Here is a 533,426-nt window from a genome sequence, read left to right as displayed (position 1 = left end):
TAGAAAGGTGTCAGAACACACAGTGCGTCGCAGTTTGTTGCGTATGGGGCTGCGTAGCCGCAAACCAGTCAGGGTGCCCATGCTGACCCCTGTCCACTGCCAAAAGTGCCTACAATGGGCATATGAGCATCAGAACTGGACCACGGAGCAATGGAAGTTTGTCTGGTCTGATGAATCACGTTTGCTTTTACTTTGCGTGGATGGCTGTGTGCGTCGCTTACCAGGAGAACACATGGCACCAGGATGCACTATGGGAAGGAGGCAAGTCGGCGGAGGCAGTGTGATGCTTTGGGCAATGTTCTACTGGGAAACCTTGGGGCCGGCCATTCATGTGGATGTTACTTTGACACGTACCACCTACCTAAGCATTGTTGCAGATCATGTGCATTCTTTAATTACAACGGTATTCCCTGATGGCATTGGCTTCTTTTAGCAGGATTATGTGCCCTGCCACAAAGCAAACATGGTTCAGGAATGGTTTAAGGAACACAACAACGAGTTCAATGTTTTGACTTGGCCTACAAATTCCCCTGACCTCAATCAAATCGAGCATCTGTGGGATGTACTCGACAAACAAGTCCGATCCATGGAGGACCCACCTAGCAAAATACAGGACTTAAAGGATCTGTTGCTAATGTCTTGGTGCCAGATACCACAGCACCTTCAGAGGTCTAGTGGAGTCCATGCCTCGACGGGTCAGGGCTGTTTTGGCGGCAAGAGGGGGACCTACACAATATTAGGCAGGTGGTCATAATGTTATGGCTGATCGGTGTGTGTGTATATATATATAGTTGGAGAGAAGACTAATTATCAAATATTAGGGCTTTAAATCTCAAAAAGCCTCTGCTATGCTTTTATCTAAATCCAAAATGGTTTTCTATCAGGCTAATTAGAAAGGCTCATCCAGTGTTTAAAAGTTGGCTCTTTGGTATGGTACAGATTGAAATGTGTCACTTTAAATGGATAGATGTTAAAACATTTACCTTTTTAAATAAATCCGTTCAGAGTTGGTTACAATTCCATTTCAGTCGTCTAGCAGACCAAGATCAGACAGTACAGCATATAATATGGCAACACTCAAATATATTAATATAATCTCTATAAAGGTGAACATAGTGATAATACTGATTGGTGATTTCAAAATTCTTGGTCAGTCAGTGGAAAATAGGGTTATTCTTTTGAGTAAAACATTAATGTTTGAGACTAAACCAGAAGAGATGGTACTACTGGAAATGTTTAATTATTTAGTTAAGCATCACAGCAAGACAGAAACAAATATTGCAGTGGGAAATGAAAAATGGTAGTGTACTTGGAAATATAGTAAATTCTCTGGAATTTGGAGGGATGGAGTTAAAAGGGACTGGATTTGGGGTCGTTTTGGTGTTTAGGCATTATTGCATGGTACTGGGGCAAGAGACTGATCAATTGTAGGTGAAATTAGTGTGTGTAATTGTGTTAGTGTGTGTAAAGTAGGGATGTAAATCAGGATATGGGTGTGTATGTATGTCATCTGGGTGTGTAAGCATAAGTGAGCTTAGGTATGTACACTCACCTAAAGGATTTTTAGGAACACCATACTAATACTGTGTTTGACCCCCTTTCGCCTTCAGAACTGCCTTAATTCTATGTGGCATTGATTCAACAAGGTGCTGAAAGCCTTGTTTAGAAATGTTGGCCCATATTGATAGGATAGCATCTTGCAGTTGATGGAGTTTTGTGGGATGCACATCCAGGGCACGAAGCTCCCGTTCCACCACATCCCAAAGATGCTCTATTGGGTTGAGATTGGGTGACTGTGGGGGCCATTTCAGTACAGTGAACTCATTGTCATGTTCAAGAAACCAATTTGAAATGATTCGAGCTTTGTGACATAGTGCATTATCCTGCTGGAAGTAGCCATCAGAGGATGGGTACATTGTGGTCATAAAGGGATGGACATGGTCAGAAACAATGCTCAGGTAGGCCATGGCATTTAAACAATGCCCAATTGGCACTAAGGGGCCTAAAGTGTGCCAAGAAAACATCCCCCACACCATTACACCACCAACCTGCACAGTGGTAACAAGGCATGATGGATCCATGTTCTCATTCTGTTTACGCCAAATTCTGACTCTACCATCTGAATGTCTCAACAGAAATCGAGACTCATCAGACCAGGCAACATTCTTCCAGTCTTCAACTGTCCAATTTTGGTGAGCTCGTGCAAACTGTAGCCTCTTTTTCCTATTTGTAGTGGAGATGAGTGGTACCCGGTGGGGTCTTCTGCTGTTGTAGCCCATATGCCTCAAGGTTGTGCGTGTTATGGCTTCACAAATGCTTTGCTGCATACCTCGGTTGTAACGAGTGGTTATTTCAGTCAAAGTTGCTATTCTATCAGCTTGAATCAGTCGGCCCATTCTCTTCTGACCTCTAGCATCAACAAGGCATTTTCGCCCACAGGACTGCCGCATACTGGATGTTTTTCCATTTACACACCATTCTTTGTAAATCCTAGAAATGGTTGTGCGTGAAAATCCCAGTTACTGAGCAGATTGTGAAATACTCGGACCGGCCCGTCTGGCACCAACAACCATGCCACGCTCAGAATTGCTTAAATCACCTTTCTTTCCCATTCTGACATTCAGTTTGGAGTTCAGGAGATTGTCTTGACCAGGACCACACCCCTAAATGCATTGAAGCAACTGCCATGTGATTGGTTGATTAGATAATTGCATTAATGAGAAATTGAACAGGTGTTCCTAATAATCCTTTAGGTGAGTGTATATACATATACACTGCTCAAAAAACAAGAAACCAGGCAAGCCTAGTTCAGCCGGCCCGCAATAGAAAGTGTTGCCATCTCGAGATTCAAAGCCGGGTCGTCCACATGAAAGGCTGTGTCGTTAACCACTAGACCATGGAACTGTACATTGGCCAGGTGTCAGTATAGCCTCTTGTCTCTAACCTGAACAAATCCTTGTTTGCCACTGGCCATATTAATAGTTAATTGGCCATTCATGAATGACATTGATACAGTTTAACTGACTAACTTTCTTATTAAGTTTACCTCTACCACAAATAGCGTTTATGTATGGCGTTTGCCACCGGCCGTTTTAACAGTGTATTAGCCAGTAATAAGCTTTACCGGTATCTACTAACTTACTGGAATAGTCATGAGAATTTATCAATTGCTAGGGAGTCTGCCAAAGCTATTTCATTTCATGGCATAAGAACAAATTTTTTTCTTTCATGGCAAAACAACATACTTTTTTCTTTCATTCTTGAATGACATTTATAAAATAACTTTCAACAAAGGCAACAATAACTAACCTTTTCATCAAGTGAAAAGACTACCAGAAATAATTAATCAATATTGTTGCTCTCAATACATTCAAACTTAGATATTCCACATGAGAGGCACTGTCTTTAACCCCTATGCCACGGCATTACACGTTTCAGCAGTCGCTAAACTCGATTGAGGATTGTGTTAAACTGACTAAAGTTTACCTCCACTATAGCGTCTTAGAACTGTATTGCTTTTGCCACTGGCCATTTTAGCAGCTTATTAGCCAGTAATAGGCTTATTAGTATCTACTAACTGTTACGGGAAAAATAAGGCAGAGGCAATTGCAAGTAAAACTGGTATTTAATGAAGTAATCAGATAACCAGGATCGACATCAGAGAAATCACGGGGCTGAACAAAGTCTCTGGAAGTCACGTTGGGATGCAGGCGGGCTCGCAGCGCAGGTATACAGCAGACGACTTGGTCAGTGCAGGATGATGAGTGATGTAATGATCCAGAAGTGAAAACAAGACGACGAAGACTGGAACCACAGAAAACACGAACACGAGGAACTGCACAGCACGAGAGACATCCACAAACAACGATCTGACAAACACAAGATGCGAGAGGTGAGTATAAATAGGCAAAATAATGAATAACAGCTGGCGCTGATTCTTCCTAATGATGATCAGCGACCATGCCCACGCACGCTCTCATTCACACACAAACACAGCGCGAGGAAGAGTCAATGAATTCCTCAACCATGACACTAACTTCCTAGGAATAATCATAAGAATTGAAAAATTGCTAGCGAGACTGAAGATGAACTTTTCCAGGCCAGAAACAGTCCGTATACAGTTTCAGTTAAGGCTTACTATAACATAACTGCTGTATGTTGTAGCCAGCAATTTTTTTTTTATATCCTGACCCAAAACGCATGCACGGATGCATACTTCGAAAATCCACCAGAAACAGTCGCAATATAACCGTAAACTTTTTTATTTCAGGCTTACTATAATGTAGATGGGGGTTTTAGCCATCGAAGTTTTCATCTACACAGATTAATTAATAACACGCACGATGCTTCGCCTGAACTCAGTACCTATAGTTCACAGGTCCACTTCTCTAACCACTATTTAAATGCTATTTAACAAGGGGTAAGCTGTCAGTCAGTCACTCACTCACTCTCTCATTCACTCAGTAAGAGACATTTGCTCTTCTTGGCAGTCCGGCAAAAATCAAGGGAACACTTAAATCACAATATACAAAATATATAAAAAATCTAATTCTTTACTGTACATTGTGTAATTTGTTGAAAACAAAATGATGTAACAACAGTCAATGGAAACCAAAATCACCAACCTATTGAGGGCTGGATTCAAACTCACACCGAAAATCTAAGTAAACAATTGAAAAAAGCTGGTGTTCCAACTTGCATGAATTTCATAATGTGACTCAGTAGTGTGTATGGTCCCCACGTGCCTGTATGCACTCCTAACAATGTGTAGGCATGCTCCTGATGAGACAGTGGATGGTGTCCCGGGGGATCTCTTCCCTGACCTGGATCAAGGTATCAGTGACTCCTGGACTTTTTCATGTCTGTCCCATGTGCTCAGTGTGAACCTGCTCTCATCTATGAAGAGAACGGGGCGCCAGTGGTGGTTTTGCCAATTCTGATGACGGTCAATCCCCCTCAGTCTGGGGCTCCATGCAAGATCTCACCTTGTGGGGCATCAATGATCATGAGGAAGGTGAGGGATCAGCCCAGAACTACATGGCAGGACCTGGTCAATGACCTGAAGAGAGCTGGGACCACAGTCTCAAAGAAAACCATTAGTAACACACTACGCCGTTATTGATTAAAATCCTGCAGCGCACACAAGGTCCCCCTGCTCAAGCCAGCGCATGTCCAGGTCCGTCTGCAGTTTGCCAATGACCATCTGGATGATCCAGAGGAGGAATGGGAGAAGGTCAAGTGGTTTGATGAGACAAAAATAGAGCTTTTTGGTCTAAACTCCACTCGCCGTGTTTGGATGAAGAAGAAGGATGAGTACAACCCCAGGAACACCATTCCAACCGTGAAGCATGGAGGTGGAAACATCATTCTTTGGGGATTCTTTTCTGCAAAAGGGACAGGATGACTGCACTGTATTGAGGGGAGGATGGATGGGGCCATGTATCACGAGATCTTGGCCAACAACCTCCTTCCCTCAATAAGAGCATTGAAGATGGGTCGTGGCTCGGTCTTCCAGCATGACAACGACCCGAAACACACAGCTAGGGCAACTAAGGAGTGGCTCCGTAAGAAGCATCTCAAGGTCCTGGAGTGGCATATTAAAGGACTTGCATATTATAGCAAGCCCTTTCTGTTGCTCTGTGGTGTTGTCTGGTGGCTTTCCCTCTCATACATCCACAGCCCTGATTGACGGTGTAGGAGCGGTCCTCTCCCAGCAGCTCGGGACACCTCCCAGACTCCACTCCTGTGCGTACGTCTCCAGGAAAGAGAGGAACCACGATGTGAGTGACCGTCCGCTACTGGCGGTGAAGTTGGCACTGGAGGACAGGTGACATTAGTTTGAGGGTGACAGACCACCAGAATCTTGAACACATCAGGGCTGAGCATGGCTCAACTCCTGCCAGGCCAGATGGACCCTGTTCTTCAAGTGCTTCCAGTTCACCCTGACGTACCGACTGGGTAAGAAGAACATCAGGGTGGACGCACTCTCCCTCCTGTCCTTCCTGCCCCCCTCCGGCATTGTGGGTCCTGTCTCCTGGGACATTGACACAGACATTCAATGGGCTGGGAGATGGGACCCCGCACCACAAACATGCCCCCCAGACCTACTTGCCCCGGAGATTGATGGGCCGGTTGGTGTCCTGGCCACACATTACACCACCGACCGGGCACCCAGGCATCACCCGGACCCTGGAGGTGCTCCGCAAGAAGCACAGGTGGCCTGGCATGGGAAGGCCTGTGTAGCACTACATCCTCTTCGGCACAGTGTGCACGCAGTCTGAGGTGCCGTGATCGGCTCCAGAGGCCAAGCTTCAACCCTTACCACTACCTCAGCAACCCTGGTCCCACCTCGCCGTGGACTTTGTGATTGACCTGCCGTGGCCAGAAGGGAACAACATCATCTCTGCGGTTGTGGATCGATCTTCGAAGATGGTCCGCTTCGTTCCACTGCCCGGCCTCCCCTCTGTTCTCCAGTTCACTGAGGTGCTGTAACAGCAGCTTTTCCTCCACAGTTCACACCCCCTTCCGGTTGGTGTGGGGCAAGGCGATTCTGGACTCCCGGCTACGGTGGGGCTTGGTCCTGTACCAAGTAGACTGGGCAGGATACTGTCCCTAGGAACGGAGCGTGGTCCGAGCGGTGGACAGTACTTTACTTAATTCAGGTACATTTTGAATGAAATAAAGTACTTAAGTACATTTTCGGAACCATCTGTTACAGAGTACAATCTAGAAAAAGGATACACATCATCATTGCAAGCACATGAAGTTTGCGCCTGTTGTTGCTGCTAGAAATGTTCACTCGTTTGACACTGACAAGTAACATGACCAGATGTACCAATTCAATTCAATTTCACGCATTGCGCCAGAACGGCCCAATCACAGCTGGTAATGCAAACCAAATGAAGATTGGTAGTGCTATATTACTGTCTTATTTAGCACCATAGGTTTGCTCGCTACTCTGTTTATTCATCTATTGTGTGTGTGAACCCAACCAACATAAAACAAACCTATGTTACCTACGTGCACTGAGTGCCTTAGAGACAGTAGACATGAACACTTGCCAGCTAAAGAAATCTACATACATTGCTTAGGAAGCTTCTCTTTGATGTTACTGTAGCTTGCTAGCAAATGTCAGCAAACCTCTAGCTAACATAAAGTGTGACTTGTAATGCAGCAAAAATGAAGGCTGGTGATGGTTAAAAATGTGTTATTGTTATGTGTAGTAGAAGTAAAGCAATGTCTAACATCCTTTGTTATAACTAATTATTGAAAGACAGCCACCAGATTGAGGCCACCAGACTGTCAGATTCTTACACATGCACTGTACCACTACCTGCATCATGTGCCACTGTTGAGGGCTGGGGGCGCAGTGGATCAAACCATTGTGAAGCAAAGGGCGGGGGGCTTTTAAACCTAAAAACCTGCTATTAAGTGTCACCGTTAGCTAGCTCATCCTGTTGCTGTTTACACAGCTGAAGGAAATATAAGCTGTAATGCGAGCTACAACCAACTTTGACATTATGGAGATGGCTAGCCACTAGCCACCGTAATGTAAGTTGTTGGGCATAGCTAAAAGTGACATTAATGAATTAAAGATTAAATAAATAAATGCATTTGAGACCTGGGACTTTTAGGTATGTCTTTTTTTGCTTGCTTATCACATAGCCATATCGGGTTGGAATAGTATTCCCCAACATCTGTATATATTTTGACAGTGACATTATTCAAAACATGCTGTAATTTCTAAATGGTTTGTTGGATATGAATAAAAACACCTTATAGCTGACAGTCACCAACCCAATTGTCATTGTATCTTTTCAAATCCAATGTTGTCATTGTCCAAATACTTACAGATTTCACTTTTTGTGCTGGCTAAAGTTAATTTGCATACAACCATAATCTTGACACAATCACACAGGACCAGACTGAGCATCTAAGGCAGCATTCATCTGATGAAGAGGATTTCTTCTCGTCACTGACAACCAAATGGTCAGTAGGTACAGGGGAGCTGGATGGTCCATTGGACAAAGTGGATTTACTTCATTCCTTTTTGTATATTGTGATGGATATTCCATGTATCGACACTCTTAAAGGAGTAAGAAACAGAGACAAAGTTCTCTTGGCACATTCTAACAGTTTTATTAACTATTATACAAATATGAGAGACGCGTCAAATGCTTACATACATAATCATCCGAGGAGTCTCTAACACCATACACGAACAATCTGTATTTATTACATATAAAAAGTGTGTGGTAAGTTGTTGCCCATCGGTCTCATGTCAATCAAACACATGCCCTTTGTTCTATTGCATGTCCTGGGCTTGACACAAGGGACATGTTGTCTTCCCCCATCTGCTTAACTTTCTCAACCCTTGAGGGCAACTTAAAGCATCTAGACAACCTACAGGTCGGCAGATGATTTACCCTACAACCTACTGGTGCCGGTCAGAGGATGCCCCCCCTAGGACAAACACCCGATCCCCCTCTCCTACATTCCTAAGGAACAGAAAGGACTGACACCCTTCTTTGTCTAGGCAGGAGGACATGGCTCAAATACCTAATAATCCTCTGATATTATACAGACGTGTGTCACAATCAAAGTAAAGATTTACATACCAGCCAATAGAAAGACAGACATTTCTCAAATGTACCTTAGTTAAAAATTTCCATAACAATATAAAGTTGTCCCTCAAACTCAACACAGGCTTGCTGCCTGTTAGCATCTTTTTACCTGTGCTGGACTACTGTTCACTACGACGCGAGCCAGGATAGACTAAATTAACACAGAAAATCAGCTCCTACTGAAACTGAATGGCAAATTAAAAGAGAACTGAAGTGAGTTAGGTGTTCGATGGGTAGTTCCACAAAAAATATGCCTTTTGATCATACCTTTGAACATTTGTATATGGGAAGTTGAAGATTTAATATTTGAATCAGCTGTGTTGGATCTTGTTGGTTATTTTCTGATGTTTTATGGAACATTTAGCCTTTCAAGCATTACATGTAAACAATATTACATATAGAGTAGTATATAGAAAATAAAATATTTTTATATACATATTTGAAGCTTGCATTCAATTGCCACACCCTTTTCACATGAACTTCCATTCTTGTAAAAGAAGAATACAAATCAAAATTGAAATAGCAAATTACTTTAGTAAGTAACTTAGTAACTTGTAGGGTACATTTTAAATGTGCTACTTTTTACTTTTACTTGAGTTGTTTTTTACACCAGTATTTTTACTTCTATTTGATTACAATCTCATTAAACTAACAGTACTTGAGTAGGATTTTACAGTATTTTTCCACCCCTGGTTGTCTTTTTACTATTTTCAATTTAAGACAGGGGTAAATGATATGCACATCACAGCATTCTGTTTTTATTCGCATTTTACGCAGCGTCCCAACTTTTTTGGTAACGGGGTTGTATATATTTACATTGTTTCTAGCCATAGCATTGTGGTCTGGGGTGGTCACTGGGAGTCAACACAGGGGGAACTTTCATCAAATTACACAAATATGTGGAAGAGTTATCCTTAAGGATTCAAGAGGGGAAACATGGTGTTTGCTATTAGATTATCCAACATGTTTAATTGTGAAGAGGGTTCCACCTTCTACAGTTCCTTACACAAGCTGGAAATAAACAAAATACAGACACAGCAGTGCATCCGGCAACATCACACCGTACATACATATGTAGGCACGCACACACACAAGTACTGTGTGATGAATGAAAACGAATATAATTAAATATACAGCTCCGGAAAAATTTTTAGCACTGCACCTTTTTCTTTTCTTTCCAAAAAAGTTGAAAAGGAAAGTTTTGAGTGTGGAACAGAAACAGTGAATTTGCAGGGGTCTCTTAATTTGAACCCTTCTGTTCCTCACTCAAAACCTTCATTTTTGACTTTTTTGGAAAGGAAAGAAAAAGGTGCAGTGGTCTCTTAATTTTTTCCAGAGCTGTATATTAATGAGGAGGAACTATGCTCTGCAGGCCTGTGATGGCCTAAGGAAACAAGATAGAGGCTTTTCTATGCAGACTTACGGACTTCGGTGCATCTCAAAAGATTATAATATCGTGGAAAAGTACATTTTATCCTGTAATTCAAATACAAAAGTAACACATTCATATATTCTAGATTCATTACACATAAAGTTAAAAATGTCAAGCCTTTTTTGTTTTGATCTTAATGACTATGGCTTACGACTGAGAAGAGCTCTAGTCAGCTGATTAACTCAAAACACCTGCAATGTTTCCTAAGTATGTTAATATATGCACTAGGGGGGAGCCGAACCCGAATACGGTATTCGGAAAGGCACAAATAACGTGGTTTTTACAAATACTTATTTCAAACAAATACTTAAAAAAATATTTGTATTCGGCAACAAGAAAAACATTATATCAAAAAGCTGCGTTTTCTCATGAGACCGCAGTACATGCCCGGATGAGTGAGTGAGTGACGTTCAGTCGGGGGAGGGGAAAATAATAAAAGCGGTAACTGACAGGCTGCTCCACACATCTCCATTCTCCACACAGCAACAGAGAGCGCTCTGTATTTCATTAGTTGTTGGATGATTTGGCTGTTATGTTATTTTCTTTTCAATGACGTTCCTTGTTACATGTTCATTCTGTCGGTTCAGCATCCTCCAACAAGGACGGGTGGTGGTGGGGTTCATAATGTTCACAAATGGTATTTATTTGTTGGTTTAACCATGGATGAGGTAATGGCTGTTATGTTATTTTCTTTTCAATGATGTTCCTTGTTACATGTTCATTGCTGGATTTATGGAAAAATATCAACCAATATTTTCATATCCATAATTATTATAATAGATTTAATTAAAGAATACTTATAACGTGAATTAGAAGTGTAACGCAAAAAAACCCTGGAATTTTTACGCTTATTTTGAATTTTACTCGAATACAAATACAAATACTTTTTCCCCCTTAACAAATACAAATACAGATACAAATACTGGCTGCTTTGCACACCCCTAATATGCACTCAATACTTGATCGGGGCTCCTTTTGCATGAATTACTGCATCAGTGAGGAGTGGCATTGAGGCAATCAGCCTGTGGCATTGGTGAGGTGTTATGGAAGTCCAGGTTGCTTTGATAGGGACATTCAGCCCATCTGTGTTGTTGGGTCTGGTGTATATCATTTTCTATAGGTCAGGTGTGTTGGCTGACAAATCAAGCACTGTAATAACATGGGCAGCAAACCAGTTACCAGTCGTTTTGGCACTGTGGGCAGGTGCCAAGTCCTGCTGGAAAAGGAAATCATCATCTCCATAAAGCTTGTTAGCAGACGGAAGCATGAAGTGCTCTGAAATCTCCTAGTGGGTGGCTGTATTGACTCTGGGCTTGATAAAACACAGTGGGCCAACACCACAAATCATCACGGAAACTTCACACTGGACTTCAAGCAACTTTGACTTCAAGCGACCTCTCCACTCTTCCTCCAGACATTGGGAGCTTGATTTCCAAATTAAATGCAAAATTTACTTTCATCTGAAGAGAGGACTTTGGAAAAATGAGCAACGGTCCAGTTCTTTTTCGCCTTTGCCCAGGTCAGACACTTCTGACATTGTCTCTGGTTCTGGAGTGGCTTGACACTAGGATTGCGACACTGTTTGCGCATGGTGGCTCTTGATGCACTGATTCCAGCCACAGTCCACTCCTTGTGAACTCCTCCAAGTTCTTGAATCAACTTTGCTTGACAATCCTCTCAAGGCTGCGATCATCCCTGTTGATTGTGCACCTTTTCCTACCAGACCCTTCCCTTCCAGTCAATTTTCCATGAATATGCTTTGATACAGCACTCTGCGAACAGCCAGCCCTTTCAGCAATGACCTTCTGTGGCTTACCCTCCTCATGAAGGGTGTCAATGATTGTCTTCTGGACAACTAACAAGTCAGCAGTCTTCCCCATGATTGTGGTTGTGTACTGAAGGCTCAGAGATTTAATTAGCTGATTAGAGCTCTTTTCAGGTCAATAATATTCGGAGATACTGGATTTTTTATTTACATGAGCTGTAAGCCGTGATCATCGAGATTGAAACAAAAAAGGCTGGACGTGTTTCACTTTGTGTAATGAATCTAGAATATATGAAGGTGTCACTTTTTGATTTGAATTATGGAAGAAAATGAACTTTTCCACAATATTCTATTTTTTTATATGTTGTATGTTCCCCTCTGGAATCTGGCATACCACCATTTCGCAGCCTTATATATTTTTCCCAGGTTGTGGTTTCCCAGATTACTTTGGATCGCGGTGCTGTGGGGATAGTTTCTGGTTTGTTTGTGGGTGTAGTTGGGGGTCTAGGTGTAAATGCATTTAACAAAAAAAAATACATGCATTGAAATTATGCTAATATAGCAGCAGATTCAACATACACCCCCTGTGTCTTAACAGACACAGGGGGTGTACGTTGCCATCTGGCAGAGAACAATCTTGACTTTGGTGTCTGAACTATGATTATTTTAGAGCCTGCCTCTGCCTACTGTAGAGGTCCTGGATGGTAAGGGGTGTTAAGCCCTGGTGAACTGATGAACTCTGCCATTCAGTCTTCATACCTCCCTTTGAAGTGCCTTATCAATATAGGGCTGTCCAGTTGCCTTACCAAGCAGGGGGTTTAAGCCGGTGAAAATACTCTCCTTGGAACAGGTGTAGAGCGGCCCCATACCAAATATAATCATCCTTCTGAAGACATACTAAAGTGCCCCAATGATGACAGCATTTGTGTTGGTGTAGATCATATTGGTTTACCAGTGATGTGTATTCCGAGGAAACTCTTGACTCACAACACTTAAGTCCTGCCAATGTGAATGGGGTATGCTCGTCCCTCTGTTTCCTGTTAAAGAGTGAAACAAGTTAATATATTTATGTTGACTTCGGCTTAAGAGGATAAGAATCTTCAAGGTTACCCATAGAGGTGTCTGGGCCTTGTGACACTCAGTAAGTAAAATAAAATATAAATAAAACATGTCTTAGTCGAAAGTGAGACAAATGTCTTTGGAGCTTTGCTATGACAAATTTCACCCACATTCAGACCTTTTTTATTTAAGTGTTAGATCATATAATAATAGCAGAGTCAATACTGTGTATGTTATATATAATTCAGAACATATTAATTAATAAGCAACCTTCTCAATACATTACACATTTGAGAAGATTAAGATTAATTTAAATTCAAGCCTTTCCAATGCGCAACTTAAGACAATCACTCCATGACAAACACCCGTCACCCACATTTTCCTTGCTATACAATTACATTGTTAGGTAAAATGTGCTTATTTCTGTTATGACTATTTAGAATTCTTGGAAAGAGGCACATTCTGCCAGGCATACCAGGGAGAGACAAATTGCTCCCTTGTTTCTAGTAGCCATAGTATTGTTTTTAAAGCTTTGAGATGGGATTTTTATTAAGATTTGTATAAAGTTCAACATGTTCTCTTTATGACCAAATATTCAATTAACTATCAAATAAATTAAGTGTATACATTTACATGTGTATATACCCATACTGTTACTGAGTCAAACCAGCTACAAAACCAGCTGAAAAACTAAACAGGAAACTGTCATTGTCTGCTTCACAGCCTGCCAGAAGTGTCAATTGCAATGACTTATTCAACTTTCCATTGCAGTTAATTATTACACCGAATTGTGCACACATCAATACTGATCTCCTGGAAAAATTGTTAGTGAAATTATATGCATTTACTTACTTTACTTACTTAATGCATATATTGGAAATTATATGGATTGCTGCACTACAGTATGTTCTAATCATCAAACCTAACCTCTTTCAATATGTTCCTATCATAATGAAAGATCTATGACATTTATTTTCAATTCAGTTTCTTCAATAAAGTTCAATACACTACAGTAGGGGTACTGGCCTAATTACTTTAGCTTTTTATACAATTATAATAGCTCATTGGCAGGTTTAAAAACTCACACCACTTTAATTAACTTAAGGTAATTACCATTAAAACTATATCATTTAATTTCAGCCATTTTCTGTACATGATACCAGTCACTAACATTTATATAGTTTCTGAACTAGACAGATTTATATAGTTTCCCTGTTCCCAAAGACAGATTATAACAGCATTTCATCAAGCACAGGCAAAGGCAATGCTTTTTGTTTCATTTTTTTTGCATAGGAACACAGCACGCCCGTTCAGCCCCGTCCACACACTGTGCCAGCCAAGGGATTACCAAAGCAATTTTCTTTTTGTGACCTTGGCAAGAACCCGCTGCTCAAATCCACCGATTGTGATAAGTTTGCATGGTCTGTCCCTCTGGGTCCCTCTGGGTATGTCCGCACTCTACATGAATAGAAAAGAATATCGGACTCCTCAAATATTTCTATCAGCATTTAATACTTTATATTTTCTCTAGCTACTCCACTGATCAAGTGAGTGCATGGTTTGCTCCAAGCTCTTCAAGGTCAGTTAGAGTTATTTTACTGTCCTGGCCAGTTCTTGTGGTCTCTGATTGACTTTAAACCAGTATTCTCCCTAGGATCTGCCCTGTATCTCCACTGCAGTATAGACATCAATTGATGTTGAGCTTGTTTTAACCATCAGGGTTAAAGGTGAGACATCTAGCCACAACCATAGAATTTGTTTTTAACTAACTTTGTAGTACTGACTTCATGTGTACACACCGGCCTTTACCCACACACACTTATTCACAGACAAGATATACGTACATACATACCTATACATACATACACTTTTACACTCCTTACGTACGTTGCTGGAACTGTTTGTTAACTATCCTGTTGCCTAGTCACTGTAACACAATCCTAAACACGACATTGTTGTTGTTTTCTTTCATGTATGTAGCCAAGTTGTTGTCATTCGTTATTGTTGTTTATGCATTTTATAAATATTGTGTTATTTATGTATTTAGATTTCCATAAGCTCTTGCTGAAGAGGCAGCTATTATTTTTGGGCTCCACAGTAAAGAGAAAACAAAACGAATAACAAAACACTGTTATCCATATTTATGAGCCCAAACAGACTAGCATATTTAAAATATAGCAAAATATAATGTATGTAAAGGGCTCTTTGTGTAGATTGTGTTGATACGTGTTTGTTTGTGTGAGTTTATCTTGTTGTGCAATGTGATAATTTTCTTTTGAGGATGGCTTGTTCCTTCAGGAGTATAAATCAGAACCTTTGCCTTTCTCAAAGAGTGGGACACAGCTGTAAATGTACGCAGTAGAAACCCTACAATGTAAAGTATCTCACAAAAGTGAGTACACCCCTCACATTTTAGCAAATTTTTGATTATCTTTTCATGTCACAACACTGAGGAAATGTCACTTTGCTACAATGTAAATTGGTGAGTGTACAGCTTGTATCACAGTGTAAATTTGCTGTCCCCTCATAATAACTCAACACACAGCCATTAATGTCTATACTGATGGCAACAAATGTGAGTACACCCCTAAGTGAAAATGTCCAAATTGGGCCCAAAGTGTAAATATTTTGTGTGGCCACCATCATTTTCCAGCACTGCCTTAACCCTCTTGGGCATGGAGTTTACAAGAGCTTCACAGGTTGCCACTGGAGTCCTCTTCCACTCCTCCAAAAGGTTGAAATTAGGGTTATTGTTTTGTTTAAATTGTTTGGATTTCCTGTTTCCTATTAATGTATTATTGCACTATACATGTTATCTACCATACTTATTGGTAATCTTGTAAAAATGTTGGCTGGATAGCGAAACCGATCAACGAAAGAGCGAGACCAAATGTTAGCCCCTGGTATTTTGTGAATGGTGATAAGAATCTGTTAGTTTTCTTGCCCCCCCCCCCCATTTGTCTTGGCCAAGGTGAAACCATGCGGGGAAACTACATGTATACCCAAATACACCTCATAAAAGGTTTAATCATAGTAGTTGTTTAATTTCAAATTCAAGTGTAAAACTCAAATAACAAATGCTTGGCTCTCTCAATAATCTCTCTCTTCTATCTTTCCCCACTTTCTCAAGTAATGCATTAAACATGCCCCAATATACATTGTACATCTAACTTCTAAATAAAGGATTTTGATATTTAGATTTAGTTATTTTTTAGGATGCTGAATTATAAAGACATTTATTATGTTACTTTTGCATATTTCAATGTATTTCATATGTAAATTGTAAGTCCCATTCTAGGACAATCATGCCATACAGCAGCTTGCACACATTCCCTCAACTCTGCGCAATATTCACACACATTCTCCCAACCGGCCTCTCCTGAACTTCACTCTACCTCGAGATCCCAATCACCCGAATTCTGATCACCTGTTTCCTATCCCAAGTCCCTATATAGCTCTCCCCAGCCAGTCACTCTTTGTTAGGTATTATGTTGTGCGTGTACTAACAAGCCTGTTAAAGTGACTCAGCGGTGTATCAGCTCTTTGCCTGTTTGTTTTGGTTCTCCTGGTCTTGCCTAATCCTTGTCTGTACCTTTGCCCTGTTAGCCGTTTTGACCACCCAGCCTGCCTTGGACTCTCCGTTTTGCCTGCCTCTCTGCACCTTTGCCCGGATGCCTGGTGTTCCAAACCTCCTGCCTGGCCTCTGGACTACCCTACTAGCCTTCTGATTTTGTCTTGGTGTCATTTCGTCTGGATTTCGTTTATTATAAACTGTTAAGCTCCATGCTTGGATTATGAAGCTGTGTACCTGAGTATTCGTTACATGAATAGTATAGGGATGCTCTAAATGTGGATATTAGGGATTTTGTATTGTTTAAATAGGGCTCATCTGGAAATAAGACCCTTGGCTAGTGATTTTTTTACCTTAGTTTTAAACACTGACTGGAATTTGCCTTATTTAAGTTTGCTGAATGACCTAAATGTAAATATAACAAGAAACCAGGCAAGCCTAGTTCAGCCGGCCCGCAATGTAAAATGGTGCCACCTTGAGATTGGAACCCGGGGCACCCACGGCTGTCTCGTTATCCACTACACCACAGAGCTGTACATGTGCTTTACAAATCCTCTGGCTGTTTTGATAGTTTCTTACTAAGTTTACCTCCACCACAAATAGCAGCTATGTATTGCGTTTGCCACTGGCCGTTTTAACAGCGTATTAGCCAGTAATAAGCTTTACCGGTATCTACTAACTTACTGGAATAGTCATAAGAATTGAGCAATTGCTAGCAAGTCTGCCAAAGCTATTTCATTTCATGGCATAAGAACGTATATTTTCTTTCATGGCAAAACAATGTACTTTTTTTCTTTCATTGGTGAATTACATTTATACAATAACTATCAATAAATGCAACGATAACTAACTTTTTCATCAAGTGAAAAGACGAGAGAATCGTGGAATCTACCAGAAATATTTTATAAATGTCGTTGCTCTCAATAGTTTCAAACTTAGGTATTCTACATGAGAGGCACTCTCTTTAACCACTAAGCCACGTCATTACATGTTTCAGCAGTCGCTAAACTCCATTGAGGATTGTGTTAAACTGACTAACGTTTCCTATTATGTTTACCTCCGCCACAAATAGCGTCTATGAATTGTATTGCTTTTGCCACTGGCCATTTTAACACCTTATTAGCCAGTAATAGGCTTTTTAGTATCTACTAACTTCCTAGGAATAATCATAAGAATTAAGCAATTGCTAGTGCGACTGAAGATTAAGTATTCCATGCCAGAAACAGTTGCAATATGACCGTATACAGTTTCTAGCTAGCGAAATTCGCTTCGCCTTCGAGGAGATACAAACTCAGGACCTATAGTTCACAAGTCTGCTTCTCTAACCACTACGCTATCAAACAAGGGGTAGTCACTCAGTCAGTCCCTCACTCAGTAAGAGACATTCGCTCTTCTTAGCCTCCTCCGCTTACGCGGTCTGGCAAAAACAAACACCAGCAAAGCAGGCTGGCTGGGGATTATTCTGATGAGCTCCATTCCAAACAAGAACACATCAGGTCAGCCTGAAACAGATAATCTGAATACATCTTAGATGGCTATGTTTCATAACATTGAACAGCACAGTATAATATGGCGTAGTAGAGCACAGTGATATACAAATATACAGTGTTATATTCAGGGAAGTAAGTAGATCTAGGTTGGCACCGAATGGAAAATGTAATTGAAGGATCGTTTAACTCAGTTAAACTCAGTTTAGTTCACACAGCTCACATGATATTATATATATATATTTGTTCATCAAGACCTGGTGTGGGATTTAAGTGTTCCCTTATTTTTTTTGAGCAATGTGTAATACTTAGGGAACCCCCAAAACTCAACACTCAAAAGACTTGTACCAAACTTTGAACACATCAATATTGTAAGTACATTTTCTAGAATAGTATTAAAAATTTTATATTTTCTGCCTATCGTTTAGTTGAGAAATCAGGTAGCAGGGCTTGCGATTGGGGGTGGTGGTAGGGGGGCCTCCGCGGCTAAGGTTCACAGCCATGGAAGAGAAAGCTAAACTCCGCCACTGGAACATGTACTGTATGATAGTTATTAGCAAGACATTACACTGTCTGTTTTCGGTAGCTGGAATTGTATAAATACAGTGGATAAACCAACAATAGAATGAAAATCCACCCTTGAATTTCAACTTGCCACCCTTCTGGTAGTCCATTTAAACTTTCTAGAAACACCACTGCTGTAGCCTGCATTTCAATCTGTGCAGGCCCCCTATGATTCTACCCTGCAGAGAGAGTAGAGATGAGCATTGGTTTTAGTATACTATGGAAGAAATTCACATTAAAATGTACTATAAACCTTATGCATTGTATTCAAAGTGTGTAGGCAGGCCATTTCCGCAATGCACTGGTATCAGTCCGCTGTCAAGGGTTCTAGTACAAAATACACCCCAGGTACTGGACCTCAAGCAAGGGCTCCTCCAGGAAGTGCCCTCTGATTGGCCACCCCAGGTGCCACCTCAAAAAGTCTGTGATCTGATAGGCTGTTACTCAAGTAGATGAACTCAATAGTGCAGGCCCATTGGCGATTGTGCAACTACGTAAGAGCTGATCTGATATTACTATACCTTTCTGAAGTGTCATTTGGAACGATTTCTGTACAGCCATCTTCTAGACACACAACGTGTCCCTGTATGTTTGGTAGTGACAGTGTCGAATTTTGAAACTAGACTGACCAATGAACACCAGCGAACCTGTCAAACTGAACAGGTTGGTTATGTTTTACTTGACTAGAATGGATTACTTTTCACCTTAACCTTTAGCTGTATCGTGTTGGCGTTTTAACTAATAATGATAACCAGTGGACCTAAAGTTGACTTTGCAACTTGTTTGGCACGATCATAGTTTTTCAGAAATGTAACGTGTTTCTGGTGCTAACGTTACAGAAGCAACGCAATTTTAGCTAGCTAGCTGCAGTACACTAATGTTAGTGAGTCACATCAGGTTAGTTAACCGGCTGTCTAGGTAGTTTGGAATTAGCCTTTCTTCACTTGTAGAATGATCCAAACAAAGAATACAGTACTTTAACAATATTAAATGTTAAACAACAGTAATGGTAATTCCATCGAATAGAACTCTTAATGGAAGTAAGTACAGAGACAAAATTCTCTTGGCACAATTAGCAGTTTATTAATATTTGCAAATACAGAGAAGCGTCAAAAGCTACATCTCTGCAGTAACACAGAACAATCCTCAGTACTTATACAAGAATGGGTGGGGTAAGCTTCTACATAGTCGTACTATAAAAACAACATACAACTGTCTCTTAATTTTTTCTGGACCTGTATGTTTCTAATCCTTCCTACCCCATGTTGTGTGTCTCCCTCTATCCTGTCCTAAAACTCATTGATCTGCGTCTACCCCCAACCTGACAAAAGGTTTACATTTACCTTAACACCTCATTCTTCCTTTCCCACAGTTACAGCAAAACCAACATTCCTTTTCTTATCTATACATGGCGACTCAGTACTTAAACATTAACTCCTTTATACATTAGTAGAATTAAGAATACATCAGTTCAAGAAATTCCATGACACCAGATTCCACACAACCTGTTCTACAGTTTACATGTTTAAGTTAAGCAAAATATAAGTCTTAGCTCTAAGCACAGCTATGACTGTCATCATAACAGTTTCCATTTTGGTCTTAAGGCACTTTATCTGGGGGTGTTCATCAAGATGATACAATCTTTCTAGCACAGACTGCTGTGGAATTTGTAGGTAAAGGAATGATAATTAACCATTTCCCATTTTTGTTGTTTTCATCTCATTTTTCATCTCACAATTTTTAACACTAACTTGAATAGAATATGTTCAAGTTCCCCTACTGGTGTCCTAGTAACGGATTGCATTTTTGTCTTTAGAAGATTTGTGTAGGAGTGACCAGCAACAGAACAGAACAGAATCCCTTTACCTGGGCACACCAGTTAGGTGGCGAATGTGAAAGGGAGCCTCTTACACCTAGAATCAATCTCACATAACCCAGTGCCATATCTAGACCATGTCTTGTTTTTAATAATGCTTAAATTCTAATAATGGTTTTAATAGTATAATAAAACCTAATAGTCAAATCACCAAAAACATGCTCTATACTCCGCCCAACATAAGCACTTTCCCTGCTGGTGTTCTAAAGCCTATAAGCACAACCTGGCTTGCACTTTACTAATCTTGATAATGTAGTGTATCATTTGAAGACATTTCACAATCCAGAGCATCGGGCCAAGTTCAGCCAGATTTAAAGGTATTTCCAGGAACTATGCAAGGTAACAGGAAGCGGACATTCAATGACTCTTGGTACAAATATCATCCATGGCTTGAGTACTCCCAAACCCAGAACTCACCCATGACTTCCTGTTTTAAAGAGAATGATGCATACATAAAAACAGGGTCTGATATACTTCTCTTGACAAGTAGCCTACAATAAGCAAAAGTCTTGGGCACATGTACTTTCTTTAAGAAAATACAAATAATTATATGTAACACTATATATACATCACAAGTCAAATGTAGACACACTTTCCCAATAATTTGAATGGGTAAATGTGTCCAAACTTTTGACGGGTACTCTATATATGATGAATGTTTGGTCAATTACTTTTTTAAATGTTATTATTTCAATAGCATATTTTAGATTGCCTGAGCACTGTTCACCACCTAATTCAGTCTGAAAATAATATTAACTGTCTAGATTAAGAGGGTCGGGTAGCCAGGCAGTTTGTCATCAATCAATACATGATGTGGTTGGTTCACAGAAGTTTTTTTATTTGCATCTTGCCCTTAGAAACCTAAAAACCTATGAGCAGACAAGACTTTAATTATTATAGTTTTTACATGTATTTCATAAAGTGAAACAAATAAATACTTTGCTGATGCTAATATCATTATTTCTAAGGATGAACCTAAAAAAGGCAAGCTGACCTGCAAAGAGATGTAAGCAATACTTACCAGTAGGGAAACGGACATTGTATCATCTGGCCATTAGTGCAGATCGGGAATAGACCTGCTTCAACAACAACATTTTGAGATGGATGGGTATTCCCAGGAAAGATTTGAGTACCACTGGCTTAGTGCAACATTCTTTTCATACAATTATGATGGGTGGAAAGTAGAATGTTGAATCTTGAGTAATCTTGAAATAGCTGATTTGGTGGTGATAACTCTTTCAAGTGAACTGATATGGTACAGTATACGGAACAATGATATACGGTTCTGACATTAAATGCAAAACCCTAACAATACATTTGGAATTGTTTCATTAGAACAGGGAAAGCATCAGTTCATAAGCTGAATCCTTTAATGTGTTGAATCATGACAATTCTAATGAAAAAAATATATTAGGGTTTCAAATCTTAGGCCCCCCCTAAACAGGGTCTGTGTCTTACCTTGGCCAACACAGTCAAAATGTTGTGGAGACGCCCCTGACCTCAAGACAAGCAATCTTATCCTTTGCTTAGTTTGTCTTGAAGCATGCGTCACCTGAATCAGTGTGTTGTCTACATTCACCCCCTCCACTGTTTTTGTCTGCTACAGCATGGTTAAAAATACATGGTGAATTTCAGAACTCCATCATTAACCTTTGTTTTACACCGCCTTCTTGTGGTTTCCCTCATTACCAAGTTCAGATTCATCCTTGATTATTTTTTTTTAAATACTCTAAAAATACAATGCTAATTGTGCCTATGTGGGGATGTAGGCTTTACTTTATCTTGCATCTGATAAACAGTTACATTTAAAGGTACCCTGGTTGTTTCAGTGAATATTTTAATTGTATTTTTTTATTACAAGATTTTAAAAAAGCCATTGAAAGTACTAATTACAAAAGTTAGTAATTATTGAATAGTAACCTTTTAAAAAAAATGTTTTTACAAGAATGTAGATCAGTACTTTTTGTTGCACGCGAATGTCGTGGCAAAAAGTTGCAGTGAGAAGAAGAGAATGTGCCTAGTTTAAAAAACTTTTTTTTTGCATGTTACATTTTCTTTAAGTAGCTCTTCCAAAAAGTTGCAGACTCCTGCAATCCAGCTGCTTAAACTCTCTTTGACCTGTGCGATGTGTGTCCTGATTGGTTGTCAGTCGTTGAGAAGCCAGACACTACGACTTTTTAAGACAATATTTTGTTTACCTCACAATGTCTCCCGCAGAGGCTCACTCAAGCACATGAACACCTAGACTGACATGAACACTTAAATAAATGAACACCGAGACACATCAACACTTATTTTAACACCTATACATATCACCGGATCAATAGCAAGGTGGCTTACAGGTTAGTGCATCTGACTCGCATGCAAAATGTTTCCGGTTCTAATCCCCCTCCACGATGAAAGCAATGTTATTTCATTGATCAAGACAGCTGCATCTTTAATACTCTTATCATTATAGAAACACAATCATCTTAACTATCATTCCTTTGCACATCTCCATAATCATCTCTATGTACCTGTTTATTGTGCTCATGGATAAAGTTCCCTGTGTGTGTGATAACTCCTGTGCACCATCTAATCAAAGGTTGTGTCAGAGGGTCACAGACTAGCAAAAATAGCTGCTCTCTACTACAACTTCGCTTGCAACGCTGTAATCCCCTTAAACTCATCAGAAAGCAGAAAGACCTGAGGCTGGACTTGAAAAACTGGATCCTTGTCTATTGTGGCGGTTCCAACCAGGGGCGGAGCTTAGGACCCAGCAGCAGCCCCGAGTGACAGACGCTCAGACTCAACCAGGGACATCTGTACATCTGTCTCTCTCCCTGTCCCTTATAAATTGCTGGTGTGCGACCACACTTGAGGGTGGACACCCGGCATGCTACCAGGTGGATGCATGGTGACTAGTGGCAGCCTAGAAATGACTGTTGTCTTTACACTGTCTTTAAAAGCGAATAGGAACAGCCAAGCTCCTTTGTTTAGTATGGTTGTTGTTTTACTTTTACTCTGCTTTTCCTTTTTTTTGGTTGTACCCAGTTGAATGACCTCAGATGATCACATGATGAAAAGAATAGAAAGTCAACCCTACTGTGTTGGCTTGTGTCATTCCCACCAATCCCGCACTCAGAAGGGAGGCTACAACACTGACCCTTTCACACTATGATGAAATGGCCCAGAAAGAGGTCGTAGCCTTGGCTGGATGTTGCCAGGTAAACAACCACTCCCTCAACGACTGAGAAAACTAAGAAACGAATCGGGGACTTCTGGAAGTGCAAGCTCACCCATGTAACAGAAAACAATAACAAACAAATGCTTGCAATTATTTATTTGTTTTTTTCTTCCTCCTAGTACTGACTTTGCTGATAGCTTGTTTACTGAGTAAGATGTACTACTATTACTGGGTTGTGTGGTGGTCCGACCTAGCAAACTTCAATAAAAGCCTCTTCCTAATTAGTAAGATATGAATGCAAATAGTGTGGTCCATTCAGTGACTCAATAAATACTGTGATGGTAATTCCATCGATCAGAACTTTTAAAGGAGTAAATACAGAGACAAAATTCTCCTGGCACAATTAATAGTTTATTTGCAAATAGAGAGACGCGTCAAAAGCTTACAGGATAATCATCTGAGGAGTCTCTGAAGTAGATACATGAACAATCTGTATTTATTACATTTAAAAGGGGTGTGGTATGTTGCTGCACAACTGACCTAACTTAATAGAACACATTCCCTTTGTTTTATTACTACCGAGGCTACGGCAGGCTGTCTTCCCCCACATGGATAACCTTTTCAACTCTTGAAGAAGACTCACAGCATCTGGACAAACAATAGATAGACTCTAATGTAGGCAGGTTTACGAGCAACCCTATAATCTGTGGATACCTGTCAATAATGACCCTAAACACCAGATCCCCCTCTCCTACATTCCTTTTCTTATCCAAATATGGGGACTCAGTACCTTTAACTAGTAACCCATTTATACATGTATAGGACCAAGTATACATTGGTTCAAGAAATGTTCATAACAATACCCACCACACCTGGTCTTTCCAGCTGGTTAAATGGCTGCTCTCCAGGAACAAGGTTACCTACCTTGGTGTAGTTGAATAGGGTTGTCTGAGGCAGCTAATATGTGCGCGTGTGCTACTCTGCATGTATCTTTTAAGAGTTGCAGATGGGGTCTATCTTCTCTCCAGTCTGTCCCCAAAGGAGCACTGTCATCTGCAGCCAGATGGTGCACGAGCAGGACATGAACAAAGCAGGGTGTATTTCTTCACATGTGCAAACATAATGCACTCAGTGGATGTTGCAGGTTATTGCATAACATTCCACATGTAGGTACATCGGTACACACACAAACATTTTTGCTTTTATATCCTTGTGGGGTATTTTTCCAGTTTTTTTCCTTTCCCCCTGACCCTAAACCTCACCCTAACCGTAACCTGAAAAACCTGACCCTAACACCTAACCCCATGTCCAAACCCGGGGAAGGACTCCTCCCTTTTCACAGTGTCTCTGGTAGCAGTGCCAGTGCATACCAAGTCAGGGTGGATAGAGATGGGCTTAGTTCAGCCAACAGCATCTCTTATTTAGCATGTACCAAGGGACTGGATGTGCAGCCAGTTTTTCTGCACATCACTTAATAAGCCGCCTGATGATCCCCATATGGTATGCAGCTTGGGCCACATTTGCAATTGACCCAGAATGACCATAGAAAATCTAACTAAATTGCAGCTTTGCATATTCATATGGATACAGTAAGGGTAGCAGTCTCCAAATCTTTTAGGGTTGCCGGATTATTGCATATGTAATTCTTGAATGAAACCACAGATTAAGGAATTAAGAATAATTTAGTAATTCAATTGGTGAACAATTTCCCTGGTACTGTAAATGTCTTTACATGTTGATATTAGAGGAGCACTCATGTCAGATGATCAACCCACTGAAATTTACTCACTGAAAGTTCCTCTAAAACCACACTGTTCTTAAAATCTAATCTTGTCTAAAATGACCTCATTGTGTCTCAGACATACAGTCTTTCTGGAAATAATCAGGCACCAATTAGCATATTTCTTGAATTTGATGTTATCAATTCATCATAGTAAGTTGCATATGCAAGTGTTCAAAAGATGCAGATCATCTCTTTCTGGTCCCATAAGGCAATCCCTGGTGTGATGTACAACGTGGAAGATATAACCATCCCTAAGGCCAGCGCCTCGTTCTGAGTTACACATCTCTCATAACAGAGAACAGAAACGAGTGAGCGTATACAATTCTTAAACTTCTCTCCACAGATTGCATTGGAATAGCAGTGCAGGGAAAGGCTATGATTTTTGCAGGACCGTGTAAGCGGAGCCGGCCTAGAAGAGTGAATGTCTCTTAATGAGTGAGTGAGTGAGTGAGTCACTGACTGACTGACTGACTACCCCTTGTTAAATAGCGTAGTGGTTAAAGACGTGGACTTATGAACTATAGGTTCCTAGTTCCTATCTTCTCCCAGGCGAAGCGAAGTACGCATTATGAATTATTCCATATAGATGAGAACTTTGCTGGATAAAACCGTTAGTATCTACATTATAGTAAGCCTGAAATAAAACTGTTTACTGTTATATTACAACTGTTTCTGGTGGATTTCCGAAGTAAGCATCCGTGCATGCTTTTGGGAGAGGATAGACAAACACATTTGCTGGCTACAACATACTGTAGTTACATTATAGTGAGCCTTAACAGAAACTGTATACGGTTATATTGCGACTGTTTCTGGCATGGAAAAGTTCATCTTCAGTCTTGCTCAATTCTTATGATTATTCCTAGGAAGTTAGTAGCTACTAGTAAGCCTATTACTGGCTAATAAGGTGTTAAAACCGCCAGTGGCAAAAACAATACAGTTCATAGACGCTATGGTGGAGGTAAACTTAATAAGAAACGTTAGTCAGTTTAACTGTATCAATATCATTCACAAACTGCCAATTAACTATTAAAACAGCCAGTGGCAAAAGGATTTGTTCAGGAGAGAGACAAAAGGCTATACTGACACCTGGCCAATGTACATCTCTGTGGTAGTGGTTAACGACGTGGGCGACACTTTCTATTGCGGGACGGTTGAACTAGGCTTGCCTGGGTTCTTGTTTCGAAACCTATGCAGCCTGATACCTCAAAGAACAAGCATCAACAATAATTGATGCCCATTGGCTAGGAAAACCTGCTTGTAGGATCAAACCTGGAGAGGAGCCAGACTCTGAGGGGTGGCCAGTCTGCTTCTGGCTATGCCGGGTGAACATTACAAGGGTACCATTTGGGCCACTTAATTTTTTTTTGTGTTCAGATGATCAACATGTCAATAAATGCAAGGTTTAACAAGACATCAGAAATATTTTAAATAATTCCTTGGATCCAGAAGGATACCTAATCATATGATTGTCACATAAACTAATGCAACATAAACAGTTGTGACTAAGACAAGACAGTGACCCTAGTCCCCCAGCACTATCCTATAGTAGCGTAAAACTAGCAACATAGATGGGGGATTTAGAAACCCATCCAAAGTAGAACCTGGACACGGGCGGAACAGGCAGGAATTAACTCCACCCACATTGACAAGCACTGGACCAAAGAGGCCCCCCCGGAAACACCCAGGTGAGAGCTGAGTATAGCCTAAAGTCACTCCATTGAACGTGGATTGCATGGGGGAACATGAGTAAGCCAGTTTCTCTGCCCCCCGAATGGCACTGTAGAGAGGACAGTGGAGAAAGACAGTGGGGAGGAGAGCCAGCCAGGCAAAGACAGCAAGGACGGTATGTAAACCCAGTGCCTTGCAGTCCACCAGCAGCCTGCAGCAAGTCTACTTGGGTAGGACGCTAATAGCTTGGCACACCTGTATTTAGGGAGTTTTTCTTGTTTTTCCCTGCAGAGCATCTTATGCTTTGTCAGGCTGGATGGAGAAGGTCACTGCACAGCTCTTATCAGGTCTCTCCAGAAATGTTCAATCATGTTCCTGGCCAGACACTGGTGGGCTACTTAAAGATATTAGCGAAGTCTAAAACTGGCAAGTATAGAGAGTACAGAGATATTGTTATTCACGTTGGCACCAACGACGTTAGGATGAAACAGTCAGAGGTTACGAAGCAGAACAAAGCATCAGCGTGTAAACTAGCTAGAAATATGTGTCGGCATCGAGTAATTGTCTCTGGCCCCCTCCCAGCTAGGGGTGGTGACGAGCTCTACAGCAGACTTGCGCAACTCAACCGCTGGCTGAAAACGGAGTTCTGCCCGTCGCAGGAGGTAGAGTTTGTAGATAACTGGCTTTCTTTTTGGGACTCTCCCAGAAATAGGGCCAGGCCTGATCTGCTGAGGAGAGACGGACTCCATCCTAGCTGGAGTGGTGCTCTTCTTTTATCTAGGAACATTGACAGGAGTCTCACTCCTATAGTCTTAACATGAGATAGGGTGCAGGTCAGGCCGCAGGCTGTTAGCCAGCCTGCTAGCATAGTGGAGTCTGTCGATAGCATAGCCAGAGTAGTTAGTACAGCTTTACCTTTTGCCACTGTGACTCGTTCCAGGCTGAGAAAAGTTAAACAAGGTAGTGCTAACAAAAACCACCTTATTAAGATAAAGCCTTCCTACGCCTCGGTCACAAATAAAAATAAAGATGACTGTATCACCTCGCATCTCAAAATGGGTCTCCAAAATGTTAGATCCCTTGGTCCAAAGGCAGTTGCCGTAAATTAATTAATCTCTGACCATAAACTAGATGTTATTGGTTTATGTGAAACGAAGCCTAATGAATTCACTGACTTAAATGAGGCCTCTCCTCCTGGTTATACAAGTGATCATATCCCTCGTGCATCCTGAAAAGGAGGGGGTGTCGCTAATATTTATGACAGTAAATATGAATTTACTCTCAAACATATCACTGAGTTTCATTCTTTTGAAGTTTTACTAATGAAAGTTAACCAGGCCGATAAATCGTTTTACATAGCAGAATTCTTGTCTAACCTCGTAGTCATGGCAGATATTCAAGTTTTTGGCGATTTCAATATTCATATGGAAAAGTCCAATGATCCTCTTCAAAAAGCCTTTGAAGCCATAATTGACTCAATGGGTTTTATCCAACATGTCTCAGGTCCAACACATTGCCACAATCACACCTTAGATTTAGTCCTGTCATGAGAAATAGATATTGTAGATCTAATAATTTCCCCCCAAAATCCTGGATTATTGGATCACTGTCTTATTACATTTACAGTTAAAACAAGAAATCCACTTACTCCGCAAACAATGAGTTTCAAAAGCCGTACTATAAATTCTCGGACTACAAATAAATTCCTTGATATTCTTACAAGTTCGCTCATTAACGACAGAGTAAATAAATCTGTAAACGATCAAATCGAGGATCTAAAATCACCACTGCGAAATATATTAGACACAGTTGCACCACTAAAAACTAAAGAAATACGCAACAAGAAACTTGCTCCCTGGTACACAGCCAATACTAGAGTACTTAAGCAAGCCTCCAGAAAATTGGAGCGAAAGTGGCGCTCCACCAAGTTGGAAGTATTTAGACTAGCCTGGATAGACAGTACACTACAATATGGAAAATCACTCACGTCTGCTCGATCAGCTTATTTCTCCAACCTGATTGAGGTGAACAAAAACAATCCAAAATTTCTCTTTGAAACAGTTGCAAAGTTAACAAAAAAGCAAAGTTCAACAAGTGAAGTGGGTCTTCACTTTAGTTGTAATGAATACATGAACTACTTTGATGAAAAGATCATCACCATTAGAAAACAAATAACTGACTCCTTCTTAAATAGTTATGGTCCTCAAAATCTCAGTTGTCCTAAAAATGTCCTGAACCTCCCTGATCAGGTGTCAATGGGGACACTTGAATTTTTTGACCCGATTCCAACAAAATTACTTAAGGAGCTATTTCCTGAGCTAGGTCAGCCAATGCTGAACATAATAAATTGCTCCCTTTCCTCCAGATGTGTACCAAACTCACTAAAAATAGCGGAAATCAAGCCTCTTCTAAAAAAATCTAATCTGCATCCCGACATATTAAACAATTATAGGCCAATATCGAACCTCCCGTTCCTCTCAAAAATCTTAGAAAAATTGGTTTCCCAACAACTGAATGCCTTCCTAAAGACAAATAACATTTATGAAATACTCATGGCCTCAGACAAAGGTTCTGCATCCGTCCTGTTGCTTCTTGATCTTAGTGCAGCTTTTGACACTATTGATCACTCCCTTCTCTTAGAGAGACTGGAAACCCATATTGGGCTACGTGGACATGTTTTAGCCTGGTTTAAATCTTATTCATCTGAAAGATATCAGTTTGTTAGTGTGGATGGCATATCCTCTGACAAGTCAAAGGTATGCTTTGGTGTTCCTCAAGGCTCGGTTCTGGGCCCATTATTGTTCTCACTATATATGCTCCCTCTGGGCGATGTAATCCAAAATCACAATGTCAACTTTTACGCTGATGACACACAGTTATATATTTAAATGAAGCATGGAGAAGCCCCTAAATTAGCTACTTTGGAAGCATGCGTTTCAGATATTAGGAAGTGGATGACAGAGAATTTCTTGCTCTTAAACTCAAGGAAAACAGAAATGCTAATTTTAGGACCCAAAAAACAAAGAGCGTTGTTAGCAGATCTCACTGTGAACCTCGACTATCCCATAAAACTGTAGAAAACCTTGGCGTTACCCTTGACCCTGACCTCTCCTTTGAAGAATATATAAAATATGTCTCAAGAGTTGCTTATTTTCATCTTCAAAACTTTCTATCAAAAACTGATGCAGAAAAATGTATCCATTCTTTTGTTACTTCTAGACTAGATTACTGCAATGCTCTTCTCTCTGGTTATCCAGACAAATTAATAAATAAACTTCAATTAGTGCTGCTAGAATCCTAACTAGAACAAAAAAATTTAAACACATTACTCCTGTTCTAGCGTCCATACACTGGCTGCCTGTTAGGGTTAGGGCTGATTTTAAGGTTTTACTCTTAACCTATAAATCAATACATGGACTTGCTCCTACTTACCTTGCTGAAATGATCCAGCCATACATACCTACACGTAACCTACGATCGCAAGATGCAGGCCTTTTAATTGTACCTAGAATTTCTAAACAAACAGCTGGCGGCAGGGCCTTTTCTCATAGAGCTCCACTACTGTGGAATGATCTGCCAATTAAGGTTAGAAATGCAAACTCAGTGCAAACTTTCAAGTGTCTACTAAAAACTCATCTCAACAGCACGGTTCATAATTAGGTGTAGTCTGGTAGTCCTCCCCCTGGTAGGGCCACAGTGTCGCCGGACCCCCCGTCTCAGTTCCAAGGTGTTACGCTGCTATATTATTGTGCTGGGGGATATGAGGAATGCACTTTCTAACTTTTCTCAGTCTCCTCCAGTTTTACATTTTAGGAGGAGATGAGGTCCTTGTCCACACCTGTGGATTACCTGGTTTGGGGGGCCCGTTGCTGTCCCTGTCCTTGTCCACCTCTGGTCCTTGTCCATACTTTTGACCTAGTCTAGAAATAGACTCTGGATTTAGCCCAGAGAAATGTATTTATTATTCTAATTAGACTTAATATCTCACCCGGACTGGTCACCCCTCTGAGCCTGGGTCCTCTCTAGGTTTCTTCCTAAAATCCGGCCTTCTTAGGGAGTTTTTCCTAGCCACTGAAATCCAACACTACTGTTGTTTGCTCCTTGGGGTTTAAGGCCGTGTGTCTCTGTAAAGCACTTTGTGACAACTGCTGTTGTAAAAAGGGCTTTATAAATACATTTGATTGATTGATTGATTGATATTGACAGACTTGTCCTGAAGCCACTCCTGGATTGTCCTGACTGTGTGCTTAGCTTTGTTGTCCTGTTGAAAGGTAAAAAATCTCCCCAGTCTGAGGTCATGCGTGTTTGGGAGCAGGTTTTTACCAAGGATCTGTCTGTACTTTGCTCTCATCATCTTTCCCTCAACCATGACTAGTCTCCCAGTCCCTGCCACTGAAAAACATTCCCACAGCATTATGCTGCCACCACCATGCTTCACCATAAGGAAGGAATTTGCCAGGTGATGAGAAGTGCCTAGTTTGCTCCAGACGTGACACTTGGCATTCAGGCTGTGTCTCTCTGGAGCTCTGTCAAAGTGGCCATCTGGTTCTAAGTCAACTCCCTGTTCAAGGCCCTTTTCCCCCGATTGCTCTGTTTGGTTAGCTGGCTAGCTCTTGGAAGAAATTTGGTAGTTCCAAGATTCTTAAAAAAAATAATAAAAAAAAATAATGGGTGCCACTGTAACGTGACACAATCCAATATTGGAGCTCTACGGACAGTTCCTTCGACCTAATGGCTAGGTTTTTGCTAATGGCTGGTTTTTGTGGGACATATTATGTTGACAGGTGTGTCTTTCTAAATCATGTCCAATCAATTGAACTCCAACAAAGTTGTAGAAATATCTCAAGGATGAACAGTGGAAACAGGATGCACCTGAGATCCGAGTACCATTGAAAAGCCCAACATAAAAGCTTTCTATGAGTTTGCAAAAAAATATTGCTTGTTTTGCTTGTTTGTTATGGATTATTGTGTGTAGGTTGATAAAGAAAAAATATATAATTTTTATAGTAAGGCTGTAACCTAACAAAATGTGGAAAAAGGGAGTCTGAATACTTTCCAAATCCACTCTATGTATTTTTGAGGCAGTGGATATTTCCTCCACCTCCCAAGTTCTAAAGATTTTTAAACACACAGTGAGCAGCAAAAACATTTGCGTAGCTCAATGATGCAAGCTGAGTTGCTACATTCCCATGGTTCTTGACAACAAATTAATTATTGTCACGCTTGCCTTTATGTAATATTGGTTCCATTTCCACCATAATTCACTGGCTTGCGCTAACACCACACTACACAAAGGAAGATCTGCGGATACAAAACAACAACACAACATTGCAAAAACATGTTTTGGGTCAACAATACAGATATGGGACAATAATAAAGAAATACATGCTACATTTGCATTTAACAGAAACTCTTATCCAAATGAACTTACAATATTGAATGCACACCTTGTTTCACTACCTTGGCACAGCCATTTTGTTCACAGTTGCTAGCTGCAGCAAACTGAAAAAAGTAGTGTGGCTGTGATTTTATTACAATTACAATTGTTCTGGTAATGGACTTAACTGTGATGTTGTCTGTGGTGCAACAGCCCGCTCTGCCTCAATGGATGAAAGTAGGCCACCTACATGTGGGCCTCAGGGAACTCCTTTGTCTCTGACACCTATGTTTGCATAACCCAGTCATTGTCTATGAAATGCTTGTCGCATTGCTGCACATTTGCCCAGATGCAGTCTAAGGTTTTGTTCCCACAACCATATAACCATATAAATATATACATGTTTATTGAAACATTGATACATATATTTGTTATTTATGACGGTTGTATTATTTACAATATTTTACACCTCAAAAGCAAAGTTTTGCCATACATTCCTGTCAAAGGTCTTCATTTAGCGCATACAGCATTGTTCATACCAGTAAGAAATGCAATTTCCTTTTAGCCCTGGAAAATCCACTGTCTATGGTCCATTCTGGATGCCTACCACATAAATACTGCTCAACACTGAAATAAATGTACGCTTGCATCACATTATTCTATAAGTAAGACATGATGCAGAAGCTATGATAGTTGAAGAGATGGGAGCCATCTCTGCCAATAACGCAAGAGTTTATTAATAATGCAGACTCATATCTTTGGATATGTCTTAAACCGACAACTCCATTTCAACATTAGCCATCAAGAAGCATAGCAGAATCTCATTTGGCGCCCTGTCTGTGCCCCGTGATGCATTTTAATCTGTCCATTATAGATGCTTCTCATCTTCAGTGTTTGCTTAAGCTGGATAATATTACTATCTGTAAGAATTCCAATACTGATCCAACATCATGAATAACTGACACATATTGTATATCAAGTAGTCCTTTGTTTAATTAGAATGCAGTATACAGAATGTACTTTCTGAGGTTCCATTCCATGTTTTAGAACAACTATGTAATTTCTCTTAAATGTTTTATAGTAGATTAAATAACCCTAGTGCTGACTCCATCACAGTCAAGAAGCAGAGGGGAGAGTGCAAGGCGTCTATGTAAAACACACTATATAATACTAATCCATGTATCTCATCCATTATTGAATTGCCTGGACATTGAGTCAAAGGGATTATTTCTTATGCAATTAGCCATTCATTTCATTTTGGAATTAAGGGAAGTGGATCAAACAAGCTAATTTGCCAGGACAGGGTGACTTGATATTACCCATGTATCATTGTAGTTCCTCAGCGAAATATGTGAATGATTCACAGTTTTTTTCCTTGATTATCCTTAACCATGTTGATTTGTGATGATATATGGTTTACAAAGAGGACCACTCTGACTTCTCTAAAAGCCTTAATATATTATGCAACTACCTACAGTATTTGAACCAGGGAAACTGAGTGTTTTTTTAGAACAGAAAAAAATGCTTACAGTATAATTTTACTGGGAAAGAATTGGATGGATGTATGACCTAATTAGATTGTAACTTAGTGTTCTGATCTGAGGAGGAAATCCCGACTAGTGTCTTTCAACTCAGCCAGCTGTTCAAATCCATTTGCACTCAGCCCATCTTTCTTCTCTCTGTATGAGTGTCTCTTCCACCACATGTCTACAATGCACATCCTCTTCTTTGGCACCACAGGGTATGTGCTGGCCTGGACTCAAAACACACTCTGTCTCCAGTATGTCAGTGCCTCTTACAACCATAGAACCTTTACAATTAATAGCCTTGGGCCTTTAATAGCAACAACAGAACAATTAATAGCCTTGGGCCTTTAATAGCAACAACAGAACAATTAATAGCCTTGGGCCTTTATTTGCTTCAATCAAGAACACAACTGCTGCCATTTTGAGACAGGTTTTTATTTGAGCCAGAAAATGAGCTGACTGACAGTTATGGTAGATTTTAAACTGGGATTGTCCAATAACTGCCTCTACAAGGTGGGAAGCATCCCGCATGAGCTGCTGTATTGTGTTAGTCGGAAAGCGACAACTTATGCAAAATAATTGTATCAACTGTGGGCAGCTAAACATTAATTACCTCCCTTTATTAGTATATCCCCTGTTTAGATGAGAGTGTACCATAAACAGACCTTTGGTATTAGATTAGGGAGTACTAGGTAGATCACATTCTGCTACACAAGGGATAACATCTGTTATACAGTAGATCTATGACCATTGATATTACAGGGTTACCCAAGAGCTTACTGTTCTGTCAACAGTACACTTGGCCCTGGCGCAATCCAAACTGTGACAAATATAATTATTAGAATTATAGATTAGAATTTCTATGAAGCATCTCTGTAACAGTTTTGTGACTGAGCTGTTGCAAGTAATTTAGGAAGCATTTGTAGCAGTTTGAAATGTTTTTTATTCAAAGTTTTTGGCCTAATCATGTTTTTACCTTTTGTTTCATTTTTCTGGTTTGGTTCCCACTTAAAATGTAAATCTGGTCTGTAACTGTTAACTCTATAACAAAATAACATTTCAAAAAGGATTTACCCTGCTCTTTGTGTCACTATCTCACCATTCAACGGAAATGTTCATGGGTTATTCCCTCTTTGTGATTATTCTCAATCTATTCTCTTCTTAATTACTAAAAGTCTTAAATAGCTGCAAAACATTAATCATTCTTCTGTTCTACTGTAAAGTGTGCCAGTGGAAGTCCCAAATGCCTGGGATAATCTCCACTTGCTACGCTACATAACATGTGGTTAGCGGTGTGGATCTCTCCTTGTTAGACAGAATGGGGTTCAAAGTGAACGCATATTGGCCATGCGTAACCATACAGTACATAACGTTCTGAGAACCATATGTTTCTTAGAGATAGGTGAGAGTGTAGTTGTCCTATAGTTCCCACAACGTTCTGGGAATGGCACACAACAGTTTCTTGGCTTTGGAACTTTCTCAGCACATTTAAATAAACATACTTTCCTTGCTATTTCATTACTTTCACAGAACGCTTCCTTATATTTAATATTTTCGATTAAAATGTTTGTGCAAAGTTCTAGGAACATTTGGTTTACATTGGGAATATTCTCAAAGTAGTTCAGAGAGGGTAACAACACTCTGTTGGCTTGTATCTCTTACCATTAGTTCCCAGCTATAGTTGTTGTGACAAGATGTTTTTTGGAAAAAGGCGCCAACAACACAACACACTTTTTTCAAACTAAATGCAAAATGTTGCTAAATGTTAAAGAGTATTGTATTGTATGCAATAAAATATATTTTTTGGGTATTACGATGTTGAAAACCACTTTCAGTCAAGACAACCTAGCAGACTTCTGAGGTTCATTTTGCTATGTAGGGGAGGACCTTATGTTATGCAGTATATCTCCTGATATTACAGCGATAACCAAGAATTTACCAGATGTAATACAAATGCAGATCTCAAAATTATCTTACATTATCTTTGCATAAAAGTAGAAGAGCAATTCAATGTTTTGTTTTCATGCATATTATATAGATTCACAATAATAATGACCAACCTCATTCATACTGCTCATATTCTGAGCATTTAGCTGTATATATAGTTATTTTGTCTTCAAAGCATAGACCTAATTGCATTCTGGACTGAAAGTAGATTAAACATAGATGAAATATTCATTACATCAAGGAAAAGTCGATACTTTCCTTACAATAATGATTTCCATTGGAATTCTGCCTAGAGTGAACAATGGTTTGATTAAATGGTGTTCAGAATTCAATTCAGAGTAATGTAATAGTACACCCAATTGCTGAAGGAGGGATACTTAATTTTGAGTTCTGTTGTTTATCTGGGCTGGTTTTTATTCAACATTGTCAGCAATAAGGCCCCTTCATTTTGCAACTGCGGATTGAAGGCTAAAGCTTTTTTAGCTACTTGTATGTGGATGGATTTCTGGAATAAATGAAAAATGGATACAAAATTGAATTTTGAGATGCACAATAATGTTTTAAAGGTTCTTTTGAACCTGAACCTGCCTTCAGAGGGGATTGTAGCATATTGTAAATGGTACACTATAGGCCTAACAGTTAGTGAAACAATAGTATAATAGACAAGGCACAATAGCACCTTTAATATTACAAAACTGCAGCTCATCATTTGAAACCATCTTTCCCAACTTTAATCAAGCAGTCCATTTTAAAGTTGTGCTAATACTGTCAGAACTTAGCTAACATAACATCTTGTCTTCTGACTTGTTTGTCCATCGCATCAGTTGGATTCGATTTATCAATAATTTCCTTAACCTTATTTACAATCTTGAAATCATGACATCCTTTGGTGAGAACCCAGAGCTACATTGACTACTATTACTACATTTTACAATGTGCTTAAGCTACACTTCATACAGGAGTCATACTGAATTGTATTTTTTACCTGGAGATGCTTAACAACAAAATATTTACCCGTCAGTGGTGAGCAGTGACCAGACTATGTGAGCAGGGCTGAGTGTTGAAATATCCCACCCCCGCACTGAGAAGTCCTTGCCGCTCCAGATGCTTCCTGCTCTGCAAAAACAGCCCCATTGTCCCAGAAAAAACAGCCTCGCCATATCGCACTGTTCTTTTTTGTTGGTTTAAAAGCAAAATGTGTCAAATACCCCATCTACTAGCGTGATTATGTAGGCTGTCATTCAGCTTCTAGTGTATGCCTAAATCTAAAGAATGGTTATAAATGAAACAAAAAATGCTGGACATGTCTACAACTATCGTCTGAGTGCTACCAGCGTGAAACTAGAGCTGGACAGCCAGCTGCCACTCCAAAATGCTCTTTGCTCAAGCCAAGTTCTGCCCGCTCCGCTCCATTGCATCTCCTCTCCTGAACGTATACACTGGCAGTGACAAATTGTTCAATGGGCCTGTTAGCATGGATGCCCTATTGTACGTTTATCTTCTCCTTAAAAGGTGTACAATTGCTTTCTATAATAATGTCAAAACCGCTGCTCAGCCGGATGGCCCATTCTCTCCAGTCGGTGGGCTGGTGGCCAATCATGCCAAGCAACGTTTGGTGCATAAACTGTTAATAACTTCAGAGCCTGCTTGGCTCAGTTGTGCAACTTTCTACGACTAGTGGCTAAGTACTGGCTTAATAACTAGTTCTTCTGTTTTGGGCATGAATTAAACATTATCACACAACTTTGTACACAGTGTGAAATTGTTGAAAGCAATAACTACATGAATTAAATACCATTTTTGTGCTGATGCTGTGCATGGACCACTTGGCTATTGTAGAGACTGCTTTGTAGTGTTGAATAATTGTAGCACTGTGTAAAAAATGGTGAAGTAGGTGACAATTTCTCTTGATTGCAAAGACACTTTTAATGAAACTGGTGTCTTGTTGACCTCCGTCATAACTGGATGAGCACAGAGGTGTCCTTTGTTGCTTTCACACATAATGTCAATGCTAAGCACTTTATTTTTGTGAAGGAATAAACATAATTCTCTCCTAAAAACATTAATCTCAATTGAGTAAATCAAAGACATTTGGTCACAGCGGATACAAACTACTGCCTCGAATGTGAAACTCTTCTACACATATACAAAGCATGTTTATTGAACAATTGTTCAATCAGCAATCAATTCTTATTCATGCATAAAAGAGGCCACTTATGAGTTGCCATTTGCAAGAATGGACCCAGCGAGGGTAAAGCAACCGTGTTTACAATGCATCGTGGTGGAGTTGCTTAAACGGAAAAGGAACTAGAGTTTTAGTGAAAACTTGCAACATTTTTGACGGACTGCGCAAGCAGAGCCGGCCAAGAAGAGCGTATGTCTCTTATGTTAGTAATTATGGGGCCGTAGTGTAATGACTGATTGAAACTTTTCATGAAATTACTAGTTTGCATGCTTTGACGTACTTGATTTTGTGTCATGTATTTCATCTTTTACGTGTTTTAGTGTATTTTGCAAATTACGTTTGTCACATTTGGCCAAAGGGTTTCAGTTGGACCTGTTTTGTAAATGCGTTTACCCACTTATATTGCTCTGAGTTATACATTCTGCGTGGCATTCTAACACCAGCATGTCTCTGCTGAATCATTTAATTTATCTTTTGGCTGTGTTTACATCATTTCATGTACTGTATATACTTCCTCACGCAGGGACCTATGACCTAAGCTTACCTCATCCTCCCATCCCTCCATCTCTCAACCTCTCTTATTCTCTGAGTGTGCTTTTCCCTTTTAGTAAGGTAGAAAGATGTCCCTAGATTCAGCTCTAACCTAGGCCCCAACATCAACTGTGTCACCAACAAGAGCCTTTAGAGGTTCAGTCTTTCATTTATAATTAATAGACAACATGAAAAGGACAAAAAGTGGCCATCGAGAACACGCCTGAGAACACACTCAGTGATATGTGTGATGAAAAGGAAGGAGAGGAGAAAGTGTAGCCATGTAGCTGTGCTTGGTGCATCTGGTCTAAATAGAAACTCAAGAGTCAATCTCAGCAGAGGCTGAGATAGAAAGTCAACGTGCCTAATCCACCTTTTCTCTGCTTCATGTGGATTGAGAGGGTGCAGACGAGTGTACATCTCATGTGGGTGAACATTCAAAAATACCAGTGTCTGGTTGACAATAAACTTTTCTTGTAAATGTTTGGGCTTGCTTGGATTTTACCGCGGGGAGGATGTGTCTCCTTGATTTAATTTCATCTAAATTCTCTGTTTGATTAGCCTTTTCCAAGCCCAGGGAGTGTTCTTGGCTGCGTGGAACAAGCATTTTCCAGCGGACCTAATTTAATTACAATGATGAGCATGAAATTGGCCAACAACTTTGTGTCAGAGCAACTTACAGTTTCATTAAAAAAAATCATTAAGGCATAAACCTACATAAAGACAGCTAAGAGTTTAATTAAATAAATCACCATAACGAGAATACTTTCTTAATCTCTGAGTTTACTATTTCCATATAACTGTTATTTTCTTAATGCATACTCTCATCATGGGAGAATGCACATGACTTAGAATGGGGTTTTGGCTACGAAGTGGGCTTGAAGAAGATTTACTTTTTGGTATGGGGATGGTAATTGTGGATATATTTTTCCATTACAGGAAATAAATGAAAGTCAGCAGATTAACTTCCAACAGCAGAGCTCCGGGATCGCCAACATGTCTGGGACCCATTAAAGAAAGAAACACCTTTTCTTCTCGTCTATTGGGACAATTTTAACCAAGCATTCTAATTCCCTGTTCCATATGGGGTAGGAGAGAGAAACATATATTTATTTATAAAAGGCTAAAAGAAAAAAGAGTTTAGAACAGAGGAAAAACAAGACCAATTTTAGTTTCTGTCATATGCAATTAGAAAGAAGTGTCAAAAGTGCACTAGGAGGTATTTAGTTTAGCTGACTCAGCTGAAGGAAGAAGGAAGCACTATACTTATGGCAGTGTTGCCATTGGTAAATCATGCTGATTTTTGGATTGATTGATTGACAATAGAGAAGGAAGAACAACAGTACTTGTAAAAAACAACACATATTTATTTACTGAAATAACCAAAGAAAGAGTGAAAGAAAGAGAATGGATAACACTAGCTTTCTCCCTTTAATTATTGTTAGTCTCAACCTCAACCTACATCATCAACATCATGACTGGTTGCATAGCTTCTCCCTTATTCCTAAAAGTCACTACTGACTCTGGAGTTGGTCATGGGTTATGATAAAGAATTAAGTCATGAACAGTGCCTTCTAGTGTTTAAAACTCAGAGCAATATTTATTTCTGAAAAACAGTGACATTTTTACATTTCTTTTTGAATATATCAAACACTCAAAATCAAGTATTGTATGATGAATGGTTTTGTATTGGGGAATATTTCTAAGAAAAACACTTAGTGCTTCGGAATCTGGCAGTTTAGGCAGATTAAAAACATTGTCCCAATAAGCACACAGTTACCTTACCATTGGCCTCTACCTATGAACCATTAAAGTTGCTGTTTGCCTTTCTGGATTATAGCATCACTGCTGATGGATCATTAGTCCAGCTGTGAATCTAAAGGAAAATGCCAGACCAAAAACATTCTACTGAAGTTATTGATGAAGTAATACAAAAACATAGATTAGGAAAAGGGTATCAAATAATGTGTTATCACAGTGAGCACAGTTGGAACAATAATCAGAAAGTCAAAGCTACATTACACTGCCTAGGCAGTGAAAACGAAGGGTTGTCCCTCAAAACTCAGTGCTGGAACAAGAAATAGTAGAGAAGCTGCTGAAAGGTCAATAATCACTTTGAATGAGCTCCAGAGTTCATTGGCTGGGCATGGAGTAATGGTGCAACATTAAATTATATTAAGAGCTCTGCATATAATTGGCCTGTATTAGAAGTTGTCTAGAAAGCAGCAGTTACTCTAAAAATCCCATCTGAAAGCATAAGATAGCCGCAGTATGGGAACATGTTTTGTGGTCAGATGAGCTTGTTAGCCCAAAGTCAAAGTGATGTGCAGTGTGAAAAAGTGATGTGCGGTGTGAACGTAACTGCCATCAACTACCATCCCTTACTTGAAGTATGGTTGTGGAAGCGTCATGCTCTGGGGATACTTCTCATTAGCAGGGACTGTGCATCCTGTTAAAACTTATAGAAGAATTGATGGAGCTAAAATACTGCAAGAATACCTGAAACAGTCAACTAAATACTGAATGTTGAGAGGAAATGTACAGTATCTTCCAGCAGGACAATGATTGGTTTGCCTTTATTAATTAATGTGAATAGAGTTTTGCTCAATTATTAATGTGTCCAGATATGTAATAACTAATGATAATAGTGTGTAGTTTTTTCTTTTTTTACTTTTTCACATGGCACATACATACTGTACTGTATGTGGTTGCAACCAACCAGGTGCTTTGAATCCTTGAATGCTGACTGACTGATAGCCTTGGTATATCTGAGGAATATGGTTCGGGGGGTGTGGTATATGGTCAATATACCAAGGGATGAGCATTCTTAGGCACTGCACACACACAAATGCAAGCCACTGTTGGGTTTGGACATGACAACACGTATTGACAGATACGCAGGGACAGTCTTTGAATTGAGATGCCTAGTCACAGGATTCCTGCGCCAGGCTTACTTTCAGAGCCCATTCAGCTCTACAGCTGCTGACATTTTCAACAGCGATCAATGGACAGTGAACCCTTACTTTTCCACTTCGACCTTTACTGGTTCAAAAGGCAATTCCTTTCTCTGTTGAAAACGTCTTTCAAGTTGGGCGGAAGCAATCCCCCATGCTCTTCAAAAAGCTCTGTGAACACCAAACAGATGACACTCCCTTTACTCATTGATTCTAAGGTTTGGGAATGAAAATACTGGCACATACAGTACAGTATATATTCAGAATGCTAAATATATGATTTAATGCAAGTATATTTCATGTTTTACCGGCCATTTTTCCATAAAAGTACAATTCATGTAAATACAATTATATGTACAATCACAGCTAGAATGTTGCCATACAAGCAATATACAAACCATTATGAATAATAACAAGGAATAATTTTACAACCATTTTAATAGGAGTAACTGCAGTGATTTTATTTTTAGGTACCTCTATTCAAGCATGTTAGATTTAAAAAGATAAAATTACAATATGGGGTTAAAGTGTAGATTGTCATATCTGAAGAACCATTTTGAAAATGCAGCACATTTTTCACATAGTCCTCCAATTAATTATAGAGTACCAAAAGTATTTTGAAAAATGGCTTCACAGCTGTTTCTTACTAGGCAGTTGTGTTTGTTTGCATTGTTAGTACATACCATGAGAGCTGTCCAATGTCTAATCTGAATTATTTAAATTTCTAGGCTGTTGCTGGTGTCTGACAACATAAGGACAAAAGAAGTGTCAGTACAGTCAGGCTGGGCATCATGAGGCAAATGAATCAAAAATAATCAGTCAATCTGAGACATACTGTAGCCAAAACATTTGGTATGCCAAAATCAACTGTTCAATTATCAAAATATGTTGGACCCAATGGTTTCGGTTAACCGTACGCTTCTGCCAAAAACAGTCAATGCCTTTGGGAAAATGTTCAAACCCTTTCACTTTCTCAAACATACATTATTTAGAAGTGATTAAACGTTGTCTTTGGACAACTGTATTAGGGCTGTTTCTCACATTATTCCTTATAGATTCTCTCAAGCTATGTCAGCTTAGATGAGGAGCATCAGTGAACTGCATATTCAGTTTTCCCTACAGATGTTCAATTGGGTTCAGGTCGAGGTAATAGCTGGAAATTCACAGATTTGTCCTAATGTCACTCCAGCCTTGTCATGGTTGGGTGCTTGGTGTCATTGTTGTGCTGAAGGATGAATCTTCACTTAAGTCTGTGGTCCTGGGAACTCTGGATTAGGTTTTCTTCAAGGACCTCTCTGTATTTTGCTTTGTTCTTGCTCCCACAAACATATTTTGCCATAGATATGGTATTAGCCAGGTGATTAGTGGTACCTTGTTTTTGCAAGTTGTAGCACTTTGCATTCAGGCTTATTAAATCCATTCAGAAATGTTTTTCCCTCATGATATCAGAGTCCTTCAGATGGCATGTCATACTATATGCCTTTTAGGATTGGCTTCTGTCCAGATTCTTCTGTTCAATGGAGTGCTGCAGAGATTTTCTGTGAAAAAGTCCACTTTTCAAGGAAAAATTAAAAGGATAAATAGTCTGAAGAAACTTCTCATAAGACTGGGAACAAGTCAAAAGCAAAGCGCCATGGGTTTTTCTAAGGTCACATTGTTTTTACATTTTTAGAGCCCCCCTCGTCAGTTCCCAAAATATAATATCTTCTGCTCAATATATACACAAGAAATTCACACAAAAATGAATATAAGATGGCATGCTACACTGTCATGGCGATCATAATTCAAGGTCAGAGGTAACAAACTCAAGATCTGAGCTACCACTTGCTACTCTTCTGAAGTAAAAGGACCAGAAGAGACACAAGCAAGTTCCCCTTGGATTTATCTGTAGCTGTGCCATAGATAAGATAGTTTGAGGCCTGGTGCCTTGCTGTGGCCACAATAATATCTATGAACAGGGCTTGGTGAAACCATGACCTTCCCTGTCCTGGCTTCAGTGAACAGTCTAAAGCAAATTCAGGCATAGTTTGAAACAGTCCATTTAGTTTAATTTCCCTGGATTTTTTATATACTGTACATTGAGAAGGTAGACAGAATTCTTACAAAGGCTTATTGGTTTAATGCAGGCATAATGCAGTTAGTACACAAATCATGATGAAGAAAACCAAAGAAATCCATAAGCAATATAGAGGACATTAAAAGATCTATCCTCTACATGGTCCATCTGACAGGTTCTCCCATTTCTACCGTGAAACTCTGAAACTCTGTTAGTGGCAATGAGTTCTTGGTCACATCCCTGAACAAGGCCCTTCTTGCCTAGTTACCTAGTTGGGCAAGACAGCCCGCTCTAGGAACAGCCTCGATTGTTCTATAATTCTTCCATTTCACAACAATGGAAGAATTTTTCATATGGGATTCATATTCAACTGCAGGTTATAGCAGAATGGCACAATCATAAAACAAATCACAGCAACAAAGAAAAAAAAAAGCTGACCCCTGTTCAAAACTCTGTATACCCCTAGTTTTTAATACTGTGTATTGCCCCCTTAAGCATCAATGGCAGCGTGCAGTCTTTTGTAGTAGTTGTCTATGATGCCCCAAATTCATGCACGTGGTATAGCTGCCCATTCGTCTTGGCAAAATGCCTCCAGGTCATGCAAAGTCTTGGGTCGACTTGGATGAACCGCACGTTTGAGATCTCCCCAGAGTGGCTTGATGACATTAAGGTCAGGAGACTGTGATGGCCACTCCAGAACCTTCACCTTTTTCTGCTGTAACCACTGGAGGGTCAACTTGTCCTTGTGCTTAGGGTCATTGTCGTGCTGGAAAGTCCAAGAACGTCCCATGCGCAGCTTTCATGCAGAAGAATGCAAATTGTCTGCCAGTGTTTTCTGATAAGAAAATGGTTGTGAACATACAGCTCTATTTTGGTGTTGTCACTCCAAATTACAGTGTGCCAGACGCTGTGAGGCCTGTCAAGGTGTTGTTGGGCATATTGTAACCAGGCTTTGGTGGCATTGGTGCAGTCAAGGATTCTTTCTGGCAACTTGACCATGCAGCTAATTTTTGTTCAAGTATCATCGTATTGTGCTCCTTGAGACAACCACACCTTCTTTTTCCAGTGTAGCCTGTATTCCTCCTGAGGTTACCTGTTGGTTTTTCTTTGTATCCTGAACAATTCTTCTGGCAGTTTTGGCTGAAATCTTTCTTGGATTACCTGACTGTGTCTTGGTATCAAGAGATCCCCAAATGTTCCACTTCTTAATAAGTGATTGAACAGTACTGACTGGCATTTGCAAGGCTTTGGATATCTTTTTATATATTTTTCCACCCTTATAAAGATCTGTTACCTTGTTACGCAGGTCTTTTGACGGTTCTTTTCTGCTCCCCATGGCTCAGTATCTAGCCTGTTCAATGCATCCACATGAGAGCTAACAAACTCATTGACTATACACAGACACTAATTGCAATTTAAAAGCCACAGGAGTGGGAAATTCACCTTTAATTGCCATGTTAACCTGCGTGTGTCACCTTGTGTGTCTGTAACAAGGCCAAACATTCAAGGGTATGTAAACTTTTGATCAGGGCCATTTGGGTGATTTCTGTAATCATTATGATTAAAAAGGGAACCAAACAACATTGTGATCACTATCCTTAAATAAAAGACCAACATTTCACAATTTCTGCTAGGCTATGCAAACTTATGAGCACAACTGTACACTAGGTTAACTGTGCCATTAAACTGCTGGTAGGTGTACCTGTAGAAGTTTTTTTTTAACATGATCAGTCATATTTTCAAAATCAATGCCATTCAAAAATGAAGTAAGGATGAAAGCCATGAAAACAAAACAAATACAAATTGGTTCACAAGCCCAAAACCCGTTTGCTATCCTTTGCAACTTAATGTTAGGAAGAGTAGTTTGAAAAGCTTTGTATGGCGTATTTTGTTACCAAAGTGGAAACAGAACAGTGACATTGAAGAGCATATAGCTGTCCATTTCCCCTTCATCCAATGATGATTCCTCGCGAGGACACACTCTAATAATCCTCAAATGTCACTGCGCACAATCCCTGGGTGAAGTCAATTCCAGCTGTCTCAGGCTTGGGAGGAGAGCCTGCAGGTTGCATTAATATTGATGGGGCACTTGTCTCTGTGAGAATCACTAGTGAGCATACCGTGTGTTGGAAATTCAATCCCTGGGTCTATTGGGATAGATTGATTAACAGCTTAATTAAGCCACACACCTCTGTTGGAGATCTAATTGGAATACCTTTTCTCTATTGTCTTATTTATCCAATACAACTAGGTTTGTTCATTTGCATTGTTTTCATGAGACAACAAAGAAAGATACATGTGTATCATTCTTTTTTGCTGAGATAAAAGATTGCAACCTCATATTGTTGGCTTGTTTCTATTTAACAATCCCTCTATAAAAAGGAGGCCACAGAGGTGAACTTTCACAGTATGTACTTTAGATCTAAAAACCAAGTTGGTTTATATATTGCTAATATTGAGTGATAGAATCAATCAGTACCAGGACCAAGTTTTCCTCTACAGTTATCCTGATTTTGCCTAGTGGATCGCATGAAATAAATCAAATAGATGGAATGGACAAGTTTGTGATTGGAATGGGGAAACTGGTTCCACTCATTTAAAAAAAATGCAATCCTATCTGATCACAATCCAGATAAATAGGTACGTTTTGAAAAACTGGCCTCGGAAGATAGGTAGCCAGCCCAATACACAGAAAAATGTCCACCATAATCTTCAAAATAATAATGTGATGTCAGAGAACAGTGTGGCAACAGTGACCTAATACTGTACTTTCCAGATCTGGCCTCACTAATCCCCAGGGAAGACTGCTAAAAATGGATTAACTGATGCAAACAAAACAAAAACACTGACAATGTCACTAAAGTGACATTTGACATATGGAAAAGGGCCATTTGTATTGTGATGTGTATTTCCTATGTCATTAATCAATTACATTTTTATCCCCCAGAGAATTGTTTGTCTGAATCTCAAACTGGTTGAGGAAGACATTCAGGCATTCTTTTCAGCTGGTTTGGTGCGAAGAGATTCTCAGTGGGAAACTCTTCATGCTCATTGTATGGGCCAAGCAGGTCTCTGAAGCAAACTTTATGCTCTTTCATTCAGGATAGTTGATTTAGACGGACAGATCAAGCCACCAGGAGGCCTTGCAACGGAATTGTTCGGTGCCCACATCCCAGTCACTGGTTGAGAATCTGGGTCATGTAATCCCTCTGGGTCTTGGAACAGGATGTTTATTTGGGGACCAGCTTGGGAGAGGCTCAGGGGGGATTCAATAAAGTCCCATGGGGGAAATCAATGTCTGGGTAACTACTCTCTACAGAAAAGTGCACTAGTTAACTCCACTGGACTGGTACAACCTGGCTGGAGGGAGTTTCCACAACCATATTTAAAAAATACACATTTACATCCTTTGCAGTACAGTCCACTCAGAACAAAAAATTATTTGATTTGGCTGTCCCCATGAAAGAAACATTTCAATAAGAATTTTGGGGTTCTAGGCAGAACCCGTTTAGTTCCAGTAACAGGGTGCAGTGGAAGTGCGAGATGGCTCCACCAAAGAGGAGAGGCCTATACAGAGTGCCTTCTTGCACACACTTAATGATACACTATATCACATCTAATGAGTCTAGCCATAGGACACTGGGGTTAACAGAGAATTCAGCAGCAAACTCTCCTCTTACTGTAAAATTAAGCTCTAGTTGGCAAGCAAATTCTACAGGAACCCATTAAGACCAAACTAGTTATTTACACAAATGGGGCCATACTGAGAGAGTTTAACAATAACAGTACTTTGGTTAAGAGTCTACCACCTTAGCAAATATATATGAAATATTAAGGCATTGCTTGGGGAAATTACACATAATTTGTGAGAATAATTAGTCATTTTAACGTTTGATGGAATTACTGAGCAAAATCTCTCTATTACATTTTCCCGGCATGAATGAACAGAGAACACCACAGCCGTAGAGCGTGTTTGAATGCATATAGGCATCATTGGTTGAGAAACCATGCATGTCATAATTGAGAAAGCGCCGCGCGAGAAAAACGGACTAGTTAACTGCTACGAGTCCACTGTCTGCCAATTGCTTTCTATCCATCACCAACACAACATTGCTTCCTCAATACAAAGAGATCGCGGAATCATAGGCGCATGGTGATTTCATTTTTGCCACCACGGAGCTGTCCAACGTGCTGAAACATGAATCAAAGTGCAGGAGTAGCCCAGACCGTTCGTCGTCACTCATCCGTTGACAAGGTAAATAGCATCAATAAAGTTATTCGTTATTTCATCCGAAGCAAAATGTTGCACACACGAATTTCTGATCTTTGCGAGTTTGTGAGGTGGTTGAACGTTTGACTTGGGGCAGCGTCAACAAACGGGTCGGCAACTAAACAAAACATGGAAAAGTGTTGAATTTATGTTTAAAATAAAATAACTTAGGCAAGGAACATGTTTGTGGAACTCGTAGTTGGCACAATTAATGACACTGCTACCAGTAATTCAAAAATTATTCCGCCAACTTTTTACACAGATCATAATCACTTTAATAATGGCTCTTGTAGTAGCATGGATGTGGAAGATTTAACGCAGGAGAAAGGGCGTACTTCTCAGTGGACCGTCTGTGAGAGCCTTCAATATAGGAGATTATTGAATATATTTTCTGTTTCGTTTCTTCAGACCTTTGCGCATGATACGGGACTTTGCGCATGATACGGGAGTTATGCGTCATTTTTTAATTAGGCTACTGCAGAGACATTGGTGTGTGAGCATGCACTCACACACACACACACACACACACACACACACACACACACACACACACACACACACACACACACACACACACACACGTGTGTGTGTGACGGTGCAGTCATGGGAGAGTTTGTTTGAATATGTTTGCTTCTGTTTGAAAGGATGTTGGGAAGAGAAACAACTGATGTTGATTACTGATGTGCTCTTGAAGCGCTGCTCTAATGGTTAGGTGTATGGCTGCAGTGTATGGGCTTGGAATGGAAGACCTCACAGATACAGGCACAGATCGCAATGGCAGTAGCACTTTTGAGAACCCAAATAGTATACACATAGGGTGCATTTTGATCTGACAAGGATTACCATCTGTTGTTGTGCTCTTGAACAAGGCACTTAACACCAGTTGGTCCAGTAAATTGCATGTTAAATTATAAAAAAGTTATATGTTTTTGCATTTTTGTACATCGTGTGCAAATGTAACAATTTAAGTTGTGTGGTTAAATTATGTGTTGTAAAAAATTTGAGCTGGGAAAAGTTAAAACAATTAGGGCATGGACTCCCTGGAGTTAAAACAGAGAAATTAAAGTGTATATCTTACCCAGGGCTATTGAATTGGACATTTGCATTCTGTTCCATTAATGACAACATTTTGCAGTGGATTTCCATGGAGTACTTTCTAAGTAACCAAAAACAGCAAGGCTCATCATATCTTCTAAAGTGACACACTTGAAATAATTTCATGCATATTGGCACTGTAGTTAAACCCCCAGTCACCTCTTGTACTCTAATGAGCATATGGCTGGTGCTAACTTTAAATTAGTAAAAATGCTAAAAATGACCGCCAATTTGTCCCTACTCATTTTCCTAATGGTGAGTTCAATGACCCTTCAAACCTCATGCCTTCTGCTTGGGCCTATCCCAACACCCTACTTTAAACTTTCCCAGTCCAATATGCTATTAACTTTAGTGAAGGTTGAGATGTGAATCCAGCATATCAGATATTTACTAACTAAATGCAAACTGAGTGAATCTGAAGAGATGGAACTATCCAAGCCAAACGCATCCTTCAAATGATGATTTTCGGTTGCATTAACGACCAAATCACTAAATCACTTCTGCAATAGAAGAATTATCCAATTACTGTCAAAAATTAAACAAATTATATGTTGGATTCACATCCTCAAATCAACCAAACCAAAACTAGTTGATAGTGGAACTAGCCAAGCAGAAGATTCATGGAACTTTCAAAATAAAGGGAACATTTGAGGAAATGAAGGTTACCAGGTATAATAAAAGCAGGTGAGAAAGGTATATATTATTTAAATTGTAAAACATTATTTACTAAACTAAAATCTAAACAAAATAATTTACGTTCGCTTATTTTGCTTATTTTCTGCAAGATGTAGAAAACAGGCACAATAATAGAGTGGGACTGTGGGACAAATTAATATACATGGTACAGTGGTATATGTTCACCAGATGCAGTGGCATGAAACACCATAGATCCAAAGTTTAATGTGATACCCGTACAGCCACTTGCTGTCGGTCTGGTGAGCTTGACTCAGAGCTGGGGTAGTTACCGTCCGCTGGAGATATGAATTGATGAACAGGGAGAGGATGTTTCACAATCCACAAAATGTCCATACATTAGCATAGACACATTCAGATGAGTTGACACCAAGAAGCAGAAGTGATTAGAACTAAGATAAAAAATATTATCGTTCTGAGCATTAAGCAAAACTCTGAAGCAGTAGCAAAACTCTTTACAGAGAGAAAGGTGTGATAACCACGTTTACTACAGTACATCTCTGTTGATCATACACTTACCAAGTTGTCAACCTGCGTAAACCTGCATAGGGCTCTAGTGTAACAGCCACAGACCTTATGGATTCATACTAACATACATACTGTATATCTTTGGATTACAGAGGCGTATGAGTTCAGCCGCTGGATCCAAATCCTTGAGATTAGGTTGACATTAGTGTACCTAATCTGTGCCAGATGTATGACTGTACTATTGTGTATAAGCTTCTCCGAACCCAATTGGGATAATGAAAACTGAAAAATACAACAGAAAATGGAAACAATGCCTGGAATGAGATTGACACAAGCTCTTTTTAATAAAGGAGGGCTTAGGTTTTTAGTCCTTAGTGGAATTTCTGTTCCTGGAGGTTCTCCCAGTTTCTGGCAGCATGGTTTAATGACATCATCTGGGTAGATATATCATTAGAGAACCCACATTTTGGTGCAGTATGGCATGACATATGTCAATTGCTTTCCAAAACTCAGCTCACAGCATTTCTTTCAATTGCTTTTGAGTTGAAAAACTTTTGTTATGGTATTGTTGTAATGTATGTAATGTAATGCCTTTCCATTTAAATACTGAGTCCATTTAAAATTGTACTTGTCTCTCTTATACAGTAGTTTTCAGCTGTGTGCCCTCTGGGTGTCAGAACTACACAAGGGCAATGCAAGTAGAGGAACAGCTGGGAAGAACCAATTCAAGTATTTTCCTGAAAGGATATGGTTACAGTTGCGATTTACCAGCAGTGGTTCTCAGTTTGTCTATATAACACTTGTGAAGGGCAGCATTCAGACAGAGTGCAGAGGGATGTCATTTATACTATTCAGACCTGTTGTAGGATTTGTCTAAGAACGGGTCTCGAAAAGGTTTCCACAATTTCTTCATGGTATATTTACATATTTTCTCATGCCCTGAAACGTACAACAGAAACATTTTCTTTACAACAGCGAAACACATCTGCTTCCGCCACAGGCCCTGTTATGAGTACTGTAAACCTGTTGATTTTTCAAGAGACTGCAACTTTTTAAATATGCTCTATCGTGCAAGACAAGACAAGACTAGCTTCTTGCCTCTGAGGAGTTCCCCCATGGTCCAGCTCCGCTTGGTCCTGGTGGGGTTGGTCATTCTGTCATGGTTCTGAAGCAGGACTTGAGGTGCAAAACAGTAGAACATCCTACTGTTAACTTTCTTTTGCTAAACAAATATAACAAAAGGAGAGTACAGCAGCAGCAAAACACAATGCTAACTAGAAACAATGACCAACATCTCAAAGGCAAACAGAACAACCTAAATAGGGTCCCCAATAAGAGACAATGAGACGCAGATGTCTCTAATTGGGGAGAACAAAAAACAGTAACGCAGAGGCATTAGAGGCACCTCTGCGGTCAGGTCCTGACTGTGGCCCCCAGGTGCATGGATATGCCTAGAGGCCCCCAGCCAGGACCTGACAGATTGACCATCAAACCACTCATTTGTTGTTCTGAATTAGACTTGGGCATGGCTGACGATATTCATACCAATATTTGAATTATAACATTAACAAAGACTACTTTTGAAGGGCACACTTTAACAGGGGACTTTTGTTGGAAAGAGAGGCTTGTCAACTCACAGGGCTTGACAACTTCTTAAACTTGAATCTAAAATTGAAATCAACATAATATGACTTCCATTTGGACATTGAAGCTCTCTTGAAACACTGTGTCATGCTTTAGCTATTTTAGTATTCATCTAGTCTCTATTATTTTTCTGTCTACCTCTCATCCTCTTCACAAATCTGCCAGCTATAGATAGTCGAAAAGCTCAGAAAGTGGGAAAGCAGAGATCATTATCACTTGAAAGGTAGCAAAGAACCTAATAAGATATTGGACACTTAGAAAATTAGGGATGGCACAAAAAAAGCCTGATGGAAGATTAAAAAGTGGGCTTGTCAAGTTGAGAAATGGAACGCTTTGCTGTGGTTGTATTAAAATAGAACAAAGTTACAACGGTGATGCAGTAAAAATGGCCCGTAACTCTTTGAGAGAATGCGTGGGGCCAGCTTAGCTGCCATAGCTCTCAAGCTCTGAACGAGAGAGATTCTGACAGACTGCTGGGGCAGATACACTCAGTCCCAGGGACAGGATCAGTACTCTGGGGGACTGAATACCAGAGATAGAGATCTCACAAACTAAGCAGAAACATCCCATGTTGTCTCTCTGAATGTCCAGGATAGGATTATCACTTTCTTTACTTGGCTCCACAGAAATGTCACCTATTAGAGAAGCGCATCAGACATGGATTTAGGTCATTGAGGAGCCCTGGACTCAGAAAGTGGCTGCAATCATATTGATCTTTTTGAAAGATAATTGTCTCGATACTGGTTTTGATGTAAATGTGTCACCTCGGAAACAGAAATACAGGCTGCTCTGGACAAAGTTTCAATGAGCACAATATGCCGATACAAAAAAAATCCTTTACTGCGCCACTGCCACAAAATAGCCCGGTTACAATATGCCCGACAACACCTTGACACGCACCACAGCGTCTGGCACACTGTCATTTGGAGTGACAACACCAAAGTAGAGCTTTATGGAAACAACCATAAGTGCTATATTTGGAGAGTGGTCAACAAGGCCTATAATGAACAGAATATCATCCCCACTGTGAAGCATGGTGGTGGCTCACTGATGTTTTTGGGGATGTGTGAGCTCTAAAGGCACGGGGAAACTTGATGGCAAGATGAATGCAGCATGTTATCAGAAAATATAAATTTGCACGAAAGGTACGCATGGGACGCTCTTTGCCTTTCCAGCACGACAATGATCCTAAGCACAAGGCCAAGTTGACCCTCCAGTGGTTTCAACAGAAATAGGTGAAGGTTCTGGAGTGGGCATCACAGTCTCCTGACCTTAATATCATCGAGCCACTCTGGGGAGATCTCAAACGTGCCGTTCATGTAAGTCGACCCAAGACTTTGCAGGACCTGGAGGCATTTTGCCAAGATGAATGGGCAGCTATACCACCTGCAAGAATTTGGGGCCTCATAGACAACTACTACAAAAGACTGCACGCTGTCATTGATGCTAAAGGGGGCAAAATATTTTTTTTCTTTTCTTTCCATGTTTTGTTTTATGATTGTGCCATTCTTTTATTACCTACAGTTGAATATGAATCCCATAAGAAATAAAAGACATGTTTTGCCTGCTCACTCATGTTTTCTTCATAAATGGTAGACATATTATCAATTATCCAAGGGTATGCAAACTGTATACACATACATTTGTTCTTTAGTCTGACCTTCATGTTAGATTGTCAATATATGCCATTAAATAATGTAGGAAAAGGAAAATTCACCAAAAATTATAATGTTCAGATTTTCAGAAGTAAAAAATCTGATACTCAATATCTCAGAAGATGCTTCCTTAAATAGGACCTTCTTTTCTCAAGATCTCAAATGTGTTATTGTTAGCTAGTTTCACTGGGTGAGCTGTAAAGCTATCAAGTTACAGTATGGATTTGTTCTCTGAGTTGTTTAATCGAGGAGCATTATATGTGTTACAGTCTACAGTGGTGCCCTCTTTAACTGTTTTGAACAAACTCTATTGGCTTTAATAGTTACTGTGTGTATTCATTTCCAGATATTAGAATGAGTTTGGTCAGGCCACTGCATGACATAAACAGTATAACTCAGTAGCTTAAGCAAAAATAATTATGAGAGTGATGATGAATGCATTAGGAGAAGCTAATGGGGCTTATGCCTACAAACTGAGAGAATTTATTCGAAACCCTGTGGTTTCTTGTATGGATCGGCTTAACATAAATGAATTGTGATATACAGTACTGTGCAAAAGTCTTTGGCATCTGAAAGTATAACTACAGCTATTTATTTTGGTGGTAAGTCTTTATTTGTTAAACACACACACACACACACACACACACACACATACATATTATATATTATATATATATATATATATATATATATATATATATATATATATATATATATATATATATATATATATATTACTAATAAACACTACCGAAGTATATTTCTTTAGTTTGCCTTGTAGTACTGTAGTTGTGGCCTGTGAAGATATAACAGAGGTCAAACTCCAAACTGCATTTTCTGCCAACAACTAAGTCACAGTCCCACATTGTCTCAGCTGTTGCCCTACATCTGAAGGCATTCTCATTGTGACTAAACCTTATTCCATCCCAAATGTCTTCTCATGCAGCATTCCATCATCATAGGATGCAAAATAGGAGCACAGAGATTTTCAGTGGTGACTCAATCCATTTCTATTCTATTCTTTTGTTTGCAGACAGAGAGATAAGAATAAGCACAGGTGGTGCTTTCTGGACACCTGTGAATAGGTATTGTCTGGATGGTTTTCCAGAAGCTGATGCATTTCGGCATGTTCACCACTAGCTTACATAGCAACTCATAATCGGAGGGTGCAGAATCTGTGGCAGGTGTCCCTGAAATGTGTTAAAGAGCAAACCAACCAATCAAACAAACATAATGGAAGAAACAGCAGTGATGTCAAAATGCTGTCAGTTGATAAGCCCGGCCTATTTTCATTCAGTTACTTTTTTATACATTTTTAGCACCAATGCATCGCTTGGGAGAACATGCACCATGCTTTTACTGCTAAAAGGATGCCCAACGAAAGTCAGAATAGCTCAGGAAATAAGTACAAAAAGTTTATCTACAGTCTATCTTTTGATACATTCTTTATGATGTCCGCTTATAGGTAAAAGTGGGGTTCTCCTCCCTGCTCTACTACATATCATGTGTGGTAACTGAAACGGTGGCGAGAGATGGAGAAAGCCAGGTTGAGCACAAACTTTTGCTAGGGAAACAGGTGCACCCGTTTTTGAATCTGGACTTTGCTAGATCATTGTTGATCTTTGTTCAGCACATGAGTTGGACCAGATCTGGTCTGAAGATGTGGCTTTTCCACTGCTGGTTGGTTATTATAGGCTAGTGCCAGTGGCGGTGTGTTGGTAAAATCACTGAGGAAAACAAGCTATGGGTTGTGGTAATTGTGTTTGCTCTATAAGCTGTTATTTATACCTTATGCCATTGTATGGCCAAGACAAGACGGAGACAGTTGTGGTTCAATACACTTACTATAAGCCAAGAGATTAGAGTCTGCTAGATTACTACTATGTAAATGAATACATTCAACCACACAAAACTGGAAACAAAATAGTTGAGTAACCACAAGACCTAAAGCTAACAAAAAGCTGCCTCTGCTATTCTAGGCCTTTTTTCAATTAAATAACTAAAGATACATAGCAATCAAAATTTATTATGTCCAATCAAGATACTACTAAGCTAAATTGTATCATGTGGTCAGTGATTTTGGTTTGTTTGTCAGATGATGCAAAGAGTTAATTGCCTACCATCTGAAAACAAATTCTACCTTCCTTTTCATGTTGCCAACTTACCAGTTTAACATTTCTGCTAATCTAACTTTTTTCATGAAAATGACAATGTAGATTTCAAAGGCTAAAATTGTCAATTAGGTGTTTATTATGATTTAATTGAGCTGATGTGAAGCCATACTGGTTTTTCATGTGGGTAGATTTCCAGGTTGGCAATGGAAGTGTGAGATGTGTTGCACATAGCACACAATTATCGTGCATTTGAGATAAAGTATATTTTCAGTGAATGTTGATATTTGCAGAGTCTCCAGTCTAATCAGTTACTTCCTGTGTAGTCAAGCCATTTTGTGATTTCTTTAACACTTCCCCCGGACACGCTTGAGATCACTTTCTACAGCAGAAATCCCAGACAACGCCCGGTTCCTCACTAACATATTGACACGCTGTTGTCCAGCTTCCCACACTTCAACACACAGCTGCTCATTTGATCTGCTCCTTCTGCTGCTCCTCATCTTCAACAAGAGCCCTGACCACCAGTGGGGAGCACCATGGTGGCTGTGATGGTCATTCTGCCCCTAAGTCAAAGACAAGATCCGAGATGTGAGGTAGATCGAGCGGGGGGGAGAGGCTTTAGTAACCATTTGATGTTTCTGTGTTCTGCAGCCATCTGCCTCATTACAGTAATCTCCCACACTCCAAAGATGCTCTCCGAAGCATACACACTCAGTCTCTGAAACAGCTTTGAAGAGCTAAACATGCTGGAGGAACAAATCCGTGGGGACTCGTGTGTGTTTTGGCACGCGTGTGTTTATTTGTGTGCGCTCCACCATCCCCTAACCCACCATTCATCAGCATTGCTTTTTGAACAGTGTTTAGCTATATTCAGAGCTACAGGAACTCAGAATGTGGAGAACTTCGGCAACATCTGTCACTGAACTCGCGGAAAACTTCTTCCCATCTCCAACAGTGCAGCATCTACATTAACAATTGTTGTTTGGCTTGGATGCGAAAAATGTAAATAATAATGATAGTGTTTCATTTAGTTATTCATTGTGGAGTATATGGATGCATATGTGTTCTATAATTAAAAGGGCACCACCTACACATGCGTAAGTAGGACAAAAAAAAAACTAGAGATAAATTGTATTTGTCAGTTACATTCTGAAGGTAATTATTTGAATTACAAGACTGGTTCTAAATACTCTGAGAAAAACGGTGTTATTTAATGGGACGAATTATATGTATTACCAGATTATGAAAAGACTCTTAGTTATGACCGTCTCTCGGCTCTCAGCCCTTACCTCCGGAGCACAAAGCACGTCCTGTTCATCATGAATGCAGCACACTCCCCAGGTCCCAATCACCCAACTTCTGAACACCTGTTTATGCCACCAGATTTTCTTTAGTGGTCCATTATTTAGTTTGATTTGTGTCATGCTTTCATTATGAGGTATTGTTTGTATTGGTTAGGACACACTAAGCCCGTTTATTGCTGTAGTTTTGATATTTGTACCGGCCAGTTTCTGCCTGTTATCTCCGACTGAATTTGTTTCTGTACCGGTACCTATCTGATCTCCTGTGTACCAAACTCAGCCTGTCTGTCCTGTTTTTTGCCTTTTGGGTCTTGGAATTGTACCGTTGCCTGTCTGATCTCCTGCATACCAAACTCTGTCTGCCTGTCCTCTGGTTTTTGCCTTATTGGAATTAAATACATGCTCTGCGTAACCACTCCAGCTGGTTTCCCGTGTCGTAAACCAGGTGGAGTAGGGATGGCACTCTTGTTACAATTTGATATTGTTCATGTAGGGAAGAGAGAAGAGAGTGAGTGGATGGCCAAGCAGCTGTTGTAAAACAGAAGTATCCTGAACATTGATGTAGGCCAACATAGTTTTACATGCTAGCACCAATAGGGATTAGGATGGGAAATCCTCATTGACTGTGGTTACATAATAGGCTACTCTGGCCGGAAAAGAAACACATTCTGTGGTAGGCTCCTCTTTGGTCGCAGTTAATTTGTATTTTCCCAAAATGGAGAATGTCCATGTTTAACAAGTCCATAAGGTCACAATGTTTCCACCAGATTTCATGTCAGGCGTAGTGAAGTGTAAGAGGATGGAAGAAGTTTGTTGGGTCTTTATTTCTGCTAGAGACTTATGAAGACAGCCAGGTGAATGTGTATTCTGTGCTTTGCCTCAGACTAGAGATGGGCAATCCGATCCTTTTTGGTGAGTCGGCTTATTTGGCTCCCGAATGGCTGTTCATTTAAAATGCTTAAAATGAACAAAAGTGCATATCTCCAATGTAAAGGTGAAAATGTAGGCTGGACTTCTGAGTGGGAAATATACATTCAGATATGTTGCGCCACATGTTACCTGTCCTAATTATTGGATTGTCTGATTATTAGATGTAATTGTCTTTTTTTACCTGATGCCATACTCTCCAAGAAAAATGTGCTTGAAACACAAAGCTGTACATTCCCAATTATGTACTCTTTCGGGAAGCAGTCGTTGAATAGCTTTTTAACTAAACAGAAAATAATTGTTGTTTGAGCAAAACAATGAAGGAAATAATGGAGCCAAATAAACAGCTCCTTTCAAAATTGCAATTTGTTTCCACACATTCACCAAAAAGAATGGTTCAAAAAGAGCAGTTCGTCCATGAACAACCCATTACTGCTTCAGACACCCAAAGTCGGCCTGATTCATTCAGCTAAAGGAGCTTTTCTGGTGTGATGTCCACACAGAGACTATTTTGGGCTTGTGTTGATTGTTGTTTTCATGTCAATGATAGCTTATGTAGGACAGAATGATTGTACTGTATCCTTTATTTCAAAGCATTTGCAGTGTTCCTGTCTCACCGAAAGAGTTATGAAAGTTTTATCTTGAAGATTGTTGGAGTTTATTATCTTTGCTCTTTCCTATCATATTCACTGCTAGCCTGCTTATTGGTCTTAGCATATTACTGTTTGTTTTCATAGAAGAAACACTCCAATCCCTCACCACATTGACTTCGTTCTTATAATTTTTGGACAGATCTGATCTAGACCAATGCTACTTTTGATTTATCCGCAGCCATTATCATGACAATCTTTGTAAGTGATGTTCTTTGCTTCTGTACCACACCACACGCCGTAACAAGTGGTACTGTTTCACTGCAGTTTCATGACTGCTCTGTTAAGTTATGTGACTGATGGCTTCCTTAAACAGTCTCTGAGTAGATGATCAATCAAACACTGATGGCATCATTAGACACACAAATTAGCTGAAGGGACTCGGCCACTCAGTACTATGGGAATAAAGAATCAACTGACAGATATAGCCTGAGACTCAGACTATGAATCACTAGAGAAGGCATTGTTCTCTCTTCACTGTCTCACAACTCTAACAAAGAGCTGATTTACAGTATAAATCATGTGACTGTGTCTTTTTTGCTCAAGTCGAGTCAGCTTTTGGCCACTGCGATACTTTTAAGACATGAAAACAAATTGGAACAGGTTGAATGCACATGGTCTGTGTGCATGCTGCTCTTTTGTAATTGGCTTAACGTTTATGTCCATCAATGAACAGATCACTCCATCTGACATTTCTTATCTGTAAAAGGGAATGGACATTTTCCGGATTGCATCAAATTTGCTGTCTGTCTGTCAATGTACGATTCCCATTGCTAAATCACAGATGTCGATAAAATGAATGTGCTAGTGTGCCTCAGGGAATAACAGCCAAAGATAATACACTTTATTAAGATATGTATCAACCCCAGAGACCTTCTATAATGTACACTAAGGAGCAGCGTCCTTTTCAGTCAAAACCAATAGCCTCCTGGGTTAAGATAAAGTAATAGTTGTGTTTCAAATGGCACCCTATTAAGGATATAATGCACTACAAGCCCTGATTTATAAGTACTGCATTTAATAGGGTATAGAGTGCTGTCCTCACATTCAAAACCTTGGAAACCCTACCTTTTGTAAACCCATGCTTGCAATGTTTATTATTTCTTCCTTATAGCACAGACATTGCTGATAGCTACTTCGTTAAATAGGATGTACTTACTACTACTGAGTTTTGTGGTGCTTCTATCTAGCTTTCACAATGTTAGCACTGACTGTGAGTTGCTCTGCATATAATCTTGTTTGAACACTTCGTTTCAAATTCGTGGAACATGACCAACGTGGCCTTTTTTAGTCAATAAGAAAGCCAGCGTGAGAGACGTTGACTTCATCGGCTTATTTTACCGAAAATTCCTCTGGCCGTAGGACATGTGTGTGAGCAAACACAACCGCTGATCCCTGCCAAGGCAGTTCCTGCTTCATTAAAACCTGTTTGTTATAAAAAAAAAATGTTGACGGCTTATCTGGTAGTATGAAGTGGCTTGTTCAGACTAGAGTGGATGTAATAGCTGTGTTCATTTATGTGATCAAACATCAGAAATGCCATGTTGTGATGCCAAACCTTGCTGTATGTTTATTTGTTCAAATCTAAATATGGCAAACATGTTACACTCCCGAAAACGATACTTCCGTCCCCGAAGCTTCAAATAGAAGATGTTTCAGGCTCATATGTGCTAGGTCCAGCAGCCTTGGGGAGAGATTAGTCTGGATAAGAGTGTCTGTTAAATGACTAAATTGTAACTTGAAATATATAGTGTCAAGTTTCAGGAGGACCAGCATGTGACCTAGAACACGTTTTCAAAGAACGTGGATTCTAACGCAGAAACACTCCTAACACAGAAGTCATCCTCAAACCAATGAATGTAGTGATGTCCATTCAAACAAGCTATTTTGCATGTTCCTCTATGATAAATATTGTGTTATCATGGCATTGACTTTAAACCCCAACAAAGCCAAGTCAGATGAATTTCCAAAACATACATTCTTGTTGGGAAATAATTCCACTACTTAAAAAAACACACTTTCCCCCTTATTCCAACTTTTCTGTCCCACCTAAAGCATTTGAGCTTAATTAATGCATGCGTTGCCTGGGATGTTAAGTTAAGTGGAGTTAATGTTGCAACCAACTGGCATTGCATATTGTCTTATCGTCTCACACAATATGTCATGTAACCCCATTTCACACAAATGCGCTCATGCACGTACTCACACATACATGCAATCTAATATTAGTATCCAAATGGGGACATCAAAATCCTAACCTTTATTTAACCTAACCCTAAATTCGACAATAACAACAAAAACCTAATCCTACTTGTAACCCATCAATTTTGACATTTACTCTTAACTTAAGACTGGCCTGGCAACATGGCGACCTATCAATGCCCATCATTCTCTTTGGGCTTACTTTATTCTGGATTGCATTAGATGTGCATAATTTAAACCCAGATAGCAATAATTACGTTTTTCCCTCAGTGGGGATAAAATTCAGCTTGACGTTAATCCATATGGGCTTTGGTTTAACTGTGGATATACTGTATTTCAATACGATTGGTAGGGCCTGCCTTTTGGGAATGTTTAACTTGAGTTAAGTAAATTCAATTGAACCGCATAGGAAAGGGCTATGCCTACAGGACATTTAAATTGATCGAAGCTGTGTTGTGCTCAAGCATTATTATGTGATTTCCTACCCAAGACCCAATCTGAGACCAAGTCTGACCCCACTTTCTGCACAGTCCCACTAACATACAGACTTGTACAGCAGTGTAATTATTCATCCATAGTATAAAACGCTGCCACAGCAGCACAAATTTATATATATATATATATATATATATATATATATATATATATATATATATAAATTATGTTAATTTCTTCAGTTTTCGTCAGGTTCTATAATCAGATTTGAGCAATTTGACCATGAAAACCCTAAATGAGGCATTGTGAATGTAACACATTCCTCTCTTGAAGATGCTATTGCTACATTAACATTAACATATTCTGTTTTTGGTTCAACTTTACAGTATGAAGCTGCATATTTGTTTCTCGAGCACTTTGAAGTTGCATTTGCACTACTTTCGGAAAGCTCTTTATTATGTCCATAGTCATAGTATATTCTCACTATAATTCGTAATGGTCCAAGGGGACGGCACTCTGGAGAGTTCCAGTATACCATTTTGCCTATGGTGTCAGACTGAGCTTCTTAAAGCAATTCCCACTAAGTATCTGCAAATCTGTGATTATCACAGCATTCTGAATGCGCCCAGGGAATCAGCCTACACACACAGGCAATTTCCATAGCATCCCCTGGGTCCCACAAGCTTCCTGTAGAACACATGAGCATACTGGACTTGCTTTGAATAGAATTAGTAGAAAAGTGCAATTAGAGTAATGGTGCAGGAGAGTGTTTACAAATCACAGTTGCTGTTTGAGAGTGGGCCTCTTACATACCTGAAGGGGATCTATGATGTCATTTGCCTACTATCACGCAAAAATAGGATGGGAGGTGGGGTGGGATAGGAAAATCAGAGAAAGAGTTAGAAGGGACAGGGTATGAGGGGAGTATAGAGGCGTAAAAACTGAGAAAGAGAAAAGAGAGACAAAACGTTCGAAGGGCAGAGAGTGTAGAGAGCAAGTCAAATTCAATTATAAAGGGAGAGAAAGAGATAGAGTGAGAGAGGTGCTCACTTTGTGGCTTGTAATCAACACATAAGCACATTAACAGGAAATAATCTATAAATCAATACCAGCCTAGTCAATTACTGTAATTATTTGCATGCATGCTCACATGCACAAGTACACTCTAAGACATAACACTTGAGTAGAAACACACAGTCACATTTGAATTGTGTATGTTGGCAGATGCACCACAAACACACAAACAGGCAGTTTTTCCACTATTCCAATATGATTCCCAAAATGGGAGGAGTATTTTTACAAACACACTGCCCTCATGTGGTGTCTTAAGGATCTCGTTTGTATTGTGTAGCGCACAGCATGGCTCAAAATGCTATTTCATGGATCAAACTCTAGCAAGAAATTTTAGTTTGACTCAAGGTACATTCATTGGCTTCTCTTTCAAAATAAAGTCTAGACTGCTGAGCTCTGCTATCATCTGCTATTGGGCCAATGCGCATCTGGGCCAATTCTTCTCCAATTGTCAATCAGTGCGTTCTCAATCGCTGCCAATGGCAGCTGATGTTCTGTTCATTATGACGCTTCTGTTCAGTGATTATGCCTATCCAACAATTTTTAACACAGTCATGCACTCCAGTCCAGACATACAGTGTTTCCCAATTTGGGTTTGAGGAGTTAGACAGTGGACTCTAAATGGAAACAAGGGTATACATCACCATTTTCCCCCACATTTGAGGAAGATTGCAGATACTTTATTCACCTTATACAGTATATTTTGTGTTCGATGTTTAATTTCATCACAGGATTATTTCATAACAGAAGTAGGGGAAAAGGTGCTTGTGCATTGGTAAACACACCAAATCACATCAAAGACGGCATTATCGATACGCATTAAAAAAGAGGCATTCTTATTTCACAGTATATTTGTGAGATCACTTTTTACGTGTTGATTTGGGTAAAAATTAAAACATGGCACTAACTCACCATGGATAACATTGTTTCACTGAAAACTTTGCCATATGACTAGCCATGTGCCTTAAGTCTGCTATAGTGCTAAAAGCAGACAGACCAGAATATCCATTGTCCGCAGCACAGATGAAGCCTGAGCTGATATGTGATGCTAACTGAAGCTGGCTAGCCTTATAAAGCCATCTTTAATGATAGCACATGCTTTGGGTGCAGTTGGGTGTACTTGAAGAATGGTGTTGGGAAACATTGCCTTAATGCTGGGAAATTGGGTGAAGTGGGATCAGATTGATGCTTGTTTCAATGGCCCAAATGTTGCTTATGAATCATACTCTCATCAGTCTCTCTGCTGGGTTGATTGAAACTCCTGTCAGTTATATCGCTGTAGGGATATTGGCATTGAATTACAATCATAGAAAAGACACCATCATCATTAATGGAAGGGCTTTCCCCATCCCATTCATTCGATTACTATGGATTGAGGGGTTATTGTGCATCCTCACCACCAGGGGGCGCTCTGACCTAAGAGTATAGATGCTATGATTCAGTCAATGTTCTGTCAAACAGGTCACCCTTGAAAAATAAAAACAATATGTACAAATCCTTACTATAAATCATCATGGAGAAAAGTGCAAAAGCAACCTCTTGGGTCAGTGACTAGAATATAACTTGTTTGGATCTTTTCCTCAGCATTAAAGTAACCCTAGTGCCTTAAGGCATAGAAGACAAACTATGCAAAACCGGGTGAACAAGCCCTCCCATATCAAAAACCTCATGTCAAGCTGAAATGACAAAGAGAGAAGTTAATGTAGTCCATAAAGCTAGTTAAAACGACATCTTCTGAAATCCATCACACTGTGGTGTGACATACTAAATCCAATATGTAATCCAAAACCAATATAACACAATGAGATTACATGATTCTTTCTTAATCCAGCCTTATCAGTGACTCCACAGCGGTGACTGATCAGTGACTGATCACTGAGGGTTCCTGCTGTGTTCAATACTCTGCAGAGGGTGGGGGTTTCTGACTCTATCCACCATACTGCGTACACCTGTCCAGTGCATACAAGAAAGTAGACATACAGAAGTACACAGGCTACACTCTGGTTACATTCCTTTACTTGAAAGGGTGTTTGGCTGTCCTTCTAAGACATATCGCACACACAGCTCAACTAACAGCCGTTGCCATCAACAATTGATGGCACTAAACACCGAATATATCGGGTGGGTATCGTGAAAATGAGAAAATGTGCAAAATGGGAATTGAAAGCTTGTACATTATGTCCACCAATAATATTAATTAATTGAAGTGGAAGTATGCTCTGCAAAAGACAATCAGCAAATCCTGCAATTGTTATCGACAAGTAGCCTAGTGGCCAAGCATTTGACCAGTAACCAAAAGCTTGCTAGATTGAGTCCCTAAACTGGCAAGATAGTTAACCCTAAATGCACCTAGATCAACGCTCTATCAGTTTGTTTTATCAGTCAATTTAACTGGAAAGTTAAGGAATAAAAAAATAGTGTTAGTCCTGAGGTGTTACTGCATCTTTTGCTAATTTTGCATCCAATCCATGGGGACAATTGAAAGAGAAAAAATCAGTTAGATAACAAAAAATTAAATAAAACGTACAGGTGATTTGGCTTTTCATAAAACCTATTTTAATTATAATGAGGTACATAAACACTGCCTACCCATCAACATCTACATCCTAGTTTTACCTGCCTCAGTACAACTGACAAAAATGTAGCAGACTCTTGCTGTTTCAGGTAAAAAAATCATACTTGAAAAGAGTGTAAGAATTCCAGCTGTTTCAAAAACACTCCTTTGCTGTTCTCATCGATGCTGCAGGAGTGCTGGGCTGGACATGACATTTCTGTTTACATTGTACTCCTTCATGGGGATAGGGTTCAGGCGAGTATCGTGCACTTCCCCTTTGGGCAGCGGATGAGGCTTTGCAAGTTTACGTTCGATTGAAAGTTCTAGCCGAGGGAATTCTCTCTAAACCTCTAGTGGATTTCTTGGAGTGTGAATTAGACCTAGTCCTCGTCCCACCTCCCCCTCACTTTCCCTGAACACTCATCTCATTTAAGGTGATGGGCAGAAAGGAATCAGAGGCTGTATTTTGGAGATAGTGTATCTGTCTGTCCATCCCCTAGAGGACCAGAGGTTTCTTCAGCACCTTCATATATGCTACATGCATATTATAGTAATCCTAACATCTGAGGGGAACACCAAACCAAATCAGTGTATTGGGAGAAAGGGAGAGAAGGAAAGAAAGAGGGAGGGAACCTCACCAGGGATGTCGTTGGGAGGAAGGAGGGCAGAGTGAAAACACACATTTGGTCGTTTTCCTTGATTGTATCTTCCTCAGGGGAAATTGGTCTTGCATCGCATAAAGCAAGCATCAGCATGGTACTGTGCTATGTGGAGTCCTCTGTTTTTGCATTTTGACAAGATTACTTTTGCTGAATCCTGGTATTACTAATTCTTCTCACTGAGGGGAAATATAGCTATTTTATAATTTTATAATTTTGTAACAATAAAATCAATACAAATGGATGATTGTAGAACACATTCTAATTGTGGCTTCATTTTTCTTAATTGATGCTAATTGGTTTAGACAGACATCCCAATGTAAAGCTGATGTAATTTCTCCACTTTACACAACAATAAAATGCTACGCTACCTATAACAAAATACTTTTTGTATTCATTATTCCATTACCGATGCTTTAATTAAGATTAACTAATGATCTGCAATATAAACTGATCTATATACAGATCTATCTTATACTAAAGATCTAACTTATCTACTTTCACTTCCTGTATCTTAGCCATCAATCATACAATTCTGTCATAAACCTAGCCTTAGTCCCTTACAGAAGTGACACTTTACCAAAAGGGAAATATGCTCATTATTGTCCAGTTGGGACGTTTGTGTCTAAAGAAAAAAAGTCTCCCAGCCCACTTCCAGTGTGCACTGTGTGAACTGTAGAAGCGCGACGTCTAAGCATAGCAATTTTACATCTTTCTGGACTTTCTTACGGCCTCAGTATTTTTCCTTCTTCACATGCAGCTCTGACTGTCATCCTGTCCATCCGGCTCTGGTTTATTTTTCTATTTCCTGTCAGGATGGGGTCAGTCATCCATGGCCACAGCACAGAGTGCTACTATCGCTGGCACGACGGACGGCAGTGGGAGTCTCCAAAGACCATCTGTATGCCGCAGCCCCCTGCGTTGGCATTGCGTATATCACACTAAAAGTAAAGAACACTCAAATCTAAATTGTAGGTCCAGTGTATGCAGAGGACAATGATTTCCTGCACTCTTTAGGCAACAAATATGTTAGCCTTGCATAGCCAGACCTCAATATTAGATTGTCTAGAAAGACTAGTATATGCAGTACATATTAAACAGCTGTGGATCTCATGGCCAAATATAAATTCCTATATTCTATATAAAAAAGGCTTGTGTACACTTGTGTAGACATTTATATCACGGCTTGGGAAAACACTGTCATATATTGTTGGTAATTCTGTAAGATTATATTATTATCAAATTGTTCAGGTCTTTCTCTGTGCTTTGTTAGTCAGAGATCTCTGTAACGTCAACTACTGCTTCATCATATCTTCTTGTCTGTCCATTCCTGCTGTTGTATTTCCGTTTAGTCTCCCCTTACTGGAAAGCAGTGGTATTTGGTTCAGCCTTCCCACAATGCAAAGCAGTGGTATTCTGTTCAGTCCATGGCCCCTCCCTATGGAAACAAAATAGATTGAACTCAATGCTCCATTCGCATGCTACGCCATGCTTCAACAACAGTAGATAGCTACAGCTTGCTAGTTTTTATCTCCTCAAGTGTTTGCTGTGAAATCTTTATACTTGACCTATTTCTCCCCATGGAGGCGCTGCAGAGGCACATAACCTTAAACCAGCCCCTCAATAAGGGGATTCCTTCTCCTTGGTTGGGGTGTTATCCTGACCTGGTCTGTATTCACTTTCCAGCATATTGGTTTTAGACTTGCATATGAGACCAGTCATCTGCCCACCCTAATTGAATCCCTGGCTGTGTACGCAAAGGCATATTTACCCAGTCTGATGCCCCATCTGTCTGCTGCTTTCATAACCTTATCAAATTGAAATGGTAAAATATGTAATAAATATCAAACACATGACTGTGCACACTGCTCATACCTGTGGAAGTGTATGTCTGTTGCTCAAGGGTTTCTGCTATTCAGATGTTTCTTTTGTCCGTCACGTTCACCTCTTAGGAGCTTTGGCAGGTATCAGGGAATCAATGTTTATTTATTTTGCTGCAATTCACCTTGAAATTTGGAACAAATTGCTTGAGCAATGCTGAGAAGCAATGTGGATGAATTTTACAAGAGAAAACACAAGAGAATTGAGCCAGGAATGTTTCACATATCATTTGTAAAATATATTCTCACACAAATATTGTTGTACACCTAGCACATCTGATTCAATGTTGATGTTAACAGTTTTAATGAGATTGGCTAGCTATGGGTTAGATAAAATCAAACCTCAAAATGAAACAAAAACAAACTGTATGTACTGTGTATGTTGTGTTGGTGCCTCAGAGTTGCATACACTTTAAAAAACAACTACCAAACCCAATAAATTAATTGAGTAGTGACTACTCAAACATCTACAACCCCGTTTACATCAATCTACAATCATTTCAACCCTATATTCAATAGAAAATAGTACAAAGACAACATATCAAATGTTGAAACTGAGAAATGTTATATTTTTGGTAAAAATACATGCCCATTTTGATGCCAGCAACACATGCAGCTGCTTAACAGTTCAGGGTCTCCTTTGTCATATTTTTCCTTTCATAATACGCCAACTATTTTCAATGGTTGAAAGGTCTGGACTGACAGTTTAGCACCTGGACTCTTGTACTACAGAGCCATTATGTTGTAATACATGCCAAATGTGGATTAGCATTGTCTGGCTGACATAAGCAAGGCCTTCCCTGAAAAAGACGTTGTATGGATAGCAGCACATGTCGCTCCAAATATTGTTCAGCTTTAATGGTGCCTTTACAGATGTACAAGTCACCAATGCTATGTGCACTAATGCACCCCCATACCATCACAGATGCTGGCTTTTGAATGGTGCGCTGATAATAAGCCAGATGGTCCCTCTCCTCTTTAGTTCAGACGATGCGGCATCCATAATATCCAAATATAATTTCACATTTAGATTCTTCAGACTACTGGACAGTTTTCAATGCCTCAGTCCATCTAAATGAGCTCACAATATGACAATATTGTGCATTGGGCTAGTTTTCAGGCATTTTGGCCTGGCTTTGAGCATTTGTGGAAATATGTTTGCTTAACCTGGCAACACTGGTCCTAACTTTGAATAATGAATTATTAGTCAGAAAATGTGATATTTGAGTGAGATAATGTTAATTTATCTCTGTTATAGTAATGTAGAATTTTTAAGTTGTGAATTATTACAAGTTGTTAGTGCCATTAAACTCTGCATTGTTTTTTTCTTTTAACACAATGTATAATACATTTTTAAAGATAACAAATTATATTTAATTATAAAATATTATCAAGCAGTTTGTATTCTGTAAGGCTTAATTGGCAAGATGAAAGGATAACAAAATAATTTGGCAAATTGACATTCTACAAAGTGACAAGACAATTCTCCCATTAAGAAGGTAATGTACAGCACAGAAACTAATGTAGCATGCTGTACTGCTACAGTTCTTCCTCCAGCTATCGCTAGAGGAGGAGTACTGTGAATGATAGATAATGCCTGCTTCAGTGGGTAAAAGTGGCAGATTGTCATATGAAATAATTAGTAAAAATTACTGTGAACTACTTACACAAAATCAATTACTGAGGAGCCTAGTCATTTAGGTACACAGTACCTTGTACTTCCATGTTGCTTTCAACAAATATTATAGTTGATTAAACACTTAGTTAGAGATAAGTGTTATAACTTTTAAAACGTTTTAAGGATGTTGATATCACTTCATTATTTTTAGTATTATCATTTATATATTTAGAAATTATTTTGAAATACATTTGAGATACTCTCATGATTTCTGGTAACAAGTTCACACTAAATAATTGTTTTGGGGAACTTTTTAACTGATAACTGTGTTTTTTCCCTTCGCTTATCTACCTTCCTTAATCCACTTTTTAAATGAAGTAATGTTTGTATTATTATGAAGTAAAACTATTGATATTGAAATTAATGTCAACATTCCACTTTATTAGGCAACTGTAAATGTTCTCGGGTATCCCCAATCATCTTCAAAAACACTCACCCAGTTAAATAATCTCAACCTGTGTAGATTGATAAATTCACATGATTTCAAAATAAATGTATATGTTTGTTTTGATTCCCTGTTGGGTAGTGAATTGCAAAGCAAATGCTCAACTTTGAGCACCAAATGGATTTCAAAAGAAAAAAAAACTTTTTGTGGAAAGATGCAGATCAGAAGATGATGATGAAATGTTTTCGAAGGGTTTTATTATTACTTGGAGCATGGTCAAGACCATCATTAAGAAGTGGAAGGTGAATATCAACAACATTACATTTGGGCATTACCCCAACAGTGCACATTACCCTAAGAACACTTTTCCTGTGAAAACATGGTGATGGCATCATTATTTTATGATGGTGTTTCTTATCAGGGATGGGGCACTGGTCAGGACGGAATGGAATGTACAGGAAATTCCGTAAGCCTCTGCAAGAAAGTTTAAAACGGTTTTCAGTGAGACAAAAACACATTTCTAAATGATGGTCAAATATTGCCAAATCTACAGTAAGTGTGCAAAGAGACCTATCCCAACAAACTCACTGGTGTAATTTCTCTAAAAGGTTCCTGCACCAAGTATAGGGGGTGGAGACTATAATAAATAAATAATTTAGTGATAGTGATGTACAAAAAATTTACTAAGATAGTGATGTACAAAAATGGAAAGAAGTTAAAAGGTGGCATAACATTAGTAAAGGCACTGTGTAGAATTATTTTGGGTGGATGGTAAGACCATAAAACCATTAGGAATTTAGAAAAGAATATCTAGTTACTTCCCTGTTTAACTGTTCTCTGAAAAGAGACTTGACAAATGCTGAATTAGCCAACCCATTGATTATCTGTTTCTTTGGCCCATATAATTCATATATACGGGGAGGGTAGAAACTCTTTCCAGGGGTTCAGTAAACTGTAATTTTCACCTGCATATCCCCCATGTCATGTTCAATAGACCAGCCTGAACGTTCAGATAATTGAAGCAGCTACTTCAACTAGTTCATCATTATGTAATTGAAGGGACATTAATTCCAGAGGCATCTCAAGGTGTTGCCACTAAGAAGACGACTAATAATCCAAATCATCTCATTACAGTGTCATCATGTATCACATAGCCATTACACTTGTTACCTGGTTACGATCGCTTGGAAAGTAATGACCATGCAATCAGGGCTAGATGGGGAAGGAATTCATTGTTCTGCTGTAGGTGTTGTTTTGAAAATGCTTGCCCCAATTGTTATAAATAAAAAATTAGGAAGACACATTCAACACACAGTATGCACTTTGTTGGTGTTGGTATAATGCTTTATTTGGCCAATCATCCGTGTTCTGGTTTGATTTCTTTCTTTGAAACTAAGATTCACAGTGCTTTTCAGTGCATAGTTTAGACTTCAGAGGTGAAGAATGAATGGCCTGAAATTCCTTTGAAGGGTTGCTTCTGTATATGGAGCTAAAGCTTCAAAATTCCTTAGAGTTGAAGGAGAAAGAACTGTGGAAATGCTCGTTAACATAATCCTTTTGCCATCCTTTGTCCAGTTTCTTTTGATGGCAAAAGTGACATATGACCAGTTATTCAAATATTGAAAGTTGTATCAAGTTAAAACTATAGCCAGTGGACGTACCTTAATTTGCATTAGGTGAATATGAACTTTTTTGGCATAGTGTAGTTTAACCGGACATTGTAAAACAGGTGCTTGATTAGAGTTCTTGTGCTTACATTTGAGTTACTTAGCAGATAATACCTAGCAGATTGTCTTAAGAGAGTCAGGTAGAACAACAGTAGTAATATGTCACAGTTGTAGCAAGTTAAAGACAATTTAATATGTTATTAGCAATGAATTACCGGGAATCTGCTGTCCTAACATGTTATGCTGTCTTAACGTGCCAGGACAGAGTAAAGTTTTGACTGGGCAGTTTGGGAGCTGCTCTCCTGTAGTTGTGAGATGGCCAAAAGACCAGTTAAAGCTGAACGGAGGGTACAGATTGGCAAGAAGGGCTTGATCATAGCCTGAAGTTCCCCTAGCATTTAAGTAGCAAGGACCATGGTCTTGGTAGTGAATGCGAGTTTTGAGTAGAACCTAGGGTAAATTGTCCAGAGGCTTATGTAGTAGATCGTATTAGGACTCCCATTAAAATAATAAATGGAGACATAATAATAAAATAATTAATAGTAATGAATTGGATTGATACCACATTTGTGTAAATGTTCTACTTAAAGCACTTTACTTGGTAAGGCTATTTCTGTATTGCTCGTTGTGCCTTTGTGTGTTTCTTCCAACCTCTACCTGACTATAATGTAAGTCTTATGAGCGTCCTTCGCGGGAGGATAACAATGAAGAATAAAAGACCAAAGAAAACCCAGATGAGATCCCTGTTGTCCCAGATCCTATCACAGCATCCAATGAAGCTTTGCAGCTCAGCAGCCCAGCTTTTGAGGCCACTTCTGTCAGAAAAAACATTTACATTTCATTCATTTAATAGACATTTTATGGATCTTTATAAAAATATATTCAGGGGAAAGAGTGGCTTTAGATAAGATAGGCCTCACATACTTTAAAAGGGTATCATTATAAGCACTCATGCATGGCTATTGTGTGTCAGAGTTTTGGAAAGTAGGATCCGTGAAGAGCATGATCTGTAATGATTGTAACACATAATCTGTAATGATTGTAACACATAATCTGTGATGATTGTAACACATAGTCTGTGATGATTGTAACACATAGTCTGTGATGATTGTAACACATAATCTGTGATGATTGTAACACATAGTCTGTGATGATTGTAACACATAGTCTGTGATGATTGTAACACATAATCTGTGATGATTGTAACACATAGTTTGTGATGATTGTAACACATAGTCTGTAATCATTGTCAACCAGTATCACAGTTCAGACAACCAGTGACTAGGATGTGATGACGTACAATTACCAATTTGTTTCATTAACAACACTGTCTTTGCGTATTAATACCTGTTATACCACATACAGTACATGGCTGTCGGGTTGCTGATGTTACATATGGCCAGGGGTTGGATTCATATAGTCAGGGGCTAATTCAGTAATCAGTGCCCAGCGGGGAGATAAAGGATGTAGCATTTGTGTGGGCATGTATCTTATCAGGAGGGACATTTCCTTGACACAAGGGTGGACACAAGGGTGATATTATTATGTCAGTCATCCTAATAATGTGCTTTGAATTGAATCAAGCCGACAGTGATACATGCAGACATATAATCCCGCTAAATGGCAGCTAGCCTCATTCAATCGATACTCCAACATTAACCAAACAATACCCGCTCAGAAATGGGAAAGGTGAGGGTCAGAGTCTTGGGTTTGCTTTTCAATCAATACCTCACTTGCTCCCTATGAACAGCCAGTCCATAAATTATATATTTTTTTCTCTCAAATAGATGAAGGCCTGAAGTACACATATTTCCAACAGGGAGTTCAAATTACTGGCAGGGTTTTACAGCGCTATCACTTTCACACTTCTGATGTGAATCATTACATGGCAGTGAACGTTAATTATAAGTCTATAAGCAAAGGTTCTGCTACAGTCCCTCAGTGGTTTTGCGGGTATGCGTGTGTGTGCGCGCGTGTGTGCAAGCGTGAATGCATGTGGGTTTTCATCTATGGTCTGGGTATCTTTTCAAACAAACATACTCTCAAAACGATGTTCTGTACCCACACAAAACACACACACACACAACATGTGTCAGTATGTCTACACGTTTTGCATCTATGTGTCTGCCAAGGATGATCTCCTTCTCTTGTTAATAAAACAGTCTTCACGGCTGAGCACACGTGGGCTGGAGTGAGTGGAGAACCTTGCCCAGGCAGAGAGGGGAGACGGATATAGGAGGAGGAGAAGAAAGAAAAATGTGGGGCTGAGCAACTGAAGCAGCCAGCATTAAAAGCTCCTGCAGAAAGAGTCCTTCTCTTTGTAGTGGAGATACTTTATCCATTTCAATGGTCATGAGACAGAGAGACAGAGAGAGTTTCACCCTCTTTTTTGGCCCACTCTGTCCCTTACAAGCCTGTCATTTACCAAGGTCTTGCCTCCACAAGCCTCTCCTTAAGGATTCTGCATGCCAACCTCCCTGTATGCCCCGATTTCAGCACACAATGGCTGTGTGCTTAAGACAGGGCTCAGGGCTACATTGTCTACTGTGGAAATAAACAGTGTTCTCATGGATGCAATTACCTTTACATGAAAGACTGTGGGTTCTGTTGCTAGGAGGCAACATGTTTTTGTGAGTACAGTATACTTGCCAATGATTTTAGATCACTGTAAAAAAGATATCTGCTGAAGGACACTCAATTCATGTGTGTAAGCTACTTTTTTCAGGCGAATATACATGTGTGCTTTGGTCTGTGTGTGGACACCAAGGTTAAGAGGAGTTGTTTTTCCTTTCTGTGTAAGAAAACATGCATGCAGATTCTGTTTGTGGGGCTATCAAGTATTGATTAGATCAGCTACAAATGTTTCACTCTAAGCTGAGAGGATTTCACCAAAAGATTCACATTCATACAAGGCTTTAACTAAATCTTATGTAGGGCAGAAGAAACAAACCACATTCTCTTATTTCTTTTAATGACACCTATATCTAAACGACAACACTATAATACTGTCTTTTCAGACTTCTCAGAATATGCGTTGAATCCCAGTCTTTACTGAAAGGGCAACTGAACTGAGTTGGTTTGAGCACCGTAAAATGAACACAGGTCATGTGTGAGGTCAAGCCATGCTAAAGAACAGGAAAAACGAGGCAGAATGGAATTAAAAGGGAGAATACAGTTTGACGCAAGCCATGAAATTGTGGGGAAACATCAAAGCCCAAGTCAGAGAAGGAGCAGCATTCTAATAGAGTACAAAGCCTAAACCCAAATAACCCTGGGCTAAATGTTTAAATGGTGAGACATGGCTAACTGCAATGAATGGATGGTGCAGTCACTCCTGGTGGAGTTTTATCATCTACTGTTTGACTTGAGACAGAATCTATTTTCGGGGGAAACTGCAAGCTTCCATCTGTAAAACAAAGTTACCTCACCAGATTCACATACAACAGCAAAAGCATTCATACACAGATTAGGCTTTGATCAAGAATTTTGCCAGTAGTAAATCCAATAAAAGACGGGGCTCATAAAAAATACAAAACATTTGATATTATTCCAACTTGGCAGTATCAGGACATGCATTTTCATGTTCATGATTTAACTAATTTGTCGTGTATGAAATATAAATCACACTCTCATTAAAGAAAACCTGGAAAAGTGTTATTAAAAGAAACTTAGGCTAGAGGAAATATCAATAAGGCAAGTAATAAATCTAAGGTTGGTATCTAAGATCAAACCCTTATCTTTGGGGTTATGGATATTAATCCATTTAAGAAACACACCCTTACAAACAATCTGATGCCTGGGTAGTTGGTGTTGCCAGAACCTCATCTTTCCACCAATGACTCAATTGCTCCCCTCATGACTCATTACACTCCATCCAAGCATCAAAGCAGTTAAATTAATGATGAAACATAAAGTAAACAAAATGGAAGCCTTGTGTATCTGTGGGGAAGTAGGAAAAAAGCTAGCAATTTATTAATCCCCCACCCTGTCCCACAGGGCTGCACTCTATCATTTGTTCTGCCCTGTGCTTCTAAAAAGTGCTTTAGCTCAAATCTGTTTGGTTTTTCTCTTGAATCCAGGGCAACAGTCAACAGTGCTTTCCAAGGCAAACACAGGCATCACAGCTTCCTTGGTTAATAAATGATGCCCTGCAACATATTCAAAACCAAGCGTTTTCATATAACAATTTTCTGGGTGCCAAATTCTCTTTGTCTATAAAATAATTGGTTGGGTAGTCTATGTGCAGGTGAAGTAGCTTAAGTCTTAGTATACTTTTACTTAGTGAGGTCTATTTTAATCAGAGGCAGCCGTGAGATCCCAAGAAGATAATGTATTCATTTAAATATACTTCAAATGAAGATTTGGAGAAATACATTAACAGTTGTTCAAATGTTTTCATTGTCTACTTTTCCACAACTATGGGTTTGTTGAAGCAGTGGTTGCGCCAACTGTGGCCAGTTTTTATGGTCAGGCGGTGTTCATGGTGTTCGGGGCCAAATTGCCCTTTATGCCATGTATTAATTCAAGCTTGCAAATGGATTGGCATTTATTAATGAGCTTCAACGTGTGACGGTGCGAGTGCCAAGTGCATAAAAATGAGGCAGTGGAAAGAAAAAACTCAACTCAGCGAATAATTGTTTCTGATACAGAGTACGCAACTCACGTTCTTGACAACAGAAACAATAATCGTCTTCTATTGTATAAAAACATTCTAAATGTATGGCAGTAAATCTGATTGGCGAGGCAATACGTCTTGGGGACTTAGTTGGCTGTTTAAGGTTTAGATTTTTGAAAGCCTAGAAAAGTCCAAATATTCCTTGTTTCCGACCCAAATCATGTATTTGTGTATTATATCCTAGAGATGTGGTTTGGGATGTGGTTATGAAGTTCTGGCAAACTGTCCCGATGTTACCTCTAGTTTCAATAAAACAGTTACATTTGGCTGTGGAAAAGAACTTACAACCCTGTGTTGAAGAGCATACAGTACATCATTCATACAATAATACTGTGACATAGGCCAAGGACCATTCACTTGAGTCATGGATTATTCATGGATCACGATTTCACTGTTCACATCATGAATGGAACCTTTGGAAGGAATTTTTCCACTCCTCATATGTGTCTTCTTTGTCATATTGTATTCATAAAAGATAAACTGTGTGTTGACGTATGTGGGTTCTTTAGTCAAGAAGCCAATGTTGCCATTCAATCAGGTGAATTAAATTACCTGTTTTATTCTATCAAACTTCTAATTGAAGGGCACATTTTCATATGTAGTGGTATGAAAGCCCAATGCATCAAGGACATTATGCTTTTTAGGAGTCTTAGACACACAAAACCTACCCTCGGCATCAGAATCCTCTACAGATAATCTTTCAGTGAAATTCTGATATTTTTATGGTTTCTATGAACTCCTTTTAACTGATTGGTGTCTCTGTCAAAGAATTAAGTAGTGTTGAACAATGTCCGTTTCTAAGATTATTACACCTCTGATTAGGTTTGTGTTTATTGCTCTGTAGTTCAAACTAAATGGGTGCTTGACATAGTGAGATTGTTTGTATGTTAATTGCTTTTCAAACTGGAGAGAGATGTGTGTTAAAATGTTTAGATACAATTATCATTTTCAAATGTTTTGTATATGCGTATCAAAATACATGCAGGTGCTGGGCTGGGTATAAAAGAATATAATCAAGAAATACATTTAAAAGCCTGGTGAAAACCTGGGTGATAACACTGAACAAGAACTGCATTAGCATTCATCAGACATAAACTACCTATCTTTTTTTCTCAGATAAATGCCCAACTATGTATTAAATCATGTAAAGACTAAGTTCTTTCTAAAAATGTTCCTGGCTTAGACAAGGTTACTTAAATTGACAGTTTGGTTCATTTTACTAGAGATCGGTATATAAAATGAACGTGACGTGACATTCACCAATATAACCAAAACATTACATGTTTTGAATGCTGATGTTTGTTTGAATTTTGATGCATGTCTTGGTAAACCCTAATGAATCTTTGTTTTCTGAGATATTATGAGATAAATATACATAGTATTTTGTTTTACATTAATTTTGTCTGGCTTGCAAAGCTAAATAAGCTAAGCTCAATTTAATCTTATCCATTCAAATCTACATCTTCCTTTTAGGCATCTGCACCAAGCCATTCTGCTTTTTGCCATACTTTTCCATAATTTTCTCAACTAAGAAGTCACATGAGTCAATGTATTTAAGAGGATGCTTACCGACTTGATGATCTCAGTTAGCTTTGTAGCTGCCTGTGCTGTCCGAGGGACCAGGAAAGATTTTAACAGGAAATCTCTACTAACAATGTCTCTTTGCTCCCCTGCAATGCTGGCCAGTCATCAGTTGGAGGCACAGTCAAAGCTCTAACCAAGTTTGTGGTGGTTTGGTGCAATAAAAAAATTCCATAGAATGCTTAGCCACCTGGGACGCAATGATGGTGTAGTCTGACAGTGAAAAGAGCCCTTAGTAGACTTTGCAATTGACATTAAAACACACTCACAAATGCACATGTAGTAATATTTAGCCTACTAACCTCTCTGCTTGCACTCTGTATATGGCAGCCTGCCTCACTGCTACCTAAAAAGAAAGGTTATTCTATAGTCAATACTTATTATATCTTGTTTCATTTCATGCGGTAAAGTTCTGCCACTAAGGTCAGGCTCCATTTAACATTAACTACTTCCAATACCCCCTATCTTGCTAGCTGGCCACACTAATAGTAGTCAGAGCCCTTGAGCTAACTAGCTACTGTGTGCATGTGGGAAGCATGATGACCTTAGGACCCAGCTGGCAGAAAACCAGGTGAGGCTGTGCATTCAGGGGAACCCACTTGTATGAAGAGGACAGTCTCCCGCATTGTAAGAAGAGCATTAAAACCCGGGAAACGGAAATCATATCAGATAAGAAGGCAGTTTGCACCACTGTCAGAAGTATTGGCTGCCTCTGGCCCTGCTGACTAGCTCTGCCTACTGTAATAGGGGTTAAAAGGCCTGTCATAGATTTTTGGTTACAAGCAGCAGCATACATTTTTGTAAGCTCCTAATTTAAACATGCATTTCAGTCACATAGCTTTTGTTGAGTCTTAGAAAGGCTGTTTTCTATATTTACCAGCTGGAAATTGTAATTGTGCATTCTGATTTAAAATTTTTTGTTGTGTAATAAATATTACATGAACAAGAGACACTATCTGTGTGTTGACTCATTCCGTTTACCACCTGTCCCTCTTTATTCAGTTTTATGTTCAGTTGTACTCCAACTGTTCACAATAGCTAGTCTCTGGGCTCAAATTCTAGAGATGACTTCCCAGTTGTACACTGAGTGGGTACAAAGGTGTTTTGGTTTAAGGGATGTGTTGATGAGACAGGATGGTAAAATAATTGCCTACCTACTATTTGTATGTCATATCAATCCCACTGTCATCACTGGCAAGTAGACTGGGCTGAAGTACTTTTAAAAGAGTTTTAAACATTGATCAATACAAAGAATGCAATAATATTTTATTTTGAAGACGCTCTTATCCAGACTTACATTACGGAGTTTGTGCAAAACCACAGTCTGGGCAATCAAAACCACAGCCTTGGCGTTGCAAGCACCATATTCTACCAACTGAGCTACAGGAATGTTTATTTTAAGTGTGTTTAAGCTGCATTACATCCTAGCTAACCAAAGTCACTTTACTTGATTAAACTGTTTTTTACCTAAGGAAAACATTGAGAAACAATACAACTGCCCACACAAGAATTTTATTATGACTTGTTTGGGAGACATTGTAGTTGTTATCATCTCACTTTTGCTGGTGGCTTAAACCTCCCAAGAAGCACATCAATCTTCAAGGAGAGGGATTTATCGGGCACATGGGTGGATTATGAATCCATTTAAGCTCTGGGAAATGTGTCTGGGAAATGATAGTCGATTCTAAACTAGAAACTAATTGTCAGCTGTTTGCTCTGACTAGGTCCGGTGGACCTATCTCTGAGTAAAGGCTTACACTGCTCCCAGGATGTGACAGCATTAGCATAATCTATCCAGTTGATTGTGTCGGGGCTACAGTGACATAAAGCTTTGCCACCTGATTGGCTTCTGCGGGCTTGGTATAGACCCAAAAAGGCAAGAAGCAATCAGCAGGGTAGATTAACACTCTGGATAGCAAACAAAATAAGGAAGGCCTGCCCTGGTTGCCGTTGTCTTTGGGGATGGCTCTGTTGCTGGACAGCCGAGAGAGAGTGTCGTTGATGGAGAGGTCCATCACTTCTTTGTCCCGGCTGCTTAGTTGATTAGCTGCTGAACTGGGGAATTACTGATTACTAGATTGAACTATATTGGACTGAATAATAAGTTGATTCAGGTTTGAAAGACAATGAAACAAACCAATGACTCACTCCAGAGGTGAGGAATGGGGCTCAGCTACATTAGGGCATTGACTTTATGTAAAATTAAGAATTAATGCATAATGTTATATCATGCATGCGACTTCCTGCTAAAGTGTGTGTTTCCCAGATACTGTACAACAATGTTTTATTGTTTTGTTCATATGACTGAAAAATACTATACCACAGCATTATATGCCTACACATCGCCTAATCAAAAAAACTGGTTTCCCATTTAGGGGAAGTCAATGGTGGAAAAATTGTCAAATAGCGGTGGGCAGCCGCTGTAAATAAGTAACACCTCGCAAATTGTCAAACCAATCAATTACCCTAGCCAGAATGCCATTAGTGCCCAATAGATTAATGTGGGAGGTGAAATAGTGCGAGAGGATGGCCAAGAAATTGCAGACAAAAGAAATCCTTAATAACCAAATATGTTAATGTATACAACTTTTGTGTATAGTGCACACTCATTTATTCTACCTGAGTCTGACACAAAGGGAGCGACAAACATAGTACATAGCACCTGATCCATCTTCAATCACGTATGATCATTTTAATTATTGCCCTACCTTCATCATATCATCAGACAGAAGAGACTGGATGAATATTCATGACTGGAGCTCAGTCACGAAGTGATGATGCTGCAGAGGCCCTGTGGATTGTGGGTACTAACGAGCTGGCTGTGGTGCCCATCTGTTCATGTGAGGCTATGATGGATCAGTCAGAAGCCACAGGTGCTCCGTTTACTGCAGTCGGCCCCAATCAAGGTCAGCTGGCATCGTAGACAGACGGATCCTACAATCATCTATTTACTGGAGGTAATACAGATAAGCCAGTTAGCCAAATCTGACATTATTCCATCAAGCCATTAGTGAAATATATCAGAACCATTTCATAAAAGCTGACAGATGATTGTAACTAATTATCATTTTATAACAATATCATTACCCTTAATATATAGCATTATTTTATTACTGGCTATTGACTCCACATAATAGTGTCCAAACCTTCAAAACATTTCTCACAAGGCAAAGTGTTTCAAAATACAACATAACTAGTTATCTAATACTTCTTTGATTAAGGCATATTGCTATGTGATTGCATAATCAAATTGCAATTATATTTTTGAGAGCTAAAACCACTGTCATGGACACACTTGGGGTATTTTGTAAGTGTCTTTCTTTCATACTTTGCTGTCGTTACTGTATTGGCTTAGTGGAGAGAAATCTCATACGCCTTTCTAACATTCACTACAGAGTTTGTCACTTTACCTCCAGAACCCATTAGCAAGTTCCTATGTCACCTAAATGTGTCAAATGTGCTGCTAAATGGGCAGGCCTCCACATGAGAACTATTAGAGTCGTTCAGCTGCATACATTCGGCCCAGTCAGATGATTTAGTCCTCTTTTACATTTAACGTGTGGTATTACGCATTGCTGTTTTTATATGCAAGTTGCATGAGTAGCTGCTGTTGGATAAATTTGGATTATAGTTACTTTTAAACAAATAAGGTTTGGATGGTGCAAAAGGCCAAATGGTTATGGACAGTGAACATTTTTAATTTGGGGGTGAATTTCGTATGTGAGCCATTGGACTAAAAATTGCACCAAGAACATAACATTAAAGTGCAGATTGTCTGTGTGACGATAAGTCAAGTTGCCATTATTAATGTATAGTTATGCACATGCTCAGTAGCAACAATTGGTTGGTTCAATAAAGTTGAATGAAGAAGGAGCTATCCGTCCCAACGTTAATTAAGTTGTATTCAGCACTACCAGCTAAATTCCACACAGTGTCAGAAGTAAACAGGATACTTTTTTTACAGTAATATGTAACAATAGTGACGTTTTCGGCACCAGGTCAACTGAAGTTTGCAAAGCCGGAGCAATGGCCACATTGGAAGCGACAGTTTGGGAGGTACAGCTACCAAGCTAAACAATGATACTGCTGACATTCAAGTGACTGCTTTAATGTACTGTATGGGACCGGAGGCTGAGAACATTTACAAGTCATTTGACATAAGTTACCAGGAGGACGTTACTTTTGAAGATGTACTGGCAAGGTTTTGATTAATATTTTGTGCCAAAAAGAAATGTCATATTTGAATGAACGCATTTCACTCCCACATGCAGGAAGCTATTGAAACAGTAGAAGCGCACATTAGACATGAGTTAGCAGGATACCGCAAGTAAACATCAAATGCTGAGGAAATGTGTGATAGGTTAGTGATTGTCATTACAGACAAAGAGCTCTCACAAAAGCTGCAAGTGCAGAATGACTTGACTTTAAATAAAGATGTAGATATAGCCAGACATAACGAACTCATGAGAACACAAAGGGCGTTGATGAGTTAAGTACATGTGGAGGAAGATGGAAATATCAAATGCGTGGAGGAAAAGGTGAACCAGGGAACCGCCAGTCAGAGACGTGGGAAAATGTATTAGATGTGGACGAGCACACAAAAACCAGGATGAGTGCCCAGCCAGGGGTAAAGAGTGCAGCAAATGCCATAAATTAGGACACTTCGCAGCTCAGTATCTATCGAGGTCAATCCAAGATATAAGCACGTGGACACGCTTTTCCTTGGGTCAATATCAGAAACAGTAACAGGAAGACCAATCAAAAGCCAATCTCCATGGCATACAACACACGTTATAGCTGGGACAGCAGTGAACTTCAAAATAGACTCAGGAGCCGACATGTCAATCCTCACAGAGACAACATATGACGGCTTACCCAAAAGGCCACAGCTGGAGACAATCTAGTGAGCAGAAAAGTCAGAGCTCTTTTGGGGCTAACACAGCATGTAGAGGAGGTGAGTGTCTATGGGGATCTGGGACTATTCAAAGGAGAGACAATTAAAACGTAAAGAATGCACAAAAATATAGTATCACCAACTCCGACACATCCCCATTCCTCTCATCACAAAGGTAGATGAGGAGTTAAAACGCAATGAAGACAATAATATTATTCAGCATGTGACAGAGCCAACCGACTGGGTGGCGTTGATGGTGTCTGTGGTAAAACCATCAGGACAACTCAGGATACGGGTCAATCTAAAGAGATTAAACGAGAATGTGCAGAGAAAAAAGTTCCTGTTGCCAACCTTTGACAAGATACTACATCAGCTAGCCAGAAGACAGTAGCACTGCAGATTTGGCAGATACCTCTGGGTACAAACAGCTCAAAGTTATCAACATGTATCACGCCACAAAGCAGAATTTAATTTGATATTACAGCCCTGTCTCCAAAAAAGTTGGGATGCTGTGTAAAATGCAAATAAAAACAGAATGCCATGATGTGCGTTTATCCCTATATTTAAGACAACTTACCAAATGTTGAAACTGAGAAATTCAGTTTTTTGGTAAACGATTGGCCATTCTGAATTTGATGCCAGCAACACTTTCAAAAAAGTTGGGGACAGGTGCATGTTTACCACTGTGTTGCATCACCTCTTCTTTTCACAATAATGTGTAAGCATTTGGGAACTGAGATCAGTTGCTTTAGTTTTGAAAGTGAAATGTATTCCCATTCTTGTTTGATATAGGAGTGCAGCTGGTCAACAGTTCGGGGTCTCGTTTGTCATATTTCATAATGCGCCCAATGTTTTGAGTAGGGGACATGTCTGGACTGCAGGCAGGCATTCAAAGGCCTTCAAAACCTGTATACAGCTCCAGAAAAAATCAAGGGAATACTGCGCCTTTTTCTTTCCTTTCCAAAAAAGTTGAAAAGGAAAGTTTTGAGTGAGGAACAGAAGCGTTTAATTTGCATTTGTCTCTTAATTTGAATCCTTCTGTTCCTCACTCAAAACCTTCCTTTTCAACTTTTTTAGAAAGGAGAGAAAAAGGTGCAGTGGTCTCTTCATTTTTTCCGGAGCGTTAAAGGTGCCTTCACAGACATGCAAGTCGCCCATGCCACGTGTACTAATGCACACCCATACCATCACAGATGCTTGCTTATGAACTGTGTGTTGATAACAAGCCTGATGGTCCCTCTAATCTTTAGTCGGGAGGACGCAGTGTCCATGATTCCCAAAAATAATTTCACATTTTGAATTGTCTGACCACTGGACAGTTTTCCACTTCGCCTCCATTTTAAATGAGGCCCAGAGAAGGTGGCAGTGGTTCTGGATCATGTTTATACAGCTCCAGAAAAATATTAAGAGACCACTGCAAAAAATTAAGAGACCACTTTTTCTTTCCTTTCAAAAAAAGTTGAAAAGGAAAGTTTTGAGTGAGGATTTGAGTTCAATTAAGAGACAACTACAAATTGAACTGCAAATCCTCACTCAAAACCTTCATTTTCGACTTTTTTGGAAAGGAAAGAAAAAGCTGCAGTGGTCTCTTAATTTTTTCCGGAGCTGTATATGGTTTCTTCTTTGGAAGGGAAATTATTTACTTGCATTTGTGGATTCAGCGACATACTTTGTTCACAGTCAATGGTTTTCTGAGCCCATGCTGTGATTTCCACTACATCATTTTGTCTGTTTTTAATGCAGTGCCGCTCTAAAGATCACAGCCATCCATTATTGGTTTTTTACCTTGTCCCTTGCATACAGAGATTTGTCTGGATTCTCTGAATCTTTTAATTATAATCCGAACTCTTTGCAATTTTACATTGAGAAACATTATTCTAGAATTGTGGCACTATTTGCCCCCACAGCCTTTCACAGAGTGGTGAACCCCTCCCCATCCTCACTTCTGACAGACTCAATCATGTTACTGACCTGTTGCCAATTGACCTAATTAGTATTTCTATTTGCATTACACTAATTTTCCAGTCTTTTGTGGCCTCTGTCCAAAAAAAATTCAAACATGTTGCTGGCATCAAATTCAAACTGGGCATATATTTTTCAAGAAAGAATAAAAATGTCTGAGTTTCAACATTTGATATGTTGTCTTTGTACAAATTTCTATTGAATACAGGGTGTAAATGATTTGCACATCATTCCATTTTGCATTTACATTTTACGCAGCGTCCCAACTTTTTTGGAAAAAGGGTGGTACATCCACGGCGGCAGAGATATTTCAAAGAACTCCAGCATGATCATATTTACCACACCTGTCACAAGTTCTACATCCCCTCCATGCTCTACTCAGCGGAGACGCTTCGTGGCTATGGTGTCCACAGCAGGCTCTTAAGCCTAAGGGGACTTTTAAGCCTATTGCCTTTTGCTCACAAGCACAGAAACAACATGCTTAAATTGAAACAATTAATCTTTGCGAGTGTGTGGGCATCAGAAAGGTTCTACCAGTGCTTACGTGGACTAGAGTCCTAGAGACTGGTCACTGACCATAAATGATTGGTGACACTATTCAACAACAAGAATCTGGACAAGGCTCCCTTAAGATGCCAGAAACTGCTGATTTGACCCATGAATTTAAACCCCATCGCAGAATACGTGCCGGGCAAAAACTTGATGGTTGCCGACACCTTGTCTAGACACTCATAACCAGACACAGATGCCTGTGAAATAGAGGCTGAGGTTTGGGTGTATGTGAATTCCGTTGAGGAAACGGAGAGAAAATCAGTTAATGATCAACTCAAAGCCGAGACTGAAAGTGATGACTCCCTTCAGCTTGTCATGGAATACACAAGGACGTGATGGCCGGTTTACACCAAGGATGTGGCTAGACCCACACCAGAGTGCTTTATAGAAAGAGGATATTTGACAGAAAGTAATGGACTCCTAAAGAGAGGCAACCAGATAGCCATTCCACTCAGCATGAGAGAGGACATGCTTGAGAGAATCCAGCAGGGACACCAGGGGCTGAATTAATGCAGACAGATACAGCGAGGCTATCTGGTGGTCTCAGATCAGCAAAGCAGTGAGACAAAGAGGGCTGACATGTTCACCCGTGTGCACCGAGAACCGCTCATCACACCACTGTGGCAGGAGACTTAGCCGGAACAATATATTTCGTTATCATAGACTATTACTCTCGGCGGCTTGAGATAACGAATCTCACTACAACATCTATTGAAGAAGTCATTCAAAAGCTATGGAGCATTATTGCTAGATTTGGAATTCCAGACCAAATGTTCACAGATAATGGACCACAGTTCAAGTCGCAACAGTTTGAAGAATTTGCAGCAGGGTATGACTTCAAAACACCCAACATCAAGTCCATATTATCCCCAAGCTAACGGAATGGCGGAACAGGCAGTGTTGAACAGCTAAAGCCATCCTGAAGCAGAATGATCCACTTTTAGCAATGGTCAGCTACAGCGATACTGCCACTGGACCAACATGAGAGTCCAGCCAGACTCCTCATTGGCCGTAGGCTCAGGACTTTGGTTACAACACTCAACCAGAACTTGAAACCATTGTGGCCAGACCTGTTCTGGGTTGAGTGCAACGATGAAAAGGCTAAACGGACCTGAGAAAAGATACAACAAAGAGACCTCAGCCAGACCTCTTCCTACTCTGCAGATCGGAGACGGGGTGCGCTTTAGGACTGATGGCGAGATGGATTGGAGAAAGACTGGAATCACCAAGAGCTCAGCAGCCACACCAAGACCATTTCTTATCCAAACTTCATAGGGAGACCTAATGAAACAGAATCGCAGACACTAACAGCTGATCAACAACAAGAGCAAAACTGAGGAAACATGTTAAACACTGGACCTACCAGTGAACACCCAGGTCCAAATACCAGCCTCCAAGATGTGGTCCAGAACTTGTGGACCCAGATCTGGTTCCAGATGGAACTGTGGGGATCTGTTTCATTCCAAGAGTTTGTTATTAGGTGGAATGGCACATTAACGGGGCAGAATAAATGCCCAGTCTTCCCTCTAGGGTATATGGTAGTCTACCCATTGCACTTATCCTTAGCCAACAATGACTGGTCGAGCTAAACCCACAGACATTGGTGCTAAAGAAAAAAAGAGACAGAGCCTATGGAAATGTAGCCTAGGGCAGTTCATTTGCACAATTTATAAGTATGCCTTTGTCAGTTAAATAACACTACTATGTCTAGTTGAAGGACAATGCATTTTTGTTACCCACTGCAAATAATGTTAGTCTTTCACTTAAAGGGGGAGATGTCACGATGAGTGTCATATAAGGCAAGTTGCCATTGGTGGTTAATGTACACTTACGCAAATGCTCAGTTGCAACAATTGGTTAGTTCAATAAAGTCGACTAAAGGAGCTGTCTGTCCCAATATTAGTTTAGTTGTATTCAATACCACCAGCAAAATTCCACAGTCTGCTTGATTTTCTTTACCTGCTAACAACTTACTACCTATCAATATTGCATTTAATTAGCATGTTCATCAACGGTTATCAACTGAATAAATAAATGTAAATTAGATATGAATAACAAATCTATGCTACAGCGATCTCATGCTATGTAAACTTTCTCATGTTGGCATATTTAAGCATTGATGCATCAATACAATGGTAGCATAATGCCATCAAATGTCTGTTCTCATAACGCTAGAAGCCAAAACCATGTGTACCATGCCCTTTATCAACTCCATTTCCCCAATGGCTATACTAAATCTGTGGCAATGATGATGATTAACATCTTCTTACAATGCTGCATGAAGTGAACATCCTCATGGGGCTGAATACTCAGTGTACATCTTACATATCAAATAGTGCACTTGATGATTATACTAACATTACTCTTTGTCATAAATCATTAACAGCCCACAGCCACATTACAAGCATGTTGGTCATACTGCTGTATAACACATGAGTTAGTTCAATGTACAATATCATATTGAATTCTATGGTTGCCATGGCGCCATGATCTAGCCATTTACACACTGCTGCCTTTTTGGATTACCTAAACATCATCAACTCAAGAACTCTACATTTATTTTTGTTTTAAAAGCACTTTGGGGTTTACTGTGTAATGAAATGTTATTATTATTAAGGTTATGCAATTAAAGTCAAACATACTTTCTATTTCATAAAGAATGTATTAAACATTTCAAGCATTCCTAACAAATGAATACTCAAGGAGAAAAGCTTAATTAAGCTTTCTTATTTGTCTTGCATCCTGTCCTCCGTTCTTAAATTTCAATGGAGGAAAAGGTCAGATTGAGGGTCCTTGGAAGTTTCCTTCCAAAGTTTTTTGAGAACGAGACCAGGGGATGTAGGTAACCCTGGAAAAATACAGCCCTGTTTAGTTAAGGGAAATATCTCAATCTTTTATTACAGTGTTTGTCACTTAACCTCCAGAATGTCCTGGTGCCGAATGGTGCTGCCAATTGGGAGATCCTCAACATATGAACTCAGGTTCAGATGATTTAGTTCACATTATTTCATGTGATGTGCTACAGTATGCATTGGTTTTTGAAATATACTATTGCCTGCAGTTCATTTCTGATCGTTTTCAAAAACCTATGATTTCCAGTGAATTTGTTGACACCACAACACAGCGTAGAGTTGGATACTCATTATTCCGAATGCTAATCAGTAAAACCATCTGTCAACTCAGCTGCTTTGTCTCATTTGTTTACAGTGGATATTTTCATAGGGAATTGTCAGAGATGTTCTCACGTGTTTTACAAACATTTTGAGAAGAAAAGACCCAGTATGTTGGCCATTACAATAAACTCTCATAGACATCTCTTGGTTTATCGAACATACCCCTGCACACAAATAGGTCTACACTTGGTTTTATTTAATATGAATTAATCTCTATCAAACCAAGACAAGCTCAATCAAAATGTGTAACTGAATGTAAAGAAGACTATAAATGCTTCTAAGGATCTATTTACTGACTCTTTTGAGCAACTTGTCTTTGCGCAAAGGATGAATCATTTGCTATCTGGTTTATTTCCATTAGACGCAGAAACGTTCTGGAGATCAGACTTAGCTTCTGTTCACATGACTGAAATATGAGAATGGAAAGGATGTTGATAATTAACATGTACAGGTTTGATAAACGATGCATATATTGTCCTCTGTTCACAGCCCCAACTTGGCACTTCACAGAGACTTGAAAGATGTCTGAGAGGCAGTTCAGGCCCTTTGTCTTGTACAGGTTAGAGATTCCAGAAATGTCTGCTTACAATCAGTGCTGTGATTGGCCTGACTGTCTGGTATAAAGAGACCCAGACCATCAGCTTAATGAGTTCAGAGGTGGTCATCTAACCAGCAGTTCACCAGAAAAACAGAAAACAAATCCAAAGGACAAATCCAATTCCATCATGAGTAATAGCCCAGAAAGAATTTCCACTTACCGTTGTCATTTTGAGGGCAATAGTGATCTCTCAGATCACTGTCTCCAGTCCTTCTGCCACCCAACAAAATGCCAGTACCCGATTCGCCAACCTGGCCCAAGATGCCACAGGAAGCAACGCAATGGCCCGAAAGAGCAACTCTTCCAATCATCTAGCTGAGCTAGAAACTGAAGCATTTCATCTGGGTGTGGATGCAGCTACGTCTACATGCATCACCCTGGAGAAACAGCAGGAACACTTGGATGTGAAACTCGAGTTCCTCCAGAGGGTACAGAAGATGGAAATTAAGGAGCTGATGGCACAGATCTACTCTGGTCATTACACTGCCCAGAGCTCCTTGACCCAGCCTGACCCAGCCTTAAGTCAGTATGAGGAAATTGCAGCCAACATTTTATTTGAAGACCTTAATGGCAAAACAACAAAGCATGTCCATTAGGTCCGAAGCATAAGAGAAGATATTTCAAAGTTCCAAGAAGAATATCTAAAACAAAGAATGTGAACTGGATGCTCTCAAGACCAAGAATGATGCTCTGGAGGCACAGGTGTGTGACGCAATAGAAAGATCCAAGAAATAACTGGAAGAACTGCAGGTGAGGATCAAAGTCCTAAAGGTTGACCTTCAGATCATCAAGCAGAAAATCGCTCATCACCTGTGTGAGTATCAAGCTTTATTGAACATCAAAATGTCACAACTTACAGGAAGCTGATTGAGGGAGAAGATTCGCGACTCAGCAGCATGGTCAAGAGCCAACATCCGATAACTGGACAAATGAGTGAGAGTAACTCTGCCTTCAGTGGAACGCTTGGAGGAAAGGAAAATGGTTGATGCACTGGTAATGGTGGAGGCAATGGAAACATTTGAGTCAAAAGATATGGTGGAGAACATGGAGCTACCTTCACCCACGAGGAACAGGCAGTGGAGCTGACAGAAAGGAAGACGGTCCTCATCAGAACCGTGAAAACAGAGGATGACATTCTGGAGAACAGCATAAAGGAGCAGAGCTACACCATTGAAGGTCCAGCAGATGAGCACCCTCTGTAAACTGTAAACAATCATTTGACCTATGTTTAATCTTCAGTGAACTCTTTGCTTTGAACTGACCCAGGCCTGGCCTCTCCCCTGGAAGACTTTAACTGTCTGTAACAATGTAGTGGATTCCATGTGCCTTGTGTTTGCCTACCAGTGTCTACCATGTAAAACCTTTTGTGTGTTTTATAATACATTTGCTTAAGCAGCTAATAAAAAGATCATAATCAAAAAGACAATGACACTGATGTAATGATTGCAATACCCGGGTGGCTGTACATGCTGGTGAGTGAGTCGGTGTGACGGGATGGAGCTGTCTTCATAAACGTCTCTCTGGATAATATTTTACGAGGATGGTGAGAATCGATATTAGCACAATGTTTGGCACCACAGGTGAGATCATTTAGCTAGTAGAGGATTAGGTTCTCTAACAATCAAAGAAGCAGACTACATTTTTTAGGGATGTGTTTGGTTTGTATTGATGACACATTGTTATTTACTACAACATAAATGTTTTATATGCAAAGGTGGTGGGTATGGTCAAGCTGGAGCAGATTCTGCAGTGCACAACACACATCAATAAAAATGTCAACTATCTTAAAGTGATGGTAACTGAAACTCAACTCAAGATTCCTTTTGAGAGATCAATCTAACCAGTAGTACTGATACATCTTGACACATACAGTACTGTGAAATTCCAAATATGCTTAGTTGTTTGTCAGGATGCTTATGGAAGATGGAAGGGTTAAGGGGTGTTGCTCGTTACATTTGTGTAAAACAATGTACAAAAAATCCAGCTGCACACTGATGGATTTGGCCATCTACAGACTGTGATTTTTACGTGGACTTGCTGGCCCATGCATTAACATTTGACATGATTATACAGTATAACATCCGTTTTGAGAATAAGGAAAGAACACATTCCTAATGTGTATGTGCATGAATTCTGTCTAATGAGTGCATTGTGGGTTGGGATCATATCTGGCTATTTGGATTTAATGAAGCTTCTGACTTGCCTTACCTCTGGTTTCTTAACTTGCTAATACTATAGTTTTACACTAGTTCATTGCTAAGAGCCCTTGGAATGGCACTGATTATCTGAACCTGATCTCATTAGATTTTTTTAGAATACTACACATACAGCACAACGTTATGTATCCCACATGGCCGAAAAGCCTAGTGCATTTTCAACTGGAAAATATTTCATGTAGAAAAGAAACGTTGCTAATATATGTCTCGCATTTGACCAGACTGCAGTATGTTTCTTACTTTGTCATAATAGCCTCAGTGGCATTAGACAGAGATTATTTAAAATAAACTCTTATCCAGAGGGACTTACATTAGTGAGTTAATGCATTTTCAGTTCATGTTGTTCCCCTGTGGAAATCAAAGAAAGAATATGGTGTACATCTTTATTCAGATTTGTCCATATCAATGCTTAAGCTTAGTGTTTTGTTCAATGGATTAACAGAAACATGACTGATTGGAGCATTGACACAGACAGTAGATCAAGTAAAAGCTGTCTTTTGGGCAAAAAGAGATCCAACATTCCTGGTATTCATGAACTACTATATTCCAAATTTCAATATGGGGTGCATTCATAACCCTTGAAATGTTTGGGATGAACCAGTCCTAACCCCCTGGGGCCATAGCCAGGGTCTGAGAATTAGAAGCAGTGAAGCTCCTTTATTGAATTTGTTCAGTTTAAAAATTTGAATATCCTGTTTGGAGACCTAAAGAAACAAGCAAAATGTGTCAGTCATGACTCATGTGTTTGCAGAAAATACTTTGTTCTTTCTTTTGCGATCTATTTCACCTGGAATTGCCTCTCCTTGCTGATAATTGCAGTTTTTTGATGTACAAATTAACGTTCCTCTATTCACTACAAAGCCAGTGATAATAACAACACAACCCTATGGATATGCTTAGCTCTACTTTCATTAGAAGTGCAGTGTAAGGTGGGTGAATGAAGGACTGTTTTTCTTGGCTTATAAAATTGTTGAATAAAATGTGTTGAGTGTAGAATAAAATCTTAGGACATGGACTTACTCTTAAAAACAGTAGCCCTTGCATCATTGTGGCCTGATACTGTCATACTCACATTGCCCAGGGTCTGGCTATGGCTGGTAGAAACTGACTCAGTACAGTATGGGCTGTATGGGTGGATGCTGGAAAGGCCAGCCTTGTCCCGTCGCACTCTAATGACTCCTTTTGGTCGGTCCGACGCGTGCCAACTCATCCTTGTCTGTCGTCAGCTGGGGTCTGGACTTATGTGTTGCTGAAAAACTGCTGTTTAAGCAAGCATTGTTAAGAAGCAGAACGGATTGGTGAGTTCATTAGAAGACATGTGCACAGGTTGACTCTCCAAAACTGTTGTTCAGTTGTTGTGATCAGGCAAGGCCATAATATGGAATAGGACATCTTGAAAATAATAAGTGAGAAAAATGTGGTCAAAAACAAACAAAACATAAAAAATTAAAAAATCCCTTGGTTGTATGTGTTGACAGTCACACAGTTATTAACAGTTTAGAATTCGGACAGATTGTTACAGTTTCACAATATACATTTTACTGTGGGCTCAACTCGAGGAATCTGATTGGTCAGTATTTGGCCCAAGTTCCACTTTTTAAAATCTGTAGGTCGGCCTGCTTGGCAGTGATAATATATCAAGTGATATGAAATGGAACATGCCTACTTGGCACAGGGCATTAGAATATTTTCATGAAAACATTCAGTGACTGACCCAATTACTGAGGTGTCCTCAAATGTAGCTATGGCCTTGGCCCCAAGGTCAACTTAAAACTGTTCCTCCTCAACTTATCTGTACTGCTTTGTCCTCTTCTCCCATTGTGACAGTCATTGTGAGCTATGGCACTCCGGCCGTCCAACCACAAAAATCCCTTGAATTTCACTTGAGAGCTGCGTCTGAGGATGTTGTTATCCAACCCTCTGCCGCCTGATCATTTAGTCTGTCAGAGAGACAGCCCTGTTGCTCAACAAAGATTAATTGTGATCCGCCCCGGCGACAGGGTGGCTGAAGCAATGACATGAGCCGCATGGCGAGGCGACACATCACACCCCCACCTCCTCCTCCTCATCACATTCGCCACCATGTCCCCACTGTCACTAACCAGAAGGTCTGCCCGCACATTCCACTATGCAAAAGAGCAGATGGCGGGGAGAAGCAATGATATTTAGTAAACAAGGGTGGGGGGCACTAATAATGTGAGGCGCGGAACGTCAGCAGAAAACAAATCCCACGCTCTGGAGATGAGGTCAGCATGGATGGCCCTGTTGAAAGACTGAAGCACAGAGTTCTACACTTACCTTTATACTTCTTGTTAAATCTCATCAATCATTTTGGCTTACATGAAGGACTTCTTTTAATGGTTTTGTCCCTGCATTCTCACTTCCCCATACTTGAAGTGCAGAATGTTCAAGTTCTTTCATTTGAACTCGCAGAGCCTTGGAAAAGTCTCTCTTAGTTATTTAAGTTAATAGGCTAATTAGGGACATGTTTTATAGCTTTATCTTTACAGCAAAGAGGAAGAAGCCAACCCATTAGTTGGAGCTTTAGTTAACATGTATTATTTATGTTCTCTTTGTTAAGGAGCAAGTTTATTCTCTTAGAGGACCCATTTTACTGCACTGTGGCCGACTTTCACAAAAATACCTTCTTTTTTGGTTTGTATTCGGGAAATACTGACTTTGGAGAGCCAAATACCATATTTCATCTCAGTCATTGTCTAAATTTGTAAAGGGTTGAAGTTGAATAGGTAAGAATTTGAGTCTGTATTCAATTAAACTGAACACATTGAAGGTTCAGACACTGAGGCAAAACACACCAGCTCTCAGCTATCTGATGTAAATGACTTAAAAGCTAATATGTGATAAGAAATCATCACAAAGTGGCAGTACTTTTCCTCAAAGATTGGGAGTGCTTTCATATCTTACTCTCAGAGGTGAAAGGATGGTAGACTTATCTCTCACAGCTTTCCACATTGTCATGGAGCTTTGAGGTCTACATTCATATAAAAATATTGCTTCTATTTTTAAAAAGCTGCCTCTTCACCTCTCGGTCAGAGAACGTTTAGGCTGTATTCTTTCTTTGCTGGCTAGCCTCAAAAAGTGATCAGTTTTCTTGAACAAGGTGATGTACCTAATAAACTTTCCAGTGTTTATCCAGTGTAGCTCAGTGTAATATAACTGATTCATTCCCAAAGACTGCATACATGAATAATCCTATTGGAACAGTTCCTAAAGCAGTATGTTAAAATCATTAATAAGAGGTGTTGTGATAATTGTGGTAACAGAATGGTAATGGAATGGGAAAAGGAAGGCACATCATTCTGGTGAATGTTTAGTACTTTACACTCATTAGGACACACATGTAATAGTTTGCAATTTATCATTCAGATTGGAGAATATTAAATTTACGTGATCAATGCAAGAAATAAGTTGAGAACAGTTGTGTATTTAATGTCTGGTTATCCTCCTTTTAAACAGACTTGCAGTTCTACAGTCATAACAAATATATCACCATAGTTTCCCAACTTAAAATGTCACATCCTTTGGCCAATAAAATGAGCCGGTTCTTTGATCGTTGGCAACTTTGATGAATTAGAGTCTGAGACAGGTGACATTTTCAAAGTTCTGAAGGTTGCAATGATAAAGAGTGTCACTTGGCTTTAATCCAAATCATGATCGGAAGCATTAACCTGACATTTTACTTTAGTTCATAGCTTCCCACAGTAAACCTTTAGTACAGTAAGACTGTATTTCACAGGGGCATAACTTCAGTACTACTCTGGCACCGTCCAATCAATCTCCTGACCATGTACATTCCAACTGTATTAAATACCAGTGTGACTGTTTATGCTGATATACAGTGCAGTCTATGAGTGTTTGGACAGTGATGCAAGTTGAATTTTTCATCCCATGTACTATAACTCACTGGTTCTAGAATCAAACAATGACTAAGAGGTGAAAGTGCAGACTCTGCAGTCTTTGCCAGGTCCTTAGTCATTACCGCTGGGGTATCTTTCCTGGTGATGACCTACCAGGTCTTTACTGCAGCCACCTTCAGTTCATGTTGATTTAAGGGCATTTTTGCCTTTAGTCTTGTTTTCTGCTATTGGAATGCATGCCCAATTGGATTTATGTCAGATTATTGCCAGTCAAGAACAGTTTTTGGCACTGAAAGACTGTTGGATAAATTTGGATGCTTTTCCAGTGTTTTTTTTGTGGTCATTGTCCTGTGTGGCTTGAACGCGCCCACACCCCTCAGATCAGCGTGACACCAACACCCCCAACAGAGAACGCTGTTAGCTTCCAAAAGAACACAGAAAGGAATGCCAAATATTTCTCTGATCTTTGTAGACACATTTCAGACATTAATTCTAATAGAAGTAATGTTATCATACATTCATATAAATTAATGGACAACATTCATTCATTTATATATCTTTCTTTACAAATTCTGTAAATGTGGACAACCAAATACTTCAATATACTTTGGATGTCCTTTCTATGCATCAAAAGACCATATCGTTTTTTTATGTGCTGTTTATGAGGTCTGAATAATCCCACTGGTGACCACTCATTTGATGTTAAAGAAGATAGGAAGTTGATTCTCCATAACACGCCCAAGAGGACAAACATATTTGTAAGAGTAAGCTAGATGTTCTTTATATGTATGCAACTCATCAAATAGTTGATAATTTCAAAAATGTATGTTACTCATTTGGAAACACAAAATTGTGGGTTATTGAGTTCCATTAGGCTATTTCAGATATATACAGGCTACAAGAAATTGTTCTTCAACTGCCCCCAGGAATGTTTTTCTTTCAGACAGAACACATTTGGGTTCCATGAGGTTCTCTCTGTGGAAATATCCAGTTTCAATCCAAAATATGTTTTATCTGGAACCAAAATGGTTGTAGTTGAAACCAACATTTTTATTGGGGGATTTCCTTTATGTGATCAATAACATGTTAACATGGCACATCCACTGCTAACATAAGATGAAGAAAAAGAGCATTGCTACACATGAAAATGTGTAGCTTGTAAGGCTTTAAAACCTTCCCTATCAGTTTTTCACACAGCCACAACTAGTCACCCAGTGTTAGCTAGCTAGCTTATGAGGTGTGAGCGCTCTCTCGTGTGCATCAGGTTTGCAACAAGGTCCAAAAAGGAAATGCCAACAGGTGCCAGAACATACCATGATCTAAAAGCAGGGCCATACCCTGTACAGTTGTACGTCAGGATCAAACCTGTGATGGCAAACTATGTTGTCCTCAGCACAGCACAGGTATATTTAGATCAACATTTGGCTTAAATGAAGGCAAAAAACTAATAGAAATCTACAAGTGAAATATACCCATCAGCAGTAAAGTAAGATTATATGATATCCAATGGATTGATAATGTCTGGTATGATAGATCATACATTTCCTATTGGAGTTATAATTTAATGGCAGTGTGCTGAGGCACAGAAGGAACTACAGGGCTTTAGCTGGCTCCAACTTTCCAAAGGGATAAACCGCTTTGAAGACAGGCCATTGCCTTAACTCCAAGCTCTGGCAAAAAGTTGCCCAAAGGCACAGACATTGACCAATCGATTAAACATTCATAGTTCTATCCATAGATTAACCAAACAGAAGTGAATTTTGAATAATGAGTAGAAGAAAAATATAATCAGTTTTCGCTTACCCATAAAATAGATAAAATACATTAAAGGAGAATATTATATAAAAGGAAAATATGTGCAGTGTAATGCAAAACAGAAAGGAAAAAAAGTTCTAACAAAACAAAAAATACTCAAAGACATCAGTGAGCTGGACTAAGAAGCATTGTATATAAGTTACAACACCTAACAGATTTCCACTAGACTATATTAACATAAAATATCTGTGTTAGTCAGCTGACAGACAGACAAACAGATATCTTAGTTTTTTTCTAATCTTAATTTACATTATGTTCCCACAGACTGCAATTTGCCGACAGAAATTATACTTAATTTTTTTTACTACATTTTGCTCCATTTACCACCTGAAATGAAAATACATTATCCAGAGGAATAATGAAGCTACCCGTGATTGGGTCAAGTGTTTTATTTGTTGTGCTTATGTTAATTTCCATTCTTTTTTGATTAGATACACACTCATAACATTTATTTAATTAATATATTTCCATGGTTTGGACAAAGATTCATGTTTTTGTATAGAGTTTTTTTGTGATAATTATTAAGTGTTGGCTTAGGTGTCCCCAGTTCCCATTAATGAAGCAGGTGAGTAGTGAATCAGTACAGTCAGTATAGAGTTTTAAAAGGTATCGTGCATAAAGAAGCGTGGTGTTTAAAACAACCTGAAAGCTTGCAGGCTTACAGACAAGAAGGCATGGACAATGATAACCAGAGGGAGCTATATACACATGATGATTAGGGAATAGGAACTAGGTGTGCATAATTGTGATGAAACAAGTCTGGGAGTGATTAATGCAAGGGCACATTATGGGTGGTGACGAGCAGGCCAGAGACAACGTTGACCAGTGCAGCGGGGAGGAGGAGCAGACGTTACATCAGGACCCTTGCAAGCTCATCAACCAAACCTACTCTTAAACAGAACTGTTTTTAAGTGGTTTGCATGGAAACACACATGTAAAATGGTTTGTGAAATGTGGAAATAGTTTTAGAAGGACTTTAGAATTTGCACATAAGACATGTGCAAACATACAGTTAGGTCCTGAACAATTTGGACACTGACAAAATTCAAAATTTTGGCTCTATATGCCGCCACAATGGATTTTATATTAAACAACAGAGATGCAATTGAAGTGCAAACTTTCAGCTTTAATACAAGTAGTTGAACAAAAATATTGTATGAAACATTTAGGAATTACAACCATTTTCTACTTATTTCAGGGGCTCAAATGTAATTGGACAAATTAACACAATCATAAATAAAATGTACATTTTTTATACTTTGATGAGAATCCTTTGCAGGCAATGATTGCTTGAAGTCTGGAACTCATGGGCATCACCAAACATCTTTGTGATGCATTGCCAGGCCTTTACTGCAGCTGTTTTCAGTTGTTGTTTGTTTGTGGGTCTTTTGTCTCAAGTTGTCTTCAGTAAGTGAAACGTATGCTCGATCCGGTTGAGATCAGGTGATTGAGTCGGCCATACAGAATATTCCACTTCTTTGCCTTGGGTTGTTTGGGTTGCTTTTGCTGTATGTTTTGGGTTATAGTCCATCTGTAAAGTGAAGCGCTGTACAATCAACTTCGCTGAATTTGGCTTAATCTGAGCAGACAATATATCCCTATACACTTCAGAATTCATCTGGCTGCTTCTGTTCTTGAGGCTTATGAATGGTCTGCACCTTGTGGTGAACCCTCTGTATTTGCTCTTGAGAAGTCTTCTCTTTATGGTAGACTTGGATAATGATATGCCTACCTCTTGGAGAGTGTTCTACACTTGGCTAGATATTGAGAAGGGGTTTTTCTTTACCATGGAAAGGATCCAACGATCATCCACCACTGTCGTCTTCCATGGACGTCCAGGCCTTTTTGTGTTGTAGAGCTCACCAGTGTGTTCTTTTTTTCCAGAATGTACCAAACTTTTGATTTGGCCACTCTTAATGTTCCTGCTATCTCTCTGATGGATTTTTTTGCAGCCTAAGGATGGCCTGTTTAACTTGCACTGAGAGCTCCTTTGACCGCATGTTGTGGGTTCACAGCAACAAATGCGATTGCCATACCTGAAATCTACTCTAGAACATGTATCTGCTTAATTGATGAAGAAATAATGAAGGAACACCCATGAAACAGCTTTGAATGAACTGTTCAATTACTTTTGGTCCCTTGAAGAAGAGGGGGTAAATAGTAAGAGCTGTAATTCCTAAACCCTTCCTCCAATTTGGATGTGAATACTCTCAAATTAAAGCTGAGATACAGCACTTTAAGCTTGTATTCATTATTTAACTGTAACTTGAACATAATTTGGTAAACAGCCAAAATAACAAAACTTGTGTCATTATATAATTATTTCCTGGACCTAACTGTAGCTTTTATGGGATGCTGTGTATAGCTTAATGGCAAAACAATGTATGCAATCCATTCACAATTTAGACTATAATACACCAAATGTATATGGTCTGAATGCTTTTAGACGGCACTGTATAGACAAATAATAAAATGGAACCCCCACATCACAAAAAGGTTCCTTTTTGATGCTCTACACAGACAACATGTATCAGTGATCAGGGTGTAAACGTCATTCTACAAGATTTTTGACTCTTTTAGTCGAGAGGGTTCTGAATACCATGTAAATGGTGAAATCAGTACTATGCCTTGTGGAGAACAATGATGTGATGTGATTATACTGTTAACGTTGATGTAATGAGCAGCTCAAAGCAGCGTCAAACTTTTCAGTCAGACATTCTTAGCTAAAGCAGCCCTGCAGAGCTGAAATACTGTCTAGCCAATACATTTTGAATTTAATTGCTCTCGAATTGCTTGTGACCTTCAGAGCTGCAATTATTTTACCCTTTGGCAAGTGCAAAAGCACACCAGACTAGTACTTAACACTGCTCCTGCTCAAGACTACACAATCTGTACACAGATTGCGATACCATCATCATCTCACTGGTTATTCTGATTATTGTTGACCACCTGCTCTCCATCGATGTCCTACATGACCGCAGAGTAAGGAAGTGTGCAGGCCAGATTATTGCTCACCCCTCCCACTCTGGTCAGCCAAAAATGTCCACTTGCAATCAGGGGGCAGACAAGCAGTACAGATCAACCATAACAACCAGTTTATTTCCTCATGCTGTGGCCCTCAGCAGCCAGACATCTGTCACCCGGTTCGAATGTTATCATTGGATTGAATGGGCATTATCAGTGGTTATCAGCCTCATAGATATGGGTCAGAAGGTGCCTGCTACGCCTACTGGTAGGCTCAGAAGGCTGTTATCATCCATTCGCATGGTTAATCACGGATAAATACACGAGAAGACTCCAGATCCAATCCCAGACGAATTCAGGTCACTGCTAAAGGTAAGACCATTAAAATGGGTTAGGGTTAGGGTTAGGGTAAGTCTACAGGTAAGACCATTAAAATGGGTTAAGGTTAGGGTTAGGGTCAGGGTAAGTCTACATAAATTATCTAAATACTAAATTAACCATGCGAATGGATGATAACAGCCTTCTGAGCCTACCAGTAGGCGTAGCAGGCCCCTTCTGACCCATATCTATGAGGCTGATAACCACTGATAATGCCCATTCAATCCAATGATAACATTCGAATCGCCTGCATCTGTCCGGCAGAGACTAAAAACACTATGCTCGACATATCCAGCCACCTGCAAAGCGTTAACTGTTTACTAATTGGCTCCACAATGTTGTTCCAAAAACTCTGCTAATCTCCTTACATTTAGATATATGCATCTACTGTAACTAACAATAACAGATTTATACTGCAAATCCGTTATCGTGCTTATCAACTGTAAATTAAGGCTATATCCTGTGTATTCTGTTTGGTTGTGTACAACTAGCAGCCCCATTACACTAAGTAAAAATTCTGGGTATGTGTCATTGTGATTCTGATTCTAGCAAGCTCTCATTGGCTATTTTTGAGCACTGTTCTTATACATGCTGATGCACAATTCCCTTTATAATAGCACTGCAGATTTTGGGATGATAAAATCAAAAAATCTTTTAAAATCCTGATGGCTGGGACACCCACAGATTTCGTCACTGACCCACTCGCATTAAACAAGTGTTGGTGAAGGGTAGGCAACCACTTGGGGATTTTGTCTCCGATCTCAAAAGATGCCTGAGCTAAAACCGTCCACAACAAAGGCAGCCTTGAATCACACTGACAGCCATTGTGCACATTGCAACGGTCAGAGTCATTGTCAAACCCAAGCTATGTCACTGGTGCAACCAGTTTTAATTGCAGAGACTATGAATGAGGGACTGCAGAAGGCAAATAACCAAGCATTTCACCATGAAATTACTCTGCCTCTAAAATGACATTAGTCTCCGACTATGTCAGATACACTGTGCGGAATATGCAATATTCTCCCAAAGGACACATTCAAATAATAGAGTTTCACAAACAGTTCCCCTGCGAGCCGTGAAATCAACACTATTTGCGAAGTTTGCAGATTGAGCCACAAATCATGGGGAGAACTGCTTTTTTAAGGCTGGTTATTAATATTAAATCTGCATCGGGTGAGTTGGCCAGTTTATGCCAGAGTTACTGTGTGTCTGGTATGAAATGTGATTGGCCATCCTCTGACAGAGGATGGCAAGAAGCTATTTTCAGGGCATGAAAACATTGTCCATCCAGATACAGATAAAGAAAAGCTATACACGAAAAAGAAAACATCCTGCCAATCTCGGTTGGCTGAAATGAAAGTTCCATAAAACACCCAAAGCCATTATGGATAGTTTTTAAAGTAACGGTCCTTGGCTCATCTCTGCCCTCCCGCTGCTGTTGTGCAGGTTGGTTTAACCCTGCCTGCCATAACCACCTATCGTTTCACACAAGATGCAAGCTGCACCTTTACGATAAGGTCTCAGAACTGCCAGTGGTGTGTCTACCATGCTACCAGCACTAATACCATACATCCCTGTTTGCCTTATCTACCACTGCTAGGTTTTCATTTAAGTCATTTAGTAGATACTCCTATCCAAAGCAACTTACAGTATTGAATGCATATATTTTTCAGATTTTCTCCCACTGGGGATTAAACCTACAACCCTGGGATTTGAGGCACCCTATTCTACCAACTGAACTTAATGGCACTTCTATCAGGTTCTTTGATTAATTCAATATAAATCTCATTAATGTTAACATAAAGAAAAAAACAGGCGTTTAAACTTTCGAATTTCGAAGACAATGTATATCTACCTTCAATATCTATGGTTTTGGGTCAAACTAGATCTAAAGTACATTGGTTATTCATTTTGGCTGGCATTACTTATTTTAGATATTTTTTGTCATGAAGCATAGTATCTGCTAGACAGTGACGGTTTTAGCAAGTTTTACCTGGGGTAGCATGAGGCTCCAACTGGGGGCAGAGGTTATGTGCCCCAGACAAATTTGAATTTAAGAAACTTTGTTTCCTGCATTCTGATGATTTTTTGATGCATGTGAATTACAATAATGAGACAACGTAAAGGTTTTATGTAGAACACAAACTAGTCCTATTGATTTCTAAAATAAGTTTGACCCATCTATTTCCGATTTGTTGTGACCTTGACGCTCTCGACTTGATTAACGTTAGCTAGCTACAGGGTTTAACCACTCAGTATCATCCTTACTAGTTAACACAGAGTGGGAAAGTACCACAGACGTGGCACAGTTAAAACCGGCTAATTATTCAGAGAGGTACAATATGGTAGTAATAAAATGTTCTGCTGCTTCAGTGACAGTGACACATAACGGGGCTAAGCTAACATCAGGTTGTGTTTGTATGTACTGAGACAACTGGTCGATGTAGCTCGTTTGAAGACACAACCTGTCAGTGGCAGCATAGCAGCATCAGTGGACTACGGGTGGGCGCAACTATTTTTTTGTGAATTCTAAACTGGTGAGGAAAAAAGTTTAGACCAACTATGGGGATATCACCAATTTTAACACCAATTTCTTTAAATATGAATTGCCTAAAACTGTCTAAAACTGTTTCAACCCAGTTCCTTCAAATAGATAATTGTTCCACTGTGTAAACAGATCATTTTGACTTAAGTGTAAAAACATCAGAAGCATTTCACAGTCTATAAAATAATGTGATAGGATGATAATGGGTAACATTCATGTTCCTGTTTGCTTTTTTTTTAGTCTCAAAGCAATTGGCATTTAATTTGTGTAACCATTTCCATCTATCACCAGTGTGTAGCATGCATCTAGGTGGTGAGTGGCCGCCATGCTGGGCAATAAATTACTCTTCCAAGCAGAAGGATTTGTTCAGTTTGTGCATGATTATACAAAGAATTTGAAAATGCTTGGCCATTGACCATTTATTTGAATGCATTTTTAGCTATGTATTTCAGCACTAGGAATTTGAAATGATATGGAGACCATGGGGTTGGTACAGACTGACAGCTTTAATCAGCTTTAATCTGTGTTCATTAGGGAGCCAAAGGTTTTTGTATAGGTGTTTCTTGTACCATTCAATCATACATACGAGAAGTGTCAAGGTATAGTCTTGATTCAAGGCTTCAGATTTTCTTTTGGAGACTGTTGGTGTCTGACAACATGAAGACGGAAGAAGTGTCAATGCAAGTCAAGCCGGCCATCTTGAGGTTGATGAATCAGAATAAATTAGAGATTATGTGGTTCATTAAAGGGAAAATTCTCACCTACTAAATGTACTAATTACTAATGTTAGCAATAATCTGCATATTTTTGTCATACAAATACAACATCACTGTCAATCGAAAGGAGAGAGCCAGGGGAACAAGCTGGTCATTGCCATTTTCTGCTCAGAAACACAAAGACTTAGATATAGCCGAATCCATCATCATTATGCCCCAGGCATATTTATTATTCTTTAAAATATATATTTTTAAATACCTTCATACATTTCTGCCTTTGTACTACTAATATTCTAAGATCAAATGGAGTTAGATTTTAATCAGTACCTTAGAGTTTTAACATTCTCTAAAGGAGATGTTTTTGTTCTGTTAGATTGTTCCCTGAAAGTAATCTATGGGCAACGAGAAATTGTAATCCATGGTTCACTTTTCATTTAACAGGCATTAAGAACATTATCTATATTGAATGAAAGCTAGCTCAAAAGTTAACAATCAATGGAAATGTTTTTTGTTTTAATATCCTGACACCATGTTCAAGAACACCAATGTTTCTGACACCATGCTTATTTACACTGATAATAGCTAACAAGCTATTTATTAAAAAAAGTTTCTAAAAGGCCCTCAGAATGTCAGGATAAGGAACATCTAACATCAACAAAACTGAAGTTCTCCAACAGAAAATGAAGACAAAAAGAAAAGTGAATACAGGCCAGAAATCTTCAAGAAACAAGTTAGAGATGTTTCAAAGAGGTTGTAATAGTTGAAGTTTGCACAGAATATAATAACAGAATGGATATGGCCAACTACTGGCCTTGTAAAGTAATAAAAAGTATGTACTTTAATCTATCACATTATTGGAATAGTGACATTTAAGATCATAACGCACCTGCATTGGCAGTGGGCATATGAAGGTAGATTGGTCATGTATTTAATCTTAAAATTACACCTTTCATCCAATGATCTCAAGGCTATCCAAAGATTTAATGTTTAAGTTATTCATAGCTGTAACTCCCTGACAAAGATTAGCCTCTAACGGTAGGACCAAAGGGTAGTTTACCTCACTGGCATCTTGACAGAAATCTTGGTTTATGGAGCTTGACACTTACAGATTACGGTCCTTCAACACCGTATTTACAACGCTTAACAAAAAAAATTATATATCAGCTGATAAAATATAATTTGCTGCTGCAAGTTGTTTAAGTACAGTGACACTATAATTACTTTTTGAATGATGGTGATTCAAGCATCATTATGTGAACACTTTGTACAAACAGCATTTCTTGCATTGTATTTAGTGCTTCCATTGTGTGTCATTGAATATCCAATCCAGCACATAGATCACATTTTTCAGTCATAGTTCAGTCTAATAGCTGTTTTGTAAGAGGCAACCAACTTTATTTACAGTTTCAGACTTCATTGTTGCATGCCTGTTCCAATAACACAGATTTGGTATTTCCAAAACTAGCAAGCACGATATGGGAAATGGCACTATTATACAATCAATACTATTTCCCGCCATGAATGCCAAAGTATAAGAGGCCTTGGGTTTCCCGATAGGCCAGACTGATCGGGTCAAGATGGCCGATGACTGATAGAGAGGGAGACATCTGAAGGAGAAAGAGGGAGAGGAAGAAAAGGAGCACTATTACAGTATTTAGTGTTTGTTGAATTTATGATATTGACCTCTATATGAGATGCCCTCCAGTCTTGTGCTCACAAACAGAGAGCCGAGCTTGGCATAATGTTTGTGGGAGACAGAGAGCCATTCCTCAACGTGACAGCAGTGTTCAGTGAAAACGGGACACTTTAACCTTTTTAAAGAGTAAGAGGAGACACCTTAACCGGCACTCCCATAGACACACACACACACTTACAAAAACATACATACACACACCATAAGCTTCTACAACAAACCCACATCCACACAAACAAACCCACAGGCATGTATGCACACACATCTTTCTCCCTCGATCTCTTTCTCCTTTCATACCCTTGCATTAAAGAACAAGGGCAAATGGCTTAGTGAGTGTAGACAATAAGATAAGGAGATTACATTTCTCCCTTCAAAGTGATTACAATTTCACCTGAAAATCCATTTTTTCCTCACAATTACTGCTTGAGTAATACTGGCATTAGCCTGTTGTATCATGTCCTGTTTTTTAACCTTTACGGTCAGAAGTTATGTCAAATAATTGAGTTTGGCTCTGAATGCAACATCTCATACATGACAAATTGCATCATTTCAAAAACAACTTCAGGGGTGTAAACGACCTTCAACATAATCCTCTGCAGGTGTCTTTGGACAGAGCACTGGCCCCTTTCAGAGCCAGAGAGTGTATATTCTCGGATCTAATACTGTAGCAGGCTTGGAATTTCGTAATTTTAGAGGCAAGCCCATTTGGCCTTTAGTGTCACAAACATATTTAGGGTACAAAAGCCATTGAGTGAAACAGGAGGATTTGGAGCTTACAAATAAACAACAGAATTGTTGATAAGAAGAAGAAAAAACACACAGGATATAAAACACACATTATTAACTTTTTTAATATCATACTTTGAAAAATAAAAAAAATGTCCACGTCAAAATTAAAAAAGTCAAATTATCATGTTTTAATCCTTGAAATAACATCTACCCCTCCCTGAAAATGTGTATAGATTCTGCAATTTCAGATGTTTAGGTGGGAGTGTTCACACGTCGACACCAAACAGGCAACAGTTTTGACAGTTACAGTAAGTAACGTTAAGGTTAGCTAGCCAGAAGGCTAACATTACCTCAGTTACACAAAAGCAATCACATGCGCTAATAAGTAATACGTAATTAAACAAATGTAGTGACTTTATTTTGCGCGGAGCGAGTCATTTTAGTTTTTTTTTGTTTTCATCACAAATGCTGCCATGTCTAATGATGACAAACCTAATGTTACTTCTCGGAGCTCTGAAAAAGCATTTAGGTGTATTATCCGATATTCTCCCATTCGGAGGTCGGAACTCCCACTTCCTAATTGGTCATGAAGGCACCTTTCAAAACAGTGCGGTTTAATTCAGTTAAGACCTTAATAAGTCAAATCTCTCGCTAACTAGCTAGTTTGCAACCTGCATGTAGTCCGTTATTGTGGTTGTTCTCAGTTGCAAACTACAAACAAACAAACCGACTGCTGACTGCATGATTTTGACAGTAGCAGGAGCAAAAAGGCCACCGTGGCCGTAGGGCATACAATGATTTTAGGGGCACCAGGGGTGGGTAGAGTACTGAAAATCTGCACTCAAGTAAAAAAAAAACTGTTACTCGTCGTACTCAAGTAAAAGTTGAATTACCACCTGAAATAACTACTCAAGTAAGAGTAAAAGAGTACTTGGTCAAAAAAGTACTTGAGTATTACATTTTTTGTTCATTATAACGCCATTGTAACAACAAGGAAAAATTATTTAAGAAAGTACAAACGCAAACGGCATTTTTAATGTTTATTAGGCATTTGTTTTCAAGAGCCCACAGCAATGCAGAATAGAAAAACAAAATAAACAGCAAAAGTGAATAATACTGTATTTCTATTATTTATCTGTGTTGCAAATAAGATTCTTGCAAATTAAGGCAATCATACATGTTACTGGTAAATATATATATATATATATATATATATATATATATGTATAGTTATGTATAGTTACTAACAACACTTATTTAGTCACTAACAACAAATATTTGTTGTTAGTAAGTCAGGTCTTGGGTGGAATTACTGACTGCATTGCAACTAAGTCACCTGGTTAGCAGCAATTGCTTTCAACTAAAATCTAGCTTGCTAGATTGGCTGCTAACTAAAATGCATTACTAATTAATGAAGTTCAAGTCAAGCCCAATGAACCACTGATACAAGTATACTAACCAGTTGAAGTGTTATTATATATTGTAGGTTAGCTAAAATATTACATTATCATTAGGATATATTACGTCGTTATACTGTACTTATTCAATGACAAAAAAATGTAATCGAAAAAAAAGATAGCTATAACAATAGGATTTAGCTGGCTAAGTAGCGCGAGCCGGTTCGCTAACCTTACCTCCAGAGGCGTCACTAGGATTACAATACATTCGGGGCTTAGCCCACCTCTCCGCCCCGCCCGGGACAGAAAGTACAGGGTTTTGAAAGTACATGCTGAAAATGTCGATGTACATGCTAGCAATTTATAGACATGGGGCAATTTTTTTATTATAATTGATTTTGGTCCATTTGAGATCCGGGGCTATTAATAAAAGATGCGGGGCTATAGCCTCGGACGCCCAGGGCTAACGACGCCACTGCTTACCTCTATGTGCTTTGCCGTGCTATGATGATGAGTTTTTGAAAGCATAGATGGTTGCATCTTTGGGAATAAAAGACAACATTTCATGATGACTGTGTTTGCCTATTTTACATTTAAATCGAAACATGTCGTGCAACTGTGGCCAGGGAATGGAATTTCCCTCATCAACATCCTCCAATTGACAACTTTCCATGTTGGTGTCTGTCATTTAAAAATCAAAATTCAGTCGTATTAAAAAAATAGATTCAAGTATGGAAAAAGTGTATGATAAAATAATTACATGGATTTTGGAGTCTAATCTGAAAAAGTCTTTGTTCAAAAGTTTTTTCCACATTCACTTCTTACAATTACAATTTCTTCCCACCTTCCCACCCATCGTGTTTTTTCAAAACCAAGTTTTGAGCCTCTATTGGCGTGGAGGCGGGGCTTTATCTGGGCATTGAATTCTCACCCCCGATTAGCCATGAATCACACCATTATATGGTTAAAATCATAGTCTTTCCATGTACTGCTTTCCCAACCTGTGGAGAGAATTTTATGAATTGTATAAACTAGGATGTTAAATCTGGACTATTCATGTATTTTTCTCACTATTCATAGGTATGTGTTGTTCTTATGAACCGCCCTCTTTTAAATTTTCACGAGGGAAGCAACCTGACGCTCACTGTATCCCTCTGCCAGTAAAGCCAGAATTTAACCCTTCTTTTCCTCACTCAAAGCTTTTCAACTTTTTTGTCATGCTGAATAGTTATTTTTTTATTCAAATTACCTTTGAGGTACTACTTGCACTGTTTTTGCCATCTAGCTGGTCCTATTTTAAGAGGATAGTGATGACCACAGCAGAGGTTTTTATACTTTTCCTCTTTAAATTAGATTTGGTTCAGGTAATCACCTAATCAGTATCTCATTATGTAAAATGAGGTGTGCCTATGTTGGAATTTAACAGATAATGGAATGGAATGGCTGCCATACATCTAGAGATGCTGATTTCAGAAAAATTAGGAGTGGTCTCTAAATAATTAAGAGACCACTGCACCTTTTTCTTTCCTTTCCAAAAAAGTTGGTTTAATGAGGTTCTTGGTTTAATTTGGGGGAGGACAGCCTGGCCCTTGGTTAAAACCTAGGTATGGACAGAACAAAGGGAATGTGTATTATTGACACAGGACAGCTGGGCAGTATCTTACCACACCCCTTTTAACTTAATAAATATGGACTGTTCTTGTATTTTCCTCAGAGATTCCTCAGAGGATTCTTTTGTAAGCTTTTGATGTGTCTCCCTATTTGCAAATAAACTGCTAATTATACCAAGAGAATTTTGTCTCTGTACTTACTCCTTCAAGAGTTCCTATCGATGGAATTACCATAATGTTCCTCACTCAAAACCTTCCTTTTTTACTTTTTTGGAAAGGAAAGAAAAAGGTGCCTTGGTCTCTTAATTTTTTCCAGAGCTGTATATATTTCCAAGAGACATCTAATTTATGTGACAGGTGTACTTAATAGTTAAAGAGAGTATGCAATTACATTGGAGGATAGAAGTTCTCTGGAGATTTAAGTTTGCAAGAGCTAAGATGCATGCACAGAGGCTGGAAAGAAAGCCAGAAGAGAGCATTTCTAAAACTCTCTCTGTAATGTGGGGTATAGGGGATGTTTTGCGGCCCCTTAGCCCACTGTTTTATCAGTTGACACATTCTAATCAATGCCTTTCTGGGGAGTGTCTGTTTAAAAGATTTACCAAATCTAAACAATAAATGCATTACATTTGGACTAAGACACAGAAACAGATAGACCTGCATGTAAACAGAACAGCAGCAATAAATTGTGTTAGAATTCCATATGAGGCACATACACTATGTCATTGGATTTATATGATGCACAGGATAAACAACTGAATGGATGTAGTACAAAATTGAGGCTCATTGAATGGGTAATACATTGACATAGAATTTAAATTCTTTGGTTCCTTCACTGGCCAGACTCATCAGGAGCAATTATCAGATTGCAGCATGTGTTGTTTATTTTTGAAGGAGTAAGACACAAGTGTCAAGCTTAAGTACTTGAGTATTTAGAAATGCCTTGCAATCAACCGTTAATTAACTTAACATTGTCTGTTCCTCAAATACTTAGGAACCCATTGATGGCAAATAAACAAATGTACCACACTTGATTCATAGTCTCTATTGTTATAATGGTTATAACTGTTAGTTTTCCTAATGATTACACCTTAAACAGCTGGAATTAATTGACCAGATCATCCTAGGTAAGACCCCAGATGAATAAATTCCTTTTGCCAAAATATTTGTTTGCCTTTTTTAAATACAGCTCCGGAAAGAATTGAGAGACCACTGCAACTTTTTCGTTCCTTTCCAAAATATTTGAAAAGGAAGGTTTTGAGTGAGGAACAGAAGCGTTCAATTTGCAGTGGTCTCTTCATTTTAACCCTTCTGTTTCTCACTCAAAACCTTCCTTTGGTCTCTTAATTTTTTCTGGAGCTGTAGATTGAAAACACATCAAGAAATTCTGCTGAGCCAAACTGCTTCTTTGCAAACCTTTTTGTGCCTGTATGGAAAAATTTTCCAGGGCAATTTCAGCCATCTCCTATTATCTTAGTCTATTAAAATGTTTCAACAAGGGTTTTGCACTTGGCAACAAATGGAATCACCTGATCAACTTACACTTAACAAAATTATAAACGCAAAACTTGAGTGACACATGGAAAGATGGGTGAATACTCATGGTGGGCGGCATTTGCAAAGTGTACGTCATCTCACTGACTCTCCTTTGTATGGCCCCTCAAACTGCGGACCCAGCTTCCGGCAGGGCAGGCTGAGGGGCAGATTCCGGGTCAAGAGCCAGACCCGATTGCCAGTGCGGTACATGGGCGTCGCCCCGCAGTGTTGATCAACCTGGAGTTTGTGGCAACATCCGGCATGCTGGAGGCGCATGTTGACCGCGTTCCACGTCTCCTCCCTGTGCCGGAAACACTGGTCCAACGCGGGGGCCTTGGTCTGGCTCGGATGCCATGGTGCAGGGCCGGCTGCTACCTTAGCACACACTGAAAGGGGGAGAGGTTAGTGGAGGAGTGGTGCAGTGAGTTCTGGGAGTTCATGTGAGACTCACTGTGACCCCCAGCCTCTCCATAAAGGCCCTCCACACACGGGAGGTAAACTGGGGGCCCAGGTCAAAAACAATGTCCTCCGGGATGCCATAGTGCCGGAAGACATGGGTTAACAGGGCCTCTGTACCGGGGAGAGGTTGGAAGCAGCAAGCCTTCGAGAACTGGTCCACAACGACCAAGATTGCGGGATTACCTTTGGAGGGAGGGAGATTGGTAACAAAATGGACAGGTGCAGGGAGGAGTGAGCCCAGCACAGCAGCCTGTCCTGCACGGAGACAGGCACGTACTGGCGATGCAGGCTTCCGGTAGTATGGGACCATCCTCCACTGGCCTCTCCCCTCCGTCATGCTGGCGGGATAACGCATCAGCCTTCACGTTCTTACTGCCCGGAATGTACGACAGGGTGAAGGAGAACCTGGCAAGGAATAGGGACCACCTCGCCTGGCGAGGGTTCAATCTCCTCGCTGCCCGGATGTACTCCAGGTTTAGGTGGTCAGTCCAAACGAGAAAAGGGTGTTTAGCCCCCTCAAACCCCTTCGAAAAGAATGTGCAGGGGCAACAGACCGTTGTGATAGGACCGCCCCCACCCTGTTCTCAAACGCATCCACCTCTACCACGAACGACAACGACGGGTCAGGGTGCTGAGGAGAACAGGGCTTTCAGTGAGATGAACGCCCTGTCTGCTTCAGGTGTCCAACACAGCCTTTTCATAGAGAGGTGATCGGCCTTGACCACCGTCCTTCTTCACGAAAGAGAAACTTGAGGAGACAGGTAAAACGGAGGGGCATATGTACCCCTGACACAGGGATTCCGAAAAAAAAAATTTCATAGCTTCGGTCTCCGCATGCGACAGGGGATACACATGACCCCTGGGCAGCACGGAACCCGGTAGGAGGTCTATGGCACAATCCCATGGCCGATGGAGTGGCAGTTTAGTTGCCGGCGGCCAGGGTGCAGAACTCCAGGGTGAATTCCCTCACCCTGCTGGATGTGAAACAGGCATTCGCCCTCGTCCCTGCCCTCCAACAAGAACAGGTAGGCGAACGCCCCATAGTCCTCGACGAGGGAGCCTTTGCCTCGCCAAACTGAATTTGCTCAATCCAGGGTCTGGCTGGAGAGGCAGGAAATGAGAGCCGATACTCGGTCGCGACCTATTGCCGTGGGTGTGGTGGTGGTGAAATACAGGTTCAGCTGCAGTAAGAACCCCTAGCTAAGGGACGTAGCCCCAACGTAAGCTTGCGGGAGGGCGAGACAAACCGCCCCAGGTCCATCCAGGGGTAGAGCAGAAGGCTCAGAAGGCGGTACTCGGGGCAGACGCCTCGCTGTGCTGGGCCCGGTCGAGGCAGCTGAACACTAGGAGGACCCGGTCCATGGCTGTTCCCAGGCTTGCTAGCATGTGCCTGTGTTCCTTCAATCGCACCAGCAGGGGGAGCCACAAGTGAGGGAGTCGTGACACAGTCACACCTTTTTCTCTGTGACAGCATATACTGTCCGTGGTCTTGAAATAATGTGAGTAGTTGTGTGGTTGAATTTATTCCGCCACTATTTGAGTGACTGTTTTGGCAAAGGTTTCTTTGAAAACCGTATTTTCTTCTAATGTGGTTCTTGCCATCGATATTTGCAAACTTTGTGTATGTGAGCTGTGTATGTGGCATTTGACTCTGTCATCAAAGAATTGCTTCTCCTACATAGATCTGCAAAAAAAAGGTTTCAAGTCATGTTCTGTATACACAACACAGGGATCAGAGTTCTCTTTATGTATTATGTCAGTTCTTTTTCCACAACTGAGGGCGTAGCTCCAATATTCACGGTTTGCCACTGTGTTTATGGGTGTGATTACAGGCTCAAAATGGCCAGAAACAAACCTTCTTCTGAAACTCATCTGTCATTCTTGTCCTGAGAAATGAAAGCTATTCCATGCAAGAAACTGAAGTTATTGTACAATGAAGTGTAGTACTCCCTTCACAGAACATTGTAAACTGTTTCGAACCAGAATAAAGAAGTGGGAGGCCCAGGTGCACAACTGAGCAAGAGGACAAATACATTTGAGTGTCTTGTTTGAGGGACATAGGCCTCATAATTCCTCAACTGGCAGCTTCAACAGTGGAGAGGTGACTGTGGAATGCTGTGCTTCTAGGGAGAGTTCTTCCTCTGTCCAGTGCCTGTGTTCTTAATCTTTTCATTTTATTCGACAGTCTGAGATATGGCTTTTTCTTTATAATCCCAGAAGGCCATCATCCTGGAGTTGATGTGAACAATTCCTACTGGTGTCACTACCTTTGTTGATTACTTGCAAACCGTCTGTATTTATAAAAGCAGTGTTGGAAGAGAAAACACCCTCTTACACATTATTTGGACAGTATTGTACTTGTGGAAGATGTTTCACAATTTATTAGGAAAAGTGACTCGACAGTCATTTGTATAACAGTTGATTATTTCAGTTTAATTTTGTGGATGCACGGGAACAATCGTCTTTACAAAACAGAGTATAAGTACAGAGACCAACAGCGTAGTGTCATAGCAATTGTTCTGATCACACATTATTGCTTTCACCTCCTTATACCCTTACTTGTCAGCTCCCAAAAATATTATCTCTTATGATATACACTCACCTAAAGGATTATTAGGAACACCTGTTCAATTTCTCATTAATCCAATTATCTAATCAACCAATCACATGGCAGTTGCTTCAATGCATTTAGGGGTGTGATCCTGAACTCCAAACTGAATGTCAGAATGGGAAAGAAAGGTGATTTAAGCAATTTTAAGCGTGGCATGGTTGTTGGTGCCAGACGGGCCGGTCTGAGTATTTCACAATCTGCTCAGTTACTGGGATTTTCACGCACAACCATTTCTAGGGTTTACAAAGAATGGTGTGGAAAGGGAAAAACATCCAGTATGCAGCAGTCCTGTGGGCAAAAATGCCTTGTTGATGCTAGAGGCCAGAGAAGAATCGGCCGACTGATTCAAGCTGATAGAAGAGCAACATTGACTGAAATAACCACTCGTTACAACCGAGGTATGCAGCAAAGCATTTGTGAAGCCACAACATGCACAACCTAGAGGTGGATGGGCTACAACAGCAGAAGACCCCACCGGTACCACTCATCTCCAATACAAATAGGAAAAGGAGGCTACAATTTGCATGAGCTCACCAACATTGGACAGTTGAAGACTGGAAGGATGTTGCCTGGTCTGATGAGTCTCGATTTCTGTTGAGACATTCAGATGGTAGAGTCAGAATTTGGCGTAAACAGAATGAGAACATGGATCCATCATGCCTTGTTACCACTGTGCAGGCTGGTGGTGATAGTGTAATGGTGTGGGGTTTTCTTGGCACACTTTAGGCCCCTTAGTGCCAATTGGGCATCGTTTAAAGGCCATGGCCTACCTGAGCATTGTTTCTGACCATGTCCATCCCTTTATGACCACCATGTACCCATCCTCTGATGGCTACTTCCAGCAGGATAATGCACCATGTCACAAAGCTCGAATCATTTCAAATTGGTTTCTTGAACATGACAATGAGTTCACTGTACTGAAATGGCCCCCACAGTCACCAGATCTCAACCCAATAGAGCATCTTTGGGATGTGCTGGAACGGGAGCTTCGTGCCCTGGATGTGCATCCCACAAAATCTCCATCAACTGCAAGATGCTATCCTATCAATATGGGCCAACATTTCTAAAGAATGCTTTCAGCACCTTGTTGAATCAATGCCACGTAGAATTAAAGCAGTTCTGAAGGCGAAAGGGAGTCAAACACAGTATTAGTATGGTGTTCCTAATAATCCTTTAGGTGAGTGTATGACGTATGTATGGCAATAGCCGCACCGGTGCTTATTTGGAGGTTATAGGGTATGTCATTGATAGCATTTGTACAACACAGTTTTAGTCAGTAATGTTGTCGTTTCAGTTCTAAAACATTGGTTATGCTGGACTTCCCTCAAACAAACACTAGAAAGCGCCAAAGAAGAATAGGGAACCATGATGGAAACGTTTAAGTTACAATGTCCGGCTATTTCCTTATGCATAACAAGGAAATATGTTGAACGAAGTCAATGGGTCATATTCAATTGTTTATATTCTAACTAGAGGATATATGCCATTTGCCTGTATCTATTGTCTTTCATCAGAACACAGATCAAAGAAAACACAAGTACGGTAGGGCATTTTAGATAAAAATTCACAGTTGTTATAAGAAACACAATCATTACTATTCCGGAGCACACACAGAATTATCTGCATTTCCGTGCTTCTCTCTCTCACTCATTCAAAAACCCATTCAATGGCGGCCATTCAAACATCTGTTAACAGCTTAGAGCTTTTCTTTTAGCCCCTCACCTAAATGCTATAGTGGAACTTGGGCATCCTCAACATAGGGTACTCTTGGATATAACAGAGCACCGCTACAGCAACCCACCAATGGGAGTAATGCGCTCCTGAAGTCCTACACCCTTGACCAACAATGAGTATTTCTCTGAAGTATTAGGTATCACACCTTTCAGAACCATTCATGTTCCCTCACATATAGGCTCTTGGGAATCTAATGAGATATTCTCTCTCATACAACAGAATTTTGAGGATCTCGAATTGGTTAAACTACTGGCATATATTATGCTTTTAATGTCTTATCGAAGGCTTTTTCTAGATTTTATGTAAATAATAGAGTCTTTCTGTATTTAACTTCTTATCGAAGGGTTTTTCAATATTTTATATTAATAAAATGTTATATTATGACAACAAGACAAGAAAACAATAAAACATGTAACATCCATAATCAACTGTTATTCTGCATACATAAATGTGACTTCATCACTCCCCACTCTGGTGCAAACCATTCAACTTTCAAAACAGACTGATATGAACTATTGTGAAAATGTTGCTTACCTCTATTTATTGTGCACGTAGTTCAGTCAGCCAGAGAGAATCGAAAAGCAAACACAGTCATGAAGATATTGAAGTCCCACCTGGGGTCCTAAATTGACCTTCCAGTCTTTGCCCCACGTATAAATATTTTCACATACAGTTTAGGTACAATGATTAAGAAATTCCACAAAACAGGCGCACCAAAAAACAGCAGATTGTTACATTTACACAGAGGTTATCCCCCTGATGCAAAAACCTGCATTAACTACCTATTTAATCTCAATTCACATGTCCCATCACTGTAAATAAACTCGGCAGTCCTTTCGTGAGATATTTACCCAAGATTCAATGATTTTACACAAAGCAGTTACAAAACAACACAAAAATTAAAATCCTCCAATAAATGTTTAAAATATGGAAGGGGCACAATGATTAAGAAAGTACACAAAACAGATAAAACAAAACATGTTTATACAGATACTCATTCTAAAACGACACAACGAAACAAAACATATCTCCAAGCTATGTCTACCTGAGAAGAAAATAACAAGACCAAGACTTCAAATCATGGAATGGCCAGCAGAGTCTCCTTTATTTTTGCACAAATCAAGAAAAACAACAAATGCTCAAAATATGTGGTTTGAATTTGGGCAGTTTTGCACAAGTCAGGTAACCAAAATGCACATAAATGAATACAGTTTTTCACATTACTTTGTATGTTTTTGAACAACATTAGACTAAAACTGTGTCGATTAAGAAAGTTGAGTCCTAAGCATTGTTGATTGTACAATAGACTAATATAGTTTGAATAAATAAAGCCTATAAATGCAAAACATTCATCTGAATATTTCTTACTTCACATAACTTTATTTAAAAAAAAAAATGATAAGACACACACACACACACACACAAAAACACATAAAACCAAGACAATAAAGTTACATAGAGAAAAACATCCAAACAATAATAATAATAAAAAGCACAAAAAAGCACATCAGGAGGGAGCCTCTGCAACGTACAAAAATATTTAATAAAAGGACACCATTTGCATAAAAGAATAGCACTGGAGACCCTGAGGGAATACTTAATTTTCTTAAGACCTAAAAAAAAGACAATGTCACATAGCCATTGAGAAACAGTAGGAGGGTGAACAGATTTCCAGTTCAGGAGAATCCTGCATCGAACCAGTAGGAAAGTACAAGCTAACGAGGACAGGTCCGGAATACCAAAAACAGCTATCCTGGGGCATGGTTGAAGGTTAACGTTTAGCACGTCAGATAGAATTGGGAAAATTGATTCCCAATAGTTCTTAAGGGCAGGGCACAGAGCGAACATATGATTAAGGTCACATGGGGAAACATGACATCTACCACATTCATCGTTCACATTCGGATAGATTTCAGCTAGTCTCAACTTAGAAAAATGAACCCTATGCACAACCTTAAATTGTATAAGACCAAGAAGACCACAAGATGTAGTGGCGCATACCCTGTCCATCACCTCAACCCATCACTCCTGGGTGAATTCCATGCCCATCTCCCGCTCCCAGGCAGATTTAGCTTTCACATAAACATTTTTGTTTATGTTTTTTGTAGGAATTAAACTTCAAAACAATATTTATTTGTCTTTTTTTTATATATATGTTCAACCATGTATTTTTGTATGTTCTTTGTTTAAAAAAACATATCCCAATTCTACTCAGTTCTTCTCTTATTTTGTGATTGCCAATCTGCATTTATTACCTTGCTAGTAGGTTCAGGATAAAATTGAAGATAGAGCCATACATTTCTAAACACAATTCCAGTAAATGCTTATTTCAATGTGAAAAAAAAAATATATATATAATCTTTTATATACCTACATAGATCCACTAATAAGCAAATGGCTTCCGTGTTGCTCCTGGCTCAGTATACAAGATGGATTATTTGTGATTCATACTCCATCACAGGAAATCAAATCATGCCTTTCAATGCATGCCAGGACCCTGACCTTTAATGTCCTGTACTCGAAAATGACATTTTTTCCTGCCCTACATCTGTACGTCATAAAATGCACTTTTAAAATATAGTTTAATATGTTTTTTTCAGCCAGGTGCTTTATGACCCCGCCTAAGGGTATGTGTCACAGAATGACAGGTTGAAAGATGTTTCTTTTTTGTTTCCTGTTCTACCTTCGTCTTTCAACAAATCAATTGCATATCTACCTTAAACTTCTATGAAATAACATGAATATTTTCTCTCTGTCTCTCCATTGTCTCTGTCTCTCCATTTCTTTTCATGTTATTTCTCTTTTTCTGTGTTACTTTCTCTCTCTCACTCACTCTCTATCTCTCTTTTTATAGGGTTTGCCAGATATAGGTCCCGATAGGAACTGGAAAGGTATCGCAATCTCTCTGCTGGTCATCGTGGGCGTGTTGTCGCTCATCGGACTGTCCATCATTCTTCTGTCCAAAAGTAAATATCGTGAATTTATTCATTTTAACTGAGAAAATCTATGAATATCTATCATATTTTACCATTAACATTATATTAAAAAAATTATCTTGCAATTCTGAATAAATAAATCTTTATAAAATAGACAAAGAGCTGGGCTAGCTGCTTACATTTTAGTAGCCTATTTCAATTTCACTCTTTTACTGTCCATTGAAATAAAAAAATTTTATACTAAAGGTTCAAAATTGTAATGCCTTTCTATAAAGTAATGGGATGTAATTTAAATAATGTTTTCAGAGAAAATGTACAATAATGTATAAACCAACCTAATATTTTACCTTTGGGGAACATTGATAGTTATTTAAACTTATTTAATTTGAATGCTTAAAGTAAGTCTTTGCACGGGTAATGAAAGAAATGTATTAGGATGTTTTCAGATATTATGTTATGGAGTAGATTAAGGGGAGACTACCATGCCCTGTCTCTGTCCTCTTTACCTCTGTGGAGTAACCATTTTTGACTCTCGGATCATCTGAATGTCCCCTTTACTTGGACGAATGGGCCAACATTGGAACAAGCTTCACGAAAAAAAGAATGTCTCAACTAACAACTTTGCCTTAAATCCATATACTTCCACATTCACAACCTCCACAAGTTGATTCATACTGGAATCCACTTAAGTCACTTGAAGATGTAATAAAAATGTTCTCTGTTTCTAAATGAAAACTTTGTGTACAATCTGGTCACTTCTTTTCAGATGATGGGTCAAAGTCTCTAGGCACACATTTGACACTGGATGACCTCTTTGAACGAGAGTTCCAAGTTCATGACCCTGAAGCAAAGTGGATCAATGGTAAGTTTTTATAGTTCAGTCCTAGCTTTACATACCTAATATTACTGTATCTTATTATTGTATCTTTTTCAAAATTATTCAAATGTGTTTAGCTTGCTATGAATGCTGAGCAACCATTATTGGGCCCATATTGCTCCTTGACTTTAGATGTATTTTCTCTGCATTCTCCTTTATCACCTGAACACATAATATTTCATAGCATCTGCATGTGGTCTACTGAATCAAAATTTGCAAACATCCCCCATCTGCTCTTTTTTTCAACATTGAGCATTGCAAAACCCAAAAGTACCCATCAAAATAAAACGGCACAGGCATCAAAAGCCCAAAAAGAATCTTGTCCTTTGATGTTTTTTGAATGTCTTCTCAGCTGACAAAATCCAACTGTCTCTGGTGGTGTTATTTTTTATTTATTTTGTATCAGCATACCATCCGCTATTAGAATCAGCATTTCAATGAAGACAACACATACCTCTTAGGAACACTGTTCTGTCTTTACCATTAATTGTCCATGTATATTTAAACATCTTTAAAGGAACAAGACTACCGTCACTGCTGCAGCTAGTCTAATATTAAATATACATGTGGTTTAATGAATATATGTTAATGTAAATGTAACTCAACTAGGGGACCCAGGAGTGTTAATATTCCCTATATAGGCAGGAAGTACATAAATGAACTCCTTAACAGAATTGTGAACATTATGTCCTGTAAAGCCCTGTCAAGGCATTAAAATAAAAAGTAAAGTATTGAAAGATGATGCTTGTTAAGGTAACATTAAAAGAACCACTGCTTGCATAACACCAGTGGAGTGTAACTGAATCATACCACCAGCAGAGGACAATTATAGAATAAATTACTGTAATCTATTGGAATTCTTGGTCCGTTGGGAACCTGAACACTTTGTTGTGAACCGATCCCTCCTCATGCAGTACATGCAGTTCTTCAGAGCTGGAATGGAAAGGGATGCACCATCTGTAACAATTAACTCAAGATCCAGAAGATCAGAGAAGGATTTAATGTATTATGTTCAAGCTTGCAAATCACTGCTGCTTCACTCTATGGCCAATTTCAGAAGGTTTATTAAAGATATGTATGGGTGACATGAAACAATTATAACACTATGATAACTGGGTATTTTTGTTAAACTTAAGGGTTGCCCCCCACCCCCCCGATACAATCTTTGATAAAGCATCATGAAATGTACCTTTCACGAAAAGCACTTTCCCCTTTCTGAGAGTCTCTATTATTTTGAGTTTGGCTTGTAGGTATGGATGCTGTCAGTTTGTCACATTAGAATTTCAAGTCATTGACAGGCTGGGGTCGCAGCTGCCTCTTTGCAGTCATGCTCTGTTCTCCACTATAGAAAGACGGAGCCTCGCTATTGATCCTCCAGCCTTCAAGAGCATTCTTCACAAGTCCAAAGCCCTGAAGTGCTCCTGCAACTTCACTGACATTCTTAATAACGCAAGTTCTGGTTGGATTACATCTTAAAATACAATCTAATAAAAGTAATGTCTAGTATTCACAGAATTAACTATCTGTTGTCTAACTCATCCATCGGAGTGAAGACTGCCCGTGAGATTTTGCTCCTGCCTTTATTAATGTTAAGGTCAATGTATACAGTAGTAATACAGATGCTAGAGGTGAAGAAAATGCACACTTGGTTAGGTGAGGTGCTGAATAAGAAAGCTGCCCACTTTTATGCTTGGATGCAATAATTTAATAACAATGTTTCACCAGACAAGTTGTCTCCTTCAGGGTTTCATGTCAAATACTGCAGGTCACATGCTTTTAATGGAACACATGCAGGAGATTATGGCCATGAATGGAATTTCAATGAATAGTAACCCCCCTTGCATCATCATCTAAGTTTTAATTTAAAGAAGAAACAGAAAACAGCAGACTCTTGACCCTATGTGCAGAGAGTGTGTCTAGCCTCTGAACTAGACACATTGACTTGCATTGATAAAGCATCTCAAGGCATGTTCACATTTTTATTGTATAATGTCATTTCAAAAGTTGGTTTTCCTATAACGTCGGGCTTGTGTTTCAAGGACACAGTCGGAGCATGCTTAAAAAAAAAAAACATTAGTCAAAATCATATTGTTGGAAAGCGAATCATTTGCTGATTATTCCTTTTTAAAATTATTCTTTGTGTATTATTTTGTGCTTGTGTATTCTACGTCTGACTTTGCCAGCACCTAGAGTAAGAGCAAAGAGATAAAATAAAATCATAAAATCTCTCATTTGGTAACACCCATAAAAACAGCAACTATGTATAATGCCTTGAGCTTGAGTTCATAGACTTTAAGACTACAGTCCACACTGCACATAATCTCATAGAAAACATGTTGCAGATGCAGCAGTTGTCTTGCACAACATATGTTCAATCCCCATCAAAGACTTTGACCAGATAAGTCTCTCATACATTATTAAAATCCCCCAACAGCAAAAACTGCTTTTTCAATCTAAAAGATAATGATCTGATACAACAATTTATGTCAATAGGTCCTCATTTTAGTCAAAGCATTATACATTTGGCGATTAAATGGTCAATTCTATAAAGGACATTCTCAGCAATATAAATGCTGTGGATTCTTTGAGGTGGTGTGCACATTATTTTCAGCATATGTTTTGTGTCAGGGTTGGTTTCTGGTTTGTTACCACTGTTACCACTCACCAGCATGGGGGGATTCACCTGCAACATTTTCCCTCTGCTGTTTTCATGACATGCCTCTTGTTGAGCATTTGCAATATTGAATGAATTGATAAAACAAAAGAAGTACATTGTGGTAACGCAATGAATTAAGAGAGCCTGTTGCAATTAACACAGTAATAACTCTAGTCACAACAAAGTCATTACAGGTATTACAAAGTACCTACATGTTAAAATAATTGCCTCAGAAAGTAATTTCACAATTAAAACCAATAATATAACAAAATGACTTACTGAATGTGATTTCAAATGTGTAACTACTGATGTTATTACACACATTCTAAGGGACAATGTTACCTTTAACTGCTAGGCGTACTACAGTCGAATCCACATGTACAGTATCTGATGATGATTTTATTTTATGAACTTGCTCTAAGGCTTTACCAGTGTAATTATTCCTAGGATATACTAAAGCAATAAGATATGTAGATCCTGTCTAGGGCCATATTACTACAGTTAAGAACTCTTCTTATGCAATATGCCGAGTATAATGGATATTGCCTTTAAAGAGGAATTTCACCACAGGTCGCCTGTATAATTTACTAATTACTTATGTTGGCCATGATACCTATGTGAAATAAAAATACAATATCTCAACATAATCTATAATAAGACAATTAAAAATGTGTTGTAAAATACAATTCCTCTGTTCCCAACAAAGATAATGTCTCTTTAAAAAAATGACAACCAGAGAATACAGTAATAATAATATTTAACAGATCAAAATAGACACTGAGAAAACAATTATTTTTGAAACGCCAATGTTGGTCATCCGTGCCTGGCTGTAGTAATTCCAAGCAAAAAAAGAATGTGCTCTTTCGCGTCTTATTTACTTGGTGCCAGTACAAAATGTAAACTGCACGTCCTGGATTTTACAAACTTCTTTATCCCACATATACCATGACATAAAAACTTTAAGCACTCATGTTTTGTACATTTTGGGTAGGCTATACTTTAGAGATTATCCTGCTGCAGTTGGAAAAAATACATCAATATAAATACACGGTAGAAATAGCCAATTCATGCCTTCTCTGTCCACTAAATCACATTGTTAGTTCTATTTAAGACACCACTGTCTTACTAAATATGAATTAACTAGCCAGAATAAAAGGTAAAGTAATGCATCTGTTTAAGCTTTTTAAAGATCCATTTAAACACTTTTGCTTATGTACAATATTATCGAGTTGGCAGGCAGAAAGATTCCGATCAAGCTACAATATTGTATTATTAAACTTGCAATTTCAAAGATAGCCAAGAATACCTACAGTATGTGTTTTACATGATGATTGCTAGCCAGATATCTCAACAGTTATTGAAGCTTCTTACCCTACAGTAATCAAAAGGAGCAGTAAATACACTTCCACAGCCACTATCTTTTTAGCAATAAGTAAGGCACACATTGATAGAATTAACATACTAATTTGCTATTCTGGTCCCTATAAAACCCTTGTGATTTAAACACAATTAATAAATATATTTTTTCAATCCCTATTTCAATGCATTTCACCAGGGCACTGACAGACTAAAGGAGTGGCCAAGTTAGAATATCCAAATATATTCTCTCAAATCTGCTGTACAGTAACCTACTCTGGTTCAAACATGCATGGCCTTTCAGCTAGGTCATAACATAGCAAAAACTAACATAGAAGGTAATTGAAATAGATAGGCAGGATATGCCTTGTTACAGTTGTAGTTAGCAGATCTCAGCCCATTGTCAAACCTGGTATTACACAAGGGTGCAATTGCAGTGACACCTTGTAACAAGGTCAGATTTTCAGTTATTTATATGAAGGAGACTTTAAAACATGCAGTTACAAAACGGGAACTAAATTATAGAATGTTCAATCGATGTGGAATAACCTTTAGCTATGAGGACAGGAAACATCCGCCTTGTGGCAGAACCGCATATGCTCAAGAATGACGTTAATATGTAACTATTTTGTAAAGCCCGATTACGTTCAGTATGAACACAAATTGGAGCAACTATGTTTGCTATTAACATATACCAAGTACCATTGGTCCTTAATGACTTGCTATTACATTGCTCGTTAACTTTTCACTATTATGTTGTTCAATTAAGAATAAAAAAGTCTTGTTACAAATAACATTTAAAGTTAAGGTTAGGGTTAAGGTTAAGCATGACGGTACTGGTGTTAGGGTTAGGAATAATTTTATGTAAGGAACACACTTTTCACAGATTCTGCTGAACATTTGGATTTTTGATCTCAAACACAGAGTGAACCTGGCCTGTCTAGTTTATCTATCCGTCAGTGAATCTGCGGCATGTTTCTGTTTATTGTAGCAGTATATGCTACAACCTTTATTCACCACGTGAAAGTTGAGATCCATCCCACTGCTCCACCTCCTCAACAGAGGAAATCTGATGAAGGTGACATTTCCCTCTTGTGTCCATTCTTGGTAAGTCATAACTGCTTAATTAAAAAATCTCTGGAATGAGGTAACATATCTCTCTGGAAGAAAACAGTTTTTTTGCCATTATATAACTCATATTAGTCTGAAAAGGTTAGTTTATACTTCATGGTGCTTGTAGATGAGAGTCGGAAGAATCCAGAAACAAAAATGTAGTTATATTGTAAAACAAAGACAAGTTATATAACATTGTAACTACAACACTGTTACCATAGTTTCTTACTGTTTTACATAAATAGCAGTAGGACAACTTCATTTGATATTTATTTTAATTACTATATAGATTTTCTGTTACTGCAAGCAATTCAAATACTAATGAGGAAACTCACATCATCAACCTCCAATGTTTATTTCCCACCTGAGAGATCCATGATGACCAATTTGTGCCACAGATCAGTTATCAGTTGAGGAGCAATGCATATTAGGGAAGGCTTCAGTATCCATAATGAGAAAATGGAACAGTTGGGACCACAGGTAGTAATAGAAATATATCAGTAATAATATACATTGTTTGAAGTATTACAAACTTTGTTTCTTTTTTTCTATCACAAAAGCTGATTCATAGGATGACATTGATTTTAACCTGATGAATGTCTTGAAACCAATCTGAACATTTGAGATTTTGTACAGATGAAAAAAACATGCCCTTGAAACTGACTACTGCTAATGCAAGATGTCATTATTTAATAGACCTCCAGCTGCCTCTTTGTGCCTGCTAAAGTAAATACAGCCTCAGCTTGATTTAGGCACTGGAATGAGCTCTGGTATTTGTACTGACACTTGCTACACTACCCTGTGGACAACAAACCATGCCAATCTCCCTGTCAATAGTACCATCAGAGTGATAGCACCTGGTTTGTTCAACCAGCATTTCTGATGTAGAAATGCTGTGAGGTGACACAGTGTGCACCAAGCATTAAATCCTTTAGAGTGGGAAGCAAAAGTCAGTGGCAGTTGTTGATAGGCTGACAGGAAGTTAAAAACGTCAATGGATATAACACGTTGTAGATGGGTGCTCTGCTTTGACTTGAAAGACTATACCATCCACATGCTATAGCATGCAGCACGATTATTAATAAATTGTGCTCAAGATTGTGCTCATGATTTTTATGGTCTGAATTTTTCTGATTTTTAAGCCTTCAAGACAATCATCACTCCCACATGCCATCTGTCAGTGTTGCCAGAAAGTTTCATCCAGAACTTCAAGAAGCGTGTCCTCAATTATGTGAAAAGTCCTAGTAAAACAAAGACAATAGCATCTAACGTGTTGCATTAAAAGGGCACTGGGCTCAATATTTGTACCGCACAAATGTTGCACACATCCAATAATAAATACCGATTTACCAAATGCTAGTTTCACAATGTTTGTTGTTAGGGCTAAATATTGCTACAATCAATGCTACTACAATCAATCAAACATTTTATACATTATTTCACAAAACTAAAACAAAAAATTCTTACTTCTGTTTTGAGCTAAAATAGCAACTGAACAAAACAAGCTAGTGGAACAATGTACAGTCAAGATGCCTGATTTACGTGTGTGTTCTGTGAACAGACCAGGTCCCAACACAACCATCAATGAGCCCCTGATTAAGGTGCTTAACCCTAATTACACCTGTAAATTGCTAGTGTCTGCTAAATGACTAAAATGGAAATGTCTCTGAATATCTACATAAATCTTTGGCAGCTTAGCCTACAAGCAGGACCGACAGTTCATGTGACCAGGTCATGAGATCGGGAAAATCTCAGGTTGGACCCCAGTAAAGACACATCTTAAAACTTTGAACCTGTAGTGCCATCTCTAGGATGAGCAGTTTTCCAAGTCATACTGTAACAACCTAGAAATGGCTTTCTGAAATATCTATTTTAATTATCCTCTCACACATTCATATTATTATTGTAGCCTAGCAATTAGCTTGGCACTGCAGGGTTTAAATTAAACCTGTCTGACCGCAAAAGATTAGTTTGACTTTAACACCCTTAGCTGTAGGCTACCATGAGTGAACAGTCCTGACTGTGCAGACAAGAAAAGGTTTTGCACAATCATGCATTTACATTGTTATACTAAAACAAATCACTGCCATTCCAGATAGCAAGTAACAATGTTAGTCAACCTGATTGGTTACCACTTTTAACAGGACACCAATCATTTTAAATAGCGACTCAACAAAAAGACTGCAACTATGTTATCTGAGGCGAATTATAAATATAATTAATTTAACATCTAAAGCACTTTTCATAAAATCTCTAAGTGATTCAAGAGTAGAAAACAAACGAGCAATGACAGGTAAGCCAGTTGAGGCCTAGTCTCTGAATGTTGCATCCTCAGAAGATGGAAAGGGTCAGGTTATGGCTTTGGTGGGAATGGTGGTCAGATGAGCGAAACTTGGAAACATCATGGTCTTAGAGTCCCTGGAGTTCTTCCATTCCGTTCTGTGGCACCCATTAATTGATGCCTCGGCTACACTAGGCACCAGAAAGTTTACCATAATATGTTAGAAAACAGTTTTCTTCTGGATAAGTCCTCTTCCCCAGCATCACTGTATTTCTTTGCCCCCTATTTGTTTTTTCAGGCAACTCCTCAAATGTTCTCAAACATTTCTTGCTCAAAAACACCAGATATACATGCAATACCAACAAAATGTTATTACAAACACAACAGTTGTAAAAAAAATCCTATTAAATATGTACAAACTAAAAACTTGATTTTTGTCTGTTCTATAGCTTTATAATGATTTATTGATCAAAATAACATTTGCATGAAAATTTACAATTCATTGTTATTTTAATGTGGGGGTAATGCCTTCAGAAAAGCCATAAGGCCCCCGGTTCAGTGCTGTATCATGAATACATGTACAGTCACAGGTGAATAGTTTGTCCAGCTCCCTGCTTTTGCTTCGGGCCAAACAACATCATTATTTACCTGTAACTGTGTTTATAATACAGCCCTGCCTTACATGCCTTATTGCTTCATTAAATAAACCACCATTAATAGAACATCTGATCTAAAAGTCAATCAAGTCCCCTCTGTTCTCTTGCACTCTATTGATCACAAGTCAACCACATATCACGGTTTTATGTTTATTTGCCTGTCATTGTACTTTAATGCATTCTTCTCTATCTCATTGCTCACCGTCCCAAGGTTGACACCTATGAATTCATTCACTGACATATAGATGAAGGCTTCGTGATGATTTAGACCTGTCAGCATTAATGAAATCCTGGACTTCCCAGGTTGTAAAATTGTCCAGGGATTTGATTAGAGGTATGGGCTGACGCTCTTGTCATATTTTTTCCCTGTTGATGTGTAATTTCACTAAAAATAAATTGTCTTTCTAAGTGAGTTGCTAGATCATTGTGCAAGTAAGTTGTCTCTACTCTTCAGGGCTGACCATTGGGTTAAAATCTTTTGATCTGACTGTTTGGTTTTGGTTGTGTGTGTGTGTGTGTGTGTGTGTGTGTGGGTTAGGTCTTACTGAACGAATGGGGACCAAATGTCCCAATGAGTATAGTAAAACCAGAAAAAATTGACCTCATTGGGACCTTTTGCCGGTCCCCGTGAGGCAAAAGTCAATTTCCGGCTCAGGGTTTAGGTTTAGGGTCAAACTTAGAATTTATTTTATAGTTAGAATTGGGGTTTCTTTAAAGTCCAGGCGTTGTTGGTTAAGTTTAGGGTTAAGGTTAGACATTGCATCTAGGTAAAGTTTAGGCATAAATGTTAATTTATTGAGGTTAAGGTTAGGGTTAGGTTTAGGGTTAGATTAGGATTAGGTTAAGGTTAGGGTTAGGTTTAGGGTTAAGTTTAGGGCAAGGGAGCATGCAATTTCTGTTTTCTGGTCCCCATGAGGGTAGCGGTACAAACTTGTGTATATGTGTGTGTGTAAGAGCATGTGTGCATGTGTGTGTCTGCGCATGTGTGTTTACTATCCCAATTTTTTTTTTCTGTTGTAATTTCTCATTGGAATGACAAGTCATTTTTGATGCTTGCTCTAAGGGGCTGTCTCAAATGGGATGTCATTATAAAGGCTACCACTGATGTAAAGTGGCTGTGCTTCAAGCTACATATTTGGTACTCTGTCCCCACTGGAATTCTTTATCATTCTTTCTGGCAGAGGGCCAAGTTGAATAAAATAACTATCATTGTTAAGCGCCTTAAACCAGATCATGATCAAGGTTCTGCAAGATAAAAAGAAAAACCTAAACAAAACTTTTTTATTTTCTGCTCTTTTAACTCTTGCAGATGAGGAGATCATTTTCAGGACCTGGCATGGGGATGTGGTCATAGCCAACACACAGAGCAACGAGACAGACATCCTACTGAAAAACACAACATTTGTGAGTACTCACCATCTCAATGTGATACACCTAGGGCTGCATAACAACACCACTTCACAGAGTCACATTTCCTTGAAGAGACATACCAGAAAAGGAGAATTTCACCGCCAAAGTAGTCTCTGAGAAATTGTAATCCATGGTTATGTTTACATGAACAATTACGTTTGTTGTTGAGTTTGCTGAAGGGCTGTTTACAGAAAAACTACCTTGGATAACAGTTTCTCTTAATCCCAATACTTTTTCAGACTGACAAACAACAATAAAAATAAATACAAAAATAAAAGGACTGGTTTCCTGTGATACCTGATATCTGGATATCATAATTTTTTTGCCAAATGTCCAGTAATATGGAAAATGTTTGATTTATGTATGTTCTTGGTTAAGAAAATAATACTATGTGATAGTATGTTGGGTATTTAAGAAGTTGAATAGGTTCATGCTAATCCCGTAAAGAATTCCATTCACCTATTATCATGGCTTTTTCACACTTTTAACAAATTGAAATGGACTGTGGCTACAAATACAGTAGCAGTATTTCACATTCCTTTTCCATTCCTTTCCCAGGCAACATTTAAGGCCTCCAAATTTGCGGTTTCTCCAGATCGCAACTATGTTCTTCTTGGTTATGACGTGAAACAGGTAAGCCATTCTGGAGTGTTGAAATTATGCACAGCTTGTAGCCTGGTACAACAACGGTTTCCACTATACATCCAAATGGAATGGTTGTTGTCATGGCAACCATGTGTTGACATTTAACTGGAAAAATGGGAACATTTAACACAATTAACTGAGCTACAGCAAACCACATAATGTATCTACCATAATGACAAAGGAGTATGAAATGTGTTGAATCCATATGTTTCTGTGGTTTTATGCGTATTCCCAAAATGCTTTCTTATCAGTTCCTTCCTAAGGAAATTTAAACACAAATGAGAATATAACAAGGACATCGAGTTATTGAAGAGACCTTTTTGTAAGACTGGTGCCCTTGTTATTTTTGCCTTACTTTTGTTAATTGTGTGTTTAAGGACTTCTTGTTCATAGTCTCTGATATTCTTCTAAAGAAAGGTGATTCTTTTCACATATAACAACTACACCTGTCCATTCTTGGAACAGATACTAAGAGCCTCTTAAGACTACGAGACAGTAGAGAGTTAACAAGAGAAATGCAACTTACTTTTTAATAATTTACATACAGTTTACATTTGCCTGTACGGATCATGGGCTTGACATCATGCATATACAGTCTGTTGTTTCCCCCTTTTTTTTTAAACATGCAGTTGTGCTCAAACGTTTGCAGACCCTTGGAGATTTGGTAATATATGTACTATTTGTAATGAAAACATGAGTGAGCAGGCAAAACACAATCATAAAACAAAACATGGCAACAAAGAAAAAAATGAACTGAGCCCAGTTCATCTTGCCATGCATTTTCACGGTGGGGATGGTATTCTGTTCACTGTAGGCCTTGTTGACCCCTCTCCAAACATAGCGCTTATGGTTGTGACCATAAAGCTCTATTTTGGTCTTGTCACTCCAAATGACAGTGTGCAAGAAGCTGTGAGGCATGTCACTGTGTTGTTGGGCATATTGTAACCAGGCTTTTTTGTGGCATTGGCGCAGTAAAGGGTTGTTTCTGGCAACTCGACCATGCTGCTCATTTTTGTTCAAGTATCATCGTATTGTGCTTCTTGAAACAACCACACCTTTTTCTTTTTCCAGAGCAACCTGTATTTCTTCTGAAGTTACCTGTGGGTTTTCTTTGTATCCTGAACAATTCTTCTAGCAATTTTGACTGACATCTTTTTTGGTCTACCTGATGTTGGCCTGGTATCAAGAGATCCCCGAATTGTCAACTTCTTAATAAGTGATTGAACAATACTGACTGGCATTTGCAAGACTTTGGATATAATTTTCCATTTTTATAAAGTTCCATTACCTTGTTACGCAGGTCTTTTGACAGTTCTTTTCTGTTCCCCATGGCTCAGTATCTAGCCTGCTCAGTGCATCCACGTGAGAGCTAACAAACTCATTGAATATTTATACACAAACACTAATTGCTATGTAAAAAGCCACAGGAAATTCACCTTTGCCTTTTTCACCTGTTTGTGTCACCTCGTGTGTTTGTAACAAGGCCAAACATTCAAGGGTATATAAACTTTTGATCAGGGCCATTTGGGTGATTTCTGTTATCATTATGATTTTAAAAGGAGCCAAACAACTATGTAACAATAAATGGCTTCATATGATCACTATCCTTATTTTTTATTTCTTTTGCAAGATCAGTCATATTTTCAAGATCGATGCCAAAATGTCACTATTTCTGCCAGAGAATGCAAACTTTTGAGCTCAAATATGTTTGTACACATGGATAATTGAGCTAATCACATTCATTCATAAAGATAACCCAATTTAAAAAAAAATAATATATTGAAACATTTATGCAAGTAAAATAAAAAGAAATGCAATTTCCTCTGAGGGAAAAAGTTATAACACTATCTTTGCTGTCACATAGTTGCCCTACAAAAGGTGAAAATGATTGGAACATATTTACAGAGTAACTTGGGAATGTCCAGCCTTCCATAAAGTTTAAAACGTTGGTTTGATCTTAACCATATAGGTGTGGTAACACCTAATGCCAATATCAAAATGCCTATCTGAAGACCTCCAAAAAGAGATTGTTGATGCCTGAGTCTGGGAGGGGTTATAAAGCCAAGTATTCCACTGTCCGACAGGTCATCTACAAATGGAGAAAATACAAGACCACTGGCAATCTATACAGGACAGGTCATCCCACCAAATTAAGGAAAAGAGTTGACCAAAAGATGCTCATTGAAGTCTCTAAGAATCCCAGAGTAACATCAAAGGATCTACCGGCATATTTTGCAACAATCAATGTCAATGTGAATGAGTCAACTGTCAAAATGAGTGTCTAGACACTTGACGTTTCCCAGACAACACCTTGGTAAAGAACTACTGGAAAAATGTGCTCTGAACGGATGAGTCAAAAGTGGAGTTGTTTGGCCGCAATGCCAAATACCATGTTTTGTAAAAACAAAAACACTGCCTTTGAGTAGAAGAATGTCATACCAACCTTAAAGCATGGAATCGGTGGAACTATGGTTTGGAGCTGCTTTACTGCTTCAAGGCCTGGCCAACTTATTGTAACACAGAGTTCTTAAGGAGAATGTGAGGGCACCAGTCAAAAATCTGAAAATGAACTCAACATGGATCTTGCAACAGGACAATAATCCAAATAAACAAAGCAACCACAGAATGGCTCATATGTACAATTGCAGGGTTATAAAATGGACAAGTCAAAGCCCAGATCTCAATCCTATCAAAATGTTGGGTGTACATAAAGAAACCCATTAAACATGACAAAGTTGTAGTGTAAAGAACAGTGACCAAAAATTCCCCCCAGTCAATGTAATTAAGTGACTGATAGACAGTTATAAGAAACACCTACATTGAGTTATTTCAGCCAAAGTTGGCAACAGAAGCTATTGAAGCTAGATGTGGGCTTATTCTTTTAGCACTTTGAAATTGCACTGAGGTTGATCTTTGATGAATAAATGCTTGTATATCATAGTATTTCAGTGTCATTTGTTAAATTAGGTTATTTGTATATGCCAATAGTGTTGAAGTGAACATTACTTATTCATGTCTATAATCTAACTTTCCTGGTTGTGTACTTGCCTTTTTTGAATAACAACAGTGGACTCCAACATCCTCAACTGTCTCGTACGCAGGCATGTAATTTACAGAGAAACTGTCTCGTACGCAGGCATGTCATTTACAGAGAAACAGATCCAGCTGCCCCTACCACAGGGACAGACCTAAATCTAAGTTTTGTAAATAATAAGAGGTTGTGTACATTTTTTATAATCTGTTTCATAACCACATAAAAATCATTTCCATTATTTTCCAGAAACAAATGTTGTTCAGAGAAAGCAATTCAGTGTTGTTGTGACCTTAGGCACTAGGCTGGGTAGAAATCAAATCAAAATTTCATTTGTTTGATATGTGTAATTAAATATTGTACTTGTTTGATTAATTAGCACACTTCAATGATACTAAAAACTTTGCAATACTTAGAGAAAGCACATATGTGCTGAAGCCATGAACAAACATTTCTGTTTCATGTGATTTTCTCTTTTTCAAAATAGGTGCTCTGGTAAAGGAAAAGATAGGTGCTATTGTGGGGAGACCTTCATCCATTAGTTTGGCTGCAAACAACAAGTTGCTTATGGAATGTTGCTAGCATAAGTAAAAGGGGTTTTCTTCATGCTAACAACAGATTCTTTGCATGCAATCTGTTTTCAGACATTTCCAGAGTATTTCACTCAAAAATGACCCTTAGCAAATATTTTAATGGAATAACCAACCGTACATACTGTACACTTCGTGTTCCCGATACTTCACTTGAACTCTGTCATATTTGATTCAGTCATCTACAAACTGTTCATGGAAAGCCAATAAACAAGGGCAGGTTTGACACCAACACTATTTACACATTTCCTGAAATGAATGCCCTCGAGGAATGTAATAGATTGCTTGCAAAAAGCCTGACCTTACAGCAAAACCTATTAAAAATATTAATGTTCATTCTGTCTGTATGAATGGACACTGTAGCCTATGGCTCTCAAAATGTAGGCATGGCAATACTACTTGGCTACATTGCTCCACACATCTGTTCCTGCATGATTTTATGACTCCTTTCTCACTTTCATCCTTTGGAAACCGTGAAAGTCCTTCCTTTCAAACCATTCGGTACAGAGCCATGTTTCATCTTATTGAATAAAAGACTGGGATACATGAGAATGGCTGAAAACAACAAACGCTAGTCATCTTATTCAGATACTGGGTTGCATAATGCAGCCTGAATTCTTAAAAGGCTTGGAACAACAGAACCAAAGACCAGAAGATGGTTAGTAGGTCACATAAGTGGGAAGCCTGAAAACCTCAGAATGCAGAGCAGGATATCGTTCTGATCAAGCTGTCCTTTTTTTCCGATGCATGGAACTAGACTTAATAAGATTTTATTTACAGTTAGTGTATTAATCTTAAGACAGCTAGGTTGGGTAACCACACAATCCAACAATAGTATCCTACATTTTACTCAGTGAAGTAGCAAATATCCAAATTAGTGCTGTATGGGAGGAACAAAAATAGCACAGTGCTTTTTAATAAACTAATCCTTTATTTTAAATCAACGAAGAGGCAATCCTGTCATTTGGTTTGAAACAAAGCTAAAAGGTAGGGAAAGGGGAAATGTAATTTCACTAATTTTAAAGAACCAATGGGGATACAGTATATTTACATGATCAAAAACATTTAATAAAATGTGAGGCCTACAAGACCAGCTTGAGATCGCGCTGCTATACAGTCAGGTGTAGTGATTAACCTAAAGCAGTGTCTAGAGAAAGCTCAAGCTGTCTGTGCTCTCCAGTCCTCCTGCGGTGGCAGCTTATGCCAAAAAGGTAATATCTCAAAACAAACAAAACGCTTTTTGTCTTAGCCAAGCCACTCTCTTTCGTTTTGCACTGCCGTTTAACACTATTTGCACAGAGAGCTGGAGGGTGTGTTGGTATGTTTTTAAGGAGGGACTGAGGACTGAGGCAATAATAATCCAAATATTTAATATTTTCATTTTTTTCTCAGGCTCAGGTGTTGACAGTGGTAGCTTCTTGGGTGCTCTCAATCCTGACGGTTTCAACTTTACTCCTTGTCCACGGGATAATCTCCCCCTTCTCAAACAAATACCCTGGGGATAAGTGCGGTTGTATGACTGACGTTTGTTCTAGCTCACTCAAACAGGGTTACTTTTAGAAACTATATGTGGAGACACACAACTACTTAGAAATCCCATGTGAGTATCGTTATGGGCAATGTTCAATTTTTTTATATCACAACCCTTGTGAAAACCAACCTTTTCTCATAAACAGTTTCTGTTTCTGCAGACATAATGGTGCTGCTGAAATATGGGCTTTAAAATACATTTTAGAGATTAGATTAGATGTTTATTTTTGGGGGCAGTATGATGTCATTTACTGAATGAATGACTTCTTTAAAATCATTTCATTTTGTCGTTTAATTTTGACATGTGGGACAATGCACACATTTGGTATGTTTATACACACCTGCTCATTTAAATTGCCCCACCCCCACACCATGTTAGACCAAATATTTATTTAAAATCCCAACAACTACAAAGTACATATACAAGTTTAACATGACAGCTATATGGCAATTACCATCACTTTAGACTTGAAATGCGAACATTCCAGTTCTCTAATGTACTATAATTACAGTATCTGAGTCTGGTAGTTAGGCTTTGCAGCTGTAATATAAAAGCCCCAGTAGCTGTAAGCAGTCCTATATCGATGTTTGATATGGAGAATTAGTCATGATTTTCTAAAGCATGCCGCTCTCTTTTCCAAATCCACTTACTATAATTGCATACATACTATCATTCATAGATTGACTGTGCTTTTCCAGTTAGGTTGGACAGGTGTATAAATCAGGCCTGTCAATAATGTTATTCAACTATGTTTGTCCTTAAGCTACAGCATATATCAGTTCCTTGTTTGTCAATAAATATGGGCAGAATGTATTGAAAGTTTAGACTGACATTTATCATTATATAGTGTTGTGGAAATTTCTCTAACCAATGTATTCTCACTGATTAAAGGACTGAGTCCCCTTGTTCAAATTAGAAAAGAAATGTAGGAGAGGGGGATCTGGTATTTGCCTAGGGGGCATCATTGACTGGTATCTGCAGATTATAGGGTTACTCATTAATCTGTGCATCTGTATAACTCATCAGGGCATCTATTGTCTGTCCAGATGCTGTAAGAGCTTTTTAGAGTTCAAGAGGTTACCCATGTGGGGGAGGACAGCTTGCCCCATGTTCTGTTGAGTTAGGACAGAATCTTGCCACACCCCTTTTTCCTCAATAAATATGAACTGTTCATGTATTAAGTTAGAGACTCCTAAGATGATTATGTTTGTGAGCATTTGACGCTTCTCTCTATTTGCAAATACATTATTAAATTGTGCAAGAGAATTTTGTCTCTGTCCTTACTTCTTTATAAGTTCTGATCTATGAAATCACAATAGTCATGAATACTTTTGACACAACAATACACAATATGAGCGCTTTTTGTCTTGGGCTTTGCTCTACGCCAGATATAATATTACCATTCAGCTTTCAGTGCTCAATGGAGTTGGTAAAAATTGTCTAAATTCAAGTTTAATTTAAATAGCAAAACAGACCTCATACAGTGCGGAGCATAGCTTGCTGTTGGATTTTTGCAGTGATTGCTCACATCGATTCAGAGCTCCATCATCCTGTGTGAATCAATATAAACTTCAAATGAGCTTAAGTCTGTTGTACCCAATTGGGTCTTTGAAAGTAAATGTATGTGTGACTTGAGCCAGGGCATGCCAGCTCAATTCACATCTCCACATTGAGCAGATGTAAAAAAAAAAATAGGTTAATAATTTGCCCTCTTGGCACATGATATGTGATAATAAAAACCCTGTCCTATACTGTATGTACATTACTCCCCAGCTGTTGCACTCTAGCAATGTAAGTTACCATAGATGTCAATAGGTCTTCATTGATCTAGATGCACATTGTGAGAAAGATATTTGCACTTGTAATGTACTCAGTCAGCTAAATAAAAATAAACTACAGTTAATTAGAAAGTAACGTAAGAACATGCTTGTCTGAATATTTGTCCCTTAAAGAATACATCTGAAAAAAATCATGATACATTTCTGTGTTTGTTAAGTCAATAATCTACGATAAGAAGCAACTAAAACAACTGGCAGGTTGTTGTAAAAATTGCATTTTTATTACTTCATACTAAAACAGAGCCATGACATTTTACAAAAGATCTAGAGCCTAAAGATAGTACATGAAAAGGTTGGAGATATTTTTGTTCGTGTCACGTTGTTGTTTTCTTTTAACTATCTTTGACTATTTATAATCTTAGTAAAATGCACTTGTCTTTAATATGTTATAATGAATTTACGAGGAAGTGGAGAATGCAACTTGATTTGTGTGTGATTTGTCCAACCTGCACGACATGGCTATGTATTTTAATGTCAACAAAAAAACGTCCTTGTGGCAAATAATGCGGATCAAATTTAGTAAAAATAGGTTATGCACTGCCTATCATGTTTGTGTATAATAAACTGGTTAGTAACCCATTTAGAGTCTATACACTATGAGCACACCAGAGTTGTCCATAAAGACTCTTGAAATATGTTTATATATTTTAAAAACACCTGACACGTCGACAGTTTAATTCACAAACATCCGTTCTTTTTCAGAATATCTGTTAGGCCTCAATTAAGTAAAGATGCCATTAAAAGTTCCCTAGTGACAATCCCATGATTAAGAGTATTCTGTAAAGAGTACTTTTGGGATAATCAATGCTGTCTGAATATTTTAAGTGTGAAATCACTACTGAAATAATTTCCCCAAAGCTAAAGTAAACCTGTAACTACCTACATAACTTTCGTTATAAATAACGTGTAGCTACAGTACAGTATAGGTATACACTCACCTAAATGATTATTAGGAACACCACACTAATACTGTGTTTGACCCCCTTTTGCCTTCAGAACTGCCTTAATTCTTCGTGGCATTGATTCAACAAGGTGCTGAAAGCATTCTTTAGAAATGTTGGCCCATATTGATAGGATAGCATCTTGCAGTTGATGGAGATTTGTGGGATGCACATCCAGGGCACGAAGCTCCCGTTCCACCACATCCCAAAGATGCTCTATTGGGTTGAGATCTGGTAACTGTGGGGGCCATTTCAGTACAGTGAACTCATTGTCATGTTCAAGAAACCAATTTGAAATGATTTGAGCTTTGTGACATGGTGCATTATCCTGCTGGAAATAGCCATCAGAGGATGGGTACATGGTGGTCATAAAGGGATGGACATGGTCAGAAACAATGCTCAGGTAGGCCGTGGCATTTAAACAATGCCCAATTGGCACTAAGGGGCCTAAAGTGTGCTAAGAAAACATCCCCCACACCATTACACCACCACCACCAGCCTGCACAGTGGTATGATGGATCTATGTTCTCATTCCGTTTACGACAAATTCTGACTCCACCATCTGAATGTCTCAACAGAAATCGAGACTCATCAGACCAGGCAACATTCTTCCAGTCTTCAACTGTCTTTTTTCTATTTGTAGTGGAGATGAGTGGCACCCGGTGGGGTCTTCTGCTGTTGTAGCCCATCCGCCTCAAGGTTGTGCGTGTTGTGGCTTCACAAATGCTTTGCTGCATACCTCGGTTGTAACAAGTGGTTATTTCAGTCAATGTTGCTCTTCTATCAGCTTGAATCAGTCGGCCCATTCTCCTCTGACCTCTAGCATCAACAAGGCATTTTCGCCCACAGGACTGCCGCATACTGGATGTTTTTCCCTTTTCACACCATTCTTTGTAAACCCTAGAAATGGTTATGCATGAAAATCCCAGTAACTGAGCAGATTGTGAAATACTCAGACCAGCCCGCCTGGCACCAACAACCATGCCACGCTCCAAATTGCTTAAATCACCTTTCTTTCCCATTCTGACATTCTGAGTTCAGGAGATTTTCTTGACCAGGACCACACCCCTAAATGCATTGAAGCAACTGCCATGTGATTGGTTGATTAGGTAATTGCATTAATGAGAAATTGAACAGGTGTTCCTAATAATCCTTTAGGTGAGTGTAGTACCGTATAGTACTGTATAGTACTACAGTAGTACAGTATAGCTACAGCAGCCAGTTTTACAAGTGACCTGGCCCAGTAGGCCTACCTTGAAAACAAACTAGCAATTTCGACAGATAGAAAATGTGTATGTATTTGAATGATGTCTTTATCTATAAATTATCTAAAGTTTAATAATTTTCTTACTGGAGTCATCTGCGAGGTTTCTGCATAAGATTGAAAATGAAATGACAAACAGAAGTGACGTGACGGAAATATGAATTTTAGCCAGCCGAGGTTTAGCCATCCAAGTCTGCTGCGGGGCTGCAGCTGGATGCCTCTCACATGTAGGGCAATTTCACTTTTTGGGGGGATGTCAGGAGTGATGTGTTATTATGAATGTTAAATCTGATTATAATGGGGAAGTGGAGAACGCGACTTTGTCTGCGCAAACTGGACCAAATCCCTCTGTGTAACACCTTTCGTCTATGTATTTTAACGTAGAAAATTGCAACGGTTAATACTGTATTTTTCTGGACGTTTTCAAATGGCACTAAGAAAAGGCTTGCGCCTACTATTGTGCTTTAGAACGGTGCTGGCAGCCTGGCACAACCAAGACACACGCATTTCTCTGGTCCTCCACCTGATCATGCGCTTGCCGCGATGAAAGTAACTGAAAACAAGCCATGTGATAACAATATATATTATCTAAGTGGCCCAATTTTGTGTCAATAATGGACAAAGCAACACTGAAACCCGTCCGTGTGCTACATGATTGGGAGATCTCATCTGATAGTTTGCTCTCAATTGTCCAATCACAGTGTTCCAAGGATAAAACACGCAGTCCAATGTGAACAGCTCTATCAAATGGTTTATGACTCGCCCCATTGTATTCAGAACCTTTCATATTATATTTTATCACAACATGAAATCAAAATGTGTGCATTTATAATTTATAAAAATGCATCTTTAATGAAATGTCACATTAATAATTGTGTACATTAATCAGTGTGTGTGTGTTTGGCATTTTAAAGAATGAAAACTTATAATAAACCTAATTTGGGGACATTTCTCATAATTTATCCTATTCAACCTTGTTCACGCTATTGAAAATGTTCCAGAAAATTAAGCGCTTGTTGATTCCTATCCTTCCTGAGCTCTTCTTTTCAAGGAGGGTCAATATAAAAATTATTTTTGTGGAAAAGGTTAGTTTATATCAATGAAAATGGTATCAAAACAATCTGTATACATATTTGCTATCCGTTCCATGAATCCATGAAATGGATAATAAAATATAATTTAATTCTAAAAGTAACATTTTTAATTAATGGATACATCATCATCATCATCATCATCTTCTTCCGCTTCATCCGGGGCCGGGTCGCGGGGGCAGCAGTCTAAGCAGGGATGCCCAGACTTCCCTCTCCCCAGACACTTCCTCCAGCTCTTCCGGGGGGACACCGAGGCGTTCCCAGGCCAGCCGGGAGACATAGTCCCTCCAGCGTGTCCTAGGTCTTCCCCGGGGTCTCCTCCCGGTGGGACGGGACCGGAACACCTTCCCTGGAAGGCGTTCCGGAGGCATCCGAAACAGATGCCCAAGCCACCTCAGCTGACCCCTCTCGATGTGGAGGAGCAGCGGCTCTACTCCGAGCTCCTCCCGGGTGACCGAGCTTCTCACCCTATCTCTAAGGGAACGCCCAGCCACCCTGCGGAGAAAGCTCATTTCGGCCGCCTGTATCCGGGATCTTGTCCTTTCGGTCATGACCCAAAGCTCATGACCATAGGTGAGAGTAGGAACGTAGATTGACCGGTAAATCGAGAGCTTCGCCTTGCGGCTCAGCTCTTTCTTCACCACGACAGACCGATACATCGACCGCATTACTGCAGAAGCTGCACCGATCCGTCTGTCAATCTCCCGTTCCATCCTTCCCTCACTCGTGAACAAGACCCCTAGATACTTAAACTCCTCCACTTGAGGCAGGCACTCTCCACCAACCTGAAGTGAGCAAGCCACCCTTTTCCGACTGAGGACCATGGCCTCAGATTTGGAGGTACTGATTCTCATCCCCACCGCTTCACACTCGGCTGCAAACCGTCCCAGCGCATGCTGAAGGTCCTGGTTTGAAGAGGCCAACACGACAACATCATCCGCAAAGAGCAGAGACGAAATCGTGTGGTCCCCAAACCTGACACCCTCCGGCCCCTGGCTGCGTCTAGAAATTCTGTCCATAAAAATTATGAACAGAACCGGTGACAAAGGGCAGCCCTGCCGGAGTCCAACATGCACTGGGAACAAGTCTGACTTACTGCCGGCAATGCGGACCAAGCTCCTGCTTCGGTCGTACAGGGACCTGACAGCCCTTAGCAAAGGACCCAGGACCCCATATTCCCGAAGCACTCTCCACAGGATGCCGCGAGGGACACAGTCGAATGCCTTCTCCAAATCCACAAAACACATGTGGATTGGTTGGGCAAACTCCCATGAACCCTCCAACACCCCGTAGAGGGTATAGAGCTGGTCCAGTGTTCCACGGCCCGGACGAAAACCACACTGTTCCTCCTGAATCCGAGGTTCTACTATCGGCCGTATTCTCCTCTCCAGAACCCTGGCATAGACTTTCCCGGGGAGGCTGAGAAGTGTGATCCCCCTGTAGTTGGAACACACCCTCCGGTCCCCCTTCTTAAAAAGAGGGACCACCACCCCGGTCTGCCATCCCAAAGGCACTGTCCCCGACCGCCACGCGATGTTGCACAGGCGTGTCAACCAAGACAGCCCCACAACATCCAGAGACTTGAGGTACTCAGGGCGGATCTCATCCACCCCCGGTGCCTTGCCACCGAGGAGTTTCTTGACCACCTCAGTGACTTCAGCCCGGGTGATGGACGAGTCCACCTCTGAGCCCTCATCCTCTGCTTCCTCAATGGAAGATGTGACGGCGGGATTGAGGAGATCCTCGAAGTACTCCTTCCACCGCCCGACGACATCCCCAGTTGAGGTCAACAGCTGGCCACCTCTACTGTAAACAGCGTTGGTAGGGCACTGTTTCCCTCTCCTGAGGCGCCGGACGGTTTGCCAGAATCTCTTCGAGGCCAGCCGATAGTCCTTCTCCATGGCCTCACCGAACTCCTCCCAGGCCCGAGTTTTTGCCTCCACAACCACCCGGGCTGCAGTCCGCTTGGCCTGTCGGTACCCGTCAGCTGCCTCAGAAGTCCCACAAGCCAACCAGGCCTGATAGGACTCCTTCTTCAGCTTGACGGCATCCCTTACTTCCGGTGTCCACCACCGGGTTCGGGGATTGCCGCCTCGACAGGCACCGGAGACCTTACGTCCACAGCTCCGAACGGCCGCTTCGACAATGGCGGTGGAGAACATGGTCCACTCGGACTCAATATCTCCAGCCTCCCTCGGGATCCAGTCGAAGCTCTGTCGGAGGTGGGAGTTAAAGATCTCTCTGACAGGAGACTCGGCCAGACGTTCCCAGCAGACCCTTACAGTACGCTTGGGCCTGCCGAGTCTGTCCAGCTTCCTCCCCCGCCATCGGATCCAGCTCACCACCGGATGGTGATCAGTTGACAGCTCCGCCCCTCTCTTCACCCGAGTGTCCAAGACATACGGCCGCAGGTCAGATGAAACGACAACAAAGTCGATCATCGACCTGCGGCCTAGGGTGTCCTGGTGCCATGTGCACTGATGGACACCCTTATGCTTGAACATGGTGTTCGTTATGGACAAACTGTGACTAGCACAGAAGTCCAATAACTGAACACCACTCGGGTTCAGATCAGGGGGGCCGTTCCTCCCAATCACACCCCTCCAGGTGTCACTGTCGTTGCCCACGTGGGCGTTGAAGTCCCCCAGTAGAACGATAGAGTCCCCAGTTGGAGCACTTTCCAGCACCCCTCCCAGAGACTCCAAGAAGGTCGGGTACTCTGCACTGCCGTTCGGCCCATAGGCACAAACAACAGTGAGAGACCTATCCCCGACCCGAAGGCGCAGGGAAACGACCCTCTCGTACACCGGGGTAAACTCCAACACATGGCGGCAGAGCTGGGGAGCTATAAGCAAACCCACACCAGCCCGCCGCCTCTCACCATGGGCAACTCCAGAGTGGTGAAGAGTCCATCCTCTCTCAAGGAGTGTGGTTCCAGAGCCCAAGCCGTGCGTAGAGGTGATTCCGACTACCTCCAGTCGGAACCTCTCAACCTCACGCACTATCTCAGGCTCCTTCCCCGCCAGCGAGGTGACGTTCCACGTCCCTAGAGCTAGTTTCCGTGTCCAGGGATCGGGTTGCCTAGGCCCCTGCCTTCGACTGCCGCCCGATCCTCTACGCACCGACCCCTTATGGTCCCTCCTGTGGGTGGTGAGCCCACGGGAAGGCGGCCCCACGTCGCTCCTTCGGGCTATGCCCGGCCGGGCCCCATGGGGAAAGGCCCGGCCACCAGGCGCTCGCGTGCGAGCCCCAACCCCGGGCCTGGCTCCAGGGTGGGGCCCCGGCTGCGCCATACCGGGCGACGTCACGGAACTCAAATAATTATTCATCATTAAGGGGTATTTTGAATTAATGGATACATTCATACGTAATTAATTATTAGACTAATAAACAAATAATGAATGCTGGAAGAAAAGGGAGCTCCTAATTTGCCAGGTCACTGAGGCCATCAGCCAGGTCACTATGGTCAATCCAGCAATATAACAAATGAAATTCCCCCAAAAATGTGTTAGGAAAAACAAACAATTACTGTAGAAAGGTGATTTATATGGCCCCATGCCTGAGTTACTAAGAAATAATGTCCCATATCTGCTCTCTGCCTCTTCTCATAACCGTGGTTTGTGTGTGTGTATGTGTGTGTCCTCAAACTAACTTTTTGGTCATCCACTGTTGCCAGATAGATAACAATAACAAAAATGTACCACATTTTTTATGAGCCAAAAGTATTTTTCCCAAAATACTCCATAAAACACACAACACATCAGTATACTGTCTAATGTTTTATGTTTTATGAAATATCACAGGTGTTACTAGAAAGAAATCATTTGGCATATACCTCAATTGAAACACAAATGTTCCACTTCCACTTTAATGGCTGAAGGTTACTGTATTCACCCCCAATGAAAGTAGTTATTCACCCTTGTTTTGCTCCAAGTCAGTGCAATGTCAGGACAGATAAGCTGTATGACCTTGGACAACATCCTATAATTCTCCACAAACATATGCAGGATTGCGCTTTACAATCTAATTTGAGTACGATTTACCTCAAACCAGAAGCTGTGCAGGTCTTAATCCAGTCACTTGTCACCTCATGTCTGGATTAACTTACTGTCTTTTGGGCTCACTAATTGTACCATTAAACCCCTGCAATGTATCCTGAATTCCACGCAAAGTCTGACATATTGTTACACCAGACTTATTTGAGAGAATGTGTCTGGGGACATGTTTAGGAAGAACAATATACGGTCTTTATAGGGCATTGGCAACCAGAAGAACAGTTTAAATGGCATAGATTGCTAGAAGTGTTGGGATCTCCTATGCCGTGATGCGAAACCATTCTTATATGAAAGATTACATGATTTTGTTTTTTATGGTGGTGGAAAATGCTTTCTTAGGTACAGCTAGTGGTTAGAGCATCTGACCAGTAACAAATGGTTGCTAGATTGAAACTATAAACCAGCAATTTGAAACATAGGTTCTGTACTTATCAAAGGTATTCTACTTCATATATTACTTCAAGGCACGTATACTGAGTATCCCTAATTAAACATTGATTAAGGTCAATTTAATTAAAGATGAGCATGCTTAAGTCAGTGATTGCATGAATCATGCATTAAATTAAATTAACTTTGAGCATAAAGAATCTAGTTACACAAGAGGATCGCAAGTCATGATTTTTCCTAAATGCTTACTGAATCTGCATTCTATATTTTGAATACCACTGTCTTCACTTAACATAAGAAATATATTGTTGATTGTTGAGCATACATTCTGTATGAATCCAGCATATCATCTTCATTACTAACTAGGCTAGGTTTTGGCACTGCAAAACAGTCTCTAGTACTGAAGTTTGCGGCACGCTTATAAAATATTCAAGAGCCCATGGAGTATGCACTTGCTGTACTGTATAAGGTCCCTTAAGAGGTTAAGGTGTGTTACAACCTGACGATATTTGAGTTTCCACTGAGTTGCCAGTGATGATGTGACTGAAAAGGTTTGGGTTTTTTCCTATTTTGAAATGCCAAACACACATGCAACCGATTAATGTTTACCTTTATTAATGTGAAATTGAATTAAAGATTCATTTTTATAAATGCACACATTCAGATTTCATGTTGTGACAAAATGTAATATGAAAGGTTATTAATGTTAAGACAAAAATGGAAATAACAATATTTTCCATATTTTCATGCATGCTCATGAAACCTTTAAAACATGAAATGGGTTGATCTGATGCTATGCAGTGTGTTTATCAGATCTAATATAAATTCTTCTCTCAAGCTAAAGCTCATGTCCACCTCTTCCTCTCGATGCAATTATTCACATTTATCACACATAACCTTCCTTTCCCAAATAAAACATCAAACATAAAACATTTTACTGTTCCTGTCCACCTTTAGCTAATCAATCAATGAGAATAATCAATGAGCTTTTACTAGGCTTTGTTCAAATGTACAACATATTTTTCACCTTTAATTTATCAGGTAAGTATTTGCAATGACAACCTGGCCAAATGCCTAACAGTGCAAGACAACACAAAGTTTCACATAGCACACTCCTAAGAAACTATATGGAATAGGTGAAGAAAGCAAAGAGGTCAGGTCAATAAATTACACCAATTAATTACATCATGTGTGGTGATACCTGTAGACAGAGAGATACATTACACCACATGTGGTGATACCAAAATACTATACGCTTTCTCTCATAGGCAGTAGCTGTTCTCGCTAAATTTTAACAATCCTCTAAAACAAAAGAAGCCCAAAATGTCACCTCTTTCTGTGTCACAATAGATACCCTTCTGAGTATGAGTGTTAGGGACTGGTTCTGAGAAGAATCTCTCTAGGCCGACTTAATAAGACTCAAAGGCTGGGTGATGGGTACTTGCAGCCAAGCCTGCTCTATTTCCTTGGACCGTTAAGCTCTGTTTAGGGCCTGTGGAGCACCACTGCATTTATCACTAGTCTCCAGGCTGAGCTTACTGCAATTTTGTTATGCATATTACCTCACAGGTTACAAATAAAACACCATACAATGATTTGCTCTTAATTTTATTCTAAAGAAAGAGGTTTCCATTTAAAGAGCAGTGCAGGCATACTATGCCATTATTGTAAGGGACTGTTAGAACTATTGTGTACCAATTAGAAAGACTGTTAAATTAACAAACATGCTTCAAGTAATCCGTATATATAAACAGGCTGTGAATACATTTTCTTTCATTCAAAATATTAACAAAAATCTAACTTTTAATTAAAGTAAAACAAATATATTTTTCTGTTGAAACCCTTTAATTTAATACTCTGTGCACCTCCCTTTGCGAAGATAAAAGCTCTGAGTGTTCTATAATGCGTAATGAGGTTGGAGAACACTTCTGAGATCTGAGACCATTCCTCCACACCGAAACTCCAAGATCTTTGAGGTTCTAAGGTCCACGCTTGTGGACCCTCTTCTTTAGCTCATCCCACAGGTTTTCTTTGTGGTTTAGGGGACTGACATGGCTGAAATCTTTATTTTGTAGTCAGTGAATTTTTTTTGCCATTATTGTCCTACCTAGAGGTAGAGGTCTTGATTTATCTCCTTGTACTTGAGGTTTTAAAATATCTGCTGGTACTTGATAGAGTCCATGAAACGTATCATGAAGCGTTACTGGGCCTTTGGATGAAAAACAGCCCCAAAACATGGTCCTATCATAATAATGTTAATTTGTTAGCTCCCTGTGGACCATGGCTAAACCTGCACTAGGCACCAAGACACCTTGTGGAAACACTACGTAAACAGCATATTTTATTTAAAGCTATTCAGTATCATTGGTCAATGGTGATTGACTTTGTATATGATTTTGGAATGTGACTGTTTGAATTTTAACACAGTTACAACCCATGCTGTAAAGGGTGTAGATGATTATGTAACCAAGGAATGCACTTGGCTTCTTATCTTTAGAATTTTTAACAATTTAACCAAGAAATTAATTTCTTATTCACTTAAATACTATTGGTTGCTAGAACATCACATTTACATCCACAAAAGTTGCACTTTAAAATAGGGAAGGGCTGGGCCAGTTGGTGGCAATTCACCACCCCTTCTTTTTCTGTGACTATATCATTCTCACCAAAACTCAGCTTGTTCTTTATGGCCTCACCGTTTAGTCTGCAAGTGTTGTTAGCATATCAGCTTTTGACAATGTGGTTCATGCAATGGCACCCAAATTATTTTAATAGAAATATATATTCATGGATATACACATAATTTATGCAGTATTCGGGTGAGGGCAGATGTCTCTTATTAACACTATCCCAAGCATTAGGAATGTCTCCTATTTCCCAATGGGAAAGGTGTCTATTAAATACAAGTGTCCAGTTCATTGACCTTTTGTCCTGCCGATTGGGAGTGGTTTTCTCTATGTTTATATAGTCTCTATGTTGATATAGTCCAGTAGTCACTGCTAGTGTACAGTGTTGTGTATATTATTGTTTTATCTTCTTGCTGTATTTTTGTTGTGTTTATATTTTTTCTTGTTCATTCTCACTACGTGGTTGTAATGTGCTATGCCACCATTCATAAGCTTATTATCTCATATGTATCTACAATATTCAATATTTCTACCAAATTGCTGCAAGTTTACATTGTTATGTATATTACTGCCATACTTGCCATATGTGTAATGTTGTATAATACTACCCAGATTGCTGCTAGTTTACAGTTCTTTTTTTAAAACTGCTGTTACAGTATTATGTATAGAGTTGTTTTATATATATTTTTGTCTGGTTAAACTTTTGCTTATATATTCTTCTTATTAACTCTCACTACATAATTGTCTGGTGCCATGTCACGAGAATTTCATTGTGCCAGATGATGCTGTGTTGTTTGGTTCATTTGATAAATAAACCTTGAAACTTGAAAGTCAATGGAATTATTTTAGTAGTTTCAATGGTTATTGATTAATAAATATTTTTTGACCCATCTAGGCAGAGCAATAACATGAGCAGACCACAATATTAAAGCTTAATGAATGGATACTATAGCCTAAACAAAATCAACATTATATTGCAAATATTAAATTGCGTAGAAAGACAGCCACCCGCAAGCAATTCTCAGATTCTGATCCATGCAATGATTAATATGTATCAGACAGATGTGTGCAGACACACACACACACAGACATTTACGATAAAGCAATGTATGGCACAGTGTTGCATGGGCCTATAAAGCCTCTAGGAATTTCAAACTGATTACGAAAACATGTTGATAGGATAAATATTGAGATCAAATGACTTTTATTGTTTTTCCATGTTTTTCCAATGTCATGGATATATTGCTTATAAAAACAACAACCATTGCACTTGTAGCCGACATGTGATGAAAATAACTTCAAACATAAAAATGCAATGTTAATCAATTGTAATCTCAATTAAAACATTCTCTCCATGGATTTTTCTACGTAGGTGTACCGGCACTCTTTCCTGGCATCCTACTTGATATACAACCTCCATACAAGGTATGTATCACCTGTCAAGACATTAGTAGATTAATAATAAACAAAAGTCAATTACTTCATAAAAGGCATTCATACTATGTATAACTGAATTTGAACCAGGGAGGTACGGGAGCTGAACCCTCCAGAGGTTTTTGACTCAGTCCTGCAGTTTGCTTCCTGGGGTGTCCGGGACCAACAGCTGGTGAGTAGTCCTCTGGATCAGCTCAAAGACAATGACTCTTTATCTGATAATCACAGTGGCCCTCTCCTCTGGGACCATTGAGTGTTTCAAAATATTGCTGTAGCCCTGAACCAGCTCACCTGATTCACCTGTCATTACTGGATGATTTGTTGAATCAGCTGTGACAGAATAGGTCTCATACTACAATACAACTGTGGGTCCTCAGGGAGGGGTTTGAAAAACATGTGCTACACTGCACTCAATCACTGTACTCAATCCCGTTGAGTTGAGGTCATTTACTCAAGCATGCCAGTTGATTCATAAGTAGTTAAAGTCAAATGGGGCTAGGTGAATAGAGGCTTGTACACAAATTGGTTTAGTACCAGTAGCATGTCTGCACTGGGACTCCACTATGCAAAAACAACCCAACCAAGTTTATAGATCTGTGAAGTGTTTGTAGTTCAAGCATTGTCTCAGTGTAGAGCTGAGGAAGAGGACATGAAGTTGCACACTGACAAAACTAGCAGTGACGTTCATTCCTCTGCTGGAAAGGCAGGCGTCAAAGGTAATTGATTTAAACACAGTGCTTTAGTAGGCACTGTTTTTTGTTTTACAGGTAAGTGTTACCCAAACCTAAATCTTCAACTTAATCACACAGAAATAATCCTTTAGCAGTTTTGTTGTTTGTGATTCAGTACTTTCCCAAACATTAGCCCTATGAACATTAATGCCTAAACTCATCAATTATTAATATTTACTCCAATTTATATGTTTTTCAGATTTGCCAGATTCTGAATATATCTTGTGCCAATAGCAAGCTGTGTAATCATAACCAAATCTCTATACAGTGTCTTCAGAAATTATTCTGACCCCTTCCCTTTTGTCCACATTTTGCTTTATTACAGACTTAATTGATAATCGATTCAAACAATTGCCATACATTTCTAAACAGTATCCCATGATGAAAAAAGTGACAAAAACACATTTTGAAGAATTTGTGCCAATTCATAGAAAACTAAAACCTGAAATATCTCATTGTGCATAATTATTAAAACCGGCTTACAGTCTTCTTGGGTTTGCCTCTACTAGCTTTGCTGGATTTAGGCAGTTTCTCACAGCCTGTAGATCTTCTCAAATTATGACAGAGTGGAAGATGAGCTTTGTTGAACTGTGACATTCAGGTCTCCCTACAGATGTTCAATCGGGTTCAAGACTGGGCTTTGCCTGGGCCACTCAACAAACATTCACAGACTTGACCAGAAGCTGCTACACTTTCGATTTGGCTGTGTGCTTTGGGTTGTTTGCCTTGCTGAAAGAATAATATTTGCCCCAGTCTGAGACCCTTTGCTCTGTATATCAGGCTTTCTTCGGGGACCACTCTGTATTATACTCCATGCATCCTTTTATCCTAACCAGTCTCCCAGTCCTTGCCAGTGAGAAGCCTCCCCATAGCATGATGCTCCCACCAACATGGTTCACATAAGGGATGGTATTAGCCAGCAGATGAGTGTTAATTGGTTTTCACCAGATGTAGTGTTTGGAAATCATGCCAAATTTGATCAAACACCAAAGAATATTTGTCCTAATGCTCTCAAAGCACTTCTGCTCACAAAGGCAACAAAATACTCTGAATGTTGTGTAATGCTAAAATACTAAACCTCGTGGAATATCACAACAATTAATTAGGGCAATTAAACAGGTCAGTAACGTGACTGGCTATTAACCTTTTCACGCGTGAGTTTCAAATATTCCTTACCGACCCCCCAGCGTGAGTTTTTTTGCGCGTGACTTCAGTACTCAGTACTTCAGCATTTGAATTCTCTCCAGCATTTGAACAGTCAACTTGCTAGGTAAGGAACACTACATGCATTGCATTGCAAGCTTCTCTCGTTGACTCAAATTCTAAGAGCTGCAAAAGTTGGTTGATTTATAACTGTAGCAAGCTCGAAAACGTCAGCTAACCACTAGCAAACGTCAGCTACCCGCTAGCTAACAAATCGTGAGCAGTAATTCAGTGCAGTGAAAATGTATAAACTATATAAAAAGCATACAATGGGTAACATAACTTCTAGAAGGTTTTTACAATGGTTTTGATCGGTAGTAGTCGCTAATATAATTTAGTTTTTGTGTATTAGTGTTGGCTGTCTGTTAGTACGTAAGTAACACTTCTTGTCCCGATTTGAATGCTTTCTACCTGGTTAATATCATAGTGTGGTCTTGAAACAATTACAATCAAGAAATACATTTATAAACACTGTTTGAGCTAAATGTTAGTAAATAATAGCGCGGTTTTACCAGCCATTGTTAAGTTACTTGTAGCTAGGTGTGCTAATGGTGCGTTCTAAACAAGACGTTCTAATCACACCAGTGTGATCGTACACTTCAGGGACCACTCTAGCCTGATCACACTCCTGTGACCTTACGCGTCAAACGGTTAAAAGATAATTTCAGAGAGGATAAATCTGTCAGAATTGAGGATGGGGAGGGGTTCACCACTCCTTGAAACTATTGAAATAGTGCAACAATTTAAGAATATCGCAGTCTATATACCCCCGCAAGCAGATAAAACGCGTGCTCTGGAAGTCCTATATGGAGTAATAAATGTACTAGAGTATGCCCATCCTGTGGCGGCTGTTATTGTTGTTGTATTGTTATTGTTGTTGGAATCATTCTATCAAAATATCATCAGCAAATTAACTTTCCTACCTGGGGTAATCAGACTTGTGACCACTGTAATTCACAAATATGGAATCGTTACAAATCCCTCCCCCACCCTGCATTTGGGAAAGCAGACCACACCTTAGTTTTGCTCCTCCCATCATACAGACCACTTCTAAAACAGAAACAAACGGTTTCTCAGACAGTTCAATGCTGGAATGAGGAATCCATTTAGCCCTACAGGACTGATGCAGCCGATGGGAACATTGATGAATCACAGACTCTTTGTCAGCATATACAGTTGTGCTCAAAAGTTAGCATCCCCTTGGAGAATTGGTAATATGTACCATTTGTAAAGAAAACATCAGTGAGCAGGCAAAACACGTCTTTTATTTCTTATGGGATTCACATTCAACTGTAGGTCATAACAGAATAGCACAATCATAAAACAAAACATGGCAACAAATAATTTTTACTGACCCCTGTTCAAAGGTTTGCAAACCCTTAGTTCTTAGTACTGTGTATTGCCCCCTTTAGCATCAATGAAAGCATGCCGTCTTTTGTAATAGTTGTGTACATGGCCCTGAATTTTTGCAGGTGCTATAGCTGCCCATTCATCTTGGCAAAATGCCTCCAGGTCATGCAGTCTTTGGTCGTCTTGCATGAACTGCACGTTTGAGATCTCCCCAGAGTGGCTCGATGATATTAAGGTTAGGAGACTGTGATGGCCACTCCAGAACCTTCACCATTTTCTGATGTAACCACTGGAGAGTCATAGTCGTGCTGGTTAAGTCCAAGAGCGCCCCATGCGCAGCTTTTGTGCAGAAGAATGCAAATTGTCTGCCAGTATTTTCTGATAACATGCTGCATTCATCTTACCTTACATTTTCACAATATTCCCCATGCCTTTAGAGCTCACACCCCCCCTAAAACATCAGTGAGCCACCACCATTTTCATCTTGATGGGGATGGTATTCTGTTCACTATAGGCCTTGTTAACCCCTCTCCAAACATAGCGCTTATGGTTGTGACCATAAAGCTCTATTTTGGTCTCGTCACTCCAAAATACAGTGTGCCAGAGGCTGTGAGGCGTGTCAAGGTGTTTTCTTTGTATCCCGAAACAACTCTTCTGTCAGTTATGGCTGAAATCTTTCTTGGTCTACCTGTTCTTTGGCTTGGTATCAAGAGATTCACAGATTTACCACTTCTTAAAGTGATTGAACAGTACTAACTGTCATTTGCGGATCTCCTTCTGTGTGTACATTTTCTTCTTCTTAATCCTCAGTAAGTAGTTGTAGTGTGCTATGCCAGAATTCATAAGCTTATTGCACTCATATGTAGCTAATACTTCAATAACTCTACCAATTGCTGCTAGGTCACACTGTTATGTATATTACTGCCGTACTTGCCATATTTAAATTGTTCAATAATACTACCCAGATTGATGTTCTATGAAAATACTACCTAGATTGCTCCTGGTTTACAGTACTCTTTTTAAAAATTGCTGCGAGTATACAGTTCTTTATTTTATTATTATTTTTCTGTCTAGCTATATTTTTGCTTATATACTCTTCTTTACTCTAACTACCTAGTTTGTCAGGTGCCATCTCATAAGAATTTCATTGTACAGGGTGACGCTGTGTTGTTTGGTGCATTTGACAAACTAGAATCATCTCAACTGTGTAAGTAATTTCACAAAACGATTTTGACCTACTCCTCCATGAACTGCCACCTTAACGTGGTGGAGGGGTTTGAGTACCTGAGTGACCCTAGGAGCTATGTTGTCTGGGGCTATATGCCCCTGGTAGGGTCTCCCAAGGCAAACAGGTCCTAGGCGACAGGTCAGACTAAGAGCGGTTCAAAACCCTTTAATGACGGAAAACATTTTGAGGACCGTGACGTCGCCCGATATGGCGCAGCCGGGGCCCCACCCTGGAGCCCCACCCTGGAGCCAGGCCCGGGGTTGGGGCTCGTATGCGAGCGCCTGGTGGCCGGGCCTTTTCCCATGGGGTCTGGCCGGGCTCAGCCCGAAGGAGCGATGTGGGGCCGCCTTCCCGTGGGCTCACCACCTGCAGGAGGGACCTTAAGGGGTCGTGCCTAGAGGATCGGGCGGCAGTCGAAGGCAGGGGCCTCGACAACCCAATCCCTGGACACGGAAACTAGTTCTTGTCTAGAAACTCCTTGGTGGCAAGGCACCGGGGGTGGATGAGACCCACCCTGAGTACCTCAAGTCTCTGGATGTTGTGGGGCTGTCTTGGTTGACACGCCTGTGCAACATCGCGTGGCGGTCTGGGACAATGCCTCTGGGATGGAAACAGTGCCCTACCAACGCTGTTTACAGTTGAGGTGGGCAGCTGTTGACCTCAACTGAGGATGTCGTCGGGCGGTGGAAGGAATACTTCGAGGATCTCCTCAATCCCGCTGTCACGTCTTCCATTGAGGAAGCAGAGGATGAGGGCTCAGAGGTGGACTCGTCCATCACCCGGGCTGAAGTCACAGAGGTGGTCAAGAAACTCCTTGGTGGCAAGGCACCGGGGGTGGATGAGATCCACCCTGAGTACCTCAAGTCTCTGGATGTTGTGGGGCTGTCTTGGTTGACACGCCTGTGCAACATCGCGTGGCGGTCGGGGACAGTGCCTTTGGGATGGCAGACCGGGGTGGTGGTCCCTCTTTTTAAGAAAGGGGACCGGAGGGTGTGTTCCAACTATAGTAATGGGGAGCCGCAAGGCGAAGCTCTCGATTTACCGGTCAATCTACGTTCCTACTCTCACCTATGGTCATGAGCTTTGGGTCATGACCGAAAGGACAAGATCCCGGATACAGGGGGCCGAAATGAGCTTTCTCCGCAGGGTGGCTGGGCGATCCCTTAGAGATAGGGTGAGAAGCTCGGTCACCCGGGAGGAGCTCAGAGTAGAGCCGCTGCTCCTCCACATCGAGAGGGGTCAGCTGAGGTGGCTTGGGCATCTGTTTCGGATGCCTCCGGAACGCCTTCCTGGGAAGGTGTTCCGGTCCCGTCCCACCGGGAGGAGACCCCGGGGAAGACCTAGGACACGCTGGAGGGACTATGTCTCCCGGCTGGCCTGGGAACGCCTCTGTGTCCCCCCGGAAGAGCTAGAGGAAGTGTCTAGGGAGAGGGAAGTCTGGGCATCCCTGCTTAGACTGCTGCCCCCGTGACCCAGCCCCGGATAAGCGGAAGATGATGATAATGACATTTGCTGAAATATAACAAAAGCTCAAGATATAGCCTAATATAAGTGCTCTTTAATTTAGCATCTAGTTTACTGAGCATATATTAACATTGAATATAATAGGCCTATCAACTGGCACTGATATTGAATGAATTGCTCAGTATTATCGATTTAATGTTATTAAATTTATACTTTCACATGGTTGACAAAACATTTAAAAATAGTCATCAAAAGTTATTTGAAATTGTAATAAATGGTAAACATAGGTTTTTGCCTTTGGATATTGGAATGTGCAATATCACTCAAATTCATTAAAATGTGTTTTATTAACTCACTTAAATAGTGCTATCAAGATTGAATTATTTTCAATGGTATAGATTACATTGATAGAAAGATTATGACACCTAAATAGAAAAAAAACCCAGGGAGCATTTTACCCCAAAGGCAGGGGCATTTTGCCCCGATAGTCAGGTAAAATGCCCCATTTACATAGTTTGGTATTTGATTATTTTGCAATAAAATAGAATCATTCTTCCCAATATATATTTTCTAAATGTATTTGTCTGACAATAGTCAATATGTTCATATAACAATCTGACCAAATATTGATTTCTTGAGTCCGAAAATACAGATTTCCCTTAAGGGTGGCGTTTCAACTACACCTTTTATGTCACCATATTATGTATCATTTATTCTCCAAAACCCCTTTGCTCAAAGGTGAATGTTGATTAAAGTTGTTTTTTTCACACATGAGAGAAAAGGTAAGGCAAAACAATACTACTAATCAACCCACTGCTCAAAGACATGATGTTGGCTACCTGATCTCTCTTTGTGAGTAATTCCCTCCACCCAAAAAAGTATTAAGCATGGCATAATCAGTTCATTATTTCTAAAGAGTAGACAAGGAAAGTAATTAACCATTTGATAGCATATTTATCTACTTTCTGCAGTATTTATACCTGGTTCACATGTAATCAGTTATTTAGAAAGGCCTGCAGAGTATGTGTGTGTTTCTGTGTTTCTATTTGCATCCATTTACACATTTCATATGTGTGTGTACATGCCAGTGTGTGCCTGTGTGTCTGGTCCTGATAATGACAGCGTTGGCTTCATTATTCATGTGCTCCTCCCCCATATTTGTTTGTGTTAGCACTTCACATGAACTCATTACTCACGGACTGGCCTCTGCATATTCATATACACAAGCTCCTCACACAAACACTTCCTCACCATGTCCCTTCCTGTAAAGCTATTTTTTTCTATTTGTCAAGCAGACCTGGGTAAAAGTGCCGCTATTCCATATCACATGACCTCCACCTGGAGAATTTGAAATGTACTTTTGCAATTATCAAATTGACTCTAACTGGTGGGTAGTTGGTACGGAATAAAATATTTAAAAGGATAAGCAATTCCTATCGTTTAGGTGAGTATTCTGAGTTCTCCATCGCAGAGAGCCATTTTGTTTAAATCTCATCCATATTCTATATAAATCAGTGAATTAAACCAGGCAGAAAAACAGGAATATCCTGATAACAATAACACAAATCCCTCTCACCTGGCCTATCGCCCTCTACATTAACTAAGGTTTCGATTCAAATCATACTGCATGTGGGGGGTGGGGGAGGAACCAAAAAAATCAGGATAAGAAGTTCAATATTTGAAAGAAAAAAGCAGTACTCACTCTCATTAAGTGTTCTCTGAGTTCTAGCGCAAAATGCCTTTTTTTTTTACCTCATCCATATTCTATTTGGATCAGTGAACCAGACCAGAAAGAAAGGGTGGAATATCCTGACAAGCAAACAAATTCTCTCTCACCTCACTTATCCTCCATCCCATTCATTAAGGTCTTGATTCAAACTGTATTTGTGGAATTTCAGATTGAGACGAAATATGCTGTGTGTCTACTTTGAAAGTGATATTAGTGAATGTGGGAAATTTGCCTATAAATTAAATCCTGCTACAGTATACCAAAGATTCTCTGCAACAGTGAGTATTATGAAATGTGTAGTATTATGTTTTTGTGTGTAGTTAGTCTAGCTAGCAATTTAAATTTGGTGGTAGTAAAAGTAATCTGGGGGACATGACTGGCATTGACTTTCCAAGGCTGGCAGTACATTTTCAATTGTTCAGCATCACACTGAAAAAAAATCAGGAACTCATGGGAAAATTGGTCTCGTTGCTATCATTGAAATCAGAATTGTCTTGGTTCTATTTTCTGCCACATGCTTTTGACTCACAGCTGATAGAAGCATATTTTCAAAGGTGGAAAAGTAATCAACTGACATATAAGAGCAGTTGGAATTGTGGGCTGCTAAAAAAAACATTGCATTGATTGGATGAAGATGTAACACAAATCTGTGAAATCTACAGTGGATATAAAAAGTCTACACACCCCTGTTAAAATGCCACCTTTTTGTGATGTAAAAGAATGAGACAAAGATAAATCATGTCAGAACTTTTTCCACTTTTAATGTGACCTATAGTTTGAACAATTCAATTGAAAAACAAACTGAAATCTTCGAGGGGGAAAAATGAAAAATAAAAACCTTACAATATCCTACCATAGATGTTTATCGAGGGAGTATGTTTTATTGAGGGAGTTAATAGTATATGCAATTTGATAGTGCCATCCACACTGAGATATTGGTTAAGTTCATCATCTTAAAGTTAATCCAAATATGGTGTCATTTTAATAAAACACTATACATAAACTATTGTAATATATTAATTTGATATCTGTGATCACATAAAGCAAGGCACATTATAAAGCAACATTTTCAATAAACAAAATGGAATTAACAACAAATATTGAAAATGTGTCAAATAAATCTCTTTGAGACATCACTGGACATTCTAAGTTTACAGCTGTTTCAATCAGGGTGAACAGGGTTGAGTTTGAGAGACAGCTACGTCAGAGGGTGACAGCTCTCCCACCGAGTGCTAGTTAAACAATTGTTGAGTAACAAAAATGTATAGGCAAATTCTGTGACTGTGAAATACACAATTTGGGAGCCCCCAATTGCATAGAGCAGGAATTCCTTATTTAGGGTGAGTGCCTTTGAATTGGGGTGTCTGTGCTTCCATGTGGGGCCCTGGGGCTTACCTGATAACATTCTTTGTTTGTTTTCTCACTTGAACAGAAATTGAATGAACTGAATATCAGCAACCAGGATATGAAGAATGGATTTTGCTTACCCATATCTGCTATTGTTCATTTAAGGAGGGATGATCATGATCTTAGTGACCTCAGTGGAACAGAAGGAGAGGATAGCTTTTCCATTTGACAAATTCATCCAAATAATTTGTGGTGAGAATATATGTTGTAGAAATAATTTCCTTCCACTATTATTCTGCTGAACCAATTAAGAACAATTGCCCACCCCAGCTGCATCAGCACTGAAAGTGCAAATTCATCTGCACATACTGTAGCTTGTGGTTCTATACTCAAGCAACATTCTGTGATGCAGTATAGCTTTTAAGATTAAAAATGGCATTTATTAGCAACAGGAACATTTCCACATGGAACAGGACCATGTCACCTTCCATTTAACGTTTGCCCGGTGTGTGGGACTACTAAGTAGCGTTTTTGTCGTCATTCAATTTTAGCAAATAACAATACTGTGATGCTTGTCAAGGCACTGTAATGATCTTCCTAAATCATTCTGCAAAAATAGTAACGTAGATACCTGAATGTTGACTCTGGGAGAGAACCAGTTCTGCAGCGAAAAGCCATCTGAAGCTGTGCTTAGTCGCAACACTAATTCAACACTGCCAAATCACCTTTAAAATCGTTTCACCTAGCTATGTATTTACCTTATAAGTATAATAACGTCAATGCAAATTATGTATTATGGTAGCATATTGGCTTCATCAAGGGGAAGAAAAAATGACTATCTAACAGTATTATTGCAACTGTAGCTTATAGCTTTTTGGCTAACACCGAACATAGTGTTGGCCATGCCTGTTATTGGTGACTAGATTTTTAAGTGCATTACTAGCTAAATAAAGTAAGGTTGCACTCAGCCGTGCAACTAACTCTAAGCACACAGTGGCCGAAGCAAAAATACAAAACATAGGCTTCACGGTCTGTCCTACATGCTGATAGGTGATGACGCAAACCGAATTTCATTGTACTGTACTTGTACTGTTCAATGACAATAAAGTTGAATCTAATCTTAAGAGGCCCTGTAATTACAAATGACTTATTTCCACAAAATATAGACCTATTAATGAAGACCAAACATTTTTTTCACACATCAATATGTCTCGGCTCAGCCAATTTAGCCATTTTGTAAGGTAAAGTATCCATTTATTAATTCCGTGCACACCATAGAACGAAGTAAAATCCCCAAAAGGTGATGAACGAACTATTTACAAATAAAAGTCCCGCTTTAAAACGACATTTGTTGGACAGTTAGGCCTCATCCATGCATGAACATGAATGTAACTCTTGATGAGTTTCAAGCGGCTGGAACCTAAGTAAGAAACAAAACAAAGTTGTAAGTGGAACACAGGATACAATTTTACTTCTTTCGTTTCTTACATTTCAGGGCATTTGATTTGTATTTTCTGTCAATTGTTTTTTGAATGTAATTCATCTATAGTTAGTTAGCTAGTTACTAGAGTCTAAACTAGAAATACAGCTTGCCAACTGATAGGTTACATGTCAATTACATATCAACTCAATCAAATATCATAACAAATTCAGTCATTATTTTATGGAACATAACGTTTGCCTAAGTCTTTTTTAAATGATCATTTTCAAGAATCATTTTTATGCTGTTTTAGTACATTGTGATGTAGGATATGGAAAATATTTTTATCAAATAACTAAATAAATGAATAATGAATTTGAAGACCCTTGGTCCCACCGCATCAGCAACACAGTTGTATGCCCCAGGCCAAGGGGCCCTGCAAGTGGGTATGAAGACAGAATCTGTACAATGCTTTAGTCTATACAATACTTCCTTTAAATAATTAGCAACAGCTCAGGGCCCGGTTTCCCGATAATGTGGACTTACGACGGTTTAACAATGCACATAGCCTTAAGGGGGACTTTGTTACAATGGACTAACGCCTGTTTCCCAAACCATCGCATACGTCGCTCTTTATAAAGTGCATCTTAAGTGCTACGTACGACCGCTTTGTAATGGAATTTGGCTATTTTGGGGGTTTGGAATGAAAATAGGCATGCATACATTTTGAAATGTAGCCTATTCATTGCATTTCGATATAGTTTGATTACTTATCAGAAGCATATAATATCGCTGGCGATGTAGTCTACTACAATGTAGGCATCAATAGAAAAATGCAAACCTCAAAGAAGTAGTGAAATGTTGGATGTACGAAACAGCCAATCAAAAGCATATCTCCGGAAATCGATCACGTGACATCCAATTATCAGGTCCTCCAGTAGCTATGTAGGTAGCTATACAGGTGCTGGTCATAAAATTAGAATATCATCAAAAAGTTGATTTATTTCAGTAATTCCATTCAAAAAGTGAAACTTGTATATTATATTCATTCATTACACACAGACTGATATATTTATATATGTTTATTTATTTAAGTTTTGATGATTATAACTGACAACTAATGAAAATCCCAAATTCAGTATCTCCGAAAATTTGAATATTACTTAAGACCAATACAAAAAAAGATTTTTTGAAATGTTGGCCAACTGAAAAGCATGAACATGAAAAGTATGAGCATGTACAGCACTCAATACTTAGTTGGGGCTTCTTGTGCCTGAATTACTGCAGCAATGCGGCGTGGCATGGAGTCGATCAGTCTGTGGCACTGCTCAGGTGATATGAGAGCCCAGGTTGCTCTGATAGTGGCTTTCAGCTCTTCTGCATTGTTGGGTCTGGCGTATTGCATCTTCCTCTTCACAATACCCCATAGATTTTCTATAGGGTTAAGGTCAGGCGAGTTTGCTGGCCCAATTAAGAACAGGGATACCATGGTCCTTAAACCAGGTACTGGTAGCTTTGGCACTGTGTGCAGGTGCCAAGTCCTGTTGGAAAATGAAATCTGCATCTCCATAAAGTTGGTCAGCAGCAGGAAGCATAAAGTGCTCTAAAACTTCCTGGCTGTGTTGACCTTGTACCTCAGAAAACACAGTGGACCAACACCAGCAGATGACATGGCACCCCAAACCATCACTGACTGTGGAAACTTTTCACTGGACTTCAAGCAACGTGGACTCTGGGACCTTGATTTCCAAAGGAAATGCAAAATGTACTTTCATCAGAGAACATAACTCAGTAGCAGTCCAGTCCTTTTTGTCTTTAGCCCAGGTGAGGCGTTTCTGACGCTGTGTCTTGTTCAAGAGTGGCTTGACACAAGGAATGCGACAGCTGAAACCCATGTCTTGTATACGTCTGTGCGTGGTGGTTCTTGAAGCACTGACTACAGCTGTAGTCCACTCTTTGTGAATGTCCCCCACATTTTTTAATGGGTTTTGTTTCACAATCCTCTCCAGGGTGCGGTTATCCCTATTGCTTGTACACTTTTTTCTACCACATCTTTTCCTTCCCTTCGCCTCTCTATTAATGTGCTTGGACACAGAGCTCTGTGAACAGCCAGCCTCTTTAGCAATGACCTTTTGTGTCTTGCCCTCCTTGTGCAAGGTGTCAATAGTCGTCTTTTGGACAGCTGTCAAGACAGCTGAGAGACTATTTAAAGGCCTTTGCAGGTGTTTTGGGATAATTAGCTGATTAGAGTGTGGCACCAGGTGTCTTCAATATTGAACCTTTTCATGTTGTACCCTTAAAAAGGGAAAAAAGTAGCGGGAAGGTTTAAGAAACACACAAGACGCTGCTCTCGCCTTCACTCGTCTGTATTGAATCAGTTGAACAATGTATACAATAAACCATACACTTCTTGCACTTGTACACATTCTAAGGCTTTCTAATTTCTTTTTAACTAAATTACCATATAAAATGTGAATTGTTTTAAACAAAGTTATCAAAATACATTTTAATACTCCTTTTTAAATGGGTTCTCAAGTAACATTAAATGAATTATACTTTTAACAATATTCAGCAGTATTCAGTATCTCAGCATCACAATAAATCACCCTTATAGTGATAATTACACAATAACCTTTACAGCAAAAACGTGTGTACACACTGTAAACACTCATATGTGTCGAGACTCGGACACGACGGAGCCACGAGATACTTAGCAGCTAGCATAAAATTACACACCTACGCGGTTATCACAAAACTCTTTAAACAATGCAAAAACTGTCTTATTTACTCATATAAAACCACAATATCATAACGATTTATATTATAAACATGTTTTAATATCTACATTGCTTTGTGAGTGGTAACTACCTTAAAAAGGGAAAAAAGTAGCGGGAAGGTTTAAGAAACACACAAGACGCTGCTCTCGCCTTCACTCGTCTGTATTGAATGAGGAAGAAAAGCGCGCGCCTGCGATCCCCCTACAGAAGCCCCAAGGCATTACTAATACATTGACGAATAATCAATCTATACACGGATCAGCATTATCTGAATTCTGCTTCTCAATAATACGGTTTTTAACAGTGACGAACTTAATGTGTATTCTAATATAACCATTAATATAACAGACTATTGTAAATTAAATGAGTTAGAACCACTTGTCACATACTCCCCCTCAAAATAGATGTTGTCCCCAACATCCGAATGTAACCTATGACCTTAAGCGCAAAGAAAGGGGTTAAGTCATACACTATTAATCAACACACAAGGCACGGTTATTTCAGATCAACACTTCTGCTACAACGTATCTTATATAGTGCACTATCACAGACTGGAACTCTTTCCATATATTCTTTCAAGCACAGGTAAGTACCCAATATCTTTTAATGTCTTTGTTCCCTCTTTTGGTCTATGTTTTGTGTCCACTTAGACACGTTAGTACCTAACAGTTCTGTTCATGTTCAAGTCAATTACACTCTCCTTTAACAAAGGTCCATGAATGTGGTGTGATTCACTGCAACAGCGTCGCATGAATGTATATGTAGAGTGTAACCACAGTCCATTTGAATGTGCATTGTCTCTGCATTTGCTCAGTTCAATTTCTATCTTTCATGCGCGTAGTGCCGGAAGTATTGGAAGTGGTGTGGCTGCGCAACGTATGTCCACGGAACCATCCAGTGTTGTTGTTGTGATGTCCTAATGTTGTGGCAAGTTGGTGAGCCAAGCCTATCATATGTGAAAACTTTAGGCTGTCTGTGCCGTCGTCTGGGCCGCTGGAGCGCCTCACCACTTGGGTCACTTGAAACAAGCAAGGGGACAGCTTCCTCCAAAGACATACTCTCGACAAAACTGTCCTCTCTCTCCAGTGAGGTTTCCATTTGGTTCGTCGTTCCTTGTTCTCTCTCTGGCTCAGATGGCATGTTTTCCTCAGTCTGTGTGCATTCGGGCTCCGGAGGTGTACTACACACAGGGTTCATTGTTTCAGGTGAGCGAAACTCAGATTGCTGCTGGAATGAGACTGGATAATACTCATCCCCATCGTCCTCTTCTTCCGACTGCTCTGCTTCCTCGGTTTGCTCCACATTTCTCTTCCTTGCTCGTGGCTGCACTGTCGTTTCGAGTGGCAGGTGGTCACATGGGAGGAGAAGGTTACGATGTAAAATCCTTGATCTCCCTTTTCCTTTCTCAGGTCTGAGTTCATAAACAGGAACGTCTGGACTCACTTGGCGCACAACTGTGTGGATAGTATCCTCCCAATGGTTCCTCAATTTTCCTGGACCCCCACGAGGTGTCATGTTCCTGACTAAAACACGATCTCCAGGCTGTAACACAGAGCTTTTAGCTTTACAGTCATAATATCTCTTACTTCTGATCGTAGCTTTGTGAGCATTCTCTCTTGTGATCTCGTAGGCTTCTTCCATGCCTTGCTTCCACTTTTCCATGTAATGGTGGTGATTACAGTTTCCTTGTTCTGAAGTCAAACTAAATAACATGTCAACTGGCAACCGTGGGGAGCGTCCGTACAGTAAGTAGAAGGGGGAAAATCCAGTCACTTCGCTGCGGGTACAATTGTATGCGTAGGTCAACTTGTTCAGTGAGTCTTTCCAGTTACTCTTTTGTCTCTCCGTAAGGGTCTTTAACATCTGAAGTAATGTTCGGTTAAACCGCTCTACCTGTCCATTCCCTTGGGGGTGGTAGGGAGTAGTTCTTGACCCAGCAACTCCACAGTACATTTTCAGTTGTGTGAACAGTTGGTTTTCAAATTCACCACCTTGATCATGGTGTATTCTTGTGGGGAAGCCAAATCTCAGTGCATAGTCATTAAATATTTTGTCTGCTGCTGTTTTTCCTGATTTTGAAGTTGTGGCGTATGCCTGGGCAAAACGTGTAAAGTGATCAATGATTACAAGAATATATTCATAGCCACCTTTACATTTCTCAAGATGCAAGAAATCCACAGAGACAAGTTCAAACGGTTGAGTGGTGACAATGCTTCTCATCGGGGCTCTCGTCTCACGGCTTGGTTTCTTGTGTTTGAGACATGCACACTTCCGTGTGACATAATCCTCTATCTCTCGTTGCATATAGGGCCAGTAAAACCGGTCTCGTATCAGTGACGTAGTCCTGTCTACGCCTTGGTGGCCCATTTCGTCGTGAAGTTCCTTTAACACAGTGCTTTTGTATTTCTCTGGAAGCACTAGTTGTTTTCTGTTTGTCGTTTTCCTGTACAATACACCGTTTTCATTCATGTCCAGTTTGTCCCACTCTCTAAGAAGGCATGTGATCTGTGGGCTGAGCTGTCTTAGTTCGTGACCTGATGGTTTATCTCCTGTCAGTTTGAACTGAACCACAGGTCCAACAGCGGGGTCATTCCTCTGGTCATTTTTAACTTGTCCTGCTGTTAGTGGACTGAGTATTGTCTCTGTAGCTAGTGTTTCACATTCAGCTGAGATGCCCATGGACCAAGATACGCTGGACTCGTCCTGACTTTCCACTGCTTGGGACGCTGCTCCAATCACATCATATGACATTTCCTCTGAACACTCTTTCATAAACGTCTCTTCATCCAAAGGCATTCTGGACAAACTGTCTGCATCAATATTTTCTTTACCAGGGCGGTATTTTATTGTGAAATGGAAATCGGCCAGCTCCGCTACCCAGCGACAACCTGTCGCATTCAGTTTAGCAGTGGACAGCACATAGGTGAGTGGATTATTGTCACTGTAGACGGTGAAGAATGGTGCATAGTATAAGTAGTCACGAAATTTCTCTGTGATCGCCCACTTTAGGGCTAGAAACTCTAACTTGCCTGAGTGCAAATGATAATTCTTCTCTGCTGCAGTCAAAGTACGCGAGCCATAAGCAATCACACGTAGCTTTCCATTCTGTCTTTGATATAATACCGCCCCTAACCCCTGATTGGAAGCATCAGTATGGAGGGTGAATGGCTGGGAAAATTCTGGGAAACCCAGAACAGGTGGCTGAATGAGGCAGTCTATCAACCGTTCCAATATGATCTGATGCACATTAGCCCACTCAATGGGTGTGTTGGACGGAACTCCTCTACTGTTTCGTTTTGTTTGCCACTTTCTCTTTTTATCTTTCAGGGTCTCAGTCTCGACAGGTGCTTTGAGCAAATCATACAAGGGGCTGGCAATACGTGAAAAATCCTTGATATACTGCCGGTAATAACTCAACAGTCCTAAAATGGCTCTCAACTCGCCAACAGTACCTGGTTGCTTGTCTTTCAGGGCTCTTACCGCAACAGTATCAGCAGGGTCCATTCTGTTTCCCTCAGCAGACACAATTCTCCCAAGGTATCGCACTTCTGTCTTAAACAGGTCACATTTCCTGGGTTTCAGTTTTATCCCATGCTCTCTCAAGCGTTGCAACACCTTTCTGACGTCACTGACATGATCCTCAAACGTTCTGCTAAACACAAGAACATCATCGAGATATGGCACACATATTTCATCTCTTAAGCCTTCTAAGCATTGTTCCATGCAACGTTGGAATACGGCAGGAGCATTCATGAGTCCAAACGGGATCCGAACCCACTCATATAGGCCCCATGGGGTAACAAAAGCTGTCAAATGTCTACTTCCCTTTGCCATGAATCCCTGGTGGTACGCCTTACCCTGATCCAGCAGTGAAAAGAGGGTGTTCCCTCCCAGGGTGTCCATAATGTCCTGTACTCTGGGGATGGGGTGGCGATCTGGATGGGTTTTCTTGTTGAGCTCCCTGTAGTCAATGCATAAGCGCATGGTACCGTCTTTTTTTCTGACACAAACAACTGGAGAGGAGTAGGAAGAGGTCGACTTTTCAACCCACCCTTGTGCTATCAAGTCCTGTAAATAGTCTTTCATCTCTCTATATAAAGGTTTTGGAACAGAGAGGTAAGTTTTTGACACTGGCTCACCGTCTTTTAGTGAAATGTCCATTTGCAGATTCTCTGCACAACCTATGTCATTATCAGACCTGGAGAATGACTCTGACTCTTCTCTTAACATCCGACCAACTGTCTGCCTCTGGTGTTCATTAAGGTGAGTCAAATCAACAGGAGGTTCCCATTGTTCTTGGCTAGGGGTGTTTTCACTAGAAATCTGAGCCTGGACATGGTGAATAGATGCAGTTGGTAGGTTATCTGTTTTAAATATGTTAGCAGGGTACACTGATCTGGCTGACTGTACAGTTCCAATGACTGTTCTTCCTGACAGCATAATGTCATGACTTGTAGGGTTTTGCACAGTGACTATAATTTTTGGGGTCATCCCTGCCTTCACTGACACAAGAGTGTCACAAAATTCTAGTCCTTCAGGCCAACGTGGGTTATCATCAGGTTCAAAGATAAGAGTCTTATCCTCTCTGAAAAGTGGGACCTGTACTCGACACTCAATTTGGATGGAGGTATGCTTAGGCACACTAACTCTCTCATTTGCTGTCTTCACGTTATAGTCACATGTCTGTCCTACACGCACTGCATTAATAAGGGTCTTTGCTTTGTTTTTCCTGAGGTGAGGAAAAGCCATTCTTACTGCCTTCACAAGGTTGTATTTATCCACATACTTTGTTTGATCTTGCAGGCTATCTAGGACAAGACGCTCGATGACATTAAAGCCAATAATGGGACATTGTTGTTGTTTGCCCTTTAACACTAGCATGGGTATTAGCAGCTCATCATCACCAGCAGTAAGTTTAAAGGACACTTCGAGCCATCCGACATACGGCATCTCTGTTCCATTGGCTGCTTCGATTTGCAAAGGGTCAAAAGGGTCAACTAGTTCTGATACGTCTCTGAGAGGAACATCAGGTAAATGGCTTTTTTTCCATACCTCATCTATAGCACAAACTTGTGAACCTGTATCCCAAAGTGCCTGGGTTTTCTGTTTGTGCAGGAAACACCAAATGACACACTTCTTCCCCACTAACTCACTTACAGTAGGTGTTTTCTCTGAAGCCCCCTTTTTCTTGTACTTGACTCTATCTCGTGACTGAGTTGTCTGCTTCTTGATACCTGAACATACATATGGCTTACAAAATCTTTTGTGTGTTTGCCAATGGTTTACCTGACACTCCTTTGAGCAGTATAGAGTGGTATTACAAACTGAACAACATTTTAGTTCCTCTCTTCCTTTCTCCTCTTTACAGCCTGCACAGAATTGGGACTTATCAATACCGCTGGTTGCTCCATGTCCCGTGGGGGCAACCCCTCTTAGTTTAAAGGGATTCTCCGAGCGGGCTCTACAGGTCTCTGTGCTTTGCAACCTGCTCTGAAGTGTTCACTGCTTCCACACCTAAAGCAATGCTGACAGTACTCCTCACCTGCTTGAGTACATGAGGGACATTTTGGCTGAGGGCGTCGCGCTGGGTAAAACCTCTGCGGTGCAAACCTCTGCTGGAACTGGGCCGTCTCTCTCATCCGTCCAGGCCCGAATGTTGGTCGATACTCCTGCACTGCTGCTGGTGACTGCTGGTGGAAATATGGCATTTCATTTGACTCAGTCTGATAAGGTGAGGATTGGGGGGGTGAGAATACTGGGTAAGGAGAGGGCACAGTTGCTGGTTCTCTGCTTGGTGGAAGGTACTGTGGCAGTGCAGGGGCGGGTCTTTGGATTGTTTCCCTGATTTGACAGATCTCAGCTTTCAAGTCTTTCAATAGCACTATGTCAGAGCGCATTTCTTTTATTTCAGCGAGCAGATCAGGGGGAAGTGAAGCTGGGCTTTGTGAGGCGGCACTTTTCTTTTCCACCAGAGCTTCACTTGACTGGACTGTATTCACATTAGTTACACGTGATGGGGCAGAGTGTTTCTTTTTGTCCTGTCTCTCTTTTTCATTGGCATGTGAAATGTTCAGTTTCTCCAACAGCAGCTCATCTGAGGTATCTGTCTGGAGGAGGTAGGGCTGCAGGTCACCTTTAATATTGTCACTCTGAAGGCCAGTTAGAACTGTATGCATAAACAGACTCTGAACTAGTACCGGGTCATATTTTAGACTTGAATCAGCTTCCTGAGAAGCAAACAGGATTTTTTGTCTTAAGTCCATTGCCCTAAGCAAGAAGTTTTGAGGGGTCTCTTTACTGCTTTGAACCTCAGAAGTGAGCTGTTTATATAACTCTGTGGCACCTCTCTCCTGGTAGTGACACCTGAGGATCCTACGAAGGGCAGGCAGTGATAGTTTATCTTTCCCTTCAAGGTAACTTCGTAACTGCAGGCCTGGTGTGATAGCACGGATTACAGCATCAATAATCTCTGACTCTGGGTAGCCTTTGCTGAGCCCACTTTCAATTTGTTTGGCCAGGCTAGAAAACGTCAGCTTATCTTTTTGCCCTGGCTCACCTATCTGGCCAGATATTTTAAAATCTTTGCGCCACATGGAGCCATTAGGGGTTGCTGGGGTCAAATTCTTTCCTTGTTTGATGAAACTGGCAGGGGTGGTCATGTTTGTTTTCATTAAGTCATACATCGCGTTCTCTTTTTCTTTCAATGACAGCCTTAGCGCCTCTACCTCTTTCTGGAGGTTTTCCTGTGACTCAATTTGACTGGAGATTTCGCTTTCACTTACGTTTGTTGCCGAATCGATTTTGTCTATTATGTCATGAATACTAAGGAGGTCTGACATACCCTCATCCTCTAGGTCGGCCAACTCTTCCCGTTCAAGATACTTTATTACATGTGAAATCACTTGGCTGCGAGTTTTACCAGTTACATGTTCTTTCACTGGTCCTGAAATCTGCAGTTCATTGCATACTTTAATCAGCTGTTCGATGGTCAGTTTGTACAACGCTCCTTTAACCTCCAGTTGCAGCCTCTCCAATTCGGATTCCATTTTATCATAAGCAGTAAAATGAGGGTTATCTGACTTAATTGGCTTTTGCTACACCCTAGTAGGCAGTTTTGCTCACTTCAGGATACAAGGTGCCAGGTCCGTCCGAAGTCCACTTCCACCGCTCTGCTGAACTCTCTTCTCTGATATCTGAGTTGTTTGACGGGATGTTTGACTCAAGGACTCCACTTATAGCTCAGGGGTGATCCTCAAACCAAACCTCTCAGCAGTGCCTCCAAATGTTGTACCCTTAAAAAGGGAAAAAAGTAGCGGGAAGGTTTAAGAAACACACAAGACGCTGCTCTCGCCTTCACTCGTCTGTATTGAATCAGTTGAACAATGTATACAATAAACCATACACTTCTTGCACTTGTACACATTCTAAGGCTTTCTAATTTCTTTTTAACTAAATTACCATATAAAATGTGAATTGTTTTAAACAAAGTTATCAAAATACATTTTAATACTCCTTTTTAAATGGGTTCTCAAGTAACATTAAATGAATTATACTTTTAACAATATTCAGCAGTATTCAGTATCTCAGCATCACAATAAATCACCCTTATAGTGATAATTACACAATAACCTTTACAGCAAAAACGTGTGTACACACTGTAAACACTCATATGTGTCGAGACTCGGACACGACGGAGCCACGAGATACTTAGCAGCTAGCATAAAATTACACACCTACGCGGTTATCACAAAACTCTTTAAACAATGCAAAAACTGTCTTATTTACTCATATAAAACCACAATATCATAACGATTTATATTATAAACATGTTTTAATATCTACATTGCTTTGTGAGTGGTAACTACCTTAAAAAGGGAAAAAAGTAGCGGGAAGGTTTAAGAAACACACAAGACGCTGCTCTCGCCTTCACTCGTCTGTATTGAATGAGGAAGAAAAGCGCGCGCCTGCGATCCCCCTACAGAAGCCCCAAGGCATTACTAATACATTGACGAATAATCAATCTATACACGGATCAGCATTATCTGAATTCTGCTTCTCAATAATACGGTTTTTAACAGTGACGAACTTAATGTGTATTCTAATATAACCATTAATATAACAGACTATTGTAAATTAAATGAGTTAGAACCACTTGTCACATTCACAATATTCTGAGATACTGATTTTGGGGTTTTCATTAGTTGTCAGTTATAATCATCAAATTTAAAAGAAATTAACACTTGAAATATATCAGTCTGTGTGGAATGAATGTATACATTATACAAGTTTCACTTTTTGAATGGAATTACTGAAATAAATCAACTTTTTGATGATATTTAAATTTTATGACCAGCACCTGTATGTTACTTAAATAAAAAATCTACTTACGATACAATAACAATTCCTGAAATTGATAGTAGTGCAGTTAAAGCTTTGAAAATCAATAACTTGTTCAGTGATTGACATATAAACATAAAAAAATGTCTGATTTATTCTATAAATCTCTGGCATACCTTTACAACCTTTGTTTTCAATTGAAAGTCTACATACATTACAGTAAAAATTCCTGAAATCGATAATAGTGCAATTAAAGCTTTTAAAATCAATAACCTATTCATTGATTGACACACACACATCAATCAATGTCTGATTTATTCTATAAATGTCTGGGATACATTCTTTGTTTAAAAAAAATATATATAATCAGACATTATATGATGTGTATATGTCAATCAGTGAATAAGTTATTGATTTTCATAGCTTTAATTGCACTATTACCGTTTTTAGGAATTTCTTCTAAATCCTTAGTACAATTTTTATTAAAAACAAAGGTTATAAAAGTATGCCAGGCCTTTATGGAATAAATCAGATGTGGTTTGATGTGTATATGTCAATCAATAAATAAGTTCTGTACATGGCTATTGGCGAATGTCTGTTGAATATCTGTTGAATGTTGAATGAGTGAATATAAAACCGATTTTACCTCCTTAGAATACTAATTATATTTTTCAAAGTAACATGGATGTGGTTTCAAATTAAAGATGATATGCTCTTTAAAACAAAGTTAACTTTTAATTTTCATTTATTCTTACTTTTTGTGCTAAATCTGTTTGTTTGAAATATGTGAAAAAATAAAAACATTATTGAGAAATCTCAGTAATCTACAGCAGCATTCTAGAATTATATTGGGGTCTAAAAGGTTAACGAGATGGGTCATGGTTGCACTTTTGTTTGCGTCCATCAAACACGTTTCTAATGCCCGCGTGCACCCTGTAGGGTGACAGAACAGTTAACCAAGAGACAATTATATTTTTAATCGTAATTATTTCTGAGACAATTAATTTTACAGCAACATTTGGAATTGTTACAGCTCTACAGTAGGTTGCTATAATACATGCAAAGAAAATGCTGCTGATGCCACGGGAGGGAAGGTAGTCCCTCATTCTGATAGGCATATGTGGGAATTGCAATTTACTCCTCTTGGAATAGATGTCATCAAATGTGACCCCAACAACTGGAAAGTATTACATAAAATGTGTATGTCAATCAATTGGTGATTCCACAATATTACCTTGTCACAGATTTTTGTTATTCCATAGAGTTTACTCTAGTGCTTCAGTGAGTGACGTACCTCTTGTGTTAGCTCAACCCTGTTCTCCTTGAGAGAGCTGCAAGCTTAGACAGGCAGTCCAACAATGATGAAGGAATTCATGTTGACACATCTTCAATATTTGCTGTTATTCCCGTTTAATAAAAATACATTTGCTACAGTTATCTCAGGCTTGCTTTCCAGCCTTTTTGTGTTATGTCTGCAATCATCTTTGTCAGTATAGCTCTAACTCTGGAACATCACACTCATCACTCTGTGAACCTTACAGGGATGATCATTATTGTTGTATAAAATAGTACAATAGAATCAGAAACACCCAAAGCCTAGTCTGGCATGTATTGCCCCTTCAGGTCCTGCTACAGCATCTTGATTGGATTAAGGTCAGGATTTTGACTTGACCAATCCAAAATACAAATCTTCTCCTGAGCCATTCGGTTGATATGCTGTAGTTGGCATCCAACTTGCAATTTTGTGTATGTAGCACCGGAAATTCTGATGCTGGCGCAATACACTAATTTATTCCTACTAGCGTTACCCATTCTTACACAGATATCGTAAAAATGTGGAATTAGCAATTAGCAAACATTTTATAATTGCAGAAAATGTGTGTAAAAACTATCCATACAGCATGGAACAGGGGGTAGAATGTTAAGACATTTGCTATAAAACAATATATTTTTCTGTGACCTACAAAATGATAAGTACAATTGTGTTAAACTTCAACAAAGTACAGAAAATGTACCTTTTAAAGTTTTTCTAAGATGTGGCATGTCAAGTGGGAGCCAATACAAAATGGTGACATTCAGGGCCCCAAGACAAACCTTACTTAGGACCCGAAAAATTATAGATCTAGCACCGATAATAAGATGATAAATCTAATCTTATTATGAAGCAGGAATATCAACTCTGAAGGTGGTCACATTAAGTTTGAGATTAAACATCTGTGTACCATCTGTGTTCTTTCTCAGGTGTATGTATTTGAAAACAACATTTACTATCAGACAGATGTCAAAAGCAGTTCATGGAGACTGACGTCCTCAGGACAAGAAGGAAAGGTCTTCAATGGCATCGCTGATTGGTTATATGAAGGTAGGTGGCCGCTATTAATTGTGTTATATTATTATAATACATAATAATAATTGTATTATATTGTATATATTATTTAATATTACATGAAAATGGTTTCTGTCTGTGAAGCACATGCAACCAGAGTTCAGCACATGTGAACATCATTATTTGCACAGGAAATAGAACAGTTGAAAGATAAAAGGTGCTAAATAAAATTTAGCTTGCTGGTATTTCTTATACATTTTATATTCAAGTCATACATACTGTGCTGTGATGTATTTTTCACATGCTATTCACTTGACAAAAGTGAAAAGACTGTGGTGTGCAGACAAAAATAGATTAACCCAAAAAAAATATTATTCACCTGGTACTAACTAGTAAAATAATTTTTTGGTGTTATTGTTTCGTTTACAGAGGAAGTGCTGCACTCACAAGTGGGTCATTGGTGGTCCCCTGATGGGTCCCGGCTAGCCTACCTCACTCTCAATGACACCCTGGTACCTAACATGCTCCTGCCTCGCTTCACAGGCTCCCTGTACCCCAGGGGCCAACATTACCCTTACCCCAAGGTAAGACCAACAGGACAGGTCAATCCCAAACCAGCCCCCCTGCACTTCATCAGTCATGAAATTTAAATGAACAAATGAAGGAATTCAACTCAGTAACAACTACAGGACACATTTTATTTAGGAGGGATTTTGTTTTGTATGGTTCAAGTATAATCAGACTAATGTGTCATCATTTAACATGCCTATTTATTATTTTGTGAGGAATTGCTCCAAGCTCCAAAATAATATGGTGTCTCATTGGAAGGGCCACCAGATAGTCTAATTATTAGCAATATTTTCTGACAAATTAAACAAATATTACATTTAACAAAAAAAGGTATGAGGTAAAAGGTCAAATTTGTCAATGACTGCTGATATACAGTGGGTATAGAAAAGAATCACCCCCCTTTAAAATAATCACACTTTGTTGCTTTGCAGCCTGAAATGAAGACAGACACTGTATGAAGACACAGCTGCATTTTCTCAGTGCAACTTATAACATACAAGTGAAAGATATAACACCAACATGTCAGAATTTTTTAAAAATGTTTTAAAATATAATAACTGAGTTGGAAAAAGGATCACCCCCTTGTGTCAGTATTTTGTTGAACCACCTTTTGCTTTAATTACAGCCTTTAGTCGGTTGGGATATGTCTCTACTAACTTTGCACATCTAGATGTTGCAATATTTAAGCACTCTTCTTTGCAGAACTGCTCAAGTTCAGTTAAATTTGATGATAACCGTTTGTGGACTGCTGTCTTCAAGTCATTCCACAGATTTTCAATGGGGTTTAAGTCCGGGCTCTGACTAGGCCATGCAAGGAAATTCACTTTTTTCTCCTTCAACCACTGTGTGGTCAGTTTTGCTGTGTGCTTTGGGTCATTGTTATGTTGGAAGGTAAATCTTCCCATTGACAACTTTCTGGCAGAGAACAACAGATTATACTCAAGAATTTGACAGTATTTGGCCCCATCCATTTTTCCTTCTATCCTGACAAGTACTCCATTCCCTGCTGCAGAGAAACAAACCCATAACATGATATTACCACCTCCAAGCTTTACTGTAGGAATGGTGTTATTTGGATGGTGAGCTGTATTAGATTTTTGCCAGACATATTGTTTGGCGTTGAGGCCAAATAATTCAATTTTAGTCTTCAAATCTGACTATAACACCTTTTTCCACGTGGCCTTAGAATCTTCAAGGTGCGTTTTGGCAAAGATCAGTTGTTACTGCATGTGGCCTTTCTTGAGGAGAGCTTTTTTCTTGCAACCCTCCCATACAAGACACATTTGTGGAGAATTTGTTATATTGATGTCACATAATGACCACTCTTTGTCATGAATTCCTGCAACTGCTTCAGAGTTGCTGTAGGCCTCTTGGTAGCCTCTCTGACCAGTTTCCTCCTGGCTCTTTCATCCAGTTTGGAGCGACGTCCTGACCCAGGGAGGGTCTGTGTTGTACCAAATACCTTCCACTTCTTAATAATAGACTTCACTGTGCTTCTAGGCACTGATAAAGCCTTTGATTTTACGCACAAGTCTCCTGACTTGTGCCTGTCCACAACTTTATCCCGGAGATCTTTTGACAATGCCTTGCCACCCATAGTTGATTGTTTTCTTCAGTTGCACTACCAAGGACTGAAATGCTTCAGGAAAAGCTTTTTTCATGCTGAGCTAATCAAAATGACCACAGCTGATCACAGTTGAAAGTCAACTGGCTTTGTGTGCTATTGAGAAGGTGATTACCTACACCTGGTTGGGTTTACAAGTCATTTTCGGAGGGGGGTGATTCTTTTTCCTACTCAGTGATTCTGTTTTTTAATTTGTAATTTTTTTACAAAGTTGGTATTATATATTTTACTTGGATGTTATAAGTTGTAAATACAGCTGAATAAAACTATTTTTTTGTTCGTTTTCATTTCAGGCTGCAAAGCAACAAGAAGTGATTATTTTAAATAGGGGTGATTCTTTTCTATACCCACTGTAGAAGACAAGCATGATACACAAATTTTTATAATTTTTGTGTAAATATTTAAACTATGGTGATACTTTTGGTATCATCTAAGCTAGCTGGCTTGCCTAGCTGCTTTGCTGGGTAGCTGACTTACCTACTGTAACAACCTTTACTCAATTGGTTGATTGAAAACATTAGCTAATGTGTCAATGTTTCTTTTCTTAATATCAAAGTAATTAGAACCCTGGCTTATATCCACACAAACCTACTTGTAACATACTGGCTGGACCGCAGATGATGCAATCCCACGAAAGGTCTTTCCTTACTGGCAATATGGGTCAACAGAGTCAGGGAAGAGCAGAGAGGGAGGTACCTGCTTCATGCTCCACATCTTGGTGTGCTGATGTGGTGTCCATATCTTCGGGATGTTCTTGTAATGTTCAGCATTAGAAATCGGCCCTATTGTCTTCCTCTGGAGTTGACATAAGTCATTCTCACTGCTATGTACAGTGGATATAAAAAGTCTACACAACCCTGTTAAAATGCCAGATTTTTGTTGTGTAAAAGAATGAAAAAAAGATAAATCATGCCAGAACCTTTTCCACTTTTAATGTGACTTATAATGTGAACAATTCAATTGAAAAACAAACTGAAATCCCAGAGAGGGAAAAATGAAAAATAAAAACATACAATAACCTGGTTGCATAAGTGTGCCTCTTATAACTGGGGATGTGGCTGTGTTCAGAATTAACTAATCACATTCAAACTCATGTTAAATAGTAAGTCATTACACACCTGCCATCATTTAAAGTGAGTCTGATTAATCACAAATTAAGTTCAGCTATTCTAGTAGGACCTTCCTGACATTTTCTTAGTTGCATCTCAGAGCAAAAGCCATGGTTGGCAGAGAGCTTCCAAAGCATCAGAGAGATCTCATTGTTGAAAGATATCAGTCAGGAAAAGCGTACAAAATAATTTCCTAAGCATTAGATATACCAGTGATTTGCCACAGGAACACAGCAACATTAAAGGAACTGCAGGAATTTCTGGCAAATACTGGCTGTGTGCTACATGTTACAACAATCTCCCACATTCTTCATATGAATGGGCTATGGGGTAGGGTGGCAAGACGGAAGCCTTTTCTTACAAAGAAAAACATCCAAACCCAGGTGAAGTTTGCAAAACCAAACATCAAGTGCCCCAAAAGCACATGGGAAAATGTGTTATGGTTTGATGAAACCAAGGTTGAACCTTTTGGCTATAATTCCAAAAGGTATGTTTGGCGCAAAAACAACACTGCACATAACCCAAAGAACACCATACCCACAGTGAAGCATGGTGGTGGCAGCATCATGCTTTAGGGGTGTTTTTCTTCAGCTGGAACCAAGGCTTTAGTTAGAGTGGAGGGAATAATGAACAGTTCCAAATACCAGGCAATTTTGGCACAAAACCTTCAGCTGTCCGTTAGAAAGCTAAAGATGTAGAGGAGGTTCACCTTTCAGCATGACAACGACCCAAAGCACACATCCAAATCCACATCTCCTGTGCACAGGAGATGTCCTCGCAATCTGACAGATTTGGAGTGCTTTGCAAAGAAGAGTGGGCAAATATTACCACGTCAAGATGTGGCGTGCTAATAGACTCCTACCCAAAAAGTGCTGTAATAAAATCAAAAGGTGCTTCAGCAAAGTATTAGTTTAAGGGTGTGCACACATATGCAACCAGGTTATTGTGAGGTTTTTATTTTCCATTTTTCCCCCTCAAAGATATCAATTTGTTTTTCAATTGAATTGTTCACGTTATAGGTCACATTAAAGGTGGAAAAAGTTCTGACATCATTTATCTTCTGACTCATTCTTTTACATAACAAGAACCGGGCATTTTAACAGGGGTATGTAGCCTTTTTATATCCACTGTACATCCCCCCACAAGCCGACAACACCGTGGCATTCAACGAGCTGTTTCAAGCTATCAACCCCACAAGATTTCATATCCGGAAGCTGCCTTTATTATGGCTGGAAGGAAAGTACTACAGAAAATATAATCAAAACTGGATGTACAGATGGTCCAGGGATGTACAGAGGGTCCAGGGGGTCTGCTCATTGAAATGATATTGAAAGTCCCTCAAAACCCTCGCAAAGTTCCGGGTACGGACAATATCCCCAGCTGGGTTCTTAAGGTAAATGCTGACCAACTGGCTGATGTTCTGATATTTTAAGTCTATCACTACTTCAGTCTGTAGTCCCCATGTGTTTAAAGAAGACCACCTTTGTCCCTGTTCCAAAACATTTGAAAGTCCTCTGCTTAAACTACTACCGCCCTGTGGCATTAACCTCCCTTGTCATTAAGTACTTTGAGTGGTTAATCAATGCACACATCACCACTTCCCTACCCTCAAATTTAGACCCAGTACAGTCTGCTTACAGACCAAACAGGTCTACAGATGATGCCATTGCCCTTACTTTCCACTCGCCATCTCTCACCTGGACCAAAGGAATAAGTATGTGAAAATGATGTTCATTGACTACAGTTCAGGATTCAACACTATTGTGCTCCACAAGCTAGTATTGAAGCTCAGGGATCTGGACCTCAACTCTGCCTTGTGCATGTGGATTCTTGATTTCCTGTTGGGCAGACCCCAGGTGGTTCGGGTAGTCAGCTCCACCTCTTCCATACTGACTCCAATGGGCACTGTGGTCAGTCCCCTCCCGTACTCCCTGTTCACTCACAACTGTGTGGCCACAAACCCCTCCAACATCATTAAGTTCGCTGACGACACCACTGCCATTGGCCCTGATATCCAAAAATGACGAGACAGCATATAGAGACGTTGTGAGAACCCTGTCATCACAGTGTCAGGATAACAACCTCCAGCTCCAAGTCTGCAGGAGGACACAAAGGGGAATCCACACCACTGTCCACATCAATGGGTCTGCAGAGAGAGTCAGCAGCATCAGGTTCGTCTGAGTCAACATCAGCAACGCCCTGTCCTTGTCTCTCCCCTCCAAAATCATTGTCAAGGAGGCGAGGAAACATCTATTCTTCCTTTGCCAACTATAGAGGTTGGGCATGGACGCCAGGATACTCACCAGCTTGTACGGGTTCACCACTGAAAATATCCTGACTGGCTGTATAACTACCTGGTATGACAGTTGCTCTGCCGTTGACCATAAGGCTCTACAGTGGGTGGTCAAGACGGCAGAACGCATCACCAAGACTCATCTGGCAGTTCTGTTAGACCTACAGTATACAACCAGAGGTGCAGGAGGAAAACACTCTCCATCATCAAGGGCCCAAGACACCCCACCCATGAACTCTCTGTTTCCGTCTGGCAGGAGGTACATGAGCCAGATGGAACAAACAGGTACCGGAACAGATTTCTCCCCCAGATCAAAAACCCCCCTCGATTTCTATACTCATTAAAATGGGCAATTACATTTGTTCCTATTCACTTGTACTTATACCCTGTATTCTTTAGACTTGGTCTCATACACTTATTCACCTACCCACCTTACACTTGTGTCACATCGCTTTGATATTCTGGTTAGTGCTATTATTTACATATTGACTGACGGTTTGAAGCTGTCATCATGGCAAAGGGTGGCTCCTTTGAAGACTGTATCTGTCTATTGAGATGAACATTTCAGTATTTATATGCAAGTTAAATATTTTTTTGTGTTAACTGAAGTGAATAAAAAAGAGGAAGCTGTTTTTTTTCTAGGTTTATATTCATCATTTAAATTATTAGGACTATAAAGCTTTATAGATAATGTTTTGTCAAGAGATCATGTATTCAACTTCCATACAGTACTCAGTTTTTGCTCTGGTGCTTTAACGCATGACCTCAGTCTTTCTGGTTTGCTAGATAAGAACTTGGTATCACATTTGAATACATATGAATATCAATTACCACTTTATATGCATATACAGTACCTCACAAAAGTACACCCCTCACATTTTTGTAAATATTTGAGTATATCTTTTAATGTGACAACACTGAACAAATGATACTGATTCACTACTATGTAAAGTAGTGAATGTACGAATTGAATAACAGTGCTGTCCCCTCAAAATAACACAGCACAAAGCCATTAATGTCTAAACCGCTGAAAACAAAAGTGAGTACACCCCTAAGTGAAAATGTCCAAATTGGGCCCAAAGTGTCAATATGTTGTGTGGCCACCATCATTTTCCAACACTGCCTTAATCCTCTTGGGCATGGAGTTCACCAGAGCTTCACAGGTTGTCCTCTTCCACTCCTCCATGACGACATCACGGAGCTGTTGGATGTTAGAGACCTTGCGCTCCCCCACTTTCCATTTGTGGATGCACCACAGATGCTCAATAGGTTTTTGGTCTGGAGACATACTTGGCCAGTTCATCACCTTCGTCACACCTATGTCACAGTACATGTTGGCATCCATGGTTCCCTCAATGAACTGTAGCTCCCCAGTGTCGGCAGCACTCATGCAGCCCCAGACTATGAAACCCCCACCACCATGCTTGACTGTAGGCAAGACACACTTGTCTTTGACCTCCTGGATGCCGCCACACACGCTTGACACCATCTGAACCAAATAAGTTTATCTTGGTCTCATCAGACCACAGGATATGGTTCCAGTAACCCATGTCCTTAGTCTGCTTGTCTTAAGCAAAGTGTTTGCAGGCTTTCTTGTGCATCATCTTTAGAAGAGGCTTCCTTCTGGGATGACAGCCATGCAGACCAATTTGATGCAGTGTGTGGCGCATGGTCTGAGCACTGACAGGCTGACCCCCCACCCCTTCAACCTCTGCAGCAATGCTGGCAGCACTCATACGTCTATTTCCCAATGAAAACCTCTGGATATGATGCTGAGCATGTGCACTCAACTTCTTTGGTCGACCATGGCGAGACCTGTTCTGAGTGGAACCTGTCCTGTTAAACCGCAGTATGGTCTTGGCTACCATGCTGCCGATCAGTTTCAGGGTCTTGCCAATCTTCTTATAGCCTAGGCCATCTTTATGTAGAGCAACAATTCTTTTTTTCAGATCCTCAGAGAGTTCTTTGCCATGAGGTGCCATGTTGAACTTCTAGTGTAGAGTTTGAGGGAGTATGAGAGCGATGACACCAATTTTAACACCTGAGTCCTTGTAACACTAATGAGTCACATGACACTGGGAGGGAAAATGGCTAATTTGGCCCAATTTGGACATTTTCACTTAGGGGTGTACTCACTTTTGTTGCCAGCGGTTTAGATATTAATGGCTGTGTGTTGAGTGGTGCTCTTCTTTTATCTAGGAACATTGACAGGAGTCTCACTCCTACAGCCTCACCATGAGATAGGGTGCAGGTCAGGCTGCAGGCTGTTAGCCAGCCTGCTAGCATAGTGGAGCCCTGTTGATAGCATAGCCAGAGTAGTTAGTACAGTTTTACCTATTGCCACTGTGACTCGTTCCAGGCTGAGAAAAGTTAAACAAGGTAGTGCTAACAATAGCAACTTTATTAAGATAAAGCTATCCTCCATCTCGGTCAAAAATAAAAATGACTGTATCACCTCGCATCTCAAAATGGGACTCCTAAATGTTAGATCCCTTGCTCCAAAGGCAGTTGCAGTGAATTAATTAATATCTGATCATAAACTAGATTTTATTGGCTTGTGTGAATCGTGGCTTAAGCCGTAAATGAGTACTCTCCACCTGGCTAGTGATCATACTGATCATATTCCTCGTGCATCCCGAAAAGGAGGGGGTGTTGCTAATATTTATGACAGTAAATATAAATGTACTCTCAAACACATCACTGATTAAAAATTTTTTAAGTTTTACTCATGAAAGTTAACCAGGTTGATAATCATTTTACATTGCTACTATTACAGGCCCCCTGGGGCATTCACAATGTTCCTCAATGATTTTCCATAATTCTTGTCTAACGTTGTAGTCATGGCAGATAGTATTCTAATTTTTGGCGATTTCAATATTCATATGGAAAAGTCCAATGATCCTCTTCAAAAAGCCTTTAAAGCCATAATTCACTCAGTGGGTTTTATCCAACATGTCTCAGGTCCAACACACTGCCACAATCACACCTTAGATTTAGTCCTGTCATGAGAAATAGATATTGTAGATCTAATAATTGCTGTCCCTGTCCAGAGTCCTCCTGGTTGTGTTGCAGATCGAGACGATACCTGACGATTTCAGCTGCCACTCTGCTGACACCTCCCCCCTCCCCTGTGTTGTCCCTGTCCTTGTCCATCTGGTCATGCTTCTGACCTGGACTAAGTTTAAATAGACTCTGGACTCAGCCCACACCTATTTATTAATTATTATAATTGTAATCTTAATATGTTCACCTGGCACAGCCAGAAGAGGACTGGTCACCCTTCTGAGCCTGGGTCCTCTCTAAGTTTCTCCCAGAATTCTTAGGGAGTTTTTCCTAGCCACTGAAATTCAACACTACTGTTGTTTGCTTGTTGGGGATTAAGGTTGGCTGTTTTGTAAAAGCACTTTGTGACATCTGCTGTTTGATTGATTGATTTTGAGAGGACAGGAAATGTACACAGTTATACAAGCTGTACACTCACTACTTTACATTGTAGCAAAGTGTCATTTGTTTAGTGTTGTCACATGAAAAGATATACTCAAATATCTACAAACATGTGAGGGGTGTACTCACATTTGTGAGATACTGTAGGTATTCTGCTTCATATATTACTTCAAGGCACGTATACTGAGCATCCTTAATAATACATTGATTAAGGTCAATTTAATTAAAGATGAGCATGCTTAAGTGAATGATTCCATGAATCATGCAATTAATTAAATTAACTTTGAGCATAAAGAATCTTGTTACACTAGAGGATCGCAAGTCAGGATTTTTCCTAAATGCTTACTGAATCTGCATTGTATATTTTGAATACCACTGTCTACACTTAACATAGGAAATATATTGTTGATTGTTGAGCATACATGAATCCAGCATATCATCTTCATTACTAACTAGGCTAGTGATGGCATGTGCCACACTATTCCCAGGGGAATGGTTATTAGTTTGTAGCATTTTCTTTTAGGTATATCACATTTAGAAATATCACATTTGATGCATTTTAAGTGTGTGTGACAAAATGGCAGAAAACCCATTATGATGGATCTTATGGTTTCCTGAGGCAGATTTGTGCTTGGTGAGGCACCCACGTACCGAATTTACAATTGTTTCCCATAGAGGGTTCAGTTTTTTTTTTTTCTCCAGACCTACACACAGCTGTCGGCACTGTGACCAACTGTGAAATGCAAGTGCTTTTGATTGATTTGTTAGACCTACACACAGCTGTTGCCACTGATATCTTTTCCGTTGTGATCCCGAAGGTGCTTGGTCCAAACCATTACCACATTACCGGAGACCTGCACAATCGGTCCAGGAGGTCTGCAGGCCGGTGCACTTGTCAAGTCAAACCATGGCCAGCCCAGAGAGTTTTGTGGGCCGACATTAACGCAGCTAGCATGGTGTGAATGAGACGTGGAATCTGAAACAGCCATTGAGTGTTTTGAAAGTCAGTTCACGTCGCTGCTATTGACAGCGATTGGTAGCCTGTATTTTCTTGATTCTTTTTTATTTTTTATGTTGCGTTGGTGATGTACTGGAACTTTGGCATGCCAGTGACTGATACACATCAATTACATGGACACAGGATACAGATTCATTATAGGGATATAGACACATACTGTATATACTGAAATAAAATGTCTTCAATCATCAGCCAGCTTTTACATTGAGCATTTTAGTTGTTTGCTCTCATCCAGAGTGGGTCACAGTTTCACACATTCATATTAAGATAGCCATGTGGAATGACCTCAAAACCCAATAATAGTAATTTCTGTTCTCTAAATGAAGTAAATATCCACAAAGGTAGCGCTAGAAGGAAGAAAATAAAACAGTTAGGATAGGCATTAGTTTACTTTGACATTGTTTTTAAATAAAGTTAGTGTCTGCATGTCTTTGAGTTGCTGTGCTAATTTCTTCCACTTAACAGCACAGATATTTGAAGGTGGTTTTACCAGATTGGCCCTTAAATGAAATCAGAACATTCTGTATTGAGTTGCCTTGTTCCACAAGCCAAACCAAACTCTTCCTGGGAGCATGAAGAAACAGCTTCATCAAATCAGGCGTGCAATGAATAATTCAACCTGGCATAGGCCTTTTCCTTTTTCATCCTGGTTAGAAAATATTTTCTTGTTTCAATCATATTGCTGCTGCTGGCTTCCTTTGAAGAACATGGTGGTTGTAGGCCTCTGTAACGTGAGGATGGAGGGGCTGTGATATGTTATGGTGAAGGGAAGTAATGCCCTCTCAATCTGGAGGGGTAAAGTGGAGTTGCCCCTCTAAGGGGCGAGGGATTTTGCCTCACTCAGACCAAGAATGAAAGTTAGGGGAATTTTACGAGGGAATCTTATTAATATACCGCAGCAGGTTTTGATTATATTCATGCAGCCCACGCACAAACGAACACATGCACAAAATCTTGCCCTTATCCACAAGGGAGGCAAGATATATCGATGGAGATGGCAAAGAAGGATATTAATTGCCTGTTCCCTCAGTTTGTTCTTGGAATAAGAGTTGGCATACTGTATTTGGCCTGTGATATGCCATTCTACTGCATCTAGCCTCATACCTTCAGCAAGTCATCTTTAGTTTCATTTGAGACAAACAACCACTATTATATCAGGGCCACCCAGAGACACGATTAGCTAGAAATTAAGAATGGTAGCACAATGCGATAAAAGGGTTGGAAGAATTAAGTGATATCCTAAGTTTGACTGTCATTTTTAGGTTTGGCTCTGTAGTACAGGACTCCTCTAGCCCTGTTAGACTAATGAGTAGTATGTTTATGATGGAGGACTGAAATCAGTTGGGGAAAACAATAGCCTAGTTAAGACAGGACTTGAGGGCTGCTGCGCAAACAGAACTCTTGCTGGCTCTATTTGTGATTCTCCCTGGTCATTAAATTCTCTGATGAGGGACTGTTTATGAACACTCCCATTTCAAAACATGACAGACATATATCAGAATATTGTAAAGGGGCTGTCAGTGGTCGGTAAGCACTTAGAAAACAGTTCAAGAAAGCCAATAAATTTTTAGACTGTAACAAGCTTAGAAGAGCACATTTCTATTGTCTACAGCAGTGAGTGGTGATAATGGTGATAATCCTTGCTAAGATGTGATGGCCATGTGAATTTTGCTTTTGTTTTTTAGGTGGGACAGGTCAATCCCACTGCTAAGCTTTTTGTCATCACCTTGGATGGTGGGTCACAGACAACTGAACTGGAACCTCCAAACAGCTTTGAGAAAAGGTAGCCAGCTACAGTTACCTAGTAAAATCTCCAATTTTATTTGAAAATACTTCTCAAAATATGTCTTTTACAAAAAATGGTCCCTTCTCGTTTCCCTAGTGACTTCTACATTACCATGGTTAAATGGGTCACAGAAGAAAAGATTGCTGTGCGCTGGTTAAATCGAGCCCAGAACACCTCCATTCTGTCACTGTGTGAGGTCACTATGGGGGCATGTGTGAAGGTGAGCATTGTAGACGTTGCAGTCCAACGTGATGTCACTGCAGGTCGTAGGTCGCCATACATAATGTCCCTATTCCAACGTAAACACTTTTACATATGAACAACAATGGCTTTGCATTTTAGTGACTTTGAAAAGGTAAATATGCTCTGTATTCAAACTTACTTTGTACGTTTCCATTGTGAGGCCAGTCTGCGTGGTCAGGTGACAGTGAGAAGTCAGGTGCCAGTGAAAGGTCAAGGATGTTGTCCCTCTCAGTTTTTACATCACAGTCACAAATATTTTGCATTAACATCTCTGTGTTTGTTCCTTAGAAACATATTATGACATCAGATAAGTGGCTTGATCGTCAGGTAAGCTTGCATAAGGTATTACACATGGTCAGTGTACTGTACTGTTTAACCTTTATACAAATACATATAATGTATGTAAGCACACATATAATTATTATTATTTATATTATTAATTTGCAATACTTTTCATTAGAGAAGGATTTTTAGGAAATAACATCAGAATAATTTGAAAACCAGCGTGTACCTTGTGGGCCCTAGGAAGAGTAACTGCTTAATGAAAAATACATGTTTTCGAATTGAAAACCTGCCTATTAAATGCAAATACTTTTTTTCTGCTCTATGTCCAATTGGCAACATTTGCTTTCCCTACAGAATGAAGAGCCAGTGTTTTCCAAAAATGGGAATACCTTCTTCTTTTCCATGCCAATAAAACATGGTGGGCGTGGATCATTCAACCATATCGCCATGATATCTGACCAGGTACAGAATGCTCATCTGTCATGTGTAACAGTATACATAAGGTTCTTCTCTCTGTGTGCTTTTATACAATGTATTGCATTTAACAACAGGTTATGCAAGGTTATGTTACGTCAACCATTTAGCTGCTGTGGCTGTTTCGTCTCGTGTCTGCACAGTTCAGTGGCAACGAGGTCAACATGCGTCACCTAACCTCTGGCAGCTGGGAGGTGTCTCAGATTCTGGCATACGATGAGAAAGTGGATACAGTGTGAGCAAAGACAATCCCAGTTTTTCCTGACATTTTGCATGTTGGAGTTATTGGACCAGGAGAATGAGCTGGAAATATTGAATTCTGAAAGTCATTCCAATTAAAGGTGGATCTTAAGTAAAAAGGATCTTCCAGCATCTTATTCATCATGCAATGATATGGCAACCTGCATCCCACCCTGTTCTGTTCTAGGCTGCTGTTTTAATGTGACACACATTCATTCCTGTTTCAACTTGTAATGACACACGTTGCAGATGGTTTTCTACTTTTATTATTTTTGTTATTTGGGGATAGGGGAATAGAGTGGGGTACGTTAATCTTTTGGCGAAAATTGAATTTTCTTTCTTTTGATAGCTATTTCCTTAGCACGGAAGATGGTTCAACACAAAGGCAACTTTACAGGTACAGCATGAATGCATTTTAATCAAAAGAACAGAGTTAAAAATTGAATTTTCACATTAATGTGACTAAACACCTATTGCATGGTTATGGCTCTGCTTTATTAAATTAGGGTACTGGCAGTGGACCCATTTCAACGTGAATGCCTGACCTGCTCGCTGTTCAAACCACAGTGCTCCTATTATAATGCAGTCTTCAGCCCAGACTATCAGTATGTCCTGCTTAACTGTAAAGGTAATAGTTTGATTAAGGTAATCTAAATATGTTCAGTTTATTTTATACATGTCACTTGTAATTCATTGAAATTTAAATTGCAGGTATCATTTGCCAATATTCTGCTACATTTTCAATTTGGTCATAAAATGCTCAACAAAAGATTACAATAATCATTAGAACAAACAAACACGGTTTTATTCTTGGTCTTGTTTTTGTAGGTCCTGACATACCCATAACCACCCTTCACAAAATAAGTGACATGAGTAGTAAGTACAAGAACAAAAACATTTCAATCGACCATGATTATGACATTGTATGTATGCTGCTTGGTTGCATAAGATACTGAAAGTTTTAAACTGAGTTGAGACAGTTAAGAGTTAGTGTACACCTGGTTGCCCATGGCTACTTTGGAAAATGACTGGTTTTCTCCTCTGCAGGTACCATGAGAGACGTTGATTAATTCACTCATTAAAGTTGCATCATTATATCCTTGGTGGGCTGACAGAAAATGTACAGGAAATCGCTGAATCAGTTTCCTAGCAATTTAATCCTAATTTTGCTCGATGTGGAGCTTGTAAAGAATATCCAAGCAACCTTGGTATTGTAAAACATGTCTGTGCATCAGATGAGTAGGAGTGTTTGGAAAAGGTGTACAAGCATAAATATGTAAGCATGATTCATTAATGGATCAGGTCTTTTTAATTAGTTATTATGCAACTAATTTCAGTGATATAACTGAAGCACGAATCCATTTTAAAGGGATATTTTAAGATTTTATTAGCTTCATATAAAATTGTTTCTGAAGGAAGTTGCTAACTAGCGGTTCCTTTAAGGGTCCAGACGTCACAACAAATGTGTAACTTGCCAACCACACACAACTTAGTGTGATGTTAAAATCAAACATTTTGCAACTGTTATTGTGAAAACAACCTGCACACGGTTCATAAAGTGTTCAAAAATTACTCTGCAAGCTGTGAGCCCTTAGACTTTCTGTCATTGCGCAAATGCTAGTTAGCATTGGTTTGAGAAACTACCTCTAATTTCCTTTATACTGGAAAAGAAACATACAAAATGGTGTCCACAACTTGAAATTACTCTGGGGCATCATTGACAATCCTCAATCCTCAATCCTCAACCTTTCATCAAGTATAGAATATCCTAAAATAATTTTTAAAAGTCCTTATGTTCAATTTAGGTGTAAATCTAAATCTGTGCTTTAAACACATATTCATAGGTATAAGGAGCTGCAGCATACAATATAAATGCAAATGCAATCAACAACATGACATGGAATTAGGAGTCATTGAAAATATTGAAACGGAATGCATTTTTTGGTGACCGTTTTAAGAGAGATGATTTTGTTGATATGTTTTGTCAATCCAATTATTTGTGTACTTATTTTCCTTCACTGTAAATAGAGAATGAGACTTTGGAGAAGAACAAAGTCCTAAGAGATGCTCTGCTATATAGGAATATTCCAAGGAAAGACATCAGAATCCTTCAAATCAACAACTTTGGTACGGCAGTCCAATCTAAATCATAATCATTCTGCCATCATGACTGACCATCATTTCCAGACCCATCTTTGGGCCTTAGCACCATCACCACCATAATCTCCATCACTGTTGTCAAAATAATTACAGTCGTCATTATCTTCATAAATCATCCTTATGCCTCTTGTGGTTCATTCACATGGAATAAAAGCATGGCTGCTGGAAACATATATCAGATGCTGCAGTACATGCTGAGGGATCTGGCAGGCAGGACTTTTTCTGTAGGCTGTGAGACAAGGAGCTTGCAGGACTACATAACAAACAGACACTGGGGATAAACACAATTAAAAGAGCAGGTGCACAGCTTTATGAGGTGATTGTGAATCTGCTCTGGAATGAGAACCCTGCGAATCTACCGATCCAATTAGATGGGATGGTTCACCATATGCGTTCTTCAATCCGGTCCGTGTTTGCAATTAGAAACAATGTGCTACATTTCATTAAGGCTTCTGAATTGTGACTGCACCTCCATTTCTAAATCAAACCTTTGTCCACGATTTTCAGCCCATTTTCCTCTGTCATGTTATGCCACTGTACATGCAATTCTGGCAACAATGAAATCAGAAATTATGAAATGATTCTGCATCGCCATACTGATTGGATTGCAGTGTAATCAATGTACATTGTGATGTCTGGATAATGCAGAAGGCTCAGGTGTAAAGGGGGTTTCGATTTACGTTATAGCACTACGTCTGCAGCTGACCTTACCAAGAGATTTTGATGAGGCCACAGAACACCCACTTCTGCTAATACTGTAAGTATGCTACCCTTCACCAATTTATGTTTTTAGCCTTGTTTATACTCGTTCTAACATGTGTTCCTGGTCCCCATCTTTTTTTGGACTGTGCCCACATTTTTTAAAGATATGTACAACTCTGTTTCCCAAAAATCATTTAAACCCTGTAGTCAATAGAAAATAATACAGACAACATATCAAATGATGAAACTTAAAATGTTATTGTTTCTTGAAAAATATATTCCCACCATTTAATGCCAGCAAACATTTAATGGAATTTAATGCCAGGAAAGGGGCAACAAAAGTCAAGGAAAAGTTGTGTCATGCTAAAAAACTAAAACCTGGTGGAAGGTCTCACACCAAATTTGGTTAATTGGCAACAGGTCAATAACATGATTGGGTACAAAAAGAGCATCCTAGAGAGGATGAGTCTTTTAGAAGAAGGGGAGGGGTTCATCACTCTGTGAAAGACTGCACAGTATACAACAATATAAGAATAACATTTCTCAATGTAAAATTGCAAAGAGTTTGGGGATCTCATCATATTGAGTATCATTAAAAGATTCAGAGAATCTAGATAACCTCTGTATGCAAGGGACATGGCTGAAAACTTAAGGTCCTCATACGGCACTGCATTTAAAACAGACACAATTTTGTAATGGACACCACTTCCAACGAAATGTCAGAATGTCCATTTGTGAAGTTTTTCAAAGTGGTTCAAATGTGAACATCATTGGGAAATGTGGATGAACAGCAATATTCTGTCTGGAACCACTAGAGACACAGCATTATGGCAAAGTAATTGTAGCTATACTAGCTAAGTCAAATAAAAAGCCAAATTCACTAGATCTGGTAGACAACCCCACTCTTAACCTATATTTTGTTGTAGTTATAATTTTTTTAATCAGATTTCCCCAAAATATGTCACTGAGCATATTACCATACCTTGCTTTCAAACTATGCATTGACAATCTGTTTTCACAGTCTGACATTTTGGAAACATGATATGCACAGTAATGTTTAGGTGTGCTGGTGTCTGGAGTTGTCCTTTAAGGTGCTTTCCTCTGTCTTAGAGCAGTGGTTCTCAAACCTTACTGACCCCCAGACGTCTCACATTGCCCTGAACTAGCTCTCTTAAACCAATTAGCAAGGACCCAATGTATAATAGACCCAATGTATAATCATTTTCCTATCATTGAATACCTTTATTGAAAAACAAATGGACATGCCCATTCTCAAACTGTTCGCCTGAAGCTGTTACTTGTAACTGAGTAAATAGTGTAACTGAGGTGGTAATTTGTAGAAATAATCAGCAAGCTAGCTACTTGCTAGTTACTCATTGCAAGCAGTTGGTTTGGGTTGGAACTATGCAAGCTAGCTAGAATAAATATGAAAAACTAAACTAAACATCAAAACAAGTTTGCTGACTTACCTATAAGGTAAGCCTATGAAAAAAATGCCTCATTGGAAAATAGTTGACAGCAAGCAAACATTACAGTCAGTACATTCATTTCTCATTTGACTACCATCAAACCAGACTTGTCATAGGCTGTAACTAGTTGACTCAGGTTGTTGAATTGCACATAGTGAGGATGTTGGTTTTTTTATCACTATTTTGTATTTATGCTAGAGGAGAGTGATCCCACCTTCACCCTTGCACCCTTTTTTTTATGTTAGCTACCTCTTTTCTTTACCATTTGTGGGTCGGACAGAATCTAGTTGCCAGATACATAAGGTTAGAACATGTAAAACCTGTTTCAACCTGTTTTTTTCCATAATAATTTACCATGATCCACCAATGATCCACCAATGGCCCATCAATGGGAGCTTATTCATAGTTTTTTACGCTACTCTAATTAGACTCATCAGTACAAAATATGTTGCCTGCTTGATAAGCAAACATAAAATACATGACATTGTCAGCCAACCCATCTATAGGAAAATCACTCATAATAAAGCTTGCTGGTAAGTTCAGTTTCACAAACGTTTTTGCAACTTCACAGGGACAGTGCCCCTGGTGACCAAGCAGTGAGTGACCGTTTTGTCCTGGACTGGGACTCGGTTCTGGTCAGCTCAGATAACATCATTGTGGCTCGTCTGGACGGCAGGGGGAGTGGTTTCCTAGGCCAGAGGGTTCTACATGAGGTCCACCAGCGTTTAGGAACAGTGGAGGTTCAGGACCAAGTCGCAGCAGTAGAGTATGTTCATCTTATGTTAAAAGTTTCATCTTATGTTAAAAGAAATCTGTTTTAAATAAAATATTTTTGTATATATGAGTAATTATTATCGGTAAACTCCACACACTACTTTGTTTAAAATATTTGGTGTTTTAGAAGCCATAGAGTATGTTTTTGAGCATGATCTAAGGATGGGATTAAGTGAATACTTTTTATTTTTGTATCCTCCCTTATTTCCTTAGGATCCTGGCCAAGCTGCCATATGTAGATGGAAACAAAGTTGCAGTTTATGGAAAGGTGCGTGAAATATTGCAGAATAAAACACAGAGTATATTTTGCTGTAAACCTTTATATAATTAAACATCCAACATTAAACAGTGCATTTCCTTTGTTTCTCCAGGCTTATGGGGGTTTCCTGAGCTCACTACTACTTCTGTCTTTCGGCTCCTTGTTCAAGTGTGGGGTCGCTGTCGCTCCTGTGACAGACTGGAGACTCTACGGTAATGTCCCAGTCTAACACGAAACCTCTCAACAGCCATTTATTTAACACAGTTTGTCAGGTCCTGTCCGATATGAGGTTATGCCGATGGCCATTTACTTAATACATCAGGGTCTGTCAAATGGGGGAGGCGGATGTGGCGTTCACCCATTGACTTACAGTGCCTGGTCCAATGAGGCTGATGGATGATGTTGAATATACCATTCATGTGTTGGCATTCAGTTCTTAGGACGGTGTGCCTTGTTACTCCATGTTTATACAGGCTCTATGTCCTTCATAGTGGAGGAAATACATCAGAGCTGCCTTTGTTTGTTTTCTTCAAAACACAGTGAGATCAAGCCCATTGATAGTACAAGGAAACATGATAATGAGGGAAAATATATCGGATTTCTGTCAATTCTGCCATGTCATGGAATCTCATAGTTGTTATGTTATTTATCCAATATTTAAGATATTCACACATTTCACTTTGTTGTTTTGTGTGTTCTTCTAAAGGTTCAGCTTTCACTGAGCGTTACTTTGGATTCCCAGTCAAAGATGAGCGCAAATACCAAGTATGAATACTTTTTTGAGGTCTTTTTGAACAATATTGAGAATACATAAGTATTCAGACCCATTCTTAGCTCAGATGCATCCTGTGTTCGTTGACCATCCTTGAGGTATCTCTTGATTTTGGAGTCCACTTTTGGCAAATTCAATTAATTGAACATGATTTAGAAAAGTATACATCTGTCTATATAAGGTCCCACATTTCACAGTGCGTATCAGAGCAAAAACTAAGCCGTGCAGTCCAAGGAACTCTCCATAGACATCCAAAATTGAATTGTGCCAAGGCATATATCTGAGGAAGGTTATGAAAGCATGATTAAAACATTGGACATTTCCAGCAGCACAGGCCCCATCATTGTGAAACAGAAGTAGTTTGGAACAACCAATAGTTGTCTGCTTGTCAAAACTAAGTACCCAAGCAAGAAGGGCCTTGGTCAGAGAGGTGGCCAAAAACCCATTGTCCTTCAGTAGCCAAAGCCTAGTCTTAAAGCTAAGATCACTGCCAGAGATGATTCTACAAATAACTAAATAAAGGGTCTGAATACTTTTGTTAAATACTTGAGTCAGTTTTTTACTTTCAGTAAATTGGTACACTTCTCCAAAAACATGTTTTCACTTTGTCATTATGGGGTAATATTTTGATTTACGGTTACAATTTGAATGTAATCAATGTTTTCCAGCATATAACATAAAAAGGTGGAATAGTCTGAATGCTGTATATTACAAATTTGATTAAACATATGTTACAAAGTAGATTAAAGTTTGGGGTTAAGGTTAGGCTACACAGCACTGGGGTTGAGGTTTGGGTTAAGGTTACAAAATTGAAAAGGTTGTTATTGTTATGGTTAGGTATCACAGTACTAAGGTTAAGGTTAGAAAAAATATCTCCATGGATTTGAATTTGCTACCATTGGAGTGAAGGTTGCAATGTTTTTGCTGATCTCAGACTCCTTCCAAACAGCTGTTATTTAACCCTAAATGCTGTCGGTACCCTAGCACAATATAATATATCTTACAAAGGAGGAGGCACTGTACAGTTCTGGACAGTTCTACATTTAATCTTGCCATTAGCAATTTGTCCAATGAACACCTTTTACAGTGCAAAAGCCTCATGTCTTCTCTCATGGAAAGATGCAACAATACAAGCTTGAATGGATTTCTGTGTGAAATCTTTGGATCTTTGGAAGAACTCTAGTTGCTTTTTGATCATTAGCGTCACTCAATGATACAACATTGTTATTGTGTCCTAACAGCTCTCCAGTCTGCTTCCTAACATCACAGGCACAAGTCATCTGAAGTTCCTCATAATCCATGGAACAGCAGATGGTGAGGTCTAGTTCTTTCTAGTAATATTTACAATGGGTAGTGGTTGTACGGAGTTCAGCTTTTTGTCGTCAGGAGATAGGAGATAGTTATTTAATTAGTTTTTTTTTTATCTGTCAGAATGTTTCTAGGTTGAACAATGGCTTATTATTATGCTTTTGATGGACTGATTTGTATCCTTAAGTGGTTTTTCAAAAACGATAATGTATTGTGTTTTTAATAAAAGGAACAATACAGAGCCCTCCAGAATAGTTGGCACCCTAGGTAAAACAAAGTAATAATTGTTCATCAGATTTAACCTATAACTGAGTGATACTTAAATCCCTCATTATTACTCCTGAAAAATCTAAGATTTTTTTTATGGATGTATATTCAGATTAAGATTCAACATTTTAAAGTTCATAATAGTCTTTGAGAACTTAGAATCTATGTCTGCCATCGACATGAGAATGGCCAGAGACATTTCATTGAAGGTTTGTTGATAGAATTACTCCCTGTTGATAAGCAACTGCTTGCTAAGGTTAGTGTTAGGTGTAGAATAGGATTTTGGGTAATGATTAATTTAAGGGTGAGGATTAATGTAACTGTTTGGGTAAAGCAGTGTTCTTGAGTATTTTTATGTTCATATATGTTCATTATAATAGGATATCAGGTACATGATCAAAACCACATAATAGATGTTTTTAAACATACAACTGTATGCTAAAGTTTTCTGTATTGAATCATATCTATTTGATCTCTGAGTATCTTAGAGAATATTGTATGTTCAGGATTCTAGGGTTGTCCATTGATATAGGCATGTTCTGCTGAAGCATGGGTTCAAATCCATCCCACTTCATTTTCAGCAAAAACTCCATGCTCTCTCTCCTGACTTCTATGTCTAATAAAGCATTTCAAATGTTGGAGTATACTGAATATATAAGTGAAAATCCATTATAACGGCCTATAATGGCCTAGAGACCAAAATGACATTCTGGTTGTGTCTGCATTTGTCCTGTCTCAATTCTGTTGTATTAAATTGAATTGTTTGTCATTCTGGATGAAAAGACAAAAATCTGTTCTCTTCTCATTATCTCTCTTTCAGCCACCATTCATTTCCAGCATTCTGCTGAGCTCGTGAAACTACTGTCAATATCAAACATTAACTACACTCTGCAGGTGACCAGTTACATTCTCAGTTCCTGTGTCAAATGTTATTTAATGTCCCTGACGAAAGGAGGCCTCAGTAAAACATGTATAATTCAACCTGACCTCCCCCCTCTGCCTTGAATCATTTATTTTTTACAAGTCTGACAATATGAAAATGGTTACATGCTGCGTGGTGCCTAACCTGCCCAGAGGAAAATGTATCTGTTATTTAAAGAAGCCCTACTGGATGAGTAGGGACAGGGAGAAAGTAAAAACATAGTGATAACGGTAAGAGTGATAATTGATTGTAAAATGAAGTGTTATTAACACCAGTGTGTGTTGTGATATTGATAATAGTCATAGTCAAAGCCTTTTAATCTTAGAGCTTCAATAACATTTGTGAAACTGCTCTGCTGGAGAACAGAATTCAATATAACTGTAATGGGTAACTTTTTGTTTCTCTGTTCCCTAGATTTTCCCAGACGAGGGCCATAACATTGACGCAGTGAAGAGCCGGCACTACATGCTCAACTCCATAATGACCTTCTTCAGGGAATGTTTCCTAGAGGAAGCCCCTGTTGATCCTTCTGCGTCTAAAGAGGAGGACTAGGATGGCCGTGACTCACCTTAGTTTTGTAGCACATATTGCTACTGAAAATGCAATAGCATGACTGCACTATGACTTGCTTTTCTGAGGAACCACGAAAGATGTAGGGCAATGTGGAGATCAGGGTCAGGCAGTGTTGCTGCACTCTGTGAAGTGCGATGAATGGCTAAGAAGAGATTGAAGTTGTAATTTTCGTGTAAAGTGATGTGTAATTTTTCTTACTGCTATGATCCCACAACAGTGCCAGTTGGAAATTCTAGCTTGTTATAAAGGTCTACCAGTGACCTACAAAATATCACAGGTACACAGCATGGTAGAGATTCAATGCCATGGTCAAAAGTGAAGGGAAAATTGTTGAAGTTTTTTTATAGGAAAGGTATGATGTTGTCTTCATTCTTTAAGATTTGAGAGTGTGAAGGAGAGATGTGTTTATTTTTCAGTTCAGACGTATATTGTTATTTTCAGATTGCTGTCACCTAGTGTGAATTTTATACCTATATACCTTGTCAGTTCTAATAATAAATGCCATTTAGCAGGCATCATTTCTCCAAAGTAATTTACAGTGAAGTGTGCATACATTAATGTATGGGCTGCCCCAGCAGAATAAAACGGAACCCCCAATACTGATGTTCTCATGCTTCACACAGTGAGACATTCCATTGTATGTACCTCACTTCCTCCTCAATTTCATAGTACATGTGCCTTTACCTCATTTTAGTGACTACTATGGAACATTGGCAAACCCAATCCTATTTCCACAGTAGAGAAAAATTACAGATAATCATTATCATGGCCTTGAAGAATAGAATCCTAACTTGAGACCCACGCATGTAAAGTTATATTTTCAAGCCAACCTTCCAAGAAATTGATGTAATGTGACATAAATACATCTCAAATTAGCAATTAGAGCCACTCTGACTGAAATTGCTTTTGGTCACAACAAGGTATTTTTTTCACTTACTGTCTGAACAAGGACATTATTTCATTGGAATTAAGCAAAGTGTTACGAAAACTGAATAATGTTAAGAACTATAATGTTGTAGCAATAATGAACTAATAGAAATTTTGTGATTTATAAATATTTTATATTCTATGACAAACATTTATTCTGATCACACGTCACAAGGTAATACTGTATAGAACACACAAATTCTATGGTAGGACTCCAACTAGATGCATGACCTGAACAATGAATCATGATGGAAGCATTCTAAGATGTGGTCAAAATGTGAAAGCAGTAATATAGTTCTGTTTTTTCATTCTATGATTTTCTGGCCTGCTTTATCTGTCTGTCGTCATGCATAGGATTTTTCTAAATTAGCACGGAAGCTAGGGTTCAGTGTTCATTTTGGGTTTTGAGAAATCCTGGTTGGAACTTTTTTTCAGAATCAGAGGGGAATATCGATGAAACCTGAGTCCTATTCAAATAACATCTACAGTGAATAAACAAATCCCTGAAAATACATTTCACCACCCTATCCATATTAGTGCAGCTATGCTGAAATGGTGATCTTGTATATTAATGCGAGTATGAAATTGATTACAGGTCCCTTTCATCACATAAAAATATTTAGTGGATTGTATTTGTGTATTCATTAACATTATTTACTAATGTTATCCTGCTTCCCAATTTGTTTTGTTGCTGTGAAACTGTACAGTAGAGAAACACAATTCTTGGCAAAACAGGTAATCAAATGAAAGCACTGCAAATTAACGCAGTGTTGTAACGTTCCCCCACTTTCTGGCCTTGTTGTAAACCCACTTTCTGGCCTTGAGAAAATAAAATAAACATTTGGGGGCTGTGAAAGGCAACATTGCTGTGAAAGGCAACATTTCCCCTAAGGTTTATAAACACACTATTCATAGACCAGGTTGCTAGGGTTGCCTTATCTATTCTGAATTTCTTGGTGTCACAGATCCCAAACTTCTGTCTCTGAACTTAATCTCTAGCATGCAGCAGATGTGAACGTCAGCCCTGCACATTACACATCTGGACTTTTGACCCTTTGTCTCCACTGAACTCTCCCTGCACAAGTGCATCGACAATAGTGAACCCATCTGAAATTGGGTGTACCGAAACCTACATATGTTGTTTATGTTCAAGACAGGTAGTACAGCGTGCTTGTTACCTGTACAGGCCCTATGATGGCTCTGGTTCCTAGGGACTTGGCACACCAACAATGGCTTCTGAATGATTTATTTTTAGCTTCTGGTACTTATCAGCATTGTTGATTAAATAGCAACCTGCTGTGTTTTTATTTAGTTCATGGCTCAGTGTAACCTGTATTGTCCATGCTTGTTTGCCCTGTTAATTTCATGTGATAGGTTACCTTAGTACATTGTATACCATGTTCTGTCTATTAGCCTAATGTGTAGTTACCTTTCACTACTGCCTAGCCATCTCGGCTGTTATCTCTGTACTGTTTCTATAACATTTGTATTATGGCTAGCCTATTAGTCCTGCAATTTCTTGACAGTTCCTATTTCATTACTGCAAGCCTCTATTGCTATGCTGCTTTGACCCTGTCATTACACTATGTGCTAATGCAATGTACCACTGCTAGCATAGCACTGTTCAACTGATCAATGAATCAAAACATTTCTAAGATAACATTTCTTCAGTGATGTGGGAAATAATTTGATAAACTTAAACAAATGATGAGAATGATTTAGAACAAATACTAAAAATGATTAACAAATAATTAAATACCAATAGACCTGAGAGCTACATGCTGGAAACAAAATAACTGATATACAGTGGGGAGAACAAGTATTTGATACACTGCTGATTTCGCAGGTTTTCCCACTTACAAAGCATGTAGAAGTCTGTAATTTTTATCAGAGGTACTCTTCAACTGTGGAAAACATAAATCCAGAAAATCACATTGTATGATTTTTAAATAATTAATTTGCATTTTATTGCATGACATAAGTATTTGATCACCTACCAACCAGTAAGAATTCCGGCTCTCACAGACCTTTTAGTTTTTCTAAAAGTAGAGAACAGGAGCCCTCCTGTTCTCTACTCATTACCTGTATTAACTGCACCTGTTTGAACTTGTTACCTGTATAAAAGACACCTGTCCACACACTCAATCAAATAGACTCCAACCTCTCCACAATGGCCAAGACCAAAGAGCTATGTAAGGAAATCAGGGATAAATTTGTAGACCTGCACAAGGCTGGGATGGGCTACAGGACAATAGTGTATTAAAATACTTGTGTATTAAAATACTTGTTCTCCTCACTGTAGGTCATTTAGACAGAATCAAATAAATGGATACTAGTTTTCTAAGTCAAAGCACTGCTAAAATCATGGGTTTTAAGATCATTCTCCAAAATGTCTATTGCTTTTCACTCTGTTTTTAATGCTTACAAGTTTAACGGTAACTCTTAAAGTAGCAGAGATCCAACTCTGATATGACTGTGGAGTATATTATATTAAATATGTTAAAACATTTATCAATTTCAACACTGTTCATCAATATTTTAGTTATTTTAAAACAAATGTTATTGCAATAAAAATACTTGTATTGCAGAACAACCAGTAAAGCTTCAAATGACACCAACTTCAGTCTTAAAGATGGCTCGTGTAAAGCCAACATTTCATTCAAAATGTTTTGCATTATGCTTTTTGATATGTCAAAAATGTAATTGACGTGTTGCATTACAGTCTGGTACGACAACTCAAAGGAGGCTGACCGCAAGGCTTTGCAAAGAATGATGCAGGGCACCTACAGCACCAGGTGTCACAGAAAAGATGCCTGACACCCTGGCCAGGAACAGTTCCGACAACTCAGATCCACCACATGTGGCCAGTAACGGAGTATTCTGTTCAGAAGAGTCAGACTGTGCAAACGTTTCTTCAGCGAACCCCACGGACAATACCACTCCCCATCCCCCATTAACCCAACCAGCTCTGCATAACCTTGTGATTATGAACAGATAATAAAACACTGTTGATCAATGTAGTCATGTGCATTCCTTCCATTACTCTGTTACCAGTTTGTACAGTATATCCAGTCATAGACTTTTCAGAATTAGATTATTTTTAATGATTATGCTCTTTTTGCAGCCCACTTTCCTTGGCACTATAATTATGTTTTTTTTTTACTGTATTGTTTGGAGACGTGGCACAAGATTCTCACTGTACATGTAAATACATCTGCGATCCTGTGCTTGTGGTTAATAAACTGAACTAGAAGTTGACATTTTGTATATCCAAAGGACAATTTTATGTATTAAATTCAACAAATAGTTTTATTTTGGGACTCGGTTTCGTGTGGAATCACTTGCTGTGACTATTCATTAACCTTCTTTTAACACTACTACACATTCAACTCACGCTTGGAATCTCAGTCTTCATTTACAGAAACCATTTACACTACTACTAGTTCATTATTGCTACTTCGGTGTGTGTGCCTAAAGTGTGTGCAAACAAAGTGTTTTCTGTACATCTGTCTCCTATTTAATTAAATATTTTCTTTTAGTCTTTTATCATCTATTTAGGAGACTACCACCAGTTGGTGTCACTTGCTCTCACACACAAATTTAAATACTTTATTTGAGCCCACAAATCAAATTTACAATTCAAAAAGGACTTCAAATACTTTTACAGTCTCTGTATGTAAGGACACCTAGGGGTACAGACAACACCTTCAATTTTGGAGGTTGCCCATGACCACTGACACAGAGCAGTACGTCGCTAGCTGCTTTGCCTTATATAGGCCTTCCATTTGAAGACCGGGTGCCGTGAGCCTGTGAAGCCAGCCCTCTCCTGAATATCAGTACATGTTTTACATCACGTTTTAGTCATTTAACAGATTTATCCAGAGAGACCTACATTAGTGAGTGCATACATTTTCATGCTGGCCCCTGGTGGGAATCAAACCCAAAAGCCTGGCATTGCAAGTGTCGTGCTCTATCAACTGAGCTACACAGGACTCTGATCAGCAGGTGTGCACTGATAACAGAGGCTGTTCAGGCGTGACGAGGGGCTGCTATCAGGCTGACCCAGCTATGGCAGCACTGGAATTAGCACTCATGAGGAGTGGCATAATGTCTAAACCTGTCAGACTTTTGTCCTAAAACAACCTGTCAGACTTTTGTCCTAAAAAGTATAGAAGAACCAAATTATAGACACCACAACTCATTTACATATGTTTGAGCTAGTTTGGAACAAATGCCTATTTTCAGAAGCTCTCTAGGACCAGTCATGTCCAGTAACGGTCAGAGAGATTGATCTGCACTTCCAGATTGGTATTATACACATTTAAATTTGGTATATATAATCCAAATTGCATGAAAAAAAACGAAATACCTTTTGGAGGACGTAACATATAATACAAAATGGATGAAGTTGTATGCAATTGTGCACAATTTGTGGGGACCCGTTTTGGCTGGTGACCACTATGAAAACAACTGGCTAAAATTATACAAATGCTAGACAGCATCACTTTAACAGATCTTGGGTGGAGTGTGCTCCGGAATATATTAGTATTTTAGTGTTTTTTATTCATAATCATCCCTGGTGGACAATCAAAATAACCCAACACCCTATCCTCACCAACCCCCCCTAAAAACAACAAAATGAACAAGAACAAGAGTTACAAAATCCATCCTAAGAAGAAAAATTGACTGAAATGAAATAAAACCAGAAAATGTACAAGACATATAGGTCAAATCATTCCATTCCACAGACTTACCTATTCATGAGATCTGACATATCTCAAAAATATATGTATGTACACACTCTGCTGTATTGAACTGTACAAAATGCGACAAAACTTTAGTTGTCTCTTGTAGACATGCAAATACCTTACTTAGCTCTACATAATGTCCTTACACAGCCTTTTTGACTCACTACTCAGGGAAAGTGTAACTGGCTTTCTGTTCTGACATTAGAACTGATATTAATGAACTCTGACACTATACTACGTCACTCAAAGAACTGGGCTGACACAGGTTGTTGTGAAGCTGCTAAAACTGAATGGCTATGAATGTCAGACAGTGTTTACAGTCTTATGCAGTACTTCATAAGGCATTGGACATGTCTACATTATAACTTTTTTTGTGCCCCAAAGGAATCCTCTGTCTAGTGGGGGACGACACGGATAGAGTATTCAGCAGGAATTTCACGCTTGTGGATGACATCACAGTTATTGTGAACTTGCATTGCTAGCAGTATCTGTCTCTGAAGAGCAGTGGAATATCTCCTTGTGACCAGGAAATTAAGAGGGGGTGAATTTGAAAAGGTTACATCATCTGTTTGTGTCTCCTCCCAACGGCTACCACAAAGGAAGTCTTACGTGGTAAAACGAGTGAAGTTGGAAGGGGAAAAAGAACCATGCACTGTAGGTGTGGATGTCGCAACACTGATGGTCCCCGCTGGAGATTGATGCAGTCTAATATGTGCTTTGCTGAGAGAGGAATCGTCAAAGAGGTGGATTGAAGTGCCATTTTGGATACGTGGGAGTTCCCTCATGTAGTTTCGACATTCCCAATGTCCGATGTTTTTGACAGGTGAACATGGGTCCTCTGACTGCAAACACATGCACACGCATACATACATATGCAGACGCGCACAAACACTATCAAACTCTCCCAGACAAATAAAAACAATCAAATGTGCACTCAAACACACACACACACACACACACACACACACACACACACACAAAGCATCAGCAAATCTCACTGTCCACTGCTGCCCTAACACTTGGTCCAAAACACCCAGAGCTTTTTCATGTGGGCTTCAGCAAACTCCTACAGTGAAGTCCTGCCAAATTCCTGCCAAAGGTCCCCACCACATTCTAGTCCTATTCTTCTTCCTCCTCCTCCTCCTCAGGCAGTGGTAAGATCTCTTCCTTGAGACACTCCCTGTAGAAGCTGGTGAGCGAGACGAAGAGGTGCTGCCGGCTTCGCTGGGAAAGGAAATGTCCCTCATCTGGATAGATCTAGAACACCATGACATAAGCACAACATGTGGTACACTTCATGAGAAAAAGATCAAGCAAATGAACACAGAAAAATTTGTGAAAAGAAAGCTGACTGAAATATATGAAATATATGTTCAAGGAACAACATAATGGGCACTATAGGAGCATGTTGTATGTATGTTGTAAGTATTGGGACAGTAAAGTCAAAATTGCTATTCTTGCTGTATACTGTACAATGAATATGAAAACACAATGAGATGAAAACACTATAACACTATAAGATTGATCAAAGCCAAAACTACAGAGGGTCACATTTTATTTACGGCTGTTTCAACACAAGTTTCACCAATTAAGAATGACCGCTCTTTCAAAGTGCCTTCCCACCATTTCATGTGAGCATGAGTGTTTGGAATATTCAACCTAAACCCAATGTATGTTGCAAAAACAGCAGGGTGTCTTTGACCCATTGACATCACCAAACTCTTGGTACCATACTTAAAGATGCTGTGCCAAACCTTCACAGCAGCCATTTTGAACTGTTGTGATTGACCTGGCCTGTCTAAAAATGTCCCCGTAATGAACTTCTTGGAAGCATTGGAAGTGTGTTTTGGGTCAATGCCCTGCTTTGTGAAACGATGCCCAATGAGTCTGGTGGCATTTTCTTGCATTGGATGCGCAACATGCCTCTGTAAACTTCTGAATTCATTCTGCTGGTGTGTGAGGCTGTTCCAGAGGCAGCCATGCCTGTCCATACCATGACACTACCTCCAACATACTTCACAGAGGTGGTATGATTTGGGTAATCTGCAGTCCCATTTTTCACCACACTTTTGCCTTCCAACCACTTTGGTTCACCTGAGCTTCATCTGACCACAAATTGTACTTGTTTGGATCTTGTACCTTTTTTATTCTGTTGCCGAAAATGTTTGCAAAAAGTAGATTGTGACACTTTCAGCCCAACACTATTTCTTCTTCCGTTTTTGCAAGTTTACCAACTTCTGCTGGCTAACTTTTTTTTAAACTTGGCACATACATAGGGGGCTCTGCCAAAATGCCTCTAGCACCACCATTGTGTCAAAGTCGCAATTTTCAAATGCTTATAACTCTGTGGCTGTGATTGGCCTAGAGACATAAAACCAGAGTCATATGATGCATGACCACTTGCTGAACAACCTTCCTAGGTTGTATTAATTTGCACCTAACTAGATTTACTACCATTTTACTACCATTTACAAATAAAATGTGTTGCAGCCAATCACATTCTATATGTGAGGTTTTATCTAAGGCACCATTTGTCCAATTGGCACCAAATTTGCTACGCATGTGTCGGAAGGAGAACCAAAAGAGGCCTGCTGTGTTTGGCACTAATCAGCCATATGGGGGCGCTATACCAAAAAGCCACTTGTAAGGCTCATTACTCCTAAACTCAAACAGATATTTCAACCAAACTTAGTGAGTTGCATGAATGCAATAGGTTCTTGTACTACAACAAATAGGGTGTCGGCATTCCAAACCATGTGACCGCCACAGGCCAATCAAATTCAAGCTATCAATTAAAGCTTTTAGAAATGCTTGACCACCATGAAACTTGATGAATAGAGAGTTTTATAGGCCCCCAACAACCAGTAAAAGTTTGGGCAAGATCGGCGCTACAGTGTGACGTTAAACTTGAGCTTTTCAAATAGCAATATCTTTGTGCTCTTTGGAGCTGAAATCACTAAACCTATCTCACAATGTGTATGGCAGTATGCTAAACAAAAGTGCCTCTTGGAACATTGAGCTCTAATATCTTGTATTTCCGCCATATTCAACTTCCTGTTAAAGTTCTAAAGATTTTCACAGGTTGCAAATTTTGTCCAATCTCCCTGAAACTTAGCAGAGATGATCTACAGGCAAAGCCTAACAAAAGGTACTTGGTGGATTTTTTATTTGCAAAATCGTTTGTCCATATATCAAAAATAGTGGCAAAGCCGCCTATCAGGAAGTGAGTGAGTTTCACAGCAACCGTTTGTCACCAAACTTGGTATCTTTGGTCGGAATGAGGTGCCGTAGAGGTCCGCATACATCACCTGCCAACAACTTCTTGTGTCCAAGAATTTCACAGGAATTTAGGGTGTTTCTCAGCAACCATTTGTCCGATTGTCACCAAACTTGGTGTCTGTGGTCGCAACGAGAAATGCGAAAGAGGCCCGTGGTATGTGGCGCTGATCGCAATGTGGGGGCGCTGTTTCAGAAAATCTGTTTAAACGCTCATTACTGCCTAACGCAAAAACAAATTGCTGGGCCTACTCTTGGGCTTGCGTGGCCAATCCTTGTCTTGTGCTCTGTTTGCTTGGAACCCTAATTGCTGCTTGCAGCTATATTGTTCTAATTGAGATGCTCTTTTCTTTTAGCATCCAAATCAATACTTATTCTTTTATAGACAGCTCACTGGTCTTCATGTTAGATTATGCCTACTACTGACAACAACAGCAGACTCCAAAGGTAAAAGCAAAGGATGGAACTGAGACTACACATTCACAATTATTTTATGTGTGAACAATCAATGCACAGGAAACATCTGGTCAGTTTGAAACATCTGTGAGCCAAATGTAACACTGCTTTTGCTCATATAACATGTAAGGATGGAACTGTAACAGTGCTGCTATTATATATAATATAATAAAAGATGGCTGTCTGTATGTTTGCCTCATAGTCATCTTTATATTGTATTGTCTTAAGTCTAGAGTGTACAGCAAAAATGACAATACTGACATTACTTTCCCAATACTTACAGTGCTCCTTGAAAGTATATAAAGCCTACAGGGATGGTTATTTTTATGTCGAAAATATACAAATAAATCACAAAAACAACCTCAAGTGGTAATAACAACATTCCAAATAAAAGACACAGACAAAAACATACATATTTTAATTGTTCATGTAATAAAAGCTGTTTATTTAACAAAAACTTACATTTCATGCGTGCAAAAATATGTGAATCCCTTAATATAATTGCTTGTGGCACTTCCATTAGCAGCAATATCTTGTCTCCAATAGCCAGAAATTAGTCTCTGACATCTTTTTTGATGGATTTTTGCCCATATATAACTCAGCCAATTGATTGATATTTGAGGGGTGTTTGCCATGTTCAGGTCCTAGGGTCAGAACTTTGCCTTGGCCAATCTAAAACACAAATATTTTTTCTCATGAGCCATTCTTTGGTGGGTCATTCTACGAAATGGGTGCCCTCTCACTTTTGAAAAGTAGTTTTATATAAATAAGGACATCCCTAACTGTATTTTTGCTGGACCGTGTAAGTGGAGCCGGCTAAGAAGAGCGAATGTCTCTTAATGAGTGAGTGACTGAGTGAGTGACTGAGTGAAGAGAAGCGGATTTGTGACCTAAAGGTTCCGAGTTCATATCTCCTCGCAGGCGATGCGTAGTATGAATTATTCCATATAGATGAAAACGTTGCTGGGTAAAACAGTTAGTATCTACATTATAGTAAGCCTGAAATAAAACAGTTTACGGTTATATTGCGACTGTTTCTGGTGGATTTTCGAAGTATGCATCCGTGCATGCATTTTGGGACAGGATAGACAAACACATTTGCTGGCTTAACAAGGTAGTTATGCTATCTTAAGCCTTAACTGAGACTGTATACGGATATATTGCGACTGTTTCTGGCATGGAATAGTTCATCTTCAGTCTCGCTAGCAATTGCTAAATTCTTATGATTATTCCTAGGAAGTTAGTAGATACTTGTAAGCCAATTTAACACAATCCGCAATGTCTTGTGACTGCTGAAACTTGTCTAGCGACTGCTGAAACTTGTCTAGTGACTGCTGAAACTTGTAATACCTTGGTGTAGTGGTTAACGACAGTGTCTCATATGGAAGACCTACGTTCGGATCTATTGAGAGCAAAGACATTTATTAATTATTTCTGGTAGATTCCACGATTCTCTTGTCTTTTCACTTGACGAAATAGTTAGTTATTGTCGTCTTTATTAATAGTTATTGTTTAAATCTCATTCATGAAAAAAAAAAAAAGTATGTTGCTTTGCCACTGTGGTGGTTAACGACATAGCCTTTCACATTGGTGACCTAGGTTAAAATCTCGAGATGGCAATACATTCTATTGTGGGCCGGCTGAACTAGGCTTACCTGGTTTCTTGTTTAAATATTATTAGAGGTTATTGACAGAATGGTGCCCCCAATGTCAACCCTGTTACCTAATTTTGAATGACTATTTCTAAATATCTAACTTCAAGTTAGAGTTGAAATAAGACAGTCATTATTTGCTATGAAATGTATTTTCATGCATAACGGCTATTTGGAAATTCTGAACAGTGAAGAATTTTTAAAAATATTTTTAATACAAAGCACTTGTAGTTTAAAAACACATATTTCATTGGTCGGGCGATATGTAGCAGACATTTCAGAATCAATTATTTGCAAAAGATGTTGATGTTACCCTTCAAATAGCTGACTGACTTCTTTAAACTGAAGAACACTAAAAACCATTATGCCAGATTTGCTTAGTCTGTTATTTTACCCATGTGACACTCTGTAACTTATCAGGGAGCAGTCATTAATCTGATAAAGTTAATTTGACTTGATTACATAATTTACAGTGTATAAATTATGTGGTGACCTTAAGTGCAAATGAATGTAACACACCAAGTAATTCAAGGGTATTTCTTTATTTTTACTATTTTCCACACTGTAAAACTAACTTTACAGGCTTCAAACCTATGAAGTAACACAAATGGAATCATGTAGTAACCAAAATGTGTTTAACAAATCAAAATACATTTATAATTGAGTTTCTTCAAAGTAGCCACCCTTTGCCTTAAAGACAGCCTTGCACACTCTTGGCTTTCTCTCAAATAGCTTTATGAGGTAGTCACCTGGAATGCTTTTCCAAGCAGTTGCCACATGCACTTATTGGGTTCTTTTCCTTCACTCAGCAATCCAACTCATCCCAAACTATTTTAATTGGTCGGGTGATTGTGGAGGCCAGGTCATCTGACCCAGTACCATCACTCTCCTTCTTGGTCAAATAGCCCTTACAAAGTGGTGTGTTTTGGATATGGGTAACATAAATCAGCCAGTGATTTCCTCTAAAACAACACATCAAATTGGTAACTTTTCTAGATTATGAACACTGAAATAATCAATAGCACAAACTAGAATTAGACATACCATAAAGTAGCCCTATATGTACAGTGGGGCACTGTTCATTCATAGCCGGAGTTGGGGAGTAACAGATTACAAAAAATAATAATAATAACTGTAATCCATTAAATTACCAACAAAAATACTTCTGAAAAAAAATATGATTACTTCTTGGATTACTTCAGTTGAAAAAGAATAGGTGCGAACCTAAACAACAATTGCATGCCTCAGTTGTGTGTGTGATCATCTTGCGTGCAAAAGTGGGTGCGCATAACCAGATTAGTGACCGATGAAGCGCTAGTTTAAATTTCTACCATAATATAGGCATATCTAGATAATGTTAGCCAACCCATATAAAATGTGATTTAGTTATCTACTATCGATGCGTCTTTCACAAAACAATGATAGGCAATATGAGGAGAAATGTTGTTGGAAAGCACTCTGCCAAAGGATGACGATTTGCATTTGATGCAGACACCTCATCTCCGTCCACACAGGTAGGCCATGTGATTCTGCTTGCTTTGCATCTCATAAAATTGTGTAATTTATTTACTTTTTGCTAAGAGTGCAGGTGTATAATCACAGTTTATTTATTTCATTTGTGTTTTGAAAATCCATCACTGGTGGCCCTAATAATCGCAGGCAACGTTCACGCGGGTAAAACTTAATGTGCGGGTGTTCAAGATTGCAAACGTGCATTTGCATGGCTGGGGTTTCTGCAACGTTTTGACAATAATGATAGACGATAGGCCTAACTCGTGTTATATTTCAAGTTTCAAGGTTTATTTGTCAAATGCACCGAACAAAACAGCCAAGAAGAGTTGCACTGAACAACTGACAGGAAATGTTTTAGAAAATTAGGCAACTATTTGTTAGACAGCTGTAAAATGGGTCTGCCTTCAAGATAAAACATTATTATGATTAATTACGATATTTAAGGAGAAAAGGTGTGTTGGGAAGCACTCTGCCGAAGGATGATGATTTGCATTTGACGCAACCACATCAACTCCATCCATACAGGTAGGAGTTGCTTGCTTTGCATCTCAGTGGTTAAGCTAAGAGTGCAGGTGAATGGTCTTAGTTTATTTATTTCATTTGAGTTTTGAAAATCCATCGCTGGTGGCCCTAATAATCACAGGTTACTTTCGCACGGGTAAAACGTATTTGTGTGCGGGTGTTCATGATTGCAAACATGCATTTGCATGCCTGGGGTTTCTGCAACGTTTTGACAATATTGGTGGTTGTGGAGCAGAACTTCAGACCCCTGCAAATTTAGTGTAGGTGTGAAAATCTACGGATATCTTGATTTTTATATACAATGTCAATATGTCAATACCCTTTTTGAGAAATTGCCATTTATTTTTCAACAATGTTTTGAAGCTATAAAACATGAATAAAAAAAATAACAGAAAAGGCTAACATCCTTCGATTTTGGGTTATGTTCAGATAAACAGACAGATTCTGGAAGATCAAGGGTTATTGGATTTATTGGATTAATTGGAACAACTGAATATCTGACAGACATTTAGCATGTAATGTAGAGATGTAGCCCAATCATGAAGAAGTAGAAAGCAATGGTTTAGAAACCCTTTCCAAAACCCATAAGGTAAAATGCTAATTCCTTTTTTGGACAGCTATGTAAACTCTAAAATTGATTGATCCCGCAAGAGGTGTTCAACTGGTTATAGGCTATTCCTATTTGTTTTCTAAAGTCTTATGTTATTTTCTTAATATGAACGTAATTTAAAAGTAATTCAAAGTAATCAGATAAAGTTACTGAATTTGAATAATCAAAAGATTACGTTACTGGTAACTTGTAACTGTAACGGATTACATTTAAAAAGTAAACTACCCAACCCTGGGTAGGTTTATAGCTTCATGCATCTAGTGTACAATATCTGTATTTTACACTGTAGCGTGCAGTTACGTTCTCCATACCTGCATTGTGTAGTTTGCTCCAACTTTTACAAGGTTCTTGATGAGCTCAGCAGTGTGTTGAAAGTGAACATTGGCTGAAAGAGGCAGAATAAAGTGAAACATGTCAGCAGAATTCCGCATGACTCGTCAGAAGGAAGAGAGGCACGATCACATTCTGACAGAAAACAAGACAGGGTGGAGATGAAAATATACAGTCACCTCCAAAAGATTGGCACCACTGAAAAAGATGAGCAAAATAGATTGTGTAAACTAAACAATAAAGGTAATAAGAAGAATTGTAATTCCTCAACATGTGGACTATATTGTACTTCAAAGGAATCAACCAAAATGATACAATTCTCAAAGAAGACATTTCTCCCAAAATCAAAATGATTGGCACTCATGTTTTGAGTACAGTGCGCCCTCTCCTTATGAGGATAACAGAACTCAGCCTTTTCCTATAATTGGTTATGAGATTGAAGAATACACTGGAAGGGTTATTAGACCATTCATATAATAGAATGTTTCCAAATCCTTAAATTCCATGTAATAGGGATTTAGGCTAAAATGTCCTGGTTCTTGTTAGAGTTCATTTTGCTGTTGAATTTAACAATGGACTCAGGACCAGTGAAAACAAAACAGACCCATAACATTGGAATTCACCATAATTACAGTAGTTATGAGGTTCTTTTCAGCATATGCCAAAACCAAACACTAGAAGGTGTGATCAGAGAGATCTGTTTTTGTTTAATTTGACCATACAATATAGGGTTCAAACTAAGTGTCAATTCCAGAATTTCTATTGGTTGGTTGACAAAATACTGCATATATAGTATATGCTATCGGCAACCCTTCCAAATATGCTATTGGCAGAGATGTGGCGTTTAATCGTAGATTTGGAGACTAAGTGTCTACCAAATGCAATCAAGTTCTGCAACACTGTAGTGTGTGTGTGTGTGTGTGTTTGTGTGTGTGTGTATACAACCCTATTTCCAAAGAAAGTGGGACGCTGTGTAAAATGTAAAGAAAAACTGAATGCAATGAGGTTTAAACCCTATATTCAATAGAATATAATGCTAAGACAACATATCCAATGTTGAAACTGAGAAAGGATATTGATTCTTGGAAAATACATGCTCACATGTTTCAAAAAAGCTGGGACAGAGTCACCAAAAGTCGTTGCAATAGTAACGTATCACAACGTAAAATTGCAAAGACTTAGGATCTCAATATCATTAAAAGATTCAAAGAATCTGGAACAATCTCTGTATGCAAGGGACAAGGGCCAAAACCAATATTGGATGGCCCTGATCGGGCCCTCATGCGGCATTAAAAACAGATAAGATTATGTTGTGGACATCACTGCATGGGCTCAGGAACACTTCCGAAAACCATTCTGTGAACACAGTACGTCGCTGCATCCACAAATGCAAGTTGAAACTCTACCATGCAAAGAAGAAATCATCCAGAAATAATATCCAGAAATAACATCCAGAAATGCCAACGCCTTCTCTGGGCCGAAGCTCCTTTTAGAATGACTGAGGTGAAGTGGAAAACTCCTGTGTTCTGACAAATCCAAATCCGAGATTATTTCCGGGGACTAAAGAGGTGTGAGACCATCCGGCTTGTTATAAGCGACGTATGGGGGTGGATTAGTGCACATGGCATGGGTGACATGCACCTCTGTGAAAGCACCATAAATGCTGAACAGTATATACAGGGTTTGGAGCAACATAGGCTGCCATATAAATGACATCTTATTCAGGGAAGGCCTTGCTTATTTCAGCAAGGCAATGCCAAACCACATTGTTATTTTTTTGAATGGATTTTAATAGAGGACTGTATTTACCATGTATTATTTCAATAAGCAATACTTTCTTTGTTTACTTATTTTTAATTATTTTTGTTCTTAGGTTGTGGCAGGTTTTGTAATTGTCAGATAACTGTGTTTTTTTGTGCTGTCTGGAAAGAACCCCAATGCAGATTGGTCATGCGAAGAACAATGCAACAGCTGACCCAGAACATTGCTGTTGTCATGTTTTAGGTATCGCTTAGTCACTTACCATCTGCTGTGCCGTGGACAAGCATCAGATTCTGTTCCCTCAGTGGCTGGACGTTCTGCAATACACTGGAGAACTGTAACATAGCCAGCAATAGATGTGTTAGGGTAGAAAAAAGTGTTTTGTGGCATATTCTTAAAAACAGAAGGTCAAGACAACTTGAAAATGACAGAAGGGTACATTTGGTATGGAAACTGTAATAACAAATACAATGTGGCAAATGGTTGTGGGAGTCATTTCAGTAGAAGTGGATGGGTGAACCGCTAGTGGAAGCACAGTGAGCAGGAACTACATATAAAGTGAGAACAAACTGAGTTGAGAATCCTACATACGCATTCACAAAACAATCAATCAGTCAATTACATTTCTTTATAAAGCCCTTTTTACAACAGCAGATGTCACAAAGTGCTTTTACAGAAACACCCGGCCTTAAACCCCAAGGAGCAAACAACAGTAGTGTTGAATTTCAGTGGCTAGGAAAAACTCCCTAAGAAGGCCGAATGTTAGGAAGAAACCTAGAGAGGACCCAGGCTCAGAGGGGTGACCAGTCCTCTTCTGGCTGTGTTGGGTGAGATATTAAGAGTCCAATTGGAATAATATATAGATGCATGTGGGCTAAATACAGAGTCTATTTAAATTTAGACTAGGTCAGAATTATGACCAGATGGACAGGGACAGCAACGGACCCCCCAAACCAGGAACTCCGCTGGTGTGGACCAGGACCTCATGTCCTCCTAAAGTTTAAAATGAGAGGAGACTGGGAAAATTCAGAAAATGCATTCCTCATATCAACAACGATTTATAGTGGAGAAGGAGAACTTAGTGGGGAAGGAGAACTGACCCAATCCCCCAGCACAATAGTATAGCAGCGTAAGAACTGGGATCTTAATTATGGAGAAAGAAGGACCTGAGAAAGGCGGACCAATAACCACTACCTAATTAAAAACTTTATTTATCTGTCAGGGAATGTTATTACAGGTATAAATTAATCTCAAGGGTCAACATAGTCAAGATGGAAGCTAAATTAGTATAATAATCATGTATTAATATTAAATTGTCTTTCAACATTAGATGTCAACTATATTGTCTTTGTCTGTACATCAACAAAGTCACTGTTAGTGGAACAGCAATTCTCATATTTTTACCTGCTGCAGTTCTGTGTCTTTTATCAGTATTACTGAACCAGCTGTTTGACACAGTGCCAGATTCACACCACGGGGGAGTCTGGAAAAGCCAGGCGATCCCTTTCAGCAGCTCATCAAAACACAAACCCTGTGCGATCTAACAAGCTAATGCACCACAGTCACCATGGAGGTGAGTGACAAAGCATCGTTCCTTGGGAAGTATACGAAAAGAAAAGGGGAAAAGAAGTCAGTGCCTCTTTGATTCTAGTGACAGTCTGTAACTGTTGGGGCTTAACCGCAGTCATGTTGACGATGCTATGGCGAAGCCTCTTTCAAAGAGGTAAACAAGATGGACGGACGAGTGCAAGGACGCGTTAAACTAACTTACCTGATATCTGCTGTCGTCCCTTAATGGCATGCCAAGGTACCTCTCAGAAAACGCTGATGCTGTATAAATAGAATGGGATACATTCTAAACAGGGCCCAGGCACAGAAAGTGCTTCAAATGCATTTACCAATGTACTTTTACCGATGTTACACAAATGTTATCTCTGTCATTCGGCATCCAAACTTCAAGTGTTTCCAATGTAGAAATGGCAGACATGGCACATACAGCACTGTATTTCGTGACATCAACTTGAGGAGTGAGATCTTCTGAAATAATTATTTATAATTCTACATTTGGATACTATGTGTGAGCCAGATATTTTAATGTAATGCTTTGATGTATGTCTAACAATTTAAATAATTTGCAGTTTTACTCATTATTAAAAGATGTAACTGTAACTTTCAAAAAAGACAATCTAAAAATGGTAACCCTTGTGAGCAACGATTACATGGGTTACCATTGAAGTGGTGCCACATGTAAGGAAATTCAAACGCAACTGTCAAACTTTCTTCCACTGGTCCCCTAACACCCACTCATCTACACATCCCTCTGATTTTGAATATTTGTCAGTGGCATGTTTGAAGATTGGCCTGTTAGATCAAATTGATCCTATGCAGGTCTATAACACCACATGTTTTCTGTTGGGTAATATATGAAAGAGTTTGCAGAGATATGAGATCAGAGCATGGAATCCCAGATGATAACAGTTGTCACCCAATTAAAACAAAACATTGAGAAGACTTTGAAAAAAACATCTTCATGGTTGAAAAGAACATGTAAAGACATTTTGGGGGTTCCTACATTAAACATTTTAAAGCAGACAAACAGACTAATGAAAGTGCTCATAAAAGGTTGTTCATGTTTGTCAACCAGTCCTTTATAAGCAAGCTTCTACTCACCATATAATTTCCAGTCTGTGACTGGGGACATTGCTACTGAACATTTGAACAAGCTGTCAGTTGATTTGAGCATCATTAAGGTAATGTAGGCCCCGTAACCCTGAAACATAAACAAACAAACAACAAAATGATGTTAACATGTTACTTACTAATAAACTTTCATCAAGACCTACTGTTCATCAAGAAGTTAGTTTAGCTGTTAAAAAATTAAGTTACATTTTAAATTAGATTTGTCAAAATTGACAAACTCCAGCTTGCATGCTAGAACGTAAGCGATTCTAGCAATGGAAACTTACCCTCCCAAATACTCCTATTCGTGTTCGATCAATGTATGGGAATGTCAACATGTACCTGAAATAAACAATATCGAGGAGAGGTCCTGGTTACAAAGCATGAAATCAAAACACAAAAGATCCCCAATGCATGAAATCGAAATAAAAAAAGTTCCAGTCCAGGCATAGTTTGCAGAGCTTACATAAAATGTATAGTCAAACATACAAGAATCAGTCATTAAAAACATATTATTGGATCGAAGGATAGAACTACATACTCTACTGCTGCGACCTGGTCCTGAACCTCCACTGTTCCTAAACGCTGGTGGACCTCATGTAGAACCCTCTGGCCTAGGAAACCACTCCCCCTGCCGTCCAGACGAGCCACAATGATGTTATCTGAGCTGACCAGAACCGAGTCCCAGTCCAGGACAAAACGGTCACTCACTGCTTGGCCACCAGGGGAGCCATCGCTGAAAGAGTAGATACATTGAGTTGAGAGAAACAGAGTTGACCCTTAAAGAATTATACAGCATGCCCTAATACTGACACTTTAATACCAGTGAGTTCTATTAAGAATTAAGATACGTACACAACCAAAAGCAGGCCGTAGTGACGCGACTCAGAAAAGTCTGGTGGGTAGGAGATCTTTAAAGGCAGATCTGAGAATTGAAAGCATTCATAATCAACATCATTATGCCAATAGATAAATAGACAGAAACTGCACACAAAATACTCTGGCTTACCAAAATGTTCCATCTGAATGGATCTGAAGTCTGTCATCTGAATCCTCTTGACCTTCAAAGCAGCCTTAAGTAAAGAGTTGTTCTCAAGAATGTAGTAATCTATGTAGAGGGACAATGTTGCATTAATTTTAGAACTGTTCAAAATGCATATCACATCTCCTAGCACACTAAGATGCAAGTGGAATTATATTATAACAATACATAAACACTTAAAATATTAAACCAATGGAAGGCGCTCTCCTCCAACTATATTGGTTCTTGGCCCACATGGAAGGCCTTTTAAAGGACACGTCCAGATCTTTTGAGAAATGTTAAGAATATTCTGAAAATATAATTTAATGGCTTTTATAGAATGGTAAGCATTATTAAATGAGGGCAGATAATGCGTATGTTGTTTGTTGTTTGAAAATCAGAATTCAATTACATTTAAATTATTATATATCACATTTTATTTAGGGTTTTCTCCCAATCCTCCCCCTTTTACCCCATGATTTACAAATATACTTACAACCCTGTCTCAACACTAACAGTCTCAAGTTATTATGCCTTTTTGTACACTGCATGTCAAAAAATTTGAATGATAAGAAAAACCTTTTGATGATCCCACCTGCAACTTGAACAAAGCTTGGCCAATATGCTTTGGTCCTAAAAATATTTATTGGATGAATGCAATGATCATCAAACCTTTTTGAAAGTAGCCAATTAAACTTTTTAAGTAATACTATGTGAAGATAGTGCCATTCCAGTTACTGCAGAAAACTTAAATGGATGATTGATTACCAATCGAGGGAAAGTTCATGAAAAGTTTAACAATTTCCATGATAACCAATTTCTGAATTGTCTGGCCCTCACAACAACTTTTTCATGGCTTATACCAGTGTTTCCCAATCCTGGTTGGGACCCAAATGGGTGCACGTTTTAGCTCTTGCCCTAGCACTCACACACCTGGTTCAAATGGTGCCCTAGCACTCACACACCTGGTTCAAATGGTGCCCAAGCACTCACACACCTGGTTCAAATGGTGCCCTAGCACTCACACACCTGGTTCAAATGGTGCCCTACCACTTACACACCTGGTTCAAATGGTGCCCTACCACTTACACACCTGGTTCAAATGGTGCCCTACCACTTACACACTTGATTGATGTAATCAACCTATCATCAAGTCTTTAATTTGAATCAGGTGTGTGAGTGCTAGGGCAAAAACTAAATTGTGCACCCTTTGGATCCCGACCAGTCAATCAATCAAGAATTGTTTTAGAAGAATCAAAACTAAATAGGAGTAATTATGATACCACCAAGGCCCTAAAGTTCTTAGCTGTGCAAGGTCTGTGCAAATAACACTTGGTAAATCGCTCGCCTTTTTCCAGTGCAGCTGATAACGTTCAAGTGAAAAATGTGTATGGATGTTCAGATGCTGTAAACAAAAATTATGAAATGAAGACAGCAGGGGATAATTTCACTTCTCACTAGTCAGGAAGGAAACAGCAAGACAGGAGCCAGTAAGACCAAACCTTCACTAACAAAGTGAGCAAGGACTGTTTTCACACTTTCAACACTTGTTGGGTTTTGGCAAAGTGCCAATGTTCTTAGTTATCTCGCTTACTCCTTTAAGCTGTTCATTACATGCCCATCAGTTGATGGAGATTAAGTGGATTTCTTACTGGCATTATTGAGGCTGTGTAAGATCACAGTGGGCACTCCGGGACCTGCAAGAAAAGAAAAAGGGCATCTTAAATGGTATCCTCAAATCCATTAAATATATACTATATACAAATGTGACTACTTAAACTCAATTCAGCAAAACAAAAGTTTTCCCTGAGCTATACATGTTAAAACATATAGACCTATCCAACGTACTTAGAATTTCAGTTTAGTTGATTAGAATCTGCAATAGCTATTAAACATGCAGCAGCTACTCTTTCTGAAGCCCCATTTATCCAATGCACAGAAATGTCTCATTATACATGGAAATCCTAAGATTTGAGAATTCACTAAATTAACAGGATTTTTCAAAATAATGCATGCAACATATATGCATGTTTCCATTGGGACACTAGAGACATTCTATTCTGTGCATGTGAAAGCATTAAAACCGAGCTTCGCAAATGCCCTTCATTAAAGCAGAAATTCTACTATTCTGCGTAAAAGAAAATAAAAAAATATAGAATTTACAGTTGTGTGGCAATAATCCTTCAATCTTCAAGACTTTTTCCAAACTCAACCCGCCTCTTACAAATTACACTTTGACTACTTGAGTTGAATGTTTTGAAGCACTACTTCAGTTTTTTTGGTTTCTACTACTTATAAGGTACCCTTTGGAATTGTTGGGCCCCTCATTGAGCAAAAAAGGCTACACTGAATTTTCAAACCTTTAACTTCTCTCATATTTTGAGTGTATAATCAAGCTGATACTACTTTCTAGGCCTGAAAAAAAAAAAAACATAGAATGAGCCATGAAAAATAAACTATTAAGTACTGTATCAACACAAAGCTTGTAACACAAATCATACATGCTAAAAAGAAAAAGGTTCTTAGAGTATCCTTTACATTGAAACTGTGGGGTAACCTGTATATGCTCTCCAAGAAAAAAATGACAAAGTGTATTGTAAAGAACTATTCATGCCTGTTACACAAAGAATCATATGAACAACATACTTGCTCAAAAATCTACCCCACAATGTTCTTTTGGTACTATTCCAAGTACTGTAAGTACTGATAGTACTTGGAATAGTCATAAACATTTTGCAATTGCTAGCAAGACTGAAAATGAACTTTGCACTGCCAATGCTACAGTGGGGAGAACAAGAATGTGATACACTGCCGATTTTGCAGGTTTTCCCATTTACAAAGAATGTAGAAGTCTGTAATTGTTATCATAGGTACTCTTCAACTGTGAGTGACAGAATCTAAAACTAAAATCCAGAAATTCACATTGTATGATTTTTAAGTAATAGTAGTCAGCTGGTATTCTCTCGATAATGGAGTGGCCCGTCACCGATCAAACCTTATTGATCTGTTGTTGGAGTAGCTTGACCGTATGATATGTAAGAAGTGCCCATCAAGCCAATCCAACTTGTGCTTCGAGAAGCATGGGGAGAAAAATCTTTAAATTATCTCAACAAATTGACAACTAAAATGACAAAGGTCTGTAAGGCTGTAATTGCTGCAAATTGAGAATTCTTTGATGAAAGCAAGGTTTGAAGGACACAATTCCATTAAAAGTAATTATTTCTTACCTTGTCAATGACTACATTTCCCATTCATTTTGCTATATTTTCTATTCAAATGAATTTCATAAATATATATTAGTGCTGTCAAAGCTAACACATTAACACAAGTGATTAATTGATTATAAGCCTCAGAACCAGCATTTACCGGTGCTTGACTTGAGTGGAAGCTGTCATTTACTGTTTTGCAACAGCATACTGGTAATGTTATTGGTATTTGACTTGCACCCCAAATCTCTCTCCATCAACACAGTAAATGACAAGCAAAGCAGTTCCTCCCCTAACTCTGACCCTGTTCCAACCAATCTAAAACAACCACTAAAACATAATATAATAGCCAAATCAAAAAAACTGCTGACATGCTGTGCATACATTACAGATTTCTCCTAATTAACAGAAGTGTCAAAAGTACAAAGTAAAAGTATGCCACTGGGTTTGGCTATGTTCACCGCTTTAATGAAGTATCTAATTAAGATTTCAGTAACCAGGTGAAGAGAGTTCAAAACTAACCAGTGATCAATTAAATAAAAAGGAAGAGTATAAATGATCAATAAAAGTCACTGGTTAGTTATGAACTCTGTTTACCTTGTCATTTAGCTCTTCCTCATGAAATTCCCAAAACTGGTGAACACAGCTGAGTACTTTTACTTTGTACTTTTCACACCTCTGCAAATTAATATTTGTGGACAAACATCTCTAGCCACTTTGCCTACCGTATGCCTTTCCATATTTTCCTACAATATGCATTTGGTTGAATTTGGGAATCATATCATTCATACATCAGTGTTTGGTTGTGGCCAACTATCCCACAGAAAAGTTATTGTTTGCAGGCTCCTACATAACCACTTCTCCTGAATCCCTAGTTGAGTTGCCAGTGTGTTTTGGGTCATTTTCCAGTTGCAATGTGATGTGCTGGTGTCAATTTATTGTATATTGGTAGCCAATATGCTTCTCTACATCTCTGAATTCATTCTACTGCTGCCATCATTCATTACATCATCAATAAAGATGAGTGAGCCTGTTCCAGAGGCAGCCATTCATGCCCATGCCATGACACCTGCTCCACCGTGCTTCACATATGAGGTGGTATGCTTTAGATCAACTTTTTTCTAAACCTTTGCCATCCCATTACTTTGAGGAATGGTCACCGTTGCCCATAAACCTCAGTTCCAAAACTATACTGACTGATCTCTGTAGTTTTTAGCAATTTCCTAATCTGGCCTTTTCTGTTTTTGGTGCTGATCAGAGCTTTGCACCTTGCAGTGTAGCCTTTGTAATTCTGGTCAAGATAAGTTAAGATAACGGTACTTTCACCCCAGAGTTGTTGGAGGTTGTTGGTGATTTCACTGAAACTTTCTCTTTCACAGCTCTGGTAATTTTTCTGTTATCAACTGCTATTGTTTTCTATGGCTGACCAGATCATTGCGGTTGCTGAAGATACCAGTGGTTTATTTCTTTTTCAGGACATTCTAAAGTGTTGATCTGCCTTTTTGTTTACATATATAGAGTTTGCTTAAGCAGTCTCGAACCCACTTGCTGATAATAGTGGTCAAGAAATCGTAAAATTTATCAAATAGCATATACCACCATCCAACGGTATTTGTTATACATGTCAACAGTGGTTTGGTTTAATTGAAATCTATGATACAAGTGCATGCGTGCCAAAATATATTTTCCTTTGCTAATGCTACTAATGTAAACAAAATCTAAAAACTATTAGCTTACATTACCACCTTAAAAATGTTTACACATTTTTATTTTAGTGAGTTGATTAAGAACTAATTATTTGCAACACCCTCCTGGGAGGAATGTTTTAGTGGCAAGGAGGATCAGAGGATTAGAACCAGAGACATTTCTGACGCTAGTCAGATGCCCTATCCATTTGCACCCCCAAGTTATAAAGAAGACAATTTATGATTGATAAAAGTACATTCAATAAAAATTATAATAAAATGATATAATGTAATGCACATTGTTTGTTTGTGTCTTGCTCTCACTGAGCAGGGACACATAGACCGAGAAACTTGGAGACAATGGAGAATTAGCTCTGGGAGAGAATTAAGATGTGGCCAGTCCCTGGAGAGTGCAAGAGGGGTGTACACCTTGTGCAGAATCTTCTAGAGGCACCTGGCAGGGCAACCCCACCTAATCGCATCTGCATTGAATAATGGTTGATTCAGATGGCGTGAACCCAAGGGAGAAGAGAGAGACTGAACTGTGGCTTGTAGGATGTGATGTTTTTCCCTATATCTCTTTTACAGACATTTAAAAAGAAGTCCCGCCAAACTTCACAACTGCTCTCCTATGCAGTGAAATTTTGTAAATCCTGGATCTCTATTACAATTCAAATTATTCACTCAAGTTCAGTTAATATTGTGCTGTTGCTTGGTAAGAGAGACCCAAATGTTATCACTCTGAGTCAAATAGAAATAAATAATAATAGACAAAAACATGTGCCTTTCATAGCTCCACCATGTGTTTGATATTAATTATTTCACATATGTTGAGTCTGCAGCATATGTACAACATATTTGTAAAATAAAAATGTTCATTACTAAGTTATATACATTTGTGGCAGTCAACAAACATTTGACTATTTGCCATTTCATTTAAAGTACACATGTGGAAAATATTGCATAGAGCATACTTTCTTTCAAGTGGTGTATATATCCCAATTTTACTGACAGAGGAATTTGTTTTTCACAAAAACAAAAAATAGAGGATCATCTTTAATCAAGGATTTTTTGGTTCCAATTTTTTCCATGTAAGAACAGGGACCAATGTTCTAAAATACATGTTTTGGGCTAAACAATAAAGCAAGCTTTCATATTCCCCTAGCTGCTGTCAGAAGCACTTTAACAACGGTCACCTCCTCTTCTTTACCTGTCAGTGGTTAAAGGTCATTCAAACTGCCACTAATATCCAGGTTCTGTCGAATTAAGTCAATTCTATTCAGCACCCGTTGGAACAGACCCAATCTGAGGTTAATACAATTTAGATACGGCCCAACCCTCCACAAATCACTACTAAAACACCTAAAAGACCTGTTCACTCATACTAGCACCTGAATTCGAATAATGCTAGACAAGGTAATGATGATTCAAAAGCCAAACACATTTGCCAGGAATGGTAAACTTAAAAATTAGGCCTTCAAAGCCAATGACTGATCAATGAAGACAGAGCTTTCTTTAGTTTCCAGCACTTAAGGCAAGTTTTATCATTCTGAAGATGGGCTTTTTCAAAAGAATCTTTTTTTTCTTCAAGTTAATAAGTTTGAATTCAAAATGATGCTACATTAAACTCTCAAGGAGTGCTGGCTTTCAAGCATTGTGTGAACTCAGCTGAAGAAAAGGGATGCTGTTACGGCAAATGTATCACACAGAGTTTCTAATCCACGTACCTGCTCTGCTGTGGTAATGATATCCATTGTGTTTAATGAAGGGAATTAACTCACTTTAATATTCTAGATGAGAACAATGGTCGTAACAAACTGTGTGGTTCTACTAAATTTAGCCATCTCACTTCACATTGTAAGTTTATTGTGCTTATACACTAGACAACAGGATGGCACATTTTCTGTACAAACTCATGGTACAGAAGTCAAACGCAGCCTAGCATAGTGTACAACATCTGGTTGAATCCGACCTAAACAATAAACAACCACAGAGGCAATTTATTCCTTTATTGGGCTACGCATGGTATGATAACAACACCTAAAGCAATTATACACAATAGAGCGGCTAATTGTTTTAATTTTATACTCCTTATTTGGAATTGTTTGATAGTCTCCCTCCTCACTAAATGTTCAATAATGACATATTGCCAAAGGCAAACCCCTGACATCTGTCAAATGGGTTGTGGCTCGAGGGCCCAGTAAAACAACATGGTTGACTGAATCGAAACTATATAGTAAATCACAACATTATCTCAAATGTAATTGAACTAAATTAATCTCAGATGTTGTTTGTTTATGAAGTAACTCTAACACAAACTGAATTCCAAGACCTGGCCCTAATAAGAGAAATATTAACATATTTGCATGCTCTGGTTCACTAAACTGTCCCAACATGTTTATGTTTTTAACAAAGAAAGATGAGATGTTGAATATTAGCCTTTAGAATTATTAGCTGCTTGTGTTAACATTTACCTTGGCTGACATACTTTTCATGTTTGCTTGCTAGTGCTTTCTTGGCACTTGAGAGAACTGCTATCCAACAGACGTTCTAAAATAGCATTTAGCTTAGCTAGCTTACCTTTACAGTGCAGGATGATGTTCTGATTACTGGGGCTTATTTCAGCATTGAAGAACAGACAGTGGGCCTTATTAAGCTCACATGTCAGACAGCGTCGAGGGAACAACCCCACTGTCTTCACACTGAAAAGAGATGAGACAGAAAATAAGGCGACCATGAGCAGGCTAAAAGACTATCCAGTACCAGTATTATTTGCTGTGTGCCCACTAATAGCAGATATTCTTGATATTTATATTCGCCCAAACCTCAGATGTTTCCTATAGTTATGGAATGTTATTCACAACAGAGGTTAGAGGCGTTGAAGGACTAAAGCAAAGCGGAGGTGTCAAAAATAAGATTTATGAAAGTCTGCTAAATAAGTCACCTGAAAAGCTGTCTTCTTCGTGGTGAGCCTTCAGTGCTGAGAAAATATCTGTTTTGAAGAAACAAACAAGTTAATTGGGTCTCAAAAAAACTGGTGGCCTTTGCTAACAAGGTTATGGCATAAATACCCTATCAAGCTGAGGTTTGTCTCTGCAATATGTCATATTTAAATGAGAAATAAATATGATACTTTCAAATAAGCTGCAATATAAAGAAAATTTATGTAAATTTAATTCAGTCCTCAGGCAATATGCGTCATGTTTATTGGTGTCAAGTTCTGAAGAAGAAAATCTGCATATCAAGCTACAATAACATGCTAATACAATAATTCACAGTTTCACACTCAATGTTCTGGGTTTTATGAAACAAAAACACTATATGATGTGTTCTAGCCCGCAAACAGGAGACGTCCAAAGAAGATTTGGCGATGTTCCTGTCAGGTCCCTTGAATAGTTTAGGTTAGATGTTATCACCAAGTCTTCAAGGGAATATAGTATGATGGCCCCAAGGGAACAATCTCTAGGGACCTTTCTGTAGTTCCTTGTAAGTTCTTGAGCTGTCATTCGAGACCATTCCAAAATGTTTTTAGAGGGTCCTCAGAACAGTAACTTTGCTACTCAAACATACTTGGAGAAATTCCCAGGGAACAAAACTTTTAAGGGACCATGAAAAATTATCCTGAAAAAGTCCTAGAAATTAGCCAGGGGATGCCCATGGGACCTAACAATCAAAACTTTCAGGGGACCCTGAGAAAACTTTTTTTAAACATTCTTACAACTTATTTTTGACAATTTTATTTCAAATAAACCTGGCACCACGACTCTTGCAAGCATCTACAACATTTGTAGCTCTTTCCAAACATGTACATGTGGTAAAATATATACAGTGCCTTGCAAAAGTTGACTTTGAATTATGCTGTTATTGCAGTAAAATCTCAGTCTACCAAAAATGAATGTGTATGGGTTCAATACTTTCAAGCGACCTGTTTAATTTCTATTTTTAAATATTCTTCTCGAAATAAAACAGTGTCAGTTCACAATAATCAATTCTGACTGTCAGTGTTTTCAAATAAAATATCAAACAGAACAAAATGTTTCTGTACCATTTGTAAGTCATAACTATTTGAGAATTGGACAAGGGTCTATATGTGATCAGTAAACTAAACCCAGCAAACAAAGGACATCCTCAGGATGTACAATGGACAATGACACAACCACCACCCAGGAATGCCCTTTTTGCAAGGTGGTTGCTGCATATGTAAGTGATAGTTTTGTTTAAAGAAACAATATGAATCAATTACAGAATCAACAAACCATTATTATAAACCTAACGTTCAAAATTTGGGCCACTTAGACATTTCTTTGTTTTTGAAAGAGAAGCACATTTTTGTGTCCATTAAAATCTCCGGGATGCTGGCCTTCAAGACAGAGTTTTTCCTCTGTCCAGTGTATGTGTTCTTTCCTTATCTAAATCTTTTCTTTTTATTGGCCAATCTGAGATATATTTTTCTTCACTGTTGACTTTTTCTTCACTGTTGACATTGAAACTGGTGTTTTGCAAATAATTTTTAATGAAGCTGCCAGTTGAGGACCTGTGAGGCATCTCTTTCTCAGACTAGACACTCCAACATATTTTTCCTCTTGCTCAGTTGTGCACCAGGGACTCCCACTCTTCTTTCTATTTTGGTTTAAGCCAGTTTACGCTGTTCTGTGAAAAGCCTTCATTTCTCAGAACAAGAAATGACTGACGAGTTTCAGAAGAAAGTTCTTTGTTTCTGGCCATTTGAGCCTGTAATAAAACCTACATTTGATGATGCTGAAGATACTCTAGATACTAATCAAAAGAAGGCCAGTTTAATTGCTGCTTAAATCCTCTCACCAGTTTTCAGCTGTGCTAAAATTATCACACAAGGGCTTTCTAATGATCAGTTAGCCTTTTAAAATGATCAACTTGGATTAGCAAACACAAGGTGCCATTGGGACACAGGAGTGATGGTTGTTGATAATGGGCGCCTGAACGCCTATATAGATATTCCATTGAAAATCAGCTGATTCCAGCTACAATAGTCATTTACAACATCAACAATGTCTACAGTGTATTTCTGATTAATTTGATGTTATTATAATAGACAAAAAAATTGCTTTTCCTTCAAAAACAAGGACCTTGCTAACTGACCCCAAATTTTTGAATGGTAGTGTGTCTTTTTCAAGCCTTTACATATAGCACTCATCATACGATTCCCAACTGTCTAGTGACACTTACATGATGTCGATGTTCTCATCATAGGCCAGAATCTTAGTTACTTCCCAGTTCCCTGATGTTAGATGGCGAACTTCATTTTGATCTGCTCTGAACTGGATGCAGAATGTAGAACAGAAATAGGACATAATAATAATGATTGATCTTAAACATTTGAACAAAAAAAAACTTTTTTTATGGAATGATGACATCCCAACCCCCAGAAAGTGGACAATTTGTTGCTTATGTTGCCTCTTTCATATGGAATGTTGAATGAATGTTGGCGACTATTTACATACAGACAGGTGTCAAACTAAAGGAAAAACCACCATATAGTTCCTCAGTAAGGTGTTGGGTCATAACAAGCCGCCGGAACAGATTCAATGTGCCTTGGCATAGATTTTACAAGGCTCCAGATCTCTACTGGAGGGATGGAACAAGACTATTCCAAAATAAATTCCCTCCTATGGTGTTTGGAAAGCACTATCTAAAATGATGGTCCAAAATGCCCCATAGATGTTCAATTGGGTTGAGATCTTGGTGACTGCTGAGGCTATAGCATATTATTCACATTATTTTCATATTCATCAAACCATTCAGTGACCCCTGTGGAAGGGGGCATTGTCACCCTGGAAGAGACCCAATTATGAACCCTCTTTCAAAGTCAATTAAATCCTCCCCTCTCGAAATCTTAATCCAAAACCAAGGTCAATTGGGTCTGCTCTGCATTTTTATACATGCCAAGGAGCATGACAGGATGTTAATTGCTTAATGTTATCATGCAGTACATCTGTATGGAAGCACCTGCTTTTCTTATGTTGCTCCACTCCTTTATTCAGGTTTTTCCTTTTATTTGTCTCCCATCTGTATGTAAAAGCATAGTAGCCACAAGAGAGATAATGCTCATTACTTCAGTTACACAACACAGACACCAAATGTGCTGTCGTCACCAAACATTTAGAGTTGTAACCATGGTGAAACAAGTGACCCTTGCTAATGCAGTAACCATAGCGACATATACTGTACTTAGTACCTGTGTGGTGAACATGGCAATGTGATGGAACTCTCCACGCCCTCCCTGCTTGACGGGCACCGTAAGGAAGAATCTGCTGCCGTCCCTGGAGAATACGGGTTCCTGGTTCTGTGGAAAAACAACAGCACACACATTTCAGTTCTGAGTGGTATATACATTTTTTGTCATTCAGCAGACACTTTTAAACACTTGTAGGTGCAATTAAGGTGAACTCTCTCAATTACAGAACGATATGTTGATTATTTTTTACTCAAGGGTACATTGTAGCAACCTTACAGTTAATGGTTGGATGCTCTAACCATTAGGCTATCTGCCAGCACTACAGTACATTACATGATCAGAGATTGTGTGAAATACTCTAGTAATGTACACGTCTTGGTATTATAGGCCACTTCCAATGAGTGGACAGTAAATCTGTTCAGTTAGACTGGATGTGATTGTGATTTTCATACATTTGACCATGGCTGACTTTACATGAGCAATGTGGATGTTTTACCTGCTTTGAAAGCCAGAGGTCTGAGGTCTCCTCATGCCTCTGAAATAGAAAGGCCAAAATGTTAACAGTTAATATTATGTCCTATTTTATGATACATTGCATATTATAACCCAGCCCACTTCAGAAAACCTGAATAGCTGTGGAGCCTGTTTGGAATTAACAATCCCGCAAATAGAGCCAATTCCCATTTTTCCTTTTCTTTAAAATGCCAGTGGGGAAATTTGGAATCTGTGCTCTTTTCATTTAAAGCCCATTGCAGACAAGGACAAAAGCTCTGGCACTGAAGTTGGACTCAGGCCCAGCCGGAGAAGGTTTTTGGCTGGAGCGCCTGTTTGTTTGTCCTCTTGCCGTCTGTGAGGCCTGACCCTGGAACAGTCAAACTGGAACATTTCCCATAGACTGCCACGCTTCCCTAACAGGGGACTGACAGCAGTTATGCTCTGTTTCAGATACTGCTTATTAAAACACTGAACAATCAGTGCCATCAAAACAAGTAATAGGTAGCCTTTTTTATTTAGTTAATTAAACTGCTTCTATGAGACAATTGTTTTATAAAGGCCTCCCAGTCAAAAGATCGAGTAATTCATCTGATTCATTGTGTGTGCTTACACATTTCACAAGATAATAATATTTAAAGTGATTGGTAAACAGAACAAAAGGAACACATTAACATACACACTTTCATAAGCACCCTTTAGCATTCATATTTTAAAAAGCTCACCAAACAACACAGCAGGTGTTCAGCCTGTACTGTTAACCATTGGGAAAAAAACAGCACTGCCCGATTAAGCATTTGAGTCAATGATCCCATTCCCTGTGGTACACAACAATAATAAAAGCCAATGCATCATCCTCTCTCCGCACACTGATCCAATAACTGAATGACCCCCCCACCTCCCTCACTGGGAGTGCAATCTAGAGTCTCAACATGACCAAGCCCCCTCACTCTCTACCCAGCATGCATCTCACCTTAACGCATGCCCCCGTGGTGGTGTCACACACAGTCAAGATGGACACATTCTGAGCACGGTTCATCCACCTGACTGTCGTCTTGGTTTTACTGATCCACTTCACCATGGTTACATAGTGCTCCCTGCAAGAAAGAAACAGCAATCATTGTTAACGTCTTCCATTGCCCTTTAAAAAGTACCAAATTGTGTTTGAATACTCTCAGGTGGTGTAACACACCTTAGTTTCAAGCTATCAGGCGGTGTCAGCTCCTGTGTGTGTGTTGGCCCATACAGATTCACCATGTACAACTTCACTGTGGGGTTGGGTTGGCCTGCCTAAAAACAGTCAGTGCCTTAGTTGAAGAAAAACACCACGCAGTATCAAACCTTATCAAAAACAAATTCAAAATATCCCTGCTGTTGAATGATAAGGATAAACACATTATAATCAGTATGCCACCACCCTGACAAGGAATAATAATGACATCATTTGAACTTATTTCATCTAATGGTTAAGACTATTTAAACGACTTTGAAATAAAATGAGATAAATCTTTGTTCACGCAGCCCTGTATACAGGATGTTTCCCAAGTTACCATATTTAAAATGAGAACCACAAAGGTCCGGCTCGAACAATTGATCAAGACAAGAAATGAAGCCTTTCTTAGCCTCTATTAAGACTGAATAGTCTGTTTCATAGGCTACAGCACTGTAATGTATTGATGTTTTTTAATGCTAATGCTCCCTGATAGAGGAGCGAGGATATATTTCCGTTCAGTGTGGCACCAACTGCTGCCACTCAACCCCATAAACTATATGCCGAGCTCTAAATGTTGTCACCCATGGTATAGGTTCTGACACTTCTAGTTTACCCGTGGGCCAATATTATTTGGCCGGATCGGTCTCACACGGGGGCCGCAGTGCTGCCCTGCGAGAGACAGACAAAGATCAGGATGAGGGATTGCTTATATGTCTGCTCTTTTGTAATTATCACAGTAGAAAGATTGGAGGTGGAGGGGTTGTTGCCTTAAATGGAACAATTGCTTTATAGTGCACAACTTTTGACCAGGGTCTCTGTGTAATAGCATGCATGTTAGGACATCCCCTGGGTTTGTGGAAAACAGACATCTGCTGGGGAGTTTTAGTTTAAGCTGGGGGGTTTTAGTTTAAAAAGGAGTTTAAACCTGCTGGGGAGTTTTAGTTTATAAAAGGAGTTTAAATCTGCTGGGGAGTTTAAAAAAGGTAAAGAGGTCAGTGGAACTGAACTCATACAACGGACATGTCATAGAAACACGTGAGAAAAACATGGTTTGAAAGATCACTTCATTACCTCCCATGCAAAATTAGACTAAAATATTTACATCATACACTAAGTTGAGGTAAAAGCAGATGGTGATGCTTGTGTCATTGTCAAACCCAATCCACTGCATTTCAGCTAGCAAGAAAATTTTGTTTATTTAAAACAAGGTATGGGTAGCAGCCAAAGAGGTTATAAACAGTAACAATGTAGTGTTTGTGAGTAGACGAGGATTTATGTATGCATGTATGTACGTGTGAGTTGCTTGTTATCTATAAACAAGGATACGTGTGGACCGTTAGTGGGGGCAAAGTCTAGTGGGACTCCATACACATTTTTAGTATACACACCTAAATGCACTTTCGAAAATGTCTAGAAATTCTGACTAGATTGTCTGTGGTTACAATTAAATGATGAGTTGACATACAGTACATTCATAGTTAATCTTACTACAACCTCAGAATTCACTGGGCTATCTTTGGCTCCAAATTAAATAATCCCTTCAGAGTTCCTGTACAATGTCCCTATCCTTACTTTAGGATAAGGGTACTGCCTTCCCTTGGGGTATGAGGCCCCAGTGAAGCGAGGAATGGCCATACTGGGAACCAATGTATTATTGAGGACCAGGAAGGCCAACCTCTCTCCATCCGGGGACCACCAGTGGGTCACATGGGATTGAAGAATCTCCTCTGGGGAAAGACAAAAAGAACTTCAGATTACACATCTCTGCAAACATATTTAATTAAGTATTACCCAAAAATATGACCAAGTGTGTGGTAATTTGGTTTCAATGAATACATGGAAACATATTAACATATTCTGTTTACATTTCAGTCAGGTCATATCACTGCACTGTTCCATATGAGGCACTGAAGTTCTACACTAGCGACAGCTTAAGCCACAGTTTTCAAGTGTCACAATTATTGGCACTTTTGCATGTAATACTCTGTGCATTAATCAGAGAGCACATAGGGATAGACAAAGATGGACAGAAAAGGAGAGATGAGAGGGACCACTGCAAATGGCCACCAGACTATCAGCAGCTGATCTCTCTTCAAACCATCAATATATGCTAAATTCAGCTGCACAGCAAATAACAATTGCAAACCATCATTTGCGGTCTTATTTCAAGCATTCTGATAGCTGATGTTAGTTTTACGTTTGTTCTACTTCCTACAAAAGACTTTTGAGATACAGCAGATTTGCCCTGGGGTGGGTATTATCGTATTTTAATGAGCAGACAAAGCGAAATGTATCTAGTTATCCATTACGTTATTGAAATATTTCCTAGTTCAACTTCACATATTGACTGAACCAATTTACCTGACACAGTAGAAAATTATGTTCATGTCATTTAATTTGTTTCCAGTTGATATTATCTAGTCCAAAAAAAGCTTCAGGTATGGTCTCTTATCAAGATCAAGGGTAATATTTCCCAAGTTAATCAGTACAATAAAGATTATAAAGACCTCTATGACGATTTGTTTTAGTCAAATTAAAATGTAAGTACTTTATATTATTTCAAATGACATATGACATTCAAAATGAAGCTTTGGAATGAATATTTTGCCACAGTCTCTATATTCCAAAAAGCCCATACTCCAAAAAGCGTTTTTACATGAATCGGTTCTAAGACTTCTTATGTTCCTAAAATGTATAATACATGTACAGTGCCTTGCACTAGAATTCAAACCTCTGACCATTTCATTCATATTACTGAATTATAAATGGTTTATTGAAATTTAGTTTGAAAAAAAGTTTGTTATTTATTTAAAAACATTGACACTCAAAATAAATGTTTGTATGTTGACATTGGTTTTATGTTGGGAAATAGTGGTAAAAATGTTTTAACACCTGTGCTCAAAAAAACTTAAGGTTTACACAGATTAAAGAAATTGCCCTAATGAAGTCACATTACCTTACCATTGTCCTCCACCTGTGAAAAAGTGCTGTCACATTTTCTGGTTAAAAACTCTATTGTTGGTGGATCAATGGACAGGCTGTGAATCCGAAGGAAAATTAAGAACAAAGGGCATTCAACAGACATTATAAATAAAGTTATACTAATGCATAATTTAACAATCAGAAAGTGGAAGATGAATTACAACACCCAAGCACTGACAAGAAAAGTCAGTCCCTCAAAACTCAGAGCTCAAACAGTGAGACTTGTGGAGAGCTACAGAGTTCAGTTGCTTCAAAAAAGAATGGATGGAGCAAAATACATCAAGAGAAATTACGTTAAGCAGGAAGTTCGTCTTTCAGAAGGATAATGATCCCAAGCACAAGGCCAAAGCAACATTGGAGGGGCTCAAGAAAAATGTCCCACCATGGCCAATTCAAAATACAATGGGATCAACTGACCTCAGGCCCATTAACAATCTGTTGGACTATTTGAGAATTGCAGCATCATCCAACCAAACTGAAATTACCAAAATACTTCAAAAAAACTAAAACGTAAAACTTATTTGAAACATCTATTTAAAACATTTACTGCAGATGTCTCCTGGCAATATATTCTTGGATTTATGCAATTAGTATTGCCAATTTATTTGTGCCAATTTATTGAAAATAAAACACTAAAATATCTCTCATTCATAAGTATTTACAACCTTTATTCATTACTTTCTAAAAGCACCTTCAGCAGTAATCATAGCTTCAAGTCTTTTTAGGTACAGTATTCTCTACCAGCTTTGATGTCTGTTTTTTGGTTGGTCAAGGACATTCACTTGCAGACTTGTCCTGAAGCCACTCCAGCATTGTCTTGGCTGCGGGCTTGGGGTTGTTATCATGGTGAAAAATGAATCTTTGCCCCGGTCTGAGGTCCTGTACTGTCTGGATAAGGTTTTCTTCAAGGACCTTTGTATTTTGTTCCATTCATCCTTCCATCAATACATCAGACGAAGTCTTGGCATTCAGGCCTAAAAGTTCGATTTTGGTCTCATTAGACAGAAGTATTTATTTTCACATGCTTTTAGAGTTCTTTGAGTTCCATTTGGTAAACTCCAGGCATCATTTCATATGCCCTTTACTCAAGAGAGGCTTCCATCTGGCCACTCTGCCATAAAGGCCGGATTGAAGTTGGAGTGCTGCAGCTCTGGAGCTTTCTTGGAGTGGCCATTGGGATCTCGGTCAGGTCCCTGACCAAGGCCCATTTTCTAAAGATCGACTCCTCATTAGACAATATTTGGTAAAGTCACCTTTGGCAGCAATTACAGCCATGAGTCTGTTTGGGGAAAAGTGTCTGGACAACAGCAATTTTATTAATTCTTCTTTGCAAAATTGCTCAAGCTGCATCAAGTTTGATGAGAACCATTGGTGAACAAATATTTTCAACTCTTTCCACATGTTCTCAATTGAATTGAGGTCCGGGCTTTGACTGGGCCACTGAAAGACATTCACAGGCTTTTCACAGTTTGGCTGTCTTGGCAGTGTGCCTTTGGTCATTGTTGTACTGAAAAATGAATGTTCACTCAAGTCTGAGGGCCTGTGCACTCTTGATCAAATTTCATCATGGACCTCTGTGTTTTGCTTTGTTAATCCTTCCATCAATGCTGACCTGTCACCCAGTTTTGCTCCGAAGCATCCCCATAGCATGATGCTGATAACACCATATTTTATTTTAGGGATGGTGTTCTCAGGGTTATGTGCACTGTTATGCATGCATCAAACATAGCACTCAGTGAGAAGGCCATAATGCACTGTTAGACAATTTTTATTTCATTATAATGGACTTTATTGTGCTCTGGGGGATATTTTAATGCCTTTATTAAATATCAAGTTTTTATATTCTACCCCTTATTCCAGATTTGCTTTAAATATACCTCGTTCATGATGTATTTTTTGTTAGGAATTCTTTTAACCAACTGTGGGACCTCCCAGAGACATGTGTATTTAACCTAAAAACATGTGAAACATTGTAATCGTCCATATTCAACTAATTATACGACTACTAAGAACAATTGGTTGCACCAAAGCACATTCAGATGCATTATAGGAAAGGGGTGAATACCCATGCAATCAATTATTTCTGTTTTATATTTCTGATTCCTTTAGAACCATTTGCACATTTAATTTCACTTGGGCATCAAGGACTTGTGTTGATTAGTCGTAAAAACTCTTAATTTAATCAACTGATTTCATGTCATCACACAATTAAATGTGGAATGGTCCAAGGGGGATGAGTACTTTAGAGAGGAACAGTAAGGTCATATTGTAATTATCCTAGTACATAGGTAAAGGCACAAGCATATCCATAGAAGATCTCGATAAAATAAATTTGGCATGACCTGACCACTTTTGCAGCTATTTGTAGTCGCTTTAATACTTGGAAAATTCAAAGAGGCCAACAGACATACATACAGTCAATAAACAGGAAACACCAATATTGTATGGGCCTTTACCTAAAATAGGCTGGAGCCAAGTCTATTTTGTACTTCTCGAAAAGGTATTGATAAAATTACCAGATCTTAAATAAAGTTTAAGAGAAAGAATAAAGGTAAACCATTAACAAGGCAATAGTAAACATTGTCCCCCACAAAAGATGCAACATGAGTACAATGTATGGAGCTTTTGAAAAATGTATTGATTTGATTGAGTTTGACTCTCTTACTATGTTCAACTTAATATCATGAAGAAAAAATCACACGCTTGAATAACAAAATCAATGAGCTCTGTTTACTAAGAACAAAATATCAGTTAAAACTTAAAATGCTGTAGTTATGGAAAACATTAAAAAAGGGGTATTAAGAATTATTAGGTTTCCATTATATCAGTTTTGACTAATGTTCCTTCCAGGTATACCATATGTGTTCCTGTGAGTTTTAGATATTTTCTAGCCACACTTTCAGATAAAAACACAAAGAAATTAAAAGAAAAAACAAAGGAAACATTATGTGAAGTTACATTTGGGGAATACTTGCGAAAAGTCTTGAGTCTTACAGTTTATTTAAGTAAACACCTAAACCTACCCTCATACAGCCAGTCAGCTATCCCATTGAAGATGACCCCGTCCTTTCCAGACGATGTCAGTCTGAGCGAGTTGCTCTTCACATCTGATTGGTAGTAAATATTGTTTTCAAATATGTAGATCTATGGACACGAGGGAACAAAAGGAGAACAGAAAAGTAATCAGTATTGTCACGTTTATTAACACTGAACATTGTTACAACATGTTCATTACCAAAGAAGATTACTTTGGTAATGTATATCCAAGCACATACATAGTGTCACAGGGTCGATACTGTTATTAGGTTCAAAGCCCTTTTACTCATATTTTGTGAGTTGAAAGGTGTAAATAATAAAAACACGCATTTATATTAAATATTCAAGTGTTATTCAAGCTCCATTCCTTGAAGTGATGTGACTGAAGTGGTCTAAAACAACCCCAGTCCAGAAAAATACCAGAAACGTAACATATGATTCCATGAACACCCTCAATCACTAGTGTTTTAATAATCACAAACGATCTCAGCCTCAGATGCTTCTTCAGCCAGACCCGTCCAAAGATTTCCAGCAAGCCAGCTGTCTGCGGCGCCAGACGTACAGTACATAAAGCCCCTTCGTGTAGTCGCTTGGTCACTGAGCTGAGGTGGCCCAGACTCAGGCTCAGCAGGCAGCATGTGTGCATGGAAGCTCCTTTCAACGGCAATGACTTACCCATTTTGAAAGGTTTCCACATCAATATGCCATCTGCTTCACTAAAGGCTGAGTCTCACTGTCATCAGACGGGCTGGGACTCTCAGTATCAGTTTGGTTTGGGACAGGAGGGTTTGAAACTATGAGGCAAATGTTAGAAAATGGATACCTTTTGACAGGTCTGGGTCGCACGGAAGCAATATGGTAACCTTTCTATTTGGAGGACTATTTGTTTTCGGCTGGAGTGTGTGTTGTTGACAGGTCCGCCTTGCAGCAATAACCCTCACTGTAAAGGATATTGTTGGTGGTCCCTGCAATATAGAAATATATGAAGTCTGGAACTGAGTATCAGTGCAGCGTGTGTCGAAGGTAATATCTAGTTTGTACTGCCACACCGCTGGCAACTTGCAAGGCGAGGTGGTAAACCACAACTAAACAACTTACACAACCGGCATCCCATCCGCCATATACTAGCAGTGTCATCTAGTCATAAGATGCACTTGTGGCTAATGATGCAGAGAGTGCCTATCGAGAGCCCAGAATGCCTGCACATCTGTCTGCCTCTCACCCCTCATCACCTTAATGGCCCCTCTAATGGAGGCAAGTTTGATTTATGCCCAAATATACCACACTGGATGTTTCCCAATGTAGACAATAAGCCTCTAATACACTTAAGCCTGTTAGCTGTGGACAAAAGAGAGCATCTGTCTAAAGAAAACAAATGACACAGTATGACGGAGTTAAACAATCATCTCATTTGGCTGATTCCACTTCGAGAATGAACTGGTGTACAATGCGAAGAGTCGTTAGACGTTCCAAATCAAGCGGCTAAGAATGATCTGTTTGCTCTGTTAGCTGGATTTAAGCCAACATTTCACTATCGTTTAAGTTCAAGCGCGTGCTTCATGTCACTTGTCCTGGACAAGATTTACAGAGTTCTAAGGCCTTTGTTTGAGGAGCTTCTTAATTGTCTTTCTCGTCATCGATGGGATTTCGTATAATGTTTGCTGGTTGGTTTAAATTTTCTCTCATTTTGGTAAAACGCCAAGAGAGCTGATCTGAAGCCTGTTGATCAAAACAGAAAGTAGTCCGAGTTCTTTTGGCAAATAAATAAAAGCTGTTTAGCTTGAATTAGATGTTTACCTTTCTCTGTTTCCCTCACTGCATCCAACTTTATAACGGTAGTTTGTTTCGACTGACACGGCAAATCCACCATTCTGACCGTGTTTCAGGGACCAGAGTGAGGGACATCTTCACCTCCTCTATGGGTCTTCTGGCTCATCCCTCTTTGGTGGATAGAATTACCTTTGACAGGCTGAACATGGCGTTTCCTCCATAGAATGAAACAGTTTGACTATGAAAAAGGTCACTGTATGGGTCCCTATGACTGCGGGTCAGAGGAGACACCATCAAAATAATTTTATACTGAGCTCTTCAATGGGCTGTTAGGGCTATTCAATTCATACCCTATGCGTTCTGTTCAAGCACATAATTAATTGCACACAGGTTTATCCTGGGATTTAACTTAGTCCCCAACTCAAAGGGGAACAAAGGGAAAGAATGAGATCCAGTTTGAGTTTGAGGGGTCTAGGTTATCTCACCGAAGTGTTCTGGAATATATGGGATTCAGCAAAGTATCGGCTTTAATGAGTCAATTCTGCAGTGGTGCTAATTTAATGCATTGAATGGTAAACTGCAGACATGGTGTTTGACTGATATCATTCCTGATTGGAGCTTTTTCTAAGCTTCTCTTTAGAGGGATCTGTGCCTTTACTTGGGCACCTCTTGTGCAGAGCTGAGAGCTCTGCAAGCTTCCTTCACGCCACAGCACAGGAAGGCTACATAACAGCTTGCGGTTGTTGTGTTACAAAGGCTTCGGATGGGACACAGAGTTCTTCAAACGCGTAGATGTGACCATGTCAGTGTACTTCGTACATATGTTGGCATTACTGCCTAGAATGATGTCCCAAACTTTGATGCCAGACAATCATTTAGCTTCCCAATGGCCTAGTCAGTCCATTTTGCACATCATATGCTTGACTGGCTTTGCAGATAGTACAGTATATGACTGCACACAGGGATGAAAGGCAGTACAGTATACCCATTAAAAATAAATTAACCATGGTACGGATTTGTGATTTACCTTGTTGGCCATTTTACCCATTTGTCCCTTTTCAGGGCTTGTGTGTTTTAAATCACCCTTGATGTTTAGTATAGAAGTCATTACTACAACCCTGTTTTCAAAAGGGTTGCTGGGTAAAAAGCAAAAATCTGAATGCAATGATGTGCAAACCATGTATCCCTACATTTAATTGAACATTGTGCAAAGACAACATGTCAAATGTTGAAAGTGAGAAATGTTATAGGAAAAATAAATGCCCATTTTGAATTTGATGCCGGCAACACGTTTCAAAAAAGTTGGGGACAGGGGTATGTTATCCACTGTGTTGCATCACCTCTTCTTTTAGCAGTACTCTGTAAGCATTTGGGAACTGAGGAGAACAATTGCTGTAGTTTTGAAAGTGAAATGTTCCCATTCTTGCATGACATAGGATTTCAGCTGCTCAACAGTTCGGGGTCTCCTTTGTTATATTTTCTGTTTTATAATGCCAGTTTAGCACCCAGATTCGTACTATGGAGCCTTGCTCTTATAATACGTCCAGAATGTGGTTTAGCATTGTCTTACTGAAATAAGCAAGGCGTCCCATACAGAAATCTAATATATGGCCTTATAGATTATTTACAATTTTGATTAGTCAGACCACAGGACAGTTTTGAACTTTGCCTCAGTCCATCTTAAATCAGCTCGGGCCCAGAGAATTCTGAACCCTATTTGGACTCTTTATGAATGGAAAAGACTACATATAAGAGAGTCCGAAGCGATCTCATCTATCTTTTATGTGATTTGCCTGTGAGCGTGTAAATCTATATCAGTTACTCTATTATGTAGGCTATTTTTCCTCTAGAATTACCTGTCTCTGTCCATTTTCGGGACATCTAAATAGCCTCTTCCTTTTTGTCTGTTTAATCCAAGGTTGTATCATATCCCTTTTCAATTTTCATCTTCTTAGGTATCTGTATCAATTGTATTCCCAGATTCTACATTATTTATTAATCTGGTAATTGCTTTATCCTTTCTCTCTGAAAATAGATTTGTATTTTCAAAAATATTGTTGTCTTTGATAAATACTTGTCTTGTCATTGGAATGTCACACCTCTGAAATTATACTATGCATTTGTAGTGATAATTGCGGCTATTTATAGTTCCTTTGTAACAATAACTAAAAAGTGAAGACCGTGATTAATTAGATGTTATCACACTTCATTATCTAACTTAATAATATTTGGGCCCAAAGAGGGACGTGAGCCAATCAGAGCAATGTCTAAGCAGCTGTTTGAAGAAGCTTCAAAGAGGCCTTCAAAAAGAGATGGGGTTGGTTCATAAGGTCCCTGCTGCCGCTATTACCACTGCCCAATGAGTTACCCATCTTGGCATTATGGTCTAGCCAGCTCCACACCTTTACTACAAAGTACTATATTGAGCAGATATTGAGATAATAAGTTTTGGGGAAATCGTGCAGATTTTAATGGTATATATATATTCACATCGATATAGATTGTTTATGGTGGCTTGTCATTTTACACCTGATCAAATATTTTTTATGAAATAGTGGTCAAATAGTGGTCAACTTCGGAATCACTAATGAAAAGGCCACAGTTTGCATAATTTTATTTTTTATTGCTTCAAAGTAAGTAATATTAGAAAAATTACTAATCAAAAAGATCAGTAGCAAAAGACAATGTATCAAAACATAAATTCTTCCCTTATCTGAGATATACGAGTATGGCCTACTCTATTGTTGCGACTTTAATGAGAAGCATAATTTGCTTTCCATCGCAACATAATCAAAACACAGTCTAATTAAAAGTTCAGAATGCACTCCATGCGGGGATTACATTGGAGGACAATTAAGAAGAACAAAGCAATTACACAAGGAAGACGAAGAAAAATCACCCTGAAGGATAAACCTAGAAAGGACTACATTTCAAAATTACAGAATCATCTATATATATATATATATATATATATATATATATATATATATATGGATGATTCTGTAATTTTGACCAATTTTATTTGACCAATAGGTTTCTTCTGGCTGGAAATTACTTAAACAAGTGACAAAACATGGTCAGAAATTGTGCTGGAGATAAAAATGAATAATGTAACTATTTCTGTTTTTAGCAGTTGACTAGTAACTGACTAGAGAATTACTGCTGTTCAGCTGTTCTCAATTTATAGGGGATTAGAATGCTCTCTCATGGTGGAAATTACAAGACCATTTTAAATGGTATAGAACCTTATATTTTTTTGCAACAACATTTGCAACAATTTCAAGGGGTATGAATTATGTTGGACATGGCATTTTTCGTAGAAATAAAAAAAAAACAGAAATAGTTACGTCATTCATTTGTATCTCCAGCAAAATGTCTTACCATGTTTTGTCAATTGTTTATGTCATTCCCAGCTGGACGTGAAAACAAATTCACTATAGCTCAAAATTTGGCATGGGTATGAATATATGAATTTTGGGCTTAACTGTATATATAAACATTATCCAGGACATTCAAACAACTCCTCATCTTATGCCAAATATCTAAGAGCATTACTTGTTTGAGCAACTCCTTTTCAAGCTGTACCCGAAAAGTACGTACATGTCATAATAGATGCAAGCCTAAGCCAGGTCGTTGTACCAATTTGGCAATTTGGTTCAAGCAACTATCAACCCAATACCATAGCTGATGCTCTTAGAAATGTACAGGTAATATTTGGAGGAAACTTGACAACATATAGTTACTCTTTAGCACTATGACTGTTTAGGGTTGTGATAATCTGCTCCTACTTATGAGCACAGAAAGAAATATCTCACTAAATATATTAAGTGGTAATATGTGTGATATGGCAACTTACCAGTTGTTGGCCCTGAACTCCCCATGCCGCGTACTGCAGAACAGAGTTCAGCACTTCTGGAGGGTCCAGCTCCCATACCTCCCTGAAATACGGCAGAAAATAAAAAGTAAAACCTAAAAAGCACCTTTCTCTTCAGGATTGATTCTTACACATTGGAGGCTCCTTTATTGGAGTACAAAATGTAAAAATCCCTCAAAAGCTACTGTTGGAACCCCTACAAAGTATACCCAAGGCTGCTAATTGGAAGTTAAGTAAGTTTTGAGTGTAATGGAATTGACTTGTGACTACGATGTGAATGATATAGTCCAGTAAAAATACAAAGAACATGCAAAGTAAGGGAAACATTGATGCGTGAATTCAGGCCTGGCTGCACTGGTTTTGATGGGGCAAGAATGCTTCCATACCCCACTTCCGGGATTTCCCCAAAATGTGGAATTGCTTGAGGACCTATACAATAGAAATGCAACAAGGACCCATAAAAGCCCATGTCACAACACTGTTTTATCCCAGTAAATATGACTAATATTTGTCATATGTAATTTATTTGTCATTTTAGTTGTGCATCCACCGATAGAAATAAGATTAGACCACTCTGTAGTCCCATGAAGTTGTAAATAGTGGGCTTTTGCGCTAGGTAAAAATGTGGAAAGTGTAGTATGCTTTAAATACAAGCACATAATACTCATGTAGGATTCTCAGGAATATAAATTTGCTGCTTGAATTAGAGAGTGGTATTTTCAGCTGTTAATCAGAATTGGGGACACACTCAACTAACACATTCTCAGTATGGATGAGGGTATGTTTATATTTTCGAGATGGTAGGACCAGAAGGAGAAAAAAGTTTTATTCACATAAACTTTTAAGTGACCTTTCACTATTGGTCAAGTGAATAAAAAAGAAGAAATGTAAAAGCCTGAAAGTTTGATATGCATGAACCCCTTTGAACTTGGTGCTATACTATTCTGCAATCCAATCACACAAATCTGAGGTGTGAATAAATACAGTAACTGTATGTAAAGTGATGTACTTATTGAGTCCCCACAAAACACTTCTGAAATGTAGGACCTGAAGTACACTCATTATCTCAAATTCATACAATCTGAATTTAAAACTTGGTTGATCCAGTCAAAGGTTCCTGTTCACATTTGCTCCAAATAAATGCAGGTGCCTTAGGGAGGAATTTATGTTTTTTGTCTTGTACTACAGCAATACAAAAACATCCATGGAAATGGATTTAACAAAAATGACAAACTTACCACATCTTATTGACGAATAGCAAATCGTTTACCAACTGTGGGTCTCAGAAGCCAACAGAATGTCTGTTTATTTTAAGCCAGAGTTACTGCTTTAGCATTTCAGTGATGCTTTAGTATATTTCAGATTTTAGTGAACTGTAGATTGAACCAATCTCAGGATTTGGGATTTTTATACTACACTTCATATTATAAAAGTACACTCATTGTTCGGTTATAAAAAAAGAAATTACTACAAGAGATCCAGGACGGGAAATTCTTTATACTGAACGTCCCAGAACTATCCTCTGCCCACATTGAATCTTTTAGTCCCAAGGACTTGATATGTTTATTACTGCATACATTTTTCTAACAAATATAATGTTTTAAACACCACACCAGTACTATTAGTTCAAATGAAGTAATTTTGTATGCCTAAGGCAAGACAGATGTGAGACAAGGCCACGTGAAGGCCCCAACAAACTTTATGGCAAAGAAGCAAAGGAAACGTGCCTTGTGTGGATGTTGTAAATGCTATATGAGGCCATGTATGAATGCCGGTAAACCTGCAACAAAAGAGAGGAAGGAAGAAGATTACTGATGGAGGCACCTTGGTTGATAACAACATCATAAAAATTGGCAGAGAAAGGCACTGGACAGAATAGAGTGCTTGCTGTTTTCAAAGATAGATTCTGTGGACAACGCAATTTGCATGGGTGACAGCTGGAAGATGAGACATGTTAATTCCATCTGAGAAACCGATCATGGAACCCCTCATGACTTTGGGTCTGAAAGCCGGGTGTATGAAAGACAGAAAAATGGGAGGGGAGAGAAAGAGGACAGCATCCAAATGTTTCTGACTGGGCTGTGGGTAAATCTGTCTGGATTCCCCTAGAGAAGCTTTGCTGACATGATAATAGCTTTTGGAGCATAAACGGGCCTCTGCCTGAATGTTGCAGGGCAACGTAATGATCACAAGCTCTCTACATTTCAAATGCATACCAAGAAATATTCTCTGACATATTCTATTTCAATGGGGTGAAATGTTGCAAATTTGGTTATTTCTGGGTGATTATGATGTCAACGTGTGCATGGAAATAAATCTTTTTTTAACTTTAAATAATACATCCTGTTCAGCAGTATTTATATAATATATTTATAATATATAAGGGTGGTGAAACTGAAAGTGTGCAACTGTCCTGTGTGCTACCTAGCTGTGTGTCAGTTAGCTTGAGACAAGGAAAGAGTGTAATCTTTCACCAGCTTAAAAAACTTTTAGTCAAAGTCCCAAAACAAGCCAATCATTTATATTACGGTTGGGATGGATTGAACGGCCAAAAGGGGTAGCTTTGGTAGTAGTATTATAATGTTAGTGTGCTTTCAAACAACAGAAAACAAAGCTGGCTATTTTCATAGGTATTTGTTTAATAACCAATTTAGATGAAGCTGAAAACTAGCTTAATATCTCCTTAAAATATGTTTTCCTTTGATTAATTACAACTTGAATATATCTTGTATGTATTAAAGTACATATGAGATATTTCCTAGCTATATAAAACAGCCAACAGTTTAATTGCTACTTGTGCTTGCATGGCTACTGGTGCAAAGTCAAGAGATGATAATCCGGCATGCTTCACCTACAGTATGTCACCAACCTGCTAGCTATGGGCAGCAATTTAGCTAAATATTTTCGTCCTGGTTTAAATGATGTTGAGCTTATAAATTCTTCATAAAGCCTTCACAATGCCTTCATAAGCATTACATAAAGGACTTACAAAGCATTTAAAACAACATGCTTTATAAATGGTTCATTAACATAGCATAACTAGATTGCATTCACACCACTGTCAAATGTGACATAATTTGCTTTGTTGAATATCACATAAATCAGTGCTTTATATAGGCTGGAATAAGGACTGTTTGATAAAAGTTTTATTGATCATCTACAAGTAAAACTCAAAACATATTTATTGCATTGTCAGGCATTGCTAGTTGAGTGGGTTTTACTCCCGGGACCACCCAGTGCGATGCATACATTCCCGATTGAATAGTGCTTTGGAAAATATTGTATGCCAAATAAAATATTTTAACTATAGGGCACCTCAAGATTTGAGGAATATGGCCAAGATACCCTGGCTAAAGGATATTGTTATGCACAGAGAAATGCAGAGTGCCAGAGTGTTACAGTACGTACCGTATGTTGGCCATATGCCACAAATCCCTGAAATGCTTTATTTTTAAGTAAAATACATTTTGGATCATTCTGGTGTTGTAGGGTCTAATTTATTACAGCTATTGCTGTATCCATGCAATCTGCAAATGTATAGTGCCTAATAACAGCTTTTAGCCATGGTATATTGGCCAAATATACCACACCCTTTTTTGCCTTATTGTTTGAATATTTAATATTACTAAAAACATTTCTAGGATGACCCCACTAGTCTTCATACAAAATATTAAGCTGCAGGATGACACATTTCAGTGAAATTATGCTTAAAAAATATTATTTGTACGGCCTTTTACAAAATGTATGTATTTATTTATTGCTTTTCTCAACTTTTTTAATTTCATTTCAAAATAACAAATGTGCTTTTGTGTTCAGAACCACATCAGCGGGCCCCATTTGAGGTGAAGGAATGTTTTTTCGTAATGTCCTAAGCTAAAAAACACTTCTTTGTATACTTTTGGATAAGTGTATTATTTTGGAACCATGCATGTTGTACTTCAGTACACTAAAAACTATTAAAACAGTAGTACTATCTAAATAGTAATATGTATACTTGTTAAAATGGACCCACTTGTCTCATATTTCAGTATTCAGTAATAATTGTATTTCCACTTAACACATTGATTTCTAATATATTCAAAATAAAGGAAATTAATTCAGAGTATATTTCATGTGTACTAAAATGCCATATCCAATAAAGCATACAATTAAGAGGTCCTGGGAATGAAAACCACTATCCTGGCATTACAATAAAATGTTATGAATACCTTGTGAATCCTCAAATGAACACAATTTATAAATGCTTCTAAAAAGCACTCTTCAATTTAAAGTTGGATTTAATGCTAATGGAAATAATTTCTTAATAATAATAATTTATTGTATATCCTTAGAGGAATAGGTGTAATACAATTTAAACCCTGTAAAATAGCATGATAGTTTCAAGAAAAACACAAGTCAGTGTGTTTTCCAACATTCTAAAGCTTTCTTTGCCACTATGGTTTTGGCTAAGGCAAACAATGGGCCATGTGTCATTGTTGACACAAACCTGTCTTCACCCATCAAATCCACTCAAGAAAGTAATAGGGCTGATTTCAGCTTACCAACAACACATTAAGTATTACTGTACAATGTGTAAAATTTTAGGACCTATTAACTAAACCAATGGCTGTTGGAATCTATAGTTGTATTAGATCTGGCCCCAGATTGAACTCTGTGCTGACCACCCTTCAACACAGCTTCAGTCACATACAACACATATTTCTTAATCTCCAACCTATCCAGCAAAACAAAATGCATGCTCTTCAATCAGAATTGTTCCTCTACCTGCCTGCCCTGCTTTCATTTTTGGTGATATAATTTACAGGCTTGCCACTAATATTTACCTCAGTAAATGTGATGTTGTTTACCACAACACTATCCATTTTGTCACCATTACAACACTCAGCACTGTAATGTTCACACACTGGTAAACTGTGGCTCACTGCATACACAACACCAGACTAACTGATACAAGCTTATCTAGAAGTCTGTCTTAGGCAAATCCTGGCTTTACCTCAGTTCGTTCTTCATTATCCACCTATCCAATAGAACAACACTGTGCTCTGGTGGATACCTCACACATCCTTTGGCCATCATTCTTATCAGTTATCTGCTGCCGGTGACTGTAATCAATTGCAAAAGAGTCTCAAACATGACACTTTCATTACCCCCTTTTTGTTAAAAATCTAACTGTTTGAGCTACAATCTGATCACTGAACCTGCTAACAATTTTACCCAAAAAGTGAAATAAAAAATGTACAACATTCCACAAATAGTATTTAAGTTCCTAATTTTACCTAAATGCAACTTTAAATCGATTTGTGGACTGCGACAGCACATATGATGAAATCAAGCTTATGATGTGATATGACTGAACATATCCTATATAAAGCAAAGATTATCAAGAACATTATAAATATATGTAAATATAACTGAAGTGTTCTTCATCAGTTCAAAAGAGGGACAATAAGTGACTTCTAGGGACCTGTGTGTATGCACAAGCAGGCTAATGAGACGAGGCATGAAATATTCTGCAAAAGCATGCATGATTATATCACAAAACAGTTGAAACAAAGTTTCATGTCAAATTGAATGTCCATTATGCATCCAATGGCAGCATCCAAGTCTAATGCATCCAATGGAAGCATCTAAATCTAATGCATCCAATGGCAGCATCCAAGTCTAATGCATCCAATGGAAGCATGTAAGTCTAATGCATCATATGGCAGCATCCAGGTCTAATGCATTCAATGGAAGCATCTAAGTCTAATGCATCCAATGGAAGCATCTAAGTCTAATGCATCCAATAGAAGCATCTAAGTCTAATGCATCCAATAGAAGCATCTAACGCTAATGCATCCAATGGAAGCATCTAAGTCTAATGCATCCAATAGCAGCATCCAAGTTTGAGAAACACCATGGATTCATTCTCATTATCTGCTCGTAAACAAATGTTTTGTAAAAGTGTAAAAGATTTGTAGTTATTGTATTTTCCAGAGCATCCTGTCTCATTATAGTAATCAATTATAAAGAAAAATGTGTTGGTGGCAAACAGTTCATGTCAACCAAAATAGCCCTCGTTTGATGTTCTCTGGCTAGAATGGCAGTTGCATTACACACTGTGAGGTGACAGAGAATATAAGAAGAGAAAACAGTAAAAAAGAGAAAAAACAGACAAAGTGGGAAAAAAGGGCAATAGAATGGCTGCTGTTTCAGACTTGTGTTTGATATATCTGTTTGAGTAGACGGGAGCCTAAAAGCAGGGATGCTATAGCAGAGGATGGATCGCTCCAATTAAAAATGGCTTTCTCACAGGGAAAGGGGCACACTTTGCCTCAGTGAATTATGCATAACTCCCGAGGACAGCAGAAGGGCTCGAGGGAGGTGGCAACGACAATGGCGGCGGGGGCAGTGATAGTGGCAAGATTGATGAGCGATCGCTACTCACAACAGAAATAGTGTTGACAAGCCACGATGACTGATCTCACTGAGTGAGGGGAGGGTTTGACAAATGTCTTGGCTCTGTGGCTATACGCCGCCAAGTGACAGAGATGCGGGTCAGGGTTAAAGCTCTGTGAAAACACATCCTTGGCTTGGCTAGGAAGGCCAGAATGTTTAGATGCCATCTTAATTGGAAGCTAAGCATGAATCCAGAAGTAATGAGCTTTGGTTAACTATCAACAGCAGAATTTCAGACTTGTTCCCTGGGAAGGCTAACTATTGTTTAAAAGAAGAGCAGTGAACACTGTGACTTTCATTCGAACCCTATTGAATCCCACCCATTGGAGTTTTACTTCCAAACACACATTGATCTTTGGCATTGAAGTTAAAACGGCTTGTCAAAAACAACTTTGCGCATCTGAAAAAGTGCTGAATTATTCATTGTAAGAGCCTACGTGCAGATATCTTGGCCACAGGGGTGGACTTTCCTCCTCATCAAAATCTTTGGTAAAATGTCCTAGTCTCATGACTCAACATTAAGTGCACAGTTGGAGGATACTTATCTCTCCATGAGTTCAGAAGCACACATGGCCACAATTACTTTTGTAGTGATATTAATAAATAAAAAAACGGTTGACATTTTGTACTGCAATCAGATGCGGGCTGCAGCTCAATGATGAAAACAAGTGGTCTGCTTGGGCTGGCGGCATAGATGTTTTAAAACATGATTAATAACAATGCGAAATCTTCCATGTAAAAGCACACAGAGGGGACAGCCTCTGCCCAAACCAATGAAAAGCCCAGGTTGACGATTTTCATTGCCCAGTTCCTCCATTCCAAATAACATCTAATGATTAGATTTGCCATATACCGGCCCATTATTCTCACCCATCCTCCTCTTCCAAAGTCAAGGTGACTGTGCACTCCCTGTTTACCTCCCTCCCTAATATTATGTATTCAAATCAGATATAATGAAATTATGAAGAAAAAAAATCTCCTGATTTATGGGAGAGTTGTCAAGAATCATGGTTCTGAATATTGCCCGGATAAACCCTAATCTCTGGTGGTGTGTGGCGCGTGCCTGGGAGCTTGGGCCCTTAGATTAAAACACATGATTAAATATGTAGACTGCTTCAGACTGCTTTAGGGACTCTTCAGTACTGCCTCAGAGAAGAGTTCACTAGACCAGCTAATGGAACAATGTATTGAAGTGCAGAAAATAGTAAAAACAGTAACAGTCTATGTCTTCTGACACAGTATGTGTAAAATTGCTTATTCCATTGTAATTTCATAGGCAATTAGATTAGATTCAACTTAGTAGAGTTGAAGTAGAGTACAACAAATAATTTTTTATAAGGTTTTAGACAGTAGCAGAGATCCTTGTCAACATTGAAATGCCCATGAATTATATTATGTTAAACGATATTGGAAAATATTCCAAATATAAACATTAATAACATAAAACAAACAGTGTTTTAAATCAAAAAAACACAACAAATAACAAAACAAGCATTAAAGACTAATTTAAAAAATTTTTGCTTTGTGAAGACCGGACAAAATATCACTAATAAGCCAACTTTAAAACATTATTTCTTAATTTCGCATTCATACACAAATGTCAGTGAAATCCTAATAACATGGTCTTTTGTGGTATGGGTTTAGAAAAGAATCACTCAGTAACCATAGCAATTCTGAGTCCCTTCAGATTGACTATAATGGAAGGACCTTGAAGGTGCCAGTGCTGTGACGCCCCCAGTCTCAGAGGTCCACCCAATCTAGACCCATTTAGAAAGGGAAGTAATATAGGCAGGTATGGTGATAACAGTGCTTAGGGCCCCAGGTGCTTCTTTTGGCTGGCTAAATCACACAACATTGGGCTGTTCGGGTTTCAGTGACCCCCGTATGATCCTGATGAGATAGCTCCTTCCTCTACTTTTGCATTACATCTGTGATTCACACCGACCTTATTTGTTCGGTAATCAGTGTTTTGGGGATAGGCAAGGCCAGGGTGTATTCAGCCTCAGTTCATTTGAAGGTGGCGAGTTTCTGGAGATAAAGGCTACTTCATCAATATTACCGGATGATTTATCCATCATCAAGATGTATTTGATTCAAATTGTTTTTTCCTAGCAAACCAGGAGGTCAAGGAAAGGAATTCTTTATCTACTCCTTTTGTCAGGATGTCAGAAAAGCAATCACAGTGAAATAGGCTATTTGTAATTTAACAATGTGAAACACAAAATAATCATTTTGTATTAAATCGAGATTTGTCATGAAAGGTTCCTCACAGAACTACTGAATGATTGTTGTGGCACACGTGCCAAACAGGGCTTATAATTGTCATGTTTCTCTCAAGTCCATGTGTGCAGGTGTGAAATGTACATTTATTGTTTACATAGAAACAATAAATGCCCGAAAACAGAGATATTATTTGCAAAGACCCTGGAGAAATTACAGTTTGGAGACGCTCTTTCCACCTTGTTAGCGTATGGATTTCAACTAGAATATATTGGTTACTAAATCAACACTCCAACGGCTTAGCTACCTGTTACCCCATAATGTCATGTCCAGTAAACAATGGACTTAATTATAATCCTTCATGGGTAAATATCAATTCTGAATCCTAGTCATACACCTTTTTGGTAAGGTACACAACCCACTCAAACCTGATGAGCTGGAAGCTATTTAGTAATTCTCATTGCAAATAAAACACCTTGGATCCACATGGACTGGACTGAAGTGTTTAAAACATGGAAGAGAATTACAAGACATTCAGCAGCAAAGAAAAAAGAGCCTATTATCCCAATTGACGAACATACAGGCAGCACAGAGATTAAAGACATTTATCAAGCTTAATCGCATTCAGTAATGAGATAAAGGTACGTAATCCTAGTGCTAGGTGAGACTACCAGATATTTCCTTAATCAACAGACTTTGTCAACATCTCCCCTCTACACTGGTGAAAAGGATGGGGAGAATCAATGTACACAAACTATTTTTACGGTGTCCACCAGAACGTGTCATTTGCTGTCTTTTTACCAGAGATAGGGTGCCCTAACGAGACAGATGTCACTAATACATGTATAAAATATGAATGCATAAATGAAACAGTATACAAACTCACTGGTCATGGCAATTTTTTTCCGGTCAGACACATATATGATATAGATATAGTCTAATTCATCCAGAATCATCGTCTTGTCATATGGACATTCGCTATGACAAAATATTTTGAAACTCAAAAGCAACTCTGTTCGAATCAAAAGGTACATGTAAGCACAGTACACTGTGGGAAAATGGAAAATGAAAGTAAACAAAAAAAAAAAAAGGTTACAAAATCACCTTGAAATGAATAATTGTTTCCCAATCTTTTGGATGAGAAATAGGCCAATCAGTAAAAAAAAAGAAGAAAAAAAGAACCTGTAGAACCTGCCTTTATACACAATAACACTAAAGGCACTTTCATTGTATATGAAATAATTTTCAATAATTTCTTCAGGAAAGCAACATAGGTCCTACAACTTCATTTGCAAAATTCATCTTACAACAATTGCATACCTTAACTTTGCCCTCACGGAATTTAGTGCCTTGTATTAAGTGAAATATGCAAATAAGTTAAGATTAATCTCTGTGTCGGTAATCCTCATAGTTGATCCCTTCCACAGTACAGGGTCCAATTTGCATATCATATTTTACATCTAAAGGTTCTGATGGAAAGCTTACGAATATGGGAGAAGCAGGTCGTCTGCTATATTAAGGAATGAACGTGACTTGTCAATTGCAATCAACTCTGCCCCGAATTTCGTCACTATTCCATGGAGTACCATTAATAATAGTACCATTAATAATATATTTTTATATAGGCACAATCATTTCAAGACAGAATTTTATGTTTGTCTAAGAATGTTCTGAGAGAAAGACAGAACATTGCAGAGAGAGAAATATGTACATAGCCAATAAAATCATATTTGAAATTTCTTCATCCTTTTGAAACATTTGTTTGTATAATGTTTGCTACTGACAGATGCTTATTGGATACATTTTGGTACAACAATGGTAGAGCTTTTCGCAGTAAGTACAGCCGTTATGGATAGTGGTACATGCAAGCAGCTAAAAATTGCAAGCAACTAGGGAGTTGTGGTAAGGGATGGTGGTCGGGCATAAATGCCACCAACTCGGGCCCCAGTGCTTGTGAGGTTGAATCATGAGAGATGCGTCTTATATATATATATACTGTATATGTACAGGTAGGTCCAGAAATACAGCTCCGGAAATAATTAAGAGATTCATTTTAATCTGAATTTTAACCCTTCTGTTCCTCACTCAAACCTTCCTTTTCGACTCTTTTGGAAAGGAAAGAAAGAGGTGCAGTGGTCTCTAAAAAAAAATCTGGAGCGGTATATATATATTAGGGGTTAAAGGCACTGTGCCCAAATGTCAGAGTACAATGTTATTGTTATTGTTGATAATGTTAGTTCAGGTTTCCTGGTTGAAGGGGATGTCTTCTTTCACCTCTTTGCAGTTTTTGTAGTGTATGCTGTAGTAGACCAGGGAGGAATTGGCAGTTTATCATCCTGGTCTCTAGCTGCCATTATAGTTTCTTACAGTAAGAGAACTCCGCTCCCGTACTTATGCTATATATATTCCAGGTAAAATGTGAGCTTGCAAAATAAAGTGAAAAGGAATGCCCACCTTGCAGAAGGCGATTGGCTGGGAACAGGATTGCTGGAACAGAATTGTCTGGAAAGTAGCAGCAGGCTCCAAAAAGAAAAGGAACCAGGCAAGCCTAGTTTGGCCGGTCCGCATAAATGTTGTTGCTCACACTGGATTCAAACCTGGGTCTTCCATGAGAGAGGATGGGTCTTTAACCACTACACCACAAAGCTGTATGTATGCTGAATGTTGGTATAGAATGTTGGTATATATAATTTGGTGTCATCTCTCTCACACTCCCTCATACTGGTCACTGTAAGTTCAACATGGCACCTCATGGCAAAGAACTCTCTGAGGATCTGCAAAAAAATATTGTTGCTCTACATAAAGATGGCCTAGGTTATAAGAAGATTACCAAGACCCTGAAACTGAGTTGCAGCACGGTGGCCAAGACCAAACAGCGGTTTAAACAACTCAGAACAGGCCTCGCCATGGTCGACCAAAGAAGTTGAGTACACGTGTAGAGGTCTCTAAATCCACCAGCTCTGTGATGTCATCATGAAGGAGTGGAAGAGGACTCCAGTGGCACCCTGTGAAGCTCTGGTGAACTCCATGCCCAAGAGAGTTAAGGCAGTGCTGGAAAATATTGGCACTTTGGGCCCAATTTGGACATTTTCACTCAGCGGTGTACTCACTTTTGTTCCCAGCGGTTTAGGCATTAATGGCTGTGTGTTGTGTTATTTTGAGGGCACAGCAAATTTACACTGTTATACAAGATGTACACTCAATACTTTACATTGAAGCAAATGTCTTCTTTTTTCTTACCACATAGTTATATGGCTAAGGTGCAATTTTTTTGGACAGCCTACCTAAACTCCTTTCTCTTATCAATCACTAAACCCTGCCCATGGATTTTAGTAAGAATCTGAAACCTTTATTAGGACTCCCTCATCACAAAAACAACCCAACCTCCCGAGCAACATTTTGTTGAAGATACATTGAAAGGTTGAGTGTGTCCATCATCGAATCAACGTTCAGTTTTGGTTGGAAGTGAAAGTTGAAAATACTCCATTCCCAGCATAGTGAAAAGATGTATTTTCTAGGTCATTGAAGATTGTGTGTTTTATTTTGTTCAGAAATGTAAATTAAATTGAAAGAGGGTGAGTTTGAATGGGGGTATGCTGCTGCCAGAAGTCCCTCCATGACAAACACAACCTAAAAAAGGGGTCTTGGTAAACACAGTGGCGGTAAATGTTACCATGACACGTTCCACTTAAGGGTAGGCCTATTTGCATTATTATTAAAGGGTTTATTAATTTAAAAAAATCTTTATTAATGTCCTACGTGCTTACAATCCCGCTTCTCACAGTTGCTATGACAGGTTGCCTCGAACACAACTTCATTTAGACAACCTAAGAAAAACAACATTTACATCACGCAAACCATTATGCTATTAATTTATTATTTATATCCCTTAAATATAAAATATGACAAGGCTACAAAGACCTAGGATATGTCTTTTCAACAAACTGGGAAAAAACATATTTTCAATTACATAAGAAAGACATATTTTTCCTCACAACCAACATTGAATGTTGATTAGACAACAAACACAATGTCAATACAACAACATCTTGACAGTGGGTTTTGAACCAGCTTTAGTGCTGTGATTGTTTGGACCTGACCTAAATGATTGCAATGGAAGGATTCTAAGCCTGAAATATGCACAGAATGTTATTGCAGCTTAAGGATTTTGCTTGAATTGTTTTAATGCAATCGAACAACATGCATATCCCATTATCAAGCAATGATATGTGATGTGCCAGTGTGATGGTTGTATTTCATAAGAGACTTCTGTAGCAGTCCAATTACAAGCAAAAACAAATACTATTTATTTTTTATTAATAATTAGGGCTGTGAGTGTTTGCAATAGCAGAGCCAGAAAATAAGTTAGAAAATACATCTGCTTACCGGTTTAACATCATAAGCAAAGAGCACATATTTCAAGTCTGGGGAAACAGCATACTTTGCAACATTGAAATTGACCTTAAAGACAAAAGAGAGACAGAGATTTAGAACACTATTTAGCGGACATGTCAGTTCGTGAAAATGTCACCTTGAGTGACACGTTTATATTGGGGGTTTATCAGTGTCCTTATGTGCTTGCATTTTCAGATGGTATGGAGTTTGCACTTACAAACGTTGTGTTTGTCAATACGATATCCGTCTCATTGGTGAGGATGTTAAACTTTATGACGTGGCCATCACGATTCCGGTAGATTACTTCTGAGTCTGTGAAAAGAGAAAACATTTTTTTTAATGCAACTGTTTCTCTTTCATTTTTCGAATAGGAAATAAAATTAATGAGGTTTTGTGCTCTTTGTTGCCATTTTGTAAAGCAAGGCTTCCTGTCAATAGAAGAGCGCCACTGAAAAGCATTCACTGCTGACATTTTGACAATGTAAGTTTCTATTAAATCCCATGTCCTTGTTTTCTTCAGCATTCATGTAGAAAAAGACCAGTGCCTTGTCACATTCTGTTCCCTGGATAATCAAGCAACATGAAGGTACTGACTCCTGTTATACACATATGTTGTATCACTGCACTGTGAATAACAAGCCAAATAACACTTTCATGGTGTACCGAAAACCAACAAACATAAATCATCTTGAGTTTTCATTTAAAAAAAAAAGGGGTATGTTTTCTATTGATCGGAAAGACTATGTGTGCCTAAGTGATAAACAAAATTCCAAATCGGATTTTTTTTGCCGTGTGATCTCAAATGCAAACATTCCCTTGAATGGCATCCAGCAAAGGAATAGCAGGTCACCCATACAGACATAGACAAAATGTAAAAAATTGTGTTAAAATATATATTCACCACAGCCGTGTGGACTAAATGTATCAGGTAAATGTATGTGTCTACGCAGGTTTAAATCAGTGCAAGTACAAGTGACTGTGTGTCCATACAGTGGATATAAAAAGTCTACACACCTCTAAAATGCCAGGTTCTTGTGATGTAAAAGAATGAGACAAAGATAAATGTCAGAACATTTTCCACCTTTAATTTGACCTACTGTATAACGTGAACAATTCAATTGAAAAACAAACTGAAATCTTTGAGGGAGAAAAATAAAAAACTCACAATAACCTGGTTGCATAAATGTGCACACTCTTAAACTAATACTTTTTTGAAGCACTGTTTGATTTTATTAAAGCACTCAGACTATTTGGGTAAGAGTCTATTAGCATGGCACATCTTGACATGGCAACATTTGTCCATTCTTCTTTGCAAAAGTGCTCCAAATCTATCAGATTGCGAGGACATCTCCTGTGCAGAGCCCTCTTCAGATCACTCCACAGATGTTCAATTGGATTCAGGTCTGGGCTCTGTCTGGGCCATTCCAAAACGTCAATCTTCTTCTGGTGAAGCCAAGCTTAGAGCATTTGGATGTGTGATTTGGGACGTTGTCGTGCTGAAAGTTGAACTTCCTCTTCATCTTTCTAATGGATGCCTGAAGGTTTTGTGCCAAAATTGCCTGGTATTTGGAACTGTTAATAATTCCTTCCACCCTGACTAAGGCCCTGGTTCCAGCTGAAGAAAAACAGCCATAAAGCATGATGCTGCCACAATCATGCTTCACTGTGGGTATGGTGTTCTTTGGTTGATGTGTAGTGTTGTTTTTGCGCCAAACATAACCTTTTGGAATTATGGCCAAAAGGTTAAACATTGGTTTCATCAGATCATAATAAATTTTCCCACGTGCTTTTGGGGCACTTGATGTTTGTTTTTGCAAACTTCAGCCGGGCTTGGATGTTTTTCTTTGTAAGAAAAGGCATCCGTCTTGCCACCCTACCCCATAGCCCATTCATATGAAGAATACGGGAGATTGTTGTCACATGTAGCACACAGCCAGTACTTGCCAGAAATTCTTGCAGTTCCTTTAATGTTGCTGTAGGCCTCTTGGAAACCTCCCTGACCAGTTTTCTTTTCGTCTTTTCATCAATTTTGGAAGGACGTCCAGTTCTTGGTAATGTCTCTGTTGTGCCATATTTTCTCCACTTGATGATGACTGTTTTCACTGTGTTCAGTGGTATATGTAATTCTTAGGAAATTATTTTGTACCCTTCTCCTGACTGATATCTTTCCACAATGAGATCCCTCTGATGCTTTGGAAGCTCTCTGCGGACCATGGCTTCTGCTCTGAGATGCAACTAAGAAAATGTCAGGAAAATCCTACTAGAACAGCTGAACTTATTTGTGATTAATCAGAGTCACTTTAAATGAGGGCAGGTGTGTAATGACTTGTATTTAACATGAGTTTGAATGTGATTCGTTAATTCTGCACACTTATGCACCCATTTTTTTTCAATTGAATTGTGCACATGATTTATCTTCGTCTCATTCTTTTACATCACAAACACCTGGCATTTTAACAAGGGTGTGTAGACTTTTTATATCCACTGTAAATGTTCTTAATTGTTCGTTTTTTGTTATTATGCACAAGGCCTCCAAGAGTACAAGACAAATCGTCTGTAAGTTTAACAGTGTTGTTCTGGGCATAAAATATTTTTTCTTGCTCTCTGTTATGACGCCTCAGAAACATCTGATAGATGATAGCAGAGCCAACCACCCATGGCATAGTGGCCGAGGTCCATGATGACCTTTGTGGCCTTTCTACAGCACTGTGTGAAGTAAATGTCCTGGAGGGCAGGCAGCGTGCCCAAATGGAGAGTCACAAAACCAAAGGTGGGGCTGTTGGCAAACCAGGCAGAGAGGCATGTTGGTAATGTATGTTCTTCATTAAGTGTCTAGAAGTTTTTGAGTGCCCTCTGGGACAAATATGCTACAAATACCAATACCAACTTCGTCAACAGTTATGAGGAGTAACCCTGGCTCATTTCGAAATCCTGCAGTGGAAAAGTGTCTTAAATACATTGTTCTGATCAGTGTCTCATTTGTCTGTCAATGATTGTTTTAATTCTCAGCCAACCAGGACCCAGTCGATCTGCTGTGCTGCAGTTGCTATGGATTGATTGATGGGTGACGGGGGCCCTTCCGGACCAATTCCACCTTAAACATTAGTACCTGTCATACGTTCTGAGAGCCTATCACAGACATACAGTAAATGTCATCATCTAAGATATGAAATGGAATGCCACAAGATGACAATACTTGTTCTTATCACTTTAAAACCCTGTCCAATTGAATCCATAAAAAATACTGTTCATTACTGACTACTTTTCTGCTGAGCTGTAGCAAAAAAACTCTAAATCTGAGCGTAGTAATCACTTACGGACTGCTGTGCCTCTCAAGCATCCTTAAAGAACAATGTTTGTACTGGCAAATTTGAACGAGGCCTGTGTGTGTGTGTTTACTGTATATATCTACGTTTTTGTGTGTGTCTGCGTGGGCACAAGTGCGCATGCGTCTCTTCCTGCGTGAGATTAATGGTCGGGCCACTGTTGTGAAGTCATTTAGTGTCAAGGTGAGTAATGAAGTACCTTTAGAGATAAACATATCCTCCATGCCAAAAATGTTAGACCACAAACAGATGCAAGCCATGAGTTTGGATAGCACAACAGACCCTCCACTACACTCCTGGCTTTCTAAAGAACTGTAGTTCTTTTAGCTCTGACCTAAAGAAAGAGCAACCATGCACAATCTGAATGTTATCATCCAACCTTAGCTTTAAAGTCTGCGGCGGATGCTGTGGCCAAGGTGACCACAGCATCCGCTGCAGATTTTAAAATAATCTCTCTTTGAAATCTAAAACGTTAGCTCTGAGCATATGACTCAGCAACATTTGGGTACACTCATAATGTGTGGTGTAGTGCTAACTTTTTAACTTTATGGCAACTAAGTTACTGTAGGTGCTTCGGGGAAGTTTAAGATCTGTTCTAACTTTCTATTTGGAGTTTAATTGAGATAAGGGTGGAAGGATAATTAATATTTAGACCAGATAAAAGGGACTTGCTCTTATGATCTTTAAAACATCGTCAGCCACCGATATGCATCTCTCCACGCTGTGCTTGTCTCCCTAAATAATGGAAAGTTCCATGCTGAAAAGTACAAGCTAAGAACTCTAATGTATAAGTAATGTCCTACGTCTGTAACACATTGAATAATGAATATCTCTGGCCCTTTTAACAGTCTGAATATCCTCAGCTTAGGGATTGGTAGGTGGTCAGCCTGCCCTTCCACACGCATCTGGACTTCCTCATGCTCTATCATGTTCGCCCTCCAGCAGCCTCCAATAAACTAGCCTCAAAGCCATGAGGGACACAACACTTCCAGTAGGGCTTCACCAGGCTAGTGGAAAACACATACAGATCCTGACAGGGGAATCCTTTATCTAACTCAAAATATTCCTGTTTCCGTTGACACAGACATCAGTTCAATTCTACAATTTTGAATTGTACACAACCAAATGAATGTACATACAGGTGATTGTCTTTCCGGGGCTATGGTTTTCACAGTTAGGCTCTGTGATGCACACATGCCCAGAACCCATCAGGGGCTTTTCTAGAATTTAAAGACACTAGGGTCTTAGCCAAAACCTGTAGGTTTTGTACTATATGTAGGTAATTTGCACCATATACCTGCCGCAGCAGATAAAGCCACAGCTGTTAAATCAGCTTTGGGTTTCACTTTGTTTAGGTCAGCTAAATAATCATATCTCTTACCTGTGGCCCCTGGCCACGGCTGATTTAATTGCTTCACTGGCCTGCTGTTCACACCCGTCCGCATCTTGTGTAAAATAGTCATTAGTTAGTTTAAAAGTCATATACATTAATGTGAAGAAGTATATGCACACCCAGAAAAGCAGCCTTTAATTTTACATATTTTTACATTTGGATTTGTAATGTCAACAGTAGAGACAGATAAAGGTAACCTAATTCACCAAATGACACTGACAAATTTTATTTGCAATCATTCATTCATGAAAAAAAACTGCAAAACAAATGCAATTTCATAGTGTAAAAGTAGGGGAAAGTGGGTTCACACTGCGCTGGAGCTATGTTTTCACTTTCATGGGTGCCAGCTATCGCCCTCCTCCACACCTAATCTTAATATCCCTACGTGATGACCCACATCAAACAGGTAGGCAAAGAATATTGCTTTTTAATATAATTTGCCAATTATGTATAGGAGTTTTATCTATACTGAACAAAAACATAAACACAACATCTGTTCTTGAAACCGTGTTTCATGAGCAGATATAAGATTTCAGAGAGTTCCACAAGCACAAAAATATTATTTCTGTCAAGTGTTGCACACACATTTGTTTACATCCCTGTAAGTGGGCATTTCTGCTTTGCCAAGATAATCCATCCTGTTGACAGGTATTGCAGAAATCATTGCATATTGCCTTTCTATATTTGTTCATTGTAACATAATAACCAGAAGCTTGCATTAGGCTACAGACATTTGTATTTCGCACCAGCAGTTACAAGGCCACATTTCTAGCGGCTGTCAGACCTGAATAATTACTGTCTTTCCTCCCTTTCTCACTTCACAATGCACACATGCTGCTGCTGTCATTGTCACTGTTAGTAGACCTACTAACGTTAGCTCAAACTTCTCGTGCTGCTGCGAAACAATTACTATACTCAATAATTTTTTAAAGGATGATAATGGCAGTCTTTATAATTGTTTTGCATATCTTTTCACATTGGTGCATCTGATATTTGTGTTACATGATTATGTTAGCGTAGTTTAGCTAGTTATAAATAGTTTCGATTTTAGACAAGATCTGACATTACGCCTGTGACAGGCGTCCATGTCGGCTTCTTATTGGCTGGCATGGATGCCATGCACAAATTGATGCTTCACATCTGAGTACACCCCCAGCTTCAAAAGCTGATCATGCCAATCTTTTTTGCTTAAATAACTTAATGTAGCCATTTCTTATACTTATATTTCTTATTTCTTACTTTTCTTATAACATTTCTTATAACGACTGAAAGGAATTTATGTCCACTCAATTGTTTCTTTCACTGTACTGCTGTCATGTTCGAGGGCTTTCTCGACTGTACAGCCTGCTTAAAGTCCTCCCTTATCACCAGAGAAGTTTTCATTACTGACCTCTCATGTAGGCCAAGTTTATGTAGTTTATGAGCAGTCCTACAAGCCACTTCCAGTCAGCTCCTGGCTAGATTTTGGTGGGACAACATGTCATACATAGATTGCCCGTACCAGACAGGTACGGGGGGAAAGGTACTTTCAAAGATATGTGAGATAATGTTGTGGAAAGGCACAAGTCAGAATAGATATTTAACTATATACTTTTTTATCCCTTGGAACATATTAAGAAGTGGAAGGCGTATGGCACCAACCAGACCTTGCATACAGTAGATCAGGTTGTCCCTCCTAACTGGATGACCAGACAAGGAGGAGACTGATCAGAGAGGCTACCAAGAAACCAATGGCAACTTTGAAGGAGGTACAGGCCTTTATGGAAAAGACTGGTCAATGTGTGCATGTGACCACAATATCAAAAGCACTCCACAAATCGGGCCTCTATGGGAGGGTGGCAAGAAAAATAACACTCCTCAAAATAGGCTACATCAAGTCTCATTTGAGCTTTGCCAAAAAGCACATTGTAAATTCTGAGGCAAATGACAAGGGATTCTGGGGTCAGATGAGACAAGAAAATTGGCCTGAGCACAAAATGATGTCTAGTGAAAACCCAATGCATCTTCCCACCCAAAGAACACCAAAGAACACCATGACTACAGTAAAGGTTTTCTCCATTTGTAGATGATTCGTGGGACAGTGGAATGGTGTACTAGGAATTGCTTAGAACAGTGCTTGGTCTCTCCACAGGGGGTACTTGAAAACCCTCATGACACCATAGGTTTACTAGTGAAATTAACTTCAGGGGTACTCCGAGCAAAGCAATATTTGTGCAGTAACTAAAAAAGACACATGAGTATCAATTATCTTTATTCTGAGGGCCTCGTCTTTTGATGTTGGCATGATGTGTTACAACACACCCAACAAAGTTTATAATCCTTATGGAAAACTGGATCCTCTTAAATTACTCTCTAAGGAGTTTCATATCATTTGCACTTGATTTGTTGCTAATTATTCTGATTTGTGTATTAAATAACTTGTTCCACATAAAAGAACTGCATTTCTGTTTATTTTAATTGAATAAATGATTTCAAAGAAACATTTTTTGGAGTGATTTTTTTATCAATGAATGTGGTTGGAATTTAGCATAGATATCCATGTGTCCAATTATGTTAAAAATACCTTCCAGGGGGTCTATTAGCTTTTTCACAGGACTGCACTGACACATTCTTTCTGGTTAAAAGGTTAATGTTGGTTTATGTCATTTACTAATAATGTAGGTACATGGAGTAGGGATCAGGGAACAAAGTAAACAAAGTCAGCTTTTCTGATTTAACACGGAAATGTGGATAAAAATAAACTAAACTACAATGGAAATGCATATTTGATCATTAAGGCATGTCATCTTGACAAATAAATATTACAAATCCTGTATGTATTTTGTTGTATGTATTTTTCAAGATACTGTATGTATTATATATAAGGTATTTTACCAATACTACAATAATGTGCCTTATTAAAAATTTCTAAGATCTCATAGTTGTAAAGTTGAAAGAAAAATTAGAAAAGATTCATAATGACATATGATTCTTTAGTTTAGTCGTATGTTAGGTCAGGGCTCTGCCTAGACCACTCAAGGACATTCACCTTCTTGTCCTTAAGCCACTGTACGGTTGCTTTGGTGATGTGCTTTGGGTTATTGTCATGTTGAAACGGGAACCATCTTCGCATTTTCAACTTCCTGCCAGAGGGCTGCAGATTCTCAAGTATCTGTCAGTATTTTGCACCGTCCATTTTCCCTTCTATCCTGACAACTGTCCCTGCTGAAGCAAAACATTCCCACAACAGGATGCTGCCACCGCCATGCTTTACTGTAGTCATGGTGTTCTTTGGGTGGGAAGATGCATTGGGTTTTCACTAGACATAATTTTGTGCTCAGGCCAATTTTCTTGTCTCATCTGACCCCAGAATCCCTTGTCATTTGCCTCAGAATTTACAATGTGCTTTTTGGCAAAGCTCAAATGAGACTTGATGTAGCCTATTTTGAGGAGTGTTATTTTTCTTGCCACCCTCCCATAGAGGCCCGATTTGTGGAGTGCTTTTGATATTGTGGTCACATGCACACATTGACCAGTCTTTTCCATAAAGGCCTGTACCTCCTTCAAAGTTGCCATTGGTTTCTTGGTAGCCTCTCTGATCAGTCTCCTCCTTGTCTGGTCATCCAGTTAGGAGGGACAACCTGATCTACTGTATGCAAGGTCTGGTTGGTGCCATACGCCTTCCACTTCTTAATATGTTCCAAGGGATAAAAAAGTATATAGTTAAATATCTATTCTGACTTGTGCCTTTCCACAACATTATCTCACATATCTTTGAAAGTACCTTTCCCCCCATAGTGGATTCTTTGCATTGAATTGCACTACTAAGCAGTGAACAACATCTTATATTCTGAACCTATCAAAATAGTTAGCTTGATTTGTGACCTGGAAGGTGATTGGTTATACCTCAGCAAGTTTGCAATTCCAGTGCTAAGGGGAGGTGTTCACTTATCCGTATAGGGTATTTTACTGTTTAATTTGAATGAACTGACACAATGGCGATAGGCCTGATTTCCAACAGTGATTTGGAGGCATAGGGGAGAGGTTGAAGCCCTGGCAGGATGGTGCTGGGATAACAACCTCTCCCTGTACGTCACTAAGACCTGATTGAGGTCACACCCCCAACACCATTGGTGGAGCTGCAGTAGAGAGGGTCACCAGATTTAAGGCGCTGCGGTTCATCTTCCACGTCCACAGCGGCTCCTCTTCCACCTCGGGCGACTGAGGAAGTTGGGCATTAGTCCCCTCAGTCATCCGGAGGTCCTTCTACAGCTGTACCATAGAAAGCATCCTGACTGGCTGCATTCCTGTCTGGTACGGGAACTGCTCTGAAATCAACGGCCAAGCACTGTGGAGAGTTGTGCTGAAAACCCAGCACATCACGGGAGAAACAAAAACATATTGCATTTCGAAGTGTATTGTTTACATATTTTCATGATTAAATTGCATTACTGTATATCCATGCTGTATGCCAGATGAAGATTGGAATGTCCCAAACCTTAGTACGCTGGAGAAATCATGCCAAAAGTGCCATGGATGGTCTACTACTTCCGGGGGTTTATACAACACGCTTTTTGGGGTAATATAGATAACAACGCCTTGTGCAGTAAAGGAGAAGGGATTTGCAAGGATATCAAGTATCACCACCAGGAGCAGAAGCCCAGGCCTTACAATGCCACTGGAACTCATTTAAAGGTTAACCACGTGCCATGCATTGGTAAAACCAAGCATCCTATAAGGGATAAAAACTGTGTCTAAAAGAAAACTATTTTCCTGAGTTGTCTTTTTAATATTGGAAGTACAGTTCCATCAAATTATGATTATTTTTTTCACTTTCATGCACCAATGTGGTATTTGTTGTTTTTGCATGTGCTATGACTGCCCCATTTCACTGTAATTCCAAGTAATTTTCAAATATATCTTGAGAATTTCAATTGTACATGGTATTACCAACTTAAAACAATGACATAGGCATGCTTATGACTGCGGGAAGATGTTTTGAGCAGGGGGAGCTGACAATGGTTGATCGCGTGGTGGAATTGAACAGATATCTAATGGACTATGGCCATAATCACATGGGTCAACATCGAGCAATTACCAACCACCAACAGACTTCCTGGATGCATTGGTTGCAGACTCACTTTTTCTAGGGGTTGTTAAAAATGTTGGGGGGTTGCAACATCCCAAGCATCACTACTTCTCACCACTGGGTACAGTTAGTAAAAATTGCAAATGGAAGTATATCATTTTAGGACAAGAATAAAAGTTAATTCTATGTGAATTCCAAGAAAAGTTACTATTACTTCAACATATGCCATAACCCCCTGAACTAACACAATCCCATAACAATTTTTATCGAATGTTGCAGTTGCACTTTTATAGATACCCAGTCTGAATCCCCAAAAAGCAAACATTAACATGAATTGATGAAGGGTTGCTATGAAAAACTTCCTAGTAGGGTCAAAACTTTGGAAGAAACCTAGAGAAGAGCCATACTCTGAGGGTAGGCCAGTCCTGTTGTGCCTTTGACGGTTGAAGATAATAGCATAGGACCTTTTGTGTTTTTGCATGTTCAAATGATCAGTAGTTCAGTAAATGCAGATGGGCTGTGTCCAGATTCTTAATTCAGAATCTAGATCAGCTACACAACCCAGTGGACCATGACAGGGATGACCAGGTGAGGTGTGGGCAGTGACAGCAGGGATCAACAGGCAGAAATCACCAAAACAACCACGGTAACTTTGGACAGGAACAGTTATGAGTTGTCAGGCCAAGTAGTCCTGAGGCGTGGTCCAAGGGCTCATGTCCTCCTGAGGTTCAACAGTACAAAAGGAAAATTAGAGAGCACTTTCCTTGGTTCCTTAAGGACACCTCAGCATATGATTCAGACTGACTCTTGCCCCGTCATAAAAACCAATGCAACGTAAACAATTTGAGACTGAGAGAGGACAGAACGACCCAAGTCGCCCAATACAATACTGTAGCATTGTAAAACTGTTCAGCGTAGCTGCCTCGATGTGCTAAAGCCAGCCATACAAACCTACAGGAACAGCCTTCCTGCCCAGTATGAGTTGTCCAGAGGGTCCTAAAGTCTGCCCTTTCACCTTTAAACAGCACACGTACATTCCGGAATAGCTTAAGTAGTATATTTTAAATTGATGGAATTTAACAAGGCTGTTTTGAGTGTTGTTTTTAGTGAATGTTTTTATAAAATTTGATTTGGTTCATCAAATAGCCTGGGAGCCATAGGGGCATAAGCACCACCGTTAAAGCACTGCATGCTATGCTGCAGGTTGCCATCTGTTGCCTGAGCTACGTACCCTTTAAACGGAATGTTCCTGGCGTTCCTAAGTATCACATTCACAGTGGATGAGTTATATGGGGGCTCAGTTGAAAATAACCTTTAATTTAAGGTGCTAATGCTTGTCGACATTTCACCTTTTATTGATTCCAGGCCATTGACATCTGTGTGAGTCACGTGAAATCTGTTTACATGGCCCATTACATCAGTGCAACAATAGCCATGAGTGCTGGAATCTTCACACATATTTCCCTTTTCTGTTTTTTCTCCATCTAGCATTGACCTTTGTCCAACCTACCAATCTTAAGATGCATGCTTGAACCTGTCACTCTCTATAAGATAACGTATTAAAACACAATTTAACACAGTTCATTGGTGTTAGGATTGTTACATTTTCTCTTCAACTATTCAGTTGATTGAAGTCTCTAGGTCTTTCTCTTGTACCCTTCGCTGTTACTGAGACACACCATACACCTGCACACACACCTGTTGGTCTGTCTGTACATGACCAATGTTCATGATTCCCAAGCCCTAACCATAACCTCAATATCCTATGCCTAAACTTTTATGCCTAAACTTAACCTAGCCATAACCCTAACACCTATAAATAACCCATATTTAAACACTACGCCCCATTATATATTTTTCTCTAAACCTAACCCTCAAGCCAGAAATCACATTTTCCCCTAGTGTGGGGAACTGCCAAAAGAAATTAGGAGATATATTTTTCAGGTTTGACTACCTATGTGGCAACTTGGACAGAGATCATTCACGCACGCACACATGCGCACGCACACACACACCTCTAGGGAGAAGATTGACCAACTCCATTCCTCAAGGGTCTGATTGGGGTCACACTTTTGCCCCAGCTACACTAACACTTCTAACTCCTGGGTGTTACACCAGTCAAACCTTTAAAGGTTGCACATCTCTATGTGATGTAACACAAATGTTCTCAGCCCTCTCCTCAGGGTCACCCAGCCGTTCCTTGTATTTCATCAATTTCACAGCTATCACGCCTGATTTCACTTTTTAACTAATCATTGTGTTCTTTATTAGGGGAATTACATTGGATATTTCAGGTCTACAACAAAATTGTGAAACGTCTGTGGGTTCCTGGGGAGAGATCTGATCTAACTTACTAATTCTTTGATAGCATGTCTGTCCACTTTGTGTAAAAATACCATTGAAACAGAACATATGTTTTATAGCCAAAATGGACAAAACATTACTTACTTGCTTACATTGGCATTACGCCCAGAAATATGTTTGCTGGTGTGAATGAAACAGTCAGAGCAAAAATAACCTCAGAAAGTCTGTAAAGTGACAGTAGCAAAGTGCAAAAAAAGGTCATGAACACAACCACTGTCTTTTCAGACCTCAAACTGAAACAATCGGTGATTCAAATGGTTTTGGGCAGATCAGATTACACAGGTAATGGGGGATAAAGACACTATGAGTGCAGAAGCTCAGGGCCAAGGGAGAACACCGCATGATGAAATATGCAACACACAACTGCATTATTTATTCCAAGGTTATGTAACAGATGAATGCTGTAGCGCTGGTCCCTTGGATACTCAAAAACGTCCGAACTGTTCAAGCTTGAAGCCAACAAGCAAATATTAAACTTTGTTCACAGTGCTTTCTCCGCACTGCGCACTGTCTTCTCTATAGACATGTTAAACAGTGGGCAGATGACATGACACTGCTCATTATTGTCCTGTTAAACTAAGGGCATGCCTAATCTAGAGTGTTCAAGCTGTTTCTTCACATGCCGTAACATCGGCACGTGATTTTGCTATCGAATGAAAGCATCATGGAAAGTCAAAGGAGTTAATTGATCAATGTGAATGTCAAAGACTGAATCCGCCTGCTGCAGTCGCTTCCATGGCTCCAACTTTGGATTTCCAGAGTAATTAGCATCCCCATAAATCTAAACATGAATGTATACCAGCTGACAAAGACAGATGGCTGTGGTGATATGTGCAATTCATCGCAATTTCTCATCGCTGCCCATGATATTTCAGACTGGCTTGCCACCATCTTGTACCATACACTAAGGGAAAGAAACACGGCATGAACTGCACCAGATGTCTAAGGAGTTACAGTCAGTACCAGAACAGGGGAGAAGCAAAGGAAGTACTGGAAAAAGCTACAGCTGGATCACAATAAAGCACCATTAACAAAATGCATACTTATTTTTCTTGGTTGAGGGTCGAATACTTTTTAGTTTTTATGATGAACATTGCTGTAATGCCTCTACAAAATCATATAACAGAGCACAGATTAACATACATACCCCAGAAGACATGCCTCCAGGGATATATTCACGGTTTCCAGATAAAACAAACAAAGGCAACGCATAGCATTGTAAAAAGCCATAATTCCATGGAACTCCAGGAACAACAGCAAAATATCTTTATTGAAGAACAAAGACTGAAAAGACATTCAGTAACACACTGTACACATACTGTTTTTGTCTTTTCATTTGGCTGGCTATACTTGCCTATCTGTGAATGCGTGTTTTTTCATTGGTCACGATTTAGGTTTTGTGTGGATCAAATACAAATGTATTTATTTAAATAAATATTACACACAATCAACACCGAAAGACATCTGAATTACCAAAAAAGCTCACCAATCATTAGTAGAGAATAACATCTAGATTAGGTACACAGAAACCCCTTCCTGTTGGCACATGTTGGAGAGTGGAAAAAACACTCCATCGGTAATGGAGGACTGACTGTTGAGGTGTGGCTGTGTGAGTTGCAAGGTGCACACAAGTCCCAGGCTCCACTGGAGTCCCGGGTTATCCAGTGACAGAGGCTATTAAATATTAATCAGAAGAACAACAGTCTTTTATGGGATATTCGGGAGATATCCCAGGTTCTAAATAACCCTCAGGTTCAGGACACTGGAGAGAAAAGCTGAATATTGACTTGGCGTACATTCCGCTACGAGTATATTGTACTATATTTTTACGAAGAGATCAGTGAATACTCAATTCAATGTTCAGACAAGTTACTCACGCCTCATTGGAAGCGTCCCACAGTTAGTGAGGAGGGAGGCTCCATCTGGTCCAAGCTGGTTTCTGGAGCCTTCCAACACCTTTTTTGTAAGATATAAAATTTTGTCAGGTTAAAAGGTATTGTAAATCACATTTCAAAATCCACCATGATGGAAGGCAACCTCTTAGGCTTTACAACATATGTGCTGCATCTACTTTATATTATTAGATGAACGGTCTGCAACTTTTGTTTCCATTTTAGCCATACATTTAGGCAGACAATATTATGCAGAGTCTTACACAGAGCAAGTTACAGTACTTACTGTGTGCATGCATTTTCATATGGGCCCCTTGTTAGAATCAACGATTTGGAAAAAATATTGGATTGTAATTTAATTTCACCAAATATTGCAACCACAGTTCAAAATTTTCTAAAACTTGTGAATTGTTACGTCCTGGCACAGCATACCTGCCTGTGTGTCGTTATTGCCTCCACCTTTTTTCCAGATCACTGTACCTATTTAGGTTCCTCCTTCCCTGGTCTTTCTTGTCGGTCATTATTTGGTTATCACACCATTGCAATGTTGTTTCAGTTTTCTTTTAGTTTTGAGTTTTTGTTTGTTATTTTGTAAAAATACTTCCAAAACCGCAGACAGACTTTTTTGTTTGTTTGCTATGAGTAACAACAAGCCCTGTGTCAATGTGACCCCTACTGGTGGAGTGGAGATTCATAGGAGCGCCTCCAATAAAAACTGATGACGGAGACAACGCAGAAGTTGACCATTTCAATATTGAACATGTGAACATCACAATTTCAATCATAATTCAACTACATGTGCAGACCTACTGCCCAGCACACCCCATAGGATTGTGTTAACCTGGGAAATCAAGTTGAGACCTGGCTCTTTTCTAGTTGAGCCCGAAGTTACAGAAAGAACATATAGAAGACACAACAAAGGAAAGAAATTAAGAAAAACAATAACAGTTCACAGTGAAAAGGTTTTGTATCAGACATTTCAACTGCTTAATAGCCCTCAATGTTTTTAAGCAAATTCTGCAAGGTATTCCAGGAGTATGTGCCTTGGTAGACAGCCCTTAGTATCAGTAGTACTAACAAGTCTTCTGTAATAACTGCTGTTTATCCAGTAATATTTTGTTGTGAGATAGTTAGAAAGTTTCTACAAGCTACCAGCCAATCAAAGGGTATAACAGACAATGATGTGTACAAAAGTTCACACCAGTAAGAAACTTCAGAGTACCGTGAATAGAATTAATTCATATATTTAAATATGGAAGCAAAAGCATACTATTTCATGTCACCATAATCTAATAATGTCATACATGTGGCTTGCATAACTTCATTTCAATGCTGAGATGACAGGCATGACTTTCTTTTCTACAAATTAAACCAATTCTGACCCTTTGGCTCCTTAACCAGTTTTGAAATGTGTTTTTAAACGGTGGTTTGTTGATAAGCAAAATGTTGTTGCTTATCAACAAACCAATCCCCAAGGATTTCTCTAATTTCATTAAATGCTTTTTCAATTGAGGTAGTAAATAAATAATGTGTAATCAGAAATATGGCCTGTTGCAATGAAGTCTTGATTGAAAGCATCAACAATAACATATATATCAGTAATAGGTATGTTTTGGTCTAGTGCTGGAGACACAGATTGTCAGTGTTTTTGCAGTTTTCCAGAGTTTGGTCTGATTCACAATAAACTCAGATACTGTGTTCATGTAATACTCAGATTTAGCCTTTTTGACAAGCTTTGTACATACATTTCTTAATTGCTTAAATGTCTGCCAGTGTGAATTAAACTGAATTAGACTCTGCCCAGTGTGAATTAGACTCGTCCCATGCACATTTTCTTTTCATGAATAGTATCAGGTATATCAGACATGAACCATCTGTTTTTTATTCAGTTTTTTTATATGGAGCATATAAAAATACACTACTCGCAATATATTTGTCTGGGAAATGTGTAAGTATGCAATCAATAATGGTAGACTTAGAAGGTTCCTTTTGATTAGGCTGTGTTGGCTTTGTGATTAACAGGGTCAGGTTTAACTTGACACAAAACTCATTATATTTTTGTAACCCTCTGTTGCCCAGTCCAAGTAAAAATCCCCTGGGATGATTACTGATGATTGCAAGTGGTTTAATAGCTGATTTAGAACACATTTATTAGCAGAGGGTGGAAGATATACACCAACAGTGGTCACTTTGTTTCCTAATTTAATGGCAGTACCTCCACCTACATCCACGCTAAACATCTAGAGCAATACAAGGATCTGTTGTTTTCTTTGGTAACCAAGTTTCAGATAAGAAGATGATGTCTGGGTTTGACTGAGCTTCCCAAATCTTAATAAAACACAGCTTACAAGAAGAGTCTGTACATTTAGGTGTAGGAATCCAAACGCCTTTTTTTTTAAAGCAGGTTGGTTGTCAATAAATAAAGCTTTTCTACAAACGGGTTCATTAGTTATTTCAAGCCTAAGGCTACACCTTGTGGAGGGCTGGATAGGTTTTACAGACACACCAATAGGGAACACAATGGTAGACGACACATGGGGTGTTTGGTGAGCAAACCGTATGTATAGTCACATCTACATGATTACTATTTACATTATTAATGTCTTCTTTGGAACCAAGGGCAGAGCAACAGAATACATTTTACTCAGCAATTACCTTTCCAGTGCTCGGTTTGATCAGTGAATCTCTTAGGGCTGCCGTGCACCCATTCAATCCTTTAAAGCTCTGCGTCTGATTGGAGGGCTGAAATTTGTTCCGTGGGCTTCTAGTGATTGTTAGAATAATTTTCCCGCCATATGCTTGATGAAGGCATGGTTTGTTCTGGACATAACTGAATAAGAACTCTGTACAACGTTATGCAGTATCATCCAAAGAAAAAATATGATTTAATGATTACAGCTCTTACATAGCAGTAGGCTGAAAATAACAAAAGAGACATACAGTCCAGGTACAGGTGGACATAATTATGGCTTCCTCGCGTAGACAACTTTCCTACATGAAGCCAGGAGATTTTTGACCCATGCGTGTTTTGAATGGGAGGGTGTTGCTGACACACAATGATCGGTAGATGGCGCATCTCGCGTGTATATCCAATGCCAATGATACTATTAGCGCCAGAAGAAGGACATTTGACCAAGAGGCAAATACTATTCCCAGGAGCACAGTGGGATCCCTCACTGTAAAACCGAAGACATTTGGAAACACCACTACTCTTCCTGAGCTGGTCGTCAGGCCAAACTAAGTAACCAGGCAAGAGGGGCCTTGGTCAGAGTGACCGAAAACTCAATGGCCACTGTAAAAGGGCTTCAGAGATAGAAGAACATGCCACAAGGACAACCATCTCTGCAGCACCTTATCAACCAGACTTTTGGCTGAGCAAATTGCACATTACATGTTGTTTGAATGACATGAGGGAGAGCGTGAGGATAAATATTATCTGGTTAGATGACACCAAACTCTAACTATTAGGCCTGAATGTCAAGCACTGCTTTGGGTAAAAACAAGAAAACACTTGGCAAATACAATCCCAACAGTGAAGCAAGGTGGTTCATCATGCTACCGGAATCCTTTTCCGCACCCAAGACTAGGACTGTCATGCCCTGATGTGTTTCACCTGTTCTCTTGTCCCCGCCCCCTCGCCAAGTGTTCCCGTTCCCCATTAGCCCTGTGTACTTAACCCCTGTTCTCTGTTCTGACAGTTGCCAGATCGTCTTGTCTCGTACAGTCGTTTCCAGCTTTCCATGTGTCTTATTACCAACTTTGCCTGTCATTCTCTTCCCCGGTTGCAACCCTTGCCTGTTTTCCCAACTTACGATCCTGCCAGCCCTCCCCTGTACCTTCGACATTCCAACTGCCTGACAACGAACACTGCCTGTCCCCCACTGTGAGCCTGTCTGCTTCACCTGTACCTTCGACCATCTGAACACCCAAATAACGAACACTGCTCGTCCCCTACTGCGAGCCTGTCTGCTTCACCTGTACCTTCGACCATCTGAACACCCGAATAACGAACACTGCTTGTCCCCTACTGCGAGATCGCCTTGTCCCTGTTGGTGCAATAAATACTGTGACTCGCCCTCCTCTGCCTCTGTGTCCGCTTTTGGGTCCCTGCTTGCTCGCCGTCCTGTCAAGGACACTGGTAAGGACTGAGGGAAAGATGAAAGGATAGAAATGTACATACTGGTCCTTGAAGAAAACCTTATCCAGAGCACACTGGGGCAAAGATTCATCTTTCAGCACAACAAGAACCTGAAGCACACAGCCAAGCCAATGCTGGAGTGTTCTGTATTTAAGGAACAGAGAAAATGATGCCACTCCTGCGCTTCAACACTTTACTGAAGAAAAACAGCATTAGCATTCTCCATTACCCTGAGAACCAGCAGTCCTCTGAAAACACTGATGCACAAAGAATCAAATGGTAAGAATACCATTGACGACTTGGCTAGCAGGCAATCTGGGAAGCCATTTAATTCCAGCTACACTGTGGTAAAAAATGCTAATTTACCAAGCATGGCCAGCAGTCTGTGATGTATTAAAATTGAACTCCATAAAAAGCTATTTCTATCAAGAATGAGGCTAGTGTTCTGTACTCTGCTACATACGTGGGTCCTATGATGAAAGATGGGACAATTGCAAAAGGAGTAGTAGAAACTTTTTTGGGGGTACCCCAACCACTGTATCAAGTTGTGCAAGCATCTCATTGGAATGGCAGTAAATGAGTCATTGCGGTTTAACCCTGAGTTAGACCTGTTCAGCCATAACATTATGACCACTGACAAGTGAATAACACTGATAATCTCGTTATCATGGCATCTGTCAGTGGATGGGATATTCTAGGCAGCAAGTGAACATTCTGTCCTCAAAGTTGATGTGTTAGAAGCAGGAAAAATAGGCAAGCGTAGGGATCTGAGCACCTACTGTTGACTTTGACAAGGGCCAAATTGTGATGGCTACATGACTGGGTCAGACCATCTCCAAAACTGCAGCCCTTGTGGGGTGTTCCTGGTCCACAGTGGTCAGTACCTATCAGAAGTGGTCCAAGGAAGGAAAAGGGTGATAGGGTCATGGGCTGCCAAGGCTCAGAGATGCACATGGGGAGCGAAGGCTGGCCCGTGTGGTCCAATCCAACTGACAAGCTACTGTAACTCAAATGTAATGCTGGTTCTGATAGAAAGGTGTCAGAACACACAGTGCATCTCAGTATGTTGCATATGGGGCTGCGTAGCTGCAGACCAGTCAGGATCCCCATGCTGACCCCTGTCCACTGCCGAAAGCGCCTACAATTGGCACGTGAACATCAGAAAAGCATTGTTGCACACCATGTGCACACTTTCATGGCAATGGTATTCCCTGATGGCATTGGTCTCTTTCAGCAGGATAATGCACCCTGCCACAAACAAAAAATGGTTCAGGAATGGTTTGAGGAACACAACAATGAGTTCATTGTGTTGACTTGGCCTCCAGATTCCCCAGATCTCAATCCAATCAAGCATCTGTGGGATGTGCTGGACAAACAAGTCCGATCCATGGAGGCCCCACCTCGCAACTTAGAGGACTGAAAGGATCTGCTGCTAATGTCTTGGTGCCAGACACAACAGCACACCTTCAGAGGTCTAGTGAAGTCCATGCCTTGACGGGTCAGGGCTGTTTTGGCGGCAAAAGGGGGAACTACACAATATTAGGCAGGTGGTCATAGTGTTATGGCTGGTCAGTGTATATCTACACTACTGTAACGCAAGCAGCACTTTACATCCTGAAAAATGTTGTCCGTGTTGGCTAACACTGGACATGATACAGCTGCAGGGCAAACATTGACGTTGGCTGCCAATGGGAAGTAGCACATTGTCAGTAAGCACTTGTTAGAACAGCGGTGCATTGGACATTTATAATGGAATGTTGTTATCCCAGAGACCAACGCTAGCTAATGGGCATGTCACTGTAATAGAAACGTTTGATGGGTGAGCGATATATAAGTGGGATTGGTCTCTGTTAAATTAGCTCCCGGGTGGTGTTGTCAGCTACAGTAATTAGCTAGTTATCTTATCAGGTGGAAAGTCTAAGACCAGATTAAGACTATAACATCACTTTGACGTGAGCTCTATCCCTTAGAGCCATGAGCTCTGTCCAAGCAAGGCATTTAATTGGTCTGACACGTTGTGAGACGTTACTCATTTAAACTGGGTTCCACCTTTTAATCAAAATGTTTTCAACTAGTCTAAGAGGCAATAATAGCAATAATGTGTGTTAGAATGTCCTTCCCTGCATATGATTTGTTCAAATACAAAACCTTTGCATAATGTTTATAGATAAAATCATAGGTAGCCTACTGTTTCTAAACATGTTTTTGTCCTCCAACAAAACAACAGCTGATTCAAGAGGTGGTGGCAGATTTACAAACTCTTCCACTGTAGGACACCTGAGTGTCCTCAATGACAGGTGGCTCTCAGGGAAGAGAAGACATTGTGACTAGACATCACCTTGACCAATCATTGGTTTCCGAGTTTAAGAAATTTCTGATTTAATCAAACAGGAAGAAGCCTGTGTGTCTGTGTATGTGAGTGTATTGGATGTCGAGACCCAGTGCAAATAACCGCTTAATGTGAAGGTGAACCGCAGGTTGTGCAGGCAGACAGATTGGATGCTGAGCAGTCTTATGGGCTGGTGGTGGATGCAGGTAGATGGGTGGCTGGTGAACAGCCTTACTGCATGTCAACTATTTTAAGATGTCTGCTATGTAAAAAAAAAAAAAAGAAAGGGCCAATGTTTGAAATGTTGAGTATACTAACAAGTAAGGGCACTACATTCACTACAAACAGTAGGGTACAGTCTGTTTGGTGATATCAAAGCAGCCAGCATTAGTAAACATACCTAGGCCTAATATAAATATCAACATTGATGATTTCACTAGTATAGAAAGAGTGTGGCTGATGTTACAATTTCAATGATAACAAGACTAACAATTATCCAGAAAACTGAGATAGACATTTCTAGAACTACAGTATGCAGCATTACCAGTTATGTTTATGGTCAATGATTACCAGAGGTGGGGGACTCGAGTCACATGACTTGACTCGAGTCTGACTCGAGTCACAATTTTCAGGACTTGTTACTTGTTTGATTAAAGTATGAAAATGACTTGACTTGACTTTGACTTGAGAACAAGTTACTTGAGACTTGACTTGACTTGAAGTGGAAGACTGGACAATGACTTGAACTTATAATAAACAAACAGCAATAAAATAATTGTATATGTTGCGACATCAGCACCACTAATCAGCGTATGTGCCTTTAACGCTGCACAATTCAAACCGCGCCAAACATGGCAGACAGTAACGTTAGTCGAGCTCCACAAATAGTATCGTTTGGATACAAGGACTATGAATTCATCTTTTGTTTGTCATAATTTGGCCTTGGTTGCATATTATGTTTGTTTTTTTCTTGTTAGAAATGTGACCATTATCATTACTGAATACGTCTGGTAAATAGATGTAAGGGAATTTGACTATAACAGTGGCATAGCCTGAATTTTAATGTTGATGGGCATCTTAAAATGAGCGGGCATGTATATTATTACACGTAGGCTATAATGTCTGTATTAAATGTGGGCAAGTGTTTGTGGACTGCGTGTGGAAACTAAAAATCATTGTGCTTACACCATAACAGTTAACTTTACTGCATGAAAGGCTAACATGGAGGCGCCGATGTGATTACTAGCACCTAAACATTTCGAAGAGTTTGTTTTTTTTACTCATACAGACAAGAATAATTACAGCGTAATTATATATTAGGCAGTTTTTCAGTCACAATAATTCGTTTATAAGGTTCTTATTATTAGCCCTTATTACATGGATTGGCTGAATTCCAGTGCAGAATGCGTGTTATTTCTTCAGACCGTTGCCATGAAAAACAGCGCGTTGCTATGGACGCAGCAGGATTCTAACCAGAGACGGAACGGACTATTTTCTTTAGAGGAAGCAATACAGTCGTTTTTAAATCAATAAATTCCTTTTGAAATCAATATTTTGTTTCAAATTATAGATTTATTTGGTAGGTAGCCATGTAATAAGCGGGATAAGGTATAGCGTGGCGGTTGTTATAGCGAATACAACCCTTTCAGGCTGATTCAAGATCCCTCTGCTTCGTCCCCCCAAAAAATTGTATCGCGGATGAGAAAATGTTTTGATTTTGAAAGTGAGCTTCGCACCGAGCGCACGTCAGAAACAGAGGACAGTGTGTGTGTGTGTTCATCTCTTCAGTACTGTGACTTGACTTGACTTGAAACTTTTAAGGACTCGACTTGACTTGCTTAGGGTGAACCCTTGACTTGACTTGAGTTGCTTGATTTATCTGAACTGTGACTTGAGACTTGACTCGAGACTTGATGGTTAAGACTTGAGACTTGCTTGGACTTGACCATGTGTGACTTGTCCCCATCTCTGATGATTACTTTGGGTTTTTTCTACTTAGGCGTTAATCCAAAACTACCATTAAGCACTCTTCAACTAAGAGCCATTTAGGAGCCAAACAGATGTATCTGTTTGGTGAACTACTATGTCCAGTTTAACCAAAATACACCATTACTATTATTATTATTGGGCTGGTGCAGGCTAGCCCATGTTGGGCTGCTATGGAATTGGTGTGGGCTTGCTCATGTGGGGGTGGCGTGGACTTGTTGTGGGCTGGCCAGTGTGGAGGCAGGTGTGGAACTGGTGTGTGCCTGCCTGAGTGAGGTGTTGTGGAATTGGTCTGGCCTAGCCCGTGTGAGGGTGAGTACCTTGCTACTTACTGATTTTGAAGTTTCAATTTGAGTTTGTCATTGCTCCATAGTACTTCGCTCTCACCCTGTTAAACTCAAAGGTTTTCTGGGTGACTGCACTTTGAGTAACACCTTTGACAGGACTGAAAGTGTAGCGAGTTGCTTAACATTCTAAATGGGTATTTTCTCTAGGGCATTTTATGGGTTGCCCGTGTTGTGGGAGTAAACGCAGTTTAACCATCATATTTCTTTGCATCATAGTTGACCAAATTTTTTTTCCAGAGTGCATTAAAAATATAAAGAGCTTAACCTTTTTGCTTTTCATGGCCCATGATCAGTTTACACCTTTTTTACCACTAAACCACTGAGATCTCTTATCTGCTTTCTTTCACATAAATAATGTCCTTGTTTTTATGGAAAGTGGGCAGGTTTATCTAAAGCAACGATAATGGATAAACTCTTTGACTATCACTCAAACATGTATGTACAGTATATTCTATCCTCATCTCTACACAAACAAACAACAATGGCATGAACCTAAATTGGCCATCTTCCATTATTAACTGGGATTTTGATAAAGTAATTCCTGATGAAAGCTTTCTTTCTTTCCTGGATTCTGCACAAGAATCCAGGAAAGAAAGAAAGCTATCAAGAACATTGTATACAAATGATCAGCAATACAATCCAATGGTGGTTTAATTGAATAACATAATAGACTGCTTCATTATAATTAAATATGTCACTTCCTCTTAACATTCCATGTCATTTCCTTTTTCTCCACATATACTTCAGTATTGGTGTTTAAAGCGGTTATAGCAATCTAATCAATGCTTGAAGTAAAACAGTTCATTGATGTAGACAGGGACGCCATATAGGGGGGAAAAGTTATGACAATTCCAAGGGCCCATAACTGGCAGGGCCCCCAAAATATAGGTAACAGCTGCGCAGAGGGGGCCCAATTAGATTTTTTGTCATGGGTCCCAAAATTCCTGGTGGTGCCTCTGGATGTAGATGTTTGGCAAATTATAAGAACCTAAGTCAAAAATGCCATCTAGCTAAAGATTTAAATAACAATGAGTTGTGCCTCCAAAGGTTAATGTGGCCTTAATAACCAAAATAATTAAGTGAAATAAAACTATAAATATTAAGCAACATTTCCAACTTTGCCTTTTATACATTCCATCTAATTTCCTATCTTTAAATGTATACTTCAATATCTGAACTTTTCTGGACATAGCAAACTATAATAGGATTGTGCAAGCTTTACCACACATATAGTAGGTCAGGAGCAAAACCAGTCCCTTCCTTTAATTCCCTATGCCAGCCATTTTCCATGTGGCTGCATGATTCATAATACATCTAACCCAAGACACTTTTAATTTATTCTATTCCCTTTTCTTTTTTAAGCCCTCTTAAAATATTTCTAAGCTTCCCATTCTAATAACAGGGCATAACCATGTTCTGTAAATGTTAAATTGGCCTTTTCCAACAAGTTTTGTATAGTCAGAGGAATGAAAGGAACATGAAAAAATTATATAAAGAAGTAATACATTAATTGGCTTGGTTTTAAATGCTGGTCGGTTCCCTCTTCTTTTAAGCTCACAAGAGCCAGGGCAGGATTTTAGGTAGTTTAGTACCTATCAAAATTATTAATCTGAAACAGACAGCTCCAATTAAACTCAAAACAGTACAAAAAACGATCTCGCTCGACCACTCAACTACTTTGTGGTTGATCACAAATCTTGTAGGCATAAATTACATTTTGTTATTTACAGAAGAGCAAGTATGGTTGCAAAGTACGTAGTAATATTCCATGACAGGATTAGGGTTGCCCAGGTTGGTGTCACATGTTACAAAATGCCAGTCATGATGCTGTTCTAGTTTTAGCATGTTTTATAATGTGTCTTAGAAAATGATTTTGCATGGCAGATGGCTAATAGTCATGTCAGGCTTCTGTTGGTAAATTAAACAAATTCTAGCCCAAAAATCCACTGGTTCACAGCTTTTCTTATCACGCTATTGGTATACCCAAGATGAAACATATTTTCAGAATTGCTCTTTCCTTTTATGCGGTGTCTACAAGCACCAGATAATCCAACAAGCAGCTAGCTCTCTGTTTTATTCACATGTAAGCAGCTGCATTCTCTGATGAGATTAAATGATTAGGAGAATAGATTAGCGTGGCACCTTCTCTCTGCAACATGGACTCATTAAGTACCATCAATAAAGAAAGTTAATTAATTGCTCTTTATCTAATGAGGCATTTTGAATAATTACAACTGAGTTGTTATGGACGTCTACTGACCAAGGGGTATTTTATGGCAGTGGGCATGATTCTGTTTATATCTTTGTCTATGTGTGTGTGTGTGTGTGTGTGTGTGTGTGTGTGTGTGTGTGTGTGTGTGTGTGTGTGTGTGTGTGTGTGCGCATTTGTGAGACATTGTGTCACAATCCTCTCCATCTCCAGAGAATGCAGCAATGAAATACTTTTTTTGGTTTCTATTGATGTTCTTTCCAAAAAGCACTTTAGAAGTTTAATACATTATTATTGTTATTATTATGTCCATCATGAGTGTTTCAGCCACACCCATAATCATATTTCTTCAACCCACCCACCATTGTATTGGCAACTGACATGGAAAATTCACATCAGATAGACCGCAGCTAGTGTAATTCTATACACTCTTCATCTCTGAATACTAGACAGTTTGTTCCTTTGACAAGTGTTTGCTACTGAAACAATGCTGAAACACTGCAGATGCTAGCTTTGCATGCTCTTAATTTCAGCAAGTCTTACATTTTGTAGCACACACCATCATTTTCATCATTAATTTTACTATTTTCATCATCATCATTTCTGTATAATCAAAAGGAAATGCATAAATATCAACATAAACAGCCAACACTACTGTTGATATTGCAAATGCGAGCAATAGTAGACTCACAAAAAGTTGGCAGTAATTGTTATTTTGGTCTTATTACTGTTTTAATGAATGAATTACTTTGTTGTTATTACTCAGAATGACTGTGCAGCTATTACTCAGAATGACTGTGCTGTTATTACTCATAATGACTGTGCAGCTATTACTCAGAATGACTGTGCAGCTATTACTCAGAATGACTGTGCTGTTATTACTCAGAATGACTGTGCTGCTATTGCTCAGAATGACTGTGCTGTTATAACTCAGAATGACTGTGCTGCTATTGCTCAGAATGACTGTGCTGTTATTACTCAGAACGACTGTAGTGGTATTATTCAGAATGTCTTCATTATTATTACGTACCATTTCTCTGCCGTTATTACTTTGAAATACTGCACTGTTTTTACTCTAAACATGACTTTACAAGTCACACTCTCCTCATGCAGCAGGGGGTTTAGGGCGTTTGGGGCCTGCTGATGCTGCATGACCATGGCACAAAGCACCATCATGTACCCTGTGGCAACAGAGCCCTCTTCAAAGGTGCCCTCTCTAATCCTCCCAAGCTATCCCAGAGTGCACCTGGAAACAGCATGCTGCGCTATAGCTTGCAGACACGGCAAACGTAACTAAAGCCGGTCTCCTGTGGCGTAAACAGTTGCGTTCATGTAATTCAAGGTCTTCTGTCTCTAGGTCCCTTTCCAGTCATACGGGATGGACTGTGTACTTTCCATGTACTGGGAAAAGGGGATTTCGTAAAGGTTGTAAGATAAGCAATGTAGGATAGAAAACAGTGGGTAAAAGAAGTGTCCGTTCTGTGTAATATATTGGCATCATGCATTAATGCAATGATTATTGTGCCAATAGAATGGAACCCTTGATCTTGACTCAGGCTTTTGGCTTAAAGACTGAGAGGTCCAGATCTCCATGTTTATACTGACAGGTCCAGATCCCCATGTTTATACTGACAGGGGTTCATTGGAGCTGATGTTGTGTGGATACAAGGATGACTGCATGCAGGATGGGCGGTGAGTGTTTTTAAAGGTGTTTGGGCCGCGCTTCGCAGACCCAGTTTAATTGGGATCCCTTAGGTTGTATTATGCTACCTCTTATTTGCTGAAGAGGACGGAATTGACCTAATTTCAGCAGGTTTTTCCCTCTAGGACAGCTACTAAAGACAACAGATGACACTGTAAAGGGAGACCTGTGGTACTTTTATACAATGAATAACATAGGTACATAGGTACGTATTAACACTTAATGTACAGTGTGAGAAGGTAAAGCACTGAGGGCCAAGGATGCACCAATCTGCTTATTTTAGCCAGATAACAATCGCGAATAGTTTTTCACTGGAAAGGCCTATATCTATTTTTGTAATTTTTTTATTTTCTATTTAAAAAAATGTGGGGTGGAGAGTTGCCATTTTGTGATGACATAAGTCTCTTATTGTTGAATGTTTTGACCAATCCATAATAAACTAAAACTGTTGTTAACTGATTTTAAGTTGGTCCGGAGGTACTGCAATCCATATCTGCAGACGAATATAGCGCCTAAAGCATACCCATTTCCTGACCTTTTTTTAATAACCATTAACCTCAAGAAATTGTCAAACCCTCACCCTAATTCAGTTCACCTGTCTTACCTTGTGTCTCCGCCCCCACCAGGTGTCTCCCATATTCCCACTATGCCATGTGTATTTACACTGTGATGTTCCATGTCCCTGATGCCAGCTCATCTTTTGTGTTCTTCAAAGTCGTTCCCGCTTCTATTGTAGTCCCAGTGTTCCATATCAGTATTCCCGTGTGCCAGACTCCTGCCTGTTTACCGACTCTACTCTTCTGCTCATCGTCCATCTGTACCTTCGCTGAGATCACTGTACAGAATCCCTGCCTGTTGAGTACTGTACTCTTGCCTGACAATTCGTTTCCAATAAATACCTGAATGATTATTCCTGCCTCCTGTGCCATGCATTTGGGCCCACACCTGAGTTCTGAAAGAAATAAAGATCAGTTCTCCCAAATGATCATTAGAAAGGGAGATCAGACAATTTGCGATCACCTATTTGAAGCTAACATCATCCAACACCTACTTTTTGATATTATCTCCACAGGTACATTTCATTTAAAAATGGCAATGAAGCTACAGTATGTATCATTAACATGGAGCAGAAACATAAACATTAAACATGAACAGCGGTGCGCTACATTTCTTCAAGTGTTTCCCAGGAATGTCAATTTTTAAAAGATGCCTCAGATGATTTATATACAAAAAACATTAAATCTTGAAATGCTTAAGAACAGACTAAGTATTTTGAAAGTGATCAGCATTTTCTATCATGAAAAAACTCTTTAAGCCCGAAAAGCATACTGTATGTGCAAAAGTCTGCAACTTAACCAACTTTATCGCACTCATACATCAAGCTACTGCACTGAATGAACTTGCTGCAACCTTTGAAATGCCACAATAATTCTAAACCTTTCAGCAAACCTGTATCTCAGCCCAATTTGTGTGTGATAATAGGCTTGAATTTCAGACAGGTGAAAATGCATAATTCTTCAAAAGTTGACCAGCTGTAGACAGTGCTTTGAAATATTTATGAAACCGGGAGCGTGAAAGGTCTTCTGTCTTCATATCCTCTGAAATCACTTTGGTTACCATGGCAACAGATGGAAGCATGTAAATCAGCTAGCCATTGGTTGTAGTGGTGAGGACTGAGTTAACATGAACTAATGAAAGACATCTTTGTCTAGCAAAGTCTATATTTAAACCAAACATATTTAATTCATAGCGCACTATCTCCTCATGGGGACAAGGTCTTGTTTCAATGATGGGGCATCAAACATTCCGGATTAAATGTATTTAGTACTCAATGAAGCAGAATGTCACTTCCTCATGTTAAAATTAAACAAAAAGTGTTTTCTGCTTGGGTTCGAACCTCTTAGTCTTTGGCTGAATCTGAAAAAATTAATCGGGTAGATCAGCAGCAATAATAACAAATGCGCATTTTAGTGCATAATTTGCACATAAAAGATGCTAATATAATCCAGTGGTACCAAGAGTTGAGAACTGAAGAGCATTTTAATGGCATGCTTTGAAAACAATAAGTATTTATGGAGAGATGAGTAACTGTTGGAACATGGCATACATCATGACTCAGTATTCAAGAACAAAGGTAACCGAATACGATGCTAACTAAGTGTGTGAAGCGTTCACAAACAAAATCTGATTGATCGAATGTGACAGCTCAAAAGGTTACATTTACATGGCCACCATGGTGACACATCCCGTGGGACGAAAGAACTGACAGGAATGAACAGTATTTTATAAGGGTGAAATCAGCACAGTGGCACATGGGTTTAATCTGGCTGACTGCCACCGACTCGCTGAGAGGACCTAATGGAGAAAGCTGTTGATAGATTACAATTGCCACTGTGGTGGCTTGGAATATTTAGGCCTGATGCTAAGGCCAAAGCAGGAAGAGTAAGTGGACATTTCAAAGACCAGCTAGACTGAGCCTAAGTGCATGAAAAATATTGGACTGTAAGCCAATTATTGCAAATTATTCTTGGTTATGTCAACGGTAAGTTCCCAAGGTCCACCAGGCAATTTAGGAAGAACCGAGCCTGCGATGAAAAGTGCAACCCTGACAAGGGAATTCACTCAACCAATTCCACATTTAGACCAACATTTTTAACCTTAATTAATTCTGTTACTTTTAGTATTCCTGAGAGCAGTTGGAATTGCGAGCTTGTGTTTTTTTTTTGCTGATGCACTTAAGCAATATTAACGGTCCAAAACAAACGGTCACCTTCTTCAGTAGGTGCAGTGACCTCTTGCAATTCACACATCTTTTCTGTCTCAGGGGAACAGCCGAATACCATGCACCAACACTGTATCTAAGTAGCTTTCATCAGTATGCCATACTTCCATTTCAAAAGTCAAAGGGTCAAATGGGAGCTGCTTCCATTTGTCCTGTTGGTCACCTGTATGAGGGTGTAGTTGTGAAATGGAAATGTGTGTTTTTGCATTTCCCGAATCGCCCTGAGACAACTTTGGAGAGTGGGTTCCCGGCCAGGGATCAGCCATTATTAACAGGGACCCTGACCGCCGGCAATTTATTCTGTTTCCTGTGATCGCTGCCCTACAGACCCCTTCTTTCTCACACAGAGCATTCCTGTGTGTGTCTATGTGGAGGTGTGATCATATGTGTGTGTTTTTTTTGTGTGTGTTGTTGAGTGTAAAGATGTAGTGGCAAAAAATGTCACCAGCAAATCACCAGTCTCACTTCATGTTTTTGCAAAAGTGTGTAGTGAAAAATGGCAATGCTGCTTGTGTGTATGTGTGTGCTGTGATGGTCAGTATTTCTGTTACATGTATTTAGATATTTTCCTTTTATTGGCCCCTCTTCCTTTCTCTATAAGTGGTTCCTTCCAAAGTGCACAGAGAAACAGGATACATAGGCAGAACTTAAAACAATGTTTCTGAAATGTCCGTGCAAGAGGAATGTTCACAGATGACACCACTGTGTGCATCATGAACAAAACCTTCCCCCACCTGAAAAGTGTGTTGCCTTCACCAACCAGGCATCTTGCCCATCAAAACCAACAGAACTAGGCTCACAAATGAGATGAGTGCATTATACTGCATTTGCATTCTGTTCATCGCCTTGCGTTTCGATATACAGTATTATACTATGTCAAGTGTTCATCCATGTTTATTTTAGTATTTTCTGCTCATTATTTAATTTCAGTCACCAACCATTTGAATATAATGTAAATAATGTATCTAAACTTAGTGTAAACCGTGTGAATTCTGTCTCTAAATGTAATTTACCACATGTATACTGTGCAATGTGTAATGATGCTTGTGATTCTGATGTGATTTTCATTTCTAATGAAACTGTTTTTTAAACCACACTTTAAGCCTCGCTTCCATTCCAAATAATGATAATAATTCACACGCAAAGACCTTGTACTTTCCACACTGTGGTCTCCGCTCCGCCATGATCTGACAGCAGAGATGCATCACGCATAGCCAAGCATCTATCCACACCTCACACCACATATTAAGTATTGCTGTGTTTTCATACACTTTTATGACTCTCATCTTGATGGTAAACCTCAGGCTTGGCCAGATATTCGGAGCAACTCTGCATTTGGTTGACACTGAATTTTAAAACTCCAAATGATAATTTGCTAATTTGTTCCGGAATTACTGTTCCAGTATTGATGGTCCGCTGTATGGGCTGGTTATAATCGTCTCCTAGGATAGGGTTTGCTTGAGGATAGACACAGGTCTTCATAGTAAGCAACCCATTTTAAAAGCTCCCTGAGGAGAGTGATGCTGTCAAGGTCTGAGGATCCACACAATTTAAGTGTCATTGAAAACCTGCGGCCTTAAAAGTGAGGGTGCTGTCTTATTGTTGAGGAGCAAACATCTTAGTGAGCAGTGGTTGGTGGTATACTGCTGAACCCTGGCATCCAAACAGCCTCATATGATACATCACTGCCTGTTCTGATTGGTTATCCATAGCTCCACCACCAGGTAAGAAGCCAATCAATATCCAGGCTTGTTAGGATGCCACTAAATGGCCTGCTTCAAATGCTCACTGGTCATTAAGTGCCCATCTGCCAGCAGCAATGTTTTGTTCCGACTTAACAAAGAGCTGATGACGTGGGATGAGAACACTGACTGTGTATTACAAGGCTTCCACAGGGGCGAGTGGAGTACTGTGGTTCAGTGGAAACCAAGGGGATGTGGGGGGGGGGGTCGCCAGTTTTATCTGTTATGGAATTGGAAAATCAATGGGCACCTACAGGCAAGAGACCTACTGTCTGGCTAGGATCGACGGGAGATGATAATGAGAATAAACAGGCATTCCAGGCAGTCATTTTCACCTGCCGCACATAGGTGTGAGGAACGCGGTCTCCTCATCAGAGACAGAGAGAGATATCTCTTTTTCCCTCCATCTTTGCCCTGGTTCTGCTTCTATAGTCAGGATCCTAGTGCTCCCAGGTCGCACTTTGTAGACAATGTAGCACTCTATACTCCAATGTCTCTCTCATATCACTGGAAGCATATCTGTATCCCTGTTGTTCTAGTTCTTTCTTCTCTTTGTTTGGGTTTAATCATTCTTACTGACAAGCTTTCTGTCTTTGTATTTTAGGAAGGTCTGTCGGGAGTTCCAAATCAAAAGGTTTCCCATACCCAACTTGAGCAGGAAAAAGTCACTAACAGCTTACAAATAATATACTTTACCTAGGACTGTATTGAACTAATGGATACATCCAGGCCTGCTGTACCACTCTGCAGCACAAGTCCTTGCAGGGACCAACGAGAGATGCAAGAATCAAAGGGACAGAAAGGGATAGGCTAAAAATAAGCTTTTTCAGCTTTAATAATTAGCTCTTACAGTTTACAACAAGGATAAAACTCAACACCTGCTCCAATTGATTGGTGTCAGAGTAGCCCTGCAGTGGAAGGAAACCAACAACAGGCACATCAAGCTTCATAGAGGCTTCTGAAACGCAGTCAATTGACATTAGAGGGTATTTTCAAACAGGCTTTTTCAAATCATACTTGGCTTTGTCTGAAGCAGGTGTGTGACTATTATACCACTTTTTTCACCACTTTTTTTCTTGGCTCTTTAATGGGTGACTGGATTCATGCAACGTGGGAGGTCCCTAAACATTGAAAAACAATATAAAAAACACAATATAAAAACATAATATACTCTGATGCCCTCCAGCACAGGTCAGAGATCCTCTAATGTGAATTAACGGCAGGCACCAAAGCATGGGATTTTTCATTAATAATGCTACAGAGCCCTGCATTAGGGAAACATTATTAAATGGATGCTACCCCAGCAAACACAGGACTTCTTATGGACGGGCGATCATGACACAGCCTCCTGGGGGCCTAGTACGTTTTTGTTGTGCGCTGGAATAGACCCTACATACAAATAAAACAGAGAGCAACACAAGACTGTGCAGGCAGTAAAGGTTTATTTAAACATAGGTGGGGGTAAGTTAAAAGTGTGTGTGATAATATTCTAGTTTTAGCCATGTTATATAGCCATGTTGTACAGGAGAGGTGTCAACCCGGTTCTACTGACGCCCGAGTGTATGCTGGTTTTTGTTTTTCTCTTTCAACTGGTGCCCAGCTGAGGCCAAATAGAACCAGGTGAAGGAATAGCTTAACTTATTAGTGACCTAATTAACCAATCAAGCACAAGATGAGAGTGAAAACCTGCAGACACTCGGCCCTCAGTGGAACCGGTTTGACACCTGTGTTGTACAGTGTTCTTTCGAGTACACTACGCATATAATCACATATAATTCATTTCTGTTGTAAGAAGAAAATATGTGGCTGTAGTGTTTGGAAACAGACTTCAGTATTATTTTCATTTATTTTTATTATTTTACATTTATTTAAAAGTCCATAGTTAGATGCTGCAATCACAAATTGCCCCTATAATGGCCAGCAGCAGGGGAATGTAGAGTGTTAATTGTCTTAATTACAGAGCTAATCAGGTAAATTAGAGCGAATCCAATTGGGGTGGAGGGTGACTACTAAAAAAAAACATGAATGTGTGCTACTAGCATGTACATAAAAAGTGCATCCCCATTTACCTCTCCAATATGTCACAAAGCCTACAAGCAAGATGAGCATTTTTCTTCAGAATTCATCCTTGACAGCCTCACCCCTAGTCACTGACCATGTGGCTTCAGGGATGAACGCCCACACCAAATTCTGCATTTACAATACGGGGCGAGGGAGAAAACATGACTCATCAAGCACTGCCCAAGTGTGAATAATGGAACATGTCGGAGCATTCATGTGTGCCAAGGTGAACTGCTAACCTCTGGGCACTTGACAACACTGATTATTCTACCGTCATTGGTTATGTCCACGCCAATAGTCGTGAGGATTTGTGAAGGGTGCCCCTATTTCAATGTGCCTGCGAGAGTCAGCTAAATAATGTGTGCCAGTAGGTGTATACATTGTATGTTTTTGTAGGACTGTGTCAGTAGGGGCATGTATGTGGATAAGGCTGTACCGAGAAGTGCCTGTATGTGTGCGAGATCATTTCTGCTTAGTTAGTCTACCGTATCTTTTCATTTATTTAACCCTGACTCAGTGTATTACAGGACGTGTCAGCGTCTGTCAAAAGAGTTGAAATCGGTCGAGTATGACTACACTTGGGTGGACAGTGAGCACATTATTTTGAGCGCGTCCACATTTTGGACTTATGTAATCACACCGTACGTTTCAGTACCCATCAACTTCTCCCTGTTTGGGAATCACCCTTTCCCTTCAGGAGATGTGGCCACACTGATTCCCATATCTTAGGGGTCTGTCTGAGTGGGACTGTCTGAGAAATGGACCCTGAGCCATCCGCTCAGGGTCCACAGTACATGTGGATATAATGAAATATCCTAGAATTCATATATTTCTTCAGCTTAATGCAGCTGTGGAAGATTGAATGCAGCCCCCAGGGTAAAACAACTGAAACACCCCTTGAATAGGCACTGTCTTCCTCAAAGGAGATACAAGCAGTAATGCACTACATAGATCTTACATTCGAATTCAGGCCTTTTTTTTTTCAGCGACAATTGTACCCATGAAAGGTAACCTTGCAAGAGGAACATACTCAAACTGCAAAACGGAAAAGGATACAAACACAAAGAATGCAGTGAGCAACCTATTAGGAATGACTATAGTAGCATTAGCAGGGGATAGTGTGAAGATTTATGAAGCAGTGGGAGCATGAAGAGACCAAAAGCCAAAGACCATTATACTCCCTCTTCCCAAGAACGCAAATGCAATCTTCCTGAATGAGTGTTATTGTGTAACAATCCCTTCTTTATCCATGAAATAATTTGAAAGTCTGGTCATGGTTCATATCATCATCATTCCAGACATGCAATCTCAATTGCACTCCTCTCCCACCTGGACAATAGAAATAAAAATGTTTCAAATGCTGTTTATCGACTACAGCTCAGCTTTCAGCACCATAATACCCTCCAAATGCTTGAGGACCCCTGGACTTAACACCTCCCACTGCAACCATTTCCTGTCTGGACTGCCCACATGAAGGGCCGACCACAATAATTAAAGGGGAGCAACAACGCATCTGCCATGTTCAACCTACTGTAAACCTTGTGACCATGACCATCAACTCCAACGCCATCACGAAGAATGCTGATGACACGACGGGTGGTAAGCCTGTTCGCCAATGATGCAACAACCTTAAGGCATACATGGTACTGTAAAAACAGCTATTATATGAATAAATGTAACTAACTCTAAATTTACTGGTTTTGACAATTCCTGTAAAAAACACGTTGCTCTTCTGTATTTACCTAAATACTGTTACTCATACCACTGTGTATGTATTCCTTGTTTTAATACTTTCTATATAGTTTTTCAGGGAATTTTCAGGTTATTTTCACAAGTTGGAAACACATGGAGACCAGTAGGATGGGAGTACAATGGGATTTAACCCTGGTCTCTGGGGGGAGCTGCATGTGTCTTGAGACTTGGAGTGTTACCACTACCCCATGGGTCTCATGCTACTCACCAAGGCTCTAATTTGAGTGAGTGTGGTGCCACAACAACATCAACATCAGCAAGACAAAGGAGCTGATAATGTACTATAGCAGGTGTGCTCAAACTGGTCCTGGAGATCTACCATCCTAGTTGTGACTAACCTGAATTAGCGGTCTACTGTGCGCCGTAGAGAAAGGTCGCACTGACAATAGCTCCGGACTCATTAAATAGATTTTTGTTCATGCTGCACTGTCACTCATACAGTATGATCGACTAGCACTTTTGGAAATTCGTTCATCAATGAATATTAACTTTTACACTCCTTACTCGGGTGCATCCTGTGATACATTTGTCCTGCCGCCGATTTGTTTACCAATTCGCCAACGGAGGAGAAAGTAAAGAGGCAAATGTGTCGGTATCCTATGTAGATCTCAGATGATATACTGCAATCCGCCGTTACCAAGCATTTTACTCGTAAATGTTTTATTCCTGGACAATAAAATGGACAAACTACATGTGCAGACTAACCTTCAGCGGGACATTGCCAAATATTGTGTGCTGGCGTTTGTTGAAACCTGGCTGGATCCTAGGGTGCCTAACTCGGCCATCACCCCAGCTGGTTTTTCCAATTACTGACAGGACAGAACTTCGAAGTCAGGTAAACATAAGGGCGGAGGGGTCCGCTTTATGGTTAACTCTCACTGGGAAATGGATGTAGCAGTACTTTCAACACACTTTTCACCAGACCTGGAGCTACTAACTGTAAAAATATGTCCCTTCTACCTTTCGCGAGAATTAAGCTCTGCTATAATCACAGCAGTCTACATACCCCCACAGGCGGATAAAACGCAGGCACTGGAGGACCTATACGGAGTAATAAATGGACTAGAGGATGCTCACCCTGAGGTAGCTTTTATTGCTGTTGGCGACATCAATAGAGAAAATACCACAATCTTTCCTACCTGTGGGGATCAGACTCTTGACAATTGTTATTCCACAGACCACAGTTCCAACACCATTGTGAAGTTCGCAGATGACACCACGGTGGTAAGCCTAATCAGTGACAATGAGGAGTCAGCCAACAGGGAAGAGGTCAAGTGCCTGGCGGCATGGTGCGCTGACAATAACCTGGTCATCAATGCAAGAATAACCAAGGAGCTCATTGTGAATTACAGGAAGTCTAAAGGCTGCAGTCATGCCCCAGCTCTCATCGATGGCACTGAGGTGGAGTGTGTGTCCAGATTCAAATTCCTGGGTGCCCACATCTCTGAGGACCTCTCCTGGTCCTCAGAAACCCTCAACACCTCAGCCCTGGTCAAAAAGGTGCAGCAGTACCTGTACTTTTTGAGGAGGCTAAAGAAAAGCCCTTCCAAGATCATTGTGAACTTCTACCGCTGCACAATCGAGAGCATTCTGACTAACTATGCCACAGTGTGGTTTGGCGGATGCTCCGTGGCCGACCAGAATGTGGTGAAAACTGCCCAGCACATCACTGGCGCCCAGTTCACACCCATGCCACAAACTCTTTGCCCTCCAACCATCAGGCAGGCAGTACAGTTCTCTTCTTTCCTGCATCAGCAGGCTCAGGAACAGTTTATTTCCATCTTCTGTGACCCTGCTGAAATCTGTGACCCATCACTAACCATACCCACCCACCCACTGCTTAGTACTGCCTCTCAGGGACCTTGATGCACTACTCCCTTTGTACAGCTGGACTCTGACACTGCTTTGCAAAGTCTGTTATGTAAGTTTCAGTTTTTACATGTATGTGTCTACCTTGAGAACCTCAATGCTGTTAATCCTACATTTCAGTTGCACCTTGCACCTTCAATTAGCCTGCACTGCACATTTAGAATTGCCACTGTACTTGCATTTTTCAGTTGTTACATGTACATGTCCACCTCAGGAACCTTACCTTCCACCTCAATTGCACAGTTCCATTTGTACTTGCATTTGCCTCATCACACAACTATTCTTTTCCCACTTGTAACATACATTATACTTAATACTTGTACATTTTCTTCCCTCTATTTGCCTTCATTGCACATTTAGAATAGCCATTTGTACAGCAATTGTCTTCATTGCACATCTACACATTCCACTTGTAATATGCACTATACTTAATACTTGTAAATTTCCTGCCCTCTTCTATTTGCAATTCTGGTTAGATGCTAATTGCATTTTGTTTTACTGTACTTGTACTTGTTCAGTGACAAAGTTGAATCCATTCTAATGTGCTGTGGATTGTGACATCATAGACTATAAAGGGAGAAACAGCAATGATCTCCAGCCTGCCGACTCCCTCCCCGATGTGCTCAACACCTTCTATTTACAGTTTGAGGCAACCAACACCATTCCTTCTGGAAGACTTGCTGAGGACCAGGGCGGCTGCACTCTGTCCCAAACCATGGCAGATGTGAGGAGAGCTTTCAAAAGAGTGAACCCTCGGAAGTCTCCAGGGCCAGATGACATTCCAGGCTGTGTCCTCAGGGGGTGTGCCGACCAGCTAGCGGAGTTTTTCACCTCTGTATTCAACCTCTCCCTGTCTCTGTCTGAGGTCCCCACCTGCGTCCAACAGACCAACATTGTCCCTATACCAAAGAAACCTTCCATCACCCGCCTGAAGGACTACCGCCCTGTAGCACTGACATCATCATGAAGTGCTTCGAGCGGCTGGTCGGAAACCCCCTCTGCTCTACCCTTCCTAACACCTTCCAATTTGCATATCGCCCCAATAGATCTATGGATGATGCCATCGCTCTGACGACACACACCGCCCTCTCCCACCTGGAAAAAGGCAACACATACATGAGGATGCTTTCCTTGAGCAACAATTCAGCATTCAACACTACTTTGCCCGCCAAGCTAGTTCCTAAGCTCAGGACCCTGGGACTTAACACCTCCCTTTGAAATTGGATCCTGGACTTCCTTACATGCAGAGCCCAGGTGGTGAGAATGGACAACCACACCACCTCGCCACTGACCCTGAGTATCTGAGCCCATCAGGGCTGTGTACTCAGTCCCCTACTGTACTCCCTGTTCACGCATTACTCTGTGGCCACACACAGCTCCAACATCATCCTTAAGTTCACGGACGACACAACCATCATGGGTCTCATCTCCAACAATGATGAGACCGCTTACAGAGAGGAGGTAAAGAACCTGACTACATGGTGCCAGGACCACAAACTCTGAACATCTGCAAGATCAAGGAGATGATTGTGGACTTCAAGAAGCAGTTGGGGGGGGGGGGGTTACATGCCCCCATACACATTGATGGAGCTGAAGTGGAAAGAGTCTCCAACTTCAAGTTCCTCTGTGTGTTCAACAAAGAGGACCACACTTGGTATAGGCAAGCGAACTCGGCAGTGAAAAGTGCTCAAAGGGCGACCATACTTCCTAAGAAGAACTTCTACAGGTGCACCACTGAGAGCATCCTCACAGGCTGCATTACAGCTGCGATCCGCAAATCCCTCCAGAGGGTGCAGAAGTCTCAGAGTGCATCATCTGCAGCCATCTCCCCTCTGTGCAAGGCATCTAGCATACACAATGCCTTAGGAATGCACGGAACATCAAAAAACACTACAACCAAGAGCGCTCCTATCCACATCTTAAAGGTTAAAGATACTTAGCCCACATTATCAAAGAACTAACATGGCCCAGCTTCAAGCTCTCAACATGCTCTTGCCCTTTCCCTTTCCTGCAGAAAACAATCAGTTCATTCAGAATTTCTACATGCGAAAATACCCCTAAACAGTGACAAGACCACAGAACTGCAACGGATCCAACTGCGTTCTTTCACTTCACCTGCACTAAGTGCTTATGGTCAGTGTTGAGGGAACACTGCCAACTATTTTGATTGATACTGTAATTGCAATTATACATAAGGAAGGCAGGGATCTCGAAGGATAAGGGTATATGGGCTGATTTCTCTTCTCAACACAGATAAAAAATGCTGCCATAAACTAATAGGCTAATTGTGTTTATGGGCAAACTTTATGCAGCTCAGACCTCAGAAGAGAAGAGAAAGTAGTTTTTCAGAAGAGAAAGTAGTTTCTCAATCTTAGGTGTTTCTTTAACATTACATACATTCACCAAAGTAATCCAACATGGATCCTGCTGGTATATAGGTGTGCATTGAGAATAACTTTGACCAATTAAAATGGTCATTCGACAACAGAAATGTTGTATCAGAGACGGGTTAATTAAAGGCATCCACCTTTTAAATATATTGCAAGCATACTCACCAACCAATCTCTATGGCAGTGGCACTCAAATCTGGCCCTGGAAGTCAGTTCCACACCAGTTTTTCTTTGCAAACCCCTAATCAGGTAGATTAGACTTGGGACACCAGGTGGGTTGAATTAATGATGAGGTAGAACAGAGGGCCATATTTGAATACCACTTCCCTATTCTCTCTATTTAACATAGATGTGTTTTTTGCTTAAAACATCAAACGTTTTGATATAATGCTGACATGGTTACAATACTAAATAAAATGTCTGCATAAAAGGGTGACATTCTCTTCCATTTACTTAAACGTACCTCAATCCGGTATCCAATCTATGCATTATTAATGTCTTTGGTACCTTCTAAAGCTACAGAATTTAATGGATATTGAATTAATGTGTACGCGAATACAGGACCCCTCATGGTTAGAACAAGATGAATCAGAAAATATGTACCAATCAGAGGATTGAATTTAGAAATATTACTCCAGATTTAAAGCTAGCTTTCATCCTGTAATGGACAAACCTAAAACAAAGATAACATTTTGGAAAACCAACATAATTTTTTTTTTGCGAAGAGTTAATGCCATCAAGATTATTTTACTCCTGCAATTTATTTTTTCCAATAATTATTCCCTTAGTCCTATAACTAATTGAAGATTATTGTCAATCCATTTATCTTGGACAATGAATATGTAGAATAGATCAAAGCATGGGCGGAAATTACACTAAGGATGTGGGTCTTCACCCCTCCAATTTCTGAAATCCCATTTTTATCACAGCTAGTTTTGTAATTTCACCAAGATAGAAAAAGAGGAATGCTGTGCTTTAGAACTGTGCAGAAAGCTCAGGAATAAAATGAACACAAGAAAAAGACGTTAACTTAAAATGCTGAGTGTGTTTCTAAAGTAAAAAGGCCTAAGCTTGATGTCTGCTGGGAAAATAACTATTGTTGGTGTGGAGATGTGAGCGTCTCACATTACTATTGTTATTTTTGCCATGGTTTTAGCTCATTTATGGCCACAGTTTTTATCAATGTATTGATCTTTCAGTTTCTGTACCTAATTCAAATTTCTACTTTTTTGTCAGAATATAATACAGCTTTAGTGAAGGGATTCCCAGCCTAGCAGGGTCAGACAGCCATGGGAGACAAGTCTTACAGACTAGAGGTGAATTTTGCAGTGTAGCCTGAATATTTCAGTGAATGCATTAAGAGTGAACTGTCTTCTTAAGTTAAATGTTAAAGTAGTTAATGCTACAGTCTCTGATCTTAGAATCTGTGTAATGCTCATTTCAATTATTTAAATATAGATTAAATGACAATGTAAAAGGAGTTCAGAACTAGTGAAAATTATAAATAAGGCTAGTTAGTTATGAAACCCCATACCTGGTAATTGATGTCTTTATTATAATAACAATTTCCCTTAATTGTTGACAACCAAATATTTTTACTTTATGTTTTTACACATGTAGAATTTTGCAATGTAACATAAAGCAACTGCTTGTTTTTAGTCATTTCTAATACAGTAAAAAGCTGTTTACTCGCTATATGATTTTTATTGCATTTTGCATATCTTTCACATAGAATCTTTCAGATCTTTCTGTGGGTTGTAGTAACATATAAAGTGAGAGGAAATGACACCACATTTAGTTGCTCCATGCTTGCGTCATTTGTTTGTCATTATAGGTAATCAAACATGCAATGTTCAAGTGTGAAAAAGTGATTGCCCACCTAGTTAAGACAACCCAATAAAAGGTTATTAGGGTCAGGTGTTTGAATACATTGGAAAACATTCAGGCCATGTATATTGAGCCAACCCTGGCCAATATAAAACTGACCAACACCGGCCATTGTCAGCACACAGGTTCCAAAGCCCCATCATGTCAAAATCACAAGAAATATCCTAAACGCCTCATTGTCAGAGCCATATTGTCCAAAGTGAATCCTCCCAGAGGCAGCCATCTTGCCAAAATCTCTGCAAGGTGTTAAATCATCCAGGATATCACAAAGAACACATTGAACTTTAAAGTCTATATCCACAAAGATACCTTGAAAATGAAAGTTATATTTACTTTATTACAATTATTCTGGGGGCGTACCCCAAAACCCCGCCAAGCTGTCTCCCCACTTCTAAAACCAAAGTTTTGCCCTTGGGGTCAAAAATACCTTTGAAGTCCATATTGAAAGAAATATCGTCTCTCATAAATGTAATATTTGAATATTCATGCTGTTATCTTTTGGCTTGGTGAAGCATAAGTCATCCAGCTAGTTTGGAAGAGAGTATGAAAAGGTACAGGTTCTTTCCTTTCCTGTTTTTGTACATTTGTTTTTTGTCAAGATTAATTTGTGGATATTGGCACATTTTCACCAAAATTGAAAATAGAACAGCATTTCTGTTTAATCACATTTCTGTTTTAAGTTGTGATTAATTAAAAAATTTGAGAAATACTGACTCCCAACAGAGTGATTATTGAACCTACTAGTAAGGTAAGAGGCCAATGAACCCCACTGCTGGTGTCTGGCGTTATGTGACTGAACGAGATGCAAGTTGATTTGACGTACTCCTTTAACCAGATTGTCACTGGAAGGTTGAGGATGTTCAGCCCTCAAGGGACGTCTGCGCTAATACTGATGGAGATTGACAGCCCAAAGTGAAAGCATTGCGTGACAGCGGCTGACTGTGACTGTGACACATGCAGAAAATCACACACACACACACGAGAGCGAGACAGAAAGAAAATAACAGCTTGGGTACATATTCTAAATCATACTCCACACGTCCAAACATTGGCCAGCTGTCTCCCTGTAATGTTTATACTGATCCTCATTACTAATAACTGGACCCGTGACTACTTACAACCAACAGACTGCACGGTCGAATGAATGAATGGATGCATGAAACTGCAAGGTTTTCGGCGGATGGATGGTCAATAAAAATCTTGTGTCAATTTCATCCGGTGATCAGGACACAAGCATTCCAGACTTTTGAACAAAGAAATTCAGTAATCATAAACCATTGTGTACCCACTATCCCTTCTGTCTAGCCAATCATTTGCAGCCGTTTTTAATCTCCGTCACGAGAATCTTTTAGCAGTATGGGCACAGGACAGGCAGCATCAGGAATCATACATTACATTTAATGTACACGTTGCCATTGATTCTCTCATGAAACATTACACACCCTGCCCCTACTGCCTTTGGCAATATGTTACAGCAACATTTGCCTTAACACACAAGTACATTTCCCTGTGCTATTTGAGCTATACTTTAAAAGCTATTCTCTCAAAGAAATCTGACTCATGTAAAGCCTCTGATGCCACTCCACGATCAATCTCAGCTCTTCTATCATACAGTCTCTGTCTATTTGGTATCTTGTGCCATTTGTCTAGCGTCCATTTTAGCCCATCTATTCCCAAAGACAACCCCCCTAAACCTGGCTTTCTGTCTGGCTCGACGCAATGTTAGCCTTCTCCCTCTCTAGCCAGAGGTCAGTTCGGGGAATGAGATGGTGGAGTGGAGATAGTGGCGAAATGTCACAGAAGCAATGAAATATTGATAGACAAAAAGGCCTTGCCTCTTCCCTGTACCCTGGGGTAGCACGTGAGTGCAGATAGAAATCTAAAAAAAACAACCCAAACAGGATTGTAGGAGCAGAATGGGAAGTAAGTTGGAACTCCGATCCGATCCGCTTCGAACAACACATCTATGAACACATTTCTTTGTGTGTCAGTCAACACACTTTATTCAGATTTGCTCTAATTTTAATACTCAAGCACCTTCCAGCAGTTAAGGAATCAATACAATGTAAATATGAACCAGAGAGAAAGAAAAGAAGACCGTACATGAGTATAGCTAAATTACCATAATCAGATGCTGCTCTACACAAAAGGATGGGGAATGAGACATGCAAACCTAGTTTAGTTTGATGAGGAAATTTACACACTTATTTTTGCTGTGTCTCATTTAAAAACAGTGAAGGCAGACAAAGGATTCTCCCTTTGTTGTCGAACAAACTATTTTTGTTTGTTCGCTTTGCAGAACCAACAGCAACGTCGCTGTACATCAACATTTTTAATGTCACATATGGGATTTTGAAGGAGTGTGTACCTGTGTAACTGTAGGTATAATCTATGCTTTTATTTTGAGAGGAATTTCTGAATGTTTGAGAGAATGTACCAATAAAGTCTAAAGGAAACAACTATTGTGACAAATACTCTCCCAGATCTTGCCACAGCTGTTTGTCGCATATAATAACCATTCAGAAGCAAAAAACCATTATTATTAATCAGAATATTCACATGACCATACAGCTATACTTTACTCCTGAATGGTACAATAAGGACATTATGTAGCCTGTGGTCTACACCAACTTTTTCAAAGATGTAGGAACACAATATTCTCCTTTCCAAAACACAGCAACCAAGTTCCAATCATCCATCATCTAATGCCTAACAATAAACTAATCAGTAGAGAGAACTGCTCATGGAGCTCCTTATGATTCCCAGTATCAGCATAGTGGAATATATGTTGGATCTTACCATTGATCCATTTGGCCTCTGGATCATGGACCACAAACTCCGGCTTGAAAAGATCTTCCACAGTGAGTTTGGTATCACTCCCAGCTTGGCTGTCCGCTGCAACAACAACAAAAGAAACATGCATTACTTCTAAACTGTCATCACTGGGAACATAATACTGTAATATTTATCATTGTGATTATTATGTTGCATTATGCATTCTCTCATCAATTTATGTTCATACTGAATGCAGTCACAGTTTTCAAGTTTGTTGCCTTTACCCAACATTTTGGACAGACAAGCATTGCAGCAATGAGGGGAAGAAGAGCACTGCAATCTCAGATGATTGACAGTTTCTGAGGAAAAGCATATTGCATGTGATCGTCACACTCAGCTCAGAAAAAGCTAAAGCAATTGAAACATTTTCAAATTTAGAAGAGGGGAATTTGCTGAATTGTACACTGATATAACAGATATTTAAATTTATATTACTTTTCAAGCACTTTGTCCAAAAAGGAGTAATTTTCCAGATATTCTGGTACTGAAATTTCGGAGACCCAAATTGGAGCAATATAAGCACTTCAAGGACATTCTGCGAACACTGTATACTATACTATTGATCTTATTTTGTATTTGAAGCTTTATGCTTCAACCTCTTGAGAGGAACTTGGGTGTCAGCCAGTTACCAGAAAGATACAGTGGGGAGAACGAGTATTTGATACACTGCCGATTTTGCAGGTTTTCCTACTTACAAAGCATGTAAAGGTCTGTAATTTTTGTCTGTAATTTCTTGAACTGTTTCAGACTGAATCTAAAAAAACAAACAGAAAATCACATTGTATAATTTTTTTATAATTAATTTGCATTTTATTGCATGACATAAGTATCTGATCTAAGTAAGCATAAGTATCTCAAGGTCCTGGAGTGGCCTAGCCAGTCTCCAGACCTGAACCCAATAGAAAATCTTTGGAGGGAGAGAAAAAATAGAGCTTTTGGTCTAAACTCCACTCGCCGTTTTTGTAGGAAGAAGAACACCATCCTAACGGTGAAGCATTGAGGTGGAAACATCATTCTTTGGGGATGCTTTTCTGCAAAGGAGACAGGACGACTACACCGTATTGAGGGGAGGATGGATGGGGCCATGTATCGCGAGATCTTGGCCAACAACCTCCTTCCCTCAGTAAGAGCATTGAAGATGGGTCGTGGCTGGGTCTTCCAGCATAACAACGACCCAAAACACACAGCCAGGGCAACTAAGGAGTGGCTCTATAAGAAGCATCTCAAGCTCCTGGAGTGGCCTAGCCAGTCTCCAGACCTGAACCCAATAGAAAATCTTTGGAGGGAGCTGAAAGTCCGTATTGCCCAACAACAGCCCCGAAACCTGAAGGATCTGGAGAAGGTCTGTAAGGAGGAGTGGGCCAAAATCCCTGCTGCAGTGTGTGCAAACCTGGTCAAGAACAACAGAAAACGTATGATCTCTGTAATTGCAAACAAAGGTTTCTGTACCAAATATTAAGTTCTGCTTTTCTGATGTATCAAATACATATGTCATGCAATAAAATGCTAATGAATTACTTAAAAATCATACAATGTGAGCACAGTTGACTACCTATGATAAAAATTACAGACTTCTACATGCTTTGTAAGTGGAAAAACCTGCAAAATCGGCAGTGTATCAAATCTGTATCAGGTTATTTTCCAATCAAGGACAACAATGTCTCCTTGGTCCTGACCTAGAAGTCATTTCTGGCATGTAAGGGATTAAAAGGTACTTTAGCTTATCAGGCACCTACACAAGTACTGTTCACTGATCGTGACAATTACTGTTTCCCTCATCACCTCTGGTTGAAGAGTTTAGGGCAGTTGGTGATCAGGGTTGATAAGTTATGTTATGGCCTTTACCAGTATTGCACCTCGTACAATCATAAACTTGTTACTTCCTTCATAGATCTGGCTCGTATAAATCTTAATAACTTTGTGTATTCCCGTCAATATATCAAATGCTCATGGTTATTGTCATTTTCTAGTAATTGTTGATTTGGTCTTAAGATCAATAGACTACATTAAAGCCAATCAGCGTAATGACAGCGTAATTTAGATCAACCATTTTAGGTATACAACTTCATGTTCAAGTCAGAACCTCTTGTTGTTGTCAGCTATGTCAACAGGGCACCCGCATGTGCCAGTAAACAATGATCTCGTGAACATCTGCCATCTGACCCTTTATCAAAGACGAGACTTGTAATGTAAAGTCTTACGTCATTGCTCCTAATGGTGAAGTTTATTATTAGTAGTAGAGTAATTTAATCCAAGATCAATGTTTTTTTAAAGGTGTCTTCTGCATGTACAGTATGTAGCATCATAAGAATAACTATGCATATGCATCCAGGTGTTTATAATAGTTTAGGTTGTTTTAGGTGGTTCAGTCAGATCAATGACTCTCGGGTGAATATCACATGGACTAAAGAGGTCGAGTTGTCTGGAAACTGGAGCTTTAATCTAAGACAGCGATAGATGTTTTTAAAGCTCCCGTGACTCTTCAGAGTGTCATGCTTACTTTGGCCTTTATGAATAAAATAAGTCAGGATAAAATCTTATCAGAAGATTGGATGCACTTGGACGGCTTCACCTGCTCTAGAGGCAGGTACTTTGAGCAATATTTTAAAGCCAGATGAAAAGGGAGTCAGGGGTGTAAAAGAGTTGGAAGGGAGGGAGGTAAAAAGACAGATGACAGTAGAGAAAGCGATATGGAGAAATAGGAAAATATAACATACATACATGTACAAACACAACCCCCTCCCCACTCCACACACAAATGGTTGTTATCGTACCTGAAATCCCCCAGCTGTGTAAACATTGCCTTTGTCAACATGTTTTAATTACAAATTGTTAAGCCATTAGTAAAAGAGAGTGTTGTTAAGCCAATCGAAACTACTGTTGACTTGTACAGCTGCTAATTGTGCAGCAAGAGACAGACAGAGAGAAAGATAGATAGATAGAGAGAGAGAGAGAGAGAGAGAGAGAGAGAGAGGAGGGCCAAGATATTTTGAATGTCAGCCATGTTGGCTTGGGCTGGATAACTACAGAGTACTTCTGTTTAGAAATGATGTGGCAGCCACAAGCAATAGAGAGCTAGCCCAGCAGGTTTTAAATTGTCTGGAACGCCATGGGATTCCAAACATCACTCAACATAAACTGTTCTTCATTGCAGTAAATTGAGGAGGTTGATGAACAGCTGAGCGTGGGCAAAAAACACCACTCCGTATTAGAAATGAGTTGCACCACTGAACATGTAGTTCAAATGTCCACCTAGAAAGTACAGACGTGTGAAGTAATTATCTCCTTTCCGGGCTAATTTCCTCAGGATGCTACTTTCGCAGATAGACTGCTAAGCCAAAGTACAGGCTTCCGTTACATCAACTATGTTTATGCGGCATAACACTGCACGTGATTGATGATGAAGATATTATCCATGCTGTTACTGTACCTGGAGTGAGGAGGATGACAGACATGGTAATGAGAGAGCAGACACCAAGAATAACCAGCAGGGCGATAGCAATCCCTTTCCAGTTCCTCTCCGATGGAGCTCCAGCACCAAGGTCCTGTACAGGGGGAGTGGAGGGGAGAACAGTGGTCAAAAGAGATTTCCAGAAAACACAGCAAAAAGAACTAGATACCTTAGACCCATTAAACACAGGAAAACACAGGAAAACGCTAACATCCGCTAGCAAATAATAGCTATGAATTTCAGACCAAAACATTCTTCATAATATATTGCTTCTGTCTATCAAGCCACATTTTGTCAATACATTGGCTTTTATATTATGTAATACCCTAAAATAAACATATCTCTATGGTTTAAAACTCCAATGAAAATGTAAAATGTAATTCACAGGTCACCCACACTGACTAAATTGGGCAAAGCCAAAACATTCTGTACTTTATGAAGCAGGGACATTTTGGTAACCACAGGGCATCGAAAAAGGTGCACTTTGCTAAATTGAATCCCTGTGTTGTCCTTGAGCAAGGTATTTAACCCAAATTGCTCCAGTAACATAATCTAAGGAAAAAAAGACATAATACTGTACCAACAAAGAAAAACGTGTTAGTTTTGAACGTCTCCGCCCTCATGTCACAATAGCAATGACTACAAAAGGAAAATGTATGTCTACTCAGGAGGTGTAGGAGAACGTAACCTAGGACACAAAGTCATTTGTTCAGCCATATAGCAGCGGATGTGCTAGCTACAGGTTTCACCGTTTCACTTTGAGCTGCATGGTGGGGCTCATTGTAAGCTGTGCAGTAGCTTAGATAACCAGCTCCATGTGGGGCTCAAAATAAGCTGCGTGATAGGGCACAATCTAAGCTCCGCGCCAGGGTTCTATGATTAACACAACCAACACTACAGGAGGCTGTATTTAAATTCAACTCCAAGGTAAGGAGCTGTTTTCTGAGCTCCATCGAAGGGCTCTGAGTAGGTGGCATGGGGAAACTTCATGAAAGAAATGCAAGTCAATATTTGATCATTTGCATTTAAAGGGGGTAAAACTATTTCTGCGGTTGACTTGTTTTTTAACCTTCGGTCAGACTCTCACTTGCCTATGTCATGACCCTTTGCTTCCTATAGCAACTCCCAGGCAAAAATAAGCAGAGTTTTATCAGCTGTGATACAGACCCATGGTGTGCTGTGACCCCTATTCGACCCGACAGGGACACCAATCAGGCATGAGACGGCATGGTTTGCGTTCAGCAATTTCACAGGTTAACGTGCAGTAAGGACACGGTCTTGTCGGGTCAACATGGTCGCCTACTTTAGCAACCGTTGGTGGGTTAAGAATATGTTGTACAGTGTTGCAAGAGGTCTACCTCAGTGGTGTTAAATAGACTTTCTCCTCCATCCATATCTGCTAGTCCTGATAAGGTGGCAACATTAAGACCCTCTCTTCATGTCATCCAAAACCACAGGCTCTCCCGGAGGTAGAAGGAGGTGATTACTGGCTGGCGACCCACTTCTAAGATAAAACTGGCTAGAGGGGATGAAGTGAAAATATGGCCAATTAAACCTAGGTCGCCATTTCAAAAAGCTTTTTGCCCATTTCTGCTTCGTCTTCCGGGGAGGCGATCTGTATCGATTTCTGAAGAGTGGATCTTGGAGGGTTCACTGATTGGTGTGAATCCCAGCAGGGAATAATGTGAAATGCGCCTTTCTGACAGATTGAGGTGGTGCTGTGTCCGGTTGTTGGCATTTGCATCCGCTGGCAAAGCTGCGGAAGCGCACTCTTATTCTAGAAATACGGTGTTATATCATTTATGACCCCCCCGCCCCCTCCCGAGCCTTGTCCTTGAACGCTGACAGCGGCTCTAAATTGCCAAAGCACTCCATGCATGAGCTTCATCTCACTTTCTCCCTGCATCGCTCCCTCTCTCTCCCTCTCTCCCTCTCTCTCTCTCTCTCTCTCTCTCTCTCTTTCCAATTTCCTACTTAACAGTTTTGGAATCATCATCCTTAATTTATTAACTCAATTATGAGCAAAGATAGAGCCGCCAAGAGAGTTCTGGCCGGATGCGTTTCTCCATTACTATTATGGGTGTTAGAAAATCATGGCAGGGCTCTGACAAATGCCTAGGCCTCCAGGAGGAGAGAAAATAGCCTGAGTATGTTTCACGCAGATCCCCCCACCCCCCACCTCCCACCAAGCCCCTTCCAACCAGCAACCCCTGCCCACACACACACAGACGTATACACAAACAAGAAACTATGACAAAAACACACACAGTGGGAATAAATCCTCCAGGACGAGGCCCGTCGGTAAGAGGATGGGCAAAGGGCGTGTTCATGGCTTTTACAAAGTCTCACTGCCACGCCATGATCTTTACACTGCATAATTCAAGCTTCCTAGCTGAATTAACTGGATTCACAGTTGCCCCAACACACATTCATGCTCTTTACTTGACATTCTATGTACGCCTAAGACTACGTTTTTGGGTATGTCATCAACAAGTAAGCAAAGCGTTAGCACATCAACACATCGACACATCGACAGGTAGGTGGCCCGAGAGGCAAAGAGCAGCTCGAGCAGAATGGCAGATACCAATCAAAGAACTGTGACGCTCGCAACAGCTACAAGTCAAACTTTCTTTTCTTTTTGTCTAGACAGAATTCTCGTTTCGATTTATAGTCCAAACAAAACAACAGAGTCATAAAACTAATATGGCTGCTCACGCCGTTTTTTAGCAACCCATTTTTTTTGTTGCCCTTTGATTTTCTGTCATAGACTGTCATTCATCTTCCAAATGTGTTCTTTTACAGCACATCGGGGTGTGGGTCTGTGTAGCAGAGAGGAGCTGAAAGCCATAAATAAATATCCGATGACTTGAACAATAAGCCAGCAGACAAAGGCTATGCCCCAAATAACACCCTATTTATTTTGTAGTGAACTACTTTTGACAGCCCCATACGCCAAAAGTAATAGGCAATAGGGCGCTCCTTGGAACACAGTCAAAGACTTCATTTCTCTTTGTCTTGGGGGAGAAACCCAAGGGAGAAGAAGCTCAAGTCTATATGGAGTTAGGGATGAAAGGTTACAGTATGTACTTACACAAAAAATTGTCCCGTTGTTTATGTCTGTGTTAATGCAAAACTGAAGCAGAGTAGATTTTTTTTTTTATTCTGGTATACGATTTATGAAGTTATTAATTAAGTGTATAGGGCAACGCTATCAGTCTGTATGGGCAATTCCAGTGGAAGGTCTACCTAATAAAGCAAAACATTTTGGCATTTCAAAGTGAAACCACATTTTACAGATGTTCTTATCTATAACTTTATCAGTTCTGGATGGCAAGTTGTGTGGGCAGTGGTTTTGCCTAGAAGAGCAAATGTCTCTTTCTGAGTGAGTGAGTCAGTGAGATAGTGACTGACTGACAGACTACCCCTTGTTGAATAGTGTAGTGGTTAGAGGTGCGGGCTATGGAGAAATAAGTCCCGCGTTTGACTCCTGTAACAGTCAAAACACATTATGCCTGATGTTCAGGACAGACAAAAACGATGCTGGCTTCAACCCTATGTAGCTACGTAATAGGAAGCCTAAAATAAAACAATTCTGATGGATAGTAGGATTTGTTCAGGATAGACAAACACTTCGCTGGCTACACGATTCTCACATCTTTTCACTTGATGAAAAAGTCAGTTATCGTCACCTATATTGATACAGTAGTTATTGTATCAATGTCATTCACAAATGGCTAATAAGCTGTTAAAACGTCCAGTGGAGACTATTTGTGGTGGAGGTAAACTTAACACAAAACATTACTCAGTTTAACATAATGGTTAATGGTGTCTAATGAAATATTCAAACTTGACGTGAAATTGTAGAATGTCAAGAAGCTATACTGGCTTAGTGTTTAACGACACAGCCTTACACGTGGGCAACATGGGTTTGAATCTTGAGAGGGCAGCCACGATCAACACTTTCTGTTGCAGGCAGGCTGAACTAGGCTTGCCTGGATTCTTGTTGCAACAGGAATGCTCTTTGACTAACATTACAAAAGCTAAGCAAATAGCCGTTTCGTTGGTTGAAGTATAATGCAGTTGATCGACGATAATGTAAACACTGACTTTAAAATAGATTCAGCAATATGATGTACTGTACATGCTCAAGAGTAAAAAGCAAAACGGGGGTATTCTGCTCAACCATTAATTGCATTGATGTGCAATGCTGAAGTGTTCTGCCAACAAGTTTCCCACATTGCCCTTATGTTTGCAAAACACTTCTTTGGCCCAGTTTTTGTATTTGGTCTATACACCCCTATAGGTCTTACAGACACACACATCAAAGTTTATGCTCTGTTAGTTCATTCTGTGAGACAGTTAGCATTTTTGTTTAAAAACCTACACAAAACCTGACATCTGTAGTGAATGCCAATTATCTGTAATAATCATTATAAAGTGGCAGCTATCACAACAAGTCATAAACATATATTATTGTGGAGAACAAATGTATCTCTTTTTCAAAAAAATAGCAACTTAACTAGATGTATATTTTAGGAGAATAATTGTCTATGTGGCCAGTCAGAAAATATATAGATAGAACCATCATCACATGAACGAACAACTTAAAGGATTGTATATTGTATCTAAATCTAATAAGAGTACACAAATATTTTAATAAGCCCAGAAAAGCATATAATTATTTAGCAGTATTTTATTACATAGGGATTACCAAGCACAGTAACCACAAACCCATGGAATATAATTTTGCTCTACTGAACATTAGTCATTATCCAAAACCGCATCATTTGCTTTTCAGAACAACCTACGGAAACCTTGACTGACGAGACCACCGGTGAGAATTCAGAAATCAAGAGATGCTCAGTTGAATTAGCCAGAAAAGCATGACACTCAGCGTTTTAAATGTTACTCAACGTGTTTATGAAGCCATGCAAATAGGGCCCCCATTTGTGAGAACCATTGTCTATTTTTCTAACATGTCCACCCTGTCGGAGCAGGCAGGCTATTAATAGCACCTCAGAGCCCCATCGCCTTGCCTCCAACGGGACCTTGGCAAGCGTGTGACAAATTACTGAGGCCATCGTTGCATTGCTAAGACCTTTCAACATTGACATTGTAACCTCTGAGATGGAAAATAACCACTCCCTGCTCATGCTTTGTTTCCTTTAAACAACCCAAGGCAAGATGCATTGTTTATCTGTTTTCAATGTGTACCTACAGTAACCTTTGAAACTTAAAAATACTATGAGTGTAGTGAAAGTGTAGAAGGCTTTAATGTAATTTGTTTGGGTCAAAATCAATCCATTGAATAATTAGAAAGGACCAATCTGGAGTAATGTAGGCTGTCATTTAACTGTATTTAGCATTACTAACCTTGCCCTGGGGAAAACCTCTGATGCCCTCAGGTCTGAAGGAAACGCCTCCACAATTGCTTACTGTCATGAATATATTGGTTTCAGATATGCCCATAACACTGGATTCATGCCACACTGTAATTACATCGTGTTCATACTACTAGAGCGATGGCTTGTATTTATATCAGATTGATCCAGACTAGTGGCCTGTTCATATTTCTGTCTTTAAAATTATATTTACAGTTTATTCTACCAGTTTTCTATTCCTAGTTTCTCCACTTCCAGTTGTGATGTCAAATCAGGGATTGTTGCCTTGCCTCATCGCAAACGACTCCACATCAGGAGAATCAAAGATACGTGGCCACAGTGACGCGACTGTACTGCGGAGCAGACTGTTGATACTAAAGAGCTGCTGGCCCAAGTCTTCCTTGGGCAACTCTTTTGGTTAGCTCTCCCGATTTAACTTTGGTCTCTTATTTACTATTCATATGCTATATCGTGTGGGCTTTCTTTTTTTTTCAGATTTTTCTTCATCAAGCAAATTGAATGGTCGGCCATGGTGGGTCGTCCCTTCTCGATTGGGTTTGTCCGGCAACCCCATTTTAACTCTTTCAACAACCATTTTAGAACACCACCTTTTTAGTTGGATGTCAGTAACTTGGCAGTTCCCTTCATGTTTTAGCAAAAGTATTTTTTTGTTTGGTTATTAGGAAACGTAATGTTATTAAAAGCATTGCCACTATTCTATACCTTTGTTGGATTATGGTGATATGCAGTACATGAATGCACCAGGATCTTACCTGTACGCACCAGACACTCCATTATATTGCTGCTCTGAGATTTGTCACAAACATAAGACCTCTTACACCTCAATGTATCTTACATCCAATGGCAGGATGGTTATCCATATGTGTATGTATAACACTTAGGGTTAGTGTCAATTTACTTAAGTGCTTTATTCACATTACAGAGGATCAGACAATACCATCTAAGATGGCAAATCTGCATTTGATATGATGCCCCCAATACAAGTCTGTTACCACAGTCTGTTAACTGAGCTTTCAACTTTGCTACTCCATCATGTTTGCAAGTTGCAGAAGCACCTGCAATTAGATCATTTTACTCTGATTGTTGATATGGAATCACAAATTGGAATGCTGCTAAACACAAATTGCACATGTTTTAAACCTGCTCTTTGAACTCTATTACTTTGTACTTGCAGCGTTTTATCTCAAAATGTTTTATGTTGTTTTGTCTTCTATTTTACTATGAATGCTGCTTTCTTGGCAAGGGCTCACAATATATGAAAATCTCAACATGACCTCTCTAAGTAAATAAAGGATGAATAGCATTTCTTTTAAAAATATTAGGTTACTCTTTTAAAAAAATAAGCTGGAATAAAAGGGGAGCATATTTTGGGCGTGCTAAATAGACTTCTGATGTACCAAAAAACAGTCCCAAGTTTCTCTGAGTCATTAGTGCCTGACACTGTTACTCATCAGACAAATCGAATTTAAAAAATCACAACCTTCATAAAAGTTAAATTCAAAGACTGTGGTAACAATTGCAATCCACATTTTCTTGTCAAGACACAACAGCAATACATTTTTATCCAGTGTTGCAACAGTAATGATAGCATGGTCCATCACATAAATGCCAATATTATTCCTCCATAGGGCATTGCATGTCACCCTGTGGGTGTAGATAAAAAAGAGTGTACTATATATGGAATGGGGTACGATTTGGACTCAGCTGTAGTGCATTCCAAAATCCATGATTCAAATAATTGACATAGCAATGTAATCAAAGAGGGTATCCAACCGATTTGAAGCAATGCATTACATTACCTTACTTATTCCGGATTCATGGGTAAGTTGCTACATTCGCACAGTATGTTGCATTAGTGTATGTTCATATTCCAGTCAATGTTGAGATGTGCTGCTCATTGTTTTTCTATGATGGTCTGTTGGGGCTTGCTGTCTCCAATTAGCGGTGAATGAATGACTCAGAGCACGCCTCAGGACTAAATCTATACCCAAGAGCACGCTAAACATACAGTATCTGAAGAAATGATCACATACATCTTACATCCATTCTCATTGTCAACTTTAATGGGGCATATTTGCCTACCTTAGAAACGGTTTAGTGTTAGGAAGGCTGATTCATCTAAAAATCTGCATCAACCCTTGCTTGTCTGTGGGCAAATTGTTTACAAAGGCTTCTTGGACATAGTCTAAGAGGGTCATCGGTGAAATGTCTTAGATGAATACTGTAGGTAATGCACAGTTGAAAACAATATGGAACTCAGAAATAATAACTGTGCTCCCTGCCTTTCACCGAATGTTCCCTAGCTGACCAACCCCTCCCTCCGCTCAAGCCTTTCAGGCAACCGTCATAGTTCAGATCAATACTGTTAGTCACACGACGGACACAACAGTTTATTTTTCTTTTCAAGCGGAAGATGTAAAGAAAACAGCTTCAAATGGTAAATAAATGAATGACCCAGCAATAGTATTACTGGAAGTCAAACAGCATATGCTTTTGAAAGTTGGGTCTTCTAAAACACCTGCCAAATACAAAAGGACTCCCTTCATCCAACCTTGTTTTGGGTAGTTCAAGGCCCAGAGTTTTTCCATTCAAATGTGGCTTTTATGGTGTTTTTTCCTTTAGTGTATTGTGCAGGGAATAGCAGCCAACACCTTGAAAATTAAGATAAAGAATCTTGTTTTATTCTTAATTTTCGGCTGTACAATGTATACAAGTTTGTAAATACAGAAGCTTGCATTAGTAGTTACAGTATATTAAATGTTGGGCGGCATCTTCTGTCCTGTGCTAATATACATTTATGTAGGATACATTGTTGATTGTATTATATAAAGATATACAGTGAGGGAAAAAACTTACAAAATCAGCAGGGGATCAAATACTTTTGTCCCTCACTGTACTTAACATATAAAAAAAAAATCTGACTCAAAACAATGGCTAATAGTTACAGCCGGCCGGTTTAGACAGCTAAGTAACGGGATCATAAGGCTATGCTGTTGTGTTAGGCCTTGATTCAGTATAAGTACCACGATGAGTTTGACAGGGACAGGCAAAACTAAACCAAGCTGAACCAGGATTCTTTGGATCAGTCAATGTTTTTCCACTCCTCAATCGTCCAGTGTTGTTGATCACATGCCTTCTGGATATTGCTTTTTCTTGTTCTTCCCTGGTAGGAGTGGAACCCAGTGTGCTTGCCTGCTGCAACAGCCCATACATGACAAGGACAGACAAGTGCAATCCCCGATGCAGTTCTGCACACCACTATTGTATTCCCCATTGTTTGCCTGTTTTTGGACAGCCTGTTAGCTTGAAAATTCTTGCCATTCTCCGTCGACCTCCCTCATAAATGTGCTGTTTTCGCCCACAAGACTGCCGCTGACTAGATTTCTTTGTTTTCTGCACAATGTCTATAATTGGAGCAGTATGGCTCATCATTATCTTTCATTACGTTCAGCTGTAGAACATCATTTTTCTCTGTTGTTTTTCCTTCAAAGGAGATGGAATGACAACTTAATCTGTGAAAGCTATCAGGGGATCCTTAGATGTTACAGACATTTTGATCTTTATAACTTTATAACTCTGTATATCCTTCAAATTGTCTTCATAGGCACTTACTAAATGTGTTACAAAGCATAATTCTGTGTATGTCAGGCTTTATAATGGGTATATATATGGCATAGATGTTGGACATAGTCACCCACAATTAATGTGACATGACCCACTCTGTCAGATATGATAAACTTGTACTTTTTAAATTACAAATCCAATTAAATGTATGTCTTACAAAGCATGCATAGCCTTATCATACACCTTCCCAGAGTAATTTAAAGCATGGGCACCATTTCTCTATTGTAGTCAAAACCCACCAGTACCTAACATTTACCATTGCTCACAGTACAATTGCAACATTAAAAACAACAATAACCAGTCAAATAGCTAATATACACTCACCTAAAGGATTATTAGGAACACCATACTAATACTGTGTTTGACCCCCTTTTGCCTTCAGAACTGCCTTAATTCTACGTGGCATTGATTCAACAAGGTGCTGAAAGCATTCTTTAGAAATGTTGACCCATATTGAAAGGATAGCATCTTGCAGTTGATGGAGATTTGTGGGATGCACATCCAGGGCACGATGCTCCCATTCCACCACATCCCAAAGATGCTCTATTGGGTTGAGATCTGGTGACTGTGGGGGCCATTTCAGTACAGTGAACTCATTGTCATGTTCAAGAAACCGATTTGAAATGATTCAAGCTTTGTGACATGGTGCATTATCCTGCTGGAAGTAGCCATCAGAGGATGGGTACATGGTGGTCATAAAGGGATGGACATGGTCAGAAACAATGCTCAGGTAGGCTGTGGCATTTAAACGATGCCCAATTGGCACTAAGGGGCCTAAAGTGTACCAAGAAAACATCCCCCACACCATTACACCACCACCACCAGCCTGCACAGTGGTAACAAGGCATGATGGATCCATGTTCTCATTCTGTTTATGCCAGATTCTGACTCTACCATCTGAATGTCTCAACAGAAATCGAGACTCATCAGACCAGGCAACATTCTTCCAGTCTTCAACTGTCCAATTTTGGTGAGCTTGTGCAAATTGTAGCCTCTTTTTCCTATTTGTTGTGGAGATGAGTGGTACCCGGTGGGGTCTTCTGTTGTTGTAGCCCATCCGCCTCAAGGTTGTGCGTGTTGTGGCTTCACAAATTCTTTGCTGCATACCTCGGTTGTAACGAGTGATTATTTCAGTCAAAGTTGCTCTTTTATCAGCTTGAATCAGTCGGCCCATTCTCCTCTGACCTCTAGCATCAACAAGGCATTTTCGCCCACAGGACTGCTGCATACTGGATGTTTTTCCCTTTTCACACCATTCTTTGTAAACCCTAGAAATGGTTGTGCGTGAAAATCCCAGTAACTGAGCAGATTGTGAAATACTCAGACCGGCCCGTCTGGCACCAACAACCATGCCATGCTCAAAATTGCTTAAATCACCTTTCTTTCCCATTCTGACATTCAGTTTGGAGTTCAGGAGATTGTCTTGACCAGGACCACACCCCTAAATGCATTGAAGCAACTGCCATGTGATTGGTTGATTAGATAATTGCATTGATGAGAAATTGAACAGGAGTTCCTAATAATCCTTTAGGTGAGTGTACAAAAAACATGACAGGCAAAATATTTGAATAAGCAAAGCCTCAGAGGCATGTTGATAAACAGGACCCTATTTTGGTAAAGACAGACAACATTTTCCAATAAGCAACTAAGATGCTCAATGCAAAGCATTCTTGCATGTTGGGGAATGTGTGTAACTGACAGAGATGGAGGTTGAAGCCACTCCGAAATTACATTGATCGCCTCTGGGGGCCCTTCAACCAGAGGGAGACATACACTATTGGAATTCTTGACCATTCTCCACAGTGGACCTCTAATGTTTAAACTCCTCTACCCAGCATGCCCATGACACACAGGGAAACATGACTGGGCCCTTATGAAACTCAATTCTTGACATTGATTGTGTGCTAAATCTAGGAGTCTATTTTTCTTTCATGTGAGTGGCTGAGCACAAAAGACAAGGAGAGTTGCAGCTATGCTATTCACAAATGAATAGGTGCACCATGGTTCCTTCCTTATCAGTTCTCTAATGACCAGTATTGGATGCTCCATACGATAGACATTGTCTAGCACGCTGAAGTGAAGTGCATAGTCTGGATGAAAAATATTTGATTTCACTCTAAAACAATTTCAGCTCGTTTTTATATTGGTTTTTCGATATCTATTTTGGTTTTAGTAAACAAGACGGACACAGTCACTATGTTCACAGGACAGAAACTGTTTTCTAAGCAATGTTAAATTAAATGGGACCACTGACCATGTAATGTATGAATATTACCCCAGACCTCCTTCGTAGAAGCCTACGCAGGACAATAGAGTCATTTTATTAATCAGCATTTACTATCTGAATGAATTTTCCACTACTGCACATTAAAAATGCGATTGGTTTAAATTACACGGTAGGTGCTAAAGCCTTTTTGTCTCCTGCAGTCAAATATAACTGAAACCAATTAGACACAGCTGACTACATTCCTAGTCAAATTATGCTCACGGCTGTGAATAAGAATTCAGCCATTTCCTTCTGATAAAAAAGAGCAGATCTTTTATCTGTTCTGGAGAAATCAAATTGAACCAAAAATCGTAATGTGGGAGCCATCCTCAGAGTAAGTTCATTGACACAGAGCTGAATGTGTCTGAGTGAAGATCGTCGTCACGCGCAGTCATACTGGTCCCTGCACTTTAAGAGCCTAATTTTTTGGAGACAAAGGTGACATTGGGGCAAACAGCAGCCACTGAGCTATAAAATTAACGGCAAGGTGCGAATTAAGGGGGAGAACGAATGGGCGAAGAAGAAGGACTGTGTCAGTGGGATTTAAATTGAGAGGGCTGCTCATGCAACCGATCTCCTCTATTGGTTCCTCAGTCCTGTCTGGCAGCTCCAGGAGTTTGCTGTTATTTTCAGTCTCTCTTCAACCCATATTGTATATTGAAACATTTTAAGCTGTATGTATAATAGTGTATGTAAGAGGAATGATATATATATATATATATATATATATACGTTTTTGTTCACCCGCATTTTTCCAGTTTTTATTGAAATTCAAGCAGTTCAAGTCCAGTGAATAACCTAAAATGGTACAAAGGTAAGCGGTAAACTGAGGTTGAAAAAGTATTAGGTTACCAAAAACTGAAAAATAATGCACCTTTCAGGGTAACAAAAAAGGCCTTTTTCAGGAAATAAGTAACGGGTTACCAATTTAGAGATTACTTAGAGATAATGTTGTTGTTCTGCAGCAATAGAAATGAACTATGCCTTGAAAGTTGATGCTAAGAAATTTTACAGCCCCAATTTTTCTTGATTACTTACCTCTGTCTGTATAAAAGCAGTGTTGGAACAGACGGTGGTACTACAACCTCTTAAGCGTTATTTGTATAGCATTCTAATGATGTAAATGACTATTTAAGCTGTTAATGGCAGATTTTCAATGGAATATCTACATAGTCGTACAGAGGCAACCATCAGCCCTGTGTTCTGTGGGAGGAATTGTACTTATCTAACCTTTCAATTCAAATCCTTTCCATATGTTAAATGTCTAGCATAGAAGCCTCTCTTGAATAATGCGATAATCAGGCCAAGTTGTTAGCGGCCCATTGTGTCCACACTGTCACTGAAGGAACCGAAAAATGTAAAGTCCAGAACTTAGTTACCAGTTAAATGATACTTTCTTAGTATAGAATTTTTTTTGTATTCTATCCTAGTAGGTTGTCATTGGAATGTTTATGGTTAACATATGTTTGTGTAAGGTGGGAATGCAGGGACAAAAGAGTTGCTTTTAATTGCTTAGCTTAATTGATCCTTGAGATAACACCCATGTGTTATAGGATGCCCCAGAAAACAGATCGGAAGGTATTACTGATTGATAAGGGGTCTATTCTACAGGACTGCTTTGGTTTTCCTTAGGTCAGTTAACCAACCCCCACTACTTGAGTTTAGGATATAACCAGAGTGAAGGTGAAAAGGGGGTTTCTTGCATTTTCCTCCTGAACTCTGCATGCTTCTCTGCTCTTGCAATCACCTCAAAACTCTTACTTCAAGTACTTCAAGCTTTGATAGTTATAATGTAATTGTAATACTCTCTTTATACATTAAATTCATTTGTTACATTCATTCACTTTATACTCCCCACTTTGTTACCTCTTGTAACTCCCTATATGTACCTACTCCCCAATTTGTACTCCCCACTTTGTTACCTCATGTAACTCCCTATCTGTACCTACTCCCCACTTTATATTCCCCACTTTGTTACCTCCTGTAACTCCTATGCTGTACCATTTGCCCTGTCTGGCATGATTCGGTGCCTTGTTGCCTAAAGCCCTTATTTGGGCACCGGGACGTAATACAACTGCATAGTTTAAGATTACAATGATAGATTCTATATAAATAGGAGGAATCAGGTCATTCAGGAGAGATTCCTTGCATGTGTTAATTGCATGTCTTTTCTCCATATAGCATGTAAAAATGTATTAAATTACTCAGAAATAATTTGTAAATTAAGGTGCCTTTTTACTATGAATCTATCGATATCTATGTGAAATTCCACTACAGTTCAAATGGCAGGTAATGTTTTCTAACCCATCCAAATCTCCTCTTTCTGGTAGCGTATAACATCTCTGGTCTAGGTATTGCTACCGTATATGACCCCCCTCCACGGCATCACTACAAGATGACTGCTATCACTGTCAGTGTAGCTCACTGTAACTTCCCTATGAAAAGAGTAAAACATTTGATTCACAAGGAAGCCAGATACTCCAATGATCCTAAGGACATGTTATTTGGCTGCCTGGGGCCTACCATTATTGATCCAGACATCCGAGAGTCAACATCTTCACTGGAAATTTAGTTTTCATCAAATACCTTTCCTCTTACAAGGTATGCTCCATTTTGGTCCGTGGTTGAGACTAAGCTTTACGTTTGGTGCCACATGAATTGACAGGTTCTTAGGAACCTTAGGAACAAAATGGGCCTGTTGGCAATGCTATCTGATCATGTATTTCTGAAAAAAAATATTGAACGATTGCAGAGTGTCTCCATCTTTGCGCATACAAAATTAGTTTTTTTGTTTCGGTTGGTTTACATGCTGTGGTGGGCATCGAGTTCACAGCGGATTGCAAGTAGCAAATCTTGTAGCCAATTAGATTAGCTTTTCAACAGTATGCAGATTTCAGAAGGCGGGGGAAAGCCTTTCCATAGATTTTGATTGCGTAATACCAACAAAGGTCGAAAGTCCCTTGGATAGCCAAACAGAATGTTTGTGTTGATATAGTAGAATTTTTTTTTCTATACTCAACAGATTTATGCCGTTTGCCACTGGCCATTTTAACAGTGTATTAGCCAGTAATAAGCTTTACCGGTATATACTAACTTACTGGAATAGTCCAAAGAATTGAGCAATGGCTAGCGAGTCTGCCAAAGCTATTTAATTTTATGGCATAAGAATGTATTTTCTTCTTTCATGGCAAAACAGCATACTTTTTTCTTTCATTCGTGAATTACATGTATACAGTAACAATCAATAAAGGCGATAAGTGAAAAGACGAGAGAATCGTGGAATCTACCAGAAATAATTAATAAATGTTGTTGCTCTCAATACATTCAAACTTAGGTCTTCCACATGAGAGGCTCTGTCTTTAACCACTACGCCACAGCATTACACATTTCAGCACTTGCTAGACTACATTGAGGATTGTGTTAAACTGACTAAGGTTTCTTATTAAGTTTACCTCTTCCATAGCGTCTATGAACTGTATTGCTTTTGCCACTGGTTGTTTTAACACCTTATTAGCCAGTAATAGACTTACTAGTATCTACTAACTTCCTAGGAATAATCATAAGAATTGAGCAATTGCTAGCGAAACTGAAGATGAACTTTTCCATGCCAGAAACAGTCGCAATATAACCTTATACAGTTTCAGTTAAGGCTTACTATAACGTAAATACTGTATGTTAAGCCAGCAAATGTGTTTGTCTATCCTGTCCCAAAACGCATGCATGGTGCGTACTTCAAAAATCCACCAGAAACAGTCGCAATATAACCCTAAACTGTTTTATTTCAGGCTTACCATAATGTAGATACTAACGGTTTTAGCCAGCAAAGTTTTCGTCTATACGGAATAATTCATAATATGTACATCGCTTTGCCTGCAAGGAAATATGAACTCAGGACCGATATTTAAAAACTCTGCTTCTTTAACCACTAAGCTATTTAACAAGGGGTAATCAGTCACTCACTCACTCACTCACTCACTCACTCACACACATTCACTCTTCTTAGCCGGCAAAGATTCTAAATAGAAAAAGCAAACGCTGTTATTTAATGTATGTGCTTTATCTTGTGTGTTGAGAACTCTTATTCCTACTGTATCTATACAGTATTCTGATTATTTCCTCATAACTTCCCAGGTGTCTTCTTTCTAATGATACAAGGATTGTGCATGTATTGACAACATAAGTGCACATGAATAGCATTTACTTTTGAGTGTGTATTTTTAGGCGGAGATCTGAAAATATGCATTTACATTCTAGAGGTTAAAAGTCTAACTGTTCATTACAGAAACCCTTTTTAAATTGAGCTGAAGAAATTGAAGAAATTAAATTGAGCTGAACAGTCCTTCTTTATACTAGTTGTGTCTCTGGGGCATCAGCAATTGTAAGTTCGATTATAGGCTCAATATGGCCAGAAACAAAGAACTTTCTTCTGAAACTCATCAGACTATTATTTTTCTGAGAAATTAAGGCTAATACATGCAAGAAATTGCCAAGAAAAAGAAGATCTCCTACAACACTGTGTACTACTCCCTTCACTGAACAGTGCAAACTGTCTCTAACCAGAATAGAAAGAGGAGTGTCAGGCCCCAGTGCACAACTGAGCAAGAGGACAAACACATTAGAGTGTCTAGTTTGAGCAACAGACAACTCACAGGTCCTCAACTGGCAGCTTCATTAAATAGTACCCGCAAAACACCAGTCTCAACATCAACAGTGAAGTGGCGAATCGAGGACGTGGGCCTTGTAGGTAGTGTTGCAAAGAAAAAGCCATAACTCAGACTGGTAAGCAAAATAAACAGTCACTAGACAGAGGAAGATTAGAAAAAAGTGTCATGTACAGACAAATCTAGGTTTAAGGTGTTTGCATCACAAAGAAAAACATTCATGAGACGCTGACCAAAAGATTTGGGAGAGGTGCTTGACGCCATCTGTCAAGCATGGTGGAGGCAATGTGATGGCCTGAGGGTGCTTTGGTGGTGGTAAGTAGGAAGTATGTACAGGTTAAAAGGGATCTTGAAGAAGGAAGGCTATCACTCCATTGTGCAACGCAATGCCATACCGTGTGGACAGCACTTGATTGGAACCAATTTCCTCCTACAATGTAAAAAGAGTCCATCTAGCCAATCCAACTTGTGGGAGGTGCTGCAGGAGGAATAGGGTGAAATCTCTTCAGATTGACAACAAATTGACATCTAGAATGCCTAAAGTCTGCAAGGCTGTAATCGTTTGAAAATGGAAGATCCTTTGATGAAAGAAATGCTTGAAGGACACAATTATTATTTCAATCACAAATCATTTTTTCTAACCTTGTCAATGACAGTGTTTTCTATTTATTTTGCTATATTTCCTATTCAAACCCAGTTCATGTATGTTGTCATGGAAAACAATATATTTCTAAATGACCCCAAACTTTTGAACAGTAGTGTACCTTAGAAGAAAATTACACTGATTTGAAGATACTAGGATTCAAATCATGGAATGGCCAGCCCAGTCACAAGAGACCCCTCTGACCTGGTTAGGGATGAACTGGGCAGAATGGTTAAAGGAAAGCAACCCATAAGTCCAATTAATTTGTGGGAAATTCTGCAACAGTGTTGGGAAGAACTTTACAAACAATATCTGATTTCCGTTCTACAAAAAATTATGCAAGTGTGTTAGGCTGTTATATTTGCAAAAGGTGGACACTTTAGAAGTCAAACAATTTGGAATCAATTTTGTTAAACATATTTTGCTAAAATATAAAAGATGCATGAAGTAGAAAGAACGAAGTAGAAAGAATGAAGTAGAAAGAATTTGCCCTTTTTGAAAGAAAAGGCTAATTCTAAACTCTAGCTAGACCAATAGCTAGAGAAACCATTATAATCATTGACTTGTCCATTTTCTATTTCAGTTAATCGCAGTCTGTCAGGCATGCTTGATAAATACATTTTTTACCATAGCCTGTAGGAAGGCATCTATTTTTCAGAACAACATTTAAGCAAAGGAGGTATAATAGCTTTATTGACTCGATGATATGAATAGAGCGCAGTGCTTCCAAAACAGAATAAAATGTTTCCTCCATCTTTGTTTTTTTTTCTGATCAATTGCAACTTAGGAAATGAAAAACTCAGGAATCATGTTCTATCAAGTTCAAAGAAATAGTGAAACCATGTTATGCCTGCCTTCAACAAGCATATGAGGGGATTTATTTATTTATTAAAAACTAACATCCAATAGAAGCCAAGTGAAGAACACTCTCCAGGGAGGCAGGCATATCATTATCCAAGTCTACCATAAAGAGAAGACATCACAAGAGCAAACACAGAGGGTTCACCACAAGGTGAAAACCATTCATAAGCCTCAAGAATAGAAAGGCCAGATTAGACTTGGCAAAAAAAACATTAAAAAAGACAGCTGATTCTTTGGACAGATGAAACTAAGATCAACCTGAAGAAAAAAGTATGGAGAAGGCTTGGAACGGCTCATGATCCAAAGCATACCTCATCATCTGTAAAACAGTGTGGAGGCAATGTGATGGCATGGGTATGCATGGCTTCCAATGGCACTGGGTCACTAGTGTTTATTGATGATGTGACAGAACACAGAAGCAGTCGGATTAGTTCTGAAGTGTGTAGGGCTATATTGTCAATTCAGCTTCAGCCAAATTCAGCAAAGTTGATTGGACGGCGCTTCACTTTACAGATGGACAATGACACAAAACATACTGCCAAAGCGACCAAGGAGTTTTTTTAAATAAAGGAGTGGAACATTCTGCAGTGGCCAAGTCAATCACCTGATCTCAACCTGATCGAGCATGCATTTCACTTGCTGACGACCAAACTTAATGCAGAAAGACCCACGAACAAACAACTGAAGACAGCTGTAGTACAGACCTGGCAAAGCATCAGAAAAGAGGGAATCCAGCGTTTGGTGATGTCCATGCATTTCAGACTTCAAGCAGTCATTGCCTGCAAAGGATTCTCAACAAAGTATTAAAAATGAACATTTTATCTATAATTGTGTTAATTTGTTCAATTACATTTGAGCCCCTGAAATAAGGGGACTGTATGGAAATGGTTGCAAATCTTAAACATTTCATACAATATTTTTGTTCAACCCCTTGAATTAAAGCTGAAATTCTGCACTTCATTTGCATCTTGATTGTTTCATTTTCAATCCATTGTGGTAGCATACACAGGCAAAATTATGAAAATGGTCAAATATGTCAGTGTTCAAATATTTCCAGACCTTAATGTATATGTACACATATAGCATATGTGTTGATCAAACCAAATATATGTTTACAACATATATGCTTATACAAGACATATATATAAGACATACATATATTGCCATACATTATTACATTTCCCTACAGGCATAATTCTATTGTAGCTGTTTCATGAAAGGAAGTTGTTTTATTTACAAATAAGGAACACTGGATGGTCGACTTACCCTGTCGAAAATTTACCCTTTCTGCTTATTTAATTATCCATTGTACTCTAGGGCCACAGACCAATCCCAGACTGCCCTAGACATGCCACTTGCCCCGCCTTATTGAAATGGCCTGAGCATATCTTGAGTACCAGCCATGCTGAGCGAATCCTCGGAACATCTCTACACATTTTCACATGTCAAGAGTGAAAAAAAAACTGAAATCATCACCGAAAGCTACATAGATTGACATACACGTATTTTAGCTAAGGTTTAACAATTAGGCCCAGAATCAGAAACACAACTGAATGCTCAATGTACAAATGTAATTCTTTGCACATTATTATACTGTTTGTACACACCAGCGTTCACACTGACCTATTGAAGGCTTCTTAAAAACAAAGGACCTGTTCCATAACTACCCATGCAATCCATGCACTTGTAGAGGACCGAGTGGATATAGGGCCACAGGACACAACCCCAACAACTTTAATCTGAACCCAGAGATCCTGTGACACTTTTAATCCTATAGATTACAAACCCAGTCCCCCACCACCACCACCAACACACACACATTTCACCTCCTTTCTTTAGTTACAATTTTGCCTACAGTAATTTGTCGAAGCAGATTTTGTGATTTGTTGGTGATTTCAGCTAATCAGCCCGCTTTTATTTTTAGTGGTTGGCCCTCCCACACGTTCTGTGCTTCCTAGTAGCAGTGCAAGCAGTGCTAGCAGCCATTATCCTTCTGTAGTGTTATGTGTTGTTGTATTAATGGTTCACTGGGCTTGCACTGCACTGGTCTCATATTTGAAATCATTGGTTTTGAAAAGAAGAACAATGAACATTTTACATTAGTTTACAAAACGTTTCTGACTGTGTTCACATCTTTATCTGACCTGCCCTTCCTCCCAACTACTTCAAGCTTTGATGTTTCTACATCGCAACAAACTAATAATAACACGAAGGACGTGCAGAGTACTTGGACAAACCGAGTATCATTACAGATATGAGCAATTTGCTAGATACTAATGTGATTAGATTATTTAATGACATTATCTGTGATCGGATGAATTTAATGAAAACCACACATTCTCACCTCAGTCACATTGCGCGGAATGCTAAGTGCTTTTGATTAAAAATTATGTGGCAAAAATGTTAGTGATGATCTAATGAAAACAACATTACCAATATGATTTTTTTCAGATTTTTTTCTTGTATACAATGTGAATGCACAATTTTTTTGTTGTCATGCATCCTTGAAATTTGTTTAATGATACATTGTCCAGGATCTACCTGTTCTGTGCCTGCTCACTCCTCTCCGGCCCGTTAAAACGCCGGATTTGCACCACTTTCTTGCTAGTTAGCCATAGTTCTATAAGTTGGTAAAAATTATTTCAGAGCAATTCACATGAGATTATTTGAGGTTTGATCACAACATTAGTTCAGAAAGACAAAATATTGTATTGTCCTGACTCAGTTTGTGACAGTTGCAACATAAACTTTCAACTGAAGTAATAGCATTGCAACACAGCCAGTCAGCTTGCTCAAATTCCCTATATTTGCATTTTAGTTGCAGTTTAGGTTAATTGAGAGAAAGAAAAAAGTGGAGTTGTTAGATTTGTATGTATGTGTGTCACTGTGTATATATTCCTTGTGTTGCTACCTTACATTTAAATGTGTATGTTATTAATTTAATTGCATTCACTTAAAGAGCATTTTGGGAAATGGGCCCTTAAGTACAAATTGCACTGTTAGTCACAACTTGTCGTCAAGTTTTGATTTGACTTCAGTAATCGCTTTGGTGTGAATTGTTTATACAGTGCACTATGAAAGTTTTCAGACCCTTTTTCTTTTTCAAAATGTGTTTTATGTTACAGCCTTATTTTGACGTGGACACAATACCCCACAATGACCAAGCAAAAACAGGTTTATAGAATTTATTGCACATTTATAAAAAAAACACTAGAAATATCACATTTACATAAGTATTCAGACCCCTTAATTCAGGACTTTGTTGAACCACATTTGACAGCGATTACAGGCTTGAGTTGTATTGGGTATGACACGACAAGCATGGCATAACGGTATTTGGGGAGTTTCTTCCATTATACTCAGCGGATCCTGTCAATCTCTGTCAGGTTGGAGGGGGAATGTTACTGCACCAACATTTTCCTGTCTCTCCAGAGATCAGGTTCAAGTCTGGGTTCTGGCTGGTCCACTAAAGTACATTCATAGACGTGTCCTAAAGACACTCCAGCGTTATCTTGGCTGTGTGCTTGTTGCCAGTTGGAAGGTGAACCTTCACTCAAGTCTAAGGATATGAGCCCTATGGGGCAGGTTTACCTTTCTGTACTTCGCTCAGTTAATCTTTCCCTCAAACCTGAGTAGTTGGCCAGGTGATGCAGTGCCTGGTTTCCTCCAGATGTGGCACTTAGTATTCAGAACAGAGTTCCACTTCGGTTTCATCAAACCAGAGAATTTTGTTGCACATGGTCTGAGCGTCTTTTATGTGCCTTCTGGCAAACTCCAAGCTGGCTGTCATGCGCTTTTACAGAGGTGTGACTTCCGTCTAGCCATAGGCCTGATTCATGGTGTACTGCAAATGTTTGGTTGTCCTTCTCAAAGGTTTTATCATTTCTACACAGGAACGGCTGAGCTCTATCAGAGTGACCATTGGGTTCTTGGTCACTTCCCTGACCAAGGCCTTTCTCCCCGATTGCTCAGTTTGGCCAGGCATCTAGTTCTAGGAAGAGTGGTGTTGGTTCGAAACTACTTCCATTTAGAAATGATGGAGTTTTTGAGGACCTTCAATGTTGCAGAAATATTTTGGTACACCTCTCCAGATCTGTGCCTCAACTCAATCCTGTCTCAGAGCTCTAAGGGCAATTCCTTTGACCACATGGCTTGGTTTTTGCTTTTGACAACTGTGGGACCTTATATAGACAGGTGTGTGCTTTCCTGTATCAAGTCTCTTCAAATGAATTTGTTACATGTGGACTCCAATCAAGTCAATGGAACCAGGATGCAACTGAGCTCAATTCAATGTGTCATAGTAAAGTGTCTAAATACTTAAATAAATGTGATATTTCTGTTTTAATTATTTATAAAATACATTTTGGGGTATTGTATGTAGACTGACGAGGGGAAAAATGTATTCCATCTTAGAATAACACTCTAACAACAAAATTAGTAAAAGGTGAAGTGTCCTGAAAACTTTCCAAAAGTACTTTATATTCGTTGCCAATATTTGGAAGCAATGGTAACTGCAGTCAAACATCATGTTGTTTAGAATGGAATTTCTCCTCAGGTTTTCTGAAGGTCTAGTAAGTCTGATGGCCAGGTTGAAAACCTCTTGGCAGTGTACCTCTATGGTCCTTTCCACCTCCATTTCTCCTTTCCTCCCATTTCTCTTCCCTTCCTCCTCACTACTCATCCTCCGCTTTCCTTCCCAGTCTCTGCTCCACACTCTTCTCCTTTTCTTCAGACAATTGACTTCTATTAAATTAGCATGAGCTTCAAGGGCAAAATGGGAACTTGTGGCATGTTAAAGAACCTCTACTAGTCTCAATGCAGAGACATCAATATCTCTCTATCTACATGAACAATCTCTGATAACAAAGTCAAGTGGATGTCTGGGCAGGTTGTAACACAACACACCCTGACTGCAAAAAGAAGCATGTGAGATGATGTGAGAAGATGTGAGAAGGTGTTTACATAGACTAAACATTGATATAGCTAGGAGGCAAGGATGTCAATTAACTCAGTGTCCATTCTACATTTTAGCAGATGCTCCTTGCAAAGCCACGTAAAGAAGCAATGAGAGTTAACTATCTTACTCAAGAGCAAAACAACAGTGATTTATAATTACCGGCTTTGGAAGTTAAAGTTGTGATTTGATATCTTTATTGAAAATGGTACAATGGTACAAATTTAATACTGGCCCACACTCACAGCATCAGGAATTTTTGACTGGGGTACCTAAGACAAGGCTGCGTAGATGCCACTGGCAACAGTTAAAAACCAAATTTCTACACTACTGAATTTTGGTAAAGAAAACACTTCTATTTTGAATTCCTCATTTTATAGCTATATTTAAGCCACTAAGGAACACTGTGGAAATAAATTATATATTGCCTATTTGTATAACTCAATGAATCCATTATGGATTGGCAGAAAGCCTAGTTTTTAGATCGAATCCCGATCTGGCAAGTTCCTTGGGGAAGACATTTAATCCTAATTGCTCCTCAAACACCCAAAGAGGACAATAGCTTGGAATTTAAGTGGTCTGGGGTCTGACAATGTCCCAAACCTCATGGCACCCTAAAGGGGAGACTGGAAAAGTGGCCTTTAAAATGGACATGGTGGTGCCATGGTAGCAGATGTCGACCATATATTATACAGTGTGAGGCCACCCACATCAAAGACAGTTTCTTGAAGATCTCTTTGCCGGGTGTAACACTGCACATGAGCGTTTTTTTTATTCTTAGGGAAGAGAAATCAATAATTCATTGTCCAGAGTTGACGTAGATACTCTGAAAATAATATTCCTCAGCAACCAAGTTTTCTTGGAGAACTTTTGCCTGATAAAGAACCTTTGATTTAAGTATAGGGTTCTTGGCTGGTTATCTATATGGAGTTCAGTTGTATAGAAGTCTTTCAAATACCAAACTCTACTAAACACCTCATTTAACAATTGAAGTACAAATATTTTCAATTATCCTTACTTCAGTGGCGGTATAGTGCGTAGCGTCAAAGACTTCTGAGCAACACTTTTGCTCAGCAACACAAAATTCTTTCAATTAAAACACCACTATTTATTTGTTGTTCAAAAAATGTGTTTTGTTTGGTGCAGGGGCATTCAATTAGAATGTTAAGAGGTCCAGTCACTAAAATGTCCTCCCCATCAAAGGTCCAAACCATCATAATGAGCTCAGAGTTTGTGTATTTTCCGTGCCTTCACCTCTGACTTTTGTGCATAGGTTTCCTCAAAATATCTGTGCCTTGTTTCATTTTGGCATTTAACATTTTTGCTTTTTATAATTGCCACAGTCTCAGAAAAAATCAGACAGACTGGTCTGGCACTTGCCTTGCTGTGGGAAGAATAAAGAAATGTTTATCTGTGTACTCATTTTTGAAAGCTCGATTTTCGGTGTCGACTTTTCTAACTTTTGAGCAAGACATAGCTACTGCTGTTCTGTCATCTCTCATTCATGTTTTGCTACTGCGGTGAAGATAGCTTTATATGAAATTGTAAAAAATAAAAATTTGTATTGGCTGAATTGCATAAACTATTTAAATGATGCAAGTGATTGAACAACACAGTTGTCTGGACCATCCCATCTCTGATTAGCTGTCTAAACTGCGCCCGTCGAAAAAAGAAAAGCTCTGTCAATATTATTAATATATGAGACATTTGTCAAGGTCCGGATCGAACCATCATTTGGTCCTTATCCGGGACAGGTGGGCTAATTGGTGATAATGGATTTAATGGAGGCTATCATAATCGTTTCACCCTTGTGCATTTATCATCCAAAACATTATAATCAATTAATGGTTAAATAAAAAACAGGCAATGCAAGGGAAGAAAAATATGGGATACGAATCCCACATAAAAATATATATTTTCAATGTGCACACAAACCAAACCAATGAGCCACGAAATCCTTTACCACAGTACACATCTGTATGAACATTAAACATATCATTTTTATTTCTAACTCATAGTTGTCACATAAAGGCTCGACACAAATGTTTCGATTGTCTCAATGTTGCGGAAACTGTCGTTCGGCCCATCACCAACTACATGGGACTTCAACACAGTGTTAACTATGTTGATTCAGGTGTTAAATAAATCCTTAAAAATTGTTAATACAAATTTAAATTGTTGAATATCCCCATTCCGTCAGGATTCCAATAGGAGTTACACATCTCTTTGCAAGTCAGGAATTACATTCATATACAACTATCTTGTAAACTGCGATTACGTTCACTATGACCATAAATTGGTGCAATTACATGCCCTGTCAACATATCCCACATGCTATTGGTTTTAATTACTCACTATTACATTGCTCCTTAACGTTTATGTGTTATGCTTGTCCTTAATGTAATCAATTCAAAATGAAAAATACCTTGTTAGAAATAACATTTACATATAACGGTTAAGGTTAACTTAGAGTTAAGGTTAAGCTTTACAATACTGAGTTTAGTGTTAGGATGAAGGTTAAGGTTACAAAAACCGAAATTGCCTGTCAAACCCACACAATTCCACAACAAAACATGTCATGCCTCTCATTGGATTCAAACTTGCAACAATCAGACTGAACATCATTTGCAGAAACACCCGCCCACCATCCTCGACGCCCTTGCAAACAGCCACTCTATTGAACTATTCATTCATTCAAAGCCGCCCCTGGCGGCAGGTTTCTGATGGAAGGGAAATGGCACTTATTATATGTTGACACTGAATGTAATTGAGTCCTTAAGGACCAAAAGCAGTGGATATGTTGATATTGAACGGAATAACCCTGCTGATATGTTCATATTAAACATAATCGCGGTTTAAAAGCTTGTTACATATTTATGTAATTCCTGTGATGCTGCTTCCCTTGCAGGCCTAACTGGATGAATTTCTTAGTTTAACTACCCAGAAAAATATTTAGATCTATCAGCAGTGTTAATAGCATGGAACAAAGTCACAGTAAGTAGAGTACATAGTAGTTATACACATGCCTTTGTTGATTACAATGTAATATTCCAAGCCCAAACAAGTTACGATGTAATTAACTTTTCTGTCAGTCAATGTAACATTCCTCAACTAAAGAATAGCTACCTACTTCAGTTGCTAGTGATGTGACCTATCCAAAACAAATATCAGGCCAGTCTATTTTGCAGTAAATGTTTTAAATACATACATATTGATTCAGGATCTCATATGATGAAGGCCACAGGACTGAAAATGAATGAATGCAACAACCATGTCTCTGTCACTAGAAAACAGTGATGAGTGGTATTGGTAACTTAAATTCACACAGAAGGCACCATGGGAAATATGCAAATAAGGCATGAAAACCTACAACAGGACTATTCAAGTCTGGTCCTTCTAGAATGTTGCATAGTTCTTCAAAAACCCTAACATTCTTTCCCTGTGACATGACTTTCAAGGACCTTACTAGATTACAACTTGCCCTTTCATTTTTCCGTGTTCATGCACTGAAGCTATAGTTGTCAAGTTGCAACGCTCTACAAATTCCGCCAGACACTGATGTCACCCCTTTTATTTCTTAACAAGAAACATTGCAGATGCTGAAAAAAAACATTGCAGATGCAGACTATATAAAACACTGTCTCTGAAAGCTATCTGTACTGCATGAGCAAACTGACAAATCCTCGTCAGCTCTGCCTCCCGGATAATTGCGGTTGACGTGCCCAAAATACAGAAGAGTTGATAGAGGTGAGCTGCCGCACATTGTATTGCGTTGCAGTTGTCCTGTGTGCTATGTTCGTGTACATATTTGCGTGTGTGTTATGCCTATGAGTGTATGTGTATTATAGAGTTAGACGCAGGCGGTAGTCCAATACTTTTCAGAGTGATTCTACGAGGCTGTTCTCTTTCAAGGTGTCGCGGACAGCTGACAGGAGGCATCCGCTGAATTACAATATCCCGCGAGCGGAACACGCACGCAGCGCCTTCTCTATCTCTCTTTCTCGCTGTCCGTGCAAGTCCTCCCGATTCTCACGAGAGCACTCATTATTCTCGGACATGACAGCTGACAAGCTCTTCTTGCTGAACCACTAATTGATATAATAGTGACATATGCAGTGCAAGTTCTGAATCATGTATTGTTGTCGCACATTTAGGAGCTCTTGGACAAAAATATACACTGACGGGATAAATAAATCCACAGCGTCCTTAATAAAAAACAGTCAAGCAGCACCATATGAAGAAAGTAAAATACACATCATTGCAATAGACTATGAATGTATATACATTCCTGATCATGTTTTAAAAGATTGAGTGTCGGCCTATTCTGGTGTTTTACGACCCCCATTTGTCCCCAACAAGATATTTCACAGACTCACACTCCCAAATACAACGAACAGCATTCATTTTAAGCATCCAGTTTAAGACTCTATACAATTGTGTACGAAAATGTATGTTATTTTAAAATACACATATGAAATAAGTTTGAAATGGTGTTGTATAACCATGATCGTGAATATCCCACAAAACAGAAATTAGCGCATTAACTCTTCAATAGCCTAACCCCAGATCTTGTCAAATGGATAGACTGGTAAGCCCACCTCCTCATCATCCTTCGGCGGTGGCTTCTGTCTCTGATTCGGCTGCGGTTCCTTGGTGGCTGTCATTGTAAACTCCTGGTAATAGAACTTAGAGTCAACTCGCTGCCAACCCTAAAGATGCGCTGTAGTTCCCACTGGCCCGTGGAGTAGTCAAAAAGGCAAGCTGCAGGAGATTAAAGCGTGGGTTTTTAATTGTAGAATGTTAAAAAGGAGTCAAGCAGCGATGTGGTCCGTCAAGAATGAATACTGCGAGGTCTTCGAACGTCTGCCGAGAACACTTCTAATGCTGGTTGTCCGTCAACATTATGTTGACGAGAGAGCAAAATATTCAGTCGTCAGAGTGAAATTAACTAAGAAATATGAAGTAGGCACCAGCTGCCTTTACCCCTCTATCTGTCTGCTAGCGACAAACGAGGGGATCTTCACTACTCGCTCTGTGGTCAGGGAGAGCTCGTGGTGAGGAACTGTGTTTGGGTTTGGGGGGGTTCCTACTGCAAGATGGGTTGGAGTGCGATTAGTCCTACGTGTTTGACGTAACAGAAATGCAATTAACAGCCGATGAAGCTCCAATGGGCACACTATTTCTATATCATGATAAGCTTTACTTTCAGAATAGTAAAAATTACAAGTCCTACTAGTTGGACCATTGACCTGTGTCTTAAACATAGTGGTATTTAGTGACGTATTTCTGGTTTCTTTGGTTGAATAATGAATCATTTTAACAAATGAACGGATTTGTGCGCTGTCCATGGTGCTGAACCACCCAGGGTTGTTTGTGTGTGTGTGTGTGTGTGTGTGTGTGTGTGAGATATATATATATATATATATATATATATATATATATATATATATATATATATATATATATATATATATATATACATAGTATCTCACAAAAGTGAGTACACCACTCACATTTATGTAAAGATTTTAGTATATCCTCTCATGTGACAACACTGAAGAAATGACACTTTGCTACAATGTAAAGTAGTGAGAGTACAGCTTGTACAGTATAACAATGTACAATTGCTGTCCCCTCAAAATAACTCACCACACAGCCATTCATTTCTAAACCGCTGGCAACAAAAGTGAGTACACCCCTAAGTGAAAATGTCCAAATTGGGCCCAATTAGCCATATTCCCTCTCCGGTGTCATGTGACTCATTAATGTTACAAGGTCTCAGGTGTGAATGGGGAGCAGGTGTGTTAAATTTGGTGTCATTGCTCTCAAACTCCCTCATATTGGTCTCTGGAAGTTCAACATGGCACCATATGCCATAGAACTCCCTGAGGATATGAAAATAATTATTGTTGCTCTACATAAAGATGGCCTAGGCAATTAGTAGATTGCCAAGACCCTGAAACTGAGCTGCAGCACGGTGGCCAAGACCATACAGCGGTTTAACAGGACAGGTTCCACTCAGAACAGGCCTCGCCATGGTCGACCATAGAAGTTGAGTGCACGTGCTCAGTGTCATATCCAGAGGTTGTCTTTGGGAAATAGACGTATGAGTGCTGCCAGCATTGCTGCAGAGGTTGAAGGGGTGGGGGGTCAGCCTGTCAGTGTTCAGACCACTACATCCAATTGGTCTGCATGGCTGTCATCCCACAAGGAAGCCTCTTCTAAAGATGATGCACAAGAAAGCCCGCAAACAGTTTGCTGAAGACAAGCAGACTAAGGACATGGTTTACTGGAACCATGTCCTGTGGTCTGATGAGACCAAGATAAACTTATTTGGTTCAGATGGTGTCAAGCGTGTATGGCAGCAACCAGGTGAGGGGTACAAAGACAAGTGTATCTTGCCTACAGTCAAGCATGGTGTCTTGGTCTGGGGCTGCATGAGTGCTGCCGGCACTGGGGAGCAGAGCATGATCCCCTCCCTTCAGAGACTGGGCCGCAGGGCAGTATTCCAACATGATAACGACCCCAAACACACCTCTAAGACGACCACCGCCTTGCTAAAGAAGCTGAGGGTAAAGGTGATGGACTGGCCAAGTATGTCTCCAGACCAAAACTCTATTGAGCATCTGTGGGGCATCCTCAAATGGAAAGTGGGGGAGCGCAAGGTCTCTAACATCCACCAGCTCTGTGATGTCGTCATGGAGGAGTGGAAGAGGACTCCAGTGGAAACCTGTGAAGCTCTGGTGAACTGCATGCCCAAAGAGGGTTAAGGCAGTGCTGGAAAATGATGGTGGCCACACAAAATATTGGCACTTTGAGCCCAATTTGGACATTTTCACTTAGGGGTTTACTCACCTTTGTTGCCAGCGGTTTAAAAATTAATGGCTGTGTGATGAGATATTTTGAGGGGACAGCAAATATACATTGTTATACAAGCTGTACACTCACTACTTTACATTGTACCAAAGTGTCATTTCTACAGTGTTGTCACATGAACAGATATAATCAAATATTTACAAAAATGTGAGCGGTGTACTCACTTTTGTGAGATACTGTATATACACACACACATACAGTGGGGAGAACAAGTATTTGATACACCACCGATTTTGCTGCTTACAAAGCATGTAGGAGTCTGTAATTTATCATAGGTATACTTCAACTGTGAGAGACTGAACCTAAAACAAAAATCCAAAAAATCACATTGTATGATTTTTAAATAATTAATTTGCATTTTATTGCATGACATTAGTATTTGATCACCTACCAACCAGTAAGAATTCCAGCTCTCACAGACCTGTTAGTTTTTCTTTAAGAAGCCCTCCTGTTCTCCACTCATTACCTGTATTAACTGCACCTGTTTGAACTCGTTACCTGTATAAAAGACACCTGTCCACACACTCAATGGCCAAGACCAGAGAGCTGTTTAAGGAAATCAGGGATAAAATTGTAGACCTGCACAAGGCTGGGATGGGCTACAGGACAATAGGCAACCAGCTTGGTGAGAAGGTAATGCAATTATTAGAAAATGGAAGAAGTTCAAGATGATGGTCAATCTCCCTCGGTCTGGGGCTCCATGCAAGATCTCACCTCGTGGGGCATCAGTGATCATGAGGAAGGTGAGGGATCAGACCAGAACTACACGGCAGAACCTGGTCAATGACCTGAAGAGAAAACCATTAGTAACACACTACGCTGTCATGGATTAAAATCCTGCAGCACATGCAAGGTCCCCCTGCTCAAGCCAGCGCAGGTCCAGGCCCGTCTGAAGTTTGCCATTGACCATCTGGATGATCCAGAGGAGGAATGGGAGAAGGTCATGTGGTCTGATGAGAAAATCTTTGGCCGGAGCTGAAAGTCTGTATTGCCCAGCGACAGCCCCGAAACCTGAAGGATCTGGAAAAGGTCTGTATGGAGGAGTGGGCCAAAATGCCTGCTGCAGTGTGTGCAAACCTGGTCAAGAATTACAGGAAACGTATGATCTCTGTAATTGCAAACAAAGGTTTCTGTACCAAATATTAAGTTCTGCTTTTCTGATGTATCAAATACTTATGTCATGCAATAAAATGCAAATTAATTACTTAAAAAATTTGATTTTCTGGATTTTTGTTTTAGATTCTGACACTCACAGTTGAAGAGTACCTATGATACTTCTACATGCTTTGTAAGTGGGAAAATCGTCAGTGTATCAAATACTTGTTCTCCCCACTGTATATATATATTTTATTTTGTCTATTACATTTGATGGGACACAGAGGTTGGTTAGTGGGGAAAAAATTATAGTTTGTTTTCTTGTAAATGTATTATTTGACTGGTCTGTCCAATTGTATAATCGCCAATGACAATAAAAATAAAAATAATTGAAGTTTGATAGAGACATGCTTGAAAAGGTGTGGGCACTCAAAATATTAGGCTACTTGATGTCCCATTACATCAAACCTTTGCAAACATGAGCCAGATAGGCCTACCTAAGAAATAAAGAGTAGCTAATATATATATATTTTTATCTACCAAGCTCGAACCACACTTCAATCGATCAAGAGCACTTGACATTGATAAACAAGACATACCTACGTATGTTTTTAGTCAAGCTCTCCAAAAACACAAGTAAGAAAACAATCAGCCTATCTTAATGTAGAAGTCGTAGAAATGCCATACTGATATGAAAAATGACTTGCACGCCCAGAGTATCATTTAGCTCCTAAGTGAGCAGCCAACAACTCAGCCATCCTTACCTGCAGGCACATGCAGTGTTTTAACTCTGCGTTGAACATCGTAACAACACTATGATTGGTGATCACTGAAACCATGGGAAATATCAAAAACAATAGAGTACAGTATACATTTCGATTTGTTGCAGACTGTCTCTTACCCATTCATATGTTTAAGAAATGCTAATTGTTTAGAGTCTATAAAGGTATTCATGATAAGAACCTGTGAAGAATGTTTTGTTTAATACAATTTATTTTCAATGACAGATTGGAAACAGGAAGAAACAGAAAATGAGCAAAAGTAGGACACCCAGTTGGAATTAATCTGCTGAAATCTGGGGCAGTAAGATAGATATAATTGGAACTTAGTAGACATTTGACACTCTCAACGACACAATCCCAAAAAAATTGGGTGGAATTTAATTTAACTCACTATAACTAACAGATAAAAATGTAAGTAAAAATGAATGTAAGCCATTTACAAGGGTAGATATCAGTAAACAACTTGAAAAATTAAGGTCATTATGATGTTTTAGGCTTATTTATAGTGATACATAAACTACGGTTTTCATATTGATAGTTTGTTGGATATGTCATGTATTTTGGCCTGTCATTAGTAAACCTATCACTTTTTTGCCGCGTTCCACAGAGATTCTGCTGTTGTTTGGCGATAGCAATAGGCGTTCACCAGAGTTAGTGTCATGCAAGTGGAATGACATTAGTCAAAGTAACTAGTATGAATTATCTATAATTGGGGGAAAAAGTAAGATAAAACAACTTATCCAACAACAGCTGCCAGGACATATCTCTTTGCTCTAAACGACACTTATTGGCAAGTTCTGCTCCCTATCTGTATCAATATGAAAGGCCAAGAGGTGTGGAGAGAGGCAAGGTAACAAACCTAGTGACGGGTGCAAGCGCAAGCAGAAGTGCACGACCCAAAGAGTTATCTATAATTAACAGGAGCCAGCCATTAAAGGAACAGATTTTTTTGCTACACTCTTTTACTAGTAAAAGCATCAGAAAGGAACTGGTCTATAATGACATGTAGAAGCAGAGGCTGGACTAGAATTAGCCCTTAGGATTTGTTTATTTAATTGAACCAAAAAATATGCATCCAACTAAAAGAGAAAGTTAACACATTTTCATGGCGTTATGTTTATTACATGGCGTTATTTTTATTATGTTTTTGCATGGAAACCATTTATAAAAATATACAGTGTCGTCTAGAATTAGGTAAATATGAACAAAAACACAGTGAAAATTGTTATTGTTGTTTATCAGCTTGATCTTACACTATAAAATCAAACAATTAAGGAAGTGTTAAAACTTACAAAGAAAACAAAATTGTCTTAAGGAAATAATTGTTTTATTCTCAGGTGGCAGACAGGCTAAACCCCCTAGTCATTCGATCCATCAACATGGGAGTTGCCAGAGAAAACCCATATGAAATGAGACAAACGTTAACCTATAAAAAATTTAAAAATTGCTTTTTTGCCCCCTTACACATTGAAAGAGACAGGTTAAGTGAAAAAGGACCACTGTTGGAGAACTCCCAAAAGTGGTTACATCACAAAGCCTCCAAAACTACAATTAGACACCACTTCCATGCCAACAATTTATTTGTAACGGTTGCCATAAGAAAGCTTCTGCTGTCAGCAAACCACAATGTATGAGCCCGAAGTTTGATTACAGTCACTGGGACTTTGATTGGAACCAGGTTCTCTGGTCCGATCAGAGTAAAATTGAGCTTTTTGCCAACAAATACCAGAGGTGGGTTTGGCGTAAAAAAAAAAACATGGTCATGAAAAAAATACCCACTATGAAGTATGGTGGTGGGTCTCTGATCTTGTTGGTCTGTTCTGCTTCCAAAGGCCCTTCTTAGAATACATGCTAATACATTGTCTTTATATTTCCCAACAGGACAACAATCCAAATAATACCTCCAATCCACAGAAAAATGGTTCACTGAACATGAGATAAAGCTTTCGCAATGGCCATAACAGTGACCACTGACTTAAATCCCATTGAAAACCTATACCATAAGTGAATTTAAGAGAAATGTCCACAAGCGAAGAACAAGGACTCTTGTTAATGGATCTGGATATATTCATTTATAGAGGGTTATTTGGCAGCAGTCACAGCTAATTTTTATCAACGGGACAGTGGATTTTTGCCCTGCGGAAACTAACAGCAGACATAAACTAGAATGAGATTCCGACATATAAATGACTTGTTTTCTGTGTTTGACAGAGATTATTAACATGCTTAGACACATTGCGTTGGAAGGGATGTGATGATTCAGGTGATTGTGATAAGATATAGTTATAACATACTGTATATAAGAGAGAAAGAGTAAAATCAAGGTTAAAAAAACATTAAGTTGTTAGGTTAATTGTGTTGAACTTCACATCTGTTGATGATCATCTGTAGATGATTGAGGTTAATTTAAAGAAAGACAATCTTTTAGTCTTTCATACAAAGTCTAAAAAATAAAATAATACATCTATTAGCTACAAGCAGCTTGTTGTGTCATGAGGTGTAGTAGATCATGATGAATGGATAAAAGAATGCTCTGGCAAAATGATGATCAATCATGATGAGACAACCCATTCCCACATTTCCAACTTTTAATGACAGAAGCCAATACTGCCATGTTTACTATAAAACCTCTATTTACTGCGGGTGAACACTGCTAAACAATTCTTGCCAAAAGGGCAAACTGAAATGATTAGATATATAAATCAATGTTACACATACTCTTGAAGAAGTGATCTAATTCCGTACTAGACAGGATTTGAAACAACATAAAACAATTTAGTAAGTCTAACAATAGGAAATGAAACCATAAAGGAAAGAATCTAATTCTGCTATAAAAAACACCAAAAACCAAAGTAATGCTTTCAACGTTTTCTTATAGTGCTTTGGCAGGAGGTTGCACAACGATTGACTAAAGGCTTTTGCATGGTCAACACAGCTGATTTACATCTGTGATGGTGCATGGAAAGGTGTCTGAAACTGCGGAGCCCTTCTTGTTGCATTCCAACCAGAGAGAAAGTCCACCTTGTGCGGCATATATCCACGTGACGTACCAGTCACCATCTCTGGTTGCTCTCTGGCAAGAGGATCCGAAGCACTCTGACGTAAGCTAGTAAAGGCATTTCAACTTTCTGATCTGGCTAGCCATCAATCTCTTGCGAGTGTTTGTGTTAAGTGCAAATTTTGCTACTTTGCCAAGAAGCAAAAATGTCTGTCTCTGAAAGAGCTTGTCATTTGAGCTGTTTGTTAGTGTCCATAAGTGTTGGGGTTAATTGTCAGCACTAGAGACAATTAGAACTCTACAATTTAATAAAAATAGCCTTCATGTTACTGTTCAATACTAATGTAAATATATTATTCAAATGTTGGTCTGGTCTGTAATTATTATTATTTTATGCTGTGTTTCTTATGTTTTTTAAGAGATCTGGCATAGTTTGAAGCCTTAAAAACACTTAATTATTCTAGTCTGGGAATCAAATTAACCTTTTGGTTCACCAGCCAATGTGGCAGGAAGATTCTAAATACCAAGGCATTCATTTTGCCAGCCAACCCCTAGACCCTTTACACCATAAAAGACTAAACAAACGAGTATCCTGCATAATAATTCCAAAATAATACAATTATTTCTAGTAACAAGCAACGTTATATAATTTGCAACAATGTGATCTCATAGAGGTAACAACCATGCTAGCCAATCAGAGGGAAGAAGTTTCTCCTATGGTTGAAAAAAATTATCACAAGCAGAACCTAATTATAATATGAAATTTGTTGCTGTTGATTACGTATGTTAAAATTGAATTGGGGGGATGCATGCCAAAGGGAGTGAAAGCTAAGCTCCACCCCCGGGCTAAGGACATCTTTTTTATGAAAAGTGGTCAAGACTTGGTTTCTGTAGGTGATGTTGTATGTGTGTGAAATCAGCATGTGTGGAGATGCGGTGTCTGTTTACTTCTCTTGTTAAGACACCTACCTTTGCACAACTGTATAGTTTTTTGTGTACATGTACATTATAGTTTTTCAGGGTAGTTGCGTTTGTTTGGTGTCGCTGTGGTTGATGCTTGGCAAAGTGGGTGGATTAACTTCCTGCCTGATGGGCCCTGTCCAGGGTTAACCACAGATAGAGTCACAGTGCCACTGGGCCTCCGTGTCTCAGCCCCTAGGTACACTGCTATATTATTGTGCCGGGTTTATGGCAACCCCTCACAACCTTTCTCCTCTCTAGGTTTCTTCCTTAATTTCAGCCCCCTTTTAAGGAGTTTTCCCAGCCACTGTGCATCAACCCTATTGTTGCTTGCTCCTTGGGGATTCAGGCTCGGTGTTTTGTAAAAGCCCTTTGTGGCAATTGCTGAGGTAAAAAGGGCTTTAAACAATATGTTTGATTGATTGATTTTAATAGTAGTTAGGATATATTGGAAATACGTTTATTAAAAGTAGGGTTACAGTTAGGTCTGGAAATAAATGGACACTGACACAAGTTTGGTTATTTTGTCTGTTTACCAAAATATATATAGATTACAATTAATTAATGAATATGAGCTTAAAGTGCAGTCTCTCAGGGTATTCACATCCAAACTGGAGGAAGGGTTTAGCAATTACAGCTCTTTAATATGGAGCCCCCTCTTTTTCAAGGGAAAAAGACAATTGACTCAAAAGCTATTTCATGGACAGGTGTGTGCTATTCTTTCATTATTTCTTAATCAATTAAGAAGGTAAAGGGTCTGGAGTTGATTCCAGGTGTGGCATTTGCATTTGGAAGCTGTTGCTGTGAACCCACAACATGTGGTCAAAGAAAATCTCAATGCAATTTAAACAGGCCATACTTAAAGTTGCAAAAACAATCCATCAGAGATATAGCAGGAACATTAGGAGTGGCCAAATCAAAAGGTTGGTACATTCTAAGAAAAAAGAACACACTGGTGAGCTCTACAACACAAAAAGGCATGGATGTACATGGAAGACAACAGTGGTAGATGATTATAGGATCCATTCCATGGTAAAGAAAAACACCTTCACAACATCCAGCCAAGTGAAGAGCACTCTTCAGTAGGTAGGCATATCCTTATCCATGTCTACCATAAAGAGAAGACTGCACATACAGAGGGTTCACCACAAGGTGCAAACCATTCATAAGCCTTGAGAATAGAAAGGCCAGATTAGAAAGGCCAAAAAACATCTATAAAAGCCAGCCCAGTTCTGGAACAGCATTCTATGGACAGATGAAACTAAGAACAACCTGTAACAGAAAGGTTGGAAGAAAAAAGTTTGGAGAAGGCTTGGAACGGCTCATGATCCGAAGCATACCATATTATCTGTAAAACATGGTGGAAGCAGTGTGATGTCATGCGCATGCGTTTATTGATGATGTGAGAAGACAGAAGCAACTGGAAGAATTCTGATGTGTATAGGGATATATTGTCTCTTCAGAATCAGCCACATTCAGCGAAGTTGATTGGACAGTGCTTCACTTTACAGATGGACAATGACCCAAAACATACTGCGAAAGCAACCCAGGAGTTTTATAATGCAAAGAAGTGGAATGTTCTGCAATTGCCGAGTCAATCATCTGATCTCAACTCAATTAAGCATGCATTTTACTTGCCGAAGACAAAACTTAAGGCAGAAAGACACATGAACAAACAACAAATGAAGACAACTGCAGTAAAGGCCTGGCAAAGCATCACAAAGGAGGAAACCCAGCGTTTGGTGATTTCCATGCGTTCCAGACATCAAGCAATCATTGCCTGCAAAGGATTTTCGACATAGTATTTAAAACAAACATTTTATTTATGATTGTGTTAATTTGACCAATTACAGTGAGGAGAACAAGTATTTGATACACTGCCAATTTTGCAGGTTTTCCTACTTACAAAGCATGTAGAGGTCTGTAATTTTCATCATAGGTACACTTCAACTGTGAGAGACAGAATTAAAAAAAATCCTGAAAATAATTTATTGCATGACATAAGTATTTGATCACCTACCAACCCGTAATAATTCCGTCTCTCACAGACCTGTTAGTTTTTCTTAAAGAACCCCTCCTGTTCTCTACTCATTACCTGTATTAACTGCACCTTTTTAAACCAGTTACCTGTATAAAAGACACACTCAATCAAATAGACTACAACCTCTCCCCAATGAACAAGACCAGAGAGCTGTGTAAGGACATCAGGTATAAAATTGTAGACATGCACAAGGCTGGGATGGGCTACAGGACAATAGGCAAGCAGCTTGGTTAGAAGGCAAAAACTGTTGGCCACAGTCTCAAAGAAAACCATTAGTAACACACTACGCCATCATGGATTAAAATCCTGCAGTGCACGCAAGGTCCCCCTGCTCATGCCAGCGCATGTCCAGGCCCATCTAAAGTTTGCCAATGACAATCTGGATGATCCAGAGGAGGAATGGGAGATGGTCATGTGGTCTGATGAGACAAAAATAGAGCTTTTTGGTCTAAACTCCACTCGCCGTGTTTGGAGGAAGAAGAAGGATGAGTACAACCCCAAAAACATCATCCCAACTGTGAAGCATGGAGGTGGAAACATAATTCTTTGGGAATGCTTTTCTGCAAAGGGGACAGGACGACTGCACCGTATTGAGGGAAGGATGGATGGGGCCATGTATCGCGAGATCTTGGCCAACAACCTCCTTCCCTCAGTAAGAGGGAACCTGAAGGATTAGCAGAAGATCTGTATGGAGGAGTGGGCCCAAAATCCCTGCTGCAGTGTGTGCAAACCTGGTCAAGAACTACAGGAAACTTATGATCTCTGTGATTGCAAACAAAGGTTTCTGTACCAAATATTAAATTATGCTTTTCTGATGTATCAAATACTTATGTCATGCAATAAAATGCAAATTAATTACTTAAAAATCATACAATGTGATTTTCTGGATTTTTAGATACCGTCACTCACAGTTGAAAGTATGAGTACAGTTGACTACCTATGATAAAAATTACAGACTTCTACATGCTTTGTAAGTGGAAAAACCTGCAAAATCGGCAGTGTATCAAATACTTGTTCTCCCCACTGTACATTTGAGCCCCTGAAATAAGGGGACTGTGTATGAATATTTTATAAAAAACATTTTTTAAACCCCCTGAATTATAGTTGAAAGTCTGTAGCTCGGTGTGATGGCGTACAGAGCCAAAATTATGAAAAGTGTGTCAGTGTCCACACCTTTCCAGACCTAACTGTATATTTCAGTTATTTTGTTGGAAATATATGATTTATTTATTTTTTATTTTGATATTTTCATTTGTATTTTTGAGGAAAAAGTATTCACTGTTACTCTTTATTTCAATAAATATTAACTTTTTGGAAATTTTTGCAAATACACTCACCTAAAGGATTATTAGGAACACCTGTTCAATTTCTCATTAATGCAATTATCTAATCAACCAATCACATGACAGTTGCTTCATTGCATTTAGGGGTGTGGTCCTGGTCAAGACAATCTCCTGAACTCCAAACTGAATGTCATTTAAGCAATTTTGAGCGTGGCATGGTTGTTGGTACCAGACGGGCCGGTCTGAGTAATTCACAATCAGCACAGTTACTGGGATTTTCACACACAACCATTTCTAGGGTTTACAAAGAATGGTGTGAAAAGGGAAAAACATCCAGTATGCAGCAGTCCTGTGGGCGAAAATGCCTTGTTGATGCTAGAGGTCAGAGGAGAATGGGCCGACTGATTCAAGCTGATAGAAGAGCAACTTTGACTGAAATAACCACCAAGGTATGCAGCAAAGCATTTGTGAAGCAACAACACGCACAACCTTGAGGCGGATGGGCTACAACAGCAGAAAACCCCACCGGGTACCACTCATCTCCACTACAAATAGGAAAAAGAGGCTACAATTTGCACAAGCTCACCAAAATTGGACAGTTGAAGACTGGAAGAATGTTTCCTGGTCTGATGAGTCTCGATTTCTGTTGAGACATTCAGATGGTAGAGTCAGAATTTGGCGTAAACAGAATGAGAACATGGATCCATCATGCCTTGTTACCACTGTGGAGGCTGGTGGTGGTGGTGTAATGGTGTGGGAGATGTTTTCTTGGCACACTTTAGGCCCCTTAGTGCCAATTGGGCATTGTTTAAATGCCACGGCCTACCTGAGCATTGTTTCTGACCATGTCCATCCCTTTATGACCACCATGTATCCATCCTCTGATGGCTACTTCCAGCAGGATAATGCACCATGTCACAAAGCTTGAATCATTTCAAATTGGTTTCTTGAACATGACAATGAGTTCACTGTACTGAAATGGCCCTCACAGTCACCAGATCTCAACCCAATAGAGCATCTTTGGGATGTGGTGGAACGAGAGCTTCGTGCCCTGGATGTGCATCCCACAAAACTCCATCAACTTGCAAGATGCTATCCTATCAATATGGGCCAACATTTCTAAAGAATGCTTTCAGCACCTTGTTGAATCAATGCCACGTAGAATTAAGGCAGTTCTGAAGGCGAAAGGGGGTCAAACACAGTATTAGTATGGTGTTCCTAATAATCCTTTAGGTGAGTGTATATAAGAAAAATGTAATATGACATTTATATTAGAATTCAGAACCTTTGCTATTAACATGAAAATTAGTTCAGGTAAATCCTGGTTCCTTTGATCATCCTTGATATGTTTTTACAACTTGATTGGAGTCCATTAAATTGAATGGACATGATTTGGCAAGGCAAGCAACTTTGAAGACAGAATGTTCACTTGCTGCCTAATATATCCCACCCCCTGACAGGTGCGATGATAACGAGATTATCAGTGTTATTCAATTCACCTGTCTGCGGTCATAATGTTATGGCTGATCGGTGTGTAGGATGTGATGCCAGCCAACACATCCTGTCCATACCTCCTGCTAGGAGTTGTCCATGTGACTGTCATAGACTCTATGATGGATCAAATGTTGACAGAATCTAGCCAGCTGGTCCTCAGCAAATCTTCCTTGCCCCTGATCCCCGATTTGATAAAGGATCTACTAGGTGACAGTCTGCATCTCTAACCACTACGCTATTTAACTAGAGTAAGTCAGTCAGTCACTCAGTCAGTCAATACCACAATAAGTGGTAGCAGCAGCAAATTATTGTCAGAAATAATTGGAGGGATTTCTGTCGCAAAACTGTTGTACCCCAGACAGCAATGCAGGAATCAAAATATGTTAAAAAAAAAAGGCTTTTGCTTAAAAAGATGTAAAGAATTACAAAGGGACAGCCCTATTTGATGTATAAGGGTCAAGCTGTGTCTCCGTTCCGCTCTGTAGTCTCCAACTCTATTAATGATGCAGACCCCTTAAGTGGGAAAACAACGCACAATGTACATTTTCAAAACACCTCATGGATAAGGTCCCTTAATTGGTGGCAGCTCAGTTGCCATTTGTGTTTGGGTTAAGCATTTTGTTTTAACAGTTCTGAATGATACACTTACTCTAACAAATAAATCATGTTGTTGAACAATAATAACCTGAATAGTCTGACATTGGGACTAGATACTGTAATGGATGAATGTGCTGTCATGTGACAAATGAGACATGTCATACAATCAATTGGTGTGCATCAATATGTTATGTTTTGTACTAAGTAGGCTTAAAAGCATAAAGAGCATATAAAGATATCATAGCATAATTGTAACTAGTCTGCTAAAGCAAGAAAATAATCCTGCTGTAGGTGGAAATGGGACTTGTTGTTTCGTATTTTGGGGGAATGCGTTTATGTTTCGGGAAGGTGTGTTGGATTGGGAGTGGGTCATTATATTAGCGGTATATTTAGCGCTATTGGAGGGAGTATTTTTATTGGGGGTGTGTAATAGAATTTCTGGTTATGTTTTGCACTTCTGGGGGGAGTATTTTTATTGGGAATTTGTAATTGAATTAGTGGTTGTATTTTGCGCTATTGGGGGGAGTATTTCTGTTTGGGGTGTGTAATGGTATTTGTGGTTTTGTTTTGCACTTCCAGGCCATCATATCTAATTTCTTAATAACTTATTATTTGAATGAATGATTTATTTTTCAAATAAAACTTTAAGAATTTCTTACATTTCTTAATTCAAAGAATTTCTTACTTTTATGTTTAGGCAACATTAGAGAGTACTGTAAACTAGCAACTATCTGGGTAGTACTAATTATATAGCAGCAATCTGGGTAGTTTTTGAACATTTCGATATGGTAAGCATGGCAGTAATTTACATAACAGTGTGAACAGCAATTGGTTGAGTGATTGAATATTATAGATACATATGAGTGTAATAAGCTTATGAATGGTGGAAAAGCACAATACAACTACATAGAGAAACATGTACACACAACAAAAATATAGCAAGAGGATAAAGCAGTAATATACAGTACATAACACTGTACATAGCAGCATTTTAAAAAGAGTACTGTAAACTAGCAGCAATATTGGTAGTAGTATTGAGTATAATAGATATGGCAAGTTTGGCAGTAATATACACCGATCAGCCATAACATTATGACCACTGAGAGGTGAACTGAATAACACTGATAATCTTGTTATCATGGCACCTGTCAGAGGGTGGGATATATTAGGCAGCAAGTGAACATTCAGTTCTCAAAGTCGATGTGTTAGAAGCAGGAAAAATGGGCAAGCGTAAGGATCTGAGCGACTTTGACAAGGGCCAAATTGTGATGGCTAGACGACTGGGTCAGAGCCTCTCCAAAACTGCAGCGCTTGTGGGGTGTTTCCTGTCTGCAGTGGTCAGTACCTATCAGAAGTGATCCAAGGAAGCAAAAGCGGTGAACCGGCAACAGTCATTAGCGGCCAAGGCTCCCTGATGCACGTGGGGAACGAAGGGCTGGTCCAATCCAACTACTATAGCTCAAATTGCTGAAAATGTTAATGCTGGTACTGATAGAAAGGTGTCAGGACTCACAGTGCATCGCATTTTGCTGCATATGAGGCTGTGTAGCCGCAGACCAGTGAGGGTGCCTATATTGACCCCATCCACTGCCGAAAGCACCTACAATGGGCACGTGAGCATCAGAACTGGACCACGGAGCAATGGAAGGAGGAGGCCTGGTCTAATGAATCATGTTTTCTTTTACATCACGTGGATGGCAAGGTGCGTGTGTGTTGCTTACCTGGAGTACACATGGCACCAGGATGCACTATGGGAAGGAGTCAAGCCGGCGGAGGCAGTGTGATGCTTTGGGCAACGTTCAGCTAGGAAACGTTGGGTCCTGCCATTCATGTGGATGTTACTTTGACACATACCACCTAATTAAGCATTGTTGCAGACCATGCGTACCCTTTCATGGCAACGGTATTCCCTGATGGCATTGATCTTTTTCAGCAGGATAATGCACCCTGCCACAAAGCAAAAATAGTTCACGAATGATTTGATGAACACAACAACAATTTAAAGGTGTTGACTTGGCATTCAAAATCCCCAGATCTCTATTCAATCAAGCATCTGTGGGATGTGCATGGAGGCCCCACCTCGCAACTTACAGGACTTAAAGGATCTGCTGCTAATGTCTTGGTGCCAGACACCACAGCACACCTTCAGAGGTCTAGTGGAGTCCATGCCTCGACGGTCAGGACTGTTTTGGCGGCAAAAGGGGGACCTATACAATATTAGGCAGGTGGTCATAATGTTATGGCTGATCGGTGTACATAAAAAATTTAAACTAGCATACATTTTCAAAGAGTAGGATGGGGGAGTATGAACAGTACTGTAGAAACATTATAGAAACATATGAGTGTAATATGCTTATGAATGGTACATGCAAAGGAATATTCTAATGCCCATTAAAAGTCCCTGAAAGGACATCAGAGCATCTGGAATGTTCATGTGTGATCAGTATGATCATGGATCAGTGTTGCTGGTTGAGGAGCCTTATGGCCTGGATGGCAGCAGTGTGAACAGACAATCGCCTGGGTGGCTGGAGGGGAGATAGCAGCCAATGATGCGCTCTGCAGACTTCATCACCCTCTGGAGGGACTTGTGGTCTGCAGTGGAGCAGCTGCTGTACCAGGCAGTAATGCAGCCTGAGAGGATGCTTTCAATGGTGCACCTGTATATGTTGGTGAGAGTTTTTACAGACATGCCAAATTTCTTGAGTCTTCTCAGGAAGTATAGTTGTTTTTGGGCAGTTTTTCCTGATGAGTTTGTTTGTATGTACTAAGTGAGGTAATCTTGAATGAACACACCGAGAAACTTTAATTTCGATGTGTCGATGTGTATGGGGGTATGACCCCACCTCTGGCACTTTCTGAAGTCCACGATCATCTCTTTAGGCTTACAGATGTTGAGAGAGAGGTTGTTATCCTGGCACCATGTAGCCAGGTTCCTTACCTCCTCTTTGTAAGCGTTCTCATTATTGGAGACGAGACCCAGGATGGTAGTGTCGTCCGGAAAATTTGAAAAAGATGTTGGAGCTGTGTGTGGCCACACAGTCATGCATGAACAGGAAGTAAGGAAGGGGAGTGTGTACGCAGCCCTGTGGGGCTCCAGCCCTCAGGGTCAGTGCAGAGGAGGTGAGGTTGCCCATTCTCATCACCTGGGTCTGCCCGTCAGGAGGTCCAGGATCAAATTGCAGAGGGAGGTGTTAAGTTCCAGGGTCCTGAGCTTAGGAACAAGCTTGGTGGGCACAGTAGTGTTGAATGCAGAGCTGTAGTCCACAAACAGCATCCTCACGTATGTTTTGCCTTTTCCAGATGGGTGAGGGCGGTGTGTGTCGTCAGGGCGATGGCATCATCCGTTGATCTATTGGGGCGATATGCCAATTGAAAGGGGTCCAAGATGTCAGGAAGGGTGGTGCAGACGTGAGTTCTGACCAGCCACTCTGAGCACTTCATGATGGTGGAGGTCAGTGCTACAGGGCGGTAGTCAGTCAGGCAGGTGATGGAAGGTTTCTTCGGTACAAGGATGATGTTGGTCTGTTTGAAGCAGGAGGGGACTACAGACAGAGACAGGGAGAGGTTGAATATGAAGATGAAAACCTCCGCTAGTTGGTCAGCGCACCCCCTGAGGTCACGCCTGGAATTGCCATCGGGTCCTGGTGACTTTCGAGTGTTCACTTTTTATAAAACTCTCAAAAAATCAATACTTTCCTAAATAACAATGGATGAAAATTGGAACTGGACTTGTGGTTTTCGTTAATTCTGACTGGGGATCACATAAAAGACTGTTCACTTTGTGCTAATGATAACTAGCTGGTTCATCAATTCCATGAAACAAATTTAGGTTAGCTAGCCAATATTTAGGCACCTAATGTTCACATTGTTCAGGACAGCATGTATTATAAAGGGTGTCATGCTGTACAGAATGACATGACAGGCCCTCACCCTAACCCCACACAATGTAAATGGTTACACCAAAGTTGAATACCCTGAAATAAGTCCTGTTTTAATTAATACTGACCCTTACATTAAACCAAACATTCATGTAATTATCACAACACAGGTTGTAGTGACTTTAACCACGCACCGCCACTGGAACTCATTCACACTGAACACATGTACAAACATTTACAATCTGTATTGTCTGGCTCCAATATTACGCTCATTTGTTGTCCTCCCATTCCCACTCAGTGACAATAAAGCACTTAATCCGCCAAGGCCAGTGACTCAGACATTCAAGGGCAAATAACATGCCTTCCAATTGAAGCTCAAATATTGACGTCTTACACTTGACCCATTCCACTTCCAGTACAGAATGTCAGAAACACGGACTAACTTTAGAGCAACTACACTTGTGCTGAAAATGCATTTGGAAATAAAAACACTACGGGAGGTTAGCCGTGAAGGTCGAAAGGGAATCTCGAAGAGAGCTGAAAGGGACATACTGTTCTGTGTGCTGTACATCTGCTACAGCTGCATTAGCATAAATCCCACTTAACCTTTGCATGTGTGCTACTCGGATAGAGTGGAACAGAGCCTTCAGACTATGATTTGATATGACTACTCTTTACTTTGTGACATATAGCAGCCCATTTTCTTAAGGAACTTGTCACAACGTTCCCAGTTCCGCAGGTACTGTACCAAGTTACGTTTTAATGTGAAACTACATTGTTTTGGCGCTCATTTTTTAATTTTCTTGTAAAACTATCCAGATTCTTTACTATTCAGAAATAATACCTACATTTAAACCTCAAACTGTTACTGATTTGACTGTATACCATAACCCTAAATCTAACTTCAACTAATTTTGATTCTCTGTTGAAGATTGGGCAGCACTACTGAGGAAATCTTTGTGTTGCAACATCAACATCAGGAGGAATCAGATGCCTTCAATGGCGATATCCATGCTAGAACACAATTTCTCTCAGTTGAGTCTACTAACAATATCTATGATTTTGATTGATAGCTAAATTACTGCACCACATGGCTTACTTAAAACATCAAGCCAAAGCTAAATGACAGATACGCTACCACATACTGTAATTAAGGCATCCAGCCAAGCTGTAATTCTGTTGCTGCAGCTTTGGCGAGAGGTGTTGTTTTATTTGGAGATTAGGTTGCAGTGAAAACAGCTATATATTACAGAAGCATGGCTTGGGCAGGTTTAGCAGACTGTAAGAAGTATAACAAGATCTACTGATGTAGGGTGCCACTCATGCTTGCATTGTTTTTTGTTTGCCAATTGTTGGGCAATGGATAGGCCTGATATGGGCTGTTTCACACCACTGAGCCAAACATACAATGTAATTAAGTAAAACCAGCTGTGTAAAGTTCATGTAGGGTTCATTATTTACTAATGGCCACTTTGTCAAATCTACTTCCTATTACAGTGTTTTGTGGTTGTCACAATGATGAATGCACTTACTAAGCTTGGGATAAGTGATTCCCGAAAAAATTTGTTCATGACAGGTTTTTCTTATCAACAAAGTATGTTTCTTTCAAAATGTGTTTAATGTAAATATTAAATTAATCATACAGCATCGGAAATCAGCCCTGACCCATCGAGGCATGGACTCCAATAGACCTCTGAAGGTGTGCTGTGGTATCTGGCACCAAGATGATAGCAGCAGATCCTTTAAGTCCTGTAAGTTGCGCGGTGGGGCCTCCATGGATCAGACTTGTTTGTCCAGCACATCCCACAGATGCTGGATTGGATTGAGATCTGGGGAATTTGGAGGCCAAGCCAACACCTTGTGTTCCTCAAACAATTCCTGAACCATTGTTGCTTTGTGGCAGGGCACATTATCCTGCTGAAAGAGGCTAATGCCCTCAAGGAATACCATTGCCATGAAAGGGTCCACACGGTTTGTAACAATGCTCAGATAGATGGTATGTGTCAAAGTAACATCCACATGAATGGCAGGACCCAAAGTTTCCCAGCAGAACATTGTCCCAAGCATCACACGGCCTCTGCCGGCTTGCCTCCTTTCCATTGTGCATCCTGGTGCCATGTGTACTCCAGGTAATCGACGCACACGCCACCTTCTTCCATTGCTCCGTTGTCCAGTTCTGATGCTCACATGCCCATTGTAGGAGCTTTCAGCAGCAGACAGGGGTCAGCATGGGCACCCTGACTGGTCTGCATCTATGCAGCCCCATACCCAACAAACAGGGATGCACTGTGTGTTCTGACACCTTTCTATCAGTACCAGCATCAACGTTTTCATCAATTAGAGCTACAATAGCTTGTCTGTTGGATCGAACCACACGGGCCAGCCTTCGCTCCCCATATGCATCAGTAAGCCTTGGCCGCCCATCACCTTGTCGCCGGTTCACCACTTTTACTTCCTTGGACCACTTTTGACAGGTACTGACCACTGCAGACCGGGAACACCCCACAAGGGCTGCAGTTTTGGAGATGGTCTGACCCAGTCATCTAGCCATCACAATTTGGCCCTTGTCAAAGTCACTCAGATCCTTATGCTAGCCCATTTTTCCTGCTTCTAACACATCAGCTTTGAGGACAGAATGTTCACTTGCTGTCTAATATATCCCACCCACAGACAGGTGCCATGATAACAAAATTATCAGTGTTAATCACTTCACCTGTCAGCGGTCATAATGTTATGGCTGATCGGTATATATATATATACTGTATATATATCATGGCATACGTTGCATTCAGAAAGTATTCAGACTCCTTCAGTTTTTTATCTACACAAAATACCCCATAATGACAAAGCAAAAACAGGTTTTTGGAAATGTTAGCGACTATATTAAAAACCACATATATAACACTTAGCAAGCAAGTTTATTTATATAGCACAATTCATACATAGACGCAAAAAATATAAAAATTCAAGAGCATAAAAACAAACCAGAAATATGACAAATTAGAATTCAGAACCTTTGCTATGAAACTCATCGTTCATTGTTCTTAAATGGAAGAAGTGTTCAACCATCAGCACTCTTGAGCTAGCTGCTTAGCCAAGCTGAGTAACAGGGGGAGAAGGGCCTTGGTCCGAGAGGTGACCTAATGGTGACTATGATAGGGTTGGTGTGGAGATGGGAGAAAGACAACCATCTCTAAAGCACTCCATCAATCAGGCCTTTACAGTAGGCTGGCCAGACAGAAGCCACTCCTCAGTGAAAGACACAGACAGCTCCTTGATGAAAACCTAATCCAGAACTCTCACGACCTCAGACTGGGAAAAATATCCACCTTTCAACAGGGCAACGACCCTTAGCACACAGCCAAGATAATGCAGGAGTGGCTTCGTGACAAGTCTGAATGTCCTTGAGTGACCCAGCCAAAGCAAGGATCAAACATCTCTGAAGGGACATGAAAATGGCTGTGCAATGACGTTTCCCATCCAACCTGACAGAGCTTGAGAAAGTCTGCAGAAGGGTGGTCTGAGAAGAGTCAAGGTTGTTATTATTGTCAAAGGTGCTTCAACAAAGTACTGAGTAAAAGCATCTGAATACTTAAGTAAATGGGATATATCAGTATTTTGTATGAACTTGCATGAACAAAGATTTCTCAAAAATTGCTTTTGCTTGGTCATTATGGGATATTGTGTGTAAATTGACCAGGAAATAAATTTACACAATCCATATTAGAATGAGGCTAAAAGGGAAGGGTCTGAATACATTCAGGTATAAGGACATCCTCAATTTTCCTAATTTCAAGGATTTTTGAAATCATTAATACAATTCACCAAATATAAATATCCATGATAAATACACATTCCTTAACACCATCATGACCTTGATTTTTTCCTGTCAAACAAATCTCTACATACTACATTAGTAAAAACTGTGGGAATTCTATACCACAATAACCTCTACTACTAATAGTACTTCCACTACTACTACTACTACTACTTGGGTTACATTAGTCAATAACTGCAGTTGCAAACCAGTGGTCCTGTTGTAGTGTAGTGCTGTCCACCCTGAGATTGGAAGGGGTTCAATCCCGAGATGAGTCACTTAGTATTAACATGAATTAGGGGTGAGGCCTTATGAAACATTAATGTCTTGTTCTGGAAGTGTACCTGTACATCAAGCTGAGTCATGCAACAGAATCAGGACATGGGCTTCTGCCCCTACAGGCCGTTCTGGCCTACTTACTGTACCGTTTTACTTTTGACAGGAAGCAATGATTGAAATAAGAGTGGAATTGGGTCTGACTGAATTTGACCTAGATGCTGAGTCTCACCCTGGACTTGGCATGGGCTTAAGGCTGGCACAGGTGTGAATGGGCTGGGTTTTGATGAATCCAAAAGTTGTAAGTGCATCTAGGTTTGACCTTTCAATTACCAATGCTCCTTTGATAACTAATGCGATTTGTTCATGTTGTTTATTTAATCATTTATGTAGTTGATTCTAGTTATTTAGGAGACACTCTTATCTCGAATGATTTACAGCAGTGAGTGAGCACATTGTACTGGTCGCCCTTGGCAACTGAACCCATAACAATGTCTTCTCAAGTGCCACGCTCTACCAACTGTGCCATAAGGGACCATAGCAATACATTTCCGTACAAACACATTGCTAGTCTATTACAGTTGAAAACACTGATGTCTTCACTAATTTTTCAATTAAAATATATGGAATTCATTTAATACATGGAAATGTTTTAAGATCATACCATGGGTCACTTTTAACCTTAAGGACCTACAGTATGTAGGTTTAAAAATGTATTTGCATATGGAAAATTATGAATTTGGCCTTTACTACTATGGTGCATAAAGAAACATTGTATACGTTGCTAAATATATATTAGTAAATAAAATAAATCATTAGGGGGTTTGTTTTTTTGAAGCGCTTTTCATTAATCTGAAGGATTATACAGCCCTATTTTTACCCTTATTTTTTCAGGCACAAAGTTTCTTACTTAGATGTATACCTGACACTTGTATGTGACTTTCAGTAAAACCCTAATAATTTTGTTCCAGAGCCACCACTGAGTCCACTAATATTGGTGACCTTGACTAAATTTGTGAGTTACACCTACAAAGGTGATGGTGTAAAATGTGCAGACCTATCTCGTTGTGGCAAAAGATGCTAACTTCAAGGAGTTTGTGGTCCACTTTGTTCGAATAGCATGGCTTCAACATGAAAACAGAGCCTCCACACAGAGGTCAGGACTAGATGAGACATTAGCACTATTCAAGACATAACTCAAAATGTTTACCATTACCCATACTTTCCAGGTGACCGATTAAGCCTGGTCCTGGATAAAAAATTCCAGCTCATTAGAAAATCTACATGGGTAGTCTATACATTTTTTGTCCTGGATTAGGTTTAATCTTTGTCCGGGAAACGCAAACTTTTGTAATTGATTTAGCAGAACGACAATGCAAGTGCATACATGTCTAAAAATACTTTCACATAACATGCTGCTTAAAACAACAAACTATGAAGGGTTTTATAGTATATCTGGTTTCAGTATGGGCATTGGCATATAAAGAATTGGCAAATTTTACCTACATCCAAAATTGAAGCTGCATGGCTACAATAATGCTTATTTTATACTAAAGGCCTGCTTGAAAGGTGATGAAAAGAAAATGTTAGCGCCTCTAAAATTTGGTTTTGCAATGACAGTGTGGTGGTTATGTTAGGAAAAATGAAGATTACATGCAGTGAAACTTCAAAGTACATTGTGTAATTCGTAAAGAACAAAATGACATAACAGTAACTGGAAACCAAAATCAACAACGTATTGAGGGTAGGATTCAAACAAAATCTAAGTAAAAAATTTAAATCACAAGCTGTTCCAACTTCTGTGAATTTCATCACGGCAACTCATAATCTGACTCAGTAGTGTGTATGACCCACATGTGCCTGTATGCACTCCTGACAATGTCTGGGCATGGCCCTGATGAGACGGCGGATGGTGTCCTGGAGGATCTCCTCCCAGACATGGATCAGGGCATCAGAGAGCTCCTGGACAGACTGTGGCGCTACTGGGCGGCGTCGGATGCACCAATACATAACATCCCAGAGGTTCTCAATTGGATTTAGGTCTGGGGAACATGAGGGACACTCAATGGCATCAATGCCTTCGTCTTCCAGGAACTGCCTACACGCTCTGGCCACATGAGGCTGGGCGTTGTCCTGCACCAGGAGGATTTCATCCCGGTACCTAATTGCTGTCAGGGTACCGTTGGGTAGCACGTGGAGGTCTGTGCGACCCTCCAAGGATATACCTCCCCAGACCATCAATGAGCCACCGCCAAACTGGTCATGCTGGATAATACTGCAGGCAGCATAACGTTCACCACAGCGTCTCCAGAGTCTTTCACGACTGTCACATGTGCTCAGAGTAAACCTGCTCTCATCTGTGAAGAAAACGGGGCACTTTCTGTTCTCTAGCGAATTCCAGTTGAGCTGCATGGTGCTGGGCTTTGAGCACAGGTCCCATTAGAAGACGTCGGGCCCTCATGCCACCCTCATGGAGTCTGTTTCTGACAGTTTGATCTGAAAAATGCACACCAGTAGCCCGCTGGAGTTCATTTTGTAGGGCCCTGGCAGTGTTCCTACTGTTCCTCCTCACACAAAGGAGCAGATACCGGTCCTGCTGCTGAGTTGATGCCCTTCTACGACCATGTCCATGAATTATATCTGAGTAACGGCGCATTTCTTGGTATCTCCTCCATGCTCTTGAGACTGTACTGGAAGACACCGCAAACCTTCTTGTGATGATACATATAGATGTGACATCCTGGAGGAGCTGTAAAAAAGCAATCCCTTGCTATTGCCTCACCAGTGCACCCATTGTCACTTTCATTTACACCAAAACAGGTGACACTGATTCACAATAAATCCAAGGACAGTTTGACATCCCTGAAGTTTAATTGACTTGGTGTTATACTGTGATGATTACGTGTTTCCTTTATTTTTTTGAGCAGTGTATATAACTCATGTGCTATGCCTCAATGGGCAGTGTGCGCCATGGCTGGATACATATGCTGAATTTCCTCTATCAGAATTAATGCAAAAACCAAGAGCAGTTCAGATAAAACTGACTTTCACCTGTTCTTAAATATATCTACCATGACTTTTTAAATCATCACTTTAAATCATATCTCAAATATTTCTGCCCCTCCCCCACTTGAGTATAAACAAGCAAATATAAGACAAGGGCCCTGTCTCGATTCACATACTGTAGTTTTACTACATACTGCCAGTAAGTAGTGTGGCAGTGATGGCAAAGTACCTATAGATAAGTCTACATTAAGCTGAAGTAACTGAAAAATGTCAATTCTATATTAATTTACATAATCTATGATTCTTCATTATGTATTATAGACATGTATACCTATGTACTTAATTTCTATTCTAGTAGTCAATCACTGGAATGTTAACGGTTAACATTTGTCTCTGTAAGTGAATGCAGGGACAAAAGGTTTGCTTGTTATTTCCTAGCTTCTCGAGATAACACCACTCTGTCATATGAGATCAGAATGTGTCCCTAATTGATAATTAGGACTAGTTTTCAAGTCTAGTTTTGTTATCCATAGGTCAATAGGTCAATAAACCAACCCCCACAGCTTTAGTTAGGGGATATAAACCAGAGTGGAGTTTGGGGAAGCTCTCTTGCATTTACTTTCCTTCTGCCTGCATCTTTGCTCTTGCAAACATCTTCAATCTCCGGAGAACCTTTATCTTTGATACTTCTACTGCAATTATATATTAAATTAATTTGTTACATTAATTCATTGACTATTTGGAATTAATCTAAAATGGGTCAAAATCCAGTTCCTTTAAAGCCAGTGTGCCACTATTGGGACTTACTGATGCATCTTAAAATTAACAATAACCCTTAGTGGTGCTTATTCAACTATTTTTTTTTTTTTTGTGTGTGTGCTTCATTGCAGACATTTATATTCACTAACAGATATGATGTTTTATTTCAGATATTAAAATAAATGTAGTTATAGAAATTGTCAATACTGTTGATCTAAATTAGGGACGCAATATATACAGTGTTATGCTTAACCTAACAAAACATCCTAGAGAGATGGTCACTTGATGTGGCATTTGGGCACTTGCTTAGTACCTAAACTGTCAGTATAACGTTAATACAAGCTAAAATTAATGTAACAGCATAGCTTGAACGCATTTTCCATCAGGTTAAAAGTTGTGAGAATCGCTCTTATTTCTTTGTTATATTACCCCAACAGGCATGCATGGTTGAATACTTAAAAAATCCACAGAAAATAGTTGGTCAACCAGTTTCCAAGATGGTTTCCATGGGTTCATGGGTTTTTCTGCCTTAAGTTTTGTCTTCAGCAAGTGAAATGCATGCTCGATCGGGTTGAGATCAGATGATTGACTCAGCCATTGCAGAATATTCCACTTCTTTACGTAAAAAAAACTCCTGGGTTGCTTTCGCAGTATGTTTTGGGTCATTGTCCACCTTAAGTGAAGCACTGTCCAATCAGCTTCACTGAATTTTGCACATTATTAATAAACACTAGTGTCCCAGTGCCATTGAAAGCCATGCATGCTCATGCCATCACACTGCCTCCACCGTGTTTTACAGATGATATGGTATGCTTCAGATCATAAGCCATTCCAAGCCTTCTCCATACTTTTCTCTTACCTCCATTCTGGTACAGATTGACCTTAGTATCATCTGTCCAAAGCATGCTGTTCCAAAACTGGGCTGGCTTTTATAGATGTTTTTTGTCTATTCTGGCGGCTTATGAATGGTTTACACCATGTGGTGAACCCTCTGTATTTGCTCTCATGAAGTCTTCTCTTCATGGTAGACTTGGATAATGATATGCCTACCTCCTGGAGTGTGTTCTTCACTTGGCTGATTGTTGTGAAGGGGTTTTTCTTTACCAAGGAAAGGATACTACAACCATCTACCACTGTTGTCTTCTGTGGATGTCCAGGCCTTTTTGTGTTTCAGAGCTCACCAGTGCATACTTTTTTCTCAGAATGTACCAAACTGTTGATTTGGCCACTCCTAATGTTCCTGCTATCTCTCTGATGGATTTTTATTTATTTTTTTGCAGCCTAAGGATGCCCTGTTTTACTTGCATTGAGAGCTCCTTTGGCCGCATGTTGTGGGTTCACAGCAACAGCTTCCAAATGTGAATGCAACACCTGGAATCAACTCCAGACCTTTTACCTGCTTAATTGATGAAAAAATAACAAAGGAATAGCCCACCTGTCCATGAAACAGCTTTTGAGTCAATTGTCCAAATATTTTCGTTCCCCTGAAAAAGAGGGGGCTACATATGAAAGAACTGTAATTCCTAAACCCTTCATCCAATTTGGATGTGAATACTCTCAAATTAAAGCTGAGAAATGGCACTTTAAGCAGTGTTATATTCATTAATCAACAGCAACTTGAAGATATTTTTGTAAACAGTCAAAATAACAAAACTTGTGTCAGTGTCCAGTTATTTCCAGACCTAACTGTACTTAATTGAATTGTAAACTGATATTGTAATCAGGACCATGGAAATGGTCTCTACTTAAGAAAACATAAAAACATTGACATTTCCAACAAGCATGCATTACACAATAACAGAAGTTGAAAACAGAGTACCGTACATGTGAAAACTATTTTTCTGTTTAATTCTAAGATGATTAATACCATCACATTTTCCAAATTCACAGTACTGCTCTATTTGAAAGTCTAGTCCCCTCTGTATGGATGAGGTCCTAAAGAGTTTGCTAGAAAGTTTGAATTAACTTACTGTCTGTTTTCACAGCTACATATTCATTCATTGAGACTGTACTCAGAACCTGAAAGCATTGTAATTTATTAACCATCAAGATTTTGGACATGTTTTTAGATGTTTTTTTAATATTCTTCCATGTCAAAACCAACATAACCACCATAAAAAACACCATTCTAAATTGTTATCATAACCCTATAGACTATCCACTGGAACTACGTCTCAATGATCAGCCAGAAAGACAATTACAACTTAAAATAGCTATTGAACCCTGCTAAGATGCAGACACAAAGCTATTGTGTTCAGTTTTTTCCCCAAAAAGTCCATAACTAGCTAGCTTTTAATGCTGGCTAAAGTTACTGTAATGGCATTTTCACACATTTCATCTTTACACTGCTACCTTTATCCGTATTATATAACCTATATGTTTTTACAACAAACAAAAATATCAGCGGAAACCAGATGATTTGGCCCCAGTTATATTGAAAAAATAAATGTCCATTTATTTTGACAATCGGTTGCAATGTTGCATTTTTGTTGCATGTCATATTTTGGGGGGTTTTGTACAAATTCAAACTGTTTGCGGGTCCTGTATGTTAAAACTACCATTGCAATTTTGACTTAGAAGCACCCAAAAGAGGCAATTCTACATCACTCAAGGAAGGGATCCTGTATGAAGTACACTTGCTTTGAAGTGTGCTGGGCACCAATGGTTACTACATCGTACCATTGTGGAGATGGGCTATTAATTAAAAATGTCACCTAGTAAATATTAATTGATATTGTTGGACAGTATACAAGGGCTCTAAAATTATTTCTACAAACATGCCTTTGCAAGTCCTGTAGGTGACAGGTTTTGCAGTGCCCACAGTGCACACACAGCTTATGAAAAATAAATAACAGCGTTTGTATATGAGTGACATGTGGCCCAAGTACAGTACCAATTGGACACCTCTCCCATCTCTGCTCCCTCCCATTGCCTTGACTCCATTGGCTGGAGCTGATGCCAATGGTTTAAATTGATCCAGCTCTGGGCCAGCTTGGTCTTGGCCATCTGTTGAACCTGGGGATTTTAGCAGGGAGAACTTATTGACCTCATATGACCGTTCGGTCGCAAAAGTTTCGTTCAATTGCAGGGACATTCTATCACTCTCCATCTTCAAGCCCAGTCAGTGGAGCCAGCTAGACACTGACAGAGATCTCAGACAGAGAACTTGGGTTAAAAAAAACAGTAACCAACCACAAAATGAATAAGTTTGTGCACAATATGGTTGGATTTCTTGGGGAGGGACATAGCATTTTTTAACTGAAGGGGGGTTGAGAGTTAGGGTTGAGAGTTAATCCTTAATCTATCGCCAAACCCATCTTTGTTTTTATGAACTTAGTCAGTTTAGACTGTGTTGCTACTGAATATGTCTGCTAGCAGTTTAGCTCACCAGAGAAAAAAAACGAATGAACAGTAACATAGGTCTAATTTGACCGCCGTAGCTAGAGTTACTCACAATGTTGGTCATCTAACCAGTTTCATCTAACCAATTTCAGTGGCAGAGCAAGTAAAATGCTAATTATTTATTGTTATAACTGTGTGAGGCTGTCTATTAAAAAAGTGTTGTAGGCTATAATTTAAATTTGGATAATAAAACACAGTTAGGCTCATTAAATGGGACTAATGGGATTACCTACTGACTTGTACCCTACTCTGAGGCATAGTCACCCCTCACTGTGAGTTGCTATGAACCCAAACAGTTTGACAGTGGAGAGCCATTTATCAGGCTAAATTAATTGCTTCATGAAACAGATTTTGGGGGTTTAATTTTCTTAAATTATGACACAATCAGGGAACAGACATAAAGTACATCAAAATACAGTAAATTTGTCTTTTTGCATAAAGGGAAATACATGACAATTACAAATACCACCATAATAATGTGGTCAAAAACATAATATGCAATAATTTGACAACCAAAAAATGCTATGGAATGCAAAATGTGCTGTATCTGGTAGTGGTAGGGTCAGGGGTTAAATAGGGCAATAGTCAACAGGAGCTGGGCTCCTGCACATATGGTCAAAATGGGTCAGCTCCCGTATTTCCACTGGCCAATAGGTTTACATTTTAGATACCACTGAAAAGTAGAAAGTAGGGCTCCCCCACTTCCCAAATACCAATTTAACCCCTGGGTAGGATGGTTGTTCAGCTCTTGAGAAATGGGATATTCTATTGGCCAACTTCAGGTTGAATATAGTAGCTTGTCTACTGATTGGCAGATGTTGGTGTCCAGATCATCTGTCTGTCATATAGATAAATAACCGTTATGATAGAGAACACTGGTTGTAGGAGGAACACAGTGACAGTGCAGACACCCGACTCCTGTCATAGGGGAGAGGCTAAAAATATCTGCGGGACAACTGTGGGCCTTCCTCACTGACATTTAAAGACTTATAAAGAGTCTAAAACAAATATTGAGACTGATACATATTGTAGACAGAGAGGTAAATGTTTTGTTGGACATATTGGCCTCCTTGTCAGCTTCAGCCTTGGTGTTGTAGCTAGTTCTGCTTTAATTTGGATGATAACTTAAACAGATGTACTGTTTGACTCCTTATGCCACTGTTGCCACACAAAAATACAAAGGGCAACAATTATTTATTTCAGGTGGCAATCTAAATCAAGTCATACCTGTTTTTTATTTAATTTTTAAGCTGTACAGTATGCTTACATTTAAATTGACCCTGCCAATATTTCACCATCCCTGTGGCTAGAATACCAGTAAACACAGTGTTTTTCTTTTATGAATTCACAGTGATGAACTAAAGACATACATCAAGTTATGTGGTCAAGAAAGAAAGCCATTTATTCATCAGCCAATGTAAAATTGTAACTGGTTCATAAATAGACTGGCTTGTCATTTTGTGACCAGTCAATTATTTGCTAAAACAAACATAAATACACTTTTCCAATGTGTTTTCAATCAATCATATGTATATAAAGCCCTTTTTACATCAGCAGTTGTCACAAAGTGCTTTAACACTTTGTAACACTGTTTTCTCTCTGTTACTTACTAGCAAGCTTATTAGCTACACAAAGATAGCTAGCTAGGTGTTTTGGCGTTTTTTAATAAGCTAAGCTAGCTATTTAGTTAAAAACACTTCATGTCTCTGGCCAAGAATAATAGTAATTCGATTTACACTGTGGCTACTGGCAAAATTACTTAACTGCTTAACTAGTTTAGCTAGCTAAAATGTGCTTAGTTCTGGTTTTTCCTCCATGACTAATCACCAAAATGAACAAACTACTAGCCAGACCAATTGACAAACATAAAACTAGGAAGATCAGCCACCTGTAGCTAAAAAGTCCTTGAAAGTAAGAAGGTATATTATCATAGCAAATTCTAGAGATCTGAATTTTCAACAGCTAGGAAAATATATTAACTGTCTACTGAATGACAAAGGTAAATCTAACAAATCCAGATAAAAACATCAAAGTAATTATGCGATACATGTTTCTCTCATTTTGAAGCCTAAACCAAAACAGAATAATTGAGAATGCCCTAAAATGGATGCTGTGTTGATGATCCACACAAAGTGATCAGAAAAATGTAAGTTTCAAATTCTGTGTTGAGGCCACTTGAAAGAACTCACACAGGTAATAAAAGTCACAGTTGTAACAACAGGTCCCAAAAAAGTAAAAGGCAGGTAACAAAGGTCATTTGTAGAGTCGAAAACGTTGTCACATCCACAAAAATCCCTGTAGTCTAACAGTTAAATGTCTAACACTTGAAATATGCTGTATGCAGAGTTGTTTTGTCAACTAGCCTCCCTCGCACTTCAAACAACATGTCATCCAGCAATATAGGAAAGAAAAACATGTCATGGGAGCCAGGAATTATACGTTGAATTACAATGTGATGATCAAAGTCATTGCTGCTGGTGGAAAGTAATCAAGTGTGTTTGAGGTTATTGCTTTGTTAATGCCTGAGGGAATATTCACAGGGAGCACAAAAGTTTCACTGAAATGGTGAAGTACAGCAGTATATGGATTTGTACAGTTGAAAGTATTTTGAATTCATGTAGACCTTATGATATTATAGTCATGAAAATTAATGAAATTAAGCCTAACACAATGCACTGAAACTGCTCAAAGCGAAAGAGGTATAACATCTGGTTCTCATCAGTAATGGGGCCCCACACATTCTTATATGTGTTTGTGTGTGTGTGAAGAGCCAAGACCTCTAAGAACTCCAAACCTTTATGTGACTGCCATAAGACACATGGATAGACCGTGTGGACACTATACAACACCATAAGGGAGAAATATACAGTATAATACACATTTATGATTGTAAGATGTACAAACTGTGTAGGGGTCTGAGGACCACTGGTTGGCTGAATTATCATTGTCTTGAACACCCTCTCAGTATTTTGGCAGAAAAACACTCTGTTAACCATATTTCCTTTGAGAACGCTATAACATATACAGAAGGTAACATCTTGAATACTCATGCAAATAAAGATGTTCTCCCCTGACTTTCAGATTTTATGACTTTGTTCATGGATCAAAAGTGAACAATATCTAACAACCTTAGATATAGCAACAACCTTAGCAACAGTAGATATTCTTGGAAACTCCTCTTGATTCAATTCAACAGTCAGTTAAGGATGGAAAGGGTTGGTTGTACAGTGAAATCACTGTTTTGACTTTGAGAAAGCTTGACCAGCTTTGGTGTCTGAGGGCATGTGTGTGTTTCAATGTGGGTAATTTGGATGCACAGTAAAATCCCCTTGTAAACTAGAGGAGGTCTTGAGAGAGAAAGTGAGAAAGAGAAGGTGAGAGACAGCCTTGGGCGAAAATATTTTTGCTGAGGTGTCTGCTGTTAAAGTATTTATGACCCGGGGGCAAATACAGACATTCAGGAACTACATGTTATATACTGCTGATGAAAGTTTCATGACCAGACTCTATGCAGCCACTACAGATTTGGAAGACCTGCCCAGTTACTCACAGCTCATTGAGTTGTTATCTGTAAACAGAAAGTTTCTCAGCTATGACATAATAGCTTTTGGTCTGTACCATAAAGAGGGATGCTCAACAATCAATTTAGAATTTGTGGCTTTCATCAAATTGGACCAAGAAAACAGTTCATTCTCACAAGGCTTTTGAACTCACTGCAAAGTGAAACCTGTGGGCCAGGAATATCACATGACTAATGTCTCCAGGTGTCTTTTTCCATAACATCCAACAAGACTTTTTGTGGTGCAATGATTAGCGTGCGCATTGCAAGTGGGAATTAGAATTCAAGGTTGCAATACCCCATTCCTCTTGCCTTTCTAGACAGCTTTTTAGAACCATGCATCCGTACCAGTGTTTTGGATTATAATTCCAAACATCTCAGGTACTGTAAATTAGAAAAAAATAAAATAATGTATATGCATTTAATGCATCATTGCACAATTTTAACCTGAGGCTATTAAGTAATACTAAATGGTAAGTGATACAGAGTGATATTATATTTTAGTGGGCTGTTTTGAGCTGTGTGCTTGTGCAATGGGATAAAGGATAGAAGTTAAACATAAGCTATTTTCTGAGGGCTGGTGGGTTGCTTAATGTGTAACAGGGGAGTTATTTTTTAGGATGTTAGAGCCAAAATAGCCTCTGACTCAAAAGACTCTGACTGCCTATACCTAGTTGGAAAGCCCCACGTCCTTCAAAACAGCATTTCCGAAACCCTATCAGATGGTTGTGCAAAAGCTTCAATCAAACATCATCAGTCACGTAGTATTGTTTCACCGATGCTAGGCTCGGCCCTTTTGCTTTGATCAGAACGGGTTGAAATTTTGACGCATGCCTCAAAGATTTGGCTTTGTGCATCCCATCACCAGTTCTCCCTGTACCTGTGTGCTGCCTCTTCCCTTTTATTCAAAGATAACTTTTAGTGCAGCACTAACAGTCAGACCTATAAACAGAATTGTTGTAGCTTACAGTAAGACACAATTACAATTGTACAGTAAGCCCATTCTAGTCTAGCCCATATAGGCATGGTGTTTTATTTGATTCATAAAGAGCTTTACATGATAAAACATTCTATAGTTGTAACCCCATGGTAGCTAAAAGATCCTGGCAGCAGATAAAAACAAAATATAAGAACATCAGACAAATTCTCATGGAGAAAACATGTATATGATTGTGGTAGGCAGTAACAATAATATCTTGTACATAACTACTAAAATATTGTCTATTCTTTACTCCATGATGTCCATCCTGTTTTCTGTCATTGTCATGAGGACCTTTTAAAATGTTGCGAGTTATCAGATCAACCAAGCTGCACTTCACTTAACATAATGATTTAATCAAGAACCAGCCATTCTACTGTAGAACCAAAAACTCAGCGGGTTCCTTATCTCTTTAAGAGAATCCAGATGTGTTCAGGGAACTCTGAAACAACCCTCAGGTGTCCTGGCTAAATTCCCAACCTGGTCTTATTCTTTTATTATTATTATACCTTTATTTTTACAGGCAAGTCATTTAGAACACGTTCTTATTTACAATGGCGGCCTGACAAGTGGAATAACCACTTAGAGGAAAAGGGGAAGTAGAGTTAAAATGACAACAAACATTATAGATACTTACAAGTTAGCAATTACATAAATACAATTGCAAACTCAACACAGTAGACAACAGACCACTTTAACCAGGTATGTGTATATAGAATTGATAAATAGCTCTACATAGAACTATTTGCTCCAAAAAAAATAAAAAAATAAAATAAAAAAACTTCTCATTCCTTCTCCCTATCTATTTGTGTATTATTATAGATTTTTCCTATTTCTTTTCCCTTTCCTTCCCAATCCCTTTTTTTTTTATCTCCCTTCCTTCCTTCTTTTCCCCCTTTCTCTTCTTTCCCCTTTCCTTTCTCCTTCCCCCCTTTTTTTCCCTCTTTTCCCTTCCTTCATCTTTCTTTTTCCTTTCCCCTTCCCTTTTTCCTTCCTATCCTTTCCTTTTCCTATTTTTATTTATGACTATGAAGAGAAGCAGCTGCATGTGTCCGTGTACAAGTGTGATATAACAGCTTTAAATGATGAGGTTGAAATTAGCTTATCAATTTTGAGAATTTTTTGGAGCGAATTCCAGTCCCGAGCGGCAGCAGATTGAAATGATATTAGACCAATAGCTGTTTTGGTTTTTGGAATTATTAATTGAAGATAAAGTGAAGACCGGGTATCATAAGTGGCAGGCTTAGGCTGCAGCAGGTGACCTAAGTAAGGTGGTGAGTGACCAAGAAGGGTCTTGTAAATGAACGTGAACCAGTGAATTGTACGGCGATTGTGAAGGGAGGACCAGTTGACAGATGTGTAGAGAGCGCAGTGGTGTGTATTGTAAGGCGCATTTGTGGCAAACCTGATAGCAGAATGGTAAAGAGAGTCAAGTTTTGACAAGGTGGACTTGCAGGCAACCCTGTAAATGGTATCTCCGTAGTCTAAAATGGGTAGGATGGTCATTTGAATAAGAGTAAGTTTGGCAGAAGTGGTGAATGAAGAGCGGTTTCTGTAAAGAAAACCAAGCTTAGCTTTAACCTTAGATTGCAGCTTAGATATGTGGGTAGAATAAGTAAGAGAGGTGTCCAACCAGATGCCCAGGTATTTATATGCAGTGACTTGTTCTAGAATAGCCCCATTACAGGTGGCGTAGTACCCTTTCGGTAAAACCACATGATTTTTGTTTTAGAGGTATTGAGACTGAGATTGAGTTGTGTAAAGGATTGTTGAACTTGGTAAAAGCTTTCTTGCAGGGTAGCTTGAACAGCATCAGGGGAGGGGCCAGTGGCATAAAGAACAGTATCATCAGCGTATAGGTGAATGAAAGAATTGCCAGCCTTCGGTGGAATAGTATTAATATAAATTAAAAAAAGAGTTGGAGCAAGGATAGAACCTTGGGGCACACCCCTGATGATCGGGAGAGAGTGGGATACAAGGTTTTCGAGTCTTACACTTTGAACCCGGTGTGAGAGATAATTTGTGAACCAAATCAGTGAGTGATCAGTGACATCAATGCTGCTGAGTCTGTCAATGAGTATGTTGTGGTCCACAGAGTCAAAAGCTTTTGCAAGGTCAATGAATATAGCAGCGCAGTGTTGTTTAGTATCTAACGCAGAAGTAATATCATTGAGTACTTTAGTGGTAGCTGTAAAACACCCATACCCTGCTCGGAAGCCAGACTGTGCCCCGGATATGATATCGTAAGCATTTAGATAATTGATAAGTTGTTTGTTGACAAGTTTCTCCACAATTTTAGACACACAAGGCAGGATTGAAATTGGCCTGTAATTGTTTAGATCAACCTGATTACCGCCCTTATATAGTGGAAGCACAACCGCTTCTTTCCAAGCCTGTGGAATCTCTGATGTATGGATGGAGAGATTAATGAGTGATGTTAATGGATCCGCAATGACAGAGGCAGCAATTTTAATAAAAAAGGCGGCAAGATCATCCGACCCAACTGCTTTATTGGGATCCAGAGCGGTCAATTCTTTCAGGACTTCCTCCATCAAAACAGGCCGGATGGAAAAACTTTGTGGAGGTGTAGAAAGGCTGCAGGGATTAGAGGGTACATGAGCTGTAGCATTAGGGGTGGGAGCTTTGGGAACAAAGCCTGAATGTATAAAATGGTGATTGAATGCGTTAGCCATGGTGTTTTTATTGGTGACAAGCGGTGAGCCTCCCTCACCGCTTGTGTGGCCTTGTTCCTGATTTGCCTAAATAAAAGGGCGTCTTCAGCCGATTGTGACTTGCGAGCTTTGCGCCAGGCTGAATTTTTTTGTTGAAGCAGAACAGCTAGGTCACGGTTAACCCATGGGCTGTTATGGTTTTTTAATGCATATCTTTTTGTATGGGGCATGTTTGTTGATCACTGCAGTAAAAAGGTCTTTAAACAACAACCATGCATCATTCCCAGTAGGAATTAGGCTGACTCTATGCCAACTTACATGGGCCAAATCACACAAGAAAGCTTGAGCATCAAAATGTTTTAGAATACTTATTTCACTCCTCACCATTTCATCTCATAGCTGATGTTTGGTGAGTGTTCTTACACAAATAGGTCATTGTGCATTGATCTTAGTGCTACTTATTGGGAGTGGTTAAGGTGTATTACCCCCTTACTTTGTACACCGATTAAATAACTGAAATGATAGAATGGTGCTGTGTAAATCCAATTCATCATTCTAACTAAGTGCCTTGCTTGCTATATATTGCTCCCATTCTCCCAGCCAAATGTACACCCTGCCACAAACTTTTCTAGTTAGCTTTGAGGTAGTAACACCCCACCTTTCTTGTAATGGTAACAGTGCACTTTTGCAAGATTACTCTACGTTACAACTTTAAATGTCAGATTTATACTGTAAGACAAATAATATCACTTTTTCAAGGTATTGTCAAATTTAAGGCCATAATTGATGTGTTTCAATTTAGCTACTGTACACCTGTAACATCTGGAGACCCTGGAAAATGTTTTCTACTGATTCAAAGTCAAACCAAGTAATTATTATTATTAGTAACAAACAGTTCTCTTAACTCAAAAACAAATGCTGTGATGTTGTTGTCTTAACTTTAACTTTTTACTTTGAGTTTTTCTGTTTACTTAATTCTCAAGGACTTTCAACCAGTGAGTTTGATGGAAGGGTTAATGCCGGAGTTCTGACTTCACATATACTCAGCAGGCCATTATATTTGATAAATCTGGATTTCATCAACGTTCTTTTCACAGCAACATCACTTATTCACATTTGATCTCACTTTTTGCAAACTATTGGATTAAGTTAAAAAGATATGAGCTCTTTAGAAGATTTAAGCACTGTTTTACTGAAACATGTTGGTTTTAATTAAAATAATTAAAGTGGCATTTGGTATGACTAATATAATTACGTATGTAGCCTAATCATTTTTGAGAAAAGTATTATAACTGCTGCATGAGGTATTTTATGCCCACTGGCAAGGTTTGCCTGTTGTTTTCATGTCTATGGAAATAAATATACAGCAAGCATTTCCACTCATTTATATCAGTTTCACTGATTTGTATATCTTCACACGTCTTTGTGCACATTTCGCCACAGTGGCATGACATTCATCCAAAGACACAGCAGAGCAACATCTTTTCCTCTTGCAGGATACATTTGCATATCAACACCAATTTGCGAAGCCAGCTGTCACGAATGTTGACATCAAAATGGCCGTTTTGCTCTGCAATTTGTTTTTCAAAGGTGTCACTCTGGGCACAAAAACATCAGTCGCATCAAATGACCAGCAGTAGTCTTTTCATCAGACTGCTGAGTGAATGTGGGGATAAGTTCTCCAAATATTTTAAATCAGTGACTTTAAATGAGAAATATATTGAAAAGACAGGCCTAACTTCTGAAGTTGGATAATGACATGAAAATGTACCATGTTGATTTAATGCCTTTGTTTTCTGCCTGGTAAAAAAATCATACACATCAAAGGATGTGACATCATTGAATGAACATTTATTCATATTTATTTTATTGAAAAAAAAATGTCATCACTAGTAGTATTTTATACTTTAGAAAATTACCAAGTTAAAACTTTGTATCACACTGTGACTTGTATTACCTAGTCAAAATAAATCCTCTAAAGTGTTGCAAAATACAGTGTTTGGAATGTCTCTCTATTTCTGTTTATTCATTCAGTTTCGATGCATCATGGTTATCTTTACCAAAACTCCACACTGTTGATAATGTTATGTAATATATTTATAATCTAAGTCATGTATTTCTTTTGCTTGCCCTACTGTGCTAGTTTGTATAGCAGCTGCTTCAGAATTGCCCAACTTAATTAGTTTTTTTTTTTTTTAACCAGACCATCGAGTCCATCCAGATAACAACTGTATTGTGAAACAAATTACTTTTTGATTTTTTTTATACACTGTTGGCATATCAACATGTTGTCAGTTATTACAATAAGGTGTATTGATCTAGGTCTGGAGCAGGTCGATTATGTACTGTCAGAGTGGTATAGCTGCAACACTAATGCCGTGGGGCAACTCCACATAATTCCTTTTCAGACTTTCTATTAGACTGCATTTGCATATAAAATTCAGAACTATCTGGATTCATTCAGTATATTCAAATGTACCCTTACAATTTATTATTATGTAACATCCTTAGGTGGCTTATTTTTCTTCTTATAAAGTAGTCTCATGTGGGTGGAGTTTGGTCAAGATGCAAACTACTTGTCAGGTTGAAGATGTGGCGTGGGGGTGCCGAAGTGGTGCTTCAGCGCCCCCACCCAGCCCAAAACAAAGAGCCACACCCGGAGTCCATCAGGGCTCGTCAAGGCCAGGATAAAGGGACTCTCAGACAGTTATGGTGAGGAGAATCTGGAGATGCTGACTGTGGCTTTGTGGGTATGTTCCAGAGAGTGAACGTGACGCAGACTGAGCCTACTACCAGAAGACAGGTTCCCTTGCCAAGGACTGCGCTCCAGCTACCTTCGTTGACCCCCTTGGTCATTGCATGTTTTTGTTTTCCCTTTTTAGATTGTGTTTAGAGTTATAATAAACGCCCAAGGGCTTCCCAGCAGCTCTACGTCAGGCCTCTTTGTTCTCCACACTGCTACAGGATGATGCAGGACGCCGGTGCAGGGAGAACAGAGGACATTTAATAAAGAAACCAAAACATGACCAAACCGAAACAAAACGACATACCGTCAGGGGAAAACCAAAACAGTCCAACAGGATACAATGGGGAATCAGTTACTTAAATAGGGACCGAGGCAAAACAGGTGCGGACAATAATCAATGAAAACAGGTGTCCATGATGAAGTTAGTATGAGAGGGCATTGGATTCACTGGCTTCGACGACTGGCTGCCGTGCCAGAATGTGACTTTTGTCTTTGAAGTGTTTTCAGACACAAACGATGCTAATTCTTTGCTGAATAGGCTATCAAAACACACAGTATGATCCACAGAAAAAACACTTTTAAGGCCATAAGGAAATGGAAAATGTTATCTACAGACACATTTAAAGCAAAAATCCAAGCATGGATTCTGAAAGAATTCCAATAGTCAGGTGAACCAGTTTTGAGGGTTTGCCACGCATTGTTAGTTGTTTGGTGAACTGTGACTGGGTGATATCCGGCCTAGCTAGATGCAAAGCTCTTTGACATTTCTATCTAGGATTTTAACTTTTGACACAGCAATATGTTTGTATTACATCCAAATTCCATGTTCTATTCAATGGACAGAGATATATGGACAGTATCCTACACCATGTCACCCAGAAAGACTGGTATTCTTTTTAGAGAAGCTGTATACAAATGACCTGTGATGAAGTAACATAAAGATCATAAAGTAGTATTTCAGAGATTTTTTATAAAAGTGAAAGTGCTCAAGTTTTTCTATGTTTTGTGTACCACGTCATTCAGTTGTGTACTACTTCACCAATTCTTTACAATAATGGCCTCACACGCTTCACCCTGCTTCAATGGTTGTCATACTTTTAAATGTTGAATAGGTAAAAAAACATTTAATAATTTACTTTTAATTCAAAATACAAAGAAAATATTCTGGAGAAAGCTGGAGAAAAGACATGCTTACAAAACAATAACCCTTTTCTCCATATGCTCTTTTTTTGTTGATTCCTCTTCAACATTTAGAAGCACTACAAACAGAAATTCTGTTGAAAGTTTTACAGTAATAATGTGTGGTCGTTTGACTTGAAGTATTGATGTATTACCTCTTCATTCATGCATGCATATACACTGCTCCAAAAATTAAGGGAACGGAAGCCCTGAAGCCCAAGTAGTAAAAACAAAATTGGGGCCCAGAGACTTAGTATCTCGTTTGAACGACTTAGTATCTCATTTGAACGACTTAGTATCTTGTTTGAATGACTTAGCAAAAAAAAAAGTAGTAAAGTAAGTCGTTCAAACTAGATACTAAGTCGTTCAAACAAGATATGTCTAATTAGGACATATGTATTAGGCAGCAGCATTAAAAGGCCATGTAATGGTTGCTACAGCCCATCATTCTTTGATTCCGTCCAGTGATGGACATATTATTGTTCATTAATAGTTATTTGAAACCCTAAAGCAAGGCAACCTTTGAACTCCAAAGCATTAAGTCAGAACAGTGAGCAATCGGCTGAATAGTAGCACGTTTGCATAAGGTGAGGACGCATCAAGTGTGCCATGACATTTTGCTCAAATGATAGCTTCTTGCGACAGCATGTATGCATGGATGGAGCGGTACTGCCTGTGCAACCTGTAGGAACCGCCTTTATATTGAGTCACATTATGAGATGCCATGACGGATTTCACGCAAGTTGGAACAGCCTATGATTTCCATTGTTTAACTTTGATTTTCGTGTGTGTTTGAATCCAGCCCTCAGTTGGTTGGTGATTTTGGTTTCCATTTACCATTGTTATGTCATTTAGCTCTTAACGAATTACACAATGTAGAGTAAAGATTGATATTTCATATATTTTGGTCATCGAGACTCCATGTGTGATATAAGTGTTCCCTCAGTTTTTTCAGCAGTGTATATTTGTATTTATTTTATAATGTGTAATGAATCAAATTTCATCATTAAATATCCAGAATTAATTTGGGAGGACTCCTAAATCTCCTAATCTCCTAAATCTAATACCATTACAAATGCAAAGTCAATATGAACATCTAGAATAATAAAGACAAATCATGCATTTTTGTCACAAGAGAAACTTCAATTATAAATCAATACAGCTCCTAGGCAATTGCATAGCACATAATGAAGTTTCAACAATACTTCTCAAGTCACAGAGCCAACTCTACAGATTCTTCACATTCATACTGCATGGGCTAGCATAAATACACACAAAGTTTCTCATTTCAAAGGTCTCACTTCAGTCAAAGCCATGCGGCTGAAGAGAGGATAGACAGCAGAATTTGGCTTGATTTGAAAGGATGATTTAGAGGGGCCTCGAGCACTCTTTGACATTTAAGTTATGTTTCATGCCAAACACAACCGCCAAGGCAGTGTGCACTGTGTAGAGCCGTAGCAAATCCTTAACCCAGAACATGGAGAACACAGTTTTGTGGCTTCAATTATCTGAAGTTTAAGACCAGGCCATGAGAACCATACAATATAAATTAACTAAAACTTCAGATTTGATTTCATATGGCTTGTTATTCCAACTTTTGGCCAAGATCTGGCCAGAGCCAAATGTAGTGTGCAAACAAGCTGAACTGTTTTGGAAGTGAAACATAGGAATTGTTGATTCACTTAAGTTTGGGAGCCAAAATAGTATGCACCGCACTGTCTTACCATGAGAATGATCATTCATGAAGTGGTTACAATGTATCACTGCATAAATACGTTCATAAAAGGTCAACAGAAGCAAGCAGGATGTGAACTGGGATACACAATATGTTTGACAAGCAATTCAGATTTGATTAAAGCACTGGATTATTAAAATATCAGCTGCAATTAAACTTCAATGTTACTCTTTTCCTTCTCAGGGCTAACCAGAGACATTTCAAAGTGCCAGTATGCCTCGTCAGCATTTCAATGTTACCAAAGTCAGGGCTGGATTTTCTCATCAAATATTAACCTGTTAGCCAGCACAGGATCAATGACACAAAAGAGGATCAGTCCCGATCCCGTTAAAATCATTAAGTCTGTTCAGTGACATTAAGTACTGTACTGCAGGCTACCATTCAAGGACAAGAGACTTGTTTCATGTTGAGAAGCTCAAAAATAACCGCTTACTGCAAATTCTTTCTGCGAGCCTCCTTAAAATCCTAATGAGTACAACCTGGAAGTGGATGACAACATGACAACACACAAACATGGCAAACTAAATGCAGACAAACATCTATGCACTATCATTCTACACAGGTGTGGCAGGGGTCCGGCCACCCTGATGCAATCGCAGGCATACTATGCATCTAAGACTCACAAGGGGGGGTCTGCAATTGCATCAGGGTGGCCATCCCCCGCTGTCCCCCCGTCCCGTGGCCACACCTGTTTAGCATGCTATGCTTCTATCTGATATTTTACATCAGGTACTATTCATTAAAATCAATAATGTGTATTTCATAAGAGTTTATGTGAGAGAAAATAACGAATGCATAGAGTAACTGTAGAACAGTGAATCCCCTAGCACATATATATACAGATAAATGACACATTAAAACAGGATTGTTGTGGATCTGTACCAGTATTATTTTATGCATATCCGATAATTAGTTACATGAACTATAAAATAAGAAACCAAAGTATATCAGTATGCGATTCTTTATTTCCCCTATTGAAATTATTTTCAACTAGCATATATACAGCAACAGCATAATAGTATTCCTATTTCATTAGCCCTGGTCACCCCTATGAAAAACAACTGGGGATGCCACTGACTAGATCACAGTTGGTTTCTGCTCATAGGAATATGCATTTTTATGTTCTTGTCGATGTTGTTTCAAAGTAGGCCACAGTGGTATTTGGAATGTACAGTACTGTGCAGAAGAGTTTGGCACCTGAACGTCGAACTAAAGAAATATATATATATATATATATATATATATATATATATATATATATATACACATATACACACATATATATACTCACTCATTGATTCAACAAGGTGCTGAAAGCATTGTTTAGAAATGTTGGCCCAAATCGATAGGATAGCATCTTGCAGTTGATGGAGATTTGTGGGATGCACATCCAGGGCACGTTCCACCACATCCCAAAGATGCTCAATTGGGTTGAGATCTGCTGACTGTGGGGGCCATTTCAGTACAGTGAACTCATTGTCATGTTCAAGAAACCAATTTGAAATGATTCGAGCTTTGTGACATGGTGCATTATCCTGCTGGAAGTGTCCATCAGAAGATGGGTACATGGTGGTCGTAAAGGGATGGACATGGTCAGAAACAATGCTCAGGTAGGCCGTGGCATTTAAACGATGCCCAATTGGCACTAAGGGGCTTATAATGTGCCAAGAAAACATCCCCCACAACATTACACCTCCACCACCAGCCTGCACAGTGGTAACAAGGCATGATGGATCCATGTTCTCATTCTGTTTACGCCAAATTCTGACTCTACCATCTGAATGTCTCAACAGAAATCGAGACTCATCAGACCAGGCAACATTCTTCCAGTCTTCAACTGTCCAATTTTGGTGAGCTCGTGCAAAATGTAGCCTCTTTTTCCTATTTGTAGTAGAGATGAGTGGTACCCGGTGGGGTCTTCTGCTGTTGTAGACCATCCGCCTCAAGGTTGTGCGTGTTGTGGCATCACAAATGCTTTGCTGCATACCTCGGTTGTAACGAGTGGTTATTTCAGTCAAAGTTGCTCTTCTATCAGCTTGAATCAGTCGGCCCATTCTCCTCTGACCTCTAGCATCAACAAGGCATTTTTCGTCCACAGGACTGCCGCATACTGGATGTTTTTCACTTTTCACACCATTCTTTGTAAACCCTAGAAATGGTTGTGCGTGAAAATCCCAGTAACTGAGCAGATTTTAAAATACTCAGACCGGCCCGTCTGGCACCAACAACCATGCCACGCTCAGAATTGCTTAAATCACCTTTCTTTCCCATTCTGACATTCAGTTTGGAGTTCAGGAGATTGTCTTGACCAGGACCACACCCCTAAATGCATTGAAGCAACTGCCATGTGATTGGTTGATTAGATAATTGCATTAATGAGAAATTGAACAGGTGTTCCTAATAATCTTTTAGGTGAGTGTATATACACACACATACATATGCACACACACTCACACACACAGTTAGAAATAATTGAACACTGACACAAGTTTTATTTTAGCTGTTTACCAAAATATTTTCAAGTTACTGTTAATTAATGAATATAAGACTGCTTAAAGTGCCATTTCTCAGCTTTAATTTGAGGGTATTCACATCCAAATTGGAGGAAGGGTTTAGGAATTACAGCTCTTTAATATGTAGCCCCCTCTTTTTTCAAGGGACCAAAAGTAATTGGACAGTTGACTCACAAGCTGTTTCATGGACAGGTGTGGGCTATTCCTTCGTTATTTCTGTATCAATTATGCAGGTGAAAGGTCTGGAGTTGATTCCAGGTGTGGCATTCACATTTGGAAGCTGTTGCTGTGAACCCACAACATGCGGTCAAAGGAGCTCTCAATGCAAGTGAAACAGGCCATCTTCAGACTGCAAAAAAAAATCCATCAGAGCGATAGCAGGAACATTAGGAGTGGCCAAATCAACAGTTTGATCCATTCTGAGAAAAAAGAACACACTGGTGTGCTCTACAACACAAAAAGGCCTGGATGTCCAAAAAGGCTTGGAAGACAGCAGTTGTGGATGATCATTGGATCCTTTCCATGGTAAAGAAAAACCCCTTCTCAATATCCACCCAAGTGAAGGACACTCTCCAGGTGGTAGGCATATCATTATTCATGTCTACCATGAAGAGAAGACTTCACAAGAGCAAATACAGAGGGTTCACCACAAGGTGAACCCATGCGCCTCAAGAATAGAAAGGCCAGATTAGACTTTGCCAAAAACATCTATAAAAGCCAGCCCAGTTCTGGAACAGCATTCTATGGACAGATGAAACTAAGTTCAACCTGTACCAAAATGGAAAGAAAAAAGTATTGCGAAGGCTTGGTATGGCTCATGACCCGAAGCATTCCACATCATCTGTAAAACACGGTAGAAACAGTGTGATGGCACAGGCAGACATAGCTTCCAATGGTACTGGGTCACTAGTGTTTATTGATGATGTGACAAAAGCAGGCAGATGAATTCTGAAGTGTATAGGGACATATTGTCTGCTCAGAGTCAGACAAATTCAGCAAAGTTGATTGGACGGTGCTTCACTCAACAGATGGACAATGACCAAAACAGTTTTTTAATGCAAAGGAGTGGAATATTCTGCAATGGCCAAATCAATCACCTGATCTCAACCCGATCGAGCATGCATTTCACTTGCACAGACCCATGAACAAACAACAACTGAAGACAGCTGCAGTAAATGCCTTGCAAAGCATCACAAAGGAGGAAACCCAGCGTTTGGTGGTGTCCACGTGTTCCAGACTTCATGAAGTCATTGTCTGAAAAGGATTCTTGACAAAGTATTAAAAAATAACATTTTATTTATGATGTGTTCATTTGTCCAATTACATTTGAACCCCTGATATAAACGGACTATGTGTGAAAATTGTTGCAATTCGTTAACGTTTCATACAATATTTTTGTTCAACCCCTTGAATTAAATCTGAAAGTCTGCAATTCAATTGCATCTCAGTTGTTTGATTTCAAATCCATTGTGATGGTGTACAGAGCCAAAATTGTACCTAGTGGCACATACTGTTTAGCGTGATGTGCATATGCGCAGAAGCTTCTGAATGAGTGGGAACAACAGCCATTCATACAAAATCCAGACTGATGAAAACTCAACTGCAGTGCAAACGAATCCTCAAAATAGGTTAGGATTGCTAGCCACATGCTAGATGCTATCTCTACTCCCAGTAGACTTCTATCAGGGTAGGGAGAGGCACATTCAAGAGATATAATGACAGAGGCCATTATATCAAGCCACTGGTACCTTTCTCAGATTATCTTAAGTCTTACGGGACCCATGTTTGTGATAAAGGACTTTCCTAGTTCGTACCATCCAAAGAATACTTTCATGGATTTTTTTTTTTTTAAATAACAATTGTTTGTTGTTATAAATGGGACACGTGTCAAACAAGAAGCCTATGGGTAAGACCTTGCAGAGTCCAGATTTGTATCACATCCAAAACTATGGCAAGAGCTGAAAACAGCCGTTGTTGGAGTGCACCCATCAAGCATTGACACATTTTATCAGTTTGTTAATGAACACTGGGCCAAATTGTCAGCAAAACGTGCAGCAAGTTTACTGATTGCTACAATAAGGGTGTCCAAAAGTCAGATAACTAACATTTTCAATTCAAATGATATTGGGGAATAATAATTTTTGGCATCTATATTTGGCTTAATCTGTAAAATCTCTAAATTACCTTGAACAGAGAGAAGATGGGAAACAAACAATCCTGCTACTCTTTGCCTGGAGGATCCTCAGTGACCACAGCCAATAACAAGTACAGCTTCAGGGAGGTTCTGAAGTCATCAAACCAGATAGAGTGCTGCACTAGTTCAGCAGTACAATTTCACTCCTGAAATGTGAGTAGGCATCCTTGAAAAAGTAATAAAGCAACAGTGTGAAGGAGTGAGTAGTTACCTAGTTACAGAGTAGTTGCACATCCTGGAAAAAATGTAATAGAAATCAACATTGTTGTCTTTTCAATGTGGTCATTTCACAGTGGTCATTGATTTATAATGCACATGATAAACAAAATGGAACCCCTTTGGATAAACAGCAATTTCACTGTTCATTTTAATGTAAGTTGACGGCTGTTGTTAACGAAGCATGTGACATGCACTGTAAAGAAAAACACACTAGAGGTAAACAGGAGGAAAGTTCACAAAAGGGATCAGTTTTCAAATAAATGTAAATTATATTTCCTTTTTAGGAGTTAAAATGGTTGATGGATTGTACATGTCCTTAGGAGTATGCTTTTAAGGGCACACTTTTTTTCAAATGGTCAAATTAACTCACAGGTCATGGGTACTGAACAGAATCCTACAGCTACTACCAGCGTGAACCCCCTCACAGTTATGCTTTTACTTTTTATTATTTTCAAGTGTGTGGACACAGGATAAATTATTATAGACAAGAAATAACCATTGTTATGGCAGGTTTGAATGAATAATGAATGCAATAGTCTCAAACCCAAAATGCCAATAAAAGATGCTTAATGAGTAACCTGTTTTTCTTTTTGGGAGGTTTTAAATGAATCCCAGCTGAAGTATAATTACCATAGTAAGCAACTAATAATCTAATTATACCATGTTTCTTTAACTGGGAAACTGTGATTTCAATTGCAAAGCATGATCACAAAGTTGTAGTAAACTGATTGAGAACAGCAGTGGTTAAATACAATGGTATAGAGAAGAAATTGGATTGCATAGGAAAAATGGTTAGATCTCATCTGCAATTTGGCTCAGTAATTACATGTTTTCAAAAGAGGAAATTGGAATAGTGACTTTAAAATGTCTTTTGTAATACGGCCATATTATACATGGTGTAGATTAGCTATTTCAGTAGTAAAATTATTGTCAGTTAATAAACCATCCAAAAATAAATATAATGTAGATTACAGTAGTTCTCAAGAATAATCTAACCTGAAACCACACTCATTGAAAAAGTTATGCAATGCAGAATAAATATATAATGTGATTGCTATACAGTTATTGTTAGATAGAACAGACATTGGTTTGTGACAGTTAAAAGCTCACAATCTAATCAAATTGGCAAAATAGCTTTTTGAATCCTATTAATAAAAAAAATTACCTGATGGAGTAACAGTCCAGTTGTGACATGCAAAATTAAGAAATGGCTAGAACAAAAACAACTTTAATTTGGATCAGAGGACAGCAATCAAGAAATTGGCTTTTGGACCAAACAGGCAGTAGAAACTTTGGTGTGACAGTCATAATAGCATGTCAGATGAATGCATGCATAGCATTAAGGTATTTTTGTGTGAAATTTACTGTCTATATCCTATGCACACTTAGATTGAAACACTAAGATTGTGGTTCAATAGGCTCTACAGCATAATATAACCGTTTCTTCTCTTTAATCTACTACGCTTGAACAGAGAGCCAAGATACCCTTTCACTTTCAATTATACTTAATGGTTGAAAACACAGACCTCCATTGTTGTATCTGTCATATCGGACTATCCCAGAACTTCCTCGCAGATCCTGACGACCTATCGAGAGCATACTGTCAGGTTGCATCACTGGCCGGTACGTCAAGATAAACCACTGGCAATCATAATCGCTCTTTAGAGTGTGGTGAGGTCATCCCAACGCACCAACAGGGACATGCTGTGACTACGGACATCCTACTGCCAGCTAATGGAATGAGATGCGCGTCAATAGACTCTGTGCACCAGCGTAGTGACAAATTTCCGATTTTGTCTAGAAGTCGGTATTGCAGTTTCCGGTTTACTTACTAATACTCATCCGCATTAGTAAACACCTAAACTCACAACAAGATGAGTGATGCTGATGTACGGGGGGAAAAATTATATAATGTACGTGACTCATTTAAGTTTCAAGGTACAAGTGGGGCATCATTTTAATCAGGAGGATGTCCTCTTTTTAATTAAATATGGCTTGCGCCATTCAATGACTTCAAACGCTAGACTGGAAATAGTCAGAAAAGGCAATTTTTTATATACTTCCACGTAACGCAGGTTTAAGGGCAATTAATACCATATAGGACCAGATGTTTACTTCCTATGCCAGTTGTTATTTTTCAGTTTCGTTGTGAAATGAGGTTACAGTAGTAAAATAAAAGAAGAGACCTGATTTGGTGCTTTTTTGAGACTATGGAATTTTAAGCTTCATTCAGGTTAGAAGAGGCTGAATGAAGGTTTGTTTCAATTCACTTGCTATGGGGACGCGCTAGCATTCCAGCTCAGCCAGCATTCTTTTGCCGTTTTTGAGGCTAGGGTGAATTTTTATGCGTTCTATTGTCCTGCCTAATACTACACTAAAAAGGAACACGAAGCTAACTAGCTTAGCCGATAGCCGGCCGGCACACCACAGTAAACTACTTACCCTCGTAGTTGTGCAGATAACTCGATATGTAGAGTTTGAATCCCTTGTTCTGCTTGCTTGTTGGAGCAGGGGACCAGGCATCAACAATTCAATGGACATCACTAATGCTTATTTTAGACAGGTCTTGGAGACATCTACTAAAAACAGAAATGTTGGGTGACGCGGGTGATCGCCTTAAGTAAACCGGAAAATTATATGCCGACATCTGGCTAAAGCGGAAGTTCGTCCATACGCTTGTGCACAGAGCCTATTGAAACGATGGTCATGCAGGATTTAAATTAATTACAGGGGTGTAAAAAACGGTGGTACACCATTGATTTACATACAAATATTATAATATAATTTCTTGGTAGAAATATTTATTTAGTTACATTTTGCCAATAATAGAAACGGGTTAAACGCCTTTTAGCAGGCGTCCTCCCCCCCAATAATGTTGTTTTGAGCAATACATTTATTTTGAAAAATATACTCTTTGGAACTTGTCACGTCTCTGTCGTGATGAATCCAACATTCATTCTTTCAGTGTGTGTTGCTATAAATGTTTTTCCCCACATTAAATAAGTGTATAAACGTCAATCCATTTTCATAGCTATAGAACGAACGTGATGAAATATAAGCTTTCTTCTGGCAAAAAAATTGTTTATACGTAGTTCGCTAGCTATCTTTATTTAAAGTTTAATACAACAAATGTTACAGTAGCTTGCTTGATAGATAACACTGAGTAGTTCCTATGGCTGTGTGAAAAATGTATAGTGAATTATTTGAAAGGAAGAACGCCTGCTAAAATGTTATGCACAACCTCTGTTTTAGTCTTCACCATATGGTCGGCAAGTAGTTAAAATAATGGATGTGCCACCGCCAGTCAAGAATGGAGTTTAAGTAGCTAAGGTTCTTGGTAACAATCTCAATATAACAGCTGGGAATTTTTTTCTTCAGTTTAGGTGTTTTGAATAATCTAGATATAGCTAAAGTGTGTTCAGTATTTTAAGAATTTGGTTTATGCCATATATGATCATGGCAGGAAGTGATAGACTTGATCAAACAGGCAAGGTGGGAGAGGAAATGGCCACAAACCAACAGGTAAATCATTGATTAGTGACACACAAAGATAGAGTGTTGATCTGTCATCAGGTAAATCAATCAGTGTCATTGAATAGAATCTCTGAAAAAAGGACAGCATCGGAATTTAGGGGTGCAATGTGTTTACTTTATGCAGAAGAGAGGCTGTCATAACAATAACACTGGTCAGAAAGGGAGAGAGGGAGGCCTCAAACCAACAGGTAAGATAGTGAGAAGTATTAATTCAAGGCGGTCTACAGGAGCAGATTGGAAAACTTAAAGCTGGACTAACATGCCTAACTGAGATGTTACCAACATCATTGTAGTATTAGTGTTGTAGATTAAATCACCTGATTGTAAAACCTAGCTAACTAAACAGGTTACTGTCAAAACTAACTAGCTAATCCAACTAATATTGGAAATCAGTCTGTAAATCAACATCTCCTTTCTTTATGCTAGTTTTGGTCAGCTGTGTCTTTACAAAGGCTACAGGCTGACACAGGTGTGCAAGGAATCAACTGTCAGCTGGCGAAATGAGAACTGATAATAATGTAGCAGCTACAAGCAGTAGCAAGCTAGCGATCTAAGTGGGTAATGTACTTCACCGTGTATGTGGTGCATTGTTACCCCCATCTCTTTATGAATTGCTTGGTAAACTAACGTTAGCTATCTTAGCAAATCATACTAACATTGCTAAACTTGGTGAATACTGACCACTGGCGCAAGAAACTCCTTAACCAGTTGTAAAATTTCCTATATAAGAATGTTGTTTTCTTTTACAGATTTATCGTAAAAAAGTGTATGTAGTTTCGGCCAGTGTTAAGCAATGGACGTACTGTAATGTATCTTTTGTATAGCTCACAATGTTGGAACAGTGTCAAGGGCGGTAACATCTGTCGCGAAGCAGAAGGCCGTGAGTCCGCTACCCCGCACCACCTTGGGAGCAGACCGACAGCGGAGGAAGCATAACTTTTGAGCAGCACCACCTTGACGAGGTATGCAAAAGGTCCCTTTAGATGGTAGTGGTGCCATCTAAGGTCCCCTTTTGTATTAGCTTAAACGTTTGGAAGGTTCTTATATAAGTACCGCAAGTTCAAGTCTAGTGTGGGGCCAGAGCATAGATAAGCAGCATGAGAGGAATATATGAAATACTCATACTGTTCGTCAATCTTGCGGGACAGTGGGTTATAGGGATAGTTTGTCCAAATGTTTTATTTTTCTCAAAGTCTACTCTCCAAAAGAGAATATTATAATTTTTCCAAATAATCCATTATTCAACTGTGTAATTAGCGTTATTAGGATGGTCCCAATTCATGAATGGAAACGGTTTGTCCCACTATCGCAAAGCAGAAAACTACTCCAAAACACTTCAAACTACATTCAGTAATCTGTCGCGGAATCATATATATTTTTTTAAAACTGTACACTGAAGAAACAGCCGACGGAATTGTCTGAATTCAAACTGGCACTAGCGAACTATTTCCTATAGCAACCAGACACAGCTTCTGTTCTTTGTCAATATGTCATCAAGGTGAGCAAGAACTTGAACCTCAACAAGCTATGCGAAGATAGGTTGCTTCACCTAGCTGGCCCATTTTTGTCAGTGGACATCAGAATAATACTTTTCATTGTGGAAAATGCCATGTTGATAAGACAGGTCCATAGGACATGGAAGGGGACACTTGGGGTTTCACTCAATGCCATATCTGTAAGGTCTGTTCACAGTTCCATCTCTCAACCCCATCTCCAGGACGACATACAGCCTCCGGATCCCAGTCACAACCAACAACACATTCCTCCCAGCTCCAAATCAAGTTCAAGAGTTGGTGATATCTTTCTAAAGTTCTTTGATAATAGCATGACTTATGTGCTTACGATATAGCTTATCAGTCTGTATTATTGCTACATTTTTTGCTCTATTTTAGCTTTATATCTTTTTTAAAGCTGAAGGACGTAACTTCCAAAACCGGAAGTATTTCTGCCTCATATTCCCAGAAATACTGGCTGTCGCTGGTGTGATGTCAGTTCACTCCACATGTTATCTGTGCACTTTATTTAGCTCATCTAAAAAAATCTTAATCGACCAGGTGAGTCCACATACGATTATTTTAATAATATACTAAACAATTAATTAAACAAATGATCTGATGTAGCATACATAGGAAACATAAGAATAGCCAACTACTGACTACTCTAAACTGGCCTTAGTAATGTTTTCCGATTACAGTCCTACTAGCTGGGCTAGTAAACAAAGCGAACAGCATGTACAGATGACAGCTCACATCTTTATCCACAGATAACCAAATTGGCAATATTTTTTGCCTGGTAATTAATTATAGCTAATTACTAACAACAGTATGAGGTTATTCTAGGCAGCTAAAATTGTCCTTGTTGGCAAGCTGATGTCATTAGAAGCTAGTAGTAGTAGCAAAACCTGCAAACAATGTTTGCTGGATAGATGTACAGCCAGTAACTATAGCCCTGTCTGCTCTGTCTGTATAACTAGACACATTAACACCAATAAGGCAATTACTAACAACAGTGTGAGGTTAGATAGATAGCTAGCGTTTTAGCTAACTTTACATATTTAACAAAATAATTTCCACATCAGCGTCGAAGTGTTATGCATTTTGCTCCATGAGTTACATCCATACACATTTTCTATCAGTCGAAATTGATAGCTAGTTAATAGCACTGTTTGTTTTCAAGGTACTTGTAAAACTGGTACTTGTAAAACATTTCAGGTCACTTGTAAAACTGGCCATTGTTTTAAGTTTGCTACTGTAGTTACCTATAGTACTATAGCTACACATTATTTTATTAATGGCATCTTTACTTAATTGAGGCCTTACAGTTATCCAGAACAAAAAAAATCTGGATGTTTGTAAATTAAACTGTCGACGTGTCAGATGTTTTTAGAATATATAAACATATTTAAAGAGTCTTTATGGACAACTCCGGTGTGCTCATAGTGTATAGACTCTAAATGGGTTACTAACCAGTTTATTATACACAAACATGATAGGTAGTGCATAACCTATTTTTACAAAATTTTATCCACATTATGTTCAGTTCATCACCTGGTAAATTGCTAATCCTTGAGGGATGTGGTGAGCACTCAGGAGTTTAGAAAGCTGGGCCACTGGCTGGCTGGAGAGTAAATATTTTCTAAATAGTTAGAAAAGTAATTCAACTTTCAGGTACCAAACAACATATTATACTGTTAAGTATTAATAACTTTATTATTAAATCGGTCTGCGTTTCACCTTTTTATATGTATTATGCTGTGTTGGGTAGTATTGGGTAGTTTTTTTTAAAGACTTTGTGGGATACTCCAGTAACGGGAAGCATGGGGTTCTCCGGGGATATTTTATGCACCCCAGACTTTCACAGACAATGCCCAGAAAGTCAGTATTAGGACAGGAAAGTAGACTGTGTATTAAGCTTTTTTAATGCACATTAAAACATTTTTAAGAGTTAAGAGTAGTAGGATTTGATTTGGTATTGACCTTGAATGCTTGGGAAATTGTTTGTCTGATCATTTTGGCATATCTGTGCAAATGATATAATGATTTTTGATGTACAACAAAAATTGTTATGGCCTTTTAAGATTTTTTAGTTAGGATGGTATAAACATGTGAAACAAATGTGTTTCTGTGTCTAGTTTAATCAACAGAGATACTGTTGGTGAGCTAATGCTAGTAATCTACATGTAATATTCAAAGTCAGTAACATTACAGAATGTTTAGTTGGGATAGCCGTAACATAGGAAACTGTTTTATGTCTATCTTAAGTGAATCTATAGATATTGTTAGTGGGTTGAATCATACTATTTAACTATGCTAATGTATTCTAAATCATATTGTTATAATTTAGATGTAGGCTTTACATTTACTGTTTTTAATTGTATTATGTGTAAATTGGGCTGCACGAGTTGGATACAATATTGAATAGCATTTTCTTAGACAAATATTGCAATTGCGGTTGATTTGATATTTTCAAACATGGGCAGTAGGGGCTACATCCCAAGGTCACATGGACGTCCTCACTAGGGGAGCCTTCGAAGGGATGTTTAGCAGGACGGATGAGCGATGAGTGACGTTGAGAGGGATGTTGAGCCTGACGGACGGGAGAGGCAACTAGATCCCTTGTAGCGACGTGGCAATCACATGGACGTCCACGCTAGGGGAGGCCCTCAAGATGATGTTTAGCAGGACGGACGATCGACGAGGGGTGTTTTGTAATGCAAGCCGGTGGAGGGTACCATCAGGAGGTGTTGGAGCCGCGAATCAGCCACTCCAAGAATGCGCACAAAGCACACTATCTGGATGACAATTTCTTAGGGTGCTATCTGGCTTGTTTTAGCCTAGTTTTCTTTCTTTTAACAAAATAAGTGCCTTTTCAAATGACACAATTAACGGGAAAATGTTACAGCATAATACATTTTAATGTAGACTACTTCAAAATGTACTTTGTATGCTTCGAAAAATATGCATCTACACTACAGTAGCTTGTGTTCGCAGCCATAGCAGAGTCTATGTCTTATCTTACACTGTTTTAACTTAACATTTACCAAGATTTACAGTTAGCTTATTTAAAATGTATAAATTGACAAGGCAGTAAAGGACACATATTCATTATATTGTTAGTGTTATGATACTAGCAGGAACAACAACAACAAATGTTTAAAGTGATTACAGTGATTACAGTAGAGGACTGTTCTTCAACATTGGCATCTATGAAATGTATTGAACGACAGTATTCAAAAACATTTCATATTTTAAATCAGAGCAAACATTTTCTTTTGAGGAGGATTTCTGCAAGAAAGACGACGACCTCGACTTTGCATATTGTATCCCACAACATGTTCTACGGCCAGCTCACCTCATGTAACGCCTAAATCCTGGAATCTCCTCTATGCCCTTGAGACTGTACTAGGAAACGCTGCAAACCTTCTAGCGATGGCACATATGATTTAGCCATCCTGGAGGAGCTGGACTGCCTGTGCAACCTGAATGGGCAGCAGGTAATGCCTCGTGCTACCAGTAGTGACAATGACACTAGTAAAACACAAAACTAGAATAGAATTTGTCAGGTTAAGGAGAGAGCAATCTGGCCATTTGCAAAACCATTCGTGGGTTGTCTTTCTGTTGCCTCTCCAGTGCACCTGTTGTCAGTTTCATTTTCCCCAAAACATGTGACACTGATTTACAATCGCTTATGATTCCTAACTGGACAGATTGATATCCCTGAAATGTAATTGACTTGTTAATTGTTATACTGTGATGATTACGTGTTTCATAATTCTTATGAGAAGTGTTTTTGGATATTTTCAAATGCTGTTATTGTTTTGGTGGAGTTTAGCATTTATATTTTAACATTAGTCATAGTCACATTTTGATTGATGATCGTTTCTTTCTCCATTTTATTACGTTCAAAATATGCTCATACACAAGACATCCAGTCCTGCTAAACATCCACTCGAGGGCTCCCCCTAGCGAGGACGTCCATGTGACCGTGGTGGACGTCCACGTCGCTACGAGAGAGTTGCTTAACATCCCTCTCAACACCACTTCCGCTTGTCCGTCCAGCTAAAACATGTACTCGAGGGCTCCCCCAAGTGAGGACGTCCATGTGACCATGCTGGACTTCCACGTCACTCAGAGGGGTGTACAGTGACAAAATGAGGGGGGAAAAAATCCAGAAACACATTGTAGGATTTATTTATATTTTTCTCATTTTGTCTCTCATAGTTGAAGTGTACCTATGATGAAAATTCCAGGCCTCTCATCTTTTTAAGTGGGAGAACTTGCACAATTGGTGGCTGACTAAATACTTTTTTGCCCCACTGTAATTGCCTCTCAACATGGGTGTAAACAGCATTGATAATCTCACTTAAAGATATAGATCATAGCCTACATAGAATAATCACGCTATTGTGTAAGGGACAATATATTGGTGCCACTCGTTAGCTTGAAGCATACGTCTTCTGCAAGCTGTTGCCCTTTTTCCTTAGGAGCAGTACACTGTATACAGAGGATTTTCAGATGCGGGCCTGGGACCTTCTTATATGGTAGGAATTCATCCGCAATCCAGATTAATACAATAGCAATGTGTTATTAATAATTCTTACTATGTAGATGTCATGTACCATGTCACAATAATTTTGTTGTGCAAGATGACGCTGTGTTATTCAGTGCATTTGATAAAGAAAGTTTGAACTTCTGGATTTCCTTTGAATCAACTTCTGTCTGATCATATCTTGACCATGCTATTTGCCTGTTCCTGGGATTTTTGGTTTGATTTTAAATTCTACATGCTCTGCAATTGTGACAATATATCTGCCTCTCCTGAGACTTGGGGGAATCAGTGGAGCGACTTCGCCAACGAGACATACAACGTTTGCGAAAAACCACTTACAGAGCATTGTGACCTACGTTCACTTAGAGGACTATAAAGGCGAATGCAATTCCATCAGTTACCAAGTTCAACCCGTGGAGACAAGACAGATTGTAAGTAATACTTTCGATTGTTGTGTTACAATACACAAAGTAGCCTACACATTGCCTCCGGATATTCTGGGCAAGGGTTGGGGATTAACATGTTCACAATCTTTCACTGCTGGCAAGCTTCTATTCGGTTAATTCATCATCTATGTATTATGCTTAGAAGTATGGCTCTATCACCCCACAAAAATGTCTTTCTGTTCGTATTCAGAGTCAGACGTAATATACACTCACCTAAAGGATTATTAGGAACACCTGTTCAATTTCCCATTAATGCAATTATCTAATCAACCAATCACATGGCAGTTGCTTCAATGCATTTAGGGGTGTGGTCCTGGTCAAGACAATCTCTTGAACTCCAAACTGAATGTCAGAATGGGAAAGAAAGGTGATTTAAGCAATTTTGAGCGTGGCATGGTTGTTGGTGCCAGACCGGTCGGTCTGAGTATTTCATAATCTGCTCATTTTCACGCACAACCATTTCTAGGGTTTACAAAGAATGGTGTGAAAAGGGAAAAACATTCAGTATGCGGCAGTCCTGTGGGCGAAAATGCCTTGTTGATGCTATGAGTTCACTGTACTGAAATGGCCCCCACAGTCACCAGATCTCAACCCAATAGAGCATCTTTGGGATGTGGTGGAACGGGAGCTTCGTGCCCTGGATGTGCTTCCCACAAATCTCCATCAATTGCAAGACGCTATCCTATCAATATGGGCCAACATTTCTAAAGAATGCTTTCAGCACCTTGTTGAATCAATGCCACGCAGAATTAAGGCAGTTCTGAAGGCGAAAGGGAGTCAAACACAGTATTAGTATGGTGTTCCTAATAATCCTTTAGGTGAGTGTATATAGCCTATGAATTTTCCTTTCTCTCTAAAGCAAATAAGGTTTGACTGTTCAAGGTGAATATCAAAGACGAAATTGGTCACTTGCTTTCTAGCTAGCAAATACTATGACTTTCGTTTACTGAGTACAGGTGCTGGTCATAAAATTAGAATATCATCAAAAAGTTGATTCATTTCAGTAATTCCATTCAAAAAGTGAAACTTGATTCCACACAGACTGATATATTTCAAGTGTTTATTTCTTTTAATTTCGATGATTATAACAGATAACTAATGAAAACCCCAAATTCAGTATCTCAGAAAATTTGAATATTGTGAAAAGGTTAAATATTGAAGACGCCTGGTGCCACACTCTAATCAGCTAATTAACCCAAAACACCTGGAAAGGCCTTTAAATGGTCTCTCTGTCTAGTTCTGTAGGCAACACAATCATGGGGAAGACTGCTCACTTGACAGCTGTCCAAAAGACGACCATTGACACCTTGCACAAGGAGGGCAAGACACAAAAGGTCATAGCTAAAGAGGCTGGCTGTTCAGAGAGCTCTGTGTCCAAGCACATTAATAGAGAGGCGAAGGGAAGGAAAAGATGTGGTAGAAACAAGTGTACAAGCAATAGAAATACCCGCACCCTGGAGAGGATTGTGAAACAAAACCCATTCAAAAATGTGGAGGAGATTCACAAAGAGTGGACTGCAGCTGGAGTCAATGCTTCAAGAATCAACACGCACAGACGTATGCAAGACATGGGTTTCAGCTGTCGTATTCCTTGTGTCAAGCCACTCTTGAACAAGACACAACGTCAGAAGCGTTTCGCCTGGGCTAAAGACAAAAAGGACTGGACTGCTGCTGAGTGGTCCAAAGTTATGTTCTCTGAAGAAAGTACATTTTGCATTTCCTTTGGAAATCAAGGTCCCAGAGTCTGGAGGAAGAGAGGAGAGGCACATAATCCACGTTGCTTGAAGTCCAGTGTAAAGTTTCCACAGTCAGTGATGGTTTGGGGTGCCATGTCATCTGCTGGTGTTGGTCCACTGTGTTTTCTGAGGTCCAAGGTCAACGCAGCTGTCTACCAGGAAGTTTTAGAGCACTTCATGCTTCCTGCTGCTGACCAACTTTATGGAGATGCAGGTTTCATTTTCCAACAGGACTTGGCACCTGCACACAGTGCCAAAGCTACCAGTACCTGGTTTAAGGACCATGGTATCCCTGTTCTTAATTGGCCAGCAAACTCACCTGACCTTAACCCTATAGAAAATCTATGGGGTATTGTGAAGAGGAAGATGCGATAAGCCAGAGCCAACAATGCAGAAGAGCTGAAGGACACTATTCTGAGGAACACAACATCATCATGTTTTTTCAAATAAGCCATACCACTTTGTTTGGAGTGTTTTAGAGTAATTTTGCAATATTGGGACAAACCGTTTCTATTCATGAATTCTGACAATGCTAATAACGCTAATTACAGACTGCGACAGAGTAAAAATGACCCTGTACGTGTCTTCAGGATTCTCTTTTGATGAGTAGACTTTGAGAAAAATATGATCTTTGGACAAACTATCCCTTAAACAGCTTCTGTTTGGGAAATAATTGCCAAAACATGCATGGCTATGGTAACTGAGGTTGCAGTGTCTCGAGTTTGGTAAGAGATTTTTTTCTGATTTGAATAGGTGAGACGTTTAGGTACATTTAAGTAAACGCATGTTTGTGTATCTAGTTCAGAAAGTACTTTCCATTGGCACTGTTTTAGAAATGTAGGGGGAAATCCTGTTGTTACGGTTACTCTGGTTGAATTAGGGATCTCTTTTTTTTCTGATTTAAATATTTGACAAGCAGAGGAATATATACAATGATTGTACTTTTTCTCTATCTTGCTGGGAAAGTGGGTAAAACAGCAGTAGTTGGAGAAATATTGCAAAGAATGGGGTCACTATGGTTACTGTTTGGTAACAGATTTAAAAAAAAAATCTGATTATTGTAGTTGAAAAGTAGAGGTGCATTTAGGTAAAGTAGTGTTTGTGTATCTGCTTCTGAAAGTACTTTCCATTGGAGCTATTTTAGAAATGTAGGAAAATATCCTGTTTTCATGGTTACTCCGGTTGAAGTACTGTAGCTAGAATTTGGTGATATTTTCAAAATTCTTTCTGATTGAAATAGCTGAGAAGTATATCTACATTTTATTTTCTCCATGTTGTTGGGTCTGTTTCAGAAAGTACTTTCCATTGGAGCTGTTTTTGAAAATTTGGGGGAAATCCTGCTGCTATGGTTACTCCAGTTGATGTAGCTTTGGTTTGGTTAAAGATTATTTTTGTATTTTTTCAGATTTTACACAAATGTACTTTTTCTATATCTTGCAAGGAAAGTGGGATAAACAGCAGCTGTTTGGGATATTTGGATGAAAATCGTGTTGCTGTGGTTACTGCGGTTGCAATATCTCAAGTTTGGTAAGGGACATTTTTATACTTTTTTCTGATTCTTGTATGTGAAATGTTGAGGTACATTTAGGTAAAGTACTTCCATTGGAGCTGCTAGTGAAAAGTAGGAAAATAGAGGATGTATGAAACACTAACTTTTTGTCTGTCTTGTTGGATTAAATGGCAGCTGTTTGGGAAATGTTACTGAAAACGCATTACTATGGTTATCTCAAGATTGGTAAGAGAGATTTTCTTATTTTTTGGTGATTCAGATAGATAAGAAGTAGACAAACCTTTTGTCTATCTCATTTGCAAATTTGTTAAAATTGCAGATATTTGTAAAAAGTTGTATGATTTGTTCATTTTGTTCCTTTTATCACTGCACGTTTTGTTCTGAATAATATTTGTTGGTAATTATTTCTTATTACAGTAGCTAAGAACGTGAGGATGCTCTCGATCCTTGAATTATTTCTCTATGTAGTTCGGAAAGGTGTAAGTAGGTGTTTTGTGACAACTGTGACTCAAAAAGAAAAATCTGAACGTTGGAGTTTTAACAATTCAGAATTCCGAAGAATTTCCATTCAACTTAATGAAGTTTTAAAAGTTAAATATTTTTTTAAAATTATAAAAGATATCAGAAAGTTGTATACAAGCAATCTAATCTGGACCAGTCTGCCCGTTTTAAAGTTTGAACAGAGTTTCTAGCTTAAATGGGGTAGTAGCGTGCCTAATATTATTATTATTTAGATATGTCGAAGATACACAGTTCATTAATATTATTTTAAACATGGTTTGTTGCTGCACTTCATTGACATGCAGGCTCTGCTTGCGCATGGCGAAATGATGAGCTAAGAACAGGCAAAAACGTCCAAAATGGAGAATTTGGTAGCAAAAAGAAATGCATCGTCAATTACATGGAAATAATTTGGCTACAGATAGGAAGATGTTGACCAAAAACAGGTACTTTGTCGAGAGTACCTTGCAATTGTTGCCACAACACGAGGCAACACAACCAATTTGTTTGATAATTTAAGGCAGCACCACAAATCTTGCATCTCAATGCCGTCTAAAGCAAAAATCTATTTCTGATGCATTTGGCAGTATTAAATAATACGGAAAAGGTTGCAAACGACAGAGAGAAATCACAGATTCAATAAAAATGTTGACCTCGCCAAAGACATGGTACCAATTAAAAAGTTTACCAAAGAGGGTTTTAAAAACATTATCCGGTCGCTTGACAAACGGTATATAATGGCATCACGCAACTATTTTTCGCAAGTTGCCATCCCAGAGCTGTACGAGAAATACAAAGCACAAGTTGAAACAAAACTGTCACAAGTGGAATATTATACAGCAACAACGGACTTGTGGACCAGCCGTACAGAGCCCTACATAAGTCTGACCGTATACTTTATTAATGAGGACTTCCACCTGAAAAGTCGCTGTTTGCAAACTGCATTTTCCCAGAAGATCATACAAGGGAGAACATCGCAACAGGGATGAGAGAAGCTTTAGCTGATTGGGGCCTAAATGAGAGTCGTCTAGTCTGTATTACAACAGACAATGTGGCGAACATGGTGAAGGCTGCACCTGAACAAGTGGACTAGATTGCAGTGCTTAAACCACAGACTGTATCTTGCTGTTGGTAGATTATGCCCATTTGCGCATTCTATTTTTCTATTGTTGCTATTGCTATACTATTACTGTCACATTATTACCTAGCAACCTGTTCTGAAATATAAAAATGTTCATGAGTTTCATACATTTCAATTGTAGAGGATGGGGCTGGGGAAGAATGAAAGATACATACTGTCAGGTTGATAGCCAAAGATCTTTCTGAAGATATCCTGTATTTTTTCATATTGCAATATATACAGTGGGGAGAACAAGTATTTGATACACTGCCGATTTTGCAGGTTTTCCTACTTACAAAGCATGTGGAGGTCTGTAATTTTGATCATAGGTACACACAAAAATCCAGAAAATCACATTGTATGATTTTTAAATAATACATTTGCAAGTATTTGATCACCTACCAACCAGTATGAATTCCCGGCTCTCACAGACCTGTTAGTTTTTCTTTAAGAAGCCCTACTGTTCTCCACTCATTACCTGTATTAACTGCATCTGTTTCAATTTGTTACCTGTATAAAAGTCACCTGTCCACACACTCAATCAAACAGACTCCAACCTCTCCACAATGGCCAAGACCAGAGAGCTGTGTAAGGACATCAGGGATAAAATGTGTAGATCTGCACAAGGCTGGGATGGGCTACAGGACAATAGGAAAGCAGCTTGGTGAGAAGGCAACAACTGTTGGCGCAATTATTAGAAAATGGAAGAAGTTCAAGTTGACGGTCAATCTTCCTCGGTCTGGGGCTCCATGCAAGATCTCACCTCGTGGGGCATCAATGATCATGAGGAAGGTGAGGGATCAGCCCAGAACTACACGGCAGGACCTGGTCAATGACCTGAAGAGAGCTGGGACCACAGTCTCAAAGAAAACCATTAGGAACACACTATGCCGTCATGGATTAAAATCCTGCAGCGCACGCAAAGTCCCCCTGCTTAAGCCAGCACATGTCCAGACCCGTCTGAAGTTTGCCAATGACCATCTGGATGATCCAGAGGAGGAATGGGAGATGGTCATGTGGTCTGATGGGACACAAACAGAGCTTTTTGGTCTAAACTCCACTCGCCGTGTTTGGAGGAAGAAGAAGGATGAGTACAACCCCAAAAACACCATCCCAACCGTGAAGCATGGAGGTGGAAACATAATTCTTTGGAGATACTTTTCTGCAAAGGGGACAGGACGACTGCACCGTATTGAGGGGAGGATGGATGGGGCCATGTATCGCAAGATCTTGGCCAACAACCTCCTTCCCTCAGTAAGAGCATTGAAGATGGGTCGTGGCTGGGTCTTCCAGCATGACAACAACCCGAAACACAGTGTGAGTGTCTCCGTAAGAAGCATCTCAAGGTCCTGGAGTGGCCTAGCCAGTCTCCATACCTGAACCCAATAGAAAATATTTGGAGGGAGCTGAAAGTCCATATTGCCCAGTGACAGCCCTGAAGGATCTGGAGAAGGTTTGTATGGAGGAGTGGGCCAAAATCCCTGCTGCAGTGTGTGCAAACCTGTAATTGCAAACAAAGTTTTCTGTAACAAATATTAAGTTCTGCTTTTCTGATGTATCAAATACTTATGTCATGCAATAAAATGCTAATAAATTACTTAAAAATCATAACATTTGATTTTCTGGATTTTGTTTTAGATTTCGTCACTCACAGTTGAAGAGTACCTATAATAAAAATTACAGACATTTACATGCTTTGTAAGTGGGAAAACCTGCAAAATCGGCAGTGTATCAAATACTTGTTCTCCCCACTGTATATCGCAGAAAAACAAAATATAGCAATTTCAGTTATTTCCAATATCGGGCAACTCTACTTGCAAGGAATACACTGTATAATAATCAAACTTCCTCTGTCCAGAGTGGTTAATAAAACATCTCTGTCCCTGACCAGTGCTGGCAAGTAGCAGATCAATGCCAGACAAAAAATGAAATTTTTGTAAACCTACATTGACTGGATGTCAGTACAAAAAATATATTCTGTTAGTCAGACATTGCTTCATAATAAACACAGAGTTAAATTTGTCTTGTAATTGATCAGGTCGAAATGCCTCCTACCTGTATTTATCCATATTGTGTATGTGTGTGTGGAACTGTCAGCTGAGTGGCTGTCAGCTATACAGTTGTCATGGTAACGATGCTGCGTGGGAACAGTGTTGCCAGATGGGTTGGGTTCCCGCACAATTGGGCTAGTTTCAATGACAGTGTGCGGGCTTGGGCAGGTCAATGTACAGATAGTGTTCTTGCAGCTTTTTTGTGGAGTCGTAGGGTGATTCTGTTGTTTACAGTCAATTCAATCAGGCAACTCTGCGTGGGAATGATTTTGGCGGATGGAGGGTGATTTGGTAAATGTGTACAGTAGATTTCTGTGAAATGTTTCTTATCATGTTTGCTTATGTTGTATTACACCAGTGTTCCTTAACCATGCGCTTGGATGCCCCCCTGCCCTGCATGTTTTAGATCTCTCCCTGCCCTATCATACCTGATGTTGCTCATGAAGGACTTGATAATGAGCTGATAATTTGAATCAGGTGAGACAGCAGGGAGAGATCAAAACATGCAGTTTCTGGCTTCAAGAATATTAACTCTTGAGATCAGGCTCCGTAAGGCATCTCACTGGAATTGTTATTAAATACAATTAAGCCATTGCCATCCAGTTGCAATACTAACCAAGAAATATGACAATTAAAGTTATCGACAAAGACATCTCAATTGTTGATTTTGTTATGCATTATTGAAACCAAATTGAGCACATTTCATGATTTATTTGGTTTATGTTAAACTGGTTCTGGAATTTTGGAGACAAGTCTTTGCTTTCTTTCCAACTTGCTGTTTTATGATGACTCAAGCTTTTGAAGAAATCAATTCAATCACTGTGTTTGATTGTTGTCGTCTACTATCAGTTGAATAATGTTGAACAATGAATAATGGCTTATAGAGAATGTAATATGGATTTTTTTTTCCAACTTGGCTTCCAGACACTACTGCCCTCCTGGATCTTTACTCCACCCTCTGCCACAGAAGTACCACAAAAATCATGGGCTTTCTGCACTCCTAACATGTAGCACAGAGAGCAGCAATACCAGGTTCGAGAGACTGAAAGAAAGCTTCTACTCCAAGCCATCAAACTGCCCATCAACACCTTAACTACAGTAACTGCTGGAACTTCACAGTAATGCCCTGTTGCACACAAACTAATTCACACTCTAGCCCATTAACACACACTCAGCATGCACTCACTCAAACACACACCCACCAAAGCGATATACCCAATCTCTCACTCAAACGTACACTCACACTTATCCACAAACATACGCCAATTCAGTCTGTTCCGCTGTACCATGTCAATTATAAACAGTAGTCTATTTTCATTAGTATTGTATCTGCTTACAATTTTTTTAACCACATTTTTTAATAGCAATTGCACTTGTGTGGAGTCATCTTCTATATATTTATTTGATTTGCTTTATTTAACAAACTGTATTTTTTAGGAGCCAATATACAACATTTTAGCTAGACTCGCCAGCTCTGGTACATGTCACCATTCCAACTTTGAAATTTCAATCACCTACAGCTTGCTGCACCTTATACCAGGGGATATCTCTCCTTCCTGCCACCAAAGACGCAAACACGCCGTCTGAACTAACTGACCAAGCCTCCGTCTTCATAGCCTGGCCATCCCCTTCTGCTGCCACCTCATCCCTCTAGATACATCTGCTTACACACACTCTTGGGTGATCCATCACAGCTCCATCCCCTCCCCTCCCTCCCGCCCTCTACTGTACCTGTGCGGCTATCATAATTAAATCTAAATTACATGCTGAATGCGAGGCTCTAGCTCATCCAACGGCTTAGCGCCTGTGCTCTCCTTACCTCGCTCGGAGAGTTCTAGAACAATGAAGTGAGAGCGATTTAGGGTGCTTGACCTGAATGAATATGCAGGCTCTGTGAGGTCTATTGACAGGGAGAGGCACATTGTTCATATGCATTGATGGGCGGATGGGCCAGCGATACTTGGTGGGTGTGTGTTTGGGATGACTGAATAAAGTTGTCTTGAAAGAAGAACTGGAATGGTTTGAGGTGACACAGTGAATGTATTTGACTTAGATTTGTGTGATGGGAGCTAGGGGGTAGGGATGTTTACCCCAGTAACACCCCAGGAAGCCAGACCTGAGAGGGACCTCCTGCTGAGTTTCTTGCCATTTGATTTAAGGTGGTGATCTAAGGTGGTGATCTCCTCCAAGAACTGCCACCTTAACGTGGTGGAGGGGTTTGAGTACCCGAGTGACCCTAGGAGCTATGTTGTCTGGGGCTATATGCCCCTGGTAGGGTCTCCCAAGGCAAACAGGTCTTAGGCGACGGGTCAGACTAAGAGCGGTTCAAAACCCCCTTAATGAAGAAAAACATTTTGAGTACCGTGACGTCGCCCGGTATGGCGCAGCCGGGGCCCCACCCTGGAGCCAGGCCCGGGGTTGGGGCTCGTATGCGAGCGCCTGGTGGCCGGGCCTTCCCCCATGGGGCCCGGCCGGGCTCAGCCCGAACGGGCGACGTGGGGCCGCCCTCCCGTGGGCTCACCACCCACAGGAGGGACCATAAGGGGCCGGTGCGAAGAGGATCGGGCGGCAGTCGAAGGCAGGGGCCTAGACAACCCGATCTCTGGACACGGAAACTGGCTCTAGGGACGTGGAATGTCACCTCGCTGGCGGGGAAGGAGCCTGAGTTGGTGCGTGAGGTTGAGAGGTTCCGATTAGAGGTAATCGGGATCACCTCTACACACGGCTTGGGCTCTGGAACCACACTCCTTGAGAGAGGATGGACTCTTCACCACTCTGGAGTTGCCCATGGTGAGAGGCGGCGGGCTGGTGTGGGTTTGCTCATAGCTCCCCAGCTCTGCCGCCATGTGTTGGAGTTTACCCCGGTGAACGAGAGGGTCGTTTCCCTGCGCCTACGGGTCGGGGATAGGTCTCTCACTGTTGTTTGTGCCTACGGGCCGAACGGCAGTGCAGAGTACCCGACCTTCTTGGAGTCTCTGGGAGGGGTGCTGGAAAGTGCTCCGACTGGGGACTCTATTGTTCTACTGGGGGACTTCAACGCCCACGTGGGCAACGACAGTGACACCTGGAGGGGCGTGATTGGGAGGAACGGCCCCCCGGATCTGAACCCGAGTGGTGTTCAATTATTGGACTTCTGTGCTAGTCACAGTTTGTCCATAACGAACACCATGTTCAAGCATAAGGGTGTCCATCAGTGCACGTGGCACCAGGACACCCTAGGCCGCAGGTCGATGATCGACTTTGTTGTCGTCTCATCTGACCTGCGGCCGTATGTCTTGGACACTCGGGTGAAGAGAGGGGCGGAGCTGTCAACTGATCACCACCTGGTGGTGAGTTGGATCCGATGGCGGGGGAGGAAGCTGGACAGACTCGGCAGGCCCAAGCGTACTGTAAGGGTCTGCTGGGAACGTCTGGCCGAGTCTCCTGTCAGAGAGATCTTTAACTCCCACCTCCGGCAGAGTTTCGACTGGATCCCGAGGGAGGTTGGAGATATTGAGTCCGAGTGGACCATGTTCTCCACCGCCATTGTCGAAGCGGCCGCTCGGAGCTGTGGCCGTAAGGTCTCCGGTGCCTGTCGAGGCGGCAATCCCCGAACCCGGTGGTGGACACCGGAAGTAAGGGATGCCGTCAAGCTGAAGAAGGAGTCCTATCAGGCCTGGTTGGCTTGTGGGACTCCTGAGGCAGCTGACGGGTACCGACAGGCCAAGCGGGCTGCAGCCCGGGTGGTTGTGGAGGCAAAAACTCGGGCCTGGGAGGAGTTCGGTGAGGCCATGGAGAAGGACTATCGGCTGGCCTCGAAGAGATTCTGGCAAACCATCCGGCGCCTCAGGAGAGGGAAACAGTGCCCTACCAACGCTGTTTACAGTAGAGGTGGGCAGCTGTTGACCTCAACTGAGGATGTCGTCGGGCGGTGGAAGGAGTACTTCGAGGATCTCCTCAATCCCGCTGACACGTCTTCCATTGAGGAAGCAGAGGATGAGGGCTCAGAGGTGGACTCGTCCATCACCCGGGCTGAAGTCACTGAGGTGGTCAAGAAACTCCTCGGTGGCAAGGCACCGGGGGTGGATGAGATCCGCCCTGAGTACCTCAAGTCTCTGGATGTTGTGGGGCTGTCTTGGTTGACACGCCTGTGCAACATCGCGTGGCGGTCGGGGACAGTGCCTCTGGGATGGCAGACCGGGGTGGTGGTCCCTCTTTATAAGAAGGGGGACCGGAGGGTGTGTTCCAACTATAGGGGGATCACACTTCTCAGCCTCCCCGGGAAAGTCTATGCCAGGGTTCTGGAGAGGAGAATACGGCCGATAGTAGAACCTCGGATTCAGGAGGAACAGTGTGGTTTTCGTCCGGGCCGTGGAACACTGGACCAGCTCTATACCCTCTACGGGGTGTTGGAGGGTTCATGGGAGTTTGCCCAACCAATCCACATGTGTTTTGTGGATTTGGAGAAAGCATTCGACTGTGTCCCTCGCGGCATCTTGTGGAGGGTGCTTGGGGAATATGGGGTCCTGGGTCCTTTGCTAAGGGCTGTCAGGTCCCTGTACAACCGAAGCAGGAGCTTGGTCCGCATTGCCGGCAGTAAGTCAGACTTGTTCCCAGTGCATGTTGGACTCCGGCAGGGCTGCCCTTTGTCACCGGTTCTGTTCGTAATTTTTATGGACAGAATTTCTAGGCGCAGCCAGGGGCCGGAGGGTGTCAGGTTTGGGGACCACACAATTTCGTCTCTGCTCTTTGCAGATGATGTTGTCGTGTTGGCCCCTTCTAACCAGGACCTTCAGCATGCACTGGGACGGTTTGCAGCCGAGTGTGAAGCGGTGGGGATGAAAATCAGTACCTCCAAATCTGAGGCCATGGTCCTCAGTCGGAAAAGGGTGGCTTGCCCACTTCAGGTTGGTGGAGAGTGCCTGCCTCAAGTGGAGGAGTTTAAGTATCTAGGGGTCTTGTTCACGAGTGAGGGAAGGATGGAACGGGAGATTGACAGACGGATCGGTGCAGCTTCTGCAGTAATGCAGTCGATGTATCGGTCTGTCGTGGTGAAGAAAGAGCTGAGCCGCAAGGCGAAGCTCTCGATTTACCAGTCAATCTACGTTCCTACTCTCACCTATGGTCATGAGCTTTGGGTCATGACCGAAAGGACAAGATCCCGGATACAGGCGGCCGAAATGAGCTTTCTCCGCAGGGTGGCCGGGCGATCCCTTAGAGATAGGGTGAGAAGCTCGGTCACCCGGGAGGAGCTCAGAGTAGAGCCGCTGCTCCTCCACATCGAGAGGGGTCAGCTGAGGTGGCTTGGGCATCTTTTTCGGATGCCTCCGGAACGCCTTCCTGGGAAGGTGTTCCGGTCCCGTCCCACCGGGAAGAGACCCCGGGGAAGACCTAGGACACGCTGGAGGGACTATGTCTCCCGGCTGGCCTGGGAACGCCTCGGTGTCCCCCCGGAAGAGCTAGAGGAAGTGTCTGGGGAGAGGGAAGTCTGGGCATCCCTGCTTAGACTGCTGCCCCCGCGACCCGGCCCCGGATAAAGCGGGAGAAGATGGATGGATGGATCTAGGGAGTGGTGGTTACATTATAGATCTAACAGTCTGAGGGTTGCTTGTGCAGACATTTGAAATTGCAATTTTAAAGGTAAGAGTTTCACTGTTACTGACACTTAACATATCAGCCTCACAGCATTTACCAGAGCATTGAACAAAGAAACAACCCCGAAAACAATGCTAGTGCCAAATATGACTACTTTACAATACATTGCTTGTATTGTATACAATCAAACCTGTATTCATACTCACTTTAAGGGTAGATGGACTCAATTTACACTCAATTTCAGCCAATCAATCGGTTGTATACTGTAGGACTCTATTAGTTTCTAGGGAGTCTCTTGCTGTCATGGAATTTTTTGCAGTGTTGCCAGGTTTTGAAGGTTGCCAGTTTGTCTATAAATCATTGAACAGTAGAGTTGACATGTTTCTCATTTAAAACTTTCTGTATGATTACTGGAAAGTAGGAAAGAAGACCACTCAAGACAGCTATTTTTGGAAGATTCATGATGTCAACCGTGGCACATTATCAGTAACCACTAGGGTGGCTGGGTAGCTCAGTGGTTAGAACATATGACCAGTGATCAGAAGGTTGCTGAAACCAGTGAATTGAAAATAATCTGATATTCTGTCCCTGAGAAAGAAAACATTTAAACCCAATGCTCACAGGATGTTGCTGAAAATAAAAGTGTCCTTAATCATACTAGATACTATTCAGTCTATTTCTTTTAAACGAGAGCCTTTTTGCATGTTGTAAATTAAGTTTAAATAATTGTTGGCTCTTTTGCAACTGTAGTTTTGTAAGCCCAAACTCAAGGAGGAACAGATAGTTCTACAATGGCGAGTGGTAATATTAATAAACCGAGATTGTAGATTTCAGATTTCAGCATCAGTCTAATCGAGCTAAAGAATGGACAAGAGCAATGGATTGTTTGTGTTTGTCCATAGCCGTGGATATGAACCAACAATCTATGGTTGAGAAGAATTGTTCAGCACCTTCTGAGCTGGGTTTTTATGGAAGCCCTGAACTGTAAGGTGAATTTTTTTTTTTGGTGCTGCATCTTTTAGTTTATCTCGTAATTTTGAGATTGCATCTTGTTATATCTTGGCATATCAGTGGAGCATGTCTTCATTTTCAGCGGATCTTGGCCTGCTCAAAGTGAGATACTGTTGTTGGGAAATCAAAACTGCCCGACTCCTTAGAGCAGCTTGCAATGGGCATTATAGCTGGGTTAATTTTCCTCATAAAGACACAATATTGAGGCTGTCATTATTTGTTTTTCAGAGAGAGAATCCCCTCTCCCCTCTCTCACTGTAAATCAGGATATTTTAGGCAATATTTGCCAGTTTGGCCCAATTAGGGTGTCTTATGAGGACTTTGCAAGCATTTGGCAATATGTTTTTCTTCCAGATATTTTGTCCGGCAACCAACATTCTTTTCATTTTTTTCAGCAGCAAACAGCCAGCTGAATCGAAAGTCAAGTGAAACATTACCCTCCTCCGCAATACATGCTATTAAGCATACCATTGCACCCCTCTATTGAAACATTTATATTTGATTGTGGGGTGTAATCTATAAACAAAATACATTTGAATATCTCTTTAATATGTATTTATGTATGTATGTATGTCAAAAAATATATATATAAAACCCTAAGCCTTATTCAAATGTATTTTATTTCCAACCGAATGTGTTCATAACGGTTAAGTAACAGAAAGATTTGAAAGAAATATTGGTTTCCTGTTTCAGACGTAGAGGATTTGTCCCTATATGCCTCCTCTTCTGAGGCTGTCATTGCTGAGATGTTTTCGAATGATCCTACTGGACTCTCATTTGAAACTCTAAGTCAGGAACCTTTAACACTATATGAGATGACTAGCTATGCGATTGACAGCATCGTCAGTTATTTTATTCAGATACCAAATGACCACACTATGTAATTTAAAACACTATTCATGAAGATATCTATTGGCATTGCATATTTCTTCCAGTATGGAAAATAAACCAGCAGAGCAAATCATTCCTTTTTAAACTGCTGTTCAATTTAATCTAACTACTAGATGTGAATGTGTGAGCCATTGTTAAAAACTGAAATTATTGAGGAAGAAATTTTCATCTGCAGAAAACTACCCTTTTCAAGAGACATTCGATATTCATGTTTTCTTTTTAAGTGGTAAAGCTTGTGAAATTGTCTACCAACAAACCAAAAGTGAATGCATGTTTTCAAAGGAAGTCACCCTCATCTGAGAAGAGCTTCCTGCAAATACAATTTTGTCTTTGTCACTCTAATTCTTTAGACTAAAATATAGCAAAGATTAGCTTTCTCCATGCACAGTGAACATGCAATCATGATGAAGGTGCCTTTGCTCTAGTGGTGAGACTTCTCCTGTTATCATACAAAATTGTACCTCTTGACATTTCAAACCAAAGACCCCAACCTCCCCAACGCCGTCCTCTATCTCTCTCTGTCTCTCTCACACACATGCAAACAAACACACACCCATGATTGCGGAGGGCTGTATTTGTCAGACGCACTGTGGATACAAGATAGGCTCTCGGGCACTTAATGAAGAGAACACTTGTGGAAAGGCTTTTCGTCTACAAGCAAAACATACACCATTCCTCAGACCAAATGCTTAAAGAATGAGCTCTCCTCTGTGCTGCTGGAGAAGATAAATGATTTGTTTTTCGGCAAACATGTATCTTTAGGACAGGCAGAGGAGATGGAATTGAATTAGTCTCTTCATAATTTAACTCTCCTCACAAGCTGTAAAGAGAGTCTTTCTAGACTGCAACAGTGACATAGCCTTGAATGTCCTCTGCTGCTTCACATGGAACATACATGAAATATAGGATTGGCTATATAAGCCAATTCACTGCCAAATACACAGAGCATAATGTTCAGTTCCCTCGGTTACGAAAACTAGAGGATAATTGCCACTTGTGTTCTAACCACTTCCAACTTTGTGGCTTCCCAAACACACATTCCAGGTCCTGTGCACAGTACAGTAACCCGCCGTTAAACCAGACCCCCCCACCATACACACCTGCACAAATTCACGTTCACACACAATCCTTAACATGCACGCACCATCCCCAACCCAAAGACACTGTAGAACATCAGTAGCAACAATAACAACAGGCTTTTAAAGGTGATGTTGACGGCATTGTCATAATTAAGGTCAAGCTTTGCCCTGGCTGGCACTCATCACATGGCATTCTCTCCAACTGAATAGTGAACTTGGCTGACAGCGCTGTACAGTACCGTGGCAGCTGCCAGCCCTTTACCGTCTGTCAGGGGCAATGCTAGTCGTGCCGTGAATAGAAATGTGAAAACAGATAGTTAACAAAGGCTGGGTTCAATTAGCTGTTTTCTTCATAAATCCAGTGAGCGACAGTGGTAATAAGGCGTACAGGGCCAGTCGCTTGCTAGCTCTGCCTGATGGATTAGCTGTTTGCCGTTGCTCTGGGGTGTGTGCCGGTGTGTGTACGTGCGGTGTGTGTTTGTGCTTCCAAACAGGATTTCGGGGAGAACATGGCATTCAAGTCAGTCAAGTCACTCGTAATTAAAGTATCCCCGGAATGTTCAATCACCACCTGCTCTCAATCAACTGGGAGTGAAAATAACACTTTGTCCTTGTATTTGTGAGTGCAACAGCACAACATCACATTATGATGTGGCAATCTATCTCACAAGGTCGGTTATTGCTCACTGCCCTTGTGGAACGGTTAGCCAATGGATTAGGATATGGAACATCATTGAATACACAGGCTCATTTTACAGGCAAGTTTTACAGTGTTGTGTATATTATCGCTTGGTATATTTTTTGCTATATATTTAGAATGTCATTGTGCAGGATGACGCTGTGTTGTTCGGTACATTTGACAAACTTGAAACGTGTAAACTTGAACAGGGTTCTATTCTCAAAACGTAGTAAACAGAGGTAAACTGACAAAAACTTGGAGGGGCTATCTGATAATGTCCAAAACTAAAAGATTTTATAATAGTACAATATTGTTTTTTTCCCAGTGTGCCCTAATTTTACCCCAAGTTGGAAGAATGTCTAGGCCTGGTCTAGTTGTGCTCAACCCTTTTTTGGTCACTTTAACACCAACTAAATGTTGCTGTGTCCAAAGTACTCCGGGTGCACCCTCCCTTGTGAATTTGACTAGTGTGGTCTTATAAGCCATCCCACATACCCCCCAAAGATAAGACAAGTGTACCCCAGGTTTTAATGGATGTTCCGTAACTTTATTCAATATGCCTATTTGTGCGTTTTATTTTTGTCACTGTTTTCAGACGAGGTTGGACACATTATAGTCATTTCGTATGGAAGAAACCAACATATTTTGATAGGTTTTTAATCTGGAAGATTATTTCCTGGCCATCTTCAAACACTTGCACGTCCTGTCTAATGCAGTGGGCAACAATAGAGGATTGTCCGTTGGTTTGGCATGTTAGAAGTCGTTACTAATATACAGTTCCCGTCCTATTTAGCTATTTTTCTACCATGGAATTCCCCAGGCTTTAGGGAAGCCTGTTTCTTTTTGACATATAGTGTATTTCACAGTTGAATATGTATGAAACTTAACAGCATCGACCAGTAATCAACCTGACATGGTTAGGCAATAGATTAGGGTATAAATCCCTTTGCATTTTGATGACAGAAAACTCAATAAGCATTGGTTATTGATGAAATGCTAATTGGTTGTTGGTGTATTGCATATATTGCTATTGATGTACAGAATGCCAATCCACTCTATTTTTGGCCTGAGGATTCCAAGGATATGCTGACAATACGCATCGAATTGCAAGTCAACTGTTATATATTCCTCATTGTAATGATTAGGAGGCAAGACACATGTGCAGGTAGAACGGAGGACATTTAATGAAAGATCTACAACTATTACAAAAGAGACACTCAACATCAAGACAGGACAGAACAACAGTTATACATTGCATGAGCCAAAAGAAGACAGACAAGACACTAGGAAAAGAGGAACATAAATAGGGACAGTGATTAGGGAAACACGTTAGGGCAATACATAGCAAAATATGTGTACATGATGAAAAACCAATAATATCAAGCATAAAACTATGTACAAATTAAATGGAGCTTAAAGAAGGCCCACATTGTCAGTAGACAAATTAATAAGAAGCAAACCATGTAAAAATGCCCAGAACAATCCCCTGAATCCTTTTATTTGGACAAAGTATGAATCAGAGAATAGCACGTTTATGTGTTTTGTTGTGTCTTGTGTATCAATCCCCTCCAAGAATAAGAGAGCTTAAAGCCTGCATGACAGAAAATTGCTTTCTTAACTTAGAAATTACCCAGATAATGACAATTGCTGAAACAAAAGCCCTTAAAATATACATTCATACGACAGAGAAATATATTTTATGTCCGTGTTTTGGTGTGGGAATAGCTTCCAGGGGCTCGTGAAATATTACAGCTGTCAGTTATTCTGACAGAGCCTTCATCCTCGTAGTCGGTGTTAGATGGAGGACTCCAGTGACTTTGACACCCTGCTAAATGTCTTCTCCTCAGTCTCAACTCTGGGAACAGTGATAATGTCGCACTTGGTTTTGGCTTTCTGCTGTGGAGAGTGGAGGTAATCTTATGCTCTCATATGCTTACTCTTATAGTAGGAATTGGACACCTGTGGTTTATAGTAGCCTGCAATTTATTTGGGTGCTTTTGTCTTTGGTCCCACATAGTGCTTTGTGGTTCAACACTCACCTAAAGGATTATTAGGAACACCTGTTCAATTACTCATTAATGCAATTATCTAATCAACCAATCACATGGCAGTGGCTTCAATGCATTTAGGGGTGTGGTCCTGGTCAAGACAATCTCCTGAACTCCAAACTGAATGTCAGAATGGGAAAGAAAGGTGATTTAAGCAATTTTGAGTGTGGCATAGTTGTTGGTGCCAGACGGGCCGATCTGAGTATTTCACAATCTGCTCAGTTACTGGGATTTTCACGCACAACCATTTCTAGGGTTTACAAAGAATGGTGTGAAAAGGGAAAAACATCCAGTATGCGGCAGTCCTGTGGGCGAAAATGCCTTGTTGATGCTAGAGGTCAGAGGAGAATGGGCCAACTGATTCAAGCTGATAGAAGAGCAACTTTGACTGAAATAACCACTCGTCACAACCGAGGCTACAAAAGCAGAAGACCCCATCAGGTACCACTCATCTCCACTACAAATAGGAAAAGAGGCTACAATTTGCACGAGCTCACCAAAATTGGACACTGGTTGAAGACTGGAAGAATGTTGCCTGGTCTGATGAGTCTCGATTTTCTGTTGAGACATTCAGATGGTAGAGTCAGAATTTGGCGTAAACAGAATGAGAACATGGATCCATCATGCCTTGTTACCACTGTGCAGGCTGCTGGTGGTGGTGTAATGGTGTGGGGGATGTTTTCTTGGCACACTTTAAGCCCCTTAGTGCCAATTGGGCATCGTTTAAATGCCACTGCCTTCCTGAGCATTGTTTCTGACCATGTCCATCCCTTTATGACCACCATGTACCCATCCTCTGATGGCTACTTCCAGCAGTATAATGCACCATGTCACAAAGCTCGAATCATTTCAAATTGGTTTCTTGAACATGACAATGAGTTCACTGTACTGAAATGGCCCCCACAGTCACCAGATCTCAACCCAATAGAGCATCTTTGGGATGTGGTGGAACGGGAGCTTCGTGCCCTGGATGTACATCCCACAAAACTCCATCAACTTGCAAGATGCTATCCTATCAATATGGGCCAACATTTCTAAAGAATGCTTTCAGCACCTTTTTGAATCAATGCCACGTAGAATTAAGGCAGTTCTGAAGGCAAAAGGGGGTCAAACACAGTATTAGTATGGTGTTCCTAATCATCCTTCAGGTGAGTGTACATGCTGATTAAACACCTTTATATTTAATATATTTGTGTCATTTGGGCGATAATGGTCATTTTACAGGAAGATGTTCAGGCTAGGAAAAGCTGGGGTAAACTGCAACTATCCCAAACCATGTTTTTAGGAGCAAAACCTATACAAACAACAACATATAAACAGTATACAAACAACAACATAAGAAAACATTTAATAATATAAATGACATCAAAATTATGACCACTCACAGAGGAACCAAATAACGATGATCATCTCCTAACAAGGGCACGTCAAGGTCTGGGTGGATTAGATGTTAGCAAACAATTAGTTCTCATAGTCAACGTGTTGGTTGCAGGAGAAATGGACAGGAGTAAAGCAACTTAGACAAGGGCCAAATTGTTATGGTCAGACAACTACAGTGTGGAGAACAAGTATTTGATAAACTGCAGTCTGTAATTTTTATCACAGGTACTCACAACTGTGAGTGATGGAATCTAAAACAAAAATCCAGAAAATCAAATTTTATAATATTTAAGTAATTTATTAGCATTTTAGTGCATGACATAAGTATTTGATACATCAGAAAAGCAGAACTTAATATTTGGTACAGAAACCTTTGTTTGCAATTACAGAGATCATACGTATCCTGTAGTTCTTGACCAGGCTTGCACACACTGTAGCAGGGATTTTGGCCCACTCCTCCATACATACCTTCTCCAGATCCTTCAGGTTTCAGGGCTGTTGCTGGGCAATACGGACTTTCAGCTTGGGTTCAGGTCTGGAGACTGGCTAGGCCACTCCAGGACCTTGAGATGCTTCTTATGGAGCTACTCCTTAGTTGCCCTGGCTGTGTGTTTCGGGTCGTTGTCATGCTGGAAGACCCAGCCACGACCCATCTTCAATGCTCTTACTGAGGGAAGGAGGTTGTTGGCCAAGATCTCGCAATACATGGCCCCATCCATCCTCCCCTTAATACGGTGCAGTCGTCCTGTCCCCTTTTACAGAAAAGCATCCCCAAAAAATTATGTTTTTTGGTTGGGATGGTGTTCTTGGGGTTGTACTCATCCTTCTTCTTCCTCCAAACACGGCGAATGGAGTTTAGACAAAAAGTGTTCTCCCATTCTTCCTCTGGATCATCCAGATAGTCATTGGCAAACTGCAGACAGGCCTGTACATCACTGGCTTGAGCAGGGGGACCTTGCGTGCGCTGCAGGATTTTAATCCATGACGGCGTAGTGTGTAATTAATGGTTTTCTTTGAGACTGTGGTCCCAGCTCTCTTCAGGTCATTGACCAGGTCCTGCCGTGTAGTTCTGGGCTGATCCCTCACCTTCCTCATGATCATTGATGCCCCACAAGGTGAGACCTTGCATGGAGCCCCAGACCGAGGGAGACTGACCGTCATCTTGAACTTCTTCCATTTTCTAATAATTGCGCCAACAATTGTTGCCTTCTCACCAAGCTGCTTGCCTATTGTCCCGTAGCCCATCCCAGAAAAACTAACAGGTCTGGAGAACAGGAGGGCTTCTTAAAGAAAAAATAACAGGTCTGTGAGAGCCGGAATTCTTACTGGTTGGTAGGTGATCAAATACTTATGTCATGCAATAAAATGCAATACAATGTGATGTTCTGGATTTTTGTTTTAGATTCCGTCACTCAGAATTGAAGAGTATCTATGATAAAAATTACAGACTTCTACATGCTTTGTAAGTGGGGAAAACCTGCAAAATCGGCAGTGTATCAAATACTTGTTCTCCCCACTGTAGGTGATGACTTGGCCTCCAAATTCCCCAGATCTAAATCCCATTTAGCATCTATGGGATGTGCTGGACCAACAAGTCCGACCAACGGCGGCTCTTCACAATTCATAGGACTTGAAGGATATGCTTCTAATGTCTTGGTGCCAGATAGCACAGGACACCTTCAGGGTTCTTCTAGAGTCTGCACTGTTTTGGCTGCATGCAGAGGACCAACTGCATGTTAGGCAGGTGGTCATAATGTTTTGGCTCATCGGCACATTTACGTCTTATTCATTTGTGCTTTTTCACATTTTGGTTGCTATAGATGTGACCCAGTGATTTTTTCAGTTTCAAATATGTAAATGTAGAACTATTCAAACACAATTCGGTTTAATCTGTAATAACCAAAACATGGGAACGCATAGTCACTAATAAAACATGAAAATATAAACATATACATTTTGTGCTATTAAATGGTTGCTTATCTTGTTGTCTGTTCTTTTAAAACCTGTAAGTCGATCAAATTGTCCCACATAAAATGTAGGGTTGGACTGACTAGAGAAGGACCTTACTAGCCTGCTTAGTGATCAAATTACATAGTGGTTAGTCTTCATCAAATGTAGGACTAATCGAATGAATGACTGGGTCATGTCTGTAGCCACCAGTACTTGAAAAGCATACATTCTACAATAATATACAATAAGTGTAACTATATATGAAAACATTATACTTTCTGTTGGTATTTGTTTGCTTATGATGTTGGCAACTGTCATATAAACGGGATGTACTATTTATGTCATGATTATGCATTCAGTCAATTTGTGCTGAAGACTTACACCAACTGCCCTGTAAATCAGGAATTAATGTGCTTTCTAGAACTCACTTCTAGCCAAGTATTCAACAATACTGTGCAATAATTATCGAAAATATTATATATAATGTAGTATATTTCAGTTATATAATAAATGTTTTGCAACTGTGTTTAGGGGATGTATTTCAGCAATGGTTACATACACCACTTTGTCACTCGTATCATTTCACCAAAGGCCCATTTAGATTTAGGGGACAGATTCCATAGACACTGAGCAGACTTATGGTAATAAATGAGACATGAAGTTGTCATGTGAATTATTCATTTATTGCCGGATGAAAAGTTTCATACTTTTAGATTCTTTAATTGATTAAGAAACATTCATGTATATTCAAGAAAATGTCAACATAGGACACGTATATTCTAAGGATACTGAATTAACCATTATTGGAATATCTAACATCTGACGAAATAGTCTATAAACTCTCCAGACTAGAATACAAAACAAACCAATGCATGTGACATGAGTCAGTCAAATTTTAATATCATATACTGATTAATGCATCATGACTACAGACCTGAGCATACTTTGAAGAGCTACTTTTAAGAGAGGTCTTACCTAATACTCACAGAGTCCTTGAACCCAAACATTCCCCCTGTGGGCTGAGCAAGGAGAAAAGCAAAGCCCTTTAGTTGACTGACAAACTGGGCTAAGGACCCTAACTCCCTTAGCTTGCCACCCACGCATACTGTATCTCGGAAGACTGGCTTTTCATCGTTAATGCATGAAGCTTTGGTACAATGGCTGGCTTTCACCAGGCATTGGAAGTTCCTTTGTTAAAAATGAATGCCTTAATTACTGGCTTCTGTCGCTATGCAGGGCTTATAAGGACCCGGGAGCATGTAGCGCTGGTGCATTACTCTCAGGACCATGCATAATCTCACATTGACATGCATGAGAAAAAATGTTACCTTCCAAGCAAGAAACACAATAAAAAATGCATACCATCCCTTCAATATTTTAAAGCAGCTCGGATGACTAAGTCACTATTTGTGAATGTGTGCATGTGCGTGCATGCAAGTGAGTACACATAAGAAAATCAGATAAATGTAAAATGTAATTCTACATTTTATTCATTTACCATACACACTTATCCATACAGTTTGCTATTAAGTGCATTCTAATCAATTAATTAGTTATTTGGAAAGGTCCATGCTGGAAAGAAGACTACGAATAATGCACAAAACGTTAATAAAAGACAACAGTTAGAGTTGTTGGGAGTGGAACTATTTTAAGTATTCTATGAAATGGTGACTTGATGACGTTGATGACGTCTGATGTTGATGGTGACTGATGTTTTTGAAGATAGAGGGTAGGTAGAGATTCTACTATCCTAGCCTCTATGGGAAGCTGGTTCCACAATTGAGGTGCCAAGGAGAAGGGTTTTGACTGTGTGAATTAGGAAATGCCCCAAAGGGACGGAAGAAGCTTCTCTTGTCACTCTGTAGGCAAGAATCATAGCCTTAAAGCAAATTCAAGCTTCAACTAGGAGCCAATGTTATGTGCGAAGCGGCAGGGTGACATGGGAGATCTTGGGAAGGTTTAAAACCAGATGGCCATTTGGAATGAGTTGCAGTGGTTTAGTTGCACACGCCGAGAGCCTCACCAAGAGTGAGTTGCAATAACTGAGATGTGCGATGACAAGTGCCTGGACAAGTACCCGTGCTGCTTCCTGAGTGAGGTAAGGTCGTACTCTACAAATGTTGTAAAACATGAACCTGCAGGAGCAAGCACTTTGCACTCTGGGAGGAAGACACTGCAGGTTTCAACCATGAAGGATATTTCCTGGAGCAGACAAACCTTCCCACAAATGTGGAGCAGCTCAGTTTTGTCAAGATTAAGCTTGAGGTGGTGGGCCGACAACCAAGTTTGGCCAGGCGCACAGAGATGTATGTTGTCACCTGGGTATTGGAAAGGGGGAAGGAGAAGGAAAGCTTAGTGTAATCTGCATAGCAGTGATTGGGAATACCATGTGAGGATATGGCAGAGACAAGGGACTGGGTGTATAAAGAGAAGAGGTGAGGGCCAAGAACCGAGCCTTGGGGAACACCAGTAGTAAGAGGTTACGCGGCAGACACGCCGCTCCCATCTGGTGGGAGCGGCCTGCCAGATAGGAAGTGTTCCAAGAGTGAGCAGAGCCTGTGATGTCCAAATCAGAGAGGCTGGAAAGTAGAATGCTATAGTTCACAGTATTGAAGGAAGCAGATAGATCAAGGAGGATGAGAACAGAGGAGAGAGGGTTAGGCTGGGCAGTGTGAAGAGCTTCTGTTACATAGAGAAATCTGTATAACTACTGAAATTCTAGTTTTGAGCATACCTGTATTATGTGCCCAGTTTTAATACTTGATTTTATGGTACCCAAACTAGCAACTAATTAGTTATAAGTGGGTAAATAGACCTTAAGGTCTTTTGAATGTTATAAGCCATATAAGTAAAAAAGTATGTGTTACTGATCAATCCTCAATAAAATAATTGCTAGCTATAATAAATGCATAATCATAGGTAATAAAAGTTTAACACTGAACAGACTGTTAGTAAGCCATCTCAGTAATGGACAAGTAAAGGCATCTGTTCCCCAGTTCTGAACTGTGTCATTTTAATTATGTATTTTTTTACAGAAAGGAACACCTCCCCAGGCAGAAGCCACAAAAAGCCAACACTGAAGTTATAATATGACATAAACACACAATACTGAACACACAATATAAATTCATATGGGTTTTGGCTGTTTGGCATATTATAGTACTCCCAGATTAGCACCCCTCTGAATTTCAAACTCCCAGTGTGGCCCTTGAGCCAAAACATTTGCACACCCCTGGTCTGGCCTTTGTGAAGTACATTACTGAATCAATTTGTTGAAACTATACAAATTCTACATTTCAGAATATCATCTGATGCTGCTGTTCATAGTTTTTAGACTGTGTTAGCCCCAGCTTTTTGAATTATACATAATATATGTATAGTATTCTATACAGCCAACCTTGTACTGTGGAGAGGTTGATCGACTTATGGTTTGGGGCATTCAGTATAACTTGTAACCTAGCAGACAAACTGTGGAGGTTGTTATTCACCTCTCCCCCTTGAGATTAAGGGCTCAGTTGTTAGTTTGGCTGATTTATTCAAATTGCTAGGGACCAGCATCTTCAACAACCAAAGGTGGGAGGACAACATCACAGTGATCCCCAAGAAAGAGCACCACTTGTGGCAGTGTATCACACATCGAGAGTCCGTCTTCACCTCCATCACTGTCTGCTTTGGCTCTGCACATGCTATACTGCAGAGCTACACTGCATTGCAATATATTGCACAGTCCACAGGAAGATTCATTGGGTGTCACCTGCCCTCCATCAATGTCCGACATGTCTCCAAGGAAGCACACTGGCAAGATCACTGCTGACCCCTTCCCACCCCATCTATACACTCTACCAAAAACTGTCCTTTGGCCAGTGGAGGGCGGGCAGAGGGCAATACCGGTCAATCATGACAAAAAAAATCCTGCTATCTGAGCAGTTTTTTCCCCATGCGTTGACCCAGCAGCAGCTGACCATCTGTACCCAAAAGATTAATAAGACTATGTTCTCCACATCCAGCCAGCCAAACTGTTATCTAAATAGATTATTAAGACTATGCTCACCACATCAAGCCAGCCAAACTGTTATTTAAATAGATTAATAAGACTATGCTCACCACATCAAGCCAGCCAAACTGTTATCTAAATAGCTGCTCTATACTGGAGTCAAGGCTCATCTCCCCATACCTATGCTATACATATCATATTATTGAATGCTCAACTCTTCTGTAAATCCATGTCCTGTACAGTCACTGTTCATATCCCATTATCATATAATTCCTCACATATAATAATCCCATTGTTCAAATATAATTGTACAAAATGGCATAGATTTGGCATCTTTATTTTCTTTGTGTGAATTCACCCACATGACTTGGATTGAGTTGTCTCCCTTTTTATCCAATGAGGTCCTTCTTTAAAACGAAAATGAGCCACTACATTTCTCAGTATGCCAGAATGGACAGGTGTCTTTTATACTGATAACAAGTTCAAACAGGTGCCAATAATACAGATAACGAGTGGAGGACAGATGAGCCTCTTAAAGAAGTTACAGGTCTGTGAGAGCCAGAAATCTTGCTTGTTTGTAGGTGACCAAATACTTATTTTACCGAGGAATTTACCAATAGATTCATTAAAAATCCTACAATGTGATTATCTGGATATTTTTTCTCATTTTGTCTCTCATAGTTGAAGTGTACCTATGATGAAAATAACAGGCCATCTTTTTAAGTGGGAGAACTTGCACAATTGGTGGCTGACTAAATACTTTTTTACCCACTGTAAGTGTGCAGAATTATTAGGCAACTACATTTCACATTTCTCCAACTCACTTGTTTAATCTTTTAATTGCAACAAATAACCAACACAAAATGAAAATTAAATAACATTTCTGGCCTTTCAAAAATATTCATTGAGCGATATCGCGACCCTTCTTTTCAATAACATCCATGCAGTCTGTCAGTTTCTTGATCTGTTCACGATCAACTTTCGCTGAAGCAGCAACCACAGCACCTCAAATGCTGTTCAAAGAGGTGTATTGTCATCTCTGACTGTAAATCCCACGTTTGAGAAGGGCCCACAAATTCTCAATAGGATTTAAGTCAGGTAAGGAAGGGAGCCAGGTCATTATTCTGGCATCTTTAAGGACCTTGCTGGCAAGCCAAGCAGTGGAGTACTTGGATGCATGTGATGGAGCAATGTCCTGCATAAAGAACATGGCCTTCTTGAATGATGAGGACTTCTTACTGTACCACTGCTTGAAGAAAGTATCTTCCAGAAACAGGCTGTAGTTATGGGAGTTGAGTTGGATTTATTTTTGAACTTTTCGATCCAAAAAGGTCCAACTCCCTCATCCTTAATGATAGCAGCCCATACCAGTACCCCTCCTCCACCTTGCTGGCACCTGACTCGAAGTGGTGCCCTGTGTCCATTAGTAATGGCCCCAGGCCCATCCATCTGGTCCATCAAGAGTCACTCTCATTTCATCTCTCCATAAAACCTCCATAAAATCTATACGCTTCAATGTGTGAATCTTATTCCGTGGTGGTCTTCTTTCAGCTTTCTTGACATTGGTCATGTCTCTGAGCACTTGACACCTTGTACTTCTGGACTCCAGGTAGGTTGCAGTTCTGGAATATGGTGGCACTGGAGGATAATGGGTTCCTGGTGGCTTCACGTTTAATTCTTCTCAAGTCTTTTGCAGTTAATCTGCGTCTTTTCCATACATTTTTTCATCCCAGTTGACTATTCACAACAAAACGTTTGAGTGTCCGGTTGTCACGCCTCAATACTTAAGCTATTTCAAGAGTGTTGCATCCGTCTGAAAGGCATTTTACAATTTACCACACTCTTACACAAATACATATCACCTGAAAATTATTAAATCCAATGAGTATTCACATTTATATGGTTTGGAATTGGAAAATGTGCATAGAAATAATAATACGAAAATAATACTCACTTACCTAATAATAGTGCATGCAGGGTATACAGTAAATGGCTATAAGAAAATAAAGGCTTCATTAGCTACTTTGACACACTCTTTCAAACAACTGATTAGTATGTAATACTTTGTGTGTTTCTCAAAATAAAGTGTTACCAATCCAAGATTGCTGGTGCTATTTACTGCTCAATTAGAGATATCAGTATCAGTTCTCCATACAAATTATTTGGATTCTACAGTGTTTCAATAAAAAGATTCAAGGACAAAATAACTGTGTTTTCTTTTATTTCTTTGCAGCTATGGGGACAGTATTATAAATACCCTCCAAGTCACATAATTGAAAAATACGTATTAAGGTGTGATTTAATAATCTATTGAGGCAATGGAAGAGTACCAACAGAGCTATGTAATATTAATAATTAATAATCCTAAGAAGGACAATATTATTTTCGCCTTATAAAAGTAGTTTATTTGATGTCAAGAGAATTGTCTGAGGGGTCAGATGGGAGCCAAGCACGAACAATCTCATGTCTTCTCCAAAGACCTTGATGTTCCTGTTTCCACTGTATGTAATGTCATCAAGAAGCAATAGGCCCATGCCACTTTAGCCAACTTCCATGGACATGGCCACAGGAGACAGTTGATGGAAGATCACAGCAAAGGATTGTTCGAATGGTGGAGAAAGCACCTTGATCAACTGCTACTTAACACAAAGTGTGATAGTTTCACCTTGCACCATCCATCGCCAACTCAGTGAGAGGGGGTTGTATGGTATGAGACCCACTGCTGACAGAGAGACATAAGAAAGATGTTGGCAAATTTAATTCTATCTGAACATGTTACAGACCCGCTGGGGCAATCTCCTGTGGATGTGATTAGAGCATTTTGGTAAAGCACACCATCTACATGTTTACAGAAAAGAACACCTTCCCTACATTCAAATATTGAAATATTGTAAATCCAGTGATGTAATGGGGTCTTCCAGCAGGGCAATGGACCTTTACACACATTGTAAACCACCCAGGCATAGACAAAAGTTGAAACACTGGACTGTTCTGATGTAGCAAGCAATCAGTCCAGATCCAAATTCTACTGAAAAACGATGGAGAGATCTCGAAACAGCAGTTGGGTGGCTCACTTCACATCAGGGAGCACTGAAAAAGTTTTCAAAGGAAGAGTGGGCCAACTTCCCAGTACAGCAGTGTAGGAAGCTGATCCATGGCTATAAGAAGCACTTTGGTCAAAGCCTGTGCTACAATATATTGTGTCTAGGGTGTCACTCATTTTGTCCATGCCATTTATGCTAATCTTCTGATTTAAAAGTATAGAATACGTTCTGAATCTAAAACAAAGGTTCTGTAATATTAACGGTGAAATAAAGTATTGTGGGGACATAAAGTTTCGGTCAGTAGCGAGAAACATTCAATGCGTGATAAACCCTACAACACATTGGGGCAAAACCGCTATTTGCATTATTCCACCATTCATATCTTCCATGGAGAGTTTTTTGATCTACTTCAAATATCTATACACTGTACACATCTTTTTGGGGCTAAATATAGGCAAAGATACACATTTCAACTTGAGAGATATTTTTAGTTAATTAAAATGCAGAATCAGTTCAAGCATACATGAAACATTTTAAAATAGCGATTATCTATGTGAAAAACTAATGTCCTGTCACAATGAAAACACAACAAACCCCAATCTATTCTCGTAAATGCCAAACATATTTTATGTGATAAATGCCTGTTGTGGATTTTAAAGTTTACCCTTTCTACCATCTCCTGCATAGACGGTTTATGGGCTTATTGCACAAACCAAAGAGCAGTCTTGGAGGAAATGTTAGAAAAGGTCAGATTTAAAACCCAAAACAGACATTTACATCCAGTATATTCATATCCAAGCACATGATGTTTGCTTTGCTTATTTGCCAATGAGCATATTTTTGCCCCCATTTAGTTTTAACCTTTTTCCCGAGGTTACATCAAAGCATTTCATAAAGTGGCTATCTATAAAATATATACAAATACACAAGTCATATTTCCTTCAACTGACAGGACATAGCACTCAGCAATGCTGGAAAAAATATAAGAGAGGAGAGTACCATCATAACTGTGCCTGGCTTAAAATAGCTCAGTTCACCTTCAAGAAGTCCCTCTTTTACAAATACTGGATTTTATCTGTCTTTCCCGAAACAAATAGAGACTACTCTGGACCCAACAAGAAGATCAATATCAATTTTAGGTTCATTCGGTCATAATACCGTTGTATGTCACAATGCTCTGTCTGTAGGATTGATGCAATCGGAGTGATGTATGACAATCAAATTGTAAAAAGCACTACCTGCTGAAAAAACTATTGATCGATTGTCTTCTTTATAATAACCTCTGTTTGACCTTGACCTTTGTGTATCTTGGGGAGGAGCGTGAAGTTGTTTTTACATTACACTATTGTTCAAAAGTTTGGAGTCACCTAAAAATGTCCTTCTTTATCAGTAAAACATACATGAAATGAGTGTGAATAGGAAATTTGAAGAGCAAAATTAATAGGAAATATCGTCATTGACGAGATAAAGATAATTATTTTTATTAGAACTTAGCCTTTTTCAAAGAATCCTCAATGTGCAGCTATTACAGCCTTGCAGACCTATGACATACTTGTTAATTTAGTCAATTTGTTGTGGTAATCTGGAGATATTTAACTCCATGCTTCCTGAAGCACCTCCCACAATTTGGATTGGTTTGATGGGCACTTCTTACATACCATATGGTCAAGCTGCACCCACAACAGCTCAAAAGGATTGAGATTTGATGACTGTGCTGGACACTCCATTATAGACAGAATACCAGCTGACTGCTTCTTCCCTAAATAGTTCTTGCATAGTTTGGAGCTGTGCTTTGGGTCATTGTCCTGTTGAAGGAGGAAATTGGCTCCAATTTAGAACCTTCCACAGGGTATGGCATGGGATTGCAAAATGGAGTGATAGCTTTACTTCTTCAAAATCCCTTTTACCCTGTACACGCTCCCACTTTACCACCACCAAAGCAATGCTAGACCATCACATTGCCTCCAACATGTTTGATAGATTGCGTTAAGCACACCTCCAGCATCTTTTCATTTGGTCTCCGTCTCAAATATTAAAAAAAGTTTTTATTCTTTGTGTTCCGAACACCTCAAAAATAAATGTGTCTGTCCATAACACCAAAACTAAACACTGTTTCTCAAACTAGACACTGTAATGTATTTGTCCTCTTGCTCAGTTGCGCATTGGGGCCTCCCACTCCTCTTTCTTTTCTGGTTAGAGACAGTTTCCAATGTTCTGTGAAAGGAGTAGTACACAGTGTTGTAAGAGATCTTGAGTTTCTTGACAATTTCTCACATGGAATAGACTTCATTTCTCAGAACAAGAATAGACTGATGAATTTCAGAAGAAAGTTCTTTGTATGTGGCCATTTTGGGTCTGTAATCGAATGCAAAATTGATGATGCTGGACTGATGTTTGCTGGACCTCTGTATGCCTATGTAGACACGTCATAAAAAATTTGCTGTTTCCAGCTTCAACATTAACAACGTGTACACTGTAACTGTATTTCTGATCGATTTGATATTATTTTAATAGATGCTATTGGATTTGGATTTACTCTTAGAAGAAAGTACAATTCTAGGAGAGATGTCTTCAGTCTTGAGACCAATAAATATCCTGTTTAAAAATAATATGGATGGCATAGATAAAGACATTCAATGTATAATTGAACTCATCACCAAGTCCTAAGCTCTAGAGTTTATATGTTTTAGTCAGCTCTTCTATCATCGAGATCTTAAGGCAATCTGGATAGCACCTTGCAGTATAGTATTTGTAGTCTAATGCCCGCGCTTGCAAAGGCATAAAAGACTGTATCTAGACATGCCAGTTACTGGCTGCTACTCCATGCCCCCCCCCCCCCCGCCCCCATGCACTGAGAAGCCCACTGAACATGCTAACATTCACTATAACATACACATTCCCCAACACTCCCATACATCTCTCTTCAATTTCTGATACTGTGTCACACATTCCCAAACAATCTCTGAGAGTTCCGCAAAAATTATACCACACACTGGAATGTGGATCCGGATGGATCTATTGTAATGAATTTCAATAGATTCAAATGTACAGTTTATGAACCGTCAGAAAGGTCTGGGCGACCATTTTGTCACGGAGCTCGTTGTTGTGTATCTTTCCCCTTCGGTGCATTTTAATCACTCGACGCCCGGGCAATCAATAAGCCATTTCTTGCTATCCACACCAACATGTAATGCACTCGCAGTGTGCTGTTGGGAAATATATTTGCTGCCGCTGAGGCCCATACAAATGAACGGAAAGTAGTGCCCGACAATGCCGGAGAACCAAGTAAAAATAACAATAGACCAACCTCCAGAATTCATACAATGGCATTGCTTGCATTAGTCTGGAATAGTCTACACTAAAAGGCTTTTGGCGACATCAACTGTATACTCTCAAAATGTGGTTGTATAGTTGATTATGGAGGTGTAATAGCGCTATGGATGCCGTTACACAGAAACGTTAGAGACACAACAACTTTGTGGAAAATCAATGGGAAATTCAGCAAGCACAAAAGTGCACAAAACACCTATAGAAATAGTCAATTTGGGGGAAATCAATGTTACATTAGGCAAGATTTTTTTTTACTAATTCAGAAGTATTATGATGCATTGTACAGCATATCTCGGTTACTGAATGTGATGTGCAACTAGTCCACAGACTAAGGTGCGCTTTCCTTTTAGGTCTGCATTTTTCATCTGTCTTACCCAAAGAGATCAGTGCGGAGGCAGGGTCCCAGATCCAAATCGATTTGGTAAAAGCAGCGCTGTCCATCATGTTTCCCTGACTGTCAGGTGGAATGAGATGCCAGTGTGCCTTAGGCATCGCTCCATTCAAGGTCTGAATTGTATATCTCAGAAACGTGACGGATTAAAATGAGTGAAGTAGGTAGGTAAAACCCAGTCTGTAAAGCCAAGTCTGTGTTATGGACTATTTCAGAGGGTCTACCATGCGGAAAACGCTGCGCTTACCAACCCTGAGAAAATATATCCTGCAGTACATATAGATAATATGAAATGAAGGGTTCAAAAGTCATTGTCAGATCAGGAGGATGGGCTTATTTAAAAGGGAAACATATTGTATGATATGAAATACGGTTTATGAAAGTAAATCTACAATACCATACTGTATAGAGTATCAAATGTACTATACATAAGCAGTAAGCCACCTTGTGTTTTGGTAAATGGCTTGACAAAATTAGCATTAACATTGTCGGGATAGGGCCATCACAAGCCGCCAGAACAGTTTCAGTGAAATTTGGCATAGATTTTCTCTCTTGGGGCATGCATTAAGTGCCCATTCACAATTGTTAAAGTTGTATAGTATAACCTTGGACCATGGTAGTTTGGAACAGGTAAAGTCCCACTTAGAAAACAAAACAAATAGAAATTAACAGAAGAAGACTGGCAAGTCCATTGCAAGTGTCCCATGCCATTTCCAGACAATCAATAACCCATGTTTATCATTATTACATGCTAAAGGGATCTTGTTTGTGCGGCCAACATGCCAATGCTGGTTTACAAATGGGGCCCCGGTGGGACTGGTCAGGACTCCTCACTACCTAATCAGATACTATAGCCCAGTCCGACCACAAAATAGCTTGTGTTGAGTGCTTGTGGAGTTCCACCAGTGACTTCTCTCATTTGCTATTGGTGTGAGCTCTGGACCATAATCTTCTGTACTCTAACCGCAGATGTCTCTAAAGGCGATGTCTATAATATGTGCAAGGTGTTTTGTAGGCCCCTACTGTTGGCTGCAAAGCACATCAATTCAATTTTCTTTTATCAACATGTTCCAATGTTAATGTTTCTGGGTAGTGATACTAGATAATATGATTTAATATGGATGATTAAGCAACCCACGTGGTACCTTTTCTAACAACTGTAGAGAACATTTGGCATGTGTATGAAAGACAAACACAAAAGCCTTTCCATTTTCTACATTTCATGAGAGAGCTAGGCTTATTATGGGAATAAACCTAACACCAATTACATTTTTATGTCACTATAAACAGGTTTAGACTAATCTTGTAATTTCAGTGCAGGACTGTTTAATCTGTCAGCAGAGAACCACCTCTATAACATTGATACATTTTAGATGGACTGGATATTTCTGGACTGGAGTATCAGGCAGGTGACAAGCCAGATGATTTTGAGTAAAATGGCATGTAGCAGACTATTTTAGACATGATTTCTAGTGACTTGTGAATTGTGTGGTTTAAATTTATTTTATGTGATACTTATAACTCAGGTTCCAACGGCCTGGATACAGATCAGCTCTCATTGTCTCATTCATATATGGACTTGACAGCACATTTGTACTTTTAGTATCCTAGTCATAGACACATATTTACAACTTTCTAAATATTTAACAATGATTAAAAATACCATTCATGAGATGTTAAATAAAGTTTCTTAAAGATAATTTCTTTATAGTTAAAGGTTTCTGTGTGGCCTCATCTATTGTCTGGGCTATTTTTACTTTATTCAAGTTTTGAATGCCCAATGCAAACTTGTTCATGAAAAATACTAACTTGCCATTGGTAGGGATTTCAATAGAACCTAATGCTCCTTTCAAGGTCTCAAAATTACCCCTAGAGCATTTCAGTTGTAACACTTCTGCAACAGTGGAATTATACAATATTCTAGGTAAAATAACATATTTATTCAGATGTATTTGGCTTTCTACCAAGATTCTACCAAGACTAAAAATTACTACTCTAAATGTATTTGAAGTAAGTAGTAAATGCTTTATTGTCTGTAGATATTATAAAGTGCTACCATGGCGATATATCTCCATTCAGGATCACAGAACCCAGACCCGGTGGACCTTCTCCCCACACACTCTCCCAAAATAGCTCCCCTGTCCTGCAGCACTCAGGGTGAAATTAGAGATTGCTTTAATTCTGAGCACTTCTTCAGTTAGCCAGCCTGTCTCCATACTAAAGGGCTCACAATGTACTGATTGTACATAGCTAAGGAGAACTTTTTGTATTTAGAAAAGCAGAAGATTAGCTAGCTAGCTCACTATTACAATAAAGAGCTAGGTAGAGAGACACAGCTCAAGAGCGGAAGATGCAATACTAAAGCAGGATAGCAATGAACTGAATAGCTTCTTACCTGCAGTCACAACCATCTGACTAGAATAACACAGATATAATTGAAAGATATAATCTAGAGTTGCAAAAACAGCCACAGACACAGCTTTATGTTTCAAAATGCAATTTTTTCTTACTTAATTAAAAACAGCAATTCAACAAGGAAGTAAAATCTAGTGTATTATCCATAGTGATTTGAACTTGCCACAACTGCTGTTTAAAGGAACAGACAGCCTTCCAGAGTAGAACAGGTGGCGACCTGCGACTGAACTACTGTTAAGAGGTCGAGTTCTCTGAATTCTTCAAGCTTAGCACTCAATTAGTTCAGAATTGCATTATGTCCACTAGGGAGCAGGTGATAATTACTACAGGTCACAAGTGATAATTGCTTGCATACCCCTTGGAGTTTATGGCTATTAAAAGCAGTTATTTAAATCCCATCACCTTTGGGCCCCTTCTGTCTTCATGCTCATCTCCGTAATTGGGAACCACATTATATAACCTTAACCAACTTGAAGACAGTCCGTCTCAACACAACTGAGGAAAAAAAAAAGTTGTGTCATCCAGCATTTGTGTTTATATTAAGTTATATGAAGTTGTTAAGCGTTGACCTGGATTCAAATTTAGAGCATTGGTGAATAGGTAAAAATACAGAATGGCCGGCAACTGTCAAATCCTCTTTTATTTCCCTTAATAGTTTTACCACGCCCTAACAGCCCAAGGAATTCTACCATTTTTAGAATAGGTTCTTATATTTCTCACAGTGCAACATTACACCAACTGTGCAACATAACACCAGCTTAGACTTTAGTTTTGAAATGCTAAAGAAATTGTTCAGACTTTACAGTTTGGGTAGACAGTAATAATATGAGAAAAACAATAAAGAATGCTTCAACAACCTAACCAATAGGACTAAACTGAGTTTGTAGAGATCATGACAATTCACCTATCAAAATGAAAATATCATATAATTTGGCAAATGTGGCCTTTGGTATTGATTTCTTTGGAAACAGTGGAATAAGTGGGATAAATGCCTCCTCTCTGTATATTATCTTGGAACAAATGAACTCAGCGTAGTGCCTTCTAACACAAAGCCTGTGTAATGTTTCAACAGAAAGATGTGCCAGTCACTCTTACTGGGTAACAGTTCAAAGGATTGTGTATCCTACGGAATATTTTGTTTGAAACTATTTAAATGGTGAGTTGAATATTATGATATGGCTTATGCAGGGCTTTTGACAAGTTAATAACAACTGACACTATAATTCCCAAATTATCTGCCACCGTTACCAGTTGGCAGATGTTTTCCGTTGTCAGGTGTACAAAGAGAATGTACTTCTCAATAACCTAGAATCACATAATGTGTGGGTTCTAATGTGAAGTGTTGAGTACTGAAGCACTAGTAGCTACAGTAAGAAGATGGGTGAAGTATGAAATTTTTTTTTTTTTTTGGGTTTCCTCTGTGAGGGGTACTCTTTCAACGGAAATCATTCCCATTATCAAAAGTGAATAAAGCAGTGTGAGAGAGGGGGAGAGCAAGAATGAAAGAGAGAGCGAGAGAGAAATAAGAGGGAAGGTCTCTGAAGTGGAATGGAGAGACAGGGGAAGTGGACGCAGACAGAAAGTAATGGAGGGCTCACACAGAGATGGGAAAAGATAGTGTGGGAAGAAGAGGGATATGGAAGGGGGTAGGAAAAAGTGGAGGCCTGAGGCTGGGAGGTTTAGTGTTCCTAGTCTCATCATAGGTGATAATATATGGGTTCCAAGTGGCACCCTATTCCCTACATATTGCACAATGTCCTCCCCTACATTGGAATTATGGTGTAATTTGGGATTCAGCCAATGTTTAAGGACCTTATTTACTGAGGACCCAGTCCCTGGGGAAAGTGCTTTGCTAAGCCTTTTTTAATTATTTCCCCTGTTAGCAGGGGACCATAAAGTCAGAACCATTGACTTCTCCAGGTTGAATGAATATGTACTTCTGCCATAGGAGAAGAATAATTTTGCTAAGTGTACTGAAATGATAAGGACCTCTCTTATTGAACCACGAGTCACAGTAGATTTGCAGGACTGTGAAGCCAGACATGATTTAGTATTATTCCACCTGCTAAGCGTATAAACATGCTGTTATTGTGAATTTCTATATATATATTTTTTTTATGTACTTGTAATTATTGAGGTCTTTCTGTGTGGCCTTATCTACAGTGGGGTATTTATAGCAAATAAATATTTTGCTCATGTTTTGTATGATCAGTGATAATAAAAAAAAAAGATGTACATGCTGTTTGTAGCCATTCTAGCAGTACCTGATGCTCCTTTTAAGTATTCAAAATAACATAGAACCACAGGTTATACATAGGCAATATTTTATAAACACTTTTAAACAGTTAAAAGAACTGGAGTATGTTGTTGTGGGAAGCAGCGATTTATACTGCTCCACAACGTGAAGGCCTTAAAACAAGGTGGTGTAGCGGCTCGGAGCTTCTCCCCATAACATTTGATATGTGATTGAGGTAGACATTTTACATGTACGCATTACCTTTAAATGTTAAATGTATTTATTATACTGGGGCTTTAAAGATAATAACTCTTCCCAACTTATTTACGCAAAAGTCAACTTATTCTCTCATGGAAATATTAATTGTAAATCAAATGTTTTGTGTCAACCTTAGGAAGAGTAAGTAATGGGGATTCTAATAACATATTAAATAAAACAATTCAGATGAAATTGGATGGACTTTAAATGGATGGACTTAAAAAAAGGATTTAATCCAGTACCAGAGCATGCATGATAGTTTGGTCATGTCATTGTGTAGCCTGATTCCGTTATGTTTGAGTTAGCCGCAGCATTTCTTTTTACTGTTTTCAGCATAATCTTGCAAACCCAGCGATATAAGCCATTACAGTAAATGTATTACCAGAATGCCTAATTTTCTGTCTTTTTGAGCAAGTGCCATGTCTTAAGGTCTGTAAATATTGAACCGTTTGTGACCACAAACAGGTGGTATACATCAATCGAAAAGGGGAGAGCCAGGGTAATGCACTGGTCATCACCATTTTCCACACAGACACAAAAAATACTATTATAGCCGAATCTCTCCGGAGAAATCAGTGGCGGCTGTGTTTTCACATAGACAATCGTCATGACCAAATGGATGAAAGACTTAATTAGCTGAGTCTCTGGAACATGTGGATATGTTTAGTTTTGCAGTAGGACACCCACAAGCCATGCTATCAACCAAAGGCTTAGCTAAAGATTTTGTGTAAAATCCCCCTCAGGTTAATTTCCAAATAAATTCCTTAAAAAATACCAGTTGGAGATAAAAAATTACACAAATATGTTCTGTATTCAGAAGCAAAGAAACAAGGAGGTGGTTTTGATTTTGCTCTAGGATACCCACAGGCTGATAAACAATGGTAAGGGTAAGCACAGTACACTGAGGGGAAAATGAATAATAAACAAAACATTTTTCCCAAACAGTAAACTTATATAAAAATAATGTGTTAGGTTTGCAATCCCGGAATTAAGTGCCTTGGACATTAATGTATTATCCAGGTTAGTCTCATTGGGGGAAAAAAAAAAAAGATATTTTCTGAGTGGAAATGCAGGTATATCTGTTATTATTATTTATTGTTTTGTTAGAAATTACATTGGGCACTCAAAACATTACTTATGTACAAAATATACATAGCCCACAGTTTAGATGGGGCTACTCAAAAACTCTCAACTTAGTTTATGGTTCTTATCTTAGAAATCATAATAAATGTGTGATTGATTGTTTACAAATGCAGGTGTAACGTTTATAATAATAAAAAATATATATTTATAATACAATGAGGAACAAACTATTGACTAATCAAAAACCCATGTTTTAATATGTGTAGTTATGACAAAGTGCTAACAAAATTCAAACACGCTTAGTAAATCAATAACTAAATATCAGTTATAAGCACTCCTAAAGTAGAATCTCCTAATTTGTTCCTTTTGGAACTAATTCCTCAGGGTTTCGTTATTAGACTACACAGCATTTAACTGTGGCCATTAGTCAGGTCCATCAAAAAGAGTCAATTACTAATGTGATAATGTGTAATAGTCATCTAATTGCACCTGTGACATTTAAAAGGTGTTCATGTAGCTATCTGACCCAGATGTTAGGGAGCTCAACAGGATCTTGTCAGTGACATATAACTGTTGACTATGATCTAAAGCTTCTTGTTCCAGGGTTTTTGAAACTCTGGAGGCTACTGATAAGCTATACAGTGAGGGAAAATATTATTTGATCCACTGCTGATTCTGTACATTTGCCCACTGACAAAGAAATGATCAGTCTATACTTTTAATGGTAGGTTTATTTGAACAGTGAAAGACAGAATAACAACAAATAAATCCAGAAAAATGCATGTCAAAAATGTTATAAATTGATTTGCATTTTAATGAGTGACATAAGTATTCGACCCCTCTGCAAAACATGACTTAGTACTTGGTGTCAAAACAATTGTTGGCAGTTACAGAGGTCAGACGTTTCGTGTAGTTGGCCACCAGGTTTGCACACATCTTAGGAGGGATTTTGTCCCACTCCTCTTTGCAGATCTTCTCCAAGTCATTAAGGTTTTGAGGCTGACGTCTGGCAACTTGAACCTTCAGCTCCCTCCACAGATATTCTATGGGATTAAGATCTGGAGACTGGCTAGGCCACTCCAGGACCTAAATGTGCTTCTTCTTGAGCCACTCCTTTGTTGCCTTGGCCGTGTGTTTCGGGTCATTGTCATGCTGGAATATCCATCCACGACCCATTTTCAATGCCATGGCTGAGGGAAGGAGGTTCTCACCCAAGATTTGACGGTACATGGCCCTGTCCATCGTCCCTTTGATGCGGTGAAGTTGTCTTGTCCCCTTAGCAGAAAAACACCCCCAAAGCATCATATTTCCACCTCCATGTTTGACGGTGGGGATGGTGTTCTTGGGGTCATAGGCAGCATTCCTCCTCCTCCAAATATGGTGAGTTGAGTTGATGCCAAAGAGCTCGATTTTGGTCTCATCTGACCTCTGAATGATTCAGAGTTTTGTTTTATTTTTATTTTTTTTATTAAAACACAAATAATACAATCCTTAATTTTCTCAAGACTGGAAAGCTGTTGAATTCATTGTCAAAATGATATTTCAATTACAAAATATTACTACAGGCAAACGTGCATTAATGTTAGTTTTTAAATAACTACAAAGGTATAGCCATGGCATTTACAAAATAGTGCTTAATCACAGTTGCCTACAAGTAATTTGCTAGGAAATTGGTGAAAGAGCATGAATCCCCTGGCCAAAAGAAAATTATCTGAAAAAAGTTATTTAAACTGGTAAATGTGTGTTGTTAATGTTTAATGTTAATGTGGACAGGGACGGAGCGGGGACCAGACAAGAGATACGTCATGTTACAATTGCGGTAAATATGTTCACTTTTATAGAGGGTGCCCTGAACCGGAGATACAGGAAGTTGTGGGTGGCAGATGGCAGACGGGACCATCACACAATGTCATACTCAATAAATCTAAGGATGACGGAAGTGTAGCGGAGAGATTTACCAAGTCCAAAGATACCCCTTGCGTTACCCTTCTGATCGAAGGTAAGCCCTTAAGTTTTCTAGTAGATACTGGTGCTGCAGTGTCTGTTATCATGCATGACTCCATGTTGAAATTTCCCATGTCAAGTGAAACTGTGCACTGTAGGTGCTTCTGGTGTAGAGATGATTGAGTCTTAAACTATGCCTTTATCTAATGGTATTCCAAATCGGCACCAATTCATTTTATCTACATGCTGACCCTGCAATTTGGCAGGCAGAGACCTCATGTGCAAATTGGGCATGAAAGTTACCTGTGAAACGGATGGTCTTGTAATTACACAAAAGGACTGTCAGAGATTGATGCTGTCTGACATTCAGACAGGTCCAGATTGGCATTATGCATGGGATTTTCCACCAGATGTAGACCTAATCTAGGGTCATTCTTTCTGGAAACAAAATGGTTCGGTCATGCCTGAAGCAGGATTGCATTGCACTTCTCATTTCTCCCCATTGGTTAGGGACTTAAACTACGAGAAGAAATGGATAGTCAAACCAGGGACTGAGACTGTGATATGCAGGAATGTGCATATAGGACCAGACCACTGTGTATTAGCGGTCCAAGTAACAGGCAAACAACAATCATTGTTTAGCTTTACTGGTAAGATACCCCACATTTCAATAGCAAAGACAGATTAGATCAGGTTAACTGGGAGGATGCTGGCCCCTGGCTGGAAACTGTGCTGGATGTGAAGGATTGGATTACCATGAAAGATGGTTAAAAATTATCCTCCACATTGCATGTTTGATGTGTTCCATTCTGTTGGGCTGTCCTGGTCCAGAGGGGTGTTCATGGTGTTGACAGATCTATGCCTCTATTGCAGATGGTCTCGTTGCCAGTTGTTAATTCCCCGCTGCTTCAGGGCCTTCCTGATACACTGTGGGCTAAAGATAAGTTTGATATTGGACAAATGAAGGGCGTTCAGCCTCTCATAGTTACAACAAAATCCACGTTCAGGCCCAGTAGGGCCCAGTACCCTCTTAGTAAGGAAGCTGAAGAAGGGATTGCTATTGTTCATGATTCCCTGGTAGGGAGGGGGGCCATAATACTCTGCCCTGATTCTCCATGTAACACTGCCATCCTTCCTGTTCGTAAAGCTAATGGGGATTGGCGGTTTGTTCAAGATCTTAGACCTGTTAATGAAGTAATACATGCTGGTTCCCCTGTCGTTCCCAACCCTGTCACAGTGTCATCTGATGTTCCACCCACCGCAAACTGGTTTTCAGTTATTGACTTGGCTAACGCATTTTTCAGTATTCCGGTGGCAAAGGAATTTCCATATTGGTTTGCTTTTACGTTCGGTGGGAAGCGACAGACCTGGTCCGTCCTCCATCAGGGGTATGCTGAGTCTCCGGCTGTCTTCTCTGCAGCGCTTGCTCAAAATTTGGAAGGGTTCGTACCTCCGGCTGGAAGTAAGCTCATTCAATATGTTGATGATTTACGCTTGTGCTCTGAGACTCAGAAGGATTGCGAAACTGATACCAGAGTGCTGTAGGAATTCTTAGCTGAGAATGGCCACAAAGTTTCCAAAACAAAATTGCAACTTCTGTGAGGTATCTAGGCCATGACATCACGCCTAACGGTAGATCGTTGGGTCCAGAATGTGTTAAAGCAGTGCTGGAACTCCCCAAACCAATAACCAAAGCCCAAATGATGAGTGTTTTGGGTGTGGCCGGCTACTGCATAGTCTGGCTTCCAGACTTTGTTGAAATCACACAGCCTCTGATCTCATTCATGGCCACAAAATGGCCACAAACACTCCCTCTCTACCTCTCCCTGTTTAGGTTTACCGGATCATGCGAAGCTGTTTAACCCTTTTTGTCTGTGAAAAACATGGGTTCTGTTTTGACACAGGACAACTGTGGGAAGCAGCGGCCAGTTGTGTACTACTCCAAGCAATTGGATCTAGTCTCTCGGGCTCTGGTCTGCTGCCTATGGGCAGTTGCCGCAGCTACTGAGGCTGTTCAACATTGTTGCCATCTGCCCTCTCACTGTTCATGTTCCACATGCTGTTCATTCTCTCATCTCGCAAGCTAAGACAGCACATTTGCACCCTGCTAGGTTACTGCACTACCAAAACATTCTCCTGACAATGTCTCATGTTACGCTAAAGAGATACACTGTTCTGAACCCTGCTACTCTTTTGCCTACAGATGATGATGGTGACCCTCAACGACTGTGCTGCCATAGAAGTCAGTAAGCCACGACCCGACCTCTCAGACACACCCATTGATAATGCTGATCTTGAGTTTTCTGTGGATGGCTCAGCCCAGTGTTCCCCCAAGGGGGAGCCCTTGGTAGCATATGCCCTAACTTCAGCATTAGAGGTTGTTGAAGGTTACTAGATTACCCTCACACCTCTCTGCTCAGGCAGCTGAACTGTGTGCGCTCACTAGAGCCTGTATTCTAGCCCAACATCAGTCTGTTAATATCTACACAGACAGCAGATATGCCTTTGGGGTCATGCATGATTTTGGTACTCTGTGGCGCCAGCACGGGTTCCTAACAGCATCTGGTAAGACAATCTGTCACTCTCGGTTAGTTGATAATCTACTGGACTCCATCTTACGTGCAAATGTCAGGCTCATACTAACGCCTCTGATTCCGTCTCTAAAGGTAATGCTGTAGCTGACATGGCTGCTAAAGCAGCTGCCACGTCTCCTGTCTCCCCCATTGTGGTTTCTCTGCCTCCAACTGATGTTTTTTCTTGTAATGACGTTTCTGACTTACAATCAGGCGCTGACTCTGTGGAGGTCTCTCGTTGGAAGCGGTTGAAATGCTCCTTTGACCAGAAGCTGAAGCTTTGGGTTGGTCCTAATGACCTCCCTGTCCTTCCTCGCTCCTGTTACCCCTACGTTGCTAAGTTGGCACATGGCCAAGACCATGTTTCCAAGGGTGGGGTTGTGAATATTGGTTTGCACCAGGATTTTCCCTATATGCTGAAAATTTCTGTGCAAAATGTGTTATTTATATGACGAACAATGTAGTTAGGGGCACACTGATGCCTATGTTGACCCACCCAAAGCCTGAGGGGCCATTTGAGCACTTGATGATGGATTTCATTGAGTTGACTCGATGCCAGGGATACAAATATTGCCTGGTAATGGTGGATGCATTCTCTAATTGGGTAGAAGCCTTTCCATGCAAACATGCCACAGCCATCGCTGTCGCAAATAATTTGATGCGGGATATTATTCCCAGGTGGGGTCTACCATTGAAATTGACATCAGACAATGGCTCCCATTTTGTGAATAGTGTAATTGAATGCATCTCCACTAGTCCTAAGATAGATCTGCGCACACATTGTAGCTATCATCCAGCCAGTGGAGGCTTGGTTGATAGAGCTAATCAGACTCTATAGACCAAATTGACCAAATGAATGGCTGAGACAGGGTTGTCATGGGTAACAGTGATGCCACTTGCCTTAATGTACATGCGAGGCAGAGAGCATCGCACTACGGGTCTTTCTCCTCATGAAGTGCTTATAGGCAGACCAATGAGGATGATCACCACTGATTTCCCACAGAATAGACTGACGTTCGAGAGATGCAACGACGAGATGGTGAGTTATTGCATCGCGTCTATTTTTCCTAGGGTGAAAGCAGCCCTGCCTGAGCCAAAAAGAGGACCACACCACAAGATCCAACCAGGCGACTGGGTTGGGACCGCATAGATACCAGGTGCTACTGATCACCCAGACGGCCGTGAAGGTTGCTGAGAGAGCTACGTGGGTCCACACCAGCCACTGCAGGAATGTATTTCATTTAGTTTTCACTGATGCCAGGAGGGCGACCACAATGGCCATGGAGTAGCAAAGAGAGCTTACTGAAGGTTACGTTCATTGCCTTTATCATTGGTATTGCGCTTTCTGCCATTACCTGGACCATAGAGGCTGGGGGGAACAACGGAGAACCTGGAGTAACCAACAGCAGCAGTGTAGTCCAACGGCAGGACTTAAATAATAGCCGCCTCAGCGCGAGCCCACAGCGCGAGCCCACAAATAACAGCGGGCCCAGCCGTTACTGGAGGACCGCCCAACTGCATGATTGGGAAACACCACCATGAGAATGGATGGTGGATGCTGATGAACCAAACGAAGTTCTCTCGCTTAACTTCACTTACACTGACACTGATCTAGACAACAGGCACATGAATTTTATGCAGTTGTACAGGGGATCAATGTGAAGGACATGGATGACAACTGTAACGAAACCAAGTAAACATGACTATTTTTATAATCATTGCTTGTTGAAATTGTTCTTGTGACTGTAACATGAATAATAAAGTATTTGTCACCTTCCATTCCTTAGGATATGGGAAGACATTTTTAAGCATTATTAAAAGTTTGTTGATTGTTTTACATCTAATCAATATTAGTTTAATGATGATTAATGGTAGGAGATAGATTTTTTTGGATAATAATCTGTTGCTTTTGCTGGAATGTATGATGTACTTTCCACTGTTTTGTTTTTCATTAGTTGTACTGTTTAAAATGTCTTTTTGTTGAGACTTAGTCTCAAAAGTGTGGAATGTGGCAGAAATGTTCTTATTCTACAGTACAATAATATCATATTGCTTATAATCCAGTCATTTAGTAAGGCCATTATTTGTTTCAACTCTGCTATCTTGTACAGGATGTGCCTACAACAGATAGCTATAGTTTTGGTTAAACTTCTCAAGGGCTGTAAACATCTTGTTATCTTTCTAAGCCGAAGTTCGCAGAGAAGCTAGTGAGACAGGTAGACTAACCATGCATAGGAGTGGGACACAGTGGGCTGTACTGAATGTATATAGGCTTGAGCTCAACCTTCAACGGAGAGCTTTTGACCTGACTCTGCTGAGAGTGTTGTTAACTGCTCCAGGTTTATAAATCTTGAATAAAGCTTTACTTGTGAAAAGAATCTACAGTCTCTGTGCTTTTCCCATTTAGTGATTTCCACGACAATGGTCAGCCTGTTATAAAGCGTTTATGCTAATATTTTTTTATCTTTGTTGGGAACCGCATTATTTGTATTGTATAACTGTGATTAAAGTCTCATCCGAAGTAGGTGGCAGTGGTTCATTATTAATGTGTCCAAACATTTTCTGAGGGTAAGGTGAAATAGGTAGTTTGAACTTTAAATATAACTTGCAAGATAATCCATCTAGAGCTTGAGTCTAGCAACCCTTAAATATTTCTGTAAGAGAATTGTCTGCATTCTCTGGGGCAAGATGACACTGCATCAAAAGGTTATGCATGTTTAAAAAATATGTTAAAAGGGATGAATAAACTTGACAGAATGTATCAATAATGTCAGAGTGAGATTACTGTTTCCATAGTTATAGTTTGGATTCCACGGCGCCCTGTAAGTGCCAAAAATTGTAATGTGTGCGTGCGTGCGTTTTCTAACTTGCACACGCACTTTACTAAAGTGCATGACCCCCATGCCCAACTTACTGTAGTTCCGTGCGCCTAACAGCATTTCAGTGCTAAGTTAGCGCCTGGACATATCCTACTTGTGTATTACATATCACAAGTTAAGAATGTGTCTTCATCTAGCTATTATATTTCACTTGTGAACTGTTTTACACATTGAAAGTGCCAAAAGCATTGCAAGGGACGTCTTACTAAAGCACGTGTAAAGCACATACTTAAAGCGTGCATGCAAATTAATAAAAGTGCTTTACAATTTGTTTCCTTCCATGTCACCTCCGGAGCTCCTTGGGATTGCATCATCACTCTAGATTTTATGCAGTTTTCAGGCCAGAAGCATGTGTGGTTTTTCAGTATGTTAGTTTTATTATTTACAGAGGATTAACTAACTTTAGTAGAGGGAATCTGCTTTTTCGTGTTACTCCATAGTTGGAGCATGAGCTGTCTTTCGAGTTGTATTAATTTTGCACAACTTAATATTTATAGAGGCCTGCTATGATATTATACAACCCCTCCAATAAGCCTCATCAAGGGGCACTTCACCATCAATAATTAACGTATTTGCCGCTTGGGTCCTGTTAAACTCTAGTAGTCTAAATGTGATTAGTAAATACATTCTTTAATTTGTATTTCAATGCTTCTTTTAGAAAGAGGAAAACTGTCCTTGTACATTTAAGACTATATCTGCTGATAGCAACATTGCTGAAAGACATCCGATGGCTCCATCAATTTAGGACAACTGCGGCTACACATAAAATGTACTTGTAGTGCAATCGGTATTATATGGATGCTTAGCAAATTTCAACAAATAGTGCAGATAACACTATGACCAGTGAAAGAAATTGAAAATGTTTAACGTTAAATGTTTTTTTCTCCCGTTAACACAGTTTTTCTTTTTTGAGCCTCACAACCATCCATAGTCAGTGCTTGACAAGCCGGAGTTGTCACTTATTGTTATGCAACAGAATACTGGTAACTTAATTCACACATGGAGCTGTCCAGAGCACTTCACATGTACAGTATAACATTGGAGAGTAGCCTATGCATTCATGTCGTGAATCGTGTTTACTCGCCACATGTCTGGATCCTGCCTAACAGTGCAATAGTAATCTTATTACGCTTACGTTAGAACTAGTGCTGTCAAACCATTAAAATTATTAATCGCAATGAATCACATAAACATCTGTAGTTATTCTCAATTTTAGAATGTGCTCAAATTTGGTCAAAAAATAAAAATTATGAAGCAGTGCATTATGTTAAAGACTTATTATGTTTTATTGTAAACTATGGACATTGCTTGATTTTAAATAAGTGCAGGAGCTGTCTTTTTCAAAGTTCCAATAATCTTCTCCTCCCTACCCAGGTATTTCTATGCGCCTGGGGTCCACAGTCAGGGCTTGACCGCAGAGGTGCAGTTTTGGCTTCCCCCAATTAGAGGCAGCTGCGCTACATTGCCTCTAATTGGGGACTCTATTTAAGTTGCCCTTTGGAACTTACAGTTGTGGATCATTGTTTGTGCCATGCCTCAGTTCGCCTCTTCTTTTGTTGTTTTTGTTCTTAGAATCGAAGGGATGTTTCCCTATACTCGCCCTGCGCCTCATGTCCTGCCTTCCCACAGCTGTGACACTTACAGCTGTATGGCCTAGCGAAAGCACATGTCCATCAAAAATAATGTATGCTAACTTTTGACGTCTTTGTTGGACATCGGCGTTGTTACTAGTTGTCGGAAACTGAACCCTCTTCTCCAGCTGGTCCAGAAACGGCGAATCCACCTCTTAAACTTTGTTTTAGTATGGTAATTTATAGGTTAATTATTACGTTTTTTCTAGCCTAAGCTAAGCACTAATATCTTGACCAGTTGTGTTTCCACTAAAACATTATAATGGCGACATTTACAACTTCCAAGCTGTGAATAAATTAAGATCTCTGCTGATAAATTTTATGGATAAATATCACAAGCCAATTTTGTTACCTTATGCCTTTGCCTATTTTTACATTTCCCTTTGAATTTTGGAGTCAATTACCAACAACACACATTTGGTTGTAGCCAACCACCCATCACAAAAGATCTGTTTGCATGTCCCCACCTGAACCGCATTCCTACAACACTTTAGCCAAAACATCAAACAACAATACCACAAAAAGCTTAGGTGTGATTCAGTGTTGGATGAAAGGCCAGCAGCTCTGCAGATAGAGGGGCTGGTATGTGTTTTATACAGTAGCCTTTCATAGCACTTGCACTTGTTGCTTTAATCAAGGGCACAATGGCAGAAGATTAAAGCAACTTCCAATTTAGTTTACATGGGCACAAATCGATGCAGCCTGTTATTGTGGTAATTTGAGGGCAAGAATGTGCCGTTATAGCTTGGTCTAATGGACCAACTTAGAAAAAGACAGCTACTGCACTTATATTTTCAAATTAAGCACTGTCCATAGTTTACTTTAAAACACATTTTAAACTATGGGCATATTGTTAGAATGCAGACATTACATTTACTTTCATTAATAACATACCCAGGAGCCAAGAGAGATAATCGTTTATTGAATGGTATCGCAGTAATTTTTCTATGGTTGTTGTACTCATCTCACAAATATAAGAGCAAATACTGATATTTATGCAGGAGGCGTGGCTAACCAGAATTCAAAAGAGTATTATAAGCCCATTGGCTAATTACAGTTGCAAGCTTTGACAGAACGTGACTTCTTGTGAACGGATACAAAACAGTGTTCTGTTGTTATCTACATTTAAAAAAATAGCGATCAAATGCAATTAATTACAGAAGATTATGAGATTCATCCTGATTAATTATTTAAATCATTTGACACTAGAAAACATAGATTTCTACATTTTCAGATCATGCTTGCCCATCAATAGTTTTTTCACATAATACTGTGTGGGGTTTGGTGTGCAAAAAACATTCCTCACTCCTCCCCAAATATTTGTGTAACAGGTCTAACTGCCCGTAGACATCTATCAGGCCTGATACACACCAGGGTACCCCCAGGATAATGTTTCCCTCAGTAAAGATGGTGGGGGGGTGATCTGAGCTTAAACCTTCATAATACCATACAAGCATTGTGACCCAGTCTCAGGAAGAAGAAAAATGGGCTATAGTCATTGACTGTAATGTCATGTTACTTCACATTACTGGTATAAATGAGTAATTTGGCATTAACCAGCAGGAATTAGTAAATTCAGGTATAAACATTGTGAACCTGAGAGTGAAAGGAATACCTACCCTTAGTTTTAGAAACTTCAAAGACAATGTAAAAATGAATGTCAAAACATCCTTCCCCAGCATTTCAAAAAAGAATATCAATAAGAAAGCATTGGGAAAGCATTGGGATACATCAATTACTTCTCACCCTTATTACTTTCGCAGTTGGAATTTCTTTGTCCTTTTCTTTTTCATAATATAAGTCTTTCCTAGCAAGTTGACCCGGGCCTGAGGTAAATTTGGCTTTACTTTCAAGGCTTTTAATTAGTTGGCCCTACAAAGTGACTGTGGTGTAGAGATCATATATTTTTGCATTCAGCCTAGCAAGAGCAGTCTTGAAGTCTTCTGCAGTTGCAGAACTAGTTCTCGTGTGATAAGGGAAATGTCTGCTATCCTTAGCTGACCATGTTCTTCTTGAACCACTGTTTCTGCATGACCGAGGCCTACAGTAGTTTGAATCCTACTTTCTTTTTTAAAGTTTTTAAACTATCTACATAAAAACACATTTTTTTCAGACAGAGGAAGCATTGCAAGAAGCCACCCAGAACCACAGCTATCCTCAACATTCTAACCAATGCTCTAAAAAGTATTGAAACCATGAAAGATTCTCCCTGGAACAATATTGCCAACAGGAACCCAGACATAGGTTCTTAAAAAAATTAGTGCTACTTTAATAGGAACCATTTTAAAATCTAATTTGCATTGTCGTATCCAATATAGAGGTTTCTCAGGGATTTCTAAACAACCTCAGGCAGTAGAGATAAGAATCGATTATGATCTGTAACATGGATGTGCACCTCCGTTGGACAGGCTTGATAAGCCCGGCACATAAGCCCGTACAAAACTGAGTCAATCCCTATGTGCTAATAATCAACCAGGTCAGTGCAATACTGCCCTCTGGTGTCTCATCCCTCAAAAAAGAATATGAATCCATAAGAAGTCCTACACAGTCTCTTGGGGATTTTATTCTGTTACACGTCTCACTAAGTAAGACTGTCACCCAATCTCTCCTTCTCTTGCTCACTCTCTCTCGATCTGTCAGTCAGTCAGCCAGCCACGTCTCATTCTCTTATGCATTCAGTGACTCCACACCTCAGTCTGTCAAGTCTCTCACCATGTCCCTCTGTCTGCTTGTTTGCACTTCCTTTGCTTTCCTCCCTCTCATTCACTTACCTACACTTTCCCCAATCTATCAGCACCATCGTACCTCACCCTTTCTCCCTCGCTCATTCTCACCAGTCTGCTGTGGGTTCTCGTTCTTTTGGTCCTCTGCGGTTTCTGCCAATAACCCTTTATCTTTGTCTTTGACCTCACATCATTTTTCCAATCCTTCTTCAACCCACTGCACTCTTTGTCAGAAGCGTCGTTTTTTTTTCTTTCTCACAGCAAACTATCAGTCTTTGTCTGACTGTCATTTGCTCCGTACCTTCACGATCTTTCTGACCCTCTATCTCTCTTTTACTATCATTCTTTCAATAAGCAATGTCTCCCCTCATGCTCTGTTCTTCTGTTTACCTCGTTTTTTTCTTCATTCCCGTCTCTCTTCCAATCCATCCTTCTCTCCCTCCACCACCCGGCTCTTTTTCCTCTTTCACAGTGTGCATCCCAGAGGACCCATGCACCGGGTGAGTGCTGCAATAAACCTTGGCATTCAAACCCAGCGTGCCTCATGAATTTTAATATGCGACAAGCAGGTGGAGGGGGGTTTGTAGTCCGTTAAGCATCTCCCTCCAACTTGCAGACAGCAGACAATCAAAACAGGCATACGTTGTATGGGCCAAGGTTGCTCTCTCTACCCTCCTGCTGTGCCTGGGGAGCAGGCCTTTTATCGTGCCTGTTTACGCTTATCTCAGCACCAAGGCCCCTGGCCAAGGTCAATTTCATGGCTGGGCAAGGGGTGGTTACGCTGGGGTTGGGGACCCGTGGTCGCATGGTAGACTGCTCCTGGAGGTGTGGGTCAATAGAAATGTAATAACCGTAAACTCACAGGGGAGATCTGCCAAGATTGAGGTAGCTTCCTTTTTTTGTAAGACTTTTCACTTATAGTGATGAATTGCATATACATGATGTCTGAACTTAATATCAGTATTAGTATAGATAAGAAAAACAGCAATGCATTCAGCCACATATGCCCATCATAACCATTATGGCTTTCAGGTGTCCACTGTAAGCTTTCTGTCCCGGAAAATGAACTCAAACATGACTGTAATTTATTAATGTAGGCTTCTAGCTTTTACATCTAGTATTTTTGTCCTCCCCCAGCGCCTTCTAGTGACTTATAAAGATGAGGATGGACAAAGGCACCAGTCCTTTTAACAAAACCTCCATCCCCATTCTGCCATCTCCTTTCTATAAATGAGATTCTCGTGGGCACTGTGGAAGAATTAGATGAGAGGACTTGTGTTAGAGAGCAACAAGAATAAATGGAAGAGTGTTTATTTCAAAAGCTCCCTGGGATCTTGAGTAACTTTGATAGCATTTGGAAGTGGCACACATGAGCAGGGGCGCCTGGTCATTAGGGGCAGGTGGGGCACAGCCCCACCTGTTGTCAACAGATGACTTCCTATAATTTATTATCTATGAATATAGCATCTTCCTAAATTGCATATCATTTCGGTTAGGATTTTATTTCACTGGTCCCTGCCTTGCTGCTTCAGACTGCGTTCTGCCAATTTGAGTTTGTAATCGTAGGCCATACCCTAAGCGTGAATGTGGGGCTAGCCCCTCTCTCTCTCACAATGCAATGTACATTGTACGTGTGAAAATATTAGAAGAGCAAGGAGGGTAGATTGTCTTAGCTAGCCAGTTTTAGCTTAACAAATTCCAGATAACTTGAGAAAATTAATAAGGTGGATTTCATACTCGAGCACCGGTTTGAAACCCTTAATTTGGAGGAGAAACTTGAAGTAAAGCGACTTGGTACCCATCAGCCACAGGATATTGTCATCACTCAAACTGCTGGTAAAAGTAACCGCTGGTTTAACGTGGAGTGGTTTATGAAGAAAAAGTGGCTAACGGTTAGAATACAAAAGAATGCACTCTTCTGTTTTCCATGTCTGCTATTTGGTGGATATGGTACTTGGCCGAGGACGGGTTACAAATATTTGAAACATCTTTCTGAGTGGAGTGCAAAACATGAGAGCAACGGGAGTCATCTGGACAATGCTGTGACATTGGGCTTACATGGAAGGGTAAATGTCACAGCCCAAGTTGACAGTGCATACAGGTGCTCCATTGAGCAGCATAACAAACAGGTGGAGGAAAACAGGTATGTTCTCAGTCGGATCGTAACTGTGTGTAAAATGTGTGGGAAATGTGAAACGGCACTGCGGGGGCACGACGAGTCAGTGGACTCCCTGAATCCTGGAATATTCAGATGCATACCTCCGAGGGATACAGACGCTAATGAAAGAGACATACCCACATGCCCAGTTTGTTCACTGCTATGCTCACCAGCTGAACCTGACCTTGCAGCAACTTTGTTCAGCAAGGATGAGCATCCTGAATGTGTTTTTTTCAGATTTAACTGCTTTTGACACCTTTTTCTCTGGCGCTCCAAAATGTGTTGTGTCACTTGCTGAGGCAACATAGAGACGCACTCCAAAGCCTCCCGCTGTACGATGGAACTTTAAAAGTAGAACTGTCAATGCAGTTTGGGAAAACCCTGCTGTGCTGCTCCTGTGTATGGAGGACATTCGCACAAAACCAGGTTGGGATGAGGCCACCATAAGTGAGGCATACAGTCTGCAGCTGCTGGATTTTTGTTCCTTATGCCAGAAGTTGGAGTTTTATACAACACTGCAAAAACGGAGCATCGATGCATCTGGGATTAGCAGTGCGCTCACCCGTTTCAAGGAGAATGTCCAGAATACGCCACTAGCAAATTTTTGAATGAGCTGCCACTGTTCACGATGGAACAGACGAGCCAGGCCGACGAGTAACCAACACAGCGCCGGTGATGAAGGAGGTAATCTCCCACAGTCATCTCCCAGGTGGAGCAGAGGTTTTCACAAAGTGACCACCTGATCGCTGCCAAGCTGGTTGACAGCTCACTCTTCCCACAATTTGTACTGTCATTCCCTACATCTGAGCTTGACTCTGCGGTGAAACTATGGCCTCTAGGAAATGAGGAAAAGTTTAAGTCTGAGCTGACCACTCTGTACTGCCACACTGAGCTACACACTGGTAAGACGGTCTTGTCTCTGTTAAGATCCATCCATGAGAACAACCTAGAGGAGGCTTTTGCTGAGACTGTCACTCTGCTGAAAATTATCATAACAACACCTATGATGACATCCGAGTCAGAGAGGAACTTTTCCACCTTGAAGAGGGTAAAAACCTTCACTCGCAATACCATGGGACTGCCTCGACTCAACGCATTGGCCATGTTGCCCATTGAAAGCCAGCTGATTCAGCAGCTACATGATTTAATTCCCTAAGTCATCGAAAAGTTTGCACCTTTCTCTTCAAGTGAGCCCTCAGCCTTGGTGAGTGAAACCATATTTTATCATCCCTCCTTTGTGGTGTGTCTGTGGTCTGTGCATTGGTCATATTTTTGTGCTGGATCGATTTATATATATGGTGACGAGTGTCAGTGAGTCCATGCTTATCTATTAAGGTTGTTGTCCTAGAATGGATCTGTATCCCTAAAAAGGATACGCTTTGAGCCTTCAGTGGTGTTGAGCTCATTGCTGTTCGCGTATGGCCCTGTAGGCACATTGGTTCTGAGCTTGGTTGCATTCGTAATTTAGGTTTGTAAATGTGACAGTGGTTAAACAAGAAGGTCTCTCTCTCTCCAGTATGTGTACTACTTAAATAAACACATCAGTAGCAAGAGGGAGTTTTGTAGCTTTACTGGTATGTATCCCATATTTTGAAATGGTTTGTGCCCCACCATTTTTTTACATATAAAAACTGGCCACTGGCACATGAGGCTGGTCTACCTTTCAAAAAAAACAGAGAGGTTTAAGTTAGGTTTTCATTACCGTATTAAAGGTCAAAGACTACCTAGATGTGAGGCTCAGTTTTTAAAGGTTAACTGAATACCGGATCTCCAAATAATAAAGTACCGTTGCATGACTGAAAACCATGAGCTTATGGAACTTGGGGGTTCAATCCTTGGCCAAGTCATAGCAAAGACTGTAAAATGGAACTGGTGCACTTTTACTTGGCACTCAGCATTAAGGAGACTGGGTAAGGTCTAGGGCTGTCGCGGTGACTGTATGACTGCTAAATTGGCAGCCTTGAGTCATTACTGCAGCCAAATCTCTTGTGACTGCTGAGTGATAGTAATCTCTTCCTATTCTGCACACGGTACTTGAATGGCACTGATGCATTGGTAGTAACTCGCTAACGGTCGAGGTCGCTAATGGCTTGGTCCTCAGTGTTCTATTGTCCCTGTAATCACTCTAACATTGATGCAAATGCTTCAGAAATCACTTCAAACCCGTCATTATTGAATATGAATAATCAGAATAATGAGGATTACTGGTGATGACAGGAATGGATGTTTTCAATGTTTTTATTGCCTTAAAGTGTTGATTATTACTAAGCCAGCTATATATGTAGACTGGATATGATATACGTTCCAAACTTTCAATCCACCAGGCTGGGTGAGAACGCAGACCTATGCTGTTGGTTCATAGATTGTGCAAGGCAGTTTACAGAACAATTGGGCAGAAAAGTATTTTTCTCAAATATTAATATTAAGCAATATAAAGCTTTATTCAGTGTCATTGCTCAGTGCAGTCAAAGTGTATCATAACACTATTGTAGTTTTAGCTAGATTACATTTTTGGCCAGATTTTGCATCAGAGACATATTTTCTATGGTGTAAACGGGTAGATCTTAATTGTCGCATTACATTCCAGAGGATATGTGGTATACTTTCCTGACATATACTCCTAACGGCTACTGAGGCCTAAAAACAGTGTCTTGCTCAATGTGTATTGGAGTGGGGCAATGATCCATGAAGCAATGATCCATGAAGCATTGATCCATGAAGCATTGATCCATGAAGCAATGATCTATGAAGAAATGATCCATGAAACATTGATCCATGAAGCAATGATATATGAAGTTTGGTCTTGCTCCATGTATAAACAGAATTTAAAAAGTGTTGTTGGGAAGAAACAAAGAACATCTCACACCAAAATAATTCAACTATTACCAGTAATAGCTCTTGTTCAGTGGAGAGCACAATCTTAGTTACCATGTAAACAAAATTCTCAGCGAGTTTATCCACCTTCCAGAACAGTGGTCTGGCCATTGTGCTGCGGGCACATACACTGGTCAGCCATACATTATGACCACCTGCCTAATATTGTGTAGGTCCCCCTTTTGCTGCCAAAACAGCCCTGACCCGTCGAGGCATGGACTCCACTAGACCTCTGAAGGTGTGCTGTGGTATCTGGCACCAAGACGTTAGCAGCAGATCCTTTAAGTCCTGTAAGTTGTGAGGTGGGGCCTCCATGGATCGGACTTCTTTGTCCAGCACATCCCACAGATGCTCGATTGGATTGAAATCTAGGGAATTTGTCAACACCTTGAACTTGTTATTGTGTTCCTCAAACCATTCCTGAACTATTTTTGCTTTGGGGCAGGGCGCATTATCCTGCTGAAAGAGGCCAGGGAATACCATTGCCATGAAAGGGTGCACAAACAATGCTCAAGTAGGTGGTACGTGTCAAAGTAATTTCCACATGAATGGCAGGACCCAAGGTGTCCCAGAAGAACATTGCCCAAAGCATCACACTTCCTCCGCCGGCTTGCCTCCTTCCCATAGTGCATCTTGGTGCCATATGTTCTCCAGGTAAGCGACACACACACCCCTGGCCATCCACATGATGTAAAAGGAAACGTGAGTCATCAGACCAGGCCACATTCTTCCAATGCTCCGTGGTCCAGTTCTGATGCTCACATGCCCATTGTAGGCGCCTTTGGCAGTGGTACAGGGGTCAGCATGGGCACCCTGACTGGTCTGTGGCTACGCAGCCCGATACTCCACAAACTGTAATGCACTGTGTGTTCTGACATCTTTCTATCAGTACCAGCATTAACGTTTTCAGCAATTTGAGCTACAGTAGCTCGTTTGTTGGATCTGACCACACGGGCCAGCCTTCGCTCCCCACATGCATCCATGAGCCTTAGCCGCCCATGACCCTGTCGCCGGTTCACTGCTTTTCCTTCCTTGTACCACTTTTGATAGGCACTGCAGACCGGGAGCACCCCACAAGGGCTGCAATTTTTCCTGCTTCTAACACATCGACTTTGAGGACAGAATGTTCACTTGCTGCCTAATATATCCCACCCTCTGACAGGAGCCATGATAACGAGATTATCAGTGTTATTCACTTCACCTGTCAGTGGTCATAATTTTATGGCTGATTGGTGTATATTACTGTCATACTTGCCATATCTATTACATTCAATATTACTACCAATATTGCTGCTAGTGTACAGTACTCTTTTTAAAATGCTGCTATGTACAGTGTTATGTATATTATTGCTTTATCCTCTTTCTATTTTTTTGCTGTGTGTACATTTTTCAATTATTATTATTAATATTATTATGCTGCAAAGCTGTTTTCCACATGGAATCCTAATGGTGTCACCAGCATCCCCTTTCAGTTAGGACGAATCCATTTTGTGAACCTTGTACTATTTCTCTTCCTTTTGGCACTGACATTGCTGACAGCAACTTCATTTAGTTAAGTGTACTTAAAATTACTGGGCTAGGTGGTTTCCCCACAAAGTCACGTTAACATGAATGCACTGCATGTTGTTCTGGACAAAAGCATCTGCTAAGTTACTAAAACCAACATAATGTATATCGGGCAAAGAGCACAATTCCAACTTCACTGGCTAGTCTTTTAATTGTAATAAGATAATAAAAATTTCAGTCTGGGGTCACTACTAACAGATTTGAGGTCAAGATTGTTTACTTTTCACAATGTTACTTTTTTTGGTCCACAACGTTAGTGGTTTTGGTCCGTGTTCAGAGATGGTGAATGGATAATCTAATGTCACATACTACTTCATTGAGTAATTAAGCTTCTTCAGACAATGTGGTTAACAGGGAACTTTCTGGGGCTTAGAAACCCAATTTATTTTTATCCAAATGCATATATGCTGATGAGCCAAACAATTATGACGAGTCACAGGTGAAGTGAATAACATTGATCATCTCCTGATCATCTCATAAGGGCTCATGTCAAGGTCTGGGTAGATTATATGGTAAGCGAACAATTAGTTCTCATAGTCAACATGTTGGTTGAAGGAGAAATGGGCAGAAGAAAAGACCTGAGGTACTTGGATGACAGCAAAATTGTAGTTGGCCACGCTCATTAACAAATTATAACGGCAAGTCTTGTGGGGTGCTCCCGGTCAGCAGTGGTGAGTACCTACCGGCAGTGGTTCGAGGAGGGACAAACCACAAACCGGCAACAGGGTGTTGGGTGCCCAAGGCTCATTGATGCGTGAGGGTAATGAAGGCTAACCAGTCTGGTCTACAGTGGCACAAGTCACAGAAAATTTGATTTTACGGGAGGAATATGTCACAACACACAGTGCATCGCACCCTGATGCGCGTGGGGCTAAGTAGCCACAGCCTGGTCATAGTGCCCATGATGACCCCTGTCCACTGTTGAAATCCCCTCAGAACTGGGCGTTGGAGCAGTGGAAGGTCGTCTGGTCAGATGAGTCCTGTTTTATTTTCACTTGGACGGCCATGTGTGGACTGTTTACCTGGGAAAGTGATGGCACCAGGATGCACTGTGGGAAGATGACAAGCAGGTGAAGGGAGTGTGATGCTCTGGACAATATTCTGATGGGATACCCTGGGTCTGGGCATTCATGTGGGTGTCAATTTGACACGTGCTACCTACCTAAAGGTTGTTGCAGACCGCGTACACCCCATCCTGGCAACGGTATTCCCTGATGGCAGTGGCCTCTTTCAGCAGGATAATGTGCTCTGCCACACTGGAATGATTTGAGGAACATGTTGAAGAGTTCAAGGTGTTGCCCTGGCCTCCAAATGACCCAGATCTCAATCTGATTGATTATCTTTGGGATGTGCTGGACCAACAAGTCTGATCCAAGGTGGCAGCACTTCAGAACCTACAGGACTTGAAGGATCTGCTGCAAATGTCTTGGTTCCAGATACCACACGACTCCTTCAGGGATCTTGTAGAGTCCATGCCTCTACAAATCGGCACGGTTTTGGTGGCACACAGAGGAACAACAGCATATAAGACAGGTGGTCATAAAGTTTTGGCTCAACAGTGTATCTCAGAACCGGTTATATATTTTCGAAATTAAGATGCTTCACGCTAAAGAAAAAGGAGATTGGCTCCTGCTCCATTGAGACATTGAAGCCAAGGCTTGTGCAAGGGCACTAGTTTTGTACTGCTCGATTTTGACTTAGCAATTGTTTGCAGGTGTTGTTCCCTTTGCTGACATAGCTCCTTACCTGTTCTGAATAATTTAATTAAACCACTGAAAACCCTACCACTTCCTGGCCAAAGGATTTTTTTGTGGAGTTTTAATTTATCTATCTATCCCTTATTAATGGCTCTATCCAAAAAGAATAGCTGGCTTAAACCAGTTCCCTAATCCTGAAATACAATGTTACAATAGACGGAGAGAAACATCCATACAATTTGAATGAAATTCAACTAAAGCACATGCAGGTCAGAATTGCCCCCTACGAGAATATGGAAGTGTATTTTTATTCAAGTGTCTGAATGCATTTGTATTCCAATGTCTGAATGCTGATGTGTTGTGCAAATCAGATTAAGAGAAGTATAGGAATGCTCAAGTATTAATGCTCAAATGAATCCTGAATGGATCCCTGTGCTCTAAGTAAATAACAATTCCGTAGGATTCATTTTCCCACAGCTGGACACTTCGGCTGTCTGATTCATTTAATACAGGCCAGGCGTTCTACATAGAGTGAATCCGGCATTAGGAAACACACATCTGAGAATCAACCCTGCCACCCTTCCACACTCACACATACCATGGGATGCCAACACTAATGTTGTACTCTGTGCCCCCCTGCTGGCTGCTCCCCTGGTGCTCCATGTGATACTAGCACATGATACTGTGAGCCCACATAGATGGAGATAATCTCCAGACACCCCTGGTTTATGTGCTTCCCCACTGGTCCCTGCCACGCTAGAGATAAGGTTCTATGTTCTAAAGTATATCAACCTATAACTCACATCTCTTCTTCTGAAACCTGTGAAGGCACAATAGGATGCCTGTGAAGGTATATATCATCTGTGAAGTTATGGGGCATTTATGTCAATCAGAGATCCTGTGAAACAGGTCGAGGAAATTGGTTTGGCTGCAGGGTTATGAGGAATTAAAATATGTTTAATAATATAGTGTTTAACTATGCTATATTCCAGAAATGTCTCCGGTTTAGGCATGGAGCAGTACAGATCTATAATGACCAATAAATGTAGCCACCTAATCCTGCCATTTGTCTAACAGTTAACTTGTAGTAACAGCTCAACTTATACTGCATCCAAACTTCTGTTTATCTACCCGCATCTAGGTAGATCCATTATGGAACTGAATGAATCTGTAAATGTGTACATTAACTGTAATGTTTATGACAGCCTCACCACTCATAACTTATATGACCACCACACATTGTACTTCGCCATATGTCAAATTTGCATAGATTTTGAATATTCTGTGTCCCTACTGTATGTTGCCTCCTGTATGTTGTATGAGTGGCACCATTGCAAAAACAAGAATTCGGTATATGTGTCATATTTCTGTGGCGCAAACGCGCATGCACCCCCTGCATCAGCGTCACGGCAACAACTCCAAGATGGTAGCTTCCGGAATCTTCCGGGGGTAGCCAGCAGGGCCAGCTTCGCTCCTACACACCTGCCTCCTATTGGGACTTGGTCAGGGCAGGTGTGTAAGGGCTCCCATGGAGAAGCTCAAAGTCAAGCCCAGTAGTAAAAAGGCACCAGGCAAGGCTGCAAGACAATGAAGAGACTTCTCTTTTTGTTAATAAAATCCCCTCCGGGTCCCTGACCACATCCTCTGTGTCCGTTCGCTGGCTGCCTTGCTCTAGCGACTCCTTGTGGCGACTTGGGTATCTTTGAGCTCAATCAAGGTAAGTTCCTTCCTGCATGTAAAGATTCTGTTCTAGACTTCCTAGTAGAGCAAGTAGAAAGTCAGGAATCCAAATGGCATTGCATATGTTCTTGAAGAACACATACCTTAATATCAACCAGAGCTGCAATGATTAGTCCACATAATCAAAGACGTCGAATATAAACATTCGTCGAACGCGGAATTTCAGGGTCGACGCGTCGTTCCAGAGATGTTCTTAAGGGGGGAGACAGCAATCTTGGCACTTTTCCCCTTAAGAATATTTTTGGTTACAGCAATGCACTACAGGAAGTGCTTGGGGCAGTATCGTTTTCATTGTCTGCCATGACTGCAAGGCTAGTAAGAAGTATGAAGAAGTATGAATGATGTACCAGTGGAGAGAGACCAAAACTTTCATTAGTACGGCAGCTTTTCAGCATAAACATACCAGAAAAACAAGTTCAGTGCAAACACCCTGGAGCTGTTATGTCTGCTACGGATGGGTACGTTTTGGGACCATTTTGTGCTTTAGTCAACTAGCTATAATATTAGTATTGTAATATTTGTTAGTTTACCCGTCTGAAATCAAGGTCTCATGGATGGTGCTGGCTAAGAGAACGCTATTTCAGTTGTTAACTAATGCATTAAGTGCAATATTAAATCAGTTAATTATAGGAGTACCCTACCCAGTCTCGTCTTCCCTATTTTTTTCCTTGCGTTGATACTATTGTTCATTCTGAATAGTAAACCTGCTAAATTTAACGGTAGCTAGTTAGTCTGTGTGTTGGAGTACATCAGTAATTCAGTTGTAAGATATTTCATTAGTTAAATGGTTTAATTAGTTTATCACAGATAGGGTACTGGCTATGCTATGATACACATCCTTCAACTTGTTAATTAATGCAGCTTATCGTTTTGTTCTTTCTGTTTTAGTAGTACTAAGCAAAGGCGTGTGTATGATTTTGTCCTTAAGAGAGGCTCATGCACCCCTCAAATGGCTAAAGTCTTGACAGAGAGCATCCTCATTAAATGTATTTATTTTATTTCAATTGTGATCACATATTAATGTTACAAATAGATTTACAATAGAAATAAACAATAGAAAGACAATAGACAATAGGAAGATGGGAAAATACAGCTAATTTTGTTTAATTTTGACTGATTTGCCATGTTAGTATAATATCTATCTAATATGTCCATCTAGAGAATGACCTTGGGATCACCCTAAAAGTCAGGTACCATGGGCAAGTTCTCTGCGTGCCTTGTTGGTAATTGGTCATTAATACTATACATGTATATTACTGTCTAGCCCAAGGGTCTCCTAAAGGTCAATTGTAAACTACCAGTATCGCACTGCTCGCTTATTATTAGCTTGGAATAAATTATTCTGTTAATGTAGTTTTTATGTGTACTTCTACAAAAGCATAAACAAATATCAGTCTAAAATATTAGACTTTGCAAACACTCAGCTACAATTTAATCAATCTAACCCTCAAAATATTCTATGCTTGTGTAGAAATGATTTGCTTAAAAAGGCAAGCCTGTACTGGAAAATTCATTTTCCAGTACTATTACTCTTGTCTCTCTTGAATGTGTTTGTCGATTGCTCCATGTGTCGCCAGTTTAATTATAACTGTCTGACTTTGAACTCCCGCCAAACCTGAAAACTGTGAAGTAGGCTTACCTGGCAGATTTGTATTATGAGTAAGTTTGTAATTTGTATCTACAGTAGTATTTGTCATTATTGTACACTTTGCCATGAAATTAGTAGAAGTACAGAACTATTTGTAAACATTCTCAATATTTCTAGACATTCTATTTCTATACATTTTCACCAAATGCACAAGAGGCAGATGTGCTATAACAATAGAATGGCCAGGTGTTTGTGGAACTGCTATTTTTTCTCATTCTAACTGTGTAACACTTATATAGGTCAATAGGTTAATACAGTTACTTTTTGTGTTTAAAATGTCTCGGGTACCAAAGTACTTATTTTGAATAACACAATAACATTTTGAATAGGTTTTGAACGTTTCTTATTGGTTCAATATTACATGAAAATATTGCCTTCGTGTGACTGTGTAAGATGATTTGAAAGGTATTTTCTTGGAGTAAAATGTAATTTATGAGTTCAATTTTAAGAAAGTATAAAGCTGAAAACATAAACAATATATTTTAAAAGAAAGACCAAAAGGCCTTCTTTTTAAAGAAGTGCAAAAATGCAGTTTACAGTTTTCCTGCAACCAACCCTATTGATTCCATTTTACCAGTTCATATCTTTGGTTACATTACCTGGATCTGTCCTGTGCTGTTAGTTTTTCTCCATTGCACATTCTGGTACATTTCTAACACAAAGGGTGGAGATTTCCCAGAAAACACAGTTTGGGGCCAATAGCAGCCAGGGGCCCTAGGCAGACACTTACCACACTAACAATAACATTGAAGAACTACAAAAGAAATAAAAGAAATATTTGCAAAAAACTCTATCGAAGACAGCTGACAAACCCGAAACTCGAATTACTGGACACTCCTTAATAACCACATACCATAACCTCCCTAATCCCATCACACACAACTAGCCATCAATAGGAAGCAATACATATTTTGTGGTGGACAAACCTAAGGAAATGTCCTCCATCTTGTCATCTTGCTGTTACAGGATATAGATTTTTTTGGTAGAGGCATGTTTGGTGGTGGAGTAATGGTGATGAGGAAGGTGGTCCCGTGTGACCTCTTATTTTCCAGCCTGTTGACGCTAATGTGCTGACACTGTAAGCAGGTGTCTAAGGAAGGAGGGGAAGGTATAGCTTTGCAAGTATCACAGGTTAAAATTATACCAAATAATCTCTCCCATCCCTGTATCTTTCAAAAAGCTGAAGAATTTTGCTGGTGAAATGTAAATGCTTAGAATTTCAAAGATGAAAGAACTGACCGACCATGACCATCAAAAAGTATAGTTTGAACCATCTAGGCTGTGGATGGGTTTATTTTCATTTTCTTACCTTATTCATTCAGGTTTACTGTAGGAAATGTATTGAAACAATTTTGTAAAATTGTAAATCATAAAGTCTGACACAGTTATAATCCCATAATGTGAAGCAAAAAGAGCTGTCATAACCTAACAATGTTGGCATAATAATATAATGATACACACTCACATGTTTTTTGCTTTTTTACTATTCATGGTAATTAATCTTAGAGTTGATTTAATGAGCAGCATGAAGTCATCTGTTATTAATATTGTGTCCATTCACTTGAAAAAGCTTAAAACACTTAAAAAAGCATTATGACCACCCCTTTTTACTTGTAATAGCAAAATACCTTTGCCATTACTTTCACCCAGTTATCCTCCCAAATTGTGTGAAATCCAAATGAAGGCTCTGCTTCATTGCATTAACTCCAAGCAAACTTGGGACAAGTAATGTTTAGATATGTCTCCCGAAGCACATCTGATGCATTTCTGGTTCTTACAAACTCCTGAAATATAAAATATAAAGTCAACCCAGTCCTCACCAACCACGCAGGGTAGTAGGAGTGTGTCTGACATCAAGGTGTGCACAGAGTCTGCATATACGTGCCATGACAAGATGCCAGCTGTCATTCCTTGGTATGGAATACTTTTGACTGTGTTATATTGTGTTAGGACACATTTGTTTGTCAGGGGCAGGCTCTCATGCTAATGGCAACTGGGACCTGAGTGAGATGGTGCTGATCTCTGCTGGCCAAAGAAGGAAAATGCATGACCATCCAATGAAAGGGGCACAGAAAAATGCCACCACAAAACTTTACGTAAACTAAAATCTTGTTTGAATGTACATCTCAGTTTGAATGCAATGTAATTAAGGTCTCAAACTGTACGCTATTGTCAGACCTAAAAATTGTACTGTAATGACAATAAAGACAAGCACTATAGAATTCACTGGAAACCATTAGAAAGGAAATGCAATCAAAAAAACTAACAAGGTTTAGAAACAATGAAACAACAGGATGGCAATGGCAGGCTACAAGGAATTATGTAGACTACATCTGGATACTCTAAAAAAAGAAAGTTCTTGTAGGGTTTTGTAGAGTTTCTTCTCTTTGAACCTATGGGGAAACCCGTACAAGTCACTTCAATAACCTTTTAAAAGGAGTCTTCAAAAAACACACTAATGGTTTTTCAAACATCCTTTTGAAGCGGGGTAAGTTGTTCACGAGATTTTTTGTGTTACATGTATAAATAATAATAATTTGAAATGTTTCTAGATACTCAAAGCATACAAGGTAAAAATCACTTTATTTTACTGTAGGAACAAATAAAAGGTAAAAAATTAAAGACAAACAGGTGGTTAAAAAATAGGGAATCATGAGATGAAGGGAAGGGAAGGCAGTGGATTTTTAGGGCCTGTTTGAAGGATGGCAGGCTGTTTGCCTGACGGATGTGGTTGGGGAGGGAGTTCGTGAGTTGAGGTGCAACTCTGGAATGCCCTAAAGGCTTCTTTGCAATACCCTTAGATTTTTTTGGGGGGGGTTCCCCCACAGTTTAAAAGTACACTTGGCTTTTAACCACAGTAGAAACTTTTTTCTAGACCCAATTTTTTTTTTGTACAATCAGTTTTTTTATTGGGCCTAAGAAATTATATTGCTATAATTGTATACATTCAAGTGTTATTATTAAATTGTTTTAATTTACAAGTTGAATCAAGTTAACTCCCTATCTTATGAACAGCTGAGGAGAGAACTGAGTAATTGAGTAATTAACTGAGTCAACTTAATTGACACAAAGCACCGCCCTAGGTCTTCCGTAAGCACTGGCCATAGTCATATCAAATATTTAATAGCAAAAAATATTACGTAAACGGAAATGAAACTCTCACTCCAAAAATGTGCTAAACAATATGCTCAGAAAGATGCTCAAAGTGTTCTTTGAGTCAAAATGGCTCCAAATCATCAACATCCCAAAAATAACTTCAGGAACATTATGTGTATAGTCGTCCTACTGTAATTCTTTATTCAGTAGATGCATACAACTTTACAACTAAAAGGCAGACATAGACTTCCGACAAACATAACTGCAATACCTACTGCAGATTCACATATAACTTGCAGCGGGAGCAGCAAAAATAATATGAGCTGGGCAGTTAATTTTCAGAAAACCTCGCTGTGACCCCACTCCCCAAGAGTGACTAAAGGAAAATGGGATATGCAAGAAACACATTTCCAAATCACTCAGAAGTTTAATAAACCTCCAAACGTGTGTGAAACAGGATGAATATAAGCAAAATCACCAACCAAAATAGTCCTGTTGTTTGTAGCTTGTGAGGACTTTTCACAATATTTTCTCTTGTTTTGTTTGTGTTCTTGTGTTAAGTATATGTTATTGAGTGTAGCAAGTGCTGCATCTTATCAGTCTGTGTTGTCTAGGGCTTAATAACCCTTTAGAACCCACTGTTCCTTTAAATTCCTGTAATGGCTGCAGGCAGCTGCATTACACTAACAATAATATTTGTAAAAATACCACAGAATAAACTAGATAAAAACTTGTTAATGTATGTGCATGGATGTTGTCACAAGAAACCACATAAGCGTAATACTGTCATTTAACCTTTTTTGCTTTATTCATTTCTTTACTCAAAATTCGAGCACCAAAGCAGCCACTGAAGGACCCATGAGGGCAGTCATGATTTGCCTTCATTTGGCATTTTGTGAAAACCAACTTTATACATGGCATATACAGTGGGGAGAACAAGTATTTGATACACTGCCGATTTTACAGGTTTTCCTACTTACAAAGCATGTAGAGGTCTGTAATTTTGATCATAGGTACACTTCAACTGTGAGAGACGGAATCTAAAACAAAATTCAGAAAATCACATTGTATGATTTTTAAATAATTAATTAGCAAGTATTTGCTCACCTACCAACCAGTAAAAATTCCGGCTCTCACAGACCTGTTAGTTTTTCTTTAAGAAGCCCTCCTGTTCTCTACTCATTACCTGTATTAACTGCACCTGTTTGAATTTGTTACCTGTATAAAAAACACCTGTCCACATACTCAGTCAAACAGACACCAACCTCTCCACAATGGCCAAGACCAGAGAGCTATGTAAGGAAATCAGGGACAAAATTTTAGACCTGCACAAGGCTGGGATGGGCTACAGGACAATTGGCAAGCAGCTTGGTGAGAAGGCAACAACTGTTGGCGCAATATTTTGGGAATTGAAAAAGTTCAAGATGACGTCAATCTCCCTCAGTCTGGAGCTCCATGCCAGATCTCACCTCGTGGGGCATCAATGATCATGAGGAAGGTGAGGGATCAGCCCAGAACTTCACGGCAGGACCTGGTCAATGACCTGAACAGAGCTGGGACCACAGTCTCAAAGAAAACCATTAGTAACACACTACGCCATCATGGATTAAAATCCTGCAGCGCACGCAAGGTCCCCCTGCTCAAGCCAGCGACATGCCCAGACCCACATCTGTCCATGAAACAGGTTTTGAGTCACTTGTAAAATTACTTTTGGTCCCTTGAAAAAGAGGGGGTAAATATTAAAGAGCTGTAACTCCTAAACCCTTCCTCCAATCTGGGTGTGATACCCTCAAATTAAAGCTGAGAGACTGCACTTCAAGCACATATTCATTATTTAACTATAACTTTAATACATTTTGGTAAACAGTCAAAATAACAAAACTTGTGTCAGTGTCCAAAAATGTACGGACCTAACTGCATGTCACAAAATCTGAGATTACATTTTTTGGTGGTCAAACTAGAATAAAGCTTTAGAAATTCAGCTTTAGGTCAATGTGTCCAATTAATCCTGATGATGCCGATGCTACGGGCCCAAAGGCTGAAAAGCACATTATGACTGCTTGCATCAATATTTTATAACCTGACTGTGGCAAAGAATTTAACAGCTTGCTGATATTTGCACCTTTACAAAAATATTCATTAATGTGTTTGGTCCTTCATGTAATACAGTCAGGTAAAGGACATTGATTATTTGCAATGTCTCCATTGCTGTACAGCTAGCAGCATTGACTGGCTTTCCCTGTATGGCACAATATATACAATTTACATTCCAAGTGGCAACACAGTCCCTCTCCTCCTACCAAGATATTGAAAGGAATGTGTTACTGCTCCTAAATGGAAATATCCCACTATTCTTCTGCCTTCTTAGGAGATGGATTGAGGTGTTATCAGAGCTGAGAAAGCAGTTTTATTTTCCTGCCCAATATCCATCGCTCTGATTTGCTCCCTCATTGGAATGTCCTATCAGATGTCCATTCCTTCACCAAGCCATTCATCAACTAGCCTAGCCCTCATTCTATCACCACTCATTTTGGTTGGACGTTTTGTTGGACTACCTGAGCTAAATATAAAGAAAGAAGAAATCCCCATGGAGACTATAAATCATGTTGTTGGTGAGTGAGAGAAGGGCCATGTCTTACTGAAGCATTGGGTATAGGATCTATAGCTTAAAAAGTATAAGGCCTTACTTGAATTGTGGCAACCTGTGCCCAGCTGGCTAAAACAAAGGTTTTGATAAGGTGGATGTATTTTTATTTTGAAAGCCAGCTCAAGAATAAATGGATTCTCCATTACACATCAGACCGCCTGGAAGGAATGATATGAAGCATTAAAGATGCATTACAGGGTTTTTGGTTACAAATGTAGTCCTGTCAAACCAAAACACTTCCACGGAAATTGGGTAGTCGTGTATGTGCCGATGTTTGACCCGATGTCGATGATGTCATCAAATCCTGCTTTCAAACTTTAGCCAAGGTATGGTTGTGATTATACTTATGGTTCATGAACATCAATGGCATCCCCAAAAAATTATCAAAAATAGTTTGTTACTCACAAAGTCGCAAACTGCATCTTTAAGACCCTCAAAGGTTTCAGGATGCATTGCATTATTTTGGCCTGATGTATCTTTATTTGCCCAAAACCCTTTCATACCATATAACATCAAGCTATGTCAAGTTACATTATGTTACAGTATTAGTTTCGGGCAGCATTATAAGAGAACATTTAAATTACTTTATTAACTCTTCTCACAAACATGAGCACATGCCATATTACAACGGTTGAATCAGGGGGGCAATGCAGGAACGTCATTAGTGCATCACACGGCTTGATTCATCCAACATGACTAAATGCAGCTCCGCTCTCTGTGCCATAACGTAGTTGTTAAGGGGGATTCCTCTGGAGACACCCTCCCATGGTACTCTACTGACACAGTCAAGTGTTTGGTATTGAGGAGAAGCAGTAAGGCGGAGCTTTCTGTATGAAACAGTATGGAAAGGGATTTTGATCAAAACATGAGAAACAGGTAAGAACAATAGTGAACATTTTCCTAAATATATTTCCTATATTGCACTTCCCAATTGTTTTCAGATGTTGAATGATAGATAATCAAAAAAAGTAAACCTTTTTAATGAGTAGGCAAAACAAAATAAAATGATGAAATCAGTGGTTGCATACTGTGTGTTCTTACAAAACTATGATCAGACTAACGCCTACCACTTTCCAGAGAATATTCAATCATGCTTTGCAATTTCTCCCTTGTGAGTAATAGACTGCCTGCTGTTTATTTTTCAGTGTGTTTCCCACAGCTTTCATTAAAATATACAGAGAATTGTCTTTGTTCCTGGTTCAGTAGAAAGGTCTCAGTGCAAATTTAATGTACTTCACTGCATCTAGCTCTCTTTCATTTATAGATCGGTGACTAAAAGACTCAATCGAGTGGCAAGCAGAGGTGCTACATTCTGTTTGTACAATGCAGCATTGGAAAATACCCCCAGAAAAAAGACAGGATTCCTAAAGCTCAGAAACTGAATTGGGGTTTGTCTTATCAGCCCTTTACACTTTTATTTAAGCTCATACGTACATATGTAATGCCTACTGTATATTACAAGGTTTTTACAAACCACATGGTCAGAGACATATCAAGAGTGTTCTGACCAGGTTTTCATAAAAATTTGAATTGTGGTCATTGGTCATGGATGTATCATCTGATGCCGGGGTTCACTCCTATCACAATATCAGATTTCATATTGACCATTTAATCGTCAGGTTACTCATTCAGTTTTGATGTGGTGTTGATATCGTTATTAGTAGTGTTGTATGCACAATCATGTGACTTACCCCAGAGGAGCAGAACAAAACGCCAGACATTTTTCGGACCTGGATTTGGTTTTATAGACTCTGGACAGAGCCCAAATGCATGTATTAATAATTTCAACTTGTACTCTTAAAATGTTCACCCGGCACAGCCAGAAGATGACTGGTCACCCCTCTGAGCCTGGTTCCTCTCTAGGTTTCTCCCCAAATTTCGGCTCCTCTTAGGGAGGGAGCCACTGTGCTTCAACACTGTTGTTGCTTGATCCTTGGGGCTTCAGGCTGGGTGTTTTGTAAAATAACTTTGTGTCAACTGCTGATGTAAAAAGGGCTTTATGAATACATTTCATTGATTGATTGACTTCTCTTGAACTCAAGATCACATAACAATACAATTGCACTTCACACCATTCCCTCTAAAATGACCAACTGTAAACAAACAAAACAGAACAAAAACATTGTATTTTCAGGATCAGCATGTGAGTTCACGTATATTCTAGTCTATAGCCTACTATGTTATGGTGTCAAGAAATACCGGTCCCTTTTGTAGTTTTGAAAACTATTAGAAATGCTCCAACTGGAAGCTTGAATTATCATCAACAATGACTATGGAGGAGAAAGTGTCTCTCTCAAAACATCAGGATGCTGCCACGGAACCTCCCGCCACGCCTTCCCTCGTCACAGCCACATCGCTCCTCGTCACTGGCCTACAAGCTGCCATCGCCCCCAGGTCCCATCTACACACCAACGCATCCCCAGACTGTCTCGTTTTATTGTGCACACCTGTCCCCAGTTCCCCAAGCCTTAAGTGTATATATGCTCCCTCACTGTCCTGGGTCTTTATCTGGAATTGTTGCATGTCCCAGTGTTGTTTGCCACTGTTAAGTTGTTGCTATGAGAACTTTGCCTTTGTAGTTTGCCTTCACGGCTTTAAGCCTAAGAGCTCTAGATTTTGTAAGCGTTTTTACGCAGCAACCTGTTAGAGCAGATTTGTATTACAAGGAATAAATCCTTTACATCACGACTTCTGCTTCTGGTTACACTCCTTCCTACACCATGACAGATGCATTGGCCTGAAATAAGTTTAAAAGCGCAATGAGAAATTTGAGAAGGTAGCAGATACATTACTTATAAAGTATTAACCTTTTGATCTGTTCAACTAAAGATGAACAATTTTGGCACACATGCTGAAAGACATTTAGGACACCTATGAGCTTATGAGACCTAAAAGCAGAGGCTTAAACATTTTCACCTGTTTGGAAGTAGTGCATGTAGTAGTCCATGTTTAGCAGATAAGGTAATGGTTAATACGTTTGGCCCAGCAAGGCTTCAAATGGCTGTGCATGATTGTATTCAAGATGCACAGTATGTTGTTGTGCTTCCTGAAATGTATACACTGTACAGTTTAAACAAATCCCCTTGTAGACACACCTGTCTGTCTCCGATGATCCATCTGTCTGTTCATTCATTCATGTATCCAAACCATACATGAACACATAGTATTTCTACACATGCCTTGGACACACACACAAACACAAAAAAGTCTATGTATTTACACTGTCAACATAAAGTACAGTCAACAACCCTCTGTTCACGCCTGCGTGCGTGTCTGTTCACGTCTGTGCGTGTGTTCACGCCTGCGTGCGTCTGTTCACGTCTGTGCGTGTGTTCACGCCTGCGTGCGTGTCTGTTCACGTCTGTGCGTGTGTTCACGCCTGCGTGCGTGTCTGTTCACGTCTGTGCGTGTGTTCATGCCTGCGTGCGTGTCTGTTCACGTCTGTGCGTGTGTTCACGCCTGCATGCGTGTCTGTTCACGTCTGTGCGTGTGTTCACGCCTGCGTGCGTCTGTTCACGTCTGTGCGTGTGTTCACGCCTGCGTGCGTGTCTGTTCACGTCTGTGCGTGTGTTCACGCCTGCGTGCGTGTCTGTTCACGTCTGTGCGTGTGTTCACGCCTGCGTGCGTGTCTGTTCACGCCTGCGTGCGTGTGTTCATGCCTGCGTGCGTGTCTGTTCACGTCTGTGCGTGTTGTTGTGGACATTACTTTAATAATGTATTCTAACTGATTAAACGACTGAGCAACTGTTTAGATGAGAAAAGGAATGTTGGTTGTGCTGTGGGAAAGGAAGTATGAGGTGTTGAGGTAAACATGAAGCTCCAGCAGGACGGGAGTAGATGCAGATCAATGGGTTTTAGGACAGGATAGGGGAAGATGCACAACAGGGGGTAGGAAAAATAAGGAACATATGTGGTTTTATGGTGCGACCATGTGGGTTCCTAACCCCACCCATTTCTCTATAAGTATTGAATGTATTGAATGTGCTTTAGAGACTATTCACTGTTACTTTGTAACTTGCGTACTCTCTCCTTGCAAGTATATTAAACAGTTTATTGTGCAATTGATTTCTCCTGTCTTACCTACCATTTTCATAGAACTATTTGGACTTTAGAAATTGCCATCACAGTGTCTGTTCACGTCTGTGAGTGTCTGTTCACGTCTGTGTGCGTCTGTTCACGTCTGCGTGCGTGTGTCTGTCAACGCCTGCGTGCGTGTGTGTGTGTGTATCTGTTCACGTCTGCGTGTGTGTCTGTACACGTCTGCCTGTGTGTGTGTATCTGTTCATGTCTGCGTGCGTGTCAGTACACGTCTGCCTGTGTGTGTGTGTGTGTATCTGTTCATGTCTGCGTGCGTGTCTGTACACATCTGCCTGTGTGTGTATCTGTTCACGTCTGCCTGTGTGTGTGTCTGTGAACGTCTGCCTGTGTGTGTATCTGTTCACGTCTGCCTGTGTGTGTGTGTCTGTTCACACCTGCGTGCCTGTGTATCTGTTCACGACTGCGTGCCTGTATCTGTTCACGCCTGCGTGCATGTATCTGTTCACGCCTGCGTGCATGTATCTGTGCACGTCTGCATGTGTGTGTGTCTGTTCACACCTGCATGTATCTGTTCATGGCTGCGTGTGTGTGTGTGTCTGTTCACATCTGTGTTTGCAGTGATGAAAATTCATGCTTCATCAACTTTGTCACCAAGTCCACGCATTCCGTGGTACAGCAAGATTGTCCAAACAGCTCCTGAATACCAAATAACTGACAGGAGGCTTTTAAAATAAATGTCACAACAACTTCAGCCAAACAAACTTTCAACATAATACTGTTAACATTTTTATAATTTTCTAATAGTCAAGTACTAAATTTTCTAAAAGTATAAACCCAATCTCAAATGGTGAATATGTTAATGTTTTTTGTGAATGTTTGGATTTCAAATAAACAAACCTATCCTAATATTTTAGTCAAAATATATCTTTACATTTATTGATATTATTATTTGTAACATCATTTGTAAGGCATCAAAGCACAATTATTTTAGGACTAATACAAAGTTGAGGGAGTTCTCAAAAGGTATAAATATCTTCCTGTCTGTGGAACGACCTTGTCTTTGTAAGATAGATGTTTACATACATACAATTACACCCACAGTCACTCAATGTACCTGCTGACATCATATTGTTGAGAATCTTTGCTCTCATTCAGGGTTTAAGCGCACTTTACTCTCCTACAGTAGTAGCCACAGAACAGGATCCTAACTCTGAGATATCCACTCTCCTTGATTTCTTTGTCTTACACTCTGCATAATATTTAACTGTGAGACTAGCTCTTAGTAAGTGCCCCTAGCTGAAATAAAAAACAAAACAAATGTCAGTGCAGTTCCAGTACAGGCCAACAGAGGACAGATTATTTCAACGGATAACCCACGGAAGCACATTGCTCTGCATTCTTGGATTGTGAGGTGGGAGGAAGTGACTGAGCAAAGGCTGTGGGGGTGGCTGTTTTGGTGTATTGCCTTCAAGGTGAACCGTATATTCTTCGTTTAACAGCCTCATCGCTAAACTAGCAGCGCCAGCGCCCTGGGGACACAGAACATTTCACTGACCCTCTGACACCTGTTAACGTTTTCTTTCACATCCTGTGTTTTTCACGTGTGCTTCCGCCTACGGCAAAATGATGTGTAAATACATATGCAAGGGAATACATACACTACCATTCAAAGGTTTGGGGTCACTTTGAAATGCCTGTGTTTTCCTTGAAAACATACTTGAAATGAGTTTCAATAGGAAATACAGCAAAATGAATAGGAAATATAGTAATTGACAAGGTTAGAAATAATGATTTTTTATTTGAAATAATAATTGTGTCTTTCAAACTTAGCTTTTGTCAAAGCATCCTGCATTTGCAGCTATTACAGCCTTGTAGAACTTTGGCATTCTAGTTGTCAATATGTTGAGGTACATTATAGACAAAATACCAGCTGACCTTTTCTTCCCTAAACAGTTCTTGCACAGTTTGGACTGAACTGCTGTAGGAGGAAATTGGCTCCAATCAAGCGCCGTCCACAGGGTATGGCATGGCATTCCAGAACAGAGTGTTAGCCTCCCTTCGTCAAGATCCCTTTTACCCTGAATAAAACTCCCAATTTACCACCCCCAAAGCACCCCCAGACCATCACATTGCCTCCAACAAGCTTGACAGATGGCGCCAAGCACTCCTCCGGCATCTTTTCATTTGGTCTGCATCTCATGAATGTTCTTCTCTGTGACCTGAACACTTCAAACTTGGGCAGTCTGAGATATGGCTAATTTTTGCAACTCTGCCTAGAAGGCCAGGCTCTGCCAGCACCCTGCAAGTCACCTCTTCACTGTTGACATTGAGACTGGTGTTTTGTGGTTACTTTTTAATAAAGCTGCCAGTTGAGGACCTGTGATGCGTCTCATCCTCAAACGAGACACTCTAATGTATTTGTCCTCTGGCTCAGTTTCCACTCCTCTTTATATTCTGGTTAGTGCCAGTTAGCGCTGTTCAATGGAGGGAGTAGTACACAGCATTGTACAAGCGCTTTGGTTTCTTGGCAATTTCTCACATGGTATAGCCTTCAGTTCTCAGAACAAGAAGAGACAGATGACATTTGTTTCTAGCCATTTTGAGCCTGTAATCGAATCCACAATTGCTTATCCTCCAGATACTAGTCTTTAAGCCAGATTTATTGCTTCTTTAATCAGCACAACAGCTTTTAGCTGTGTTAACATAATTGCAAGGGTTTTCTAATGATCTATTAGCCCTTTAAAATTATAAACTTGAATTAGCGTGCTATTGGAACACAGGACTTACGGTTTCTGATAATGGGCTTCTGTACAACATTAACAATGTCTACACTGTATTTATAATCAACTGGATGTTATTTTAATTGACAAAAATATTTATTTTCATTTGAGAACAACAAAATTCCTTGTGTTTTTTGTGAACCCAAACCTTTGTACAGTAGTGTATATTTTGCCGTTGTAGTGAAAGAGTCATTTTGGAGAGTCATTTATTTCTCTCTTTGTTATTCTCTCCCTCTCACCAGAGCTTTCTTCAACAGCCCCAGGCTGACTGAGAAGAAAAAAATAGGTTTTTCCCCCCACGCAAATCTGTATGTGATATTCATTGTCCATAATATGTTTTATAAGAGAAAAATAAAGTTGCAAGTCACTTGAAGATGTGTGACCAGAGGTTAAATTGGGCTGGAGCCAGCAGGAGCTGAGCTCCTACACATATGGTCGAAATAAGACCTAGGGGGAGCTGAGCCCCTGTACTTCCACTGGCCAAAAGGTTAACATTTTAAATGGAAAGTAGAAAATATTGCTCCCTCACTTCCCAAATATCAATTTAACCCCTTGTTTGTGACCACAGCAACCATTTCATTTTTGTAAAGGCATACGTTTATAGTTTAAACCTGTAACAGCCATAAGATAAATTTTTTAAGAGAAAAAAATTATATATATATATATATATATATATATATATATATATATATATATATATATATATATATATATATATAAACGGCACTGTGATGATTCTTCGGAATGACAGCAATTATTTGCTTGAAGGCAAAAGGGTTCTTACAAATGACTGTACCATTTCCCTGCACACTCAGGTTTGTTTAAAGATCTGGGTTTTGAATGTACGCTGAATTGTTTGTTAAAAATAAAGCAACTTAATGAAAAATACATTTGTACTTTTTCTAAAACTGTACTTGCACGATAGTGATGGGAGACTATTAGAAATGATACAATTTCTTGTGTGCAGTGGTTTCATTTCAAAGTTCAAGATGCAGATGAGCAATTACCTCCAACCCAAGGTGAGACCTCAATCAACACTGACACTATCAGAGCAAGGGAAGAACAGAGGAAAATGGAGGAATGGAGACAAACCTCATCCACTAGCATCGTGGGGTCCTTACCAAATAGATTTACCTGATAGCAGGAATGAAATAACAAAAAACAGTTGTTCTCAGCAGTCGATGTTAATGGAGCATCTTCCCTTCACTCCAGTTCTTTTTTTCAAACTATGTTCAAAGGTCTATCCTTTGAACAGCAGACTGCAATTTTGAAAGTGACGTTATTTTATCTGTTTATATTTTTTTTATTTTACTGGACAGAAAAGTCTAGAGATGTCATTTTTGCTAAAATAGCAAAGGGTCAGATTCGACCCTAACATGGATGTAGTATTATTTTTCTAAATGTTGCATTCTAACTGCAGTCATACCGCAGTTAAACTGTAGTGTACTACATGACTACATTATGACTACATTATGTTTATGACTGCATGAACACAGATACATAAGTCCTCCTACAAATTCATTGTATTACTCATACAGAGAGACCAGGCATGACTATCTACGGTAACTCCTTCATACAGAACAAGACGAAGCATCCTCACTCAGTGTTTCTTTGCTATATGACTAATATGCCAGGCTACTCCTATAAACAAAACAACCTTTAACATGTTACACATTTTTATTTGTATTCCTGCATTGTAATTGCAGTAAATGGCCCTAGTATCTTTGCAGTAATAGTGGAGTGATGTTCTTTTACAAGGATTACTTCCCACTAGTGTTGCGATTGGATGTAATATTCAACCCCTAATTATTTCTCCCATCCTGAGCCAACTGAAAGCCACTTTAGAATTATGTTATCTTAATTCACCTACAGTATCTTCTACATGGGAAAAAAATCCCATGTCTGGCAAATTCCCCAGATTTGAACCAGCCGCATTACAGATACTGGCCCACCACTTTAACATAGGGACTGTCCCGGTTTTACACATACCTGTAAAACACTAAAATGTCCTGTTTTCTGACATTCACTACCAAAATGTCCCGGTTTCTGACATTCACTACCAAAATGTCCTGGTTTCTGACATTCACTACAAAAATGTCCTGGTTTCTGACATTCACTACCAAAATGTCCTGGTTTTTACCACAATTAAATTAAGAATAATACTGTAATGTTTCCACATTGGAGTCTTAGCCTAACAAACAACTGTGTAGACATGTGAAGCAAAGCAACAACTCTCATCAAAGCTCAAAGCGCCCCACTCCACCAACCACAAGCACACATGATGACTAATATGCGTGCATAAGCGCATACATGTGCCTGTGCATTAACGTGCGGCTACACAAGGGTCCCGGTTTGGGGTTTTGACAATGTGACAGCCTATCTGAAGCTTTTGTAGAGGAATCTCTAATATATGGCTAAATACTGAGTAGGATCATGTGTTGTACACTACAAAACAGTGAATAATACAGTTTTGTGTGTGATCCTAAGATTAACAGATCAACCCTTGGTTAAGCTATGTTATGTGTTGTTATGCAAAGAAACATCTATCCTTGACCTTTAAAAAAAAAAACATGACATATACAAATATATATATACAAAGTTTAATACATTTTCTGATTACATAGAATCAAGGTAGAAATAATAAATTACAGTTGTAAGAGTGCATCAATACTCACAAATATGGCATAATAAATCTTGTATACTGGGCAGAAATTATGTAACTGGTTGACTCAATGATGGGGGTGAAGCTTGCATTTAAATTTTACACTTACATCATTTTGCAGATTATGTCATCCAGACTGACTGTCAGTAGTAGAGTGCATACATGGTCATAGTGGCCACTGAAACATTCCCAAAGCGCAGTACCCGCCAGGCTGTGTGAGCACGGTCAATTAGCAATTTGAGTCATGCTGTTTAAATTTGTTTTTTTTATTTGCGCTCATGCTCTGATTATATTTATTACATTTTGCCGGTTGAGAGGGTTTCCAATGGCTGTTTACTTCTTCATTAACTAGTTCAGTATTTTAGTTGGGCTTTTATGCTGCCACCACACTTATTAAGTGTCTTCATCCAGACACCTGTCAAGGAATGTTTCAACCTTTTATAGTAGGTAAGAAATAATGTCCCGCAGTTATCTTTCAGTACATACACAGTATAACGGTCTGAAGTAGTTTAGAGTGCTGTCTCTAGAGTTTTGCAGTGATATTTTGTGACTATGGACTGTTGGTGCCAGGCATGTGCAAACAGTCTACCAGTGGACAATCACCTGCCCCTATGCCTTCCAGTGTCTACAGTGCCCTTTTGGGTGGTTGTATAATTTAGCATTTAAAAAATAAGTTTTTGTCCTCTTATGTTCCTCTATTGTCCCTCAAGCCAAGGGACAGCCAATGACATCACTACTTCCCATCAGACCTCCTTGAATGTGTTATTCATTCAAGTTTTAAGTGTGTTATCAAAAAGATAACTTTCCAAGTGGTGTGCTTACAGTACGTTACAATATATTGGTGTTGATTTGGGTTACTATAGTCCACACACCCGTATGAAGGGCCATAGTGAACACAGCCAACAACAGAATCCCTATCCTTTGACTGAGTGCATGTTGAGTGGATACATAATCTCCTACATAACATTAGGCTTGTACATAAAGACTGCATGAGGTCTTCAAAAGTTAAGATTGCAAAATATGTTACTCATAAAAACTAGAACACAATCCACAAAGATGATCTTCCTGCTATAGAAGCAACTAGGGATGTCACAATACCAGAAATGCTGTAGTCGATAACCATACCAGTGACATTCCACAATTCTCGATACCCAATACAAAACAATAAATGTACAGCAGAGGCTAAACACACACACACACCCACACACCTCTACTCAGTGTACAAGCAGTAGTTTAAATTTACTGACATGGTGACAGACCATTAGTCTGGAAATATTTATTTAAAACGCTAACGTTATATTTTGATGCCAGATGACACAGACTAAACGTTAAGGACGGTAGCCTACTATGAGCTATGGTTACTTTATGGTAGCATTTAGCATTTAGTTATTGCTAGGCCTTTAGCGTTTAGCCATTGCTGGTCTTGTGAGGCCACACCTCCAATCTCGTCTGGCCGCCTTTGCTGCCTTGGCCTCCTAGCGACGTTCTAGGCCTGGTTTAAGAAGTTAAACAATTGCAAATGTCGTATGGCACATAGTTGGCTAGGCTATACAGCAATGCCAGCTGTCTCAAACAAAAATAATGGTACCGCGTATTTCAGGATAATACTTTGGATATTTTGTTAATATAACATGAATTGAAACTCACTCACCTTGACATCTTTAAATAAATCTGCATGTCTGTCTTTGCTAAATTGGAAGTGTTTCCTCCTTTAGTCTCGAAATGCCTTGCTTAAAAATAGAAGAAATGTATGATGACATGCATGAAACAGGGACAAGATAATGTCAATGTCCCAGAGAACCCCTTAAAAAGATGCACAGTATAAAACAGAACCATAGACCATGCAGACTGTATTGGCATCTGCCACCAGAAGCAAAAAATGTCATGATGCTGAAATGAACCTACAAAAGGCAGCAGTAAAAATAAATCTATACCGTCAATGCCAAGGAATTAACATATTCCCAGGCTCACCGGCAAACAGTGAACAAGCAAAGAGCAGAGTTCAACAGAGTGAGATGACTTCAGGTCACAATGAATGTGACCCACATTGAAGGGTGAGTTCCTTTTCTGAACCATGAGGACACATTGGGTTAGGTTAAGTCGTAGTTTGGAAACATGGTGTGGTGAATACTGGCCTTGTGCTAGTGACAAATCTAGACAATTTAATTACTGAGATCAATAACTCCTGGAGTGATGGAGCCTTCTTGTTTTTAATTTAGAGATAGTAGATAGGTCTGTTTTTGTTTGGTTTATTTTTTCATTTCTTATTCTGAACTCCACTTTTTGTTGCCAGCCAGACCTACTGAAGTTTTGTAATTGTTTGATTTATCCAAATAAGGGAAACACTTTGACTATTTTGTTTATCTCAGATTGTTCTGTTATCTCTGGACATTTCAAGTTTTAAGGGCTTTCGCCCATCGTGAATTCAAATAAAACACGATGGGTTAACTGAGGGGATCAGAATGAAAGGGTGGTACAATGTTTTACTGTGTTTCAGTTAATCTGGTGTATAACTGAGAGCACAAATTGTTGTTTGTTTCATTTTGACATTTGTCCTTTGTCTGTTCAGAGACCGTACACTACGCAACCGTTTACCAACCATGGCAACAGCGCCTGCAAACCTGGCTAAATAGCAGCCTTTCTGCATCATAATTACAACTCTGTCATGTCATATTGGGAATGCTACAGTGTTTTCATTTAGTGATGAACGCAATATGGGTGTTTTACATGTCAGTGAATTAGTGCTTATGGGTGGCGTATTTCACATGCAAGGCAGAAATGTATGTGAACAAGGCCAAGATGGTAACATAAAAAAGGCACTTCAAAAATAATGAGTAAGATAGGAAATAGACATAAATGCAATATATAGCAGCCTCTGAAATCAATAAAATGTTCTGCAATGTAGGGTCAGCGAACACTTCAGAAAGTCTGCATCAATTATGAAACATTCACTGAAAAGAATCCCAATAATTTATAAGTGTAGTAAAGGGGATTTTATTATAAGAGGCTAATGTTTTACATGATCAATAAGTCTGTTCATTCAACATAATAACACAAACTGCACTTGCAACATCAGTAAGTACTGAAGAGCTTCCACTGGAAATGATCTCAAAATATGTGTGCATGCTTGTTACACAATTAAACTAAACAAACAAGGTAGCCAAACATGGCTTGGCATTGTATGTTTTTTTCCTTGAATACATAATTGTGTCGTGTTTAGCTTGCCCAGTTCATTGAAACCCACGTGATAGTCCTGAATGTCTATCCAGTTAAAGGTTGTATCAAACTGTAAGTCATGTCCCCAGCTTAACTTTATGTCCAATCGATTGTTACAAGCATGAACCAGCAAATGAGTTGAGGCATTTTTCACAAAATCTTCAAACATGAAACAGCTTAAATGCACTCAAATAGTCAGAATATCATAGTTGACCATCTCCTAACACACCATAGAAAGTGAGATCAACAAGACAGCATAAAAAAGTATCAGCATTATATCTGCAAAGCAAGCAATCTTCAAAGGGATCTAAAAATGTTCTGAGTATACAAAGGTGTTCAAGGATGGCCCAGTAAGAATTGCCTGATGTATCAAAACTCACTGTGATAAAATACTAGGAAGTAAAAAGCTTGTAAAGAGGCAGCTTTACAAACTAATATAGCATTGTTTATTTATATGATTTATAAGACTAATGTTTCTTGTCCTCTTTTACAGCCTACTTGTGTCATATTAAAAACTACTAATCTAAAGAGCTCTCAGCTCAACTGTCTAAAGTGCTGGCATTTCATAAATATCTTTTAATCACACCTCAAGCCTCAGCACAGACCCCATGGGCCTCCATTACCAGCTCATGATATATATTATATATTCACATCAGTCCACTTTGCCGCAGGCTGTAAAAGTTAGTTACTCCTAAGGGATGGTGAGTTCTGCTCCAAGGCTATTATATACTTCAGGAATATGTAGAATTGCAAAGCCTCAGAAGACTCTGGGTCCCAGTCTTTAATACCTGCGGTGAGAATTCAACAGCACCAAACAATGATTACTATGAGTACATACAGTTGTTTGACATGGTATGTTGCATCCAGACATCTTTATGAAATCACAAGTACTGGTTTAAGTGTAATCACTGATAAAGGGACCAATATGCAAATTAACGGCAGATGTGTCCCTAAAAAAGTAATTAGTGACACATTTATCACCTATTCTCCAGTGAATGGAGAGATGAGAAAGAATGAAAGATTCACTGCAGGAAGGGAATATATTGAGATCAGTTGGCATGCTGGCTATAATTTATAGAGTCACAGACTGTAGAGGCGATGCAATTATTCTTATGAGACAAATTCAAGCAATCTATCACACGCTCAGGATGGCTGTCGAGCAGGCATTCAACGCAGCCAGCCAACGTGTCAGTTGATGGCAGTTTATCGAGACTATTTATGTGATAGATCTTAGTGAGGGGAGAAAATGCAGTGTGAAGCCTCAAAGGTTCAATAACCCACGACTGGTGATATTTGGGACCGGGGGAGTAGAGCAAGCCGCAGAGATGGTGGTTGAAAATGGAACATTCTAAATTCAAGGTGCTTTTGTGGGGCCTCATATGGGTTAAAGAAAAAGCTCACATTATATAGGCGTTTACTTTGTTCTTGGATTTGTCCGAACAGGATCAATGTTTTATTGAGTTTAGCTAGTATGATAATCCAAGTGAACACTACCAAACAGTAGAATACCATCACTAACATTGTCAGCTTATTACTCTGTCTGTTTGTAACCATGTTAAATGAAAAATATTAAGACAGCATCAGGATTTCTTGGAAAATATGCCATACTTTGGTAGTTGATTAGTCAGATAATCAGATAACTTGAGCTTTGGTCCACTGCCTCCAATGCAGAAATAATGTCCATGCCTCTGCAAGGGGTTGATTCCTGCCCTACTCCGTCCTTCTCTCCTCTCTAGAAATACCTCACCCCCAAATTAGATTACAATCAGATATTTTAAAAAATACATTCACATATTGATATGGATAACACAGTTGATTGATCTTCTGTATTATTCCTAGGTCATCACATTCTTCGGTCAGGAAAACCCACAGTCCTCCCTATTTACTCCTGGCAGTCTGTCATGTAAACATTTTCTCCATCAACCTCAGTCAGTTCTCCAGAATGCTATCAACCCATTATTCAGAGTTACTGGCCTCTATCACTCCATTATAGGATCCATTAACCCCTACTTCCCCTCACTGTGACCCTTCATCATCCAGCCTTCAACAAAACTGCACGTCATTAGGTCAGCATCCTCCCCATTGTGTGGGAAAATGTAGAAAATATAAGGAAAATATCAGATGACCAAGCCAAAGAGAGGGACCTATGTAATGATATCAACTAACGATTAACTGTAGAGTACAATGACCACACTGAACCATTACAATACAGGTTTTACATCGAATACACTACAGAAATACAAGCATGGTGTATATTTTTCTCTTGCTGTGCTTGTTTAATGGTGATGAATTTGTGCTGTCATTTATCATTATTTAATGAGCTTGATTATTAATGTATAAACTTTAGAGATTAGCTTTCTCCCACTGCGTAAACTCAATTAGCCGTCTATAAATATTGGTTGTCCAATATGCAATATGCTCTCTCAAACTGAAAATTGCTTTCTCTCCAACAGTGTACAGCTGAGGTTTGGTATTTTAAACTGTGGGTAAATTGTAAACTTGACAGTAGTGATTTTTTTTTTAAGTGGCTGTGAGCATAATGATCTTGACTGGAATTTCACCAATTTTGTATAACTGGCCAAAAATGTTTGTTCTTCAGGTAAAACCAGCCCAAAATAGTAATCAATCCTAGTCTGAGAAACATACAGGAAGAGAATCCCAAAAGGTCAGATAGATTCACACTTACAAGTCTGATCATATTGCTATCGGTAAGCATGCCATCAGTTTCTTATACTGGTTAATAAACCCCCAACTCCATATGAACACTTCTGATGAGGCAGATAAGACACACTTCACTGGGAAAGGGATTTTAATCTAAAAGAGTAGCCTATGCCTATCTGACAGCCAGCCCTGTTATTGGACAATGTTTTTGTGCACATAATTAATAAAGCTGCGGAGTACCAAACGACTACAGACTACAGCTTTAACTTTCTGCTTTTTGATGGGCCAGTTCAGTTTATATCTCTCTGTTCTTGGATGGACTTGTCACTTTTAAGGACCCCGTGACATGATGGAGCTGGTCTTGTATACCCAAGCAAGAGCCTGAGAGAGTGAAAGCCCAAGAGAAATCTGCTGCCTCTTCATAATTGGATTGTGTGTATAGAAAGGGAGAAAGACATGGAAACATTTAGGAAGATCAAAGAGGGTAGTAAGATCCAAAACACATGAAGGGGGAGGTTGGGCACCAAGAAGATTGTCTTTTGTTTGACACAGAGGTGACCTAAACGTTAAACCAACTGTATAATAAAATATGCTAAATTGGTTCCTGTTGTTTTAAGATATACCACAAGATCCAGGACAGGCTTGTGTGAGATAAAGGTATCTCTGATACACTATAAAAAGTGTTACTGAGATTTTTTGATTAATTGTATTTTCATTTTGGTTTATAAGTTTCACCCTATTTCTCTGTTTGTTTAACCTAAAAAAAATAATACCTCCATCTATTTTAATTAAGTTTTTTCCTGCAGTGTGCAAACCTAAATATTTCATTTTGATTCAGTGCAGATTTGTTTTTGTGTGCATGTTTCCCTTTAGGTTCCCAGAATGCTTTGTTGCAAGCTGATTTATTTTGTTTTCCGAATAATTTGTTTTAATATCTTTGGCTCTCCAAGAACATTCATTACTTCGTTATATTATAAAAAGCAATTCATAATTTTTCATTTTAAACTAACTTAATCTAATCTGTAAGTGGTTGGATTTATTGCACCCATTACCAGTGTTGAAGGTAATGCTTTACAAAAAAACATATTTTCAATGAAGGATCCAGCAAAGTGACGCGCACTGCCCGAAAATACAAATCACTGACCCCTTAAAGTGCCACCAATCAACTTACAGGGTGTAGTCAAGTCATTTTAAGAAAATGCCTTTATACAACTATACAACACTACACTGAATACATACTAGGAACTTACTAACACGGCACAAGAATGGAAGGTTATACACTCAAGTAGGACTGCAAAATAACAATAATTTGCAGTAACAATAATTTGTTGTTCGAACATAATGAATTTTTTCAAGAATTGTGACGTGTAATTGTATTTAGTTACTTTGTTAAATAACTAATCCCAATACTGAGATGCTTTTTCTAGTTGATGTGGTTTAACTAGTCTTGTTTGGTAAGCATTTCACCAGTCATTCTAAAAGCAGATTGTGGGTGGTAAAATAAAATAAAAAATCATATCCTCATGGCAGGTTTTCAACTGGCAATAATTAACAGTTCACAAACCTTACTGTGACTTGAGTTAACCCCTGTATAAACGAGCGTGAATGGCGAAAATTAAAGTGAGAAAACTGTATAACGTTCACCTTAAAGACAACTCTGATGTATTATCACCATAAATACTGAATATATATTTTTGTTTTCTATTATTAAATCACTAAACAAATGGCAGATATTGAACAGTCTCTAAATAACACTCATGGGTGGGCATCTCTTGCATTTCCTTGAAAAGGAATGCTCGGATATTTGCATATTACACTTTCCAGAATCAACATTAATAAATGTAAAAGAAAACAGATAAAACCAAATGGATCCTATTCTGCTAAATGGGATGCAATTTTTCCCCCCCGTTTCCCCCCCACTACTTTAGCATAGTTGGTACTCATGCCCTCTTGCAATGTAGTCCACGGTAGGTAATTGGCTTATTTTACTCAATCAATACCCATAATGCTTAGATACATCGATTATCATGGAAAAGCCATGGTGGAGGGCTGAAAAGATCCCTTAGTAATCCTTCTCACTTAGTAGTATTCACGCTGCAAACAATGCTTAAACTAAAAAAACTTGAAATGTAGAAAGAACATGCTTGAATTAAGCACAAACAAATGCCAACAGGGTGAAAAAAATCAGTTTGTAATGAGACAGAAAATGTGTTGTTATAAACAATATTTTCTCACCACTGAGTTTTTGATTAATTTATTTAAAAATGTTGTGGAAGCACTTTTTTTTGCAGTGCATTGATTAATTAATGTTGGGCTAGGTCTAAACCCTAAATGAGTGAATGGTTAATTGTATTACTCTCCAGTAGTAGGTGCAGTTTTCTTAATGACAGTGAATATTGCATAGATCTGACAATTAACATGTTTTATACCAGGTTTGTCATTTTTGAAATTTGTTGCAAATGTGGCATATAGTCATGTGTTTGAAATCTCAGTCATGCAGTTGAAGTGTAAACCCTAATTGTTGTTTTCCAAACTGATTGTAATTAGATGAACCAGTATTGGTTGTTCACCCGTGAATCTAAATGTGTTTCAAACATGAATTCAATGACAAAATATGCAGGGAAATGATGCTGAAACAACATTGATTAACAAGTTTGAGCCCAGTGGGTTTAGCCGTTTTTGACTTGACGGCTGTTTCAGTATGATCTTAAACCAGATGCCTGAGTAGTAATCCAGTGATTAAACCTCTCCACTGACACTCACTTCTAACACTCAGACACACACACACAAATGTATATGGACATTGGCTTTTGTTTTTGTATATGCCAGAAGGCTAACAAGAGCACTAATGTAAGCAGGCTGAGCCCGTGCAATCACAGAGTAATAGGACAGTTGATGGCAGTCTTTGCAATTAGGGCTTTGAGCCAAACACATCCCCTCCACAAGAAGCATGTGTTGCACAGCCAATTTGTTTAGCTTGAAATCCCTTATATCTGCAGACTGAAATGTCTAGTGACCCTGCACTTAAAGAGCCAAGATGTGTGATCTGTTTGCAAGAGCTCAAAGCCAAGTAACTCTTTAGCATGTCTGGAAAAGCGTGTTCAGCTTTCACAGCTTCAACCAAGTATGTGAAGAGGAGGAATGTCTGTAATGAATATATCCCAAAACAGATGACAATGACTCAATGCACCTTTCCATTTTGTATGCCGTTCCCAAATATGTATCTGTGCATTCTGACAGAAAATGATAAAATGTCCCAACAGAATGTTTCCAACAGGAGTTTGAAAAGGGATGAAGAGACTGCAGCAAAATCAATAACAATGTTGAATTACTATGGAAGGCATTACAAATTTAACACAGTTGGGAATGTCTCCTTCTAGGGTATGCTGTTATAATAAACTCTTAGATATCCTCTTAGAACCATTGTTGCCTATAATTGCACTCTTGCACCTTGTTTATTTGAGGAGTTTTGGAGAAACCTTTCATGATTTAAGAAAGCCAAGGGTTACAGAAGGTAACCTGGACTGGATGTGTGGCTTAATAGGGATCTGGTTTTCAGAAAGACTTGTTTTGGCAATTCATTAGATTTAGTGTATTTCCTGGTAATCTGTTATGTTTTACATATATTTTCATAACATTAAGGTTGAACACAGAGACTAAATTGCAATCAACATGCAAAACACACTCCTGCTGCTGCATTTCTTAAAATGCTACTTACTAGAGATTACAAGCAACTGAGGGTTAAACTAATCTGATTGCAACGAAAAACCCACAAGGATAAACCATGAGATGATTTGATCTCTCGTTTTTACCATATCTAGTGATTATGATACAAGACAGCTGGTCTGGATACAGTACTCCACTCCCAATGATATATCCACCTATAATAGTGGCATTAGAAACCAAAATACTAATAAAGCAAAACAGAAAGCACTTGTACTACATGCAAACATTTCAAAACAATATATGTAATTCAAATTAATTGTATAGACTGCACATAAACCAATCAGGATATAGCTACAATATGGGCTATCCAGTGAATTTTTATTTTCCTGAACAGAAATTACCAATAAAAAACATGAACACCAGCATTCAACACAGCATCGCAGGAATTACATACATATGTAACTATTTTGGAAAATACGATTACGTTCAATATGAACATATCAGCAGGGCTATTACATATAATATCAACATATCCCAGTGGTGTTGGTCGGTAAGTACTTATGTTCAGTATTTCCGCAGCTGACTTTCAATCTGATGGTTGCAAGTTTGATTTTAGTGAGAGGCGGGAATTGTGTTTTGTTCATCCTAAACCTAACCTCAGTACTTTAATGCCTAATTGTAACCGTTACCTAACCTTATCCTTATTCCTAACCCAAATGCCAATACTGTCATGCCAAACCTTAGCCTAGGTCGCTTTTCCACCTAGCTTGTTTAGTCGGTTTGAATTGAAGAAAGTCTCAGACAATTTCCAAATGAATCCTGGCATAGTTTGTTTCAAGTGAGAATGAAATTTTACCAAAATACAGGAACTGACCCAAAACGATGTGTATTCTGGGTTGAACTATGTATTATAGGATTAGTGGGGTAATCGTTGACAATTTGCATTGTGCCAACTAGCTACAGTATGAAGAATAAGCGGGAGCTGTAAGTGTTCCTGACAGTTTTGTACACAAATGTTCTAGGTGAACATGAACAGGAATATACAGTATGTAGTCTTACAGGTGGCCATACAGAACTATCCCTGTGCAACCTTTACTTCCAATAACCCATGCCTCCCCATTTCTGATAGGCTGTCGCCACCAAAACACATTATTAAAACAAAATCCTTAATATAAAAGCTTTTCTGAGGGGTTGCTTGCAGTACTTTTTTAACCCTAAAAGAGACTCCTTTAATTAAAAAAGTAATAAATTATCATATACCAATATCCTTGTCTTTTATTTGCAGATTAAAGGGAAAAAGGCCCACTTGGAAAGTAAAAACACAGAGTACCATTTTGACTGAGTTATACTTAGAGGTAGATTTGGCTGGCACACATTCCCTAGAGACATAATTTACAAACCAAAGCAACATAAGCTAAATATGGCAATATGACAAGTTTTATATGGTACATGAGTAATAACCAATAGGTTTAACAAAGCTTGGCATCATATTAACATCAACGTTACGGATTGGTGGGTAGATTCGAAATACACTTTTCAAAGCAAGATATCGATAGCATATTCACCCCCTCTTATTTTCTGCTTTAGACGTGATGTGAATTTGAAATGGCTGTACTGCAGCATTGTGTGAGACTACAATGCTATTTATCCAACAACATATTTGCATTCAGTTTCACCATATGGCTGAACATGCTGAATAGCATTCACTACAATGCTGCTGTAGGGTGAAAGGGTTCTTCAATAACCTAATGCGGTATATAAAGCTACAGCAAAAAAGAGAAAAGAACCCCCTACCAAATCTTACAGCAACAACGGCCAGTTAACATAATATTTACTCGTGTTAAAGCCACATTTCCAAATGAGATCCTAAATAAACAAATGTAAGTCAGCCTAAATAGTTTATCTCTGCGAAAAGTAACTTTTGCGCATAGCCGTTCACATGGAACTTTTTTCATGTTTTGCGTGATAAGCCAATAATCACCCCTAGGCTAATGAGGCAAAATGTATGTTTCAAATTGACTTCCATAATGCCATGCCTTGGATATATAAAGTTCATACCTTGGCCATAGCCTTCGAAGAGGCCGTCGATTGGCATTTCACTTGGTGGGAAACGCCGGCTGTTTGGTTCATCTTGGAAACCCACGAGCCGTTCCTATCCAAGAATGGGTAAAACACCTGATAAACACCGACCAACGCAATAATATAAAGCTGTGACCGTCTATCCAACAACTCCTCAAAAAACGCGTATTCGGTGACTGACTCTAACCACGTCTGTGACGCGCGCAACTTTGCTTCTCTCCAGTGCTTGCCGGTGGCAACTACAGCGCGTGATCCGCGTGACTGGGTGCAGAGCCCGCGCACAGGCTATTGGGAGGCTACTTGCTGTGCCTTCCAAGTGAAATATATATTTCACGAGACAACTACCATTAACCCATTTTAATTTACTCGCAATTATTGCTTTATAGTTAATTCCCATTCAAATGAGGGGTTTGTGAAAACATCAATGTTACTCAGATTATAAATAGTAGGTACTGCCGTAATGACGTTCAAATGTGCATAGCTGTGTTAAGAATTAATATTTTCAAAGGGAGAGAGCTAACAAGTGATGATACTCATCAACACCATGCTTTACTACAAATATGCTAATTAGACCGGGCTATAGAGCATAAAGCATTTTCAAAACTGACTTTCAATAACTACGGTGTTTTAACAGAATTACATTGATGACCAAAATGCAATTATCGAATGGTTTGTGGCGGATGTTACTATCACCACTGCCAAATGTAACTTTTGGATAGGAGACAGAGCTAGAGGATTTTACAGGCTTGGGCAGAAATATGTTTTTCATGAGACAGTGAGTAAATGTGTCTGCAGTGGCCTTCACAACCTGATGAATAACTGTTTTACAAGCCCCTCATGTCACAGAGCCTCTGCACTTCTAGTATGTGTGCGGTGAGTGTGGGCATAATGACGCATAGACTAAGGCTAATCTCCGATATAATTAGTTTTGGACGAACAGGTATGAACAAAAAGAAACCTTTACTGTATTAAGACAGTAGAAACACACAAACACAGAGACAGTTCATTTATTTCTATTTAATGTAGTGTCATTTTTCTATTTTCAATTTTCATTAGAGCAACCCTCTGGAATCCCAACGCGCTGGATAGAATATTCCTGGTGGTCCTCACTCCTGACGACGGGCTAGCTCGTTTTCTCTCGTTCTTCTCCCTTCCTTTGTTTTCATTACCCATCCCATCTTCTTTTCTCTGATTCTGTTGTCCCATGCTTGCACTTGAGCCCCTATGCTCCCTCTAGTGTACTCCGTATCAAAGGAAGTGTGTGTTAATTGAACAGTTGTGGCGCATCTGTTCTCTCATCATGTACGATTATCAGCGGGCTCATCAAAAGGCATGTTACACCACGCCTCTCAGTGGCATTTTGGATTTTGTTTCGCATATGAAGGTTGCATACCAATGTTCCTTGTAGCTACATCTGGAATGCAATATGCCAACCAATCATGTTTTTTTTCTATCTTTTAATATGCTAATACATTGTACTGGACTGCATTTCATTTAATCCTAGAAACTACCTAGGCCTTTCAACCACTGAGTCAATTACATACCAGCAGGTACAAATCTGTTAATGGCATTCAGACTTTGCTTTGCATGATGTTGAGCGCACCTTTGGTCTATGTACATGTGTAAATGAGACACCGTTATGTACCTCCATGTGGTAATTACTTAGTATGGGCTCATGTGTGCTGGAATACAAATGAGTTTATGTATTGCTAGGATGACATCACACGGTGTGTTACTAAACCAACAGCTTCAGGTTCCACCAGTTTTTTTCTACTGCCTGGTGTGGCATAAGATGAGAAGTGAGTGTGTTTCAGAGTCTGAGTGAGTGGGTGGGTCTGCATGCATGAGGGAGAGCTCGCATGGATCGGAGTGCATACTGCAAACTGCATATAGCCTATCTTAAGACGTTTTCCCAGATCATAGTTGTCAGTCTAGTTAAATGTGTACATTGTTGTCTTATGTTTTTATCACTATCCAATAAGTGTTATTTTTACTTCTTGAACGACTATAGAGAGACATGCATCGCTGATTGTCTATGCTCTTCTGATGGATTCTTTCAATGAGTCTCAGGTTTTGTTAGGAGACTACAAAGCGCTATTATGTGCAAAGCGCTCAACACCCCACGAGCGGCAGAATGGAGCCTTAATAGATTAGGCGTTTACCTTCGGGCATAGTTGGATGAAACTAAAATAATGGATGGATTACTCTAAGAGTGCTTGTCTCTTCCTTCCCACTCCTTATAGAGAGGCTCGAGAAGCAATCAGTGAAGCAGACCCTGAACATACAAGATAACACAAGGGAAGACATCTTATTCTCTTGTTAATGCTATGCAATTAGCCACAGAATAATTGCAGAGCAAATTGCGAAAGCAAATAAACATCTCAAAGAAAACCTTCAGCAAACAGCGTTTTTAATATGTTGTCCAGTCAATTAAGTCTTCTGTTGTCCTTTAATACACTTCACAGTCGCCCACCCCAATACATGACAGGCAGACTTTTGAGGAATGTGACCAGTAGGTCCACCAGGTCCTGTGGTGGTAGCCTTTTGACCTCTGCCTCTGAAACAGCCAGTCAGAGATGCTGAGGGGTGCCAACATTTTTCTTTCAAGATTTCTTTAAACAGAACTTTTAGCATGGGATTGTTCTCTAGGGTGCTCTTAATCATAAGGTCATTTCAATGTTTTATATTATTTGTACTCAAATTTGTCTTTTTAGAACCTATAACAATCCATGGGGAGACAGAGGCAAATGCAGAGTTGAAGAAACTGAGCTTTTAATGAACACAAAGAAAACCAAAACAGAGTGCCATGCACTGAGATATAAAACAAAAACAAAACACTGGACCATGACATGAGCATACACAACACAATGACCGACAAGGACAGAGAGGAAATGGCTGAACTAAATACACAGATTAACAAGGAGAACAGAAACAGGTGGGGGCTAAACACAGGTGAAAGGAATAGACCGATTAACTGAAACGAGAATAGGAAAGACCAAACAAGGACATAACAAGGACACACAGAAAACAAGAAGTGGAATTGTCCCATCTGGCTGGGACCGTTACAGAACCCTGTTTACAAAAAAGTTGTGAGGCAGCATATAATGCAAATGAAAACAGAATGTAATGATGTGCAAATCATTTGTCCCAATATTTAATTGAACATAGTACAAAGACAAAATGTCAAATGTCGAAACTGAGAAATTTTATTGTTTTTGGAAAAAGTCATAATGCACCAAATGTTTTCTATGGGTGACAGGTCTGGACTGTAGGCAGTCCAGTTTAGCACCCGGACGCTTTTACTAGGGAGCCATGCTGTTGTAATGTGCAGAATGTGGTTTGGCATTGCTTTGCTGAAATAAATAAGGCCTTCCCTGAAAAATACATAATCTGGATGGCAGCATATTGCTCCAAAACCTGTATATATTCTTCAGCATTACTGGTGCCTTCACAGATGCCATGTTATATTCACTAATGCACCCCCATACCATCACGGATGCTGGCTTTTGAACTGTGCTGTAAAGTCCATCTCCTGTGCACAACTTCCATCTCCTGAACACAGCTCTCGTCCTAAATCACCATCACCGAAATCCTGAACATTTGTTTCACTTGCCACCTTTTACTCATTAACATTCCTATATATTGCCTTCTGTTCCCCCTTTGTCCTTGCAAAGTATTGTTAGTTCTGCAACTTACTGAGCGTTATTCTAAGCCTGTTTTTGACCTATTCTGCCTGCCTTTCTCTGATTACATTTGCCAGCCTGCCCCTTTGATTACCTCTGCCACATTGCTTGACTACCTGTGTGTTTTGAATTCTCTCTGCCTGTATTACTGATGACATTTTTGCCTGCCCCTTGTTCTGTGCATTTCCTTGGATTAAAGTTTTTGCGATTTGCACTTGGGTCTACACTGCCTCTGTGTTCCATTCATTACATGCGTGCTGATAACAAGTTGGATGGTCCCTCTCCTCTCTAGCCCAGAAGATGCTGCCTCCATGATTCCTAAAAATAATTAACAATTTTGATTTGTCAGACCATAGTTTGCCACCTCAGTCCATCTTAAATGAGCTCAGGCCCAGAACTTGTTCATATATGGTTTCTATGCACTGTAGAGTTTTAACTTGCATTTGTGGATGCAGTGACATACTGTGTTCACAGACAATGGATTTGCAGTGATTTCAACTACATAATCATGTAATTTTTAATGCAGGACTGTCTGAGGGCCTGAAGATCATGGCCGTCCAATATTGGTTTTCAGCCTTGCTCTTGCGTACAGAGATTTCTCTTGATTCTCTGAATCTTTTAATGATATTATGTACCATAGATGATGAGATCCCCAACTCTTTGCAATTTTAAGTTATTCTTGAAAATCGTTATTCTTAACCCTCCCCATCTTTACTTCTGAAAGATTCATCCTCTCTGGGATGCTCTTTTTATATCCAATACAATTGCTGATGCCATTTTTATACTCAATAACATTTATGTTGCTAATTGACCTAATTCATCATGAGATGTTCCACCAGGTTTTCTTTTAGCATTACACAACTTTTCCAGTCTTTTGTTGCCCTGTCCTAGCTTTTATGAAACGTGTTGCTGGCATCAAATTCAAAGTTGCCATATATATTTCAAGAAACAATAACATCAGTTTCAACATTTGAGATGTTGTCTTTGTACTATTTTCTTTTGAATATAGGGTTAAAAAGATTTGCGCATCATTGCATTCTTTTTAACTTTTTTCCAGATCTAACTGTACATATTACACAGTGTCCAAACCTTTTTGGAAACAAGGTAGTATTAATCCCGTAAATTGACTTGCACCTGTGTCTGAGTGTGCTGACATAATGACATTCCATAATGTCCAAGATCATAACACAAGAAAAGGTCTCCAATTAAGTTGCTGCAAATAAAACTAATTGCCCATTCAAAAAAAGGATCTGTAGGTATTCCTGCATGCCTGTATTCCCTGTTGCAATGTTGGAATATATCTTTCAGCTATTCCATGCATTCTCATCAGATTTCACAAGTGTAGGATGGTGATAAAATATACTCCTAACCCACAGAAAACTGTGCACAAGGATGTTGTTGCAATGTTCCAATGAAACATGTTCAAAACATTTTCTCAATATCTAACGAGCACATGGAAACAGAGTTCTAAGTCATTTTTTTTGACACAGGAATATTTTCCTGATGCCAAAACATGGTTTAAGATTATAATAATTAACAACTGGGCTGTGTCCAGAGTCTGTAAACAGACGTCAGCTGCTTGACCAGGTAGACAAAGACAAATAGGTGGTGTAAGAGCAGTGGCAGCCAATTGTCAGGCAGCAACTTGATTTGCAACACAACCTGGAAGACCTTGGACAAGAACAGCTATGAATCCTTCAGGCCTTGTAGTCCTGAGGCGTGGTCCAAAGGCTCATGTTCTCCTAAGTTTAAACAGAAAAAGACATAAGGAAAGTTAGTGAACCTACTCCCAATACTCTACCAGCACAATAATGTAGCAGTGTAAAACCTTGGGGTTGAGACAGTGGGGTCCAGTGACAATGGAGCAATATCTGAAGGTAACCCCAGACACGGCCCACTAGACAGGAAGTAACTCCACATATTTTGCCAAGCATCTGACCAAAGGGACACCAACCAACCACAAACACTGTGAAAGAGGACTGAGTAACGCCCATAGATTTCATTCCCATTACAAGTGGACAGCAACAGGAAACGACAGTAAGGCATTAAAAGGTAATTTACCACCTTGGCGAGTTGTTTGTGCTATGATGGTATGAACCCAGTCTGGAGCATTTTGTGAAAATTATTTGTCCTCAGGAAGGCATTGAGTTTCTGAGAAACCGATCTTTCTAAATGTTGACAGGAATGGGAGGTTGGTCTATAATTGTCTAAATTTATCCAAACCCAGATTTTATTTTTGTAGAAGAGGCTTTTTATCTGCCACTTGTATTGATTTTGTTACACATCTGGGAGCAAAAGAAGTAGCTCATTGAGTAGTTTAGTTGGAACCGAGTTCAGTTGACAGCTGGTGGGTTTAGAACTCATTACTATTTTAGTGAACGAGCGATATAGGACTAAAAGGTTCAAGTGTCCCCACTGATACCAGATCAGGTCTGTTCTTGGCATTCTCTGGACAATTGAGGACTATACATACTGTTAGGTCCGGAAATATTTGGACACTGTCACAATTTTCATAATTTTGGCTCTGTACGTCACCACAATGGATTTGAAATGAGAGGACCGAGATGCAATTTAAAAGCAGACTTTCAGCTTCAATTCAAGGGGCTGAACAAAAAGATTGTGTGAAATGTTTAGGAATTGCAACCATTTTCATACACAGTCCCCTTATTTCAGGAGCTCAAATGTAATTGGACAAATTAACACAATCATAAATAAAATGTTAATTTTTAATACTTTGTCGAGAATCCTTTGCAGGCAATGACTGCTTGAAGTCTGGAACACATGGACATCACCAAAGGCTGGGTTTCCTCCATTGTGATGCTTTGCCAGGCCTTTACTGCAGCTGTCTTCAGTTTTTGTTTGTTCGTGGGTCTTTCTTCCTTAAGTTTTATCTTCAGCAAGTGAAATGCATGCTGGATCGGGTTGAGATCAGGTGATTGCCTTTTGCAGAATCATTTACTTCTTTGCCTGTTTCACTTACATAGAGAGCTCCTTTGACCGCATGTTGTGAGTTCTTAGCAAAAGCTTCCAAATGTGAATGCCAACTCCAGGTCTTTTACCTGCTTAACTGAGGAAGAAATAACAAAGGAATATCCACACCTGTCCATGAAACAGCTTTTGAGTCAATTGTCCAATTACTTTTGGTCCCTTGAAAAAGAGGGGGCTATATATAAAAGAGCTATAATTCCTAAACCCTACCTCCAATCTGGATGTGAATACCTTAAATTAATGCTGAGATACTGCACTTTAAGGCCATATTCATTATTTAACAGTAACTTGAATATATTTTAGTAAACAGCAAAAAATTACGAAACTTGTGTCAGTGTTCCAGACCTAACTGTATTTCAGGATGTTATCTGTTATTTCATCCATGAAATTAATGTATTCATCACTGCTGAAGTGAAGGCCTGCTTCACTAGTTAAACATGTTCTTTAACTTCGCAACTGCATCAAAAATACATTTTCGATATGTTTTCCCCAATCAGGTTGGAAAAATATGCCGATTGAGCAGATGAGTGCTTCTCAGTATTTCACTGTACTGTCTTTCCAAGCTAGTCTAAATACTTCTAACTTGATGGAGTGCAATGTCCATTCCAATATTTTGGAAGCTTGCTTCGGTGTTCAAGTATTGTCTGTGTACCAGGGAGCAAGTTTCTTGTTGCGATTTTCTTTTGTTTTTAGTGATGCCACCATATTTAATGTATTATGCAGTGTTAAGTACAGATTGTTAGTTACATTGTTTACAGATTTATTTACTCAATCCTTGGGTAGGTGGAGGGAGTTTGGAAGAGCATCAACATTTTTTGGGGGTAGTCTGATAATATATATTACAGCTTGTTTCCAAAAACCAGTAAATTCTATCCAAAAAGCACTTAAACAGCATACAGAATGCTAAACCAAACTTCCAGCTGGGCAAACAGGACCTATAGGCTTCCTAAAGACACCATGACCCCGGACCATGTTACAATGCCACATACAGCAACAATAACTGACAATGAACTGAACAAAGGACAGAACTTAATACAAGGACTAACGAGACAACACAAACAGTTAAGAGCAATCAGAGGTGAACGACATGGACAGGAACTACAAATAAGCGCTAACAAGCAAGGAAACCAACAAAACCAAAACTAAGACAGGGACTGGAATGATTCTGACAGAGGTCTGATATTCCAGGATTTTGAAGAACAGATACATGTAAAACAAAACCCACTGAGTCAGTTCTGGCTTCAAAGGCCTTTTGAAGATGGTCATTGGAACAAAAATTTGAATAGTGGCTGCACTGACTACAAGGTTTGATAAGAACTCTGGGAACTCACTGAGAAACATTGTGTATGGCCCAGGGGGCTGTAAATATTAGCTATAAAAAGAAACCCAGTCATTTGTTTGAGTGTAAATTGATATTTGGTGTCATTCATATTAGCAATACCTCCCTCTTTGCGGGATGCTTGGGAGATCACTGGTGTAGCCAGGAAGAGAGGCATAATTCAGGGCAGTAAATTCATCAGACTTTAGCCAGGTTTCACACAGGCCAAGTGATAAATTCATTAACTTGCCTTTGAAGCAAGGGATCTAACAATTAGTATCCCATTTTGAGTTGCAAGGTCTTAGTCTATTGACCAAAAATGGAAGAAGGCTTTATTCTAATACAATTGCTATAGTGAACACTACCTAGTTTCACTTTGCTTTAAATGGAAGGAGTCATAATGAGGAAACCAATGCTAACATCTCTGACAATGCTATTGACAGATACCTGACCTGCATGCACGCTCTCTCATGGTGAGGTTACAGGAGTGAGGCTCCTGTCTATGTCCCTAGATTTAAGAACATTCTGTTGCTCTTCAGTAGGTCAGGCTTAGCGCTTTTTCTGGAGAAGTCCCAAAATAGGGCCAGTTATTTACCAACTCTATGCACTACGAAAGGCAGAACAACATTTTTGATTGAGTTCTGTGAGTTTGATGTAGATCTCATCACTACCTCTAACTGGGAGGGGACCAGAGACAATTACTCAATGCCGACATCTTTCTAGCTACTTTATACACCTGACGCTATGCTCTGACTGATTCATGTTAACCTTGTTGGTGCCAACATGAATAATAATATCTCTATTAGATTTCACCAGCACCAACCACAGATTTGCCACTATGTCAGTGGCTCTGCCCCCTAGTAAACAATTTATGATCACCGGCTGATTCAACAACAACATAGCAGGTTGGCAGATGACTAAGTTTTTACATTGTTCAGTGCTACCAGTATAAACTGCCTGCTGCTCAAACCCCTCAAAAGACAACACCCCCAAACTGAACCTGCCTGCCGCAAGAACCAATTAGCTGACTACTAACCAATGCAAAAATACAGTGGGTGGTCAGCTCAGTTCTAATTAGTGTTTTTAGATGAAGTTTTCCTACGGGTTGTGTATGCCCAAGGGCGACTTGCTAGGGACAAACAAAAGCACAGGGACAAACAAAAGCACAGGTTGAACAAGGACTAAACAGCAAACAATTGACTAGACAATACCAAACAAAACACCACAGCAATACATACTCACATGAAACAGGACAAAGTGAGACGTATGTGCTAAACAAAGTGGTGTATGAATGAACAAAGTGTCTGTCTAGCAAAAAGGTTAGATATCTCAAGAGTGTCTATGTCCATGTGGGGTAAAGCATAAGCAAAAGCACCAGAACAGAACCAGGACCTCTGGCACTAGCATCTACCTCTAGTTTAAAAGGTTGCTTGAAATCCGGAGTAGCAAGAACAGGGGTACTACAAATGAGTGCTTTGGCAGTGTTGAAAGCAGCCTGACAAACTATAGACCATACAAATGTTCTCGCCGCACTGAGCAAATCGGTCAGCGGAGTGGCTACTGCAGACAAGTTCTTACAGAAACTACGGTAGTAGCCAACCATTCCTAAAAAACAGCGTAGCTCTTGTCTGGTAGTAGGTGCTGGGAAGGTAGTAATAGCTGAGACCTTGACTTCAACAGGGTGCACACGAAAGTGACCAAAGTAGTCTAACACAATCCTTCTGATAAAAACTGATCCTTAAGGACTTTCATAGGTCCTCTGACTGTGTCCAAACACGAGTTCAGCAGGGCTGAAGCCTAGGGAGTCCTGTACCATGTCACGGACATTATGCACCGTCAAATCTTGTGTGAGAACCTCCTTCCCTCAGCCAGGGCATTGAAAATGGGTCGTGGATGGGTATTCCAGCATGACAATGACCCAAAACACACAGCTAAGGCAACAAATCCTTCCTGAGATGTGTGCAAACCTGGTGGCCAACTACAATAAACGTCTGACCTCTGTGATTAGCAACAAGGGTTTTGCCACCAAGTACAAAGTCATGTTTTGCAGAGGGGTTGAATACTTATTTCGCTCATTAAAATGCAAATCAATATATAACATTTTTGACATGCGTTTTTCTGGATTTTTTTTATTTATTCTGTATCTCACTGTTCAAATAAAAATGTTAGACTGATCATTTCTTTGTCAATGGGCAAACGTACAAAATCAGCAGGGGATCAAATACTTTTTTCCCTCACTGTACAACTAAAAAGCATAATGGTACTTTGCCATTGGTCAGGGATGAGTGGCAAATTTTTACTAAGTAGAATAGTTTAATGAAAAAAGTTGGATCAAGTAAAAAATAACACATTCGTAAAAGTAAGTTCAGAAAAAGTAATGTCAGAAAATGAATGGCAGGTGGCCAAGTAGATAACAGCAAGCTGCGCATGGCATATCAACAAGAAGTTGTCACGCCCTCTGCATCCACCTCCTCATAGTCCGGGCCAGGCTTTTTCTCTCTCCTGTCTGTCCGTGTATATGGGGCTTTCCCCCCCTGCCCATAGATCGTTGTTATTCACTACTACGTAGTAACGTTCACGGCTGCTCCAAACCATAGTTTGAGTACCCACTGTAGTTGTTCCTTCCTGCCAACCCTGTTTGTTATCGTTCCCAAGATTCCACCTTACCCAGCCTCCAAACACCTCCACCTGCCCGCCTGCCAGCCACCTTCTCTGCTTACCCATTCTCCTGTCTACCTCGCTCTACCTCAAAAATTCCTTCTGTTATTTCTGAGCAATAATTATAAAGTCTTTGAAATTCTCACTGTAAAATTCCTACTTTGCTGGAAAATAACACTTTAATTAACACTGTTAATTCATTCATAAACATGCCCCTATATATCCTCGGAACCACAAGTCCATCGTTCAACAACAAAAGTTCCAAGGCCTTTTGGTTTGTTAGACTGTTAGATTAGCATTTTTCCTTTTCTACGTTTTTAAATTGCAAGCCGTTGGTTGGAACAAGGGCATTTTCAGGCACTGACAATTCCAAAAACCCATCCCATCCATCCACTATGGACGATTATTGAGCCAATTGGCACACCCAGAACAGTCGGTGTGCCCTGACCCGGATTCAAACTCCAAGTGCAACTTAAGAATCTCCTTATGACTTCGAAAATACCAAATTTATTTTAGGAAACTATTGAACTAAATGCTTAGAGAGAATATCAGGAGACCATTGAGATGGTTGGATACACAAATGTCAGCACCCGGCCCGACCTTCCCGGGCATGACAGACACTTCTAAAATATGTTGCAAGCTACTCTCTTTTTTTGTGATTTCAATTGGAAACATTCTTCTTATCAACCAAGTATCTTTTCCCTTGGTTCTTAAAGTAGATGAAAAAGTAATACAGCAGCCTACTTCTGCTTTCATTTTATACAAAAAAGACATAAATAAGATGCACTTACTCGAAACAGGTACTTGATATACTGCTGCAAGGTAATATTGCGCAGGTAGTGTGCAGATAAGGTTTTGGGGGAAAAGATAGGCACTGTTGGTGTGATCAAAGCTTAAACCTTTAATTGCAATGTTGAGCAATATTTAACAATGTTGAACAAATTATCTCTGTGGACAGTCCAGTTCAGTTTTACTTAGTAAAAGTAGTGATGTTTTTTGGAGAGAACAATGTCAACATGTCCTATCTTGCTAGTTAACGTTAGCTACAGTATCTAGCTAAGTTAGCTTCCTAGCTACCTAAGCTAGCTGTCCCACTAACCATCTATGAACAAGGTATGACTTTAATTTAGTTATTGTTGAATTTCAGTAAATATGTATGTCTGTATGCTATGCTTGTCAGTTCTGTTTTTGTTTGAAAGATTTAGGTAATATCAACTTGTGTGATGCTAAAACAGTATCAGGTAATGTGTTACTTTCTGTCCAGTAAGGTAAAGTAGCTTTTAACTTGTCATTAGGCAGCCCTTTAAGCATCATCATGTCAGAAATATGTTTACTACTCAAAACATTTCAAATTATTTCTTTCAATGCAGTATAATGTCTCACTCATTAGACCTACTGCAAAGAAACAGAATTCACCAAAATTGTATATTTTGGTTTGTTTATGACAAATAGAAATATATTAATAATTAGTCTCCAAGGTATGAAGCAAATGAGTGCTGTTTTAATATCATATTTTCAGGACCAGAACAAATCGTATCCCAACCAACGTATTACAGTCATACCTCATGCTAGAATTACAGTAGCATTTAGGCATTGCGTCTTTTTTAATGTGTACATTTTCCTACTCCAAATAAATCAATAAAGTACCTTAATTACTCATTCAATGAATTCAAGTATTATACCATTACATCACCAGTAGGATTTCCAACACTAGTTGGAATCAGACCTATAAGTCTGAGATCATATGTGCTTTGGATCAGGTTTTCTTATAAGGACCTCTGTTCATTTTGTGCTGTTCATACTTCCCCTCAATCCTAACTAGTCACCCAGGCCCTTCTGCTGAGAGGCACCCATTCCGAGCTGGCATCTATCGACTAGCGATTCAACAAGATGAAACAATAATCTGGGGGTGTACACAGTATGAGGTGAGTTAGCAATCGAAGTGTTTGCAAGGTTTAAAATCGCTGCAGTGTGCCACAGCTTTTTAGGGTCCTTTAAGTGCTGTTTGACAAACTCGTCATTATTCCCTCTAATCACTATACTATAAAGGCCTAATTGGAGTACTGCAGGTATGGTTGGCCTTCTGGTAGTTTCTCCAATCTCTGCAGAGAAACTCTGAAGCTCTTTTAGAGTTGCCATTGGGTTCTAAGTCATATTCCTGACCAAGGCATTTCTTGCCTGATAATTTTGGCCAGTTGGTCAGGTGTTGGAAGAGTCTTGATGATTCCAAACTTCTTCCATGATGGAGCCACCTGTATTCCTGCAGACTTTCTATGCTTGAGCAATATTTTTTTTAACTTCTCAGATGAAGGCCTCAACACAATTCGGATGTCTGCATATAGTGCTCACCTCACTTGTCGGTCATTGTTTCCCTGTCTTTGTTTATGTTGCTACAGTGTTGAGTTTTTTTGATCTCTTTACTTTGTGTTCAGTTTTCGTTGTTTGTGCTCTGTGTTTGTTTTACTATTAAAATTCCACAGACTGTCATTTTGCCTGCGCCTGATTCCTCAATCACCACCACTACACATTTGTGACAGCCAGGTTTTAGAGAGATTTCTAGGATAATTAATGGACAGAATGCTTTTGAGCTCAATTTGGAGTGTCATGGCAATGGATCTGTATATTTATATACTTTGAGATATTTCAGTTCATTTTCAAGATGCCAAACTTTTCAACAATAGTGTATCACTTAGAAATGTCCTTGTTTTTGAAAGGAAATTACATTTTTGACCATTAAAATAACATCAACTTGATCAGAAATACAGTGTAGACATTTTTAATGTTGTAAATGACTACTGTAGCTGGACTGACTTTTTTTAATGGAATATCTACGTAGGCGTATAGAGGCCCTTATCAGCAGTCCTGTGTTCCAAAGTCATGTTGTGTTTCTTAAAGAGGCGATTCCAGGGTGCTCTCCTAGACAGAGTTGCAAAGAAAAATCCATATCAATGACAGGCCAATAAAAAAATACATTTTAGATTGAGGTGTTTGGATAACAAAGAACATTTGTGAGATGCAGACCAATGAAAAGATATGGCAGGAGATAGGCCATCTGTCAAGCATGGTAGAGGTAATATGATAGTCTGGGGGTGCTTAGGTGGTGGTGAAATCAGAGATTTCTACAGTGTAAAAGGGATCTTTAAGAAGGAAGTTTTGCACCGCCATGCCATACCCTGTGGACGACGCTTGATTGAAGCCAATGTCCTCCTACAACAGGACAATGACCCAAAGCACAGCTCCAAACTATGCAAGACCAATTTAGGAAAGAAAGTCAGCTGGTATTGTCTACAATATTGCGGCCAACACAGCCACCAGATCTCAACCCTATTTAGCTGTTGTGGGAGCAGCTTGACCATATGGTAAGAAAAGTGCCCATCAAGCCAATCCTACTTTTGGGAGGTGCTTCAGGAAGCATAGGGTGAAATATCTCCAGATTACCTCAGCAAATATACAACCAGTATGCCAAAAATCCCCACAAACTTTTCTTTTGTGACCAGGACAGTGATATTTTAAGATTTACCCATTTCCAATGAGAAAAACTGTCAAATGTTTTTGTTTTTTCACATAAAGTCAGAAAAACTAAAATACAGTAAGAATTTAACTAACATGTATTTATACTAAAGTAATACAAAAATGACTACACAAGATTTAGAGGTGTGTAGTTTATCAAGATTTAAGATTATAATGTAAATCACAAATCTGCCCCCAAATGTAGTGTCCCATTATGTTTTCGTTATACTGTCCTTGGTAACGGCGTTCAAAGTCCAGTATATCCTGGTGGAAGCGCTTGCCTTGCTCCTCCAAGTACGCTCCCATGTTCCTCTTGAATTTATCAAAATAGTCATCAAGTATATGGACTTTTAGGGACATCTCAACCAGATCCACATAGTTGCTTTCTCCTTACTAGTGAGCTTCTTGGGAAGTTTATTGCACTCTAGGATCTTCTTTATCTGTAGTCAGATGAAGGCACTGGCTTTGACCTTTGCCTCACCCAGCTTAGGGAATTCTTGAAGGTACTTGATGGCTGCCAACTCAATATACTTATATAGAGTTCTGACAAATTGTTTCATAAGGCTCAATTTGATGTGCAGTGGTGGCATCAGCACTTTCTGTGGTCCACCTGTGGCCCCCACTTGACGTTATTCCTCCCAACAGAGAACTCGGTCCGCTGTGACCAGTCCCGCCTGTAGTTGTGCACCATCGTGTCCCTGCTGTCCCAAAGACAAAGCTCGAGAATAGCAGGGAAACCTGGTAAAACCGCCTTGGAGACCCATCAGGAACGCCACCATTTTGATGTCTCCTATGACCTCGCAGCCGTACTCATCATATGTATCCACTTAGGCAGCTGTAACTAAATTGAATTGGTGGGCTTAAGGCCCCTGTATTTATACTACTATGTATATAACTGGAAGGTTCTGGAAGGTTCTAGAAGATACTCCAAATTTATTGAGCACTGAATCTATATGGAATGGTTTGGAAAATAGGTACATTTCAAAACATCACTGTCCTGATCACTAAAGCAAAGTTTTCAGGGAATAATAGCCATTTTCTATACTTATGAGGCATAAGCAATTAGTAAATAACAATACCCAGGAACAAAGAAAATTACTGTAAATGTCAAATTAAACATATAAAGCAATAAAGAAAAGAAATAGAGAATTACAACCTCTGCTTTAACTCCCTGCCCTCGTTGTGTTTTGTCTGGATTTCCCTGCCTTGTCTTGAGTCCTCCCCAAATGCACGAAGGATGTGAACTGCAATGAAACATATTACACAGTTATAAATATTGTTGAAATGTTCATCACAATAAATCAATGGAATTATAAAATTAGATGTGTAAAGGTTTATAGATATGTAGCCTTTATTCTGAATGCTAGACATTGAAAATATGTAATAAATTATGTACAGTAGAACAAAATCCAAAAATGCAATAAAGAATGCTGCAAATATGCCATTAGTGCATTGAAAATTATATTTTGGAATTCCTTTGATAACATTATTTTAACAAGTATGCTAAGAACATTATCTTATTTACAGCAATAACCTGGGAGAAAATAGGATTCACAATGTCAATTTAGAGATTAGAAACCAGCAACTATTCGTTTACTGGCCAGATGATCTTGTGTTGACCACTAGGCTACTCCGCTGCCTCTAATTTGAGTAAATGTAGTGTATGAGAAATGTCTGTTGAGGAAGATTGGAAGTATATATTCGATGAAGAGGAGCCTCTGGCCACACCAATTCTCCAACAGACCCTTGGTGATGTTAATCTGCTGTCCTGCATAACATTTGCTTATAAAATCTGGAAAACCAGGGGCCTCATGTATCAATCTTACATACATTTCTAATTCAATTCTGGCATTTGTGGAAATCCTATGATTTGCGTGCGCACAACCAGATTTATCAGATTTATCAAACTGGTGTACGCAACACATACAGTGGGGAGAACAAGTATTTGATAACCTACAAAATTGGCAGTGTTTCCCACTTACAAAGCATTTAGAAGTCTGTAATTTTTATCATAGGTTCTCTTCAACTGTGAGAGACGTAATATACATTTTTTTCCCCAGAAAAACACATTGTATGACATCAGAAAAGCAGAACTTAATATTTGGTACAGAAACCTTTGTTTGCAATTACAGAGATCATACGTTTCCTGTAGTTCTTCAACAGGTTTCCACACACTGCCGCAGGGATTTTGGCCCACTCCTCCATACATACCTTCTCCAGATCCTTCAGGTTTCGGGGCTGTCGCTGGGCAATACGGACTTTCAGCTCCCTCCAAAGATTTTCTTTTTTTTGGCTACTCCAGGACCTTGAGATGCTTCTTACGGAGCCACTCCTTAATTGCCCTGGCTGTGTGTTTTGGGTCGTTGTCATGCTGGAAGACCCAGCCACGACCCATCTTCAATGCTCTTACTGAGGGAAGGTTGTTGGCCAAGATCTCGCCCCATCCATCCCCCCCTCAATACGGTGCAGTCAACCTGTCCCCTTTTCAGAAAAGTATACCCAAAGAATTGTTTCCACCTCCATGCTTCACGGTTGGGATGGTGTTCTTGGGGTTGTACTCATCCTTCTTCTTCCTCCAAACACGGCAAGTGGAGTTTAGACCATAAAGCTCTGTTTGTGTCTCATCAGTGTCTCATCAGACATGACCTTCTCCCATTCCTCCTCTGGATCATCCAGATGGTCATTGGCAAACTTCAGACAGGCCTGGACATGTGCTGGCTAGAGCAGGGGGACCTTGCGTGCGCTGCAGGATTTTAATCCATAATGGCGTAGTGTGTTACTAATGGTTTTCTTTGAGACTGTGGTCCCAACTATCTTCAGGTCATTGACCAGGTCCTGCCGTGTAGTTCTGGGCTGATCCCTCACCTTCCTCATGATCACTGATGCCCCATGAGGTGAGATCTTGCATGGAGCCCCAGACCGAGGGAGATTGACCGTCATCTTGAACTTCTTCCATTTTCTAATAATTGCGCCAACAGTTGTTGCCTTCTCACCAAGCTGCTTGCCTATTGTCCTGTAGCCCATCCCAGCCTTGTACAGGTCTACAATTTTATCCCTGACGTCCTTACACAGCTCTCTGGTCTTGACCATTGAGTGTGTGGACAGGTGTCTTTTATACAGGTAACGAGTTCAAACAGGTGCAGTTAATACAGGTAATGAGTGGAGAACAGGGCTTCTTAAACTCACAGGTCTGTGAGAGCCGGAATTCTTACTGGTTGGTAGGTGATCAAATACTTATTTAATGCAATAAAATGCAAATTAGTTATTTAAAAATCATACAATGTGATTTTCTGGATTTCTGAAGTGTACCTATGATAATAATTACAGACCTCTGCATGCTTTGTAAGTAGGAAAACCTGCAAAATCGGCAGTGTATCAAATACTTGTTCTCCCCACTGTACGCATGCTTCCATTGATAAATCAGACCCATACTATACTTCTGCGTACGTGAACAAGCTTACGGTCTCCGCCCAAAGAACGGCTACAATTACCCATACAAGGTTGCCAAATTAGCCCTATTGACTATGTAATTTTTGTCGATACACGAAACAAGGTGGAGACCGGTCAGAAAAATGTAATGTGATATTGACATAATATTATCTGATATAGATATAGATATAAAAATATTTCATTTTTCTAAACTTATTAAGTAGCCCGACAACCAGTCAAAAATATTTAGCATTGCAAGATGTGTCTGCTGTTCTCTGACCAAAATAAATTGGTCAGAGATCAATCAAGGTGGATGTGAGAAAGCGATGTGCTGCATTACTAACCAGTCTCCAAACCATAGGAGGTATGCAAAGTGTGACAGATATTTCTCCCATACTAGTAAAGTTGCTGGTATCATTGGGGAGATCAGAGTGGAAAAGTCCTAGATGGGGAAACTGACTTGTCGCTGTGGGAGGGTTGCAGTAAGTGATAATTCGCCATTAGGCTAATCATAACATTTCAACTTCACATTCAAGAAACCTATCAATACAGACAAAATCAAAGTGAACTGGTCAAGCCCAGTTCAAGTCATGTGGGCCTAGGACTTAGCCATTATTTTCACTCGAGAACAAGTATCTGCGGTGGCATACCAGAGTGGGGTTGGGGGGTTCTGCAGTTTGGCAGCGGTCCATATGGTTTTGAGTGAGGACTACCAGGTCGTGGCGGTAGCCTAGAGAATGTGACCAAGAAAGTTCAGTAGCCTAGGGAATGTGACCAAGAAAGTTCATAACATTTCAGATATGTTACAGAAGATCAATGACTCTTGGAAAGAACTTGTGTTACAACGATGGTTCCTTTTTAGTGAAATGCATTTTTTGCATTGCTATAGCCAATAGCTTTTCTTTTGACTAGGCCTATTGGCTGTTTTATTCGAATTGTGGTGAAATGTCATTCTGTGAGAATTTTAAATAAATGTCATTTCTGAAATGTATTGTCAGTTTTGTCAAATAACAAATTGGATGTGTGATAATGCTTAAGCTCATTCAAAAAAACAAAGAACCTTTTGGTTCTCAGCTCTTCTTGGTCGGCGCCGACTGACTACTGCTCCACACCGTAGTTTTCCAGATTCACAAACACAAGCCCAATGTGGACCTATCAGGTGATGATCAAACATGTGCACCACCAAGACAGACAAATGCATCACACAGGCAACATGATGAAAAGTATTTCACATGATAGTGTATTCATTTTTGATGCTGGTTTAAAATGCATTATTGTAAAATCTTAATGTAAAAATAAATTGGAAAATAAATATCAAAATTGCTTTCAAGATTGTTTAGTCTTAATACAGCAAGGGTTTATTCAGAGTTAGGTAAAACTGCTTTGGCCTATTGTGCTCCTTACACATTGAATGCTTTCCAGAATGAAACCTCAAGTGAAATGTGTCTACAAGGCAATTCAAATGCTTAGTAGGTAACATTTTTGCCGTTCAGCGTGAATGTTTTTCATTTGTTTAAATTGGTTCATTGTTTTGTATGTTTCCATTTGCTGTAACACAAGGCTCAGTTTCAAAAGAGACCTAGGTTTCAGTATGACTGTATAAATAAAGGTTGAAAATGTTTTGCTTTCTAAGACAGTAGTGACTAAATAGGGGTGGAATACGATATTTTGTGGTCACAATTTACTCATATGTAGGCTGTAAGCTGCCTGTCCTAGGATGATCAAATTGAGGCACTCAGAACATGAATCCGCAGAATACCATTTTCTTAATTTACTTTGAAGAAAGGATAGCTTATCTTATCTTGCTGAACCCATGGTAACTCTGCTTTCTCAGTGGCTGTATGCTGTTGTCCTTATTCAGACTTTATTAGACCCTAAGGAAGAAATGTTTGTCCTCTGTAGCTGGCCAACCAATGTCTCATTATGCTAAAGCTCTGGGCATGACATAACTACATAACAACAATCCTCGACCGTCTTTAATCCAGACATACAGTAGCTTTGGACCAGAGTTTCAAATAGTGTCACAACCCAATCTTGGGTCGCAGGAGATTTTACATGAGATTCACACGAAATAAATGAAAAACACAATCTGAACAACTTAAACAAGTAGAAAGTTTGCACATTGGTTATCAACATACATATTTACACAAAGTAATAAAATTCCCTGGAAACTCTTATTCAATCACAGTATTTCCCACCAAGATCTACACGTAAAAATAGGGCTAATAAGCAGACAAACAAGTGAGCTTGCCGACATTCCTCAAAAATAAGCAATATGGAATTATTGACATTAAAAAAGGTGGGAATGTCCCTTGTATATTATAATTGCTACATAACATAAACAAATAGATTTCCTGAAAAATATGTGCTATATAAATATTGGGTTGGTTCTAAGACAACATGGCTCAATTTGGGTCTCGAGGCCAAACCCATTAAAAAACACAGTTCTGGAAGATTCCCAGATAACCGGTTTGATATAGTTCCTAACAAGGGTCTTCAAAATAATTTTTTAAGCTTTGTATCTCCACGAACCATTCCCTCATTTTTTTTTCAGGATCTGATAATAAGAGGTGGAGCCATGTGGATGCTGGCGTCCACCACCCTGATTTCATGGGTCACCGTCTCTGGGAATTTCTCCTCTTGCCCATGCAGCAGGCTTCAAATGAGAAATGTGGGCTTTTTATCCTGTCCCTGTCAGCGATGCTTGAGTTGTCTGTGCGTGAAATGTGGGACTGAGCCTAGTGGATTACCTGTCCAGGCTCTTCATGCTGGCAGGAGTGGGTGCTAGCATTCGTTATCGCTGACGCCAGAATGTGACAAAGAGACCGCTGGCTCTTTCTGACTTACGTGTTCTACATAATGCGTATGCCTTTAGCCCGTAATGTAGGCTACACCAGAGCCAGTACACAAACCCAATAATCTTTTTTCTCAGGAAAGACAGTGTTAAATCAGCTGTTGCTTCACTGTATATGCATGGTTGGAGTGAGACACAAACAGTTCAAAATAATATTAAGATGAAGAACAAAGAAACCATCCAAACACAAACCCTAATTTGTTGAAAAACCTCCAGTAGCTAAACCTGGTGTTTAGCTACTGGAACCCTACCAAAGATGTAGCTAATTCCTTGATTAGCTTTCAAGCATTGACTCTAGGGCATTCAAGGACAGTCTGCAAATTGTGTTCTTTAGTACTGTCGGTTTTAATCACAGCAGTGAAGTTCAAGTGACAATACATAGCCCATGAAGTAAGGTTTATTGCTCAGAACTGAATCAGCAGCCTCTTCCAGGAATTAATTTTTTTTTCTTTTGATGGGTGGTAGCAAACTATCGACTGTCCTAATTATATATTAACATGCCGCAGCACTTCATGTAAAACCGTAAGTAACCTGTTACTTTTATTGTTCAGTAATTCTGCCTTTATCCATGTAGTAAACCAATACTTTATACTACACAGACTCTACTACCCATTGTAGCCAGGTCATTTAAAGGCTTGAAAGCGGGATCATAACCAAAGAGGCAGTTGTCTGGTTTCCAACTTAAAATGCTTTGTGTCACTACAGTGGAAAATGTATTTCTTAAATACACTATAGGCCACTCTTCATAATCCTCAATCATAATTACAATTAAACTATAAAAAAGTGGCCGTTATACCTATACGTATGGTCCAATGGGCCACTTTAGACATTCTGATTTTCACTCAAGTGAATGTGTGGAAATTTTTCAGATAATCAGTCGGTGTAACAAAAAGCCTACAAGGTTGACTGTTCCTACTGGCAATCAGGTTTGGCAATAATATAAACCAGTCACATGATATTAACCCAATCTATGTGATTAGTAAGCTTCAAAATGGTATCTGTGTATAGGAAGAGTGGAGGCAAACATGTTGTTACTGCTAGTCTAGTATGAAATAGGTGGGAGGAAAGGGGAATCTTGTAAAATTGTCAGATGAGGGAATGAAAGCATGTGAGAGAACACTATGGGGGCAGGTGTAATGATTTGTCAAAGAGGGAATGAAGACAGAAGTACAATGTTTGGGAAGAGAAGAATGTCTTGAAAAGGTGTTCTTCCTCAAAAGAGTAAAGTAAAGTTGAATCTAATCTAATGTGACATTTTTGTGTTGAATTATACTATACTGTTGTTCCTTACAGGTTGCATGATTATGTGATGATCCTAATGATATGAGAATGGTTTGGAATGAGGACAGCCTTATGGTATGTCCTTTTGGTGTTTACTTTAGAGAAAGGGTTCTCAACCTCAAGTCTCAGGACCCAGAGTACTGCTAGTTTTCCATTTTCTTTATTTCAATTTTTCTTCACTCACAAATTCAGGATTATGTCCTTGTCTAAGCAATTGCTTAGTGGGTTCGGAAGAGTCTGAGATGGAAATGTATCCTCCAATGCACTCCCCAAGCCAGTCTGTGTATTATCACCCTGCTTGATCAACCAGAAAGTATTCTCTGGCGAATTCTTGTTCTAACAATTACTATTGCATGCTTGCAGGCCCCCTATCCAGCACAAGGAGTCGCTATAGAGGATTGACATAAGGCAGCCCCTGTCCAACATACTGTACTGCCCATCCATCCTGGATGGTGCAAAGACTACATGCAACATCCTCTATGGCAACCCTGAGCACTGTTGGTTTGATCCACCAGGTTTTAACTTGTGACTGCAAGGATGCAGCTGTAAAAGGCAGCAACTTAGAAGACATTGTCGGACCCCCTGGTTTTCTAGTCTACCTGGTAGTTAATTGCATTCACCCAGTGCCCCAGGAAAGGACTAAAAGCAAGCAGTACTCTGGGTCACGAGACATGAATTTGAGAATCATTAGTCTAGAATTAGTTAGAATGAGCTTCACTTCACTATTTTCTTTTTAATTCTCTCTCAAAAACATAAAGGAACAAAAGTCCTCAAAAAATAACCTGAAAAAAGACCTACTCAGATAAAAAGACAATCATTAAAAAGGCTTTTAGCAGAGTATCAGCCATCTAAGCAAACCCACAATTACATGATTTCAGAACATTCAAAACATCAGTAACACCTGCAAAGTGCTAAGCCACACATTCCCCCAACAAATGGAACAATTATAAAGGAACCTTTGTTGGGAATTAATATAAATGAAATAGTTATGTTGCCCTCTACTACACAAGAACTTAAAATGGGGGCCAAAGAAAATGTTTTGATCACACCAAAGTAATTTAAAAGGCAATAATGTTGCTTAGGTTATTGTGAAACTCCCCCTAACAAGGCAGAGTGGAATAATATATGATAGTTCATCTTTCATTTGAGGGCAATTAGGCTCTGTTCTTAATTATTTCACTGACATTAATGGAACTTATTGCTATGCAATAACTGATATTGTGCTAACTTAGCCCACTTATAAGCTCTGTATGTCACTTCTGTGCTCACTCAAAGCAACAAGAATAAACAAAGAGAATGCTTTCAACTCCTTATGAAGTCCAGTTGCTGCCGTTAAAACCACCACAGCTAATTAAGCAGTGACCCAAAGATCGTTTTTCCTTCAATTTGAGTGAAATCAGCTAGCCTGAGGCATACTATAGGATCAGCACCATCCATCTTTAGATTAATAATCTATACTGTGATCAATCCTCCTACGCAGATCAGACCTTCTCCGAAGGGATTCACAGAAAAATGACACACACCACCAATGCCTTGAGGCCATAGCATTCACAGTCTCTAAATAAGATTTGCTGTTCCATTTTCTTTTGCCCGTTGGGATTAGTATAGAACACACTAAGATTATTTAAGTAAAGGGGGCATAGATGTACACTTGCGTTGATCAGTTAGCCTTTTAAAATGATTAACCTGGATTAGCAAACACAATGTGGCCACTGGAACACAGGGGTGATGGTTGCTGATAATGGGCCTCTGTACGCCTATATATATATCTTCCATTAAAAAATCAGCGGTTCCAGGTACAATAGTCATTTACAACATTAACAATGTTTACACTGCATTTCTGATACATTTTATTTTATTTTAATGGACAAGAAATTAGCTTTTCTTTCAAAAACAAGGACATTTCTAAGTTACCCCAAACTCGTAAATAGTCAAATATGGGATTAAAATAATTGTTGAATAATAAAGAATCTATGTTTATTGATTGGTATATAATGTTCATGAAGCAAACCCAGCATCTCCCACAGGAGTTGCCCAGACTCTTTTTTTTTTATATCACAAGCCCGCATTTAGAATTGTAAATTATTGTAGAATTATTACATCCTGATATTAGCACAATCACAGTGAACATAATTTTATCAAATCCCACATTACTACAGGTTCAGAGACCTTAGACCAGCCCAGGCATGCTTTTAAGACAAGAAAGAGTCCCTTCAAAAAGCTCTGTCGCAGATGTATACCTCATGTTCTAACAGCAGGATAAAAGTTGTAACAAACATTTTGAAAAGCTAGTAGTGTGTAAAAAGGCTTTGTATGCTTGAGCAATTGAAAGGGCAGTCATGTTTTTTTTTTATACATTCTTGTTAAAGCTTGACATTTACCGTACTTTCTACCTGACTTTAACTGAGGTTTCCATACCGTTCAAAGTTACTGATATTCATGCTCTACTTCTAGTACTTATTCGTTCTGACAGGAAAACATATTGGCTTAATATACAGGCTTAAATGTTCTCCTTGGTATCCTACCATTCAAATTACATACTTGCAAATAATTGGTCTACTGTTTGGGTAGAGAATCACTCACAAATTGGCAAATATAGATAGTCCATTTTTGGGTTTCAATACTTTCACAATATATAAAGATTTATATATACCCTGCATTTGAGATGCTGGAAGGTTCCTCACAGCAGCTTCGTACTTGAATGTTCCTGTGAAAGCCAATGATACAGGAAAGGTTTAAGGTACAATAGATTAGTAGATGTTGCAAAAGGCATCCTACCAATCCACATTTTGTGGTTGTTTGTTGTTTAGGAAAACTGATTCCTCAATTCGAGAATTACCTGTAAATATTTTTTGAATAGTACTAGGGGATGGGCTCCAAATTTGTCCCTAAATCTAGGCCATGACTTGTTCAATTTGGACCTGCTAAAATGAATCTTCATTCAGAGATCAAATGCAGTATACAGTATTTTTGGTGAGAAGTCCTTTAAAACCATAATTTCTGTCACCCTTGGGACAACAACCGTTTCATCACAGAACCCTAAATAATTAACTATAATTCATGAAGAGATCCTAAAAGATCATCCTGTATTACATAATCTCAATGCTTGACTTGAAAAATGGCTTTACTGATTTGAAATCACAAAGTGAATTTCACCCAGCACATACATTACTCCTTACATACAGTATATTGGATACTAACGAACCTAATGTACATAGTAATTATAATTTACATATATTTGTTATGTACCTTAGTTTGGGATTTGTATCCTTTTCAGAAAGCCAATCTGAAAGACACTTGAGGTTTCTTGAGGTGATGGTGTTCCACAGCTAAAAGGGTGCTTTCTTCCGAATGACAGTAGTTTCTGTGTTTGTTACCTATTAGAAAGGAATCGGTTCTCCCTGCAGTGTTACACTAGCGCTGTTCTGGTTGCAATGGTGCCTTTATGGCTGCCTAGGGTGATTGCTCTGCTATTTTAATTGCATTTTATTGTTTTATGTGTTTTTTCATGTACAATTTTCGAATAACCGTATATTTCTAAGTTATTAATCAAGTTTTGATCAGTTTTATCTTATCGTTCTTTAATTTCAACTGTGAAAGAGCATTTCATTGCACTTAATCTCCTGGAGATTTACAAAAGTCAAAAGATTTACAAATGAGGGACATACACATCTACTGCTCAAGAGGATTTGTTCATAATTTTAAGAGGATAAAACAATCTCTTAGTAATCATCTTAAAGAAGTGCTTCTTCAACCTGGAATACTATAGAAAAAGGTAAAAAGAAATTATTTCACGAGCCAGTGCTCTCCACAAAGTACTGTACATTGCCCTCTCTATTAACTCTACACAGTGCAGAATATAATTCTCTGGAGAATGCTAAAATGTCAGTTTTCTAACTCTCAAACTTGAGCCTGTAAGACAGGCACTGTTTAACGCACAGTCTCTAATAAACACAAATCTATAGTATAAGGGTTTATGAAGGAAAATAATCTGGGACTTTTTTTGGTTGGATGGAAAACGTGGAACAGAAATGGTGATTGCTACCTACTAATTGATACATCTCCATGTGCTTATAAATGCATTACCAGTCAACATTTTAGAACTCCTTGATTCTTCAAATTCTTATTGAAATTTAGGCAGTTCAAGTCCAGTGAAAAACCTAAAATGGTACCAAGGTAAGCGGTAAACTACCTTAGGTTAAAAAAAGTTAAGGTTTCCATAAACTTTTCAGATTATGAAAAATGCCTTTTTCAGGGAACAAGTAATGGGTTAACAATTTACAACAATGGAAGAAAATTAAGCCTTGAAAGGTGATGCTAACAACTCCTATAGGTGTCCCTCTGTTCGTATAACAGCATTTTGCAGCGTGATGCAATATCCTCTAGTGTACGCCTAGTTGGTCAGTGGTCCATGATAATGACCCAAAACTTACATCCATGTCACGACTCCCTCCAAAACTGCCTCCTCCCCTTGTTCAGGCAGGCTTCGGCCTTCGTTGTCACTGGCCTTCTAGCTGCTACCCTTTTTCCACTCATCATTCCATTGTTCTTGTCTTGTTTTCACACACACCTGGTTCATACCCCCTCATTAGTCTCTGTGTATATACTCCCTGTGCTCCCCCATGTCTTTGTGTGTTATTGTTGATTGTGGAGGTGTGGCGCTCTGAGCCTTTTGGATTACTTATCTCCGGGGATATTCCCCATGTGGTTTGGTTTCGCTTTACCCACTTAGGAGACTGTATTAGTTTAAGCTTTGCTGTGGTTTATGTGTTGCCATGGACAGCTGTACCAGCCTAATAAACCATTACTTTTGGTTCACATCAACCTGCACCTGGCTTTGTCCTCTACACATGCCCCACTCCAGGCTATGTCAGAACTATCTCAGAAGAACAAAACGATAGGCTTCAAATCATAGAATGGCCAGCACAGTCTCCAGACTTAAACCCCACCGAGCTGATTTGGGATGAACTTGGCAGAGGGATGAAAGGAAAGCAACCTACAAATGCAAAACATTTGTGGGAACGTCCGCAACAGTGTTGGGAAGAACATTCCAAACAATAATTGATTTCCATTATAGAATGAATGCCACAAGGGCTGTTATATCTGCATAAGGTGGCTACTTTGAGTCAAAAATCTTGATTACATTTTGTTAAACAAAACGATTCCATGTCTCCACTTGTTTATTTGTACTGTGCTATAATGTCAGAGTACATTTAAAATAAAAGAGGGGTTCTAAAACTTTTGACCGGTAGCGTATCTAGAGAAGGCCTGTGCCAACAGCAGAGCTGATGGTCTGGCTGTTTTCCAGTAAGACAGTTTCGAACTGTAAATGCCGCCTGTCCCGGTGGCCTCATCATTTGAGTGCAGGGATGTTAGATTGAAGCCTTTCACAATCACCCACCTTAAATCAAATGCAGTCTTTTTTATGACACAGTTTTCTGGGCAGATCACATTTTGTACTCTGCTCTCTCCATCTGCCAATTTATTGAATCAACATTAAATGCTCCCCTGCCACGGACTTCCCAAACTTCCTTGACTGTCTTAACCTGGCACAGCATGTCAGTATTCCCTCACACAATCGTGGACATACACAAGACCTCATCCTCACTGAAGAAAGTCTTCCAGGAGTCAGTACAGACAGCCCTACACGCTGACTGGCGTGATTCCACCTCTGAGAAGATTGTTGACCTGTATAACAGCAATTTGAGGACTCATATACCAATCAGCCATAACATTATGACCACCAGTCTAATATTGTGTGGGTCCCCCTTTTGCCGCCAAAACAGCCCTGACCCGTCGAGGCATGGAATCCACTAGACCTCTGAAGGTGTGCTGTGGTGTCTGGCACCAAGACGTTAGCAGCAGATCCTTGAAGTCCTGTAAGTTGTGAGGTGGAGCCTCCATGGATTGGACCTGTTTGTCCAGCACATCCCACAGATGCTCTATTGGATTGAGATCAGGAGAATTTGTAGGCCAGATCAATACCTTGAACTCGTTGTCTTCCTCAAACCATTCCTGAATCATCTTTGCTTTTTGGCAGGGCACATTATCCTGCTGAAAGAGACCAATGCCATCAGGGAATACCGTTGCAATGAAATGGTGCACATGGTCTGCAACAATGCTCAGGTAGGTGGTATGTATCAAAGAAACATTCACATGAATGGCAGGAAAAGGTTTCCCAGCAAAACATTGCCCAAAGCATCACACTGCCTCCACCAGCTTGCCTCCTTCCCATAGTGCATCCTGGTACCATGTGTTCTCCAAGTGCGACGCACACGCACCCAGCCATCCACGTGATGTAAAAGGAAACGTGATTCATCAGACCAGGCCACCTGAGTTCTTCAAGGATAAAAAGAAAAATGTTGTACATTGTATTCTCTAACCATAATCTCACTCAGACCAACCCATATAAAGTTTCTTTTCTGAGTATTTTTGCGCTGGTTACACCTGCTTCTGTGTTAGAAATTATCTCAATAATGAAAACTGCCAGTGGCCCCCTTGACCATATTCCAAACATAACTATTCAAAACATGCTCAGTGGCTCATATACATTTTCGTAACCATTTTTTGTAATACACAATATCAGTTTTCCATGGCTGATACCGATTCAGAGTACTGAACTTTCAGTATCTGAGACCAAGCATGGATTCAATGCTACTATTCTGCTATCTTGTTGACATGCGATGATTGCCATATTCTTGTCTAGTGTATATTTTGTTACCAATGGTTCAATATTAAGTGGAACATAATTTGAAAAACATAAATTGAAATATTACAATATGTTCAAATATCAGTTTTTGTTATTGTTTTTTGGTTGAAATCCATATGAATTGTCTTGTTCAGCTTGTTGTCGTCCAATCACAACATTAAAATGTTACTATAATAACTTAAAGGAAAGGCTACAGCACCAAACAGGAGATTAGAAATTGCAATTAAAAGTGTTGCATTCTCAATATGCCTGGTCTCAGTCAGCTGGCATTATTTCGCTAGCTTGAGCTTCTCTGTCGCACCTTGAAAAAAGTAATTCCAGACTTCAGACATTATTGTGGTTAGGATTCCCAATACCGGATCCCTACTAATTGATTCAACAAGTCCCTCCACAATGTGCAGGTACCATCATTAATCAAGATTGCACCCCCTTGCTTAAGAAACCCTCCCTTGACCCAGGCATTCATGTCCAAGCTCCCAAGCAACCCAAGTCCTGGAGAAGATAGTGGTGATTCAACTTACACATATTAACACTAACCAGGTTTATGAGGCTTTCGGCTCTGGCTTCTTGCCAATGCACAGTACTGAAACAGCCTTGGTGAAAGTAGTAAATTAAATCCTGCAGATACAGGATCCCGAACAATCCTGATTCTTCTGGACCTCAGGGCTGATTTTTACACATCACCAACCCTACTCTCTCCTTTAATGCTCACATTAGTCATGTCTGTAAAACATCATTTATTTCACCTTAGACCCTCTCTCAACTTTTCTGATGCAGAAAAGCCAATCCATTCATTTGATTTCTCCAGAATTGATTAAGAGAATGTGGTACTTGGGGGGCTGCCAGTAAATTTTATTCATAAACTACAGCTCATTGAAAACAGTGCTGCAAGGATCTTATGACAAACAAATCATTCTGCCCACATCACCTTCTCCTTGCTGACCTCCATTGGCTTCCTGTCCCTCAAAGAATTGACCTGAAAATTATCCTTTTAGTCTACAAAACTCTCAATGGTGCCGGAATGTCCTCCCTATCAGATTTACTGTCCACAATGAACCTTCATGCCAATATAGTCCAGCCATTCCAAATTACTCAATGGACCAGGAACCAAGCACTGAACAGTGGGGGACCGTGCCTTTTCCTCCCATGGATCACACCTTTGAAACTCCCTTCCTGACAGCCTCAGAGATATCCAGACTGTTGTGGCTTTTAAAGCAAAGTACATACACTATTATCATCTTATTATCTTAAAGCTTATTCTTTTTCTTATTTTCATACACTTATTTTTTCTTTCTATAATAAAAACTGTAAAATATTTAGATGATTATAACTATTAGTGTTTTGCATTCAGTCTAGACTTTGACCATCACTGCCCCTCCACTCGCCATCCATCATTTCCATCAACCGTAGTTGACTCGAGAGGCTATTCAATCTCCATCTTCATCAATGTGTGTGTTATCCGCAATTATTTTGTAAACCCACTGTACCCATAAGGTAGTAATGTGTTTACAATGGTTCACTAAATTCCATCAAAAGTGCTTATTCCTGTCAACTGCCTGTCATATACCTTAACTCTGGGTAGTCATATCTTAGATGACTTCATCTCAGACTCAGATCTAATCAGCAACATAATGCAGAACTTCAAAATATTGGAATTTTTTATGAACAGCATATTTATGAACATGTTTCTCACATGATCCCAAAAGGGTAGGCCTGTGAATTCATACAACCCTGTTGATATCCCCGCAGCGAACACGACCTGACTACCAGATAATCTTCAGTTACTGTATAAATCAATCCTATACACGGCTGCCAGATGATTGAGCTCTTTCCATTTCTTACTTCCTCATGTTAAACTAGATCCTCTCCAGCCGGCGTGATCATGTGAGTCTTTTGCCACTGGCAGGCAGTTGGGGAGAGACATAACTTTTGATTACCTTTGGCACTTCTAGCCGGTGCCATCCCTAGTACCTGGGCACCACCGCTACAGACTTTAATGTATTTTTCAGTGGCATAGAGTGCGAGCACTCTCTCATCCGCCGTTCCTCTTTATGTGCGGGCTCCTACATAATTAATGGAGCAGCAGAGTCACAGCGAGGCCCACATCGAGGCGCAGGCAGCCGGGAATCAAAAGGCAAAAAGCAGACAAACATGATGTATTCACCGCTGGGGTGTCATTGTCGTTAGTGTAGCTCAAGTCAGCGTTTTATTTATTTGTATTTTTATGGGGGATTAACTTTAATTAAAGTAAGTTGCTAAGGATGTTTCTTTTCAGAATCCAAATGAACTTGCATGTCTGCTATGGTGTCCATGTATAATTGAAACATCATATAAGTGTTATATTAGCAATGTCAGCAAAAAAGAAAAGACAATCTTGTAATTGATTTAGAATGATGGTTGAACTTCTTTCCGGTTGAATATGGTTACGGAAATAAATAGAGTTGAAATGTACCTGCTGAAGAATTCATTTTACTGTAGTCAGTCTGGTGAAGCAAATTGGCAGAAGCATAAACTTTCCTACAATCAGGGTTTCAGAGCTCATCAGTGTCCTGTTTAATTAAAAAAGGTACTCTTCCTTTTTCGTTACATTTCCACAGTAAATAAATGTATTCTGAAGACATTTTGTCTCTTCCAAAAAGTTAAATGACCAAAAAGAGTTTTAACAAATACTTTCCCAGATCCCATGCTCATATGGTGGAAGCAAACTTTAGCACAGCACGTCTATCTGTCGTCTGTTTGTTCACACTAAATTTCACAGTCACTTGGGAGATGTGTTAGGAGTGCTACCCTATTACACTTCTTCTGATGCCATTAAAAAGCAGATTTTAAAGCTCTTAATTTTCTTCAGAAGCTGTAGGAGGAAGAGCGGACACCATCTGTCATGTTTTATTAAGTGTGCTAACTGAAAAAAATCTATAAGAAGTCAACGTGCATTATTTTCAACTTGCCTTAAATAAATAACACAAACATTTTTAATTCTCCTCCAAATACTGGCTTAGTTTTTTAACTATGGGCTTCAACCACTGCCTTACAAAGTCTGATAAGGATGTTTTCAGTTGTCTACAGGTACGTGTCTTTGCTGCTATTCCTGTAATTTCATTTGCACATGCCGACTTGCACCTTAAAATCGCCTTCATTGCACCTTCAGAACAGTATAGCCACAGTACTTGCATTTTCAGTTGTTACATACACATGTCTACCTCGGGAACCTCATTGCTGCTACCTCTGCATTTCAGTTGCACATGCTAACCTAATCCTTCAGTTTGCCTCGATATGCAAATTCGGATGCCAATGAGAATTGCCACTTACCCGCAACGTTTTATCCCAGTTGTACATTCATTATACTTAATACTTGTACATTTTCTGCCCTCTATTTGCTTCCATTGCACATTTAGAATTGCCATATGTAATGCATTTGCATCAAGTGCACATCTGTACATTCCACTTGTACACACATGTATTTAATACTTGTACATTTTCTGCCCTCCACTATTTGCACTTCTGGTTAGATGCAAACTGCATTTCGTTGTCCTGTACTTGTACTTGTTCAATGACAATAAAGTTAAATATAATCTTAATTTTCATTTCTGGACCTTCATGTTGCCCTACACAGCATGTTTGAGCCTGCAGTTCTTACATAAACCTAAGGTATTACCCAAGGATGCATACTGAGGCCATTTCATTTGTGACAAAAAATGCCTCTCACAATTTGATTTACCTCCTTGTGGGAAGAAATCTAAACTATTCTTCACACCAGAGCTTTTGTTGCTATACAACCGTAATACTGTACATATTACAGATTTACTGTAATACACACATTTCAAGGATTTTAATTGCCAGATATCAAAATGTTTCCGTTCTATGCAAATACTATGGTTTTGCTATTGTTAGCTATTAGACTGATGCTGCAACTAGGCTCTGGTACATCAGTCACAACATTACAAGTGGCCTTAACACACGTTGATAATACATGAATTACTCCCGGGTGAGACGTGGGATACATTATCAAATTTCCACCTACTAAATCCATGTCACAGGATCCTCTTGAAATGTATCAGTGCTGTTGCTGTGGCAATTGCTCGCTTACATGCATCGTCGATTATTTATTCAGGGGATCCCGTGGTGAAAGGAGGAAAAGTCTGGCAGACCTATAGCTCAGAGTGGCAGGCTGATGAATAGGCCCTATCAAACACTTCATCAGGAAACTCCAGGTGAGCTCCCCCCTGCAGATTTCAATAGTAGACCCCCTTAGAAAGCTCCCTCTCCTTGTATCCCAGCTGCATCTGAAACTAATAGCCCCCAACCACAGTCCACTTTATGAATGTACACTGATGACCCAAAACATTATGACCACACACAAGTGAAGAGCTTAACGTTGATCCTCTCCTAACAAGGGCACATGTCAAGGTCTGGGTGGATTAGATGGTAGCAAACAATTGATTCTTGTAATCAATTGGCAGGAGTGAAGACCTGAGTGACATTGTGAAGTGCTAAATTGTTATGGCCAGAGCATTGGAACTGGAAAATGAAATAAGGTCGCCTGGTCCAATAAGTCCCATTTTGTTTTACATCACATGGACGGCTGTGTATGTGTGTGCTGTTTACCTGGGGAAATGATAGCACCAGGATGCACTATGGGAAGACGATAAGCCGTTGGATGGAGTGTGATGTTCTGGGCAATGTTCTGCTGGGAAACCCTGGGTCCGGGTATTCATGTCACTTTGGCATGTCCCACCTACCTAAACATTTTTGCAGACCAGGAACACCCCTTCATGGTAATGGTATTCCCTGATGGAAGTGGCCTCTTTCAGCAGGATAATGCACCCTGCCATATGGCACACATTGTTCGGGAATGGTTTGTGGAACATGATGAAGTGTTGAAGGGGTTGCCCTGGCCTCCAAATTCCCCAGATCTCAACCCGATTGATTATCTGTGGGATGTGCTGGACCAACAAGTCTGATCCATGGCGGCTCCAGCTCGGAACTTACAGGACTTGAATGATCTGTTGTTAATGTCTTGGTTCCAGATACCACAGGACACCTTCAGGTGTAAAGTCCATGCCTCTGTGGGTCTACGCTATTGTGGCAGCCTGCAGAGGACCCACAGCATTTTAGGCAGGTGATCATCATGTTTTGGCACATCAATGTATTTACCCCAGAGCGTGTTTATGCTATGATAGTTTCATTTAGATGTGAGTTGCCAGATTTGCATCTGAGAAATCATTATCATATAGAAAATGGCAATTGTGGCAAGTCACGTTCTGAATGATACTCAACCATTACTAAGGTCTAAAGACAACGTCATTGGATACCAAATTAAACAATCAAAGGAGAGATCTTGAGGATACAGTTTGGGTGGGGCTGATAAATAGTGACAAGAAATATGATCATTTTGGTTTGACCCACACAGGTAAATCTGAGAGAAAAGGAGATCTCAGAAAAAATCAGGAAGAGGGTAGTGACTGCACATCAGTCTGGGGAAGGCTATACAACCATCTAAAATAGATATGATCTCCATCAGTCCACTGTGAAGCACCTTATTTACAAATTTTGATCATTTAACATGACAGCAACTCAGCCTAAAAGTGGACAATCTTCAAAAATATCACAAGAGCCATAAGAAAAATAAATCAGGTAAATCCAAAATATCACAATCCAAATATAACATCTGGAGATTTGCAAACCTCCCTTACTGCATCTCAGGTTACTGTGTATGCTTCAACAATAAGGACACTGAATTGAAATGGTATTCATGGGAGGGTTGCTAGGAAGAAGCCTCTGCTGTCATAAAAGAAACAAACTGTCCATCTTTGCCAGAGACCTGAAGGTTTCTGGAAATCCCTTCTCAGGGCAGATGAGTCCAAAATAAAATGTTCTGGTCACTATGTTTGGAAGAACCCAACACTGCCTACCACCAAAAGAAATTATCCCATGATGTTTCAAGCATGGTGGTAGGAATGTATTTATTATGAATTGGGATTTAGATTTTAATTTTGTACAAAAATAATGACCACCACTTTAGGGTTCACAAACTTTAAAGCAGCACTGTATAAGTGCTGTTATTATGCACAATGAAGCGCGAGTGCCTGGATACAGCACTTTCTCGTTGTAAATCGCCAATTTCCCACAAACCCCAGAGATGCCTTGCTGTTATTGTTAACCAGTAACAAATGCCATTAGAATTGTACAAAGTCGTGTGATGTCATGACTACATTGTATACATTGTCTTTCAGCAAATCAGTATTCAAGCCGTAAAGTGTATTTGATTTATTTCCAACTGAATTAAATCATGTGATTGTTTGAAAGGTTAATAAGAATGTTTGCTGGTGGATGGAAACTAGATTAATTCCTGATAGCAGTAGAGGTGACCAGCTGCAGCCTTTGTCCAAAATGGGCAAACACACAACTAGCTAAGGGGCACATCTTGCTGTAGTGAGTATTTATGCCCAGTCAACAAGCCAATATCTGGCTGGTGGCTTTCCAAATCAAGCACCTTCATCTGGAAATCATGGATTTTTGAACTACTAAGCATACTGTTATGACTAATGTGGCGTCACTGGGTATTTCAATGTGAATACATGCTCTGGTTAGAGGTAGGACTTTTATTATGAGTTTTTAAAGCTTTTTTTTAATGAAACTGGACATTTTCCTGTGTAAACCAATGATTTGCCTCCAGTGTTTTGAGAACAACTTGCACTTAAGTTACTTAGAAGTAACTCACATGAGTGACTCCAAGGGTTCCCTCCCAGTTCCTGAATAACAAGTCATTTTTGTTGGGTTTCTTTTATTTCTCAAACCATAAATCCAGTCAGAATTAATATGTAACCGTAAGAGTTCAACTGTGACTTTAATAAAACCAAGTCTACTTACTGGACAGCTAGGCTATTATAAAAATGTATCCATCTCTGTAAATTATATTATGTTACAAAGGTTACAATGATATGGTTAATTATGACTGTTTTGAAGGTTTGAAGAGAAGGATGGGTGTGGTAGTACCCCAACCATCCTGCAATCCAAAGATTGTGTGTACGAGTTACGGACAATATTTCAGATAATCCTTACCATAATCCCAACATTAACATAACTCACCTGCTACATTAATTCAACCTTTGTCATTGATTTTTCTAACCAGCAACCCAAATTCTCCATGTATGTCTCCTTTCTTACTACAACAAAAGCAGACTAGTCTCAGAGAATAATGCGTAATACCACATGTCCTCACGGACATAATTTAAGTCATCTAATTAATTTATATTGCACTCCCGGGTGAGATGTAGGATACTATAATCCTCTGCAGTGTGTAATAGGAGATTTACAAATATGCAATTGTTAATGCTGTACTGCACTAAACTGTAAAAAATGTAGGCAATTATTTGTATCATTATTTGAATTTCCAACAAGAAGTAGCATATTTTTTGTAAGTAATATTTTCTAAGCCTGTGAATATTATTTCTTTCAGAGTACCTCCTTAGATTGAACCTACTGATCTTCAAGAAAATACTTTCCTTTTCAATAAAGCATAAAAGCTAAAAAATGAGTTCTTGAGGCTAATCTAAACATACATTGGAATATACAGAACAGGTATAACATCAAAATATATTTTTTGCCACTAAATGCAAGCTTGGTCTTGGGGTCATCTATTTTTCTGAGAGCCTATAGGCCCTCCATGTTGCAGAGACAATGTTGACCATAATATCATGGTTATTTTACTAATGCTTCATGAAATTAATCTTCATAAATTTGCAACTGGATATCACACATTGATTCAATGTTTCCAAAACAATTGAACAAATGAACAGTGTCTTTCTCCATGGTGTGGGCCTCAACAATCAGCCATCTGTCCCACAGAGACTAAAAAGACTATGTTCACAACAAAGCACATTCAAACTGTTAGGTAAATAGATGCTCTACACTGTAATCAACTCTGCTCATCTCCTGACATTTAGATGCTAAATTGGACATTCACATCATATTCCATTATCTAATATTCTTCTTGTTCTGCTTCCTTAATCTCAAAACACTCCAGTCTTCACACAGTAAAGGGATTGACTGAATAAAGAAAACACACAACTTCAGAATGTGTAGCATTCTGTACAAGCACTGTTCCATTTATAATGGTCTGTAATATAGGCCAGGTAAAGCCAAGTTGTACAGAAGTGACAGTATACCCATCCAAACTACACTAATTGAACTGTTAGCGAGAGGTTGCCATCTTTCAGTTTTAGATCAAATCTGTTCCGTAATACCAGCCACCGTTTGATGCAAACTTTAGGAAAGCTAGGTATAGTGCTTGCTTCTCTGCATTTACATATGATGGATATTTCAAAGGTAGTACTTCATAGAGCCACATACCAATTTCATACCCTCAATATTCCCATTCCTCAGTGACTGAGCTGCTCATGCTCTTCTCTTCCTAGCTGACATATCTTTAGGGAACATCTAATATCAAAGTCAGGCAGATTCAAAGACTTCACTCCTCCGCTTTGGTGAGCGGTTGGTTTGTGTGCCTTGATTGTGATTGCACCAATTCGGTATTCTTAATTATTATTACTTTTTTTTTTTAAACATTCATCCTAAGACAGACAGTAACATGACATAGCCTTGAATTTACAGAATTTCTATACCATTCTTTAACAAAAAACTAAGTCCAGTGTTATCATGTTTATTGGCATAGTTCACACAGATTTGAAGATTTCCCACTGCTTTTCCCGGTAATGATATAGTCCATTTTAGGTAGGACAGAAGATATTTATGAGGGAATATCAGCTCCTACTGAGTGGGTGTGAACGGCTTGTTGTAAGGCTTAGGAAATGTTTCATTTCAAATTGAGATTAAGTTCAGCTAAAGATTTTTTGGGGGCCACGTAAGTGGAGCTGGGACTTTCCATCTCAAAACTAACATATCAAATAACACTATTTAATGAGTTCAATATGTCCACTGACAAAACAGTACTTCAATATTATGAACTATCGTGACTTAATCCTTCATGTACATTTCCATTTGCCGATAGGGATTTCAGTATCATAGGTAATGCATATGTCACAGCGATTCATCGGTAATGATGCCCGGACAGGTGTGTAGCACACCTGTCGATGTAGGAATGACAGCCTACAGTATATCTATCATGGCAGTATTTCATCATCTCAATACATAGACAGTGTTAGCAGGCTACCCTGTTTGTTAAACTATTGTATTGCATCTTGCGCTGCTGCCTTTATTGTGGTTATACCACTATGTGGGCGTGGGAATGACTCTGACTCTGGTAACTCTAATGAATGTATGCTTTGCAGCAGTGGTAAATCTTGGTCTTCCTTTCCTGTGGCGGTCCTCAGGAGAGCCAGTTTCATCATAGGGCTTGATGGTTTTTGTGACCAGTTTTTGTGACTTTCAATGTTCTTGACATTTTCTGGATTGACTGACCATCATGTCCTAAAATAATGATAGAGTGTTGTTTCTCTTTGCTTATTTCAGTTGCCATAATATAGAGTTCTACAATACAACAGTAATGACGGTGTTCTGTATACCAAACCTACCTTGTCGCAACGGAACAGATTGTCTTAAACGCATTAAGACTTTTAACAAGACACACCTGTTAATTTAAATACATTTCAGGTGACTACCTCATGAAGCTGTTTGAGAGAATGCATTTTATTTCATAGTTTTTATGACTTCACTTAAAAACTAAGTGAAGACATTCTATCAATTTACTACAAAAAAGTAAAAATGAACTAATACCCTTGAATGAGTGTGTTCAAACCTTTAACAGGCATAAAAAGATACAGTACCAATCTACAAACAATACACCATAATAACAAATCTGAAAACAATATAACATTGAAATATCTCATGTACATAAGCATTCAGATTAATATTCAGTCTGAGGTCTTGGGACCTCTCTGTATCTTGCTCCGTTCATCCTCACCTCAAACCTGACCAGTCACGTAGTTCCTGCTAAACAGAAGCATCCCCACAGCATGATTCTCCCACAACCATGCTTCACTATATGGATAAAATAAGACTGGTGATAAGCAGTACCTTCTTTTGGCCAGACACTGTGCTTTTAATTTTGTCCTGATAGTGGTCTCATCAGAGCAAATAATGGTTTTCCTCATGCTCATGTCATATGCCTTTTACTCAGGAGTTGCTATCCATAAAAGCCTGATTAATGGAGCTCTGCAGAGATGGTTGTCCTTCTGGCAGGTCCCCCCATCACTGCAGAGAAACCTCAAAGCTGTATAGAGTGGCCGTTTGGTTTTAATCACCTCCCTGACCAAGGCCCTTCTTACCTACTTGGTTACTTTTTACCATCAGCTCTAAGAAGAGTCTTGGTGTTTCTAAACTTTTCCATTTTGCTCTGATGGAGACCACTGTGCTCCTGGGAACTTTTAATGCTTTAGCAATATTTTATCACCTTCCACAGATCCATGCCTGAACACAATCTCTGAGGTCAATGGAGAGTTCCTTGGACTTTACGCCACAGGTGGACTCCAACCAAGAACAACCGACATCTCAAGGATGATCATGCATCTGAGCTCAAAATGGAAACACCTACAATCTGACTTTTTCCTACTTTATTTACACACAACACACAAAATTCTTTTTTTTTTATCATCTGAAAATTAATTAAAATTTAAATGGTAAAATATACTATTTGGATAACAGAACACCCCCATGTGTAATAGAGTTGGGACCAACTTTTGCTTGAATTACAGCCATGGAAGTATAAACACCCACAAATAAAATACACTATATCTTAAAGATTTACAGAATATAGAGTGAACTGATACAGGACCTGAAATTGAACTCCGTGGAACTACTCTGTGAAGTACAACAAATTCATCTACATCTACAATAGCTTGCGCTCTGTCACTAAGACAATTTTGAAACCAGAAGCAAGTGTCCTTGGCCAGGCCAACTGAAGACAGCTTTTTCAAGAAGATTGAGTGACTTACTGTATCGAACGCCTTCGGCAGGTTAACAAACAGAGCAACAGAGATACATTTCTCATCTAAGATTTTGACAGCATCATTTACTATCAGCATAGATCCTTTGATAATGCTGTGCCTTTCAAAGAATAATTCATATCCAAATAATCATGCCATTCTTTGACTACAGAAGGTTTTATGTAGAACTATTTGCCAAACAGATTTTCACCAGATTTACAATGAACCCTTCTAGAAAACTTTTTGCCGGGTCGCGTAAAGTGGAGCCGGCCAAGAAGTGCAAATGTTTTACTGAGTGAGTAACTCACTACCCCTTGTTAAATAGCGTAGTGGTAAGAGACGCAGACCTGCAACCAATATGTCCTGCATTTGAATCTCGTCAAAGCAAATTATGCATTCGGATTTGTTCTGGATAGATAAAAATGTTGATGGCTACAACCTTCAGTAGCTGTGTTATAGTAAGTCTAAAATAAAACTTTTCACAGTTATATTGTGACCATTTCTGGTTGATTTAGCAAAATGTGCATTAGGATTTGTTCCAGATAGATAAAAACATTGCTGGCTACAACCTTCAGTTGCTGCGTTATAGTAAGCCTAAAATAAAACCTCACGGTTATATTGCGACTATTTCTGGTGAATTTTCAAAGTATGCATCCGTGCATGCTTTTTGGGTCAGGATAGACAAAAACTTAGCTAGCTACAACCTTCAGCATCTACATAGTAATCCTAAAATAAACACTTTATATTGTGACTATTTCTGGTGGTTTTTCAAAGATACGAATCCGTGCATGATTTCTGGGGTAATATAGGCTAGATAAAAATCCCTCGGGCAGTAAAAGAGTAGGGGTTTCCACGATTCTCTCCTCTTTACACTTGACAAAAAAAGTCAGTTATCATCACCTATATTGATAGATATTGTATTAATGTCATTCACGAATGAAAGAAAAACAAATGTTTTTGTGCCATGAAATAGCTTTTGCTGTGTTAAGTTCATATTCAGTCTTGCTAGCAATTGCTCAAACCTTAGGACTATTCCAAGTAGTAAGTTACGGTAGATACTATTAAGCCTTTTACTGGCTAATGAGCTATTAAAACGGCCAGTGGCAAAAGTCATACATTTCACAGATGCTATTTGTGGTCTAGGTAAACTTAATAAAAAACGTTAGTCAGTTTAACACAATGCTTAATGGTGTCTAGCGAAATATTCCACCTTGGCTTGATGCTAATGCATGACAAAACGATCTATTGACGAGATGCTATACCAACACTGGGCAGACATAGCACTGTGGTGTAGTGATTAAAGACACAGCCAATCATGTGGGAGACCCAGGTTTGATCCCAGTGAGGGTAACAACATGTATCACTTTTAATTGCAGGCTGGCTGAACAAGGCTTGCCTGGTTCCTTTTCTGGTTTGTAAAAATGTAGATAACTCCCAGTGTGGTACTTGGTTCACTACATATAAAGTTACTGCTACAATCAGAATTTTTTATTCATTATATCATGACAAGCACTGTGTGTAGGCAGGCTAAGTGGATTTATACTTATGTTTTCACAATGCATTCATCTGGCAATTTTTTTTTTGTTAAGACGCAGTTAGCTTTATTCTCAGGTTTTGTCTAACAAACGTTACAGTAGCTTGCTTGATAGATAACACTGAGTAGTTACAATTGCTGTGTGAAAAAGTGATGAATGATTTGAAAGGAAGAATGCCTGCTAAAATGATAAGCACAATCTATGTCTTTGTCTTCATCATAGGGTCTGCATGTACAGTGGATATAAAAAGTGTACACACTCCTGTGTAAATGCCAGGTTATTGTAATGTAAAAGAAAGAGAGAAAGATAAATCATGTCAGAACTTTTTCCACTTTAAATGTGACCTATAATGTGAACAATTCAATTGAAAAACAAACTGGAAACGTGGAAAAATGAAAAATAAAACCTTACAATAACCTGGTTGCATAAGTGTGCACACCCTCTTTTAACTAGGGATTTGGCTGTGTTCAGAATTAACTAATCACATTCAAACTCATGTTAAATAGAAGTCATTACACACCTGCCATCATTTAAAGTGACTCTGATTAATCATAAATAAAGTTCAGCTGTTCTAGTAGGATTTTCCTGACATTTTCTTAGTTGCATCTCAGAACAAAAGCCATGGTCCGCAGAGAGCTTCCAAAGCATCAGAGGGATCTCACTGTTGAAAGATTTTAGTCAGAAGAAGGGTACAAAATATTTTCCAAAGCATTAGATATACCATGGAACACAGTGAAGACAATCATCATCAAGTTGAGAAAATATGGCACAACAGAGACATTGCCAAGAACTGGACGTCCCTACAAAATGTATGAAAAGACGAAAAGAAAACTGGTCCGCGAGGCCTACAGCAACATTAAAGGAACTGCAGGATTTTCTGGCAAGTACTGGCTATGTGCTACATTATTCATGTGAATAGGCTATGGGGTAGGGTGGCAAGACGGAAGCCTTTTCTTACAAAGAAAAACATCCAAGCCCGGCTGAAGTTTGCAAAAACAAACATCAAGTGTCCTAAAAGCATGTGGGAAAATGTGTTATGGTCTGATGAAACCAAGGTTGAACTTTATGGCCATAATTCCAAAAGGTATGTTTGGCGCAAAAACAATACTGCACATCACCCAAAGAACACCATACCTACAGTGAAGCATGGTGGTGGCAGCATCATGCTTTGGGGATGTTTTTCTTCAGCTAGAACCAGGGCCTTAGTCAGGGTGGAGGGAATTATCAACAGTTCCAAATACCAGGCAATTTTAGCACAAAATCTTCAGGCGCTTAAACAAGGTGCTTAAACAAGGTATTAGTTTAAGGGTGTGCACACTTATGCAACCAGGTAATAATCATCATCTTCCGCTTATCCGGGGCCGGATTGCGTGGGCAGCAGTCTAAGCAGAGATGCCCAGACTTCCCTCTCCCTAGACACTTCCTCCAGCTCTTCCGGGGGGACACTCCCAGGCCAGCTGGGAGACATAATCCCTCCAGCGTGTCCTAGGTCTTCCCCGGGGTCTCCTCCCGGTGGGACTGGCACGGAACACCTTCCCAGGAAGGCATTCCGGAGGCATCCGAAACAGATGCCAAAGCCACCTCAGCTGACCCCACTCGTTGTGGAGGAGCAGCGGCTCTACTCTAAGCTCCTCCCGGGTGACCGAGCTTCTCACCCTATCTCTAAGGGATCGCCCAGCCACCGTGCGGAGAAAGCTCATTTCGGCCGCCTGTATCCGGGATCTTGTCCTTTCGGTCATGACCCAAAGCTCATGACCATAGGTGAGAGTAGGAACGTAGATTGACCGGTAAATCGAGAGCTTCGCCTTGTGGCTCAGCTCTTTCTTCACCACGACAGAACGATACATTGTCCGCATTATTGCAGAAGCTGCACCGATCCGTCTGTCAATCTCCCGTTCCATCTATCCCTCACTCGTGAACAAGACCCCTAGATACTTAAACTCCTCCACTTGAGGCAGGCACTCTCCACCAATCTGAAGTGGGCAAGCCACCCTTTTCCGATTGAGGACCATGGCCTCGGATTTGGAGGTACTGATTCTCATCCCCACTGCTTCACACTCAGCTGCAAACCGTCCCAGTGCATGCTGAAGGTCCTGGTTTGAAGGGGCCAACACGACAACATCATCCGCAAAGAGCAGAGACAAAATCGTATGGTCCCCAAACCTGACACCCTCCGGCCTCTAGCTGCGCCTAGAAATTCTGTCCATAAAAATTACGAACAGAACCGGCGACAAAGGGCAGCCTTGCCGGAGTCCAACATGCACTGGGAACAAGTCTGACTTACTGCCGGCAATGCGGACCAAGCTCCTGCTTCGGTCGTACAGGGACCTGACAGCCCTTAGCAAAGGACCCAGGACCCCATACTCCTGAAGCACCCTCCACAGGATGCCGTGAGGGACACAGTTTAATGCCTTCTCCAAATCCACAAAACACATGTGGATTGGTTGGGCAAACTCCCATGAACCCCCCATCACCCTATAGAGGGTATAGAGCTGGTCCAGTGTTCCACGGTCCGGACGAAAACCACACTGTTCCTCCTGAATCCGAGATTCTACTATCGGCCGTATTCTCGTCTCCAGTACACTGGCAAAAGACTTTCCCGGGGAGGCTGAGAAGTGTGATCCCCCTATAGTTGGAACACACCCTCCAGTCCCCCCTTCTTGAAAAGATGGACCACCACCCCGGTCTGCCATCCCAGAGGCACTGTCCCTGACCGCCACACGATGTTGCACAGGCGTGTCAACCAAGACAGCCCCACAACATCCAGAGACTTGAGGTACTCAGGGCGGATCTCATCCACCCCCGGTGCCTTGCCACCGAGGAGTTTCTTGACTACCTCTGTGACTTCAGCCCGGGTGATGGACGAGTCCACCTCTGAGCCCTCATCCTCTGCTTCCTCAATGGAAGACGTGACGGCGGGATTGAGGAGATCCTCGAAGTACTCCTTCCACCACCCGACGACATCCGCAGTTGAGGTCAACAGCTGCCCACCTCTACTGTAAGTGTTGGTCGGGCACTGTTTCCCTCTCCTGAGACGGTTTGCCAGAATCTCTTCGAGGCCAGCCGATTGTCCTTCTCCATGGCCTCACCCGAACTCCTCCTAGGCCACAGTTTTTGCCTCCACAACCATCCGGGCTGCAGTCTGCTTGGCCTGCCGGTACCAGTCAGCTGCCTCAGGAGTCCCACAAGCCAACCAGGCCTGATAGGACTCCTTCTTCAGCTTGACGGCATCTCTTACTTCCGGTGTCCACCACTGGGTTCGGGAATTGCAGTCTCGACAGGCACCGGAGACCTTACGGCCACAGCTCAGAGTGGCCGCTTCGACAATGGCGGTGGAGAACATGGTCCACTCGGACTCAATATCTCCAGCCTCCCTCGGGATCCAGTCGAAGCTCTGCCAGAGGTGGGAGTTAAAGATCTCTCTGACAAGAGACTCGGCCAGACATTCCCAGCAGACCCTTACAGTAAGCTTGGGCCTGCCGAGTCTGTCCAGCTTCCTTCCCCGCCATCGGATCCAACTCACCACCAAGATCTCTCTTCACCCGAGTGTCCAAGACATACGGCCGCAGGTCAGATGAAACGACAACAAAGTGCCACGTGCACTGATGGACACCCTTATGCTTGAACATGGTGTTCGTTATGGACAAACTGTGATTAGCACAGAAGTCCAATAACTGAACACCGCTCTGGTTCAGATCAGGGGGGCCGTTCATCCCAATCACGGCCCTCCAGGTGTCATTGTCGTTGCCCACGTGGGCGTTGAAGTCCCCCAGTAGAACGATTGAGTCCCCAGTCGGAGCACTTTCCAGCACCCCTCCCAGAGACTCCAAGAAGGTCGGGTACTTCCACTCTGCCCAGGAAAACACCTCCCACGGACGACAAGCCATTCAGCGGTTTTTGGAGAACCGTCTTTTCGTAAAGGCTGAGAAGTGCAGGTTCCATTGCTCCAACATTCCCTTCCTGGGATACATAGGGGCCGCGGGTAGCATCCGGATGGACACTGGCAAGGTCCAAGCCGTCACCAAGTAGCCCCACGTCGCTCCTTCGGGCTGAGCCCGGCCGGGCCCCATGGGGAAAGTGTACGAGCATACGAGCCCCAAACCCGGGCCTGGCTCCAGGGTGGGGCCCCGGCTGCGCCATAACGGGCGACGTCACGGACCTCAACATTTTTCTCATCATTAAGGGGTTTTGAACCGCTCTTAGTCTGACCCGTCGCCAAGGACCTTTTTGCCTTGGGAGACCCTACCAGGGGCATATAGCCCCAGACAACAAAGCTCCTAGGGTCACTCGGGTACTCAAACCCCTCCACCACGTTCAAAAGATTTCAGTTTGTTTTTCAATTGAATTGTTCACGTTATAGGTCACATTAAAAGTGGAAAATGTTCTGACATGATTTACCTATGTCTCATTCTTTTACATCCCAAGAACCTGGCATTTTAACAGGGGTGTGTAGACGTCTTATATCCACTGTAGCTAGCTAAGTAATGGACAAGCCACCATCAGTCAAGAATGGAGTGTAAGTAGCTAAGGTTCTAAATCTTGGTAACGATCTCTACTGCACAGCAAGCAATTATTTTCTTCAGCTAGATATTTAAGTTATGTAGATACAGCCATCGGTCCTACAATTGTGTGCAATATTTTAAGGATTTGGTTTACGCTATGATGATTATGGCAGGAAAGTGATAGACATGAACAAACATGCAAGGAGGGAGAGAAAAGACCACAAACCAACAGGTAAATCATTGATAAGTGCCACGCCAAGATAAACTGTTGATCTGTCATCATGTCATTGAATATGATCTCTGATAAAAAGACAGCATTGGAATTTAGGGGTATACTGTATGTGTCTACTTTATGCAGGAGAGAGGCAGTCATAACAAAAGCACTGGTCAGAAAGGCAGGCAGAGTGATGGAGAAAGAGAGAGGACACAAACCAACAGGTAAGATAGTGAGAAGTATTAATTCAAGGTGGTTTATAGGAGCAGGTTGTAAAACTTAAAGCTGAGATTTTACCAACATCATTGTAGTATAATTTATTCCCAGCTGACAAGTGCCATCATGGAAAAAAATCACACACAGTATAATTTACCAATGCTAGTTAGGACTATTGCATGTTCAGAAATCACTACTTTCTTAAAGTCAAGCTGATTGGAATATTCACACTGAATGCTTGAGTCCTATCAAAACCTGCAAGGCATCAGTACAGAAAGCATAGAGTAGTCAACATAATTTGGGGTTACTATCTATATACTACACCCTTGCCTGAGTATTGCTACCCTTGCCTGTTTTCCGGATTACGAGCCTGCCTGCCCTCCCCTGTACCTTCGACAATCTGACCGCCCGACAACGAACACTCCCTGTCCCCCACCGCAAGCCTGCCTGCTACCCTTGTACCTTCGAGCATCTGACCGTCCCGATAATGACCTCTGCCTGTCCACCACTGCGAGCCTGCCTGCTCCCTGTTTGTTCAATAAATACTGTGGACCGCCTTCCTCTGCCTCTGTGTCTGCATTTGGGTCCCCGCTTGCTCACCACAATTATCACCCTCAGTATATTCAACTAGACTACATCAGAGCAAAACTGTCAGTTGCACTGGTCCTATTCACACATAATAATACAACATAATAATGTAATAACTTTTTTTAACCAGAATGTGTCTATATCTAACGTAGTCATAAACACAGGGAATCAAAACTGAAAGTGGAAAAACACATAGAAGTACACTCACCTAAAGGATTATTAGGAACACCATACTAATACTGTGCTTGACCCCCTTTCGCCTTCAGAACTGCCTTAAATCTATGTGGCATTGATTAAACAAGGTGCTGAAAGAATTCTATAGAAAAGTTGGCCCATATTGATAGGATAGCATCTTGCAGTTGATGGAGATTTGTGGGATGAACATGCAGGGCACGAAGCTCCCCTTCCACCACATCCCAAAGATGCTCTATTGGGTTGAGATCTGGTGACTGTGGGGGCCATTTCAGTACAGTGAACACATTGTCAATTTCAAGAAACCAATTTGAAATTATTCGAGCTTTGTGACATGGTGCATTATCCTGCTGGAAGTAGCCATCAGAAGATGGGTACATGGTGGTCATAAAGGGATGGACATGGTCAGAAACAATGCTCAGGTAGGCAGTGGCATTTAAACGATGTCCAATTGGCGATGTCCTAAAGTGTGCCAAGAAAACATCCCCCACACCATTACACTACCACCACCAGCCTGCACAGTAGTAACAAGGCATGATGGATCCATTTTCTCATTCTGTTTACGCCAAATTCTGACTCTACCATCTGAATGTCTCAACAGAACTCGAGACTCATCAGACCAGACAACATTCTTCCAGTCTTCAACTGTCCAATTTTGGTGAGCTCGTGCAAATTGTAGCCTCTTTTTCCTATTTGTAGTGGAGATGAGTGGTACCCGGTGGGGTCTTCTGCTGTTGTAGAATTCAAACTATCATATGATCAGGGCTGAGGTTAGTTATAAAGTAAGATGCAAATTGCTTTCATTTGAATTTGCCACACCAGACTTAATTTTTTTTACATTACAGTTTCTCATTTATATACAAGCATTTTTTTTTTAATACCAATAGTATATCAACAATGAAGACATTCTATAATAATAAAAGACAAAAGTATTTATCACTGTTTCCGACCATCCGCCTCAAGGTTGTGCGTGTTGTGGCTTCACAAATGCTTTGCTGCATACCTCGGATGTAACGAGTGGTTATTTCAGTCAAAGTTGCTCTTCTATCAGCTTGAATCAGTCGGCCCATTCTCCTCTGACCTCTAGCATCAACAAAGCATTTTCGCCCACAGGACTGCCGCATACTGGATGTTTTTCCCTTTTCACACCATTCTTTGTAAACCCCAGAAATGGTTGTGCGTGAAAATCCTAGTAACTGAGCAGATTGTGAAATACTCAGACCGGCCCGTCTGGCACCAACAACCATGCCACGCTCAAAATTGCTTAAATCACCTTTCTTTCCCATTCTGACATTCAGTTTGGATTTCAGGAGATTGTCTTGACCAGGACCACACCCCTAAATGCATTGAAGCAACTGCCATGTGATTGGTTGATTAGATAATTGCATTAATGAGAAATTGAACAGGTGTTCCTAATAATCCTTTAGGGGAGTGTATATATTAAATAGACATTTTGGTGAAAAACATTAGCATTCACACTGTAGCCAAATGTGTCCCCCACCCCCAATATCACTCCAACACCCTTGGTTTGCAGTATTCTTTTATGGTCGGAAACAGTGATAAATACTTTTGTCTTTTATTATTATAGAATGTCTTCATTGTTGATATACTATTGGTATATAAAAAAAAATGCTTGTATATAAATGAGAAAAACTGTAATGTAGTGATGAGTAGAACATTTTTCCCATTTTAATTTTATAGAATTTAGAAAAAAAATTAAGTCTGGTGTGGCAAATTCAAATGAAAGCAATTTGCATCTTACTTTATAACTGACCTCAGCCCTGATCATATGATAGTTTGAATTCAACATTACATTTTGATTGAGTTAACGTTGCATTTTGCTTACACATTCAGACAATGAAAACTAGCAAATTACACAGTTCACATTGCCCAGCTTTTCACAAATTTCACTTGTAATAAACTCATCAGTGTAGCTGACAAATCGAGATAATTGAAAGTCACCAATGTCACATCCATCCTTGTGACAGAAGGCAGGGTAATGATCATTGGAATTGATACCTTGCTCATTGTTCAGCATGGCTGATCAGTTCCAGCAGAGCTGGATCAATGCCTGTCACATTGGTAGACGGCCATCGATAAAAACTTGCCTACATTACAGCCACTAAATGAATCAAAGGTATTCATAGGGGAACAATGAAACGGACTGATTAAAAGGCCTAGGCTCAAAGTCACATCAGTTTTGGCTTAATCATAATAATAGGCAGAAAATTATCCTAGGTCAACACTTTTGAGACACTGTGAATCGAGGCCCTGCTATAGAGCTCCATTCAATCACAAATGGTATCCAGACATTTCTGGAGCTTGAGGAGACAATCAAAGATGGTGGATGAATGAATATACCCCTACTTGGGCCATTTACTATTGGCTAAGAAATAGTAGTAAAAATAAGAAATACCAGTAATGTGTTGCTTGTTCGTATTGCCAGTGAGCGTTTATTACCTGCTTTAGTTTCCTGCTCTAGAGAGAACTAGGTAGTTACACCATGTTGCCTGATGGACACATGCTTGGGATGAAACAGGAACTATATATAAGCATCGTCCTATTTCACCGTCATTCCTTTTTGTTCCTTTTTTTCTCAGAAACCTATGTAATTAATCCATTAATCTCTAAAACCAAGCAGTAAGGTGACCCAGATTTAAATAAATAGCAAACACAATGTTATTAACATGTTCTCATTGTGATTCAGAACTGGGGATATGTTGAAAGAAAACGTAATTCCACAGATTTATGTTTATACTGAACATAATTGCAGTTTACAAATTTGTTGTATATTAACGTGATTCCCGAGAGGCATGATTGGGAAGTACACAAATTACAATGAGATACATACATTAGTGTCAATTTCTCTTATTCAGTAGGTTCATTTATCTGATAGCAACTTCTTGAGTTTAGTTTTGAAGGAGGGTGATGTGATGAGTGTCAAGTTTAAGGTTCTTTTTCTAACCATCATGCTTGGTTTAAAGTGAAGGAAAGGATCAGGCAAGTACCTTTTTTGTCATTTCACAATACTGATATTGGTCTCTTTTCTGCATAATTTAGAGGTAAGAAAATAGAATAAAAACACAATGATTTTAAGATGGAAGGTATTGAGACATGGAACAATACCAAAAACAAGGAACCTATGACAAATTAGAAATACAACACAAAAAACACAACACACTGTATTTTAAATAAAAAAAAAATTAAATCCAAATAACTTTACAGATCTTTATTGTAAAGGGCTTAAACCATGTTTTCCATGCTTGTTCAATGAATCAAATACAATTTGGCCCAGGGACCCTGCTCATCTGTGTGAATGGGCCTTAAGCATGCTGCAAATTGAAATGTCCATACTGTGAGATGCCAAAGACAGCGTTACAGGGAGACAGGAAAGACAGCTAATCATCCTTGCAGTGGCAGACCACGTGTAACACCTGCAAAGGATCGGTACATCCGAATATCACACTTGTGGATCAGGTACGCGATAGCGACAATAACTGCTCGAGTTACACCAGGAACGCTCAATCCCTCCATCAGTGCTCAGACTGCCCACAATAGACTGAGGCTGGACTGAAGGCTTGTAGGCCTGTTGTAAGGCAGGTCCATACCAGACATCACTGGCAAGTCCATTAGGAGGGGATGCACTTGGTGCATCTGGTGGCAACATTTACACATGTTAAGTTTGCTGAAAATAAAAGCAGTTGAATGTGAGAGGGGTTTCTTTTTTTTTTGCTGAGTTTCTAATCAAAAGTATCTTGGCTATTTATCTTTACAAAAATATTAGGTTTCTGGCAGACTGTTGTGATTAAAGGTGCCTTATGCAGCATTTAATATTCAAATATCCCATAATAATACCATCACTTAACGTTAAAAAACAATGTATTGATGTGCAATTAATGCAAATGCATTATATATGGCAATTCTAAATGTGCAATGAAAACAAATAAAGGGCAGAAAATGTACAAGTATTTAGTATAATTTATGTACATGTGGGATAAATAGTTGTGCGGGTACAAGTGGCAATTCTCAATGGCATTCTGAATTTGCATTCGAGGAAAATTGAAGGAGTAGGGTAGCATGTGCAACGGAAATGCATGGACAGCAGCAATGAGGTTCCTGAGGTCCCATGTGTATGTAACAATGAAAATGCAAGTACAGTGTCAGTTCTAAATGTGGTGGATACATTTTTAACCCGAATTACCACAAGTCAGATTTTATGAATTTTCCCAAAGTGAGGAGTTTAAACAGGGTTTGACTGATCAAATGACCTGCAGTGCTAGTTCATGGAGCACCTCTCAAAGTGTTTTATTTGGGGCCAAAACATAATATGGTTGATGTGTTGTATAAAGTCATCAAAGGAATGAAGCAGTATGACTCTGTTAGATTGGAGCTATTTCCAGAAAATGTCAGCAAGAGGGCGACTGTGGACTGTTCGACTGACGTACAACCCTGAAGCCCCACCTTAAGCTAACACAGTCCTCAACACAGCATGAAAACGACAGACCGCCTGTTACTATCAAGCAGCCAGTAGACTTTACAAAACATGTCCCAAGAATACAACCAACCAGAGTTTGAAGAACCCAAGGCTGAGTACTGGCTGTGTGATGGCTTAGATGACAACACTGAACCCTGCTATGGTACCCCGGACCCTGACACCTCGATCCCACCAAGAAACATTGGCTTGACCGGTTTGGCGCTTAGCTAGGTCTTCTTAAACGATCATGCCTTTCAAATGCTGACAAGACTTATCACAAAACTGACAAAAGCCTTGCACTGCAGGGTTTAATGATCATCAAAGCAACATTGGGTATGATCCTGGAACACGTTGTTGCAGCCATACTCCACAAAGCATGCATCGGAAGTGAAGTGGACCACCTGAGCCAGAGAAGACATTCTTGTCTCGACCCGCCTGATTATTTTTGAGACCCATTATGATGACATCTTGGACAGTTTTGACACCGTGACTGAAACATGAGCTGGTCAAGTCTAAATGCATCAGGGTTTCATGCACCGCTGACCGATTGCAGTTCACGTGGCAGTTAAGAACTTTCTGCATGAACTCAAGTCGGAGCCGAACATCACAGAGACGGAGAATAGGGATGAATACATGGATAAATTCAATGAGGGAGCTGTATGTAACGCAGTAGAGTCTTGGTGGGATGAAAACAAGGAAACTGCTGTCTAAGGATGGGTAACTTCCGTTGTCGTGTTTACATGTATCTAAACAAATTCAATGTGGCTTTAGCGATTAAACAGTTTAGCGATTAAACACTTAACCAAGACCATGTCAGAATAAAGTATTTTAATAATTTGAACAAGCATAATGAAATGCTCAGGAAAACATCTGATGTTTGGCTGCAATTGGTGTTAAACGGTGTTGAAAGAAATTATCTAAACAATTTCATGTATAAACTTCTAAAAATGTTAAATGCTGACAACAAAGACTTTAAAATTGGGAACTTGTTATGTGTGTTTACATATGTAACAGCAGTTTGTGTGTTAAAATTCCTGAGTAATGTAGATTGCATTTCTAAAATGTTTACATATTTTCTAATCAGCAGAAATCTGAATGTTTGTAACTTTTCAGAAATTCTTGGATGACATGCAACTCCAAAGACTTTAATAAATTGATGTTAAACATGTATACCAATGATCCACTATATCTCAACAGATTCTGAAACGTACTTACTACGACCCGTCAAACCCTTGTGCTTACGTGGTTAGATTGTCATGCAGTGCGGGAGTGCAGGGAACCAGGCGCAGGCAGAGGTAGTCGTTGTTGATCTTTTAATGAAACAAACAAAAAATAATGAAAGAAAAGGACTGACTTAAGCAGCAAAACGAACGTAGACAACAGGTATAGTGAACTTACACGTAACGGCACCACACACGACGACATCCAATAACAACAACGATCCACAAATGCAGGGAGCAGAGGGGAAACATTTAAACACTTACAAATGATGTGATAGGGACCTAGTGTGCATGATTAAAGACATGTGACACAAAACAAGTCCTGGATGTGTTCATGAGTGATGGGAACTGAGGGTGCATGGAACGGTGGCGTTGCTGCTCACCGTACCGTGACTTTGAAAGGGTTTGAGAAGAGTGTACTTGGAGAAAACCGGAGAGATCCTTAAAATGGGCATGGCAAATGATTGGATATTGGCCCAGGATACACGCTACACAGGCCTCAAAGAAAGAGAGTTATTGTTCATGATATAAATTCACAATTTCAACTGGAAAACGATAACATGAAATGTATGTCTAGATGTATTAAGCAAATACTCCTGGGTTTGTGTGCTGAGAAATAAAAGGCATTATAAGACATTAAAAGAAGAAGGAACCCTCAAAAAAGTACAAACGGACAAGGGGAATGAAGAATGAAGAAGAACAACATAAAACATTTTGGTACAGGTAATGATGTCAAAGTGAGCTTCATTGAGAGATTTAATAAAACAATGAAATCACGGATGTGGCAAAAACTCACGGCAGCCAATACACATGGTTATGTTGATGTGATTCAAGATGTGATTCATGGTTACAACCATAGATACCATCGGGCTATTAAGATTAAGCCTTTGTTGACGTTTTTAATGAAAATGTTAGACTAGTTCTCAAGAACGTATGGTACAACAATGATGAGAAGTGGTAATCAAAGTTTCATGTTCCGAGTTGGAGATACCGTGAGGGAAGAAATATTTGTATACCCTGAGTTTGCCCCACTGAAAAAGTAATGATCAGTTTATAATTTTAATGGTAGGTTTGTTTGAACAGTGAGAGACAGAATAACAACAGAAAAATCCTGAAAAACACAAATTGATTAGCATTTTAATGAGTGAAATAAGTTTTTGATCCCCTCTCAATCAGAAAGATTTCTGGCTCCCAGGTGTCTTTTATACAGGTAACAAGGTGAGATTTGGAGCACAGTCTTAAAGGGAGTGCTCATAATCTCAGCTTGTTACCTGTATAAAAGAAACCTGTCCAGAGAAGCAATCAATCAATCAGATTCCAAACTCTCCACCATGGCCAAGACCAAAGAGCTGTCCAAGGATGGCAGGGACAAGATCATAGACCTACACAAGGCTGGAATAGGCTACAAGACCATCGCCAAGCAGCTTGGTGAGAAGGTGACAACAGGATCTTGTCAATGATCTCAAGGCAGCTGGGACCATAGTCACCAATAAAACAATTGGTAACACACCTTGCCATGAAGGACTGAAATCCTGCAGCACAAGCAAGGTCCCCCTGCTCAAGAAAGCACATGTACAGGCCCGTCTGAAGTTTGCTAATGCACATCTGAATGATTCAGAGGAGAACTGGGTGAAAGTGTCGTGGTCAGATGAGACCAAAATCTAGCTTTTTGGCATCACCTCAACTCGCTGTGTTTAGAGGAGGAATATGGGTTGTGGATGGGTATTCCAGCATGACAATGACCCAAAACACACGGCCAAGGCAACCAAGGAGTGGCTCAAGAAGAAGCACATTAAGGTCCTTGAGTGGCCTAGCCAGTCTCCAGACCTTAATCCCATAGAAAATATGTGGAGGGAGCTGAAGGTTCGAGTTGCCAAATATCAGCCTCAAAACCTTAATGACTTGGAGAAGATCTGCAAAGAGGAGTGGGAGAAAATCCCTCCTAAGATGTGTGCAAACCTGGTGGCCAACTACAAGAAACGTCTGACCTCTGTGATTGCCAACAAGGGTTTTGCCACCAAGTACTAAGTCATGTTTTGCAGAGGGGTCGAATACTTATTTCACTCGTTAAAATGCAAATCAAGTTATAACATTTTTGACATGTGTTTTTCTGGACTTCTTTGTGGTTATTCTGTCTCTCACTGTTCAAACAAACCTACCATTAAAATTATAGACTGAACATTTCTTTGTCAGTGGGCAAACGTACAAAATCAGCAGGGGATCAAAACATGTTTTCATAAAAAAAAAAAACTCTCAATGTAATCAGCTTAACAGTACACATTGAGTTGAAGCCACTAGGGGCTCTACCTCCCTAATACTACACATAGGTACAGTTTCACACACCTTGGCTGCTCCCAATTGTTCACTCATCTCAGGGTTTAACTTCTCCCTAAAAAGCGGATTAGAATCTATAGCTAATCAACTATACCATATTTCATAATAAAGAGACCCCAGACCAATTCTCTCCTAATTGGTTTAATGTTTGGAAATGTATATTAAAAAAATAAAAAGAACTGAAATATGCTATCATTAATACAGTGGATATAAAAAGTCTACACACCCCTGTTAAAATGCCAGGTTTTTGTGATGTGAAAGAATGAGACAAATCATGTCAGAACCTTTTCCACTTTTAATGTGACCTATAATGTGAACAATTCAATTGAAAAACAAACTGGAATCTTCAAGGGGGGAAAATAAAAACCTTACAATCACCTGGTTGCATAAGTGTGCACACCCTCTTATAACCGGGGATGTGGCTGTGTTCAGAATTAACCAATCACATTCAAACTCATGTTAAATAGAAGTCATTACACACCTGCCATCATTTAAAGTGACTCTGATTATTCACAAATAAACTTCAGCTGTTCTAGTAGGAATTTCCTGACATTTGCTTAGTTGCATCTCAAAGCAAAAGCCGCAGAGAGCTTCCAAAGCATCAGAGGGATTTGATTGTTGAAAGATATCAGTCAGGAGAAGGGTACAAAATAATTTCCAAAGCATTAGATATACCATGGAACACAGTGAAGATGGTCATCATCAAGTGGAGAAAATATGACACAACAGAGACATTACCAAGAACTGGACGTCCCTCCAAAATTTATGAAAAGATGAGAAGAAAACTGGTCATGGAGGCTTCCAAAAGGCCTACAGAAAAATTAAAATAACTGCAGGAATTTCTGGCAAGTACTGGCTGTGTGCTACATGTGACAACAATCTCCCGTATTCTTCATATGAATGGGCTATGGGGTAGGGTGGCAAGACGGAAGCCTTTTCTTACAAAGAAAAACATCCAAGCCCAGCTGAAGTTTGCAAAAACAAACGCATGTGGGAAAATGTGTTATGGTCTGATGAAACCAAGGTTGAACGTTTTGGCCATAATTCCATGTTTGGTGCAAAAACAACAATGCACATCACCCAAAGAACACCATACCCACAGTGAAGCATGGTGGTGGCAGCATTATGCTTTAGGGATGTTTTTCTTCAGCTGAAACCGAGGCCTTAGTCAGGGTGGAGGGAATTATGATCAGTTCCAAATACCAGGCAATTTTGGCACAAAACCTTCAGGTGTCCGTTAGAAAGCTGACGATGAAGAGGAAGTTCACCTTTCAGCACGACAACGACCAAAAGCACACATCCAAATCCACAAAAGCATGGCTTCACCAGAAGATGATTAACATTTTGGAATGGCCCAGCCAGAGCCCAGACCTGAATCCAATTGAACATGTGGGGTGATCTGAAGAGGGCTGTGCACAGGAGATGTCCTCGCAATCTGACAGATTTGGAGCACTTTTGCAAAGAAGAGTGGGCAAATATTGCCACGTCAAGATGTGCCTTGCTAATAGATTCCTACCGAAAAAGACTGAGTGCTGTAATAAAATCAAAAGGTGCTTCAAAAAAGTATTAGATTAAGGGTGTGCACACTTACGCAACCAGTTTTTTTTTTTCTTCAAACATTTCAGTTTGTTTTTCAATTGAATTGTTCACGTTATAGGTCACAGTAAAGGTGGAAAAAGTTCTGACATGATTTATCTTTGTCTCATTCTTTTACAACACAAGAACCTGGCATTTTAACAGGGGTGTTTAGACTTTTTATATCTACTGTAAGTGTTGACAATTGTGGCCTATACCTGGTTGCCATTACAAATTATATTTGTCACAGTTTTAGAGATAAATGTTATGAATTTACTCCAGAATATCTTTTCTAATTCAACTTTGGACAGTCTACACCAAAACTGTGAAAATAACTAATGCTTTATGATAAATATGCGGGTTCTAAACAGAGAAGAATACATTGGAAAATGTTGGATAATGATTTCTTGTATTATTATTTTCATACTAAGTATTGTCCTTATACACAATATGTCAATTGCCCACATTTACAACAATACATCCTCATCCAGAAGTATTAGAATTTCTCCTCAGCCCATTAAGAGCTCTTTAAGGGTTTTACTGTTAGAGGCAGCACAAGGTGATGGAGTGTTTGTGTGTTTATGAGTGTGTGTGTGTGAAATTGCGTGGGAAGTGAGAAACCCAGGAATTGGTTTAGGGGAGGAGAAGCGGCATGACAAATGAAAAAAGGGTCAAATTTCTTACTCTGCCATAGGGCAAATATTACCCAACTGAAGAAAAAAAATCACACATACAATTTTGAGATACTGTCAGTTTGAAAGAGGTGTGGAGAGTGTGTTTTAAAGATATAATTTGACTCATTTACTGGTAAAAACTGCACAGGGATTTGTGTGTGTGTCGGTGCTGGTGCGCACTGAAGAAATATTAGATTTCTTGAACTTTCCTCCAGTACAGAGTCATAGATGACAGTAGGATATGTAACCTTAGAAAGTGACAGTCGTAATAGACACTGAGGCCGGTCTTCCCATGGTTCCATGGGTACTGTTGAAAAGGACAGCGACATATGACACTACACAACACATCACATGGTAATGCACCTTGACCCTTCTGTGCTGGAAATGCAGCAACAGTTCAGTTACTTAGCATGCATTATTCATTAAACTAACCATGAACCTGATTACCATTTGAAATATTTGACTCATATATTGCTCAAGAAAACATACAAACAAACTGTACTGCAGTAGCCATTTGTAAGATTTTTTTAACCTTACTACTAGCACATAAACAAGATAAAACGACAAGCAGAAGACGCTGTGTAAAATGCAAATAAAATCTAAATTAAAGAATTTGCAAATACTGTATCCCTATATTACATTGAAAATAGGACAAAGACAACATATCAAAAGTTGAAACTGAGAAATGTTTCTGGAAAAATATGTGCACATTTTGAATTTGTTGTCAGCAAAACGTTTCAAAAATAGTTGGAACAGGGGCATGTTTACCACTGTATTGCGTCACTTCTTGTTTTAACAACACTCTGTAAGTGTTTGGGAACTGAGGAGACCAATTGCTGTAGTTTTGAAAGGGAAATGTATTCCCGTTTTGCTTGATATAAGATTTCAACTGTTGGACAGTTCGGGGACACCTTTGTACTATTTTTCATTTAATAATGCTCCAAATGTTTTCAATGGGTGACAGGTCTGGACTGCAGAAAGACCAGTTTAACATTCAGACTCTTATTAATGAGCCATGTTTTTGTAATATAACTGCATAATGTGGTTTGGCATTGTCTTGCTGAAATAAGCAAGGCCTTTTGCGAAAAAAAACATGCATTACCTGACTAGGTGCTATGTCACTGACAGCTAATTATACGCATTTTGTTCCATCGCGCAGTATTCTAGAGATTAGACATCCAGTTAACTGTTGGCTACAGTTCAAGAGGTCATGAGACATAATCGTGTACACATCTAGTCCTGTGTGCATTAAAAAGTAAGTAATTTGTTTCCTCTCAGCACAAGATATGTTTTTCATTTACACACTTAAAATATGTAAACCTATTAACATAGGATTTACACATGATCGGTTCGACGAACAAGCATAGCTGATTACAATGCGACACTACTTGCTAGCTCAGTTGCAATCGTGGTCATTACCAAACTTTTCATTGCATTATTGCCTGTTACAAGGCCTACCACTAAATTCTCTATGAATGGGCCACTACAGAAAATAGTGGAAGTGCATATTGGTGCCTTCACAGATGTGTGAGTCACCCATGCCATGTAGACTAATGCACCCCCATACAATTACGGATGCTGGATTTTGAACTGTGTGTTGATAAGAAGCCAGATGGTCCCTCTCCTCTTTAGTCTGGAGGACGTGGCGTCCATGATTCTCAGACAGAATTTCTAATTTTGATTCGTCAGATCACATGACAGTTTTCCACTTCACCTCAATCCGTCTTAAATAAGCTCAGGCCCAGAGAAGGCGGTGGCGGTTCTGGATCTTGTTAATATATGGTTTTTTCTTGGCATAATAGAGTTTTAATTTGCATTTGTCGATGCAGTGACATACTGTGTGCACAGACAATGGTTTTTGAAAGTGTTCCTGAGCGCAGTGATTTCCACTACAGAATAGTGTCTGTTTTAGTGCACTGCTGTCATACGACGGTTAACCATGCATGTAGCCTTGAGATGGACTTTGCCAAGAAGGACTTGCGCCTGTTTCCCAAACCACCACATAGGTCACTCTTTATAAAGTACATGGTATGTGCCACCACAACGTACCTCGCTCTTTATAAAGTCCTATGTTACGACCATTTGGAATGGAATTAGGTAATTTTGGGTGTTTGGAATAGAACTAGGCCATGAATGCTTTTTGAAATATAGCCTATTGCATTTCGATATAGCTTGATCACTTATCAGAAGCATATACAGTGGGCAGAACAAGTACTTGATACACTGCCGATTTTGCAGGTTTTCCCACTTACAAAGCATGTAGAAAATCTGTAATTTCTATCATAGGTACTCTTTAACTGTGAGTGATGGAATCTAAAACAAAAATCCAGAAAATGACATTGTATGATTTTTAAGAAATTAATTAGCATTTTATTGTTTGACATAAGTATTTGATACATCAAAAAAACAGAACTTAATATTTGGTACTGAAACCTTTGTTTGCAATTACAGAGATCATACATTTCCTGTAGTTATTGAACAGGTTTGCACACACTGCAGCAGGGATTTTGGCCCACTCCTCCATACAGACCTTCTCCAGATCCTTCAGGTTTCGGGGCTGTCGCTGGGCAATACGGACTTTCAGCTCCCTCCAAAGATTTTCTATTGGGTTCAGGTATGGAGACTGGCTAGGCCACTCCAGGACCTTGAGATGCTTCTTACGGAGACACTCCATAGTTGCCCTGGCTGTGTGTTTCGGATCAATGTCATGCTGGAAGACCCAGCCACGACCCATCTTCAATGCTTTTACTGAGGGAAGGGAGGTTGTTGGCCAAGATCTCATGATACATGGCCCCATCCATCCTCCCCTCAATCCTCTCTTCAGGTCATTGACCAGGTCCTGCCGTGTAGTTCTGGGCTGATCCCTCACCTTCCTCTGGATCATTGATGCCCCACGAGGTGAGATCTTGCATGGAGCCCCAGACTGAGGGAGATTGACCGTCATATTGAACTTCTTCCATTTTCTAATAATTGCGCCAACAGTTGTTGCCTTCACACCAAGCTGCTTGCCTATTCTCATCCCAGCCTTGTGCAGGTCTACAATTTTATCCCTGATGTCCTTACACAGCTCTCTGGTCTTGGCCATTATGGAGAGGTTGGAGACTGTTTGATTGAGTGTGTGGACAGGTGTCTTTTATACAGGTAATGAGTTCAAAGAGGTGCAGTTAATACAGGTAATGAGTGGAGAACAGGAGGGCTTCTTAAAGAAAAACTAACAGGTCTGTTAGAGCCGGAATTCTTACTGGTTGGTAGGTTATCAAATACTTATGTCATGCAATAAAATGCATATTAATTATTTAAAAATCATACAATGTGATTTTCTGGATTTTTTTATTCCGTCTCTCACAGTTGAAGTGTACCTATGATAAAAAGTACAGACCTCTACATGCTTTGTAAGTAGGAAAACCTGCAAAATCGGAAGTGTATCAAATACTTGTTCTCCCCACTGTATTTTCAAGAAACAATAAAGTGCCTAATTTGACATGTTGTCTTTGTAATATCTTCTATTGAATATAGGGTTTAAATGATTTACACAAAATTGCATTTCGTTTTTATTTACATTTTACTGTGTGTCCCAACTTTTTTGGAAACAGTTGTAGTTTACAATCAGTCTTGAAACGTTAGAGGCAGGAGGCTACACAACCTTTTAAATGATAACTTTTCAACTTCATGTTATATGCTTCCTCACCCTGAAACAAACCGGTGGGAAATGAGAAATGTAGTCAAGCACTTTTTGATCAGAAGTTGTCACAAAGAGATTATACATAAACCCATGCAAAGTGGCAAGGAAAAACAGCCAAGAAAGGCCAGAACCTAGGAAGAAACTTTGAGAAACACCAGGCCCCGGGATGTGGCCAGTCCTCTTTTAGATCTGCTGTATGGAGATCATTAGAGTACATGACCTTTTAAGCTCTTGTTTATCGAGATATAGAAACATTCTGATGACCAGCAGTTCTTCCTCAGCTGTGCAAATGTCCGTTGGCTTTCAAAAATGCAACTCAGCAATGCTAATAAGTGGACTGAGGCCAATGACTGTAGGAATCGTAATGCATATTCTAGACCAATAACGCAAACTGGTGGACAAAAACTGCAACAAGTTATTAGGCCAGGCAGTCATGAGGTATGGTCCTATGGCAGTAAAATTCAACAGTACATCACAAAAATCTGTGAGTCTATTAAGATCCAACAGGACACCAGATTAGACAATAAATGATACTAGACAAGATAGACTGGTACATAGACTAATGCAGCATGAATTCACAGCACTGAGACAGAGGGATACTGTGGCCCTGTCCAAAGATACTCCCAGACAGAGTCAACCAGTTAGGAAAAACCTCAACCACTTTGCCAAGGACAGCCACAGACCACCAGAGGGACATCAGTAGACCACCAACAATCTGGAAAGGAGGCAAAATGCTGAAAAAATTCTCTTCCATCTGTAAAACGGTAATAAATAGATCTTGTCCTTGACTCAACCCACCCTCATCAAGCAAAAAAGCCTGATATGATGTTAAGCACTATCTTAGGGTTAGCATGGGAGAGCACCAGTAAGCCAGTGACTCAGCCCCCTGTTATATGGTTAGTGACAGATTATCCCAGGGGAGCCTGCCAGGAGGAATCATAAAGGGTGAGTCGTCACTACAGTGCCTTGCAGTTGACCTTCCCACTCCTTGGCAAGACTACGCTCAATCATAGGACCTGTAGAAAAGATGAAGCTTCAGTGAAGACTTAATGGTTGAGACTGAGTCTGCATCAGTCTGGATCAGTAGATCATTCCACAAAAATGTAGCTATGTAGGAGAAAGCATGCCCTCCAGCAGTTTCTTTAGGAATTATAGGACCAATGAGGAGGGTTGCATCTTGTGACTGTAGTAAATTGACAAGTATTGAGTGATTTTTAGTATATACCCATTCGAAAAACGAAGTACAAGCCCTGGAAAGTTGTGTTTTTTACGTACCTTGGAACGTGGATATTTGAGTTAAGTTCCAACCACATCTATTGATAAAGGTAATCCAGTTTAACAAATCAAACACTGCTTCCTTCATACAATTAAAATAAACACAATTTCTTTGTGCAGTAAAAGTCTACACATAGCAAAAAGTACAGATCGCTGGCAATCTACAGAAGTTGGGCGTTTTAATACACACCGAAGTCCTTAAAACGATTTTTTCAACCACTTCACAAATTTCATGTTAACAAACTATAGTTTTGGATCAAGTCGCTTAGGATATCTACTTTGTGCATGACATAGGTAATTTTTCTTGACTTTGACATTAAACACCTTGGAACATTTCAGAAAAATATGTCATAATGTAGCTTTAGAAGCTTCTGATATGGTAATTGACATAATTTGAGTGAATTGGAAGTGTACCTATGGATGTATTTAAACTCAGTGTGTCTTTGCATTAAATCATGGGAAAATCAAAAGAAATTTGCGAAGACCTCATCATTTCTTTTTTTTTATCTGATTAATCCTTGGGAGCAATTTCCAAATGCCTGAAAGTACCAAATGTATCTGTACAAACAATAGTACACAAGTATAAACTCCATCGGAGCAGCCGTCATACTCCTTGGGAAGGAGACGTTCTGTCTCCATGAGATGAACGTACTGTATTGCAAATCAATCCCAAAACAACAGCATAAGACCTTGTTTACATGCTGGAGGAAACAGGTACAAAGGTATCTATATCACAGTAAAAAAAGTCCTACTGTCTATCGACATAACTTGACATGTCGCTGAGCAATGAAGAAACCACTGCTCTAAAAGACAGACTACGGTTTGGAACTGCACATGGGGACAAAAATCTTACTTTTGGGAGAAATGTCTTCTGTTCTGATTAAACAAACATTGATCTGTGTGGCCATAATGACCATCATTATGTTTGGTGGACAAAGAGGGAGGCTTGCAAGCCAAAGAACACCATCCGAACTGTGAAGCACGGTGGCGGCAGAATCATGTTTTGGGGGTGTTTGCTCATGAGGGACTGCTGCACTTCACAAGCAACATCTCAAGACATCTGTCAGGAAGTTAAAGCTTGGTCCCAAATGGGTCTTCTTGAGTAACCTCAAGCATACTTCAAAAGTTGTGGCAACATGTCAAGGTATTGGAGTGGCCATCACAAAGCCCTGACTTATATCCTATAGAAAATGTGTGGGCATAACTGAAAAAGCGTGTGCGAGCAAGGATGCCTTCAAACCTGACTCAGTTACACCAGTTCTGTCAGGATGAATGGGCCAAAATTCATCCAGCTCAATATGGGAAGCTTGTGGAAGGCCACCCAAAACGTTTGACCCAAGTTAAAAAATTTAAAGGCATTAAAGGCTAATTGAGTAAAATCTGAAATAATTCTCTACTATTATTCTGACATTTA

The 533,426-nt window shown here is 39.7% G+C and overlaps 2 protein-coding genes and 2 long non-coding RNA genes across 8 annotated transcripts; 1 reads left to right on the top strand and 3 right to left on the bottom strand.

The window, feature by feature from the left end:
- Positions 1-47,609: 47,609 nt before the first annotated feature.
- Positions 47,610-196,372, top strand: LOC105016101. Of its 2 annotated transcripts, none has more exons than XR_002197953.3 (26): positions 47,610-47,826; positions 117,490-117,601; positions 118,338-118,433; positions 127,820-127,914; positions 128,479-128,553; positions 147,293-147,345; positions 147,445-147,526; positions 171,182-171,302; positions 171,696-171,850; positions 183,010-183,107; positions 183,207-183,330; positions 183,642-183,680; positions 183,993-184,100; positions 184,256-184,347; positions 184,702-184,749; positions 184,859-184,980; positions 185,181-185,228; positions 186,381-186,479; positions 187,200-187,269; positions 189,255-189,449; positions 189,671-189,725; positions 189,829-189,928; positions 190,423-190,481; positions 191,730-191,802; positions 192,884-192,957; positions 193,400-196,372. It is a non-coding gene; the product is annotated as an inactive dipeptidyl peptidase 10 (long non-coding RNA). The 2 variants fall into 2 exon arrangements; XR_002197952.3 differs by having other exon boundaries at positions 184,223-184,347.
- LOC114829761 lies at positions 163,368-166,928 on the bottom strand. Of its 3 annotated transcripts, none has more exons than XM_029115739.2 (3): positions 166,146-166,928; positions 164,461-164,564; positions 163,368-164,255 (listed from the first exon to the last, which is right to left on the bottom strand). In XM_029115739.2, the coding sequence occupies exons 1-3, from the start codon at positions 166,864-166,866 to the stop codon at positions 164,244-164,246; spliced, it is 837 nt and encodes a 278-aa protein (XP_028971572.2). In that variant the 5' UTR covers positions 166,867-166,928; the 3' UTR covers positions 163,368-164,243. The 3 variants fall into 3 exon arrangements, with proteins under 3 accessions (XP_028971572.2, XP_034142793.1, XP_034142792.1); XM_034286902.1 differs by having other exon boundaries at positions 163,368-164,252; XM_034286901.1 differs by having other exon boundaries at positions 163,368-164,564.
- Positions 196,373-196,666: 294 nt separating the features above from the next.
- On the bottom strand, positions 196,667-470,364 carry LOC105016100 (inactive dipeptidyl peptidase 10). Of its 2 annotated transcripts, none has more exons than XM_020055120.3 (26): positions 470,138-470,364; positions 298,080-298,194; positions 294,614-294,709; positions 250,795-250,889; positions 250,569-250,643; positions 239,252-239,304; positions 237,507-237,588; positions 231,868-231,988; positions 227,435-227,589; positions 225,842-225,939; positions 225,623-225,746; positions 224,654-224,692; positions 224,158-224,265; positions 223,149-223,240; positions 220,888-220,935; positions 220,524-220,645; positions 214,705-214,749; positions 213,041-213,139; positions 212,887-212,956; positions 212,573-212,767; positions 212,319-212,373; positions 212,023-212,122; positions 211,124-211,182; positions 209,615-209,687; positions 207,573-207,646; positions 196,667-200,490 (listed from the first exon to the last, which is right to left on the bottom strand). In XM_020055120.3, exons 1-26 carry the CDS (start codon positions 470,207-470,209, stop codon positions 200,353-200,355), a joined length of 2,403 nt encoding a protein of 800 aa, XP_019910679.1. In that variant the 5' UTR covers positions 470,210-470,364; the 3' UTR covers positions 196,667-200,352. The 2 variants fall into 2 exon arrangements, with proteins under 2 accessions (XP_019910679.1, XP_010877998.1); XM_010879696.5 differs by lacking the exon at positions 470,138-470,364 and adding an exon at positions 325,110-325,572.
- On the bottom strand, positions 264,032-265,193 carry LOC117592827. Its single transcript, XR_004574592.1, has 3 exons — positions 264,907-265,193; positions 264,606-264,684; positions 264,032-264,402 (listed from the first exon to the last, which is right to left on the bottom strand). It is a non-coding gene; the product is annotated as an uncharacterized LOC117592827 (long non-coding RNA).
- Positions 470,365-533,426: the final 63,062 nt, after the last annotated feature.

The sequence above is a fragment of the Esox lucius genome, chromosome 16 (assembly GCF_011004845.1).
Source record: "Esox lucius isolate fEsoLuc1 chromosome 16, fEsoLuc1.pri, whole genome shotgun sequence".
NCBI lineage: Eukaryota > Metazoa > Chordata > Actinopteri > Esociformes > Esocidae > Esox > Esox lucius.
The sequence above is the reverse complement of the archived record's forward strand: the minus strand, read 5'-3'. Positions and strand labels throughout refer to the sequence as shown.

Excerpts from the sequence above, each read along its gene's own strand:
- LOC105016100 (XM_020055120.3), bottom strand. The coding sequence starts at position 470,209 with ATGAACCAAACAGCCGGCGTTTCCCACCAAGTGAAATGCCAATCGACG. Across the intron at positions 239,305-250,568 it reads TTGCTTATGATGTTAAACCG|GTTTACCGGCATTCATACAT; the intron begins GTAAGCAGATGT and ends CTTTTGTTGCAG. Across the intron at positions 209,688-211,123 it reads GGGACGACAGCAGATATCAG|TTCTCCAGTGTATTGCAGAA; the intron begins GTAAGTTAGTTT and ends GCTATGTTACAG.
- LOC114829761 (XM_034286901.1), bottom strand. The coding sequence starts at position 166,866 with ATGGACTTAAGACAAAAAATCCTGTTTGCTTCTCAGGAAGCTGATTCA. Across the intron at positions 164,565-166,145 it reads TCCCTCATGTACTCAAGCAG|GGAGCTCAACAAGAAAACCC; the intron begins GTGAGGAGTACT and ends CATTGACTACAG.